The sequence below is a fragment of the Mastigoproctus giganteus genome, chromosome 13, assembly GCF_048544385.1.
Source record: "Mastigoproctus giganteus isolate SK-2022 chromosome 13, ASM4854438v1, whole genome shotgun sequence".
In the NCBI taxonomy this organism is placed as follows: Eukaryota; Metazoa; Arthropoda; class Arachnida; order Uropygi; family Thelyphonidae; genus Mastigoproctus; species Mastigoproctus giganteus.
This window is the reverse complement of record NC_143587.1, coordinates 93,285,063-93,772,649: the sequence shown is the minus strand read 5'-3', so window position 1 is coordinate 93,772,649 and position 487,587 is coordinate 93,285,063. Positions and strand designations below refer to the sequence as shown.

Here is a 487,587-nt window from a genome sequence, read left to right as displayed (position 1 = left end):
GTGGCTGTGGCCGCGCTTCTTAAAGCAAAATCACCCTAAATTTTTTTTTTTTTCCCCGCAGGTGAAATATATTAGAATAAATACATTTATTCTAAGCGTTATCGAAATTCCATCGTTCAGAATGAAGATCCAACCTTTTCTGATAAGCGCAGAAACAGACACTGCCTCACATACGAAACTTTTACTTCGCTACTGACGACAGCTATTGTCCCATTTTGAGTTGGCCTCGTGCGTATTGACGGAATAGAATCCGAACAGGCGCAACGGAAAGGCAATAATAAAAACACTCACACTTAAATCCACTTTATTTGGAAGTAAGCGTGTGTGTGTGTCTGTGGCTCTGAGTGAGTGGTGTGTCACTTACGCAGTCGTTTTAGGAAACGTGGGCTGCTCTCCGCAGTTGAGCAATCGGTGGCTAACTTGTAACCTGTTCTCTGCCGTCCGCGCGAGATGTAGAACACTCCTTTAGGCCCTGGAAATTTCATGGCCATCACGTGGCCACCATTAGAGCCCGCGATCCAAATTAAAATTCAGTAAAGGGTCCGTCCTTGGGGGTAAGGCGGGGGCCAGCCCCACTGAAACTGGTCCCGGCACGCAACGCTTCTCATTAACATGCGGCTTCCCCGTGCACGCAGTCCAACCCATTAAGCGACGATGATTTATCTCGTGAAGTCGGCTAAAAAATAAGCTTACTGCAGAAAAACAGCGGAAGTTGGGTGGACAGAGAGTGAGCCTCCTGAGCTCCGCCACGTGCGACTACCATATTCCCCTGGTGAGGCCAAGCTGTGACATTAGCCACTGTCCTGCAGATGACCAGGTAAGTCGTTCTTAGTTTTTGGTACTACCTTTATGGCGATCGCCTTACTCTGCGAGGCGCGCTTACTGCCGTAACTTACGACGATCGTGCGCTTCAGGTGGCCCAGATGAGAGACTGCTGAACTACGTATTCTCGAGGTAGCGCTACACAAATCTTCCGGATATTGTCACGCATATGCATGCTTGTTATACATAATTTAGCTCACCGAAATATTCTACTATGCAACGTACTAAAACAGCGACGTGTCTTCAAGTATCACAATTGGGCAACACGGTGCGACTGGCTTAGTAATTACCACGTGCTTAAAGGAGACAACATTATATTTTGAATGATACTGCGAAAATAAAGGAGACAACATTACATTTTGAATGATCCTGCGAAAGTTGAATGCTTTCTGGTCACGGTTTTACCTAATTAGTTTTACCTCATTTTACCTAAAAGCACAAAATAATGAAAATTTATGTAACAGATCACTGCTAACAACGATCGAGAGATAGAAGACAATAGAGTTACCAAAAACAGAGCTAATTTGCGGTCGAAATAGTTTTCGAACCGCACCAATAATTCAATGTCATGGCAAAGGTAATTTAAGTAAACGAAAAGTAGAGTTGATCAACAGTAGCAAGCACGGGGTCAGCTGTTTCTAAAGACCAAATCCCTAAATGTTATTCCATATTAGTTCATATTTCATGCTACTTCTGTTTGTTCACAAGTTTTATACATTTTTGATTTTCCGGAAGGAACAGTGGGACAATTCCTTGTTAACTATTGATATTCAAAAAAAAAAAAAAAATAATAATAAATAATAAATAAATAGAAATGTCCGATAGCGAAGCCGAATATGGCCTGAAGAACACGTGAGTGCGGCATAAACTACTTCTGATTTTTTCCCCTTCTTCTTTTTGTATTGGAGTTTGATCCTTGTGTTGATTTCTAAATTAATAATTAATTATAAACGTTCCCTTCATTATAATTCTGCAAATACATAAAAAAAAAGACTTCCGGCCTTGCATTATTGCCTGAGAGCTGTAGAAACCAGTTATTTCGAGCACAATTAATAACTCGATACATCCCTGGTGGCCAAGGTAACTTTGTATTTTCTAAAGGACAGCGTGCAAATTGCTTATAAAAGTACGCAGATGGCCCCTCCTTCTTAGCACTACTACCTTAAGGAATATTAAGCAAGAAAACCAACCACACATCGATCTTAGTAGTCCAGCGGACTACTAAGCGCCGACATTTTTGGAATAAGACCAGAATCGAATGACAGCGACATTTATGTTCGTACAGGACGGAAAATTAATTGGTAATATGTTATGTTATTTACAAGTAAAGGTAGTTTGACTAAGGAACTGTCCAACTTTACACAGTGCAAAAGTAGTCTTATATCTCTGACATATGAAAACAATTCAGAAGTTGAAACTGAAAATGTTGTACACATGGTAATTATACCAATATACTCTCAGTGCTATTTCAAAACCAACCAGTTTTTTTGATTGATAACATGCTACTCCTTGCAGTCACCTGAAATATAGAGAATCTCTTTATATTTGATTAGCCTTGTTTCCACAGAATTAACAGCTTTTAACAGTCTTCTAAGTTACGGGGATTTACTACTTAGCTGGGGTGGTTACGGGTCGTTACAGTAGCTTAACTTAAAAATACGTATGTAACGTGTTTTTGTAGCATTAATTTGTCTCTTACACCTGTTGAACTTCGACCCCATCAAACTAGTATGGTTGGTTGTGTATGGTAGTGGTTGGAGATTTGTTCCTTAATACGTAATAATCAAAATCCGCTGCGGACTCTATTGTACTGCCTTTAAATAAAATTGAAAATTAAAATTGTTTTATGTTTGAAACAGATTATTTTGAGCGTTCAACAACCACACATTTGGTAGTGATTTTTTTCCCTCTTAAAACAATTGCCATTTATTGCTGTGTTCCGAGTAGGTTTGGTAATTTTTTTTAGTTTAAAATAAAATATATGCATTACCTTTACTGAACACTGAAACCAAACACGAATGGAGAAAAAAGAATATTCGTGTTTGTAGTGGGGACTGTAGAAGTAGAGCGACTATCTGCAGAAAAGTTGTTGTCCTAAATGCAAAGCATGCTGTTGGGGTTTTTCCGTAATCTCTCATTACCAAGTTGGACTGGACATGTATGTAGTCTGAGGTTTTCCTTAATTAAAATTTACAAAAACGTGCGTACTAGGTAGGAAAAACTGCATAGATAAAATCTCTGTAAATAAACGTTTCTATCGGAAATCTGGAGTATAACACTAATTATAATTAAAATAACGTAATAATAATTATTATTAATAATTATTGTATATTAATTATTATCTAAGATATAACGCAATAGAATTAATTTAAATAAAATCAAAATATAGGGTACATTAGTATAGTACTCCATTATGTTTTCCAAGTTAATATGATATTTCAATTAAAAAATGATTTTACTTCGGTTTGAAAATAAGTATTTCACAAACCTTTTCTTGAGAAAAAAGAGCTAAAAATAACATTAAGGTTTTAGAGTAACTTTCCTCCTTATACTGGGTACAGTAATTTTTTTTTTTTTTAAATCACTGACATCACATCGTTTTTGAGGAGTCTTGAGCAATTACGTCTCTTCAGCCGTCACCAGAATACTGCTTAGGGGTATCCTATCGCTGAGCTGTTAATGGGAGGTCAAATGGGCACAGCAGGTATGGTGAGTTTGTTTCTTTATGTGACAACAGGAACAATTTGCAAATCTCATTTATTGTGTTGTTCTTTAATAATACAACAGACAGGGATCGGCACATTACCATAGTGACTTAGCCGGGTGAGTCCCTGTTGGGACTCACCCGGCTATTGTGTTATGAAGGACATTGCAAATGACGTGCAAGTGTGATTTGTTGGGCAACTTTGAACTGAGGCCATGGAAATAAATATTCATTCTGCTGATCATCATTCCAGCCAATGGAATGAAAGTATTAGACATTCAACAATTCAAAATACGACGGATTACTGATGAAATTCCATCTACTTTTAGTAACAGCTTCCCAATACACTCAACGTTGCCTTTTACTTCTCTCTCTCTCTCTCTCTCTCTCTCTCTCTCTCTCACACACACACACACACATCATTCAAGTCATTGCAGCCGAAGAAACATTCCAAGTATTTTTTTTTTTTTACAGAAATATAAAGCAGGAAGAGCTGTAATACAATGATTGATTGAGGGTGAGAAGGAAATACTCGTTGAATCTTAAATTTTTATAGTTTGTTATATATGCATGAAGAAAGTTTGTTTCAGAAACTAAAGCATTAGTAAAGAAAGAAGGAAAAGGTGATGAAGGCGAAGCGTTACTAGAGTTTGAGATTCATATTTCTTGATGAAAGTACATACTTTGAAGTGGTTTAGAAGAAAGAGACGGACTTATAGAGGCATTGAAAACTGAATGTCGGTGTGATAGCATATGGAGAGAGAGAGAGAAGTCGAAAAATCACTGATTAACCATGGTAGAGCAGCATTAATTAACAATGTTCAGCATCAGTTTAAAAAGGAAGAACATACATTTCAAGAACAGGTAACATCAGCTTTCAGCTAGCCTCAGTCAATCCAGGAAGATCCGAGGATATCAAAACAACTCTGTTTCAATAATAAACTCAAGCAGATAGACCCTGATAAAAACCAACGACAATTACTGAACAAGGCTGTTATTGGCCTAGATGGCTTCCTCTCTTTTTACTGCTAAAATTTGTAGTCCTTTTATTAGAGAATCCTACTTCGCCACTATTTATTTTCAATCAAATCTCAAACTAAAAATTAACACCTGCAGCCTAGAACCTCTATGTGGAACTAAACTCCCCAGAAAAATGATATGAGACTACGCAAAATACCATTTTTGAAAATACCATTCTAGCCACCACAAAAGTTTCAGCCCGTCTCTATCTGCCTCAAAATCTTTGAAAATACCATTCTAGCCACCACAATGAATCACAGTTTCTCCCAAAGATAAATGCACTTGTGCACTGGAGCGTCCCCCGCCAAAAAAAAGATCAACAATATGAAACCATCATCGTTATAGTTATCCAATTTATGAAAACACAATTCTCAAGTTAGATATTATATTTTTCTACAGAGCATCTGCATATGCTCTCCTTTCTATCCCAGTTGTAATTCGCATCCTGGAACAATATTTCAGCATTACCAGAAAAATCGGGTTTGGACTGATTAATATCGGTTTACAATTGTTGCCAGCTTTAATGTAGGCTGAAAGTGAAGCTGGAGATTTTCTGACTCTCCAGCTTCACTGCAGCCCAAGCCAATTGCAATGTGCTACATTCCTATCTTGTAACAGCTTTTGCAGATTTATTGTGAAATCAAGGTTTTAATAAAGGACGAAATTTTAAGGTGGAATAAAAATAACGATTTCATTCTTAAACGAATAATTTCACTGACACGATCTGAGCAAGCATCAGGTTAAGAATATTTAAAACTATAATCGACTACGACAAAGAGGAAATTAAAATCACGCAGATCATCCCATTTTGCATTCTTCTAATGCTAGACGATACAAGGCTGAAAATGGTTACGAGAGAGAGAGAGAGAGAGGCAGAGGCTCCACTTTTGAGAGGAGACCACCACAAAATTGTGATTTGAGGTGCCTGGAGTACACGGTCAATGTTAGACTACTAATATTGACCATGAGGAGTTTGAAGGTAGATAAATCAACAAGTTGTGTGAGGTCATTAGCAAACTCGAAAGCCTCAGCATCTCCACTAGTAGGTCCGTTTCACCACAAAATTAGAGTCAGCTGAAGTTGTGAACATTAAAATCACCAAGGAAAATTAACTCATTAGGAAATTTAGATTTTAATCTGTAATTACACGTTCTGTCGAAGGTCTCCTTCCAATGAGATGTTTGCCAATTAACAAATAAAGAAATCTGTTTAAAAGAAGACAAATCCAGATCGTCTAAACAATGACAACTTTACGTATGTTTTTTGATGATTGCAATTTTTACAGTCATATAAAGCAGCATAGTAGTTGCACGCTGGTACTCTAATAATAGAGTACCAGTAATAACACTAGTACTATAATTATTACTGAATGCTATGTATTTAAAAATGACTGATAATATTTAAACTGTACTTTACTGTTATTTTCTCATGCTGAAGGCTCTCGTAGTACAAACGACCCTGCAAAAGTTCGTACTCTGTTGACAATATATTGGCGACCATAACAGTACAGAAGATTATTAACCACATCAACACAACGGGAATGAAAATGGCAGTAACTCGAATGGAATCACATACAGTATTTTGGGACGCGGAGATGGGAGAAATCCCAGGTGCCGTCTGACACGAATATACAGTAATTTGGTGATATTTACTGAGAATTATATTTTAATGGAAAGGACTATTTTAACTTCCTTAGTGTGTAGCTCGCCTTCTCATTGCTAACGTTTATTTTCAAGTAACTAAAAACCCCAGACTACCCAACGATTCTCAAAAAGACATAACCGAGAGTTTGTATAACATAAAACAAAAATCAAATAGTATGTATTATAATTAAAGAGATAAATAAACCGAAAATTTCTGATCATGCAACAGATTAAAAGCTATAAGTTATTAGCATACATAAATATACCACTTCCTTTCATTTCGAAAATTTTACAGAGAGAGAGAGAGAGGAGCTAAAGCATTTACTGCGTATGAAAATACGTGATATGAATATTAAAAGCCTACATAGCTGGGTAATTGCTATCTATATTTTGCAACATCCGTCGTCAGAAGTAGTAGTAGTAGTAATACAAGTCAAAAATAAAAGACAGTGAGAGAAAAAGGCACACATAAGAAACAGATCTAAATAAGTGTGGGGGGGGGTATTCATAGTATTAACCTTTTTATCCCTCGCTATCATTGCTCTACCATTACGGAATTTACCTTGTTCACGAAAGAATTCAATTCGGAAAAAACGATTTTAGTAATTCCGAGATTTAATGTGTAGTAGTTTCTATCTTCTACTTCAAACTATGCGATACACGGAAGCCTGTTTCGGGTTGAGAGAGAAAATCGTTTTGCAAAATAAGTGAAAACTAAAACCCAATACAGTACATGTATTGGAAAAAATTTTCCCGTAGGTGGGGAAGTGGGGGGAAATCTTCGAGCCCAAGCTATTCCAATAGGTTTTCACATGTGTGTGTGTGTCTGTGTGTGTCAGAGAGAGAGAGAGAGAGAGAGAGAGAGAGATAGATAGAAATAAGAAAAAAATAATAATACAAGAGCAGCACCGTATTTAGCAGCCACGTGAGCTACAACCACGGACAATACCCTCTTAAAAAAAAAAGATTATAAGCACCTACAGTTTTGAGACAGAGTTTTTCCCTCCATTAATGCACAGAATTAGTTTCAATTTTAAATAATTTAAATGTAACTGGCTCATTTGAAAAAAAAAAAAAAAAAGCGTACTGGGAAAAATTTGCCTTCGTACTGTTCAAATAACATAAACAGAAAAATAGATGAACATAAAAATTTCATTTTCCATTCATGCATATATACAAACATATGCATATCATTTTATACACCGATGAACAGCAATCAATAAAAAATATAATTAATTTAAAGTGAAATTTGAGTTTGTTCGGATGAAATCAAATTTTCAAACCCAAGTTTTCTGTTGAGGGCCACAATGAAATCATTTTCTGGAGGTATATGATTTCTTAATTTTTCTTTTTAATTCCATCATAGCAGAAAATCTTGCCTCACATAAATCGGTTATGCAAATGGAGGAGGCTTGTGGGGGACAAGTTTATCAGTTCATATGCTCCTTTTATCTTCTGCTATGGAAACATCGTCAGGTCCCATGTATTGCATCTTCAGCACACTATTAGTCGAAAAGCTAAAAATCTTGCCCCTTCTGAAATTTTGCTTGCTTAATAGCAGTCTATAATCAGTTTTAAACACTGAAAATTTATTGTAAGTGTAAAGAAATTTTCATTAGTTTCCCTAAATCATAAATCTTATTTGCGTGTTTTAAAAGTACAAAAATAATAAAACACTATAAACATTTTTTTAAAAATCAGTTTTCTCAAAATTTTAGTTTTGTTGGCGTATCCCCAAGGGTACGCGTACCATCGGTTGAAAAATACTGTATCCTCGCGTTTGACCATTTGGCTAGAGATGACAGAGAGAGAGAGAAAGAGAAAGAAATCCCTACTCAACAGTATAGTCGTTTTTGTCACTCACCTTGGAGAGATCTGACGGAGATCGGCGACATTCTTAAATGCTTCTTCAATCCCAGCTGTTGTTACCGATTTCAGGTGGAAGGAGTATGGTTTCCTCACGACTTATCCTTGTTATTCAGCTCATGCAGCATGCATATCGGAACACATACCTGTATGCTCGTGAACACACACACACACTTGTACAGGTATAATACACAACAACAGCATATGGATTATGGTACCGTAGTAACTTACGTGCGCAGTACGGTCGGAGTAGTCGATGAGCAAAAAATTCCCCAAAAGCAAATACCATGTATTTGCTTTTGAGAAATTACAAACGTGTTTAATAAAGTTTTCCAGTCTTTCTATGATCTCCGTATAACTGTAGGTGATATCTTCTATTTAAAAAAAATAAATAATTTCATAAAAATTAAAAGTCCGCAAAATGGAATCTGATGTTAAGAGAGCCCTGAGGTTACAAAGCTATTTAAAGGACTACGGTATTCGGGAGCGTTTCTCTATGTGTACAGTGAACACGTACCAAAAGTACGGGGAGTAGTCCACTTGGTGGCTCATTTTTATCCTTTGCATATGGATTTATCCTCTCCACTTAATCCTGAAGAGGGCCACAGGCTGCAACATATCAGCGAATCCATAACGACGTAGTGCGAAGTAAATAAACAAAAATAAGACAGTCTCAGTACAAGATGATGGGGTGAGAGCTATAAGTTGTCATAAATCCAGGTGGATGTTATATAACAATCGATGGCCGATAAATAACAACCGGACACTCATTTCCTGTTCGTGTGTATGTATGTGTGTGTGAGTGCTGCTGTGGCCGTTAGAGAAAGAGAGGTGGTACAGGTAAACGCTTTCTGTGAGACCAATATTATCTTTGGCTTGATCAGTAAAGAGACTGTTCTGTTTCTACCTACGGTCCCGGAGCAGAACCCCATCAATCACTATGAACTGGCAGTCGCCTGTCGGAACCAAGGACATCCACCTTCCCTGTCCTGCTAGACGTTTCCTTCAATCTTCGTACTGCCACACTCCACCAGAAATGGCCTGCCCCCGTAACTTCCGACACACACTGACACCTTCTCCTCCCTAAATGCACAAGCAGAATCAGTTGGGGGTATCCGCCCGCATACGTGCATGCAGAGAATGAGCGAAAGAGAGAGAGAGAGAGCGGGGTGTGGCTCTGTAATTTTAGAGGAGCCACACCGAAGACGAATGTGTATGTGTTTTATTTGCTTGTGCACTTACCTTCGTTCCGCAATAACACATATCCAACTGTTCAAAGCAGGATGGGGGCCAAGCATGGAAGCGGACCAGTTTCGAACTAATTGTTCGTGTTTCACTGATTTCTCGTTTGTGTGTGTGTGTGCTTTTTCTGAACCTTTTCGTAATAGTAGCATAAATCGGTACATGCCGACATTGTCATTAATGGCACTGACCACATTTGCATTCTTACCACGTACGTCTAATATAACCCGTTTCTTTCGTATGCTACTTGTTCTATGAAGCTGCAAACAAGGGCCTATAAAAGTGGGCTGCTATTCCCCAAATGTAGTTGGTAACACCTGTTCTTATTGGGTGGGGGGTGTGTTCTTTTTATTTTAAGTGCGATTTCACCATTTATTATGTTGCAAATGGCTAACAACAGTTGTATTTAAATTATTATTACTAATATGTAGTAAAAAAGAGACAAAAATGATTATATAATTCTCCCAACTCTCACATCCCTTTGGCAAATAATGGACGCTATTTCTCACGAAGTGCCAAGTTCCAACTACGCGGCGGTATCAATATACGCGGTCCACCGTGAGTGCAATAAGTAGACGTTGTAAATTCCGCTGGTCCTATATGGCCGTTTTGGAGAATTAAAAAAAAAAAAAAAAAAAGTAAACTGCAGCCATTATCAACCCAATGCAGGATGGAAGCCTCTTCAACCATTCGCGTTGAGGGAAATGGACCATTATCTGCCACGCTGGTCCAATGCGGGTTGGCCGATCGACCGAATTTAGCAGTCAGGGGATTGAAACCCGGCCTACTCAAAGAGCGTATGTTACTGCACTCCCGCTCATGACCACTTGGGCACAGTATAAATATTTATTTAATCTCTATTGCCCTGGAGCCCCTATCAATGATAGTGAAATTGAATTTAATGGAAATTGAATTGAACTGAATACTGTGAAAAGTATTACAATTAAGACAAATTAGTGGTCGAGTGGTCATGCGCGAAGATACATACGAGTAAGCACACGTGATCAGTAAATATAAATAAATTTTCTCTTTATACTCCGGAATGACCACAAACGGTCTGAGGAGCTCCCAAAATCAGGCACGAGGGTGCATGAGTACTGTATACGTGCTTTGAGTGACTGCTAAATACGATGCTCTTTCTCGAATTCTCTGTATCTTGTGAACTCCCCTGACCATGTGGTCGTCCGGAGTATAAACAGAAAATTTATTTATTTATTTATTTATTTATTTATCGTATGCAGTATTCACGTGAGCTTGAACCACGGCCACTCAAAGCGCTTGTACTTCTGTATATTCGTGTAGACCACTCTGCTACATCTTTCGTGAAGGTTAATTGATAATGAATGAACGAATTTTCTGTTTATATTTCCGGACGACCACATGGTCGGAGTTGTTTTACACGACAGAGAGAGAGATAACACAAGAAACAGCAGTACATTGAGCAGTTACGCAGGCTTGAACCACAGTCACTCAAAGCACTTATGCAGCCTTGTGCCTGTAATTATGAACAGAATGCAATTATAATTACAGTTAATGTATTATAATATTACGAATTTCTTTATACTAAAAACTGACAACTTTGTCGCGAAATCATTAAATATAGTAATTAAGAGACTGCTCAGATATTGTAAATACCTGATAAGCTACCTATTTTGTGTGTATTCTTTATTATACTCCGGCACGACCGTCAGAGGAGTTTACAATAAACCACGAATACAATCGTTAATCGTATTTAACATTCACGGTCTTGAACCATGATCCACTGAAAGGTCGCCGTAGCCGAGTGGTCGTCGCAAGAGTGCATAAGTACACGCCCTCTGAGTGACCATGGTTCATTCCCGCATGACTGCTAAATATGGTGCCGTTACATGTACACCTAATTCTGTTTTTGCACGAACTTTTTTTACACGAATTTGATTTAACACGAATTCAAATTAAATATTTCAATCTCTTTTTACGCGAGTCATTTTGATTTAACACGATTTCTATGAATTTTTTTTGCCTAAATTCTAAGAATTTTTTTTTTATTTGTGGCATATTAGTATCATTTCTATATTACACGCACCAATAGATTAGTGTGATTATCAGCTATTTATTAGTGTGATAGATTAGCTAGTGTGTGCGTTTTGAAATGCGTGCTTTTGTTTACCAATGTGTACGTCTAGGTATCTATGAATCATCAACATTTTTATTGAATTTGGTGCACATCTACGGTATTCGTGCATTGTATCTTCGAAAGACATTTAGTAGTAAGCTCTATTTCAAAGTGAAAGAATCTTTAGTGAAGTTTGTGCACATATAAATTTATTAATTTTGCCTATAGTCAATAAATTGTAAGTTTACAAATTTTTCATACTTTTTTTATTAACTATAACTGAGATATTTTTCGGTAGCTCTTATATAATGTCGAATAATTCGCCTATTACCAAAATGAAAAGGAAAGCGAGTTCTTTGGAACTTAAAATTCAAATTTTAGATCGTCTTGCAACTGGACAAGGGGCTACGTCTGTAGGAAAGCATTTTGGTGTACATGAAGCTACCGTAAGAACTATTAAGAAAAATGAAGCTGCAATTAGGAAGTCGGTATGTTCTGGAACAAAAGTAAGTGTTAATTCATCATCATATACAAGAGATATTGTCAAGCTAAAAATGGAAAAGGCTCTGGTAATATGGATAGAAGATCAGTCACAAAAAAGAGTACCAGTAGATGGAAATGCCATCAAGCAAACAGCACTAAGAATTTACAGACAGAGTAAAGAAAAGAAGCCAAGCACTTCATCTCAAACAAAAAACAGAAAGTTATACAGAAAGTATGAATTTTTTGCGAGTACAGGTTGGATGATAGGGTTTCTTAAAAGGAATGCTCTTCCTAATATAAAAATTAAAGGTGAAACTGCATCTGCAGATGAACCGGCCACTAAAGTATTCCCGCAGGAACTTGCAAAAATTATTGAAGACGGAGGATACACTCCTGATCAAGTGTGGAATGCAGATGAAACTGGTTTCTTCTGGAAACGAATGCCGAACAGAACGTATGTAGCCAAATCGCAGAAAACTGCTGGTGGTTTTAAGGTAGCTAAGGATCGTGTGACCTTGTTATTTTCCTCCAATGCTTCAGGAGATCGTATGTTGAAACCACTGCTGTTAAATCGAGCCCTAAACCCACGTTCAATGAAAGGTGTAGATATCAATAAACTGCCTGTTCACTGGATGTCAAACAAGAAGGCCTGGGTGACAACTGCTATCTTTACAGAATGGTTCAACAAATGTTTCGCCCCAGAAGTCAGATGTTATATGAATTTGAAAGGTCTCGAATTTAAAGTTCTTCTGATTTCTTGACAATGCACCCGGCCATCCTGTCTTGGAACACCCAAACATACAAATTTTATTTCTGCCACTTAAAACTACATCTTTGATACAACCGCTAGACTAAGGTATAATTGCGACAATTAAAACATACTACGTAAAACGAACATTCCAACACGTTTTGGACAAACTGAATGATGAAACACTAACAGTCATTAATGTGTGGAAGAAATTCTCAATTATGGATTGTATCAATCAAGTTGGATTAGCGTTAACTGAATTAAAACCAGCAACTTTAAATGCGTGTTGGAAAGCGGTTTGGCCACAATGTGTAAAAAGCAAAGATCCCATCATTCCTAATACGACCGAATTTCCCAACATAATTACAATGGCACACAAAATTGGTGGAGAAGGATTCGATGATCTATCGTTTGAAGATATTGATGAATTGTTAACCGACAAAGCCCTAAGCGAAGATGAAATATTAGAGGTTGTCCTTGGGACTCCTTATCCCACAGAACGTAGTGATAATGAAGAAAATGATTCTGTTCTAAATGCAGATTTAATAAAAGAAGGTCTGGAACTGGCCAGAAAATTAGGTAATCATTTTGTCAAACATGACCCTAATGAAGAACGCGCTGGGAAGTTTCAACGTGAACTGAAGTTGTTGACAGCCTCTTACAGAGAATTATATAACGGTCTAACCAAAACACGAACACAACGATTAATAACTGAATTCGTTCGTAAAAACCGGTGAAACATCAGCTACCAGAGGAGACTCGTGCTGATTTTTCTCAAGAGATCACAGATAGAATTTCATAATAGAGGAAGAAGACCATGTCCACAACATTTCTAGTGATATACCAGTCGTACGCAAATGTATGCGCCGTTTATTATCAGAAAGTGAAAATGAATAAAATCTTGTTATATGTAAAACAGATTTTTTTTGTTCATGAAGAATTTTTTTCATTTCATATGCATACAAATTTACTTTAATACATTTTCATTACATATTATTCATGTGTATTTTGTTGAAATAAAATAATAAGCTTAAAACGAATATTTTTATGTGTTTTTTTTAATTATTTTTACTGATTTTTTAGATCCGGAACAAATCGTCTTTCCTTCCATAAATACAATGTCTTTTTTTACACGAATTTTTTTTACACGAATTTTTTAGGAACGTATCTGTCGTGTAAAAACAGAATTAGGTGTATTTCATATTTCATGTATATCCTGCGAACTCCTCTGACTGTGTGGTCGTCCTGGAGTATCAACCGAAAATTTATTTACTATACTCTCGCTCAAGACCACTCGGCTACGACTTTAATGATTATCAAAATGTATTCTGGATTGCGAGTTAGAAATTCCCTTATCAGCTGAAAGATTCGACAAGCAGAATGGTAATACGTCCACCTAAATGAATTCAGCAGCCTGATGAAAATAACTTCTTGATTGGAAAACTCTTGGGGCAAATCACTGAGGAACTGGCCTCGGCAGGGAAAAAAAAAGTGTGAAAAGAGGAGGCAGAGGGTGTCATAAATGGTTATTCCTCAGATTGGGTTGATGTAAGAAGTGGGGTTCCCCAAGGATCAGTATTAGGACCACTGTTGTTTTTGATTTTCATAAATGATATCGATGAAGGGATAGAGAGCGTGATATCTAAATTTGCAGTTGATGTGTTTATGGCTCTGAGAGGTATAAGTAAAATGAATAAGGACGAAATTTTCATGGTTATAAATGATTCTAGAACTAGGAGCCATAAATTCAAGTTACGGGGGAAGATGTTTGGACTGGATTGCAGAAAGTCTTATTTTAGCAGCGAGTTAAAAATTACTGGAATAAGTTACCTACATGGGTGGTAGAGGCTGACAGTTTGGGGAAGTTCAAAGGTCAGCTGTATAATTACCTAAGGGAGGAGGGAAACGCATAGATTGTCTATTTCCTTTTATCTTATTATTTTATTTATTTTTAAAATTTTCTTGTATGATGGGTTCTGGAATGAGGAAGGAGAGATCTAAATAACGTACTTCATCTCCCTAAAGTAAATCAAACATATTTAATGGGTTTCAGGTTTGGAAATCTGGCTGATTACTCAGTTCTAAAGAATATCCTCACTTCGAAGGAACTGGTTGACCAATGTGACGTCTGCAAACCATTAGACGGTTGGTTGGGTTTTATTGGCCCATTAGCAACCAAGGCTATAATGCGCGCCATTAGACAATCAACGCCAATATTGGCTCTTTTCTTCTCAACTAAAATGTTATTTTTAGATGTGAACACGTCCAGAATCTGTTTCAAGACCGAATCTCGGCTCAGCTGTAAAAATAACATTGGTTTTGGCTCCAGAGTCAGTGTTGTCTACCTACACCACAGAATACGAGCTCTCTTGTGTGTGTGTGTGTGTGTGTGTGTGTGTGTGTGTGTGTGTGTGTGTGTGTGTGTGTGTGTGTGTGTGTGTGTGTGTGTGTGTGTGTGTGTGTGAGAGAGAGAGAGAGAGAGAGAGAGAGAGAGAGAGAGAGAGAGAGAGAGAGAGAGGAAACTACGGAAAAATCCATGAACTTTGCATTGAAACTATCGTTTCTGCGCCTGACAAAAGCGAGAGAGAAAGAGCCTTACTGTCATTTCTCTGTGACATTTCGGTGTTAGTTAGGCGGTCATCTTGGGATGCTGTATCTTCTCAGACATACTTCAAACTTTCCTTATGAGATACCTCTCCTATCTTCTGATGTCGTTGCCAAAATTCTGAAATCACCTTCTAAGAACATTTAAGGAACTACCACTTCAGGTAGAGCCTGCCCTGTCATCTGTGCGATGGAGGACAGTCGCACACTGGAGATGCTAACAGACCTAACAGCCATGCATTCAGAGGTACCACTGCAGTTTTAAATAACCGATTCGTTTCGCTTATACTTTTACAGAGAATAAAGTATAATAGCCGTAACTAAATCAGGTGCATTCTTTACAGCTTTGGATTACAAATGGGTAATGCGATTATAGTCCACACTTTTATAGCATGTTTTGTTTGCATATTCCGAAGTTTAAAAAGTAAGCGGGGAAAAAAAATCTGGGCCATATTTTAAGGTGTACAAAAAAATATAATAATAATAATAATAAAGTTAAATGAACGTGTTTGATTCTGAACGGTTACTGAGCGATGGTATTTGAAAAGTAAGAATTCATAATTCATGAATAAATAAATATTTTACTAAATCCGTGTCTGCTTATTCTTATTTTTATTATTTTTCGCCATTCAAAACTCCATGACAGATTTTTAAGAATCCAAAGAGCGTACCTCTGTAACTATTAGAATCGGACACATATTTATATGGCTTCTCGTTCTTATTTTTTACCCAATTATATGTCCTAGAATTTTTAGCTCATGTTTTTCAAACACACTGTATATGTTGAATTACATCAGGAGTCAAATTTCATGCAAAAGTTCACACAATTACCTTAAAACAAGAAAAAGAAAACAGTTGCAATTTAACATTTGTATACCTAATATAGATAAGAAACTTGGGATAAAACACGACATTTAACAATTTAGGTACAAACTTGTGATTAAAAGAATTTAACTAGCTTTACCCAAACTTGCATAAAATGCGCTTTGCACATACGATAGAGAGAACCCACAAAAAGAGAATATATTTAAACGACTCTTTAAAAATTAAAAAATAAAATAAAAATTAAAATTAAAAATAATATTAAAAAAGATTATCAGTGAGTTCATGTTGTATATGGCATTTCAGATAAGAATTTAGATTTTACTGGAAAAGCTGGGCATTACAAAAGCACCTGGTTACAATCTTGTTAGAGAAGTGTTGTGAAATCCAGTGCTTGTTGTTGTTTGTTATTTGTTTTTTAGAAGCATTAGCAACTAAGGCCATATTGCTCCGGGGATATGCGGTGGTCATTCCCTGACCTTTCCGCATTTTCCGTATTTGGTGGTCACGGGTTCGAACCCCGGTCTAATCAAGAAGCGTGTGCTACGTACTACTGCCCCTGTCCACCTGGCTACGGAGGCGCCTCCAGTGTTTGGAAAGAAACATTTTAGATCAAAAGTACTCTGGCAGTAGCACAGTGGTTATGATCGCTGCCTTTTCATGGTGTCGAAAAGAGCTAGATACGGATCCCGTCAAGGTAGAAGGAATATTTATGGACTTTTTTTCAACACCGTGGCCAAGTTAATCGGTCATAAAAGGGTTACACACCTTTTTCTTCCGGAAATTCAGGTTTTTTTCATACGGCAAAACAAAATATACGCAGTTTACAAACACAGTACACTGACACCTTACAGCCTTAGTTGCTTTGGCGTATAACAAAAAAACTATGTCGACATTGCTTTTGTATGAATGATAAAAGTGATGGTAAGAAATTAAATAAATCAGGGCGGGAAGTTCCATGGCGGTCATGCATGCGGACAAATGAGCAAGAAATCATTTCCCTTCGAGACGGCAAAAATAAAATAAAAAATCGCAATCAGCTTCCTTGTTCATCTGTTGCCACTAATCAAACAGAGTGGCTGCTACTAGTCACTGCAAACTTCACCTTTGACATGGACGGCATCACGTGCCTGCCAGAGATGATAAAACTGGTTTCAAGCCTTAATGGACTCTAATCTTTTGCGTTGCGGGATGATTGGCATCTATTGTAAAGCTAATAGGGGACGTATTGATACCGCCTCTCAGTGACACGCTCGCTCTATTACCCACATCACGATATCTGTCTCTGCGCGACACCCTCCAAGCGGGAAACCCAGCTGTCCACCTCGCACGCCCACGCCATTCCGTGCTTTAAAGGCTGTCTTGTTTTCGCTACTTGCCAAGGTGTATGCAGATGTCCTATTCAATTAGAAGGTTATTTTAATTTTTCCATATTTCGGCATAGAATACTAAAGAGGCTTTATAAACTGTTAATAAACGGAAAAAAAAAGAAAAAAATTAGACTCACACTGAACTTTTAAAAAGACTATTCACATGCAGAAATAGAATCATCAAGAACGTCATCATAACTAGTCATTATAATGAATCAATTGCAACTAGAACATTAAGTGGGCACTCCCATCCCCTTAATGACAGGATTCCAGATGTGTTATAATGTTAATGGCAAGAGAACTCCGAATGAAACATTTTCCGAAACGCCACTTAGCCAAGCTTGGCTCATGATTAACGTCATGACAGCGAACCATCTTAAAGAAAGATGAGGAGGTTTTGAGGGTTTAGCTTTTGATATGAACTTTGATGATATTAATTTAGATGGGACTTACTACTACTTTCCCTCTTCCAGATTTAATAAGTCTGAATAAGAATCGATACCATTAGGCACAATTAAATGATCGTTTCATATTCTCTTCCAAGTATATTCAATAAGGGAAACCATTAAGCTTGATATAAATCTGCACAGTTTAGTTTTAATTTTAAAACGGTGTGTGGTTATTAAGTCTTTTTTTTTTTTTTTTTTTTTTTTTGTTCGTAAAAATGAGAACATACATGAAAAGAAAACTAGAGTAATAAAATGCAATACGATTATGATGACATAATGTCAATATAAATTCTATTCGTATACTGCTAGTTAATGAAATGATGAAATTTCTTCTATAGAACGGTACTCATGTTGTTAATTTTCTAACAAAATATACGATGCCGAAGAAAACAAAGAGCGTCTTGGAAGCTTACACGTAGAATAATTAATTAAAGCAAAGATAGTAGCATTCATTTCTTATATCAACGTAAAGGATAAACCTAAGAGTATAAATTTTAAGCTTTTGCGATAATAGAAAAATTAATTAATCACGATAACAGTGATTACGATAATCACGACAATTAATTAATTATATTTTAACTTCCCAGAGTGATACACTCAACATAATTGGTATCTGACTTTCAGATTTACAGCCATGGAAAGTAGTACGGAATTCAAATCAACTCAAATATTCCAGTGAAATTTATAACTTAAATGACAGTTCAAGTTCCCTCTGGTTGTAAGTCGGCATTTTTCTAAAAAATGGGAAATTATTCCCATCACTGCATACTATCTTAAATGGGAAAAAAAAAAAAAAAAAAAAAAAACGCGTGAAAGCTTCTAGCTTATAGCAAGATGAATTTAAATAAATTTTCTGTTTATACTCCGGGACGACCAAACGGTCAGAGGAGTTCACAAGATATACAGAATACAAGAAACAGCACCATATTCAGCAGTCACGGGCTTGAACCCCGGTCACTCAAGGCACGTGTACTTATGCACCCGCACGCCTGACCACTAGGCTACGGTTCGCAAATCATTCCGATATATCTGCACTGGATGAAAGAAGATAATGATCTATGAAAAATAAAAAAATAAAAATAAATAAAAAAGCCAGGGTCTCTCTCTTATACGAAATACTACTCAAATGCTTCTGCCTTGCCATAGTAACATGTGCAATGGTATGGAGTTCAGATACTAGTGTAACAGTGTTTACCTTCTAGAGCAGTTTGATGCCAACCCGCTCTCCCAGATTTCTTCAGTGTTATTTTACACGTATCAAAGTAAGATTTTGTTGTACACATTTTACGATTTCTATGTTTTACTAGAATGACGGATTCGAAAGAACAACGAGTTCCACTGAGTAAAAATGTTAATAATCTACGGTACGTTGTCACAGCAGAAGTCCAAGAAAATGGGACTTTGGGAGCGGGTTGCTCTTTTGTTAAAAACTGAACGAGCAAAATCACCTTCTCTTGCCATCTTCTCCGTGTGACGATTTCCTGCCCAAAAACAACATGCCCTGATCCTCCACACTTCACCTTTTCATCAGAAAAGATATACTTTTCGTTCTAGCGGCAGTGACTATAACCCTCTGTTAACCAAATGATGCAAACCAAGTGGACGAGGTCAGCTGATGCTGATGAACCTAATCTCTGGTTCGCCTCCTGCACTGCCTTGTGAGGGTATGCTGGAACAGATTGGTAGTATTATATTTGCTATAGCTTTTGCATTGGTAGTGGGTTCACATATTCAGTATAAATCGTTTGATGGGCTTACTCTCCTGCAATTCTGTAGGAATCGAGCACATTGACCATTTGTACGTAAAGTGGTGAAGTGAGCGTTTACCTGTGAGCGGAAGAAAACTTGGTTTCTAGGCTTGATTTGCCCAGATTGGTATAGAGAAGGTGTTACACTATAGATGCCAGCACGAGGTCCCGCTAGTAGGATGGTATTGCAAGTCAATAACCTGCCTGAACTGAAGTGCGAGGTGAAAAGAACTATCGTTAATAAAAATCCCCAGATTAACTCACTGGGAGGAAGAAGTATTGACCGAAGCGCTCCTAGTCCTAGCGTACAGGACACAGAAATGTGCAGTGGAATCCATCACAGCAGACGGCTGTGGTAGGTTAATTTTTTATTGCCCTCTCTGAGTTTCCCCCTGAACAGAAGTTAACATAAAAGTTAACGAAAATTCCGTTGTAGAGAATTGCAATTCTTCCTAGAATAGTTTAGTATTCTTGCTCTCTGCTATTAATGGAAACGTCAGGTGCATTATTGTACGAGTTCGTTAGTAATAGCAGGATGATGGCTGTCCCGCGCAGACCCTGTCTAAGAAGCGAATATCCCCAGATGACGGGGCACCAGCTTAGGTGGTGTTGTGGGGAAAGCCCTGAAATCAAATATTTGGTGGGTGGTCTTGGGCAAAAACCGTACAGTTTTTCCCGTTTTCCGGGGATCCCAGTTTTTTCCTGTACCTTAAAAATCAACCTGAATTTTAAGATCGTCCTCGGTAGGGAGCCAAATTTAACTGCTAACCACTTCCCGCAGTTGGAATTGTTGCATAGTAAGAGGCTTCGCGGGCTGGACTGGGAATATAGACTAACGTCTGGGAGCCATATGGACTCCACATGGCAAAGAAGTGACCATATAAAATAAAAATGATTAAATAAATAAATACTCTTCGTTCTCGTCAGCTCTCTCTCTCCCTTATATATAGTTTACATATATGGTTCAGACGTCTACCCGATTCAACGTGAGATCGAAAGGATTATGTAGTTGCATTTTATGAATGCTGCTTTGTACAAATTAATGATAAAGGCTGGCTGTTAAGCACATTAGTAGCCATTTTATGCATATGCCTCCTAATCTAATAAACAATACATTAATAACTAATTTAATAAAATAATATAATATAATATAAATCACTTTATCTTATATGGACATTCCTCCACTACTCGACCGGCGATTTGAGCTGATAAATGTCCAATCAGAATGCATAGAACGTATTTCGCGTATCTCTTATTCTAATATCAGTTTTACTACCTAATAAAATTTGTATGGTATTTAACGGGATTACTTGTCATTTCTGAGAGCTAATTAGTGGCCAAATGGTAATTGTAATACCATTTTAAAAAACAATATATAAAGTAATCTGGGACTGGAGCACAAAAGCCCGACGGGAATACATCAGATATAGATAACTATTATTTTAATGGTCCCGGACGTTACCCAAATGTGTGTGTGGGGGGGGGGGGAACGCCCTGCGGTAGCAATCCCATAAAGAGCTTGCACTGTACCAGTAGAAATATCAGTTGACGTCTGGAAGACAACATCCCAGACTAATATCAGGAATCAGGCGTAAAGGAACAGGAGCAAGGAAAGAAAAACTGGAAGCAGAAAACCAATGTCAGGAACTCTAGGGGCGGAGACACTAGATCAGAAGATATAGTAGAACATTGGCGCCAGGATCAAGAGCAGTAGGCATCGGAGTTTGTAGATTGTATGTGATTATATGTAATGTGTTCGTCCTAAGAATGAGTATTCCGCACTAACGCGCATAACATGGACATGTGTTTTTGTAAAGGGCGGCTCCTAGAACCTGAGTTCATCTCCGCCTCGTATCTCTGTGAAGAACAGTATCACTACAAACAGACCAGATGTGTGTGACGTAGGTTTGTGTGTATTATGTGTGTTCTGTTGTTATGTTCTGGCCTCTTGGCTACCCAGAAACATCAGTCACCTGGACAGATGATTCTGGGTACTCGTCCACACCACGGGAAGGTGGGCCAGTCCCAATGGAGCACGTACTGTCTCGATACGAGACTCGGAACCACCTGATGTTGCCAAAAGGTGGGCCAGATTTCTCTGGGGGCCCACTCCAGAGAGGGAAAAAAATAATAAATATCGTGTGCCGTCGTTTATAAACCGATTCCTCACAGTTCGAATACTGTGATGAGATGGATGAACAGGGTCATGGGCAACCCGTTCGCCATCTCCACGGCTCTATTATATATACGTATCTATCAACCAAACATCACGCAATCATGGCAACTCCTACCTACCGTTACATTCTGTGCCATCCAACCTTTCCCAAACAACGCAGTAACCCCTTTTAATTCAGCGGAAATAAACGCAATTAAATAAATAAACTTTCTGTTTATACTTCGGGAAGACTAGACGGTCAGAGGAATTCACAAGATAGACAGAATACGAAAAACAGCACAGTATTTAGCAGTCAAGAGTTGAACCCCGGTCACTCAAAGCACGTGTACTTATGCATCCTCGTTCCTGACTACTTGGCTACTGCGGCCGTTCTGTCAGTGCATGTAAAACAGAGCGAAGAGCTTATCTAATCTCACAGCTTACTTCAGATGTAGAACTTGAGTATCCAGGAAATTCAATATCTATTCAGCTTTTCCCTACCTCAACTCCTCGGATAAAGCAGACAGAATAAATAAAATAAATAAATTTTCTGTTTATACTCCGGGACGACCAAACGGTCAGAGGAGTTGAAGTATACTATGTTAGCATGTATGTAATATGTAATAAGTGAATCTACAATAACTTTATCAAATCATTAATCAACCTAAAGTTATGAAACATAAAATCAATGTTGAATTGAATCCACACTTTGTATAACATTGTAAACATTGTATATAATTACATCTCTAAAAATAATTCTTACCTTGCCTTTTTTTGTACACGTTTCTAGCAGGTCGGCTGTGTAAAAGGAGTGAAAGCAAATCTTTACTGAAATTAATAGAAATTATTATTATTATTATTTAATCCTTAAGAAGTTGGAAATGTAATAAATTTTGGATAATAATAAATAAAACATTGTATTATTATTACATCAAGGGGAATACCTCAAAATTGGAAATGCCATGGAATTATTGGTAAGAGAATTCTGTTATTGTTTTTGTTTGTTTATAGCTCTGGATACCACCTGGTATATAAGAAAAAGTTTTCAAAGAACAGAATATTCGGGTGGTTTTAAAGTGATTCACGATGCAGTTTAAATACAGCACTGTAACCCGAAGCGTAACTAAAATTGGAGAATCGAGAAAGTTCTGATCTATAGTTAAGCATCCTAGCATGTGGTTCACTCAGGAACCCTCTTTGAGAAGGCCGATTCCTTCCGCGGTCACGTAGCCAATTTTTGGTTGTTTAGTATTTCGCACGTGCTGCATGTCAATGTGAAAACCAACATCGTCGAAGCCCACTAATGTATTAATGATGCAGAGGTCGTCTCGGTCAAGGCCCTGATGTTAAATGAACCACATCTGTTCATTAACACCGTTTGTATCCATTTGACGTGATAAGCAAGTGATAGCAGATCCGATCGCATATTTTCTTAACCATGATTTCTTAAACAGTTCGTGTGTCACTGTGCAATGAACGTTTTTTTAAAGAGAAATTACTCCGTTGCTTGACCGAGGATAAACAGAACAGATGACAGGAGAAACAAAATTAGCATTCTACTATCACACATCAATATTATGTTCAGGAATATTTACCAGCGAAAAATGATAATGTTAGACTTCTTTATATGCTGCAGCAAGCGTACCGAGAGATTACGAAGGATGTCGGATGCCAATAACATATCGTGTGCCGGAACCTGAATGCAAGTTTTCCCACGGGTCGAACTACTAAAAGACAGATCTCATGTCATTAAGTTTGTTGTAGTCGGGTAGCATCCAATCGATAATGAGACACGAGTCACCTATGTGTATTATACTGACGACTCCTACCTGGTCGGGTTAAAACTTCTAAATGTCTTAAATAACCTAAAGGTGTTTATTTAAAGATGTACGCTTCAATGTTGAAGACTGTTGAACCGGTATTTGAATTTTAATACTGCGTATTATGGTTCTCGATGTCTCGTACCTCCTCTAAAGAGGAAGCGAAGGAGATAGAAATATTCCTCAACGAGAGCAACGACAAGATGTTACTCTTTTATGTGCTTCGTATATTTTTGTATACATTTCTATGCACATATCTCTCTCTTCGTCTTTCTGCATGTAAAAATTGAATTCTTACACATTATTTTGCTCGTAAAGCGGAGATCATTGACCGGAATTAAACAAGTCTTACAGATTAAGGCGGGTTGGTGTGAAAATTGCTAGCAGGCTAAAAGATTTAAATTTGTACCACAGTTCACCTTAGGCGTATAGTACAACTGTCAGACTGTGAAACTGTATCCTCGCTGGGGCATAGTGGTTATGATCGCAGTCTTTCCATGCTGTGTAGAAAAGGCTTTGGAACGAATCCCGCTAAGACAAGAATAAATTTTATGGGGATTATTCTCACAGTGACTAAGTTAATCGATCCTGAGGAGTAATATAAGATTTCTCCCTGGAAACCCAGCTTGTTCATCCAGGAAAAAACAGACAAACCACTCAGATAATGAATACAATTTACAGACATTCTAACACCACATAGCCTTGGCCGCTTTTGTGTAAAAACAACTGTAAAGCTGACCTGAGGAGGATCTAAGTAACTGTACCTAACCTTAAAGGCGTTGACAGTCGGGTTTTGTTAGGTTGCATTTAAGACCAAGACATTTGCGGCCAGGTGAGCAATAAGACATTTAGACATGTATAGTATCTTATGTAGAGTGGCTCCCAAACGCTAGTTCAACTCCGCTATAGAACACTGTGATAATACAGAAACTCTGCAGAAAGGCTAGAAATGTATGTAATGTTGTGTGTGTTGTGCATATATTATTATGTTATTTAGTTGTTTCTGGCCACTTTGCTACTAGGAAACAACAAGCACCAGGGAGGTGCATCCTGATACCCATCTACGCCACGTGGAGGCGGACCACAAAACTGAGCGCGAACAGCAGTAAACCTCGAGTGTCACGTACTGAATATCCAAATCATTCAAAAATGAGCAAATAAAATAATAATGTAATAAAATGATAAAAATAAAAGGAATTAAAAATAAAAATAAAAAAATAAAATGAAATTAAGAAAAATAAAATAAAAATAACGAATTGATAGCAAACTACCAAAAATAAAAACTATGTCAAAACTATTTCAATGTCAAAACATTGAAAAATAATAAAATAAAAAAATCCCACACCAGCCAAGGCTGGTGCCAGCAATTAGAAACACAATAGAGGAAAGACTACTAACAGTAAAACGAGGAAGAATAAAAAGTAAAAAAAGTAAAAAAAAGTAAACACTTGATAGATGGACAAAAGGAAAAGACATGAATTAAAAGGGAATAGAGGGAAGAAATAACGATTACACACAGGATAACCTGTGTCAGCAGATGATTACGCCTCAGAATCAGCCTGAAGCCAGTAGGAGATAGAAGACAGGAAAACTGTGATCCTGTAGCATTTGTACAAGTAATTAGGAGCTGTCGAATGTGGTGGTGAAGATGGTGCTTAACCTAAAGACGGTGGTGGTATCACGAAATGGCGACTATGGAAGCGATGGCCTGACTGGAGGTAGATCCTGAATAGGAGTAGTTCCAGGAAAGAGAATCACGACTCGATTCTGAATAATAGAGTACATACAGAGATGCCTCCTGTCCATTCCACTCTATGCATCTGTCATTTAGTTCTCGAAAATTAGCAGTTTTTACAGGCTGGAGTACAAGATCCTATAATGCATCAACAAAATGACTGGAAAATCCTTCGCGACCTCAAAGACACAAACATGCATGAATGGCTCCCGATGTTTTTTTTTTTCTAAAGACCTGCCACAGAATCTGATGAACTGTGAACTCTTATAGTGATATTAACCATTGAAAAAATGAAAAGAGGTTACATGAAAGCATGGCTGTTGATGTTTGGTTTTTTGTTTTCATACTTCTTTTTGATTTGTTTTTATGCCTTTTGTTTCTGTTTTTTATCTGTTGTATTAATTATACTAGCAACCCCTCCATACCTATATGGCTGTCTCTAGGGGCTTAACGAAATAGTTTAATAAAGGTAAGAAAAATAATAATAAAATAGGGCGTGTCTTATGAGAAGGGACCAAGAACAAAGGTATTTCTATTACAGTGAAATAGGAACAGAAATTTAAATACATCTTTTTTACCCTGCAAATATTTACCACCTAATGTCTGTTTTATATTTCGACACTTCAGAATTCTTTGTAAATTATATGTTCTCAAATAATCTATTTGAGAATATGATGCAAACAGGAAACAAAACAGCAACCAAGCTGATTTTGAAAATAAAATATTTTAGCAGTAACCTTTAGTTTACTTTAAGTTATTGCCTCCTTTAAAATATTCTCCTCCTAATTTCATACACACACACGTATGCACGCACACAAATATCCCAACTTTGTTTTTTATAAACAGTGCATATACTCACTTGAACTTGACATGTACAACTTTTTCATATTCCCAAACTGAAAAACCCTTCATATGCACTTCTAATTTCTCATACTCGGAGAATTTTCTGTGAACCAAAAATATTAAGAGCCTCCATAAGAAAAACAATAATTAAAAAAAAAAAAAAAAAAAATTAAGGTATGGAAAGCAGGAACAGTCTGTCCATATAAGCCGACTTGACTTTCACCTAGGGTGGCAAAATACTTCGGCCTACATCCAACTTGGGGTTTGAGGAGGAGGGAAAGGTAGGCCTAGGACTTAAGCCATATTCACCTTAAGTCTTAGTAATTAGTACTTAAGCAAGCCCAGATTACTCCAGACTCCTCAGTAAAGATGATTCGGATATGGACATGAAATTTTGCGGGGGAAAAAAAGTGCAATGAGTGTCAACAACATCATTTTTCTCAACTAAATTGTTGGGATACGGCGAGTTAATTTTTAAATTAAACTTAAACAGACAGATATATTATTGTCCATTTATTTAATTAGCATACGAACTAATATTCATTATACTAAATTACGAAATATTTAATTAGCATACGAACTAATATTCATTATACTAAATTACGAAACATAAATTTTAAATTATTTGCTTTTATTTAAATAATATTACCACGTGCATATTCATCACTACAGAAATAGAATCCATTTTATTATTGTCGATATGACCTCTCGACTATGCCCATCGCTGGCTTGAACCTCACAAAGTCAATCGCAACCGATGGAAACATAGAAAACGAGGATAATGAAGTTAAGGCAAATGGTCAGCTAAGCAAATGGGAAAAAATGCAGATTGGACTTGCTGATTCCTGAAGAAAGCAGTAAAAGAGAACTGAGCGACGTCCTTGGAAAATTATACAGGAGCTCCAGGTGCTCGCGCGCCAACGTAATTTTCAGTGGCTACAGTGTTAGAATGACAACCTGTAGCAGTTCTGTGAAAATAACCCATCTTCCATAATTCTAAAGGATTATACTACATCCCATAGAGCTAGCAGCGTAAAAACCTGGCTTTGAAGAAAATGAACTTGCTTGGGCACCCAGTGTCTACACCAAAATCCGATCAAACACCTCTGGGATGAATTGGAATGCCGGATTAGGGCGCGACCAATACAGCCTTCTATAGTTGAACTGGCGCTGAAAGAGGAATAGACACAAATTTTGCTTGCTACAGAGAACTAATTTCAAATATTCCACGATGGAGAGTTGCTGTCACTGGGATATAAGGTGGATGTATATGCCTTATGCCCCAGTACCAGCATAAGGTGGATATGCGTTTTGGTGTCGTAGTATCTGAATACGACTCGTACAAATTTACTCACAGTGGCGCTTTGTACATGCTATTGTTGAAAGCAATTTAAAGTTAATGGGTGTCTATGCTTAGTATGGTACTTGTTCAATTGGTGTATTGGTATGGTACTTGTTCAATTGGTGTATTGGTATGGTACTTGTTCAATTGGTGTATTGGTATGGTACTTGTTCAATTGGTGTACAGATACGCTACTTGTTCAACTGGGGTATTGGTATGCTACTTGTTCAAACAGATATATTGGTAAGCTACTTGTTCAAATGGTATTGGTACTTGTTCAATTGGTGTACAGCTATGTTATTTGTTCAACTGGTGTATTGGTATGCTACTTGTTCAATTGGTGTACAGCTATGTTATTTGTTCAATTGGTGTATTGGTATGCCACTTGTTCAAACGGATATACAGTATTGGTAAGCTACTTGTTCAAATGGTAATAACATAGGCATAATTGTTAATTTCACAAATGAACAGGTGAATTGTGAATTAATTTTGACTTATGCTCCATATTAACTAGACCTTCTCTCTTTCTCTGTGTTACGTATGGATATTAACTAAAAAATAAAAAATAAACTGAAATAATTGTAATTAGCCTCATTAGCTGGTCATCATCTTATCGTGACATTACAGAAATGTAGTTAGAACGTACTGTTGGGAATGTCTGAAACGGTGTATTCTTCCTCATCACAAGGTAACATAACCACAAACAACGGATTTGAAAAATAAATCCTTCATCTGCACTTTTAAAACATCTTGTCGACGTCTCTCTCTCTCTCTCTCTACTAACTTGAAACTTCTCCTTAGGATATTTTCTAAAATTACTTTACAAAAGCAGATAAATACCAATCGAGAGTTTTCTTTTCACGCTTTAAAGGGAAAGAAAAATATGCTGATTTAAATATTTGCTAATACTCTTTCATAGCGTATGCTTCTTTTGTTAAGCTGGTTCCTTCACAGCACAGAGACCATAGGCGGATTCAGAGGGTTCCTTCATAATTCGCCTATGGTCTCTGGGCCGAAGTATCCCTGTATACTCAGTAATATGTGTTGTGTAGATCATGTGGTTATGTTTGTGTTGTATGACTGGCCTCTTAGCCAGAGGTGTATTGCTCAAAAAAATAGTACCAGAACGCTCGTCGATTAACTACAAATAGTAACTACGCTTTTTTAATTTGCAAAAATAAATAAGTCAAAGATTAGAATATTTGTTCAGTATTTATTTATAACTATTAAATAAAAAAATTTCAAAAGTAAAAAACAAAGACAAAAAAATGTTAAAAATCAGAAAAGAAAAAAACGAAAACAAAAACTCCAAAATAATATAAAAACTACTGTTCAGAAGAATCATAGAAATTCCCATAAAAGTAAAGTAAAGTGCAGCCATTATCAACCCACTGCAGGATGGAAGTCTCCTCAACAATCCATGCTGAGGGAAATGGACCATAATCTGCCACGCTGGTCCAGCGCGGGTTGGCAGATCGACCATATTCAGCAGTCAGGGGCTTGAACCCCGGTCTACTCAAAGAGCGTGTGCTACTGCACTCCCGCTCCTGACCACTCGGCTATTACGTATTATTGTGTGACTACCCTTTTTGTTTGTTGGTCAACAGCAGAACGATGAGACCGCAACCAAGTTTGGACATAAAAATTTGGATTCCATAATTCTAATGGTGGACCGTGTAGTTTACTTAACAACAAACATTTAGAAAAAAGTACCGGAACCTCGTTCCGGCCCGAATACACCACTGCTCTTAGCAACCACCCAACAGTAGTGATCAGGAAATTTGCTAAGTAGTTTCCGTCCCTGCAAAGAAGAGGCGAGACATCTACTGTCTCGCATCTATTCTGGTATTCATATGCCAACGCAGGTAAGGCAGGTAAAAAGGCCAGCACTTGAAAATGTTGAGGACAGGAAGAAGGGGAATATTTACACTGTGAGAGTGGAGAACAAGTGAATATAAGGGGAAAATAAAGTGGAAAGGTTCCCCCCACACAAGAAAACAACTGTGGAATAGCTGAAGTATGAGAGGGAGGGAGGGATAAGATAAGAAAGGGGGAGATGATACAGTTTCGTAATATACCATTATGTTTTTTTTTTTTTAAAGCAGCAGAAAAGTCAGCGTGCCAGTATACAATTACACATGCCGCGAGTTGAAATCCACGTAATACAATGAAATATAGTTTCCGACGCATTGGCCATGGTTAATTTGGCCATGTTGCGTCAGTTTACACGTTATGGTAGTTCCTATAGTCTCTTTTCCTTTTGTTATTTCTATGCAAGGGTACGGCCAAGAGTCGAGTTGCACGTTGAGCTGGCCGAAAAATCCGGAATAACCCAAGGAGAAAATCCTACTTTGTTTGTCTCAAGTTGGCAAATTACAGCTACGATTGAAAAGGCTTGTGAAGAAACCTTCCAGTCTCCGAAAGAAATCAAACTTATATCTCTCCAAAAGAGTGACAAATAGTAAATTAGTATACTGATACGGAGGACATGAAATATTTTTAGTTTCTATTTTGTAAATTCTTCCGAGTCTAAGTCCCAGAGGGGGGGGGGGGGAATTATGATCACATGGAAAAATGTTCAAACGTCGGAACTTTTCCGTGGAGCTTTTTGCCATGAATATGAGAGGCAAGATATTAGCAGGGTGATAAACAAACAAAAAAAAAAATAATAAAATATATATATATATATATATATATATATACACAGAGTTGCGTATTCGGTATAATCGAATTCAAATAGAACCTTAAAAATAGGTTAATATTCTTGTAGGATCTACGCCGAAATTCCTCTCTTCCTATGTGTCAGTCCCCGAGGCAAAATTTATTTTATATTTTCTTCTCTTCTTACTGCACTGCACAATGCATAACAAAACAAAAATACCATGAGACACTCTCTCTCTCTCTCTCTCTCTCACACACACACTTTATAATTCTGTAGTCTACATGCCTGTAGTCTACAAACCCATTGATATCTCGTGGGTGATTATGAATTGAATTATGTATAATTATCCGATTACCAATATTAATTAAATCTTTATGCATTTAGTAGTTGTTATTTAAGATTAGAAAGATTCCATATTCTTCCGGGTTCTTCTAGTGCCTTGTATTGCGTAACAAGCGTAATAATTATCAGCTCAATAATATCCACCTGAAGTGTCGAACTAGAATTCCTTCACAAACACAAGTATTTAAGATTTTTTATGATACCAATACGATAAAATAGCATCTTCTCGCGATTTGGCTTTGTGCCCCGCGTCAGACTCTATCAGCAGCAGTTTAGTGGATTGCCACTACAGAATTACAGCATTTCAAACACCTTTCACAAGCTTTGAAAAGTTACATCTACTGCATTTTCTTGACCTTGTTGAAGCAGTTGAAAGCTGAAACTCAAGAGTTTGGGGAGATAAGAGGGGAAAGAAAGGGGAGATTTAAAAAAAAAACAAAAAAAAAAAAAAAAACTACCTCCTCCGGCATGCTTTCCTTGTTCCGAAGTCCAGATTTGGTAATTTTTAATCTACTTACAAGGCCGCCCATTGCCGTAAACGATATACAAGTCGTGACATTCGCATGACCCTTCTGCAGCTAGGTAGCGATGTAAAGCGTTTATTGGCATTTAGTAGTATACGATTATTGTTATTCGCCTCGTCTGTCCAGCAGCCGTGGACGTCAATATGTGACCTTGGTGTCCCGCAGGAAACTTGTCCTATTGAAAAACAAATTATTTATTCTTCCTATCACCTTGAAACGTGTGTGTGTGTGTGTGTGTGTGTGCGTGCGTGCGCGCGCACGCGTTGTTTGTCCCGATATGTCGGAAGCTGTTTCAAAGGACGGGCGTCGACTATTTAACAGTATTCACACGAATAAGCAGCTTGCAAACTCTCTCTCTCTCTCTCTCTCTCTCGGCCAGTCATTAACCACATGGAACCAACTGAATATTTAATTTATTTTTCCGCTTATTTTCGGCAGAGTAGAAACTTTCAACATTTTGTCATTCTGCAATTTATCATAACCATTTTGGCTGTTTGTAAGCCCTTATCATTAACAGATATTCTGTAATCATTATTTTTTCTTAATTAATACGGCTTAACCATTTTTAACATGTATTACGGGTTATCATTCTATCTACATCTTATTTACGGTGTAAACAATTGTGTAACAAGTGCATGGCAGCATAGTGTTTTTGTCTGGCAGCTCCGGGGGTTTCCCCAACTCCGCGTTGTATTCTTTGTAATTGTGACACAGAACTTTGTGAAGGCCAGAGATTTAGTTCTGGTAACAATGTTAGAATATGTTAAAAACAACTACTGATTATTAAATAATTATCACTTTATTCAAGTTATTAGTATATTTAAAAAATAAGATCGCCAACAAGAGTGATGCCCAAGATGTCTGTGAAGAAATGCACATATTTTATTCGGTCAATGGTATAGTTTATGGTGATGAAAGTCAGAAATGAGATATTGAAGAGAACAAGAATATCATTCAGACTTGGACAACTACGACTGAACAACGATACATAATTTCAAAATTTACGATATACACATACATAAATACCAAACGGTAAGACCAATTAAATACTCGAGTAATTCAATGTATTCGGAGAGGCCTTTGTCCTTCAGTGGACTGAAAATGGCTGATGATGATGATGATGATGATGATGATGATGACGGGTAAACGATAAAAGTAGTTAAATCTGCCACTCCACTGAAGGATACTATGTGAACCCCACCTTTGATTTAAATTTAAACGTGCTTTAAAACACACTGCAACGATGTATTTCGCTGCCCAAGGCATAGCTACCTCGGGCGACAAAATACATCGTGTCGGCTCTATTACGTTATATTCCTGAGCACTCTTAATTTACATCTCATTTAAAATAATTCATCCGTAATCCCTAACTTATTAAAATTTTGTGTTTGTCCTTTTCTTGTTTTCGTTTTTCAACTACTTTGCCTATGGTTTGGATGTTTAATTTTTGCCAAGCGGCAGAAACACAAGTGCCTGGAAGATTACTGTGAATCGAATAAACAGTATTGATATGCAAAGCTGCATTATGAAGAAAAACGGCCAGCAATATTCGTGGCGTCACACCCTCTATAGCCATGAGTGTGTGTATGAAAGAAAAACGAACCATGGAAAAGGCATAGAATAAATAATAGTAAGATAAATAAAATAAAATAAAAAACAGAATAAAACTCCTAGGACAACGTCTGAACATTCAAAATATCCATGTTGTATTGTGCAACAGGCCTCAGCAAGCAGAAATATTTCTGGCATGCTATGTTGAGGAATGGATTTGGCCACTGGGAAACCGGTAAGTTTCCCGTGTCCCCTGCACCCCACTTCCTACTGTGCCACAAGCAGAAAAATCTGTTGAATATATAAGACAAATTTTAAATTTCATATTTTGCCTTATTCTTAAATATATGAAAAAAATGTTTATATTACACTTATTACAGTTGTTCGTTTTGGAGATTTGTGATGCATTGACTGTTTTGATCAAGGTGGCGGTGGTGCATCAGTTCTCCTGATTTATTGTGTATTGTAAAATAAATTTTCTTTTTATACTCCGGGATGGCTATATATGCTCATAGGAGTTCGCAAGGTGCAGAAAATACAAGAACATCGCTGTTCTTGTATACTTAGCAGTCACCACGGTTAACTGGGCTGTGGTGTGTATGCGTTTCGACAGGCCGATTTGTGCGTGCAAAAAAAAACTCGAAACCGCTCTATTACCTTATAAAACATATAGGAATTAAAAAAGAAAGATAGTAGGCATTCAGTCAAACAATTCTTAAAGTCAATTTATAACTCCACTCATAAAATTTCCTAATGCATCCAACATCTACACTGGTGTGCAAATTCTAAGGACCAGTCAGGTTTTCACATGTAGCTTCTCAATGCAGTAGCCTGTATATGGGAAAAGCATACCAAAGGAACCTCGTGAGGTACAGAAATGATGAAGGAAACAACACCGACACCACAACGGAAACAAAACGGTACAGTGGGACTTTATTCAAAAATGGCAACATAGCACTGGATGCTATGATACAGATGCTTCACTGCCAAAGATGGAACAAAGGGAACAGGTGGTCCTCAGTAGGATATATGGCCACCCCTAATGTCGATGCAGGCCTTACACCGCCTGTCCATACTCAAAACAATGTTGTTGATAAGTTCTTGCGGTAACATCGTCCATTCCTCTGTCAGCACCATCTTCAGTTGGTGACCATTTTCTGGTAGGTGTGGACGTGTCGCTAGGCGTCTCCCGAGAGCCTCCCATATGTGTTCGATGGGATTTAGATCGACGGAAACAGGCAGGCCAATCCATACGAACTATGTCCTCACTTTCCAAAAGCATATCAACAGCTGCAGTGCTATGGGGTGAGGCGTTATCATCCATAAATACGAACTCAGGAACAATGGCACCTCGGAACAGACGCACATGGGGAAGGATTACCTCAGTACAGTAGCGTGCACCGGTTACAGTACCGCCTTCCAGTATCTGGAGTTGTGTACGTCCATCCAAGATAACGTCTGCCCAGACGAGAACACCTCGACCGCTATATTCAGTGATGGTTGCGGGGTGATACCGTGTGCCAATCTCTCGCCAGATAAGCTGACGTCCAGAATCGCTGCTGAGACTGAATCTACTCTCATCAGTAAAGAGTACCGTAAGTAAATATTTTGTGGTTGTAACCTTTAGAAATAGTGTTGGTCCTTAAGTTTTGCACACCAGTGTATGAGTCTAGCTCTTCCATTTCATATATTTCAGGTGGTAGATGACTTTCATTAACCGGTGAATTACCACCACTTTGCTTATTGGAGGCTTGAAGTGGTGAAACCCATGTTTAGTCTCTAGAGCAAAGTTTCCGGCATCCCCCTCCCCTCATACTTCTCCTTCAACCCATGCGCAGTACTAAGTACTATAGGTTTTGATACCTTTCGTGTTTGGGGTTTTCATAAAAAAAAATATATATACAGTACTTGATATATGTAACCTAAAAAAATTCTCGTAATGTAATTAATTTGAAAATATTTTTTTTATACTGAAAGTGAATGAAAGAAACAAAGTTTATATAGATTTGGGTTTCTGGAACGCCATATGGTGCTCTGCGGCCAATTTCTTGCATAATTGAAATTGTTCTTTTTATATATATATATATATATTTTTTTTTTTTTTTCAATCTGTTTTGATTTCTTGTAATTCCAATCAATGTAATCAACTCGAATTCGCATAATGTATGTACACCCTTCTAGCTGAACCAGGCTGTTCGGGGGGTGCCTACTGATGTGGAAATAAAATGATGCTAATAATAATACTAATACGAAAACGATTGCTTTAGAGCAGCAATGGAGAACCAACAGCATTACAACTACTTATAAGTCAACAGTTAAAAAAACTCTCCAAAAAATTCAGTAGCAAACGTTTCATTATCCTAAAACATTTATTTATTTTTCATTATGCCAAAACATTTATTTATTTTTCATTATCCCAAAACGTCAAAAAACTAAAATATCTATTACTTTTTGAGGGCTCTTGTTCACTTGGGATCCCACATGTGCTGGGTGACACATGAGGAAGGACGGCCCTAACTTTAGCACCAAGCAGCAAAACGTTTCGTCATCCATTCTCTAGAATATGCAGTATGATAGTATGTATAATATACCACCTTATCAAAAGCATTCGGACAATCCCCTCCCAATGTACTGAATGGTGCGAATAAAATGTAGGAAAAGCAGAAACAGGTTTAAAAGCGCGCAAACAGTGGTAGAAATATCACAGACAAGCAGAAAGAGAGCGACAATTAATTTAAAGGGTTTCAAAGAGGCTAACTGTGGATGGTATATCAGCAATTCGTCAATTTCTGAGACAGCACAAGTTTAACACCTCGAAAAGTAAACTGTAGCCAATGTAGCAAAAAAAAAAAAAAAAGGCGGAAGAATGAGGACAACGTAGGCGTGGTATGCAAAAAAAAAAAAAAAAAAAAGCCTGACAAATCGGAATCGCCATCCCTGAAGAAACTGATGAAAGCAAACCGAGCGAAGTCCAAGGAAAAAGTTATGTTGGAGCCCCAGATGTCTACAGGACTACCCGTAAGTGCATTCACAATCCGAAGGAAACTGCACGACATGGCCCAGCCCAACTACTACTTGTAAGTCCCATGTTAAGGAAAACGAAGTCCAACAACTCTCCTGGCTTGCTCAGAGTCCAGACCTGAATTCGATCGAACATCATCGGGATGAACCGGAACGCCGAAGCAGGGTGCAGCCAACACGCCCCCTCATCTAGAGTTGAACTGACGGCTGCACTGAAGGACACCAACTGAACACAAATTTCAGTATTAGTGCTGCATTCCTTCAACATAATACCGCCGTTTGGCGTGTATGGAATCCAGAAACTTTCACTTCCCTATTACAACAAAAACATCATCATTTTTATCAGTTCCCCACTGGCCACCTTAAACCAAATACATGCAAATAAAAAAATCTTCATTAGTTTCTGTGATTTACTTATCTTATCCGTAGCAGGTTGTTCTATAAACATGGGACTTATGACTTAAATTGAAAATTCTCTGATAGATTTATTTCTTCCGTACATGGCATATGTCAGTGCAACTGTGATCAGATAAACCTTGGCCATCGGAAAAAAAGGGCGTGGCATGACCGCTTTCCAGGTCAAGTATGTTTAAAGGTCGAAAAATATCAGCTGAACTATAGTAAATCGTGAATTGGACAGCAGTTAGGACATGCGTCAGGCTATATGCTGTAACTTGCTTTAAACCAGTTCTTCCCGTAAATATGTGCAACTATTTTAAACCAGTTCTATATCTCCGTGTTTACCGAACTCTAAGAATTACGCATTTCTATACGCAGATTTCATATTCTTAGCCTACTATTCTATCAGTAAAATATTTGAACATATCCAGACTGTATCTATCTCAAACTATAATTTTTAGCATAGGCAAAGCAATTCATACAAATCTAAGTAATTTTTTCTGAAAATTCAGTTCTCCTTTGGCATGACAAGAACAATATCACTTTGCTAGGATAAATGCCAGACTTTGGTAGTCGGGGTATGGCGCTCTTATTCTGGCCAACTCTTATTGCATTGTGCCAGGGGCCCAGACCTTGGGCTCTGGAGCAACTGAGCTTCGGTAAATCCACCCTTGGCTCAGTTTCTCTGTCTTAAGTCAGCGCTCAGTATTCTTTGTTATTACAGTAGGGCCTCGACTTACGATGACATCGACATCCGATATTCTCAGGAACCAACGTACCATTCATACGATCTCTTACCGATGATATTTGCAGGTACAGATGGCTTTCCGATATAACTGGAATGATACATGGGTGGAAATTTTCAGACGCGTGGCGCACGAAACATCACTAGTACGATTGTTCTCAACCAATTTTGTTATTGTTCAACAACGGTATCGTTCAACGTTTGGCGCGCGGAACATCACTCGTGCGATTGTTTCAGATCTATGACGAACTGAAACTTCAAGCTCCATCAACCAGTGGCAGTGCTGTGAGCTTTGAAGACTTAAAAGCCAGCAGAGGCTGGTTCGAACGCTTTAAAAAAAGGGGTGAATATCAAAAATGTTGAAAGGCGTGGGGAAGCATCCAGTGTTGATAATAAAGCACCTGAGACCTTTAAAATTGAATTCCAAGAGTTAGTTGATCAGGAGGGTTATCTTCCCCAGCAGGTTTTTAACATTTACGGAATCGGCCTCTTCTGGAAACGAATGCCTAGGAACACGGACATCACTAAGGATGAGGCTAGTTTACCTGGGCATAAGCCAATGAAAGATAGGCTCATTCTTCTGTTGGGTGCCAATGCCTCTTGAGACTTTAAGCTGAAGCCTTTGCTTGTGTATCACTCTAATACCCCCATAGTATTTAAACAAAAAAAGTCGCTAAATGCATGCTGGGAGTGTTTTGGCGCAGTAACAAGAATGCCCGGGTTACAGGATATGTCTTCAATAAATGGTAGCTTGAAGTTTTCTGTCCTTCAGTGAAGAGTTATTTTGAGAAAAATAAGCTTCCTGTGAAGGCACTGCTCCTGCTGGATAATGCGCCAGGCCATGATCCCAACCTTGTTCAATCTCTTCAGGTACAATCTGACTTTGTTCAAGTCAAATTTTTGCCACCCAACACCACTCCTCACTCCTATTGCAAACTTCAAGAAAATCTATACCACGAAAATGTTCACAAGTTGCTTTGCAGCGGCCTCTGGTGAAAATGCTCTCACCCTCAAAGATTCTTGGAGGTCGAAGTTCAACATGCTGGACTGTATGCAGCTGATTGTAAGTTCTTGGAATGAGGTTTCCGCCAGGTACTTAAATTCAGCTTGGAAAAAGATCTGGCCTTTAATTATTCATAACGTTGACGGATTTAAAGATGATGGTGTTTTGACAAATGATATTGTCACTCTTGGTAATTCAATGCGTTTGGAGGTTGGCGAAGAGGATGTGGCGGACCTTATTTACGCTCATGGGTGTGAGCTAACAACAGAGGAATTACAAGAGTTGGAGAAAATTACAGAGAGTGATACTGGACTTCAGAAAGCTACAAAAAAGTCGTCAAAATCAGTTTAATTTACAATAAATCAGCCACGCAAAAATATGTTTCTTAATGAATTAATAATAAAATCATGGATCACCATTTAGACAGTTTATTTGGCAATAGCAAAACAAGGCTGAAAAGACGCATGACGCTTGATATAGTCCCACCACCACTACGCCACCATTGATTTCATCAGCTCTGCACTTCAAGTCTGTTTTTAAAAAAACTCATTTTTAATGTAAAAATGAAGTATAGCAGCACTAAGTATAGCATGCAAGAAATACCTATTTGATGTGTTGTTGGGGAACGAATTACAGGAAATCAAAGTATTATTGGTTTCAACTTATAATATTTTGAACATACGATGGGGTTTGTGGAACGAATTACCATCGGATGTCGGGGCACCACTGTATTCTCTATTGCGTTTGACATGTTATGAATGTTACAGAGACTTAGTATCACTGTGCTACAGAGGTGAGTGGCAGTTTAAGTGGACAGCGCTGTGGGCGGAAAAAAGTGGTGGATGAACTTAGCCATCGATATCTGTCTCGCATTGTTTCAGTCAACCCGAGAGCGACAGTGGCACAAATCACCGCCGACTAACAATGAGGGAGGTGCCAGAAACGTCTCCATCAAGACGATCATTAGCCGCAATAGGTTATGGAAGCTGCCGACCTACCAGAGTCCCATTGCTAACATCACGACACTACACCTCAACTGGGAGAAAGAACGTTGGAACTGGACTTTGGATGATTGGAGACGTCCTGGTCTCCTGATCCGATGAGTCCCGTTTACAGTTATTTCGAGCGGACGGGTGGGTGCATATCTGGCGGAAACCGCACCCGTCATGTCAACGTGGGACTGTTCAGGCAAGTGAACGGTCGGTAATAGTCTGTGGCATGTTCTACTGGAACACGTTGGGACTTCTTGTACGTCTAGATGAGTCTGTGAACGGTCCATGTTACGCGTCTATCCTTGCAGACCATCTGCTCCCCTCCATGGTCATCGTGCAGCCACAGGACAATGTACTCTTCCAGCAAGACAATCTGTCTCCCCACAGAGATGACAATGTGCCTTCCCATAGGTGACTAGAACATGGTTTGAAGAGCATTCTGCAGATTTTACCACCGTGGAATGGCCTCAAAATTCATCGGACATGAACCCTGTGGAGCATCTTTGGGATGCTGTGGAAAGGTCCGTTCGAGCATTGTATGCTCCACCCAGGAATGTGACAGAATTATGGACAGCGGTGCAGCAAGCGTGGAGGGAAATATCTATGGAACGCTTTCGTGAACTAGTGTACTCAATGCCTCGCCGTGTGACTGCCCTTATCCGGGCGAAAGGTGAGTCTACCCGTTATTAGGTAGGTATCCCATGATTTCTGTCCACTCAGTGACGTTAGTAATGAATTTTAGCAGGTTTTCATGAATTCTAAAATACAGCAGAACAATTAGACAAATGCAAAATTATTGCTGTGGTGTCAAAATGATCTGATTAGAAATTATTGAGCGTCCCTTATTGACAGAATGGAGACGTTGAGGGAAATGGCTAAAATAATAAGAAATTGAATATTTTTAAAGTATTTTTTGGTGTGCTGCTGACGGCAATGGGTATTAAATAATGTGGTTGCTAGGGTGTCCTACCTTTTGATAAAGTTTAGACGAAATATTGCTTTCAGAAATCATGTATGTAGCCAAGGCGACACACTCTTGATGATGTGTGTCAAACCATCTACAAGGAGTCATTCGTCATGGCGATTCTCAAGTTAAAATATTATTCCTGGCTTGCTCAATGTAATTTACATTTCATAATATGAAAAATTAATATAACCACCACCTCTTCCTCACTAAATTTACAGTTCTTAGAAATTTAGCCTTCAAAGAATAATAAAGAATGTTTATATGAGTACCGCATTTACAAAAGCATTTATTCTGAACAGCGGTATTTAAGTAAAAACATTGAACAAGCGGGAATTAGTATCAATATAGCTTTATGATCGTCATAAATTTGTTCAGATACCTAGGTAGTTTATAACTCTCCAATGCCTTTCATTAGTTAATGTCCTGCAACAGATACTAAATACAAGTTTTATTAAACTCGTATTTGTTCATTAATTGATGACTATCGTTAAGCCCCATGACTACTCATTGAATTTACAATCCATCAGCCACGCAAAAATATGTTTCTTAATGAATTAATAATAAAATCATGGATCACCACCAATTAGAGGAATAAATGAAAAATATAAAACTTATATTTTGTAAGGAAATGTCAGTACTATTTTTTATTATTAAAACAGTACTAAACATCAAAGAACTCTGTGAATGTGTAGATCCGAACAGTAAGTAATGCATTCCAATGTAGAATAGAAAAGCAAACTTTTTTAAAGAAGAGAGAGTAGTTACAGAAGCTATCTACTAGGTTTCATCAAAAAGTTCAGACTATTTATTTCAAAATTTAGACTCACTGTACAGTGTAGCAGGTGGATGTAGAGGGTCAAGATGATGAGTAAGAAAGAAATCACCAAATTACTGGGTCGAGCTGTTTCCTGCTCCACCAAATCAGTAATAAGCATCGCGTACGGAAGTTCACACTTATCTTTGGCCTGTGTCACAGTTATAATGGATACGAAACACAACGTGCATGCATCAAGTTTTGTGTAAAGGGTGAAAAAAAAAAGAGCGGAAATCCTTCAGATGTTAAGAACTGCATTTGATGATAAGAACTGGCTTCTTAGAGTGAGGATGTCGTTTATCAGCAAATGAAACATTTCCAAAACGGCGTCATTCTCTGCCTTAGCCATAACTTCGCCCTTTGGACAGGTAGGTCCCATGAAGCTACTTTCGTAATTTTTCATTTTCCTCTTGCGATTTTTTTTTTTTTTTTTTACGTCGGGATTCTAACGTGGGTGCATCACATCGGTGGTTGTAACCATTGCGCTAATCGCGCTCATTATTATTATTATTATTATTATTGCTCTTATATTATTTCTCCCTGAATGGGGTTCCACCTCCTGACGGGTATTGCTACCAAGTACACAGGGTGGTTGTTGTTATGTCTGGTGTTACTAAGACAGGAAATCAAAGAGATGTGCATATGCCACATCTCTTTGATTTCCTGTCTTAGGTTCGTGTACTTCCTGATTTCTCCCCCATGATTATTATTCTGCAGGTTGACAGTGTTGGGTACCGCTATGTCAATCAGATAGATAGTCTTTTCCTCCTTGTCCACAAGGGTTATGTCCGGTCTGTTGTGCGGGATTGTTCTATCCGTTATTATGGCGCGGTCCCAGTACAAGCTAGTACTGCCTGTGGTTCGTACTTGTAGCACGTTACACTTTCTTTGGTCAACTGGTATTTCATCGCTAGCTTCTGATGTATTATTCTTGCTACCTGGTCGTGTCTACGAGTGTACTCAGTCTGTGTGATCACCTTGCCCCGCGGTGATGTGTTGGATCTTTTCTGAAGCCAGGTGACATCGTCGACCTGTATCATCGGACACTCCGGGCTCCTTGGCGATGTATTTTCTATACTTTCTGGTGTTAATTACCTAGTCTTGTATGGCGAGCATGAATCCTTCAGTCTCGGGGAAGAGCGTCCCGCTCGTGAACCATGCATTGGAATCAGTTTTATCTATGTGATCTTGACGGAGATCATTGTAGTGTCTGTCATGGAGTGTCTTCTCTGCCCATCTTTCTAGCTTTGTTTGTACCTCCTGGTTGGGGGGGGGTACTCCTCGCTTAGGTTGAGTGGGTTATACCGCTTGTCTATCTTCCTTATGGCCTGGTGGAGTGCTGCTGTGTGTTTCTGGAAATAATCCTTCAGGTTAACTATCCCTGTCTTCTGTTGCTCAATGAGGTCTATCAGGCCCCTTCTCCCTTCTTCGAGGGCAATTGTCAGTCTCTCCACAGCAGATCTCGGGTGGTGTTGGCGGCTCTTGGCCATCATTGTCCTTGTCTTTCTCATGATATCCTCCAGCTCGATATTAGTCCAATCTATGACCCCGCAGGAGTATGTTAGTACTGGGACTGCATAGATGTTTATGGCTTTAACTGTGTTCCCTCCATTCAGCTTTTCTTTCAGCAGGTTTCTGAGCCTCTGGTAGTATTTTTCGGTCAGGCAGGCCTTAATTTCAGGCCAAGCTGTAACTGCTTGGCCTGCATCATGCCCAAGTATTTGTAGGCCTCTCCCTCTGCCATGGCTTCGATCTCTTTACCAGTCTGCAGCTGGTAGTTTCGCGTGACTAATTTTCCCTGGTGCAATCCGTGGGTCTTGCATTTGTCTAGACCAATTTCCATCCTAATATCATTGCTGAATTCTTCGATGATCTGGAGTAGTTGCTGGAGGTGCTTCTCGGTTCCCGCGTAGAACTTGATGTCATCCATGAACATCAGATGAGTGAGGGTGTACAGGTTCTTCCTTCCTTCTTTGAGGTTATATCCGTACTAGCTACTATTGAGCATGGTGGATAGCTGGTTAAGTGCTAGACAGAACCACAATGGGCTCAGGGCATCTCCCTGAAAGATTCCTCTCCTGATGGGGATTGGCCTGGTTGTGATGTTTTCGACCTTAATGGTGGCACTCCATTTCGCCATCGTTTCTCCGAGGAAGTCTGTCGCTATCGGATTGACTTTGTGGATCTTTGGCGCCTCTATTAGCCAGCTATGAGGCACGGAGTCGAAGGCCTTGCGGTAATCGGTGTAGACTATGTACATGTTAGGGCGCTTCTTGTAGGCTTGCTCCATAACCGCAGCATCTATGGTTAATTGCTCCTTACATCCTTTTCTCAGCCGCTTGCATCCTTTCTGCTGTTCGACCATTATGTTCTGGCTCTCCAAGTGGTCTGATATCTTCCTGGTTATGCAGCTGGTCAGGATCTTCTACATTGTTGGGAGGCAGGTGATTGGCCTATATTTCGCCGGGTTTCTTTTATCTTTTTCTTTAGGCTTCAGATATGTGATTCCTTGAGTGAGAAACTTCGGGATTGTCTCTGGGTGCCTTATCATTCGAGTGAACTGCTCTGACAGGTGCTTGTGTGTGCAAGTGAGTTTCTTGTACCAGTAGTTGTGGACGTTATCTATTCCTGGAATTCGCCAGTTGTGAGAGTTCTTGATCGTCTTTTTTACTTCTTCTTCCCGAATCTCCCACCCTTTCATTTCTTGTACATCCTTGATTTCCTTGCGTTCTAGTTCTATCCAGGGCGCTCCGCTGTTATGTCTTACTTCCCTGCTCCAGAGCTCCCCAGAACTCCTTAATCGTCTTCTTCTCGGGTGGTCCGTTCCCTTCTTTCCCGTCTTCTCCGAGATTCCTGTAGAAGCTTCTTTGGTCCCTCATCGAAGATTCGGTTGTTTATTTTCCTCTGGGAGCTCTCTTTGTATCGGCGTAGTCTCTTGCTGAGTGCAAAGAGGTTCTGCTTCAATGTGTCCAAGTACTCTCCTATTCTTTGATTTTTTTGTCTCATGTTTGCTGTGGACGCTGTCTTTCTCTTGAGGATGCTCTTCACTTTTCCAATTAATTTCTTACTCCTATTGCCCCGTTGGTACAATAGAACAATTAAGAGTCAAGATAGGCTAACTGGGTCAGTTGGCCTATCTTGACTCTTAATTGTTCTATCTTCTGCTGAATTCTTCTTTCCCAAGCTGGTGATTCCTTCTGTTTTCGGTTCTTCTTCTGCTGGTCTCTCGCTTTTCTCCCGTTAATCCTGGTGGCTGCTACCGCAGCACAATACACGGCTGTGTGGATGGCCTCCAGTGTTGCACCATTGCTGTCGAGGTAATGCGGTATTATGTGCCGATTCAGGTGGTCTGTTACTCTCCACAAGGTTCTATTTGACCTCTGTTTGGTATCACGTGAGTCTTTGTGGGGTCCATTCCTTAAAATTCTGTTAGGGCCTTCTTCCACTCGTCCTCTATTCTGGATATCATGACCTCCTCTGTTTCCTCTTAGGCTGCTGTGAGTTGTATTTCATCTTCCTCTTCCTCCTCTGGTTTTGCGGTGGTATGTTCTTCCTCTTCTGTTCCATATTCTTTATCCTTTGTAGTTAATCGCTCACGCCCTGCTTGATTTTTTCCAAGATTACAGGAGCTATCAGGTTCTTTGTAACGATGGTCCTTCTCTGGTCGGCTATTCGCTGTTCGGTGACCTGAATATCCGGGAATCGTTCCAGCCACTTGGTATGTAGTCTTGCCCTGTAAGTTGTCATATCGGTCTCCAGCTTTGTTATTTCGTAGTATGCTTGCATGATGTACGTATTCATTTCGATGCTCCACTTCATGCGTTGGCGTTTTCTTCCATCCTGGGTGGTCACTAACGCAGCTGCGCAGGAAGCACTTCCAGTTGGTGGGGCTGGATGGTCTTGCCCTTCTCTTGTGGTAGCCATACGGGGGATAGCGCCATTCGCTCCACTGTCTTCCTCGGGAGACCGTCTCTGATTTTTCGAACCGACCCCTCTGCCTAAGACCTGACGCGAGTTACTTTACCCTGCGCCACACCCGATGCAGTATGATTAATATTTCTCTGTAACATCATCCATCTATGGAGGGGGATTATTATTATTATTATTATAATAAAGCAAAACCCTTTTCTCCTTTATGGTGTTTTTTTCCCCCAGTGATACGTACTGGTACCAAGCGCATGGGGTGGTTGTATCCCTATTGTATTATTATTGTTATCATCACTGTTAGCCAAGAAAATTTCTTATTCTCTTACAGGTGTACAGGATCGTGGCTTTCCGGAGTTCCATGTAAGTGTTCTCTGGGAGACCTATTGTTTCTGGAATATAATAATAATAATAATAATAATAATAATAATTATTATTATTATTATATTAATTTATTTATTTTGGCCGATGCGAAGGAAGTTCGCTTCTTTGCATCATTCGGCATTATTAATACTAAGTACTAAACACCAAATTCATTTCCAGACAATTTAATACTCTGACTGGAATATCCCCAGGATTAATCTCTGTGGGTTCCTCTTTTTTAACCTGTATAATATTAATGATTCCGCTACTATCCCTCTACCTTCTGGAGTAAAATTATTATTACATGCCAATGACATTCATTAATCATTTCAGTTAAATAACTCAATCTCTGTCTTAGAGAAACCTTTGAGCATACATTTGTATGATTTTTATTAGTCAACACGTTCACACAAACAATTTGAGTACCATCGAGCAAACATGTAATGTTGTCATTATCAGTGGTCCTCGACAAATCTTATTCTATTCAATTATATTATTAAAAGACCTTATGTTAAATAGATTAACTGCTAAAGACCTTGGCACGTATCCGGTAATAGCCTCATTTTACCTCACCTAAATAATATTATTTGATGAAGCGTATCAAAATTAGGGTCCATTACACGATTCGTATTTCATTTAAACAATTCTAAACTACTGCGATTTTGTACACACCTCTAATCATTTCTATTGTCGAATATGTTTCCTAGCATGACACATTCACTCAGTCACACTGAATTGTAAAACATAAAGACTGCAATTAGAATAGCCATTCCTCTGTACCTGTTATCTCTTTCAAACTGTCGGCGTACACGTTTTAAATAAATTCCAGGCTAATCGCTGATCACCTTTATAGGTCACCATATTTGCATATTTCATAGTCACACAGCTGTCTGCAATCAAAAGGTTATCTCGTGGCTTTTGGTAGAACAGTATACAGCGACTATGCCACTTGTAATTTGTACTTTTCCACATTTCTAACGATAATATGTCTTCGAGATTACTGTCGAAAAAAAGAACACTAATCAAATTAAGGAACTGATGGGTTAGAATATCTTGGTGCTCAGGTTGCAGAATCGCACCTTGCGAAGTATAATCCTGATTATTGTATTAATTTGCTGCAGTAGCTTCATGGTATAATTTTTTTTGTTTTTTTACAGAATTGTTTAATTTTATTATTTATTTTTCTGATATCAAATCAGGATTTTCAATCCATAAAATAGGCAAACCCATTAAAAATCGGTTTGCCAGTTTTTCAGATTGAAATATTGACGCGCCCTCATACAGTCACAATTATTTTTAAATTTTGAGCTGTTTATGGATATCATTGTTCTCTGAAACATTTCAAAAGATCATAACATAAGCGTACAGCAACTGTCTATACCTTGTAAATAAACTATTCAACGTGTTAACTATTGAGATAAAAAATTAGAAGAAATTGCACACTAACATGAAAGTGAATTGTAATCGAGAAGCAGGTGGTTCGCTATTTCGTTTTCGAAGTAGATAACAGAATTTTCCGACTAAATGATTCCTTACTATTTATTAATGTTCATGGCTTCGATATATCAGCCTTCCCTGATTTCCCCCCCACCCCACCTCCCTTGTATATGTTGCCTCTCGTAATGGTTCCAGGAAGGTCTTTTAGCTAATTACACAGTCTTCCCATAGCTATTAAGGACTGTGTAGCTTGTACAATTAATCTTTGTTGTGTTCCTGCACTCACGAAAGGATTCGCATGAGCCATAAAAACGCCATCTGGTGTGAGACGATTAAGCCCTATGTAATTATTCACGTTATGCCTCTTAATATCTTAACTGAGGAGCTGTTAATGGCAAGAGAAGCTTGACAAGGCAAAAAGGCAGTACAAGAATAAATTTTAAAATCTGACAAATGCTACTTATCTCTTTTTGAGATCGCGCGCTCTTAAAGTTGCCCATGCACGTTTGTGTTATCAACGAAAGCTAATTGTTCCAACGTATAAAGACATAATGAGAGAAAACAAGGACGCTTCTTTTTCTGTCATCTAAATTATTTATAGCACTTTTCTTTATGGAATTTTCAACTAGAACAGATATCCTCTGCACAATTCATTTTTACATGGTGAGCAGCTTTATCGGATGTGGTTCTTTCTGCTACTAAAAGGGTTGAATAATCCCATGAAGAATTCGTTTGTTGTAAGCACAAGGCCCGCTTTAGGAACTGCTTTGTGACGTTATCTTGATTCTTAACTGATGAAATACGACTCGCTGTGGATAGGCAGGATTATTTCAGAACTGCGTTCTCGACAAATCTTTGACTTAACACTATTACTAATTTATAATTATTTTTATTTTATTTTTGAATCCTGAGTAATTTAACTTCGTTAAACAGCTGTTGTTAAGCGTCACATATGAGATGGGAGCATCACCAAACTCGTTTCAAGATTATATTGAAGTATTTTACATGAAATTTCGAATTCTGAATGACGACATGAAACATCTCAGTTGAAAGCAGATGGTTTCGCACTCATCTTCAAGTGAACCCAAACTAACTAAGAATTATTAATGGAAAAGCGAAGATAGTTCATGAGCAAGTGAGGGAGAAGGAAACAACTTCTAACTTTACAAGCAGAAAAGTTCGCATCATTGAAATCGAAGGTTGAAGCTCACATTACCTTCATGTTTAATAAAGTAAAGTAATACGTAATAAAGCATTGTGTTACAAAACGCTATTTTAAATAACAAAATTTCCGGATTTTTTTTTTTTTTTTTTTTTGCGATTGATATCTTAGGTGCAAGATATCAATCGCAGCATTATCTGAATTAAGGCTCACCGGGTCTGGAACGATGATCATCCAACCACCAGCACCTAACGAAGCGGTTATGCTATTCTACTCTGGTGGCGAGAAACGAGAAGCAGGAGTGGGCTTTATGGTCGATGCTTAGGCCACCAGTAGTGTGATCGCTTTCCAACCAATATCGGACCGCCTGGCAGTCCTTACTGTCAAGGGCACCATCAAGACCCATATTATCTCCGCCTATGCGCCAACTGAGACTAGCCTGGACCCGACCAAGAATGACTTCTACAACCAGCTCCAACATACGCTGGATTCAATTCCGCAGACAGAAGTGATCATCCTCGCAGGGGACTTTAATGCCCATATTGGCGTGGACAGATCTGGTTGGGAAACAACAATGGGCAAGTTTGGCCATGGGAAGATCAATGACAACGGACTACGTTTGTTGTCCTTTGCCGCATCTAACAACCTGATCATTGGAAACAGCCATTTCCAGCACCCTCAAAAACATCAACTTACATGGCGAAATCCATCTGGTAAGGACTCAGCAATCCTGGACTACATTTTGATCAATGCCAGATTTCGCTCATCACTCATGGATGTTCGTGCCATGAGGGGACCTGATTGCGGATCTGATCATTACCTCATCCGGGCTAAGGTGCAGCTCAAATTACGGCATGCAAAAAGATCATCTCGGTCAGCCAAGCTGGACTGGAGGCAGCTAATGAATGCTGCCAACAAACAGGCATATCAGATCGCCCTATCCAACCGCTTCGAGATGCTGGCCGTGCCCGAGGATATAAATGAAGAAGAAAAGCAGATCTCTGATGCCATCCTGGAATGTGCCAAGCCCCTATGTCCACCTGCCCGATGTCGAACGCAACCATGGATATCAGATGAGTGCCTCGACCTCGTGGACAAACGGAAACAGGCAAAGTTGGTCGACTTTGAACGGTACCGGCAGCTAAACCGAGAAGTCCGACAAAGAATGACAGCAGAAAGAGAAGCATACTGGAACCAAGTGGCAGACGATCTTGAAGTGGCGGCATCCAAAAACGAGTACCGCACTCTCTACCGCACCCTCAGATGTCTGAGTGGAAAGACTAAATTGACTAGTGACAACATCAAGAATGCTGATGGGACCTTCGTGCGATCACCATCCGAACGCCTGCAACGGTGGAGTGAATTCTTCAAAGCTCTGTATAATCACGACCCACCTCAGGGACCGCCAGCAACAGCACTCTCGATCGACCCCCCTGAGGTCTCCATGGTTGATGTTGATCCTACAGTAGAAGAAGTGAAAGCAGCCATACAATCCCTGAAGAATGGCAAGGCACCAGGAGTGGACCAAGTCACCACAGAAGCGATCAAAGCCGGGGGAGATGTACTGCTTCGCCGACTACACTCACTCCTCAAAACCATCTGGTGCACTGAACAAATTCCGTTAACATGGAGGAAAGCCATTATCGTACCAATCCACAAGAAAGGTGATAACCGGGACTGCAAGAACTACCGTGGCATCAGCCTCCTTTCCATCATTGGAAAGGTCTTTATGAAGATTATCCAGTCAAGACTGCAAAAACATCGCGAGCAAACCAGTCGAGAAGAACAGGCAGGATTTAGACCCGGGCGAGGATGCTGTGATCAAATCTTTGCCATTCGTCAGCTGATGGAGGAGAGGATCCGGTGTGGACAGCGAACCGTCATTGTTTTCATTGACTTTAAGTCTGCTTTCGACTGTGTCCACCGGCCTGCCTTATGGAAACTACTAGAGGTTGAACATGTACCTCGAAAAGTCATCACACTCCTCCAAACTGCATACAACGGTTTAACCAGCCAGGTGCGCATCCAGAACGATTTATCTGAGGAATTTACCATCCAAACTGGAGTCCGCCAAGGGGATGTAGCCTCCCCGTTGCTTTTCAACATCGTGGTCGACGCCATTATGAGGCAAGCATTCAGAAACAGACAGGGCATACAATATGACAAGGATCACTATGTGACTGACCTGATGTTTGCTGATGATAGTGCTATCCTTGCCGGTAACGACGCTGAAGCCACGGAAATCCTCTACGACATTGCCCGCATTGCCCGGCCATACGGTTTGAAGATCAATGCTGGTAAGACAAAGGCCCTGACAACAGATGGGTCGCAAGCCACCATCTATCTCGAAGGCGTCCAGATCGAGCAAGTGCAGGACTTTAAATACCTTGGGTCGCTGGTCCAGGAGAAGAAAGTTGCATCCACCATGGAAATTCACAGCAGAATTGGACAGGCGGCCACTGCGTTCGCCTCGCTCAAATGGTGTCTGTGGAAGAGGACCAACATTTCCACAAAGACTAAAATCCGACTCTTCCGGACTTTGATCCTGCCCATTCTTCTTTACGGATCGGAAACATGGATTTGTCTCAAGTTAGATTTGAACAAACTTGAGGTATTCCAAATGCGATGCCTGCGGCAGATCTTGGGCATCTCTCTTCGCGACCGCATCACTAATGATACCATCCGCGCCAGATGCCAACAGCAACCAACCATTGCCGACCAAATCCAGAAGCGAAGGCTCAGATGGTTTGGCCACGTATGTAGAATGGGCACGAACAGAATACCATCCACACTCCTTTGGAGACAACGACCCACCCAATGGAGCATCCAACGGACCGCGCCTAGGAAAACGTGGGCCAAGCAAGTGGAAGATGACTTGAAGAGCCGACGTCTCGACCTTAACCAGGCCAGGACTGAAGCCATGGATCGTAAGGTATGGAAGAACATCACAGAGCAAGTCCGAAACCCTGCGGCACCTACAGCAGCATACTGGTTGCGTGGCCAACCGCCTCCCCCAGCTGCCAGCTAAGGACCAAAGAAGAAGAAGAAGAAGAAGCCAGGAAACCTTTCAAGCATCACTCATATATTCCATGTGTTATTTTCACTGTTAAGTTAGTGTTCCTCTATTTCTCCGATGAATTTGCTTTCTTCGACACTGCACAATGAGAGAGATCCACAAACATCTCTTCGGGTTATTTCATTTCTTGAAAGCTGATTCAATCCTTGTCCTTTCCAAAAACTGGACTTCTCATATCTTCTTCCTCTCCCCCATATATTTGGAAGAGAGAGAGAGAGAGAGAGCTGTTTTTTTATATATTCATTTAACGATATCCAGGTATGTGCTAAAAATATTCATTATAATTCCCAGTGTCGCTATTCATTAGATCAATATGAATCGTAGCCCCTGGAGCATGGCTATGGGCCAAAAGTCACTGAAAAGTAGTCCTGTGTGTACCTAGAAGATAGCAATGAATTTTGTACTGCTACAAATGTCATAATTATTAATACAAATGTCTGATCGTGAAGTTCAATGTATAAAGCTCCGTTGCAGATAACTGTGCGGTGATGGGTGAAGCCTGTTAAATATGCGAGTAATAAACGCATGATGCCTCACAGGAGGGTGTCTGAATAACTATAGTTCAAATACGTCACACGCACAAAGTAACAGACTTAGTAAAACCAAATGACTTACTACAACATACCACAGCATTTCTTGCTTATTCATTTCTTACGAAACAGGCACGTCGGTAGTGTATACTGCTCATAAATGAGGGAAACTCAGCGAAATGATCTGTGTCGAGCGGATTTTCCTGTCTTGTATGACAACCAGCTTGGCAACAGGTATGAAACTGAAAATCACCCATCCTTGGCGCTGACGGCAAGTTGTTTTTATGGACCAGTTTGACTACTGACGAGACCCAATGAATTCAATCAATACGAACAAACGAAGTAGTCTATATCAACCCATATAATTCGAGTTAGCTCTGATCCTCAAGTTTTCAAGAAAATTACAAGACGAAGTCAAGATGCTTTCAAGGACACAAATATAATGCTCTTTCTCTGTTGTAGCCTTGAGCTTCGGCCTATCATTCTATGCCACGTGCAAATACAAAGTGTGACGTATTATGCTATTTTAATTTATTTCACTTAATATTCCGGAAGAGCCATGCAGCTAGAGGATTTTACTGCACATCATCAAAACTATTACACATGATGCTCGGTATATAATGCCCTAAATGGTGTCCATCTGTCTATCAATAAATAGATAAAAACCATTAAATGAAACACTAACTAGCATGTATAGCGAGTCTTTTTTTGTTACTTTACACAGAAACTAATATATTGGTTTGTGTGCTAACTCGGTGATAGATGTTAGCTATATGATCATATTTAGGAAAGGAGCATAAATAGCTTGGGAAATACAAAACCAAAAGTGGGATTATAAAAAAAAAAAAGTATATATTTTTTTATAATCCTGAATGTTGGACGATCTTCGGGATATTCAACAACGAACTTCTCACTTCCAATATTGTTAACTTTGATACATGAAAACTCAATAGATTTCATTGCGTTTAATCTTGAAATTCTACCTAATTTCAAGCTGATTTAAGTACTACTATTAAGTACCACAATTAAGTTTTTGTCGACACGAGTAGAATACAGTGTCCCTAAAGATGTTGAAAACTGGCTTAAGGAGTCTTCGAATTAGAATTTTACGTAACGTGCTACATATAATGTTCAACCCCAGGGCAAGTCCGACTCGTTAACCCTATTAAAATTTTCTGAATTTGAGAGTGAAATCGTATCCTCCCATGTAATCTTCCAAATCAACGATTTCTAAAATATCTCTAGCTAGGACTACCCATAAATATGAACAGCTGTGTCTAACAGAATTAAATATAGCAGCGTCTCGATAATCCGCGTTGCGCTTAATAAAATACTCTGAAAAAAGAAAAAAAAAAAAAAAAAAGAAAGGAAGTTATACCTCTGTAATAACTTTATGGATTCACAAAAATATCAAAGTATTAAGGTAGGTTTTTTTTTTGGGGGGGGGGGGAACTATTTAAACCACCAGCGGAAAATTTTTAAAATACTTTTTTTTTTTAATCCGATTAACTTTCTATAAAAATTAAAGTACAGTACAAGTAAAATATGCGTTTTTTTTTTTTCGTTTTTTGGACGGTTTTTTTTTTTTTTTTTTTGCTAATTGCTTAGTTTTATTATAATTTGTTTCATTACTTTTCAAAAGTATTTTTATGACGTTTAAAAACAAAATTAGAAAAATCAGTTAATTTTATAATTCTGTATAATTCGAGTTAGTATTGTACAGTACCGTCTCAGATTATTGAGACGCTACTGTACTTAAAATCACAAATCGAGATAGCAAGTACGGATCCGGAGGAAAGTACATGGATTAGAAACTCCGTTCCCCCTTCTAGGAAATTTCCAAGCGAAAATTTCCTACTGTTCCCATTCTGTGTTGTCTCTAAACAGAACAATTTTCCACTGTTGTTACCTTCCCAAAACATGATGTCAGATCCGTCCTGTCTGAAAGACCATCATCTCCAAAAGCCACAAAAAAAAAAAAAATAAATAAAAAATCGCTAAACACTGAAATCGCTAAAATCGCTAAATACTCGTGTGAAAATATGAACGACCAAAAATATTTTGGTCGTTCATATTTATTTATTTCTGATGTGATATTCCTATATAAATCTGAGTAGTGTGTGTATATTCTTGATGTGTATATGTCTATCCAAAAATTTCATTACTTTACCCCTCCCTCAGAATCTTTTTAAAAAAATTGACATGTAAAATACTTTTACATTTCAATTTTTTTACATTTTGTAGGATGGACAACCTTTATTAATAAAGGTTTTCCATCCTGGTCTATAGAAATTCATGGAACAGAATTTTAATTTCATGCAAAAGAAAGTTTTCACTGCACAAATCACACATTTTTTTTTTTTTTTTAATTTCTTGTTTGTTAGTTGTTGGCGCATTGGCTTCTGTGGCCATAATGCACCTCCCAAAGTTTTTGCATTTTCTACTCTGATCCAATCCCGAGGTGGGATTCCAACCTGAGATCTTTGGGTTGCCAATCACACATTTAATCAAGAACTATTATTATTAAAAATGCAAGTGAAAAATTCATATACAAGTTAGAAACGCATCCCAGTATTCCTTTGTGTTTCTGATGCTATAAAACATGCCAATAATTAATCATTCCTTTTGATAAAATATTAGGAAAACACTAGGACGGCTACTTGAGCTATCCAGAAAAAAAAATAATTAAATAATAATGGATAAAGAATGAGATGAAGCAGTAGGCCTATCTTTAAAAAGATTATCCTGAACCAAAAGAAAATTAAAATTTGTGGACTTTGATGGCATTATCTCTTAGATAGTCTCGTAAAAATGTTTATTGACTAGTCAAGATGTTAACAGTATGCTGTTATGTTCATTAGCTCTACGACCCGATAATAACAGCAGACAAAGTAGGATTAATGCGGAAGTTCGAGCCACACAATTAAGGCACCTTTTAACCGCATTAGGTTTCATAGGTTCGTCTTGTCATTTCCGGTTATTGTTAGGTTCATTAATCAAACTTGAGAGATATCATTACTAGAGCACGTAGACCTTATTATTGGAAAATACCTTGCAACGTCAACTAACATCTGCTACAAGATGCTTTGATATTATATAAAGTGTCCATTACCTGCCATTACACACCTGATAAGTCCTATAATAATTGCTATTAGTGGAAGAAGGCTGATTTTTTTAAAGACAAATTTAGAGGCCAGTTCGCAGTTTACGCTGCTGCCACGTGGATAAGTCCCCTCTTAATTTCAAAAGGACCATAACACGGGCGTGATGGAATCAATAAGTATGGATATTTATGGAATAAATTTATATTATTAATGAATATTACGATTCGGTGATAACAAGTAATGAATAAAATCGGCTGCTTTCTTCAACCAGAGTTCAGGAAGTTTCTTTATTCACACTGGAGAATGTTTTGGACATGGAGTATTTGAAACATTCAATGATCAAATGGAATATTTCAAATAAAACTGTGGTTCCGCTGAGATCGACTGCTATACCTCACCCATCATCTTAATCAACATTATAAAACGTAAATAAAAAGAATGCGTGACAAAAGGAAATTTTACATTCTGATATTCTAGCATCCGTGCAATGACATAATTGCTATACGTCACCCATCATCTTAATCAACATTATAAAACGTAAATAAAAAGAATGCGTGACAAAAGGAAATTTTACATTCTGATATTCTAGCATCCATGCAATGACATAATTGCATAGACAGCAGCGATACAGTAGAGATTCGTGTTTAACAGTCAGAAAAATCCAGTTTTAGCATTGAAAGAGTACCTCCATTACATAAATGTCGTTATCCAGCCATAATAAATAACCAGCACACGATAATTTTAAATTCTTAAATTAAATATAAGCTGAAATGAGCTACCATATCTTATCGGTTCCATTGAGCCCGATGGGTGATTATATTTCACCAGAAAACAGGTAGATTCTATCCGCCAACCAAATGAACAGTAAAGCGTCTACGAATTATTAATCATCCATGAATTCCTTCATTCCACATCTAATAATTATTAATCATTCCGTAGATCCTCATTAAGATCCAAGTAATGTTTTGTAATCTTCAACTGCCAAACTTCCTGTGGATAAAAGTAAACTTGCGGTCAAATTTGGGCACACCTCATGAAAGCTTCAGAGTGTGCTAAAATAAAATAAATTCTGTTTATATAGCTGGGGGTGGCCACATTGGGCCAGAATATTTTTATAAGATAGACAACAGAAGAATTTGTGAAATATCTGTAAATATGTCCTTCAATGTTTCAAGGTCAAACAAAGAAACGTCATATTAGAGATCGGCAACCTACAACACTGGTGTCAAAAAAGCACCACAAACTGATCCTAAATGACACCACGCGACTATTTCATTTCTGATTATCATACCCTCCTAGCGTAAACGCTATACACGGGTTAAAACTGAATAAATAAATAAAAATAAAACTGGAAAAGGCATTTCTAAGAAAGCATTAACAACTGTGTTCTAATTTAAATTCAAACTGACACCTCCAAAATGTATTTCATGAGCAGTGCTTAAAAACCCACACACACACACACACATTTTCGTGCATCCGTTTTTACATGCAAATTAATATAGAATAGTTTATTCACATTCCTGTGATGTCAAAAATTCACCAATGGTAACAGAAACTCCCAACCCAGAGGGAAGTCCCAAGCCCATACATTTCAGAACAAATTGGCACGCATCACCGAATAAAGGTTGCCGCTCTTTGTCATATCAGCGCAAAATGTACAAACTGGGCGGTGTTATACTCAGGGTGGTGGAGAATGAAAGAGACCTGGGGGTAATTGTGCAGTCAGATATGAAGTTTTCTGAGCAATACAGACAGGCTGCCAGAGTAGGTCATGGAGTGTTGTCAAATGATATACAGGAATTTTGCGAGCAGGGATAAGGAGGTGATTATCTCCTTGGCAATGGTCAGGCCACACCTTGAGTACTGCGTACAGGTCTGGAAGTCTCATAGGAAGGATGTAGAGTTGCTAGACGGAGTAGGGAAGGGCAACGAGACTAGTGAGGGGAACAAAAGGGTGATCTTACGAAGAATGGCTTAAGTTCTGCAAATTGCAGCTTCTGGAGACTAGGTATCGGCGAGGCGATCTGATTGAGGTGTATAAGGCCTTGAATGGATGGCCTCAATGCTGATGGGATTCTTCCTCTTGCTCAGATTACAAATCTGAGGGGGCATAGATTCAAACTGAGGAAAGACAGTTGTAGAATAGATGTGCAGAAATTTGCCTTTAGCCAGCGGGTAGTTGATTGCTGGAACAAACTTCCATCTGTTGTTGTGGAAGTTGATAGCTTAAATAAATTCAAGACAGAACTAGACAAACATTTGGAACGAATGGATCAGTGAAATGCTTTCTTTTTTTTTTTTGGCTGATGCTGTATAAGCTTGCTTTCTTGCATCATATGCCTCTACTAATGTTAAAATATCATAGCACCTTACGCACAAATAGCTATTTGTGCGTAAGGTGCTATGATATTTTAACATTAGTATTTTAACATTTTAACATTAGTGTAATTGGAACAGATTACCACACAGATTACAATGTGTGTGCGCATACACACAGTGACGCGTTATCCTATAGGCAAAAATGACATCTGCCTAGGGCAGGGGAGTATTCAGGGGTGGGCAGAAGGAGAATATTCTCCCCTTAACTAAAATTTTGAAATTAAAGAAAAAGAATGCAGGAGGCGTTGTAAAAAAAAAACCCTAAAAAGCCTGGTCGCCATGCCCCCCCCCCTCTCATGATGATACCTGGATACGCCACTGGTCTAGGGTCCCGATTAGAGAAGAGTCCCAAAATCACTGTTTCAAAAACTCGTTGTTGCTGTTTTCTACTAATATTTTTTAAGTGATTCTTATCGGAAACTTAACTTTCTACCTGCCAAGATCAATGAACTTTACTTAAAGCTTAATTTGAAAATGGCTTTACTGATTTTGATGAAATTTTATATTTAGTTCTTCCTTAAATAGTTGAGTTAACTGAAAAAATAAAGACTGCCTTGGAATCGAACTGAAAATGGAATTTGCCTTGGGCCCCATGAAGGTATAATGCGCCACTAATACACACACACACACACACACACACACACAAGACCTGGGTTTACCAGAAAACTTCCTTCCGTCTTGAAGTTCAAATTCTCTCAAGACGGGAGGAAGAGCTTTTCCACACTATGGTTTTCTATGGGTTTTTTCACACTGCACCAATATAGTGAGTCTCCAGAAATAGTTCCAAGGTCCTAAATGGGTCCCAAAGTTGTTGACAGAAAATCAAAAATGCACAAGCATTGCCAAGTCAAGTGAATATTCGCATCGTTTTCAAGCAAATCAAGCAAATTTCCTTGCAAGGTTTGTGGCGATGGATAAGATGTAAGTCTATCACTTTCAACCAGGGACAAAGGACAGTACAAATAGTGGAAACACGGCTCTACTCCATCAGAGAAATGAGTCGTTGTTTTTGTTGTTATTGGGTTTTAAGCGCAACTTAGGCTAATTAGCATAATTAGCAACATTGCGCCGTATATATGTACCTAATGCATGTACATGTACATTGTTGGCCTCGCGTTCATGGTCTTCCCGACCAAGGTCTGTCCTTAATGGATTTAATTTCAAATATCTTTTCCAATTGTAATGCCGAATTCTTTGGTGGTGGTAATGCCTTACTGAATCTTCAATTGAAATCATTCCGGATAACTTTCACGTTTTATCAGCACATGGTATTTCATGAGTTCATATGCTAATTATTATCCTTTCCTCCAGAGTGTAAGACTTACACTTACACTAAGTGATTTGGTGAGCAATCTCTTACACTGTCTTGTAATACCTGGAACAGAATAACAACTGCCGTTAAAAGGTTACATATGTAACGTAATTCACTAGAACACAGCACATATAAATGGAATTTTTCCTAGTGAGTTATTCCACACAACATGCAAATCGGCCCGTGAACAAATATCTATGCAGATAAAATATGTTACTGACACGAGGACAAGCTCAGGTATCGTTAAAATAAAAATAACAACATACCTGGAACAGTCTTGTAATACCTGGAACAGAATAACAACTGCCGTTAAAAGGTTACATATGTAACGTAATTCACTAGAACACAGCACATATAAATGGAATTTTTCCCAGTGAGTTATTCCACACAACATGCAAATCGGCCCGTGAACAAATATCTATGCAGATAAAATATGTTACTGACACGAGGACAAGCTCAGGTATCGTTAAAATAAAAATAACAACATAATGATAATAGCATCTATAAGAGCTAATCATTTTAATTTGGGGAACAGAGTTACTGTTCAGCCATTCAAGTTTTAACGAACTGCCGGTACACAGGAGAATGTATAGCCGAAAAGACACTGTCCTCGCGGATTAGCACAGTGGTTAAGAGTAGAAAATGCATACCCCCCCCCCCACTCCGTGGTTCAGCTAGTCCTCCTCAGGTGAAGGTAGGAAGTTTTTGACGTAACCGAGTGGTCAACTCGGTTTGACCATTCGGTCAGGAGCGAGAAAGTGCAATAGCACGCGCTCTTTGAGTGGACCGAATTCAAGCCCGTGACATACGATTAATGTTAACTGGTGGTCGTGCCGGAGTATAAACAAGAGCATTTTTATTTTTTTTTTTTTTTTAGTGAAACACAAGCTAGAAAGACAATTCTTTCGGCCTTCACTTATCCATCCCTTTCAACTTAAAAAAAAAAAAGAACCACAGATTCTAGCCATTTATCACCACCAAGGCGAAAAACAGTATTCTTCACCTGTAATCAGGACTATATCTATGTCATAGTTTAAAGGATTTATGTCACAGTTTAGACTAAAACTGTGTCATACTTTATTTGATCAGTGTTAAGCTTAGAAATATTAAATATGGTTGATTTTTGGAAGAATGATTATTATAAATACCGTTTGTTTATTTATTTATTGTTAGCAATAATAGCAGATTTACCAGTAAAACTTAGCCTCGATTCAAGAACGTATATTATTTTAAAGACAAGCCTGCACTGTATTTTTATATTACAGAGATAGGCCTGAAGTGTCATATGTCACTGTAGATGTCAGCCTGCGAAACGAAGCTTATTGATTTAAAAGTTAGAAGTTAACTAAAATTTCATAACCTCTCCTTGTGGTGATGCCACATAGGGCCATTAGTTCATTATTATTAACCATGTACAGTACTGACAAATTTTTAGGGTGATTCTGTGACATTTTCTATAAGTCTGGCTGCATTCTCCGACAACAATCTTATAGCATCCAAAAGTGTAAACCAGCATTTCCCAATCGCATAGGATCATAATGTATAGAATGCTTTCGGAGGAGGCTTCCAAGAATGATAAACATTCCTACAAGTAGACAGGATATGATGGAAGGCATCCGGACATTGCTGCCTGTTTGAGAACAGTGCGGAAGAGTGCCAGGAAGCCTCATTACACGAAGCCTCGGTCTTTTTAACCCACACTCATTCGTCTTATTGCGTGACCTCGCTGTGGGGATAGTTAAATGCACGAGATGGCTCTCTGTCAACACTCTTTCCTTTAGCGGGTGCGGTCACAGCAGTCGATCTATCCCAAAGAAAACCATCAGTGGGCGATATTGTGAAGTTTTCGCGCGCATAAAGGTACTGATTTCCTATAATACCGATTTTAAAAAGGAAAACTAGAAATAGTAATCTTTGACTCCCAGAATTTCATCATTTCTGACTCCACACAAATAACTGGTTGATTCGTTTAGTTGTTGACTGAATATAACAAACTTACAAGTTATTTAGAAAGGGAGAGACATACAGATCTCTCTCTCACATATAGAAAATAAAACGTATCATTCTATCAGGGATGTAAAGACTTTTTCATATTTCAGTCATTCCCAAATGAGAGGATTAATAACAAAGAATATGCAAGTTTTGTTCGCGCTGGCTGCATTATAGTAACACCTTGACAGAGTTAAATACTAATAACAGGTTACTTGCCTATCATTATTGCTCTAAGTTCCAGACGTAGAATAATGCAGTTTGATAATTTAGAAGGTGCTGAAACAAGTTGAATGGAAGTGGCATAAATGTTTAAACTTCCTCCAATGTATTTCACTATTACTTAATTACTGCTTTAACACATACTGAATACTGAGAAACAACTGTAAGTTTCCTTTGCTCGAGGAGGTTCGTACACTCATCTCCGAAGCCCATCATACTTTTTCTTTTTTTTTTTTTTTGCTTCCGTATCCTTGAATGCTATCATCCTTCGAGAACCGAAACATTATTCGTTCGGCATGTATCCCTCTTTTCTCCGTTATCATTATTTCTTTACATATTACTCAAGCCACACCCCTGAAGATGTTATCTGGTGTTCTTCTAGTCTCGCGAGTCGAGGCATTATTCAGACAGTGCGTCCCCCAACTTCCCCAATCCCTTCCGTAACCCTTGCTTTTAAATGCTGTGTACAGACCTTGGCGATGCAATCTCCGACGCACTTTACCGTGGTACGGCACATTTAAGAAATGGTGGAGAGAGGTAATGCGAATGAGGTTATCACCACCTAGTCTCAAGCACTCCATAAACAAGGAAGCGATCTGTAAAGCTTGCGAGAGGACAGGGCTGAGTGAAGGATGAAATATTGCCCACGAGATGTGCGCTAATTCCTGACGTCTTGGATATAATAGCAGGGTACACAAGTTGCAAGCAAACAAATGGGGCCTCCCCGCCATCTTTATTGGAGAGGTGTTGCCGGCTGCGAGGCGGGGCTTCGACTGAAAAGCCATGTCGATAAAATAGGCCTGTAGCCACTGATATTGCAAGTGTAACGAACTCGAGGTGGAAATGAAACGTTATCCATTTGTTCTCTACTGGATAATTACTTATTTCTAATTAATGCATTTGCACAATGAATAAGCGCAGAAAAGACTGACAATGAAGATGCGAGAGAGCAGAGTTTCTTCCGCCAACCGTGGACAGCCCACTTCTCTACTTTTTGTTAATCTACTCTTTGTCCGTAAGAAAAATGTGAGATTGTGAACGTCGCCATTACGACACGGATTAATTTTAATTTCATTCTAAATTTTTCCCTCTATTTCTGCTGATGGGCGTAGCGATTAGGGAGGGGCGGAAGCCACTACACGAAGGGTACAAAAATACCTTTCGTCATTTTTACATTTAATATTTTAATTTTAAATCAAAGCTAAATTTACTTCTTAGAAAATGCATTAATTATGAAATTCGCCTTATAAAACTTAAAGTGTATGGGCAGTGAGAGATAATATACGTGGATGTACTAAAACTAAAAATCTAGTGTAGAAAAGAGGATGCGCTGAATTTTTTTTTCGATATGGCAGTCAGCTCAAATGTCCTTTACTACCGTCGATTATAAGCATGAGACACCACTGAGTGACATGACTTTCTCCACTTAAAACTACTTTTTAGCGCATATTCTACTTTTCTTTTGCCTTGTGGGTAGCACAGTTAATAGGATCGCCGTCCTCCCCCACACCGGGTGGAAAAGACCTGAGTTCGAAACCTGTCGATGACGGGAGGAATTTTTATGGTTCTTTTTCACAACGTGGCTGAGTTAGTCGGTCTCAGGCGAGGGCAGCATGGTTTCCCCTCCGGAAACTCGGATTTTTTGTTCAGAAACAGAAAATCGACCTCAGAATACATGCAATTTACAGACAATGTACACGGAGCAATACGGCTTAGTCGCTGATACTCCTAAAACCCTACTACAACTACAATTTTTCTTTTGCTGATAATGCCGACTTGATTTGTCGAAGAGCATCCATTAGCTTTTTGAATTACAATTCTTTAATTCAATGTCTTTTATCTGTCATGATCCATTGTAAGAGGTGCACACTAATTATCAACAGAAAATGATAAGAAGAAAGAGGACAGTTCACTAATTATGAATAATTCAAAGAGGATGGTTTGTTTGTTGACGAGAAATTAGAATGGAACGTTAGTACAATCTCTTGCGCAAAAGAATTCTAAAATTAAATTGAAGTTCTGAAAGATAATGAAGATGAATATTCCTGTCATAGTGAGAGTAAAGACTGGATCGAATAGCATGAGAAAAATCATGTTTCTTATTCTGTCAGATCTGTATATAATTATACAAAAGCAGTCAACAAATAATTTGCCATTCAGTTTCAAACTGTACCTCGAAAATACTGATTCTAAATCTCGAAACTGGCTAACCTTATGTACAACTAAAAGAAAATAATTACTGTTCTACGTGCCGCGCATATGGAGATAATAACAACGAAAATATATTTATAAAATAATCTTCAGATTGAAGATATATTTATCAACACATAGAATGCCATGAAAAATAAATAAATATCACGACAAAAGTGTAAAGAGCCATTTCATGAATTATAAAAATGTTACTTTTCATTTCAAAACAAAATTTCAATTTGTACGGGGAAAAACACTCTTGCTCCGCAAAGTTTTGAAGAGATTAATGTTATCAAATTAACTGGCAAATAAGATTTGAGAACAGATGCCATAGATTCGAAAAAGCTTAATCATGGAATGATTAAGTAATTAAACAACGAACAGGAGAAAGAGAAGGCTACGTTATCAAGAGTGTAATTGCACTAAGGCACCTTTTGACATTCTCTGCAAACCAAAATGTTCTTCTTTATACTCCGGCACAACCACCTGGTCAGCGGAGTTTACAATAAATCAATCAGTACAAATCTTAATCGTATTTAACAGTCACGGGCTTGAATCCCGGTCCATTCAAAGAGCGTGTGCTACTGCACTCGCGTTTCTGACCACTCGGCTACGTCAAGCCTGAATCATCCAAGAAATCTATTTACAAGCAGAAACGTGCAGTGTTTAAGCAGTAGTATTTCCAAAATAGTATTAGTATTAGTATTAGTAACGGCCGCATGGTGCAAGAAAGCCTATGGCTTATGCTGCACCAGCCAAAAAAAAAAAAAAAAAAATCCGAACAAAATGATAAAAACAAAAAAAAAAAAAAAAAATAGATAAATAAAATAAATAACTAATTAATAAATAAAAAAAAATAAAAATAAAATAAAAAGGAAATTAAACCTATCATCCTATGCGCTTCCCTTACCCGAAAGTACTATCCAGATGACCTTTGAATTTCCCCAAACTGTTGGCCTCTACCACCCATGAAGGCAACTTATTCCAGTAATTTATAACTCGCTGGCTAAAATAAAACTTCCTGCAGTCCAATCTAAACATTTCCCCCCGTTACTTGAATTTATGTCCCCTAGTTCTAGCATCATTTATAATCTTGAAAATTTTGTCCTCATTCATTTTACTGATGCCTCTCAGAGTCTTAAACACCTCAATCAAATCTCCTCTAAGGTGTCTAGTTTCCAAACTCTGCAACCCACATATTCGAAGTCTTTCATCATAAGGACGCCCTTTTGCCGATCTCACCAGGCGAGTTACCCTTCTTTGCACCCTTTCAAGAAGCTCGATGTCTTTCTTTAGGTGCGGTCTCCATACTTGAACACAGTATTCCAAGTGTGGTCTAACATAAGCCTTATATAATGGGATTATCACGTCCCTATCTCTACTTGCAAAAGTTCGATAGATCATCGATAGGACACCATGGGCCTTCCTTGCAACCTGTTTACAATGATCAGAGAATTTCATGTCTGACCGTATCTTAACACCCAAGTCTCTTTCCTCCAGTACTGGGTTTAGTTGAACTCCACCAAGTGAATACGTTATTTTGGGATTACTGTTTCCCAGGTGTAATACCTTATACTTTGTTGGATTAAAGCACAGCTGCCATTTTCTGACCATTCCTGAAATCTATCTAGGTCTCTCTGAAGAAGCTCAGCTTGACAGTGATCATTAACTACTCTACCAATTTTAACATCATCTGCAAATTTAGACATCACGCCCTCTATCCGTTCATCAATGTCGTTTATGAAAATTTAAAACAACAGTGGTCCTAATACTGATCCTTGGGGAACCCCACTTCTTACATCAACCCAATCTGAGCAATAGCCATTTATCACAACCCTCTGCCTCCTGCACTGAAGCCATCCTTCTATCCATCTAAGGATTTTCCCAGTGATTCCAACCTGTTCCAGCTTATAAAGCAACCGCTCATGTGGGACTGAGTCAAAAGCTTTGCTGAAATCTAAATAAACAATGTCGAAATTATTCCCTAAATCCAGCTCGTGAGTGACCCTTTCGAAATAGCGAACCAGATTTGTTAAACATGATTTTCCCTTTACAAAACCATGCTGAGTATCCTTGAGAATTTCAATTCGATCCAAATGATCCTGAATTCCACCCTTGATCATTGCCTCCATGATTTTCCCTACTACTGAAGTCAGACTGACAGGTCGATAATTTCCAACTTCACTTTTAGAGCCACTCTTATGTATGGGAGATACATTTGCACTTTTCCAATCCAAGGGAATCTCCCCAGAGTCTAGTGATGCTCGCATAATTAGCCTTAAATGCCTATTTGAGGCTAATTATGCGAGCCTCAAATTAGTCTCAAATTAGCCTATTACTCAAATAGAGTAATACAGTTGTCGGAAATCTAGATGCGTACCAAACTTTATAGCGTATGGAGTATGTTGTGGTTGGCGATCCAAGATATGGAGAATCCGCCACTGTCCAAATACAAATTATTCCTGATGTAAAGTTACAACAAACGATATTGGATGCTCTACTTGTCTCCATTACTCCACCAAAGTTAGTTTTTTACTGTAATGTGTTATGGAAACAGCTCAGGTTTCGAAACCTGAAATTTCGAGCGCCAGAGCATTTTATAAGTGGAGACAATAGATGACAGTGATCTAATCCTGTGACATATCACTTGCATCACATTCCTTGTCTGCACACATCGCTCACATCTTTCAGTGTGCATTACATGAAGAAAGACACCCTTGGTGGGCCACCTGATGAGCGGTGACAGAACGAAACATCTGTTATGTAATGGAAAGAAGGCTATAAGACTTAATGTTCTGTTTAGCAAGCATAAGATAGTGTGTGGTAATTCCGGCAGAGAGTACCTTGTCTGCCTGTTAGGCGTATTTGTGGTGTGTGGCGGATCTGTAGACTCTACCTTCGGTTTCTGGAACTGTTTCATCACTTCTTACAAGTTCAAATATCAAATGCAACTTCCAAGCTTCCAAGTGTCTAAGGTTTACTTAATTTCCTTAAACGCGTATAGTAAAACACTTGGAGGAGGTAACAGGTCCCCTGCTTAGTGAGGAACGAATTCTTAACAGAAAGGAGTGCTGCTAGTGGCGACAGGCTGCTTCCAGAGGCATTAGCTAGGCATTTTCTTTTCCGACACAATCGTCTGGGGCGGCAGGTGTGCCCTCTTGCAGGCTGCAAATGGAGTAACATGCTTCAAGTGGTGTTTGGATGTCCCGCTGCGTCCCCGGTAGGCGGGACGGGGTATAAATCGCCATAAGTATACACTAGCCATTCTCACGACGCTGGAGAGTCCGGATTAATGTCACTTCGATGAAGACGAACGTTGTAACTTACGGCTACTCTCGTCCACCCCCTGGCCAAGGCCCATTAAATCTCTAACCACCGTGACCTTAACGTCGCCACTATGTCTCCAGTGGCAAGGCACGTTCCTTGAAAGTTCCCTTAGCTAAATTGATTTCCTCGCCACTATTTCTGCAGTAATGCTATAGGAGGAGCACAATAAACAGGCGGTCAGGTAACGGGCACAGCTGACTTATGATAGCCAAGCAAAAGGTAACGTGCCTGTTTGTGAGATGATTTCAGGTGTAGACGTGTGTGTGTGTGTGTGTGTGTGTGTGAGAGAGATCGGTTGGTTGGCTGTTGTAGGCTTTCAAGTGCATCGGCGACTTTTTTTTTTTTTTTTTTACTTAGGTCACTTAGGTGACCCAAGTAAAAACTTAGGACGAGAGTAGCACAATGCGACTTAGGTTACATTATGCCTTATATATTATGCCTGTAAACCGCATGCATTCTTTGGGCGATTTTCTGTTTGCTGGAGGAAAAACCGCCGCAAAAAACCATGCCATCATCGCTTGAGACCAACTAACTCAGCGATTGTCAAAATGGGCCCATAAAAATTCTTCACGTCATTGACGGGATTCGAACTTAGATCTTTTCCACTCAGTGTGGGGAGCACGAGGACTGTGTGTGTGTGTGTGTGTGTGTGTGTGTGTGTGTGTGTGTGTGTGTGTGTGTGTGTGAGAGAGAGAGAGAGAGAGAGAGAGAGAGAGAGAGAGAGAGAGAGAGAGAGAGCACGTTCTTCATTATTACTAGTATATGCTCATCACGACAGAAGGGCCAGGATCTAAACTATATATGTACCTCTATATATGTTTTTGCAAAAGTTATTCCGGACTTTCAGCCCGGAATAACTTGCGGGAATAAACCCTCGCCTACCACTGATATCGGCTAAGTACAGCCTCGACTGAAGACTTCTTTAGAAATTCGTCCAGTCGTTAAAGGAAATCGAACCCAGACCTCTCCAAATCAGTGGCAGCCGGTGATGTATCGCCGAATGAGCTACTACGGAGGACTGCAAGTAAGTACGTTTTAAAAATATTTCCTTTTAGAATAAAATCACCCACGCATGTGTATTATATCCGTAAACCGCGTGTGTTTTCTTCGGTCTATCTGTTTTGTATGATGAGAAAACCCAAGGGCTTTTTCATCCTACAAAAACAACCTTCTCTTCCCCCCGAGACTGACCGACTCAGCCATGGTGTGAAAAAGGCTCATAAAATTCCTGGTGCCATTGACGGAATTTGAACCCAGACCTTTTTCACACGGTGCAGGATGAACAGTGATTATAAACACTATGCTACTAGAGCACTCTGTAAGCGGTATAAAAGTAATAATAATAATAGTAGTCATATCAGGTTATCCCAGAGAATAAGTCATCCACTCATGTGTATTATATCCGTTAATTGCGTGCACACTCTCTGGTCAGTTTGCCTGTTTTTCTGGACGAAAAACGAGAGTTTTGGGAGAAATTTTGGTATCCTCACTGCTGAGACCGATTAACCCAGCCATGGAGTGAAAAACGCCCATAAACGTCCCTTGAGTAATTGATGGGATTCGACCCCGAGCCTTTTCCACCCGGTGTTGGGAAGAGTGATTATAGCTATTATGCTACCCATAAAGCCAACAAGTGGTTACAGAAAGGGTTACAGAGAAACCCAGACAAGGGAAACCACAGAACTATTCTTCCAGATCATATTTCTGCATCATGATACTTTGTATGCTGCCCACCAAAGTTTAGGCATGAGCTCTTCGGTTGGACGTACTCTACTTTCTGAGAGCTTGCTACACTACCGAAGTCCTGTAAACATTAACCAAAGGAGCATGTATGTCAGTTTTCAGGAGATGCACGCGAGACGTTCAACAACAGGAACATTCAAGGTAATGACTCCACCGCGAGCGCCTTTATCCCACACTACCCAAACCTATCACAGCAGATTTCTAGGGTCCTGAAATCTCATGGGATAAAGTGCGTACAGCTCCCGGGCAGAAAATTGCTGTCCCTCATCTTTAGAGTGAAAACACCGGTTCCCACCTTACTACAAAGTGGACTAGTCTATCGCATTTTTTGCCGTGACTGCACTGGTTGCTATGTCGGAGAAACTGGCAGAAGGCTCCACAAACGTATCTCAGAACACGAAACAGCCATCCGCTTAGCGGACATAGAACACTCGGCCATTGCTGAGCACTTCTGGTCAACCTGACACGACATTGACCCATGCCGCGATGTCATGGTTGTCGATCGGTCCCGCCATTACTGATGCCGCGTCTGGTTGGAGTCGTTGAACATCACGTGCTCTAATATTTCGGTCAACAGAAGCAGTGGATGTCGTGTCCACCCCATTATTGAGGCAACCCTTCGCATGACTGACAAACGTTGGCAACGTTACGTCGCAACTACAGGCTAAACCTATATCATTAAACCTGTAATTTATTTTATTTTATTTTCCGTTTCGCTCTGTGCTACATAATAGATTATACAGAATGAATGCAGAGCGCACCGGCCTCTACCTATACTTAAGTGGAAGTTACATGTAAAATGAAAACTTCTAAAATAATAGACTTTATTACCTTTTTATTAGAAAAACTTATTTAATTAAACTTGTGTTTTGTGATATAATGAATAAAGCTACTTGTATCAAAATTAAATAATAATAATAATTATGATTATCATATTTGACAATCCAAAGCAGAGTACAAGATATCAACCAGGAAGCCAGATTAATGGCGTATCTACGCATGAAGAAATGTAACAAAAGAAAGCTGAAATTGAGTTTCTTTGATTAATGTCAGCGTTTAGGGCCCTCGTGCGTAGCACAGTTGGTATAATCACTGTACTCCCCACACCGGGTGGAAAATACCCGAGTTCGAGTTTCATCAATGACTTAACGAATTTTTATTGGTCTTTTCACAATGCGGCTGAGTTAGTCGGTCTCAGGAGAGGTAGTATGGTATTTTTTTCTCCCAGAAACTCGGGTTGTTCGTCCAGCAAGCATCAAATTGACCACAGCACACGCAATTTACAGACATATTATATACTGCGCAATATGGCCTAAAGCTGTGCGCCTAAAACCATATAACAACAACGTTTACATAAAACTGTACTTATCCAAGAGTTTCGTGAGTAATGAAGAAATTTCTGTCGTCTATCCAGGCTTGAAGTCAATTCATGTGAATTTCGGAGACCGGCTGGTGGAATTCTAGCACCATAAATATTCTGTTAATAATTTCGCCATAAACTTTACATTAGATGCTGAGGAAAATGAAACGTGCGGGAATGTCTTCTTCAAGAACCGTATCTTAACAGTGAAAAATTGGGAATGTTTTTAGGCCCATTTAAGAAACCAAGATTTTAGAGCAATTATAGTGAGCACGTAGGATTTCAGAAAATATATAAATAAATATTTATATCTTAAAATTATTTAATATAATTCAGGGCTAAAGCCTCAGATGGCGGGAAAATTTACAGACATATTAACTTGATGCAAATGCATCATGTCTATACGCAAAAAATTAACCGAAGTAATTATATGTAAGTTAATTTACTATTACTTCAATATTAGTTATTACATCCGGTTACATTTCGAATAAGTAACGATTTCCTAATAGAGAAGACCACTATTGTTACTTATTCTCAGCGGTACCATCACCCAGACAGCCGTTTCAAGCCTATTTGCCCATTCATCGGTGGTTGGGTAGGTACCCGATGGTATAAACAGCTGACAACCTACCTGTGTAAATAATGGAATAGGCATCTCGTTGAGAAGGTATTCACAATACGAGATGTAATGAAACGATGCCACGATAATAACTTCGGTTAATTCACTGCATATTTACTGCATTTGAACTAACTTATATGTTTTAAAATGTTTTAATATTTTTAACTTTTACTATATCTAATTTCACTAGCTAGAAACTCTTTACTAAACCTTTGCTAACATCTAATATAGGTTTTAAAGGTGAATTTAGATTCTGAAAAAGATTTTAAAAACCATATATTTCTGATACTATATTTTTCCGGACATCAGTATCTACCCAAATATTTTACTTGTCGTTTGTTTACGGAACCAATTTAATTTATTGATTAAAAATTGTTCTATATGCTAAAATTATAATTTCTTTCTATAGCCATGCCACTCTCTGAGTTTATTAAACTGAAGCGTATTTATTAATAATCATACTATCCATCTGGTACCAAATGTCCATTTGGGCGTTACGCTCCCGTTGAGATTTTGTAGTATTTGGTGGCCTTTGTTGTTTACCTCTCGCTCATTCCCATCGTTCCTAACGATGGTTTTCGTCGGTCCCCTTTCCACTGTGCTAGTTGGTTTCAATCTCATTGTTTACGAAATGGGTGCTTTTTGTTAAGTGATTAGTAGTGAATGAAAAAGTAAACTTAAATTGAAGCTTGAACTTAGCTCTAATTTTTAACCATTATATAGCACACAATAGGAACATCAGATCAACACGAATACTAACCATATTACAACTTAACATAAATAAAAAATAAAATAAATTTTCTGTTTATACTCCGGAACGACCACATGGTCAGAGGAGTTCACAAGGTAGAGAGAATACAAGAAACAGCACCGTATTTAGCAGTCACGGATTTGAACCCTGGTTTGCTCCAGTTTATTCAGATTCTAAAGGGGAAATCGTTGTCTCCCTCCCCTGGATCCACTACTGAAAAGAGACCGGTTAAACTTTACTTTAGATGTACCTTTAGAATACCGCTCTTCTGGAAGTTCAGAAGAGCGGTACATAAATCCCATCAGACCTCATGGAATACTGTCAACCAGGAGTTCAGAAAAGTCATAGGAGCTGATATTACTATAAATACGATATAAGAAGATGCATGCCATCAGATTTTAAAGAAAGGCTATAGCGCACACAAACCAAACATCACAGCACGCAATGCACAGCGTCGAGTTCATGGTTGTACACCAAGAAAGTCGACGCTCAGCACTAAGTGCTGTCATTGTAATTGTCACAGGAACCTTAAAAACTATGTTACGAAGTTCAATCACGATACACGATTTTCCGATCTGATGGCCGTGCTTGGGTCTTGCATCTGCCTGGAGAACATAATTTCTTGACCAAAATGCGTGTCATTCAAACTATGAAGTTTGCTGGAATGACTGTTACAGGCCAGAACTAATACACATGGTTTTGGTTTGAGCCATTGATTGTCGTTCTTGGAACAACGACATTCAGATTGAATAACGAGCATTAGCATTCTCGATATTTCGCTTTTCCTACCTGTCGTAGTGATATGCAGAGAACCTAGTTTCTGTTTCAGCATGGCAATGCATCACGTCATACTGCACAACCTGTAGTGACCTGGTTTGAACATAGTGGCATGCAAAAGCTTTACAGCCTATCCAGAGCTCCGATCATAACTCAATTCACCATTACGTTGAAGAAATATTGGACCAAAATAATTTCATATTTTCAAAAATTGGTTCGGAGTCTGCCGACGAGGATACGTGTGTAAGTGAAGCCAAAGGTGGATCAACGTGATATTAAATATTACGTCAATAAGACGTTATTTAAACCATGCAGGTTTCCGGTTACATTTGGAAAGGAACGCACAAGACGTTCTGTTTATGATTTACAGATTCTTTGCTAGTAGGAAAAATAATGTCATTATCCCTCTATACAATATGAAGGGGAGGACCCCCGGTGTCGTCAGACAACTAACACACTTTACATTTTATACAATATAATGGTCAGACCGAATCTGGAATATTATCTGGAGACCACTCCTAAAAAAAGATATAGAACTTCTAGAGGATCTAAAGAACGACCAGATTGGTGAAGAGAGCAAACGATGCATATATGAAGAATGGCTTAGAAGATGTGGAACACAATTTTCTACATCTGATTAGTATCGGTAAGAACACATGATGCAAGGAAGTGGACTTCTCCATCAGCATAAAAAAATAACAATAAATAGATAAAAAAAATTTTAAATAATAATATTAATGATAACAAGGAGATCAAGGACTGCCTGACAAAAAATGCGGACAGAGATTAAGAAGCCTGCTCAGAGCAAAGCTGAACGGATGAAACACATTTAAAGCCATAAACATGTGGGCAGTCCTAGTGCTAACATACTCTTTCAGGGTCATTGATCATTAACTAACATCGACCTGGAGGATATCATGAGAAATACAAGGACAATGATAACCAAGAACCGCCAACACCACCCAAAGTCAGCCGCGAAGAGACTGACAAAAACTCGGAAAGAAGGAGGAAGGGGCCTGATAGACCTCATCAAGCAACAGAAGATGGCGGTAGCTAGCCTGATTACTTCCAGAATAACAAAGCAGCACTCTACCAGGTCATAAGGAAAATACACAAGTAGCATACCCCACTCAAACTAAGCGAGGAGTCCCCTCCCACCCAGACGGCATAAACGAAGTTAGAAAGATGGGCAAAGAAGACACTCCATGGTAGACACTACAATGATCTACATCAAGACCACATTGACAATATGCTTCCAATGCATGGCTCACGAGCGGGGCGGTCGTGAGCCTGGCTACCTGGTCATGTCTACGAGTACACTCGTAGACATGACCAGGTAGCCAGGATAATACACCAAAAGCTAGTGAGGATATACCAGTTGATCAAAGAAAGTGCACCTTATTACAAGTAGGGGTCTCTAGTACGAGCCACAGGCCATATTAGAGACCCCAACCCACAAGTTCGTTATTAGGGCGGTTCCAAGAGGAAAAAATCAAGAAGTACACGGACCTGACCTAAGACAGGAGATCAAAGAGATGTGGCGTATGCAATAAGTTGCGACCACCCCGCTCATCGTGTCAACCACTGGTACGGTGCTAAAGACCGTACATAAGAGCCTAGCAGCAATAGGTCTCCCAGAGAACACATACAAGGAACTCCGGAAAGTCGCAATCTTGAAAACCTGTAGGATAGTCAGAGAGATCTTCGACCAAAGGTAACACCAGACATAACAACTACCCTGTGCAACTGGTAGCAGTACCCCCTCACGGGGTCTAACCTCCATCTGGAAGAAATAATATAGCAACAATAAATAATAAAACAGCGAAAGAATAAAACAAACATAATAATGACTACAAAGCCAACTGGACACTGACACAGTTCCTAGGAGAAACCATGGTGAAATGGAGGACCACCACCAAGGTCGAGACCATCACAACCAGACCGATACCCATCAGAAGAAGAAGCTTCCAGGGAGATGCCGTGAAAACACTATGGTCCTGTCTAGCACTTAACCCACTGTCCACTATGTTCAATAACAGCAAGTAGAGATAGACCCTAAAAGAAGGGAGAAAGAACCTGTATACCCCCCCCCCCCTCTCACCTGATGTACATGGATGACATCAAACTCTATGCCACAATCGAGAATCAACTACAACAGCTGCTCTGGATCATCGAAGAATTCAGCACGACAAGAAGATGCAATTTGACCTAGTCAAATGCAAGACCTATGGACTGCATCAAGAACATCCAGTCAACCAAACTACCAGCTCTAGACAGTGCTATATAGCACATATACTCACATACTCGAAGTCTTTCCTCATATGGAAGCCCTTTTCGTGTTTTACCAAGGCGAGGTGTCTGTCTTTGCACCTTTTCAAGAAGCTCGATATCCTTTTTTTTTTTTTTTATTTTTTTTTTAATTTTTTTACGTGCGGTCTCCATACAGAACAAAGCATTCCAAGTACGGTACTTCAATTGCCCTGACCTAAGACAGGCGATCAAAGAAATGTGGAATATGCAACTTTAAGTAGCGACCAACCCGATCATCGTGTCAACCACCAATATGGTGCCAAAGACCCTACATAACAGCCTAGCAGCAAGATTATGACCTTCCCATCGAGGAAATGTTCGATAAACCATCGATAGGGCACCATGAGGCCTTCTTGCCTTCTATATGCACTGCACAGAGAACTTCATGTCCGCTCGTATTTTAACCTACAAATCCCTTTCTTCATCTACTTCTGTTCTGTTTTCTTTAATTCAACCCAACCAAGTGTAGAAGTTATTTTGTGGTTGAAATTGCTAATTTCCCATTGGTAAGATCTTGCATTTTGCTGCATCAAAAAAATGGATGCCACTTCTTTGAAGCCTATTCTGAAGAAGCACTGCTTGGCGTTGACCATTCACTACTTTCCCAAACTTGACTTCAAGTGCAAAATTGAACATCACACCTATATCTATCCCTTCGTCGGTGTCATTTAAGAATATCAGAAACAAAAGTGTTTCTAATACCGATCTTTGGGGGACTCGACTTCTTATGTTAGTAAAATCTGAAAGAGTAACCATTAATCACAAACCTCTATCTCCTGCCCTGCAGTCATCCTGCGATCCATCTAAAAAAGACACGCACAGTCGCACCAAAAAAAGACATAGTCGCACCTAAAAAAAGACAGAACTTCTGGAGAGGTTTCAGAGAAGACCTGTAATGAATTCAAAGTGATGCACACATGAAGAGCTGCTTAGATGAAGTGGACACTGCAAAACTTGACAATTAAACACCAAATCTCAATATAAAATCTCATTTTTTCATGGTCCTACATTTATCCATCAAATTGTCAGTTCGTGTTTCGTGTTCACCTGAATAATAATGCTCTTTTTAGCGCCCCAAAAAGACGCCTCCGTAGCCAGGTGGGAAGGAGCAGCAGTGCGTAGCACATGCTTCTTGATTAGACCAGGGTTCGAGCCCGTCACCACCAAATACGGAGGATGCAGAAAGGTCAAGGAATGACCACCGCATATCCCGGAGCAATATGGCCTTAGTTGCTAATGCTCCTAAAAATCCAAATAACAAACAACAAACAAACAAACAAACCGCCCTAAAAGCTGAAAATCTGTTGGTTATTGCATCATCAATTGTTGCTTCACTCAAACATACCACTGGTTCGAGTCCACCTATACTTATTATAAAAAGCGTTAGCCGTACCATGACAATGGAATTTTCTGATAAAACTAAATCTTCTTAAATCAGAGCAATGTGCACTTGATTATTCTATTCTGGAGCAGAAATCCTGCCTGACAGGAGTAGCGCCTGTCAAGGTACTAGATATCAATCAACAGTTAACAACACGCCTTGCATTATTATTTATTTATTTTTTTTTTTTTTGTGACAACTTAAAAACTCGATCTCGCAATGTGCGTACCCATGTCCATGTAAGTTTTAAGTCATTAAGATTATGGATCACAATTATACATCAGTATGGCGAGGTTCATAAAAGATGAAATAATTTAATTTTTTGAAAACTTTATTTCCTATTTTCTTTTTGAACTTTTATAGAAGCAAAAATTCAATAACAATTAAAGACTTGATTTTTATAAGTACTTAGAGGCAAATTATTATTCGAACTTTAACATACAAAGATACACAGAATGGACTCAAGTTATCGTGACGCATGAAAGGTTTCGTATCATTTGTTAGTCTGAACTACATGAAGCTAAAGAAATCCTTTAACTTACCTGCCTTCTGTTCAGAAATTTGTATACACTCTCTTAAAATTATCAAATTACTGTTTGGAGAAAGCATGTCATTTAAAAGGGATCAAGACATTATGCCACTTCTACGACATATATCAATTTTATTCTCTTCTTTGATAATTATATGAAATACAAGAGAAAACAAATCAAGAGCATCTCTATCACCACACTTGTTCAGAAACTTAATTAAGGCAATATGAAAGACTGTTTTTGCAAGAGATTATTTTAATCTCTCAAAACCTGTAAACCATCATGACAGATGAAACATTAAAAAATATGTTGTCGTCAAAAACTGTTTAGATTTTCAAAATTTCTGAAAAGAAATCTTTACAGAAGACGAAGTGAAATAATTAGCATTCTATTTTATTCTGTGTTTCAATTTCGCTTCCCAAAGATGATATAATGGTAGATTGAAGAGAACGCATGAGTCAAATAAACAAATTTTATGGACGGCCATATATAGTCAGAGAAGTTTATAAGATAGCAATTACAAGAATGTTAGCGTATTTTGTAATCACAAGAATTAGAACACACAGAACGAGTAATACTGTACTTTCACGCTGAACAATGGTATTTTCTTAACTGGAGAGAAAGAAGAATGAAGTACATTCCCGTTTTCGACAGTACGCATCGACGTAATATGCAAAGGTCAGCAAAACGGTCAGAAAACTGAACTAAACTCCCATAGCAATTAATACGTTTCATTCAGCTGTTGCCATGGTATCTGGATATCACAAAATCATCTCGTCAGATTCGAACTATGGCGCACCAAATACGTTGGACACCTGGTATAATGTCATGTCTATGACACTTTTAGCAAACGACAGAACTGCACAAGTCAACGACCCTTTGCTATGTCCCTCCCTCCTCCCCTTGTGTGTGTGTGTGTGTGTGTGTGTGTGTGTGTGTGTGTGTGTGTGTGTGTGTGTGTGTGTGTGTGTGTGTGTGTGTGTGTGTGTGTGTTTTAAACCTCGACGCCATTCCAGCCTGAAGCTGTTGGATTACCGGTTCTGGAAACTAGGTCTAATTAGTAGATCGATGACCGTTTGATACAGACGTGAATGTTTGTGTGTATGTGTTTGAGGCAAGGACGTTCTACCCACTCTCGTACTACTGACCAACATGAAATGGAAGATGCAAAAGGGGTAAAATTTCGCCTGCCAATTTGACAAATATGGTTTGTTTATTTATCTTGCTGTCCACGTACCCCATAATTTCAGAAATGCTCAAGCGAATCTGCCCTTGTATTTTTATCCTTCCACGGACGCTAACGCAGGTGAATTAAGCACGGAAGAAATTAACTTTGGGAAGGGAGGAGATCATTGAAGAAACAGCAAAGAGGAAACTAGATCATTACTCATGGTAATTCTCCTTGGCAGCTTTAAGGCTTCGCAACTACAAGTTCCCTACGCTCTTTGTATCTATAAATTTGGAATTTAAAGAACATCTTTCAGACCTATGCATTATGTTACTGTTATTATGGTTATTATTATCATCATGTCAACAAGTTCATTCTGGCTTCTCAACCCACACGGTATTAGAATAATACCATGTAGTATTCGTGGTATTAGAATAATACGGATCCAATAAAATAAATTTTCTGTTTATACTCCGGGACGACCAAACGGTCAGAGGAGTTTACAAGATACACAGAATACAAGAAACAGCACCGTATTCAGCGGTCACGGGCTTGAACCCCGGTTACTCAAGGCACGTGTACTTATGCACCCGCGCGCCTGACCACTAGGCTACGGCAACCTTCGTGTGTGAATCACCATAAACAAAGACCGATTACTAATTAAATATTTAATTATTAATTAAATCATTATTAAATATAGTTGCTGATAAGGAAATAGAAATATCACGGATGTTCTTCTCCAGCAAGGAGTGGCCTGGCATCAAAATTTGTGTGTTGAAATACTTCTAAATGGCCTTTACAAGTTGTTCATGCTCGCCCCACCTTCCCAAACACACACACAATTTACAACTGGCCCTATTTGATAAATCTGTTAGTCGCTGCTAAAGCTTGCCCTTCGGGCACAGCATAACTCATAAATCTCCATTGTTGTATTGTAATATGGGTAATCAATCAACCGAAATGAAGTTTTTTATTTATTTATTCCATTTATTCAACCAAACGATTTTTTGACCAGGCAAAGTTGGTAAGGCTTACATTTTATTAAGGATGGTAAAATTCCTTGCAATAAATTAATTAAAAACGTATTTAAAATTTACAAAGTTAATATACTACAACTACTTAAAACACTTTACAAATTCAGTATTTATTTTGTATTTTTAATTAAATATCTCAATATTCCTAAGCCCTCATGTTCTTTAGCACCTTTACTATCACTCGCTTCTTTATCAAATATTCCAGATTTTCATTAAAGTTTTAAATATTCTTTAAATTATCTGTACAATTACGGATGTAATTAGAGATGTTTTAACTCATTCTATCGCTTTTGAATCCGAAACACATTTATATACGTTTTCCTGATTTATTTTCTGTACAATTGTTGAATGGTTATCTAAAATATCTTTGACTGATTAGTTTATGTGTAAAAATACACTGCCTGATCACTTTATTAGGATTATGAGCTCTAATAGCGAGTAGGACAGCCGAGTAGATCAGTCTGCTCGAACACGAAACGAAGTGGAGTCAACGTGTGTATGTGTGTGTGTGTTTCTGGGAGAGAAAAAAACCACGAAAACCTCGCTTAAGATCGACTAATTCCTCCATGTTATAAAAAAAACCCATAAAGGTTCCTCACGTCATTGACGGGATTCGAATTCGGGCCTTTCCTGCATACATCATACACCATGTAACCTCTTCGATTTACATATTTCTGCACAGATTTTTGTATATAGCCCAAACCTCTATTGTCCTAATTAAGTGGTAAGGTAGTGTACGTCGTATATTATCGGAAAGATACAGAAAACCATTAAAATTTACAAGAAAACGAACCCGCCTGAGGTTCAAGTGAAAGAAGGCGCCAAAGAATAGCGCCAACAGTAAACAAAAAAAAATTATCAGCAAGGTATAAAAAAATAGTGTACAGGCAGGATAAATGCCTAAAATTGCGGTGGAATTTTTTTAAAAAAAATAAAGGACCAATTATTGGTAAAAAAAAAGAGAGTAATTCTCGTTTTCATTTCACTCACCATCACATTAATTTGCAAATGATATATGTTCCTTGATCAGCAAGTGCATTACAGAAAAATTGCAAGTTAAAATCTACATGACCGTTTACTGAGCATTCTGATAGTTCCAATACAAGGTATTTTCTATAAACATTTGACCGATAAAGCTAGCCATTATAAATAATATATTCGAATTTTTCTGTTCATTTTTTATTACCAATATTTTAAAAACGATATTTAATTAATATCATTATTTGCGTATTATAATATTCTTTTTTCTCGCTTCTGTAATGGGTTTCATCCAAGGAGCACTCGTCCCTTTTGGCGATGCTGAAAGAAGCGTCCACATACAGAGGCAAGCATGCCGCGTTATGTAACAGCTATCGGGAAGTGAAGTGCCTGCGAGGGCTGTTTACTTTCATGCCTCTTCGAACGCTGACTGATATGGCGTTCTTAATTGTCGCGATTGTCTTATTTTAGAGCTAATAGGTGGATATTTAGCCGGAGACAGCCTGCTGCAGGTAAAGAAATGAGTAGTGACAGCGGCTGTTAACAGGTACTTGAAGACATGGGTAAGACAATCGTGAGACCTAGATAGCTAGGTAAGGGTACACTCCGTGTGGACAAGGGTAGATTGTAGCAAGATAATACTCGCGCGGCGGAACATATAACAAAGTGTCGGTGTTCTGATTTCTGTTGTGGTCTTGAATAGACAATGTTTAAAAAATTCTTTAAGCAGGAAACAGATTCAGAAGGTTAATCTTTTAGCGGTAATCGTAGAAATAGGGTTAGCGCCGTGGAGCACTCCTAGCACACAGAAATCTCTTCTCGGGCAATTACGGCAGCCGATATTAATAAGAGAAAAGCCAATTAATAATAATTGATAAACCAATTAAATAAGAAATCAGATGCTCCTAGTCTTAATTTCCTTCGAACTGGAGAAATAGAGCTATACTAACATCCTCCATATTTAGATGCATGGTTGTAAAAGCTTTTTCCTTTATGGAGACACCTGATTAAGTTTTCTTTATTAATAAAACCTACAATGTTTCATTTTCATATAATCGCTAAAAATGTTCGCATAAATAGTGATATAGTCATGCGGTTACCTAACAAAATGAAAGAAAATTAAGGAAAAATGAAATAAACTGTTTATACGGATCAAGTTACTTCTATGGATAAAGGGATGATTGAGCGGGAGAAGCACTCTCTGTCTTAAAAGACACTGCTCTTCGTAGACTAATGTTACTAGTGGAGTTCCCCACGGTTCAGTACTAGGCCCATTTCTATTTTCTTTATTTATTAATGATATTGACGAAAGCATATCAAGCTGAATGTCTAAATTTGCTGATAATACAAACGGTGGTTAATGACAATACTTTTAGATATGCTACTGCAACAAGATCTAGAAAAATTAGGCAGATGGGCTGAGAAATGGCAATTGAAGTTTAACATTGACAGAGGCAAGGTTCTGCATATGGGTAGCAGTAATCCGACATTAAAGTAACAACTGGGTGATGCTACTCTCACGGTAGTGGAAATGAAAAAGACCTGGGGGTAATTGTGCAATCAGATGTGAAGTTCTCTGAGCAATGCAGAAAGGACAAGTGATGTGTTTTGTCAATGGTACAGTATACGCAGGAATTTTGCTAGCAGGGATAAGGAGGTGGTTATCCCATTGTACAAGGCAATGGTGGGCCACAGCTTAAGTACTGCAAAGGTCTGAAGGTCTAATTTAGGAAGGATGTAGATCTGCTGGCACGGGTGCAGAGAAAGGCAACGAGATTAGAGGCGACTCGGCACCTGCGAGGTGATCTTATTGAAGTGTTTAAAGCTTTGAATGGATTGAGCGAACTCAATACTAATAATAAGTGCAAACGGAGGAAGGATGATTGCAGGACAGACGTGCGGAAGTTTGCCTTCAGCCAGCGGATGGTTGACTGTGGGAACAAACGTCTATCTGTTGTGGAAGTGCATAGTTTGAAGAAATTCAAGGCATAACTAGACAAAAAAAACTACTGCAGGGGACTGACAAATGATATGGGAAGGCTGGATTGTGTTTTTTTTTTTTTTTTCTGCTGGTGATATATAAGCCTGCTTTCTGACATTTCCCACTACTAATAGTAACGCTAAATCACTGGCTAATCGCACGGATAAAATTACTATACAACGAAATTATAAAACCATTACAATACAGCAAAATAAAAGTGATAAATACACACAAAAACAAAACAAAATACTACAATTTCTAAGTCATATGCTTTCTTTAAAGATGGATATATTTATAACAAACATTCTTTATAGAGAGTAAACTGTCTCGTTCTACAGCGACTCTGTCCATTACTGTACTCTATTTCTCAGAATTCACAATCTCTGAAACTGTGACAGTTCATTTCCTTCTAATTGCTTATATGAAATAAATGGACACTTTTACTAATTTAGGGTATTTCAGTTCTCCTTGTATAGTGATGGTCCTTCTACTAAATATTATACCGGAATGGAGTCCACCTGTAACTCCTTACGAGAATGTTTAATATTACTCAGTGTTAATTGATTTTTTTTTTATTTGGCAGAAAAAATGATTAATTTAAAATACCGTAATAGATGTTCTCCTGGGTAGCATACATAACATCGACTACAATAATGCACCTTTTGACCTTCAACTCTATTACAATATTAAAATCTCTTAGTATATTATGCGAAACTATGGTAATACATCAAATAACAAAGGACATGAGGTAATATTTCGTGGATTGCGACTATCCCAATTGCTGTTAAACAATTCACCCCATGCCAAATGAGATAAACTCTTGTGATTAGTACAGAGGCTAAAACCATGGGAGCCGGCAGGATATTTTGCAAGGTGGTGCACGGCCTCCACCATGTGTGATTAAAATTTTTGTTCACCAAATATTTGAATGCATGCAATACTTTACGTTTCATTAAATTAATGAAAACATTAAAAATTGTGTATTATTTCGAAATCCAAAGATGGTACACTTGCACCATGCTGCCGGCGCCCATGGTTACAACCGCTATTCCGTGTGGAAAAGAACCTGAATTTGCAATTTATGCCGAGATAGGTTGAATTTTTATTCGCAATATCTAGAAAAATTAGGCAAGTTAGCCAGTCTTGGGTAAGGGGTTGCATGCCCATCTCTGGATTTACATCCCGAAAAACACTCAAATCAATATCGTCAAACGGACATAGCACCTATTGGCGGGGCAATGAATTTTAGAACTGTCCTTTTTTTGATAACGTGGAACATTTTGTGTGATGGAAGTCGGGCATTCTTTCTGCAGATTTGGATGCAATAACGCCATGTTCGATGGGTATAATAATACCATCCATGATTACTCGGTTAAAACGCGCTTTATGAATGCCAATTTTATGAATTTGCAAAATTACAGATTCACAGTAATAAAGACAGAGTTAATAAAGCTTAAAAGAAATGCTATATAACGTCTCGTCCAATAATTTGTGTGAAACTGCTGTAGCTGCTTTTGACTTTCCTGACAATGAATGTGTTGATCATTGTTAATTATGTTTATCATGTTAATTATTAATCATGATTCATTTTTGTTGGTGCTTGAGTTTCTTTTGCCTTGATCATTTTTACATGCCAAACCATTAGACTTACTTCTCTTATGATCACTGAGAAAAATCTTGTAAGTTTTTTATTTATTTATTTTTTAATATTTATTTCTGGAATAAAAATAATTTCGAATAGCTTTTATATTGTAACATAAACTTGAGAGACCGTAATTGTTTAGTAAAAAAAATCAAAAATAAGTAAGCGAAGGGTATTCTTGATCAGCGTGACTATGAATAAGGTAAATTCATTAAAAACATTTTTGTCAAAACTTATGCGGTCCTCTTGATAATATCTTTACATTTTTGATGAAATTCGAATCCGAATTTTTCCAAAAGGGTAAAAGTAGAAAAATTTACTAAACCACGGGGAGGCCTTGAAACGCGAATCAATATATTTTAAATGATTGTCGATGTTCAAATGATCAGTTCTTCCCTGCTCGTCGCAGCAACCACACGAGTAATCCTAATTTGAACATACTGACTAAAATCTGTATGATTTTCCGTATTTCTGCAAACAACAGCAAAAACAAATCCAGCACTATGGTTAGTCCCGAAGGCAAGATGGTAGAACCTCACCTCAGGGTTCATTGTAGTTTCTCTTTTACTCTAATTGACATTTTCTTTTTTTCCTCCTCCCTTCTAGGTGGATAATTTTTAAACTGATAATGAAATTAACTGAGAGAGAAATAGCAGATGACATAATGATAATGATGAGGTGAGTTAAGCCGATTCTTTCCTACGCGGTCAGCTGGATTAGATATTATTTCAACAATTAGCTAAAAGTATAATACACTTTGACGATAAAAGAACTCAGTGCGGAGAGAGAGAGAGAGAGAGAGAGAGAGAGAGAGAGAGAGAGAGAGAGAGAGAGAGGAGTTACCAGACAATCACCGTTAGGCATTTCATCAATAGTTACCAGCTAAGCCTATGACCACAGCAATTTCCATCTACTGACTACCAGGCCCTTAGCCCTCTTTTTCTTACTCGTCCGTAACTGTCACATTAAAATCGCTTGATTGATTGTGACGCTGTGTGTTTTTTGATCCGCCCCGTAGCTGCCCACGACAAACTTTAGCACAAGCTGACGCTGGGAAATGCCACGCCTCTAAACAGCTGTCAGCAGGATGGTGTGTAAAAATGGCGTTCTAATAGGCGCCCCTCCCACCAACGCGAAGACCAGAGCTAATTAATTCGGGATTCAACCAGTGTCTACAACGTCTACAAAACCAGCACAATGATACGAACCAACAAGGAACACAGGAAACAAAGCCCACTCTGCACCTATGACGGGCTTCATAGCTCTGAGGCACTGACAAACCCACCACAAGCGAAAAATATACCTCGATGAAATGAGATTTATAAGTTCCTTTCGGAAAATTGTCACAATGTGCAACGGACATGTTGCGAAGTACCCCATATACCATCGGGTATTCATTCTGTTATTTGGATATCATATTTTTTTTATATACAGTATATACTGGAAAACCTTTAATTAACAGTGCTTCAATATAGGCTAACTCGTATGCTGCCAGTTTAGCCGTTGGCAAGAGAATATAAGCCAATTCCTGTCAAACACAATAAAATAAATAAAAATAAATTTTTTGTTTAAATTCCGGGACGACTACAGAAGATCAGAGAAGTTCACAAGATAGCGAGAATACAAGAATATTATAGTGCATTTAGTAGTCACGCAGCTTGAACTTGGTCACTCCCGCATGACTACTAAATAGGACATAATCCCGTGAAGAATAGGAATGTTTATGACAGTAGAACGTTTCCCCCCCCGGAAACTAGGGTTTTTAATGAATTATCAAAAGAAAGAGGGGGGGGGGAAAAACTGCAGCACGAGACACACTAAACATATTCCAACCCGAGGTTGGTCCTGTTTAAATTTCTAGCAGTATGTAGAACGTGGTGTTATGTCCATAACACCACGTTCTGATATGTTTTTAGTATTTAACTACCAAATCGACCTTATTTAAATGGAAAACCAATAAATCTTTACAAATATGATGCCCCTAAAGATTTATAAGCACAGTTTCAAACGCCAGGTCATTATTCAATCAGACTAAAATACAAATTACAGAATAGTACAAAGAACAACAGTCCAAAAAGAGAAAAATGGGCCATGCTCAGCATGTTCAAATGGTGGCCTAACCATGTAACTTGTTCATCGAATCGACGCGTCACTCTAACAGCAGACTTATTCGTAAATTTCATATTCCAATACCCGCACCCCAATATTTGTTACAACTCAGGTATTTTTTTTTATATTAATTCCTTGTCTGACCATTCGGTTCTAGCTTCCAATGACAACCCGAAATTTTTAATTAAAATTGCAAATAGTCATATTATAGAAATCTTTGGTCACCCTGTAAAATCATCAGTTAGCACAAGCTGTATATGAAAGTTGTAAAATGTTTTCTCGTTCCTGTGTCCCAACTCTCAGAATACAGTGGATTTTCGCCCTATATCTTTTCGTTCATCATTCCCAAAAATCCTAAAAATCATGTCCACGATTTTCAGGAATAAAAATCAATGGATTTGAAAGATAAATTTTATTCAACTGCGGTTATCTTCCAGATCCACTGAACTTCGAGAATCTCGTGTCAGCAGTCCCAATGGCTGGCAAGTAAAACACACATCTATTCTTGCTATTTTATGAACATTGTTGCGGCCTCTTCTACAACAAAACCAAGGGTATATAGAAGTATACCACGGTTTTGTTGTTCCTTTCGTAGCGTTCTTTTTTAATCTCGGGACTAGTTCTCTAACTTCTTAAATTTCTGTTAAATGACAAGACGCTCATCTTTTCATATGATATCTTTTGTATCCGTTTTAATCAATTTGGGCCTATCTCAGGCCCTCCATTCCGCATCTTCTGTTTTTCTGTGAAAATTTCTGATATCTGTGCTTACATAAATTTCTTTTTTGCAGTTTACATTCCACTTATTTGTATATTAATATAGGGGCTCTTACACTATATCGAATGTTTTCGCCTCTTTGTCGATCATCTTAAAACAAAATACATTCAGTCTGCATTATATACAAATATACTGCTTGGCAAAATTAACAGAAAAAAATGCTTTTCATTAATGTTCTGTTGTGAATGGTGTAGGCGAATGCGAATATTTGATATAATAGACATGCTGGCATGCAAATTCCTAGTATCCATAGAAATCGATCTACCACCTTACAGAGCCGCACATATGCAAATTATTCATGCCTATAAAAACACGGGTTGTAACTACATCACCTTCCCCGTTTTTTGGCTTGCTCAGTGGGATAGTTGGTGCCTCCGTAGCCAGGTGTGAAGGAGCAGCCATGCGTAGCACACGCTTCTTGATTGGACCGGGGTTCGAGCCCGTCACCACCAAATACGGAGGATGCGGAAAGGTCAGGGAATGATCACCGCATATCCCGCAGCAATATGGCCTTAGTTGCTAATGCTCCTAAAATCCAAATAACAAACAACAGTGGGATAGCCAGGATGACAACTCATCGTCGGTTAGATGATTCTTCGAGATGGCGGACCGTTGGGGACGACTTTAAGCCAGTCAGTCACAGGCGGAGGTACACTGGCTTAATGTATCATGCAGTGTTCTCTCTGCACTATGGACGCAGTTTCAGCAGACAGGAACCATTACAGGAAGAGCTGGCCAAGGTCGCCCGAGGGCTACGTTAACCCAGAACAGACTGCTATCCGGCTCTAACAGCAAGACGGAGAATCCTACGATGTCCTGTCATCAACTGTCTCTTGAGATTGCTGTGGCCACAGGAAAAACATTTCTAACCGTACTATGTTAAGAAGGCTCAATTCGAGTGCACTCTACGCAAGGAAGCGAGTGGTTTGTATCCAATTAAACCTAAATCACTGCAGAGCTCGTCGAAACTGATGCCATGAACGTGTGACTTGGAGTCCTGACAAATGGGGTACAGTTCTGTTCTCTGCTGAGTCTCGTTTTAGCCTATAAACAGATTCTACGTGTGGGGGCGGAATAATGATCAACAGCAGCAGCACCCCTCTTCGTGTTTTTTGATAGGGGTGCCATAACTGCGCAGAGGTACCAAGAACAGATCTTGAATCCTATGTGCGACTTTTTAGGGGTACGGTTGGCTAAGATTTTATCTTCATGCACGGCAACGCCACTGCACATAGAGCTCAAATAGTGGAATAATATCTTGAAAATGAAGATATCCAACGATTGCCGAGACCGGCACGATCGCCAGACTTAAATTCAATCAAACATGTGTGGGACGCCCTTGGGCATTGCAGTACATGCCGACAGCCAATTCTTCGGTCACTTGGTGAGCGCTGGTGGAAGAATGGGATTTGTTGCCACAGGATCTTATAGATACCCTTATACTGAGCATGGTTCAACGCTATCAGGTCAGTTTAGCCGTTGGATATCATACGCCGTACTGATGTCATATGACCATATTTTCGAACATCTTGTATCGTCTTCTGTAATGTGACCTTTTTGGTAATTCTTATACAACCCCTATAAATGTCGCTTATACCTGTCCGAAGTTTCTCGCTGTCTATTCATTTCATCACTATTCTATAGTACACCACCATAATAATTTTCTTCCCGCTTCATGGCAAGCTGCTCGAGTTACACCACATATTTTACGTCTTCTGTTAATTTTGTCGAGCAGTTTATTTCTGTAATGATCTGTTGCTGTGGAGAGTAATTATAACCATATTTTTTAAATACAGTGTAAAAGTGTATTTAGAAAATACTACCTTCACAATACTACCTTCAAGGAAGAAACAAAAAAAACATCGCTGCATGTTCATAAATACGTCATATGGCCATCACAAAAACTATTACTTTAATATCAGGTGTTTCCATTATTTTGTTCACCCCCTGTACTCCTCTCATTTATTTTGCTGATTCCCTTCACGGTCTTATATACCTCAACCAGGTACCCTACCCCAACCTAAGCTGTTCAATTTCCAAGCTTTGCAGTTCGCACATTCTTTAAGTCGTTCTTCTTACGAACATTGATATTGACTCACCAGATCTCAATCCAGTTGAGCATCTGTGGACGGAACGATCTCTTCGGAGCAGAAATTCGTAACCATCCAAATTTGTAACAACTGTGAGAAGAAGTTGAATCCACATATACCACAATCGCTGTGACACACTTTCGACACCTTGATGAATCCATTCCACCACGAATTCATGCTGGTCTGAGGGCTAAAAGGACACTTACACGTTATTCGTAGCTGTACCTAATAAAGTGTAAACAGTGTTTAGGGTCAAACGGCACCAGGGGTTTCCCTCATCTCCGCGCAGTTCACATTGTGGGTGTTGTTGTTGTTATTTTTGGCACAAGGACTGCTCAGGCCATATTGCGCCTATAGTGGTGTACCAGTTGACTGTAAATGCAGAGATTTAAAAGTGTATGGGCTCTGTATATGTGTAATCATCTTCCCTATGGACCCCGTATCTCTATCTTTTCCCCCCAGTCTTCAGTCTCCCTCCCCTTCTCTAACTTACAACTAGCGTCCGAATCAACTCCAAATTGCTTGAGCCCTACACCCAAAAACTTAATGACATCAAATCGTCCAACTAGTACTCCCTTTGTTTTGGCTGACCCCTATCTATAGCGGTTTTTTTTTTTTTTTTTTTTAGGTCCTTGCCACTAAAATCTCAGGAAATCAGGTGGCAGGACCTGCCAGAGTAAATAACAATAATAGTGGTGTACCTGGTCTGCCTTTACGGGGCGGAGTAGAGCAACGTTGGGTCCCATTAGGGGCCCAGCGGCTAAATGACCAGATGAACAACGGTACAGGACACTACACAAATACAAAATCCATATACTTTTAAACCTCTGGCATTGACAGTGTTCTGTTTCACACTCACAATGTATAGCACGCGGAGATGGGGGGAACTCCTGGTGCCGTTTGGCACTAAACACACTCTATATGTGTAATGTCATGTACCGTTGTTCTGTACCGAAGATAATGTGCCAACCTTGATTCACCTAATCAGTTTGGCTTTAGGCCTGGACTATCGACTGTGGATGCCATGAGGAACCTTCCGGTTGCTGTTTGCTGTTGAGGAATGTCAGAAAAAAAATACTTACTAGCCATAGCAGTGGACTTTGCAGGGGCGTTCGACTCCCTTTGGTGGCCTCCAATTGTTCTACCGTTGTTCTTCTGGTCCTTTAGCCGCCAGATCCCTGCTGAGGCCCTACGTTGTCCCACTTTCACCACGTGGAGGTAGACCAGGTACCCAGTAGCATATGATTCACTCTGGCAGGTCTTGCCACCTAATTTCCTGAGATTTCAGTGGGTAGGACCTAAAAAAAAAAAAATGTGATCGCGTTGAGGGGAAGCGATAGGAGAAGGTCAAAAAATGGTGGGCGAAATTGATTTTGAATTGTGGAATTTAGATTGTGTGGGGCGTTCACTAGCGTGCAGGTAGAGTGGGGAGGGAGACTGAAGACTGGGGAGGAGATAGATAGAAGTATGGAGCCGATAGGGAAGACAACTCCAGTTTACAGTGGGGCACGCCCATGCCCCACCAGAAGGAAAAGAAGGGGTAGCAAGAAGGGAGGTCTGTTTGATATTTGTGCATGTACCTAATAAAGTGGCCACTCGGTATTAATTCGAATGATTAGTAGTTAGTAGATTTACTTCGAAAAAATCTCGATCTTGGGTTTTTCAGGCTTTAGCGACTTAGGTTATATTGCGTCGTATACAGTATATTGTGTCTGTAAATTGTGGATGTCCTGTTGTCGATTTTCCTGTTTTACTAGAGGAAAATCCGAGTTTCAGGGAGGAAAAAGCCATCTTACTCTCGTCTGAGGCCGACTAATTCAACTATATTATGAAAAAGGCTCATGAAAATTCCTCACGTCATCGATGGGATTCCAATTCAGGTCTTTACCACCGGGTGTGGGCAGGATGCCGATTTTACCAACTGTGCTACCCAGAAGGGCTATGCATAAAGCGTCGCAATATCTTCATCTACACCATGGCTGTCAATCTGGGCTGTAGCAACATGGCTCATAGTGGGCAGATTTCCATGATTTTTTTTTTAAAACGGGCCTTTTAAAAAGATTTGTCAAGTCACCCCAAGTTTAATTAAATTCGAACCAATAGAAATTCGATTTTTTTTTTTTTTTTTTCCACAAAATTTCGAGTTATCGAAGAATGTTACAAATGTTCGGACACTGCTTCACAAGGAAAACCCAGATGGACACCGAGTTTTCGGAATATGCTCCTTTAGTTCTTAAAATATTTTAAAATCAATTCGATATCTGTTACCATTTTCCCACTCCTTCAGAAATGGTCTTGTTTATACTAAGGAACGACCACCAGGTCAGAGGAATTTACAAAAATCATGAATATAGTCCTCACCGGTCTCCGAAGCCCTCATCTCATGATTCAATACATCCTTAAATGCGTTACACCGATTCCGTTGTACGCATCGACTATCTGGTCATCGGCCCCCGAGAACAACATCAAGGCCTTCTTAGGAGTAGAATACTGGCTCCTGAGATGGCTAAACAAGATCGCCGGGAAACCGTTTACCATCTCAAGAGCGGTCTTGTCGGCCAATCTGGACATCACACCCTGGAAGTATATCATCACAACCAGAAACATCTTAACTCTGGCAAAGCTACTAACGGAGAGAACAGATGCGCCGAAAGTGGGAAACGTGATCACTCGCCCTCGGATGACACGACCGAGAATAAACAGAGAAGAACCAAGTCTCAAGTGCCAACTGACTCAATTGGACTCTCTGGGGAGATTTTTCCCAGCAAATACTGTGAATTATTTTAATAATTTAAATATAGATGCAGAGAAACTATGTACAGACAAAATGTATAGGACAGAAATATTTGGTAATGTGTACCGGCAGGTACAAATATAATAAGAAGACTAATTTAATAATTTATATAATAATATTTAGCATTTAACAACCATTCGCAATTAATCCATTAACACATATTCTGTGTTTTGTCATCTCCAAATATTGTAAATAAGTTCATGTAAATATGCTTGTAAATACTGATATAATGTAACCACACCCTCTAGCCACGTGCTGTCCATGGGTGTCTCGTAAGAGAAATAAACAGATAATAATAATAATAATAATAATAATAATAATAATAATAACCGTATTTAGAAATCTCTATTAGATAAACGAACCTTCATTTCAATGCAATATAACACCACCCTTCACTGCCAGTAAAATCTTTTTTACATCGAAAAAAGAAAGATGAAGAAAAAAGAATTGTGGCTATGGGGGCTCACATCGAAATTTCTAGCTCATTCTGGTTTAAATTTATCAATTTGTTGATATAAAATAAAATAGAAATTGGCTTGTAGCCCTAAAGGGCATTGTGTACGGTGTGTGCCTTTTGTATGCAATAAAGAGTTCTTCTTTTTCTTCTAAAGACGTTGGAAGTAAAATAACAATAGGATAATGAAAGCTTTCCAAATGGATGTAATCATTATATGGTGATCATTATATGGTGGCGCAAATCTTCAGCTCTACAATGCTTGAAATTATATTTTTTTCTACACCTCTTATCAGTGATAAACCAACAGGGATCTGCATGCAGGTTTTGGACTATCTGAAGCATGCTGGTGAGAATAAAGAAGTCAACTATGTGGAGCCTATTGCAGTTATTAAGGAAGGGCTCGAGGTTTAATGTGGAATTCTTCTGTGACAAATATCTCTGAAATAAGGACTAAATAATGATATATATCATTATTTAGTCCTTATTCCATAGAAGCTCATTACATATTGTATCAATATGTAATGATGGTAATTAATTAATTAATTACATGGTGGTAATTAATCTTTGATTTTATAATTGTGTAGTTTAAGGTTGCTGTAATGGTGATAGTATGTATGCCGTTTTTGAGCTTATTTTTGTGTTCAAACCAACTGACCATCCAATACTGAGCTGCTAGCCAAGTGTGCATAAGTACACCCGCTTTGAGTGACTGTGGTTCAAACCTGCGTGACTGATAAATACGGTGCTGTTCCTTGTATTCAATCTTGTGAACTCCTCGACCGTGTGGTCGTCTCGTGTATAAACAGAAAATTTATTTATTTATTCGTCTGACTGAATGCTGCGAAACGTTGTTAAGGAAGCTGAAGCCCATATCTTGGATTCATACAGAACTGAGGGATGAATCATCGTATACACATCCATTCAATCTCAATCCTATTGAGAACGTGTGGGATAGGCTGGAGAGAGCTAGTCAGCAACAAAGTCCTCTTCCTTCAACTTGGTCGCAACTACATGGTATTTTTGCTGGCAGAATGGTTACAATTACATCAAAACGCACTACAACGCCTTATCAAATCCATGCTGCGCCGTACACTTGCTGTTATTCGAAAAAAAAAAGCTTCCCGATGTTACTCGAAACAAAAGCTGCCCGATATTACTCGAAACAAAAGCTGCCCGATGTTATTCGAAACAAAAGCTGCCAGATGTTATTCGAAACAAAAGCTGCCAGATGTTATTCGAAACAAAAGCTGCCCGATTCGATACTGAATACAGGTTCGTATTTATTTGGTCAGTGTGTGCATTTAAAACATTCAGCTGTGTGCCTTTCGACTCCAATCTGTTGGGAAGATAATGTACGTACTATCCTAATCCTTTTGATTTCCTCTCTCCTCTCCCTAAGAGAAGGGTTCTCAGCGAACCATTCGTCAAATTATTCATGCACTTTCTTGGAATCATGCGAATTACAGTTGCAGCAGTAAATTTCAAGTGATTGAGCCAAAAAAAAATGGATGCTTCTTTCAATCACTTCGGATTGTAAGTAAGACAAACTGGTTTTTATCTTACTTACAATGTGCGAAACAGTGATATGATAGGGGTGCGGTGGGGGGATGTATAAATGTTCTGAAGGTACAGTCTTCACAAACGCTTCTAGATCACTAAACTTTGTTTCTGGACGAACTTGTATTTATTTACTTTGCTGTTGCATAAGAACTACGAGGTCCTAATACAAGATACACGGGCCAAATAAAATTCATGCTGAAAACAAAATAATAAAATAAAATAAATAAATATAAAAGTTTGTTGTACAAGTTAACGAAAATGTTGGTGATAAAAAGATACAATCAGAACTATTCCCACAAAGCGACAGAGATGGAAATCATTAGCCTCAAAAGCTACGTCACTATCCAAATTTATAAATAATATATAAAAAAATAAAAAAATATTCCTAGGTAAATTCTTCATAAGTTTCTTAATCCAACTATGTATAAACAAAAGCAAACATGGTTAAACAGACTGTGCAGATGCAGTGCGCTGAACTACAGTGAGAAAGGGGCAGTAATTTCTCAGGGATCAAGTGATAAGTAGATTCGCTTATGCTTTAAAAATATCTCCTCGGAAGCAAATTACACTACACAATCCTCAAGAGAGGAGCGGGTGGTTGGGGGTTTGCACTTGTGCCCAGAATTTATGGTTAGGTGCTGTCTAGTTTTAGTTATCTAGCTTACTGTTCAGACGAGAGGCAGATGACAAGTAAATAACAAATATTAATAAGTGACAAATAATTAGTAAGTTACAAATACTGTATTACCAAAAATCCGTTTTTCCGAGTTCAAATTACTTACAATAGCTACTTAAACTTCGGCGATGGATGTGCCTTCTACGAGGAACAAGTGTTTAACATCACATTATTTTATAACAGTTCGGGAATTTGCGAAGATAATAAGTTATTTTGAATTCGCAAAATCAAAACAAATATTCTTCCTCTTTTGAGATATAGCTTTAATTTTAATGAGAGCGTAGTGACATTGTGACAAAAGTCGATGTCGAAATTACTTGTTTTTCTAGTTCTTTGCAGAAGGGTTAAAATATACGCTTTTGTAATCCAGTTTTATAGTTCTTGTTGGAAAGCCAACAACATCCCAATTTGTCTTGTCACATTTACAATTACAGTAATTAGAAGTGGCTGCACTTCCTAGCAAGTCTCTGGAAGTCGTCCAATTCTTCATCTTGTTGACTTTTTTCCTGTATTTTCTAGAGGAAGTAATTAAATGCTTTTTGTGCTGTTTATCTCGTATATCTGTTTATTTTGACACCGTAGAAAACTCTACTCTTAAGGTATAGGTTGTTTTTATGTACCGATTCTTGACACGTTTTAAGCAGGTGTGGTAGTTTCAGTACGCGTATTCATAATTTCGACGTGAATGTAAACTTCGTGAAAGCTTTGTTCACTATTCAACTGCGTAATCATGGATTTTTTTTTTTTTAAATGTATTTTATAGGCTTATTTATCACTTGAGGTCAGTTCTCTACACGTTTGGCTATTCGCAGAGATTTCTTGCCCATTAATACTAATAATAGACCTTCTGTAAACTATATTTTTTTCTGCACAACGTTCCGTGAGCTACAACAATTGTTAATTAATACTGTTGGATTCTCGTGAGTTGAAAGACTTCGTTGCACACGCATTAGGGCTATTTTCTCAATGTGCACACGTAAAGAGAATCATGATGCATTCAGGCGTAATTTATTGTCGAAGCCACCACCAACAACAACAACAAAAAAAAAAAAAAGTACCGTTAACGGAGACGCAGAAATAATTTATTCTTATTTAAAAAAAAAAAAAAAATGTAGTCTTCTGTATAGAATAATAAAATCTACAAATTCAAGAATAGGTAAAATGTATTCACATTATTTTAAAAAAATGATTGTGTGAATAGTTAATTCCGTAGATTTTATTTCTAGGTTAAAAAAAAAAAAAAATACGTGAACAATGAAACTATTTTATCTATTAATTAGAAACAATAAATAATATTTAATAGTAATTTCATTATTACAAGAGTGTAAAAATACGGTAGCCATATCTGAGTGGCCAAACGCAGGGGCATATGCACGTTTGAGCTGATCGAAGCTCAAGTGTTCGTCGTAATTGTTAAATATGGCGATGTTCTTGTATTCTCTCTCTCTCTCTCTCTCTCTCTCTTGTAACTCCTCAGACTTTGTGGTCGTCACGGAGTATAAAGAAAAAATAAATTTTATTTATTAATAATAATATTTTATTAATAACAGTTGCTACCGAGAGGGACATGTCTACACGGGGTTAATTCTGATTGAAGCAAAACCCTAGGTTTTGCTTCTATCAGAATTCACATATTAATAAAATTATCTACCAGAATTACATATTAATAAAAGAATTTAAAAAAATAGACAAAAAAAAGGATGTGAAATCATTCAAAAATGGTCACACATCCTTTAAATTCCTATACTAATGAGACATCGATGACAAAGATATAAACAATGTTTGAAACGTCAGTGTAATGCAAGACCTCATAGAAAAATCATAAAAAAATAATAATTTATATTTTTAAAATTTGAAATATAGAACTCTTTTTCAAAACAATATGAAATTGATTTCTTATTTTCTTTCTTATGCCCAAGAGTTGTTAAAAATTCTAACTGAATTTTCTCTACTCATCAACTGCACTGCCCAACTAAAATAACATGAATCTCATTCAGGTTCTTTTACAGAAATAGGTAATCACGCAAACTGAACCTCGATGAACAGCAAATGTTTTCTAACCAAACAATTGGAAATAACATAGCGCCAATAAGTGCACTATCCAAATCATTAACAACTTTTTTTTTTCTTTTTGTTTTTACGTAACCACGTTCCCTACTTTTTGAAAGGTAGGGAACATGGTTGTCCTCTGTGGAAATAGAAGGCGAGGTCGAAGATTTCGCTAAATACCTATACATATACGAGATTTTACCATCACTTATGCAACAAATAATTCTCGCGAATTATTTCTGCAAGCCTAGGCAAGACACAGACTAAGCAAATGATGTGGATCATGTTTCGACAGAAAACATGTAATGCAGAAACCGCCTTTATCATAGAGGAAGCAGTGCCACTAACAAAAATACAGACTTATTCGCTATGGTTCGATTCTTGGTCTGATCATAATAACTGCAAAAAATCATTCATCTTGCAAATGTGAATGACTCACGTTTTAGAGAACCATAGGAGCAAGAAAGGGCAGGCAAGTATATTCTGCATCTGATTACACTGGTGTTCAAAGAAAGTGCATCAACTAGGAATTTCACATTTCTAACTATTTTTCGCGATGGTACGTTACATTAATGACTAGCATCACAAATAGAAATGTAAACAAAAGATATTTATTTATAGTTAAGGCAAAGTTAAGTAATATTTGACAGGTGCTCTCAAAATACTCCAAAATGAGCATTTGAAACCTTTATACAACAGTTTTGGTAAACACGACAATTATGGCTGAAATGTTATCAGAAGCCCTCGGTTTGCTACAGTTTATCATTTTAAATGGAAAACAAAATGAAAAGTTCACCAGGTGCAAACTAATATTTAGTTGAACCGCCTCTGGACCTGACAGCAACACACCGTCGAGGCATTGACAAGATCAATTTATGAAGATAATCAACTGACAGTTCGTGGTTCCAAACACGAATTGTGGCTTCCTGAAGTTCACGAAGGACCTTTGGTTTCTTTCTGGCAACTGCAGATTCCACACGATGCCAACAGTTCTCTACACGATTTAGGTCCGGCCGGGATGTTTCCTGGCCAGCTAATAGTTGTAATGGACCGTTCTTCCAACCATTTTTTCACCTGTAACAAATGTAAACACATTACTGTCGAACCTCTACAGTTAGTCCCGACGGATTTCCCCTCTTTATTCTCAAAATATGCAGTTTCTATGTGATTGACCTGTTACATCACATCTTCGACCGTATCCTTGAGAAGACTGGTATCACACCGACAATTTGGAATGTCTTCCATGCTTTACCAGTTCCAAAAACTAATAAACCAAAAGATCCTAAAGGCTACAGAGCAATCTCTATTTCCTGTGGACTACTAATAGTGTTTGAAAAAACGATATAGTCCATCTTAGTCGACCACGGCTTCAATGGACGTCCACAGCATCTTCATACTGTTATTGCTAGGAGGTATCCGTAGTGGTCAGGAGCGGGAGTGCAGTAGCACACGCTCTTTGAGTAGACCGGGGTTCAAGCCCCTGACTGCTGAATACGGTCGATCTGCCAACCCGCACTGGACCAGCGTGGCAGATTATGGTCCGTTTCCCTCAGCATGAATTGTTGAGGAGGCTTCCATCCTGCAGTGGGTTGATAATGGCTGCGCTTTACTTTTTTTTTTCTTTTTTTTTTACTACGTTTCCAAATCTATTAATGACCAGCTGGGCAATCCAGAAAGCCCTTAACTATAAGAAACAACTTGATATCTTATTCCTAGACATACAACCAGCTCATACATACATACACACTCAGTACAACAAAGCTAGTTAAAATTTTGAAGCGTTATTTCAGAATCGAAGGTAGCCTTTCTTGCTATTCTCCATCAACTTCTCACCAACAGGCAAATCTTTATTAAATATGACCATAGATTGGAGAGGACCACAACGACCTCTGTTAGCATCCAACAAGGGGAAGTTCTTTCATCATGGTTTTTTGCCGCAGCATTAGAGCCCTTCCTTGCGAAGCACCCAAACTTCATTTCATATGCTGATGATCTTAAGATGCTGGTCACATCCGTTGATCCAGCAAAAGCTGAGGCAGTCGCCTATGAAAATCAGATAGTACTGTTTAAACTCCAGGATTATCTAGGACGTCTGGGACTTAAACTGAATCCTCAGAAAGCAGCTCAGCTGACTTTCACAAAAAGGAGGACTTTATGAAATTATGCTCACGATAAATGGGACCGCCGTTAAAAAGGTTCACTCCCTCAAGAATTTGGGGTTAAAGTGGGATGACGAGCTTACTTTCAAAGACCACCTCAATATGGCCAGGCTAAAAACGCTTGCGGCGTTCTGGGCAATCGGGCAGGAGTTGGTTGGTCTTAGGCCTCGAGAGTTCCTTTTGGAATACGTCTGAAGAAATTTAACGCCCACACCGCTCTACGCTTCGATACTCTGGTCAGGACCCTCCTCTACTCAACTAAAGACATTTCTGGGGGTTGAATATTGGCTCCTGAGATGGCTAAACAGGAGATGGGCTACCCTTTCACCATCTCTAGGAGCGTGCTCTATGCAAACCTTAGCATGAAACCCTGGGAAACCATCGTCGAAGAGAGGAATCTACACACCTTGGCACAACTTTTATGCAGCCAAATGGATTCACCTGACATCTGGGATGTTTCTGCAAATACTCGGACCTCAGAACGAACCCTGTGCAGTTCAACACCTTGTCTATAATCTCTGCAAAGCGTGCAATACCTTAGGTCAGTGTTTCCGGCGAATACGTTCGAAACATATAACACCCTGGGAATTGATGCCTCATCTTTCTATAATACGAAGCACTATAAACAGGACATAGTGAAATATCTCTATAAACACGAACAATAAGCATTATGTGAAAACAATTCTCTGCAAAGGCTGTCCTGGATTCACCGTTGTGTTTTTTATTGTTTGTTATTTATTTATTTTATTTTTTTTATTTATTTATTTGTATTTTGTTGTGTATTTTCAATCTGTTTTGATCTCGTGAAATTCCAATCAACGTAATCAACTGGAATTTGCATAATGTACACCCTTCTAGCCGAATCAGTCTGTTCCAGGGGTGCACACTGATGGGAAAATAAAATAATAATAATATGATGTTTTCAATATTTGAAATCACGTTTCCCCAAGTTATGTCTGGAAACGGATCCAATTTAGCGAAATAAGCTAGTAATATTTATGTTATATGTACTTATCTGCACTAATGATTGAAACGGGCCAAAATATGCATTTGCATATAATCCGATGTCTACTTATTAGTAAATCACACAGGGCTAGAATAACTGTCAGGTCAAAACTCTGTAATGCGTTGACCACTTAGACCACTATAATGGTCAAACCTAGTTAAAATAACATTCAATGTGGCAATTTCGTTTTAATTCTCTAGAGGTATTTCAAACAGTTGCGTCAATTTGTAGAGAATATGAGTTAGTATTATAATTCAATACTGTGGAAATCCAAACTGCTATTTATTTATAATGGGAAATGGCGAAATATCCAATTCTGATCTATGTCCTTTCCAATATTGTAAACATTCGTTTCCAATACCGTATTTAAGTAATATGAAAATGAAACCACGAAACTGCAAATAATGTTATGCTTTAATGCATAACGGTATATTTAGTATAATAGTATACTGTTATACTGTTTCTGTGTACTCTGAATAAAGAGAGGAAGAGAAAAATGTCTATACGTGACGTTAACGTGACAGTAAATTGCACTACGCCACCTTATTCCAATTGCTGCAATGTTGGTGGTGATCTATACATTGCAGGCTTTTTCTAAAATCTAGAGCTGAAACTTTTTAAAGGTTACAAGATATTTTTAGGAAGAAACTCTGATCAAGGTTTTGAGTCGGTAGAACTTGAATTCAGAATCAGAAATACCCCAGTAGCCTACAAAGACTATTCTGTTCATCTTGAGATCCTATATTATGAAACAGGAGAATAAATATAAGAGACGTAAAAGTATATAATTATAGCGCTTATGACACATGCCACGCAATATTTTAATATGGAGCACACGTGTGATATTTGTGTTCGCTATTTGTTTCCTAGCAGGCGAAAAGAAAGCGAACGGATTTCGAGTTTATTAATCTCGAAACACTTTTGCTTGTGATTATGAATTTCTTAAGAACATCATTAAAGGCAATGAAGTCTGGATTATCCGAGTGATTTCCATAACCCAGACTTCACTGCCTTTAATTATGTTCTTAATGCAGACTTCACAAATGTTTCTAATAATCCAAACTTCACAAATAATCCATAAACAAATAATTCCATAATCCAGACTTCACAAATGTTTCTAGTAATCCAAACTTCACAAATAATCCAGAATCCATAAACAAATAATTTCATAATCCAGACTTCACAAATGTTTCTAATAACACATGAGACTGAATTTGAGGATTGCGTTCACAAGTTATTTAACCATGGAACTGTTGACCTGCAACACCAGGGCTGGCTCTGCGGTTGCAAAGAAGAGTCCATAATAACTGTATGAGACTAGGAGTAAAATAAATGAGAGGGGTGGGGTCGACGATTAGTATTCGATTTTTCAGAGAGGCATACAAAAGTGTCTCTGATAATAGGATGTGCGTCCATCTTTTATAACTCAGGCAAACTGAATGCAACACACGTTGGTAGCCTTTCAATGTGTAGCCTTTCATCAATGCCATTGTAAAGACTGCTGTTTTCCTGTGATATAAAAATGGACGCAAGTCTTACAGACATAATTATTATTTAAAGACAGGCTTAGAGCAATTAACAGCTGAAACTCGGAAAATGTTTATAAAAACAAAATGAAAGCAACAGCTTATTTCATATCATTACAAGAACAATACATCGCGTGCAATCGAACCTTAATTAGTTGCCTTGGGCTTAGAAATTAGGTGCTTCGGCTGTATCTTGCCCCAGCTCCGTCATATAACTAACACGCGTAGTCATGTTATATTTGATATTCCAGTCAGTCGCTCCAACGTCTTGTTACAGAATTCCATCAACCGCAACACATGCCAAATCAGTATGTATTAGCCATATGATGCAAGGAAACTTCAGGCATTTACTGAGCCAGCCAAATAAATGAATAAAATAATAATAATAAAATAAAATAACTTTAATTAAACTTAATTAAAAAATAAAATAAAATTCTTTCCTCATATATGTACCCATCCAGCTGATCTTTGAATTTCCACAAGATATCCGCCTCATTCACATGGAGGCAACAGTAGTTCATGACAATGGTATTTCAGATTAAAAAAAAAAAAATATATATATATATATATATATATATAGAAAAAATAAAAATTATACTAAAATTTTCTTGTTTGTGTTGCATTTTGTATATATAATTATTCAAAGAAATTATAGTGAAAAGAAATCTATAGGGGAGTTGAAGATCATTTGTCAGCTGCCTTCTCTCTCTCATTCTGTATACCTTTTATACTGCTGAAAGAAAAGGTTGGCTTTTTTATATTTGGGGTAGAGGCCACTGATCACAAAAAATATTAAGTTATGCATGCAATTATATTATAATTCGTGGTAAAGACTCCTTACGTAAGCAATGTGTTTCTGAGACCAACAGTTTGTTGAGAAGGAGTGGAATTATGATGTGAATGCGCCGCGAAATAGCTAGTGAGTGACCTTGAACCGCCCACTGAAATTCTCTTTACTATAATAGCATGTTGGTCTACTGTTGGCCATACCGACTAATCTAATTCCTCGCTGAAGACTTTCTACCAATTTCCCATAGAAATGGTGGTATTGCACTCCACTCCTCTCGTTCTTTAACGCATTCGTGAGATCCATTTATGAAAAGGGACCGTCTTGGCCTTGCCTGTTCTACATTCCAGTTCATCCCAAAGATGTAAAATTAGGTCAAGGTAAGTACTTACGGTATACTGTCCTAGCCACAATGTTCCGATGTTATTCTTCTCAGATCAGGCGTTCACAATTCTTGCTTTGTAACTGGATGTTGTCTTGTTAGAGGGCGTAAGAGCCGCCTCCATAAAACTGCCACAATGCAGAGCACACAGAATTGTCTAGAACCACAATCTTGGAAGTAGCATTCACAGTTCAAGCAACCGTTAGACCTAGTCGATACCACTAAAAACTCCCTCCCCCCCTCAAACCATAATACCTTCTCATCCCAACAGTTGGGACAACACACTCAGGTATTGCACATTCCCCAGACATCCTCCACAGAGAAACAATTCTGGAAGGGCGTGTAAGTACACTCACGGACCACGAGCAAACGCCTCACTGGGTCCGCCTTTCCCCTCCAGATCTGGGCGCCGCTACACGATGGGTCATCAGACCCATTCTCTTCTCGACTGAAACACTTACAATGAACGTTCGCAGCCCCAAACTCAGATTCTAACTATCGGCCAGTACGTCCGCATTTTACGCCTACCTGGCCGTTTCTTAGATTGTGTCCACTGGACTTTCATTTACTCAGCTCGTTGTTAACTGTCCACTTGAAAATGTATAATTTCTGAGCAGCAACAGCTCACGCAGATAATAATAATAATAAATAAATAAATTTTCTGTTTATACTCCGGGACGACCAAACGGTCAGAGGAGTTCACAAGATAGATAGAATACAAGAAACAGCACCGTATTCAGTAGTCACGGGCTTGAACCCCGGTCACTCAAGGCACGTGTACTTACGCACCCGCGCGCCTGACCACTAGGCTATTTTCGACACGTGACATCCAATTATCATTCTCCTCTGAAACTGGTAGCTCATTCCTTGTCTTCCTCGCGCAGTGTACTTGCGTGAAATTAAACTGGAGCTAACTAACCGCTGATCACTTTTAAGGATAAAAATATTTGCATATTTCATTGAGACACAATTTCCTATCAGAGGAGAGGGGGTGTCCAATGACTTTTGGCAGGAGACAGTGTATATGATTCCTATTCTAACTTGTGCTTTGTTCTCTTCAGCCTATCTGTCCATCGCTATTATCTATTTTTTATATGACACATTTTCTCAGTTCAATTTCTTCTGAAATACAGCAGAACTGTTATTCAGTCATTACATTACCACTCATCAGTATATAGCTATCCATTTGCCTGACTTATGTGAGGTATTTTTTTAGGGATAGTTTTGTGTTTTCTACACTAAAACGCTTCTTCAATGGAAAAATACTCGATAGCTGCACAAAACCCAATTAGAGAAATGTTTCCAGAAGTGGGGCCCACTGGCTTAAGAATCAGACATGCTGATTTGGCTTGCATAATGTCTTTTTAGATTTTTAACAAATATGCGCGAATAAATGAAACTGAAAATCTAGACTCGAAATATGAATATGAATACAAATGATCAGTTTAAGTAATTTCATATCGCTGCTCACAACAGCTGAATATAAAATATGTAACGCAGACAGTCAGTATTCGACGACCTCTGTAATAAAACTTGAGTAGAAAAAAGACAAACAGAATTATAAGTATCCGTACTTAGTTGATTGAGGCTATTTGTAACAAAATGTACTCGCCGGCCAACGATATTCATATTTACGCATTTTTGTTACTTTGTTGCCTGACCCCGTTTGTCTTTTAATGGGTATTTTATTTTATTTATTGTTTTTTCTTGCGCAGTGCACTAAATAAACTTTGGCATTTACAGCAATAGACGACTTCTTTCTATTTAGCCACGTACAAAAGTCGAAGCAATAACAGAGAAGTCCCTGGGGGCACAAAAACCGTCAGGATTAATAAGGCAGAACTCTAATGAACCGTTGTGTTCTTATCCGTCTCTTATTCCCATACCAATGAGACTCTAATTAATTCGTTTCCTTGATACGTGTTTGTACGAAAGGACGTGTATTTTTTTATTTATTTTTTTAAGCTGCACTTGGCAGAAAGTAGGCCAGAGTATGGCCACTGTTGATGTGTGTTGTATACGAATCACAGAGCGTTAATGAGCGGCAGGCAAAATGGAAACCCGAACATAAATACATGTCACCGAAACGGAGCCAGTGACATGTGTGTGTCCACACGGAGAAAAACGTAGAAATACGACTGGAATAATTCTGTACTGCATGACGGCAGGAGGGGTGCTGGGAAAGGGGGAGAAAGTGATTGAGGTGCGACTTGGCGACAGGCACCACAAGCGTACGTGGTTGTCGAGGTTTCTCGTCGGCGTGGTGGGGATAATTTCAATTTTGTGTTTGGTGCGACGCCAAAGGGAATGACGACGAGTAAGAGGAAAAACAGAAAGATGGAGGAAAGATTTTATAGAGAATGATGAGAAGGAATTTTTTTAAAAAAATCTCGCAGTTGGCAATAAATGCGGAACCAAGATGAAGTGTGAAACTAAATAGAGAAAGAGCAAATAAGAGAATAAATGTGAAAATATAAAGGAGATGAAAAGGTGAAGCATGAATGGAATAAAGAAGAGTCGGCCGGGAAATAAAATGGGTGCACATATTCTACTTCTTGCCGAAATAAATAAATTAAATAAAATGAACACTAATAATAAAAAATCTGGCTTATTTCGTTTTAAAGATCTCATCTTTGCATGAAGAGAACAACGGATGAGATTTTTTTGAGGAGGAAAAATGGCGCGAATTTTGGGAAACAGGTGCAGAACTGTTTTGTGCAGCTGCAATTCTTTTTATTTTCTTTTGAGTGAAGATTTTGCTTTCTCCAAGGGAACACGACCAACAAACAGCACATACATGATATCTCAAGAATTTGAAATTTATTCCGCTTACCTCTGATCACTTACACAAGTGACTAACTACATCACAGTGAAACTTCTCAAAAATTTTCTCACCGAGCCAGCAAGGACGGTTCCTCTTCCACTGGGATGTCTCTACTGCAGCAATTTACCTCTAAATTCTTTATAAAGAATCCATACCAATGGATTCTGATTAATTTATTGCTACAAACAGCTTCAAAAACTGAACCAATGAAAACCTAATGGACAAAACTGTTTATTTTTGATGATATATGCATGAACATCTTTTTAAGTATCATACCTGCTGCATGTTGAACACCTTTGAAACAAGACATAGTACCACGAGATAAAATTGTATGATCGTTAACTCGGTCACTAAGAACAGCATAGCTATGCGATACACATCGCATGACAAAAGTATTCTTACTTCCTAATGAAGCCGAGGAATGTTCCATTACCTGTTTGTGCGCTGAATAGTTGAGAGGTTTAAAGAACAATGAAATACCTTGGTAGCTATGTGGGAAACTTCCTCTGCAAGTCCCTTGGGATTAGACAAACGGCGCAATGTAAGAATAACAACTTTGAACCTAAGGCAAAGCTTCCAGCAGTAATTTCCCAATGCAGTTCACTTAATTGCTACATTCATTCACTTATTTTAAACAATATATTTACGACAGTCCTTTCCAGATAAAAATAACCTATACCCATTTATAATATTAGTGTTGCCAATAGAAAATATTTACTTAGTATCAGTATTAGCAAAAACGATGCTAAGAAGCAGAGTTCATTAACAGTCAGTCCTCAGCCTCAGAATTTGTTTTAGACCTCTATATCTGATTGCGCACTATTACGGAACTGTACAAAAATATTTTCTCGGTTTCTTCTTGATTGTTTTACTGATCTAGTATTTTTTGTGAAGCATTTAAAAGTACTTCGTGAATCAGCTCTGTTTTTTTATACTTCTGATCTTTGATCCAAATAACTCCGAATATTGAATACTGCGATATTCAGCGTTATTGTAATCACTACGCAAACCATTCAGTTAATTGTAAAAACTGTGCTTAAAGATCTTCCACTTCTTTGACTTAATTGCAAATCTATCTGTGTTATGGCATACACTGAATTATGACCACCAACCTAATACTTCGTAGGTCCTCCTTTTTCCCTCAGTACAGCAGCTATCCGACGTGGCATTGATTCAACAAGATGTCGGAAGCATTCGAGAGGTATGGCCAACCAAGCTGTGTGTAATGCTGTCAGCAATGCAGGTATGGAGGTGATTGGTGTATCCAGACGCCTGATATGCCTTTCCATAGTGTCCCACAAGTGCTCTATGGGATTGATATCGGTGGAGTTCGGAGGCCAATCGATATGCTGGAAGTGAAAACTGTGTTCCTCAAACCATTCCTGCACAACAAGTGCCCGATGGCTCGGCGCATTGTCATCTTGGAAGACACCATTGCCATTCGGGAAAAAGTGTAACTTAGTGGGGTGTACACAGTCAGCAAGAAGTTGACGATAGCAGAGACCAGTGATACGTTGTTCCACATGCACCAGGGGTCCAAGCTCCTGCCAGTGAAACATGCCTCACACCATACAACCGCCTCCACAGGCCTGCACTTTTGATACCACGCATGATGGATGAAGAGTCTCATGTTGTTGACGCCAAATCCGTACACGACCATCCACGGTGTGGAGTAAATAACGTGACTCATCCGACCAGCATGCCTTCTTCCAGTCTTCTAACGTCCAACTTGCATGCTCTTTGCACCAGGCGAGTTTTTTACGCCGATGAACCTTGGTTAGAGTTGGAGAGGATGCCGTAGGGGTCGTCTGCTGGCATAGCCCATGCGTGCGACGCATGGTCATGCCAGATATTGTTCCGGGTTGGCCCATGTTGTATTGGGTAGTCAACTCTTCAACAGTGCTGCGCCTGTTCGCCTGTACGAATCGTCTGACCGGCGCTCACCTCTAACATCAACCTTTCGCTGACCTTTGCAGTTTTGCCGTAAGGTCGTTGTTTGACCATTTTGTTGACTCCAGTCCTGGTACACTTTTAACTACGGCGGCTCTCGAACACCCCACCAGTTCAGCCGTTTGGGAAATCGGGACACCAGCTCGTCGAGCACCCACAATCTGTCCTTTATCAAAGTCCGATAAATCCTTCATTTTACCCATCACTCTCGGAATTTTACTACCTACTGAACCACTGACACCTTATCTATGTAACGTAGGTCGACTAACTCTGCACTCTTTCGTACCTCACGTGGTCAATGGGTCGCATTCAGTTTTCACAGGGGTAGTCATAATTCAGTGATCACTCAGTGTAGGTTAGCATGGCTCACACTGACATATTAATAATCACATCCTGTTCAATCTTTTTGGATTTCCCATTGTGTATACTATTTATTATTATTTATTTATTTTATTTTTTGGAGGCTGGGATTTTTTTCCACCCCGTGACGGGTACTAGTACCAAGTACATGGGGTGGTTGGTTGGGTCCGGTTATTGTTACTATTATTAGTACTGCTGATCGAGTAACTCTCTGGTGTCCAGGATCGCAGCTTTCTGCAGTTCCATGCAAGTGTTATCTGGGAGGCCTATTGCTGCTAGGGTCTTATGGTGGCTTGGCTCTTTGGCATCACACCGGTGGTTGACATGGTTATTGGGATGGTCATTACTTGTTCCATATGCCATTTATTTGACTTCCTGTCTTATGTCTGTGTAGTTCCTGATTTCCTCATAGGTTTTCTGGAGGTTATTATTATTATTATTATTGCTCTTATATTATTTCTCCCTGATTGGGGGGTTCCATCCCGTGACGGGTATTGCTACCAAGTACACAGGGTGGTTAAGTCTGGTGTTACTGTTGGTCGAGGAACTCTCTGACTATCCTACAGGTGTTCGCTGGGAGACCTAATGCTGCTATTATTATTATTATTATTATTATTATTAATTTCACAAAGAAAGTACCCCAGGACTGCTATGTGCCAGTAGGATGCTATTTACATTCAAGGTACGAGGTAATACGATCAACATGGTTACATACACTGCACTGGGTGGCTCGCGCCAATATTATATAAACAGACTTTACATTAAATATATTTTCACATTACGATACACACATTATATTAAGAATATGTCTAAGCCTATTAATGAATGCGTAACTACATTATTTTTCTTAAAGGAGGAATTTTGAGTTCCTGTTATATTCTAACGTTCACAGTTACATTCTAACGCAGTTCATTTTGGTATGTTGTCTCAGACTATATCTATATGGAGTATGCTCAAGTCTATAAGAATTCTGGAAAATCTCTTTCCGGTATATTGTATCCTCACAGAATTTTTCAGCATTTATCTGCAGGGAGTTGAACATTTTAGTGTATCTGCCGGGAAGAATCTTCGAAGGCCTCCAAGATTGTTAATAATTAATTGTGCAAAGTGGGGGATTTGTCTCAACATTATTAAGTCCGGCAAGGTCCTATAGGCCAAAGAATTTTGCAATAAGTCTCTGGACAAAAAAATTAAATAATAAAAAACAACTGTATTTAGTGGTCACGAACATTCGAAATACGGTCAACTCAAACGCATGGACTACTGCACACCCACATTGACTACTTCGTTACGTCAAGCCATGATTTTCCCATATGCAGAACTATATGTGATCAAAAAGAGGTTCGGTGACTAACATGCTTAGTGTATCTTGAATTATTAGATCCAAACGAGTTGCGAGTTCTCGTAACATGAATGGAAGGGTTGAAACACACTGAATGGAAGGGTTCAATGTGTTTCGTCGCATTTTAAAATGAGTGATTTTACCGAACACCGAATTTGCATCAAATTTTGTTTCAAACTGTGCAACAGAAACCCACAAAATCTTAAAATGAGCTGTAGTGCTCAAAGTTTAAAGATGGCCGCTTGTTCGTCAAAGATTATCCCACTCCCTTAAACATCAAAAACCAATTATTCAGTCACAATAGTGCTCATGATCTGGAATATCGACGTTATATTCGCGAAGCTGCTATTGAAATTGGTATTTTTGTGAGATATTTTTAACACAAGATTTACGAATGCGGCGCATTTCGGGCCAAGTTTGTCCCTAGCTTTCTCACTGATGATTACAGAAAACGATGAGTTCTCGCACGTCAAGATCTTCTGATCAATGTTCTGCTGGTGCTGCTGGCACACACTTTCATCCGCCATAACTTACGACAGATGAAAGTGTATGGCTATGACCCGGAAACAAAGGTCCTTTCAGTTGAAGACCTAATCTCTTTTCCAAGATCCAAAAAGGCAAGAGAATCTTTTAGTTGTTTGCCTTTCTCATAAGAATATGAGTTTCCCTACACTGAAGAATTCATATTAGGGAATTAACCTTTTCTAAGATATTCTAGTTGTGTAGCAAAATATACTTTTTCTAAACACACCAGTCACACGCTCCGGAGTATATAATGGAAGAATTTGCATCAAAGAGACTTTTACCAACACACACACTATGTGTGAATATAAAACAACCAAAGTTAGTACCATATTATGATTTCTTATCACAGCAGACGCTTGATCATTATTAAATTGGGTAGTTTTATATTCTTTCGAGAAAAGCTTCACTTTATGCAAAGAACATGGCTCTTTGATTAGCAGAACAACAACGTTCTTATTCTCCATAACCTTCAATAACTGCAAGGGAACTCTATGTGACCTCTGGTATCATGTACGATTATTTGTAGAAAACCGACTATTTTTCCATCTATTTTTCTCTATTAGTTGTTGTTGTAGTGAGGTTTTTAGGATCATCAGCGACTAAGGCCATATTGCTCCCTGCATACTGTGTGTAAATTGCGTGTATTCTGTGGTCGATTTTCTGTTTGTTGGACGAAAAATCCGAGTTTCCGGGAGAAAAAACATGCTACCCTCGCCTGACTAACTCAGCCACGTTGAAAAAGGGCCCATAAAATTCCTCACATCATCGACGGGAATCGAACTCGGGTCTTTTCCACCCTGTGTAGGGAGGATAGCGATCATAACAACTGTGCTACCCACGAGAGTCCTGCTTTATTAGAATGATAATATTCTTAACAATTTATACATTTTGTTGGATTTCGCTACGTCAATACTTACAGAAATAACCAACTTCTGCACAATGGCCGTGAAATCACTTAAAGGTTTGCCTATGGTTGCTAGCAGCTCCAAACTCAAGATTCTCTGAGGTATGATGGAGGGGATGTAGTAAACAGCAGTCTCGTAGCATATCACCCAATTTCTGTTAGTATTTTCACCTACCGGTTGCTTGAGTTTAGCTTTAGCTTTGAATTCCCATTTCTTCAGCACATTATCAAGGTAGAGAAAATTTAACGATACGCACAAACATTTTTTTCACATACCGTTGGACTATGATTTCTCCACTGAAGCTGTTAGCTCTATCTGTGTGCGCATCGTTCGGAAAATGTCAGAAGCAAATTCTGAGCTGTCACCTCTATAGGCCAAAATATTTACATATTTCGTAGTCACATACAATTTCCTAAAATCAGAGCAATGTCTTAGACTTTTGGCAAGGTAGTGTACTTTAGAACGACAAAAGGTAATAAAGTTAGAAGATTAGACGTGAATTAAATAGAAGAATTAAACTTGCTAACCCCACAGAAGTTTAACAGTCAATCAGAAGCTAGAATATTTCCTGTTTTTTTCAAGTTTTCCCCCTACTTCCCATGACAATGTCGATACAAACGTGAATGTCTAGTTTGACAATATTCCTTGAACGTGTTGTCAGCTCGTACAGCCCTTCTACCTTCCCAGATGTGTACACAATGGTTGATGCAATATACAAACCTATAATTTTCCCCAATAATAGCAGATCACGGGCAGTCCTCACGTAAGTGTCTCATTCTTGATGCGCATGGTGATGAAACACGCGGCAGATGGGTTAGGCGAGAGGGCTAACCACACACATTAGTAGTCTGATCAAGTGCAGTATGCCATTGATTCGCATGTGAATGTATATACGGGTCTGTGGTCGGCAAAGTAATCAGCATACAATAGGATTCTGTTGAAGGTCTAGTAAGCGTTACGATCCACGAGTACTTATTTCAGGGCAGTCAATGTTTACGGATGAAAACACTCCTTCTATCTGGCTAGACAGCACAGCTAGTGCTATGCCACATACGTTTAACTTTGCGCTCATACTGAGAATTACCTGCGGTAATGACTGCTTTTAGTACTACAAGTCTTATAATCTGAGACCTGCCCCCACAGCCGACTGCATTACTCTCTTCTGGCTTAGTTAAAGTCAAGTGTTAGCAATTCGGTTTGTTATTCCATTGTTATCTAGCCGTCTTGACAGATTAACAAAACTAAGCGAGAAACAGGAATTTCCACTTCCTTATGCACAAAATACTACTCGTGATGAACAAGTATTTTCTTTAACAAATAACACTACGGGTTTATTGAAACTCAGTACATTTATTGGTTACATTTTAATTTTATTCGGCTCTCAAATAGAGTTCATCAGAAGGAAATTTCTCCTGGAATCATTGCCAGGTGCTTTCGAGAATATGCCTGTACTGTACTGTATACCTGCCCTAATCAGAGGTGACGGAGGGGATAACTGAAAACTGTACTAGGTTAATAGGTTTCAGCCAGCTGATCAAATCTATAGAATTCAGTAATTTTTTTTTTAAAAAATCAAATGTGGAACATGATAAGCTGGATAATAAATAATGTTCGGATAATAAGCAAATACTAGAGAGAACACGGCAATTTTTATTTCAAATATTTGCAGTAATTTATTGACACCTATTAGAATATATACAGCTGGAGAGCAGCAGATTGACAAACTATCCAGTTTAATAAATTAAGTAAATTTATACTTTATTCTATATCTATGCTGTACTTTAAAATGAAAATAGGAGAGTGGCCGGCCAATAAGCATTTGTTGTTTATATTGTGTAGGCAGAGTTACAAGCGAAAGGGAGATCTATAATTGCTAAATGTGTGTTTGTTTTGTTGTCTGTCAATCTACTGCACATACACAATGTCATCCACTGCAAACACTATCATATCCTCAAGCGCTATACAGAAAAAGATCATAAGCAGTCCTCAGCGTGATTCCTCTCGGCTAGATGATATTTCTCCTCTATTATAAAAATCTGTGAATACCGACTTTTTCCAACGGCGGCAGCAAAATGTTAATGGTCGTGTATCAATGTTGTCCAACCACCATCCAACTTTCAACATCGGTTGGTGGTTAGATACCGCAAGAGTAACTTTACGGTGTGCACAAATGCGACTATCGGAACCTATCAAAATCAGCTGTGGCGGATGTTATGCACAGATGGAGACCACTGGTGATAACTCAACTAAATAGAGATCCGGACAGCCTCACAAAACCATGGAACATATTCGACGATCCGTAAAAAGGATAGTTCGTGCCTCGCGCGCGACTCGTACGCTGACCATCTGTAGGGAATTGGACAACTTGAGTTCAATGGTAGGACAGCTGCTCATAAACCCAATATCACGTTCACCAAAGTTGCGGAGATGGGGGAACCCCTTGGTGCCGTTTGACACTAAAACTCTACACTCACCAATGTCAAACGGAGGGAGATCTGAGACCTGCCCCCACAGCCGACTGCATTACTCTCTTCTGGCTTAGTTAAAGTCAAGTGTTAGCAATTCGGTTTGTTATTCCATTGTTCACAAACTCTGAAACAGTGGCAGAAAGTGCTATGGAATAACAAATGTCGCTATATGTTTCATTCCGATGGATGTGTTTGTTTTGAGTCTGGGGATTGATCAGAGAGCGCTACCTGGCGGGGTGGTGCGTGTGTTGTCTCGACTATAAATTGGTGCAGGTACTCGGTGGTACGCTGTTTCAGCTTCTTTGAATTTTGTGCGTTGATGGCAGTGCCTGAAACTGCGAAGTCCATTAACAGGTTCGACCTTTTGACATTTTAGAGCTACCTATACTGTGGCAGTATAACGGAAACGATTGTTGTGCAGTAATTTGTCAAACACGCTCCATGTCAAACAGCGAGGATCATACAGGACTGGTTTGTGGACAGTGACGTTGAAAAATCAGGCCGACCAGTTCAGAGCCGAACCTCAATCCCACTGAATAACTGTGTGACGAACTGGAGCGCCGGATTAGGCCGCAGCCAAAACGGCCTTCTTCCAAACCGGTTCTGGCAGTTGCACTGCTTGAGGAACGCATGTAGAACGGAGGCAAATTCTGTTCTATATATACAGGAATTTGGTGAAAAGTATGCCCAGGAAGGATGAAGCTGCCATACAAGCCAAAAGGAGAGATTTTCTTTTGAACTATGTAAGGGGATTAAATTCATATCCATAAAAAATGGAACCTCAACAGTAAGTAATTAATTTTCTGTTTATCCACCAGAACAGCTACATAATGTCAGAGGCCTTTACAAACTGGATACTACAAAGTAGTAAAATAATTTGTGGTATCACGAGGATTCGAACACATTGCGTTCATAACTCCGTAATTTCACGCGGCTAACACCTTGCCTTGAACGTAACTGCAAAACACAAACCAAGATAGATTCTTAACTTCTTCGCAAATTTACTTAGAAAGATGGGTCAAGAAAAGGACCAATTCACGGTATCCTCAAGAGACTTAAACCCTTGGACGAATTCGTCAAGGAGAGTTCGATGACTACTAACTACCAGCCTTGATGATTACCAACCTTGTTGTGTTATGGGGTGTAATTCCTAAAGCAATCAGTAAAGCATTAATAGATTTGATCAACAATGACATTTCTAAAGATTTCGACTTCCCGAGGCATGCTTTCCTCTGATAAAAAGGCACACCTCCTGATGGAAGCTACTAAATGCCTGCCATCCAAGAGGAATTTTGTAAACTTTATGAAACTCATTCATTCATTGGCTCTTTAGAATGACAAATTGGGGCATGTTGGGTTATTTCATAAGTTTCCAACATGCCTAATTTGTCGTTTTAAAGAGGCAAATCTCGGGGTCCCCATGGGGCTGAATCTTTGGATGAAGTCTCTTCGTATTATGCAATTCATAAAAAGTCCCAAAATCTATATGAATTCAAGAGTGGAGTAATTGCAGTACTGATCGTAAACTGCATAACGCTATGGGCGATACCACCAACTAACCTGAACTCAAAGTTACCATTAAAATTCTAAAAACCCGATACAACTTTTGGATGCTTTGCTGTAAGAGACACGAGCAAGAAGTGGTGCGTAATAGGCTCTGAAGTGACTCGTGATTCATTCACCAGAATGAATACCATACGGATCTTGCAGTAATACTAACAGTACCTTAAATAACCATCTTTACTGTACACATAAACATATAGAGAAGTACATTGAGTGGACACAAAGCATGGGATACCTACCTAGTAAAGGGTAGGCCCACCTTTCGCCTGCATAAGGGCAGTCTCACGGCGAGGCATTGAGTCCACTAGTTCATGAAAGCGTTCTACAGATATTTCCATCCATACTTGCTGCACCGTTGTCCCTAATTCCGTCCCATTCTTGGATGGAGGATCCAAAGCTCAAATGGACTTTTTGACAGCATCCCAAAGGTGCTCTACAGGGTTCATGTCCGATGAACGGGGAGGCCATTCCATGGTGATAAAATATGCAGAATGCTCTTCGAACCATGTTCTAGTCACCACGGCTCTGTGGGGAGGCACATTGTCCTGCTGGAAGAGCACATTTCCCTGTGGGTGCACGATGACCATGAAGGGATGCAAATGGTCTGCAAGGATGGACGCGTAACTGGACCATTCAAAGATTCGTCTGGACGTGCCAGATATCCCAACATGTGCCAGTTGAACGCGCTCCAGCCCATTACATTCGTGAGGTTTCCACCAGATACGCATCCTCCCAACCGTTCGATATAACTGGAACCGGCACTCATCGGCCCAGGTCCGGTAAACGGGGAGGCCATTCCATGGTGGTAAAATCTGAAGAACACTCTTCGAACCATGTTCAAAGAGCATTCATTCAAGGTCCAATGCAGATGTTCTTTCGCCCAGTTGAAGCGTAGAGTTCTGTGTCGTTGTGTTAGCAATGGGACTATGGTAGGTCGGCGGCTCCCATAACCTACTGTGGCTAATGATCGCCTGATGGTCTTGGTGGATACGTTTCTGGCACATCCCTCGTTCAAGTCGACAGTGATTTGTGCCACTGTCGCTCTCCGGTTGGCTGAAACAATGCGAGACACACGTCCACGGCCACGTTCATCCACCACCTTTCTCCTCCCACAGCGCTGTCCACGATGAGATGTTACTCCGGAAATGGTGTATTCTTAATACACTCTTGATACTGTCGAACGGGAATAGTTCAATTTCTGTACCACATCTGCGATAGAGTGACCCATGCGTCGGGCACCCACTATCATCCTTCTTTCAAAATCGGTTAACTCACGACGTTTATCCATACTGACATTGAATTACCGTCTACATGAATGCAGTGTATCTATATACCTGACTATCCCATGAATTCCGCCCTTTCAGTGTACGTTGCTTAAAAAAAAAAACAAACAAAAAAATAAATAAACGTGTAGATCTTTACATCGATGTATTGTAGGAGCACATTCCGAAATGATTTTGCAGCAACCATCTCTACACTAGTCTCATTTGGTGGACTCTAGAATATGTTCCGCAATTCTAGAATACAATTAACCTTTTATAAATGAAAGAATAGAAAGGTGTGAAAACGGAAAGTTTCGAAATTAAAGATTGTAAGAACTCGAAAAATTATGCAGCACATGTAAGAGAAATGTTGACCCATGGCACAATAGTGAGTATGCTGTTCTTTCCACTACCCTCGATCTAAACTCGTGTAAGGAAACACGACTATCTTAGCTTTAGACATACTGTACTAAGAATATTGATCTCTTCTTCTTCATCTTCCTTGCATAATAAACATCGAATTTTGCCACCATCACCTTTTTAATCATTGATCTTTCTGCCTCTTTCTTCCATTCTCCTGGAAATAAGAACTATGGCTGTTTCTTTTGAATCAATAGGATGATATAATAAGGTAACCATGCAGAGTCGAAGTTTTCTCGAAGAGCTCACGTTCCGATCTCTCAGAACCTACTACCTAAATTTACTCGATTCATACACACATAAATTCACGGCCAAACTCAACACATTGTTTCTATTGTAAACTAAACAAAAGTAATAATCGTTATAGAATTTTAAAAACAACATAACTTGTATCGTGCGGCTATTATATTTTAATCTTTGCTAAGTTGTTAGCTTATTTATTTACTTTTTTTCTGATCAAATAAAATGGTGTGTGAATGAACTGCGAATTCAATAATACCTTACAATACGTAAGGCAACTGAATTAAAACGTGGATGCTCACTCTTATTGAAGATAACAGTCGATCAATGGTCTAATTGATGTAACGTTTCTTCTATATGAACCAAAATGCTGAATTACTGAGGTTTATATCTGGAAGTCCAGTTTCTGGACTTCCAGATATAAACCTGAACACCTAAATAAACTAAATAACCTGGCACCTAAATAAACTAAATAACCTGACACCTAAATAAACTAAATAATCCCTTCATACTACAGGACAGTAACATAGAGTTAAAGGAATATATAAGATATAAACCTTTAGTGGTATCACGTGGATTTCAACATAAACGGTGTGCAACTTTGTACTACTTTTAAGCTGACTCCTCTCATACTACGGTCATGTCAACTTTGTATTTTTCGATTTCCGTTGCTAGAGTTCTTTACTGTACAGATTAGATTATTTCTTTCCTTTCCTTTCCTTTCCTTTCCTTCCTTCCTTCGCGTGTATAATTTTTATGATAACAAACACCATGTGTGGCCAAATGCTTCAAAAACTGTTATATTAGGGCGACCTGAGTAGGCTGTCATCTGCCCATGTGTATTATGTCCATAAATTGCCTGTGTTTTCTGGTCGATTTGCCTGTTTTGCTGTATGAAACACCAGAGTTTCGGTAGGGAAGAGGAGAAATTGCTGTCCATGCCTGAGACGGCCTAACTCAGTCACAGAGTGAAAAAAGCCCAAAAAAGTTTCTCGCATCATTGATGGGAATCGAATCCGGGCCTTTTGTACCCGGTATGGGGAGAACGTCGATTATAACCACTGTGCTACACGCGCAGACAGCTAAATGGTTCAGAAGATGGCCGTTAAATAAGCAATCGAAGTATTCCACCATATCCTACCTAAATACCTATAATTATAAAACGAGTGTTTGTTTCGCTACCCTATATTTGTCTTTCTGTATTTCAGATTTTATCTCACATAATATAAAACTTTGGATAATGACGATTGTAATTATCCTGATATAGTGTACTACGAAAATGCGGTACGAATTGGAATCATTAAACAAATGGAATTAATACAAAAAGATCGTGGGTTTTCAAGAATGACCTAGATGCAGATAGTAAATATCTCAATAAGTAATACTGGATGAATTTGAAAAGGATCTTTGATAGGCACGAGTAAGAGTATGAAAGTATTTCACTTTCAGGGCAAAATTACGTTAATTTAGGAAAATCGCTTAACGCAAGCGATTAACTAAGTGAGTGAATTGAGACCCGAGTTCCTACAAGAAAAATCACTGTATATTCATTCCTTCGGTATAAAAATGCATACCAAAATGTTGGTTTTTTTTTTTTTAATAAGCGAGGAGGGGGAAAGACATCTTACTTTCACATCTAATGATTCAGTTATGAACAGGAAGACCGCCTTGAATCACTCCTGTTGTATATTTCGTGTGTGTGTGTGTGTGTGTGTGTGTGTGTGTGTGTGTGTGTGTGTGTGTGTGTGTGTGTGTGTGTGTGTGTGTGTGTGTGTGTGTGTGTGTGTGTGTGTGTGTGTGTGTGTGTGTCGACTTTCTCTCTTCTTTCCTGAACGTGTGTGTGTTTCCCCTCTTAAAGTTTCTGATGCAGTGAAGCAATTTATAAAGGAGAAGTGTTTAGTAAGCATTTTCAGCCTACACTTTATGAAGTCTTCATCAATAAAATTATCTGCCTCATATAAACAGAAATTCAAAATCGTAAAATGGCACTACGATTCCATGCACGACTTCGGATTTCTGCTATACAAGACAGATAAAGAATTTCATTGATGAAGACTTCGTTAGGAGACTTTGATGAGAGATTGCATACCAGTTTCCTGACAAAAAGCAATCAGAAAATGTTTCATGGATCTTTTACCTGCCTTTCAATTGCTTTTCAAAGGAAATTCATAGCTTTCGAAAGATCAAAACTAGAATATAAGTCGAATTACCTGGATTAGTGCCACGGCAACTCAAGTCACGAAATATCAGGATATTGTTTGTAAATCGCATCTGTCTAAGGCCAGTTTGTTTATTTGTAAAATGAAAGCGCTTGGGATAAGTCAGACCAGCTAACTCATCAAAATGTCTTAGTAAGTCGCTACGGTTATTGCCAGGATTCGAACTCCGAGAGGAATCGAATAGGCAAATTAACACAATTGAGACTCAAGCCAGGATGTGTCCTGCGGTGTGTCATTCACAAAATAATTAATGGCAATTATTTTGTGAAAGGCACTGACCTTTTTATTAATTTCACTTTCGAATAGATGACGTTAGAGCACGACCGATGGCACTCTACTGATACAGATGGATAGGAAGATAAAGACGTCATCATTCAATCAAAGGGTAGAGGAGTTGAATCCAGATCTAGACATAAATATACTATATCGTTATTTCATTATCCTCTCTTCCCTTTTCAAGACTGACGGAAACATTCTGCAGCATTATCCACACAGAATAATATGCATATACGAAACGAGTAAACTGTGATATCTGTTATGAAGGAAAATAGGAAATGTTGAGAAGGAGGAAGGTAATGCGAAGAAAAACTTAAAAACAGCAAAGAAGGAAATGTTAGCGATCGCATTCCTTGATATTTGCCAAACCACAGAAACAAATAGAAGGGGAAGACCCGATAATTCCATTTTCAGCTTTTCTTTCCCTCGGGTTAATAACAGTTGGTGAACAGACGAACTAGCTAAGTCCGTGGGGGGGGGGGACACTGAATCTGAGATCTGCTAGCTACAGCCTCTATTGAAGAGAACTTTTAGAAATTCATTTATTCGTGGACGTGAATCGAGCTATTCCTTTCCAAACGAGTTACGGATAGCGATCGTGCCGACTGCGCTTCCACCGAGAACCACTTCGCTCAGCAGTTAGTAGAAGTATTATTATTAGCGGTGGACGCAATTGGCACGATCACTATCTGCCATTCATTTGGAAAAGATTTTGATAAACAAGGGCCTTGCGGGTAGCAAAGTGTTATAATCACTGTCTATAATCACTTTTTCCCTCTCTCGATGGAAAACGCCTGAGTTCGAATACCATCTATTACTTGAGGAATTTTTATGGACTTTTTTACAAGGTGGTTTCGTTGGTCTCAGGCGAAGGTTGCATGGCTTTCCCTCCCGAAAACTAGGATTTTTCGTCCAGCAAACAGCAAACCGACCGAAGAACGCGCTCAGTTACAGACAATATACTTGCGCCTCATACCCTTAGTTGCTCTGGCGCTTAGCACAAACCTAAGTTTACTCTGAAGCTAATGAAGGACATAGTGGAAGAGAACTGTACCTAACTGTATGTGGTGAATGGGACATTCAGAGAGCAGTCCTAAGGCGATCTCTTCGACAGCTTGGCTGAGATAGGAATTTTATCGGACCTCTGAAAGATACCATTATGAGCTTTAGAATTTATGAGGATGAGGTGGGCCGAGGTGTTCAGAGTCTGATAGTGGGTGGAAATTAGAAAATACAATGCCCCTGCTGGACAGAAGACATTCCAACCGAATTAGGTTAGGATAAATGCTTCACTTGCATGAGTGAAATGGATGATACTTTCAGATGAGTCTAGACAAGTGGTCAGCTTCCGTATGCTCGGGTTCTTGGGTTTCATTTATACTGAGCCTAACAAATACCGAATACGTCGGGAAGAAACACAAGATTGTTTTGTGCAAGAAAATGTAATATTTTGAGTAAAATGAAAAGAATTTTAGTAACCTACATTGGGAAATCGAGTATCTCGTATAATATCTTATTATACGGGTTATCGACTTTGAAAGTGTAAACTCAAGACTATGTAAAAAGAAGTAACTAAAACAAAGCTGAAAAAAAAGAAACCTTGTAACTTCGATTATTTGTGATCAAAACTGTATCTTAACTGTCTCACCTTCGCCAGTCAAAGGAACCCCCACATTAGTCTATAACCCCCAGTCCCAACTGCAACTGTTCTAGCAGCGAGCGAAGTCAGCAGAAATATACGGAAAAAAAGCTTGCTATCCCTGTCCGAGACCAGTAAACTTGGAATTGAAGGATCCCCCCCTGAACGGAGCCCAAGGAGATAACTCGTCACCAGGATACAGGAACATTGGGCGCTTAGCACCCTGGACAGGGCATAGCGGAACAGTTATTGTCCTACAGCTACTCACTGAAACAGGCCGTGCGATAATGCATGCTATGTTTCTTTCGTAAAGTTGAGGCAAAAACAAGACCGCTCGGGCCGGAACGACCGTACTTTTTCCTATGAAAGTTTCGTTAACTCTTTTTCCAGGAGAAAGCATAGCAGGCCGTCAGCCGATCATACTGCACGACTCTATGTTCTGCAACATGAAAGGACTGGAAGAGCTCCAATCGTAGTCTGTGAAAAAAAAAGAGAGAAAAAAAAAAACAACAACTCCGATCAATATTTCTCCTTCCCCAGTAGTTTCTAGCATTTAACAAACGTCTAACAAAAATTCTGGCAAATTTTTGTTAAAGACGATTTTCTCCTCCTGTGGAGCTTCAGCTCAGGCAGGTTACTGGTTCACAATACCCACCTTATCCGGTACGATACCAGTAGAGCCAGCTCCAGAGACCAAGCTTTCTCCCACTCAGATCAACACTTGCCTGGTAGCAGTGCATTCAGTTTAAGAATCTACTACAATTCTCACAGATTTGCAGGAAGGCAAAGTCAGCAAGAGATTTTATGCTGATGGGGGAATCCAGTACCAGTTTCATTTGTCACCAACTCCATCTAATATCCCCTCACAAGGCTGAAGGCGCGCCAGAGATTAAGTTCAGTAACTTTTCCGGCTACCAAACAGATGGCCCACTTGGTTGGTAGTAAAGAAAACCTATTAATCCGTTATGATCGTCATTCAAATGACGGATCATTTGGCTAACAGATATTCATAGTCCCTCTCGCCGATTTTCTGTGATGCCTGTACAGCAACACAGGAAATCTTTAGAATACTAAATTTGCTACTGCTAAACACAGAGTGATGCCACTGAGTGATCGTGGTTAAAGCTAGCGTAACTACTAAATACGGTGCTGTTGCTATATTCTCTCTACCTTGTGAACTCCTCTGAACTTGTGTGGTCGTCTCGGAGCATAAATAGAAAATTTATTTTATTTTTTTTAATGTGACTTAACATAAGGGTTTATTATAATGATAAAGTCTGATGTCATTTTCAACCAAGATAATACATCAAAACGACCTGGTTGTTGAAGAACTGTCCCGTAGGCTGGCTGTGCTGCAGACCAACTGTCCCGTTGACGAATTTCCGTCGACCAAATGTCCGGGAGCACACACAAACACAAACTTCCAATGGAGGCCCATATAACTTGCAAATACTGTATATTCAATGTGCTTATTTATAATTAGAAATAGACGATTATTACATCATAATGCTTCGTAGTTTGTATATTACTCGATTTTGTTCAACTTATGCTTTGATTATATTAGACTTATTCGATTAAGTCTAATACAATCGAAGCATAAGTTGAACACGTTAAAGGTTTAATAAACTGAAAATAACAGTATAATGAAATCATAAAATGATCTAAAATTACTTAGAAGACATTAGGATAACTTATTTTATTTTAAATTCTTGTTTTTGGCGATGAACGCTAATGAGTGTCTGTCTCGTCAGATGTAATTGCCCTTGTGAGTAGCACAGTTGCTAAAATTGCCGTCCCCCCACCACCGGGTGCCAAAGACTTGAGTTCCAATCCCATCAATAACGCGAATTTTATAGGCCTTTTTCACAACGTAGCTGAGTTAGTCGCTCTCAGGCTTGGGTAGCATGGTATTTTCTCCCGGCAACTTGAGCTTTTCGCCCAACAAACAGCAAATCTACCACAGAACACACGCAATTTACAGTCATATTATATGCGGCGCAATATGGCCAAAGTTGCTGATACGCATAAACTCTACAACCAACCGGGTGTAATGATTGATTACATTAATGTACAAAGGTGACCTAATTCGTCAATTTAGGTTGAATTTGGATTCATGCATTCGATGAATCCAAGCTTACTGGAAAAACTGTTCATGTTTAATGTAAATATCGATTTAAAAGAAACAAAGTTAATAAATTATTAATATTTAACTGAAGTTAATAATTTTATTGGATTTAAGACAGTATTATTGAAGACATTAAGTTTGCTGAATATAACTAGTCCTTGAACATCCAAAACAACAAAATTCAGAATAGTTATTAAAAAAAAAAAAAACATATCCTGTGCTACTCCGGAGATAATTTCAAGATTACTACCTCACTCTCTCTCTCTGGTAATAAAAAGATATATCCGTGTTACTGTAGAAAACAGCAAATGAGGTAAGTGGTAGAGACTGTTACCTTCTTTGAGGCGAATGAGAAATAAAAATTAACTTCCTTTCAAAGACTAGAAGAATCAGGGCTCCCCACCATAAGGGATATCTGCAAAACATCCCTTAGGGTGGGGATATTTTGCAAAATATCCCTTAGGATATTTGCGAAACAATAACTAGCTCCAATTTATTAGAATTTCATACCCTGTCTGTTCCCATCCTGGTGATATTAATCATGAACTTTCGGAGTGTTATTGGTTACTAGGAAAAGCATGAATTATTCATTGCAAGGTCAGCATTTGTTGGTAAGTGTACATCAAGAATAGCATTACTATAATTATTGTCATCACCGAGATGTGAATTGCATATATATGGTTCACCCTGAAGCCTACATAATTAATAAAACATTACATAAAGTCATTCTACTATGATGTTGTACTCTCCACCGATACTTTTAATGAGGTAAAACTTTAAATATGTTTAAAATTCTTTTTAATTAATTAAATATGCTATCTTCCTATCAATTTTTAAGTAGGAGGTAATTGGCTAAGCGAAATGCCACCTGAAGCCCTAAACGCTGTTTTTTCTCAGTAACTGCTGCAAGAATTTTTCAGACCTTTCTCTTTTGGCACTGCTAGTTTATCCTTTCCCACAACCGTGAATGGACGGACTTGGTGAAGTTTTAATTTAAGGAATATTTCTTTCTTTTCGAATTTTGAAAATTACAGAACAGTACTATAACAATATGGCTCGATTTTTAACCCCTTTCGATATGCAGTTTAGAATTTTCTTACTGTTATGATTCTGTCAAACAGAATGATACAGCTTTTGGATTATGTATATGGAAACTGAACGCGTAAATCCGGGATTCAATTTTGTGTATACAGTAAATACAAAAGAAGTAATAATCGCTCTGTTTCGGCTTTTAACCCATTTATTTTTGAGTAGTGCTCGCTTTCGACATACTAAAGTACCTGTTTTATTATTTTTTTTTTCATTTGATTCTCATATTTCATGTGGTGTATCATAATCTCTGTGATTTAATTGTTTGCGCTTTAAATATCCTACTAACAGATTGAGGGTAAATGTGCAATGCGATATAAAGTTTTCAGATATACAGGAACTTTGCTAGCATGGATAAGGAGGTGATTATCCCTTTGTATAAGGCAATGGTTAGGCCACAACTTGAGTGCTGCATACAGGTCTGGAGGCTTCATTTTAGATGGATGTATAGCTGCTGGAACGAGTATAGAGAAGGGCAACGAGATTGGTGAGGGAAACAAATGGGTGCTGTTACGAAGAAAGCCTTAAGTTCTGCAAATTGCAGCGTCTGGAGACTAGGCACCTGCAAGGTGATATGATTGAGGTGTATAGGGCTTTGAATGGTTTGAACAAGCTCTTAGGCCTGACGTAGCCCAGTGGTCAGGAGCGAGAGTGCATTACACGCGTTCCTTGAGTGGACGGGGGTTGAAGCCCGTGACTACTAAATACGATAAATATTTGTATTGACGATTTATTGTAAACTCTACTGACTTGGTTGTCGTGCCGGAGTATAAACAGAAAATTTATTTTAACCCCTGGCATGGTGCCGTGAAGGGTATTGTAGGGTCGTGGTACCTGCGTGTACAGGTAAACTTTACAATAAAGATCTCAATGCTGATGGGATTCTTCCTCTTGCTCAGATTACACACTTCAGGGGGGAAGAAATTCAAATAGAGGAAAGCCAGTTGCAGAATGGATGTGTGGAAATTCTCCTTTAGCCAGCAACTGGTTGATTGCTGGAACAAACTTACAACTGTCGTTGTAGAAGTTTATAGCTTAAATAAGCTTGCTTTCTTGCATCATATGCCACTACTAATGCTAATGCTAAAATCGCTTGATACACTCAGAACACTGCCTTAGCAACCGTTTATAACGGTTGTAGTACTTCCATTAATCTCCAGAATAGTAGCAATTCGTCTTAAAGGAATACATTACTATGTAACTCCAGTGTATTAAAACCCATAGCCGTAGCGACGTATAGTGAACCGGTGCAATTCATCCGGACCACCAACCAAAGGATCTCTCCCCGACATTCTTATAAAAAAAAAACCGATAAAATGAACAAGAGAGCCTCCAAATGGAATTTTGCACTGGAGCTTCACAAGTTTGCTGCCCCACTAGACAATCCCCTTTTGCGGTGCTTCTGCGTCAGATGGATCGGTTACAGGTTAATTCACGGAAGCGAGCCATTAAAGCGTAAGGAATCCTCTAGACTAGGCGTCAGGCGCATAGTGTCACCCGTTGAGTGAGCTAACACTAACAGTAAGCATCTAGTGTACATGACAACTTTTAAATAAGCGTTACAGTTCTGGTGTTGATCCATGGTACCGGGTCTCAATGGCTCCTATCCCCCTTCCATTTAACTTCTATATAACAATGATAGAATCCATAAGTGTAAAGTGTGTTCATGTCAAACGGCACCAGGGGTTTCCCCCATCTCCGCGTGGTTTTCTTTGTGGGTGTAACAGATCACTGTTAAGGCCAGAGATTTAAAAGTGTATGGGATTTGGAAGTATTGTGTTGTGTATCGTTGTTCCTCTGGCCATTTAGCCGCTAGACCCCTGTTGGGGCCCAACATTGCCCACACTCAGCCCCGTGGAGGCAGACCAGGTACACCCAGCATAATTATTTACTCTGGCAGGCCCTGCCACCTAATTTCCTGAGATTTCAGTGGTTAGGGCCTAAAAAAAAAAAAAATTAAAAAATAAAATAAAAAATAAAAATAAAAATAAAAAATAAAAAATAAAATAAAAATAAATAAAAAATAAAAATAAATAAAATAATAATAATAAATAAATAAAATAATAATAATAAATAAAATAAAATAAATAAAAAAAATAATAATAACACGATTTTAAGGGGTGGTTCGCTAATGAGGTTAAGTTTCGGAATTGATGCACGATTTGGCTGTTATAATTTGGAAGTTTAAGTTTTTGTCGTGTGGGGCGTACACTGTTATGTATAGAGAGAGAGAGAGAGAGAGAGAGTGGGGGAAAAGACTGAAGACTGGAGGGGAAAGACAGAAGTATGAGGCCAATAGGGTAGTTGACCCCAGATATCAGTGTGGCATGCCCATGCCGCACCAGGAGAAGTAAACGGGAGAGACGGGGGAGGGGACGGTCCCGGCCCCTCCCTCCGCCATGAACGGGGAGTTATCTTTATTGGTAATTTCTTCTGATCGGTTGTAGTCATGCGGTATGTTCATGCTGTAGTCTTGAATGTCTCCTCCTTGGTTAGTTTCAATGGAGTTCTTCTAATCAGATGTTTCCATATTGTTGCGAATAGCGATTTCTGTTCTCCTTCTGTTAAAGGTGTCCTGGGCGTAGCGGCTGAACGCGGTGTACTCGTCTTCCGAATCCAGGAGGTGATGCTCATTGTCTTTTGGTACAAACTTTATACTGGTGATGAGTACTGATCTTTGTTCCTCATAGCATTCACATTTGTGCATGATATGTTGCCACGTCTCCATATTGCCACAGGTGCAAGTTGGGTCCTCGGTCAGTCCGAATGCATTCAGTTTTGCGTTAAAGGGCCCATGGCCCGTCAGGAGGAAGGTGGTGTTCAGTCCTGGGTAGAACCATTTGGGGGCTTTTGGATAGGTCTTGTCTACGTAGGGTATAAATTTCCGTGTGACTTCACCCTTGGTCGTCTCTTGCCATCTCCTCTGCCAAGTTTCTTTCAGGTGTTCCATGATTTTCTGTTTTTCCATTCGGTGGTTGTTTGTAGGGTCCAGTGTAAAAGTGTCAAACGTGGTCGGTGTTCCCTTTACCAAGTAGTACATCAACCCACATCTCGCCACCTCCAGGTCCAGAGGGAGAGTTCCCGCCAGGACCTGCAGCGCACAGGTACTCACCGTGTTACACGCCCTGGTGATGGTGAGGAGTATTTTTCGCTGTATTGTATCGAGGATTCTTTTATTTACTGCAGTTCTTGCTTTGACGTACCATATTGGGGCTCCATAAGTAATTGCTGGGACGAAAATTGCTTTATAGTAGAGGGATAATGTTCTTTTGTTTAGTCCCCAGTCTCTGCGTGTTACTCTGACCACTAGTGCTGCGTATTTTCTCAGCTTCTCCTTCAGATATAAGAGGTGTTGTTTAAAGGACAGGTTGGAATCTAGGATAATGCCTAGGTATTTCATCTGTTTTGCCAGTTTGATTGTGCTTCCCCTTACTTTTATCTGGGGCGGCCGTCTGATGTTGAGTGTTCCTCTCAGTAGAATTGAATTAGTTTTGGTCGGGGAAATCTCCAGTGTATGCAGGTTTTCCCAGTCCTGGAGCACTTGCAGTGCATGGTTTGCACGGGCTTCTAACTGTGATCTAGATCTCGCTGCCACCGTTAGGACGAGATCATCCGCGAAAGCTTGTGCGTTGACATCACCCAAGTCGAGTGCCAGGAATTCATCAAAAACAATGTTCCACAGGAGCGGCCCCAGGACAGATCCCTGCGGGCAGCCCCTGCGGACCGATCTTTTCAGGCTCCGGAACGGTACCATTACCCTGATTTTTCTATCTGAGAGGTAGGATCTAATGCAATTATATAAATTCATGGGGATTTTTGCCTTGCGGAGTCTGCCCAGGACGCTCGGCCACCAGAGGGTGTCGAACGCCCCGGCGAAGTCGACCGCAATTACCAGGAAGTACTTTTCATTACATTGTGCTGCGCTTTCTAGGAGGTTCCGAATTGCTTCAATAGTGGAGAGTCCGGGTTTGAACCCATATTGTCTGGGTGACTCTAGGTTAGCTTCTTTGTAGTTGCTGAGTATTCTTCGATGTAGTATTCTCTCCAGGAGTTTACTTAGTGTTGATAGCAGCGCTATGGGACGGTAAGAGTTTGGTTGTTCAGGTGGTTTAGTTGGGTTTTTCAGGATGAGCTTGAGATGTGCTGTTTTCCAGCTAGTTGGAAAATGGCCCACTCTGAGGCAGCAGTTGAAGCAGGTCGTTGCAGCAGGTGCAGCAGGGGTTCCGGTATGTGCTCCACCGCCCTCTTAACGAGTTCTGGGTCCAAGAGGTCAGGGCCAGGGCATTCCTTGTTGCGCATTTGTGTTGCAGCTTTCTGTAGCTCATCCATGGTAATTGGCGGCTCCATTTGTTGGGTGTTATAGGTCTCGTTTGCCTGTATGATAGCTTGTTGGTCTTCCGTGAGTATATTCGGTGGGTCTTTTATAATGGTGTTCAAAATGTTGGCCACCGAGTCGTCCCATGTTGTGGTGAGGGTGCGTTGCGGCGTTATAGTTGCTGTGGTTATTTCCCCCCTGGGGAGTTTATTTGTTGTGATCTTGTATACCACTCCCCAGGGATTCTCATTACCTTTAGTTGAGACCAGTCGTTCCCAGGAGGACTTTTTACTTTTCTTTATACTCTCGGTATAAATATTTCTCAGTACTGTATATTGGCGGCGCAGGTAAGTGACCTCAGCGGGTGGCCACGACCTCCGTGCTCTCTGATATTCCTTCCTTTTTTGTTGGACTAATCTCCTTTGTCGTTGCAGCTCTGGGGTCCACCAGGGCATGGTCTTGCTCGAAAGCGTTTTTCTTTTTATGGCGACTTCAGCTGCCTTGGTTATAATGTTTGTTATTATTTGTTGCAGTTCGTCTGGGTCCTCTCTTATTTCTTGGCCATCCTGTCTGGTTTGCCCAATTCTATCATGTTGGGCTCTACTAATAAGCTGTTCTCGGTAGAGTTCCCAATTGGCTTTGGAGATTGCAAATCTGTTTAGCATCGTCCTTTCTGTTGCGATTCTTGCTGTGGTTCTCTGTATCCGGTAGGTGATGGTACGGTGATCCGACGTGGTCCAAGCATTTTGCACCGTCCAGTCGGTCACGTGGAAATCGATATTTCTTGTGATTAGGGTGATGTCAATGGTCGCCTCCCAAAGTGTATTACAGAAGGTTAGGAGGCAGTAAGGTTGATTTTTAACCGTCAATATTGAGTTAGCCAGGAACTCTTCCAGTCTTTGGCCGTTTCTGGTGCCTTGCCGGTCCGGCGTGGCGCTGTGCCAGACTGGGGATCGGCAGTTGACGTCGGCACCTATTATGATCCTCTGTCCTGCTAGGGTAGTTTGGACATCCTGGAGATATGTAATGGCGAAGTCAATCTCGACGCCAGGTCTGCAGTAGAGAGAGACTGCATATAGGCAGCCGACAGAGCTGATTATATGTGCACATGCTGCCCATGGCGTGCATAACTGCGGGATCTTGGTTACTGTTATTTCTGGGTTGCGGACTATAATTGCTGCCCACGGTGTATCTTCATCACTCTGTACTATTTTAAGCCTGAGCGGGTATCCCCTAACCTTCTTCATGTGAGTGTAGGGCTCTTGAATAAGGATGAGATCAGCATTGTCTTCTTCTGGTTTTAGCCATACTTGGGCGACCACTGCTTTCCAACGTTGCGCATTTATTTGGTGAATTTTTAGCACTCCATCGTTATATTTTTTACGTTGCACACCCATAATCGGTTCTGAGTTGATATACACTTGAACTTTTGATATGTCGGACATTTTGGATCTCTTATGGAATGCGTATGATCTAGCCTTAGTAGCTTGCAGTTGACGCATACAGGGTCTTTTGCTTTGTTTGGGCAGCTACTGAAGTTGTGCCCCTTTTCGGAGTAGTGGCCGCAGGTTGGTTCCATTTGATTACATGTGTGTGTCGTGTGCCCATATTTGCAGCACCTAAACCACTTTACTATAGCCACGTGTTCTCTGTACCTGTGGCTACTCCACTCTATATAAATTGATCGCTGTTCCCGCAGGACTTGCCAGGCCTCTGGGGCCAGCTCCACTACCCAGTTACAGTTTCCGCTGCTTCTGGCCCTTGTTTTATACTTGGGCATTACCATTAGCTTTTCATCCCTCTCTGGTAGTCCTCTCTGTAGGTTTTTCCTATAGATTTCCCCGGTTAGAGTCTCGGGGGTGATGTCTTGGTCCACGTCAAATATTATGACAGATGGCCCTTTTCTTCTTAGGGTTTCCGCCGTAAGGCCCAAAGTTGGGATCTTTGCATTGGACATGATTATTTCCGCTTCTTCCTTGGTCTCCATTTCTATTACAATCCCTGGGTTTCTTGTTTTCCTTATTGCTTTAATTCGGGTAGCTCCGAGGTCTTTCCGCAGGTTTTCCATTACCACCTTCTTTATTTCTTCGCTTGTATGTTCATCTTGTCCTGTTGACTTTAGGATGACTATGTTGGGTGTTGGTAGAAGTGTTCTTCTCGAGGACACTCTTGCAGGTTTGGCGGCAGGTTCATTTATGTTTGCAGTGGTGGTTTTGCTCCTTAGCGCTTCTGAGTAGGTCGGGGCACGCTGTGGCATTTCTCTTGCCCCGCCTTGCAGGTATGCCTCTAATGTGGCGTTTATTTTTTCGTTCTCTATGTGGGTTTTGTACAGGATAGTCTCCAGTTTTGTCCACAGTGAGACAATGTCTGCTCGAATCGTTGTTTTCACTCGATTGTTCTGCTTTGCAAAAATTTCCTCCAGGGCAGACCTGAGTATGAGAATCTGGTCTGGTACTGGGCCCCCTGGTAAGGTGGGGTCTAGGGTTTTCGTTTCTTCAGTCATCTCAGTCAGTTGGTTTTGTTGTTCCAAATTACGTTTGCTCGGATCAGATTGCGACCTGGTTTCCCGTTCGAATTTCAGGACGCCCGGTTTCTTGTTCCTTTTTTTTGAAAGTGGGGTCCGTTTTTGTTCCTTGGTGTCGTCCCTATTGCCATCAATCAGGATGGGTTCTGGTTCCATAGTAAAGTGTAAAGTGTGTTTAGGGTCAAACGGCACCAGGGGTTTCCCCCATCTCCGCGTAGTTTACATTGTGGTGTGATACAGTTCACTGTAAAGGCCAGTATATAGCTCCATGTTCGAATCCCGCCTCGGGCTTGGATCAAAGTACTGCAAAAACCTTGGGAGGTGCATTATGGCCACAGAAGCCGATGCGCCAACAACTACCAAAAAAAAAAAAAAAACATAGCTCCATGTTACTACATAGATCAAAATAGCTGCACAGACTGGAATAAATCGGACTAGACAATGTCGGAAGTCCGAAGAATCGTGCTTTGGGAGAGCTGCCGAAGTGATCAACAGTTGTACGCCAACTGAGATCATTTTGGACTGTACAATCCTGATTGTACGCCACACCTGCTTAGTTTTAATCAATCATTTCCAGCCAATGTTTTGTACTGGCTGCACACCTCTACTAATGAGCTATTCCTGGTATATTTTTGGCACTACCGTGCATTTCATTTGTTTATAACAGAGCTGAGGTAGCTAAGACCACAAGGAACGAGTAGATTGAAAAAAAAAATTTTTTAAATAATAATAATAAATAAATTTTTTGTTTAATACATCGGGACGACCACACGGTCAGAGGAGTTGGTCTGTAAATTAATTATATGGTCAATTTTTATGTTTTATTGGGTAAAAAAAACAAATCCCTGGGAGAGAGAGAGAGAGAGAAAAAAAGTATAACCCACAAATAATAAAAATTTCTCCAGTTCAAGGGATTTGGTATCACCTTAAAACACGTGTATGAGGTGATACAGCAACAACGATGTGTTTACCATAGCAAAAGACCGCAAGAGATACCTAGTGAAATGTCAGACTGTTCTCTAAAAGTTATCCTGGACACCACTGTTTTCACAGTCTATTGCACCTTCCAGTATAAACAAGTCAGACCGGTACATAAGGAATGCATGCATTCCTTATGTACCGGTTTCACATGCATTCCTTATGAACCGGTACATAAGGAATCCATGTGACCCAAATAAGTCAGCCGTTCTCGCTGGCACAGAGTGGAGCGAACCGATTTCGAGAGGCTGTCGGATGTCACATTGTTACTTGTCGATTCGTGCAAATGCTTATAGCCTACACCAGTCATGCAAATTTTTATGGTTTCCAACCCTATTGTGGACTTCCAATATAAAATATCATTTTGGTTTATTGTTCTCAAAAATAAAATACTGTGATTGGCAAACAAAAAAATAGTTGTAACCTACCTACAAAATTTGGTTTTCCAAGTTTAAAAATACGCAGAGTTAAAAAATAAAATTAAAAATCTATCCGCCTGACTGTCTTTACGCAGTCCGCAGTCGTCGGTATCGAATCGCTTATACTGTCAGCCTCGCGAAATGCTTGGGAAAACAAGGTCTCTTACAGTACATCTCAAATCAATGGGGAGTAAATGTATATCTTTATTACTAACTATACTTTTCGCGTACACCCACGGACCACAGTTTGCGTACCACTGGCCTACACCATCCCAAGTCTACTCGTTGGTGATGTTATCATGAAATGGAAGTGACGGTACCATCACCATCCAGCAATGCACAGGAAGACCATGGAAGCTTTCGAATACCCCGTGATCAGGGGTATTCAAAAGAGCAGTACGACAATCGAGTCAGACATCCCTTCAAAACGTCAACCAAAATTTTAAAGACTTATTTGAGGGCTGGAATCTGTGCAAACACACACTATGTACGGTGCTCTACAGCCTCGGTTTTCAGGAGAGAGCAGCGTCGCATAAGCCAAATATCAAAATCGAAATCAGCGGTCTCACCTTGCATGTCGCAACAACTCCGTAATTCGACAACAGAGTAGTAGAAATGTGTTCTATGGAGTGACGAATCTCGCTACACCCTATTCCGATCAGATGGGTGGGTGCATGTGTGGAGGATGCCTGGAAAGTGCCTTCTGCCAGAGTGCATTGTGCTAACAAAGGTGTTTGGAGGAGGTGGTTTTATGAAGTAGGGTTATTTTGAACGATATGTTGTGCAGGGAAGCATGAATGCCAACATCTTGGCGTTTTGCACAATTCCACTCCTCACGATGTGGCATTTCTCTGATATATATACTCATGTTTGTTTCAACGGGATAGTGTCCCATGCTGTATCGCTAGTGTTGTTCGAGAATGATTCATGGACATGAATGCACAAGGATTGAATGGCCGGCGGCTCAGAGTACCAATTTGAACCTTATGGCTCAAATAAAACTTCGGACCAGATCGATATGTCCGATATTGGTAGTTGAAGTGGTCACTGTTCTGCAGGAGGAATGTATGTCTATACCCGCTGCAGTGGTGGTATTGTTCGTTGGTGGAAAACCCACTCAGGAATGTGGAGTGTGTTATGGCGGCCAAGGCTGACTGAGACGCCATTGAAGTGAGTGGAAATGACGTCACTAGGAAATCGATATGGGCCCTTATAATTTTTTGGAAGGTAGTCTACAAGTGCTCACCGTTTAACATCCGTGGCTATATACACAGCCGCAGACGTCTGACAGTGGGTATAGAGCGCACATTCGATTTCTTATGAGGAGTCGTGTTCCTAATAAATTATCAACTGAATACATATTGCGCGATTTGCTCAGAATTTTACAGAATCCATATCTGCTATTATTATTAAAGTTTCTGCCAGCCTCGCATTGCATCATCACCCTACATACACTCTACAATTTAATTAGGCTTCTATTTTCGCGTATATAAACAAATCCGGTATGTGACACAATAGTGACTTGCATACAAGTATTGCAAGTATTAATTATCTTGCAAATGAGCGAATGAATTTAAATTCCGATCACGTTCTCTTAGTTTCTAACATTTGTTATTACGTCTTCATACAATATGCTGCAGAAATATTCCAATACAACTATGTGTGAAACAAAGGTAGTCATGTATCAGAGACGTGAGAAATGTCGATGTAAAAATTAGGTACAATTGTAGTTCTTAATTGCTTTAGCAAAGTTCAGCAAAACTTCAGCTAAACTCAAGTTTAGCAAACTCTCTCTCTATTCCCATAAGAATACTCCTGATTAGTTGATCTAATTAAGACTTTCAAGTATTAATAGTATTCTACGTTACTTTTGTCGTCCTAATGGAATCGGAAAAAAAAAAATTCTGTTTATACTCCGGGACGACCAAACGGTCAGAGGAGTTCACAAGATAGACAGAACACAAGAAACAGCACCGTATTCAGTAGTCACTTGAACCCCGGTCACTCAAGGATCGTGTACTTATGCACCCCCGCGTCTGACCACTAGGATACAGCGGAATACTTTTCGAAATTTGATAATATGTAATTAAATTAAAACTTACTGACTACATTCTGATCTTTAAAACCTGGTTCATTTTAAAAGTTAACACACGCGGGCAAAGTGGCGGCCCGGTGAAGTTTGTTGAGCGCTCCACTCCAAGTTTCGTCGACTCTCACAGGTTGACAAGGTTAAACCTGAATGCAAGTAGGGAAATGGTTATAATTTAAAGGATATATACATTAATACAAGATTTAAATTAAATTCATAATTTATAACATTTTTGTGCAAGGGGAAAAACATGAAAATATTTTATTAAATATTTTCACGTTTTTATATGCCGCAGCCGAGTGGTCGAACGCGAGGGTAAATTTGAACACGCGTTTGAGTTCACCACGGTTCTAGTTCACTTAATACGGTGATATTCTTGTATTCTTTCTATCGTGAACTACGTCGATCTATGTGGCCGTTCCGGAGTATATACATATATATTATTATTATTATTATTATTATTTTCAATTTATTAACTAAGGCGGTCCCAGCCAACCTATGGCAACCTCGCCGTCATTTACAGATAATTTAGCAATACTCGAATATACTCCCTATCCTGTTTTCCCAATAACAGGGAGGAAAAGACTGCCACGATCAAAACAGATACAAATGAAAAACTGATAATAATCAAATTACACAAAAATAAATATAATTAAATATCAGACACTAGTCCAAACTCCAGTTTCAATCAACTCATCGCAAAGAGCTACATCTGCTCAGAGCCTATCGGCACCAGGAACTCCATGTAGGAAAGCCAGCAGCAAAAGGAGCTGCCGAGAATAGAACTGCCAGCAAAGGAGCTGGAGTTGCAGCGGATATAGCAAAACGCTGGAGCTGCAGTAGATAAGGAAAAACACCATAAGGAGCTGCAGTAGATAAGGAAAAACACCATAAGGAGCTGCAGTAGATAAGGAAAACACCATAAGGAGCTGCAGTAGATAAGGAAAACACCATAAGGAGCTGCGTCTAAAAAACACAAATAGATGCTGTGGAAATTTCTTCCAGTATTAACAGCACCATGACCTGCCAAAGAATGTCCAGAGTAGACAGAAAACATTGATGATATGAAAGTGGAATTTGAAGTGAAAACCCACCCAAATTCAGGAACAGAATACCACATACTTGTCCACTTCCACTAAAATGAATTCATTCTGTTCCGTAGCATAGCAAACAAAAAATTTATTTATTTATTTCTCTCGTTAATGCCAATGGTGTGATCTGTGCACACACTAGTGCAGCCCACGAAATTGGTTTGCGCAGCCAAGGAACACTTTGAGTTAGAACCAATTACTAGAGTAGAATAGGAAAAAATGCAGAGTCGTAACAGTTGTCTTTTCTGACGAATTTCAAAACCATAGTCAGCCTCTTCGGTTAACTGCAAGAATGCTAAAAAGAGAGCCTATACAAAATACAAGGCGTAGTCCGTGCTAACATATCCCACTGAAAGCAACACGATCATCAGATTTTTAATAAATGGTCCACACGATTTATCACTAATTTGCGTAGTTTAATACGAAGCAGGTGAGTTCAAAAAATAAAGAATAATAATAACAAACATGCAACACAACAGCAGTGGTTAATCAGCTTTTGTCTCTTTCCCTCTTAGCAGTGTGATCTGGTTCAAAGCAATAAGCTTAAACGGTGGGTATTTAGCCACCTACATGATCTCATCAGTATTCGACATTGCTATCACAACAAGCACATAACTCCAGATAACAGGCGATTGGCTTGACAACACCAAAGTGCTGTCACGATGGCTGCCTTTCCTTCCTCTCTCTTCCGGGCATTGGCTCTACTTTGAAGTAGATTCACACCCGATTTTTATGTGTCCTGCGTCCGAAATAGCCCAACTGACTAAATAAATAAATATAATTAATTAAACGACTAGTTACCAACGTATAACAGATAGGATGCAGATCTGCTAAAACCAAAAAAGGCTAGTTAAAAAGTTTGAATTAATCACAAAGAAACGTTTTCAATAATTTGGCGAAACTGGAAAATCAGGTAGAAGATTAAAAGTTGAATTCATTTTAGGGAAAGAAAAGTATATCGATGCAATTCTTTTTAAATCGGAAATGCGAGCGATTCAAAACAGCTGAGACTCAGTTGCAGGTTAAAAATTCTACTGAACAAATGTGGCTCAATAACTTTGACCTTTCTGTTGGGAAAATTCATAGTCAGCTGCAATATAAATTCAAAGTGTAATGAATTTCTTAAACGAGTTACCAATTCATAGTGCTCCTTTTAAATGTAAAAAGGAAGTAACTTTTATTAATTAATTAATTTATTTATGACTTTTAATTAATGAACAGTCCTTTTTGAGAAATTTTAAAACTTTGCTAAACTGTTTTTAAACAGTTTATAAACAGTTTTTAGGAAAACTATAAACAGTTTATAAACTGTTTATAAACAGTTTAGGAAAGTTTTAGATGTCACAGCCAGAAGCACGTTCGAATCCGCACGCTGCAACGGAACCTGAACGGCCCATTGTTACTGAGCGTAGTTTTGTGGCAACGAAGTTTATCTAACAATGAAGTTGCATAACCAATGCATGAAGTTTCCAATGCATAACAGCTGTTAAGCTGTTATGCATTGGAAACGGAAACTTCTTACAAAGACGGAGTGAGCAAAGGCAGTCAGGAAATTATCAAAAAGTTGCATAAGTAAAAATTAAAAAAATCAGTCCATAAATATATAATCGTCGCTTTTCTTATTTATTTATTTTTTGAAAATTAACAATAAAACTTGGCCAGCTATGAATGCAGTAGCAATAAAACAGATGAACTTGAACGGACTGAGAGGAAAAAAAAAAAAAAAAAAAAGGAGCAGAAAGCAGATATACCTGGAAGACGCGAATACCGGCGTTGCCAGTCGTCTCCCACAGTACTTGTTCCCATGTTGCAATAATTAGATGGGAGGGGGGGTTCGTTATTGACAGATGCTGTCACACAAAGGGCCAGAGACAAAGTGGGTGCCTGGAGCTAGTGTCAGTAGGGTCCTGCAAATGGGCTGCATCCATGGACGTTAGCACAGGGTCCTCACTTTCAGATTGGTGTGGCCAGAAGCGTCGACTTAGCGGGGCATTCCTGTGTCATCTAGGGGATTTTAACCACTCTCCTCCAGGCAGTCCGTTCGCTGTGACAAAGTGGACGTCGTATTTCGGATGACATTTGTCTCCTTCCCTTCGTTTGTCGGAGCGTCTCCTTGGCGTTCAGTAGAAGTTCGCCATTTTCCTGATGGTCGAACATTTGTCAGAGGTTGGCGACCAGGCGCCAGGACCTGTCACTCCAAGCCGCGGGGCAGGTGCAGGAAGGGCGGGACAGCGGGACGGCCCATAACACTTCGGCTGTTTCGTACACCTAGTGCTAACCACTATTGCCGACGGATGTACGAGCCTCCTAGGTACGAGGTCGTTATTGTTGTGATTGTTGTTTGATGAAGAGGTTCTAGATAGTCAAGATAGCACACTAATCCCCCCCTTCCTCACCCCAAGCACCACCACGAAATTCCCAGCAACTATATAAGTACGGGCTATTTCATAGATAAAGTAGCAACAATAGTTAGATATCAGCGATTATTTCATGGCGAATTGATATATTGAGAAAAAAAAAAAAAAAAAGTAATGGTTTGACTTCCTAGACAATTAATCTCCTCTCTCTCTCTCTCTCTCTCTCTCTCTCTCTCTCTCTCTCTCTCTCTCTCTCTCAGAGAGAGAGAGAGAGAGAGAGAGAGAGAGAGAGAGAGAGAGAGAGAGAGAGAGAGAGAGAGAGAGAGAGAGAGAGAGAGAAGGGGAGATAGATATTTAATCATGGAGAAACAGCTGTAATGAATGAACACCTTTTGCATTAGGGCTACGGTTTATCTTTCTATCAAACAGAAATATTTCTGGTGGATTTTTCTTCCTTTTCCTTTTTAATTACAGTATATCCATACTAAATCAGACATAAATTATTACTAATGTTCCTATTTTAAATATATCCACCCAACCTTTTATGAAAATTTCTTGAACACAACTGCAAATACCAGAAGAAACGTAAGAGAAAAATGAACCAAGCAGCAACTAGGAAACAGAAATAGATATTACTTGTTTTATGTATTCGTTTACTAGTTTATCGCACACATAAGGCTAAGAAAAATTAATCAAATTATTTGGGTCCATTCAATCATGAAAATAAAATATTTTGTTGACTGCACAGTACACGGTTTGTCACCGATAGCTTTCTTGAACTGGTCAGAAGTTGGATATTCAGTTTGGTTTGACTTTCTTTTGTTATTTTGCTTTCTTTTGGTTTGGCGTTAAATTTCCTTGACCGACCGAGGAATTCTTTGCTTAGCAATAAGTTGGTGGGTCTGAACACCAGTTTTTCACTTAAACAGAAAGCTTTTTACGCGCATTTTCAATAAAATACTGAACGAACAAAACGCTAATTATATAAACTTACTAAAACATGCTCCATATGGTAAGTATTCTTTCTCCCCGTTCGTCTCTCGTTTGGTAAGGATCTAGGTTGAAATTGCCTGAACGAAGAAATTAGAATTTCACTCGAAACGATGCAAATAGCTGTAAACTTCCGCTGGAGGAAGTTTATAGCTTTTTGCATGATGGACATCAGCGAAACTTTACAGCATTCCCCATGAGTATTACGATTAAAGATTTACTAGAGACAGACAAGCTCAAATTGACTCTAAACAATCTTATGCAGTATATTAATTAGCGCCGGCAAATTGTTACTCTTAGTTAAGGAGAAAGATGTGCTTTGCTTACATACACATCTTAAAAATTAACAGGATTTTTTATAGATATATCGCACAAGGAGCAAATTAAAAAATAATAATAATAAATAAAATAAATAAATCAATATAATAATAATGATAAATTAAATTCGTAAAAAAAAAAGGGCAAATAACAGAAACCAAAGGCAGAAGTTAATATAGCAGCACCGCGTTCGGGTGTCGGTCACTTAACGATTAATATTCGCTTGGAAGCGCATCAGCTTTTATGTTTTTAATCGTAAAAAAAACCATCATATTATATAAATTAAAAATTAAAAAACGTGCAATACATTTAAGGCATACATTTAAGGTACACATATTGTGAGAAATTTACCATAACATGAGAAATAAGATGTTACACATATGAAAGGAGGAGGGGAGAAAAGAGACAGCAAAACAGGACTGAACGCAAACCTTAAATATTGATAATTTGTAAATTAATTATCATAGACATAATCAGTCCCAAAGGCCACTAAATCTGGATTACTTATTCGTTTCAGATTTACCAGTTTAGCTTTATCACTTGTGATTCGTACAGTACTAGAATAATGAATCGAAAAATGCATGTTAACTACTGTAGTATAAAGCCTTCTATTCAATATCCGTCTTGTTCACTACCCGCTTAACTCAAAGTGCAGATCTAAACAAAATTCATGGTATTGTTTATGACAGCCGCAGGCTTTATAATTTTTTCAGAACGTGACAAATCAATTCGAAAATCTGAATGAAAATTCGACATTAGATGATGACACAAATTGTAATATGCTAATGAAACACCATATATTTTATTTTTCAAAGATTTTTAACGTCTTCCTTGGCTAACTTTGATTAGTAAGGCATACATGCCATTAACATTCGCAGTTTTCATTTGAACTGCTACCATACCCGAGGGTTCAAGTACGAGGTAAGAAGTACATGAGCTTTTAGTGACCGTGGTCCAAGCCCGCGTGACTACTAAATAAAGTAATGCTCTTGTATTTCTCTTTCTTATGAACTCGTATGACATTATGTGGTCGTTCTGCAGTATAACTGGAAATATTTTATTTACATTCTGTTGTGAACCTATGTAAAGAGATTAAATATAATTTTCGCTTATAAAAATACCTGCCTACTTTAAATAACTTGAAATAAATGCTGACAGAAATATCAAATACAATTTTCTTAACATAAGAAAAATTTCCGTGAAAATGACTCCTAGTAAGAAGCAAATAGTAAACATCAAGACAGTTTAAATTCAATAAAGATTTACAATTAAAAAAAAAAAAAATTAATGGAATTTCAAGAATATTTCCAGTTACTTCTTCAGGCGTAATCATAAATGAAAATGTAAAGCCGAACTCGGACAACTCTCGTGAGCTAAGGCACTACTACTACCTCAAAGGTGCATCATAGTCTCCATAGACAGAGGCAAGCGCCGAGTTACTCGTATTATGTGTTCAAATCCGAATGTGGAATATGCAATTTACACGGATTACAATCTCTTAAGCTAGGTGATCATCGTTGATTCATTTACCGTTGACAACTTGATAGAATTTTATCCCAACTGCTATAGTAGCAGCGCTCATCATCTGCAGATGTGTGGACATTGTGGAAAGGAGTTGTTTATGTTTATTAGCTTTCAGTCACTTGTGTTGCTTAAGACGAAGGCGGTAGCGCGTAATATTCTCAGTATTACGCGCTACCGCGTAATACTGAGAATATTATTCTCAGTATTACGCGGATTATTCAGTATTATTCTCAGTATTTCGCGGATCTCAGTATTATTCAGATAGCGCGTAATACCGCTACCGCGTAATACCGCGCTACCGCGTAATACTATTCTCAGTATTGCTAGTATCCCCAGATATTTATCTTTCAGATTACAAGAAAGATTAAAAGAAATTGTATACACTTATAAAAACCTTCACATATTGATAGAAATTAATACTGAATCAGAAATATCAAGCGTGAAAAGAGTTTGTGTTTATATTTGGAAAGAAGGACACTTTCAACATTTATTTCAAGCTCTATTATAATTTATGTTTATAATAATAATTGATGTAAATCTTATTGTGATAACTTATATTTATAATAAATAAAGTACAAATGAAAATATACTATGGGTTGCGTGTCATTTGAATCATCGTGGTACATCTCATATTGCGAATCCCTTCGCAACGAGTTGTTCTTCACAACTCATGTACTTCGAATAAGAAGCACTTCCCCAGAAGAGAAGTCTGGTAGATATTCAGTAAAAGTCTGATAAAAATCTACGTAAATTGCACCGTTTGATTTAGACAGATTAAAAGGATTCGAGACTTTATAATTAGCTTCTTTATAGGTGACTTATAAGACTACAGTACAGACACAGTTATCTGACACTTTTCACAGTATAGCGAAGTTCTGATGTATGTGGCTGGCATATATATGTTTAATACACACTATTGTACCATACGTACACTTATGTATACGTATTTGTCATTGCAGTACACAATTTATTTTTGGATTTGCAGGTATGGTCTCCTTAACCATTCATGAGAAAAGAAAATGTAGTGACAACGATATTATTATTTTATTTATTTTTATTTTTTTTTTTTTTTGATAAGAAACGAAGGTGAATGCTCATGCTCTTGAAATTAAAGTAAATATAATGAGATGTTCAGAAGTGACAATGAAATCGTTTCAGTCTGACAATGAAATCAATATAGGCCGCCGTAGCCTAGTGGTCAGGCGCGCGGGTGCATAAGTACACGTGCCTTGAGTGACCGGGGTTCAAGCCCGTGACTGCTGAATACGGTGCTGTTTCTTGTATTCTGTCTATCTTGTGAACTCCTCTGATCATTTGGTCGTCCCGGAGTATAAACAGAAAAAAAAAAAAAATATATATATAAATATAAAGCATAGACGATCTCCTACAATGGTGGTTATAGTTTTCAAAGGTAATGCTCAATTTTGAGAAAGTTTAAGGCTCAGCTGCTGCACAAGCAAAAACGATTATAACCCGTGATGGAAAAACTCGTAAGGAAATATTTTTGTGTGAAAGGACTGTGGCTTCATAAATATTACCCATAACGGCAGGTGCCAGGGGCTTTACAGCAAATGAATATTAACCTGCGCGTGGAGAAAAGTAAAATGAGGCGCAGTTTACTACACACACACACTGACAGGTTGTGGGGGCAGTCTACGCAGGAGGAATACAAGATGATTATTATATTAAGGGTATTAACAACAAAATTTTTAGCATTATCTACAGATCATAGCACATAAAATCAATTATGTAATCACGAAATTATATACATAGTCATGTTACAGTATAACAGTAATGCAAAGCAAATAATACATATGGGACCAATTAATAAGAATGTTTTACCTCTTTTATACAGAGAGTATTTTTATACTATGCTACACTATACACATTTCATACGCATATATTAAAATTTGGATAAAAGGATCAAACTCAGCATCACATACCTATTAGTCTAGTCATAATCCAGGCCAAAGCATTGCCATTGCGACTTCGTAAAGACCTTAAGAGACAACATGGTCAGAGCTCTAAGTGTGAATTATTAAGTGCTAGCAAAGTTTGGCTACTTTTAAAGTGAGAATAAACTTGCACTATATTAAAGAAGTGAGAAGGTGCTAGTAATGATGGGTCAGCAGTTAGTAAGTTTCTAGCATAATTTACTAAAATCATTACGGAAGCGGAAGGGAATAATTTATCGGAATATACTTTGGCGAATAATTTAGGGAATATACTTTGTACTGAAAAGTATTCAATGTGAAAGAAATGCGGTTATATTTGTAAATAATGCCTTCAAAGACCTATACAGCTAGGTAAGAAAAGCTCACGCCTGACTTCAGAGTGGCTAAGGCCAGATTAACTTTATTATTAGGTGCTAATGTCGCTAGACTTTAAATTGAAACTCATGATAAAATACCATTCTAAAAATCACTCCTCGTTCGTAACCCCCTTCCAGTGATATGAAAATCTAATAGGTTTAAGTTACAAGCATAGTGTTCGTGGTTATTTTTTTCCTAGTTTGGAAAAATATTGCTTAAGGTAAAAAAGATCTTAAATGAATAAGGCATTACTCATTTAAGTCTTCTGCACAATGCTCTAGGCTAGGGCATCCCGTGTTTCTGGACGACATTAATCACAGCGTTAAATTGGACTTTCTTATCCCATACCACTTCAATTCTTCAGTCCAATGGACCAGGGAATAACGGAGAGCCATAACGAAGAGATATAACTTATATACATATATAATTTAAACTTATAATAACGGAGAGATAACGTCTATGTAATTAAACTTATAATAAAGGAGGGCCTTTAAACTTATTATCTTAAGCGGACTTTTGTCCAAGCCATCACAAAAGCAGAGAAGGAAGGAAACACAAATTTCTAGCTTCAAAAAAGTTCGCAGACGAGTAGTCAAGTAAATGTACAACAGATGATAATGTTCTTGTATTTTTATTTTTGTAAAGTGGTCGTGCCTGAGTATAAACATAAAATTTATTTATTACGTTTCATGCAACAACACTGGAGAGACTTGGATGAGACCAAGAAAGAAAACCACAATTGTGTGGCGTCACCAATGCCCTGACTTTGTGCTTAATTCCCAAGACCCCCCCCCCCCCAAAACATATGAAGAAGTGACTACATCACTTCTAATAAGGCCGCCGTAGCCTAGTGGTCAGGCGCGCGGGTGCATAAGTACACGTGCCTTGGGTGACCGGAGTTCAAGCCCGTGACTGCTGAATACGGTGTTTTTCTTGTATTCTGTCTATCTTGTGAACTCCTCTGACCGTTTGGTCGTCCCGGAGTATAAACAGATTATTTATTTATTATCTATGGGTGGAATTGGTAAGGACGTCCACTTGGAAATTAGAGCTCAAGATTCCAGTGAATTGCTGAAATCTCATTCAAAAGAACTCACCAAGACCTTTGTACATCTGGGAGAGAAGAAAGATGCTGATGAAAGATTTCCGAACTGTTCTAAATACTCTTCCTCTCAAAGCGTTAACAACAACAATAAAAAACCTCTGAACGAAGTTTTTAGCATTTAAGGACACAGATGCAAAAATAAAAAAAATAATTAAAAAATATATAAAAATAAAAGATCTGGGCAGCTCTAAATCCTCCTCTTCCCATCAAAAGCCCCACAGACATTATTTCGATGCTGAAAACGTGTGCTCAACTCAATGACTTTATCATAATAATTTTATCTTTATCTTATCCCAATAATTTTAAGCAAACCGAACACATGGAGAGCTAAGACAACATACAGAAAAAAAATGACAGTTTTTGATTTTTATTTGTTCCGCACAAGTATAATACAGTAAAGCAGGGGTGGCCAACGAGTCGATCGCGGAATTAATTTCGGTCGATCACGACGAATTTTAAATATACAGTCATCCCTCGATTTGTGCACCTTGTGCAATGAAATTTTTGCAATAGTAGATCGCGGCATAATTTTGAAGGAAAAAAAGTAGATCGCATCACAAATTAAGTTGGCCACTCCTGCAGTATAAACAGATTATAAACAGATACATAAAACTAATGTACGTATTTACAGTTATTGTCGATAATGAACATAATAACTTAATTTACAGTTATTATTAACAATACACTTAAAAAAACATTAATAATCAGTGTATTACTGTGGTTCAACCCCGTGACTGCTAAATATGGTACTGTTTCTTGTATTCTCTATCTTGTAAACTCCTCTGACCGAGTGGTCGCCCGGAGTATAAACAGAAAATTTATTTATTTATTTATTTCTGAATGTCAATTTTTATTGTATATTACATCAAAGTACTGTAATGCACAGTATAGTACAGTACAAATTATTAATTTACTGTACAGTTCAGGCCTCCGTAGCTGAGTGGTCAGGAGCAGGAGTGCAGTAGCACACGCTCTTTGAGTAGACCGGGGTTCAAGTCCCTCACTGCTGAATACGGTCGATCTGCCAACCCGCACTGGACCAGCGCGGCAGATTATGGTCCATTTTACTCAGCATGAATTGCTGAGGAGGCTTCCATCCTGCAGTGGGTTGATAATGGCTGCAGGTTTTTTTTTTTTTTTTTTTTTTTTTGTATTATAATGGTTCAGTACAGTTATACTATGAAGAATTTGAATTTCTTGTGCGCTGTACTGCACTGATTATTAATGTTTTTTTAAGTGTATTGTTAATAATAACTGTAAATTAAGTTATGTTCATTATCGACAATAACTGTAAATACGTACATTAGTTTATGTATTTAAGATCCTAATGATTTGGATTAACAAATACTATACTGTCTCAAGATATAAAGTATTTAATACAAACGTCTGAGTTATATAAGTGAAAATAACCCATATAATTTTGGCATCCGGACATATCACTCTTGGGCAAAAAAAAATCCGAAGAATGTTATAACATTCTTCCTACGGAAAAGTGGTTTGCTATTCGACGGGTCACCATCCGATGTTTAATGGAGTTAGTTATGCACTGTGTCGGGTAACCGAGGATTGCCTGTATATTTATTTAATTATATAAAATAATTTTATAAAAATAGAATGGATGGATTATTATATTTATAACTGAAAAGTGTAAGTGTGACACTTTGAAATAATCGACAATTAGTTATAATACCTGTTCTATAATATTGAAATTTTTAGCTTAGATTTTTTTTTCTTTTTTTATTTTATTATTATTATTTTTTTATTTACAGGTGGGTGTAGGGGTATGAGTAATTTGAATATTTATGCATATTCCAAATTTAAATATAATGATAAATATACAATATAAAGGCTTTAATTTTTAAAAGAGGAATTCAAATAACACGAAACAACCCACAAGCATTAAAAAAAATTCTGTTCACATTCCGACACGACCATATAGGTCAAGAAGTTTACAACTCGTTATTTTAACAGGAATACTATCATTAATCATATTTAGCAGTTGTGTAGTTTAGAAGTCGAAGTTTACTTATTTATGATGATACCCATAAATAAAGTGAAAAGTTAGCACTTTTCACTTTGATATATATTATCAGAGAGATAATATGTATCAACTAAATAGTCTGAAAATTCTGAAATTTGGTCAAGGAAAATAAGACCACAATAATGAAATAATTTTCTAGTAGTAGAATCTTATATAATGTGTTCCTAATTAATCTGGATGTCTGGATTTTTCAAAGAAGTATTAATTGCTTAAAATTTCATTTAAAATACCCTTAATTTTAAAGTTGTTATTTCTATACTGATAAAACGAAATGAAAATTTCAAGCGAGGTAACATTTCTGCGCGAAGGGCCGTCTCAAAATTAACTATTTAGATTGATAAGAAAGGCAATTCGCATAATGAAATTTCACTACTACTTGAAATTCCAGTCTACAGAACTCAAATTATTTATCAACAGTCCGTAAAATAGAAAGCAACGTAATACCCATTGATGTAGCTAAAAATCGTAAGAAGCTGTTTAAATAATTTCGTTAAGTGCAGAAAAGTTCTGTTAACACAAATAGTCCGCAGAAGAAATAAGACAATTCATAGATTCGCTAGCAACACAAATTTTTATTTTTCAATAAATAAACAATACTAGCATCCAGCGAAACTAAATGTTGGCATAAATAAATTTCCTGTTTATACTCCGAGACGACCACACGGTCAGAGGAGTTCATAAGATACAGAGAGAGAGAGAAAATACAAAAATCTACAGATGGGGGGAAAAAAGCAAAAAAAAAGGAGGGAACTGTTTTTATAGCTGTTCGAAAAAGATGATCGATTAGGCCATCGAGGGCCCGTACATTTTGCATATCGGCAGAGACAGTTAATGACCCAAGTACAAATTAAATAAACCTATAAGCAATAGCTAATATATTAAACTATTATATTAGGGTCACCTAGAAAGTCATTAATTTCAACTACCCTGTGAATTGTGTCTGTAAATTGCGTGTGTTCTCTGGTCGATTTTCCTGTTTTGCTAGAGGAAAAACCTTGCTATCTACGCCTGAGAACGACTAACTAAGCCAAGGAGTGAAAAAAGCCCATAAAGTCATCGACGGGATTAGAACCTGGGCCTTTTCCAGCCGGTGTGGGGAGGACGGTGACGCTACCACTGTGCTACCGCAGAGATTATATGCGATAGATAGCTGGTAAAATCCGTGCAATTTAGTCTCCGGAATCTACGAGATACAAAAATTCTTGTAAACACCTCCGACCTTACGCAGCTGTCCCCGAGTATCAGAAAATTTATTATGAGTATCAGAAAATTTATTAATTTTCTGATACTCTGATTTACTCAGAAAATTTATTAAATAAATTCGTAAAGATTAACATAATCTCTCATTTTACGAACTGTTTGAAGCGATTACACGAATTATTTTACTCTTTTTTTTTTTCCCCCCTCCTCAGTATCCTAATATATATTTTCAAACTAATTTGAAGTATACCCACCACTCTTCTTTGACAATTAATTAGCGGTCAGCCACAATCATGGTGGTAGGCAACAGGACGACGACCACCGTATAGTCTCTCGTGTCAGGTGAGTGTAGTATTTAACCGAATCTTGCACTATACGGTGTTTCCGTTCAGCCCTACCTCCTCCCAAAAAAAATAAATAATAAATAAAATAAATAAATAATAACTTAAAAAAATGGATGCAACTTCACATCCATTAGCAGCACAAATCGCTCGTTACAGTAAGCCATTTGACGTTATAGCGGTAAGTTGCGCTTTTTCTTTCTCGATAAAAAGGAGTAGGCGACCGGTAACTAACTCGTGATTTGCGATGCTCACATATTACGAAAGTCGGATTACTCAGCGATAATTGACCTCAGGAACTTTCAGTCGACCTTACAAATTTACCCTGCAGTCAGTAAACTTTCCTTTCACATATACCAACTGAAAACCCGGGTGACTGTTGGGCAACTATTAAATCTTCAGGAAGAAAAAGAAAGTCATTAAGTAGAGACTAATGAAATAGACGAATGTTAGGCCCAACGATTAATGAAAACACATTATCATCGTGTCTAAGGTGTGTTTGCTTTTTCCTTCACTACCTAAATCACACGCTTTATGAAGTCACTAGTTTTTCATCCCTCGTTATCTCATCATTAGCGGAGTGACAACGAAATTTATAAACAGTTTCCGATCATCCTTCACACGTCAGCCTCTTCCGGTTCTATCTCCTCTTCATCAGCGTACATCACACGGAGTATTTAACGCTTCTCGTCCCCACTTTACTGCCAGCCTGCTCTATAATTACCTGTGCAAAACAAAGAATAAGCGACAACTTGAAAAAAAAAAGAAAATAATAAAAAAAAAAACAGAACCGTGACTAACCTCCGCGTTATCGCTGCGTTCCCCGAGGCCGTCGGTCTGGTGGTAATGAAGCCACGCCTCCTGATGGTGCCACAAGAACGCAGCTAGCGACCCCTATCCTAGACCCGGTGCTGTACTTGGTAACCCGCTGCTGTAGTGCCCAGCCAATTACAGAGGACAACAGGGTTGGATAAGCGACAAGAAACGCTTCGTACGACTCGTGCAGCAGTGCTGTGCGTGGCTGTCTAAAGGGGTGATTGATGGGGCATTTCATACTGGGCCGTAGCTGTCCAATTAGCCACTCTTCCCGCTACCGCTTCTTACCGCCCCGTACTAATGATTGGTCCGAGGTGAGGTGTGCTCCTCCCAGACGTTCTGCGAGGCTGTCAGACACTCTTAGCCGCAGTGAAACGCCGTTGTTGTCCATGAAAAAGAGGATAGTCTTCGACGGTGCGCGAACGTGCCACACAACCTCCCCCCCTGGCTTTGTTTTCGAGAGGTGCTGCTAGTATCGGATAGTCGGGTTCGTCCACTCGAACTAGAACTGGATGCTTGTGGTCAGAAGTTATTATTTCTCGCCATGGGTCGCTCATCATCAATGTGAATGTTCAAAGACTTACACAAAAGGATATCTTCAACGTTCTGTTGTCCTACAGTTACTAGCCGGACAGGTGAAACATCTTGCTGCCGTACGTCCGCCTGCGACCTCCCTGTTGATTTCAGCTGCGAATGGTATAGAAATTACTTTGTTTTGTTAATGTTTATGTGTACTGATTTTGATAGTGTAAAGGTTTTCATTTTGATATTTTCGTTTTATTTTAAAATAATTTATAAAAAAGTGAAAAGTAAATCGGTAACTCAAATTCAATCTTTTTTTTTTTTTTTTTTTAAATGGCAGTTTGAAGAATTGAAAATAAAATATAACAACTATTACAGATTATAATATTGGCAATAATTTATATTACGAAAGCCAAAAATGCAAAATAATATTAAACTTAAGTTCTCATTTAGGGAACAAGGTATAGTTAACTTTTAAAATCGCTGTACTGTAGTTCTGATTTCGGGAATGGCACGTTCCACACGTTACTCTTACTAGAACCGGAATCAAACGCTGCGCTTAATTCACTAAAATTGGCACGATTTCCGATGTACGCTATAACGTATATAATACCGCACTTTAACAAAACTTTAATCTATGGTAAAGATCAGGACAGTAGATTTCGTTTTTCTGCATTACCAGAGTACCAGTGTTTCAAAATTATTAAATTTAAAAATTTCGGAAATGGAAAGAGGAAAACAGCAAACTCCAATAACTAAGTGCATATTTATCAAATTGCAAACAGGCTACCGTATATCTCTGCACTCCAGCATTGCAGAGAAAATCTAACCAACGTTCTTGTTACAATGTACTTAATACGTTGCATTATTTTATTTCTTTTAATTTTTATTCTTTCACTTTACATGCCCTGAACGGCCGTAGTTATCAAGGCAACAGATATGTTATTGGTGTTTACAGTATAACTACTACTAATAATAATAACAAACACAGAGCACAAAACACTAAACAGTAGCATACATATTACATTATGTCAAGATATAGAATAGATCGATTATGATTGTTTATTTTACTTGAATTTTATTCTCAATTTTAAGTGCGTAACTTCACTCCGGTAAAGCAGTATATGCTAGTGGGATAGATAAAAAACCATGAGTTTAGGAGCAACAGAATAAAACCCAGTAGCTACAGGCGCTATCTAAATACAAGTTTCACAAATTGACAAGTGGTGTGCAGATTAAGTGTGTGGGTTAGAAAGTTAACACGTGCTCTTGTGAAATAAACTACATCTAACAGAACGTTCATCTGATCATTCTCTTGTTGTAGGCCTGTGAACCACCTCTACCACGATAACTATAGTATATAAATTCTCTTACTGCTCAGATGAATGGGGATTATGTCTGCAAATTGCGTGTTTACAGACTAGCTTTCACGTTTGCTGTTGAAAACTAGAATAAATCTTGGAAAAGCTTACCTTTCTGCCCGAGACCAGTTAACTCAGTTGCGGGGCAAAGATAGTCACAAGTTCCTTCACAACTGCCATATCTTCGATTCGATCGCAACCTATGACGGAATTCGTAGATAAAAGTAGTTCAATCGCTATTACCGGTAGTTTAAAATTTTTACAAATATTTTCACTTACGCCTTTCGCAGATTTCGAATTTTGCTTAAATATCGCAAAAGGATTGTATTGGTTTGGGGGCATTTTCGGTTAACCTTGAAAGGGTTCAGTAATTATTTGAACGTCGTCCAGCTATTCAATTAGCCGGTGGTTTTTTCTATTCTCTTCCTGGTTTATAATAGATATATATGTTCCCGCCTAAAAGTTTGGAATCACGTTTCATTTTTTTTACTTTTCAAAGCTTTTATTTAAATAGGATCAACTTGAACAAATAATTATGTATGAAAATCAAAAAGCCTAAATAATATTTAAGAAATTTCTAGAAAATTCGAGAATATTCTAGAAAAGAGTAGAAGACTCCTGAATGTAGTAGAACATTGTAGAATATTCCTGAACGGTGTAGATGATTCTAGAGTGTTTTGTAATAATATAAATTGAGTAGTAAGAGCTGTAACTTGTAAAGTCGAATACTTGTCATTCAGAAAGAGTGTGTGGTGTGAGTTTCGTGTTTTCTTGATAAACACGACAAGCAGAGCAGGCGGAACACGCTAAGCCTGGAAAGCAGGGCATAGGGGCGCCAACGTCTGGAGTTGCCGAAATTCAAAATTTTTATTATAATAATATTTTATAAAAGTATCTCAAGGGCGCCAAATACACTCCTGCCTAGGCTCACCAAAACTCCTTGGGTCGCGTGTGATGACAAGGAATAAGGAACTGAAAGTTGAAAAAAGAAGTGCTATCATAACTCTGTATATAGAAAGTTCTTCCATGAGAAGTACTTGCCAAAAAAACTAGGTGTTTCATTTAAAGGAGTACAAACTGCCATTCGACGATTCAAGGAGACTGGCAGTTTAAAAGCGAAATCACGATCAGGACGACCGCGCGAACAACGGAAGCACAAGATAAGACCATAACACTGATTTCTAATCACAATCGAAGGCTTACTGCATCTGAACTCCGAGTTGAGTTTAATGGGAACAAAGAAATTCCTGGGTCTACATTCACTGTAAAACTTCGTCTTAAACAAGCAGGATTAATGGCCATTATTAAAACTGGAATGAAAGAAAGGCTTGGGCTTAAGAGCCATCAACATTGGACAATTGAAGAGTGTAAAAACATATAGTGAACGGAGGAATCCAAATTTGAAAGTTTTGGATCCAAGCGTAGAGTTTATGCGAGACGATCAACTGCAAAAAAAAAATGATGCCACATTGTACAGTGCCCACAGTCAAGCACGGTGGTGGGTTCATCACGATCCAGGGTTGCTTCTGTTTTTCTGAAGTAGATGACATCGTCAGAACTGAAGGAATTTTAAGAAAAGAAGGCTATAAAAACAGGCCTTGAACATAATGCAATATCCTTAGGACTTCGTTATAATATAAAATTTCTTGGAAGAAATGTTATATTGCAACAAGACAATGACCCGTGCTGAGACTTTCTAGCAACTACATACCTGGGGGGGGGGGGGGAGTGATATTGCAACAGCAATCGCCTGAATAAAATCTAATAGAGCTTTTATGGGATCAAGACCACCAAGTTCATGAAGTCTGCTCACCTTCACAAAATTTATGTGAAACCTTGCAGATCGCTTGGAATAATGTTAGTCAAGACACTATTATAAAATTAACCCAGAATTCTACGTCTTGTAAGGCAGTGATAAAATTTCGTGGTGAATATTTTGCAAAAAATTCAGTATAGTTGTTAATATTAATCATTTAAATATTTTTTGCTGTAAATTTTTCAATGCTTAATAAAAAAAATCTTAAAATACTTTGTAGTGTGTTGATTTTTATATTAAACATTACACTGACATAGTTAATTTCAGAAAAATTAATGAAAACTGTTGTCATATGCTGTGATTCCAAAGTTTTAGGCGGGAGTGTATATGGCTGTAAACATGCAATAATATACTCGTTGCATATACGCCTATAACTTATTGGTTTACTTCGGCCACAGTCTTGATTGATACTTTGTTCTTAGTATTCTTGTGAACTATTGTTCGCTATTGCAATTCGATGAGTGAGAGACATGGTTGTGTGAAATTAAAATTTTTATTTTAACGTTACCAGAGCTTGTCGCTCATATCCATATTGTATTTTTGTCTGTAGAAGTGTGTGTTCACAGGCCGATTTGTATGTTGCACGGACTGAAAAACCCAGAATAACTACTCTCACTACCTGAAATTAGTTTACTGGAACCTCAATTGAAAAATATTTTGGAAATTTCTCCAGTCATCGAGGAGAATCGAACACTGACTCTCTTTAATGAGCGGTAGACAGCGACTAAGCTGCCACAGTGGATCACGTCTGTACAACTGTTCGAAACTTTGTAAATAAGAGCAAAATTTTAATTTAAAGAGTGCTCGGATTTGCTATTTTACAGATTTACATTGTTGTTGTGTAATATGCTGATAGAAGAGTATGAGTTTTAAACTGTTTCATCCATTCCCCAGAGGGCACACAATATTACTTCTGATAACACAAAAATGAATACAGAATTTCATCACAACTGGAGAAACTCCTCCAGGAACCGAACCCACACCTCTCCTAAGGAGTGGCATACGACGATGTATAGATGTAAAACTGTAAGCGTTAAAAATAAATAATAAAATGTATACTCCGGGACAGTCGTATAAGATTACAGTATTTAACAGTTACGTTAACTGGAACCACCATCAACTTAAAAAGTGTGCATTACTGAAACCCTGGCATTTTACCGCTCAGCAACGGCGTTTCATAATCGCAGGCTTTTTTCCAACTGCTCTGTACTTCCATAAACAGAATTATATTATACGACATATTGAGATGTAATTTTTTCTATACAGATTTATACCACACATATGTGATGTAAAATCCAAACTCGGTAACTTATTTCAACTGTTCCTCTAAAACAGTGTTTCTCAAAGGGTGTGCCGCGTCACATTAGTGTGCCGCAAAATTTTCCAAGTGTGCCGCGAAATCTTAAAAAAAAAAACTAGCGTCGTTTTTATTTTAACATCATTGTCCGAATATTTTATTTTGGTTGTAAGAATTGTTTGCATAACACAAATATAATATAAGTATAAATAAAAAAATTGTTAATATTATTTTTCGTTCTATTTATTTAATTTAGAAATTTCTTCTTCTACGACTACGTAGGTGTGCCGCCTAATTTTTCTTCTTTGGAAAATGTGCCACGAGAGTAAAAAGATTGAGAAACACTGCTCTAAAAGATACCCCGTTAAGGAGTCATTTAATACTTTTAAAATTGCTTCAATAATTTGCACTGAAATTTAAAAACGTCTTATTTAGAACTATAAGCTTTTAAATTATTAAGCCTAGTAATCTATAAGATGGTAAATTTGGCACTGTTTTTAAAGGGCGTTTAAAACTAGAATATAATTAAGATCCAATAAATTAAGAGTTTCAACTAGACCTCAGGAGAGCTGATATATTAGAGCACTGCACCATTAGAAAATTTAAGGATTCCTCTTAAAGACAGGATAAATAAGTATAAGATCCAGAAATTTAATTTATTCTATTGGTTCATTATGTTGTTTAAGGGTACAAAGGTTGGTCAATAAATAACATACAATGGATTGCATTTTTTTTTTTTTTTAATTTAAATTGAAGTTAACAAGTGTTAGCATATAATAACAATAAACATTAAGAGTTTTTTTTTTTTGTTTTTTTTTTGCCAGAGTCCTTTCAAAAAAAAGAAAAGCGCTGGTAAAATTCTATTTTATGAGTTTGAAACCACCTTGTAACTTAAGAAATAAGTTCTTTATCTGTTTCAAGGACTTTACCGCACAGATTCGACTTTAATCCATCAAACAACAACAACAACAACAAAAGAAAAGAAAATGAAGGGGTAAGGATTGAATGATGTGCGAGAATGGTTTAAAATTCTGTCAATGCGCATTATTAATGGATATAATATTGGCATTCCTGTCTAAGAACATTTAATGAGCTAACGTAAGACTTTTTCGAGTATCCCATTATTGTTAGTTATCTAGCTTTATTAGCTACTCACATTACGGATTCTCTAGAAACTATATAATTTTCATATATGAATACTCCCTCACAAATCTTGCTGAATGTCGTAATACAATGTCGAGAAGCTTTATATATATATATATACACACACACACACACACACACACACTTTCCAGCATCACCGACAAGTATTTCCTGCCTACAGGGCCGTGCGAAAAGGGAACAGAGAGACAAAAAGACCCGGGCCCAGACGGGGATGCTCAAAGTGTTTCTTAAATGGTATAACATAATTATAACAAAAGACAGGGGGGCTACCCAAAACCGACCATGCACCCAGACCTCTGGTTACCATTACTCGGTCTAATCTACCTGAACTTTAGTTTTGTCTCTTCTTATTAATAATATACTTAACACAGAAGTTCTCTGTGTTCAATACCATTCACTGAATATTTCAAAGGTTTCGGTTTATATCACCTTGTACACTTTAAGCTCGTCTCTTGATATTTATTTTATGCTTAATTATCTGCCTGGCCAGTAAGTGTAAATCTCCCAGAATCCTTACAACTGTATACGATTTGACCCAGAATCCTTATAGCTGTATATGATTTGACCTAAAGTGGAATCATGCGCAAGGAACTGTGATTAATCTCAGGGGATTAACAAGTATACTTGTGCATAAGAGCAAGAGATGCGCTAAAAACTACCTATAATAAAAAGTTAAATATCCTATGCACATATGCTCCAACCTTATGCTATTTTAAAGATAGTGATGTAGTCAGGTTAAGCCCACTTCATTTACATAACACAGCCTAATTATTATTCACAGCTATGATTGTGTGTTTTAATATAATGTAGCATGCATTCTACATATTTATCGACAAAGAACATTTATAAAGGTATTTTTATCGATATAAACGTGGACGACTATAATACGTAAGGCGATTTACATGAAACTAGATAATAAAAAGTGAAAAGTTGGAGGAGGGTAGTACTTTCTGTTTTTTAAGATGTTATGATGCAAGTTTAGTAAATCTAAAAAATAACATAAGATCAGGCAAGAACAATACGATTCAGAATATTTCGCATATTAATATGAACACTTTGATAACTTAAACAATCTAAATCCGAAAAATTTAAGAACCAAAGGCAACGAAATTTATATACCTTGATCGTGCTATCAATAGAAACGTGTCATTTATGCACGTTTCCAAGAAAACAAACTATATCCGTTACAAAATGCATCAATCTCATTCTGTGAAGCAAGTCACTACGAGTTGGCTCAATCAAATAAACAACATTGCTCCAAAAGAGAAGTACGCCGTAGCCGAGTGGTCAGGCGAAGGGGTGCATAAGTACAGGTGCTTTGAGTGACCGGGGTTCAAGCCCGTGACGGCTAAATACGGCGCTGTTTCTCATATTTTCAGTACCTGCGAACTCCTCTGACCGTGCAGTCGTCTGGAGTATAAACAGAAACTGTATTTATTCATAATATGTGTGTCCGATTGTGGTCATTCTGATTCTTACTATCACCGCATCGGTGTTCAACTAGCCACCCACTTAAATGGCAATGTGCACAAATCGTGATATAGTCACTTGCCACTTTGTCTCATCCCATTAGACCTCGATGTTATAAAAGTGTGTTCCAGGAAAATACACTAGCAGCAGCCAATGATGTGAAGGTCGAGCTCTATATGTATGCAGAAGACAAGAAATATAGAAATAAATTTAGGAAAACATGTTTCGGGCTGGAAAAGTTGTCGAATGACTTAAAACGCTCCCAGCCTTAATGAACGTTCGAACAAATTAACTGACAGTGAGGCTACTGACAGATAAGGAGGATATACATGTTCAATTTTGTAAATTTGAAAATTCTATTGTTCTGTATTGTACTTATGGTTCTATACCATAAGTACAACAGTGTAAGGGTAAATTTGTAAATTTAAATGATATACACTAATCATTTTATTGTAATTTTACCTTTATTTATTTATTATTATTTACCTTTATCTTTCCTTTTATTGAAATTTTATATTTAAATGAAATTCTATTGTGATAATAGAATGTAAACCATACTAAAAACCTGCTGTTTAGGAGTAAAACCTTTTTTTATGAAAACCCCAAACAAGAAAGGTATCAAAATCTATAGTACTTAGTACCGTGCATGGGTTGAAGGAGAAGTATGGGGGGAGGGGGGGATGCCGAAACTTTGCTCTAGAGACTAAACATGGTTTCACCACTTCAAGCCTCCAATAAGCAAAGTGGTGGTATTTCACCGGTTGATGAAAGTCATCTACCACCTGATGGATTTGTACTGATGCATATTACATGCATAGAAAAGCCAATCTAAATCTTGAAGAGAAAAAACCAGCACAAAATACTGAAAGAAAAGCTGAATGGGAAGCACAGATAAGGTGCTTATCTGTAACACGCACTGCTATTTCGAATAGCAGGTAGCTTAAAGCTGCGGTTCCGACCATTTTAATACGAAGGATCCCTTTATTATCGTCCCCGCCGACCCTTTTTATTATTTTTACCATAGGAACTCTTATATTAGTGGCAAGCAAATGCATACAGCGCCTGCTGTCTGTTATGTCAGCATGTAACAACTCGATTCCCAGTGGATCATTCTTCATGAGACTTTATATATGAATACGTAGAAAGATTTATCCCAAATTTCATTCAAATCCCAAATGAAATTTATCCCAAATTTTATTCAAATCGAACCACTGAAATTCTGCATCTTCCCCACCCCTATAAAATTTTTAGTTATCCCTCTAAACAAATTAAATAACGCTTCGATGTTTCAACAGTACTTAACAAGGAAAACTCGGAACGATACCAAAGAGTTTTAGCTATTCTTTTGACCACTCAGGAAAGTTTTAAGCCTAATTCCGATTCCACAGCCACAAGCCTCCCCTCCTCATAAATCTTTACTGCATTTATAAATGAAAATATGTTTCGGGCATTACTGGAGAAGGAATTTGATCGACACCTAATTTTCAGCCCATGCTTTGTTTTATCCCCTAGGTAAGACATTTGACAGTCGAACCTATAACTATAATGCAATGCATGCATTACCTACTTGTAATTCATAAATGCCAGAGCAATAAGTTCTACTTATATATATATATAAATTATTTGTATATATATATCAGTTAACAACAGAATAAGAGGAATTATCTCTATATTGACTGCAGAACGCTTCGATGCAAACACTCTCCAAAACTCAAATGAATATAATTTATTTGAATTCAATTTTGGAGAGTGTTTGCATCGAAGTGTTCTACAGTCAAGGTAGAGGTAATTCCTCTTATTCCATTATTACCTACTTGCTTACTTCACAGATCATGTTTTTTTTTTTGTTTTTGTTTTTTTATTCCCTCTGCATATTAAGCTATTTTTATTACCAAATAATATTTAATTCGCTTTCCTATTTTCACCATAAAATAAATCAAATAAAGTACAAACTGGAGGAGGGTGAAAGTGAAATGGAATCGCAGATCAGTTTATAAAGAATGTACTGTTTCATGAGCCTTCAATAAATTCATTCGTCAAATTAAAAGAAAATTTATAAAAAAAAGAAAGAAAATTAAAAGAAAAATAAATTAAAAAACCATGCACAGAAATTTGTAAGCCGAATAACAAGTATAGGATAAAAGGGAGTTGACTATATACTAAAATTAGCTCGCAAACTCTCAATGCCACCATTGTTTATCCCTCGAGGTCTGCGGACAACGCATTTGAAACCCAAGGCATCCCTATATTATATATATTTAGTGGTAAAGTAACCATGGAGTATCTCATAGAATAATAACTGTAACCCAATAACTGAATCAGTATATATAATTGATGTCGCTTTAGCATCTAGCAGTCCTGGGATGAGACCAAAGGTCTCAAAGTTCTTGTTTTCTACTTAATTATTTGGAGACCAGAGGTCTCCAAATAATTAAATAGAAAATAAGTTTATTTTCAAAAGCCAATTGTATTCTGTGCTATAAGAAACTATCAGAAATAAGGCATTTCCAATTCTCTCTTTACCTCTAGCTAAGTATAAACCTTTCAGAACATTTACCTACACTACTAATGACTGGCTTTTATCCTGTGGTTAGCATGTACGACCACAAGTATGGATATTGAAGTTCGACTTCAGAAGCTGCCGTGAAAGATACACGGCCCATGCGTACTGTGGTAGTCGAAATCATGGCTGCCTTTAATTAAATTTTTATACAGTCAAAATGAATATGCAAACTCTTTTGGTCTCCGCCGTCTCGAGAATAAAGGGAAATTTATTCCTTAATGGAGAATGAATGAATGCCTTGCTAATGAAAATCATTTGCCTGTATGAAACTTTTTCACACTGTATATTGTGCTAGGCCTAAACAAAATTATTTCTAACATTTTTTTCTTATTGTTGCTAGCCCCAGTGATCAGTGTGAAACACTTGATTACGACAAACCAAATTTTTTTTTAGAAATGACAAATTCTTTGATTACTACTGGCCGTTCAGAAACATATTGTGGTTGGGATGGAATTTAATGCGACAGCATTAAATTTCATCCCGACCACAATATGTTAAGAAATCGGAAAGTACAAATTTTTGTAACAGCTTACGGTGGCTTCAGTTTTGGTTACTAAGTTCGCAGTTCACATAACCAGCTAATTCTTCCTCATTCTCCCTGTATACTCACAGCAACTCTCCTTATATAATTTCTTGATATAGCTACTTTCCATAGGCGATAAAGCACTAAAAGATTTGTATTTCGACAGTGCTGCGGATCTCCCAGTTGCTTAAAGAGAGGCACAGTTTACTGACTAAAAGTAAAGCTAAATTTGAAAAATAACTCATGCACATTGAGCTTTACTCAGTTACATGCTGTGTATTCTTCATGATATGTTAGTCAAATTATGCTTTAAGTTAAAACTGCTTCAATGATACTAACACTAGTCCATTTTTTTCTCTAATGAAGTTGTTACTTTTGAAATGGGGTGGGATGAATGATTTGATCAGAAATATTCCTATATCAATCTGTGGTATGCGAGGTTATAGTAGTAAACGCCTTTGGGGTGACTATGCTTCGATGTGCTGTGATTGCTAAATACGATGATGTTAATATGTGTGAACTCTACTGGCCTTATGTGGGTCTTCCAGGATTATAAACGGAAAAATTACTTATGTTTATGTCTCGTTATAACTGCTTCTCGATGTATAAATGCCACTCTGTTACGGCGACCCAAACTCATCGTACTGAGTAGTCTCGATGCATAACTCTTTCCATTTGTAGATAGACTTTAAGGCAATAAATAAGTAATAAAATTTCTGTTCATAATCTGAGAAGCCAACACAGGGTAAGAAGAAATTTTATAAGATTATTATCGTATTTTGTGGCATCGCGCGGATTCAAATCAACGGCATGAGTAATTCTATACTTGCATGATCCATTTTTATATTTTTTAGATTTCCTGATACTTTAGAATATTGCCGGGTCGTGTAGTTTCTCACTGTGTAATTTTAATGTATGGTGCCAATTCATATTTTTTCCTTCCTGTCCCAATATGTATGCAGTGAAGATTTATTTAAGAATTTTTATGAAGAATGATGAATTATTTATGAATGCTTTTAGCTCTTAACCGTTGCGTTATTAATGTGCTACTGGTAACTACTGCTTTATTAACTTTTAACAATTATATCATTTTGTTTTCTTTACGATATATTTGTTATGTACCTTTATTGTTTCGGTCAAATATATCTGCTATGGCAATTATTTTGCATGAAGCAATGGGACTACGCTTAAGATTCACAATTTAACGGTCAGTGCTTTTGCACCATGTTTTGCTCCTGGTGAACTGTTCAAGTTGATAATTGGCATCGTTTTAATTGTTTAACTTGAATTGAATTGTATCGACCTGAACAGTTCCCTACGAGCAAAACATGGTGCAAAAGCACTGACCGTTCAATAATAATAATAAATCTGCTATGCACATTTCTGGAGAGTCCGCCATAATGGGTTATTGTATGCTATTTAGTATTGCAATAAAGATTTTCTTATACATGAAGAGTTTCGGTAAGGATTCATATTAGTTGAATATAAGTTTATTCAACCTTACAAGAAACCATACGCAAATATAAGACATTTTCCTCGCCTCACAAAAGCCCTTGTCTTGAAGAAGACGTTGGGTCGGTTCCGCAAATTTTAGAGTTTTGATTTTAACCACATATTTATGTCTAACTAGTCCTTCAGCTGTCATTTCATTTTACACTTCCAGTAGCTAAGGGCAGAGCTGCTGGAAGTATGTTTAATATTCATGCGGCATATATAAGCGACGTGATAATGACCTAATGCAACGCATGGTATAATGTGTATTGGGTTCCGTATTTTAAAGAGAAAGTAAAGTTTTATTTTAGAACACAGGTTCCCAAACTTTTATACTTTGCGCCCCCCTAAAATATTTCGTAAATTTCATGCTTCCCCATCCAGAATAAATCCAAATAAACAGATCTGACATAAAATTTAGTTGTAATTATACATATTTTTAAAAATTAATACATACTTCAATGCATTTGAACTAGAATTTGTAATTCCCCCCACTCTTTTCCAAACCAGTCCGAACAAGCGCAGCCGCCAGCATCAATTCACTGTCCAACTCCAAACTCACAGAACCAACTTCTCCTACTACCAATTTATCCCTTCTACTTCTGTTTTCCGAAGCAACCTTCCTTCACTTGTATTTCCCGAAAATTACAATCTACAGAAATTCAAATCTAATGTCAAGTATCTTTTGCCTTCAACCCATGCACGGCACTAAGCCCTATAGATTCTAATAAATTTCGCGTTTGGAGTTGTCTTTAAAAAAAAAAACTTAAATCTCAAAGACTGTAATAAAATGCGCTTCATATCTGGATTAGTGGAATGAAATTTAAATCTATCGGCAAAATCAAAGCATGTTTATACAATTCTATATGAATAATGCATATTTATTCAATTCTGGATGGCTTAGAGAGAAATTATTTTTTTTTTAAAACTTGAATCTTTCTCTCTCCTTATAACGTTTTTTTAAACTTGAATCTTTCTTCCTCCTTATAACGCTTTTAAAAACTTTTTTTTTTTTTTTTTTTTTTGTATTTGGACTGTTTAGATTAGAGGTAAAGGTAGCCCAATGACGCACGTATAGTAGCTGTAAACTGCAGGTGTTCTAAAAGGCAGTTTGTCTGTTCATGGAGTGGAAAGCCATATCCAGAAACACGACACTATGAGTTCTGCTTAAGACCGACTCGATAACAGGAAGAGGAGAAATGGGGGTTGCTAGCGACTTGGTCGGGCTTACGCGTGCCTGTTGTTAAACTACGAACGGTTGGCAAGCCAGTAGTTAAGACGATTAGCTATATTATGATAGTGAATATGCCCAGTTAGAGAGCCTATTGTTAGCCGACTGGCAACGTACCACTGGGATCAGATAAAAAACCCGTCCGAAAAAAAAATTCTTGAAGTCATCAATAGGATTCGACCAGTAGACACCATTCTTACACAATGAAGATGCACACGGTGTGTAGTAAAATACGTATGCACGGCGGTAAAATACGCTTCATAACACCATTTACACAAACAAGACGTTACCGTTGCATTAAAGAAGTGACGTAACTTGGAACGTGGTTTAGTGTATGCACAAAGATTTGTCATCACTCTGCTATTCTAAAGCGACGCTACTTTTAAATCAACTTAATCGAGATATTCAGAGATGCGAAGTTTGTGTGTAGCATCTGTTTAGCGGAGTGCAGAGAGGCTAATCTTAAACTCCAAGGCGATAAATCCATTTCATAGCGAGCGTTCTTAGATAACGAAAGACGCGAATGGTAAAAACGACTAAAAATTTAAATAAATTTCGTGTTTATACACCGTAAGGCCACAGGAGGTCCGAGGAGCTCACCAGATAAAGAAACAAGAATACTACTATTTTTGCTGCATAATGTGAATTCGAACACGCAGCGTGTGTCACTCTTTTCTTCAACTGACCACTCAGCTGAAGTCGTATTCCTACGAAAATTGTGCAGTGATCGGGACTGTAGTGGAATATACCCAGCCCCTCCTGCTCTTTTAGAGAATATAGCCTTAGCGGTGACTTCCCCCGTCCAACCTCAACCCCTTGACTTTGGGCTTTATACTACTGAGGGTCACCCTCAGCTTTGCCTTATAATCTGTTGTTCGCACCTCTCTCTCTCTCTCTCTCTCTCTCTCTGTGCGATCTGAAAAGAGTAACGAAACTTATTAAATTCGTTCTTTTCCATATACTGTACATACAAATATATAAAGATAAAATATGATCTACTGCTTCAGAGTCCAGAGATGTAAAACACGATTCGCATTACGATTCTAAGGCAAAATCTAACGGCATCTTACTATGGTTGATTATATTAGTTTCTTTCTGATTTAGAAAAGATTACCTGAAAATGAAACCTGATAGGACCTTCAAGTAATTCATCCTAACTTGCAAACGATTCAGTTTCAGATAATAATAACCCATTCTTGAAACAACTGTATGCTTCTAAAGAAATTACGCATGAAGCAACAGCCTTGAAAGGCCATTCTAGCAAATGTATAATGGTTAAGGTCTGGATTTTTTTTTAAAATTCCAATCATATTCGTGTCAATGTAGTTCAAGAGATTTTAATGGAAAGAAAGAGCTTGGCTTTTAAAATATATATACACTTTACAAGCTAATCGTGTTTTTAATGTTAGAATACATTAAACCGATAAGTAAAAAACAGTAAGAAACTTAATAATGTAAGGATACATTAAAAATGTGTTTTGAGGCTTTCTATGTTCTCTTGCGTATAACTTGAAAAACTGTAACGTGTATGTGATTAGGTGTTTATACAGGCTCTTTATAAGAAGGATTTGTGAAGGTGCTTTTCCAATTACTTCTTTCTTTGCCATTTATTTGCTAAACACCACACGCCCTGCCAACATGGCGTGAGAGAGAGTCCCGTAGCAGAGTTCAATGTATGTGTGCGAGTGTGAGAGATATTTTGGCTCTTGATACTGTTTCTATAAATTGACTACAGACACCGTCACGTGTAAAGCTCACATGACGAGCACTTGGATGACTGAATAGCATTACTGTTTCTGAGACAAAATTAATTTGCTGAAAATTAAATTTACTACACAGCTTCTTTCAGAATTATTCATTAGTTAATGATGCATAAACACCTTAGAACATAAAACATGTTTTTATGAATCTGAGTTTGAATTCAAGGAAGTTCGAACAAAAATTGATAATCCTCTGTAAATTTTACTTTTTTTGGCCTTTTGTTATATATTTCTGAGCCAAATTTCCTCCTATTTCTTATTATGTCTTAAAATGGCTTATGATAACATGTAGATGAAAGCATATTCTTTGAACTTGGATATCTCTATGTGCCAAGAAATACATGGAGAGTGTAGTTATTGTAGTAGATCTGTCTCTACATCTCGGACTTTACCACGAGTTGCACAGTACTACTCAAAGCAGCAATGAAACGGAAAAAATCGAACTCTATTTGAGGGCATAACGCAGTTAGGATTTTATTTCAAGTGTAAAAGGTCGATGTAATGCTTTAGTGAGAGGAGGTGGGAGGGTTGAATCACTAGAAAAGGTACGTTTACAATGAAACTTCAGTTATAGGGTACTTCCAAAATCTAATTTTTCATTCTCACAGATTTCTTCTCTCCCGTGGTGAAAGGAGAGAAGGAAAAACGAGATGTCAGACACTGCTCTCTTGAGGAGCACACGACTAATACCAACCAGTCGTCGGGGCGATGAGTGTTCGCGACCGTTACACAGTGCAACCGTCTGTGTGTGTACAAACGCCAGCTTTATCAGAGGTTCTCCGCCATGTACGGATTGATAAGGCATGTCACCATTCTTGAAGCCCTTATTCGTAGATGTAATCGCCTTTACGAACTGTGATTAAAAACGCATTAGGATCCCCATTCTCTTCCCCTTTCTCTGTTAACGGTGAGTTCATCTCTCCGATAAAATCAACACCGTAGCTGTCTGTCAGCAGTGTTTCCTTGGTGCTTATTACCATTTAACCATCTGTTATTTTCCCCTGCCAACCTTAAATGTTCGTACCTGTTTACGACCCATTTCGTAGCCATGTGATTTCAACTCTCCTCTTAGAACAATAAACATTCTATTAGCATCCAACAGAAACAATAAGAACGAAAATTATGGGTTATTCGGGGGGGGGGTGTGTTCATAAAATGAAGAGGACAATTATCCATCTCTCTATCATAAATGATTTCTAAAAATGCGATGTAATTAAAGAAATACTATGTGGAAGAAGGGTTTCACCAGGTACCAAGTCAGCGTTGAATGTGGTACTATAAACGTTCAAGCCAGATCTCAAACTGTGACCTGAATAGAGGGCAGAATGGATGCCTACTTTTTTTAGTTAAAATGCACCAATCCTCCTGTTTAAATTGGACCTGAAAAAATAATAAAATAAAATAAATCGTGGAGATAAATCACAGCTTCGTAGCAGTTGTAGATGTTGTTCCCATGAAAGGTTGACCCAAAATACTTAACATAGGCAGTAATGGAAGCTTTTGCCAGTTACAGAAAACTGGATGAGATTATTTACTAGAAATGTGTAATGATCTCCTACTCAAAATATTCGCAAGTTAACAGACAAGTCGAACAGTGACCCCATGTCTAACAATTACATCAACAGAGAACCTAAATAAATACTTCGAAAAATCTTCTTGTTGAGTTCCTTCAAAACAGTTAGCAACTTGGGAACAAGGAAAGTATAAGCAGGTAGACTGGAAAGAAATAGTGGAGTACTGGAAAGAAATAGAGACAAAAATATATCAAGAAGTGAAAAGATTCGCATTCCGTTGATTGGAAACTACTGAAAGATACTGTAGATATGAGTATCTAAGCCAGATAATCAACACAGCATAAGTAGAATTAACTGTTACTTATGTGGATGTGATGCGGTGACAAACTTCTCAAATCTAACCTTTCGGATATAATATTTAATTTATTTATTTCTGTTAACTTTTGTTTTGTATAATGTCATTGGCTAGAGGCCCTAACAGGTAGCACAGTGGTCACGTTGTTGTTGTTTGGTTTTTAGGCGCATTAGCAACTAAGGCCATATTGCTCCAGGGATATGCGGTGGTCATTCCCTGACCTTTCCGCATCCTCCGTGTTTGGTGGTCACGGGCTCGAACCCCGGTCTAATCAAGAAGCGTGTGCTCCTGCCCACCTGGCTACGGAGGCGCCTGCAGTGGTCATAATCACTGTCCTCCCACATCGGGTGAAAAGAGCCTGCGTTCGAACTCCATCAATGACGCGAGGAACTTTTATGGGGTTTTGTCACAGTGTGGCTGATTTAGTTAGTTTCATTCAAAGAGTTGTATTATATTTTTTCTCCTCGGAAACTAGGGTTTTCTTCAGCGAACAGCAAACAAACCGAAGAATACAATCAATTGCCGACACGCTATGTTAACGCCTCATAGCCTTAGTTGCTTTGGGGCTTAACACGCACACATTCCTAACAGTGGTCTGGGGAGGGGGGGGTCAGGAATAACACTCCACATCAAGTGTACCGAAAGACAGTAACTGACAGAATTTTTAATGTGCAGTAAGTGATGATTTTGAGGGTAACTTTTACCATCAAAATACTCGCCGAGTAAACAGTAATATCTTTAAATGTGCATTATTCGATCTTTAAGAATATTGAAGAATGCTATCAACGTGAGACATTATTTTATCTTATTTTTTCATAAGTTGTCAAGCAAAATTCCGGAGACTTTTCCCAAGAAGAGAAGGGTTAATATTACACAGTATATGGCTAGTTTCTGTTTTAAAGCGGTTCCCCTACTAATATTTTTGCACAAGTGAATAACATCGACTACATAAATGTGTGGTAAAGGCCGCACTCGTAACGAAATAGTGTGGTGAGAGTTGAACTTTGAAAACGAAATGTGAATCTAGTTAACTTAATCACCAATTAATGTAAAAAATATTGTGCTGTGATATGCTTTAATGAATCTAAACTAGTGCAAAAATCCCTGCAAGTTAAAGACTCATCGCAGTTTAGTATTGAGCAAAAAAAAAATACAATCAAAACCTTTTTGTTTGAGGTTAAAGTAAAAATAAAACAGTTTTCTGCCTTTATATGACATACGAAGAATGCATTTTCCATGCAAAAAAGTAATAAAAAAGCATGTTTTTCCATATATTATTGATATACATGGTGATTCAAGATATGGCATGACTTCGGGGGCTGATTTCTGAGGTAATTTTCAGTAGAGTAATACGAACATAGCTCCGATTCTGAATAATTACGAAGTTATGTTCGTAGATCCCTATTTAATATTGCGAATCGCGCTCGTAACTCATGCGCCCACGCAACCTTGATCGAACACAGCCTGATGAAATACGTGCAGTATGCAAAGCAGAGTCGTTCCTTGGTGTTCCATTGTTACTTTCAAGATATCTTTTACATGTGCTGAATACGCCGATATGGTGTTATGTTTATGGATTTTGCAATGGAAATGCTGTTACTGCTTTCACTGAATACAAGCTGTTTGTTTGTTTGTTTGTTTTGGTTAGTTGTTGGCGCATCGGCTTCTGTGGCCATAATGCACCTCCCAAGGTTTTTGCAGTACTCTGATCCAAGCCCGAGGCGGGATTCGAACCCGCGACCTTTGGGTTGCCAGGGAGGCCTGAATACAAGCGACGTTATCCGAACCGCTGAGTACCGATTCGACAAGTTATTAGCCGAGCTGTCCAAACATTGCGAGATACAGGCTAACATCCCATATAAACGTGCGGTTCACCAAGATGTGGCTGAACAGCGCAGTCCTCGTACTAGTACACGAAGGGTATCCATGCGTCTCGGTATTTCCTAATCAAAAATATGACGAACACTGCATAAACAATAAATGTATCCATACCACGTGTAGCGTGTTGAACACCTCGAACCTGGAGATCCTGCCCGAAGGCTGGAATTTTGTAATTGGCTCAATGACAATTGTCATTTACACGTTACATTCAGTAATGAAGCTTAATTCACCCGACGATGTGAACATCACATATCGTTCCCATGTTTGGTCGGAGACGAATCCCTGTACCATCATGGAGAGTAATTTTCAACGCTGATTCAGTGTGGTGTGGAATCCTCTGTGATCAGCTGATCAGTCCATTTATTTTTGAGAGTCGTCGTACGAAGTGGTCGGAGACGAATCCCTGTACCATCATGGAGAGTAATTTTCAACACTGATTCAGTGTGGTGTGGAATCCTCTGTGATCAGCTGATCAGTCCATTTATTTTTGAGAGTCGTCGTACTGTGCAGATCTAGCTACAATTTCTGCAAAACGAACTGCCTTAACCATTAGATGTACTTTTGGCTGCACAACGTCATTTGTACTTCCAACACGAAGGCGTTCCTCATCATTACTTACCTCAATTATCGGTTCCCTAGGCGATGGATCGGTCGCAGTGTCCACAAAATTGGCCACCTAGGTCACCGGACTTAAATCCTTCAGATTTTTGCCTGTGGGGGATGGATGAAAAATCTTGTATACCACACAAAGTGCAAACACCGAGATGCATAGCTTAATCGCATACTGAATGCTGCGGCCCGCATAAAAGACAGCCATGGCGAGCTTAAGCGAGCAGCGCGTACGATTTACACAGAATTACCACACACGCATCTGCAAACACAGACCGTAACATTCCTAATTAAAAGAAATAATAATAAAATAAATAAATCAACACTTTATCAGTTATGTTTGTGTCTGTTATTTTTACATAATTACTTTATTTTTTCATAAGATTCAAACAGCGACAGCTCTGTCATCGTTTAGAATCGGACCCATGTTTATTTATTAATTTATTTTTTTAACTCAAAAATTGCCGTAGAATTCAGCTTCTGACGTTTTTCATATATTTGTGAATCACCCTGTATATCGTGCATACAACATTAGGTAGCCAGGAGCTCGAGGACAAAACAGTTTCTGGAGAAGATAAAATCGGGAACTAAATAATCATGTTAGTAATGAAAGGTTTTTTTTATTGGTTTCATACCCCTGTATTGAATTAAGGAGTTGGCACCCTATGGCAATGGTGCCAGAGGCAATACCAAATATTACCTAAATGGCACCACGAGACGATTTATTTAACCATCCCAATCATTTGAGCAAAGTCCTAAGACGCGTCTGTGTTCCAATTTAATTCCGAAGTGAAGTATCCTAATTAAATTTTAACCTCCCCACCCCACACCTTTAGGTGGGATTTTTTATAATGCACGCCGGTTTCTGAAAAATAACAACAGATAATTCCATTCCATTATACATAGACACGAAATTTCAAAAATTTACCATAAGAGACATTAATAAAGAGTTCTTCTTCTTCTAGAATGCAAACCTAACACTTGATTCTTTATACGACAGTGAACCTGGCGCATTACCCCAGAAGGTTGCAAATCCCTGACCTAGACTGTAACGATTTATATATTCAGAATGGAAAGGTGCCAGTTTGAAAGCTATGGAACTGGAACGAAGGGAACTTTTTCTAAGATTTTACATCCAGTAGTGTACTGAGTTAGTTAGTGTCAACTGAAGGTATAAAGTTTACCACCTGGAAACTCTGGTGTTAAAATGCAACAACCTCAATGATGCTGTTCTGGTATAGGAGCAGATGTTCTTGTGTATCTGAAGGAGAGGATATACTTTTTTTCAGCTGCCTGCTGTGGCTTGAATATGTTTGATCAAGTGTTTGTTTAATTCCCAATGATTTTGCCGGATTCAAATTTTGAATACATACTAATTCTCAAAGGCTTAAAAACATTGATTTGTTTGATTAAAAATATCTTCGATACTTTGCGATTTAATAGGTTTAAGGCGGCTTTAATGGTTTAACATGCAGGAATTGCATCATTCGATTTTTTTTTAAGGAGCCATAGATAATCACATCATTATAACACCAAGCTCTTTCAAGATGGTGTAGCCATCGGGATGTCTGAATAATGCTGCACAGAACACAAAGACATAAACAGCTATATTTCATGAAACAAGATGGCAAAACTAGTAATTTGCATCTTAGCGACAAATACATTAGGCACTTTTGTACTATAGAGAGATCCACAAAGATCAGTACGTAGGACATAGTACTAATAACTAAAGCTGCTCTTAAACCTAGAAGACATTCTTAGCACACAAACAATAAATTATTCGATCAAATCGTTATAAATTAACTAAATGTTATTACTAAACCCCCTTGTAAACGACAACTGCCTCCATAAATATTTAACATATTATTAACTTAAGTATTTGCATAAATCTACTTAAGACCTTTGTGTGTTAAATATGAGTTAATTCCAGGTATTATCTCTGACATTCGACTTCGAAATAAAGGGATAACGTTAGGATTAATATCTTGATTTAGTTAAAAATAGCTTGATTTATCGATTTTTTCCAACACTTTTCTAACAATGGATCCCAATTGTTAACAAAGGATTTTCAGCCAATGCAGTTATTGCTTTCTGGCACGAATTCTTTCTCATTCAGTGACCATTGGATCTACAACACGAACAAATTATGCCATTAATTTTTCCATTTTACGTCCCTCTTCTTTCCTATCTACATTATGTAAATGAATTTTCGCTTCCCTTCCATTAAAAGTCATCTCAGAAACAATGCAAACATTGAATTATCTTTACGACATCATAAAATAAAAAAAAAATACAATACTTCTGCAACTTGTCTACACTGTCTAATTTCATTAACATAAAAAGAACTATTTTAGAGTTGAACAGCATTCAATTACAATAAAGAAAGAAGTTACTAGTTTGTTTGTTTTCATGAAGGAAAATTTGGATTGGGTGGTCGTGTTCATCTGGACGACCTGGAAACAGACAAAGGTTCCAGATTTTCTATCCTGGATTTGGAATACCTATTCAAAAGGAAGGTAGTGGTTACCGACCATAACCATCTATCAAAATAGCCTTGTCTTTATAGTTCAAATAGCAAAATTCACCATTTATAAAGTGCCCAGTACTTGAAAGCTAGAATCTCAATATGTGGAGCAACAGTTATTCTACTGGTTTGAATAATTTGGATCTCTGCGCGCGCAACAAAATCGCATTCAATCACCTTTCTGCAATATTTTTAGCTCTTTCACTGGTTTTGGAAATAGTAATATTTCTTTGACATTAAATTCCAATAAAACACCGGCAAAGATTCTTTAAAAGAAATTACCTTAAGTCTAGTAAGTCTGCTGTTATTTATCCAAAGTATAAAGCCCCCCAAAAATTTCATGTAGGGTAATGACGGTTCAACATTCAACTGGTACTCTAAAATTGTAACAGTTCCTGATAATCAGTACTTTCTCATAATGTTATTAACAGTCATACTGATAATTAGTAATCATTACGTTGTCCGAAACTTGCATGCTTTCTAGTGCTAGCAACGATCCAATCGAGGAATTCGTGCAATTTAATGCACACATCGCTTGTTTCACGATTTTGTGTCTGTGAGTCGGAAGGTCAGCATTAGCTATCTGTGGCGGAAAGTCAGTGGCAAGAAGAGCTATTACTCTGGATCATTAAAGGCGGTCATTAAATTTAATTAACGTGCTGTTTGTTCAGAATGTAAGCTGTAAATTTAAAAACATTTAACTCCATGACCGAAAGCATCTTCATAAAGGAAACCACCTACAGGTTTGTATAAAGTACCGACATCCGGTCTTGACTATAAACTTCGACCAAATCACCACACGGATATACGATGTGATCAACGTAGTCACGTTACGGCTTTCCGTTCCGAATTGTTTCAGCTAAAAAATGCAATATATAAGATCTTTCAAAAACATTTCATACATTTTTCGTAGATTATGCGTGTTAGACTCGTATTACAACCTCAAGCCACACATTTGCCATACACTTATGAGTTGCGATGTTGCCAATAAGAAGTCACACAAGAAAAATGTACTTTTATTAGGTAAAAGACTTAAAAGTATGGTTGGAATATGGTGTCACATCGATTACTTTTTTGGTATCATATATAAAGCTGTAAAAAGTGTGTTCCTCCGGTCTTCTCCGACAGGATTTGAATCCAACTCTCACCAAATAAGTGACAAATGGTGAACTCAATATACTGTTCCAAAAGAATTAAAATTATGTAATTATCTAACAGAATTCGAACTGATAATTTAAACAATTGGTTAAGAGTTGATAATAGCAGTATTCATACATCAGAAATGTGCTACTAATAATCTAATTACTAGCTCTCTCTCTGAGATGAATAAGAAACTCAAGGAATTAGGGTGGCGCGTAATTCTCCCACCCTTACCCAAGGTTCAGATGAAGGGTTCAACGCTATTCTGAATGTTTCAAACCAATCTTACTATGAATGCCGCTATGTATTATTTAAATGAAGTACTAAAAATAAGAATAGAAGTAAATTACCTAATTAATGTAATATACCATAATAAATGCACACTGCATCTAACGATATCACTTTAGCTGTGATGTTACAAACTTTTTTCCAAATTTCCTGCCCATTTGTGGAACAAACCACCAAAGCAAATCATCATCATTTATTTATACTAACAGAAAGCTCATTGAGCAGTAAAACGGTTTACCCACTTGAATGGTTGAATGGTTAGATGAAGTAACAGTGGTCGAAAAGAACAATTCTGTAACTGAATTGTTTCAAAATAAAAATGAAATACTTTATAAAAAAGAGAAAATGACATTAACATGTCACAATGTACGAAGGTGATTAAAATATGAATCAGCATTTTTTTTTTTTACAAGAAACAAAGGGATGAAAACAAGCTGAGGTGACACCATTGGGTGTAGATGTAACCACAGTAGCTATAGTGGACACATAAAGACTAGTCTAACGTTTTCTGGGATGCTAAAGGTGCAACTTCATTAATTTTAAATATTCTTTTATAGTGGTTCTAACAAAACTGAAAATTGGTGAAATAATGGATCCTAAAACTGCCTTCTGCCTTTAATTTCTTAAAGATTTACACATTATATCAGACATTTTGTGGTACTCCCTGTACCACTATTCAGTAAACAATTGTAATACTGTCCTTATGATACCAGCCTCACACACCTGATGGTGTCATAAGGACAGCATTACAAGAGTTCGCTGAAGAAGTGGTAAAAGGAGTACCATGAAACATCTGAGAATAATCTGTAATTCTTGCCCCTTGGGACGACTGGAAAATGAGCAAAGAAATAAAATGGATTAAACGAAAAAAACCTAAGCTATAGTTTTCCCATTACGACTGGTATTATATGATGAAAAGGCACTTCTCGATAGCAGAAAATTTTTTGTGCTTTCATAAGAGGAATTTCATTCTTGAAGATCAGTGATAATAGCAATAGACACCCCTAATTTCTGTCCGTGACAGTATGTTATAGTGGGTACGCTATAAATTGTTTGCAAAGGTTTATATCAGATTCCTTTGGAGACTGAAGGAATTCTTAAAGACCTCTTCAATCGGGAATGTATTTAATCGATCTCGGGTGGAGGAAGTAGGGTTTATGGTGCTTTTTTCAGCCCGTGTAGTGTGGAAACTGACCCGTGAACATGTACACACGCCTGTAAGGATAATTCACGAAAAATATCATATGTAATACCATATAACCAAAAGTAGTCAATGCACAGCGACCCCCACATAAAAAAAAAAAAACTATCGTCTGTCGAGAAATGATTTTTCATAGTGGATTACTAGGAAAATTTGTGGTTTATGTTGTAGTCAGTAGTGTAAGAAAGTCAACAGAGGATTGAAACCTTTGTTTAAAGAGAAATTTGGTTTGCCTTTTGCTGAAAAGGATTTTCAAAGAGCCGAACAGCTATAATTACAAAAACATAAGCAAAATTTCTATAACATTTAACTGTTATTATTATTATTACTATTATTATTAGACATATGGTGCAAGGAAGCCTGAGGCTTATGCTGCACCAACCGAAAAAAGAACAGAATTACCCTGGAGAGGGAGAGAGAAAGTAGAAGGGAATCACCAAGAAGGAGAAGAATGATGATATCCAGCTCAGGACCCTGGGTGTGCCAAGCCCATACTCACCAGATGTGAACCCCTGGGGTTATTAATTTACAATCAAAACATCATCCTTTATAGCAGCCGTAACGGAATTATATTTCTAGGTCACTGAAAGAATATGAACTCTTTCTTCATCAATCAATCCAAGAAGAAACGACTGCCATTTCTGCTTCCCCCTCTTACTATCATCACTATTAAAAGTACCCTTGACCGAGGTGTACACAGCTAAGCATAAGCATATTTAAAAACTACAAACAACAATTCTTCAACTCTACCTGCTTTCTAAGTTGTGCTGTACATCGCTGTTTTGCTCCCACAGCATCTTAGTGATCTGCTAGCCAACAGGTTTCCCGACCCATGGCAAAAAAAAAAAAAAAAAAAAAAAAACAACTTTGTTACAGGTTAGGAAACTTTTCTGTCACTCGTTTTTGAAGTGTTGCCTTACCGGGTAGCTTTCTTTGAGTTCCAATAGACGACTATATCTTCTTTTGGAGTTATGACTAGAAAAAAGGAGGGAACTAATTCTGTGGGGGAAAATGAGCTTTAGTATAAGTCTAAATTAGAATGTCCTTTATCTCTCATTGGAGATATAGTGGTTACGATCGCTCCTTCCATGCAGCCTAAACGAGACCAACGTTCGACTCTCATCAAGAGAGGAGGAATATTTATTATTATTTTTTCCCCCTCTCACACCGTGGACGACTTATTCTCGGACGTTTCATAGTTTTCTCACTCTACCCCTGCTGAAAGCTCGAGTTTTTCATCCAGGAAAACTCGCCGCGATACTTAAATTATGACTGATATTAAAGAGTATACGAACAAAAAAAATCTATTTTTAATTTTTCAGGTAACTATAAACAAATAAAATAAGATTAAACATTGAACTACGCTCCTTGAATAATTTTTTTTACTCACACTGTGAACGACTTGCTCTTGGGCGACTGTTGCATCGTTTTCATCACTCTACCTTTCTTTAAGTGCTGTAGCGAGTTTTCACAGGAAAACTTGAAGTATTGTGGCGAGTATACGAACACGAAAAAATTTACTTTTAATTTTTCAGGTAACTATAAACAAATAAAATAAGATTAAACATTGAACTACGCTCCTTGAATAAGGGAGCTTATTCACTTGCAAGAAAGGAATACTGGCTGATCGTTTTGGGGTATTTTTTTTTTTTTTTTACCACACCAGCTACTAATACTTTGGCCATATCTGGACAGTTCAGATGTTATGTTACTTCACGTAGTATTTACTGTGTATTATGTATGTGTATTCATTAGTCGATATGCTTGTTTTTCGGGCTGAAATCCCCAGACTAACTCACGGGGGTTACCTACTCCATACCTAGGACAGACTAATTACAGCACCGATTGAAGAGGTCTTTAAAATTTTTCTCTAGTTTCCTACATGGTATGAACCCACACCTCTTTAAAAGAGTGACAAGTGATGAATCCACCTTACCATTCCTCCTCAACCGGGTTTCCGCTACTTTTCAAGGGGCGCACGAGATTACGAAACACTATTTGAGCTAACAGAAATTGGGAGTGCTGTGAATACAGCTTTTCTAACTCTAAGAGTTTCTCAAGTGACAAGCGTTTGAGAACTACTGCACTACACTGTCAGGATGAAGGCACATTAAAGGGAGCGTAATGACAATGGATAAAGCTACATGGTTAGCGTCAACCTTTGGGAGGAGAGGTAAGATTTGGGGGGGGGTAATCGATTTTAATAAACAGTCTCCGCAAATAGGACCGAACTGGTATTAAGACTTCTCTCTAACATAGGTCTTTTAACTGTAATATGATCTGTGGCTATTTGGTTGCCTTAGCAACCGATGCGCCATATCATACAAGCACTAACAGGAACCCAGCTAATTGGGAGTAATTTTGACAGTTTGAAGTGAAGGCAGTCGGAGTGAAACTGTTGAACCTCGTCTGTTCATAAGCTGCGTTATAATACAAAGTCGACTGATGCATCTCTGATGACACGTATTATACACGTACAAATCAAACTTTTTACATGAATGAAATCTAATATAATTTTGTTTTTCTGTACCTGAAACACTTAAAAAAGTGACAGCAGTGTCAAAGTAGGCGGATATGAGTCAAGAAACGCCAAAACGTGCACAAAAATAAATTAAATGAGTAAATATAAAACTAATAATAGCATTAGTAAAAAAAAAAAAAAAAAAGTGTCAACAGAGTGGAGATTCGAATAATTTACAGCATTTTCAGGCAATAATTCACTTTTTAGTGTTTATTACTCAAGGAGTTTAACCTTTTTTCATTTTGATTTTTTTTTTTTAAATAAACATACTGAACACAAGGAACGCTAATACAATACTGTCTGAAAGTGAACAGTTTACTTGTGCAGTGGTAGTTGTTACACCTAAAAGAAGTTTTTACAGAAAAGACAGACATGCGGGCTGGTTTAGAATTACTAATGTACTGCAAGTACCGAGTATAACTGATTTCATAGGGTACTGTTATGACATTTACTTGTACGCAACCAAACAGTAGCTGCACACGACAAAAAAAAAAAAAAAAAAAAAAAAAGGGCCACGCACCGGAACAACTTAGAACGTTGCTTTTAGGAAGAACTAAGAGATATTCAGGTAAGGGTTGCAATAAATTTTTCAATAGCAGCAGAAGGCAATTATTAAAAATTTTAAATAATATGGATAATACTGAGGAATAAACTATCAAAAATACTGCGTATTAAACAGCCAATATGTTTAACATCTAAAACAAAAAATAAAAATTACAAACAACTTTTATACACACGAGTAGTGAACAAACGATCCGTCTCAACTTAAAACACTGAGAGTAGAATACATAGTTAAGAAGTTATTAAAGTCGCATATTAGGGATAAAGTGTTCCCGGCCATCCCAGGAAAAAGGACATAAAGTAGCTCACAAACCAATTTTACACTAAATCGAAAAGGCAACAAGCTAAAGTGGCATTTCAAAATGAAAGGCAACTGGACTACTCTGATGGAAAGAGTGAAAGGAAAGAGAGTGGGGAAAAATCATATTAGTATTTTTATATAAAAAAAAGATGAAAATCTTTGAACTACAGATGCAACATGGAGTAAAATGTACTGATGATTTATGAAAACAATAGACAATAAGGAACTCGGGGCAGTTCCCCTTTCATTGTATTTATGCAATGAAAGGGGAACTACTGACGACACTAAGTGAATATCTTAAAAAAATAAAGTTAGAGAGAGTGTAATCCGCCTTTAATTTTTTTAAGAATTACAGAGTATTCTCAGACGTTTCGTGGTACTTACTGTACCACTTCTTTAGTGACTGTAAAGACAGCAATACTGGTAAATTATGGTGATTTCTTTTATATACAGTTGTTAATTTGATTACACACCTCTTATTTGTTAATATTTAGCCCTTGTAGAGGCTGAATTAGTCAACATCAACTGTATATAGCTATTATTATAGATAGCTTGTAGTAAAATGTGGTAAAGATTCATTTTAACAGCTTAAATTATTTTTTAAATCAATAATTTAGGTAATAAGACTAAAATTTAATTAGTAAGATTAAAATTTAATGAAAGGTGTTGTGTACAGCAATGTGCCTTCTGTATATAATAAACAGTTCTTCTAAAATTAAACTTAAATAAATAGACAGTCGTGAATACTTACATTTCTGTAATGCCTTATGACGCCATCAGCCTCACCTACCAAGACAGTGGTTTTTTCAGTTAATTATATTTATGTTCTGTACTGTACTTTCAAACTAAGAATTTTTGAAAAAAAAATCTTAGTTCTCAAAATAATAAAAGTAATATACTGAAATAAATAAATACCGTCCTCCAGGTGTTTGTCGTCCTCACGTAGGTACCTATCCAGCTGACCTTTGAATTTTTCCAAGCTGCCAGCCTCAATTACCCATGGAGGGTAGGTAGTTGAGGTTGACAGCTGTGGCCGGATTCTTAGAATCTTAAAACTTACAATGCGGTCTGAACCATTTTCCCCGCAATTTGAATTTATGCCCTCTAGATCAAGTGTAATTCATCAGCGTGAACATTTCGCTTATTCATTTTAGTGTCCCCTCTCAAAGCCGTGTAGAACTCGGTGAGATTCGCTCTAAGGCAATGTTTCCCAACCTTTTTTCAGATAAGGACCACCTTTATATTTGAGGTGGAAACCACGGATCATTTTTATTTTTGGGATAGAGACCACGGACCACAAAAATATTAAACAAAACGTACTATATTAATAACTATTTTTAAATGCAAATATATGTACTCATACCTAACATACGTAACGTTGTTAGAGGCATATCTGTAACTCCCATGATCCTCGTGGTAGCACAATGGATATAATCACCGTCTTGCCACACGGTAAAAAAGGCCTAGGATAGAATTTCATAAATGAAACGAGGAATTTTTATTGGCTTTTCATAACTTTGCTGAGTTGGTTGGTCTCAGGCGACGTTGTATAGTTTTTTTCCGAAAACTAGAGTTCTTCGTCTATAAAACACACACAATTTGCAGACACAATACATTAGCGCCTCATAGCCTTAGTTGCGTTGTGGCTTAATACACACACACACGCGCCGCATCTCTCATCACTGTTAATGGCAGTGTCGCCTCACACAAAAAAAAAAAAAAAAAAAAAAAAAATATACTGTGAAGTTCCGCGGGACACTTTCATAAGTTACGCGGGTCACAAGTGGTCCGCGGATTACAGGTTGAGAAACACTACTCTAAGGTACCTAGTTACCGAACTCTATAGCCCGCATATCCGAAGTCTTTCCTCATATGCCCTTTTGCGATTTCACCAGATGCGCGGCTCGTTTTTGGACCTTTGCAAGAAGCTCGATTTTTTTTTTTTTTTTTTTTAAAGGTGCAATCTCCATTTTTGTACACAGTATTCCAAGAACATCCCGTGAGCATGAACCATAACTTCCACAATTTTCTTATACGTAGGACTGAATCGCAAGGGTATATATTAGTGAATTCGTGAATAGAAAATCCGCTTTGTGAGAAATATTCTATAAATAATATCTGTACATAAATATTGCTGCCTGATTTGCTGTTAAAATAAGGTGCTATCACTTTCATGTGTTCCCTTCTTTATGGTTTCGTGTGTGCTACATTCTAATTTCCCTCTGTCCCCAAGCGCGAGGGGACGAACTGCGTTTCATGGTCCACTCCCTCACAATATGTATTTATTATTGTACACCTCCAGCATATTTCTTGCTGCCAACTGTTTGATTATATATATCCTCCATATCTAAGGCAATTACAAATAGCTTAGACATGGAAGGTATTTCATATATAATACAAACTTTACATTGTATTATACATGAAATATCAGTTTCAGTCCGGTAATAAAACTGATCCTGTCAATATCAGATGAAGAAAGCCCACATTCACTAAACAGCCACAGCTGTTTTTCACAAAAAAGAACAGGTTTAGATAAATTTTCTAGACGAAACAAAAGATGGTCAGGTTGGGATAAAAATTTCCCTTTTCAGGACTTTTATGAAGTGTTTTAATAGGCCGCTATTACAAAAATGTTCTTAGTCTATATTAAAAATTCCCAGCTGGCTGGGGAAAAAAACCATCATTTAATCTTTTTTAGTTGTTGGTTTAGTTTAGCGAAGATTTCAGCTAAAATCCGCTTATGTTTTCAATATGCATGTATGTTGTATAACTGTGTACAGTGTCTGTAAATTGCGTGTGTTCTGAGGTCGATTTTCTGTTTGCTGGACGAGAAACCCGAATTTCCGGGAGAAAAACCATACTACCCTCGCCTGAGACCAACTAACTCAGTCACGTTGTGAAAGAGGCCCATAAAAATTCCTTACGACATCGACTCAAGTCTTTTCCATCCAGTATGGGGATGACAGCGATTCTACCAACTGTGCTACCACCAGTATATGTTTTCAATAAGCTTATGAAAACATGACCGGATTTCTGGCAAAACAAGGAAGGTGCTAAAATTTTATGGGGTAATTTTTAACTGATTAAATGATATGAGATGATCTTAACAGCTAAATATTTTTATAGAGAAAATGAAAGCAACGTTCCATACGAGATTTTTAAAAATAATTCCCAGTAGCCGAGCGGTCTACATAAAAGGTAAAGCAGTACACGCTTTTGAGTTAACTGAGGTTCTAGCCCACGTCAACTCAAACTACTAAATACGGTGCTGTGCTGTTCTTGTGCTCTCTCTTGTAAAGAGCTCTGGCTTTATGTGGCATCTCGGAGTATGAACAGAAAATTTATTCTGCAGTATTTATTTTAAAAACTTTTCTTCTTTATATGAAGTTGAATTTCTATACCAGAAAGCATGTTGTGAACTTTCTCTGCTGAAGTCCTTAAAAGAAACCACAAACTTCCTTATGGCATTACGCAAACAAAGCTCTACTTGATAAAAACACCAGAAATAAACAACTAAATGGTTGGCAGCTGATGCTAAACTCTCGGTAGTTGACAATTTGCCGCTTCACCGAGTCGATTAATGGAGTAAACGTCCATGTCTGATCAACTCCTATAAAACCCTAATAACCAATGATCCATTTAAATGCCGTTTAATTTTTCCCCGTTTCTCTTTCCTTAGATTTCAATTCTGCGTCGACATCACATTTCATATTTCTGGATGAATAACCGTCTACTTTCTACGGACGTCCTTCCTCGCTTTCATTCTTTCTTTCCTTCTACTTCACAAGCGAAAGCCTGCAGGGCAGTGGCCGCTAAATGACATGGGTATATTTGTTCGATAAATTTGTCTCGATACAAAACTTCCCTTTCAAATATCGACAACCTTTCTAGGACACTTAGCAACGGGGTTATCGCGAGATATTTGCAAACATAAAATGTGATCACTGTAAAATAACGCAAGCTTTTCTTCTTTTCTGTCCTCTTACCCGAATTCCTTACCCTATCTTCGCATTTTCCGGGATGTTTTCAAACGAAAATGAACCATCCCATGAACGAATTTACCATTAAATAAAATTTATTTTGGATAAAGGCTAGCTAACATGAAAATGGATCTAAAGACATCAAAGACACATCCAAAGACGATATAAACTTTGTTCCTAATTTTTTCGGTCGTAGCAGCCTGTAAATTAATTGGACCTTGCTACATCAGGACTATTTGAATTTCAGATGAACAATTTCAGGGTTTCCTAATCACAATTGCTAACGACAGTGGAAATTCCAAGTACTTCCTTACTCTACGTCAGATATTACAATTAACGGCATATCTTTAGTGGCATATCCAGTGGATATGCCACTTAATCAGTAAAGTACGAATACATAATCAAAATTCTATTTTAGGAGCATGCAGTTTTATACCATGTTTCCTGACTATAATGGTGGACAGTGTTTGTATCCTAATGCAAACTCGAACCCATATCATGTCCCAACAGCCTTCAAGGGTATCAACAGTGGATACAATCACCGTCCTCCGGGTGGAAAGACCTGGGTTCGAATCCCATCAATGATGCTAGGAAATTTTTATGGTTTTTTTTTTTTTTTTTTCTCCGCAACGTGGCTAAGCTTAGTCCGTCTCAGGAGAGGGTTGCATGTTTTTTTTTTTGACGGAAATTCAGGTTTCAGGTCCAGCAAACAGGCAAGTTGATCAGAGATACACGCAAACACGCAATTTATAGGCATAACATACTGACGCCGCACAGCCTCAGTTGCTTTGGCTCTTAACTCACACACCAGCCATAGCCCAGGAATGCAGGAAAAATGGAAGGATTAAATTAGATGAAAGCTGATAACTCTCTCTCTCTCTCTCTCTCTCTCGGAATAATTTTAGAATAGCTAATTGCCTTAGATCTCTAGTAAATACATGAATATTTCGTGTTTGATGCAGATAAGAAACCGAAATGTAAACTTTGGAAATTCTTTTTAAAACAACTTATAAGTAATATTTCTTGGCCGACATAATCATTAATGGTGAAAGGAAAATTCTGTGCAATAGTTCACTTTATAATGTTTCATAACACGTAACATTATGAGGGATACTTCTGAAGTATCCCTCGATTTTCACGAAGAAAAACACATGAGCAAAAGGAGGTATGAGAATGAAAAATTTGAGAAAACTAAGTTCACTTTAAAGAAAAGAAAAAAACGAACGACTAGATATATGAAGGAAAAGGTATCTTTTCCCATTTACTGTTATTAGAAATACACTTCCTTGTCATTCCTGAGAGTGTGATAATTCAGAGTTAAGAACCTTATATCGTATGTTTCCTCAAATAATTATAATAATGATGGTTTGCCATAACCATAGTCTATTCATTTATATCAGTAATAATAAAGTGAACTGCAGCGTATTCTAATTATTATTTTATATACGGTTATTTATGAAGCCTTTTGTCTACGTAAGCAATATAAAATACAGCATCTATATTAGAAAGATAGTACGTATTCTAAAGATACGTACAACTAACCAATTTTAAATATCAGAAACTGGCCAAGATGAAGAATTTGTGGCCGTTGGTAGATGAGAAACCCAAAATTGGTTTAAAAACCACAAACTTGAATTTTTTAAAAGATAGAAACAATATGGGGCACTGTTACTCTCAACCACTAGAAATAGAGTAAGCAATAGTGGGTTTTGACCGCTAAGTAAACCTAGCAGTCCTAAAGACCGCATGCATGAGAATTCACGCTTCTTGATTAGACCGGGGTTCGAGCCCGTCACCACCAAATACGGAGGATGCGGAAAGGTCAAGGGAATGGCCACCGCATATCCCGGAGCAATATGGCCTTAGTTGCTAATGCTCCTAAAAACCAAATAACAAACAAACAACAACAAGCATGAGAATTCAACTGTTCATTAAGTTTACAGTTTCCATAAACTCACGTAATTTACCTGCAGTTTGGTATATATAAAACGGTCATATAGCACTATTGATGACAATTAGTTCACGCAGGCACGAATTTGAGACTGTTATTGGGCACCATAACAGGTGCACAGAAAATCTATTTTCGGTACAAGGCCTACACATCTCTCTGAAAAACGACCATGTCGTTTTTACCCCTTGTACAAATTTTTCTGAATAAACAAATTGCATATCTGTTTCTTCCAGACGTTTTAAGAAGAAAAAGCTTTTGTAGGTAAAAGAGTGTTTCAAAACAGAAAACCAGTTTGAAGTAACTACAGAAAACTTTCTTCGAAAATACTGAATACCAAAATACCAAAAAGAAAATTGGGGGCAACATAACCTGAGTTTAAGAGTGTCTATGGAATGACACACACGCACATTTCTGAAAATGTAGTTTCCGTATAAATTAGCTTTGTATTAATTTCAGAACAAAACATTCAGTGTTAATTTTTAGAGAAATTAATGATATAATGTATATACAGTATTGGGTTAATGCATTTAACTGCTATTTTGTATCTGGCGCGGGATACTTTAGTAGTCTCCTCTACTAGAGCAGCGTTATTTAATCGAAGTAGTGCAGTACTCGGTATCTTGTTGTGAAGGTAGCCACAATATGAGATAAAATTAAACCATGCCTTTCCACTACGTATGTGGTTAAATTTATGGGTAAACTATGGTATATCTACATCGATATTATATAGTTCTATTTTATTTGTATGTTTGTTCGCCAACTGATAATTTCTACTTTGTCCTTGGAGTGAAAAAAGCTTTGTCTGCATAGACGCTGCAGTTATTTTCTGCATCTAGATATAACTCGAGTGTGACAAACGCGTAAAAGAGAGAGGGGTCACTCCCTCGCCCCTCGTGGAAGTCCTTTGCAACAGGATTAATAGAAATATTAAGTTAGTTCTGTTAATCAGAAGTAACATATAAAGCCAATCAAAATAGTGTGAAAGACGCCAATTCATACAGCACGTGAACGTTTTCAATACGAACAGGTTATCGTGCTAATTGTGGAACAAAAGAAATGTAGAAATCCGTTACAGGTCCTTCAGCAACTTTACCTTGCTAATATAGTAATGCAGTAAAATGAAGAACTTAATGTGTATATATCAGGAAGTAACTGATACGTTCCGACTTGTGTACGGACAAGGCAGTACAAAACATTATGGATGTTGACGATCCTATCGATGCACTGAAAGTGATTATTTTCCCCACCCCTATGTAAACTATCTATGAAATCGGATATGCTGAGAAGGACCTGTAACGGATTTCTACATTTCTTTTGTTCCACAATCAGTTTCTAGATCCTCTTACAAGTAGAATGGCACTGTGTTGTCTATTATCATGCATTATGCAAATGTTATCCACGTTAAAGCACGAGAAAAAGAAAATATCAAGATAAAATATGAGTGTTTATTCAACAGCAAAAATTTCAACACAGTGCTAATCACATACATTATTTCCCAATATAAAAGCGGCAGACTCAAAAAAAAAAAAAAAAAAAGTAAAAATTTGTTCTTTACACTATGTGTTTAAACAAAATCAGTAGGGTGTCAGTATTTCTCCGATGTCGTGGCGTGGACATATTGACACATTAGAAATACTCTCCTAATATAATTTTTTCTTATCCCCCTTTTCCTTGAAACTCTCGATTCTTAAGCCACGCGAATTTCCACGGGTAAATGCGGCAGAAATTAGACTTCAATTCTCAACCAAACATTTCATCCAAATATAATTTATTTACGGTTTACAAAAAAAAAAAAAAATTAATTACACCCTTTGTTCACATTAATATGAACAAAGGGTGTAATTAATGTACATTGTTTCATCAGCTCAATTTTACTGTGAAAATAACTGCTTTTAGTTTAATGTGTTTGAAAAGACACATAGTAGGTGGTAAATGACTTTCATCAACCAGTGAAATACCACCACTTTGCTTATTGGAGGCGTGAAGTGTTGAAACCCACGTTTAGTCTCTAGAGCAAAGTTTCCGGCATCCCCCTCCCCCATACTTCTCCTTCAACCCATGCACGGTACTAAGTACTATAGGTTTTGATACCTTTCGTGTTTGGAGTTTTCATAAAAAAAAAAAAAAAAAAAACTATTTATAAATGTTTTATGCGCGGCAGAATACAGCTGTTGCAAAGATTATTTTGCTGTTAGCATTATAATGTGATACTGCGGCTGCTATGTAATCTTCAGGCAAAGAACTGCTGTATCACTAGTGAGAAGGAATTTCTGTATCACTAGCGAAAAGCTACATAGCCTGGTGTAACTTTTGACAAATACAGAAGTTAGTATTTGCATATCGAAATACACCAGAGGATAGTTGCAGTAATCGAAAAAATAGCATATATATCTCGGAGTCTCGTTACAAGTGCCTAGATCGAATAGAAAGAGGGTTATTCCTCATTTTTCCGACTGTAGACCGTGCAAATGGGCAAGTGAACACACATGTACAGACATAATACACTGAGCAATAAGGTCTAAGATGCTGATGTGCTGTAACGCCAACAACAACGTACGAAGAAGAACCAATGGTAATCCGCAAACGTCCCGGAACGCGAAGTAATGCAGTGCTATTAATTCAACGAAGTTACTGAGAAGTTGAGTTAACAGATTCGGAGGTGGTGATACAAAAGTGTCGTCCACTCTGTTTATGTCCATTAGTGATTGGTCCATTTGGTATCATCCACTTTGCAGACGACAACAAACACTGATGGACATAAATAGGAATTAATAAACTGATATAGAATTATCGGCGGATAAGGCTAGACAGAATGAACTATATTGTTAGTTGGTCTTTATACTGTATATATATATATATATATATATACGGTATATTGGTCATTATACTGTTGAGACAATCTTCAACTACCTGTGATACAGTAAAGCCAGAGATAGGTGGTTATCCTATGTTTATGGACATGAGCAGCAGAAAGGATAGGCATAGCAGGTGGTTCATCGATATACCGAATTTATCCTAATCCAGAATACAAATGTTAAATTTGTTAAATCTTTAAAACATAATAAAAGGTAGGTGATCTCTAAAGTATACAATATTAATGAATGTATATGTTATGCGTTTCCTCTATCTACAAGTCAGTAAGCTATGTGGGGTTATCACCTAATTCAGGGGTAAAATGCGGGCCGCATGCGGCTTTCATTTTGCACACTGAGTAAAATCAAAATCAAATATTTTCTCTCAAACTTTGATATATTTAAGCACAAACAACACAATAAAAGATATCACATCTCAAAGTTTATCCGTCCAAGGGATACACAATGTTTGGCAAAGTCTTCAAGCCCTTCCCCGACCAAGTAAATTGTAATTGCAAGATCAAATCTGACCAGCACTATTGGAGATTCGGATACAAACTGAGAACACGAGAGAGGTTCCCTATCCCACCTCATTTCAATGGCTTTCAGCTAAATATCACAAATAGGTGATCGACTGATTTATTGATTAGACCTAAGGCTATGCGGCGCAGGTGTATAATATCTAAAACTGCGTTTGCAATTCCTCACTGTGAGAGCTGCTATCTCAGTCCCACTTGCAAGTGTAATAAGACCCGCCCGCCAACAAGAACAACAACAACAAAAGTATTTGAAAGGATTTCCTATTGGACCTTTCAAACTGAATGGCGAGTGAAAACTATACTTTTCATATAGAGAGGGAGGTCCTTCAACTCAGACAGGCAACAAAATTAATAGGAGAGAGGGAATATATTTTACATTATTTTCCTTATACTGTAATCAATATGCAATAATAATAAAATATACTTTGTAATTTTATATCAGATAAACGCTGTTAAAAAAAAGCTCGCATCTGGACCCTGCATTCGGTGCGTCCATTGCACTCATTATCCTAATATTCATAAATTAAATTTCAATGTGCTCAGTTAGCCTTACAAAGCACAAAAAAATTCAAGACTCACGGTTCGTAAAATCAAGGTCGAGAGCAATAGGAGCAAGAACAAGAACCTTGTGGTTATGAGTTAATGTTGATTAAACCAAAGAATAATTATGATTATTGTGTGATTTAATCAACATTAAGTGGCAGCCACAAAGTTCTGTTAAAATTAAACATGATAAACTTAGATATGATTTAAAAAGTAGAATATTAAGGACTTAATTGCTACATTATTTTTGTAAATTCCGTTTGCGTACTGTTTTGTCGATGCTTAAAAAACGTTGAGAGCCGATTTATAGCTGAACTTATTCAATTATCCATAAGAACATAAGACACAAAGGACAGTGAAAGTAAACAGAAGATAAAAGAGGTTCCGGTAGAGAGTGTTCCTCTCTGCAAGAGCAATTGTTTTATATAAATCTCTAATAATCAGGCCCCAGACTCGCAATCTTTTCCACTCATAGTGCTCTGGGAATACTTGTGTTTAAGAATTAGATCGGTATAGGCTTAAACCGCTTTGGCGGAGTTTCACTGAATCACTATCTAAAGTTTTAATCATAAAATCAGATATGTCAAGAAACACCTGTGTTTGATAGATTTTTTTCAAATATTTGGTGGAATAGTATCACTAACTGAATCATATTAACTTTGAAAAGAAATATAACTCTATTTTCATGATTTTCATCATAATTATGTGATCATAACTACCCAAAACTGTAGGGAGGCTAGTCCTGCATAATACAGGCATTTAATAAGTATACCCCCCCTCCCCCCATCGCCAGCTAAACATCTGTCAAAACCAGCTCTGATTCAGTTTACAAGCTAATGATAAAGCCGTATCGTATGATAATAAATTCTACTCCTTCATAAAAGCAGCCTTAGAACAAAGAACAGGTCGATGTATACCCCAATTCGTCTCCCTAAAGCATACTAGACATTCTCAATCAGGTTCAAATCAGCAGGTTTCGCTCCCCAAACTTGCGGATTTGAATCTGACAATAATGCTCTTCCGTACGTCTGTCGGAAAAGCAGCGGCCGTAGCCTAGTGGTCAGGTGCGCGGGTGCATAGGTACACGTGCTTTGAGTGACGGCGGTTCAAGCCCGTGACTGCTGACTACGGTGCTGTTTCTTGTATTCTGTGTATCTTGTAAACTCCTCTGACCGTTTGGTCGTCCCGGAGTATAAACAGAAAATTTATTTATTTATTATCCTTCATGAAAGCAAATTCAAATCCTACCGCACCTCTGAAGCCCTCATATAAATCTCATCCCTACATCATGAGCAAGGGATGCCTCCCTCAAAGGTGAGGAGATCGCAATGCCCCTTCACCATTAGGTATTATTATTATTTTATTTATTATTTTTTTTATGCCTGAGTAGGCCTGTTTCGGCCAGGGGTTGCATATCTCTTCCTCCCACCCCCTCCCCAACACACACGGAAACTCGGGTTTTACAACAAAATATTGCAAATGGAATTTACAGACACAAAATACTGACCTTTTATGGCTGCAGTTACCTTGGCCAAAAATGTAAAACAGCCAATCCGTGGATGGTTACCGCTGCCGTCAGGCGAAACACGAGTGTCCGACCGCGTTTGAGTTGATCATGTTGTTCTAGCTCAGGTGACTGCTAAATACTGTGACGTTCTTGTATTCTTTTAATCCTGTGCCACATAGAGTCATTTTTTTTTCTAATACAATAAATAAAAAAAAAAAAAAATGACCTTATGTGGCAGTCCCGGAGTATAAATAGAAAATTTATTTATTATTAAAATTTGCTTTGTCCCTGGACATCTTACAGGAAAAGGTACACACACCTTTTCTATAAACACAATTAAAAAACCGGAATTGGGATCGGTTTGGAAAAGTGTTGACGAATAGGTGTCATTCATATCACATTTTAATGCAATTTAAAGATAGCCCTGTGTTAATTTTCCGATGACTGTGGTTAAAAATAGCAAAATATAATGTTGACGCGGTCTATTTCTGTTTTTAAAATTATGAAGTGTGTCGTTTATCATTAACAGATCTGGCTTCTCGATCTTCATTTTTAATTTAGATAAGGTTATGGATGTAACTGGAAGACAATCAGGATGTGCCTACTGAATCTAACGAACATTTTGTAAGCTTCAATTCCCACAGACCAATATTAGTTCAACAGTGCCATTTTTCAATAATTTATTCGTTCATTTTATATCTAAAAACAGAAACTCAATGCAAGAATTCACACGATATGAAGAAGAAGAAATAAGAAAATAAATATAATAAATAAATAAGTTTCCTTTTATACTCTGAATTTTTTCTTCAAACTCATTGTAATTGCTTAAGACAGCCAATATACTGTACCAGGGTCACGGTTAAAATTATTGTGAAGAGCTGAGCATTTTTGTGGTGACATACGGATTTGAACTCGCAACATGTGTGCCAGTGGTCACTTTTAACATAGGACCGCAGCCAGCCTCAAGTATCAGTCAGTTTACTAAAGAATAACTAGCATATGCAAGCAGAACACATTTTGAATTTTACCACAACTTTCAATAACACTATTTTTTCATGTTATCAGAAATTATGAATAATCCTGCAGAATTTATCTATATATATGCATATATAAACAGCTGTTTTAGGAATTCTTTGTTTCCTCTTTCAGGTAGTTCTTGCAAGTACGTCCTTAATTGCAACTGCGGCAGTCACGATTGCTCCCTGTTCTCTTTAAATCCCTAGTCCTTTAGGACATACATTTTTTTCTTCCTACGCAAGTATATGTGCGGGCAGGGGTCTAGGAGTGGCACGCGACGACTATGGATGTGATGACAGAGCAGGGTCAGTCTGCAGGAGCCCACGCTGCTCCACGCTGGCCCTACGACACTTCCCGAATGGGCTCGAGCTTGGATGGCAGCCTCTTGGCAACTGAAGACATGGACGTATACTTCCATCCCGTCGATGGAAATAGTAACCCCACCGGTTACTACTCGGCGCCAGCCAGGGCTGTACATACATACAGGTCGACTCATGGTAAGTATCTTTTGATTTTCAAGTACCATAAGTGAGGATACCACAATAATAGAAATGATGTTAGTTAGCAACCCTAATCGTCTATTACTAATCCCAGCTTAGGGAGGTTTTGTTTTAATTTTTTTGCTGTTTGCGCGTAACAGCTATAGCAGAGATGGCGTAGTACAATAATATAAAATACACTTGTGGAGTGGAGTGTAGTATAAAATTTTTTCATAAATAAATGGCTTTTTTATAAGGTGCAGTGAGTTAAATCAAAATTAATGTGAGGTTAAATGAAGTAAACTAATAGCACAGAAAAGATAGAAAGAAAGAATATATAAATAAATAAATGATCATACACCAAGGTACATATTATCTTATCTTGATTGACCACATAACTATAAATTATGTTGATATGGTTTATATGGGTGCGCGCGCACACTTAAAATGAAAAAATAAAGGAACCTGTAGTGAAAAAAATATGTATACCATGCGACGCTGTTCTGCGCATACCAGCAGAGTCAAACCGCTAGAATTATATTGAATTATCATGTTTACTTTGTCTAATTTAAATTTTTATCTTGTCTTATATTTTGCGCCTGGTGTTTCTGCACTTTCGTGGGAAGACCGGGCACAAAAATGCGCGGTACACGCGCTTTGAGTGACCGGAGTTCAAGCCCGTTGCTGCTAAATACAGCGCAGTTTCTCGTATTCTCTATATTTTGTGAACTCCCCTGACCGTGTTTTCGTCTCGGAATATAAAAAGAAAATTTATTTATTTATTTATAAAGATGGTGGCACTTTTACTGTGCCACCATCTTTTTTCATTTTTAATTATATATATATATATATACACACACACACACACAAAGGTGTTTCAAAAATGATAGTCAATAATTTAAAGGTGAAAAGTATAAACTAAAATAAGCAAAAAAGTTCCAGTGAATATCGGGCCGCAAATGAACCGTTTTCGAGATAATGCAAATTTTTTGTTAAGATCCACCACTGACTATGGGAGCACTCTGGGAAGGGTTTTGCTCTGACCTTGTATACGCTGGATATTATTATTATTATTATTATTATTATTATTATTATTATTATTATTATTATTATCTGTTTATTTCCATAAAGAAACCACCCCCGGGACGGCAAAGTGCCGGGAGGGTGCTAAGTACATATCAGGGTACGAGATACTACGTGCAGTGGGTTACATATACTGAACAGGTAGTCTCGTCCCGAAATATTATATACACATTTTATGTTTAATATATACAGTATTCACACATTAATGATTCTGTACATACATTACACAAATCATATATTTACAATTCACTAATAATTACATATATAACTTACATATTTACATAACTGTTACAGAAGGTATATTTTACCAGTCAACAGCTCACCAAATTATTATTGTTCTTAAAGCAGAAAGTTTCACTTTTACTCACAATTCTTTGGTACTTTGCAGCCGATTCATAAGTCTGTACGAATTCTGGAAGATCTCTTTCCGGTATGCTGCATCCTCACACAGTTTTTCGGCATCCATGTGTAGTGAGTTAAATACTTTTGCTGTATTTGATGGGAAGAATCTTTGCAGGCTATAAGATTGTTCAGGACTGGACGCAGTGGATTATTTACTTCTCCGCAACGTCTAGCAGTGGCACGCAGTTTGACTAGAATATTATCCAGGACTGGAGCATCTACTCTGCCTGTTAGCATTTGTGCGAGAGTGTGTATGTTCCTGTTAATTGTCCGCTGCATCCAGGGTGCGATGTTAAGGTTTGAGTAGAGAATGCCCTTGCGATAGTAAAAGGGTGGCCAGCAACTCTGTTAAGCCATCGCAAGAACCAGTACTTGATCCCAAGGACGGACTTATAATGTGAATCTGGAACTGAAGACCAGATTTGCGAGGCATACATTGCAATTGGCAGGGCACACATTAAAATGTACTTGGTCGCTAGCTGAGGATCCCTAATTCCTACCAGTTCCTGTCTAGAACCCCATAAAGCAGCGAATATTTTTGCCTTCATGTAGGATACAGTAATTGGCGATGTAAAATTCGCCACACACTGCTATTACTCAGTGCACGCTCTTGTAGAGCAACCCTCTTTGTCGAAATTCCTGGATTTGTTCTATTCCTTCTAACAACCTTTCCTCAACATCAGGTGTTATACTTCTGGGCCTACCTGCTCGTACTCCATGTACTTTAAGACGTTCATGTACCCTGATGAATGTGCGCCTGTTGGGCTGCCTTCGGCAGGGAAATGCTTCTTGGTACAAACGTGCAGCCTCGAGTGCACTGCCGTTGGCTTTACCATACATGAAGTGCACGTCCGCATACTCTTCGTTGCTGTTACCTCTTTCCATGTCGACTATCCTTTGAAAAGTACTAGTATGCCTGCTACGTCTCAGAGCATAGAGAGAGGGGAAAGGGAGAGAATGAGCATAACCTAACTTAAACAAACAAGTCAGTGGTGGATCCCAACTAGAAATGTGCAATACAAAACGATTCACTTAAAGACCCATGTTTACTAGGCTCTTTTTGCATATTGTAGTCTGTACAGTTCACCTTTAAATTATTGACCATCACTTTTGAAACACCCTATATATATATAATTTCTTTTTCCTGCGCCTCATCATTATTCCCATCCCGTCCCCTTTTCCCCGATCAACGACACTTTGGTTTGTGGTACTGATTCTCAAACCTTCCGAGTAGGTAAATTAGGCGTAACGATGCCGTCTCTCATATTTCATGCAAACATGTAAATCATGCTCATCAACTCCGCGGTCGTACGGCGTCTGACTTCACTCCCCCATTGCCCTGAATAACCGGTTTACGACATGTAATGTTAAAGACCAAAATTCAATATACAGACCCCCCACCCCTCTCAAAAAAAAAAACAAAAAAAAACTTTGAAATGTGTCTCTTCTTAAAATTAATAAAAGGGTTAAAGTGATTTAAGCATGAAATGCTTGACAGAACGGGAAGGTAGGCATAATTATTTCGATTCAGTTGATTCTTTCCCCGTTACCCAATCTACATGCGATATGGCCGCATCGAACTAGGATAAACAAATTTAATTTTTTTTTTTTTTTTTTTTAATTATAATTATCCCCAAAACGAAGAGCCCACAGCTGCAATTGCTGGAAAAATCAAAGGAGCAGAATGAATAATGACTATAGGTAAGACAACTAGTGAACAGGCGAGAAGGCGCATTAGTACACGTGCTTTAAGTGACCGGGGTTCAAACCCGTGACTCCTAAATAAGGTGTTTCTTGAATTCTCTCTATCTTGTGAATTCCTCTCAACCCTGTGGTCATCTCTGAGTTGACGAAGAAAATTTATTTTTTTGTTTTACTTATATACATCCATATTTGATGCTGTTGCCATTTAAGTTTATTAAATAGAAAGAAACAAGTCGAGCGTGACCACAATTTTATTGAAGACTGTTTCAAGCAATGCAGCTTGTGATATATTGCATCCAGTAATCTTAGCTAAACTACAATTTGACTCTTTTCAAACTCACCTTGGCTCCCTCCCTAAACACATTTACATTAGAGTTAATCCTTGATATTTGCGGATTTAATATTCGCGGTTTCGATTAACAACGGGTAGTTTCTCTGCAAGCCTATGTAATTTTAAGAATATCTATACATACTTTTCTCTATATAGTAATAAATAAATTATGTTTATACTCCGCGACGACCACACAGTCAGAGGAGTTCACAAGGTACAGAGAATACAAGCAACAGCACCGTATTTGGTAGTCACGGGCATGGCTCAAGGATGTAGATGAGACACTGATCCAACCGATTAGTGTCTCATCTACATTTTGATTACGCTGCTACACATTTTGAGAATGCTCTACCACAGGGTGTGTCCAAACAACGGCCATTCCTTCACATTGTGCGGCCCGCAGCTATGCAGGTAAACTCACTTGTTATGCGTGCTCCAAGTTAAACTATAACGTGTCACAAATTATAATTTTACATTTAATTTTAAAAATATCCGCTTTTGGTAATATTCGATTTTTCTTATGATGTTTTATGTATCCTCGGCAGTATTTAAAAAATATTATTATAACTATATGACAAGAAAGTTATTAGTGTCATGCAATATTTGTTACATTTTCTTATTTAATTATTAAATGTAAAAAAATAATAATAAATAAAATAAATTGCAAATATAAAAGCTGATAACAAACATGAAATTCTATTTAAAAAAAAAAAAAGTGTAATTAGTGGTAGGGAAGTGTTATTGTGGCCCGCCACCGCTACCCGCAGAATTTTACCTGTTTTGGCCCCTAGCCAAAATGGGTTGGACGCCTCTGCTGTTACGAGACAGAATGGATTTCTCCAGGGGAGGCTCGTTGGTAGGCACTGTGGAATTGCAGCACCCCCAGCCTTTTAAATATAAATATACAGTCAACGGAGTAATATGAAATTTTGTGAAGAACAATGCAACGCAATGAATATTTTTATTAACAGGTACCGCAGATAGTATACTCATCCTCTATTTTCAATAATACACGAATAAAAAACAGTTGAAAAATCGTTTCGAACTTTGAAGTTTAACTGTAGGTGGAACTTTGCGCTACACAGCTCGGTCTCAGTGATTGAGTAATGCCTAGTTGGCAGGTTGCCAATATGAATTTTTTAGAGGTGTTAAAACGAGTCAAAGGAACTTCGAAGCGAGCAGTGCCGAATTTTTCATTCAAGTGAACCAAACTTGAATGAAAAAGTTAATCTATTTTAAACAAATAAAAACCGAAGAATGGATTTTATTTGTAAATACAATTTCGAGATTACCCATATTAATGGAAAGTGTCCAGTTAATGTTCTGTAGTATTTTTAACTTGCTTATTATTATTACCATCTATGTCTATATGTCTTGTAACCAAAGCAATTTAATGAAACTTTAAAAAGCGGCACTCCCATACATCAGAGTCACGAGCCGCTACTGGATTTCTTTATATCAGTCAGTGATGGATACACTGCAAAACGTTACACAACAAGGAAATCTGTTCGCATTGTGCAGCTAGTGGTCACTCCTATCATGAATGTCAAGCTAAGGGTGAAAAATCTGTTTGTGTGAATTGCCTTGTTAGAAGTGTTCTTTTCACTCGGTACGAAGTACTTTTACCCTTCTTACATTAGAACTCTGGATTATGCTAAACTGAGAACTAAAACTGGTGCGTTTTACTATTCAATTTTTCTGAAATTCACAGTACGGGTAATTTTGATTTGTGAATTTCCGGTACGAACTAACAAATTAAGTAGACACTTACGTATTCATGGATGAGGAGAATAACTTAGATAGGTGATTTTGTGATATCCTGAACTGTATAGGGTGGTTATGGACTCTATGAGGAAATGATATGAATATTAATGTCCTGTCTGTATACGGATTGAAAGTTAATAGGAATGAAGGAAGTAAAAAAAACAATAATCATACTGTAAATCTGTATCCGCATGATATGGAGTTGCCAAAGGTTGGCTGCGATCACCTAGTACAATAAATAAATAAACACCACTGACTGAAATCTTTAGATGAAATCAAAACTAAACAATAGACTTGAAATGAGTGCTGGAGGAAGTGCTTCCTGATGCGGTGAAATACCTGAAAGGCATCTCATCGGCAGAAGAGCTGTGGAGAACTGTGGGTTTTTCACATGTTGGAAGAGAAGGTCTCGAAAAACTCGGGGAAAGTTAGGTGAAAGCAGCGAGAAAGAAGGGAGAGTGAGGCGAAACAAAAGCCTATCGCTTTAAGGTACTGGTGGAGATATTGGACACGTACCCTAACTAACAAGATGTTTGAAATGTACTCTTCAAATGAACGGTGGAGGCTCTCGCGGTTCTTACAAGGAAATACAGGATCCTTAGGGAGATCTACAAAGTAAGAGGAAGCAAATATCCATAACGAAAATTTTTAAGAACATTGCAACTGCAGAAACTCGTAAGCCGCCTTCTCAGAGAAAGATCTTCAAGAGAAGTCCTATGTCTCTCTTTCTAATCCATCTCCTGTATCATCAACGCCCTCAATCTTTTCAGTATTTTAATTTTCCAGTGAACTAAATATTTGCAGAATAAATAAGAAAGTAAAATTACTTTTTATTTATTCTGCATATAAAACAGAAAATACAAAAATAACAATTCAAATGTAATATTACATATATTACAAATTAATTAAATAAATAAATAAATGTTTCTGCTCCGGGACAGTCACATAGGGTCAGAAGCGTTTACATGGTGAAATGCATTACCGTTTACATGCATTACCGTACTCAGTACAAGATTACCGTATTTGAGTTACTTTATAACTTTTAGCTCAAAATTGTACAAATGTACTTTCCTGTTTGACAACTCGCCTATGGTTCATTGTTCATGAACTTTCGCCTTGATTTCTGTAAAGAAAAATCCATCTACCCCTCTTTTTTCTCCATAATTCTTTGGTCTTAATATTCGCGGCGGTTTCCAGGAACGTACCTTCGGCGAATATCAAGGAATTGTTGCATATATCGCAATATCTGCTGCCCTTGCCTTACGCATTTCAGTCTTGTATTCACCTGCCCTCCGTACAGCCTAGTCGGCACGATGCATCGCCGTCTACCGCTCGTTTGGAGAGTTCTGGGTTCTATTTCTGTCGACGACTAAAGGAAATTCTAACGTCCTCTTCTTTCGAATTGTAAGTTAGCCAATCTCAGACGGAGGGAGTAGAGTTTCCCTTGTGAGTTATTCCAGATTTTTTCAATCCACAAAATATGAAAATTAGTCCACGAACACAAACTTCTACAGATTACACTTACGGTTATGAGCACCCACTTGGGGCCCTTAATATCAAAGTCATCATCATCATCAGTGCTCTGACAAAGGGGAGTCCATCTAGACTTGGCGCATGGCCTTACTTAGTTGCTCATGCACCATAAAAACAAAAATCGCTCACTAACCCAGGCATACAATCAACTACCACTTCTCCCTATCTTCAGCCCTCCTCTTCATCTCCCCATATCCACTATTTACTCTCAATTCATCTATCATGGATTTTTTTCAGTTTCCCCCTGGCTTCTTCCCCTCGACTTTCCACTCCATAATAAATAAACATTTATTTATTTTGAACTGATCCATCAGATACAAAATTTCCTAAAGTTACTGTATTTATAGACGAATTCCATTATGTAACACTTAGTGAAAGCTAATCTTCTTTCCACTTTCTTCTCGTTTAAAAGATTGATAAATTCTTTTAAATTAGTCACTGGAGCCACGAGAAGATGGAACCAGAAACACTGATATTCGTTACAATCTGGATGCAATGATCTGAACTGAAGCACGGGATTGATAAAGGGTTAATTGTTTGTTGATTGCTACCCGTCATCTTATCAGACAAGTTGGAGTTAGCATGATAACAGTAAATAATTATTTAAATTAGTTATATAATACATAATATACAAGACTTAAAGCAGTAACTAAGAATTTAACATCAGGATTATTCACAATATGAAAAGAACCTAGAGAGGAAAGAAAGAAAGAAAAAAAAAAAAAAAAAAAAAAGAACAAGAGCTTACAGGGAGGTCTCAAGCCACGTGCCGGTTATGTGATGAGGAATAAGAGACGAACATTTGAAAGAAAATTAGACGCAGGGGTAGTTATTTGATGAAGTAAAACCTTCGTACTTTAAAGAAGACAAAAAAAAAAAAAAAAAAAAAAAAATTAAAACTTGCATATCGTAGACCTATTCCCCACAGAACATTGTGAATAAGCTAAGAACCGCATAGCTGAAAAATGGAAATAGTAATTAAAAATATATTTCATAGCTCTTCCACGAGTGCGGGGCCAACATAGTTTGCTTCTAATGAATATAGGGAGAGACTGCAGTGTGGTGAAGCCTTCCAGTACCTACCCCCTTTCTCCCCTTGCTGTTTTCTCATCTCCAGACCCGTGCACAAGACTACCCGGTGGTCGCCGATCTACTACCGAGAAATGTTGGGGTCATCAAGGTTAAGTTCTGTAATTAGTTTTCTGACGCTGGCATCAGCAGGAATGAGGGAAGGTAAACGACACGTGGGGAAAACAAGAAGATAAACAAGGACCTTAATCGTTTCACAAGAGACCTCTCTGAATGGGGAGAAGAAAGGGGGTAGAAGCCTGTGAAAGTGACCTTTCTCACTTCTGCGAGACCGGGAAGCGAATTTAACTGCTTCCAAAGATACAAATCGTAGAGGTCGCTGCAACTCAACGTTACTGCTCACGAACTTAAAGAAGCAATCTACGTGGACTCGATCCTAGCACGATATCACTGCAAAGGAAATATTTTACTGTGTACCTTGTAAGTCATTTTCAGGGCGCGCGCACACACACATATAAGACATGAAGAGGAAAAAAAAAAAAAAAAAAAAAAAAGAAAGAAAGAAAAAAAACATTTCTTTAGAGATCTTCTTAATTGGTTTTACATCTAGTAGTTAATTAAAGGATGTGCAGCCACTCACATAAAAACAACCAAAAGAAAGAGAAAAAAAAAAAAAACAGGATCAATAATATGCATATGAATACCATGCCAGCAATGAATGAAATAACTGAAATTACCCTAACAAAGTAAACATATATATATACAGTATAAGTATTTGGAACAGGGTAGAGGGGGGATAAAAATGCATTTGGGGGGAGCAGGATATTATATGCGGTCAAATTTATATTTGAAAAATCAATTACACAACCATTAAAAATACAAGAAGCATTGTATTGCTTAAAGAGTTAAGCAATTTTTAAGCAATACAATATTTTTTTAGAATACAATACACTTTTTTTGGAAGAGTGTTAATGTGCTTTAAAAACTGAAGGTTGTAAGTGGATTATATGGCTCATTGGTATCAGAAACATTAATAAAAAAAAAAAAAAAAAACATAATAATTTGCAATTTATACTCCAGAATGACCAGAGGAGTGATTTGTACAGTTTAAGTTCAATCAAATTAAAACAATGAAAATGAATGGTAGGATCTAATAATATTCTTGTTTATATTCTGGTATGATCACTAGGTCACAGAAGTTTTCAATCTTGATAATGAATGCAATCATTAACCGTATTTAGCAGTCCGGGCTTGAACCACGGTCCACTCAAACGCGTGTGTACATTACTACAGACTCGCGCTGGACAAGTCGGCTACGTCGAACCTAAAAATGTTCTGTTTATACTCCAGCACGACCACTAGGTCAGAGGAATTTACAATTAATCATTTCGACAATGAATAAAAGTATTAAATGTATCTACAGTAACGCGGGCTGAAACCACGATCGACTCAAAACGCGTGTGCTTCCAAACTCTTTCATTTTACCACTCGGCTAAGTCGGCCCGTAAATAGTTCAATTTTGTTTATTCTCAGTGATTATCATCCATATTTTTAATATTTTAGAAGCCGTTACATGTTCACTGCAGATATATTCAGTTTATTTGGCGACTGAACTCAGAAATCATCCAGAAATGAAAATGAGATGAATATCTACAGAAGGCCGCCGTAGCCTAGTGGTCAGGCGCGCGGGTGCATAAGTACACGTGCCTTGAGTGACCGGGGTTTAAGCCCGTGACTGCTGTATACGGTGCTGTTTCTTGTATTCTGTGTATCTTGTAAACTCCTCTGACCGTTTGGCCGTCCCGGAGTATAAACAGAAAATTTATTTATTTTATCTGTGACTTCAAGACAGCAGACACATTGAACCAACTAGACTAAGCAAATAATTCTTTTTAGTTTTGTGTGCTTATAAATCTCACAATGTGATATTGAGAATTAAGAGTTATGAACAAAAACAGTTAAAAGAGATCTCGGTAACTTCTAAATTTTGAACAGTAGCTTACACTAATCTACTGTGTAATGTTGGTTCCAGAGTAATTACTAGCACTGGACACCTTTCAACAGATCTGCTCTTCATTACTTTATTATTATTTTCATTAGTCTTCGGTAAGACAGTGGAGAGTAGAATCCAGTCAGGTACTTAAAGCTTAGATTAAACGAAGCAATGTGAGTCACCAGTCGCTCTTCATTGATGTTTTTAACGTTACATAACAAAATTGTAGGGCAAATACGATCTCAGCAAATAGGAAATGAAGAATACGTTTTCTAAATACAATATTCAAAGTGGATTCGATGCCTTCTCCAGAATCCTATTAGCAACACACCTACTATCATTTATGCAACTGATTAGCAAATGATACACGATTTTTAAGCAAAGGCTTGTGCATCAGTTTTCTTTAATAATGCTGCGCCTTACTTTCAAACTTTCTAGAACTCTCCCTTACGCGCTATCTCTCCTGTTTTAGGTGTATTATCCTAAATTACATCGTTCATTATCTGTGCAGTTATGTCTGTATCTTCAGGTTCCATCTGTAGACGCCATGATTTCAATGCCTTCTTTATTGCATCGTCCCTTTGAAAATATTTACGTTCAATCGCCGCACTAGAGAGACGGACTGATCTAGGGGTCACTACCCGTATAATTAAAGATACGGGAAGAGCAGTGTCACGCCTCACATTGCTGAGAATCTTGTAGCCGTCCCCATCGGGGCAGGGTGACTTGAAAAACAACTATAGTCGCTCATCAAAAGCTTTTCTCTAAATGACTTTCAACATAAATATACACACATATTATAGGGAAAGAGAAGAGAGATCAGTGCAGAGTTACTCTTCACTTATTCTAACTTCTGTATAAAAGCAGAGCTATAGATTTTTTTTTTTTTATTTAATACAATGCTGTGTATATAAGCCTAATGATGTCCAAGAATAAAGTTATTTGACATTTCCAAATGACCAAAAGTTCCGAAGGGGAAGACTAACGAAAAAACTGCAGAAGAGTAATATCCCAAAGATGCAGAAGTCGTCGAGGGGAGGAAGTGGCAGGCAGATCAGCTGCCAAATGCTTGGACATCGTATAGGGAGCCCCAGCGACTGACATAATTTACAGAAAAGATGAGCTGATGAGGAAAGCTAGGCCCGGGGCTCTTTTCCCCGGGCCCGTACTGGTCCTTGACATGCCCACAAAGATGTGATTTTGGGCCATGGAAATATATTTTCAGTTCCAAAAAACCAAGCCAGGAAGCATTAGGCAAAATCAAGACCAAGAATCTTTACACCTAATCACCTGTTGAAGAGTAAAAATAAGAAAAGAAATAACTCCTCCTTTCACACGTTGAAAGTGGCCACCACTACAACACACTCCAAGCATATAATCACTGCAGTCTGTATACTAGTGCAATGCTCCAATAGGGGTGACCGCAGCCGAACGATGAAGTGCAATAAGAATTACGCAAGCCGCGTTATTGAATCAACTTGATACCGCAAAATATGGTAATATTTTTTGTTTATTTTAGGAAAAACGGTTTGCATTCACTTTCCGATATGCGGAAAGTAACCACTGTGCACAATTATCTTGTTTCAATCCAATCCGATGCCAGGAAAAAAAAAAAGCATTATTTTTTCCCATAATGGCACCGATCGTTCATAAGGAGTATTCTCACCAAAAGATATCTCACCATTTACTTCTGAAGAGAGAAAACGTATTTCTCTCTTCAAAAGTTAAATTACTATAGAAAAGAAGTTTTTTTTTTTTCTCCGTTATATTTGAAATAGGGTAAGACCGAAGTAACGTGCTGGAATGGTTGGAGTGCTGGGGTCCCTTCTGGGTTTGTAAGGCGATTTCACTAAGTTCCCCTGCTTTCTCTGCCTCTGGGACAGCAGGCCAGTAGATTAACACTACACGAAAAGAGAACGTTCGTCAGAATCGAGTTGCAGAAGCGCACACAATGTATCCAATCCCTTGGATACATTGTGTGCGCTAAATCCCTTGGTTCGAAGAAACAAAGTCTTCCTTCGACCATTCCCATAAGTTGGGACTGGTCAATTTGTTAAAGCATTAGGTTCTGAGAGCGCCACTTATCAAGATGTCTGCATGCATGGATGTTCGTTCGTTTGTTTATGCTATGTGTGTGACTTGCTGTTTTCAGACAGCGAAAATAAATTTTTGTAGAAGAGAGTACTTTGGCATTGTTCATGGTATTTTATAGTTACCTAAAATCGGTTCCAAACTTCCTGATGGAAAAGTGAAAGGTCGCATATTTATTCGTCCAGAAGTTAAGCAGATGTTAGCTTCACAAGAACTGGAAGGCAAAATATGTAGCAATCATTTCGCCTTGTAGTGAATGGCTTTATTGGTAACACTGAAAGGAAAATTATAACTAGTTAACATGTTGCTACGAAGGATGATCCAAGTTTCATCGCCAGTCACCAAACAGATGAAAATTATCTCGATTAGAAAGAATTAAATTTAAATTGTCTTTTGATGACTCCACCCTCTAATGTTTGTCATGAATGGAAAGGTTCCTAGGAACACAGCTTGCACAAACTTTGTACATTTCTAATACTCATGTATTATTGTTACAATTCTTCCATGAGAAATGTTAAGTACTTTTTCAGATATTTTAATTCTTCTGTTTTCTAAGATTTTTTCTTCAACGATGGCAATTGTTTCAAAATTGACTGCTTCGGATGGCTGACCAGACTTGAATCATCCTCTTTTGAGTTCTGCAGATCATCTTGTAGCAGTAGCATAACCGGGTGATACTTCCCCAACTCTCCACTCATTCTCTTCCGTGGATTTCTTTAGCATTTCTGCCATCCCTGGTCAAAAATATGATTACTGAACGTTGCTCAATTTGCTGGATATTCACTTTTCTTCCAAATACTAACTAAATTTTATAAACTGCATAAGACATATTGACATACATTTTTTTTTTTTTTTTGTTATTTTATAAGATATTAAGCTATCAAAATAATCTATTCTATAATTTATTAATACATTTTATATACCTTGTTCTCAGAACTTTTTGACCACCCTTCGCAGAAAATTAAGTAAAATGGGACGCAAAATATCGATCAAGCTCGATCTACTTGCACTCTCACCTAGATTTTTCCAAATCAAATCGGAACAATGTTAATGAAAAGCGTGGGATAATAAGATTCAGGGTATACAATCAATGGTCCTTGATTTGGAATTATCATAGAAATCACAAAAGACAGAGTTCAAATGTAAAATTTTAAAGCTTTTTTTTTTTTTTTTTTTGATTTTTGCAAAGATTGCAAATTTTGCAATTGCTTTACTTTTAGCAAAGATTAATACTCTATCCTTTATTGGAGTTAAACTATTAATAAATTGGATATAGTATTATTTAATATTTACTCCATATTTTCATTTCTAAGCAAACTATTTATCCTACACAAAAACTAAGTCAGCATACCCAAATTTATAAAGAAACACCAAGTAATGAAGATAAACAGAACCCAATTTGAATATTTGCTGCACTGTGTTACTATAAAAAACATAATACTATACTGTACATTTAATGGAAAACAGAATTTTATGAAATATTTAATTCGATTTATCATCATCATCATCATCAGCCATTTTCAATCCACTGCAGGATGAAGGCCTCTCCAGCAACTTTCCAGTTCTTTCTGTTTTGAGCACTGGCCATCCATTTACTACTCAAAAACTCATGAATTTCATCTATCCATCTCCGCCTTTGTCTTCCAGGTTTTCTTCTAGCTCCTCTTGGGTACCATTCTGTTATTTTCTTAGTCCATCTGTCATCATGTCTTCGAGCTATGTGTCCTGCCCAAGACCATTTTAGTTCTTTAGTTTTGATAAGAATGTCCTTTACTTGAGTTTGCTGCCTAATCCATGTGTTTCTCTTCTTATCTAACAGTCTGATTCCCAATATAATTCGTTCCATTCTTCGCTGTGTAGTTCTTAGCTTCTCTTCCATTCTTTTGGTGAGTGCCCAAGTTTCACTTCCATAAGTCATGGTGGGGAGTATACATTGATTCATTATTTTACGTTTCACACAAACTGGGATATTGCTCTTCAGTATGTGACTATATTTCCTGAATGCTATCCATCCAAAATTTATTCTTCTCTTGACTTCCAGCCATTTATCATTATTCCAGCTAATAACTTGTCCCAGATAAGTATATGACTCCACCTTTTCAATTACTGCTCCTTCAATCATTATTTCCCTTTCCGTGGCATACTTGTTCATCATTACTTTTGTTTTAGCCATATTCATCTTTAGTCCAAAATCCTTACTAACTGTGCATAACTGATTAAGATTTTCCTCTAATTCTTTGGGATCGTGGCTTATGACCACAATGTCATCTGCAAATCGTAAATGGTTTAGGTACTCTCCGTTCACATTGACTCCTTTCTGCGACCAGTCTAATCTTCTGAAAGCTTCCTCAAGGGCAGCAGTAAACAGCTTCGGAGATATTGTGTCTCCTTGTCGAACTCCTTTCTCGATTTTAAATTTGCTACTGTCTTTGTCTAGTCTAATAAAGGATGTAGCACTCTCATATATTTTCTTCAAAATCATAATATATGGAGTATCTATGCCTTGTCTTTCCAGTGCCTGAAACATTGCCTTATGCTGTATAGAGTCAAATGCCTTTTCATAATCCACAAATGCCAGGCATAATGGTGTTTTATATTCATTTGCTTTCTCCATTAGCTGTGATATTACGTGAAGGTGATCCATAGTTGAGAATCCTGTCCTAAAGCCAGCTTGCTCTTTCGGTTGATTCTCATCAAGTATTCTTTCTAATCTGTTAGTAATGACCCTTGTGAACAACTTGTAGATATGGGATAACAAGCTAATTGGTCTATAATTTCCAATTTCTGATTTATCTCCTTTCTTATTCGATTTATTCGATTTATATAAGTCGTAAAAAATATATATACAAATGTGCCATTTTATTATTAATGAGACATTTAAAAATCATGTTAAAATCCTTTTATATCCTCTGTTAGTTTCTTTTAGTCATTTGCATAGATGATAATACAATATGTAAATCCTCCTAGCTCTTAGGGTTCTCGAGGTCAAAGTTCCTTAATAAACTGATTAATAATAGCATTCAAAAGCAGCACTTTATTTATAATAAAGTGCTGCTTATAATAATAAAGTTTATATTATTATTTTAGTTTATATTATCTATATTTTATAGTTTACTACATTTATAGTTTTATACTATATTTTATAGTTTACTATATTTATAGTTTTATACTATATTTTATATTATCTATTTATAATAAAGTGCTAATAAACTGTGATATGTATTAATATTAATACATATTTTTATTTGTCTAGGCATAAAACTTTGTTTAAGACGCATTGTTATGTAATCTTAAGTTTATAACAGTATATAAACCACTGTACTGGAGAGTTGAGTAAATGGTTACGACTTACGAGCAGTTTATTTTTGAAAATTAACAATTAGGTTCGTTATGTTTTCTGAGGTTTTTTGGCATAAGCCGAGACTTGATTTCAATACTACTACAGACTCCAAAAGCTCTTTTAAATAACCTAACTAGGTGTTAATCAAAAATTATAAATAGAAAAAGTATAGTGTAGCTCACATATTCCGAAGACTCTCATCGAAATTAGCATTCGAAATAACAGTGACTGCTCTTACAGCTGAGCTCCTCATTGAACGATATTTCAGGTACCACTGAGAGTCGTAGAGTCGAAGACTTAGGTTTAGTTTAAATTAGAAAATAATAATAATAAATAAATAAAAATTAAGATGTTCCAAACTGAATTCAATTTTGATTTATCTAATATATATTCAGTGATTACTGAATTAAGATCCACTCCATCAGTAATGGACTATGCTGCATAGCTCGCAGTATAAAAAGCCGAACAACTTCGCATGCTAGAAAAGTGGTAATTTGGATCTGTTCACGCAAGTCAAAGTGATAAAGTAGCAGTCATGGGACGTAGTAAAGATATTAAAAGGGCATGATTATGGGAGCTCGTGCATCCAGTGCTTCCATATCGATTGTTGTTAAGGTGTACAAGAATTGTATCGAAAGGGTCAAACCACCTTGCGTAATCCTTTACAGTTCTGCGAAGGGTGCACAGCGCTTTGTACGGGGCTCAAAGGCAAGTCACTGCATGACAGATGGCATCACAATACAAAATGGGGAATGCAAGAATAATATTCAAAATGACTATGCGTCGCACACTCAGAGGTATGAGGTTCCACAGCAGACGACCAAGATACAAGACGACCTCTTCTTACGCCTTATCATCGTCGATGGCGAATGCTGTGGTATAGGTATAGGTATGTTGAGGGTCTGACGGCTCCGGGGATTTCTCCCATCTCCGCGTATGTTCTTTGTATCGAGTGACAGTACCCTGTCTATGCCAGAGGTTTAAAATTAATGTATGGGTCATGTGGTATGTAGTTTGTTGTGCCCATTGTTCATCCGGCCTGTTGGCCGCCGGGCCCCCAGTGGGACCCGGCGTTACCATACCTAGCGACGGGGACGCCGGCCGGGTGTACCAAGAGACTAATTATACTCTGGCAGGTCCTGCCACTTACTTTCCTGGGATTTCGGTGACGAGGACCTAAAATAAAGGTTGGAGTTATCGCTAAGTTGGAGTTATCGGTTTAAGTAAAATTGCATTTAGAAAGCGCTGCGTGGGGTTTTACGCTGAAAGAACTATTTCTAGAGAGCCTAAAAGGTCGGGCAAAATTTGATGTGATTTAAATTTGGACATGTGGGGCAGTCGCTGTACAAGAGAAAGTGTTGGGAGGGGAGGGTGAAGACTGGGGAGATGAAATAGGAAGAAGAGGGGTCGGATAGAGAGGTGACCCCCCATTATCAGTGGGGCATGCCCATGCCCCACCAGAGTGAAAATATAGGGAGGCGAGGAGAGGAGAAGAGCAAATACCCCCTCCCCCTCCCCCTCCCCGGAAAAAAAAAAAAAAAAAAAAAAAAACGCACAAGGGAATGCAGTTTTGGGTCGACAGTAGGCCATTCAAATCATCCTAAAGTCTTGTCTTTCTGTGGTATGGTGAGTTTTTTGCTTGTGTTTTTTTATTTTTTATTTTTTTTATTTTTACCTGTTTGACCTCCTGCATTCTTTCTAGTTGGGTTGCCTTTGGTATATTTCTATCATTGTTTTCCTTCTAGAAAATAGATCCTGGGCATATTGACTGAGTGCCTTGTAGTCCTCTTGAGTGTCTAGCAGTCTGGGTTCTTGGTTGTCTGGGATATATTGGATTGACGTTATTAGCTGTAGTCGCAGGTCGTCATACAAATCGCACTCAAACATTAAGTGTCTCCAGGACTCCGGGTTGCCACAGGGACAGTCCGCGTTATTTATGATACCAAGTTGGTGTAGTTTAGCTTTAAATGGGCCGTGTCCTGTAAGGAGGAAGGTGGTATTTCGACCAGGGTGAAACCACACTGGCGCCTTAGGGTACAGCTTGGTGACAGTGGGGAGGAATCTTCTGGTCACTGCACCTTTTTCTGTGTTGCTCCATCTCCTCTGCCAAATCTGGATGAGGTGGTCGGTGATTCTTCTCTTCTCATAGTTGCGGTCAGTGGTGAGGTCATACATTGTAGCCGATGTGTTTCTGGCAAGATGGTAGAGCAGACCACAGCGGGTAGCTTCGAGATCCAGGGGTAGAACTCCTACCAGGACTTGCTGTGGTGTCAACAGCACGTTGATTGGACACTGGGGGGACTGGAAACGAGTGTGCTGGTCGAATAAGTGGTGCAAAAACCTGGTGCAGCACGCCGATGGACGCCTTCGTATGTGGCGCAAGCAACATAAGTCTATGGACTCATCGTGCATGGTACACACTATTCAGGTAGTTACTTAATATGGGGCATGGTTTTCTGGCAAGAACTAGGTCCTACCTAATTCCTGGTGCGTACAGAACAACGTTTCATTGATGAGGTCTACTCAAAGTATTTTATTATTTTTTTTGGCGGGCTCCAGGGTTTCCCACTGGCAGCTCTTAGGAGACTATGTGCATCCTGTCATGTTGCTTTTTTCCAGAAAAAAACAAAAAAAAAACAGGAACTTCCAAGATAATAACGCGCCGTGTCATCCGACTCGGACTGTGCACGAGTGGTTCGAGGAACACAATGAAGATTATCACTCATCTTCATTGGCCTCCAAATTCGCCTGACCTCAATCCAACTGAACACCAGTAAGATGTTTAGGAGCGGGAAGTGATGCGTATGCACACGCAACTATCCTCTATTCCGAGGATAGTTGCACTGTGGAAACCCTTGCAGGCAGCATGTCTGCAGATTTCTAAGGATGTCTTCAGACATCTAGTGGAGCCAATGCTCAGACGAATAGCGGCTGTTATCGGTGCGAAGTGCCCCAATACGGTATTAGGTAGGTCGTCATAATTCAATGATCACTGAATGTAAGTGCAGAATTTGAATTCAATGGCATTCAAAATGACCAACACTGACTTCCAAGTATTTGTTGAGCCATTCACAGAATGGTTCTTCGAACAGCAACTTGCAATTCAGGAAAAAAACAGTAACACAAATTTATGTAGGGATCCTAATATACTGGACATTCAGTACTTTCCTACCAAACTTCGATCAAACGTTTATTAATAATAATGTTCTTATGAATATAGGACCGGAAACGCCTTCCACCTAAATTAAAGCTTTTTGAAATTTTACCAGTCAAACAGGAAGCACAACAACGTCTTATTTACAGTATTTAATCCATCTGTTGGTTAATTTATTTTTTTAAATAAAACATTCAGAAACTCCAGTTGACATACAAGAAGGGCTGTAGTGGAGGGTATACGCCGTATCCTCTGGATTTTTTAAGGTAAATAGCGTATACGTTCTCGTTTTTGAAAGACTGAAATATGGTGTATATCCTCTGGAATTCAATTAATATGCACAGTATACTCTCTGGTTTTCGTAACTTTCATAGAGTATACCTTCTGCTAATTTTACGACTACAGCACTGCATACAAGTGATCTCCACTGATGGTGCAACTGCTCAGGTACACGCCATACCTCTTCAGCACACGCTGAATAAATACGCTTGTACCTTGCTCATCAAGTAAAAATCCAATGATTTTTACTTTGGGAGAAAGCAGGGAACCCAGTTTGGCCTCTTTGCTCTACGAATAAAAATCTATTGAATGCCTATTTATGGAGGCACGTAATACAATAGCTAACCTACAGCGAATCTACTGATAACCCTTAAAACAAATGATACGTTTCGATAGGCGAAAAAGTGTTCTTGGAGAGCATGTAGTCAGTAGCATATCAGTAGGGAGAGAATAAAACGGTGCCTGCCATAAATTTTGACGATGAACAGCTGCTGGAATGCAGTTAAACTAATGGAGTGATGATATTCTTGAATTTTATGTGTTGGTTTTGTAAATTATTTATCCAGTTCGGCGTGAACCTTCTTTGTCATAAACAACTCAAAGTTCAGCATCACCAGGCTCAAGAGTTGAGTATGTTAGATATGGAATATACCAAATGAAACATTTTCTCAATCCTATTAGCCCTCTGGGAATCATCACCCTCCTGCAGATGTGGAATCACCGAACTCGTTTCTTGAAGCCGTCGACAGATATTGCTAAAAACAGGAGTTGAGAATGCTTCCTGTTGGGAAATCCACGACAACTCCACTCTCTTTCAGCGGCAATTTAAATAAAAAGTCACATTGTTCAGGTAAATGCTTCCATTGTTTATGCTTCCCATTTTCTTTAAAAATGAAAAATATAACAAACTGAACAATCAAAACACATTAATTTCACGCAGTAGCACTACGGGCTATTCTGAAGACACTGGCTGATATGTAACTGGTTCGACTCAGTACGGTAGTTTCGTAGATGCGTTCTGAAATCATCTTGTATATAACCTATACAGGACATATTTTGTAGGATGCTGACTGCTATCTTTTATAGTAAACTTTTGTATCTTTGTTGGTACACCCTACTTGACCCTAAATCTAGTTTCGTATTTTAACTTTATCAACATTCCAATGATCATTGGAACAGATAAAACTGTATATCAGCTGAGCTTTATGTTCGTCGACAGCTAGTATGAACCAACATTGTAAATGATGTTTAAATGTTTCGAGACTAGGTTTTCAACGTTTTGACAATTTGCGGCGAGCACAATGATTACGATCACCGTACTTCCATAGCGTGTGCAAATATAGTGATCGTACCTACTGTACCCTTACACAGTGTAGAAATGGCCTCAGTTCGACTCTCACCTAAACGGAAGGATCGTTTAAGAGTTTTCTTCGCACAGTAAGCTAGTTAAAATGATCTCTGACTACGTCTTTTGTCTCGAAAAATCTGGGTCCCACAAAACAGAAAATCTGCTAATACAAGCAGATTTCCTGTTTTGGAGGCACAATATCATGACATCTCATAGTCTCCGTTTTTACAGCATAATATTTAAAACACCAGTTTTGGCAGTTTAATTGAATAAAAGAATTAGTAAACATACTAACTCTTTTATTTACAATAATGACATAACAGTTAGCGTTTTTAACTGGAAGGCACTATGTCCACAAGAACGTTGGAAAATAGTCAAGGATCAGGCAGTCGCTAGTAACAAGCAGGGACGTATTCATGGGGAAGGGAGGAATATGCCCCCCCAACCATGCGTGTAAGCGTTCCTAGGTCTATCTAAAAAACATTCAAAAACCTGGTCGACATGCAACCCCCCCCCCTTACATTGATACCTGGACAAAGTACTGGTAACAAGAATACAGTACTACATGAACATAACTATTATTCTTTTCATGTGTATTCTTGCTAAGTAAGAAAAGTGACATCCTTTCTTGAAGATAATTTAATAACTCAATTTATAGTTGCACATTCCTCGTTCCTGTATGTCCGACAAAGAGTGAAGATTTAAAGTTATGCATACTCCCTTCAGCATAAGTTTACTCGATATTTAATGCCTCAATTACCTTGATTAGATCAATATACTGATAATTTGTTTCCCAACAGCCGCCCCACTTCCTCCTCCTCAGAGCGAGACTATAAACCATATCTTATTTGGCTTATGCTTAAGTCTGGCTTTGTGTCGACCTACTTCCCAAAAATGAAATTTCCAAATCTATACGCAACGTTCAAGATATGGGCTAACCATTACTTTAAACAATGGAATAATCACCTCCTTTTCTGTACTGGCAATTTTCTGTATGTCATAGACAAAACCACATAAACTGTCCAAACAGACCTTCACAGGTGGAATTGTGAGTGCCATCACCAGTCCTTCCATGACACCGTCTGAAAAGGGCGCCTCGTGGATAGCACAGTTGGTAGGATCGGCGTCCTCCTCTCACCGGGTGGAAAAAGACCTGAATTCTAATACCGTCGATGACGGGATTAATTTTTATGGGTCTTTTTCACAACGTAGATGAGTTAGTCGGTTTCAGGCGAGGGCAGCATGGTTTTTTCTCACGGAAACTCGGGTTTTTCGCCAGAATACAGAAAATCGACCTGAGAAGTCCAATTTATAGACAATATACACGGAGCAACATGGCCTTAGTCGCCGATGCGCTTAAAACGCAACAACAACCGAAAAAGTTCTGAGTTCGAATCTCATCAAGACGGCAAGAATGTAATCGTACGGGCGATGTTTTATACTGTTTAGACTTGATGTGTTTCACCATTTTCATCAATGAAACCATGATGCAGCAGTATATTGTGACATTCTGAACAATTCTGCCTTACCTACAAATTGTGGCCGTTCTTTAGAGAGATCGTGTTAGTATTAGCAAGGTGATAAACCGGTAGCCCTCCGTAGCTGAGTGGTTAAGAGCGGGAGTGCAGCAGCAGCAGCACACGCTCTTTGAGTAGACCGGGGTTCAAGCCCCTGACTGCTGAATGCGGTCGATCTGCCAACCCGCACTGGACCAGCGTGGCAGATTATGGTCCATTTCCCTCAGCATGAATTATTGAGGAGGCTTCCATCCTGCAGGGGGTTGATATTGGCTGCACTTGACTTTGACTCCGTATCACAAAGAGCGGCAGTGCAGCAGTATAATGTGGCGAACCTACTATTACCAGTCAGAATCCATATGAAAACCTTTGCAATATTTGGGAACAACAATTGAGATACGAATAATTCCATCGCAGCCTAAAGGGAAAAATGAAGCAAGATTCCAGCCTTCCCATAACCTCGTAGAAAGAGTCCTCCCCCTAAAGGTTACTCATTAAAGCCATTGGGATCATACTCTATATTAAAAATTTATTTTTCCCAACTAGATATTTTTCATTTTTCCCTAATACATGCTGGAGAGTAATGTATATTGATAATTACTTCTAAGCGTCTTTCATTATCAACTAATACGACTCTGTTGCTGTCTAAAGACGTTATCTAAGGTATGCGACGGTACTACTGACATCTTGCATTCCCCAAACTGACAATAAAAAATAAAATAAATTTTCTGTTTATACTCCGCGACGACCAAACGGTCAGAGGAGTTCACAAAAAATAAACAGAATACAAGAAACAGCACAGTATTTAGCAGTCACGGGCTGAACCGTTCACTCAAGGCACGTGTTATTATGCACCCGCACGCCTGACCATTAGGCTACGGCAAACATCTTTCGTAAATTATTGTTTTTTTTATTGTGGCATCACACAAAACCCACCGGTCAAGACTACTTTCACAGAAGGTTATCTCGTGAAATTTATAGCAATATTATAGAAATTTTTAATTTTTATGAAATAGCAATAAATTTTGAAAGGATTATTTCTGTACAACAGGAAAGTATAATTATGAAAATAATTCAACTTGCCGAAAGGTTATTAATCACAACAACAGCATAAAGCCTTACATTTGTGATTTACAATCACAAATACAAGGTTAAGATTAAATTGCATTTTATGAAGAGTTTGTTGTCTTGCTGTCGTTATTTCTTCACGGTAGAAGTAACAAGTTTAGATTTCCTTTTCTTAACTAAAATTATTCTGGTGGTATACAATAAAGTAAGAGGCTGCCGTAGCCTAGCGGTCAGGCGCGCGGGTGATAAGTTCACGTGCCTTGAGTTACCGGGGTTCAAGCCCGTGACTGCTGAATACGGTGCTGTTTCTTGTAATCTGTCTATTTTGTGAACTCGTTTGGTCGTCCTGGAAAATTTATTTAATATTTCTTAAATATTTTCTGCCCGCAGACCACTCGGCGGACAAAAGACTCCGCTGACCATCTATCACATTCACTTCCAGCCAAAACGAACTGAACCGACTGCATCTCTGCTTATCTCTCGCACTTTACACCAACCCGCGACTAGACTTTCAGAACCGCTGCACTTAAGTGCTGGTTGTCAACCGGAGTTACGCATACCCTCCCCAGGGACTTCAAAAGGTCCTAAGAAGAAAAGAGGGATTACAATATGAATGAAAAAAAAAAAAACTACAAAATTTAAATTATTAACTTTATTGTATGTAATTTTATCTTAGGTAAAATTTAATAAGTGAATTATAGCGGCTTTTGTTATACCCCATATGTTTTTTTTTTTTATTCTTTCATAATTGGTAACATTAAAAATAGAGAAAAATACATAAATGGGTTTTATAAAAAGAGTTTAAAAGTGCATCTAAGAAATCACCATTCAGACACACTCAAAAGTTTCCAAAATAAATAATAAATAAATAAATAAATTTTCTGTTTATACTTCGGGACGACATAATGCAAAAACAGCACATCATCAGATTTCTTGGTCTCACTAAAATAGGGGCAATATCATTCATAAAAACACCGCGGGCAATATGGCGGGAAATATTCATAAACACTGCGATACAAGAATCTCTTCACTGCGACACTTTACTTCAGCCCTACAGTTCACGAGGATCAAGTTCTTATTTATTTATTATTTATTTTTTTTCCCCAATCGTTTCAATCGTACTCATAGAGATCTGGCTATTTATTATAACTCTTATCCATCATTTTCATCTTCCTCAATTTTGACCTTCCCTCTTTAAAACAAAAAATCATCTTTTTTTTTTCCACCTCCCTTTTCATTTTTCGACTTGCACATTTGTTCACTTGGTCATACGCAGGAGTATATAACAAATTCGTCAACCAGTGACTAATTCCACGTCAGTTCAACAGTCATATCCCTTTCTGCAAGGCTGGAGTTAATACGAAGCAGTTGCGACAGGGTCACAAAATCTCGAGGAGCACACCAAAATAGTGTTCAAAAAAATAAATATATTTTTTGGATATTTTTTTTTTTTTTTTTTTTTTTTTTTTGCCTGTTGTTTATGAGTGTGTACCCTGAGAGCTGAAATCAGGCATTGCCTTCATGATATATATAAAGTGAAGGACATGAGATGTACACCAAAGGACGCTAATCGTCAGCTATACTAATTTTGGGTTTCTTCTACTGATATACACCCATGAGCCAAAACATTATGGCCACCTAACTAACAGCACGTTAGGCTGCCTTTCATCTTGATAACAGCTTGCACCAGGCTTGGTATCGATTCTACGAGACCACATAAAGTAGTCTAGACTCTAGGGTATCCTGGACCAGCTGAACAAAAGGACGTCCGGGAGTTCGGCAGCGGAGCGAGGCGCTAGCTTGGACTGGCGAATGCTGCGTTCCACCGTATCCCACAGATGTTCGATGGGATTTATGTCAGGGGTAATTAGCAGTCAGGGGGAGCACACGAAATGCTTGGACATGTTCTGGGAACCATTTCTGCATAATGCAGTCTTTTTGACACGGGGCGTTGTCTTGTTGAAAGAGTCCAGTGCTATCTGGATACATGGTTACCATGAAGGGCAAAACTTGGTCAGAAAAAATGCTGGGGGTAGGATCTGGCGGTGAGGATGTGCCCAATGGGGATGAAGGACCCAAGTGATGTCCACGAAAACATCCGCAAAACCATGACACAACCGCTGCGTCCTGTTTTCGTCCAACTGTGCAGTCTGGTTGCAGCTGTTCACCTGCTCGCCATCGAATATGCACCTATCCATCCCATCAACACGATGGAGCTGGAATCTTGATTCATCAGACCAGGAGACTTTTCCAATCATCCTATGTCCAGGAACTATGATCTTGTGCCCGATGCAAGTGAAGAAGTCGATGACGGTCGGTCAACATAGTGGCATAGTATTTAGGATCAGGCGTCACCAGTGGTTTCTCACATCTGCGCCGTTTATACTCTGTAATGGAATGCAGAACTACTGAAAAGCCAGAAAAAAGTATAATGTCTGGTTTATGTAGTATTGTGTTTTGTTCTGTTGTTGTGTCTCTGGCTGCTTGGCCGCATAGCCCCTAGTGGGACCCTATGTTGCCCGCCACAACCACTGGGAGGTGAGCCAGGCTGCCCATCATACGGTCGGTCAACATGGACACATGAACAGATCGACTACTCCGTAGGCCTATCTGCAAGAGCGTCCGCTGGATGATGTATCTCTGTGCGCCCTGGTTATAGTCTGCCGTTAACTGAGGGATCGTGATCCATGTGTTGTCTCGAACAGCACGTGCCAACCGCCGTTCATCTCCACTGTCAGCCAGTCGTGGTCGCCCCATCCCAGTACGTTGCGTGGCTGTGTGTGTCCCTCTTCGAACCATTCCCGCCACACCTTCAACAGCCGACAATATTTGCGATTGCTGAGATGCTGGTCCCCGCTTTTATAGCGCGGAAAATCATTCCCTGTTCAAACTCCGCCAGGTCCTTCTCTTTCCCCATTGCACGGGCTTCGCACTAATGAATTGACATACACTAACTGTGCAATCACTATATATACTGCGCCTGCCACAGAGGTGCAGATGCAACATTGCTCCTGCATCTTTGTGACAGGGCCAGAAACCTGAGAGAAGAAACCACTCTCTCAGACCTAAAAGGAGCAACAGTAGACGTAAAAACATATCTACATATAGAGTTGAAGGACATCAAATATTGCGACAACCACGGACCAGTCATGAGTCTCTTTCTCTCCCTCCCCATGTTGGGCACCTTTTATATGGTGCGGGTACTTCCCAGTGATGCTGCTAGTCCTTCGGATTAGCATCGCTGGGATCCAACACCCACACCTTTATACATATTAACTGTTTATTCTTTAAATGGTGTAATTTCTTCACTTTGAATATTGCAATTAGTTTAAATTTTGCAACTTATGGTACCCTAGTTATTACAGTTTTGTCGTGTATTATGCGTGTCTGTTCACGGAGAAAAGTGCATGTCGTGCGGTCTGAAAAACCCCGCATAATCTGGAAACGACCGTTCGTTCTGCCCAAGATTAGCTAACAATAACCCAGAATTCCTTCAATCTCTGAGTGAATTCGAACACAGACCTCTCCAAATGAGTAACTAGTGGCAAAACCACCACACTATCAAAAAAGGCCAGAGATATGCTCTCATATTGGCCATCATGCACTGTTTCCTATATGCCAGCTGCTAAAATTCGAATGGAGCATTTAAAAAAGTATTATTTAAATAATAAAAAAGTATTTATTTTCTAGTTAAAAAAGATACTAGTTACTTAAAAGAATCGATCTTACTTTTTTTTTTTTTTTTTTTGGTAGCAGCAACCTAAAAGTCTCCAAAGCCTCTCAAACCAAATCTGTTTCGTTCTCAGATTTTTGGATATCATGTTACCCAACCAGTTTAATTTGTGCATAAGCCTGGCTTAGTGAAACTAATTGTGAAGTGACCAAAAATGGTTTATCTAACTTTTAACTTCTAATGGAATTAACAAGAATGAAACGGAATTCTAGTTATAGAGATCTTTATTGGTATCCAGACACTTAGAGATATTGAGATGGATAAGCAAATTTTATTTATTTTATAAGTAATAAGGGAAAAAATAATATAAGAAAATTAAAAGTGAGTCGCCTGTCCTCTTACGACTGAACTTATGGTTTGAAAAGGTTTCCTGAGAATAATAAGTCGACACCAATCAGAATAAACGTTCTCTATGTCGGAACTGAGGAAAGGTCAGGTCAGAAAGAGCGATGCTGAACGATTTATTTTACACCGACAAAAAGATCAACTTTTCCCGTGTCCAATCGGTCTTTCGTTGCTATATCAACAAACCATCAGTCCTCCGCGTAGCTGACTATATCACCGCGGGGTGTTTGCCTTTCCTGGCTGGATGGCTTTACGGAGTAAACGCTAGGAGTGCCGCTGCTAAAACTACGGCAACCTCGATGTCTTTCGAAGACCGGCGAAGAGCAGTAGGCAGTTAAACGGTAGGCGGGGCACTACGGGGGACAAGCTGCGGCAGGGGGACCGACCCTGTGGCGTTGTTGGATAGGTCTGTGGATAGCAGCTAAAGTCGGAGTTGACTACCTACCGCTGCACGCGACACAGACCTTGTTGAATCCCACGGTCTGCCGACAGTAGGTTGCTGTAGACAAGCAGGGCTGCGGTTCATTAAAAGGATAGTAGTGTGTAGCTTATTTCTGCCCACATAAGGAAATTTCATTTTCAGTGACACACATTCAAAGATATTTTTGTGGGTTTCAGTAAAATACTTTTGCTTCCTTGATGGTCAAAATATAAATAGAATAGTCGACTACAGTTCATATCGTATTGACTGATCCGAAAGATGGATTCTCGGATACAATCGAAAAATAAATGGAGCCATACAAGTAAGGAAACGAGGTTATATGCATGGGTGATTTCTGCTGCTGTAATTAAGAACTATTGATTTCTTTGACCTCCCATAACCTCCCACGATAGTCTAATTATAAGACAGGATACGTTGGTACTTTCGATTCTTTGTAGCACCCCAGAGTAAAACTTATTGTAGTTAACATTTACTGCAAGACTCTGCAGTGGGTAGGGGTGCAAATAAGAACGTTATTTAAGCAGTAGCACACTGTTCGTCATACGACATTTTTAAATGCGAAACTCCTCCAAGCTTGGTTTAGATTTAGTATTGATATTAGTGCTGTTGACGTCGGACGATGACCTACATCCCCATTAAGGGTGTGGAAAACACCAAAAGATAATTAATACGTAATAAAATAAATAAAAAATATAGGTGCGAAAGCTGACGGATAAATCCAGTTGGACTACAAATCGATGTTGTTCTGGAGAGTTCCAGCCCTGTTTTCCAGTTTTCTTCCCGGTATTGAAATAACAACCCTTTCGTTTTCTAATAATAGTGAAATACAATCCCAAAGACACAGTAACTTTTCAAGAAAGGCTTACAAAATTTTAACTACCATCAGTAATTAAATTGAAGCACGTACTTATAGTAAATAAATTACCATTCACTATTTTCTCGTTTCCTCCGAGACAGCCTTAAGGAAAGAGAGGCCATTACAGCGATTGCTATTAATAATGACACACACTTTAGTGGTGTTGTGAAGAATCGTGCACGCGTCGGACAAACTCGCTAGCAATATACAACCTCGCCATAAAGAACGATGTTACTTGATTTATTTTACCCAGACAAACAGATCGCCTATCCCGGTAATTCTTGGGGCCGGCAATTTGGTTACAGGTCTCTGGTCCTCCATACCGTGTGGAAAAAGGCATAAGTTCGAGTTCCATCTAGACGGAAGAAACTTTTATGAGCTCTTTTCACACGGTAGTCGAGTTATTCTCGAGAGATAGTAATTCAAGTTGCCCATTCCGCAAAACAGGCATAATCAATCACAGAATATGGAATATATCCAATACATAATTGGATATGCCTTATTGCAAAAATTTCGAAAAACAAGACCAAACAAAAAGCTATCTCTATGCTGATCTCTCGAATACAGACGTTGCCAATCAGTTTTTACAGAGAGGCAAGTTACACAAAATAATTACTTGTTCAAGAAAAACGAAACGGATTTATAATGCATACCCGGTGCTCAAAATCTAAAGAAGAAACAGAAATCGTGAATATATGTTTAAATACAAATAAAAAGAACCAAATATTCGTTCTTTATGAAACGATGTCGGACCCGCAAACAAAGTCCCTCACAACCCACCGAGTAACCAGACAAAAACAGCCTAGTTTCAAAACTTCTGCGTTTCGCGTTTATCTCTCGCGGCATCAATATGAAAATTTCAGAAAGGCACCGTTCGGATGATTCTGTGAAGAAGAAAAAGTATCAGGAGAATAGAGGCAGGATAAAATCCAGCTGAAGTGGCAAGGTGGCTGAATGTAGGCTGACTGTGAAACCAAAACGTGCACACTGTTTATCGAAAAACTATCCGAGACTGGTCTCATGCCACTTTCAAGCAATTTCTGGAAAAAACAACCAATCCACGGCTTCAGGACACAGCAACTTCATTCAGTTTGCTTGATCTGGAGGAGGGTTTGTATTTATCCTAAGAGGAGGTTTCATGCACACCGATCAGCTGTCTCTGTTCCATTTACCTTATAAGCAAAAGTGCCAAGTTGAATCGATGCTAACAGCATTTCGACTAGACCAAAGACCAATGAGCCATGTTACTCGTCACTGCAGCTGAGATATCGTCTTAAATCGTATTCTTGACGCAGTTTCCTGCACGCGGAACGAAGGAACAAATTCCACGAAGGTTGGAAAAAAAAACGCTGGGAGTAGGATTTTTTTTTTTTTTTTCAATGGAACGGGCTGGAATCACTATCAATGTCTCTACAGATTTCAGTATTCGCGTGAGGGACTACCACGACTCTAAGATATCGCGATAAGAACCTCAATCCTTATGTTCGATCTTTTGCAGTTACATCGTTTCCAACTTGTGGGCCGCGTAATTTATGAAAGTGGTACGCGGAACTAGTCAAGAACACGGAGCTTCTTTAAGTAGATAACAGTCCTATTAATTGTGATGGGAAATAGAAGTATACCTGTAACAACCTGATGTATACTGCATAAGTTAAGTACGACTGCTTAATACTGTATTTAAAAATAGTTAACATATTTTCATATACTGAGTGATCATTGAATTATGACCACCTACCTAATACCGCGTTTGACAACCGTTCGCACAGATAACAGCAGCTATTCGCCTAGGCAATGACTCCACTAGATGTCTGAAGACGTCCGTAGGGATCTGAAGCCATGCTACCTGCAAGGCTTTCCAGTGTTAGAATAGATGAAGGTTACGTCCATATGCCTCACTTCTCATTTCAAAACATCCCATAGGTGTCCAATTAGATTGAGGTCAGGCGAATTTGGAGACTAATCAAGATGGGCAATATCTTCACTGTGTTCGTCGAACCACTTATGAATCGTGCGGGCCCAATGACATCATCATCGTGACAGATCCCGTTTCTGTCCGGGAAGAAATGCAGTATGACAGGGTGCACAGGGTCTCTCCTAAGAGCTGCTGGTGACGCGTTAGTCCACACGCATCAGAGATCCTAGATAGTGGGCACCATGCACGATGGGTCCATGGCCTCTTGTTGCTTGCGCCATACACGAAGCCGTCCGTCGGCGTGCTACACCAGGTATTTGGACTCATCCAACTAGCACACTCGTTTCCGTTCCTCCAATGTTCAACCAACATGTTGTTGACACCACAGCATTCACCGTTGGCGATAATCAGCAATGAGGAGATGGTGTCTCTTGGGTCGTTTACTGTTGAATCCCATATATCTGAGTGTGCGGAGCATCGTCATTTAGGATATTGTTCTTGCATTCCCTATATTATATTACGATGTCAACTGTCACACAGCGACCTGCCGTTGAGCTCGTACAATTCGCTTCACCTTTCGCTCATCACGAACATTCATTTTGCGTAATCCTTTACAGTTCTGTCGGTGGGAGGCGGTTTGGCCCATTCGACACCATTCTTTGTACACCTTAATCACAGTGGCCCTTGAACATTCGACAAAACATGCTTTTTACGATATGGAAGCACCTGACGCACGAGCTCCCATAATTATGCCCTTTTGAAACTCCGTGATATCTTTACTACGTCCCATAACTGCTTCTTTATCACTCTGACTTGCATGGCCAGATGCAAATTACCAGTGCTCTAGCGTACAAAGTTGTTTGGCATTTTAAACTGCGAACTATGCGGCATAGTCCATTACGGATGGGGTGGTTATAATTCAGTGATGTTGAGTATATATAGTTTAATAGTTTTTGTGGTCCGTGGCTTCTACAGGGTGTCCGGAAAGACTTGTTACGCCTATTTAAATATTAATTTTCCCATTTGTGAAGAATTATTCTGGGAGGAGGTTCATAATCAAATCTTTCTCGAATGTTTCGCGCATTGCTTCTATAGACATCCCTAGTCTCATTCTCTTGAACTCAAGTAGCGGCCATCATCCGTTGTTCTAAGGAATAGTAGCCGCTTGTATCACAGATATCTCAATTTAATTAAAATGTTATAAATAAGAAAAACAACATATTAATTAGTAAGTAGTTATGTAGTTAAACTGGGCAGTAGCATTTACACAGGTGTAACAAAACTTTCAGGAGAAAAGCCTGCAAAACTTGCTCTGCAGTTTCTAGCTAGTTCCTCGTTATAAATTGTATTTCGTAGTATAGGATATTTTCTAGAGTATCAAGTCATTTTTAAGTAGTAACTTGTACAAGTAACACTCTGTTATTGAATGAATTTTCTTTATTAGATTTTTGTAAAATTTATCCTTGAATATTTCTTAACTATAGTTAATATAAGAGAATCCGAAAATATCACAGTGCATGATTCGGTCATTGCTCAGACTGGAAATATTTCAGGAGATTTGATTTTATTCCCTTGTGAGTCTAGGACTTATTGCTTGTTTGGACAGTGGTTCACGTACAAAATCAAATGTCCTATATGTATACGAAGATCACTCTTGTAGGTTATCACAGTACAACTGATGAGACATCTGTGTACTAGATGCAGGGAATGTGACGATCTAAAATTAAAACTTAGCGCATTAATAGACGAAATTTGGTCTCTATTCAGACCCCAAATATAAGTGGTCAAGAGCAAATTGTTTTCATTCAACATGAGTTAGTTGTAACAGGGTAAACACTTTTGAGGAAAATAGGGAACATATTTTGTAATAAAGATATCTGCTTAATGCTACATCGATGATGTATAGCTGTCAGTTTCCAATGGGATTTTGGTTATACAAGTGGGTGCTAATGATATTAAGCGCAAACGAACGAGGACCTGTTTAATATACATATAGGTATGTATGTATATCGATTAACTCTAGGCTTGAGGGACTCTGAAAGGCTTTCAGAAGGAGATTTTTATCTATGCTGCCAGCCCTGTGTTGATAGAAGGAATTCATTTTGCAGGAAGGGAATATTTGAACATAGGAAATGCAGGGGTCCTTGCCGATATTATTGAAGGTATTTAAGAATTCAACGAAAGTGCTAGTGTAAGGAAGAGGAGGGGATACAGGCATGCAACTGGTTTTTCCGTTATTTAGTACTAGTTTTCCTTCCAAATCAATATTACCTCCTATAAGAACTTATATATATATATATATATATATAAATCAAAATTAATGCCAGTAGCATGGCAAAAATGTGGAGCGAAAAATAATAAATTAAACATAATAATTAATGAACAGGGAGGGAGAAGAAAAGGTAAGACTAAAAACTGTAGCAGAAAATCTCGAAATAAATTTAGAAAATCCAATTCAAAATAATAAATCGATTTTACAATTTAGCGCCAATTACATAAGAATTTAGCGACACCCGCCTCGTAAGGTGTCAGTTCCGAATTACGTGAAATATCACAAATAGAGACTAAACTAACTAAAATAAAATAAAATAAAACCAAAATAACAAAAAATAGACTGACCATTATGCCTCATATCTACAGAGGACCACAAGGCCAATAATGGTCAGGGAATCGCTGCATTTCAATCGCTAGACAAATCGTCGCAAAGGCGAACCGATCGAAGGACCAGAGGATTTGAATAGTGGTGGTCCTTATGCAGCGAAAAATAAAAATATAGAACAGACAGATTAGCACTCCAGCACATTATTTATTTATATATATAGGCGCGCGGCTGCATAAGTACACGTGCCTTGAGTGACCGGGGTTCAAGCCTGTGACTGCTGAATACGGTGCTGTTTCTTGTATTCTCTCTCTATCTTGTGAACTCCTCTGGCCGTAGAGTATAAACAGAAAATTTATTTTTATACACACGCACACACATAATCTGCTTATAATTAATCCCGGCGAGGTTATCTCTGCCACTTGTTAACGGTCCAGTGGTTTTCAACCTTTTTTTAATAACGGCACCCCTAAGTAATATATTTTATTTTGCGGCAACCCTACTCAATTTTCTGCCTGTTAGATCCGACTCTCTCTCTCTCTCTCTCTCTCTCTCTCTCTATATATATATATATATATATATATATATATCGAATGTTTCAGTGAGATGTGCCCACATTTGTGGGCACATCTCACTGAAACATTCGAGGAATGCACACTTTTTTTTACAGTTTCCCCCGTGTTTTTTCGTTTATAAGAAAAAAGACGGGGGAAATAATACTTCGCCGTCACAATCTGTTAGTTTAGTATTATACCATGCTGATCCCAAAAAACTGAGAGCATTCCCTTGACAGCACCTTTGCCTTTTTAGGGGATGGGGTGATTCTGCCTGCTTCCATTGTTTTGACATTTTTTTAGTTTCGGGATCATAGTGATGGACCCAAGTTTCAATCATTGTCACTAGTCGTGAAAAAACTCCCCTCGCTTTTCCTTGCACACTGACAACATTTCATGTGCACATTGTGTCCTTTCCTTCTTCTGGTAAAGGGTCGGAAGTCTAGGAACCCTTCTAGAAGACACTTTACTCGTATGCCACTGTTGATGGATGATGTTCTCCAGAGACACTACACTAATTTAGAGCTCTGCAGCTCCAAATTAGTGTAGGGTCTCCAATCCAGTTTTGACGCTAATACGGCGATCTTCCGAGATTAATGCCTCGATTTTTGCAATGGTAGCTGTTTATGGAGAAGTCTGCCCATCACTGGACAGTCTTCCATAAACAGCGACCATTTTTTCGTGGATTGTTTTTGCACCAAAAACAATCAAGAAACTGCAAGGGAACTTGCAAAAATTGCAAGTTCCCTGCAGAAAGAGGAACCGAATCGCTGATCTCTAACCACTTTATCCATTGTTACAATTCACTTCATTCCGCGATGAAAAGAAAAAAAAAATTATTGTCACATCCTCTGGATTCATTTATGATTGTCACATCGAATCCAAAATTTCCGTGGTTGCTATAGAGATTTCAAGGTAACAAACAAACAAAAAAATTAAAAATAAATAAATAAAAAAAATAATATTTATATCACAACGACTTCTGGGTGAATACCTATTTTTTAGACCCCCCCTTCGTATGTATCAAGGCAGTGAATGGAAAAAAAAAAAAAAAAAAGACGCAAAGCTTAAACTGTTTATATAGCAATGCTAGAATTGGTGTCAATGGATGTATTTGAGCTGCTGGTTAGGTTTACAGATGTAATGCTGATATAATAGGATTCACTGACACTTGATCTCACCCTGATATAATGGAGTTTCATTCTGAAACATCCAATGTGTATATAGAAAGAACAGGGAGGAACGGAAGGGATTTTATAATGCGTCTGATAAAAAGCTGCCTGAATCAAAACAGCTTCAGGAAAGCATAGAATCTGTATGGTATTAGATATTTAGCATTAAAGGATAGTTGGGAGCAGAGGTATTTTACAGATAGCATGATAGTGATAAGTCTACATATACAACTTGTTTCCTTTGTTTGTTTCTTGTAGGGTTTTAGACACATATGCGACTAAGGCCATACGTCATATACAACTTGACAGGGCAAATAAGTCTGAGTGACTTATCATGGGGGGGGGTTAAACTTACCGCTCACTGACTGGAAATCGTGGATTGGCAACTCGTCCTGTGGGATAAATCTTCAACCATCTTGATGACTGTTACCTGTATCAACAAGTCATGCAGAAGTACAAAGGGCGGGAATATTCCTGATTTGGTCATGACCACAGTAATATCATAGTAATATCATAATATCATAGTAATATCATAATAATATCATAATATCATAGTAATAGTAATATCATACCAGTAATATCATAATACCACAGTAATATCATATATATGATAGCATGGAAACCGTTAGCAGCGAGTGACTATAATGTCAAAAAAAAAAAAAAAAAAAAATTCGGCAGCCAAAGGCAAGAGTTTTAAAAGAGGATTAATGTGGGTAAGAAGGTTCTTGGACTCACTCAACGGGGATGAAATACATAAAACCCACAGTAAAGTTGAACTTTCATAACATAATCATTGAAGCCACTAGTGCATTCATTCCATTAAGGAGGTACCATACAAGAAAGACGTCAAGAATGAAAAGAGATTGATTTAGCGAACTTGATAAAACAAAACAGGCAGAATAGGATAATAACAGGGTGAGCAGCTTAGATTCGTATATATGTTTATGTAATCGTATATATAAGCATTCGTATGTAAATAATCATTATAAGTTGGTTTGTAATAAACGATAAAGCGTTATTAACCAATTGAGCCAACACTGAGGGCAAGGGCTTTTATTTAAATAAATACAAATAGGAAAAGAATAAACTAGATAGGATCGTTGTTCAATGGAAACGTCAGAACCATAAACATAAGCTGGCAAATGTTGCTGGTGAGCTTAACAGATACTTTTTTATCGATGATTACCTTTTAGGAATGAAGGATATTCAAGTAATACACTTGAGTACTGCCCTCGTGGGTAGCACAGTGGTTATAATCACCATTTATTTCCACACACCGTGTAGAAACGGCCTAAGTTCGAAACTCGCGAATGACACAAGAAACTTTTACATCGTGGTCGAGTCATTTGGTCTCGGACGAGAGTAGCAAGGTTTTATCTCCAGGAAACTCGCGTTTTTTCGTCCGGTAAAGCAGGAAAACTGACCAGAGAACATACAAAAATTGCAAGTGGGATGTAGAACTACCGCCCAGGTAACCCATAACTTAATGTTCAATTAAAATTACGAGAACCGTACCTAAAACCTTTCTAGAACATAATAGCCCGGGCAATCAGGCATAATAGCGTATATACATTTTTAAAACTTTTCAACTCATGCTGACATTGACATCGAAAGTTATCTACTATAGGTGCTATAGTTTTTGATATATATATATTATATTTAATTAATTTATTAATACTAAAAAGGTCTTAGGGCTGAAAGCCTCAGACTACGGGAAATTTACTAGTCGAACAAGTTAGTGCAGTTTTCATTTTAGCGCGTAGTAAATCACCGAAGTAGATGAAATGGCACCTTGTTTTTTTAACGTTACATCTCACATTATGAACGCCTTCACAACGAGTTGCCTGTTATTGCACTACCTCGAATAAGCAACGCTTCCCCAGTAGAGAAGACTAATGTTACTTATTCTCGGCGGATACCACCAATCAGACGGCACCCTTTCGAAGCTTGTTGGCTTCTCATCGGTGGGCGGATAGGCACTCCAGTGATACGAGTGGCATAACTTCATAATTGGGTTGTCACTCATTGTATCATTGGGATACCTATCCGCTCACCAATGAGAGGCCAACAAGCTTCGAAACGGTGGTGGTATCCGCCGAGAATAAGTAACATTAGTCTTCTCTACTGGCGAAGTTGCTTATTCGAGATAATGCAATACCAGGGCAACTCGTTGTGAAGGCATTCACAATATGAGATGTAACAAAAACGATGCCATTTCACCTACTTCGATGATTTACTACGAACTAAAATGATACTTTGCACTAAATTGTTCGACTATTTATTAATTTTCTGCTTTCAAATTTAATGCAAAATAAATTATTTCTACTTAATTTAGGTAGCAAATTTCGGTAGCAATTTTGTAATGCAGTTTGATTCCGGATTGTCAGACATCGAGCCCCATATGAGAGACAAGAAGTCAACTGCTTAATAGTTCCAAATTTGATTGGTGATATCATCTAGATTATAGCATCTGCATGAATTACAAGAGGCCACTTTAATGGCTTTATACACATATGGGATTTTATATATCCCTGGGGAATACAATTGTTGATTAATTTTCGTTTTAAAGTGGTCTATAAAACGAAATACGTTAAAGCTGTAGTCTAGATTTCTTTCATAATAATAATGTATATACAAATTTGCCAGATTACATGAAATAGTAGCATGAACTGCTATTTCCTCTGCTTTGTCTCCTCTGGATTACCTCCAATTTAATAAAGTTATTACTAATATATAGTGAAATTAATTTTTTCCTAAACCCTCTGCTACAACCCAGGCCGTTTTGGCAGTAGTTAAGAGTAGTAATTTAGGGCCAATTTTAAATTACTCTCCGATATGCTGGTGAAAAGGTGTTTCAAATCGAATGTGTATACAAATTTTGCCTCAGTTTTTAATCTGTTCTATAATATATTTTATATTTATATTTTGTTCATTTCTTTTGAATATTAATCCATTCAAAGCCCTTGATGAGTGTGGGCCAATGTTCATGTGAATGAATAAATATATCGTATTTTCTTATTTTTAATAATAAAATGTTCATGAGCAAAGCACAGCGTCTAATAAGACCGACAGCAGAACTATGTCAGAGCACGATAGCTGGACTTCATTTTACATCGATTTGGCTCAAACCTTTACGGTTAATTATGAGGTAGTAGTTAGATTCAGGGGTAATACCTAGTATTGGAGAAATGCCAATGTATGTCTGATCCAAAAGCACTCTTACAAAGATGCCTCCCCCAAGAAGTACTCGTACAAAGATGCATCCCCCAAGTACTCGTACAAAGATGTCACTTAGGTTAAACAAACTGGTTAGTTTATATAATTTCAGTGACAGGGAAGATTATGGAATAGATGGGCAAAGGTATTCTGAGACATATAATATCCTAACTGAATCACAACATGGTTTTGTAAAGGGAAAAATCTTGTTTGACCAACCTGATAAATTACACTGATGTGGTTACGCAGGAGTTGGGTGGAAGAAACAATTTTGATATTAATGTACCTGGACTTTAGCGAAGCATTTAACAGTTTTCCCACATGGCAGGTTGCTTACAAGCTAGAGTCCAATAAGATCAGGGCAAGGTACTGTGATGGACTGCAGGATGTCTAAAGGACAAGAGGAAGAGGATTGTTATAGATGGCCGTTCTTCAGAGTAAGCCCGGGTTATAGGATCCCTCAATGTTCGGTGCTAGGGCCAATTCTGTTTCCTTGTATCCCACATTATTCTCTCGTATAAGAGAGAGAATAAAGGGTGCTATGTTGAAATTTGCAATTATAAAAAAGGTAGGGTGATTAACAATGCAAACCAAGCTGAGGTTCTTCAATTGAGGTTTTGTAAATGGTCAGAATAATTGCAGTTAAGTTTTACTGCTTTCAAATATAAAGTTCTACACTTGGGAAATAGTAACCGAGAATAATTTATGAAATAGATGAGGAAGAGCTGAAGGATGTAAATCCGAAAAGAGAACGCTTGATACAATCAGACATGAAAGTTAGCATGTATCGAAAGCGAGCGTCCAGGAAGGCCCATAGTGTATTATCAATGATTTACCACATCTTTGCATCCAGGTAGGAGGTTGTAGTTCCGCTATACAAGTTGAATGATGAGACCGCATTTGGAATATTACGTAAAATTTTGAAGGCCATATTTCGGCAATGACATTGAGCTTGAAATAATTTAAATAACGGGACGAGTCGTCTAGCGAAAGCAGAAAAAGACTGCCCGTATGAAGAGAGATCACTTGAGACTGTATATATCTTAAGTGATCCCTGCCGAATGAAGCTATCACGTATCTCTTAATAGCACCATGTCTCAGTAAGCCCGACTATTTCAGCGTTAGTGAACTTAATCAAAAGCTGAAATTCATTTAATTTGTTTACAATTCTTGGCAATATAAAGTGACAAATATTCTGAATAGACAAATTAAGTTTAGTGCTTTATCGCTTTTCCCAACCCTGACACACCCGTTAAAAACGGTTAAGTGTTAATTAAGTGCTTTTCCATGTGGTCTTAGATTTCCCTTTCAGTGTTTAGAGTAATAATGGCTGCACACAAGCGTCTCTCAGAGAGGGTGCAAATATAATTTTGTCCCATGCCAGTGACCTGAGTCGGTCATGTGGCGACTCCTCTAACGCCCCAAAACAGCAGTTCCCCCGAATCCTTAATGCTTCCTGAATGGCATTAACAAAAACCGTTTCACATCCTCCTTTTAAGTAAATTCCGTTCTAACAACTAATGCCCGCTATGCTGGGAAAAGTTCCCTCATAAGTCTTGCCAAATTCCTCAAGGAGTTAATCCACAAGGCTTTCACCACAAAATCCATAAAGTCACATCTGGACAGAATTGCCAATACAAGAACATGCTGCCCTATCTCCTGGACACTTTTTTTCAATTATGATCTTATATTTCATAACCAGTTCGTCAGTTCATTTAAGCTTTAAATCATTAGTTCACACATGTATTAATACACACCCACTGGAATCATCAGGAGCTGATAAAATGTTACATCCTCAATTTTTGCACCTGGTAGACATACCCTGTTTCTGTGCCATTGGTCTCTCTTACAGGATTTGTTACTGACTTCCTTACAACTGAGTCCCCAAATAAGACTACATCCTGCCGAACCAAAGCATTCTGTACTGACTGATCCATTTCTGGGGGCTGATTCGGGAATGTATTGCCCGACAATAGAATCAGTACTTGAGTCGCTGACAAATCTCCAGATTGACGCTCTCCAAAACTCACTCCTTCAGAGAGTCAATTGCGCCTGACAGTAAGTCAAGTTTTCAGTTTAGTTCGTGGCACTACTGACAACTTTATATTACATATACATGTATTGCCGACTATATATATATATATATATAAACTTTTAATGTGAAATTTTCTGTAACTTTTACGAAGAATCACTTAAAGCCTCATTGGAGCATGGTGTATTGTCTGAATTTGGAAATATATCGACATTTTCCAATTAAGTCCAGCACGAAAATGATAATCTTTCATAAATCTCTAGCCTATTTATTTCTGAAGATGCAAAAACATTATTTACAAAATAAATGAAATCTCGCACTTGTAGTGACTTGAGAAATGCTTCATAAGGTAAGGCTAACAAGGAACAGCAATCCATATATAGCTATCGATAAAGTTCTCCACAAATTTATTTACGAAGTTAAAAACCGATGAAGTAGAATAAAGTTTCAAGGAACTTCTCCTGTCCGTGTTACATCTGATACCATCTTAACTAAATGGATTTTATTTTTGTCTCACAAGTATTTCTTAGTCCAATGGCTGTCTCACAATCACTGTATTTTAGAGAGAAGAGAGACTGGGGGTTCTAGTAAATGATATCCTGTGGTGAGCAAAAACTTTTATCGTTATTTACACTATTGCAATATTAGCTTTAATTCCAAATCCACCTCCTCTTTCTGTTCCCCCACTTTGGATGTATAAAATTTGAAAATGATTCAAAGCGTACTTGGCGTAACAGGAGAGGGAGGGACATAGGTGGCAAAATGCCAGAGAATAAGGGTTTTGCTCCCGGTTTAACATATTCGAGGAGGATGATTTCTATCAATGAAATAAATTTTACGACCCGTTTCTACTTCTAGCTACCGCTACCAGAAAAGCAGTGGTATAGCTGAGAGTACAAGAATATTACTTTGTAGAGTGAAATATAGGAAGATTCGTCAGGTTCGTCACAGTCTGATATTTAGTTTCTCCTATCACTTTTGGATTTGCTCCAAAAACCGGAAGCTCATCAGTGTGAGAATAGCAATTTGTATTACCCATGTCCGACTACACAACTTGATGAATTGTTTTTGACGATGCAGACTTTTTTTTTTAACAGATATAAAAAATTTCTTTATAAACGAGCTTGCTAGATCTAATAAATATTACTATAGCCCTAAATGAATTTTCTCTTCTCATGCAGACGACTACTTTTAAAACAAACCGAACTTCTTTATCCAATTACGCAAAACATAAATTCCTAATGCTCATTTTAAAAAGGTTTTTCAACAATATCGATTAAAGGCTGCTAGAATTTGACTGTAACTATATCTTAAGTATATTGAAAAACTAATACCTCCTGAGACTACTGGTTGAGTAGTAATGAATGATTTTCATTATTACAAATATTATTAGGTTAACCGCACCAGAGCACAACTTATATCCGTTTAAGTGAATCTTATTTATGTATAAGTGTGTATTCACAAGCCGATTTACATGCCATGCGGGCTGAAAAACACGAAATAGTTCATGGGGATACCACACTCCAATAGCCTGAGATCGGTTAACTACAGCCTCGACTGAGGACTCTAGAAAATCAATCATTCACAAAAAATCGAACCCAGACATCTTTAAACGAGTGGCAAATGGCGAAACCACTATACTGTCACAGAGGACTGACTGATTTGTATAGCTAGTCGGGAATGTAAGTTTAATAATTCGGTAGATGACAAATATGTAACAGGTAATATTCGACAGCTTATATGTGACAGTACCAAGCGTGTACGGATAATGCTAACAGATGTGGCGGCTTCAAAACTAACAAAGGAGATCTATATAGATTTAGGTTGTGACTATTGCTAACTATACACTTACCGTTGTATTATTACCCTCCACTGCGAAGTGACATTTCTCGGTGGAGAAGAATAGAATTATAAACAAATTTACTAACGGAAAAGTTCCTTGTAACAAGTAACTTAAAGTGGAATTTCACATCAAGTTAATCAATGTATATTGCGTAGGGGTTTAATAAATTCTCTTATAAATCTTATTTTTTCAAGTTATTTGAATTAATGGTATACAGTTTTATGTTTCGTCACGCAGAATTTTAATAGTTTTTTTTTCCCTTCCAGCTAGGATGCCCAGCAGTCAAGTGTGTCGTCCTCACTTTCCGTCTCCACTTCATCCTTGGATACCTGAACCACCGAAATCTATGGTGCCCCATCCCGCCCATGGTTCCTCATGGTGTTCGGCTTTCTCCGCTAAACCTTCCCATCATCCCAGTTCTCCATTAGGTATGCCTCAACCACCTCCTCCAAGTTCTCTCCCGCCTCACTCTAGTCCTCATCTGTTTAGTTTTCCCCCAACTCCACCAAAAGATGCTACTCCAGACCCTATAGGAAGCACTGATTATAGCTGCAGCTTAAGTACCGCTGCTGACGACAAAGGAAGCTTAATAACGTCCTTAGGGTCAGCTTTGCCCCACTGTGCAGCCTCCAAGGCACGAGATGGGGGAGGAACACATTTCACTTCCGGTTTAGCTTCGGTCCATCATTCAGCTCATGGACTTTCTACATATCCTTCCTACATCCAGCCCCACACTTCCAGTGGCCACCTTTCATCTTCACAGGATCAGCTCTCGGTTTACAGCTATCCCCCGTCCAGCACCCTTAGCACAAAGCCGTCCACAATACAAACCACGTCCAAACCCAAGGTTAAAGGTCGATCCAGTTCAGGTAAGAAGGTTTTCTGAACTTATTATTGCACTTATTCAATAAAATTCTGTGGCAGTAATTAGGATTTTAATCTACATTGATTAGAGTACAGATAAATTAGAACGACATATTTACAAGGTTGTTTCGTTTATAGAGCAGAGAGTTCGATAACCCTTTTACTTGTAAGTGCCATTTTTGTTCATTACAACTATAAAAATTTTCATGAGTGCCACTTGGTCAAGTATATCCGAAATAGAATATATGAAAATTGTAGAAGGTATCATACCACTGGCGTGCCGCAATAAATCTCTCCACGTATCGCCTATTGGCAGTCGAGCTTAAGGTTGCTGATGACTTGTGTAGAATCCCCTTGGTATGTCACAAGTGATAGATATAATTGACAATAATCTAAACTGCATCACTTCACGCAGCGTTAGAAAAATATCCATAACTCACAAAAAATCCATTATTATGATGGTACATAATATAGAATATTGGTTATTTTGGTATATTTATTTTGTCATGTTACGCGACATATTTTGCAAATAAGTGAACGCTCATTTTAGGGTATTAGAAAACCTATTATCAATAACATCCGTATGATTATCTCAACTTATAACCCTTAAGGCCATCTATCTTGGTAGGGTCTGGCACCTATTTCTTACATGAGTTTCACTTGACCACCGTGTGTGTGCCCTTAAGGATAATGCTAATGAACAGTTCAGCGAATGCACTCAATGCTGTCAGAAGACTAAGAAAATAAAGTGCCACAGAGTCTCACTATTTTTTTTATTTACTGTAATTTACAGACACTTTTCATTTGAATCACTCTTATATAAGTAGTATAGTCCTACCTATGTACAAGACGTTTGACAAAAGTTGGAAAATGCCCCTTTTACTTCTTCTGTCCTCAGTTCAGCCAGCATTCTAAAATTCAGTTATGTCCTTTTGTTTTCGGAAAGTGCAATGATGGCGTCCTTCCAAAATAGTTATATCGCTCCTACTTAAATGTGATTGAAAAACAAACATGAAGACAGAAAGTTCTTTCAAGATCATCTCCTTCCTTTCAATCCAAAATTTCTATACAAGGTATGTCAACCATTGAGGGTCTAATCGTAATAGTATGACAGGCATGGGTACTCAAAGATCCAGAATGGTTCCATGTCCACTTGACTACGTCTCTTTTCGTTTTAAAAGTATGATTATTAAGTGCATATTGGAAAATAATTATGTATCGTGCATACTTTTTGGCATACTTATTTTGTCATGTTACGCGACATATTAGCAGATTAGCATAAAGCATAATGATGAACGAATATATTCATCAATAAGATATCCAGACTAGTATAAAAAGTTTTGCCACATTTAGTGAAAGTATTTCTATTTGAAAATAATAAAAGCTAACAACCAGAAATTAAAAAAAAAGAATTGTGCTTTTTCGAAGTACGTAATATATATTAATATAGTTTTTTTTTTTTTTTCTTTTTATTCCTCCTACAATCTTATTAATAGTTTTTCCCATTCCCTTCTCTTTGCTTTTCCTGCAAGAAACAAAAGGAATTCATTTATAATTAATTTTTAATTTTGGTAGTCATGTTATACAGGCCACCAATTCATAATTAATAGGAGACAATATAGTTGGGGAGGGATGTTACGTGGCGTTTTTCCATACAATTATACTTTTAGTAATGACCACTCTTATCACCTTTATATATATATATATATATATATATATATAATTACTATTACAATTATATTACTATAATGTATATAATGAAACGTCACCTTGATGCATAGGAATTTAGTTATTAACTGAATAAACTATCTTAACATTAAAGTAGTATAAGAGTGGTCATTAATAAACGTATAATTCTAATAAGAGATAGCTATTGCGTTACTTCTGCTTTCAGTAGCAGCTGCTGGCGACTTCAACTGTAAATGCCAAAATAAAATAAAAAATTGAACTTTTTTTCTTTTTTTTTGCGTTAAGGCACTCCTTTTCCACAATTTTTAAATTAGATAGACCATAGCCAAATGGTTTAATTTCAATTTACAAAGCACAGTTAGAGAAAGACGTTGCTAATAAGCAAATAACTAAAATTCAAGCATAGTACATGAAGGTATTGCTAATACATCTATGCGCAATGCCTTTCTTTATTTCCTTTTATTGTTAGCAATAATTATTATTTTTAATTTCGTAATAATAAAATATTTTAAAAATTGACTTTATTTAAAGTTATTTGAGAACGAGTATTGGTAAATGTTAGGATTAGTTAGTAGTGTTTTTAAAAAGATCGATATGCAAGACAATACTTTAAATCTTACCCGGAGGCACATCCGGTTAGGTTAATTTGTTTATTTTATTGGCAAACTGAAATTTGCTGTTAACAATATCTAATTTAAAAATTTCGTCCCGGTTCATCACAGAACTAGAAAGGTATGTAGAGTGTTATGATTTCATTTCAGAGAAGGCAAGATGTAAAAAACAATCAAAAAAGTGGTAAATATAGCACAGCTTTCAATGTAAGTTGAAATATTAAAATGGTTTAACAATTAGGAAGAGCAAAGATATTAAAGGGCGTTATAAGTGTCCTCGATGATAACGAAGTTTAATTCCCTAAAACATTTAGCTTAGCAAGGCTCAAACTAGTTGATTCGCGATGGCGAAATTGGCCAAAATTTCAGAAATATAGTACAGTTACCTTGGAAGTGCTAGCCCTATGCGATTACCTTATAGTCAGGGCTGTGCTGACAAATTATTTAACAAGGTGCTCGCTCGAGAAGAATTTCAGAAAACAAATCGTCATATTAGGTTAATATGACAACCCTTTACTCTGTTCAATTTTATGAAACTTTATTTTAACAATGGGCTCGGATAATCCAAAAAAATTTAATAAGGGCCTCATGCGAGCCCCCACCCCCGATTTCCCTCCATACCCATTCATACGCTGCGGTTCACTATACCACATGCATGGATGAACTGAAGAGGCCTATAAAGTTAAAGCGGGGCTCTTTGTGCAGCCAAGAGGCTTCTCCTAATGCAAGAGAAAAAGTTGGTTGGTTGCGTTAGGATTTAATGGCGCATGGACTACGTTGGTCATAATGCGTCAGTTCATATGGTATGTGTTTCAGAGGTGAGCAAGAGAAAAAGATCATCGAATTAATAACATTACCATAAAAGCTTGGTAAGTGTCATGAAGTTATTGGATTAAATGGATAAGTTCCTGGTAGACTCCTAAAGTGGAGTAGAGCTTGCTTCTGAAGACTATAAAAGGATTTCGAACTGCTTTATTAATAAGCGAACATACACTCCAGTATTAACATAAGTCAATGGTGCTGACAACCAAATAGTTTAAACATAAAAAGAGAAGAGGAATACACACCATTGTGCATAATTAGTAGTGATTTTGGATCAACAATTGAGCTTTCTATCAAAAATTTCCTGTCGAGCGAGTCAAACAAGTGTAAATGTTTTCTTGGGTTGGGTTACGTAAAGGTTCTGCAGAAAGATTAGTTCGACATTCCAGGTCAATCCAAATTCTCGATGCCTTCCCTTTGAACCACGTACTCATGAATGTGAATCTGGACGTCATTTTTTGAAGGTTCTCTAAGTAAACAAACAAACAAAAAAAAAAAACTGTATTTTTCGATGGTTTTAGTGGTAGATTAAGTGATAAAACGTGGGCTTAGTCGGAGTCTCCTAACAGAATGAAATCTTTCAGGACATTAGCGTAGGGGAGAGAGAGAGAGAGAGAGAGAGAGAGAGAAACTCGGAGTTTACAGCTAGAAACGGATCCAAGGCCACTGCAGAGTAGCCAAAGGACATCGCTCAGTGCGAACCCATCTATTAATGATAAATCTCTTGGTGCAAAAGTCAAAAGAAAGTAGCAGGTTTTTACTCTAAGTGCGGATTTGAGAATGACGAACAGATTTCTAAGTTTTGAATAATCTTTTATGGAAAATGGCCAGAATTAGAATTCTGACATAAGCTTTGTTATATAAGAACTCCATGCCCAGTTGCCATCTGTGCTCTTCAGATTCTGATAAAAAGTTTCCAAGACATATGTCGTTGTTGTTGTGGACTATTTGGGCTGATGTGTGCAAGAAGTAGAGCGGTCTGTGAAAAAAGAAGTAGTTATAGTGTTTATGTGTTCATAATGGCTTTACAGAAATCTGAAGAAAATTTTAACCAGTTGATGCAGGCTTAAAACAGGGATGGCAAAGCTTTTCCGGCCTGCGTAACAAAATAAGCCGACACAAAAATATAACAATTTTCGTGTGCTAAAAATAATTTGATACAAAATTTAACAATTTTCGCAAGCAACGGAGTGGGGAGGAAATATTCCCTCACAAAAACTTTAGTGATATTAAAAAATGGTAACAATTCTTGAAAGTTTATGATTCACCACTAGAGGTGGCTGGGAGACCATAAACCTCAACAAATTAAAAAAAAAAAAAAAATTTTTTTATATGAAAAATTGCTTTTTTTATGCAATTTTTATATAAAAATTATAATATAAAAAAAAATTCAATTCCACTTATAAATGATTATGAGTGTCCACGTACCACTATACTTTCCTATTCGCGCATCTCGCAGCGTGGTGTGTCACTGGTTTGCCATTCCTCGATTAAAACCACTTGGTACCAAGCGATCTCTTAACAACAAATCCCTTTCGATGCATTGCTTCGATCTAAAAAAATAAACCTATACAGTACATACCATTGTTAAGCAGTGTGGTGATTGTTTAATGAGTGAATATTTAACAATAACAAGTGTTAAGAGAAGGTTTTGCGCAAAGGTCGCGATTCCAGTGACGACCTAACACACAAAGGAGAATCTGCAAATAGGCCCAGAAAAGAAATTCAACGGTGCAAGAACGGTGTCCCGAGTCATGAGCCTGTGATATAATAACTTGTTGTGCTTTGAGCTTATTGGACTTGTATCCAGTGCTGTAGTCGTAAAATTAGCAGAATGTATACTCTGTGAATATATATATATATATATAGTGACTAGCGTGTACTTCTGGATATATATATATATATATATATATATATATATCCAGAAGTACACGCTAGTCACTTAAAAAAATCCAGATGGTATACTGCGTATACCCTCCACTACAGCCCTGGTTGTATCCTTCATTGTATGCTGTATCATTATGTAATACAAAGTAAATGTCAAAGTTTAATTCCTCCAACTTTCGCCGGAGAAATTTAGAATCCTCCCTCCATCGTTTTTATTCCCCTTCCGGGGAGTGTAGATACTTTATTATTTGGACAACCTCATGCGTAGCATCAGACAGTCATCCAGATAAAAAGTGGGGTGAAGTTGCAGAAGCCTTTATTAATATATTTCATTTTCTTGAAACAGTATTTTTTTTTTTTTTTTTTTTTTTTTTAACTCACAAGGTGGAGATTTCGCCCTACATAAAGTATTCTCTTCCTTCCCCCACACGTCGGTGATCCGTTGTTCCTTGTCATTTAAAGTTTCCTCGTTCAAGAGCAGCAATTCGTAACAACGATAATTTGCACAGTATTTTAAATGACTAATTACGTCTAACCTTAAATGAAAACAAGCCATTCAAGTTAAGTCTGTGGTATGTGGTTGTTAACTTATATACTTTAAAACCGTCGCGAGAAGCACGACCCCTTTAGGCCTCTTCCTACACAATCGTTGTCCGTATTGTGTGGAAGAAGCAGAATCGTATCAAGATTTACGGAATTTTCATGGTTCTTTTACTATTTCCCCCCTTCATAATGTGGCCATATTAGTCGCTCTCAGGGCTAGCTACAAGCTTCCTTCCATCCCTGAAACTGGGGTTTTTCAACAGGAAGCAAAACTGTAAGCCCACCATAGAATTATACGATTTGCTGACAACGCACATTTTTTCAGCGCAAAAAAATAAAATAAAATAAAATTCCTACAATAACATCATAACATAAAGAAAATAAAAATGCGGCAACTAAAATTGCACGTAATGATTCAGATATGCGGTTATAAAATGTGAAAATCCTGTCTTCTTTCTCTAAGCACGTCTTGATTTAGAATGAAGTAATTTGTTATTCACAAAGACTGAAGAAAGAATGACAATATTTTTAAACTAATACATGCGATGAGTCAAAATTATGATTAGAATATTAGTCATGATTAGTCAAAATAGAATCCAGTGGAATTTCACGTAGGTCCATTGCTTTTCAGACTCTCGCAGTTAGCACAGTGGTTACGATTAACAGTTCATCAGAACTGTAGAAAACGGCTGGGTTCGAAGAAATCCGTCTTGACGGGAGGAGCTTTATCGGCTTTCTTCACAAAATATCCCAACTAATCGGTCTCAGGGTAGGGTTTCATGGTTTGTTCTTCAGGCAAACCGACAGAAAAAGAAAAGTTATTATAGACACAAAACCACCGGCGCCACACAGCCTCAGTTGATTTGGCGCTTAACATATCCACCATCGCCCAAATAGAATTATCTGCATTGCTTCTAATCCTGTTCCCAGAGAAATCAAAAGCAATAATAAGAGCTTTTAATTTGCCTGACAAAACTGGAGAACTAAATCCTACTTGACGAGTTCTAAGTATACTCGAGCTTTACGTACTTATGTGTCAGTGATAATCCGAGTATTTAGTCGATAGTGGACAACGCTTCTGTCACGGAATTCAAGTGTGATTAAAAAATTCTAATGTGCTGGCGTGAATGTAAATCATAGGGTTGCGCCGACAGCTACCTTTTGTGTTTGTTGACCTTGTCGTTACGTTTGTAGGACACCTGTCGGCCCATTGTCTACGGCTTCCAAATACTAGGCGGTGTCCTAGCATTGGTGCCAATAACTTCTAACACCCTTTTGTTGTCGGGTAGCTATTCTATGTAGAGTCCGCGCTTCCGGTATTACCGCATTACTGTTGGGATTATGGTGATCGCTAGAAACGCGACAAAGGTGACCCATTTTTTTTTTTTTTTTTTAATATAAGTAATATTTTTACAATGTAACAGTAACAAGTATCACGCCGCTTATCTTAAAACTTCCCCATGCTTAAATAAGTAGCATGAAAATAAGCATTAAATGATGCAAAGCAGGCTTATTCGGAAATTAATTCTCATATTGATGTGTTTCCATTTCAAACCAATAATAAAAGATGTTGATTGGATGGAAACACAGTGTTTGTCCTCATCTTGAATCATGTAAAGCAAACCAAATAAAACTTATCCACAGTGGGCAATTGGTTAGCGCAGCTTATAAAGTAGTATTTCTGATAGTGTCGAGGTTGTGAGTTTGAGCTTAACTGGATGAAGGATATTTTTTACGGCCTGACCTAACCGAGTGGTTTTTACGAAAGAGTACAGCAGCACACGCATTTGAGCGGGCCATAGTTCAAGTTTACGTGATTGCTAAATACGGTTAGCGATTGTATTCATTGTCCAAATTAACTGTAAACTCCTCTGAACTAGTGGTCGTGTCGGAGTATAAACACTTTTTTTTTTTTTTTTTTTTTTTCAAATTTGAGATTTAATTGTGTTTTATTAAATGCTTCATCTTCTTGGAAAAAAGTTAAAGGATTATTTTATGGTTATCCCAATGGTACTGGAATCTACAGTTCTGTCAAACCACCAACAGCCGTTGGTGGCTATGTTGTAGCCACATCGTATATATATATTTTTTTCTATATCTGTACTCTATAATAAAGATTATATTTATTTACTACAGTGTGTGAATTGAAGGTTGCTGTAATTAACTGTAAGTGTTAATTTTCGGAAATGCATATGAAGGAAAGTCGTTTCAGAACGGAAGTAAAAGGGATAAATGAGGAGGAGAAATTATTTCGTTGAATTTGCAGTTTAACTGTTAATGAATATTGACTGGCCCATTCCAGTGTTCAGGCTGGTTTTGAAGAAGCAGTTTGATTTACGTATGCCAATTCAGAAGAATAGTGCTCGTGTAAATATCTAAGGAAAAGGTATGCAGCAGACACTGAACGTCTGTGTGGTAAGTAATGGAATCACTTTGTACTGAGGGATCATTAATTATTCCAACTTTCTTTTGTCAAGGTTCCAAAAGTTTTGGGGATACCACCCCTGATATGGGGACAATGTTCCATGGTAATGAAGTTTTGGGATTTTTAGGGTGAGCATCTTCAGAAGTAAAGCGTAAAGCTGAAGTACAATCTAGTTTTATCGATACAGAGAAAGTAATGTTCATGATATGCTTGGGCCAAGAAAAGTTAAAAGTCCAGTTTATCTCCTGTAACGATACGTTACCTTGTCTTTAAATCTGGGTATTGTTGAAGATGAGCAGCTGACTCTTATTTGCGAAAAATAAGACGGGGTTGGGTTTTAGAATGAATAGAAAATAAGATTTCTTCTCCCCACTGAAGGAATTTCCTGAGGATTAGTATGGACAGCTTATTCCAAATTCCAGAAGTTGTGGCTGTTTGTGCAGAGCAGAATTCGTCCAACTGGAAAATGGAATACAGTACCTTGTAATCAGCAAAACCATGGATGGGATTTCCAGTCAGTACAAGAGGGGCTTTAACATACAGCAGAAAAAGATTTGGTAAAAGAACAAACCTTAGAGAACTCCAACGACATTTGTGAGGAAGCCAGAAGACAACCACTGTCACACGCAGTGAGCTGTCAGAAAGGAAACTGGCTACTCAACTGCAAAATTTGGAAGGTAAACTATAAAACAGAGGCTTACTTAGAAGATCTGCACGCCAAAAACGATTGAAAGCCTTACAAATGTAAAGAGCAACTGGATGATTTTCTCCAAAATTTTTCCATAGAATTTGTTCACAAATTCCATGGAAAAGTTTGGATTGGTTGTTGAGTTTTTAGGAGCACAGGCAACTAAGGCCATGTTGCTCCGTGTATATTGTCTATAAATTGAGTGTTTTCTGAGGTTTATTTTCTGTTTGACAGACGAAAATCCCGAGTTCCCGCAGAGAAAAAAACATGCTACGCTCGCATGAGACCGACTAACTCAGTCACGTTGTGAAAACAACTCATAAAAATTTCTCCCGTATCGACGGAAGTTGAAGTCAGGTCTGGAAAAGGTTTGGAGAAACTTTTCCACAAATGAGCAACATAAGCAAAGAATCAATACGCTCTTTCAGTATCAACACGCTCTTATCACGTGATAGCCAACTGACCCTCGCTCCGAATCACGTGATAGCTTGTTGTCGCCTCAAATGTGTCTTTAACTCTGTTGCAGTAATCCTCGAATACGGCTAGGTACTGGGTGATTTGTTCTCAGTTAGCGGTTGTTCTCTATGAGATTTCTACTTTTTGCATAGTATTTGCGGCCTGAAAGATTAATATGCCCCGTAATTGTGTGAATAGTCCGGATGACTTCTGTTACGTATGTGGAGAAGTCACGTTAGCTTCAAAAAGGCGTCCCTTAACTCGAACGATAAAAAAGACCTACTTCTTATACTTTGGGTGTAAAGTAGGCGACCAGGACAAAAACTGGGCTCCACACATATGCTGCACTACCTGTTCTTCAAAACTCAACGCATGGGTGAATCGAAAGGGACGCTTCATACCTTTCGCATTGACCATGATATGGAGAAAGCCAACAAATCACATCACAGACTGTTGCTTCTGTATGGTGCCTCCTATTAAAAAAGGGATGACGGAAAAAAAATGGACAGTGACGTACCCAAATATACCATCTGCAATGCGTTCCGTGCCTCACGGTGAAGTACTACCTATTCCTGAATAACCCGACTGTTTTTCTGTACCGCTGATAAAGAAGTGATCGAGGGCTATAGCAAATAATTCAATTCCCAGTGAATGGATAAAAATTCGTCCACCAGGAGCGTTGATAAACGTGAGAAGCCTCGACAAACCGGTGTCGAGCCTTCTCAAATTTCATCAAAATCGGTACATTATAAATCCGGCAGTTATTATTTATTTATTTCATACATATCTCATAGGCTATCCAGATACCGTATACTGTATATTGTAGCTGAAGCACTAGATATTATGATTGTTGGCGTGAGTGGATGGGAGGAATAAATGGATAATATAGTGGATGCAGATAAATAAAACATTCTTGGTTCGCACATAAAAGTCGTTCCTTTTTTGCTCGTTTTTTTGTTATCAGTTTACTAAATCATGAATTATTACTATTTACTTATTATATTAATCACAGCAGAAATGTTAAATATCGGTTATATTTCGATTGTTATTAAAATCCAGGAAGGAATATGCAAACTGCATTAGGAATATGTTGAAAGTATGCTACGACTGTTTAATTTATTAAATCACAGTGTGAAATACATATTGAATTTCACGCGCTGTTTATTACAAAATATTAAAAACAGTGAATATGACGCTGTGAGGTATGTGCAGTGAAGTGAAAGGAATTACTTTAATATATTATTAGTTAATCAATTAGTAATTAATTGGTAACATGATAATTAGTTATTTACTTTTCATTTCTGAAAAGTAAATAACTAATTTACAAAAACAAAATAATTCAAGCAAATTAGCCAATGTCGCACTGTTTACATTAGGTAACTTTCTTTTTTGAGACAGGCGAATATTATGTGTGTTTTTTTTTTTTTTTTTTTCTAGCTTAATTTTTCGCATGCAAACCGAAAAGATTCACTATCGCTGTGCTTATTAATAAGTCAAACGTTATCTCTACACGAGGCTGTAATAGAACTGGCAGGATGAAACAGAAGTGAAAGCATGGATGGCAGAGGCTGCGGGAATTAGCTTTAGCAAGAGACCAGAAGGCTCGATCACAATTTGAACAAGAAACAAGTTTTCTCCGTAAAGCTAGCCATTTCAAATTCAATTTGGACTTATTAATAACTTATTTAAAACTGTTGCGAGGATATAGTATAGGAAGCAAATGAAGCTACAGATTTAAATGCAACCTAATTGCGATAGGCATTACTGTTATCATAAGTAGCCTTAGTACATATTAAAAAAAAAAACATAATTTAGATAACATATGAGTGTTTAAGGTATACTGAAGTACTGTACAAAGGATGTCATCCCTCCAAGAATAAAAAATAAAAATAAAATAAATAAATTTTCTGTTTATACTCCGGGACGACCACACAGTCAGAGGTGTTCACAAGGGAGAGCGAGTACAAGAAACAGCACCGTATTCAGCAATCACGGGCTTGAACCCGGGTCACTCAAGGCACGTGTACTTATGCACCTGGCGCTTGACCACTCGGTTACGGCGGCCTGCATGATTTCATTGACGGCGAACTGAACCAATATTGGAATCGAAAGATTTAAAACAGAAACGTAACATGAAAAGAAATCACTCGGCAACAGCTCTACTGGACAAGACAACGAAAGACAACAACTCCACTAGATAAGAAATAATTACCATAACGTGGTCTGAGGTACAGGCCTTAGTATGTCTACCAGCTGGACCCGTACAACAAAACATTGAAGCCAGCTGGAGTTCTGAACTTTAAAATTACTGAGAAAAATTACTTCGCTGTTAGAAAAATGAACAGAATGAGGTAAAGAAATTTTGAGCCAAGGGAGATCAAGAATATCCTATTATATATAGATAATTATAATTTTACAGAACCAGGTTTCCTTCACAGAATCATACGGAAGGCTGACGTGGTAGGAGATAATTGAATCAGACACAAAGTTCTTCAAAGCCAGCCGGACAGCAGTCCTGAATTTGCAGAGGTATACACAGTAACCGGCAAGTGAAGTGAATAAGTATTATACAAATATCGTTCATTCTTTTCTCCTCCTTCATTTATCTTTTTTTCATTATTAGTATTCCCGTCAATCCTTATTTTTCCTCTTTGTTCATTTCATTTTTGTGTCTTATGTTTCCTGCTCTGGTCTTGCGGTGTCTATTGATCTCTCTCTCTCTCTCTCTCTCTCTCTCTCTCTCTCTCTCTCTCTCTCTCTCTCTCTCTCTCTCTCACATTCCTGATTTTACCTCTGCTCTTCGTGCTCAAGTGAATGCATGACGTAACCACATAGTATTTCCTACGTATGAACATAATCGGAAGTCCAATTAAGCAGGCAAACACGTGGGTGGTTCCTTTCACCTGGTTCCATAGAAACCGACTGTCTGCTTCAACGGAGTAGCTTCGAAGTTTGTATGTGCGTATATATATATATATATATATATATATATATATATAAATGTAAATATTACTTCCTCGTGCAAGCAAAGCAACACACAAATAAAGATGGCTTGGCTCTCTGTGAACTTGCGTCCTTTTGTCTCTAGAGAAGCGCGTTAACAAAAACTGTAATTAAGTGAGGCCTTCCTCTAACGCGGGGATCATTATGTGGTCAAAAAAGATAACTGCTATTTCATAAAAGAGCGACCTCATGCTTGGCTGTGCATCTATAGTGGCACAGATGAGAGCACGAGTTGCAGCAGTAGGTACAGTTATCGCTTGAAAGATTTCAAACAGATGCGTTTAGAGAGAAGTCCGAGCATTTATCTTCAACGTTGTATACTGCCTGTTTCAGTCTTAAAAACGAGTTTGTTTAAGGGATGAAAACACACGGGCACATTCATTATTGCTTACAGGAAGAGTAACGGTTATGGGCGAATGTAAGAACATTTTTTCTCTTTCTTTGGTCAATACTCGTACTTTGGAGTGGAAAAGCATCATAAAGACGATTCCCTCCCTTCCCTCTTCCTTTGAAATTGGCATGTCAATTCTGTTTCGCCTCAATGAAGATAGTGAATGCAATCCCTTAATATCTTGCAATATATTTAAAAATGCAACAGTCTATGTTAGGAATAGTTCAATATAATGCAGCAGATTTTATAAATTAATACAATTCAGTTGACTCCATGTTTATATGTAAAGGCAACTACTGTATAGGGTGTTACCTTATACAATAGTTGTTATATAGGTAACACTTATATTTAACTGTGGTACTACCCACATAACATTAATGTTATATAGGTAGTACCACAGTTAAATATGGCGCCTCTATCATATCCAACAGTAGAGCTTATTACCACCAAGCCAATTTACGTACACAATATTATACAACTGAACTTAGTCAACACACCCAATCAACTTCCTATCAACCCTAGATTCATTCCGCTATAGCATTAATCAAATTATCCTCTAGTTATAAATTAACCACTTATGAAGCTAGAATAGTTCAAACATAAAACACAGCTTTCAGTCCTTAACGCAAAACTACCTACAACCTTTTCACTAAAATGGAATTTGAACAATATAAAATTTCCAACGCGCATGTCTCAGTGGCGCCACGGGAATTAAAGACTTTTATATTTATAACACTCCTGCTTACTCTTATCACTTAGAACCAACGAAAGATGATACTCGACAGTTCACCATTTGAACTCTTGGTTCCGTTGTATGATTTTAATACCGAGAAAAGCTTTATCACGAACACTAGAGAAAAGTACACTTTCCTCTATGGGATCTCATTTTAATAAGTTCTTATTGCTCGCAATTCAATTTCATTCTAACTAACCAAGCGCAAGCAGAAAGGAGGCAAGTTCCGTTAAATAAGAAGAATAGCCAATTCATCTTGGCAATTCATTTTTGTAAGTTAAGGTTATCCACAAAACAATTGAAAGCACAAAAGCCTTAAATGAGAAAACTCAACTGGACATTATCTTTTCGATATTAAATCTACTTATGATAATGTCTCCGTCCCTACCCATATATATCTCGTACATCTTAAGCGAATACTTCAAAGCATTAAATTTTTGCTAGAGCAGATACAATTAATTATATCTAATAGATCTCACAGTGAAACCACCTATGAAACGAGAGTTGTGCTCCAGAGTGGAGTGATGTCGACCACCTTCTTTGCAGTTCTGCTAAAACTATTCCTCGCAATTCGCAAGGTAGAGATAATACAAGAAACAGCACCGTATTCAACAGTCAGGGGATTAAACCCGGGTCACTCAAGGCACGTGTACTTATAAACCCGCGCACTAACCACTCGGCTACGGCGGCCTATATGTAGAAATATTAATTACAATTCGTATTCCCTCCGTGCAAATACGAGAATTGAAATAATGCCATCTTTGATGTCAATAAAATGAATAAAACAATCAATTTTTTCCCCTTGAATTTTGCCTCTTAGGCGACCGCCACGGTCAGTGCTCGTTAACAGGAGAGACTGCTTCTACAGGGATGGGATACGCTTAAATAGAAAGGGTGCAAGAATATTTGCTGATACTATCGAAGCAGAGTTAGGTGGGTCGGAAAACTGCTAGCTTGGGGGATACACGGACTAACAGATTAACAGTAGCCGCTGGCAGAAGTGAAAGTGATTCTTGCACTGCTTCTATTGAAATGCAATTGAGCAGCAGCCCGGAAAGCAAGGCAATGGGGATTTCCAGGACTGCTGGGAGTCATAGTGGAACAAGTAAATACATGGGCTGTGTTAGGGTAACTAAGAGTAGAAACAGGTGTATGTATACTTGCATGTACACCAATGCTAGGAGTGTAGTTAACAAATTTGATGAGCTTGAAGTGCTGGTCAAGACATCAAGGGAGTGGTAATCGATGGACACTGCTCTTCGTGGACTAATGTTATTAGTGGAAGTCCCCCAGGATTCAGTGTTGGGTCCATTGTTGTTTTCTGTATTTATACATGATATTGATGATGGTATATCAGGCTTAATGTCCAAGTCTGCAGACAATATGAAGGTCGGCAGGATTGTTAATGACAGTACGCTGCTGCAACACGATCTAGAAAAGTTGAGCAGATGGGCTGAGAGGTGGCAAATGAAGTTTAACATTGACAAATGTAAAGTACTGCATATGGGAAGAAGCAGCGACCCCTGAGTAACGTATCAACTGTGTGGTACTACACTGACGGTGATAGAGAGTGAAAAGGACCTGGTGGTAATTGTGCAGGTAGACATGAAGTTTTCTGAGCAGTGCAGACGGTCTACAAGAGTAGCTCATGGTGTCTTGTCAATGATATACAGAAATTTTTCTAGTAGGGATAAGGAGGTGATTATCCCCTTCTATAACACAATGGTCAGGCCACACCTTGAGTACTGTATACAGGTCTGGAGCCCTCATTTTAAAAAGGATGTAGAGCTGTTGGAACGAGTACAGAGAAGGGCAACAAGATTAGTAAATAGAATAAAGGGTTGCTCTTACGAAGAAAGGCTTAAGTTTTGCAATTACAGTGTCTGGAGACTAGGCACCTGCGAGGTTTGAGCATGCTCAATGCTGATGGGATTCTTCCTCTTGCTCAGAATAATCGCCTGAGAGGGCATAAATTCAAATTGAGGAAAGACAGTTGTAGGATAGATGTGCGGAAGTTTGCCTTTAGCTAGCGGGTGGTTGATTGCTGGAACGAACTTTCATCTGTCGTTGTAGAAGTTGATAGCTTAATCAGATTCAAGGCAGAACTAGACAAACATTTGGAGAGAGTGGATAGGTGAAATGAGAAGGGTGTGTGTGTGTTTTTTTTTTTTTGCCTGATGCTATATAAGCTTGCTTTCTTGCATCATCTGCCCTTGCTAATGCTAATGCTAAAAACAGACTACAAGGCTATTACCATATTCTCTGGTATCGAAAAAGAGTTGTAAGTAACTCTATACACTGAACTGACCACGCGACTAAGCATAGAATTAGCATATCTGACAGAGCACTACAACCAAAGCAGTCAATGCTCGAAGGACACTCCAAAACCAACTAACTAACCATCAAAAACTTAAAGATTGCACAAACGACTGATTCAAGCATTTCGAATTTGGATGTTTACCCATGTAGGAGTCTTTTAATATTTATATAAGTGTTAGCGTTAACCACTACTAAGCTCTTTAGATAACTAAGCACAGCTACTTTTATTTATTGGAATAATTCAACTTTACATCTGAGACTGCCAAAAGAAGAAAGAAATTTCCTCTCATTAATAATGTTTGCATCCCGCAACTAACAAAATAGAAATACACGTTAAAATGGGTAATGGTAGCACAATTTTTTAGCATGCCCACTCGTAAAACGAGAAAAAATAATAATAATAAAATATAATTTGAACATTATAATCTGAATTCTACGTGAATATAGTACTTTTTTTAAACATGCATTTTGGGAAAAGACAAGCACGACGGTTTCTAGCAGTGGGAGGGGAGGAGAGGAATGTTGTTTAAAAAAAAAAAAAAAAAAAAGTTAAACTCCGGAATAGATGAATGGATATGAGTAAACAATGTATTAAAAAAAAAATCTTAAATATTCTTACTGATTTACCGCTTGTTTCATACACTTTGCCCTTTGCCACACAATAGATTTGAAGAGAGAGAGAGAGAGAGGAAGCTTTCTCAATAATGATGTATAATTAGGTAAAGATTAATATCCTGCCAGCCATCTTGAACTTCAACTCCAAGCCCAAGGATATCAAGTGCCCCTTCCTAAACCCCACCTTTCAATAATTTTCGTCGAGAGATCCGCCACTGCCGTGTTAGTTTGGCGACGCCATTCCCGCGTTGGAAAATCATGAATGATTAACAGCTTAGGTTTTTTAGACGTCTGTAGACCTACTCATAATTCATGCTGTTACCTCCAGTGTTGGGCAGCCTGATTACATAAAGGCTTCAGTACCGCACATAGGAAGGTCTTCTGATGGGGCTCGTGCGTGAAGTGCTCGAGCGAGACAGGTCCGTGCTATATAAACACAATAATGGCATCAATTAACATGGGTAACGACTGGAATGGATGTGGTTGGGGGTGGTGGGGGGAGAGACGTGCTCATCTCTTCACTTCGCTTCTGATGCAAGGTGGGCTGAGTCTGAACAGGGGCGAGGCTTTACCAATCTTCCCCTGATGGACGATATTAACTTGGAGGGAGGTAGACGAAGAATAAGTGGTGGTTGAGGGGTTAGTTTTTTATTTCTCCTTAAAAAAGCGTCTAATCTTGTTAGGCAGTCCCGGATGCTGTAGTGATGTTCTTCACATGGAACATGGCGTAGACGTGATGTCATTCCGTTCACGTAGTTTTCATGACTGTGTGCAATTTTGTGTGGTTTCGTGACCAATTCAGATGTCTACCCAAAGTAAATAGGTCCTGTACGACAGCGTAACAACTAAATAACCTCCATAAGTCTTCGTGTCAATCTTCAATTGGCATTAAGAACGTATCCGCAGAATGTTCCTCGAGTTTTAAAGCATTTATTTCTTCATGATGTCAGTGGGCGTTGTTTTTTATCAAAGCAAACGTTCCCCATTGCTTATTTCCAATTACTCTTTGTTCTCTAGCTGTTTTTCTCTTAAAATTTTATTATAATGAATCCTTTTACTTATAAGATATTTAAAATATATGCTCCATTATATATTCGAGCCAAAAATTCTAACTTCTGAGATTTGCTGGGAACGCTTTCAGTTGTGATAAGTAGCAACAGTATTAAGTTCTATATATATATTAATTGCTTATAAGATTACGATGCCAATTCTTTTACCGATGCTATTTCAATACTACTGGAAATCACACTAGAACTACTGTTAACCCAACCCTTACATATACAGTACGTGGCCTCCATAGCTGGATGGTGATTATGTCGTGCCCATTATCCTGCTTATTTCAAATGAACTGTGTTTTGATGCTGCTGATGAATATATCGGCATATATTAGTTACAGGCAAAGTGTAGTTTTCTTGATTTTTTTCTCGGTTGTTTCCGGAAATTACGGTATCTCACTATCGGAATACCACAGGTTACTAAATTTTCTAGATGATAAGACGCACGGATGTTTTAAGAAAAATTTTTGAAAAAAAATATTTTATTGCATATATTAGAGACACAAATTCCGACTGCTTACTAAACAAAACAGTGTAGAACGAAGCTTTTATTTGTCGTAGAATGCCAAACTTGTTACTTTGGAGTAACAAGTTTGGCAGTCCCCGTCGTTACCGTCATACTCTTCATTAGATCTCATTTTATGGCCTAAACTTTCCATTTCTTCAAAGAGTAAGATATCTCAGTGCTGTTAAGGGCATTGAAATTTAAATAAATTTTCTGTTTATACTCCGGTACGACCGCACGGTCAGAGGAGTTCACAAGATAGAAAGAATGTAAGGAACAGCATCATATTTAGCAGTCACGGACTTGAACCCCGGTCACTCAAGGCTCGTGTACTTATGTACCCTAGCGCTTGTCCACTCGGCCACGGCAGCCTCAAGCTGATTAGACACACCCAGAAAGACTTACCACGAATTTTTCACTCATTCAAACAGCAGTAAAATTGTTGGCAGCTGCAGTGATCCTATTGGTGTCAGATCGAGATTTGGTGCCTTCATCAACGAGGGCCCATTCCTCACACATGAATGCTTTAACAGTTAATTGTTTGAAAGGAGGACAATACGTGGTTCGTGATTATTAGAAGTTAACTGAATAAAACTTTTTTTTAACCATGTGCGAATTTTCTAGGCACTGTAACTGACTACAGTGGTCAGTTCCATGCCAGTAAATTCAATAAACATCTTAAACCAAATTCGCACGTGGGTATAACAGTGCCCTTTATTTCAATTAACTCTAAACGTTTGTTAATTGTGATGTCTAGCAGCTGCATTGGCTCCAGCCTCCTGGAATTACACCGAACTCTATGTTTAATTCAGCAACCGTCCTTTTCTGCTGCTTCCTTTACGTGATATCTGGACTGGCTACACACTTTTAAAAAAGTTTTTTCTTAAGGGTTTTTTTTTTCTTTTTTTCCAAAAAGCTATCTATATAAATATTCTTGTTTATACTCCGGCATGGCCAGAGGAGTTTACAATAAATCATCATTACAAACGTTAATCGTATTTAGCAGTCACAGGCTTGAACTCCGGTCAACTCAAGAAGCGTGTGCTGCTGTACTTTCGCTCCTGACCATTCGGCTACGTCAGGCCTGATATGTTTTGACCATACTTTCTCTAGCTGTGGGTAGAGATAAAAATATCACTGAGTACCATACCTTCGAACCAGAAGACGCCAAGGAATTATAAGCAATATTCTAGGAAAACAGAGCGTCTTATGGCCCGAAAAATACGGTAATTATAAAACAGATGTAGCAGATATTATGTAACACCTAACTTAGACCTAATCATGCATTATATCTTGCTCCTATACTGACTTGTATTATATATGGACAAAACTTTAATGTAACATGTTGAGCATCATACAATTATTTTAAAATTTACATGTAAACTAATATCCTTTATATGTAGGACTCCATTGCCCAGTTAGTTATTGTTAATTAGGAGCATATACCAATTTTTAAACTGAAATAAATAAACTACTGCTTTTCCCCGACTATGCAGAAAGATCGTGTTCTCAGAACACACGCTCATACTCTAATCTACTTCCAGGAATGCAATTTGCTAGACAATTAAAGGAATATATTCCTCTGATTTCCTCCTTTTAAAATGAAACTAGACAGGCAATAACAGAGAAGTATGGTCTATGTGCCCCCCCACCACGTCTGCTGCAGTTCCGTAAATAGATATCTTCTGAAGGAACCTGGGCAAATGTCCCCCTCACTACACTAGAACGCATAAATACTTATATTAGGGAAAGTATCATTCTCCCCTGGACAATTCATCTGGGATTTTTTTTTTTTAATTCGCCATTTACTGAGAGAACTACACAGGTCACTGATTAGTATATAATATCAAGCAACCGGGGAGGGGGTGAGGGCTAAAGGTGACAAGAGAGACACAAAGATCTGAAGAAGGGAGGGTCACGCTCCAGCACGCGGGGTTGCCGATTAAATTATCTACGCCACCGTGTTTCATGATGCGTGAAGCCATTGTGGCCGAAGGTGAGAAAGAAGGAGATGCGAAGACTTAGGGCTTGGCTGATCGGCTGGGAAAACCGTAAAATTAGGGATAATGCGTACGTGAATAGAATAAACGCAAAGGCGATGCTAAAGTCAGGTTGATACGTCCACATACTACCAATTGGTAATGTGTGGATGTATCAATATAACTTTTAATATTAACAAGTATCAAAAGGAAAAACAGTCGAATCAGAGAGAGAGAGAGGGATAATTAAATAATTAATTGTTTTATTTTAAAAAGAGCAATCGTATATACACAGTCAGCTAAGTTGAATTCCTTAAAGTGTGTTGCATTTACCACGAGAAACGCAATTTCACAACATGCTTAGTGTTTTCCCCGAATTCTATTGAAAATTCTGAGAAAAACTGCACAAAGTCGGCAGACCTTCGATATTTAAGAGATAAACAACAAACTCTGCCAGAGGTATACAACCCGTATTCGGAATTTTAGTTATACAAGGTGTTTAAATTAAATTCGCCAGGGTCTATCTCGCTTACTTTTAGATTCAGTTAATTTGTTGTCTAGACTTATTTATTTATTTTTTAATCGTATTTTTTAACCATATTTGAGCTGAAATTTTTGAATTTAATGTCAAAATTAGACCACGCATTAATCTAAAAATATCGTTGATATATTTCTGAGGAGAACGTAAACCGATTTTATTCGAAAGAAAGAAAGAAAGAAAGAAAGAAAGAAAGAAAGAAAGAAAAAAAAAAGAACGGTTTGATGCTCACTTGTGAGCATCACAACCGTTTTTTCACAACGCGTGTACATCACAAACGGTTGTGATGTACACGCGGTTAGCTGCAGAACTTGGCTATGAGAGGGCAGTTTGCGTTGCGTCTCCTCACACTAAAACTGTTATTTTTTTACCTTCATATAAAATCGGTTTACATTCGTTTCAGAAGTACACTGATGACGATTTTAAACTAAAAGTTGATCAAGACAAAAGTCGGAGACTGAACTAATATTTGAAAAATGATGAAGCGTATCGGCCATTCAGACGGATTTCTTTCTAAGTACTATTGTTGACACTACATATACCGATCCAACGCTCCTGCAACTTCTGAAAACATTTCTAAACCGAGAATGGGAAAAATGCTCGACGTTGCCGAAAAGTCAAGTGCTATAATGCAGTAGCACATGCATTTTTCAGTGCACGGTGGTTAAATCTTGCATGACTACTAAATACGGTTAACGATTATATTCACTATCGAAATGATCGTGTTGGAGTGGAAATCGTGAAATTTAACGATAATACTTATTCCAATTGTAATATCAAATTACAATGGGGGGGGGGGGGAGCAAATAACGAAACCTAAAAATAAAAATAAACGATAAACTCTGGCCTGGCTGGCTTCGAAAGGTAGTCGATGCTTGTTAGTGATAAAATTTATTAAATTTTTTTATTATATTGTTAATGTACAATCATGAACTTCGTAGGGAATCAAGTCTTAAAAACATATATGTAAAGATGAACCGTTGGCGTTCCTATTTATCCCAAATAAAACAGAATGATTCAAAATATAAACTATGGAAATACATAGAATACACGTGGAAATAAGCATACGACAATGTTCCTTCTATGCAAAATATTTCTATTTTTGTAGGAATCGTCACCAAATAGATGATGACCAGTTCGATTTGGTGCTATGTTTGGTGGTATTTTCTGTTACGTGATGGATGAATATTCACAAAAGGTAACTACAAAGTGTGATAAATGCTTCGGAGACTGAACTTAAATATCAGTTCGGTCGCAGAATAAAATATTTGAGAAATTATGAAGCATACCGGCGATTCAGATGGATCTCTTTCTAAACAGTGTTCTTGACAGTTCATATATCGATTCCAGCGCTCCTGCACTTCTCGAAATATTCTTGATAGGCTTCTTTAGGAATTGCTATCAAACAGATCATGACTGATGATCTATTTGGTGGTATTAAGCACGTGATGGAGGAATATCTACCAAACATAACTACAAAGTGTGATCAATATTTCGGAGTCTGAAGTCAAATATTAATTCGGTCGAAGACGGAATTAATATTTGAGAAATGAAAAAGCATACCGGCTATTCCGATGTATCGCTTTCTAAAGCTTTTTTTGGCACTTCATACACCGATTCCAATGCTCCTGAACATTCCTGATAAGCTTCTTTTGGAATTGTTAATAGTTCCTGTGTCGCGTTCGGAATAATTTCCTCAGTAGTTGCAAATATGTGACCTTTCAAGGGAGCAACAAAAATAATTTAAAAAAGTCACATGAAACTAAACCTGATGAGTATAGCGAATGGGGGGACTACAGTGATGGAATGTTTGAAAGAAATTCTTGAATGGAAAGCGCCGTGTATGTAGGGGTATTGCCAATTCCCTGAAGCCCACTTTTCCGGCCGTTTTTTTTTTTTCCGATTACCATTATGCAATCGTCGTAGACCTGTGTTTTTATTATTCCTAGTTCACTATTTGACCACGCAAGGTAAATTTATAATTAGCACTGCCCTCTGAGAAAAAATACGATAAGCATGACCTTAAAATTTCGTCGAGATTATCTTGCCTCTTGGGCCTCAGAGAGGACTGGCCTGTTGTTTCCCAGATCAGAGCCAGATGCCCACGATTTGTCACTAATAATGATGGAAGAGAAAGTGTGGACCAGCTGTACCAGCAGCAGAATGTTGACGAAGATCTCTCCGTTCTTTGTGATCAGTGATGATGATGATGATGATTTGGTTTTTAATGGAGCATTTCTGTGATCAGTAAGGATGCAAGATACAAATTTGGCTGCGCGTTGCGTTCCCAAATCTTGTGTTAAAATTAATTGATATATCAATTGCACTAGTAACTTCACAAATAGGTCAACATTGATCACTTTTAATAAGATTTTTTTCATCAGATTTTCGCAAACAACTAATTACTGGTTTTGGAAGTAGAAGAGTAGCCAGAGCGAGGATCCGCTCCCCTCCGGTAAGGTACATGACGCTATGTTTGGGATAAGATTTGATTGGAAGAAGTACCGTCACCTATTATTATTATTATTATTATTATTATTATTATTATTATTCCTCACCCTAGGATACTAAATAGATTTGGAGATAGGCACACAATGAATGTAATAAACTACTTGTTGGCTAGCATTGATTTCAGGCTCAGGAGAAGTTATCCCATCTCCAAATTAAAATTCCTAATAAGAAAATTCTTGATACTCAATGACACAGTAGATTAGAATTGATATGCAGATAAACTACCTCTGTTTACAGTGTGGAATATACTATGTGTAGTGACTTCATAGTCTTTTCTGTAAGATAACAAATTTGTACAAAACTTGTAAAGGAAGAACTACAACTTGTTGTCAAGAAATTTACTTTTCTTAACAAGTTAATTTATTGTAAACGAATTCTCTTGATAAATAAAATTGTATTGTATTGTATTGTATTATTATTATTATTATTATTATTATTATTATTATTATTATTATTATTATTATTATTATTATCAATTTAACACTGCCCTCTGAGAATGCATATGCTGTTTCTTGCAGAATCTTTGATGGACAAGCGGCCCTCTTTAAACTTTGAGAACCACCAAAAAGTTGTCGAACATTATATAGCATCTTCCCCGAAGGCTGCTTTTAATATTTCGTGGATTTCTGTTGCATTTTACCTAAATTGAAACAAAATTTGATGCAAATTTGCTCTTCAATAAAATCACTGATTTTATAATGCGACGAAACATTAAACACCTATTCAACTTGCGTTAATTCAGATTGACTGCAGATGAACAAGTGATTCATTCATTACTGTGTCCAAATGAGTCTTTGAACATGTAAAAAGTCGCAACCCGCTAAGACGCCGCAATTTCAAAATACAAAGTGAGTCCCCAACCTTCTTGATCACACTCCACAAATCCATCAGATCTAGGATCACAGTGATGGCCGATTTTCTATTACGTCTTTCAGTGTGCTCTATAAATGAGATGACAGAATTGGTGCGTGAAGAAAATACACAACTGTGTATCGTCCTAAACGAGCACACCCTTTAGTGATAATAGTCACAGAAAGTTGGAGTGATGTCACACGCAAAAGCATGATAGATATTCATTACTCTTTCAACTACCACTAGATTCTGCAGAGAAGCAGAGTTGATTGTCTTCACGCTGGGCAGTTGCCAAATGGGGAACCTCCTACAACTGAAATGTAAAACACCGTTGAGACGTACCGCCTCGACATCGTTACCGCTACACGATTCACGTGCACTCATTGGACACTTAGGTCACAGACCATTAAGTCACAGGCGGATCTCCAGCTCAAAATAACGTCATTATCTTATCTGTACCCATGACGGACGCCATTTTAATAAGTGCAGTTAAGCACTGCTTTACTTCTCTTACCCGATAAGGAAGATTCAATGTTTGGGAAAAATTCACAGTATTATGTCTCACTTTTACCCTCAAGCCTCATGTCCCTCTGTAGTTTGTCTAATCCCCCTCTCTCTCTCTCTCTCTCTCTCTCTCTCTCTCACTTTTCCCTTCCCCACCGTCCCCCTCCAGTAAGATACATGACGCTATGTTTGGGATAAGATTTAATTTGATAGAAGTAGCGTCATCCTATCCGAATGCGTATGTTGTTTCTTGCAGTATCTTTATCGGCTGGCGTGTTTATCTGTCACTTTATTTGAATGACAGTGGCAGTATGCATGTGTGCGTGCAGACGTGGAGGATGCAGTACTGACATGGTAACTGGGAGTAAATGGCTTCTGTAACTAATGTCTTAAGATGCATTGTTCAATTCGTGAGTGATATGTGTGAGCTTTTAAATTTTATTACTATTAAGAAAAGTTTCTTGACTTGCTCGCAACGAAATTTAATCTGTTTTTTGAACGGATAAACCTTTGCGCCTTTCCTAACGAGAGAAAAAAAACAAAACAAAAACCGCCCTTGAATTATCTGCGTTACTTAACAAGATCACTATCATTCATACTTTGTCCACAAAATGAAAAATGTGGATAAAGCAAAGCTGGAACAAATACAAAAAACAAACAAAAAAAAATGTATAACTCTGATTTTCCTCTTCGATACTGTTCAATATATCATTCTATCGATAAGATGCCTATCCTTAAGGAATCTCTACTCGTATAATTGCATGAATGCTCCGTACTAAGTATGCATAGCGCAGAGTTATACAAGCCGCGTGTCGGAATCCATGCTATGCAACAAAAGGGCGGCACAATCTTCTAAATTACGTAATCAAGTGGTCAGTGTGCCAGTGTCGCACTCGCGTTTGAGTTTACTGTGGTTCGAGACTGCTAAATATGGTAATGGTTGTATTCTTGTCGAAAATGAAATAGCTGTAACTTATGACTTATTAAGAATGGTGCCGGAATGTAAACAGAGCTAGTTGTAAACTCCTTTGAACCTATGTGGCCCCTGCCGTGCATAAACAGATAATTACAATTATTATAATTATTATAATAATTGTAATTATCTTTTTGTAATTAGTTGTGTCTCGTGTGTGTGTGCGCGCTATCGAAAACTGTGATTGGGGTGTTTTATGTTAGCGTAAGAGCAAACGAGAAAATTATTTTAGTTGGTGTACTGGGTTTATAATATCAATAAAGACAATTGACTAATTTTAGTCAGATTTTTTTTTTTTTTTTTTCTTATGGCACGCAAATCTGAAGTGGTTCGCTATCGCTGATAAATTGTGTCAGTCTATTTTTTACGGGAGGGGGAAACCGAATTTCACAAGAATAAATCATGTGCATTATGACCACTTTGTGGTCATAATGCACATGATTCGTTTTACTAAAAATAGCATCGATCCACAGTAGCATGCAACTCAAATACTTATTGGAATATGGAAAATAGTCGTGCCATTTTTTATCCTGTTGGTGACAATTGGCCAAAGAACGGATTAGCATTGTACACTATCATTTCTGGAACATCTAAAGTTTCTTTGAAGTACATTTATTTGGTAGTAAGTTATCAAATAAAATGGTACATGTAAACTTGACAAAGCGCGCACCCACGCCCACAATCTGAGCAGGCGGTGTGTGTGTGTGTGTGTGCGTGCGCGCGCGCGCGGAATGGCTATGTTGCCGCCATGTCAAATACCTTCTTTGCATAGGTCCTAGTCACCGAAATCCCAGGAAAGTAAGTGGCAGGACCTGCCAGAGTATAATTAGTCTCTTGGTACATCCGGCCGGCGTCCCCGTCGCTAGGTATGGTAACGCCGGGTCCCACTGGGGGCCCGACGGCCAACAGGCCGGATGAACAATGGGCACAACAAACTACATACCACATGACCCATACATTATTTTTAAACCTCTGGCATAGACAGGGTACTGTCACTCGATACATAGAACATACGCGGAGATGGGAGAAATCCCCGGAGCCGTCAGACCCTCAACATACCTATACCTTCTTTGGAGGTATACAATACTGTCTTCCTGAAAGAGGAGACCAGTTCGATTTCATCATTCACAAAAAGGAACATCACATTTGACCTGAGAATAAATTAACAATTTAGTTTGCAGTGGAAGGTAGTAGTTTCGTTTTCACCAAAGCAACTAAGTTACGAGGCGTCAGTGTATTATGCCTGTAAACTGCGGATACTGTTCTATAGTCGGTTTGTTTGCTTTGCCTAGTGAAAAACCAAACTTTCCTGGGGAAGTGGAACCGCGCAACCCTTGCTTGAGATCCACTAATTCGGCCACGTTGTGGGTTAAAAAAAAAAAAAAAAAAACTGTAAAAATTCCACCCGTCTTGAAAAGAAGAAAAAAAAAAAAAAAAAAAAAATTCTGTTTATACTCCGGGACGACCAAACAGTCAGAGGAGTTCACAAGATAGACAGAATACAAGAAACAGCACCGTATTTAGCAGTTACGGGCTTGAACGCCGGTAACTCAAGGCACGTGTACTTACGCCCCCGCGTGTATGACCACTCGGCTATGGCGGCTTCTGCTTAATGTTGCTCCAAAATCATTTTGGAGCAACATTAATATTGGCTGGTTCTGGTCATTAACCATTCCCCCAATTTTCAAACTTCTGTATTCCCTCGTCAATGTCATTAACGAAGAACAAGCAGGGCCTCCATCACCGATTCTGAGGGATCCCACTTGCTAGTCTAGTTCACTCTGAAAAAGGTTCATTTATGACTTCCTTCCGTCTCCTCTTTTTCAGCCAGCCCCTGATCCAAATAAGAATCTTCGCTGCAATTCCAGTTCGTTCCAGTTTCTATTATTAACCTCTTGTGTTGGAGAGGGAACGTATTAAAAACTTTAATGAGCTCTAGATATTTAACATCAGAGTAGTTTCTTGAATCCAACTGTTTTATGGCCTCGTCCTACTAATTAATCAGATTGGTCAGAAAAGACTTCTGTTTCAAGAAGAAAAGTCTTTCAAGTATACTGTAATCTCTTTAGGATTATATTCTCATCGAAGTGGTACTGAATTGTATCCTAACCATAGTGTCTGTGATCTTACTGACCACGTAAGTCACAATTCTTCGCTCTACAGTTTTTCATCACCATTTTAGGACCACCTTTAATGATTATGGAGGAACGTTAGCGCTTCTCCAGTCTAAGGGGATCATCCCAGAATCTAGTGATGATCTCATTCTAACGGTGTCAATGATGCTCTCATTCTAATGGTTTGATACGCTCACATGCATGCCGCATTTTAACATATAATTGGATGCATATCATACACCAGTGGACGTTAATCTCCTTTAGCCTACTCAGATTTTCAGATAGACATTTCTCAGAGATCATTACACTGTATATCCCTTATTTTACAGCACCCTGAGCACAGCAAGCTTACTCCGCTTCAATGTTTTTTCCTAGTTAAAACGCTCTTTCACTCGTCAAGATTGTTGCAAAATGCCTATTCAAGTCATCGGCCACTTCACTTGTGATGTCTATAAATCTAACTCATCTTGTACGGGTGCCATCTAATTTGCTCTCTTCTTTCCTGTATACGAGTAAAGCTTCTTCCCGTCGTTCATTTTTCGCCTGTCAGTGGTTTCTAGGCGGGTTCGTATATTTATATGCATAAGTGCCTAATGTCAGCACTATATCCATCCGTCTATCAATCTGTCTGGCCGTCCGCATGTAACAACTCGACTTGCAGTGGACAAATTTTCATAAACTTTTATATTTAGTTCTTTTAGAAAGATTTGTCGATCCATCCTAAATCGAATTAAAATCGGACAAATAACAATCCGTAAATTATTATTTCTTTTTTCCATACAAGCTGTATGAAAAAAAAAAAAAACTCAGCGAATAAACACAGTTTTAATGCAGTATTGTTAGTTATGGACAGTCCATGCACGCTTTGCGTGTACTGTTATGTTGTGGAGAGAGAGAGAGAGAGACTTAAAAAAGTATATAAAGTATAAGTAATAAATATTATGCAGTTGTAATTGAACTGCACGGATAAGTTTACAGAAATTAAAACTATACTGTTTTATTAAGTGTTCTATGAAGTTATAATTTAAGTTATACTTAAATAAGAAGAGAATTATATTTACTAATCACTTCTATTAATCACAAAAAAAGAAAAAAAAATTCAATTAATTTAAGAAAAAGTCGAACCAGTCTGAAAACTCACTGTATACCAACTTCCCCACACCCCAGATAGAAATATAATTGTTATAAGAGTCTTTACGTGCAAAGGCCAATCAATACATGAAAATATTTACTATATACCACATACAGAGGCGGTTACAGGATTTTCCAAGGGGCTAATCGGCGTTCCACGGAATCATTAAGCTTCAATCATCAAGTGGCAGTAAAAAAAAAAAAAAAAAAAAAAAACACATTATTTTGATCTTAAGTGGGGGAGAGGGGGATTATAACCTCTACTTAGGATCGCCCCTGTCCATATGTTTTTTAGTAATGCTACACTAGCACATATTGTCTCCCCACTAGTACAGGCTGGGAGCTGCCGATGGCCGGTGGAGCGTTTCGCAAAGCACTTCTGAGTTTGAAACTCCTGCCTGTACAGCAATATTCGCACCAGCTTGTTTAATGGGAGAATAATCAAATAATTCATTCTAGGTTTTCTAATTAACTGAAATTTCTGTAACGAATCCTAAAATATCCGCTCATTTAGAACTTCTTTTTAGTTTGAACGATTTAATGTTAGGATTTATTCTTCTGTTCCAATCAGCTTCATGGTAAAATGGGTCTTTGGTAATAAGGCAGTTCCATTATATCCCCTCTAGACAAATTACTCGTACTTGCAACTAGGAAAAATATGAAAAAGTATCGATAATAGAGCACAGCGAGAAATAAAAATAGTATCCGAGCTCGAAGTTTTTCCTTGATGCGATGTCATTCCATTGATATTTTGCTTGCGCGACAAATAGATTTACCGTTGATAGATTTTTGCAATAATCAAACACTGTCCCCTTTGTCTCTTTACAAAAAAACCAAAGGTAAATTAAGCAATAATTTATTCTCATGGTTAGATGAGTAACTGATGCAACATGTTCTCGGTGTGCAAGTCATGAAGTTGTATCAATCATGTCCAATGAACAAGTTGCTAACTACACAGAAAGGGCAACAGCTGCAGGTGAAACAAACCCACATTTTCTCATCACTACGCATAGCTGTTTGCATGTTCAATAGAGACTGTTAGGCCTCCCAGAGGAAACTGCCTTCCGACCTCGAGGGAATAATTTTCCAAGAGGAAAGTAGTTATTATGTCCAATTATAATTAACTTGTTTGTATCACCTATCTGCTTCGCGGAAAGCGGTGAGACGAGGTGTGAAAGGTGAGGTGTCGTATATCTTCTCGCCACTTATGAGGGCATCTACGAAATGCATCCTCTTTTTCATTTTTTTATCCTTGATTTCTTTTTTTTTTTTTTTTTTAGTTGGACGTTAGAGACATTCAAAATGTCTCAATATTAATTTCATGACTACCTACCTACTCTGTATACAACGCCATTATGAACGTTTTGTCATATGATATTTTAATTAAAAACTCTCTTCTAGCATTAATTCACTAACAGTAATATCACATAAAGGAATAACCTTATAGACAATATATAAACTACGATACATTTACAACCCCGAATGCACACACGTTCCTTTCAAATACAGTAAAAAGCACAGTATATGGAGGGCAAATGTATTGAACACTGCATAAACTGCCAATCTATGCAGTAACAACTGGTAAAAACATAACGCATGCTGTTATGCTGATAGACCTTCTGTCCTTTTATGCAGTTCCAAAACAGCAGAGACTACAATCAAGATCATTCTGCATCGTTTGCTCTAATTTCTTGAATGATGCGTTTTCGGCAGATGGAATGAGACAGGTTGATCCACTTTATGCTCATCGCGCTCCCCCGCTGTAACGTCACCCATGGACTCCTTTTGAGAGGAGGCGTAAAAGACAAGAGTATATACTTCAATAGTTTAGCCCCTGAATGAACAGCCAAAAAACCCGCGTACGTGTGCTGTGGTGACAAAAACCCACAAATGGTGCCAACTCCTACCAAGAATCAATCGGAGCTGTAGTTAGTCGAAGTAAAGCAATTAGATTAGGGGTTTTCTCATAAGTTATTCAAGGTTTTTCGGTATGCAAAGCATGAATTACCCTAAACACATATTTCTACAGATAATACAAAAAAAAAGCTCCATATAAATAAATAAATAAATTTTCTGTTTATACTCCAGGTCGACACGGTCAGAGGAGTTAACAAAATCGAGAAAATACAAGAAACAGCACCGTATTTAGCAGTCACGGGTTTGAACCCCGGTCACTCAAAGCACGTGTACGTATGTACGAACTTAGGCAACATTGATGCACTCAAAGCCTTCAATGAATTCGTTTATCACCTCGATATCCTGAAACTAACAAGGGATGCTCAAGTAGAAATATATCAAGGTTGGGGGAAACCCTACGAGACGTTCTTTCGCTTTGAAGACAATTGCGAGGCTGATGAGGCAAAGTTTTAATGTTGTTTTTCTTGTAATGCCTCTATTTTCGGAGGTTGGCTATCAAGGTTAGGTTTTTAGGAGCATCGGTGACTAAGGCCATGTTGCTTCATGCATATTGTCTGTAAATTGCGTGTGTTCTGTGGTCGATTTTCTGTTTTGCTGGACGAAAAACTACGCTACCCTCGCCTGAGACCGACTAACTCAACCACGTTGTGAAAAAGACCCATAAAAATTCCTCCCGTCATCGACGGGATTCGAACTCAGATCTTTTCCACCCGGTGTGGATAGTCCAGCGATCCTATCAACTGTGCTACTCACGAGGGCTTGGCTGTCATCTTCGCTATTTTAATTTTTAAGGCCGCTGCTCTGAATAGTTCTCCAGTGCTACCTCCAAACGATTTTCGCAGATTTTCTAACCAGGGCACACTGGGTAGCCACTTTATTAGGTACACCTACCCTTTTCATGGAATGGAACGCTCCTCCAATAACCGCATCACGTGCTCGTACCATGTGATATAAAGCAGGTGGGCAGATGCATAGGATATTGTATATATGCAATTCAGTGCAAGAATGGAAAAGATGAAAAATTTGAGTCACTCTGAAAGTGGCATGGTAGTCGGCGTAGTCCTAATACACCCGAGACACGGCCATATGTGGTAAGTTAGTTCAATAGGACCAATCGCGACATAGCAACCCCATCAGAGTTGTAGCCTACATGCAGTCAATGGCGACCATGTGGTCAGAAACAACAGCTCGTTGATGCGAGAGACGAGCTGAAAAGACTTGTGCTAGATAACAGAAAGACTACAGTTAGTCAGATAACAACCCAGTATAACATTGTCAGCCAAAGATACATTTTAGAACGCACACTCGTCATACCTTGTCAACCGACGGAGTTTCGAAGCCGACGGTTGGACTGGGTTCCACTCCTGTCAGAAAAAAAAAAAAAAAAACAAGAAGGTACGGTTAGGAGTGGCTCAAGAACACCGATACTGTTCAGTGGAGGATAGGAAAAAACTTTGCTTAGTTTGATGAATCCCAGTTCCTGTTGTTTCAGACCGACGAAAAACAGCATGAATCCATGCAACCATTCTGCAAAGTGTCAGCAGTTCAAGTTGGTGGTGCGGGTAATGGTATGGAAAGTGTTTTCGCTCTGCATATTGGGTCTCTTAATACAAATGGAACAACATTTCAATGTCAGAGGTTATCTGTAAACTATTCCCGATTAGGCGCATCCCCTCATGGCTACAGTGTATTCATCTGTGAATGGGTTCTTCCAACAGGATAATGCCCCCCATGTTACGAAACTCGAATTTTCAAACCGACTAAATTCATCCTAGTAGTGGCCTCCCTTCTCCATCCACCAGATCGAAGTCCATTTGGGCTCCTTTTGGTTGACGTGGAACGAGCTCTTCGGCGTAGACATCTGCAACCATCTAATAAACATTCAATAACTGTAGGAATAAACTAATTCAGCATCCCTGCAGCATGATTTCAAGTGATGAGTCCGTGCTACGAGGAATACAGGCTATTCTGAGGGATGGGGGGAAGACCTACTGGCTATTAGGTAGGTGTATAGAATAAAGTGGCCACTCAGTGAATCCTAGGTCTGCCTACACTGCGCTTTACACTGACCCCTTATGTGACCAAAATTATTTCAATTTCTAATTCTTGATAGCAAATAGTATTTCCATACTTTTGTTCATTCTTCGCAATATTTCAATATTTGTAACTCTTTCTACACAAGTAATTTTGGGTACCGCCTATACACACCTATATCTCGAATGCTTTTGGATTCTTTGTGTTTTTCAGTCAGCGTACAGGCTTCTGTTACATATAATAGCATCAAGAATATATACAAAAAAGTATAACTGCATAATTCTCATTTTAGATTTAGTGTGAATTCACGGCGGCTGCTGAGTAGGCATTTCATCTTAATTATTTTGATGATTAAAGCTTACTGATTCCCCGGAAGACTGCTTTGGTCCCCCCCACTAGAAAATCCTAGGACCGCTTCTAGTCATGTATGACTTTATCAAAAGCTTTATCTTAATCTATAAATAAGCATAAACGCCCTCATTAATACATCTTTCTATCATTACTCAGAATACCGAAAAGTGCTTCCCTTGTACAACAGCCACTTCTGAAACCAAATTGTTTGTTACTGATATGGTTACATTTATTATATATTCTTATGCATATGAGGCCTAACGTAGCCGAGTGTTCATGTTTATGACTGCAGTAGAACACGCTCTGAGTGGACTGGGGTTCAAGCCCGTGACTGATAAATACGATTAACATTTGTATTGATCGATTGATATATTGTAAACTCCACTGTCCTGGTGGTCATTCCGGAGTATAAACAAGAACAGTTTTAGTACATGGTTCATAAGACTTATAATACATTCGTTCATTACATTTTTTTGGCATTTTCTTTCTTTGGTATTGTCACAAACTTTGATTTTAACCAATCATTAGGTATTTTAAAACTCCTGTAAGAGTGTTGAACAGGTCAACTAGTATATCCATTTGTTGTTTCTTCTTCTGCATTCACTTCGTCTGGGCCTGCCTCTTCTTCGCTAATTTTATAACTTTTATTACTTCATCCTTTCACATATCAGGCCACTCGCTTCCTCTATATTGTTACGGGTTTCAACCCAGGTGTTATATTGATCTGCTATCTTGTTATCAAATAACTCCAAAATATACTCTTTCTGTCAGTTCAATTTTTATTGTATGTTCACAATGACCAGTCCATCTTTGTTCTTTAAAATAGATAGTTGTCTTCTTCCTTAAGCTTACTACTTCTTCTATTTATTCATTATATTAAATCATCATGTCACTCCTGGAACCTTTCTATCTCTGCAATTTTCTGCTACCCATATTTCTTTTGCTGTTCAAATTTTCTTCTTATTATGTTGTTTCTCGATATTTCTGTTTATTTTATGATTTCCATTCCTTCTTGCTTTTTTATTTTATTTTATTTTATTTCATTATCTGTACAGTCATCCATGTTGAATCCCTTTCCGATTTTCCGGCTCAGAGTTTATTTTTACCTGCTTTCACCAAAACGTCTTTCACACTTTCCCAGGCTGTATTTATATCGTAATCCGTAATTCCGTAATCATGCTTTCAGTATCTTATTAGATGCTATTGTATTTTAACTTATGCACATCTATTGTTCTCTCTCCTATTATTTCCTTCAGTTCTACTTTCATAACTGCTATTACTGGATTGTAACCTGAAGCATCATCTGCACACGGCTATGTGTTACCAATTCATTGCTTTTTCTGTATCATTATCGAATTAAGAAATAATAAATCCGATTTCTTACAATATTTTTCTCAATATTCTGGGGTGATTTCTAAGGGTATAAAGAGTATACGTAGAGAGGTGATTTACAAGGGTACAGTCCATGAGAGGGTAGCTTAAGTGAGCGTTAGTGATCATCGCTAAGTGTTCTTCCTTGGCAGAGCTGAACTAATCTTTCGGCACGTTCATTATGAGTCCCCAACACATATTTTCCAATCAATTTACTACTACTACTTTCTTTACCAATTTTGGCACTGAAGTCTCCAAATACGACAGTTACATCTCTTTTTTCGTTTGTTTAAGACTAACTGTAATTAATTAATTAAGACTGTAATTAACCTTTGATAGAATCCTTCTATAACTTCCTCATATTTATCTGCTATTGGTGCTGAGACTTGAACCTACAACGAGTATATAATGTTAAGTCTTCCTATAAGGGTTTTCATTTCTACCAACAATACTCGATCTGAATATGAAATAAATGGTTTTATTTACTTCTTCACTAGCTGTTGTTGTTTTGGTTTTTAGGAGCATTAGCAACTAAGGCCATATTGCTCCGGGATATGCGGTTGTCATTCCCTGACCTTTCCGCATCCTCCGTATTTGGTGGTGACGAGCTCGAACCCCGGTCTAATCAAAAAGCATGTGATACGCACTACTGCTCCTTCCCACCTGGCTACGGAGGCGCCTCTTCACTAGCAGAGACAGCTATGTCATTCCAGCGATTTCTATCATTGTTTCCTGAGTAATTCATTTTTCCGTTACTAGTTGAACACATTCCCGAACCCGACAACATTACTTCACTTACTCCATATTAACACTTTTAACCATTGCATTTCTTTTACGACACTGTGTACTTTACCCCCTTCAACCATGCTTCTCACTTTCCACATTGCAATTCTCATAGCTGAAACCGAGATTCTTCCCACCTTCTGATCATCTGACGTAGACCAGTGGTCAGGGCGAGAGTGCATAGCACGCGTTCCTTGAGTGGGCCGGGGTTCAAGCCCGTGACTACTAAGTACGATAAATATTTGTATTGACGATTTATTGTAAACTCTACTGACTTTGGTTGTCGTGCCGGAGTATAAACAGAAAATTTATTTATTTTATTTATCTAAGATCCGAAAATCTATTGTTAAACAGTGCCGAAACCCATCTTCCCTACTTTAATATGTGGCCGAGTGGTCATCCTCAAGGATACAAAAGCGCACGCGCTTTGAGTAACCGTGGTTCAACCACGAATGACTACTAAATACCTTGTATTTTCTCTATCTTTTGAATTCATCTGACCTTATGTAGTCGTTCCGAAGTATAAGCAAAAAATTTATTATTTTTAATTTTTTTATTCACTTTTTTATTATTTATTTATTTATTATTATTATTATTATTATTTTTTTTTTTTTTTACTAGTGGTTGCTGCTACCCTCTACTACGGATTTTTATCGACTTCCCAGACCCACCGTGTTCTGCCGACAGCAGAGTCACCTCTAGCAGTGATTCTGCATCATGCTAGATGCAGAATCACTGCTCACAGTCAGTCTTGGAAAATGTTTACTCGGATTGAAAAATCGTCTGCCCTCTGATATTTCCCCTTAATGAGGACCCAGTTTTGGATATTCCATAAAAAAGGTGCTACCTCTATCCTGATTCTTGATCCCTCCTAATTTTTAAGTAATGATGGCGCATTATAGCCTTAGTTTCTAATGCGCCAATAAAATCCAAACCAAACCAAGTAAAGATAATTATTTCGGAATATCTGACAGGCGAGAAAAATACAAACGTTTCTAGCTAGTGGTTAACTCTGATAATTAAATTTTAGAAGACTATATTTCTAGGCAGTTACGCGATGTTATTGTCACGTGAATTTCGCCTTCTGCACTAACCAAACTATGTTCTTTTATTAGTTATGTTACTTCCGAATTGGGAGGAGGTCTGTAATTGCACAACTATAAATATTGGCTCATCAGTGCTTGTACAATCGAATGAACACTGCCCCAAAACCGCAGTGTTAACATAGTACCTTGGTGAAATTTTCATGGCTTACAGAAAAGTCCAACATATCAGTATCATCTTCGGAAAGAATTTAAAATTTAAAAATTATTACGGACACCAATGGTGTGTTTACACACCATTGGTCTCCAGAAAGCATCAAATAACTGGATGTTCATATGCACAATGCTAAGTAATTAAATGGCATTTATACCTTCTTGCAGTTCGAGAAGGGTTTGGTGAGAGGCGAAGCTGTAATTTTGTTGCAGAGAGAGAGAGAGAGAGAGAGAGAGAGAGAGAGAAAGAGAGAGAGCGAGCGAGAGAGAGAGAGAGAGAGATAGCGTAATAAAGCGATATTTACCTCAGATTCTGAAGGTCGAGAATTGTAAAGGTTTCTACAATGGTTTTCGAAAGTGCAATGAATGCAATGTCCCACCTACCCTGTTTCCTTCATCACTAGGTTACTGTGGCATATTAGAGTTGGAATGTTCAAAGGACGTTTCATATAACAATCATAGCATCGTGTTTGTGAAAACAGTATTTGTTAATAGCAATCCATAAATCTCTCTCATTAATATTATAATTCTGTGTATATTTTTCTTTTGTTGTATAACTTTAAAATAACAGCGAAGTAGCAGCAGTGAAAGTATTTGATCCGAGCTAAAAACTTTGAATATTCAAATTCCTTCAGTAGGGCAGATTTCTACGAGGGGAATGCATGTATATATTGTTTTGTTGTTTTTATTCGAACCTGCACAAAGCTAGTTAGGACAGTTTGGCTTTCACATATTCCTTGCAACAAAATCAGAGCACAGTGAATATATATTCTATCAAAAGATAATGTAAAAAAATGCGATTTCTACGAGTGCAAATAGCTAAGTAAGTGATTCGGCGATGCATCACGCCTCTATGTTTTTCGTCAGAAAAAAGCATGGTGATGATATCGTGCCAGAAACCATTAAATAAATAAATAAATCTTTATTTTTCCTACCAAATTTAAAATATAGGTGTACATTGGTAAGTGACAAATTCCCTTCACGGCAGAAAATGCCAGGGGATTACCATACAATGTGAATAAAAGAATGTCTAAAATATACACGAAAAGATGAAATACAAACTGCATTACTCATTACTACATTTCTGTCTAGAGTCCTGGCAATTGTAATACAAAAGTTCATTTTAACATCACATCCACTGAATCTTGTGCGAGATATACATTATTCAATTGCGTACACATAGTTCTTGACAGAAATTCACACAACTACTAGGCAACAGTAGCCTCAACGAACCACACTGCGGTTTGTTTCCTATATTTCGAATCTTCTATGAACCTTAATAGGTGAGTTCCGATATGTGTTAGGCACTGAATTGATTCTAACGCACTGGCGGGTATAAACCTGTCGGCCATCTTCAGCCTGTTGGTCTGCATTCTCAAGGATTTTGTGCCTCTTAATGTAGATGGCGGGATGTGCCACTCACAAAGCTGCCAGAAGCATGGTGATGATATCGTGCCAGTCATCATTTTGATTGTGGTTATTAATCGTTTCCACGCAATGATGTCTAGTAAACGCGGCAGTTTAAGCTGGTCAGAGAGCTGCGTGGCTCTTAACTGTTGAGGGAGATGGTGCTTATGGTTTTCCCACTTCAGCAGCCAGAATTCACTCGCATATATTCTCCTAATGTGGGTAGGGGTGGCTGACGCCCGCAATTCGGCGCCATACAAAATGGCTGAATACACTGTGGTTCTTAAATATCGTGCGGCTGTTGTAGTCTGTTTCACGTGCAAGAGGTGCTGTTTTGTTGCCCAACGTAAGTAGTTCATTTTCTTTACGATCAGGTCAATATGAGACTTGAATGTAAGTTTAGTATCAAATGTTACTCCCAGATCTCTATGCGTCTTAACAACTGGGATAGGTTTGCCATTAAGTTTCGGGTATACGAGCGTAGACGATATTTTGAGCGAGTACACTATGATTACAGTCTTCTGCGGATTTAGGGCCAAGCCAAATAAGTGCATACATCATCCCTACCCTTGCAGAACGGAATCATCATGGCGGTAAAGAGGAGTCCAGATAAGGCTCCACCCTGTGAAACTCCTGCATGGAGTTGCCGTTGGAGGATCTGACTATCTGTGCGGTAATAAATGGACCGACAAGTAGGGCCTGTAGGAACTTCAGCAAATTTCCTTTTATTTGGAAGGCGTGTTGGAGCAGATGCAGTAATGTACATCCAGACTATCGAAGGCTGCTTTTATATCGGCATAAATTATTGCAATTTCCTTTCTGGCTTGGAAGCATTTAGTATCGCGGCTTGAACTGTGAGGAGGTTAGTAATTGTTGATCTTGCAGTTATTGAATAATGAATTTGTTGAGGCTCCCCAGCCAGTATCTGAATCGACAACTTTGTCAATACAGCTTTCTCCAGTACTTTTAACAGGGTAGATGCAGTAGATATTGGCCTATAGTGCTCCACAAGGTTAGGCTTTGTAATTTTCGACATTGGAATTACAGCGTACTTATTCCAGTTCTCAGGGAAAACTAGGCAAACAAGGATAGAGAGATAAATTGCTTGGAGTGTTTCAATTAGGTAAGGGCTGAGACACTTTACCATGAAGTGGGGGACCCCATCAACTCCAGCTGTTTTAGTTGACCTGAGGGAGTTAATACTCTGTAGTAGTGCTTCTTTAGTGATAAGAACAGACTCCATCTCATTGTCAACTAATTGATCCCACTCAAACTCCCTGACTTGAGACTCGTGATATATGCTGGAGAATCTGCTGATGTGGTCCATCCACGCTTCTTTGTCAAGCCCCTGATTTGTGTCACTTTTATGTGTGCAACGAGGTACCTTTCCCCTGTCAAGGGTGTCTTTCATGTAGCGGTTGATTGCTCTAGATTTTTCTCTATTAAATATTGCTCTGGCCCTCGAGTAGTTAATTCTATTTTGTGTGTCATTAGACAGTTTCTATTTTTTGTGCAGAGTTTGCTTTAGTTTAAACAATGCAGTTAGGCTAGAGTTCCACCAGGTTTTCGATTTTGATGATATCCTTGCTACTTTGGAAGCCGCAAATTCTGTAATAGAGTTGATCCAACTGGTTAAGAGAGTTGTTGCAAATAAGGCATCACATTTGAGTAGACGGGATATAGCTGGCAGCAAATAAGCATTTATTTGGGTCCAGAAAGGCTGGCGAAGTGACAAGCTGGCTCTTAATTTTTTCCTTGGCATTGAAGTCCACATATGGTAACATTATGAGCATTGCAATTAGATGTACCATCCGAACTTTTCGGGGGGGTACATCAATTATATATTTACCAGAAGACAGAATTAGGTCAAGTCTATTTTCACCTCTTGTAGGTTAGTCATTGATAAGAGAGATGGAGCATGGCTGTAATTTATTTAACATGGTGTCCAGCAAGTTATTGAGCTGTGGTGGAAGGTTGAAATCTCCACATACTATATGGGTGGCTGACACATGTAATTTGTTGAGAAGCCAGTCTACTATATTATTTATCATTTCTAGACTAGGGATAGGTGGAATGTAAATGACTGCTATATCTAAGAGTGCTGTGTGGACTTTTACAGTGACAAGTAATGCCTCATAAAGCTCTGAATCCGAGTAGGCGACCGAGATTATTTGAAGTGCAATGTCACGTACAAACAGGGCTACTCCTCCACCCCTCGCTACAGATCTGGATTTGAAGTAGGCTTTGTATCCAGCAGCGTCAGCAGCGACTAGAGACTCTTGATGTGGCTGGAGCCAGGTCTCGGTGAGCCAGATAACATCAGCACATTAAGTTTTGATACGAAGTGTTATCGACCTAATAGAATCTCTATAGCTGTTTTAGTCTGTACACCAGAGTTAATTCGGATCGCGTATTGCATCCATCTTTCTCTTAGCTCTTTTTACAGTCTGAATCCGACTAGGCGACCAAGATTATTTTAAGTGCTATATCACGTACAAGCAGGGCTACTCCTCCACCCCTCTTTTTAAAGTCTGAAACTTTTTTCTGAGGGCTGAAATTTATCCAGCCTATTCCAAAAAAAAAGGAAAAACAAATTCCCTCGAAAATTTTCACGGCCTACTAATTAATTTGCCTAACGCAGTTTCCACTTCATTGAATATTTCAAGGCGTCTCATAAATCAAATAAAAAACTCAAGAATAAAATTGATAAACTGCTTATCACAATCGATGACAATTTATTTTGATCGAATAGAAGATTTCTCTATTTTGCTTTTTGTAAGCATGGTCAGTTCCAGTTTGTACTGGAACTGACCATTAAGATACCATATATTGGTATATTTATGGTCAGGGAGCTGTGTAATATTCTGCAATGTATAAATATAAATTATTACTGAAATGACATTTTTAAAATCTTTCTGTAATTTCTGATCAAACGACTAGGGTGCAATCAAATTTCAAAAATTATGAAAATAATTTTAAAACTACTCTCAAAATATAAAATTCTAGAAGAGGGGGGAAAAAAGGCATTTGCCGAAATATCAAGAATTCAAAAATTTAAGCAGTATGTTCAACCTGTGTAAATTATTAGCATTGAATAACAATATGATTACTAAAAAGTCGAATAAAAACAAAGTTTTGCTTGCATTCTTTTTATTTGCAAAATTTCTAAAAATTTTATATTGCCAATTTTTATTAATAAGTATGTATTAATCTTAATTAATAAGTAACAAGATAAAGTAAAGTTTGAATTATTTTTCGCCGTAATTACCAGATACAATGTATTTCATGCTGCTGACAATTACATACATTATCAACCCGACTCGCATATTTTATTTATTTATTTATTTTTATAATGCACGTTTTGCCTATACTAAGCATGTATTGCGGATATAACACAACGAGGTCTACTCAAAAAACAATCATCCCTAAGGCAAAATAAGATACAGGAGATAACAGATGTAATTACTGAGGCCTCCGTAGCCGAGTGGTCAAGTGCGAGGGCACAAAAGTGCACAGGCTTTGAGTGACTGTGGCTCAATCCCACGTGACTACTAAAAACGGAATAATTTTATATTTTCCTCTTGTAAATTCCTCTGACCTTATGAGGTCGCCTGGAGTATAAACAGAATATTTTTTCACTATCAGCCTAGGAATTCCAGAAGGATTTGAAAACCGAAAACATGTAGTTAATTCGTACGATCCACAGAATCAGTTTAAAGTTCCATGTGCATTTTCACTTAATCTTCCGCGACACGGGGCATCGATTCTTCTGAAATTGAAATGGAATATCGCATGAAACTGTGTGATATCCTTAAAGAAGCATATAAAAGGAATGGTCCTATGAGGAGAAGAAGATTAGAAAGAACACTGGCATACAAAAGTGTATTCACAGAAACCTAAGGTAGACTATTTTTGGCGCATATCAAACATGTAAGATAAAGTTGTCTTTCAGTGTATCCCAATCATAAATTTCGCAGATTTCTATTCTTTAAGGGTGTAAGATAAAATAAACGTGAAGTGGGGAAGGACAACATGATGCATGACTTAATTAAATTTTTATTTATGGTATAAACATAGCAAGAGTATAATGTCCCCTGCATACAATCACTCGAACTCTCCCTAGTCACTAGCTGGCAGTGTAGAGACAGGGAGTGTTTATTATTATAATATTATTTCTCCCTGATTGGGGATTCCACCTCGTGACGGGTATTGCTACCAAGTACACAGGGTGGTTGTTGTTGTTATGTCTGGTGTTACTGTTGGTCGAGGTACCCAACTAGTAAGGCAGAGCTGGCAGAGTAGAGACAGGGAGTGTTTATTATTATTATATTATTTCTCCCTGATTGGAGATTCAACCCCGTGACGACTATTGCTACAAAGTACACAGGTGGTTGTTGTTATGTCTGGTGTTACTGTTGGTCGAGGAACTCTGACTAACGTAAAAGTGTTCAGAATTGCGACTTTCTGGAGTTACTTATAGGTGTTCGCTGGGAGACCTATTGCTGCTAGGCTGTTATGTAGGGTCTTTAGCACCATACCTGTGATTAACACGATGATCGGGATGGTCGTACTTGCTGAATATGCCACATCTCTTTGATCTCCTGTCTAGGTTCGTGTACTTCCTGATTTTCCCCCCATAGGTTTTCTGAATGTTGCCAGTGTTGGGTACCGCTATGTCAATCAGATAGGTAGCCTTTTCCTTCTTCTCCACAAGAGTTCAGTCTGTTGTGAGGAATTGTCTTATCCCTTATTATGACGCGGTACCAGTACAGCTTGTGGGTTGGGGTCTCTAGTACTGCCTGGGGTTCGTACTTATAATACGGTATACTTCCTTCGATCAACTGGTATTTCCTTGCTAGCTTCTGATGTATTATACTGGCTACCTGGTCGTGTCTATGAGTGCACTCAGTCTGGGTGATCGATCACCTTGCATCCCGCGATGATGTGTTGGATAGTTATGAGGCCAGGTGGCATCGCCGACATGTGTCATCGGACACTCCGGGCTCCTTGGCGATGTATTTTCTATAGTTTCTGGTGTTGATTACCTGGTCTTGGACAGCGACCATGAATCTTTCAGTTTCGGGGAAGAGCGTCTCGCTGTTGAGCCATGCATTGGAAGCAAATTTATCTATGTGATCTTGATGGAGATCACTGTAGTGTCTGCCATGAAGTGTCTTCTCTGCCCATCTTTCTAGCTTCGTTTGTGCCTCCTGGTTGGGAGGGGATTCATCGCTTAGGTTGAGTGGGGTATACCGCTTGTCTATCTTCCTTAAGGCCTGGAGTGCTGTGTGTTTCTGGAAGTAATCCTTCAGGTTAGCAATCGCTGTTTTCTGTTGCTCGATGAGGTATATCAGGCCCCTTCCTCCTTCTTTTCGAGCAATTGTCAGTCTCTCCACAGCTGACTTCGGGTGGTGTTGACGGCTCTTGTTCATCATTGTCCTTGTCTTTCTCATGATATCCTCCAGCTCGGTGTTAGTCTAATCTTTGACCCCGAAGGATTATGTTAGCACTGGGATTGCATAGGTGTTTATGGCTGTAACTGTGTTCCCTCCGTTCAGCTTTGCTTTCAGCATGCTTCTGAGTCTCTGATAGTATTTTTCGGTCAGGCAAGCCTTAATTTTCTTGTGCTGTAACTGCTGAGCCTGCATCATCCCCAAGTATTTGTAGGCCTCTCCTTCTGGTACGGCTTCGATCTCTTTACCGGTCTGCAGCTGGTAGCTTCGGCTGACTAATTTTCCCTGGTGCAATCTGTGGGTCTTGCATTTGTCTAGACCAAATTCCATCCTAATATCATTGCTGAATTCTTCGGTGATCCGGAGCAGTTGCTTCTTGGTTCCTGCGCAGGGCTTGATGTCATCCATGTACATCAGGTGGGTGAGGGTGTACAGGTTCTTCCTTCCTTCCTTCTTTGAAGTTATATCCGTACTTGCTGCTGTTGAGCATGGTGGATAGCGGGTTATTATTATTATTATTATTATAACAGTTGCTGATGCGAATCCTAGAGAATTACCAATAGGTTTGGTCTGGTGGACTTTCCTGCGGCCGGCCTGCGAATACAGTTTTAGAGGTGCACCCTCGATATGTCAGGAATATTAGATCTCGCCGTATGATGTTATGTCCATCATAACATCAGACGACATCACTATACTGCATAATGAAAAAGATGGGGAGTTGCAGGAGTTTTGCTCTGGAGACTAAACATGGGTTTCACTACTTCAAGCGTTCAATAACAAAGTGGTTATGCTGCACCAGACGATGAGAGACATTTAGCCAATATTGCCTGGTGACAGAGAGGAGCGAAATTCCACTGTGTGATGTGGAAAACATATCTTGATTCCTCCTTACGTTGGTTCACACCCGGGAATGGTCATACCCAGGGTTACTAATAGTCAAACCAACGCAAAAGGTGCAAACAGAGGGTTTGGTTGTGGCCGAACGACCAAATTCACCGGAATTCGATCCGTTTGACTCATACATCGCACCTAAACGAGTGCATCAGTGTTTTATACTCACAAACAGCATGTTATAGCCCTGGAAGAACGTTGTAACAAGCCAGAATGACTGTTTTATGGCAATTGTAACAGAATGACTATTTTTAAGATATCTCTACTCCGAGAGAGTTTAATTTGTTCACTCCTTTTGTAGCTCACATGTGTTGATTATACTAGCATAGAAATTACTCTCAAATGTTCTTCCGTGTTAGAAAAGGGCATGCTAGGTAAAAAAAAAAAAAAAAAAAAAAAAAAAAAAGAAAGAAATGTGAAGAATACTGGATATTATGTTTCTGAAAAATACAAACTTAGACTACAGAAATTTGCTTTTTTAAAATCTGGGCAAAAAACAAGACAGCTAGTTTGTAAGAAGAATGAGTCACATATTACTTGGCCTCTTAAGAAAAAAATGTTAAATTATAGAGAAATATTCTTACCACGACAATTACCAATCGTGGTGACTTTAGGAATATAAAGTTTAAGACCATATGACGGAAAATTGGCAAAAGGCAATTCATTCACTAATAACTGCTTAAAATAAGAGCTTACCTTACTCGTATGCTATCGCCTTTCCACACTGGTCACTCAACTTGCAAATACAAGGTGGTTATAATTAAAATGTTTCACTTTGGCCGCCTGTAGGTGGTAAACCATAAATCGCCCAGAGAAGAAAATTGGAAGTGTCTAGAACTTGGAAAACAAAAGGCAAATAAAAATTAGTTTCAAAAGTTGCCACTACGTGCAATCAGTATGAACAGTATATCTCATGACTATTTTTATTACTAATGACGTACACATGTTAGATAAAATAAAAACAAAAGCGACTACAGTAGCAAGAAAAAGTCAAAATGGTAATATAAGTGAAAATTATTGCTTTGTTTGTGAAACTCTTTAACTCACACTACAGTCACGATTTGGATGCACTACGGAAGTATCGCGTTAAAAAAACAGGAACGAAAAAACACTAAAAAGTAAACACCTTTACCAAGATGGATCGTCCAAAATTATGAGAAAATTCAAAGAGACAGGTGCTGTGAATGACTCCCTGCAGAGGACGCGGTCCAATTGCGACTGCTGTTGATGAAATCGTGGTTGTATAATGCATACTAGAAAGCTGTGGCAACAACTAGATAAACAGCAGACAACAGTTTGTAAAGTGCTTCGATCCCTCTAGCAATGGTTTCCTCGATACCCATATGCTGCACCAGTTAAACCAATAACACCATCTGATCCCCAACAACGCACTGAATTTTCCACAATTTGAGACACAATATGGACATGTAGACATGGACATGTGTATATGTAAGGGCGGCACCTAGAACGTTTGTTCAACTCCGCCTCGTATCACTGTGAAGAACAGTATCACTACAAATGGGCCAGAGACGCAATATACTGATATCTCGCAGCCTTCACAGATTTAGCGCTTAAAGCACATCTAACATCACGGTTTATTTGCACGTTTGGCTGAAAAAAACCGCCATAAATAAGGAGGGGAAAATTAATTTACTCAGCCAGTCGTCCGTTCAGCTTATTTGCCTCTCGTTTGTACAGCTCATTTATTTTTTCGATTCTCGTCGACACCTGGAAGAATTTCTAAAATCCTTTCCAATCGAGGTTGTAGTTAGCCGATCTCAGGCGAAGGCTGTATGATTCTCCTGTGAGTTATCCTGAGTTTTCCAGACCACACAACATTAAATCGGGAATGAGAACAAACCCACCACCCTTCTACAGACATAATAATACACATATGATTAAGAGCGTACGTGGCAGTTAATGCCAATATATATCAACTGAATGAATAACAATAATAATATACACATATATAGAAACCATTATACTATCACGTATCCTCCGTGACAGTATAATGGTTTCGAGAAAACTGAACTGTCCACTATACTGTCACGGAGGACACCTATGATTTAGATATCGCGTCTCATGTCTATTCCAGAAAACTGCATACATATTACAGATGTATTTACATGCACTTTTAATATGTATGGGTAACTGACGTTGGCTCTTCGTAGAAGACCCAATGTCAGTTACAGCGCCTTTTGGAAACTCATCGGTGGGAGACCAGGCACCCCACAGTACAATATCAGACAACTCAGTTGTGTGTCAGGTACTACACTGAATGGGGCCTGGCCTCCCTCCGAGGAGCATTTTACGTGTAAAAGCGTGTCTAGTTTCCACGTTTGCAGAATGAGGACTCTGAATAATTTATTGTGACCATGGCATAGAACCTTTTATTAAATTCCTCCAATTTAGTTACAACACTAAAATAGATCGCAAAATAAAATATTTATTTTTCTAAAAGTAAATAAGGGGTAAATAATTTTATATATAATAGCCGCAAATAAACGCAGATTTTGAGAGGCAATCAAGTAACTTGATAGCAATCGTCAAAACAAACTAAAAGACCTCTTTTACAGCATTCAAAACGTATACTATGCTATATTAGAGCTATGCTACTATGATGTGTGTATTTAACAAAACTCTCACATCGAATCTCAAAAATATTGAAATATTTCGCATTTAAAGTTCATCTAACGAAGAAGGAATTTATGTTACGCACTAAATTTGAGCTAAAAGACGTAAATAATAAATTATTATTAATAAACCATACTGTATTAGAGTTTTTTAAATGTAATTTAACGTAAGTTTTAAAGGGAATTTTATACTCGTTAATACTTTGCAATAAACTGCCTCCCATAATAGGAACAGAGATTCCTTATCCCAAGCTATCCTCGCTTAATGGAGGATAGCTTTGGGTAAGGAATGAGCAATTTGATTCATATTTTAAATTTTGATGCTTATGACGATTAAAATTTTAAATCCCATCCCGCCTAATTAACAGCAGTATCCGGAAGTCATATTTAATGCGATACATTGAATATGCACTTTAATCTAAGTGTAAATTTGACTTTCAATAAGAAGCGAGTTGTATCGATCTGAATATCATCTAGGGGTTGGACGTAGCGAATAAAAAGGAGAAAGCACTCTCAACTATGTGTAGGATGTTTATTGTGCCAGTGAGAGATTGATGATGATACAGCAAATCCTATATCTATATGCAAGTGCCTATGCTGACAAATGAACAAAGGGTTCCGAAACTGAAAGGAGTAAATTATTCCTTTCAGTTTCTCAGTTGGCATCTGCATGTGATATAGGATTCGTTGTATCAATATCGAACTCCCACTGCTACAATAAACATTCCACACGTACTTGAGAGTGCCTCCTTTATTCGCAAAGAAATTATACTTTTCTATTACTTTTGCACTTCCTGAAGCTTCATTATTTCAAAATTACATAACTAGGCAAGAGTTTCTCTATCCTCCTACTATCTTCCAGTAAGTGAGAACATCTGTTCCTATGGGAGGGAAATTTTCTGCCAAGTGTTAACAAATATAAAATTCCCTTTGACCCTTTTACAATAATTCAAAATAAGCATAGCGAACTATTCTTGTTCACCTCGATGACCTTCAATTACACCTTGTCACGAATCACGATGGCGTAATGCATAAACTGCATCTAATCAACTCAAGATATTTCTCAGTCAACCTTCATGAATATTACTAACTAGAATGAAATATTTAATTACAAAAATCAAGTTACGAGTACACAGTACATAGACCGCTGATGGAAAAGTTTCTTCCGAGGGTCATGGCTATATCTTATCTTCTTTATCTTCGCCTTCTTCCCACGTTTATATGGGGTCGGCATTTCCGTCCTTAATTCTTTTCCTCCATTCCTCCCTATCCTGGGCTTCCTCTCTCCTCCATCCTCTCTCTTTTAAATCCCTCCTACCTTGTCCTTCCATCTCAGCTTAGGTCTCCCCCCTCTTCCTCTTCCCTATCAGCTCCAACTTTTCACACCTCTTCCCCACATACTCCTCACTTCTTCGTTCCACATGTCCAAGCCACCTCAACCTAGATTCCTGCATTTTTTAACTCAGAGGCCCACCTTAACCGTACCTCTGATGTAGTCATTTCTTATCCTGTCCTTCCTCGTCACACCACACATCCATCTTAGCATCCTCATCTCCGCCACTTCCATCTTCTTCTCCTGGGCCCTTGTAATCGCCGATGTCTCAGCACCGTACATCAATGCGGGTCTAGCCACAGTTTTATACACTCTTCCATTCATTCTACAATTTACTTTCTTATCACACAGCACCTCACTCATCTTTCTCCAGTTCAACTATCCACATTGCACTCTATGCTGTATTTCTGCACTCAATCCTCCATCCCTCTGAAGGTTCGATCCCAGATACTTAAATTTCGAAACTGATGGTAGCTTTTCCCTCCTGCAGTTTGCAATGATATATCTTATATATCATTGCAAATACCAATATACTGAATAGAGAGAGCTGAAATGCATAAGCTTTTTGTGGGACAGTAAGTCACACAATACGAAATTGAAAATTTTGCGTGGTGTAGTCCCGATTTCTACCCACAAGGATATGCGATAATTAACGGACTACAATCACTGAACGATACTTATATTAGCAGAATGTATCATAGTCAATTAATAAAACATTATCACATATACAGTTACAAAGGTAAACGTAGCACCATTACGTTGGGGACAATTAGATAAAGAAATCGAAAACAACTGATGCATCTGTGACAAATCACGTGCAGGTAGGACAAGGCTGCAGAGATCTACCGCACAACATATGGCCAAATATGCAATTCATCATCCACAATGGCAGCAGCAGCAGCTCACAGGCCAGCTGCTGAGATGCATATATACGGTGGATATAAGGATCTCACCAGCTGAATATTCATATATACGGTATGAAAGGCCCTTTGTACCAAAAGACGGAAATAATGAACTAGTACAGTATTATAAACTATATTGTATAACATTTAACAATGTAATTTATCACTAGTTTAATGGAAAACAGTGAGTGGCTCGATTCATATTTAAGATTAGGACGCGATGGCACTAAAAATCGCGCTGCATAAAATTAATAAGAAGTGGTCGGATGAAAAGCACTTTATTCTATCCATAAGTGTATAAACAACAGAAATGGTGTCATCTGAGCGGAGTTAAACCCATGCTGTGACTCAAAACACTCCTTCATAATAATGTGATACTTGGACCCCACTTTTTTTCAACAAAATAAAAAAAAATCTATCATGCGAACTCCTCTGACCGTTTGGTCGTCCCGGAGTATAAACAGAAAATTTATTTATTTAATGCAGTAACGTGTAACAGTAGCAATATATTTCGTTCTGTTGCTATACGGTACTCGAATAAGTTTTGTCTGAGCGGCAAAGAATTTTAATTTTTAATTAGCTAAGAAGTGGAATATTATAATAACAATTAATTTTATAATTAACTTATAATTCTAATTAAGTAATTAATTTTAATTATATTTTATTGTTTTATAATTATTAATTAAGGTGGCATGATGCTCTTCCACATCATGTGACCTGCGTTTGAATCCCGTCTAGACAGGAGGAACTTATTTTAATTAATTAATTTATTTATTTATTTTTTTACAAAGTAGACAAGTTAATCAGTCTCGGTCGAGGGTTGCATGGTTTCATCTCCTGAAAATGAGTTTTTTTGTCCAGCAAACATTCAAATTGACCGAAGAATACATGCAGTTACAAAAAGAATACACTGACGCCTCGTAGCCCCAGTTGCTTTGCTCCTTAGCACACAAGGCATGAAGAAGTCAAATACAAAAGATTGCGATTTTACCTGTATTGTGTGAATAGTACAAAAATGAGTAAAATAAATGCGGCACCAAATCGAATAAGCGAGTGCTGATCCGTAAGGGAGGGATGTAAATGTCAGGCTACATACTATTCACATTTGTGTTTTCGGATGTTTTATTTTCCTATACTGTTATCCTCCCCTCAAAAGAAAAAAAAAAAAACAAACAAAAATTCATGAAGGTCGGATTCTCCCAATAAGCCAAGAGCACAAAAAAGTAGTACGTTCGCTTCGAGCGCAAGGCTCCAAAACCAAGAAAAGTTCGTACTGAGGAAAGCATACAGAAATTTGCTAACAATTGTTAACCCAAACAATTACTCTCGTAATTGTTTCAGTTAACAATTGTTTGAGATAACAAACTAATCGTTTAGGTAACAACAGAATTATCACTCTGTTGTTATCCTAAACAATTGAACGATTACTCGGAAGTTTTCAATCGGCTTCTAGTATGCAGAACGAATTTAATCTACTAAGAAATGCAGCTTTAATCACCGATTAATTCAACTGTTTCAGAAATTACCAAACAGTTCGTTAATTTTATGTTGTGACTCACTCACTCTGCTGGCAATTACTAGGTGAGCAGAGTGCGTCAACAGTATACATATTATTTAACCGATACCTATGTGGACAACATACACCACGAACTTTTTCCCAATACAGTAATTTCATTTGCATTAGTTTATCCCCCGTGATAGTATAGTGGTTTCCTTGCTTGTTATTCGTTTGGAGAGATCTGAGTTCAAGTCCCGTCGATGACTTGAGGAATTTGTAAAGTTCTTTTCAATCGAGGCTGTAGGTAGCTGACCTAAGGTGGAGGGAGTAGGGATTCTCCCCTTGGGTTATTATTTCATGTATATCAGCCCGCACCACAGGCCCGTCTGTTGTATAAATAAATAAAAAAAATCTCTATACGATCACGCTGCGTAACCAAATCCACAAGGGTAATATTTCTAAAACATATATTGTAAAGTCCTCTGACATACATATATGACTATCAAGGTGTAAATAAGAAATTAAATTAATTTATTGATAAACACTGATTACATTTGGGAAATATTAGCCAATACATGATATAACTTACACATCTGTAATTGCAACTGCAAAAGTGTTTTAATAAATTCATGCTATTTTAGAATTTCAAGGAGAGAAGAAAGCCAGAACGCAAAACTAATTTTAAACTTCCACGCACAAAGAATAAGAATTTATAAAAAAAAAGGACAGGCGGCTTTGTGGTGAATACACACACAAAAAAAAAAAAAAAAAAAAAAACAGCCAGGAAGAAATAGTAATATTCATTATAATCCATGGCGAATCCATATCCATGAATTTTCTTTCAGCAGGAAGTTAGCCATTATAAAAATATTCAATAACTCCATCTCCCTTTCTTCTCTGCACTTCTTGTTTTACTTTACTGTATTACTTTCGTGCGTTTGGCTTCCCGCGTATTTTTCATACAGCTAGTTTACTTTTGGATTTTTTTGATATTTCACTTGACTTACTCGATCTTATACGTCTCCAAATACCATGTTATTTCATTTTGATTTTTAGATTTTAGCCACTTTGGGCTTCAATATTTCATAAAATTTATGTAAATTATTTTTCATATGGTTAATATGCTGTTCTATTCTCATTCACCCTAATTTTACTAGGTAATACTGTACTAGCTTTCACCATTTTTATTTCTGATGCAAATGACTGCAAACAGTTGTAACTTGATAACGGACGGCGTAAACAAACACTCTCCGAGGTCCAGAGAGACCAGGCTCCACAAAAATGTGAGACATAATTTAAAACTTTTTCTAGGGTTTTTTTTTTTTTTTTTTTTTATACACATACACAAATCATTAAGGAAAAATCGATGTGAGGCCTCTTTTGAGCTTGTTGACTACATGCCCCCCCCCCCCACAAACACACCTACATAAATATTTCTATAAAGCCACAATTTGGCAAATCAAGGCCTAATGTATATTTCTTTATAATACGGGACGATCACCTGGTCGGATAAGTATACAATAAATCATGAATCGCATTTAGCAGCCTCGGTCTTAACGCATTTTTCAGTTCTTTGTAAATCCGCCTTTCTGCCCTTGTATTGGAATGTATCTGATCTGTATTTTTATTTAAAAGAAAATACAAATCAGAAGCAAAGATAAAAAATCAGAAACTGAGCAAGTCCAGTCTCATAACAGAGACAAGGTATCACATAAGAGAAGCACATATCAGAGCAGAATAATGAATTACAAACACAGAGAAATCAGTATTTACCAAGAAGGGTACACAATGTGGTAAATAGAATATTTTGTTCAAACGTATTATGCTCATGTTCGCCGCTCTTATAATATCATTGATATAGCTATGATTATAATCATAGTTGTACCAGCGATAATTATTCGCTGCCAAAGAAAAATTAATTTAAATAGAAGTAGGAGGACAATTACTGAACTCAATGCTACAATGTTAATGAATATTATACTATTATTGGTACCTTGGAAAGATAACAATAAAATAGCGATGCTTACGTTTCCTCTTTCTTTTCACCGTTCTTCAAGGTTATTTTTACTCTCGCTCTAATTAATCTCCAAATCATGCAAGAGCCTCCACCCCACCTTAGCTTTTGTAGCTCTTAAGGATGTTTCTCGAGAGCTCGTTGAATTACTGCCGGAAATAAGTTCTGCCTCCCCCCCCCCCTCCGTAGTTCGGATTCTCATCCGTATGCAGAATCGGGACTGCCGATTTACAGGTGAGTTCGATTTCTTTTGGTTATAGGATCCATGTCAATAAATCAATAAGCACACAAGAACAACCTAAAGCGAACAACCAGGGCTGGTGAGGGCCTCTTCTACCATTCATCGTGTACTAATTGCATCAGATAGCAGCAGAGGGATGTTTGTTACCATAACCTCGACCTCCAACCAGTGTCTTTTTTTTTTTTTTGCGCGCATTTTCCTCTACCTATGCATCAACCTTCTACATCGTACTTTGTCTCTAAGATAGTGGGTAATTTCCTGAGTGGAACCCACTACAAGGATTCTGACAATTCCATACAGTGTGCAAATACGATCTTTGCCATTTAATGTGTATAAATTATTAGGCTGCAGACGCTGATAATTGGCCATTGACATAAATTACCGTGTGCATTTCTCACGACAACCTTAATCATAGCCTGTCACTGTTGGTTTCGTGATTCGCAACAAAACGTAATTAGGTGTGTATAACTCGCGTACTGCTGGCATAGCTGTGCACCAGCACGACTTGTTCCTATCGATAAGCACATCGTAGACCATACTTTAAACTCAGAACGCTTCTCTATACATACAAGAAGAAGAGAAAAAAAAAAAAAATTTTGCATTTTTGACTACCTGCCCGTTCGCCAAACTTTTATAGAATATTTGTACTGTTGTTCATCAAAATTATCTGGAGCGCGACTACCAATCCTTATTCCCAACACAGTTATTCTTGTTAAGTAACGTGACATACAATATTACAGTAGAAAAGAATAGATTTGACACGTAAGGAAAGACAGCTATTTTACTTTTACTAAAAGTGAGATAATGAGAATTTAATAGTTAACCGCTCTACCAAAGTGGACTGCGGAAAAAAATATTTTAAAAAAATACTGTAGCTATGTACGTAATTGTGTTACAAAATTCCTTCCATGAGTTCTGATAACTATTCAAGCTAAATAGCATTACTGATAGCACAACCAAACACGTGTGATTAAATTAAATAAAAATAAATTGTCAGCGCTACATATATATAAGTGTGATTTCCCAGTCAGATGGGAAGTTTATTTGCCCATCTGTCTATCTAACTGCAGTTAACTGAATGATTAACGTAACAAATGATCAGATGATTAACGATGATTAATGTGGGTTGCTCAGCCTGTTCTCGCAAGTGAATCAGTGATCCACACCAGTACTTGTTAGTTCCCGAGGAAACAGATGAGCACAGATAAATCGCGATTGGAATGAAGTCTTCCGTTCTATTAATTATCAGAACTAATAAAATAAAGCAAACATTAGAGGAATCATCTTGATTCGATAATTAATATATTTGTTAAGAAGTAAATGTTTTCAAAATTAAATTCAACCCATGTTTCATGCGTTCCAAACATTATACGATACATAAATAAAAACTTAATATCCCTTGTTGTATCCAACGTTTGTAAATGATGAAATTTCTTCAGACAGCTGGAGGACAAATTCCACTTCCTTGACGACGATTGACCCATTTTCATGATCCACTAGCGAAAAACTCTGAAATTCTCTCCGAACCTCTCATTACGGGATAAGACCTTATTCCAAATATGTGAAACAGCGAGAGGCTTTCTTTGAATTTCTCCACTTTGATTACTTTCCAGAACAAGTGACCTATCATCATTATAAAAAATAGAGCAGAGCTGCACGCATGCACAAGACCATACACCACACTTAATGCATGAAATACTCAACCTACTATTTTCTGTTCTTAGTGGTTAGGAAATTACTTCACTACGGTGGTTTAATTAGCCGATAAAAGCCAAAAGAAAGTGAAAAGTATCTTCTTTGGTGGAGTGGGAAGAACCTCAATAAATAGGATTACACGTATTGTAAACAGCTTTCAAGTAATGCACATTCGATGGAGAACGAAGTAATGGGGGGGGGGGGGTTTGTAAAGGAAACCAGCAAACATGAAAATTCCTGTCAGCCTTAATCTGTCCGGAGAACCGAAATGTTTAAAAATTCAGTAATCATACAAATAATAAATAAATAACATCGTTGAGTGATTATAATACAAACCGAAACGGTTAACAAGGCCATTAAAGATACAATTAATCTTTCCACATTTTGTCTTCATTTGAAATTGGCATCTGCCAGAGTTCCGAAAACAAGACATAACGATGGTGAAAAATAACTACCATTCTTTTCTTGAAACAACAACGTAAACAACTTTTTTTTTCTCACAGTTACACGCTATTAGGTCTATATTAACAATAGTTTCAGTCCCTCCTTTTCATTAAAAGTCTGACAATTTAATTGCACAGGATCTATGCTGATTACATCTCAATCCACTGGCGCCATATGTTGCTGCCAGTGTGCTTGTCACCAAAAACTTTTGTTGGGGTTTCACTTGTCGCCTATATCACTCGAGTGACAATACATTAATGGATAAAGACCCGCATTTCATTAGACTTATTAGCAGCTAATTTGTATGCTATTCAGGTTATCCGTCAATTAAATATGAATATATGCTAATGAAACTTATTTATCTTTGCATAAATATATAATTAAGCCTGTTTCGATTGTATTTTTTATGACAATTATTTAAGTGATGATATTATATTCTCTGCAGGCCGACGTTGAACTTTCTTTAAAAAAAATACCTTAAGGGGAAGGTTTAATTGCGCCATCAGTATTGCTATCTGGTTATAGAACGGTAGTTATTATTCGTGGGAGTCCCCCCCTGTAGAAGGTGATTAAGAAATTCGATTAACCTTGGTTTGCGTTAGTATTTATTTAATTTGAAATTGCATACCTATAACATCATTTTAAAAAGATTTACCTGATATTTACAAAGACCAGAATTATCATAAAGAACTATACGATATTCAGGAAAACTTAGTGAAACCTTTAAAATTCGATTGACAACTGGTTCAATAAAAATTCTCTCATCCTGTCCAGTTTTACAAGTGAATTTATAAATAATATCAGAATTACATCCTATTATATAAATTAGAAACCGTTTTAATGATATTAAATCCAACTTGCAGAACAGCTTTCCTTCAACAGTTCTTTCTGTCTTCAAAGGAGAGAGAATATTATTATTTCCAGTGTAAAGTGCATGTAGTTAAACTGTATTTCCTTTTGTTATGTGTATAAATTAGTGTGTGTGTCAATCAGCAGTATTTGGGATGAGGTTTCCTACAACAATTTTAAGTTTTTGAGATCGTTGACGCAAGAAAGATCATACGGTTCATCTATTCACAAACATCTTCAACATGTCTTACGTATATCTGTATTACAAAAGGCTATAGAATGTCGACATGCAGTTAACGATCTCCACGGAAAAATAAGCCTGATATTGAGAATGCATATAAAACAGCTAAAATAATATGAACGGAGCATTTCCACTACTAAAGTGTATCAAGTCGTAACAAACATCTGATGTACACTTTTAAATTAAAACTAACAAACTCGAGCAATCTAACTGCGCTATAAAAAAAAATTTCAATACTATAAGGCTTGGTAAGATCGAATATTACTGCAGTGACATTTTTAACAATACGTTGTTGAATAAGTATTAAATATATAATGAATATAAAATCAATAAAAATATCATCAATACATTTCTCGATAACGATTGTGCATGGAGTAGTAGACATTGGGTATAATTCTCATGTGTGTTGTGAGAAGCCAGCATTCTTTCTTTGCTGAATGTAAAAGTTTTTTATCACATTTTATTTTACTTCTATTTCTGTTCAGTCATATTCGTTTTTAAAGCTTTTATTCTAACATTTTTTACATTAAATTAAATTATCCTTTTATTAAATTAAATTACCCTTTTGTTGTAATTTATTTTATATTTTATTCATTTGTAATATCTTTTGGCATGCTGCCTTCTTTTTTTTTTTTTTTTCTTTTTCTTTTTTTATCATTCACTTGTATAAAATGGCAGATTCATTACAATGTTACGGCAGTCGACGATACCTCAACGTAGATACCTAACGTGAAAGCATATACCTGACCCAAGCAAAATTTGTATTCCAAAAGAGATTTATTATATATTATCACATCATAAGAACACCACAGCAAATTAATTTTAAAAAGTTAGGTACACAGTGCGTTACATTTTAGACGCGTTTAATTTTGATTTCTCAAATTAATTGCATTTTTTCTTCTTTTCTATGATTAAAAGAAGTAAAAAGTAAATAACTAATTGTTTACAACTATTATTATTATTATTATTATTATTATTATTATTATTATTATTATTATTATTAATTGGTAACAAGAGTTCAAAACAACCGATTAATTACTAATTAACTAATATATATATCATAAACAGTAGAACGCGGATAAGAAATTCCCGCATAAGAAGTTTTCCCCTATACTAGGCTTAAGTCCCAATTTCACCTCTGTAATGTATTATTTTCCCGCTTAAGAAGTTTCCCGGATAAAAAGTTTTCCCGCATAAAAAGTTCGTGATAAAGAATACACAGTGTATTATTATAATGACGTTTTCCCACTTAATACGTATTTTAAATAAATAAATTATTTATTTTTATTATTAAAAATATTAAACAATATAAACATTTGGTAATCAAACAAGTTAGTGCCAAATATCATTTTAGTTCGTAGTAACCCACTGAAGCAGGTGAAATGGCATCGTTTTTGATAAACATGTATCTCATATTGTGAATGCCTTCACAGCGAGTTGCCCTGATATTGCACACATCGGACACATCGCACTACCACCACCCAGGGGTTGTGGGGTGATGGTATTCGCCGAAAATCCACTGTCGAAGCGTTGCTTATTCGAGGTAATTCAATATCAGGGCAACTCGTTGTGAAGGCGCTCACAATATGACAACAACACACACACACACACACTACGCAAACATAACACTACACTCATTTCTGGCCATTGTACAGAGTCTTGTTCATCGCAGAGAACCACGGCGGAGATTAACGTTTAGGGACCGCCTTGCGTAAGACACAACACATGTCCACACATGTCACAATATGAGATATAACAAAAACGATGCCATTTCACCTACTTCGGTGGTTTACTGCAAACTAAACTGATGCTTGGCACTAACTTGTTCGATTAGTGAATTTTCCATAGTCTGAGGCGTTCAACGCTGATATTTTTAGTAGAAACATTTTGCAGTGACATATTGCAGTTGTTTTCATTGATATCCATAATTGGATACGTAGACAGTGTTAAGTTCTGATAGTTGTGAACAGTTCTGAATTACTTAGTAGATTAGTGCTCTGTCTTACTGTAATTGTGACCTTTTAAGGTACGTTGAAACTCCAAAGGAGCTCATTCTTCCAACTTAGTAATGAGTTTAATGAACAGAATGTTAAGCAATTAAAATTCCCTTGTTTAAAAATGTTTCCCATAGGCAGAGTAACATATTTATAAATTCTGAAATAGTACTTAAAAATCATCTTTAACTTATGTGTATCTTTTCATTTTTATTTGTGTAGTTAATATTTCATACCCTTAGGTCATTTTCCCCTTTTTAGAAGTTTTCCGGCGTAAGAAGTCTAAACCTCCAGTCCCTTGAGAAACTTCTTATCCGGGTTCTATTGTACTTATATTTCAGCAAACTTCTGATACTGTTCCATATGAAAGACTGCTATACAAACTGGAGCAGTGTAGCAGTAGAGGAAAGTTACTGCTATGGATAAAGGGATCATTGAGTGGTAGAAGGCAGAGAGTGGTTAATAGTGGGTGCTGCTATTTTTAGAATAAAGTGGAGTCCCTCAGGATTCCGTGATGGGCCTTTCATTATTTTAAATATTTATTACCGATACTATTAATTTTAATGTCAAAGTTTGCAGATGATATGAAAGTTGCTAGGATGGTTAATGACAGAAAGTAGGGTATGGTTCTGAAATAGGACCTAGACAAATTAGTCAGTGGGCTGAGAAATGGCAAATCAGGATTAACATTGAAATATGCAAGGTACTGTGCATGGGAAGCAGAATAACATACCAACTGGCTGGTACCGCTCAAGGAAGTGGAGAAATTAAGATACCTGGGATAATTTTAAATCTAATATAGAGTTTTCTGAGCAGTATACACAGGCTGCTAGGACAGCACTGGGATCCTGTCAATCACCTCCTTCTCCCATTTGTATATGTCACTGGTTAGGTCGCATCTTGATTACTGCATATAAGTCTCGAAGCCTCATTTTAGGAAGGATGTGGATATGTTGAAGCAGAGAAGAGCAACAACATTAGTCGAAGACATAAGATGTTACTCTTGGCATAAAAGACTTCAGTTCTGCAAATTGAAGCGTCGAGCTAGATACGTGCGAGAAGACCTGACTGAAGTGTTTAAGGCCTTAAATGAATATATTAAGTGCAATAGCACCATTAATATATACATAGCCTAAACTTGCTCGCAGCTTGAGGCTTTAGCCCTAATCGCATATTGGCCTTAAACGAATTAAATTAAATGCAGATGGCATCCTAACACTTGCTCGGAAGACAAACATAAGGGAACATAAATTTGCTTTCAACCAGAGAATGATTAATTTTTGGAACAAGGTTTCACCTGCGGTTGTGGAGGTGGGTAGTTTGAATAAATTCAGAATTAGACAAATTATTAGAGATGGACAGATGAGGTGGGTAGCAATTTATTTATTTATTATTATTATTTTTTTTTTGTTAATGTTATATAAGCTTGCTTCCTTGTTTTAGTTGCCACTACTTCTACTAATAATGTATAAGGATAATTCTTCTCAATTCATTGCACATACCTCGCAACGTAATATTCACTAAGCGATTTGTAATAGTTTGCATATTCCTCCTGGATTTTGATTTTAAAAAATTTAAATGCCACACATACTTCAGATTACAATATGTAGTCAACATTTTACATAAAGTACTTTATTTATTTTCTCACGGATTTTAATAAAAATTAAAATACGTATTTCACTTTTCTGCTGTGATTAATGTAATAAACAAATTGTAATAATTCATTATTTAAATATTATTAAATGAATAACAAATAATACAAGCTCTTCATAAAGATGATTTTCATATGTGCATTGCCTAAACTTCAACTTTTCTTTTCTGCTCATTCGCCATGTTGCCCATTTATTCCTTCAATCATCGCATGGCACAAACATAAACACTAGTACAACGTGTACGGATTAAAAACTTAGTATATGGACTTAATTTCGTGATAATCCAGCCAGTGGGAGCCAAGCTGTTACATTCGGGAGGACGGACATGGTGAAGAAAATAGGCGCTTTATGCATATGCGAACGTGCCTAATAAAAGACATTTATTTACCCATGGGTTATTTTAGTATTTAAGAGAAAACTGAATCATCCATAATACGAATTTAAAAACGTGACCTTGTAATATGCAAGTTCCAACTAAACTATCAAATCGATGCGTAATTACTGTAATATCTATGCAATAATATAGGTAAGATGAAAGAGAATTTTATGAGACACTGAACTATGTCCTATAAAAACATCTCTGATAAAAAAAAAAAAAAAAAAAAAAATTGGGCTATATGACCGCTCTAGAGTAAAAATATATTTAGAAGTGTTTCTAAAAAAAAAACTAAAAATTCTCTGTTAAAAACGGAACATCAGATAAAAATTGGGAATATATTTAGCCTTGGCACATCGCTGCCCATGCCATTCCCAGGATAACCACTGCAAAAGATTATTTTAGTTTTTTTGGATAATGAAAAAAAGTCTGTCTTTTTAAAATAAAATATAAAAAAAAAAAAAAACATTAACACTGGGAATGAAAGAAGGTGATTCAGTATTCCAGTATAGTTAATTAATTATTAAAGCTAAACTCGGACTAAACAGTAATACAATTGATATGTAATAATATGTTCTCCATTCTAAAACAATCCCTATTTTTTTCTTATAAACATTAGACTCCCCTCCAGCAATTCGGGCAGGCTCTTCCAACGAAGCGATTAGTCTAACTTCGGTGGAAGAGAGGTATCAGTCTATGTTAGGTAGGTGTCTTTACTTCTTTTTTTTTTTATCGGTTTTTCGAATTTTTAATTAGTCACAGTTCCTTCTGCGAAATAATTAGCTTAAATGTCGATTTATACAACACAGCATTCAGATTATACAATGTCGATTTTTACAACATTCAGATGTTTACTAATTCGATAAAATTTCACAAAAGTCCAAACAGAGAGTGAGGGAGGGAAAAAAAGAAGAAGTTATTTTCTATATTCCGTACAGTACAGTATACGGTGTTTAACTAACCTTAACTAAAATATCCTCTATAATTTCATACATCTCTCCATTTTCATCACTAAAATATGACTCATCACACCTTCTTGTGATTTGTCAGCCTCGCATGAATTTAGGTTTACGTAACGTACAAAAGTTCTAGTACAGTATAAAAGTTCTAGTAACCATACGTATCTATATGTATATTCACATGCTACATCAACCTATATACACAGCACATTAAAATTTAATGGGAAAAATAGTCTTAAAAAAAATTCGCATAAACTGCAGGCAAAGGATCACCCAATATCTAAATAAGATGCTTACTTTGACAGATATACTTAAAATATATTGAATGCAACTTTATTTATCAAAATGAAAATATATAGCATACAAATATATTTGTGCAAGAAGCATTTCATTCATCTTGTATAAAGGGATTACATTCTTGCCAGCCTAAAATTTTCAGCCTAAAATTCTTGCCAGCCTAAAATTTTTAGATGGTTCTAATATTATAGCAAAAGTCACCGAGCTAAATGAAAAAAAAATGTCCTCGACATTGTTTTCATTTAGCTCGGTGACTGTTGCTATAGTATTAGAACCATCTGAATTCAAGCTCATTTTGTCATTTTTGGGCTTTTTGGCTTCAGAACAGGACATGGTAACACTCGCGAATTTTCTTCCAAGAATTCGGTTTTATAGATTCATAACAATTCATAACATAATTTCTAAGCACTGCCAAACCAGTATCAAGCATTGATAGATCGATATATAATATAGATAAACAACATTTTGAACGATATAATAAGTAACGCAAGGTATGTGTGGGCAGGGGATGTAAAGTATCGATTTAGGTTATTGAATATGGAACTAAAGGAATTCATACCGATATTTTGCTTTCAGATTCGCTGAATTCTAATGTTATTTTGGATGAGTGTACATTTGGGAAAGAACTACTATTTCATATATTTACAATTCAAAAAACAATAGACAAATAGTCGTTGGTATTCGGAGATTATACAGGCACTTGGTTGAAACAACTATACAAAATCACATTAACTTTTCTAAATGATATTCCTTGTTTTTGATATTTCTCTTGATTCCTTTCTGAATATTCCTTGTATTGTATTTCCTTGCAAAAGAAATCCTGTGACCTAAATATAGTCACCTATGTACATTTGCCTATGAAACTAAATGTTGCGGAAATTTTGCTACTCAAAGCCCAACCTTAGTACTATATATCGAGCTAAGCGATTCTGGATGCTTAATTTACACTATTATTACAAATTACCTTTTGTAATAATATTATTACAAATTACCTTTTGTAATAATAATGAGAAGAATGAAGTTCACTTTAACAGCGGATTTCCAGTAGATCTCGGTGACAGTTCGTTTTAACCGTGAGTCAGCTGGGAATGGTTTGTAAGATTTATAAACGTACAAATTATTTTTATATAGTACTGAACAATCGAAATTGTATATAGGAAGGCTTACATTTAAGTACATATATATATATATATATATATATATATATATATATATATATAAAGGACAAGCAAAGAACGGAAGCGACGAGTTTAAAAGTTGGAATAGGAATATATAGTTAAATAGAGGGGGGGGGGAGAATTCACTACAACCACTTCAGAAGGCTATTAGGACAACCATATACATCATTTAGTGAGCAGGTATAAGCAGTGCAGTAGTCGTAAAATTATCAGAAGATATACTCTATGAATGTTACGAAAAGCGGAGAATATACTGTGCATATCAGACTTATTAATCGAATTCGCTTCGGTCGCAAAGAATAGAAAACCAGAGGGTATACGCTATTCACCTAAAAGCATTCAGAGGGAATACGGCATATACCCTCCACTACAGCCCTAGATAGCCGACAAGAGAAAAATCTAGAATTACAGATACAGCAGTGGCGGTGCACATGAAACCAGAGCACATTAAGGAAGCGGCTTCAAAAGAACGGTCAGCTGGGGAAGGTACTGGCAGCCAAAACAAAGCAAACATGAGACAAACTTTCGGTTTGAAAAGGCACTAAAAGCTAAAAGATCTGAATAACTAATACTGAATGTAGACGAATAAGAAAGGGACCCTCAAAAGCAATAATTCTAATTGTAAAATTTATAATGGGAGTTTTGACAATCGGAACAAAAATATATACAAATTTTCAGCGGAAATGAAGTGTGGAACCCAATTAGAGTATGAAATAGAGTTGTCTGTTTGATTTTAAGGAATAAAGAAGTAGTTTTAAAGTGTGCATATCGCGCATAGGATAGGCCCTTATGTAAAGAAGAGAAAAGTGGAAGATAGTGTTAGTAGTGAAATGTAGGTTTTAATAACTAATAGCAAATGGGAAAATTGCTGTGATGTAGTAAGAAAGACGGAAAAATCAGCTGAGAGAAAAAAATCGCGTGTGTACCCTGTACGCACGAAAGATGTTTCATGTGTAAATATCTTTGACGACACCTACTAAGTTTCGAACAGCTAGAATCGAAACATGAACGATGTAATTTATGCTCACGCCCGCTACTTACTCTACCGAATCAAAGTTTGGAAGAGTTAGGCCAATAGCCTAATCACCCATTTGATTGAGCCATTTGTTGAATAGTATGATTGTAACAATACAAGTACTGTATTTGTATTGTTACAATCATACTATCATGTTGGATCGTGTTACTCTGTCATGCTTTGTCGCAAATTACACATCCAGCGCTACGAGATCTGCAAGAAACGACAGTATTCACCCATAATACGCTATAGAAACTATGACTTGGCTCAAGATCTCAACGAATACAAGCGTGAGATGGTAACGCTGCACGTTCCATTTTGCAATGAGGAAAGAGGGGGATACTGTCAGAGATGAAATATGTCAAGATCGACTATGACAATGAAGAGCTCATACTAGATCTTAAATTGTATAAATCGGACTTGGACATTCGTAAAACGACTGAAATATGTAAGAAGATGTGTCAAGACAACGACACTGACGAAGCATACCGTAATGACCTGCATAGCCTTGTAACGCGACTGCGAGAAGAAGACCCCTTTCGAAACTTTTACAATCATCCAAACAGTGAGATGAATGAGGATCTAAATTTCGCCACGCTCAACCAAGTCAGCGCAATTGCAAAGAAACGCGAAAACTTGATGACCAACGAGGACTTCTGCAACTTAATGAGAATGGCCAATGACAAGCAAAACATTCTACTCTTACATGTAATTTATAGTCTGTTATCTCCCAATCGCGAACCGATTCAAATATATGCTATTTTTCTGCAACCGGCCCGGCTGGTTGCAGAAAAACGTTTGTGATTTGCCTCTTGATGGAAATATACAACCGCTTCAGTAATACAGACGGGTACTTAAACGCCTACATTACATGCACTTCAAGTGTTAAGGCTGAAGGGCATGTAATGTAATGATCTTGGATGTGATCAGAGCTGGTTTATGCCAGCTCTGAGCATATCCAAGATCACCTCCCATGATCCTTTAAGCGATCTCCTCTCCCTACTCCGTTTTTCTTTATGAAACGGAAATTACGTCAAATGACGTAATTTCCGCGTCGCAAAATCGTGACAATTTAATTTTACTACCGTTCGAAATTTAGTAGGTGTCACCAAAGATGCTTACATATCAACAAATGGCAAGAGAAAAATTGCCGTGGGAATCGAGATGTAACATTTAATTGGCAGACTGACTTACTTATTATGGACAAACGCATGTGCATTGAAATCGCTTGGTTGAGCTCAGATGCCCAATTCTATTAGCCAGAACTGGAGACACGAAAAATGCAACGGTCTGCAGAGAGAATGAAGTAGCCTTATTCAGGGAGGATGGTAAGGACAATGCAGATAGAAACGCCGTGGGAAAAAATGTAAGTCAGTAGAAATGTCACGAAAGTGATATATAGAAGATATAAGAGATTGGTTGAACACGTTTAGGAGTTATAGGTAATGTGAATTTAAGGTTTATGAACAATAGGTACAAAAGAAGCTCCCTTATCTGACTGGAAATTTAAACTGGAGAGAGTGGTTGCTTATCAGTAATTATTTTACCCTTTATGTGTATATATAAGTAAATGTGTTAATGTTTTGCATAATGTATAATATTTTGTTATTCTATTTTGTGTATCAGTCTCGATTGCTTATGAGATATATATATAATTCTGCGGGATATACATACATTTATTTGTACAAAAAATAACCTTCATCTCTTGGATCTTCTAATCATATTGAGAATTAATAGTATTAAGTGTAGTAGTACTACACTTAGGGTGGTAGAAAATGAAAAACACCTGGGAGCAATTGTGCAGTCAGATGTGAAATTTTCTGAGCAATGCAGACAGGCTGTCAGAGCAGGTCATGGGGTATTGTCAATGATATACAGGAATTTTGCTAGTAGGGAAAAGGAGGTGTTATCCCTTTGTATAAGGCAATGGCCAGGCCACACCTTGAGTACTGTGTATAGGTCTGGAGGTCTCATTTTAGGAAGGATGTAGAGTTGCTTGAGCGTGTACAGAGAAGGACAACAAGATTGGTGAGAGGAACGAAGGGGTTCTCTTACCAAGAAAGGCTTAAGTTCTGAAAACTGTAGCGGCTGGGGCCTAGGTATCTGCGAGGTGACCTGACTGAGTTGTATAAGGCCTTGAATGGGTTGAGCACACTGAATTCTGGTGGGATTCTTCTGCTTGCTCAGATTACGAACCTAAGGGGGCATAAATTCAAATTGAGGAAAGACAGTTGTAGAATAGATGCGCAGAAAGTTGCCTGTAGCCAGCGGGTGGTAAATTTCTGGGACAAACTTCCATCTGTTGTTGTGGAAGTTGGTAGCTTAAATAAATTCAAGGAGGAACTGAACAAACTTTTAGAGGAAATGGATGTGTGAAATTGGTTTTTTTTTTTTTTTTTTGGCTGATGCTACATAAGCTCATACGCTTGCTTTCTTGCATCACATACCTCTACTAATACTACTAATACAGCAGTCAGGTTGCATTATGAGATTTAGTCCTTTAAGGGGAGCTGTTGTTGTCACCAAAGTTGGCAATAATTATTGAAATAACAATACTAAGAAAAGGGGTTTGTAGACGAAATATATAATGATATATTAAAAAATAATATATAAAGAAGTATCTTATTGATTTATATTTCCATAGGATGCAAGCAACTACGAAAAAAAATGCATAGCCAGTTAACCAGTTAACATTTTTGTCAGTTAATAACTGAGCACTGAATTCAGCAACTGTAACAATGAATTGTTAACACACCTCTCGGCGCACGGCTGTTCGGAATATAAATAGACACCTGCTTTTCTTTTCTTTCCTTTTTTTTCTTTTCAGTAGTTCTTATTACTCTTGATATTTTTTATGAATAGCTTCAATAAATGTTATATATAGCTCTGTTCATTTTATCAGACAACTTTAAAATTTTATAACGCCGCCAGTGAAAAAACACTGATAGAAATAGGCTTGCTGTTCTTAGTACATAACCAGAAAGATATAGATGATACTAATGCCAGGCGCTATCGTGTCATATAATATCATTAATCTGCAAGAGATGACAACCATCAACAAAACATATACTGCATCCTTATTATGACTTAAATCAAGTAAGTATTTTAAAGTGTGCTCATTTTTGAGATACATTTTAATTTTGTTATATAGGACATCCTATATATATTACAGCATATGGCCAGGATAGAGTATGTCAGTATTTTAAAAGGTTTGAAATCTATCTATTTTTTTGATTTAATATACTTGTTTTTATATTAGAGTTTTTAGGAGCATCAGCGACTAAGGCCATATTCCTCTGTGCATACTGTGTGTGTTCAGTTGTCAATTTTCTATTTGCTGGACGAAAAACCCGAGTTCCCGGGAGAAAAAAAAAACTATGCTACCCTCGCTGAGACCGACAAACTCAGCCACGTTGTGAAAAAGGCCCATAAAAATTACTCATCTCATCGACGGGACTCGAACTCAGGTCTTTTCCACCCGGCGGGCGACCCACGAGGGCAATATACTTGTATGTATGTATGTATTTGTTTATTTAAATACTTCACACCCACAGGGCGCTCAAAACTCGGGTGAGAAAACTAAGAATTGCGAGTATAATAAATTATTCATGCAAAATTAGGTTTAATGAAACAGGATTAAAAGTAATTTCTTATAGTGTAACAGATGGATTAAACAGATAGAAATTAAAACTGAAGTAAACAAAACAGAGGCGTAACAAGTAAATGCTGAATACGTGGGACACAAGTGAAAAATAAATTTTATGGTATGAGAGAAAAAATACCTTGAAGGAAATTTCGCGTTAGCCAAGACAACACGTATTAAATTCCAGCAGACCTACTGTTAATATTAACACCAGACCTGCTGGCATTTAATACGTAATACATTTCTGCATTAAATTCTTCACAGACTACTTTTTTATAATGTTGTTTTTGCTATTGTTGCATTTCGCTTCGTTGGTGTTCTGTTAAGTTTACGAGAATGTACCATTTAGTACGAATGATTGTGTAATATAGCATTTGCTAATGGATTTAGTGACTCGGGAAAAATTGTAATTACTGCCAGATGCTTGAATAATGGTACAGTTTAAATAAAATAAATGCTATGTAGTGTAAATGATACTAAATAAAATTACGAATTTTTCCAAGACTTTATGCACTGGATGATGTTCTACAAAAATGTTTGCATATTTCAAATATGCAGTATTAACAAATACGTTTAAATATCTGGACTAATAAATATGACTAACTAATAAAATTTTCTTTTATATTAGGGTTATCCGCATTACACTAGTTCTCTGGTCGGTTTGCCTGTTTTACTGGAGAGAAATCAAGCTTCCTGGATAAAAAATCTTGCTGTCCTCGCCCGAGACCGGCTAACTCAGCCACATAGTTTTATGGGCTTTTTCACGGAGTGAATAAAGCCATAAAAGTTCCTGGCGCATTAACCGGGTTCGAACATATGTGAGATTAAATTACAATTTAGATTTCCTCACTGGGAGGGGGGGGGGGGGAGAGTGAATGTGCATTAAGCGCCACAGAAACTACGGCTATGAGATATTTTGACACAATATATCAATATATTGTGTCCGGAAATTGCGCGTATTCTATGGAAGGGCGATTTTTCTTGTTTTGCTGGACGGAAAACCATGCAACCCTCGTCTGAGACTAACTCAGCCAGCCAACCACATTATGAAAAAAGTTCATAAAAATTCCTTGAGTCATTGTTTGGATTCGAACCCGGAAATTTTCCACCCGAAGAGAGGAGGATGGTAATTACATCCACTGTGCTGAGAGAGAGAGAGAGAGAGAGAGAGAGAGAGAGAGAGCATTAAAGCATGATATATCTGAATTACAATTTGCTGAAGATAACGACTAAAATTTCATTAAACCGCCCAATAACCTATGAAGGAATGAGGATTTCACCAAAATGTTACAGAGGAAATATCTCTCCCGTCATTTTAGTATTCATATATATGTTTCTGTACAAGAAATCATCGTAAGGACTGTGCACATTTTAAATATTTATAGTACATTTATGTAAGCACATGATGAAATCTACTATAAACAAATACGTATACAGTACTATATAAGTGAATACTGTATATGTATGCATTAGGGCAATGTTTGTAGAAATTAGCTTATACCACTTCATTATTATTAATCTGTTGTACACATCATTAAAAATATTTCTAATGAACTTGTTATTTTTCAGAGGGTCGAGAGTGCGTCAATTGCGGCGCCACATCTACGCCATTATGGCGGAGAGACGGGACGGGCCATTATCTGTGCAATGCCTGTGGACTGTACCACAAGATGAATGGGCAGAATAGGCCGCTCATCAAACCTAAGAGACGACTGGTAAGCAAATTTTGGACATTCTTGCTACCTCACCTTACAGTCACGTGATGTTTATTTTTAACATGAAACACCATCTTCTCCCGTTCGTGTTGATACCCCGAAGCTAGAATGAGAAAAGCTCTCTCTCTCTCTCTCTCTCTCTCTCTCTCTCTCTCTCTCTCTCTCGTGTTTGGAATAAGAAGCATCCATCATTTGCATAGCAAATAATGGATGCTTCTTATTCCAAATTCAGAAAGATTTCGAAATTGAGTTTTGAGCTTCCGAAGCATTTTGCTTCTTCACGCAAAGGAAAGATGAACTTGGATGTATCACATTCATAGCAGTAAACTACTACATCTCCTATTCTTCGAAGATGCATTTAGCTATTATTCTTTCTTTCCTTTTTTATTGACGATATTGTTCATTTTGCAAGCACTATGTTTATTTCTGTGAGGTGCTACAAAAAAATAAATAAATAAAATAAAAGTAACGAAACATACTTGCATAACCAAACGCAACTAACCTGGGCCACAACGAGAATACAGTAGAATGGAAAGTGGTAACCTTCTTTACCCATACAAAAATAACAATACATGTCTCTTACGCAGGGAAGTGCTTTTTATTTGTAGTGTTAAATTGAAGGTAATTAGTGGTGATTTTCTTCACAACGTGATATGTTTGATGCTTTGAGAGTCAAATTTAGTGTGGTTTTTGTAACTATAAACAGAAATGTTGCTTTTAGCTTTTGTCTGTGTGAGTGAGATCTCCTTGTTGACGTAGAGCAGTGTGTGCCATTTGTCGATCTTCCTTATGACTTGGTAGATTGGCGCAATATTTTCCTGGAAGTAATCTCTCAAGTTCTTAATCGCCTTCTTCTGTTGTTCAGTGAAATGCAGTATATCAAACTTCTCGCTCCTTCTTTCCCGACTGTGATCAGTCTCTTGATTTCGGGTGGTGTTGGTGGCTCTTGGTCATCATTATTCTAGTCAATCGCATAATCTCTTCCAGCTCGGTGTTGGTCCAATCCATGATCCCGAAGGAGTGTGTTAGTACTGGGACTGCTTAGGTATTTATGGCTCTGACCATGTTCCCGGAAGAATAGAAACTTTGTTTTTAGCGCCTCAGTCTCCGAAAGTATTTTTCAATAAGGCGAGCCTTGAACTCCTTGTGTTCTAACTATTGAGCCTGGCATCATCCCCAGATATTTTTAAAGTTCTCCCTCTGTCACGGCTTCAATCTCTTCGCCAGTCTTCAGCTGGTAGTTTCGGCCGACTGGATTTCCCTGATGCACTCCATGGATCTTGCGTTTGTCTAGGCCAAATTGCATCCTGATGTCAATGCTAAACTTTTTTGGCTGACCTGAAATAGCTGTTGGAGTTGTTTCCCAGTTGGCGCAGAGAGTTTGACGTCATCTATGCACATCAGGTGAGAGTGGGATTACAGGTTCTTACTCCCTTCTTTTAGGATATATCCGTACTTGCTTCAATTGTACATGATGGCCACAACCACAGAAGCTCAGGGCATCTCCCTGGAAGATTTCTCTTTTGATGGCGATCGGCTTAGTCGTGAGGTTCTCGACCTTAATAGTAGTTCACCATTTCGCCATGGTTGCTTCTAGGAATTGGGTCAATGTCGGGTTGACTTTGTAGAACTTCAGTGTCTCTATTAGTCAACTATCAGGTACGGAGTCGAAGGCCCTGCATTAGTCGATGTAGACTATGTATATGTTGCAGTGCTTCTTGTACGCTTACTCCATAACTGCAGCGATAATGTTCAACTGCAACTTGCATTCTTTGCTCATCTACTTACGTCCCTTCTGCTGCTCGGCCGTGAAGTTCTGGCTCTCCAAGCGGCTGGTCGGGATCTTTTAAATCACTGGGAGATAGAAGATCGGTCTGTACTTCGCCAGGTTTCTGGTGTCTTTGTCCTTGGCCTTCAAATAAGTGATTCCTTGAGTCAGAAACTCTGAGTTTGTGTCAGAGTGGCTTACCATCTAAAAAAAACTATTATATTAGGGTCAGAGAGTCACTTCAAATACTCACGTGTATTACGCCTGTAAATTGATTGTGTTCTCTGGTCGATTTGCTTGCTTTGCTGGACAAAAAAAAAAAATCCCCGTTTTTCCAGGGAAAAAAAAAAAAAAACCTTGCTATCTACGTCTGAGACCGACTAACTCAGCCACGGAGTGATAAAAGCCCATAAAAGATCCTAGTGTCATCGACGAGATTTGAACCCGGGCTTTTCCCATTCGGTGTGGGGAAAGACGGTGACGATACCACTGTGCTACACGCGCAGACATGCCTTCTAGGTGAACTGCTCCGCTACATTTCTATGTGTGCAGCTAAACTTCTATCAGTAGTTCTGGATGCTTGATGTTTGATGCTTTATCCGTTCCCTGGAGTTCGCCAGTTTTGGAACCTTCTGATCGACAGTTCTACTTCTTTCTCCTGAATCTCCCATTCTGCCATCTCTTGTATGTCCTTTGTTTCTTTCCGTTCTAGGTCTATTCAGAGGACACGGCAGTTATGGCTAACTTCTCTGCTCCACACAGATTGTCCTAGAACTCCTCGAGTGTCTACTGGTTGGGGGGGATGCTTTCCTTCTCCTCTTCTTCGATTTTCCTGCTCTCTCTAGTTTTCATCAAATGTCCGACAAAGTCACTCGCTGAGTGTCAGGAAGTTCAGTTGAGGGTGTGAAGGTATAATTCGATCCTCCGATTATAGGTCTCGTGTTTTCTGTGGATGTTGTCTTTCTTGAGGATGGTCTTCACTTTCCTGATCAACTTCTTACTTCTGTTACCTTGTTGGCACCAGGTTAGTTGGCCTATCTTCACTCTTAGTTCTGCTATCTTTTGCTGTACCCTTCTTTCCTAGGCTGGAGGTTCCTTATCTTTGCGTGTTGTTTTCTATTGGTCTCTGGTTTTTTTTCCTAGCATCCTGGTGGCTGCTACGATGGCACAGTAAATGGGTGGGCGGATGGTATCTACTGTTACTTCGTTATTGTTGTTGAAGTAATCCGCTATTATTCGCCGATTGTTCTGTGACTTTCCATAGGATTCTGTTTGGCTCTCTGCTCCGGTATGGCGTGGATCTTTCTGGAGTCCATTCCCTCGAATTCTGCTAGGACCTTCTTCCACTCTTCTATTCTGAATATCGCGATCTCGTCTCTTTCCACTTCGGTTGCGCTGGGCTGTACTTCTTGTATTTGCTGTTCTTCCCGTAGTTCTCGTTCGGTAATGTCAGTATTTCTTGTTCTATGTAGTTAGTTTCCCACATAGTGCTTCAATTATTCCAAGAGCTATTGCAGGAGCTACAAAGTCCTTCATGATGATAATCGATCCGTCTCTGGTCTGCTATTCGCTCTTCGAAGACCTGAACACTCAGGTTCAGTTATTTATTTTTTTTTTTTTGGTTTTTTTTTTGCTGATGCTGTACGAGCTTGCTTTCCTGCATCATTTGCCACTATTAATACTAACACTAATTTTCAGTTGTTTCCAAAGATTGTGTTAAGGTTGGAATAAATAATAGCCATCTTAGATGGCAATTTTCCATCCCTATGAGAGAAGATGATGTTTTTGACTAGCAGAAGACCAAACAGTAGGTACATACATGGGTATAATACGCAGGCATTTTAGAATATAGTTCTTAACCAGCACCTAATTTCGTATATCAGTTAACTCGTGTCAAAACCCATAAGCCTGAGATGGTCTTGGATTCTACTAGCGCAAAGTGTGACGTGAAGTTAACATGAGACCTAAATCTAGGGGAGTTGTAACCTTCTTCCCCTGTGTTCATCCAGATAAACTGGAATGTCTATGCGTTACGGTAAATTGGGCGGATTTAGTTGGATTCAAGGATAAACTGAAAGATCTCAGATAAGATTAGAATTGATAAATGGAAATATCTGCGCAGATAAAAATCTCTGGTATTTGGATCTTTTGATGTAGTTACGAAATATACGTCATCTGTGTAGGTAAGGTAGTAGAATTTTTGTTCAGATATGGTTCAAGAGTTGGTGAAAATAACAAAGTGGATAAGACTCCCCATTGAGGTATATCTGAGGTGAAAGTAACTCAGCGTTTTCATTACATTGCATTTTAGTGCAAAGCACCCTTAAGGCTTTATAGGAAGGCTGATATTGAGATGGCATTGTACGCCGATTTGTTGTCCAAAAATAGTGCATCTACTTTTTCACTAAGTGTTTCCTTAATATGGAGGAGAGTCTACAATGAAGGGGCTGCTGGTTTGTAGAATGAGTACGGGAAATCCATCTGGTCCCACTGTGGCTCTATTTGGCAGTGGTCTTTATTAATTAAAGATTATTTGGCAGATCGAGTTCTGCAAGATCATTGTACGTTTTCGGAGAACAAGATTCGGGTTACCATTTAACACATTGAGGTATTCGTTCGCAACAATCTTGTACCGGTTCTTTTCTTCTAAGGAGTTATTTGATTGACAGGGGGTACAACTGAAAGTTATGTGTGCCCAATCATGAGCACACGTGACTTTCCAAGATGTCCGTTCTTTGACTCGTGACTGCGTCCTTTCTTTAATGTCCGTCCTTTAGTTTGTGACTTCGTCTTTTCTTTGATGTCCACACTCTGGTTCGTAATTCTTCTAGATTTCACTAGGTTTTTTTTTTTTTTTTTATATACGCGTTGACAGCGGGCATCCCTTTTGCATCTGAGGAAGTTGGCTCTTGCTTGTTTATAAATGAGGAGGTAGAGCGGATTTTTGATCTCTACCATGTTCTGTATGCTTTTTGTTTCTTCAAGAACGCTTGCCTAGTCTGGGGGTTGAACCATTATTATTATTATCATCAATTTATTACCCCAGGAAACTGTGAGCCATCCCGGGACGGCAATGTGCCAGGAGGATGTGAAATGTACATACTAAGGTGCGAGGAACCACACGTACAATGTACAAGAGTACGAGCGTGCTCGACCTGTCATATTTACAGAGATGAACTTACAAGAGCTAGAAATAAAAACAAAGTTTGTAATAAACAGCAAGATAAATGAAGAAGGCAAAAAAGTCCAGGTGTAGGTGAACGTCATAGATTCAATAGCTGGTAACAATTCTTGAGTATTTCCTTTCTGTAGAGCTGGTCCTCACAGAACTTATCAGGGTGGATGCCTAATTTATTGTAGATCTGAAGGCAATTGGCTGGGAACGTGTCCTTAAGGGAATCAATGTTTGTAAGGTTAAGCCGCAGAGGGAGGTAGGAATCGGGGTGTTCTCCACTTGTCTTCATTGGCCCAGAGATTAATGGAGATATAGACGCGAGCATCAATTCGACCTGTGATAAGCCGACCAAGCATGAGTGTATTTTTTTTCGTGATGAGAAGTCTCCAGGGAATGGTGCCTAGATTAGCTTGGTGGATGGATCTGGAGTTAGTAAAAGGATGACCCACCACCTTGTTCATCCATCTGAGCAACCAATATTCCAGATTGAGGTACTTTTTTAGGTGGGAGGCAGGAGCAGATGACCAAATGGATGTGCCGAACAAGCAGCGCTGACTAATACACACCAATGAGCTCCTGAAGCACTGCCCAAAGTGCTGCATACGTCTTCTGTCTCATCCTGGCAAAGTGAGGCTGGAAAGTGAGTCCAACATCCCAGGTGAGGCCTAGGTCTGAATTGGAAGTTACTCTCTGCACCCTTTCACCGCTAACGAAGATTTGAACATCATTTTTGACTTTTTTTAGTTATCGGTAGTTGAGCAGATTTGGAAGGGTTCAGCTGCAGTCCAATTGTGGCTAGATAGTTTTCCAGTTTCGTTATCTGTGTAGATGCCTATTGGTTAATATCAAAAATCTGATGAGGATGATTTGAACTCACGTAGAACTTCAGATCGTCAGCATAAGAAACAAAGTTAGAGTTATATGCTAGGAAAGGTTCCAAAACAGCTGCGAAGAGGATAGTTGAAAGCAGACTCCCCTGCAGGATGCCTCTTGTGACGTAGAAAGTTACCTCGATGTCGTTGACGGTAACAGATGTCTGGGAAGTAGAATTGACTTCAAGATTTGTAGCAAAAAGGTATCTGCCAGACCGAAGTAGTGCTTAAGTATGGTAAACAGAGCTGGAAGGTATATTCTGTCATATACCGATTTAATGTCCAGGAAGATGAACCATGTTTTAGTGTGCTTTATTATTCTCAATTGTTTCGATGCTCCTTCATTTGCTATACGCCTCAGCTGTTGTGTTAAGAAGGCGGTTGCTTCTTCTATACCCATATTTAAGATTCTCTTACAGTTGTACGTTGTCAGGAGAATCACAATGACTTGAGCGTTGATGAAATTTATGGAGCAGATACTCACCGTTTTGTTATAGTCATCGACTCTCCTATATACATAACAATCCCACTAATGCTGAGAATTCAGTGGGATTGTATAGGAGAATGATCTGATCGAAACTTGTTAATACGATCAGTGATTTTGTAACATCTACATTATTTTATCTATATTGTACTATGAAATACTACATCCAGTTGATTTTTGTGTTATCATCAATGTTTGATTGTACATGTAATGAAAACATGTAATTATCTTATAATTATAGTACTTTATAGTCATTCAATGCATAATGTAATAGAAAACACGAATAACTTCTTTCTGTATGTTATTCTGTTTTCCATTTAATATTTAAGAAATTTTCGTTTATTGTAGTATATGAAAGAGTTTTTTAAAGGAAGAAAGCAAATAAAATGCACAGAAAAAATATATTTTCTAAAGATTTAGGTTATATGTATATACAATTTAAAGCACATGATAGTGCTACAGGACACTTCAATTTTCCTTAAAATAAGTAAGTTAAGTTATTTAAAAAAGCTTAGAATAGAGGATGCCTTCAGAAGCCATCTTTCTAAACGTGCCAAAAGATTCTGCCAACAGCGAAGAGTTCATTCAGTTTTGTACCTGTCTTGGGACTCGCCAGCTTTCATGACATTAATGGGTATTTATTTCCTAGCTTATACAGTATTAATGTGTCATACACAGAAATGTGATAGCGAATCGTTCCTCGCTTAACTTGTCATATGCTTGTACATCCTACTCCCGTCCGATCACAATGAAAAATGTATATCTGCGCCAAGAAGCGCCAACTAAAACTGTACCCAAAAACATTCAGTTTGCGTTCGAGTCACAATTTTAAGCGCATACAACGGTGGCACTGAAACTCCGAAGTTTTAACAACTTCGGAGTTTCAGTGCCTTCTCTGAACGTGGTATGATGTTTTCCCAGGTAGTGATTGTGAAGTTCTTCGTTGTATACGTACTTATACTGAAAGGCGGTTATTTCATTTTCGTTAACATTGTCTCCTTTAAAGAGGCAATCTAAAGCAGACAATGTTAACGGTAACATTGTCTCCTTAATGTTAATCTAACGGAGACAATGTTAACGGTACAAAGCCGTAGAATATCCACGTCTACAAGGCGCGAATATGCTTTGGTTGTGATTTAACAACCTAATTTAATTTGTCCGACAGAAAAAAAAAAAAAAAAAAAATGCAAGTATTTAAGTCCTACCATTCTTGACTCCACACAATAAGACAAAAGACTAACTATAAGCTGTAGCAGCTAACAACAACATACAATTTTCCAGCCCATATAAGCCTCTCTTCATCTCTGACTAACCGTTGAGACTAGAATGAAAAAAAAAAAAAAAAAAAAAAGTCAAGATTCTCCCCGTAGCAGGAAATAAAGCATCATAAAAAGTTAAAATAAATAAACAAGTATCCACCGTAATTAAGAACTCCATGCTTGTTAAGCCAACTGTGATTGTGCGGTATGTCAGTCATACTGATAAAAATAAGTCTCGTGCTCCACACAGTATTTCCATGTGCAGCAGGAGTTAAGAGCCTGGAGTATGTCAGCTGACAGTATCACTTAATCTTGTTTTGCTCTTTCCACTGCTTGATTAGAAGAAAGGCTGATTGCACCAGCTCAAGACGAAGACATGGAGAAATAAGGACAGTCAAGTTGAGGGCTAGCTGGAAATTCAAAGGCATATTTATTATTCATATAGGTACACGATTCTCCAAACACTAGTATAAGAACAGAATTTAAGGAAAATAAATAAAAAGAATTACTTATTTTCGCTGCCTATTAATCGGACTTCCATCAAAGTAACTGAGTTAGCTAGTCCCAGTCGGAACCAGTAGGGTTAATCGTCAAGAAACGCCGGTTTATAACATAGCAAAATAAATCACCTGCCCGTTAAGAACATATTTATTTTAGATACAAAAGTACATAAAACATCATAACCTTACTTGCTCTTTGCGATTTATTTTACAATACATAATTTCCTAATGCCTTCCTACAACGTCATGCAGTGAACAACACACCCTCAGAGTTGAAATTTATCTCACAAACCTCACTATGAAAAAGCTGCAAAACTTTCAGATCCCGAGATTTCTAAAAGCTTGTCACACGACATTTCTCGGCAATTAGCGGTAGACTAAGTTCCTAACAGGTTGTAAGTAGTATACATTCAGTTGTTCTTGTTTGTGCAAAGCACCTAAAGCTATGAGGAGTAAGCTTATTCTGTCCGCAAACTGTATATTTGATAGTCAGTTTTCTTGTTCTACTGGATGAAAAGGCAGGGTTCAAGGATGGGGAAAACCGTGTAATCCACTGTTACCAGTTGGAAATTCTAAGATTCCCTAATCTTTCACAATTGACATACTGGCCTATCTATCTGTCCACTTCAGAAACAGTAGAACAATGGGGGAAGGGATGCAAAAAGGAGTAATATTTCCAAAGAGAAAAAGGGTCACCACACTGGACGCATAGTAATGTTAAAATAAAACGAAAGTATTTGAAGGAAAATTATTCACATAGCAATACATTAAAAAAGTAGATAACTAAGATTACACTACATTTCATATTTGGGACATTTATAAATGATAAATCATTGTTTTTAAGAATATGCCACGAAAATAACCAGGAGTGCAAGGAATGATTTATTCAAGAATGATTGAATGTTTTATTCAAGAATTATTAAATGATTTTTTAAAGTTATGGGAGAGGAGCCTTATTAAATTGCCTTGATACAGGGGCGATCCTAGATAAGGGCTATAGCCCCCTCCACGACCAAAATAATGCGGATATGTTTTGTGTTGTTATATTACGATTATAGCTTAATGATTCCCGAGAACACTGCTTTAGCCACCCCACCTCCTGTAGAAAATCCTGGGACTGCCCTGCCTTGATATACTTTGTAGATAGATAACTTATTAAAATCGATATATTGCTTATATTTTAAAGGAATGACAATGTGTCATGCAGTAAATAAAGTAATCATTAATGGGTGCAGTTCATATTGATGTCTATTATATTGGATCTCATAGAGCTCTCGTGTGTGTGTGTGTGTGTGTGTGTGTGTGTGTGTGTGTGTGTGTGTGTGTGTGTGTGTGTGTGTGTGTGTGTGTGTAATATGAGAAAAAATTATCACAACCTAACGACATCTCCATGCATCTCATGCTGACGTCCTTTTTATGTTCCAGTCTGCTACCCGCCGTGCCGGGACTAGTTGTGCCAATTGCAAGACAACAACGACGACCTTGTGGCGGCGGAACCAGAATGGTGAGCCCGTCTGCAACGCCTGTGGACTGTATTTCAAACTCCATAACGTAAGTAATTGCGCTGACTTATTCAGTAGTTGATGTACATTCTGTTAAAGAAGCAAAGTCCTATTTTTATTTAGCTGGTTAACTTGATAAACACAGACATTCAAAAATTTGGGCATTATCGCCAATGAGAGAATTCTTAATTCTCTGGTTCTCAGAGGTTTGGGCACCTGCAGATTTTTCCGCTTAGTCATAATAATAATGAAAAAAAAAAAAAAAAAAAAAAAAAAGAAGATACACAAAAAACAATGAGACACCATTTTAATGTATTTTTTTATTTATTTAACAAATGCTTTTACAGCCTTTTTTCAGTCCATATGCAATAATTATTGGCTATTTGAAAAACTATTTGAAGTCTGTTTTGAACTTGAGATTAAAACCAAATGGCCCTCTGTCCCCACCACCCGTTCATAAGTTCATCATGTTTATTAAACATCAGGGCTGTTTAACTTCCGGCCTATCAAGGTAGTTAGTGTGACCTAGGAAGGTTTCAACATTCATTTTATTTATTGCATATATGAACTTAAAATACTGTTGCCCATGGGTAAGTGCCTAAAGTACATCTTAGCTCCCTTGTGAGCAGAAGTTGGCCGGCCCTGATATACTTCACTGAATAAAGGGACGCATTTTCTGGCAAAGACATGTTGGGCCCAGCCTCACTGACAAGCAGAGACCATTTCTTGCGAATCTGTTAAAAGTAACTCATGGGCTAATAAACGTGTCAAAAAGTAGTATGTAGTGTATTATACAAATAGTATAGTAATACAGGAATACCTCGCATAGCGCAGTTTAGAAAGCGCGGGTTTCGCTATAGTGCGGTTTACAAATTGAAAAAAAAATTTAAAAAAAAAAAAAAGTAACTGCGTTACGCACCAATACATTTGATATGTATTGTATTATAATGCCAGTACGTAGGCCAATGCGTAATGTCGAAACTCCCATTATATACGGACTCTGCTAGCATTCCTACATTAGTAAACACTCTCGATTCCGAGAGGTGAGGTCGTTGATTGTGCGTAAGCTGTACAAATATTTTTCGCTGTGTATTTTTATTAAAGATTATTTTTTTAAAAACGTTACACCTTTATACGCAAATATGAGTGAAAAGAAGAAATGTAATGGCGCCGAGTGTTCTTCCAGATCCAAACATCGAACGAGTTATGAAAGTAAGGCAGGCGTTGCAAAATGACATTCGATGTTATAAAGATGTATGCAGATAAAAAGAAGAAAAAATCTGTGCAAACTAAGCTGATCAGTTATTTTTCAAAATAAAAATACAATACATACTTCACTTATATTCTTTTGGTATGTACATACTGCAATAAAAATCATTTCTACTGTACTTACTGTTATTTTTCATTTTTATCATTTTAGTTGATTTTTTTGCAAGAACTTCGTGTGCATCAATTTATAGTAAACAAACACCTATATATTTTTGCAACCTGACCCATATAATCAAATTGTCGGAACGCATTACATTAAAATACATACTAATTATACCTCGATCAGCACAGTTTCGCATAGCGCGGTATTTTTTGGCACGAATTAATCGCGCTATGCGAGGTATTCCTGTATATTACTGTGTATATTAAAACATCTAAATACTTTACAGTATTCAGATGCTTTAATAGAGTATTCAGATGTTTTAGAGTTAAAGTATGCCAAACTATAAATTAATTATGCCAAATTAATTAAAAATAATTGCGCCATTTCATTTGTGTGCGCGCGCGCACTTGAAATGGCGCGATTATTTTTGATTTTGGAGTGTGTGTGTGTGTGTGTGTGTGTGTGTGTGTGTGTGTGTGTGTGTGTGTGTGTGTGTCACTTTTCCGTTATGTGTGCCGTTTTATTAAATACCAGGGGAATGGAGAGAAAGAAGTAATCTATTATATATTATAAAAACCGTTCTTGAATAAATATTTCTTCATGATATCGACTTCGATTTTTGCATCTAAAGATAAATCATGCATCATTCGAACAGTCTCAACCAGGAATCGAGTTTATGATGACGTTATCCAGAATTTAATGAGTTTGCGTTTACGCAAATGACTAACTAATACTGTATATAAGCATATTATGAGAACAACGATAAGAGTCGAACCAGCAGTGTAATGGACACAAGAAGAACTTCATCTGTGTCACTTTATTACTTTGTATATATGAGACGAAATCCAGATGTAGGCGTTTTAAACTAGAACCTTATTTTTAACCCTTTTCTCCGATTCATTTCGATCACAAATATCATAGAATCCGAAATACCTTTGGATTCTATGTATATAATCATACTACCAACTCTTAACATTTATAACACGCATTTTCAAATATTTTGAATAGAGTAAACTTTTGAAAAACATTTATTACCCAATATTCAAACTGACTATTCCATACCTCTGGAATAGTAATTTTTGCCAAATTGTAGATATTATTGATCAATTAAGGAATGTGAACATTTAATTTAGAAATAAAAATATTGTCTATCAAGAGGTTTCATAACGTAATGCATTATAGTGAAAGTTGTTGCTAATAACAAAACTAAACTAAAATTCATTGGTATTGCCAATTCCTATTTTTAAACATTAGTTAATGTATGCAGCGTACACATTTCAAATGCATTAGCAAACAGTAATAATTTATGATTTATAAAAAAAAATAATAATAAATTAATAAAACGAGCAAAAAACAACGACTTTTATGCGCAAACCGAAAACAGTTCTTTGCCCATTCATTGTACAGTCAGCGCATGTCAACATAATATCCAGTGTTTCAGCTACAAGTTACGGTATATCGATGGCCTATATCATATGTGCGTAAAAAAGAAATTATAATTTTAATATTTACATTGGTCCAATTTAAATGAATTTGTAAAGGATCGACAAATCGTCTAAGAGAGCCAAATATCAAATTTCATGAAAATCCATCCAAGCGGACTGACTGACGGATGGAAGGACATAGTGAAGGCAATAGACGATTTATGTATAAATGCTAAGCGTCAAATAACTGTTGTCTTTCTTTTATTGATTATCAATAATTATTCATATCTTTAATTTGGTAATAAAATATATTTTTTTAAATTTCACTTTATTGAAAGATATTTGAAAATGTATGGTGATAAATGTTAGAATTATTACTCTAGTTATAAGTTTAGTTTTTTTTTTTTTTTTTTTAATATCCGTATCTCTGGCCGTATTTTAAATATTGCCTAGAAATATTCCCGATTAGGTCAACTTATAAATAAATTTTCTATTTGTATCCGCCGACGGCCACATAGGGCCAAAGAAGTTCACAAGATCTCTAGAGAGAAAACATGAAAATCATCATATTTAGTAGTCACGGGATTGAATCACGGGCCTGTTGGAACTCAAACGCATGTACTACTGTACCCTCAGCTCGTGTTGACGGCTCAGCTACGAAGGCGAAGGCTTTATAACAAAACTGTCATGGAAAAAATTCTAAAATCAATTATGCCATTTTTTCAATATACGTTTGAAAAATATTTTATTAATTACTAATTAAATTAGTCGACTACCCATATATAATTTCTCCTTGTGTATATTCTGAGAGAACTTAAACCAGAAGATATACTAAATCGAAGAGGTTGCAGCACTTGAATTCGATCAAGTGGTATGGGAAATTCTCTTCCCGCACGATGACCACTGAACTATTATAACAACTTTTCCTCCTTTACCGAATTTTTTCCTTCCCCGTGAAGGATACTGGTACCAAGTGAATGGGTATGGTTGGGTTTTTTTTTTTTTTTTTTTGTTGGGGCATAGGCTTCTGTATCCATAATGCACCTCCCAAGGTTTTTGCAGTACTTTGATCCAAGCCCGAGGCGGGAATCGAACCCGCGACCTTTGGGTTGCCAGGCAGGCACTTTACCCACTCGGCTAGCCCGGTCGGCATGGTTGGCATGGTTGGTTGGTTGTGTCCAGTTACTATTATTACTGTTGGTTGAGGAACTCGCTTACTATCACACATGTGTTCAGAATCGGCTTTCTGGAGTTCCATATACGTGTTCTTTGGAAGGCCTATTGCTGCTAGGTTCCTATGGAGGCTCTTTGGTCCCATGCTGGTGGTCGACAAGGCGATCGGGATGGTCATTATTTGTTCCATATGCCACATTTCTTCGACTTCCTGTTTAAGTCTGCGTATTTCCTGATCTCCTCGTAGGTTTTCTGGAAGTTGCTAGTGTTGGATACCGTTATGTCAACCAGGTAGGTAGCCATTTCCTTCTTGTCAATTGAGGGTTATGTCTTGTCTGTTGTGTGGGATCGTCTCGTTCGTTATTATGGCGCAGTCCCAGTATACTTTGTGAGTATGGGTCTATAGTATGGCCTGAGGGTTGTGCTTATAATACGGTACACTTTCTTTGATCAAGTGGTATTTTTGCGGTAGCTTGTCCTGACAACCTGGTCCTGTCTGTGAGTGTAATCCGTCTGCGTGATCACCCTGCATCCCGCGGTGATGTGCGGGATTGTTTCTGAGGCCATGTGGCATCGTCGACATGTGCCATCTGACAGTCCGGGTTACAGATAACACATGTCGTCTAATATAATAATTATTATTATCTGTTTACTTATCCACGAAACGCAGACTATCCCAGGACGGTTATGCATCAGGGGCATGTGTTATTTACAATCGGAGATGCAAGGACATGTACAATGGGTTACAAGTAGAGTACAAGCGGGCTCGACCCGAGAAATTTACAAATATTACACTTACATACAAAAGGTCGAAATTATATACATACTCTGAAGTTATACAAAATTATTTGTAGAAAGTCATTCAATGATCAGGTGAAAGTGTCCTTCAGAGATTCATCAGCTGATAACAATATTCTAGCATTTTTCCCCCCTTAAAGTTTATCTTCGCACAATTTATTCAGGGGCGCCTCCGTAGCCAGGTGGGAAGGAGCAGTAGTGAGTATCACATGCTTCTTGATTAGACCGGGGTTCGAGCCCGTCACCACCAAATACGGAAGATGCGGAAAGGTCAGGGAATGCCCACCGCATATACCGGAGCAATATGGCCTTAGTTGCTAATGCTCCTAAAAACCAACAACAACAACAACAATTTATTCGGATGAATGCTTCATTTGTTAAAGATTTCGTGGGATGCTTTCTTTACATAGAATCTAAATAAACCTTTGAAAGTACAAGGTGTACAACGTAATCGCTTTGGATATGTGATGAAGCATGCGATTCTTGGGGAATATTCATACCGTTGATTTGTTGATTAGAAGGGAAATTGTGCAAATTTTATGACCAGTAGCGTATCATCTTATGCTACAGGTGATGAAACTGTACCAGTACCCTAAAATGGTTTCAAAATAAAAAAAGTGACTTTTAAGGTCAACAAAGAATTTCAACACGGCCCAAGCCACTGATGACATCCCATTGTATGTGATCATACTACCAAACAAAACTTCTCAGCCATCAGGAATAAATATATGTAAATATCTATGGAATAAGTATATGGAAGTAACTATATTTATTTCCATAAAATTTATTTATTATTATTAAAAAAAAAGGATTTAATGGCAAGGTGTCAATTTTCAAGATTGTTCAAACAAATATCGAGATACTGTCTTCAACAGCAGAGTGAGTAAGCGCCGAAAAACCAGGAACTTAACAACAATAATTAACGGACTGAAACTAAACATCGGCAATAAAAGCACACACTGGTTCACTTCTTTTGCATTTTATTTACGTTACTATTTATGAACATAATGTCTTCTTCCACTCATAGTTAAGTGGTCGTGGTTTGATGTATTTCGGGGTCGGGTTGGGGGGCCCCTTAGCTTTCAATTCCGGATGCGTCGAATCATTGATATTACTGTGAGTGTGAGAATTCATTTGATGTCATTTTAAATTTGTAATTCGTTTAAATTCTGGAGCGTTGTACTGAAGTGTTTTGAGGATCATATTGAGGAAAACTTCTCTTATTCTTCTATATACTGTATATAATAAATTTATTTAATTTAAATTGTTAATTGATACCATTATTTTAATTTAAATAATAAGTAAAAAAAATAGCTTTATCATGCGGACCTGCCTGTCTAGTGTTTGATAGAAGAGACTCTTAACTGATTTTTTTAGTCATTTCAATATAATACAATTTAATTTAATTATACTGCAATGGTTGATCGATTATTCAAATAAAATATAATTAATTAAGCAAATTTTTGAGTTCCCATATTATGACTGCAAATACAAGAATTTAGCACTTACTGATTACTTTTTAAAAAATTAGGTCAATTCTGCGTGCTTCTTTCCGGTCTTTAAATTTCTGACCCTTTCCAAAGATCTCATTATAACCACTATGATTAATATCCTGTATTATGCACATTTCAAAGAGCAAGCCAGTGAAACAACAAAAACCTGAGGAAGCCAACACGCATAAAAAAAAATAATAATTATTATTTTTTTTACGGGTTCGGGGCAACAAAATATGATACAAACAGGCAGTTCGCACTTTCAGGTTCACCTGACCAATGCTTTACAAGGGCAATCAGTTAATTCAGGCAAGCAACGGCAATGTTCGACGGGCGGCGAGTATCACTGACAGCCTCCTCCCATCCATTTCTTCTTTTTTTTTTCTTTCCCTCTCCCTCTGGTGAGCAACGTGAGACTGAAGCTTCTGGATCTATGGCCTGGCCTAAAATTTAGACATTTCAGAAGTGCCGTTTTCGGTTATGTATCTCGTAAACGGCAAAAGCCAACAATTGTAAACCCAACAATATTTTCGAAATGTATACAAAATAAATTCTATTTTTAATTCGTAACACAGGTTAGTCTTTTGTTGCCTATAATGACCCACAAATTAGCGCAAGAGTTGTATTTCATTAGTTTAATTAACCTATTTTCATAAATTGGGAGATGTCAAAATGAAAAGACAAATTCATTATCCCGAAAACACTTTCTCCTACCTAACGTTATTAACCTGCTTTCCGATTTTATTTATCGGAAGTCTACTCATTCCTGTTTTACCAGAATTACGGTATGACTCCCTGATAACGAAGTAGAGGGTTCTCCAAAATTAAAATAAAACATAAGTGCTGGGAGCATTTCTAAGGAAATCACTGATGATAGCGAAACTAGCTGGAATTTCCCGAGGATAGTTAAGGTGAAATAAGTGACACGACGTGTACAGAAGTCACTATGCCACCTGCACATCTTAACGGGGATTTGAATTCCTACATAATTTGGTTATGGTCATAAATCAGAGTAGTTAATGATGTCACAAAAATCTACAATTCAAGCAGGATAGAGTTAGACTCTTTCCGTGCAATAAATGTTTATAAACACACACACACAGACCAGTCTGCAGCGGGTGCCCAAGGGCATCAAATACAACCACAAGTCCCGTATGTATGCGCATATATTAACATATCGTGTGTGATATGTGACCCAAAATGACATGAAATTTCCAATGTTAGCGACTTGCGTAATAACAAGGTTGCCTGTTGGATTTGTGTGTGGGGAGGGGGACGAAAGGGAAGATTATTCTTGGAGTCATTATGTCTTTCTCCCGTCACAACATTCACGAACCACCCTCGCATTAGGGCTGTACGGCTTTAGCATACTATTACATGCCGTTCTATCGGAAGATGATTACGAAATAACCATCCCGAGGGTTTTGTTCATCGAGCAATTTGGATTGTTTAGATGCTAATAGCCACGGAGTATGGACCAATGCTAATAACTTTTCAAGGTTCCTCTTTCGCTTGAGGGGATCAACTAGGGGTTAATTTTCTAACGTACGTTGACGATCCGTAGCTGTAATTAAGGACTAATTGATATGCTGCTCAGGTCTGGGTTTCCCTCTGTCCTTGTTCGTAGCCTCAAGGGAAGTTACGATGAAGCGGTTTATTTTGCTTTTTATTTTTTATTTAATGCCATTTTTTACTAGCTCACTGGAAAGGAACTCGGCGTTAGAATTCGAAGGGTGTACCTTCTCGTGGATCACTTTCGAATTACTACAGTTACATTCGTAAATCACTTCTTATTTATTTCCCTTAACACATGGCTTCTTATTATTTTTATTAAAAATATAGTGACACGTTGAGGATGGGAAAAAGATTTTGAGATATAATTTTAAAAGAAGAGAGTTTATTTATAATTCAGATCAGTATCACATCAGTATCCCTCGAGATGTGTATGTACCACCGTTAATTCTGATAAGGAAAAAATATTAAATTATAAGAACAAAAAAAAAAAAAAAAAAGAGGCATATATCTGAATGCGACGTTTGTTCTAAATTTATTTTTCTCTTGATAAGTATATTAGAGTTATAAATATTGCATAGCGTTAATTTGCAACATGAGATTTTTCGATTCTTTTAGCAAACTTTGCTATGTATACAAATTATGCATTTGCATTGCATATATACGGGGGACATAAATATTATATAGCTCCGGTATCCTGAAACTCATTCACTCTCAGTTTATTACTCCCATATACTGAAACTTGTTTAGCTTTTCAGAGTTTAAAAGAATTTTGTAAGTTCAATGAATCCTTAATTGCTGTTTGAAATAAATAAAACAATGTAAATCACAAGCAGAATGGAAATTTAGTGAGATGTTTCCTATCTCTCCAAAATATGTCACTGAACCAGACATTACATGTTCACAAAATGCCCAGACGACAAAATGTTCGTATACGGAACATATCTAAGTATTTCTAGATTGATCATTAATTTATAAAGGAGCCAAATAAAGTAAAATATCAACTAAATGCATTAAAATTTATAAATATGCTTAGAAATATGTTAAAAATTAATTGTTATTATTAATATGTTGAAATTTATTTGTTAAAATACATTCAGTATGACGTAAAATGAGTTAGGTAATGAGGCTGATGATGACGCGGAGCGTTACATTTCAGGTTACCTTCTTATCTATTAATTACTAAAATTATAAATTTATAGAACATTTAATAAAACGCTATAGTTTTACGTTCTCTACACTTTATCCATTCAGTTCAAAACTGTATATTTATTACTCTTCTCTCGTTGGCTTTTTAAAGTTTCTTTTTTTTCTTTGTATTAAATATTTATCTCTTCACAAGAGTTACCACGCACGTTCAGTGGCCTTACATAACAACACACGAAGCATGCAAGGGCTACTTTTTTCTTCCCCCCGTAACAATTTGTATGGGAAAAAAAGGGGATAATAATTGTTGGATTTCTGTTTTACCGATTTTAATAAAGTTTGAGATGGATGGACAAATCTTTCTAAATGAACTAAATATAAAATTTCATTACAATTCGTACCCCGGCAGTCGTGCTGTTGCATATGGGGAAGGAAGGACAAAGTGAATACAATAGGCGTTTATGTATATATATAGAGGTTTGAAAATAAACGGAAGTGGTGTGTTGTAGTTCAAACTTCCACCAACAGAACAGATAATGATACAAAGAAACTGATAGCTTGCAAGTAACAGTCAGTTCCGTCCAGTAGCGTATCCAGGTATCATTGTAAGGGGGGAATGGCGACCAGGTCCAAGTACCATGGTAAGGGGGGGGGGGGGCATGGCGACCAGGATTTTTGAGTTTTTTTTTTTAGAACGCCTCCTGCCTTATTTTTCTTTAATTTCAAATTTTTGGTTAAGGGGGCATATGCCCCTTCTGCCCACCCCTGAATACGCCCCTGGTTTCGTTAGCAGCGTTAATATTCCGTGTCACGGTTTTGCAGTGGAGCAACGAAGGAACATCAAATTTTGATTAAACCTGAGAAAATCTGCAACAGAAAAGTATGAAATGCTAAAAGCTATTTATGGTGACGAAATGTTAAGTCGCACAATTTGTGCAGCACCTCACGGATGAGTGTAATTCAACGGTATAAGCGGTTCAATGACGCACATGAGGATGTTCACGATACCAAGAAGTAGGCACCCGCCAACCTCTCGAAATGAGGAGAGTTGCAAAAGTTCGTATCCATTAGCCGTACCATAGCAGTTCGTTGGAATAACTACACATTTCCACGGAGTGTACGAATTGGGCACCCACCGGGAAGTTAATTATTTAGAAGAGTCCCCACCCCCGAAAAGAGAAGTACGAATTGAGTACCGACCACGCAATAATTGTGCATGTGAAGAGGAAAGTCACGGAGGATATTACAGAAAGGCCTTCCAAACTGATTTGTTCTGCCTTGACACAACATACAAAAACAAATGGAATCGTTTCCAGTACAGGTTGAAGGCCTCCTCCACAAATTTCCAGCAACTGCAGCCTTGTGCTGTTTGTTACCAACGTATACTAGCAAATTTCACAATTTCATTGATTCACCTTATCTTTTGGTCTTTTTTTTGGACGTTTAGAATCAACTGGTATCCATTCCAGAATTCGTTTATTCCATCTATCGTCAGTTCTTCTTGATATGTGATATATGCCATTTACATTTTAAGCGTTGTTCTTTCAATGATGTCACAGACCTTGGTTTGTTGGCGAATCAATGCACATATTTTTCGGTCTCTTTGGGTTATATTCATAATTCGGCGCTTCTCTGTGTGACCCTCATCAGTCTTTGAATTCAATGTCCATGTATCAAAACCATATGATAGGGCAAAGAGGATACTTTGATCAAAAACTTTTCGTTTGAGACAGTGGTAAGTTTGTCTTGAAGGCTATATTAAGCTTTCCAAATGCTTGCCATCCCAATTTTATGCGCCGTTCAATTTCCGCCATGACGTTTCAATCTGTTGAAATTTCTTGCTCAAGGTAAACATACCGTTCCACTTCTAATTCTTGTCCATCAGCCATGATTTTCTTTGATCCGGTAAATTTGTCGAACATAACCCGTGTTTTCTTGATATTCATCTTGAAACCGAACTTCTTACTTTGATGCTACAGTTCTTCAATGTTCAGCTTGAGTCCTTTATCCAAATTTAGCTCTGCAAAAAATTTCTTCTAAACAGGCAGAAAATAGTTTTGGGGAGATTGTGTCTCCTTGTCGGACGCCTTTTTCGTAGTATACAAGTATATATTTCTTAATGCAAAAAACAATGCTGTACTTTGTAAGCCGAAGTGACTTTCCAAATAAATTAACAGTTACAACTAAAATAAACATTTTTCCTTTCAATAAAACATCTAACACTTACTTTAGCCGGTTAGCTTTTTTTTTATTATAATTATCTAAGCTAAATTTTAATTTCATATTCGCGATCATGTGTTTAGAACAGAGCCTAAAACAACGACTCTCACCCGACAATAGGCCAACAACTAAATCAGTGACGAAAATTATCCCCCAGGCGTGAGTCTGCTCATCGTGGATTCAACTGTGACATATTTCCCAAGTTCCTCACACGTACGGCTGGCGATATAACGACCAGCCTAAATTGTTGATATAATTTATGGGAAAAATCCCTTCAACAACAGGACATTCTATTGCCAGAAGGCAGAGGTTTACATGGGGAGGAATCGATAGAAGAAATACGGGGGTCGTGGTTTGCCTATAGAAGCAGTGGGTGACTTTGGCACCTGCGGCTGCCGTTCCGGTAATTATATACCTGGCGTAGTTGCAGCACCGAGATAAAAGTCAGCCAGCGATTAACTTTTGTTGTTGTAGCATCCATTATGGTCAACAAGAAACCTATATTTTTGGATGTGTTTGCTTTTTCTCTCCCGCACGCGTAATTTTCCTCCCTATCTATAGAAAGCAGATGAACACATTTATAGATTTTTAAAGGAACAGTTTTTTTCTTTTTTTTTTTTTTTCTTTTTTACTTGGTTGTTAATAAGTATCAGGTGGGCTGACATATCTGTGTCTACTACTGCTGAGGGCTAACATCCTGCACTATAATTTCAAATAATTTCCAGTAATTGTAAGTACAATGACTACACACACGCACCCTACCGGACAGGAAGTAGAAACGAAAGGAATATAATCACCATTCTTCAGTTTGCTGCTGGTCACAATCCATGGGAAAGACTTTTTGTTGATGTTCTTCTTGTTGTTGTTTCATTGTTTCAGAAACGTAAAACTAAATAAAATTACTCAATATCTAAAACAGCATATTCTATTCTAAAAATAGGTCCCTGCACTTCAGAATTATTTTATTTATTCATTTAACTCAGTTATTTAGTTACACAACACCCCTGTGCGGCCATAATGGCTAAGAGCGTGAAGATTGTATCTGATTCACAATTTAGTTACTAAGAGCAACTTACAGAAAGTTACTAAGATTAGCACACAATTTGAAATAGGCACCGATTTCCTAAACTGTTACTAAAAATACATCATATAACAACTTATGAGCCTCTTATATTGAAGAACAGTTTTATAAACTTTACGAATAGATTTTCATAAACTTTACAAAGATGTGGGCACATAAACAGTTCCATAAACTTTACAAAGAAGTGGGCACCCGCCAGCCTCTCGAAATGAGGAGAGTTGCAAAAGTTCGTATCCATTTTTTTAAAAAAATAATCTATTTGTAATAGATTAATTTTTATATTATTGTTTTGTTTATATAATGCTGTTATTTTAATACAGTTTTAACTACTAGTTAAGTTCTATTTTCAACCCTGTGCAGTTCTGAACAGTTCACCGTCTTATACAGTTATGGCGATTCCTTCAACAATAAAATCAGTAGGATAAGAACTGGTGGAGGCCTAAAATTCTGTTTTTTTTATGGTTTCTGTCATCACCATATTTCTATTCTTCTTATCACTACAGTACACGGTTTTTCATTATTGAGGTTAAGTGTATTCCACAGATATAAAGTATTTGTGGAAAATATACCTTGTAGGGAACTCAGCTGGGTATGTTTACGCCGGAGAAGCGGTGTTGTCCGGCCTTGACAGCTCTCCTGTCCTGCGCTTGACCTACAAGCTGGTATACATCTCGCGCATCCATTTTATGGAAAAGAGGTTGAGCAAGGATAGAAATTTCCTTTCTGTCGATATGTTATTGCATTATATGAGATAGATGAATTTTAATTATTTAAAATTCAATTATTTCATACGTGCATTTATTTAAAGTTCGGTAATAGTTTCATTCTCAAGATGAAGATCTAAACGCAATGAAAGTAGTGTCTGGCAAGTTCCAGGTACAAATTTTTAAAACTGTTAAAACTGAATGACTAATTATTTGATTTTGTTTAAAGCAGTTACCTGAGCAGCTCCACATTAATTTAATCTCTACAATTATAAACCACTTATCGTATCCCTTTAAAATAATTAATACCAAATTTCAATTTATTGAATATGACGCAGAACATACATAAATATTTTGTGAAAATTAAAAGTATGGTTTAAAAAGTCACATTACCTCTTGAAAATGCCGAATGGTTTAATTGAAACTGAAAGTGTTGATTAAACTATTGGAAGAAACGAAATCGCTTACAATTATTTGGTCCTTTCGACAAATATTGATGCAGTTGTTGTAAAATTTGTGTGCTGCTCATTTGCAACAGCTTAACTTGCGGAATCAAGACATTTGGCCTTCGGCTAAGAGGTTCAGCACAGACACTTCCTGTTTCAAAAAATCATTTTTACTTTCCATATGGCAAGACTCGTGAATAGATCTCTTGTGTTGAATTATTTTCCATGACTGACGCTCTTATTTTTGAATAAGATATTTTCGAAAAGTAACTTTCAACGAAAAAAAAAAAAAAAAAGCTATGCCATCTTAAATTACTGTTTGTTTTTGAAATTTATGCAGATAATTATTGCATCACCTGTTATGTGAGTTTTTAAACTGTATTTCTACATCTTACTTGTCATAAGCAATAAATAAAAAAGGTAGTTTCCTAGATTCTGGATCATCTATATAATAAAGCAATCCCTGTTTATATTTATTAGTTTCATTAACAATCGTACTTCTGAATACTCACAACGCTGCCTCGTTTTGTTTTTTTATTCAAGTCTCTAAAACGAAGACAACCAGACGTAGAATACTGTCTTCATTGTATTTTGTGGCATTCCACATTTAGATTTTAAACAAAAGTTAATTATTCATTAAAAGAAACCGGTGCTCAGCAGCATAGACATCACGTCATTTAAAAACTCCATAGTTTATTTACAATGAATCAGTTAAGTTGTGCAGCAAAAGCAGAGAAGCTAAATTGATTCGGTGATTAATAGGTGCGACCCTACTGTATCACCTATCCAAATTAAAATAATGAAAAAACATGGTGGCTTCGGACGTGAAAGCACTAGAAAATCGGGGGTGATTCCAACAGTGACACGAAACAAATTAGACTTCGGCCACGCCTGTCTTTCTGGCGTGATAATTGAAAACAGTTTCATCGCGGCGGCGGTGGCTCTCTCTCTCTCTCTCCACAACTTTTTAATTATAAAGCGTGAGACACGCACTTATCTCATGGTGGAAATGTAACGCAACCAATATCTGTGTCATCCTAAAGGAAATACCGACTGCCGGCAAGACCTTAGTTTCCTATCCCCGTCCATCTAATTGTGCTGTATGCTCGACAAAGCAGTCGACTGATGTCGTCTGTGATCTATCATTGTGGATAAATTAAATCACCGTAGAAATTGTTTAAATGACGCGCTAGGATTATGACTGATCTGCAGTGTAGCATTAATTTTAAGACAAATGGACTGTTTGGGTTGGGCTTTTTAGATGCGTCAATGCAAAAAAAAAAAAAAAAAAAAAAAAAAATCAAATGAAGAGTAAGTACTTTTGTGGCAATAAACTGCGCGTATTCTAACAGCCGGTTGTCACGAGGAATCAACTATCTCTCTGACAATATAGTGGGTTGGTAACGTGTCGCTCATATGGAAAGGGCCGACCGGGCTAGCCAGGTGGGTAAAAGTGCCTGCCTGGCAACCCAAAGGTCGCGGGTTCGAATCCCGCCTCGGGCTTGGATCAAAGTACTGTAAAAACCTTGGGAGGTGCATTATGGCCACAGAAGCCGATGCGCCAACAACTACCAGAAAAAAAAAAAAAAAATATGGAAAGGTTTTGGTTTAAATCCGATATTCAAACCTTTTACAAGAACTCCTGCAATTCACTGGAAATTTCAGGAATTCTTTAAAAAAAAAAAAAAAAAAAAACCAGCCTAAATTCGGAATTTAGGCCTGACGAGTGGTCAGGAGCGAGAGTGCAGCAGCAAAAGCTCTTTGAGTAGTGGGTTGGCCACTTTTCCACTAGACTGTGGTTCAAGCCTATGACTGCTAAATATGATTAACGATTGTATTCATGATTTATTGTAAAGTCCTCTAACCTGATGGTCGTGCCATCGCCAAGTTGGAGACTGCTGGTCTAATATTATTTAAACAGACTCAGTTATCCACAGCGAATGTCTTCGCTAATATAACGGACACTTTAAATAAATCCAGAACTGACCGTAATCAATCGTGTTTGGACAATCCTAGAGAACGGATATTCTACAGAAGGTAGACCATGAGAGGTTTTAGGTCCAATTCCACAACACCCAGTTCCCTTCCCCTATAGAAACATCTATAAATTTGAAACAAATTCCTATCTTTTTTAAAAATTCAGAACTTGTTTAGAATGTTCCTAAGATGTGTTAACCACCTAGAATGTCTCAAACTGCTGTTCTGGATAAAAGTGTACGGATTGTTTATATTATGTAGAAATAGGACGTTCATGATTGGTTTTTAATCAAATGAACAAGTAGAATGTGTTATTAACATGTAGGCAGCAAGCCTCAAGAACAACATAATTTACTCAGTAACGTTGCGAATTTCTATCATATTTTTATATAGAATAAAATACTCATCCTATTTATATGAGGAAAACATCCATTCTATTTACATGGGAAAACATATAAATAGAATGGATAATGACAGACAAAAATAACAAAGAATTGGAGACCCACAGGCAAACGAAGTAGAGGAAGGCGAAGAAGGAGTTGGAAGTGTGGTCTGGCCTAACTCAACAAGCAGAATAATTAATAGAAAAAGTAAGTTGCGGGACACAAAATTTGATTTCCCACGGAGGGCGAAAACAAAAGTGTGTTGTCCATGGATTTTGACAGGACGGGATAATCCCCTGTCGACGGGATTATCCAATTGATTTATCCATTGTCAGACGCTGTGTTAATATAAATTATCATGAACTGTTTAAGCAGAACGCCAGTTAAACCTATTTATTAAATTTGTGCTTACTATAATTTAAAATAGAAATCCACAAAAAATCTTTAGCAGATTTTTATCGAAAGTACATTAATAATGAAATCATAATAAATTATGTTATTTAGTGAAACATCTAATCAGTTTGGTAAAATTACAAATTAACTCACTAATTCTAAAGTTGCCAACATCAATTCCAAAATGTACATGGATTATTTTAATTTTTCAGTTTAGACTGCAAGGGAAAAGAAAAAACATATTTGCAACTAAAATGTTTCGATGAATAAAAAGTCACCCTATAATGTGAATGAACTTCTGACAAAATGTCAGTTATATTTGAGAAAGAAAACCAAGACAGTCCAAAACTGAAATATTTAATATAATTATGCAATGAAAATTTAAAATGTTTAAAAGTTTAAAATTTAAACAGTTCATGATAATTTATATTAACCGATAAACCCATAAGAGGAAATATCAATGAAATCTCTCATCAATTTATCAAACCCAGAGAGGAAGACAATTACAGTCGTCATTTTTTTTAGCGTAATAAATTATGTTAATTAGTGAAACATCTAATCAGTTTGTAATTGGTAAAAAAAAAAAAAAAAAGTAAAGTGGGTACTGTCGATGTCAGTTGAATAGTAGAAGTGTTTAACTTGTAATTAAGTACATTAATATTAAGTATATTCTCTTGCGGAAAAGTTTTGAAAATATTCTCAAAAGTCGTTTAAACATTGTAGTGAGTTTTATGTTTCAGCCTCTTGATTATCACGATGTTGAATTACAAAATCGAATCCAAGCCTAATTACAACTGGTGCTAGTGGTTTTATGCGCCAAAAAATATGCTTGATCAGCGAATCTTAAATCCATGTGTATATCGCATTATTTTCTTATTACTGTTAAAATAGCGTGTGCTATTTGACCAGACATTCAGGACACCACTCCTTGTGGGGAAATTAGGTGGCAGAATCTGGCAGAGTAAAATGCATACTCCTGGGTACCTGGTCTGACTCCAAGGGGCGAAGTGCGGGCAACGTGGGGCCTCAGCAGAGGTCTAGCAGCTAAATGGCCAGAAGAATAACGGTACACGACACCACAGACTCCAAGATCCATACACTTTTAAATCTCTTCCGAAGATTTAAAAGTGTATGGATCTTGGACAATGTAAACTACGCGGAGATGTAAACGACAATGTAAACTACGCGGAGATGGGGGAAACCCCTGGTGCCGTTTGATCCTAAATACACTTTGCTCCTTGTGTGCGCCCACCGGTATTGCACTATATCCAGTGGGTGCGGGATATTGTGCGTTTCAGCACTACAGGTGATAGTGGACCCAGACCAGCACATTAGGCTGACACGCGAGCGCCAACCCTTTTTCCGGGCCTGCTCTGCACCACCACCACCACCACAGATGAACAAGGTAGAGATGGGCAAATGCCCAGGAGCTACTAGCGATACCCCCCCCCCACACACTTTGTGTGAAATTGTCATCGACAGTGGATCAGCGTTAAATACTTTTACGTGACCATATTTTAGTGATGCAACATCACATTAGTTGCCGTATCGCATACCGGACAAAAAAAAAAAAAAAAAAAAATCAAACACATTACGCCTCAACACCGGATATTATGGACCGCACAAATTTTAATGATAGAATTGATCACCTGTGGAATTTTGATCTAGGAAATATGAAACAAATGAATAACAGTTTCTGTCGGAGAAATGCTGTTATTTCTTGTATATCCATAATCTTATCAATAATGGCTGCAGTTTACTTTTTTTTTTTTTTTTTTATCTTCTAAATATCACAATGTATCATTATTTTCAAAAATTTAATCCTATTAGCCAATGAAAAGTGACAACACTTTGGGGACCGCTAGGTTTAAATGCCTGGTCTAAATAAAATATAGCAAATAACTGTGTGTTTATATTCCGGGATGTTTATATAGGATTAAAGGCGTTTAGAACAATTTTGTCGTATTTAGAGACTACATGGACCGCTCCGTAAAGCAGACATCGATAGCAATGTAGATACCGGAATTTAGAAATTTCGATATTTATCTAGAGAGGGTTGTGGCACTTGCAATTACAACATTGCAAGTGCCACATTTTCTAACGCTGAATTCATTTTATAATTCAGATAGGAAACGCATGCAGTCCTATCGACCAAAATATTGAGGCTCTTTTATATATGGTCATAGAATGAATTATATAGTTGAAGCATACAAATCAAATCGGCCCGATTGTATATTTCAGTTAGTTTATATCGGATCAAACTCATAATGGCTAATGGACCTCACCAGCACTTTTTTGGGCGATTGCTGGCTGCACTTATGTACATATCACTGTATGAAAGACGTGTACCAAGAAAAAGTTATCATTGTCATCCTCCGATTAAAATAATGGAAAGAACTGTCGAAATAAAGTGCTACATCCAGTTAAAACCTTAAAAAATCAATAACAAAATTAATATAAGAAATAGATCTTAGAAGGAGAGTCAGGAGAATTGCACATCAGCACTGAAAGTTTTTTTTCCACGTAAACTTCGTCTTCAGACTTGATATTTATAGATTTGGGGACGGATTTCGCTTTTGTCAAATCATACTAAACATTTCATTGACAATTAAAATGTATAAGTACTCATGTCCGATGAACGATGAAACACATTTCGATTTGAATGGCCAAGTCAACAAATACATTTCTTTGTATGGACTTAAAATTTTAGAATAACTGTTCGCATCTTAACAAAACGGAGAATCCCATGTCGCCTGCCAAAGTGGATCACATTTCATAATAAAGATAAACTCTAAGGGGCCATAGACAATGACCTGGCGGCCACATGTTTGCAGTCTCTGGTCTGTATGAAGCATTAAAATTTCTTAACGTGTCTACAGTAGTTCTAAGCTTTCCTTTAAAATGTTTGCATAATATTACTACCTGATTCCTTCCCTTCCGTAAGTATTTGTAATCTTTGATATAAAAAAAGAAAAATATATACTGTATACCAAAAATGCTGTGCAGTAAAAGAATAAGTAAAGTTTAAGTGAAAAAAGCTCTTCGGAATGCCATCTGATCAGCATAAAATGTTTAATTTGTGCAAGTTTCTAAAAACATATTACTATTTAATGAAAGATATTTCAAACTCAAATATATAGACAAAACTGGAATGCGAGGCAACGACTTAAAATTCATGGCTGCATTTTTGTTATCATTGTTTCTCATTTCGTCCTGATCATCCTTTCACCACGCACTGCGAAAATGGGTCTATAATAAGGGTTAGCAGCACCTTAAGGCACCCATACCATACGGTGGCACCTTCATTCAATGAAAATTACAAAATATACGTTTTAAAAATAGCTTAAAAGTAATTTACTTTCCTTTTAACGTCGCTTTTACTTTGATTTTAACTACCCACAATAAAACAACATTTAATCTGACAGACAGGCGTAACTACAGCAAAAAGAGCTCCCTTAATATTTTATTTATTTAATGGATCATTATGATATAGACCCTTAGCTACTTAAATAATTTAAACAATATATATATTCAGCTTTTATATAGTAGTCTCATCATTTTTCCATCTCATTTATGAAAAATAAACTGTATAGGATATTAATAATTAGACTGTGTCCATTTTAAATAATTTTATTGAATTCTCCAATGATATATTTTATACAACTGTCTTCCAATATGTATACCTTCTATGGTAATACTATGCCTTTAATTATGTATTGCAAACACCCAGCACTGAGTGCGTAGTTTTTTTTTACTGAGGAGCAGTGCCGAGTGTGAAGAGTACTACGCATTCAAACGCTTATACTACTCTACCTTTAATTGACCACTCGGCTACGCAAGAACTTCTAAGCAGTTACATAAAATTATATTTGTATACAAGTATAATATACAGAGAGTTTTACGTCATACAAGTTATATAATATACAACTTGTGTATAATAATATCCTTATATAACTCAATCGACCCATGTTCCAATATTTTCACAATAGATTTACAAGCAGACTGAAAGAACCAATGTTTTTACGCATAAGTTATTCGTATATTACCCTTAACAAGAAGTATTTGCTATTCAAGAGTTTACTATTAAAATCTTTTCATATGCTACCGCATAACGAATTTAATTAAAAACAAATTTCTTAATTCATGATTTTGAAATGACCGCATATAAAAGTATCTTTTACTGCATACGTAAATTTTATTGAACAGATATATAGTATAAGTATATAAATGAGACTCGTGAGTCTTTCAAAGTTATCTTGTGCAGTTTTTAAGTTTATAAACTTGACTACCTCTGACAACTAACTGTGCCAAAAAAATTCAATGAAACAGCCATTTCCTATTTAAGTTCAACGTAAACCCTGTTTCCAAACGTCCCTGAAATTTTGTAAATATATCAAAAATAAATTTCTGGAAATATCTAATTTGTTATATTTCCAGAAATAACCGTAGTTTAAGGAAAAACACTAATTTGTTTACCAAAGAGATTAGTTTAATAATATTCATATCAATTAACTAAATTGTTTACTAATGCGCGGTGATTAAACAGCGAGGTCTCCGAATGTAAGGTAGCTTTTCTTGGATGTGTTTTTCATCTGACAGCGCACTTATAGCTTACACCTAAGACAGAGTAGCCTGAACTTTCATTAAAAGCAAGGAGGTGGAATGACCTAGAAGTGCACAGATCTTCCTGCTAATTCAAATGGTGTTCGGTACTTTTGAGTTGTGGCTGGAAGGTATGCAGTTAGTAACCTTCGAAATGTACGTGTTTGTTCGAGAAACAGAACGCGAACGCTGGGTGGGGGGATGGCTTTGGGACAACAAACAGTCCAGTGTGAATTTCTGCACTCTTCCATACGGAACTATCAGATTATAATGGTGTCTCCACACGCGTCTGGACAACCTGTTTCGTTTGCGTAAGCTCTAACGGAACAGGGCGTGCTCGAGCTGCCACTCACTGTCTAGTGTATGGCATTGTCTGCAGTCCTCAGCCTCCATTATTACCGATTTACAATATGATTAGGTACTGCTATCGTGCACGTATCATTATGTGTGCTTTGTACCACTATCAGTACGAAAACGAATGCCTAATCCTGCTTGCCGACATCTCCAGAGGTCACTCGAGTTATTCTCAGTTCTGGTAGGATCAAAGACCTTTGCCGGGCAATCCCTAAAAATTGAGGCAAAGAATAGCATTAAACAGCTGACGTAAGATTGAATAGCAATATTGCTAAGGAATAATAACTATACTTTAAGCAGAATACGCGCAAATAGGGAGCACTTATAACAGATAATGAAATATTTCATTTTACGTTCATTGCACTGGTTTTCTATTTTAAGTGGCGCACTTCCAGACAAGCTTTTTTGTTCTTCATTTACAAAACTAATTCGAATTTCTTACCAATACAGTTATTTAAAAAAAAAAACCCTATCAATCTTTGTTGAACATAACCTTTCGTTAGGTAACATAAGGCGTTTTTACTTTATCACCTTGATAATGTCATTATTGTTAATGCAATTATTAGTTAATTTCATGAACTCAATCTTTTACATTTAGAAAATGCAACGGTTCGAAAAATACATTTTTTTTTTTTTTTTTTTTTTTTCAAATAACCAATTCTGTCCTTTTATTATTAGGTATGGTCAGATTTGGTAACGGTTACTTGATGCTCAGAAAATATAATACAGTGATTTGCAACCAAAAATTCTGTCCTTTTATTATTAGGTATGGTCAGATTTGGTAACGGTTACTTGATGCTCAGAAAATATAATACAGTGATTTGCAACCAAAAATGCTGCCAGCGAAATCACAGTAGTTGCGGAGGAACGACTGCTCCTTTTCAACCATACTAATTGTGAGCAAAAAGGCTACTAAATTTGAAATGGAGGAAACCACATTCAGACACTGGGCTAAGGAGTGCTCCGAAAGGCTGCTAGTTGAAAGTAAAGCTAGAAATGTACAAGAGTATCAGCTGGAGGATATGGAGCAATATATTTTTGAGAGAAGCGGCGCTAGTGGGAAAGCATTATCGAACGTCGCTATTTCTAGAGATCTCATCAATGCTATTAATTCCTGGCCTAACAAATCTACCATCGGTCCTGACGGGTTCCCAGGGCTGTGGTGGAGAGTATACGCCAAATATCCTCTGGATTTTTTAGGTGAATAGCGTATACCTTCTGGAGAAAATATATATATATTATTCATATATTCCAAAACATCCTGAAAGATGGGGTTCTCCCCCGGAGATGAAATGACTACTTTGTGACTACCTGTGCCAAAAAAGAAGAACCCTAATGACTCTTCTGACTTTCGACACATATCGATCAGTTGTTCGCTTTTAAAACTCTTTGAAAAAGCCATTCTTCCTTCTTGAACCCAACAGTGTTTTTCGCGCAGGCCACCCCACCTCCACACAGTAGTACCGAGACTATCCACTACTACTAATTTGTTGGAGAACTTCTTCAGAGTACAACACGCTTTAAATGAAAAGGCCCAAATCTACATCATATTCCTTGACATAAAGGCAGCTTTCGATAATGTATCGTTACCTGCACTCGAAATTGTATTGAAAGTTTATTTCTGCATTGAAGGCAAGCTATTACAGATTATTAAGACCATTTTGAAGCCAGGGCACCTAATTGAATAACATCAAGAATTCCTTGCGAAATACACCCTCACTTGGGGAATCCATCAGGGAGGTGTCTTATCAGCTTTGCTGTTTGCTGCCGCCCTGGAATCCTTTCTAGCGCAGAATTGTAATGTTATTTCTTATGCTGATGATATAAAGTATTTTGTTGTCTCTAACGAAAGAGCTCTTGTGTCTGACGTCAATATCCACGCCAACGCTAAGCTTCACGAACTGTATTTATACTTAGGTAAAATAGGTTTATGGCTAAACTCTGACAAGTCAGCACAACTGACAATAACTATCAAGAAGATAAAAAATCAAATCGAATTATCTTTTAATGGAGCACAGGTGAAAAAAGTCAGCTCATACACCGAGCTAGGAGTGACGTGGAACGAAAGTCTCGTGTTCTGAAAGTGGCCTTACCTTCCAAAGCCACTTTCAGAACACGAGATCAAAAATTCTTGCTGCCATATGGGCTGTAGGACAGGAGATAACTGGGATTCGAAACCAGCAACTAGTAACCCAAAATATCCAAAGATGTATCATTCCTGTATCCCTATATGCTTCAACAATTTGGTCCTCTGCTCTAAATACTTATATTAGGAAATTTCTCAGCCTGGAATACTGGGTTTTCCGGTGGCTGAATATAGGATTGCCGGGAAGCCCTTTATAATTTTAAAACCCATACTGTACACAAACTTAAACGTAGCTCCGTGGATTCAGATGGTCACCCTACTTAACATCTGCACTCTGGCACAACTTCTGACTGGGAGTTTAGATGCCACTGAAATTGAAAATCTTGTGGTCAGGCCCCGCCCGGGAGCCTGGCTCCATTACCCTCATAGTCTCCGTAGCGCTTTCCATCACACGGAGGGATTAAGGCGGCTGTTTACTGACACTCTGGAGCTCTTTAGAGACTTCAAAATCGACCCGAACAGGTACTTGTATGACAGAACCAACAGGAAGTTCATTGCAGCGGATCTGTACACTAAACTACATATATAATGAAGAATGCATTTCAAGAAAGAAGAGTTTTCATAGTAAAAGACTTCAAGCATCCAAGAACTCATAAAAACCTGTAATGAACGCTTTATAGTGTCTTCAAAAGACTCTTATAGGAACTGAGGATATTCCGTTCAGTAGAATGACTATAACATTTCAATTAATGTGAACAATAACCGTAGTTATTCCTCTTTATTTTTTATTAATTTATTTATGTATTTTCTGATATTTTATTCTATGTAACTATATATGTTACTATCTAATAAGTTATGTTCGATGTATGTACGAGCCACTCTCCTAGATAACTACTGTACAGGAGTGTTTGTTTAATAAACTGATAATAGTAATACTGTACTAATGACGTGTGGTGGCACAACGAAAGGTACTTATTACCACAGAGCAAAATCTTACAAGTATGCCAGTTTCCAACCTTCTGTCAAGCAAAGTCGAGGAGGTGTTGCTGAACCTGAACTACTTGCGAATCAATACTGAAATGACACTGGCAGCTATCCTCTCGAAAACAAAATCCATCTCTACTAACTAAAGAAACTTCATTGCACCAAGAAAGTTCTGGACGACTACGATGTGGCTGTTGCTACCAACACCAAAAATTTCAAGTTGGCAACTCACACAATCTTCATATACTATATCGCCACATGTACGATAAGCAGAGAATAGGCCTATAGGTGAAATAGCCGAAACAGGATATTTCGTAATTTTTTTTTTTTTACTTTTTATTTGGTAGTCATCATCCCCACGTTAGACAGCTATGAAATTAGCCTCAAAGGCCTTACTCATTCATTGCAGCTGAAACCCACTGTCCAAATATTTTTCCAGAAATGATGTTCACTTTTGAATATTACGTGGATCAAAGCAGATCTATCAATATCTCACAATACAGAGGATTCCTTCTCTTTGCACCAGTGGCTTTGCCTCCTCCCACTTTGGAAGGCTGTTGTTGTCGCTGTATGATGCAATGGCAAGTACACGAATTGCTCAGTTGTTTTGAAAGTAACATTCTGTTTCTGTACAATAGGAGGATTAGAAAAAGCTCGTCGCCATCAATACATTATGCATGGGTATCACCAGGAAGCTGTCGTATCTTACGCCAATTTCTTTGGTATTTTATGATAATATAATGTAATGAAATAAAATATAATATAATGTTATGAAAATGTAATCCCTCCAATAATATAACGTAATGTACCTCTTACTTTGGGTAACCAAAGTTTTTTCTCTTTTTAATATAAAATTTTAGGTATAATTATACCAAATTAATTATAGGTATAATTAATTAGTACATTAATAGGTACAATTAATTAGGTTTAATTCTACGTATAATTAAATTAAACGTAAATTATTTTTTATTGTAGTATAATAAATATTTTACCGAAAGATCAGGATCTTTCTCCATTATTTGGAAACTGCTTTACTCAAGTTAATACAAGCCCTCGCTAGACTCCAATACTACCTCCCAACAGCAGCAGCATTACTTACGAATTTATGGAAGCTTGCTAATTTGCTAATAGAATATCTTATTAAGTTAATCAAAAAACCTCTCCTCCCCAAAACAATTTATGTTCCGTCCTGACGGCTTCTGCGAAGATGCTCTCTTCGATTTAACATATACATTGATTTCTCCAAATCCAAATACGAGCTCGTCATTTTTATTGACTTCGAGTACTTCGAAGTCAATAGAGTTTGATACTCTCTAACGGAGAACGTTTTCGAGCGTTTCAAAAACACTAAATACACTCTTCAGTTATCTTTCAATTCATAATCACTTTGAGGGTAGATCTATCTTGGTTGTATCCAATCCAAACACCAACTAGTCAGTGGCGGATTTCCGCACAGGCGCACGAGGCGCGCGCCTGGGGCCTCTTAAATCGAGGGAACCTCAAATTTCAGCTCTCAAAAAAAATTGTTTCATTTAAAATTTTTACACTCATCTTTATTACCTTTACTGAATAAAACTATAATTTAAGATGAGAAGATATTTTGAGAGGGGGCCTCAAAATTGAATTGCGCCTGGGGCCTCTCAAGTGCTAAATCTGCCACTGCAACTAGTTAGCAGGGCTATTACAAAAGTGTCCCCAAGGATCAATTTTGGAGCTCCTCGTATTCTTGCATATTCTTCTTCATGGCGATGATCTAACGATTATCATCTTTAGTAGATCAGGTACCGCAAATGAAAGACAAGCTGAAACAGCTCTTCCTGACTTTTTAAACTGGACTATCATAAACACGCTTCAGATTTCTCCAACATAAACAAAAATGCGTATTTTTAAAGTAAAACCGAATTATAACAGATCGTGCAGAGTTCTTATCATGACAAATTACTTCAGTTAACGAAACGAAATATTTAGGTATAACAGCTGATGATCGGTTAAACTTCACCTCTCATTTAAATAATTTGACTGCTTCTTTAAAAAAAAAATTACAGGAATTTTAATTACAATCTCCTGTAATGAGCGGAGACTCAATAGAAAACTCTTCCAGCCTATTACAAAGCTGCCTTTGTCCACATACAGTGTTGTGGGTGGCTCTATAGGGCAAATACGGTTGAATTCCAAACGAACCTTCATACCCTCCACAGATTTATGCCTTTAATTATTTTGCGGGCCTCTAGAATACTGTTTACTTCTGCTATCCAGGACTTGGCTGGTGCTGTAACACTAGGTCAGTGATTCTCAACATGTTTTTTTTTTTTTTTTTTTTTTTTTTGTGTGTTATCTTATCCTGGATAGAGAGCAGACGCTTTCTTTCTTTGCATACGTTTGTCAGACATGAAAAAGCGTATTTACAGAGGTAAGAAGTTGAAAACTGGAGAGAGATGCTTATTACTTTTGTTGACGCCACAGGGTACTTTTTTTATTGATATCCGAAAACAGGCGAAACGTCATTGAATTTTATCATGCGAAGCTTCATTGAATTTTCTCTTAAGTTCGAAGTTTATCTTAAGTTCAATCGTTCTATAGTTCAGTCAGTTCTTCTTGGAGATTGAGTAAATTTTGGAATTTATTCGCAAAATTCACAAAATTTTATAATAAATTTACATGAATCTGATGTTAGTTTCACAGATCTCATACAAATCCTTAAAATATTAAGTTGCAGTTCAGAATCTGGCGCACATCCTTAAGATATTGAAAGGAAGTGCATCAGATTCTGAACTGGAACCTCGAAGTATTATCGTACTATATTCCCGTATTGGACACTTTCCAGGACTTCCAACGTCTGAAACTTTATTTGGCAATACTTTGTTTCGAGGCTTATAACAGATTAATCTCTATTTTTTCTTGATTTTACCCTCAACATCTGGTCCACCTCACTGGAGATTCAAAGAAAAACACTTGTACTGCACTTATAACTTGACCTATGACGTTGGAAGTTCTTGCTGTTTGGAGCTTATGATGTCATGAAATACTCTCAGCTTTTGAGTTTTAATCAGCTGCTTATTTTGACTACCTGACTTCTTATACTGACCAAAATTTTACTGCACTTGCTCATCTGGAACACCTATGTGTTATTCTTGATTAGTGACAATCTACTGTATTGATCAGTATAGTAAAAATATGCTTTCTGTGTGTGACCTGGGCCTCTTCTGGGCTACTGGAACTGACCACTTGTATACTGTGTCACGTATGTATCTGGAATACTCTACTCAGTCTACTGTATCCTTTTATTATGTGCTCCCGGCGGAGCACATAATAAAAGGATACAATATAGTCCTGTACGTTATGTGTACGGAAGTGCCGGTATCCACAGGTTTTAGTTTTTGCCCTCTAGTAGATGCGGGATCTTTCTCTGTCTTATCCAGTCAGTACAGATACAGTACTTTCTTTAACGGAGTAAAGACACCGACAACCATATAAACTGTACGAAGCAATAGCAGTAGCTAGGCAAGCAACCTGTTAGTTGTTGCAGTAGGGGTTTTAGGAGCATCAGAAACTAAGGCCATATTGCTCCGTATATATTGTCTAAAAATTGCCTGTGTTCTGTTTCCTGCACGAAAAATCAGAGTTTCCGGGAGAAAAACCTTGCAACCTTTGCCTTGAACCGACTAAACGAGCCACGTTGTGAAAAAGGCCCATAAAACCTCCTCACGTCATCAACGGGACTCGAACTCAAGTCTTTTTCACCCGGTGTGTGGGATGACGGTGATTCTACCAACTGTGCTACCCACGAGGACAACACAACGTGTTGGCGTTAAAGAACAAATCGGGATGTTACATAACTGCGATAAGGCAAAAAAGCACAAACATAAACCCAAGCGCCGATTACAATAAATAGCTTATTCAATGTATTAGTATATGTCTGATCGGGACTTCATAAAAGTGATAACATTACACGAATGATGATAATAATAAACGTGATCACAGTAAGCGATGCGTACTGTATCGTACATATTATTCCTAATATTTGGATTGGATTGTACTCTTCAAAAATATGGTGGTATCTGAAATCTATCATTTAACCGTTCTGAAATCGTGATTCATTAAAGATATCTCCAGCTGTGTACGCAACTATTTTCTTTTTAAAGTGAAACGCTTTAAAAGTTTTCTCCATATTTTACACGCTAAAGAGGGTGTCACAATTTAAGGATTTCAATTTGTAGCCAATGGACCAGTGTTAATATTTCTGCAACTTTTCAATAACTGCAGCCAATGGACAGTGTTAATATTTCTGCAACTTTTCAATAACTGCATTAACAACTATTTTAAAGGCGCAACGTTTTCATTCCCTGTAGAGACACATTACACTCATACGAAAGGTAAGTGTCTCAGAAATTGTCCTCTTAATTTTTTATTATTTTTTTGCATTCTGATCACGAGCTTCTAAGACAGAGCACCGGAAGGGAAGGGTGGGAAAGGTGGCTGTTCACCTGGGAACATCCCCGACAGCCGTGAGACAAGCTGACTGCTGCACGACTTAGAGAGTCTGTACGACCGCCCGGGCCACCTGCCGCTTTGGCCGTCGCCATAGGCGACACCTGCCGTGACCGCTGTAACAGTTGGCAGTTTATTACAATAAATATGCTGTAGGCTCTAAGGTGGACGGTCCTTTGGCACCAAACGAGACAGAGCAGTTAACCATACAACCCTTGGGCGGTGTCGTCAACTACAGAAATGCACATACATGGAAATCTTTGCGTCCCTCTCAATTGACCTGTCAGTATTTTTGTTTCTTTCTTTCACTTTTAAACAAGTGATATTTAAACTACACTTAAATCACCAAGTTTTCAAATTAACTACAACTAGTTTCGGAAAATCTTCAGCAAAACTTTAGTTCCGAAACCTTTTCGTCAGTTTTTGGAACTAGCGCATATGCTATTTGGCGATAAACACATTCAACTGTTTTCTATCTGCGATAGGGAAATTATTTATTGATTTTTATTTATTTAATTCATTGTTTTTGATGTTTGTTTCTGACATTAAAAAATAAAAAACTCTAAATAGAGTTCTTTACACAGATGCCTGTTATCTCTCCTCCAAAAGCGGTCTTTATATCTGATCATTAACCAAAAACTCACATCCGCCACATGAATTTCATAAAAGAAATGTTATCATATGTGTTTATTAATTAGTATAAGTAAGGCCAAATAATGCAAAGAACTGGACCTTTTCTGCATCAGCCAAAACTAAAAATTAATGAATAATAATGAAATACAACAGAATATTCATACTAATCCCATTCCCATAGGATAACCATTCAATTCCGCCTTTAACTTAGCTAGACTATTGCCGCGTTGGGAGGAAACGCATCTTCCACTGTCCGACAATCTGCTCTCCTTAGCTGAACTTCAAGAGATCCAATCTTCTGTTGTTCCTTGATAATTTTTATTTGTGCCCTCTAGCTCCTGTCTCAGACGTGGAAGAACAGACTTTTCTCATTCATTTTATTCACTTTTCAGCGCCTTATATTCGTACACTTCAATCAGATCTCACCTTAGATGTCTAGTTGTCAAACTCTACAGCCTTTCTAAGTCGTTCTTCATCGATTTTCACTCATCACTAATCGGGTCCTACTCTGAACCCTCTTCAGAAATTCTACGTCTTTTTCAGGTGCAGTCTCCAATGGTTACAATACTCCAAATGCAGTCTAATCATCGCTTTGTAAAGAGGGATACTGATGTCCTTCTCCCTACTAGGAAAGGTCCCATAAACCAATGACAGGACACTGTGTGCCTTCTAAGCCGCCTGTTTACATTGCATGGAAAATTTCATGTCAAATTCGTCTTGCTTGAACTATTTTTTAGCTTCTCTCGCTCAAGATTACACATGACTGCAGGTTTTTTTTTTTTTTTTTTTGAGAAAAAGTAGCTGAGCAATTCTACTATTCATGTTCAATTAGATCTTAAACTCATGATTAACACCTTCCACAGGGAACAACTATATTGTTTAGACCCATCCACGAAGAGCTCAAAGGTAACCCAAGTGCTTCAGGTTGTGTCCTAGAACCTTTGAAAAAAACGTTCTGGTCATCATAATATCAGGCCCTTCTCACAGTCCGATGCACCTGCACATTGATCCTCAAAATGTCACCTACCAAACTTCTGGATGCCCTATGTAAGGTCCAAAAATCTCTCAACAGTATGACTCAGTTACAGATAATATGCGCATAAGGCGCATTATAGCCTTAGATGCTAATGCGCCATAAAACAAACAAATAGATAATATTTTTCTATATAACATCGCATTCTAATTCGCATCCTGGAACACACTGTAGCATCACGGCGATCCGTTTCATATATTAGATGGAATCTTAAGACCCCACGCTTCTGCTAATTGATTACAAGACCATTCAGGCAACTGAAGGCATAAAAGGAATACTACAAGGAGACATGCTTGTCTGTGGCAGCTCTTGATCAATTTCTCGCCATATGCAGGAGTTAATAGTCCATGCCATTCAGTCACCTTACGAAAATCTTAAGCCTAAATTAATCCATTAAGTCCAAATGATAATGAACTGTACTGAGTCATACTTTCATCAGACAACCTTCAGCTGAAGCCACAATAACACGGCCCAGATTTCATTCACCAAAAATATCACAAAATTCAGCAAAGTGAGGTGTGTCCAAAACGACATCGGGCTGTGTTTTATCTTAGTAAAAATTTAATTCTGGCGATAATATTTACAGTACTCTGTCTTTTACTTTTTAGTAAACGCGTGATCTTTCTCGACAAGCTTTCCAAATATGTTTTCCTAATTTCACTTTTTATTATAGACTAAATTGACGTTAACACTGTAAATGTTGTTTAAGTATTTATATTTTAATTTTAAAATATTTCTGAAGTTCTGAAAGACACAAATAAATTAGTATAAAAACTAAACCATAAAAACTGATGTAAAAGCAAAAGCACAATACTGTATACTATTGCTCGAAACACCAAAATACTTAGAGCCGCTATTGAGGGCACTTCAATGGCGAATGTTTGTTTCCTGATTACTGGCGAAGAGATCACGACGGAGCCTGACTGTGTCATTAGTTGTCATCTTACAGTATTCTAGAAACGCCATCATTCCAGACTTGAGTTATCGATATTGAAGGGCGATTTTGTTGGGAACCCCTGGCACCACCTAGACAAGTAAAACTATGTCCCTGTCGATATTGGCGGAGGATTGTTCGTGGTGCTTGAAATGATATTGTGCCCGAAGGGACCCTGTATCCTAGACAGATAACGTGTATCCTATGGGGGCTAAGTTGCTGCCAAAAATCAGGAACAGCTAATAATGGAAATAATCACATTTTAATGTATGACGATACCAGATAGAGCGGACAAAATGAAACTTAGAAGCAGGTAAAACTGATTATGAAATTCATCATTATCACGTAATCTACCTCCAACAGAGCATCCAGAAAGAGTAGTTATTAAGCAGTGATTTATGTGTGCCATGACTGGCAGCAACCAGCAAAAAAAGTTTTCTTCACTCGATTAGTTTCATGTTAAAATATTTCTAATGTGCAATAAGGAATGCAAACAACTACACGTGCCAATAAGTGTTGACATCTATTTTAGTTGGTCAAATAAACACTGTAAATGATTGATGTATGCTTTATATACGGTGTCGTACACAAAATGCAAGGATGAAAATTAAGCTGAAAAGGAAGACGGAGTGATATTTACTTCAGGGTCAATTAACTTTGTCCTCAGCGCGTGTCTACATTAATGCAGTGCAGATTAATGATAACACTTGCTGACTGCTGATAAGGCATTCATAAAACTATTGTTATTGACGTTCTATTGTACTGACAGTTTGTTTTTGATAAATAACAAGAAGGAAGAGAAGCGCCTTAGGAAAAAATATTTAAAAAAAAAACCTTGCCACGTTCTATTTAAGTTTTTAGATACAAAGTTACTGGCCATGATGATATGCATATGCCCGGGGCATGTAATTAAAAACTAACTATTGCCTTTACATCAGTTTTCTATTTTCCTGAGTTAGCGATGGTGAAATAGTACAACTACCTGTACAGTCTCCTAGTTTCTGCCTTGGGGTATCACCAAACTGTCACGTGCGCCGGTGTTTCCTGTCTCTGAAGGACACAACCCACCCTAGCACGCACGGTGACAAAGACTATGTATTGAGAAAATCATTACGATCCCTGGCTGCCGGCAACCAGCATCCACTAGATCCATTAAAGCTGACATTTCCGCTACACTAATAGAGCCTTCCGCTAGAGACATTCAGTGTTGGGATGGGGGGGACACCCATTCTCATTAGGTCCCTATTGTTTTGTCTATAGCCATCGTTTCTCATCACTACCCTTAGCCAGCAGGCTTTTTATCCGTGCCACTCTTACTCAGTAATCTTTCTGAATCTCTAACGTTCAACTTTAAGTGACCCGCATAGGCTGCTACGTTAAAGGTTAAGCTACCGGGGTCACGAAGGGCCATCATAATAGATAAAATAATTAAATGGTTGAAAGGTATCTGCAGTATTTTGATATGTTAGTCGGTTGTTATAGTTCAGTGTTATCAAAAAATATATGCATACAGTGCAGGAATGATCATCGTAATACAGCAGAGTCTATTTATAACATTAGCACCTCTGTTTGCCGCCGCCTTTAATTCAGAGATCTATATAATTGCAATGTTTTGCAATCATTATTATATTACTAAGTTCATAATTGAAACATCAGTTTAGAATGTTTCTTTTACCTAATTAAGAAAGGGGTCTAGTCAAATTACAAATACAACACCACAGAAAAGAACTGTGGTATTTTAAAATTTAATAGCTCACGAAAGAGAATAAGTTCTGATATTTGCTGTAAAATGAAAAATATGCTAATTATTATGCATTGAACAAATACATTTAATGGGCAAATCATAGCCCAGCAAACATGCAATATTGCGTAGAATATAGTAATGTTCTTGCCGTATTCTAAGCAATCTTGCCGTTTGTTTGTTATTTGATTTTTAGGAGCATTAGCAACTAAGGCCATATTGCTCCGGGATATGTGATGGTCATTCCCTGACCTTACCGCATCCTCCGTATTTGGTGGTGATGGGCTCGAACCCCGGTCTAATCAAGAAGCGTGTGCTAAGCACTGCTGCTCCTTCTCACCTGGCTACGGGGGCGCCTGTAATCTTGCCGTATTCTACGTAAATAAATTTTCTGTTATAGAACACAGAAAATTTATATACTGTATTTATTTACATCAAAATACGGTTATGAAGGTTCAGAGTCATGGTCATAACAGCTAAGGTCATTCTCCATTAGATGACCTAAACAAAAATTATTATATATATATATATATATATATATATATATATATATTTTGTTTTTGGTTGTTGTTTTTTACATATATCCATTTGAAAATGTTCAAACGTTGAATTAAGATTTCTAGGAAGCCCGATTACTGGATTAGCTTTTCTAATCCACTGAGCTGCAAAATGAGCATTTTAAAGCATTACGAACTTGCCACTGAAATGAAAGAAATTAGAAATTAAAATTTCACAGAGGACTGCTTTTCAACGCAGTACTTTCTTTCCAAAGTACTGTATATCAAATTCATCCTGTATATCTACAGTATAAGCACCACGTGTTATTGATTACATGCACATAACATTTACTGAAAGGTAACAAAAACATGACCAGACATGTGAAACGAGTGATTTTTATGGAGGCCGTACAACTGACGTAATGTCATTCAAAATTGGCTAGCTATCGCTTATCATGTTACAACCAACCTTTTTTTATCTAAACTATCCTACATTTTATAGAAAATAATAAATATATAAATTTTCTCCATATATCCGGGACGACCACATAAAATCAAAGAAATTCACAATTCAAAACATCGTCGTATTTAACAGTTACACGAACTTGAACCTCTCAACTCAAACGCTCGTAAAAATATGTTAAATTTCAGGCTGTGTTAGAAATTCAAATAACGCTCGCGGGGATTAAAACTTATACTGAACTGTACTCAAGAAGTGTTTGCCAAAACCTCACGATGTGATGCGGAGCAATATGGCCTGAGCAGCCCTTGCGCCAAAAATAACAATAACAACAACAACAATGATGTGATGAGTAGTTGTGAGATCGTATAGCAGTTTTATTTTTTTGTGTGGGTGGCTGACAGGAGCTTTGAGTTAACCTATTCCAGCGGTTCACGATTGGGTATTAAATCCGAAAACACAACACAGATTGGGCCCTAAATGGTAGACGATTGGACACCACAGACAAATCAGAGTCATGATACGATTAGGTACTAATTTCTTTTTCTTTCTTTCTTTTTTTTTTTTTTTAATGAACCACAATAAACAGCTGAACAACAAGAGCAATGCATATACCGTCGTACCTGCATGAAGTTATATATTGTACTACAAATTGAGTAAAAGAAAAATATGCAATTAGGTGTACACTCATTATTTTGTTAAACGTCACACATAAAAAGGTTCAGTATATAGAAGTTCATATGACCCACTGAGTTCTTAATGTTCAAGCACACCTATAGAGGTCTATTTTCATTGAATTATTTAGTGTGTTTTCTATAAAAGTTCCTCTAATGGTAACGAGGTTTGCAGGGATGAGAACGAGTGGAAAATGACAGTTAATGGAGTTTATTTGCTAAATTACAAAAATTATTCAAAATATATTACACGAAAATATTTAAAATATTAAAAATGCAGCTATTTATGCACAGTATATAATTTAAAACATACTTAAAACACTATGACAAATTAAAATATTATATAAAAGAATATATTAAAGAATAAATTTATATATTATATAAAAGATCTTGCAGCAGTTGATTACACATCTGCTAAACTGATGAAAGACAATATAAAATTTCGAGTCATCACCTTAGGCGGTAAAAGTTGTCGTGATTAGCAAAGGAGAGCTCTAAACGAAATAAGTTATTAATCTTGTTACGGAATAGCAATAGTCAATACCATGACCCTCTAACAAATCCTCTTATGCTATAAAATAATTATTACGGTTTAAAATATTTGGAGCGGCGCAGTAAGACCATTTATGGCTCTGAGACGAAATCTATGCTCGCGCAACACAAAGAACTGACAACGCGCATATTTCTTTTTCATTTTGATGGCTCTTTGATTTGTTAACTGTAACAGTATATTGATTTCTAATGTTTTGTTAATCGTAATAGTAAGTTTTTATATATTTTTTTGAACTGTAATAGTAAATAGTATTGACTTCTGCTATTTTTCATTGCAAAAATATAATGATTTGCCGGGGTTCATATAAGGGAGGGTTTGGGACTGCAGCCTCAGCTGTGATGGGGGGGGTGGTCCCAAATTTACTTATACTGTATATTCGAACAATCTAGGTCAGGGGTGGCGAACCCATGGTACGCGTGCCCAAAGTGGCATGTGTACAATTTTTTTGGGCACGAAATTCAGAGCGTCCAAATAAAATTTCAAACTTCGAAACAGCATCACTCCAGGAATCCACCTTGAGTCGTGACCTGCGCACGCCCATTCTCTCTGTTAGGCATGCAGTAACGTCCCACCATATTAGTAAATAGCTGTATTCATGCAATGACTTGTTTGAAGTCGGGGTGATGAGACGTACTGACGAAATTGTGCGATTAAATGTCTTGAATATCGCCTTCCGAGGGGCACGCGAGGGTAGTTTTTTTTAAAAGATTTAGCCAACTTTGGCAAGCACGCTTAAAAAGGTTCACCACCCCTGATCTAGGTGAAAATTGTGCTTGGCCCCGGTTCCTTAAGTGCTTAAATGGGTCCTGACTTTAGTTACATTGTGCGAATTACAAAGGATTTGATGGTTGCTCTGATGAACAACCACTATTTATAACACTGTTTCTATGGTAAAAATGCGTTCAGAACAATCGACTTAACGAACTTTTAAGACAGAATCCAACTCGTAATTGTATAAAGCAAAAAAAAAAATAAATAAATAAAAAAATAATAATAAAATGTGATATCAAGCGCTCGATTAAAATTTAAAAAAAAAAATACTGTACTTGAATTTTTGAGAAATTCAGGATTAAAAAGTATTTTCTTCGTAACTTTATGGCGCATTATCGGGTATGCTAATAGTTCAAGAAATTTCATAGAAAGCTTGGTGTAAATTTCTTTGAAGAGAAGAGGAAACCCGGGGTGAGCACAGCAACAATAGTAAGTAACAAGTTGATTGCAGAATGTGAGACTACGGCCTCCGTAGCCAAGTGGTCATGAGCGGGAGTGCAGTAGCACACGCTCTTTGAGTAGACCGGGGTTCAAGCCCCTGACTGCTGAATACGGTCGATCTGCCAACCAGCACTGGACCAGCGTGGCAGATTACGGTCCATTTCCCTCAGCATGAATTGTTGAGGAGGCTTCCATCCTGCAGTGGGTTGATAATGGCTGCACTTTACTTTTTACTTCAGAATTGTGATTACAAATATGCGATTACGATTATTATAACCGTTAACTTCACTGTATTAATAATAATAATAATTATAAAGGGACGCGATGGCCTGATGGTTACAACACTGGACTACCAGACTGATGGACCGGGGTTCGAGTCCCGCTTTAACGGAAGCGAAAGAGTGTCCGTCACGCTCCAACCCCGGCATCATAATAATAGTAAGAAATAATGATAATATAAAAAAGAAAAAATCATGAAAGTCGCTTCAGCGGAACTACCTCGCCAAGGTCGAAGTGATGGCTGAGGCAGACAAAACTAACACCCCCATTGGACGCAAACCGAAGCTAAACAGGTCCACCCACCTCCATAGATGGTTGATGATGTCGAAGAGAAGTAACGAACATACTGCATTGAGTGCAGTGCAGCGCAGCGCAGGATCAAGTCACTTGTTATGTGTTAATGCGCGCATATTACCTTTTGAAACCCCTACTATCGTATGGCCATTTAAGGAACTGACACAATAAACAGATTTTAATAACAATAAATCACTTCTACTCTGCATACATTATTAAGTGACAGTTCTCGATTTCTTTTGCCAAATCTCTCTCTAATTATTTCAAAATCTTCTTAGAATAAATATTTAAAAACTACTTAAAAGTTCTCTGCACGGTTTATGCAGTGGAAACAATAATATTAACACAAACCTGAAATATATTAAAATAACAACCACTAATCACACAGTGCATTTACCTTTCCAAGTGTAAAATTTAGCAAACAAAATTGGCGTTTATTATGAAATGGCTGTGTCTACTTCATTTTGCAAAGAAATGAAGCCCTGTAAAAGATAGAGCACCTAGGGAAATTGCGTTATGTATTTTGTGAGTTCACTATGGGGGGAGACTTATTAGGAAGGGGAGGGGAGGTGTCTCACGCAATATGTAGACAGGAAGCGAGTGGCGCGTGACTACTTCTATTCTTCTTTAATGTAGTGTTTCTAACCTGGTCTCTCTCTCTATCTCCCTGCAGTAGAGGAACAATGACACAATATTATATTAATTGTTTCGGTAATTAGCCCCAAGGTCTAACCACGCAAAGAAATGCACATTCTCACATGCATTTGCTTTTTTTCTTTCTTGTCTTTCTTTCTTTCTCTTCTTTTATGGACCTTGAATCGTTTACGAAAACTTTAGCGTGAGAACTTTGGGGGGAGTGGGGGTTGCTTACAGGAGAGAACTGGGTGTGTTCATTAATAAATGTCACATCGGTCGCATACAGCTTGGGATTAACTGTTGGCATGTGGAAACGGACAGGATGTGACGTCATGTGTTTCTGGAGCCGGTCTTGGCCATCTCTCGTAATTCGTAGCTACTGACTTAAGTATATGTATTGACTGTCGCAAATGCACGCACAGAATTTGACACGCCACACAGGTTTACCATGGAAATTACTATTAAAATAAAAAAGCGGGTCTATTTAAAGTATGTATTTTGTAAGAAGACTGATTTTCATGTGCTTCAGAGGATGAGAAAGCTTATTTTGTGACACTTTACTTTAGCATAACTTCTGCCAACTGTCATTAATTATATATCCGCATACTATTTTTTTTTTTTTTAATGGAAAGCAACAAAGCAAAAGAAGACCAGTAACAGTACAATATATAGCCGTATCATATAACAGTGGACGTTTCTTTTTAATCACTTCAGGACAAAGCTTAATTGATAACAATAACAGAAGAAACAAGAATGCAGATGTTCAATATCGTTTATTGATGAAGAAAGAAAATGTGAAGATAAAATGTGGAAATGGATTGCAAGAAAACATGAAAATCAAGCAATATAAAAATACTTCAATTTGACTGCTCATTATTTCTTCGAGAAAGTCACCAATAACAATGAGACTGTCAATGTTTCTGAAAATCATTAAAACAAATAAAGAAAATATTAAAATCAAGACTAAGATAAGAGTTAATGTTTTACTGTAAAACACTCAAACTGGTAGGAGTACAGATACAGTACTTTCAAGGAGTAACGACACTGACAGCCATACGAAATGTACGAAACGATGCCATTTCACCTACTTCGGTGGTTTACTGCGAACTAAAATGATGGCAGACACTAACTTGTTCGATTAGCGAATTTTCCATAGTCTTGAGGCTTTCGGCGCTAAAACATTTTCAGTATAAACATTTTGATATAATGGAAGTGACATATTGCAATTGTTTTCATCGAAATCCATAATTGGATACGTAGACCACCTTAAACGTTAAGTTCTGATGGTTGTGAACAGTTCTGAATTACTTAATGGATTTTTCTCTGTCACTGTAATTGTGACCTTTTAAGGTATGTTGAAACTCCAAAGCTGATTCTTCCAACTTGGTAATGAGTTTAATGACCAGAGTGTTAAGCAATTAGAAAGCCTCAGTTTAAAAAATGTTTCCCGTAGGCTGAGTAAAATATTTATAAATTCTGAAATAGTACTTAAAAATGATTTTTAACTTATGTATGTGTATCTTTTCATTTTCATTTGTGTAGTTAATATTTCATACCCTTAGGTCATTTTCCCTTCTAAGAAGTTTTCCCGCGTAAGAAGTTCTAAATCTCCAGTCCCTTGGAAAACTTCTTATCCGGGTTCTACTGTATATTATATGCGGTGCATTGGTCTAAGTTGCTGATGAGCTTAAAACCTTACAGCAGTGGTTTGGTGAACATCAAACGGGACGGCTTGAGTACAGAGTGAGAGTAAGCAAAAATAAAGAAAAAAATACTCATAAAATGGGAGGTTTAGACGAATAGGAAAGGGCAATCACTGTGTAGTGACAATTCTCACTGGAAAATTTGTAAACGATAAGGAGTTTGACAACCCCTTATAATTTATAACCTTCATAAAGTGTGGAATAGAGTTGGCAGTTTGATTTTACAAACTGCCAACTCTATCCTGAATCAGGATAACTAGTTATCCTGATTCAGCCGCGCTTAAAATAAACTTAGTAGTAAAACTAATGGCTAATATTGAGTTATTGTTGAATGGTGAATCGTCAAACTTGATTTGATGCAATGAGACAGATTGGAAAAACATTCAGATGAGGAGAGAGAGAAAAAAAAAAAAAAAAAGACAGGAGGCAGTCTACAGTCGGAACTGAGTTATTATTATGATGGGTAAATGATGCAAGGCAGCGGGCTTTTTCTGCATCTGCCAAAAAAAAAAAAAAAAAAAAAACTTGACCGCTGTGGCAGACAATTCATTCCAGTGATCTACAGCACATTACCAGAGAGAGAGAGAGAGAGAGAGATTCAGCCTTCTGTTACTACACCAAAGTTTTGAAGTTGCAATTCTTCTTTCCTCTGCCATGGTAAAATATACTTCCCTTGCTCATTTACTGATTTGCCTTCAGGGCCCTTTACACCTCAATCAAATCCTTCCCGCTAGTTGCCAAGCTTTGCAATCCGCACTTTTTACGTCGATCTTCATATGAACATCGATTAGCATGCCTTACTAATCTGATTGTCCTTCTCTGAACCCTTCTAAAAATTCTGTCTTTCTTCAAGTTTAACATCTAGACCCGAACACAAATTCTAAATGCATTCTCGTCATTGTGTTATACGAAGGATAATGGCATCCTTTTATTTATTTATTTTTATTTTCTCTACTTGTGAAGGTCCTAAATATCATGGAGAGATACTGTCCCTTCCAAGACGCCTGTTTACACTGCGTGAAAAATTTCATGCGACTGAATTGTAATCCCCCCAGTCTTTTTCCTTCTGGACCACTTTTGACTCCACTCGCCCTAGCTTGTGACTCCTGGATTTCTGTTGCCTACGAAAAAGACATTCTATTCGTTAGAGAGTATGATTAGAAAGCATTTGATATTGGCAAGAATTTGTGTTATAGGCATTGATGATTGCAATTATAGGCACTGAATTTTAAGTTGGAGAAATACTGTTTGTAATGATAATTGTGTTCGTCAAGAGTTATAAGTATTTTGAATGACATATTTCAGTGTTATAGGTTAGATTGTGGTGATCAACATTCCATATAGGTTTGATAGTAGTGATTATGATGAAAAAAAATTACCATATTAGCGGTTTGGTTGAGTTCAGGAACATTAAGAGGCAGATTTATATATTCAGTGGTAATATTATTTTTAACTATATTAACTATAATTATAGTTAAAATAGGCAACCACATAATTAACTAATTATATATAGGCAGCCATGTAATTAACTAATCATTTATTAGTAATGGTTGCCTCTTATGTGTGTATGTATATATATGTATATGTATTTAATAAATGTCAGAGCAACAAGGCTCAATACGTTATGCGTTATATATCAATTAACAAATGAATGAGAGGAAAAACCTCAATAATGACTTGAAGAACGTTTTTATGCTAGCACTCTTCGTTATTCAAATAAATGTAAAAACTAACGTATATGAATTATCCACACCCAAAGAAAAATCGATGATCTAACGCACTCGGAATAAAAGGTCTAAGAGCTTCAAACTCGATCCCAAAATTCGGGATCAAGACCCATGTCGAAAAGGTTTGTGTGCTTCAGTAAAGTAAAAAACTTTTTATATCGTTTTCGCATTCGTTTTTATTAATGGACCCAATGTCTTCTTTCGCTCGTGGATATTTGTTGGTGGTTTGATGTATTTTGGGGTCGGATTTGGACCTCTTAGACCTTTGATTCCGAGTGCGTTAGATCATCGATTTTTCTTCGGGTGTGGATAATTCATATAAGTTAGTTTTTACATTTATTTGAATAACGGAGAGTGCTGGCATCAAAGCGTGTATATATATATATATTGCAAACTCCTCTGACTTGTGTCAGAACATACACAAGAACAATTATTTTGCCTTCAACATAACATTAACTTCAAACGTTATACTACAAAAAAAAAAAAAAAATCAATCGAGAATAACATCATAACTGATTAATTATATTAATATTAGTTAATTCTAATTAACTGTATATGTAATAGTACTAATACTAATACATAGTACTAGTATGTTAATAAATTTTGTAGCAAGTAGGGCACACTACTTTGAGAAAGAAAAGCACCTTGAAATTTTTAAATATTGACAGAAATTACTATTTTGTTATTCGACATTATTTTTATTTTACTTTTTTTTTATTTTTTATTTCTGTAGGTAAACCGTCCCTTAACTATGAAAAAGGAGGGAATCCAAACACGTAACAGGAAACTATCCGCGAAAAGCAAAAAGAAGAAAATTGCAATGTCCCTTCCAGACTGTCTCAAACCTATGGATAAATCTTATTCAAGTTTCACTCCTCCTGGACAGTTCTCTATGAACCACTATATGCACCAAGGTAACATGGCAATGTCCGGCTCCTTTGTGACTACGTCCACAATGCACGGTGCTCCAGGACTATCGACCTTATCCTTACCTTCTGGAACGCCCCTGTCCCTGGGTCATGGAAGCTTGGGATTAGGTCCATCAAGCATGGTCGGAGCCATGGCCTGATTTCATCTTACAAATAGTGCCGAGTGACTTATCTCAACACCTCGATAAAACGTATGGCAGAGACAGTGGGAGGTAACCTTTGACAACAGATGGCTACTGCTTACCGCTCATTGCCAAGAGCTGTTCGCGTCCCAAAGAATGATGAACATTTGACTGCGTTCCATCTGAGTGAGAGAAAATGACCGCAGTCGTGATTCATAAACTCTGCCTTTAGATATAAGGGACACTTAGTGGCCGTTTGTTAAACTACTTTTTTCAAGAGCAATAATGACAGAACTCTGGCAGAGTTACCCGGTTAACTGTCCAGTGCCAAACCCCTCCCTCTTAATCCCACACACTGGAAATTGAAGCTACATTGTCCACATTTTATTTACTGTTTAGGAGTGGGAGAAAAATTCAGTCCTTACGGTGTATATGGCTTGTGCTGCTTGAATATATAGGTTCCAGTACTTAAAGCTTTCTTAGTTTCAGCTGGCATTAAAACTCCACTGGCAGTCTCTGAGAATGAATTGTAAGTTAATTAGGAGTTAATACACAATCCTGTCACATTTTCAAATACCTCGATAAGTTAATTAGGAAAGTGTTTCTACATTATGTTGCATTATATTTTTAATGATTTATAGTTTTTTCCAGAAGTATTTACATAACTAATTAATAGGTTCATAAATACTACAGAATCACGTATCAATATTGTGCACATGCACGAAGCAAGTCTGATTCACAAATCAAAACACATACGAATAAAGGACATCTTTTAGAAGGCTAATTTGAACTGTAAGTGTAAAATGCAATAACAAACTAATGGAGAGAAAACTGAAAAAATACAGAGTTATTCCTTAACTTTATTACCGCTTTAGCAAAATACTAAAGGCACACTCATTTTCATTAAAAAATACAGAAATTTTCTCAAGCGTCCTGAATCGGGTATTGTCTTGCCCAACTCGGATCAGGATATAGAAATAAATAAAGGCAACTACTCAAACGGCTATTTGTTTCTGGTATGGAAATCACGGTCAGCAGTCAAATTATTCGCTTATTATACCCAAACTGATTTTCGCAAACAACTGCGTTACACAACACTATCATAGATTAACATTGTTTCCATTTTATGGAAACAATGTTTCTCTGCAATTCAAAAATCATTCCAAATTATCCTCCCTTTTTATTAGAGGAAGAAAAGAGGTACATGTCCTACTGATAATAAATAATTTTACTTTCCAAACTTAAATAACGAATTTCGGTCCATTTCGCTTATGTTATGACAATGCAACTTACACTGAGTTGGCTTTGCAGTAACAACCCCTAACTAATACCCCCCACGAGGTATTAGACCATAATATAGCCCATACATGTTTTGGCATGGACTCCACAAGCTGCTGCAGGGTGTCCTGTGGCAGTGCTACCCATGCGTTCAATGTGTCCAGTAATGCCCGCACGTTATCAAGTCGTAGCATCGAATGTACTTTTCCAGTAAGTCCCAAACGTGCTTAATTTGGTTGAGATCGAGTAAGTTTAGCGGCTACAGCATTAATATTATATGAATATTAATCCTGTGGAATTATATGAATATTATATTCATCGTTATGCTCCTGAAACCAATTAACAACCTGCCTAGACTTGTCCATGGCACGTTGTTTTGTTAATAGACGACGGAGTTATCTGGACACACTTTCATCACGAAGAGATACACTTGGTCGGCGACGACAGAAAGGTAGGCGTTCTCCTCGAGCTATTGATGAACGGTGATCAGAAGAACCAGGGCATGTCATGAAAACAGCCCCAAAACCAGCCTGCCTAACATCAGTAGTACATCCGTGTACCACGACCTCACTTTGCTCTGGCAAAATGTTGATACGCCCATCAACATGATACAGTTAAAAACGGGATTCATCGGTGGTCCAGTGTTGGTACTGACATGCCCATGCAAGGCGTAATTTCTTGTGTCTCGCATCCATAGTTTATACGAACTAATGTCGGGCGCATAGTCCATGCGCGAAGTTGGGGGAACCCCCTTGTGCGGCTTCACAGAATACACAAAAGACAGAAGTCCATGCGGATATTGGTCTTCCTGTTCCTACGTTATATTAGGTGGTTAGCTGGGTAACTGTGCTGCGTCTCTGCTGTTCTATGTTTCGAGACGGGAGACAACGATCACCAAGGACGTCACCACAAGTGGTTATTCCACGTTTGAACTTTGGCTGGTTGTTCGACCACTGTTGAGCCAATCACGGTAGACTCCTTACACCAAAGAACGAAGGACTTAAAACCATGTAGAGATTCTGACAACATGTGTTGCCCCCAACAATCATTTCACGTTCGAAATATGAAAAAATCTTGAAGCCGACCATTCTTACTCGCCGACACTCAAAAACTGATTGCCAAATGTGTGCGAAGTACATGCTTATATTAGCAGTTCCCGACTCTGAGCCTTCACCAGCTCCACAGACCAATCCAATCCATTTCTGCAGAAGGGCTGCTAATGGAAAGCCAACTCAGTGTGTTTTCCTTTACATTTAAGAAAAATATAACTGATTCTCAGCATACCGACTACTTAAAGTCCATCGAAAAATTTGCTTTAAGATGCAATATTTATCGTAATTGTGAAAACAGAATAGTTCAATACTGCTGTCATGAGGTGTGTGTGTGTGTGTGTGTGTGTGTGTGTGTGTGTGTGTGTGTGTGTGTGTGTGTGTGTGTGTGTGTGTGTGTGTGACGTGAGACACAGGCTAGCCTGTATAAGAGGTTCGAAAAATACCGTTTTCTCGAGCGTCCCGGTGTAGCTATGTCAGACCCTGAAGTTATTCTTGAGTAACTGAATATTATAACTAGCTGTAAGAGGCACAAGAATTTATGAATAAGTTTTAACGGTATTTATTCATAGTAGTCTCGTAGAAAAAATTAGGTCTATTTGCTTTTCCGATAAGAAGTGAATATTGTAGTGAAACAACCATTGATAAAATTTTAAAAAAATTTATGGTTTGAATCGCTAAAATATTCGAGAACACCGATTGTACGGACAAAACAGACAACGCTTTAACAGTGACACGTCAGGGCTCTTAAAATTAAAATCTCTAATCAATCCATCAAATTAAGCCTACATACAGTATGTTTCTGGTAATAAATGAGTTGGTCATATGATTTTTATAATCATTTCTCATATGCATATACAAACTAAATTAAAAGTGATAAATATGGATACAGCTAAGGAAAGACGTGATTGTTTAACATTATATATACGTCTTGAGTCATTTAAACCAGAATACCGACTTTCAGTAACTTCTATTTCACAGCTACAGCTGATGTACACTTTATATTTTTCTTTCTATATAAATCAAGGATTGCATTTTTTTTTTTTTTTTCAATATTATTAATTAGTACTGAAATGAAAAAAAAATAATGCAAAAAATAATTCAAAATAATGCATAACGCAAAAAAGAGAACTTATTCTGCACGAGAGAGAGAGAGAGAGAGAGAGAGAGAGAGAGAGAGAGAGAATGATGTCCCCCATAAGTCCCAGCCTGAGTTTTTCCAAAAAATATAACAATAATATATGTATTTAATTATTTATTTAATCTTAGAATAACTTATTTTAAATGGAATCGGTCTGATTTAACTTTTCATTTGATATATAAATCAAACAGTTCAATGTCAGTTTATATAACACAATAAGCCATAGCATCCATTCACCTCCTCGAATTGTTTGTCTGTTTATTTATTTTAATATTTGAACCAAGGCAACTAAGGCAAGGTATCAGTTAAATTAGATGTGCGTAAAGTAACTGAGGCTATGAAGCGTCAGTATACTGTGTTTGTATAAGTGTGTATTCTTCGGTTTTCTGCGTGCTGGATGAAAAAACCGAATTTTCCGAAGGAAAAACCTATGCATCCCTCGCCTTAGACAGACTAACTCAGTCATATTGTCAGACAGGATGCGAATACAGGCCTTTTTCACCCGGTATATGAGGACGGTGATTATAACCAGTGTGCTACACGCGAGGGCGAAGTATCAGCATATTGTACGTAAATTGTCTTTCTACTATGGGCGGCTTCCCCTATTTTGTGGAGTGAAAAATCCGAGCATAAAAAATCCGGGCATAAAATAAAAATAAAAACAAAATGTAATCATGCAACTTTTGTGTGTGGCATAGCTCAGAGACTTACTAAGATGTAACAAAAAAAATATTGTCTTATCAAAAATACAACAGCAAAAAAGACCCTTCAATGCCATTTCCCCTTCACCCTGATGTAACAAACCCATTTGTAAAAGTGCAGCCTGCAATTACGCCCATCTTCATTCAGTAAGAAAAAAAAATGAGCTTTTTTAGGAGTGATATACTGCTCTTGGAAAAACACAATGTGCAGTTGATCTGGTATCCCAGTTTGTCGTACTGACCTTTTCTGAACTTTTCTGTATGGTTTCTGAATAGCCCATGATACCGAACATCATGTATGGCTCAGTAGCGTTCTCTTAGGCTTCTTCTTATCCCTTAAGTTTTCTATTTGCACAGTTTTAAAAACGCTACAATTTGCCCCTGATATCGTGAAGGACGGCCAAGTTCACAGGAAAATCTTCTGGCACGTTCCTATCACTGACCAATGTAATGGGCCCAGCCTCAACCGCTGCTGTTGACTTTTCTTCCAGACCGAACTCCATCGTTCACAATCAAAATTTGTTATCAATCTGAAAGAACAGAGACGTGTAAGCTTTAAAAGTGTGGTTAGGATTTAGAATTTTGGTTCGTAATTTATAAAGATATAAGCATAAGAAGGTCCCAAACTTGAGGCGGGACGGGACTTTTCGAAAACTGCACACATTTTTATTTAATATCTATAATAAATGACAAGCGAAATTTGTGTAATTTATGGATAACTCTGGAGTTGGAAATTCTGAGTCAAGCAAGTAAAGCCTTTGTATTTGTTGTATACTACACAAAGTTACATGATGCGTTTTACAAGACAAGAACTTAATTAGAAATGAACGAACACCGTATACTTATATTCCATTTCTTCTATCAAATTATTAGTATCTCATGTTAATGTGTAAATGAGATATAATATTTAAAAAAAAAATCATTTTTACATGCCATAATTTGAATTCAAATACGAAAAGATAAAATCACTTGTGTGTGTGTGTGTGGACGCAATGGTTAATCAGAGACTTCGTGTAGCAGTTTTAGTGCCATCTATGCTGGCCGCAATAAAGTGCGTCTTTTTTAATATTAAACAGGCATATTCCATACTAATGTGAGTAATATATAAGTCTTCTTTTTTTTTTTCTTCTTGTCATTGTTGTGAAGTGTACAGAGTTTGGAGTTTCTTAAAATAAAATGTCAACAGCATCAAATTGTCTACTGTTTTCATTTCAATCTCTTAAAAAGTTAAATTATTATTATTATTCGTAGTAGTAAAAGTATTTTTTAAAACAAAAAAAAATTCCATTTAAGTTTAAAAATATGGATCAACTGTATCACTGAGTATAAAAATTACTAAACATCATAAATCATTTACTTTTATATATATACATATATATATATATACAAAAGAACAGACCAGAAATTTATTTTTTTAATTTAAATTACATAGGCTTGGCCCAATTACAATATGTAAAGTCATATTTCATAAATAAAATAATACGGTTCAATTAAAATTCTGTCAAAACAAAAATAACTAAGACCATGTAACATTTTTCCGATATGCTTTTCAAATAATTTTATTAAGCAGATACAATAACTTTTCAAGGTTATATTATGTAAATTCTTATAATACAATAATAAAATCTAATGAAAAGAAGAAATAAGAATTACTTAGTTGTCATAATTAAGCATTTATTATGCATTTACATAAAAAAGTGTAGATACATAATAAAGCGAATAGTGCACATGATTCAGCGTTGTTTAACGAAATATCACATGGCACCTAATATCCTGTAATATTTCGTTAAATAACAGTGAATAAAGCAAACAGAGGGCATCACGAACCGAAAAGGCAAATGGTACTGTAATGCCGCCCACACGACAGCATTCATTGTACATTTTACGTTCTTCTTATCCCTTAAAATCTCAGGTGTGACCACGGCTTAGGGGTATGCATCTCTGGGTGTTATCTCTTTAAATGCATAATTAATGAGTTATTAAAATTTCTAATTTATAATTAGTATCTTCCTTATGGACAGTGCTTTTTTTCTGGCCATAAAAATGATAGACATTTAGATTTTTTTCATGGCCATCGGTTGAAATTTAGCTAGCACAGTGTTACCCGAGTGCTGTGTCTGATTTTACTGTTGCCGGCAGAGTTTATGCGTACGTTCACTGTACCGATACCACATTGTCGATGACATAAATGAAAGAAACCCCCACAGTTTTCACGACAGAAGGAAATATTACAAAGGTAATTGAAAGAAATATTAGTCAGAGAAGTTGTACTAGATTGTTCCATTCAAACATTTCAGGATATCATGGCTTTATTACCGCAATCCCTTCAAATTTATTTAATTTAGCAGATTTAACTCTCGTAAGGAGTTCTCTCCTTTGTATTATAATGTTTTCTTTGTAAAATTACCTTTTTGTAAATAATTGTTCAATTTTCGCAAGTTTGGGAAACTGTAAGCCCCTGGCTTTATGGCCGTGAAGGGTAATAAAAGATTATCTCTCTCTCTCTCTCTCTCTCTCTATTTAATTTATTACATACTAGCCTTAGCTAGTATGTAATAAATTACACAGTGATCGTAAAAGAATACCTTAATTAGTACAGAAAGAGGTGTGATCAAAAGGTTCGGTGATTGAATAAATATTTGGGAAATGACAGAGTTTACAGACTATTCGTTAAGCTTTTTCATTTGAAATTGTATGCGTCGATTCCAATGCTTCTACAATTCTCGGATTCATTCGTGATAGCGTGATAGGCTTCTTTTGTGGGCGCCTCCGTAGCCAAGTGGGAAGGAGCAGCAGTGCGTAGCACACGCTTCTTGATTAGACCGGGGTTCGAGCCCGTCAACACCAAATACGGAGGATGCGGAAAGCTCAGGGAATGACCACCGCATATTCCCGGAGCAATATGGCCTTAGTTGCTAATGCTCCTAAAAACCAAATAACAAATAACAAGCTTCTTTCGAATTGCTAATAGTAACCGTGTTACGTTCTGAGTAATTTCCTCTGTCGTTGAAAATTTAACCTTTCAAGCTTTAAATTTTCAATACGGTGATCAGTGCGGATGGAGAATCACAATGATGGAGTGCTTTGCAAGAAATTCTTAAACGAAAAGAAGCACCAAGTGTGCAGGAGCGGTCATGATGTAAATGCCAGTTCCTTGAAGCCTGCTTTTCGGACGTTTTCTCAGAACAGCTTCGCGCAATCACTGTAGAACTGTTTTGTTGTATTACTGGTTGTCTTTGACCAAGAAAAATAAATTTATAATGAACAATGCCCTTTGAGTCAAAAATATAAGATAGTCAGAAAAATATGACTATATTATGTTTCTGAATTTCAAAAATATTCTGACTTATATTATACTTAAAAAATATAATACAAGTCAGATTTTAAATATTATATTTAAAAAATATAATATAACTCAGAAATATAATATGATAGTCATACTTGATCAAGATTGCTTTGTTTTTTTGGGTCTTGAAGACAGTCTTCCATTGAGAGGACTACGCCTTCCGGGTCATAGCCATACATTGACGATTCATCACCAGTGATGCCGACTAAAAAAAAAAAAAAAAAAAAAAAAAAAAAAAGCGGGTCAGAAGCATGTTAACGAAGATCTTGACGAGAGAATAATGCATTTCCAAATCTTGATTTAAATTTATTGATCGTTCCATAAGAAATACAAATTACACTAACTACGCGGATTGGGTCGATCATCTTTCATCAGATCACGAGCAATTGAATCATTGTGCTTTGAAGTTGAAGGGCACAACCAACCCGAGCATAGTCTTTCAATGACAATCGGTCCTCTTCAAACTTTGTGAACCACTTAAAAGTCTTCGAACGACTCATAGCATCGTCTCCAAAAACTACTTTTCGTGGGTTTCAGTTGCACTTTCCCTAATTTCAAAGAAAATTTTATGCAAATTTCCTGCTCAGTAATATCACTCATCAATGCGAGGAAAATCATAAAACACCTTCTATTCAAGAATGCATGAATTAGCCGAATACCGGCTAATTCATAAATAAATTCAAGAATGAATAAACTGATGATTCATGCATTACTAGTCAACAATCATGTGACTAGTCCAATTCGCTTCGACGCCGTGATTTCCAAATAAAATCAATCTCCGAAACCTTTTTTTTTTTTTTTTTTTTTAATGTAAACCCCAAACACGAGAGGTATTAGAACCTATAGTACTTAGTACCGTGCTTGGGTTGGAGGTTGAGAAGACGAGAGAAGATATTTGTTGACATTAGACTTGAATTTCTGTAGACTGTAATTTTCAGGAAAGACATAAGAAGGAAGATTGTTCCAGAAACCAGCATTTCAATGAACAAACGAGGATGATGAAAAGTTGGTACTGTGAGTTTTAAGTTGGACAGTAAATGGATGTTGGCTTGTGGCGGCACGAGTTCGGACTGTTTTTTATTGATTTAAGAGGCATGCAGCAGAAAGAGTACGTCTATGAGACAGCAAGTGCAGAGACTCTGTTAGAGATGAATAATTAATTAACGGAATCAAGAAGCCTGGGGGAGGTTTTGGGAGCACCACCCCAGATGTGGAAACAATATTTCATGGTAGGGCGGATTTGCGATTTCTACAGAGTGAACAGCTGTTTGGAAGAAAAGTAACGCCGAGAGCGAAAGAGAAAACGAAGTTTTTTAGATGCAGAGAAAGCAATATTTGTAATGTGCTTGTTCCAAGAGATATTAGAAGTCAGGGTAATTCCCAAAAGAGATATATTATTTTGCCTAGAAATCAGTGTCACCAAAGATGAGCACAGGAGCAGAAGAATCCTTTTTGCGAGATAAAAGACAAAACTGAGTTTTAGAGGGATTGAAATCAACTAAGTTGTCTTTGCCCCACTGGAAAATTACCTGGAGATCCGGATTTAAGGAATTGGTAGCAGATTTTCGAGAAGATGAAGCAGATTGAGCAGGACAAGTTTTCTCAAAATGGAAAGTGGAATGAAATGTGCTGTCATCTGCAAAACTATGGATAGGATTTCCAGTCAATGAAAGAAGGTCATTAATATACAAGAAGAAAAGAACTGAACCTTGGGGGACACCAGCATTAGTGGAGCAGTTAGAAGACAGAGAGCCATATACCATCACCCTCAGTGAGCGATCAGAGAGAAAACTGGATAACCAATTACAAAAAACAGTTGGCAAACCATAAGATGGAAGCTGGTTTAGAAGACCTTTAAGCCAAACATGATCAAAAGCCTTTGAGATGTCAAGAGCAACTGCTTGTGTTTCACACTACTTTTCCATTGAATTAGTCCATAAATGGGTAACATAAGCCAGAATATCACTAGTGGATCGACACTGACGGAATCCATACTGGCGATCGTTGATTACACATAAGGTTTCTAGGTAGTTTAAGAGTTGGCAGTTAATTGATTTCTCCATTACTTTAGAAAGAGTAGAAGTAACTGCAATGGGACGATAATTGGATGGGAGGGATTTGTCACCCTTTTTAGGAACTGGCTGGATATGAGCAAATTTCCAAGCAGAAGGAAAAACACCTTTGGAATAAGAAAGTGAAAAAAGGCAGCAAATAACAGGAATAAGTTCAGGAGCACAGGATTTGAGAACAAGTGGAGAAATACCATCGGGACCTGGAGCTTTTTTTTTAGCATCAAGATTCGTCAAAATCCTTCTGACATCCTTTTGACGGAAGACCACAGGAGGCATTGAATGGAGCGTGTTGGGAATGTTGGGAGGTGTTTTACCAAGATCATTAATACATGAGTTGGAATAAAAATGGGATACTAGCAGGTCAGCTTTATCCTTGGCTGAAGTGACAACAGAACCATCAGGTTTGGACAGAGGTGGGAGCAGAGATGGGCAAAAGTTGCGGCCAACAGCTTTCCAAGAGACCAGAATGGTCGGCTACCATTAGGGCAAGAAGCAAGTTTTATACTCTTAGCATGTTCAAACTCTAGTTTCGACTGATTGATAACTGCTTTACAATTGTTGTCAGCTTTGATGTAGGCAGAAAATGAAACTGAAGAATTAGAAACAAGCCAATTACGATATGCAATGTTCTTCTCTTTAAGAGCCTTAGCACATTTATTGGAAAACCAAGGTTTAGATAAAGGACTATATTTTAAAGTGGAGTGTGGGATAAAGGATTCCATTCCTGCAAGAATAATTTCACTGACAAGATCTGAGCAAACGTTGACATCAGAAGTTTTGAAACAGTAATCCGACCAAGGAAAAGAAGAAAAGAAATCTTGCAGGTCATCCCATTTTGCATTCTTGTAATACCACACAATATGAGGTTGGGAATAACCATGAGATAAAGGCTCCACAGGAGATTCTGTCAGAAGAGATAATCACCAAGTTTTGATCTGAGGTGCCTAAAGGACCTCTCACTTCGACCGTGTACTTAGAAGGGTTGTTTGTGAGAAAAAGATCAAGCGTGTTGGCTGTATGGTTAGGATAGTCCGGTATTCTTGTAGGTAAATGAACAATCTGTGCAAGGTCATTAGTAATTGCAAAAGCCTCAGCATCTCGACCAGCTGGGTCGGTGTGACTAGAAACCGTAAGGCAGCTGGAGTTGTGAACATTAAAATCACAAAGGAAAATTACCTCACTGTTAGGAAAGTTGGACTGGAGAAAGTCAAGTTGCAAAGAGAGGAAGTCAAAGAGCTCCAAGTGATTAGTGGAGTTGGGAGAGCAGTAAAGACAACAGATGAATTTGACACAATGAGGTAGAGAGATTTTAAGCCAGAGAAGATCGAAAAGAGGAGATTCCAAATTAACAAGTCTCTGACAGGGAATATCGGAAAGGACATATGCACAGTACCACCTTTGAGGCGAAAGGAATCATAGGGCGAATAATTTGGGCAACTGAGATGAGCAGTAGTTGAATCAACCGATAACTGAGATTCTGTCAGAAAACGTTCATGGGGTTTGGCAGACTGCACTTGTGGCCCACCCCGGCAGGGGGGGAGGAGACGGTCATACTGTTTCCTCCCCTCCACGCCACCCCCATTCTTCCTTCTGGCAGGGCATGGGCATGCCCTGCTGACACCAAATTGAGGCCTCCTACTCTATTGGCCTTATCCTTCCGCCTTTAACCCCCCAGTCTTCATTCCCCCCCTCTCTATCTTTACACAAGCGAATTCCCCCACACACATAAATTCAATGAATCCAAATTAACTTATGCCCATATTTCGGTCTATCCTTATTCAAGCGGCATCACCCTACGCAATCGAGAGATATCACACATATATCTATACATATATGTGTAAAATATATATATATATATTTATATTTTTTTTTAAGGTCCTAGCCACTGAAATCTCAGGAAATTTGATGGCAGGACCTTCCAGAGGGAACTAAAGACTATCGGGTACCTGGTCTGCCTCCACGGGGCGTAAGTGGGGCAACGTTGGGCCTCAGAAGAGGTCCAGCGGCTAAATGGCCAGAGGAACAACGCTACAAAACACCACACTTCCATAATCCATATACTTTTAAATCTCTGGCCTTCCCAGTGAACTGGTACACCCACAATAAAAGCAACGCGGAGATGGGGGAAACCCCTGGTGCCGTTAGACACTGAAAACACTTACACTTACTGCACTTGTGGCCAGAATCACAAGACGAGATTGGGGGCTCAACAAACGCACCCTGTCACTGTATTATAAGACAATCTTCCTACCAGCAATAACCTACGCCTCTACAGCCTGGTTTCAAAAAGCCGTAACCGCCGTAAATCGACGGACACTGGACGCCACTCAACGGACAGTACTGCTAACAATCACCCGTGCCTGCTGTACCACCAGCACTCCTGCCCTACAGGTATTAACGGGGCCCGTCCTCTGGACTTAGAGGCTATTCGCTGCGGAATCACTCACAGCATTGCAAAAGGACAACCCTGCACCTTCCTTGGTTTTACAGTAAACACAGCTGCGAATCAGAAAGAAGAAAAAATCAGACTACAAAGGCACTTACAGCAGGTATGGCAGGATCGATGGACTGCCACAACCAAAGGCGAAATTACAAAGAAATTTCTGCCCACCATAGGACAGGGTGTACCCCAAGCCCCCAACCATGGTTTCAACCCGGTCTCTTCACAACCTATTTGCTGACAGGCCACGGAGCGTTCAACGCGAAATTAGCATCCTTCAGAATCCTAGAAGACCCACGTTGCTCCTGTGGGGAGCCAGAAACCTGGACACACATGATGTATGAATGTACCAACTATGAAGACCTACGCTGCAGACTTATGACAGCAACCACATACTTCCCAAGACACATCGAGTCGTACCTACTATATTCATGCGAAGAGTACAAGGCACTAGCCAAATTCGCGCAGGAGTTGTTCACCCGGCGCAAAACACGAATTGCTGTTCACAGGGAACCACAATAATAAGGAGAAACTCGTGCAAGAGCTGCTTACCCCTCCAGCGCAAAACACAACTGCTGAATATAAGAAACTTCAATAAGGAGGGACCTCGCGGACTCTTAGCACAATGACCTATCTGATAGAGACGCGGAAATATGAATGACGAGTGTGAGGATACCCGCTCATGCATCGCCTGCACAAAAATGGATATACTAACTGCTAGACAGGTCGGGACTGTCCCAGGAATGACGAAGTTTCACGGCTTGGACACTTCAACTACTGGGACTACACGCAGCTTTGCTGCCGACGCCACAAGGCGATCCTATACCTGTGCTCACTTGCACAGGGCTTTTACTCCAATTCCTGGGCGGGGGAGAGAGGGGACGGCTCTGCTGTTTTTCTCTCCCCGTCGCCCACCCCTCTTTTCCTCCTGGTGGGGCATGGGCATGCCCCACTGACCTTCTCTGGGGCCGTCCTCCCTATTGACCCCATATTTCTGACTTTTCCCCCCAGCCTTCAGTCTCCTCCCCACTCTGACTAAATATCATAAGCGTATGCCCCACACTACCAAAATTTTAATTGTTCAAATCAAGTCACGCATGCCCTTTTGGCCTCTACTAATCTCTTAGCATCTTACCCTGAAAATCGCCGCGTGTTGCATTACAATTTTTTTTTTTTTTTTTTACATAGGCCCTACCACTGAAATCTCAGGAAACTAGATGGCAGGGCCTGCCAGAGTAAAGCTCCATACTGTGTACCTGGTCTGCCTCCAAGGGCCAAGTGTGGGCAACGTTGGGCCTCAGTAGGAGTCCAGCGGCTAAATGGCCAGATGAACAACGATACATAACATTACACTTATACAAAATCCATACACTTTTAAATCTCTGGCCTTCCCAGTGAACTGGTACACCTACAATGAAAGCAACGCGGAGATGGGGGAAACCCCTGGTGCCGTTAGACATCAATACACTATACACTTTACACTGCAAGTGGAGAAAAACTACTTCAATTCTACTCAGAGGAACCCTTCAAATAAGCACGCCGCCGCAGATTAAAATTGCTGGTAGAACTATCAAACTGACAACTGAGACGAAGTACCTTGGGGTAATTCTCAACCACAAGCTCACGTTTTACCCGCATATAGACTACCTTCATCGCAAAGTCAGGAATACACGGCAATGGTAGTGAGGATCAGCAGATCTGACTTGGGCCTAAATCGCCGCTCACTGCATATGCTATACAAAGCTGTATTTATTCCCACTATAACCTACTGTGTAGGTGTCTGGTATCATCGTGCACTCACTGTTCGTAACCAAAGGGAGCTCACCTCCATCCAGCGTAATATCCTTCTCACTATCACCCGTGCCTGCTGCACAGAAAGCAACCCAGCGCTCCAAGTCTTGGCAGGAGTTCTCCCTCTGGACCTGCAGATAATTCGGAAAGGTGTGCACTATCGGCTCGCAAAGGGACTCCCTACCACCATCCTGGATTTTACTACAAACCCAGCAAACACCATCAAAGAAGAAAAAAAGCGCCTTGCAGTCTACCTTCTTAACGCCTGGAAAAACAGATGGAATACCACCCTCAAAGGTTTCATCACTAAAAAATTCTTACCTGAAATAGCCCAGACCTACCCTAAAGCTCCAGCATGGTACAGCCCAGGGTTATATACCACTTTCCTGATTACAGGCATTGGATCCATAAATCACAAACTTGCCTCTATGAACATCGTGGATGACCTCGCTGTCTTTGTGGTGAAAACGAAGACTGGGATAACCTATTCTATGTTTTCCCGCTATGCGAGGACCTGCGAACGTTGCTCATATCAAAAATACATGCCTTGCCTCGAGGAAATGAACATTTTCTGATCAATGAGGAAGACCAGTACCACGCTTTCTCTGCCTTCGCCCATGATCTCTTCACAAGAAGATCACTGGTACAACGTCCTGGAACTGATGCACATTGTTCAACACCTTTTTCTCATATACTGAACAGCTTCACTTGGATTGTGACCACTTCTAGCTACTGGACTTGACACTCAGGTCGCTTGAATTGTTTCATCCATGTCTCTCTTGACACGTGATTGTCTTCCCACCCTCTCGAGGAGCCTCTTCTTCCACTTCCTTCCCTTACATCCTCCGTCGCTCTGTCTATACCTCCTTTCCTTTACCCTCTCCAGTACATCCTGTACTCCCTGTACCCTATTATTTTATTTTATTATTTTATTTTATTTTTTTACTTGGACTCTTTCCAGGAAGCTCAGGTGATCTGGAGGAGACTAGCCAGAAAATTATTGGCAGCCTGGCTACCTCCTAGTGGTGTGTGCGGGCAACGTGGGGTCCCATCAGGGGCCCTGCGGCCAAAAGCCAGGACACCCAACAGAACTCAGCATAATACTTTATTTACAACAAAAAAAAAATTTCTGGCTTTCACAGTGATACTGTTTGTCTCCACAGAGTATATATGGCGCAGATGTGGGAAACCACCGGAGGCGCCTTTCCCCCAACACTATGCACACTATGTACACTGCAAGTGGAAATGGACATCATTGAGATTAGAATTGTGACCATGTATATTTGTGAAATGAATTAGGAAGTGCTTGGGAGGTTTAGATCTTTTCGCAGATAAACTTACTCTATTAGTTTGACATTTCATGGTGTATTCAATAGTAAGAAAAAGTAGGTGTGACATGCTGTATGAATTAATGAAATTTTTGGATATGACGTACACATGGTAAAAATAAACCCAGATCCTTGACATAACGTGCATACACACTACTCGGACTTCCTCCATTCACTATCTGGCAGAGTAGAGATAGCAAGATGATACACTAGCTCATCCAGAAGCCTCCTAGAGTACCAATAGGTTCGGTCAAGTGTACTAACTAGCGGCCGACCTGCGAACACCGTTTTAGAGTTGTACCCTCGAAATGTAAGGAAGATTGGATCTCGCCACGATGTTCATCATAACCTCAAAAGTCATCAATCGTACTGCATGATGGAAGAGATGGGGAAGGGTTGACCGGAACTTAGCTCTGGAGACTAAACATGGGTTCCACCACTTCCAGCCTCCAATAAGCAAAGTGGTGGTATTGCACCGGTTGATGAGAGTCATCTACCACCTATTACTGCCTGGTAACACAGAGGGACGGCATTCTTCCATGTGGTGTGGGCGCCACACCTCGACACCTGCTTACGTTGGTTCACACCTGGGTGGTCACCCACCGTGTGCATCGAGGTTATACCCAGGATTACTAACAGTCCCACCATCGTGAAGGCGGAAGCAGAGGATTTGGCTGTCACAGACCGTTTGGAGCTCGCCGAAATTGAGTCCACCTTGACTTTAGTGTCACCTGAATATCAGTTCCATCAGCGTTTCAGACTCCCAGGTAGCAATTACCGCTTGCTGGCATATCTGAGAGAATGTCTGTGACAACCTCAAGGACCAATTCTTTGTAAAAAGTATGATTACAAAATTGTAATCATACCTGGTATATAGGGTGTCTCAAAAATGCACCGCATAACTTCAGGAATGAGTTCCTCATATGTAGACAATAAAAATATTTTATATCAACATAGTTCCGGAAATGCTTGGTTCCCAAGTTATTAACCGGAATATCTTATCTCCCGCAGGTGATTTCATTCATCACAAGGAACTGACAGAATCTGGTGGTTTTCCATTCCGACCATGTACTCAAATCAGGAGCAAGCGGATATGCACTTTATGTTCGGTTTGGCGGACGGCAATGCTCTGGAGGCTCGTCGTTTGTACCACGAAGGTTCCCAGAACGAAGATGTCCAAACAGGAAAACGTTTGAAGGTATCCATCCCTGCCTTTGTGAACATGAGACCTTTACACCTCGTGCTGCCGACAGAGGACGACCAAGATCTACGACTCCTGAAGTAGAGAAGATTTTGGATGTTGTGCATGCCACTCCTGGAATCAGCACATGCAGAATAGCAATGCAACTGGCTGTTCAACATTCGACTATTTGGAGAGTATTGTGAGAACACCAACTGTACAAGCCTTGTCACCGGCAGATTACCCTGCGCGAGTAATGTTCTGCCAGTGGTTCTTGCAGCAGTGTGGTACAACTCCTCACTTTCCTGCCTTAGTGATATTCACAGATGAAGCACAGTTCACACGAGACAGAATCCAAAACTTTCACTCTTCGTTTCACCAAAACTAATACTCTTCGTTTCCTTGTACACCATGGGTTTTTCAGTTCTTCTCTGTTCAAGTTAAAAAATGGCTTCTGTAATCCAAGGCTTCTTGATCTTTGACCTTTCTCTAATGTGTCTATTTGCTGAATCCTTAATAATGCTTTTTGTACCTTCCCACATTTCCTTAGGCAGCATATCGTCATTTAGTTCTAATAGAGCTTGAAAACGATTGCCTGTTTCAAGCCTATAATCGTTTGGAATATTTTCTACATCCAATCGTTTAGGGAAAACCTTATTCATGATATTTTTCAGCTTCAGCTTGAAAACGATGTGGAGTAGCTGATGATCACTGCCACAATCTGCTCCAGGAAGTGTTTTTGCTGTGATTACACTGGAACGCCACCTTTGCTGCATAAGGATATAATCAATATGATTTCTTGTTTTATTATCAGGAGATTTCCATGTATAGAGCCTTCTCGGGTGCTGCTCAAAGCAGGTGTTACATATGACAAAACTGTTCAGATGAAAAAATTCAATTAAACTTTCACCCCGCTCATTTCTAGTGCCAAGACCAAACCTACCACATTTCGGACTAGAAGAAACTGCCTTGTCCACTTTTACATTAAAATCATCCATGAGCATCAAAACATCCTTTTTTGGGATCAGATCAAGAGCTGACTGGAGATTTTCATAATAAACATCCATATATTCGTCTGTAGATGTTGATGTCGGTGCATATACAAACTGAAACTGTGAGATTTACTGGCTGGCTCTGAAGTCTAACCGTCATCATTCTACTATTAATAGAATTGTATCCAAGAAGAGACCTTGAACATTCCTTATTCAAAATGACCACGAGACACTTTCAGAAAAAAAAAAACAAACCAAAAACCCATTTCCAGTTTTAAAATAACCTTGTCCTGTCCACATGACTTCGGTTGCTCCTAAAATGTCAATTTTATACCTATCCATTTCATTGATGACCATATCCATCTTGCGTTCTTTTAAACTTTTTACATTCCATGTGGCCACGTTTACCCTCTTCTTTCTTAAATTTAATTTTGCAGGGCACGCAGTGGCATCCGGAATCTGGTTAACAGCAGTTTTTGGAGTTGTTTTCGTTGTGGTCTCTGTGGCATCAGAAAATGTGGTGGTATACCACTGCCTATCACATGGCCTCATAATAGGGAGATATTCAATTCAGTATTTTTCTAAATGATGCCGACGTTATGCATAAGCCATGGGAATCATGCATAATGTATGCAATATCATCATAGTCAAAATTAGAAGCTGTCTGATGTGTCGCTTCCCAAAAATGTGCGTCTGTCAAAACTCTTTACGATCAGCTGTTCGTATGAAACGACGTTTACCGAACTTTTTTTAAACATATTTCACTATAGGTGGAGAGAAATTCAGCAGGCGGTTGAAGGTCATTCGTTAAATGCCTTCTGCTCTCTCATCCGTATACCTTTCACCAAATAATTCGACTTCGTACGTAAGCAGTGTGTTTCTTAAAACAACAGTTTGTTGATGAGAAGGGTTGATATTATAGTGCGAATGCACCGCGGAAGCCTAGTGAATGACCTTTACCCGTCTATGGAAATTTTCTCTACTATAGCAGGTGCTATTATCTTTATATTGTATGTTATATCCACCGTCCATTCTTATATGAACTTATAATTGGTAATAATATTTTTGGAATACCCATATCTTAAAAGATCGGAGCTGACTATACTAAGCTCATTCTCCCTATCTTTGAAGTATTTTACAATGGAAGCATGCATTGATTGGCACGTTCCAAATACCATTGGATGAACTCAGATTCTTGCGAAGTACAGAATCTACAGCCCTTCAAAATCTAAAATTAACTCCGTACAGTCGTATTTTAAAGATTTCTTATTTGCATTTTAAATTGCCTTATAATATTTATTATACTTAAGTATTCCAAATACTTTTACTTTTCGTGCTAATTCCTCTAACATATAGCCCTTCTGGAGTATAAATATCAAATTCACTTACAATGAACAAATTATTAGCAACCCGCCTGTTACAAACTTTATTTTTTTCCATTTTTTGCATTTTTGCTTCAAAAATACCAGTTAAAAATTTTTTATAAACAAAAAGCTCCAGACAATACGGAAGACAGATTCTTAGGTTGATAGCGATTGAATAAAATATCGATATTAAAAAAAAAAGGCATATATTAGTAATTGACAAAATAATAACAACTAATGACACTTTTTTAATTTAGTTTAAATACAGGTTAGGTAATACATGCGTTGCATTACATTTCAATCAATCTCACCACGTGATATTCACATGAGATGAGTAAAGTAAAATTTCTGGGAAATTTTCAGTGGGAAGTAGGCATATTGAGGAGATGAGTTAACCGTTAACCTACTGACATTTTATTTTGTACATCAAAAATAATATTCCAAATGAGTGCTAAAAATCTGAAAAGGATCAAAACAGCTGTTCCAAATTTATCGCAATGTTTCCGTACGGGGAAGTGGTGGGTCTATGAAATCGGAATTGGTGCTAAAGCCTCCACAGAGACCAAGAAAACACGTGATGAAAATTTAATGTCTATCAAACATTTCCTTCTCGAGTAATGCGTGAAACTGAATTAATATAAATCTCTATTGGGAAGATGGGGAGCCGTCGTATCCAACTGACTTTAAAACCTTCCCGTGGACTAACAGAACGTACTCTGAAAATTCTGAGTCAATCTGGCATTTCCTTTTCGGGTAACGATCAAAAATCCGAACACCTATTTTCATATACGTATTAGCATTAGCATTAGTAGAGGCATATGATGCAAAAAAGCAAGCTTATGCAGCATCAGCCAAAAAAAAAAAAAACCTTCCATTTCACCCCTCCGTTCGTTCGAAATACCTGTCCAGCTGCGCCTTAAATTTATTTAGGCTATCAACTTCCACAACAAAGGATGGAAGTCTGTTCCACCGACCAACCACCCGCTGGCTAAAGGCAAATTTCCGTACATCTATCCTACATCTGTCTTTCCTCAATTTGAATTTATGCCCTCTCAAATGATTATTCTGAGCAAGAGGAAGAATCCCATCAGCATTGAGCATGCTCAAACCATTCAAGGCTTTATACACCTCTATCAGATCACCTCGCCGGTGCCTAGTCTCCATACACTGTAATTTGCAAAACTTAAGCCTTTCTTCGTAAGAGCAACCCTTGTTCCATTCACTAATCTTGTTGCCCTTCTCTGTACTTGTTCCAGCTGCTCTACATCCTTCTTGAAATGAGGCCTCCAGACCTGTATACAGTACTCAAGGTGTGGCCTGACTATAGGCAATAATCACCTCCTTATATAAGGCAATAATCACCTCCTTATATAAGGCAATAATCACCTCCTTATATAAGGCAATAATCACCTCCTTATCACTGCTAGAAAAATTCCTGTATATCATTGACAAGAGCCATGAGCTACTCTTGCAGCCGTCTGCACTGCTCAGAGAACTTCATATCTGCCTGCACAATTACCCCCAGGTCCTTTTCATTCTCTACCACTGTCAGTGTAGTACCACAGAATTGATACGTTGCTCTGGGGGTTGCTGTTTCCCATATGTAGTACTTTACATTTGTCAATGTTAAACTTCATTTGCCACCTCTCAGCCCATCTGCTCAACCTTTCCAGATCCTGTTGCAGCAGCATAGCGTCAACAGTGTCCTTAACAACCCTGCCAACCTTTGCATCGTCTGCAAACTTGGACATTAAGCTTGATATACCATCATCAATATTATTTATAAATACAGAAAACAATAATGGACCGAACAGTGAATCCTGAGGGATTCCACTAATAATATTAGTCCACGATGACAGTGTCCATTGATTACCATTCTCTGTCTTCTCCCCCTCAACCACCCCTTTATCCATAGCAGCAATTTGCCTCTAATGCCACACTGCTCCAATTTGTGCACCAGTCTTCTATGTGCAACAGTATCAAAGGCCTTTCTAAGATCCAAGTACAGTATATAATATCAAAGTTATTCCCTGCATCCAGCTCTTTTGTGACTGCATCATAGTATCCAATAAAATTGTTAAGGCAAGACTTTCCCTTAAAAAAACCATGCTGTGTGCGAGCTATAACTGAAGTCTTGTCTAGATGATCCTGCAGTGCTTCTTTAAAAAGTGCCTCCATTAATTTTTCTGGAACAGAAGTTAAACTCACAGGTCTATAATTACTTGTGTCAGCCTTTGATCCTCCTTTGTGAATTGGGGTCACATTTGCACATCTCCAGTCTATGGGTATGAGAGAGTCCAAGGAAGCTCTCATAATTATGGCTAAGAGTTTGCTTACTTCCTTTGCTGCCTCCTATAATATAACAGGACAGATCCCATCCACCCCAGGTGCCTTTCTTGTGTTTATCTTCAACAATTTCTCCTACACTTTACTCTCAGTTATTACAAGATTATCTAGCTTACTGCCAGTTAAATACACCTCTGGCATTCCCCTCGCTGAATTATTCCTCATGTGTGAATGTCGATGCAAAATATTCATTTAGTTTGTTAGCAACCTGAGCAAGATCGTCAACAGTTGAACCATTGATATCAAGTGGACCAATCTGATTCATCCCCTTCCTTCTAGAGTTTACATAAGTAAAGAACTCTTTGCTGTTTTTCTTTGCATCCTTTGCCAAAGATTTCTCATAATCTGCCTTTGCCTGCCTAACCTTCTTTGTGACTTGGTTACAGACCAGCTTATATCTATCATAGGCTTCTGTGTCACGTGTTAATTTATATGTATCCCATGCATTTTTCTTCTCTGCCATGTGTCTCATTAGTTCATCTGACATCCATTTAGGCCTAAACCTTGAACAATATTTCTTAGTTGGTATGTAAAGCCTAGTAGCTTCCAAGATAAGTGCTTTGAATGCTTCCCATTTTGAATTTGCTGTTGGTAACATCATCAGTTGGTCCCACTGTATAGAATTTAAATACTGTCTCAGTCCATCGTAGTCGCCTTTACGAAAGCAATAACCCTTCCCTTTACCCCTGATGGTAGTTACCTCTTTGAGTAAATCCCACTTCAGCACACTGTGATCACTGCCACCTAGTGGTTCCTTTATCTGCAGATTCTTAATGCATGAAGAATCGCTACTGATAATCAGATCAAGTATATTACTCCCTCTAGTTGCCTCCCGAACATGCTGATGTAGAAAACAATATTCCAATAAATCCACAAAAGCCTTGCTAGTGTGTGAGTGACCAACCCACAAATTCCAGTCAGTATCTGGGAAATTAAAATCCCCCATTATAAGACTCTCTAATTTACTGGCCCACTCTATTTCCCTGTACATTTTCTTATTATACTCATCAGAGTAATTAGGCCTATAGCACACTCCTACTCTCAATTTTGATCTCCCAATGCTTATGTCACACCAAACTGACTCGATACTGCATTGTCCAGCGATGTCGACTGGCTTCACTTCCTTGGATTTTATGTGTTTCTTAACTAATAGCATAACCCCTCCTCCCTTCCTATAATTGCTGTAGACGTTGTACTCCCCAAATTCCAGTTCTGCATTCCTTATATTCGTGTGACACCACGTCTCTGATATCCCAACAATATCCGTCTTTGATGCTTTGAGAAATACCTCAAATTCATCAAATTTATTTACCAAACTCCTAGCATTGGTGTACACGCAAGTATACATGCACCTCTTCCTATTCTTAGCTACCCTAACACAACCCATGTGTTTACTTGTACCGCAATGCCTCCCAGCAGTCTCTGAAACATCCTGCATCTTGTTTTTCAGGCTTCTGCTCATTCCAATAGAAGCAGTGCAAGAATCACTTTCACCTCTGCCAGTGGCTACTGTTAATCTATTAGTCCTTGTATCCCCCAAGCTAGCAGTTTTCCGATCCACCTAACACTGCCTCGATAGCATCAGCAAATATTCTTGCACCCTTTCTATTTAAGTGTATCCCATCCCTGTAGAAGCAGTCTCTCCTGTTAACAAGTACCGACCAGGCAGAAAAAAATTCTACCCCTTGAGCCTTGCACAATCTTTCCAGGGCCGAATTGATCGACAAGGTTCTCATCATATCCTCCCTCCTATCGTGTCTGGGCAGAATTGCAAACACTTTCAAATTCAACCCAAATTCACGGCTTTTTTTCAATAGTGACCTGTACTTGTTAAGTAGTTCTGCCGGTCTCCTATTCTTAATATCATTTGTACCAACGTGTACAACTATATCACCTTTTTTGCCCTTAAAAGATGATATCCGCTCTACAACATCATCAACCTTTGCCCCTGGCAGACATATCCTGGTCCTGTTCCACCTATCCTTTTTACAAAGCATGTTCCCCGTTTCCCTGACAATAGAGTTACCAACAACTACTAGTTCGAGTTGTTTCTTTACAACTATGTATAGAGACAACTCGAAATTTTAAGGAAAACAAAATAAAGTTCTATTGGTTCATTTTAATGAAACTCAGATGTCTAGACACACAGACCCAATTAGTGCTGCCAGCGTCAATCGTATAAGGTCGGCACAGAAGGTACAAAGTTTCTGCATACGAATAACTAACTTATTTTGAGCCAGCAGAGCAGGCATATTTTTTGGGAAGGAAAATATCACGCTTCCGACATTAATAAATAAATTTTCTGTTTATACTCCGGGACGACCAAACAGTCAGAGGAGTTTACAAGATACACAGAATACAAGAAACAGCACTGTATTCAGCAGTCACGGGCTTGAACCCCGGTCACGCAAGGCACGTGTACTTATGCACCCGCGCGCCTGACCACTAGGCTACGGCGGCCTTTTTGATATCTACATTATGGGGATGTATCCCACAGGTAGGAGAAAAAGCACCGGATTGAAGCATTTCGGATTAGGCGGGATCACATTGCAAGAGTATAAGGCGAAATGCTGATAGCGCAAAGTCTGGCCACGTCGCTCGATCGATCGAGCCCAGTTGATACCTTTTATCACAGGTATCAACTGGGCCTGGTTGAACTCCAGTCCTGGACCATTCTGAACAAGCTCAAAATAAATCCAAATATAAGGAAGATGATGCTTTTCAAAAACAATTGGACCTCAGGACCTCTGCAAGTTAACATCTCTGGCTTCCGAATTCCCATTGTAACACAGGCCAATGTCCTCGTTGTGTCATTGACCATAAACTCAGTCTCTTTCCTCACCTACTGAATCTTAGTATCAAGATGAAAAGATTTTCTGCAACCATCTTAAGGGTCTCCAGGAACGATTGGAGGCTGTCTAAGCAAACGCTCTCGCTTTATTACGAGGTGGTCTTTCTTCCTATCGTCTCCTATGCGGCGGGGGTCCGGTTCCATCGTGTTATATCGGTAAAAATGAGGGATAAGCTCTATTCTATACAGCGGACCATGCTTTTCCAACCCACAGAATCTGCCGTACTGTCTCTAGCAGCTATTCAAGTGATTGCTGGTACCCTCCCTCTGGATCTGTACATTGTCTTCAACCTAGAACAAAACCTAAACATAGACCCAAAAAAGGAGAAGGCCCGCTGTTACAATGAGCTGACAAATATCTTGCAAACTCGATGGGACCCCTCCCCCAAAGGAGCCGTTACAAAATACTTCCTTCCAGATGTAACCTTTCGAGCGTTTAAGTCAGTCAAATCATGGCTCTCACCAAGTCTAGAAACCTTTCCTAGTCACAGGAGCCAGGTCTCTGAACGAGAAGCTATACCTGTTTGGTCTCCACTCAATCGAGCTGTGCTCCTGTGGAGCAAATGAGAATTGGGAACACGAATATCTGGTAGCCTCGATGGGACTATTCTTTGATTGCATCCTGTATGACGATTTTCGGCAGACACTTAGGAACACCATCCCCATAATTGCAGAGAATTATGTGGACCACCTCCTCCATCACCTGGTAACCTTAGCGCACTGAAGAACTTTGTGGCCAGTCTTTGAGCGAAGGAGAAACAACAAGAGATGGGAATGTTGAGAATCGTGGCACTAGAGAAACTTAAACATTTATTGTTTTTTTTTGTTTTGTCTGTTTTTCCCCCTTTTTTTTTACCAGCACTACTACTTTTTTTTTCTTTTTTTTTGTCTTCTTTTATATTATTATTATTTTTTTCCATAAACTGCACCATGGGTCTATCTTTTATTTATTTATTGGGTCTATCTTTTATTTATTTATTTTTCTCTGAAATGGGCCCCCAGAGGATCCTGGCCCCTTCTGGCAACACCAGGTGGGCCAGTCCTCTGTCTTTAGACGGTAAGTGGCTTAGTGGGACTGTCCTGCCTTCCCGTGGTGTCGACGAGTACCCAAAATCATGTTCCCAGGTGATTGCTTCTAGGTAGCCAAGTGACCAGTACATAGTACATACACAACAACAGAATAATACACAATACCCACACAAACATACATTACAGTACTCACATATCTGGCCCTTTTACAGTGGTACTGTTCTTTAGAGCGATACGAGGCGGAGTTTAACTTACGTTCTAGGAGCCGCCCCTTACAAAAACAGATGTCCACGTTCACGTGTCGTCACAGAAGTGAGTTTATAAAGCAAACCGCTCGACATTACTAGTCTTTCAAATTGCTTTGCTTATGATCGCGCGAACAATGAAAAGAAAACTGAGTGGCCATCAAGGACATTCACTAGTTGAGGCTTACTGAGTATCACTGAGCGGCCAGTAACAGCTAACGATCGCTTACAGTGTTACTTCTTCAAGTTCAAGCGATGTCGCCAGACTTCGTGCTTTTAACATTCCGATGAAATCACGTGCAGCGTGACGGCAGTCTTAGTAGAATCGATAATATGCATAACATTAATAAAAAGGCCACTTCTTTGTCTCAAATGAACTGATTTATTTAAAAAAAAAAAAAGTTTAACTAAATTAATATTTAAGGTAAATCACACGTCTTTAGAATAACTATGCATACAAAAATTAGTTGGTACAAAGCTAAAGTCATACCTTTCCTGGAATCATGGACCTACAAAACAAACGAACCATATATGTAAATAAGAAAGTTCTTACATGCATCTTAATGGCCAGAAACGAACCATATATGTAAATTAGAAAGTTCTTACATGCATCTTAATGGCCAGAAATCTTTAAAATAGGTTTTAAGAACGAACGCACAAAGATTTTCTTATTTATTTTTTCTTTGTTTTGTACGTCTGTGATTTCAGCAAGAGTCACACTCTAGCCACAATCTAGAAATCTTCAACTTTTAAAGAATCTGTTTTGTTAATCATTAATGAAGGTAAGCAGAATCGTACTGAAAACTGTCTTAAAAATATCTCTGTCTAATTCTATAAAATTCATCTGTTACCGCCATCGTTCGCCCAATTCCATGAATCGCTTGAAATGCTTTGACTTCGTTTATCTGCTTGTTTGTTCATCTAAGTGAATATCAGATAACCCTAACCACACATTCAGCACTTGATATTTTCCTCACTAACAACCCTTCGATGTACACGGTCAATGTTATTGGTTCTCTAAGCGCCTCGGATCACAACCTGGTGATGGTCTCTTCTCCAATAGAGCTTCTCTCTTTCATAGCCATTTTCGACATTGTGTCATTTGTCATAACAAGGGTGCGAATTTGGATGATCAGCTTGATTTTTATTCCTCTTTATCTTCGTCGATTACCGTTTTAAATCTTCGGTTCTAATCTCATGTGTCAGTGAAATATTTTTTTTAGAACGAAATCTTTTATCCATTTTTTAACCCTAAAATGGTGTCCTTTATCTAAGCCTTGGCTTTCCAATACACATACTAAGACTGTTCAAAATAAGAACGTAGCATATAGCAAATGACTTGAATCCAAATAATCAACTTCATCTTCTTCCTACATTAAAGAGCGCAACAACTGTAAAAGAGTTATTAATTAATACAAACTCGATTCTGAAGGGGATAAGATAGAAAACTCTTTTCTTCTTATTATTATTATTATTAATATCAATTTATTTCCGAAGAAATGTCCTTTTACAGCTATGCAGCTAGAGGACATGAGTTATATACAGAGAAAAAAACATAAAATACAGACATATGCATTGCATACAGAGCCAGATACAATATACGGCCTTAAACAGCCACTGGTGAAGATACAAAAACATAAAGTTATAACAAATACAAAAACATAAAGTAACAACAAGTACAAAAACATAAAGTTACAACAAGTACAAAAACATAAAGTTACAACAAATAAAAGTGCATCCGGATACATCGAAGCGTGGATATTGCGGTATCACAGAGAGTCCACCTAGAGCATGACTAAGGCATACATGTCTGCAAGAATGGAAGATCTGTAGGTTCTGTCCTTGCAAAGTTTCTCAGCGTTTATCGCTAATCTGTTAAATATTTGGAAGGAGTTGTGTGGAAACATGTTGTCCAAGGAGGACATGCTACGCAGCTTCGATCTGTATGGGGAGGTGTTGGACTGGCATCTTCTCCTGTCGTACGGTCTGGCGATGATATCCCAAATATCGGATGACCTCAGTTTTCCGGATAGAAGCTGAGAGAGGGTAAGAAGGTTCCTAGAGATGATGTGATACCTCCAAGGAAGCGTATTAAGATTGGTGACCAGAACAGATTTTGAGATTGTAGGTGTTAGCCCAGCAACCCTATTTAGCCATTTCAAGATCCAGAATTCCAGGGAGAGGAACCTGGCTTGGTATGATGAGGGTGCTGTGGACCATATAGTCGAGGCATATAATGGAATTGGGAAAATACAACGAAGAATGTATTTGATGATAAGGTCCGGGTTATGGAAGTTGGAGATCTCTTGTTTTACTGCCCATAAAGCCGAATATGTTTTCGTTCGAGTGGCATTAAAGTGAGGCAAGAAGGTGAGGTCTTTGTCCCAGATGATACCCAAATCTTTATGTTGGGTGACTTTTTTAACTGGAGAATTCGCAATAATGATGTCCACATCGTTGGTATTTTTCTTCTTGGTGATAGAGAGTTGTGCAGTTTTCTCTTTATTAATGGAAAGCCCAATCGCATGAAGGTAGTTTTCCAGTTCATGTAGCTGTCGGTTGGAGCTCACAGTAATAGACTGGAGAGACTGGGGGCATTTTGTGATGACGAAGAACTTAATATCATCTGCGTAGGTGGTAAAATTGTACGGTTTGATAGGAAGGGTTCTAAAGATGCGGCGAAGAGGGCGGCAGAGAGAACGCCCCCTTGGGGGAGCCCTCTGGAGCAGAGAATGTGGTGATTATGGTTTTGATTTCTGATCCATAGGATCCTGGACTGAAGGAGTTTCCTAAGGAGAACTAAGATGTTGCCAGAGATTTTGAAATAGTTGCACAGTATGGTACATAATGCATGGGTGGACAGATTGTCAAAGGCCGCCTTAATGTCGAGAAACACAATATCCAGTTGCTCTTTGTTGCTTAAGGTACTTTCAATTCTGAACAGTGTGTCCAAGAGGTTGGTGATCGTGGAACGTCCAGGTAGTACACTATGGAGGTATGGAGGTTTGTGGCCGAACATGTGATGGATGAGAGCAGGAAGTATGGCTTTTTCCAAGATTTTGAGAAAAGTGCATCCTACAGAAATTGGTCTGTAGTCATTAGGCAATTTTGGGTTAGACTTTTTTGGAATTGGAGAAACATAATATGTGTTCCAGATAGCAGGGTAAACTCCTGTTACGAAGACGGAATTGAATGCATCAAGCAAGAGATCAATGATATATACACTGCACAGTTTAACCATGAAAATAGGGAATCCATCCGGGCCAGTGGTAGACTTGTTGGAAAGACTGTTGATGACCTCAGTAAGGCGTTCTTTTGTGATGGCTATTTTATCCAGTGATGTCTGGTTAGCTGGTGGATTAACCCGAATAAAGGGGTTTGGGGCAGATAGGGGCTTAGTTGCGAGCGAGTTAGCCCATGCAAGGAAGGTGTCAGTGGACATGGGGGACTGTTGATTCTTGTTGGTGAAGATTCTTTTCCCAAGTTTCATTCTGTGTGCAATCCAGTCATTCTGCGCCTTCCTCCGAATGCGTAGGAAGCGTGCCCGATGTTTTTTATAGAGTTGGTAGTCGGCTAGATCCCGTGTTTTTTGCCATTTCCTGTATAGTTTCTGTTTCATGATGAAGGCGAGTTTTGCGTCGCTGGTAAACCAGTTCTTGGTCCTTGGAGACAGGCGTACAGATTTGGAGGCTCCTTCACAGGCGATGTCTTTTAACAAGTTTGCTAAATTGGTAAGCGTTTGATCAGGATGGCTAGCAGCAATTTTTTTCCAGTCTGTAGCTTTTAGTCTTTGTAGGATGATTTGAGGTTGCATATATTTTAATGAGAAGATCTTGAGTTGGGATACTTTATGGTCATGTTGTTCAAGTTGTCGGGGAGAACATAGACATTCACTATCAAAGGAAATTGGGAGGTGATCTGATGCAAACTTAAAAATCGGCGTTGTGAGAGTAAGATGGTCAAGGTTATGAAATAAGAGGTCTAGGTTTTGATGTCGTCTTGTAGGTTGCGTATGGGTTAGTCTAAGGCCTAGAGATGAGAAGGAGCGTACGACGTCCTTCAAAGCAGCTTCGTGTCTTGGGGAGGGCATGTTGAAATCTCCTAAAACAAAGGTGAGCATGTGAGGCTTGAGGTGGGTTATAATCCAGGTAGTTAGCTCATCCCTTGTGTCGAGATTATGGTCAGGAGGTAAATATACCGCTACAACTTGAGTTCTCACTTCTTTAACTGTAAAAATTGCAGAAATGGCTTCAAATGCAGGGGAGTCGCTGAGTTGTGCACACACAAGGTGATGGATGTCTTTGTAAATGATGGAGACGCCACCTCCACGTTTGAGGTCCCTGCCGTTGCAAACATTTTTGTAATGGTGAGGAGTGGCCAAGTGGGTCAGTTGTCTTCCATGGTTAAGCCAAGTTTCCTGGATACAGATGAAATCATATTCGTCGAGCAGGAGGAGAGATTGCAGAGGGGCCAATTTGTTAACAATGCTGCGCACATTTTGCGAGAAGACCCTGATTGTGTGGCATGGATGGAGGTTTTTTGGAATAGATGATTGCTATTGTAGAGGACGAGTAAGCAGGGATTGCTGAGGGGATGGCCTTTTTTCGTCAGAGAAAGGTCTGATAAGTATGCCTGGAGGCCAGAAGTCGGGATCCAGAACTTTTTCGTAGGCAGAGGGTGAACATCTTACTAGAAATGAGGCGTAGCCAGTTTGCCTAGTTTTAAGCTGTTTTACTTCGATGCGGACATTGTGTTCCACAAGAAACATTCTCTTTATGGAATCGGGGCTTGTTGAGGGTCCAAACCGGGAGACAAATATCTTGGTTCTGGGCAAAGCGACAGAGATGTCATATTTCTCTGCGAGCGTCTGTTTACTAGGGTGAGTCTTTGATAATCGCTTGTTGACTAATGTTGTTGGAATTCTTTGGTTGCCTTCTAGTGGGGGAGAAAATGGGGCGGGGCTCTTGCTTCTCGAAACACATCTCTGGTCAGCGATTCTCGGTTCAGTAGCTTGGTCATGTCTGTCGTGTGGTACAATATGATCATTTCTTTCGTGAAACAGAGTCAACTTATTAGTGTGGTTCACTACACGGGTGGCTTTGTTTACTTCCTGTGGACGTTTGTCGCTTTTCTTCTTCTGATCCCGATTCTCAAGTGATTTAAGGAACTTGCAGTAATCTGATTTGATTAGAAGAGTTTCAAGGGCGCTTTCATTTTCTTTAGCCACCCTAAAGGGATTCTTATTGTGCATCTTTTCTTTTTGTGTAAGCAGTTCGGCAGACTCAAGGGGTGTTGTTTGCATGGCTGCATCCCGTTTTGTGACTTGTTCAAACGGTAGTCGATATTCTAGCTAAATCTTGCCAAAGCTACTGACCGCAACTTCTGTCACTCTTCATTCCCACCTCTGTTACAGTCTGACAGTTTTATTACTATTATAGCCCACTTACTAGCATCCTACTTTCTTTCTAACGCTTGTATCGACGACCTTGGTAAACCACTTCATACCATACGCATCACGCAATGCTTCCCATGGTCATCTGAGAGAAACATATCAAGAATTGTGAACAATCCTGATGCCAAGAAAGCACTAAGTCCTGGTACCACTTCTCCACTTGTTCTCGAAACCTGTGCTCCTGAGCTTGCTGTTTGTCGCTTTCGAAAAACTTTCTTATTTTAGCTTTTCTTTTAGTTTTTATTTTAGCTTAGAATTTTTGATGATATCAAATCCTCCCTTCCCCCGTCCATTGTTAGTGTTGTAGGATTTAAGCGCATCAGCGACTTCTCCCGTCCATCAAGCGCCCCATTGTTCTTACTTATACTCTTTCAAAGTAATGAAGAAATCTACGAACCACCAACTCTTAAACTATTTGGGAACCGTCCATCTCATCAATAATCGCCAATATGGAGTTCGTCAGTGCCGAGACCGTGATGACATATTGGCTTATGTCACTCATCTCTGTATAAATTCTACGGAAACGGTACGTGAAACTCAAGCAGTTGCTCTTGACATATTTGAAGCTTTTTATCGTGTTGGCCTTAAAGATCTTCTAAAGGCCTTAAACCCAAGCAATTTTAAATAAATTCCCATATTATGGATTGGCGACTGTTTTTTGCAATTGGGCATCTGGTTTTCTCTGTGATGGATTACTGTGGATGATTGTTGATGGCACTCCTAACTTCACCTTCTTTCACTGACTGGAAATCCTATCCATAGCTTTGTTGATGACAGTACACTACACTGCAACTTCAAATCTGAAAAAACTTCCGTGCACAATTAGCTTCACCCTCTCGAATATCCACCACCAATTCCTCAAATGGTGAACTCCAGATAATTTTGCAATGGGGTGAAGAAAACTTATTAAATTCAATCCTTTTAAACTCACTTCTGTCTTATTTCCCGAAAAAAAAAAAAGGAATATACTGCTCATACATTTTGTTTGTTGTTGTATTAGGGTTTTAGGAGCATCAGCGACCAAGGCCATATTGCTCCGTGTATATTGTCTGTAAATTGCTTGTGTTCTGAGGTAGATTTTCTGTTAGTTGGATGAAAATTCCCGAAGAAACCATGTAACCCTCGCCTGGGACCGACTAACTCAGCCACTTTGTGAAAAAGGCCCATACAAATTCCTCCTGTCATTGACGGAACTAGAACTGAGATCTTTTTCAACCGGTGTGGGGAGGACGGCGATCCTAGCAACTGTTCCACCCACAGGGGGCACTGCTCACATGCTCATCGTCGATAACACTCAGACGTCTGGATGCGTTCAAATTTCTATTGGAGATTATCCTGACTTCTAATCTCTCTCTTGACATTCACAAACATGGCTGATTTTTCATAAAAAAATTCAGTTTTCTTTTTCGCTCTCAACGATACTTTTATTCTAACCAAATATTCCCTTCTATACAAATCCAAAATCAGCCCTGCCGTTGAATATTGTTCCCTGAATCTGGAGTATCGCCCACAAACCCTCTCTCAAGCTTCTGGACGCCACTGAAGAGAGGGCAGTCGGATTAATTAATCATCCATGTCTTACAAAACGTATCTCCACTCTCCGTCTCATAATTCAGTTTCCGCTGCATACTTTTTCTTTAAATTTTTCTAGGGGGAACTGTTCTTTGAAACGGCATCTGTAATTCCCTTTTTCTTCCAAACCAGTCCGAAAGCATGCCGTAACTAGTCGACACCCATTCACTCTCCAACAAACTCACAGAACCAACTTTTTCTCTTCCTTATTTAGCCCGTCTATTCTTTCGAATAACCTTCTTTCACATGTTTCCCGAAAATTAGTCAGTCGCACTGGACCAGCGTGGCAGATTATGGTCCATTTCCCTCAGCATGAATTGTTGAGGAGGCTTCCATCCTGCAGTGGGTTGATAATGGCTGCACTTTTATCTGTCCTTTCAGCCTTCAACCTATGCACTTGACATTCACAAACAAACATTAATTACTACAGGTTCTAATACCTTCCGTGTTTGATGTTCTCATTAAAAAAAAAAAAAAGGGAAAAAAAATGCAAGACGAAACCGCAGGTTGCGGGTGGTAATGTTTATCTTATGCACAGATGCTCTCCCATAAAAACTGTGACTGTGGGGCTCCGTATACTGTGTGTTCATAGACCTCAACCCAGAGGCCTTATACACTCCTGCTTGATGTTTTGTAGGGATTTCTCTCTAGATTATCGTACTACCCTTTTATGTGGTAAACATATCGTACTACCTTGATCATGTGGTAAACATATCGTACTACCCTGATCATGTGGTAAACTTCTGCAGTCTTCCTGTGCGTTGCTTAACAATGGTGGTACAGACAATCTTCCATTTTATAATATCACCCTTGTCGACTTTGGAAACAAGCTGTCGGAAATTGCACGAATCGATAAACCATAAAGTTGAAATCCAACAACAGCAGCTTTGCCGAAATCATTCAGCTCGGCTCTGCGTCATGACGGGAACAAATAACTTGTTTCTTCAACTTCTGAAACTTCTAATCTGAAAAAACTTCCGTGCACAATTAACGTGTGTCTTTTTTATACATCAGTCCGAGTCACTTGTTAATCCAGAATTCTCAATGAATCAAGAAAACAGGGCTGTCTGGATACTTTTTTTGAAAAGGTAGTGTATTAATATATTTTGAATGATAATTACATGTGTCATGGAATCCATACTGGAGGGGCATAAAGTTGAATGGGCAATACGCACTTTTTTAATGTACTGGGAAATTAATTTGGGAGTTTTTATGCCGTTAAACTCCTGCGCTGTTACATATGTTTTTGTTCGGGAGTTTGTAAGGTGGTCTTGAAAACACGTTGTCATCCCACATTAACCCCATGTCGAGATGGGAGCTCACCGTTTTTACTGGCTTCCTATCCAATACAATATCAAAATCATTTTCCTTTTTGTCTTTCGCGGCCATTTCAGCAGATTTTTCTATAATTATTTTCAAGCTTAACCATGAAGGTAAGACTGGAGGGCATTTTTGATTGGCATCTCTGCTAATTTAGCAGGCTGTCGAAGGAAATATACCAAGGTATAATTGGTATATATTTTCCGAATATACATTGTGATTGTACGCCGTTGTGATCTAGTTAGGAAAGAGCCACACGCATAGCAGAATTTGTTGGGGTGATTTTTACACTTTCGAGCATCATGATGAATGTTTTTAAGTAATTCACTGAATCTTATCTGAAACAATTTATAATCAAATAATAAATTATGAAATAACAAGGTTATAGATATACGAACAGTTACATAAATGCAAATGCAAAAATATAATAATAAATAAATAATAATTATATTAATGTAGGTTGGATGAATAGGTAGGTAATGTATAACCAGTCTCAACATGTTCATTTAATCGTTCTCATCGCAAAAACTAGATGTGCTAGAGGAAAACCAAAATTTTGGAATCAGCGTCCAAATATCTATCAAGAGCCTGCGTAGCACTCTTGGTAGGATCGCTCCCTTTCCTACGCCGGGCGGAAAAGACCTGAGTTCGGGTCCCGTCAACGACGTGAGGAATTTTTATGGGCCTTTTTCACAACGTGGCTGAGTTTTTTTTTTTTTTTTTTTTTTTTATGAAAACCCCAAACACGAAAGGTATCAAAACCTATAGTATAGTTCTATAGTAACCTCCCATAGTTCTCCTTCAACCCTGCATGGGTTGAAGGAGAACTATGGGAGGAGGGGGATGCCGGAAACTTTGCTCTAGAGACTAAACATGGGTTTCGCCACTTCAAGCCTCCAATAAGCAAAGTGGTGGTATTTCACCGGCTGATGAAAGTCATCTACCACCTATAGTTAGCCAGTCTCAGGCAAGGGTAGCATGGTTTTTTCTCCCGGATCTCAGAACACACGAGCATATACAAGGAGCAATATAGCCTTAGTCACTAATGCTACTATAACAATCTATCTAGTCTACCTATTTTTTTAATGATAAAAAATACTTGACCTGTGCAATCCGTAGCATGATTCCTTCATTCCTGAAGAGAGTACTGAAAATTTTATAACAATGAACAAAGTTAACTCACTGAAGATACATATCAACCAAAGCCATTCATAAGAAATTGCATAACATTAACAAGTAGAATGCACCTTTCCAGTGTAAACTAGTATAGAAATAAGGAAGCTTTTTAATGAAACTGTAATATAGAAAGATATCGTGACAGTGTCCATTAAAAAAGCCGCCTATCTCTTCTTTAATTTGTCAACTTCAGAAATGAGTGAAAGAAAAGTGAACGGCCGAAGAGAGATTTTTCTTCCCGACAATGTACGGATGACGAACATTAATCTTACTGGCATTTCTGTGAGCAGGTTCGGAAAAAGATTTACGATGAAATTCAAGGACAGCGGCGGGTGATGAAAGGAGAATTAAGTCCTGCAAAGGTAAACACGAGTAACCAGAAGCATGACGCTATAAACGAGTTTTTATAACCTCGTTAACAGGGTGACATTGAAAAATTGAACTTTTAAAAAATAGTCGACTAACCTTTGTCTATGACTCTTCAAGATCTTAGAAAGAAAAGCAAAATGATATTTTAATCAACACATACATCTAAAAAAATTCATAAAGTATCTACCCTGAATTAATTAATAGAGTAAGTTGAAACAACCTGTAACACGAAAGGAAACAAGATGAGTACGAACACAGACTCCACACAACTCTGAATCCCGATAGATTTCTAGATAAGTTTTGTATCTGATTTCATTTCTAGATTAATTATGTATCTGACACTAAGACAGGCAACAGAGACGACCAAAATGTTTCTTTTAGGTCGTCTCTGTGAAAAAGTGAAAGACAGATTCTATGAGGGGACCTCATAGAATCTGTCTTTCAAAGAGCTGCAGGATTAAAGGCTTTGAAAATTATCTCAATGTATCAGAACTAAAAAAAAAACCAAACTATTATATTCACGCCACCCGAATAATTAAATTCATCTGCCGTGCTGTGTCTTATGTCTGGTAATTGCGTTTGTTCTATGGTCGATTTGTCTGTTTATTGGACGAAAAACCCCAGTTTCTAGGGAGAAAAACTTTGCTATCTACGCCTGAGACCGACTAACTCAGCCACGGAGTGAAAAAAGCCCATTAAAGTTCGTCGCGTCATCGATAGGATTCGAACCCGGGCCTTTTCCACCCGGTGTGGGGAGGACGGTGACGATACCACTGCTACAGGCGCAGACTATCAGAACTTTAAAAAAAAAAAAAAAAAAAAAAAAAATTATTATATTAGGGTTACACGTAAATGATTACATTACCCCGTATTCGTGTCTGTAAATTGCATGTGTTCTCTGGACGATTTGCCTGTTTTGCTGGACGAAAAAAACCCAGTTTCTGGGGGGGGAAACCTTGCTATCTACGCCTGAGACGGACTAACTCAGCCACGGAGTGAAAAAATATCAGAACTAAAAGCATGTCAGGTTTTCAAGTGGTTTTTTCGAAACTCTGATTAACCACAGGTTTCCTGAGTACAAAGATTGATTTCAGAAACAGCTCGCTGCATATAAACCTTTAAAAAAGTCATCAAAGTATATAGCTGTTGATGCTGCTGCATGTTTAGTGATTTTTGTCAGCTATTTAATTCACTGTTTTCAATAATTTTTCATAAGATTTAAGATTGTTTTTCCGCTGCGATTTCTATGATGTTACTGTACGCGTTATAAAGTTGTGTCATAAAGTTTAATGCACACGATAGTACACTGAAAGGACAAAATTCATGGGATACCTGGTTCCTGGGTAACGCGACGCTGTCACCCCTCTCGCTAGTGGATGAAACCATATCTTGGCAGGTATATAGTTACACTGCATCCATGTAGACGGTAATTCGAAGTCAATATAGATAAACGTCGTGAGTTAAAGGACTTTGAAAGAGGGATGATAGCGGGTCCCCGACGCATGGGTCACTCTATCGCAGAGCTGGCACAGAAATTGCACTGTCCCCGTTCGACAGTATCAAGAGTGTATCGGTAATACGCCATTTCCGGAATAATATCACATCGTGGAGAGAGCGCTGTGGTCGAAGAAAGGTAGTGGATGAACGTGGCCTTCGACGTCTGTCTCGCATTGTTTCAGCCAACCGGATAGCGACAGTGGCACAAATCGCCGCCGACTAACAACGAGGGAAATTCAGAAAAGTCTCCACCAAGACCATCAGGCGATCATTAGTCGCAATAGGTTATGGAAGCCGCCGTCCCAACAGAGTTCCATTGCTAACACAACGACATAGGACTCTACGCCTCAACTGGGCGAAAGAACATCGGCACTGGACCTTGGATGATTGGAGACTGGTCTCCTGGTCCGATGAGTTCCGTTTCCAGTTATTTCGAGAGGACGGGAAGGTGCGTATCTGGCGAATAGCGCACGAAGCTATGTACCCGTCATGTCAACAAGGCACTGTTCAGGCAGATGGACGGTCGGTTATGGTCTGGGCCGTGTTCAACTGGCACATATTGGGACTCTGGTACGTCTAGATGCATCTCTGAACGGTACAGGTTGTGTCCATCCTTGCAGACCATCTGCATCCCTTCATGGTCATCGTGCACCCACAGGACAATGGTCTCTTCCGGCAGGACATTGCGCCTCCCCACAGAGCCGTGGTGACTATAACATGGTTCGAAGAGCATTCCGCAGATTTCACCACCATGGAATGGCCTCGCCGTTCACCGGACATGAACCCTCGAGCATCTTTGGGATGCTGTGGAAAGGCCCGTACGAGCTTTGGATCCTCCACCCAGGAATGCGACGGAATTATGGACTTCGAAAAGACTTCGAATATGTGGGTTGCAGAGGTTGGAAACCTGTTGCAGACCTTAGAGGAGATTAGATTGAGGTGTTTAAGGCTCTGAGAGGCATCAGTAAAATGAATGAGGACGAAATTTTCAAGAATATAAATGATGCTAGAACTAGGGGACATAAATTCAAGTTACGGGGGGAGATGTTTAGATTGGACTGCAGGAAGTTTTATTTTAGCCAGCGAGTTATAAATTACTGGAATAAGTTGCCTACATGGGTGGTAGAGGCTGACAGTTTAGGGAAATTCAAAGGACATCTGGATAGTACCTTCGGGTGAGGAAAACGCATAGGATGATAGGTTTAATTTCCTTTTCTTTTATTAATTATTAGTTTGTTTGTTTTTTATCATTGTTTTATTCGTTTTTTTTTTTTTTGGCTGGTGCAGCATAAGCCATAGGCTTTCTTGCACCATGCGGCCATTACTAATACTAATATCACAAGGATCTAGGAATTACGTGGGACAACAAGTTATCCTTCGGGGAGCATTTCACTACCACAAAGAAGAAGACCCTAACCGCCATCTGGCGCTCAAGACAGGAATTAAGTGGGGTACGTAATGCTAAACTGGTGAAAGAATACATTGTTAGGTACGTTGCTCCGGTTGCCTTATATGCTTCGGTCATTTGGTCATCAGCTCAAGAAACGTATGTTAAAACCTTCCTAAGCATTGAATATTGCTTAGGAAGATTCTTAGGTGGTTAAACCGGATCTTCCAATTTCCCCTCACTGTGTCAAGAGGCATTCTGTATACAAATATGGAGTGGAGACCTTGGATGTTTATTGTTATCAGCACAAATATACATATCCTGGCCAAGTTTTTGACAGGTAGATATGACACAAAGTCCTATCCGGCATCTTCTCGCACCCACGAAATCTGAGGCAACCATGCAGTCTCCAAATCAAGCCACTTCGCTCCAACTTAATCTCCTTGAAAAGTGTTAACAGAATTTTCCAGCTTAATACAATAGAAATCCTGAACCATTTTCAAGTTAACTGTGAGAAATTATGACCCAGTAAGACCTAGAGAACGACTATCTTTCAAAAAAACAACTGAGTCACATCAGTACTAACTGGAACATGATGTGGATACTCCTCTTCGGAGACACCCAGCACGATGGACGTTTTTTACTAAACTATTCAATATTTATATAAATTTATTCTGTGTGTTGTAAATTTTTTATCCCCTCTAACTAGCATAATGTACAAGGAGCGATTATCACTAGCAATCAATTGAAAAAGTAATTTTCAGCTGCTTATGATCGGCAGAACCTTGTTCACCACAGATTTTCAGATATTTTATACCATGACGCTTATTAAAATTCTGTAGTCAACTTAAATATTCACAATCACCTTACCTTCAATGTTCAGTTCTTCATGGTATATTCTAGCTTGTTTCAAGACCAATAAACTAGTTAGTGGCATAAGTTCACTTCGTTATCGAACCCACTCTTTTCAGCACACGGTTAAAATCAGTTTTTGTCGTATGTAATTTTCCTAATTTTGTATTAGTTTATAAATTTTTAAATTAATTTTTTTTTCTGTTTATACTCCAGCACGACAACCAAGTCAGTAGAGTTTACAATAAATCGTCAATACAAATATTTATCGTATTTAGTAGTCACGGGCTTGAACCCCGGTCCACTCAAGGATATGGTTATCACTTTCAATGTAAACTTCAACAACTTGTCTTTCTGTTTCTTTATGTCATATACGGTAGTAGTTCCCACACCATATTCTTCAGTAACATGACGATCAAGATTCTGCAATAATTTCACTTTCTGCGCTATCGATAATGAGAAATGTTTCTTCTTCTCACTGTTACCCATAGGGATATCTGCAGCCGTTTTTGACATTTTCGCAATGGGATTAAACTCAAAATCACAACACTTAAAAATAAATAAATAAATAAATAAAATAAAAATAAATAAATAAATATATCAGCAGACGCACGTGCGATTGGTTGCAGCGCTTAGACAAATGACCATGCTATACTCACATCAACCTGTCTAATATATTAAGCATGCTACAGTGTGACAGCATAAGCACATACTGTTAACATGTATGTTTCTTATTCAAGTTATTCAAGGATTTAAAAATTCCTGTTTTTTTATATTAAAAATAATGGTTATTATTTATTATTGTCTAACGTTAAAGACACTTAATTTCAAATTAACAACAATATTTTTAACAGCGAAATTATTAAATTTTAGAAGAGTCAAAGATGTAAAATTCTCTAAAATCGGTATTTAATAAAAATTTGAAAATTTCACCAATCAATCGTCATTTAATGTCACGACATAGACAATGCAAAATACAACTACACTGCTCAACGAAGTTAACAGTCACGTAGAAAAGGTGGTGTAACTCGTGCAGCACGCGATGAAGCGGCACAAAATTTGGCCGCAGCAACATCAAGAGAAACTTTGGACAGGTATAAGGGACATTTATAGGGGTTGTATTAACAATTACCAAAAAAATCACATTTCAGAATTCAATACAAGATGCTCGAAAATATGGTCACATCACAGAAGTCAATACAAGATGCTCGAAAATATGGTAGCATTACAGACGTCAATACGAGGTGCTTGAAAATATGGTCACATAATATCAGTACGGTGTATGATCTAACGGATAAACAGGCCTGACAGTGGTGAATCATGCTAGATACAAGGGTGTCTATAAGATTCTGTACATCCGATCGAACAAGTGTGCAATGCCACGCCCAACGGCGTCCCACACATGTTCGATCGGATTAAGTGTGTTGATCGTGCTGGCCACGGCAGTCGTTGAATATCTTCAGTTTCGAGATATTCCTCCTCCACCTGAGCTCTGTATGTAGAGGCGTTGTCGTGCATGAAAAGAAAATCTGGGCCAACCGCAGCCCTAAAAAGCCGCACACAGGGTTCGAGGATCTGTTCTCATTACCTCTGCACAGTTACGGCACCCTTATCAAAAACATAAAGAGGAGCTGCGGCTATTGATCATTATTCCGCCCCACACGAGAACACCGCCTCCAAAGTAAGTGTCCCTCTCCCTGACGTTGGAGGGTTGGTACCGCATTCCTCGTTGTCTCCAGATGAAATAACCGGTAGAATCTGATTGTAGGCTAAAACGGGACTCATCACAGAACAGAACTGTATCCCATTAGACACAGCTCCAAGTCAATGGCACCAGTTTTGACGAGCTCTGCGGTGGTTTACGGTCAATGGGATAGAAACCAATGGCTACCTTGCATAGAGTCCACTTGAACTGAGCCTTCTTAACACAGTCCGGTTGGAAATGTTATCATCTGTGGCTGCAGAAACCTCAAGAGACAGTTGATGATAGAACAGAACACTGTAGGGTTCTGTCTTGCTGTTAGAGCCAGACAGCGGTCTGTTCTGGTTGATACAGCCCTCTTACCAAGGTGACTAAGGTCTATTACCAAGGTGACCCATTTGATATAGTAATTTTTTTTGGAACTGGACAGGTGATCCACATAAAAGTTGGTCGACAAGAGAATTGGTCAACACGATAATTGGTCGACACCAATTGATGTATTACAGACATCAAAAACAGTGATTAACAGCCTTAATAAATTAATTTTATTTATTTTATTAATGCCAGTATAGTATAACATTACAGGCTACTGTAGCTATGTACCCGCGGCAAAACGCGAGTGTACAAATGTGCAGGCGTTTTGAGTGACCGTGGTTCAAGTCTGCATGACTACTAAATAAGGTGTAATTCTTGTATTCTCTCTATCTTATGAACTCCTCTCACGTTATGTGGTCGTCATGGAGTACAAACTGAAAATTTATTTATGTGGTGCTATTAGTAACAATCACAATTATAGTCATGGACAAGTTGAAATTGCCAAAATATACAAACTCAAAGGTAATTTTAAATACATATAATAAATAAATAAATAAATGTAATTTTAAATACATAGAATAAATAAAAAAATAAATGAGCGGACTGTGGCTAATTATTATGAGAATATAATTTCGCTCGTTATTCTCAAAAAATAAATTATTATTATGCCTTGAGCATTTAAATTTTAATTAAAAAATAAATACATAAACGTAATAATAATTGAAGCAGGCCTCCAGTTCCCAGCACGCCAAACTCAATAACTATGTATGGATTGTATTTTATTTCTTTGTTTATAAAAGTTTACTCATTTATTCAAAATTCATTTACTCATCATTCACGCGTAATATATTCATTACCTACGGTGGAGTTCTGCTTTGGATATACGCTATCGTCAACGAAAGTGTATATCCAAAATGAGTGGTGACAAGACACTCTAGGACAGCCCAATGTCCTGGGGTGTCTCCCAACTACTCACTTAGCATTAGCAATAGCGTCAGTAGAGGCATATGATGCAAGAAAACAAGCTTATACAGCATTGGTTAAAAAAAAAAAAAAATCCCATTTCACACATCCATTCGCTATAAACGTTTGTACAGTTCTTCCTTGAATTTATTTAAGCTATCAACTTCCACAACGACAGCAATTAATTACCCGCTGGCTAAAGGCAAATTTCCGCCCATCTATTCTACAACTCTCCTCAATTTGAATTTATGCCTCCTCAGGTCTGGATGGAATTTGGTCTAGACAAATGCAAGACCCACGAATTGCACCAGGGAAAACTGCCAGCTGCAAACTGCTAAAAAGATCTAAGCCATGACAGAGGGAGAGGCCTACAAATACTTGGGGATGATGTAGGCTCAGCAGTTACAGCACAAGGAAATTAAGGCCTGCCCGACCGAAAAATACCAACAGAGGCTCGGAAGCCTACTGAAAGCAAAGCTGAACGGAGAGAACACAGTTAAAGCCATAAACACCTATGCAGTCCCAGTGCTAACATATTCCTTCTTAGGCGTCATAGATTTGACTAACACGGAGCTGGAGGATAACATGAAAAAGACCAGGACAATGATGACCAAGAGCAGCCAACACCACCCGAAGTCAGCCATGAAGAGACTGACAATTACGAAAAAGGAGGAAGAGACCTGATAGACCTCTTCGAGCAACAGAAAATAGCGATTGCTAACCTGAAAGATTAGTTCCAGAAACACACAGCAGCACTCCACCAGACCATAAGGAAGACAGACTAACGGTATACACACTCAACCTAAGCGAGGAGTCCCCTCCCATTCAGAAGGCACAAACGAAGCTGGAAAGATGGGCAAAGAAGACACTCCATGGCAGACACTATAATGATCTCCATCTAGATCACATAGAAAAATTTGCTTCGAATGCATGGCTCACGAGCGGGACGCTCTTTCCCGAGACTGAAGGATTCATGCTAGCCATCCAAGACCAGGTAATCAACACCAGAGAAAGAAACTACAGGAAATACATCGTCAAGGAGCCCGGAGTGTCCAATGACACATGGCGACGATGCTACCTGGCCTCAGAAACGATCCAACACATCACCACGGGATTCAAGGTGATCACCCAGACTAAACACACACTCGTAGACACGACCAGGTAGCCAGGATAATACATCAGAAGCTAGCAAAGAAGTACTAGTTGATCAAAGAAAGTGTACCATAATACAAGTAATTGTAATTTTTGCTTTTTGTACACCCTTCATATTGTATATAATTGCAATTCTTGCATTTTGTACACCCTTCTAGCCGGTCGGCTGTGTGTATAAGGGGTAAAAGCAAACACTTGCTATTTTTAATAAACGAATTTAATAATAATAATAATAACAAGTACGAACCCCAGGCAGCACTAGAGACCCCAACCCACAAGCTGTACTGGAACCGCGCAATAATACGGGTAAGACAATCCCGCACAGCAGACCAGACGTAACCTTTGTGGACAAGAAGGAAAAGGCTACCTATCTGATTGAGATAGCGATACCCAACACTAGCAACCTGCAAAAAACCCATGGGGAAAAAATCAGGAAGTACACTGACCTAAGACAAGAGATCAAAGAGATATGGCATATGCAACCATCCGATCATCATGTCAGCCACCGGTATAGTGCCAAAGACCCTCCATAACAGCCTAGCAGAAATAGGTCTCCCAGCGAACACCTGCAAGGAACTCCAGAAATTCGCAATCCTGAATGCCTGTAGCATAGTCAGAGAGTTCCTCGACCAACAATAACACCAGACATAACAACAACAACCACCCTGTGTACATGGTAGCAATACCCGTCACGAGGTGAAACCCCCAATCAGGGAGAAATAATAATAATTCCTCATGTGTGAATGTAGATGCAATATACTCGTTCAGTTTGACAGCTATCTGAGCAAGATCATCGACTGTCAAACCGTCGATATCAAGCGGACTAACCTGATTCATCCCCTTTCTTCTAGAGCAGGGGTGGGCAACGTTTTTCGTCAGCGGGCCGAATGAAATTTCCGTATCATGATGCGGGCCGAATAAAATTTTCGCATCATGATGCGGGCCGGAATAGATTGAACGATTTAATAAAAAAAATCAGAACCTAAAAAATGTTATATTACTTGAATTACCAAATTATTAATGTATTTTTTAAAAAAAAGTAAATACAATATTTAAATCTGTCAGAGCTCTATCTGTTTTGACAAAATTTTCAAAGTATTTTGTTGCTTACGCAAACCACATTTTAAATTTTCTGCTTCAATTTTCATTTGTTCCGGTAAAAATAGCTTATATTTTACGAAATGTTTTTTTTTTTGAAAACTGCCTTTTTAGATTATTTTCTTTAAAAACGGAAATAGTTTCGTTACAAACCAAACAAACAGCTTTATCGTCTATATTTGCAATTAAATATCTGAATGTCCAATTATCATTGAAAATGCGGCATTCGGCATCAATTTTTCTTTTTTTTTAATTGGCTCATTTTATGGGCTATAAATTATATTAAATTAAAAATTGTAATAATTAGAAAAGGCATAAAACATAAAATATCTCGCACCAATATTATTTTTTTCAATAAGAAGTCAAACCCAAAGGAACTTTGTTCGATCGATGCTACAATAATAATTAGGAAATAACTCTTTGACGCTGCGTAGAATCACTTGGTTACTGTTGTACTGGCCGCGATTCCCGATTTAACCGAATTAAGCCGAACGTTTACGGCGAGTGTAGTCAGGTATGGATTTTCTATATTTATGCATTTACCGAGGGGGCCGGATTCAACATCGTCGCGAGCCGGCTGTTGCCCACCCCTGTTCTAGAGTTTATATAAGGAAAGAAGTCTTTGCTGGTTTTTTTTCTTTTTTTTTCTTTCTTTTTTGCATCCTTTGCCAAAGATTTCTCGTAATCTGCCTTCGCTTGCCTAACCTCCTTTGTGACTTGGTTACAGACTAGGTTATATCTGCCATAGGCTTCTGTATCGCCTAATAATTCATATGCATCCCATGCATTTTTCTTTGCTGACACAAGTCTCATTAGTTTACCTGACATCCATTTAGGCCTAAACCTTGAACAGTATTTCACTTGTATGCATATATTGAATAAGTTTTTACGTATCTCGCAACGTTGCATTTATATATCTTGTATCATATTAACCAATCAGGTGATAGCGTCCTCTTTATTCTCTGAAAAGTGCGAAGAAAACACATTTGATTTATTATCCGGTAAAATACCAACTATGTGTCGACCAACTGAGGTCGACACATAGTTGGTCCTACACAGAGAAATATGGTTGTTGGTCCAACGTTTCTATTAGTCTTGTATTGTGTCTACTAACCTTCCTGTCGACCAACTGGCACAGCATTTTTTTTTTTTTTTTTTATGATCCTTGGTCCTACATTTATATCAATTCTGTGAACTCTCTCGAATGCTCTGGAAGCTAATTAACTGTGCTTTACCTGACAGGATGAGTGATCGCGTTACCATCTGTCTTCCATTTTCGTACGATGTTTTTCAATAGTTGAGTTTCGAAATCTCACTCTTTTTACTATCTGGCGAATGAAGATATCTATCTGATATGTGACAACCTATTACCACACTTGTTTTGTCTTACGAGGAAGCTTAGTCAGACAACACATCTCAATCGTTTAGAGAGGTGTGGGTTCGATTCCCGTCGAAGACTGGCTGAATTTCTAAAGTCCTCTTTAATTGAGGCTATAGTTAGCCGATCTCGGGCAGAAGAAGTAGGGTTCCCACAGTGAATTATGAGTTTTTCAGCACCACAATATGTAAAGCGGCCATGAGCACACACATACTCCTACAGTGAAATACACACTACACTGATATGAGTGACAAGCTCAGGTGCCGTAAAAATAATAATTTGAATTTGAATTTATCACACCTCTTGTGAAAGAAACTGGGGCCTTTTCCATCTATCTGTCATTGGATGCGCATCCATACGATATCCAACTTTTAACTGGTATTGTCACGTACTTATCACGTGATCTCTAGAATCAACCATTACTTCCAGGAGCGAGATGTACCAATACACAAAGGAGAACTGCCCGGCAACCCAAAGGTCGCGGGTTTGATTCCCGCCTCGGGCTTGGATCAAAGTACTGCAAAACCTTGGGAGGTGCAATATGGCCACAGAAGCCGATGCGCCAACAACTACCAAAATCAAAAAAAAAAAAAAAAAAAAAAAAAGGAGAACAGTGGAGATCCTGTGTCTCTTCGTATCTATACAATTCATTTTCTGTATCACTAACTTTTGAAAACAAAATACGAAAGATCATACTTTCCAATTTGCCTTCGTATTTTTTGAAATTCCTGGAAGGGCCAACCGCTCTCCTCTGCCCTTCTCTATGGATACTTATGCTTTATACTATTGTCAACCTTAACAATAGTCAAAATAAAGTAAAAGACCAAGTAGAACCCATCTGTTTTAAAAATGCCGTTTGAATAAAAGTTTATGAAAAAAAAAAACTGGCAAATTTTCTGGTTTACAGTTTTAAAGCAGGAAGTTCAGATGCAAAGATAAAATAACGGAACTCACACCGGATGCTTTTCGACAAAAAAAAAGCGCGCAATGACCTGAGGAAATATGGACATCCGTACGGAAGCTAAAAGTCATAAGTGAGTTGAAATATGCTTAACAGAAATATTTATACACAGATCTGCGGAAAAATGAATTTGTAAAACCAAGCGGCAATTCTAAAAAAGGAGGGGAGATTACAAGGCATTATACTAACCGATTAGGAAGTGGTGGATTTAGTTGGGTGGTTATGGGACGTTTCCGTTCAACTATTGCTGGGATTAATGAGGTCACTGTTGCTGGAATCAGAAGACCACTGAAGTGGTGCAGCTTTTCTGGGACCCATAGTTGCATTCATCCATAAATATAAAACCATAAAATTTACTTCCAAACATCCTCCAGAGTTAATTTTAGTAACAAATACATGTAACCTCCTTGAATGTCCTTTAGTGATGTACCAAACTAGGATAATTCGTTCCCGTCAAAATTAAGTTAACAAACTTCAATCGCCGAAAATATTTAAAAGTGAAGAACTATGAGTTAAAATTAGAAAATAAGAAAATAATAAAACGTTTAACTAACAGATATTTTAGATCTGGAAGATAAAAACTTACACTTAACCATTTTTCGAAGAATAAAATGGGCCTGTCAACTCACAGTACTATACAGCAGTGGTTCTCAACGGGGGCCATGCCATATTTCTGAGGGGCCACAGGTAAAAGTCGTAAAATTGGGGGCCATGTAAACTGTTAAGTGGGTCACGAAAAGTTCACTTCTAAGATAAAATTATTACTAATATAAAAAAAAAAAAATAGTGAGATCCTTTCGGAACTCACTAAACTAAAGGACAATAATATTATTGTAATACTTTTTGTTAGGAGCATAATTGCATATTGTGAATAAATAATATATAAGTACAAATTCTATTATAAATAAAGATTATAGTTAATAAACCCCTTTTTATTATTAATATTCTTTATATTATAATAACAAAGAATAGATGTTATAAATAAAAAGTGCAGTTGATAAAGTATATATTTATTATAAATATTAAATTTATTATATTTAAATAATATGAGGGTGGGGCCACAGAGGTAAATGAAACTCAGAAGTGGGCCACGAGCACAAAAAGGTTGAGAACCACTGCTATAAAGTACTTGTCTTAAGCTGAGTGTTATTATTACTACTGTATATATATGCTTGTTATTTGATACTTATTAGCTGTTGCTTTTTTTTAGTTTTGAGCCAAAGCAATTAAAACTGTGAGCCTTCAGTGTCTTTACATTGCGCTTATACTATGGTCAGTTTGTTTGTTTTTATGGATGAAATCCTTCAAATTTTTCTGGGGAGAAAGTCTTGAAACACTTCCCGAGACCGACTAACTATGCCCAGATGCGAAAAAATGCTCATAAAAATTTCTCCCGTCATGACGGTATTCGAACTAAGGCCTTTTCCCACAATAAGTGGAAAGACAGCAATCATAAGTAGCGAAAACCATGTTTGGTCTCTACACATACTGCATTACCAAAGTTCTTTGTAGAACTTTGGTAATGCAGTATGTGTCATGTCTTTTAATGGTTTCATGGAGAGGTTCAGTTCTTTACAACTGAGGGTACTCCTATAAAACAGTTTTTATAGGCCTACCGCAATTCACTGGAGCGAACCTAATGCTAACTCTTGTCCTCGCGGTAGTACAGTAGTTTATAATTATTGTCTTCCACACACAATAGGCGGAAGAGGATCGGGTTCGAATCCCGTCAATGACCCGTGGAACTTCTATGGGTTTTTTTTACTCTGTGGCTGAGTTAGTTGGTCTCAGGCGAGGACAGCAAGGTTTTCATTTTTGTCCGGGAAGCTCTGATTTTTCGTCCAGCAAAACAGGCAAAGCGACCAGAGAACATACCCAACTGACGAACATAATACACATGAATGAATGAGGTTGTTCTTGGATACCCTATAAAATAAACAGATTTTTAATGGTTGTTGTTCATTTATTTTGCGCCAAGGCAACTAAGCTGTGAGGCATAAATTCATTGTACCTGTAAATTGCATATATTCTATATCATTAGTTTAAAATATTTTTGCTGGAATGCAAATCCCAAGTTTCCTGAGTCGGGGGGGGGGGGAGACGATAAACGTTTTTTCCACTTAACGAGACTCGAACTCAGGTCTTTCTACCCGGTTTGGAAGGACAGCAATGCAGCCGTAGTTAGATGTGATAAAATTGTGTTCACAGAAAGGCAACGCGCTAAGAAGTAACCGATCAGTAAAACTCGGAAAAAAGCAAACTTGAGCTCGGAGAGTCTACGGCAAGGCATATCTTCGCAAACGATACGGTTCCAATGTAGCCTAGCTTCACGTTGATTTCAAATATACTTTTCACTAATAATTTTTAACCAACAGTAACTGATATACTGTAAACATTGCAGGTAACAGCTCATTTATTTATATATCATTAGAGATTTTTTCCGAAGAATATCCGCTCCGCCGATTATCCAATTATATGGCGGCTCTCTTGTTTGTAATAGCATTGCTTCTGCTCATCACTACACAGGTTGTATCTGGCAAGATTTACGATAATTTACAATAATAAATGAATTTTCTGTACTACGGAGGGGCTGAGTTTGCAGCTACAGCCATTTACACACAGTTTGCCGTACTTTGGAGCACCACATAGACATGAACAGGCAGCTTCTACTTGAATTTCACAATTTGGTTACGGCTAAGGTCACTTAAGAATTTCTGCCAAGATTATCCTTCTGGAATGTGTTCTTTAAATTAAAGGAATATAATCCGGTTAAATTGCGTAATGAAATCAATGCCTCCCTTTGCAGATTTCAACATGAGCAAAGGCTTCCATTATTAAAAGAATGAATGGCGAAATAAAACAAAATTATCGTTTTCATTTGGGAGAAACTACCATCAGCATAATCAATCGTAACAGCCGCTTCTTCACAGACGTCCATTACAATACGAATTTATTCATTCGCCGTTGAGAAAAAATAGTCACACAATCAGTGTATCAAAAATCTTTCACATTTTTATCATAGCCAAGTTATGTTAATGAGAGTTGGATATATCTTGCCCATACCTAACAATTTCATAAAAATGTGTTTTTATTTTTTAACGTAACTCCCACTGAGCTTCAATACACTTGTTCCATTTTGTTGGCAATGAGGAAACACCAGACAAATAAAATTCTTTATCCTGTCCATCAAAGAACGCAGAAACAGCAGACTTCAGTTCATTATCATCAGGAAAGCGATGTCCACGTACTTTTTTATTGAGGTGTTTAAACAGGAAATTGTCATTGGGGCCAGATGCAAACTGTAAGGAGGATGAGTAAGTTCTGTAAAAATCGCAGTCTCTCAAAGCAGCAACAGCATGTGACCTGTGCACTGGTGTGTTGTGAGGAAACAGAACACTTCCGGAAAGTTTTCCACGGCGTTTTTCCTTTATGACATCATTATGGCTGTACAGTAGGGATGCATATGACTGTCCTCAGTGACTGTCTGCTTGTGCTCCAGGTAATGAGTGTACAAAATTTCCTCAGCATCCCAAGAAATGGTGGCCATAATCTTGCCAGTTGAAGGTTGTGTCCGAAATTTTATGTACAGGGGGAAAACCCTTGTGCTTCCATTGTATTGATTTTTGCTTGGTCTCAGGATTCCAGTAATGAACCCATGTTTCATCGCTTGTAACAATTCCGGCTATAAAATTTCAGGATCCCTTTCATAAAGTTCTAAATTCTCTTCACAACACCGTATTCTAAATTGCTTCCGCACAGTGGTCAGAAATCTGGGGACTCACCTTGCACTGACCTTAGTCATCCCCAAATGTTCATGGAGGACAGTTATAACTGTATCCACAGATATATCAAATTCCCTAGAGATTTCGGACACCTTTAAACGAGCCATTCAGCACAAGGGTTTCCACAGCTTGGCACATTTCTGGAGTGGTCGCTGTCACAGGCCTTCCTGGACGTGAATCATCTTCGATGGACTCTACCCCACTTGAACTGTTTTGACTAGAATTTCACCTGATACTCTGAAGGTGCACTGGTGCCATACACAGCCACAATCCTTTCATGAATGGCCTTTGGCCAATTTCCTTCTTTGGTGAGAACCTTGATAACTGAACGATTGCCCAATTTCAGCAAATCCATAATTTGATACACGTACCCTCGTTCTTTCTGCTGCAGCAGCACAACCTAAAAACACAGTGGGATCAAAATTATTATGATTCAAGTTGATATACGTAGGAATATGATAAATCATGAATCATTTAAATATAAATTATGGGAAGTGCCTTAGGTAGATAATTTATTGAACGCCCCTCTCATGTGAACACTAAAACGAAGGGTACGAATCACATTGTTCCACTAGATATCAATAGTTTAACTGTTGATAACCTTGTCAGGTTTTTGACACGCGGAATGGGTATTTTTCAACTACATTCACAGATGAGGAATTTTTTTCAGGACGGGGATGGCAGAATTGTATCTAATTCTAACAGGGTGCTAAATTATTTTGTGATAACTGAGAGGAAAGTGTAAGTGTAGGAGAAATTGTTGAAGCTAAATGTAAAAAAAAGAGGCACCTGTGGTGAATGGGATTTATCATGAATTACAGTAAGAGAGGCAAGAAAAGGTAAAGGTAAGCAAACCTTTAGCCATAATTATGAAAAAATTCTTGGATTCAGAGGAGATCACTATGGACTGGAAAAGTGCGAATGTATCTTCAATTCACAAAAGGAGATCAAAGGGTGATGTGTAATCGAAGACCTGTTATCTTAACTTCTGTTCCAGGGATAATTGAGTTGCCAATTAAAGAAGTAATGAAACACAATATAGATCAAAGCATGGATCTGTTAGAGGGACGATCTTCTCTGATCAATCTTATTGGATACTGTGACGCAGTAACAAAGAAACTGGATGCAAAAAAAATTTTTAAGGCATATACTTTTATTTCGGAAAAGCTTTTGCTACCGTTGAACGTAAAAGACTGCTGTAAAAATTGGAGCAGTGTGGCATTTAGGGCAAATACTACTACTATGGATAAAGAGATGGTTGAGTGGGAGAAGACAGAGTGGTTATCAAAGGGCACTACTTTTCTCGGACTAATGTAATTAGTGGAGTCCAGTCCCAGGGTTCGGTGCTGAACCCATTGTTGTTTTCTGTATTTATTAATGATATTAGTGATTAATGATATTCTAAGAGTATAGTTAATAAATTTGATGAGGTTGAAGTGCTAGTCAAGGCATCAAAGGCCCGATATTGTTGGGATATCAGAGAAGTGGTGTCACACAGATATAAGCAGTGCAGAATTTGAATTAAGGGAGTACAATGTGTATGGGAAGGATAGACAGGACAGGAAGGGAGGAGGGAATATTATGTTAGTTAAGAAACACATAAAATCTAAGGAAGTGCATCCAATTAATGTTGGTGGACAATGCAAGGTTGAGTCTGTTTGGTGTGACGTAAGCACTGGGAAAGTAAAAATGAGAGTAACTGTGTGTTATAGGCCTAATGAATCTGACGAGTATAATGAGAAATTGTGCAGCGAAATAGAGTGGGCCAGTAAATCAGTATGTCTTATAATGAGGGATTTTAGCTTTCCAGATATTGAATGGAACTTGTGGTTTGGTCACTCCCACACTAGCAAGACTTTTGTGGATTTATTGGATGATTTGTTTTCTACAGAATCATGTTCGGGAGGCAATCAGAGGGATTAATACTCTTGATCTGATTATCAGCAGTGATTATTCATGCATTAAGAATTTGCAGATAAAGGAACCACTGGGTGACAATGATCACAATGTACTGATGTTCGAATTACTTAAAGATGTAACTACCACCATCAAGGCTAAAGGGAAGGGCTTTTGCTTTCGTAAAGGCGACTACAAGGATCTCAGACAGTTTTTAAATTCTGTATAGTGGGATCAACTCATGATGCTACCAACGTTGAATTCTAAATGGGAAGCCTTCAGAGACTTAATCTGGGCGACTATTAGGCTTTTCATTCCAACTAAGAAATACTGTTCAAGGTTTAGGCCTAAATGGATGTCAGATGAATGAATGAGGCTCGTGGCAGAGAAGAAAAATGTATGGGATGCATATAAATTATAAGGTGACACAGAACCCCATGGCAGATATAAACTAGACTGTAATCAAGTCACAAAGGAATTTAGGCAGGCGAAGGCACATTACGAGAAATCTTTGGCAAAGGATGCAAAGAAAAACAGCAGAGTTCTTTACTTATGTAAACTCTAGAAGGAAAGGGTTGAATCAGATTCGACCACTTAACATAGATGGATTGACTATTGATGATCATGCTCAGGTAGCTGATAAACTGAATGAGTATTTTGCATCTACATTCACACATGAGGAGTTATTCAATGAGGGGAGTGCCAGACGCTTATCAAACTCTAACAGGGAGCTAAGTGATTCTGTAATAACTGACAGCAAATTCGAGGAGAAATTGTTGAAGTTAAACATAAAAAAGGCACCTGGGGTGGACGGGATCTATCAGTTATATTAAAGGAGGCAGCAAAGGAAGTAATCAAACCCTTAGCCATAATTATGAGAGCTTCCTTGGACTCAGGGGAGGTTCCCATGGACTGGAGGTGTTAAAATGTATCACAAATTCACAAAGGGGATTCAAATGGTGACACAAGTAACTATAGACCTGTTAGTTTAACTTGCGTTCCGGGGAAAATAATGGAATCACTGGTAAAAGAAGCATTGCAGGATCATCTAGACAAGACTGCAGTAATACACTGATATGCAAAACTTAAGGACCAGTCAGGTTTGCACCTGCAGTTTCTCATAGGAGTGGCCTGGATATGAGAAAAGCATACCAAAGGAACCTCGTGAGGTAAGAAACGATGAAGGAAACAACACTGACACAACAACGGAAACGAAACGTTACAGAGGGATTTTATTCAAAACTGGCAGCATAGCAATGGCTGCCATGATACAGATGCATCACTGCCAAAGATGAAACAAAGGGAAGAGGTGGTCCTCAGAAGGAGATATGGCCATCCCAAATGTCGGTGCAGGCTTTGCACCGCCTGTCCATACTTAGAACAATGTTGTCGATAAGTTCCTGCGGTAACATCGTCCATTCCTCTGTCAGCGCCATCTACAGCTGGTGAACATTTTCTGGTGGGTGTGGAGGGTGCCGCTAGGCGTCTCCCCAGAGCGTCCATTATGCATTCGATGGATTTCGATCAGCGGAAACGGGTAGGCCAATCCACATGAACAATATCCTCACTTTCCAAAAGCATATCAACAGCTGCAGTGCGATGGGGTATGGCGTTATCATCCATAAACATGAACTCGAGGCCAATGGCTCCTCGGAACAGACGCACATGGGGAAGGATTACCTCTGTACAGTAGCATGCACCGGTTACAGTACCGCCTTCCAGTATCTGGAGTTGTGTATGTCCTTCCAAGATAACGCCTCTCCAGACGAGACACCTCGACAGCCATACCGATCCCTTTCAGTAATGTTTGCGGGGAAATACCGTGTGCCAAGGTCTCGCCAGATCAGCTGACGTCCAGAATCGATGCTGAAACTGAATCTACTCCTATCAGTAAAGAGTACCTTACCCCATCGCGCTGCTGTCCAGTCCTTGTGTTCGATGCACCACTGTAAACGGTGTCTCCGATGGGCAGGTGTTAAAGGGACACAGCGTACTGGCCGTCGGGAAAACAGTTCACCTTTGTGGAGTCGCCTGGCCACAGTAAACCGCGATAACCTGCGTCCTGTACAGCTGGTTTGTAACGGATCCTGCTCTCTAGTGTCGGTCCCTCTTGGCCTGTAGGAGTATATAGCGGTCATCATTGGGCGTTGTTTTTCGTGGACGACCACCATTGGTCTTTCGAACAGCTGTACCTGTCGTCGACCACGCACGTGAGACGATGCTATGAGACGAACTCTGCAGCCACACTCCTCGCACTTCGACCTTCCTCGAGCTTCCCAGTTATTCGACCCCGGGTAAAGTCATCCACATGTTGTCTACTTGCCATTTCGTTGTCTGTAGCACTGTATGAAACCAATCGAACTTCTGTAACAATTGTGCTCACCATTCGGTAATTTTCACATAACTACCGAACTGTTTTTTTTTATCTGTTTATGTGAGCCCTCTCATCACGATTCAAATTTTTGCATATGCACCAGCTTTCTACTGAACGGCCACAATTATGCAAATTTCCACAGGCTGTTTTGTGTGATTTTGTGGTTGTAACTTTTAGATATAGTGTTGGTATTTAGCTTTTGCACACCAGCGTAGTTAAGACACAGCATGGGTTTGTTAAAGGGAGGGTTGTCTGACCAATTTGATTGGATACTATGACGTGGTCACAAAGGAACTGAACGCCAAAAATAATTTTGATTTCATATACTTGGATTTCATGAAAGCTTTTGATACTACTGCACATGGAAGACTGCTGAACGAATTGGAGAGGTATGACATTAACGATAAGTTTCTACAATGGATATAGGGATGGTTGAGTGGGAGAAGGCAGAGAGTGGTAATCAATGGACACTGCTTTTCGTGGATAAATGTTATTAGTGGAGTTCCCCAGGATTCGGTGTTGGGCCCATTGTTGTTTTGTATACAGGGTGATTCACTACCAGTGCGACAAACTTGCAGGAGGTGTAGGGGGCACAAAGACGAATCGGAATCACATAGCATTGCAGGGTCCGAAATGCCTTCGTCATGCAGTAGAGGACGTTGAACGGCAGGTCGCGTGAACAGCGATCCCGCTGGAAGTCAGCATTTGCGAACCGGTTCCCGAGGCAGTAGGATGGACGAGTACTCAAACGTTGAACTGGCCGACATGCACTTCGCGTATGGAGCTGCGGACTGTAACGGGCGCGCCGCTCTGCGCTTGTACCAGGAACGTTTCCCGCACAGGCGTGCTCCTCATCATGCGATTTTCGCACGTGTGCACAGAAGGTTACGTGAGACTGGTTGTTTCACGAAAGGTACCATGAATCGAGAGCAAACGACGAGGACGCCAGACAATGAGGAGAATGTCCTACGTCTTGCAGAAGGCAATCAGAGTACGAGTACTCGAGCGATAGGCCAATGATTGGGTATTTCCCAATCCACTGTATGGAGGATACTGTCAACGAACCAAATGAGTTCATATCATCTGCAACGCGTCCAATCATTGGAGCCTGCGGATTATCCACTCTGGAGGACTTTTGCTACTTGGTTTCTTCAACAGAAACGGTTCGCAAATGCTGACTTCCAGAGGGATCGCTGTTCACGCGACCTCCCGTTCAAAGTCCTCTACCGCATGACAAAGGCATTTCGGACCCTGCAATGCTATGTGATTCCGATTCGTCTTTGTGTCCCCTACACCTCCTGCAAGTTTGTTGCACTGGTGGTGAATCACCCTGTAATTATCAATGATATTGATGAAGGTATATCAGGTTTAATGTCCAAGTTTACAGATGATATAAAGATTGGCAGGGTTGTTAACGACAGTAAAGACAGTATACAACTCCAATTGGATCTAGACAAGTTGGGCAAATTGGCTGAGAAGTAGCTACTGAAGTTTAACATTGACAAATGCAAAGTACTGCATATGGATAGCAATAATCGAAGAGAAACGTACCAACTGTGTGGTACTACAATCAGGGAAGAAGAAAGTGAAAAAGACCTGGGGGGGACGGACTTGTGCACTCAAATATGGAGTTTGCTGAGCAGTGCAGACGGGTGCCAGGGCAGGTCATGAGAGTCTTGTCAATGATGTATAGGAATTTTGCTAGCAGGAACAGGGAGGTGATTATCCCGTTATACAAGGCGATGATCAGGCCGTACCTAGAGTACTGTGTACAGGTCTGAAGGCCTCATTTTTGGAAGGATGTAGAGTTGCTATAACGAGTACAAAGAAGGACAACGAGATTGGTGAGGGGAACAACGGGTTGCTCTTACCAAGAAAGGCTGAAGTTCTGCAAATTGCAGCGCCTGGAGAGTAGTCAACTGCAAGGTGATCTGATTGAGGTGTATAAGGCCTTGAATGGATTGAGCAAGCTGAATGCTTATGGGATTCTTCCTCTTGCTCAGATTAAGAACCTGAGGGGGCACAGTTTCAAATTGAGGAAAGTCAGTTGTAGAATAGATGTGCGGAAATTTTCCTTTAGCCAGCGGGTGGTTGATTGATGGAACAGACTTTCATCTTTTCTTATGGAAGTTGATAGCCTAAATAAATTTAAGGCTGAGCTGGATAGGCATGTGGAACGAATGGAGGGGTGAAATGGTTTTTTTTTTTTTTTAGCTGATTCCACATAAGTATTAGTATTAGTATTAGTATTAGTATTAGTAACGGCCGTATGGTGCAAGAAAGCTTATGGCTTATGCTGCACCAGCCAAAAAAAAAAAAAAAAAAAAAAAAATTCCGAACAAAACAATGATAAAAACAAAAATTAAATAAATAAATAAATAATAATAATTAATAAATAAATAAAAATAATAAAATGAAATAAAAAATAAATAAAAAGGAAATTAATCCTATCATCCTATGCGCTTCCCTTACCCGAAAGTACTATCCAGATGACCTTTGAATTTCCCCAAACTGTCGGCCTCTACCACCCATGAAGGCAACTTATTCCAGTAATTTATAACTCGCTGGCTAAAATAAAACTTCCTGCAGTCCAATCTAAACATTTCCCCCCGGTAACTTGAATTTATGTCCCCTAGTTCTAGCATCATTTGTAATCTTGAAAATTTTGTCCTCATTCATTTTACTGATGCCTCTCAGCGCCTTAAACACCTCAATCAAATCTCCTCTAAGGTGTCTAGTTTCCAAACTCTGCAACCCACATATTCGAAGTCTTTCATCATAAGGAGGCCCTTTTGCCGATCTCACCAGGCGAGTTACCCTTCTTTGCACCCTTTCAAGAAGCTCGATGTCTTTCTTTAGGTGCCGTCTCCATACTTGAACACAGTTTGCTTTCTTGCATCGTATGCCTCTACTAATGCTAATTAATGAAGGCATATCTGGCCTAATGTCTAAGTTTCCAGGTGATATTATTATTATTATTATTATTATTATCTGTTTATTTCTCTTTCGAGACACCCATAGACAGCACGTGGCTAGAGGGTGTGGTTACATTATAGTATTTACAAGCATGTTTACATGAACTTATTTACAAAATTGAGATGCAAAAACACAGAATATGTGGTCAATGAATTAATTGTTAAGTTGATTTAATTAATTGCAAATGGTTGTTAAATGCTAAATATTATTATATAAATTATTAAATTAGTCTTCTTATTACATTTATACTTGCCGATACACATTACCAAAGATTTCTGTCCTATACATTTTGTCTGTACATAGTTTCTCTGGATCTATATTTAAATTATTAAAATAATTCACAGTATTTGCTGGGAAAAATCTCCCCAGAGAGTCCAATTGAGTCAGTTGGCACTTGAGACTTGGTTCTTCCCTCTTTATTCTCGGTCGTATCATCCGGGGGCGAGTGATCACGTTTCCCACTTTCGGCGAATCTATTCTCTCCGTTAGTAGCTTTGCCAGAGTTAAGATGTTTCTGGTTGTGATGATATACTTCCAGGGTGTGATGTCCAGATTGGCAGACAAGACCGCTCTTGAGATGGTAAACGGTTTCCCGGCAATCTTGTTTAGCCATCTCAGGAGCCAGTATTCTACTCCTAAGAAGGCCTTGATGTTGCTCTCAGGGGCTGATGACCAGATAGTCGATGCGTACAACGGAATCGGTGTAACGCATTTAAGGATGTATTGAATTATAAGATGAAGGCTTCGGAGACCGGTGAGTTCTTGTCTAGTGCTCCACAGTGCTGCGTATGTCTTTTTCCTAATGTGTTCGAAGTGAGGTATGAAGTTTAGTCCTTCATCCCACTTAAGGCCAAGGTCAACATGTGCGGGGGAATTTTGGATTCTGGTATTGTTCACAAAAATCGTAATTTCATTTTTCTTCTTTTTGTTGGTGAAGGTCATTTGGGCAGTTTTCTTTTCATTAAGTTTCAGGCCAATGTAGTGCAGATATTCTTCTAGCTTCTTGATTGCCTTGTTTGCTTCCTCTGATAGATGGGGTGCAGTTTCTTGTTCTTTAGATGTTACAAAAAATTTCAAATCGTCAGCATATGTAATAAATTGTTCACAGTTTTGAGCTAAAAATGGGGCTAGTGCTATTGCGAAGAAGGTGGCGGACAATACGCCCCCTTGAGGTACTCCCCTGGAGATACAGTAAGATGCTGTTTGTTTCCCGTTTATTGCGATAATTTGTCTTTCTTGAAGGGTGTTAGTGAGAATGCTTAAAGTGCTTCCTGAAATGAGGAAATACTCCTTGAGGATTACTGTTATAGCTGGGATTGAGACGTTGTCGAAGGCTGCTGCAACATCCAGAAAAACGATGTCCAACTGTTGTTTATTGTTTAAAGCTAGCTGTATTCGGATATAAAGATTGGCCGAATGGTTAATGACAGTAATCAGGGTATGCTATTGCAACAAGACCTAGAAAAATAGAACAAATTTGCAGAAAACTTAGGTTGATGAACTGAGAAGTAGCAATTGAAGTTTAACATTGAATAATGCATAGTGTTTCATATGGGGAGCAATAATCTTAGATTAACATAACTGTGTGTTACAATACTCAGTGTAGTGGAGAATGAAAATGACCTGGGAGTAAATGGGAGTCAAATATGAATTCATCCAGAAGCCTAATATTAGGAAGGATGTGGAACTGTCGAAAGGGTACAGAGAAAAGCAACCAGATTAGTGAAGGAAACAAAAGGGTAGGCTTACCAGGAAAGACTTCAGTTATGCAAATTGCAGCGTGTGGCCAAGCGTCTGGAGACTAGGCACATGGGCGGAAATCTGACTGATTAAGCTCAGTGCTGATGGAATCCTTCTTCTTGCTTAGACTGTACACATTACACATGAGGGAACATAAATTCAAATTACGGAAGGATAGATGTGTGGAAATTCACCTTCAGCCAGAGGGATCGTTGATTTTTATAACAAATTTCCAATTGGTGTGTAGATGTGGTAGTTTGAATGAATTCAAGGGAGAAATAGACAAACTATTATAGGGGATGGATAGATAATATGGGAAGTGTGGTTTTTTTTTTTGGGGGGGGGGGCTGATGCTGCATAAGATTGTTTTCTTGCATCGTTTGCTACTACTAATACTAACACTTTTTTCTCGTGACCCGCCTGGGTAACAAAGTGGTCACGAATCTAGTCCTTCCACAAATTGTAGAAAAGGGCTGTGTTAGAATGCAGTCAAAATAAGAGGAATTTTTATGCTCTAGTTTATTCGATCTTGCACGAGAGTTGTACGGTTTTTCCCCAGGAAACTCGGATTTTTTTTTCATTCAGAAAAACAGGCAAGCTGACCACAGAATACCCAAACACAGAAAACTGCCACTAGACAGCTTTATTCAAAATCCGACGAAAAAATAAAACTTTTTTTTTTTCCCTTAGCAGAATTCTAATTATCGGGTTCAATGACCACCATTCATCTCTACTGTCATAATTAGGCTACTCAATGATTCCGACAGCGTTAGCGGTGATCAATTCTGTTCAATTATGCATATTTTCCCACAGATATTTATTGTCAAAGGCTGTCTCTGACAATAAATATCAAAGCGAAGATATGGACTATCCTCTTTTTGATCTCCTTGAGCTCAAAACAGCACTTTATTCTATTCATTCATGTATTTGTTGGCTCCATCGCTCTCTCACTCAACACACTCGGAATTGGTTTGCTTTCTTTATATGAAACGCCGTTCTTGAATTTAACTCGCCTAACAACAAACTAACTTCAATCTGACTTCAATTTTCTAGTTGTACAGACCGAGCTGGTACAGACGCTGGGGCTTTTTTGCTTTTTGACCTTACTTACTATAGTACCAAACAATCCTAAACAAAGACCTAGCAATCTTCATCTTTTCTTCCCCAATTACTTTTCAAAATCCACAGTTAACCTTAGAGTTGTCTCCTGCGTACTTCTGATCAGAAGTTGATGAGAGTCTCCTTTCCAATAGAAGCTCTGTTCGATAGCCATTGTTATCCTCGTTTCTTTGGGCGCTACATGTTTGAAAAATGGGATAAAGTGTATGATGTTTGGTTGAAGAACTGTTTTAAATTAGATCTCTGTATCCTAAAATTTGCTCAACCCGAGAAGCTAAAATTCTTATACTGACGTAATCTTTTCCCCTCATTCCGCAACTTAACTCTCATCTTTTAAGTAACATATGGTTTTCCAAGAATGTGCTAAGAGAGTTATGGCTAATAATTTGCATTTCTCAACTGCCTTGTATTCAAATTTCCATCTTCATTTTCTGCGCGTACAAAAGCTTGCTACTGTTGTAAAAAAAAGTAATTAATAAACCCAAACTCAATTTCATAAAGTCTAAGAAAAGAGAACATGCCTCGCCTCTTGTCCAAATAATAATCGAGTCTTCCGACCTCTTGTCAAAGCTATTGTCCAACCATATGTCCAACTTTAATACTTCATGGTGGGCAAACCCATAGAAAACACATAATTTACAGACACAATGTCCTAAAGCCTCATATACTAAGTTGCGCAATTGTAAACAAACATATACTGCACCTTAATGGTTCTATTGCGTCTTCATCTAAAAAATAAAGATGACTAATTAGCCCTTACTTTTTTCTCTAACTCTTGCAATAATGGTCTTGACAAATCTTCGCTTACCATACCGACGACTACATCCCATTGTGGGGGCTCGAACTGTGGCGGCTTGTGGCCAGGTTGTAGATTTACATAATCACCATATTTTAATCAAATGAAGTTGATATGTAATTTTAAATTATCTTAATTACTTGTACTCGTAATCAACTGTAAAACAATATTATTTATTCCTACATTACAAGTACAATACACCAATATGGCGTATGCAAAAATATAACGTTGCCAACTCCAGCTGTTTGGTGTAACTGAGCGTGGAAACCTACGATCAATGGCATTTTCATGTGTGTCTTCATACATATAAAGACATCAGCCAATAGAGTTTGGCTGGGATGCAAAGAAGCAGCATAGTATTCAGTAGTCAAATTAAAAGAATCGTGTGTCTTTGCCGAAAGGTCTCCAGGTGACGATTCTACTTCTCCCTAAAACCTGGAGTTTCCCTTTAACCCTTGAAATTTGCTTATGTTCAACCAATTCGTAAAAAGGGAGAGAAACACCCCTTTTTAATTATTGTACTTTTGCTCTTTTCAAAAATTATTTTATCATCCTGTTCCATAACTGTTTCAAGGAAATAGCGATATCGCTCAAGTGCCAACCGTTACACTACCTAAAATCTTTAGTTAATTATCATAAAAAGGAGGAATAAGTAAAAAAGAATTTTTTTTTTTTTTTTTTTTTTATACTCCGGGACAGCCACACGGTCAGAGGAGTTCAGAAGACAGAGAGACCACAAGAAGCAGCACCGTATTCAGTAGTCACGGGCTAGAACCCCGATCACTCAAAGCGCGTACTTACGCACTCTCGCGCATGACATTCTGGCTTATATCAAAAGTATTACTTTTGTGGAGAGAATTCACAAAATAGTTTGAATTCAGGTGCCTCAGTCTCAGAAAACTTACAGATTTTTTTTTTATTTTTATTTTAATAACTGAGAATTTCACAGCGAGAAAAGAATTAGGAAACACGATTTCATAAAAGAATGCAGGGATTTTTATCCGAATTTTTGCTTTCTGTGTAATGTACTGCACTTCAAAGTTATGATATGCCGTAAGATATACACGTGCCAGACTTTGAACATGACCAATGTAAATCATGAGAACATAATGTGTGAAACAATTTTGTAAGATGATTCTATTGATCGTAAAAAAATGTTGGATGATACGTTTAGAGAGCAATAGCTGGCCGTCATGACCAGTTGAAAACCAGTCACGACTAGCATCTTGCCGAACTCCACGAAAGCTAGGAAGGATTACAACAGCTCAAGGGACACATGATTAATATCCAATCCTATCATGACCCTAAGAAGGTCAAACTAAATAAGAAAATGTTTAATCTAACTCAAGAATTTAAGAAGAGCCATGAAACTTCATTCTTCACTCCTTTTATTTGAAAGTGTCAACTTTGAAATGTGCGAGATAAGTGATGTGCCAAGAGCATATTAATTGATTCAAGTAATCCTGGTTAACCTGTTATATCATATCGCCACCTGACTTTAGTTTTCTAAATGGTTTCTTCTAGCTTATGGTAGCAATTCAGTGTACATTTGAAGTTCTTAACCGTTTTATTTTTTTTATTCTATACTTTTTATTTTATTTTATTATATCCCTTTCATTTTATTTTGTTATATCATATATTTAGGCCTGACGTAGCCGTGTGGTCAAAGCGCGAGTGCAATAACACATGCTCTTTGAGTGGACCGGGGTTAAAGCCCGTGACTGCTAAATACAATTAACATTCGTATTGATTGATTTGTTGTGAATTCCACTGGCTCGGTGGTTGTGCCGGAGTATAAACAAGTACATTCGTTATGGGGCGTTCCCCATTTACAATAAAAAGAAAACAATAAATAATTAATTATAATACATAATACATACATTTTAAACCTTTATAATATCCTAGGTTAACAATAAAGACAAATTCAAAAACTCTAGAACACTAATTTCTCAACACGTTTCTACACACAAAAAACATAATAAAACAAATACAGCAGTATAAAACAGTACGCTGAGTTGGCTTTGAGTTAGCAGCACCCCCTTGTGTAGGAATGTACTGGTCTACGAGACAGTGAAGACTCAAAGTCGAGAACGGCTGATATGAGATCGTAGTTCACTCACGGGCGATCAGTTTTTGAGCGTCTGCGAGGAAGACTGGGTCGGCATCGAGATCTTTCCGACTCCGAACGTGGAATGATTGTGGGAGAAGACGTGCAGGTGCCAGTATCTCGACTTCAGCCAACATGATTAAGTGTTTCCGTTCTGTGGTGTCACGAGTCTACCGTGACCGGCCCAACAGCGGTCGAACAACCAGCCGAAGGTCAACCACATGTGGTACAACCACGTGTGATAAGCATCGTGAATCTCGTCTCGTAACACAGCACAGGAGCGACGCAGCACGGCGGCCCAGCTAACCATCCAGTACAACGTGGGAACAGAAAGACATGTAGAGTAAGAATGCACGGGAAACCCCTGGTGCCGCTTGACCCTAAACACACTTTACACTTTACCGCTGTTGTACACACACCAACTTTGCTCAGTGCCTCTTTGCAAGACGCCAGACTCTTCCTTTGCCGGCAAACCTAGAACAACTAGGATAAATACAACAACAATTACAACAAATGACGAACCAAAATAAAACTGGACTGCGTTCCAGCTGTGACTGAACTCCACTCTCCCAAAATACTGACCCATGGATGGGACATCGATTCCATTTGAGAACTGTTAATCAATCGCATCGCACAACCTACATTGACTACAATCGGACCTTCGGGAGTCCACCCTGACTGTGACTGAACCCTATCCTACTGAGCATTGACCACTGGACGGACCTGGATCCCACGAGTAACTACTTAATAAAAGACCAAGCAGGACTGCACAAATGTCAGACAGACCTGAACTGAAAACCTGGACAGAGATACCGTCACTCCACTCCTGGGAATACCGAATGGGGCAGCCCTGTCGCCCAGACTGAAGCCACCCCACATCTATGCCCTGTTGGCGATCAGGCCGGCTCCCTTGCCTGGCCTACTTTTTACCCTTCCCTGGCGGGGGGGAGACGGTCCTACTGTCCCCTCCGCTTATTTTCCTTCTGGTGGGTCATGGGCATGCCCCACTGTAAACTGGAGTTGTCTTCCCTATCGGCTCCATACTTCTATCTATCTCCCTCCCCACTCTACCTGCACGCTAGTGAACGTCCCACACAATCTAAATTCCACAATTCAAAATCAATTTCGCCCACCATTCTTTTGACCTTCTCCTAGAGCTTCCCCCCACCGCGATCACATTTTTTTTTTTTTTTTTTTAAGGTCCTAGTCACTGAAATCTCAGGAAATTAGATGGCAGGACCTGCCATAGTGAATTATATACTAGTGGGTACCTGGTCTGACTCCACGGGGCGAAAGTGGGGCAACATCGTGCCCCAGTACAGGTCTGGCGGCTAAACGACCAGAAGAACAACGGTACACGACAATACACATGTACAATATCCATACACTTTTAAATCTCTGACCTTTCCAGTCAACTGGTTCACCCACAATGTAAACTACGCGGAGGTGGAGGAAATCCCTGGTGCCGTTTGACCCTAAACACACTTTACACTTTACCGCTGTTGTACACAAACCTCGTTCTGACCACTAGTGCAGAACGGATCTGGCTCCGGCCCCATCTCATGGAGCTTAGCCCTGAGCAAACCATGACCCGTTAGTAAATATGCTGTAGTCATAGATGGTATGAACGATGAACAGACTTTTCCGGAATCTGTTCATGGTTCACATCATCTATGACTACAGCATATGCCGCCGTAGCCTAGTGGTCAAGCGCGCGGGTACATAAGTACACGTGCCTTGAGTGACCGGGGTTCAAGCCCGTGACTGCTGAATACGATACTGTTTCTTGTATTCTGTGTATCTTGTAAACTCCTCTGACCGTTTGGTCGTCCCGGAGTATAAACAGAAAATTTATTTATTTACTAACGGGTCATGGGTCTAAGAGCTAAGCTCCATGAGATGGGGCTGGAGCCAGATCCGTTCTGCACTTGTGGTCAGAAAGAGGATTGGGAACATGTCCCCTGTACTCGGAACAGAGACGTCTTGTGAATTGGCTCCCTAACCTATCGGTAGATAATGTTCATATCCTTCTAAAAAATGAACAAAATTTTACTGCCCTCCAGATCTTCTCAGTGTCCGTTTTTCAGAAGAGAACTGAACTTAGGAATCACCTTGATTAATTAATTTGAAATCAAATTGGTGTGCAAGTTGATTGAGCTGCATTTTAATGAACAAAATAGCCTACTGTGATTTATTGGAATACCCGGTTACACTTGTTGTAAATACAGATATCAAGTAAACAATGTAAATAATAAAAATATCAATACTAGGAGGTATTGATATTTATATTGAAATACAAAAATATCAATACCTTCTTGGGATACTTCGGGGAAAAAAATCTAAGTTCATTATTTGACCTTGTAACCTCTCGCTTGTTGGACTCTGGAAATAGATACCATACTGATCCGACACCTAGCCCAATATAAAAGTCAAACTACAAGATCAACAACTTCACTTTTGGATTAGATAATATAAATCATGCCGTGACAATTAAATTAAATTTAATTTAATTTTCTGTTTATACTCCGGGACGAACACACGGTCAGGGGAGTTTAATGTCATTGCGACTGTTAACATCAACTTTCATCACTCTTAATTTTCTGATCAAATGATTTCCTAGACTTAACTCCGTGGGAAATGATGAATTGTTAATTATAGTGGCTGTTGACCTCCGTCCTGACGCTAGAGGTTTTTGTCATCTGAAACCAGTACATTTGTTCTGTGAAAGATTTAAAAGCAAGATTTCAAATTATTGAATACCTCTGACTGGAAAGATGACAAGGATCATAATGTTCTTCCGTGGTAGTGGTCTCTTGTAAGGTTGATATTTCAAGTTGAGTAACGTCGTTTTGGACCAGCTAATGTTAATGGGCTGTGATAGTCTCATTGAGGCTATTCATAGCAATCATCATCACCATTAAATTTTTGATAAAATTTTCCTGAATTTGACTGCGTGACAATCAATGATTTATAAAGAAACAGTCTCATTGCGGCTGTTGTTTCCCTGTTGACTCTACTGGCTTTATCATCTGCTTCCAATACGCCTCTTCTCGTGGAAGACTGTAAAGATGTATTTCATTGCTGTGTATCTTGGAGCGGAAGTGACGAATATCAACGTGCTTCCTGTGGCAGTAGTCTCATCGTGACAACTTGCCACCGACTATCCTTTCTAAATGCTTTTGTATATATATTAAAGATTTAACTTTCAAATTTTCTTGCGTTGTAATATCAAAAAGTTAAATTTAAGTAAGGAAAAATATCAAAATTTCTGAGTAAAATAATTACTAGGTTAATTTACACAGGTTAATTTACACAGTTTTTTTTTTTTTTTTTGTGGCTCCTGTTTGGGCAACCTGGGAGAGGGATTGCTGGCGCCCACCGGTATTGCACTATCTCGGGTGAGTGCGGGATTTTGTGCGTTTCAGCACTACAGGTGATAGTTGACCCAGATCAGCACATTAGGCTGACACACGAGCGCTAAAACGTTTTCGGGCCTGCTCTGCAGAGGTTCTGCACCACCACAGATGAACAAGGTGGAGGAGATGGGCAAATGCCTAGGAGCCACCAGCGATACCACACACACACACACACACACACACACACACACACACACACACACACACACACACACACACACACACACACCTGTTGTACACTGTGATGACACAGAAACGGCCAGAAACGTGTGTAATGTCATGTTTGTGCTGTGTGTGTGTATGTTGTTGTTGTTTTGTTGTTTCTGACCACTTGGCAACCAGAAGGGTGATCATCTGGAAAGACTGCCCAGTGCCCGTCTAGATCACAAGGAGGTGGGCATTGCTAGGTTTGTACCGTGGCAGACTCTGACTGTCCCAACTCAAAGCCTAAAGGGAGTTTGAGATCAGCCTTTAATAATAATAATTAGAGGGCTCCACCTCTGCTTGCTTTGCTCGCCAATCCCCGCCGAGGCTTTTCTCCGTAAAATGTAGAGGTAAAAGGTAAAGTGCAGCCATTATCAACCCACTGCAGGATGGAAGCCTCCTCAACAATTCATGCTGAGGGAAAATGGACCATAATCTGCCACGCTGGTCCAGTGCGGGTTGGCAGATCGACCGTATTCAGCAGTCAGGGGCTTGAACCCCGGTCTACACAAAGAGCGTGTGCTAGTGCACTCCCGCACATGACCACTCGGCTACGGAGCCAAATGTAGAGGTACAACGGGGTAAGTCAAAGCTTTTCTACTTAAAAGACACACCTGTCGTGTATCTTTTAAGTAGAAAAGTGTCAATTATTTATCGTGTTTTCCCCGCCCACTTGTACCACGTGACCCACTAAATCTGCTCCTATTGGCTAGCCCACCTACCCCACCACGCTGCATTCTTAGGGTCGAATAAATATCACTATGTAATTATTTACCTGCGTTTACATAGGTCACTTAGGAAAAGATCTTTTGCTTCGGTTTCCATAATGCATGAGGAATATTGTTGTATCCGAAAGTGCAAGACTAAAATATTTAACTAAAATATTTACAAACTATACAAATATTTAAAATATTTACAAAATACTAAACTATTTGCAAATATACAAACTATATCGGGTACATTCATCAGCTGATATTACAATGGAACATCAAATGAATACCAGGCGTGGTAATGTATTAGACAGTGAAGCACGTGCACGAGGTTGGTGAATGTTATGAAGGCAATTGTCTTTCAATGCCACGAACGTTGGCGTACCTCCCACATACGCGCTCTATATTGTCAACAGCAAGTGTCTGATTCTACACCGTAACCCATTTGTGTTCCTTCTATTTAATGTTCACCAACTTCGTGCACATGCTTCACTGTCTAATACATGACCACGCCCGGCATCATTTGATGTACAGTGTAACATTTTTTGTATATTAATGTCAGCTGATGAAGGGGCTCATTGTCCTGATATAGAAGAATTATGATTGTAAATAGTTTAGTTTCTTGTAAATATTTGTATAGTTTTGTATTGTATAATGTTATTAGTTGTATAATAACATTATAACGCACTGATTGGAATCTAATCAGGAAATGACCTATATAATTATTTACTTGTGCATTTGTAGTAACGTGATTGCCCCGCCCTCTTCTCCCATTATCTCAAATAAATATCACCAGGAGGAAAACTTTTTTAATCTATAGAGAGATTATAAAAATCCCTCATCCAATGGAGTGCAAGAACAGCCGATGTCAGCAATCCCCTATTCAGGGAGCCCAAACCCCAGCACCACCAAGATCCCACCTCTAGCACCAGGCCAGAGAAAAATAAAATCTATATATAAAATAACATTTTGCATTTTCATGAGCACACATTTTGCTTTCTGCAAGGCAGGGCTAATTGCTATTGCGTCATACCAACAAAGCGATTGACAGGTCTGTCTCAAAGACGCTTTTACGAACTCTTAATTTTTTCCAGCCTTTAAATTTTTCTATATATAAAAGAATATTTTCAGTTTAGTGCTTTTAATTTTTAGAATTCTACATGTCTCATGGAAACAATTCCATTTTTTCAAAAGTTTCCAACGGGCCACGCGGCGGTGGCCGGTTGGCTTAATTTGTCACGCAGTATCGTTTCGGTACTATGGAAGAAGGTTCAGGAGATAGGAACCATTACAAGAAGAGCTGGCCAAGGTCGCCCAAGGGGCTACATCAACCAGAACAGACTGCTCTCTGGCTCTAACAGCAAGACGGAACCCTACGATGTCCTGTCATCAGTTCTCACTTGAGGTTGCTGCGGCCATAAGTGCGACCACTGGCAGCATGCCGTGTTGGGTGTATTGTATGGCATCTTTACATAATTTAGATTAATAAAGATTGATTAAAACATTTCCAACCGTTAAGAAGGCTCAATTCAAGTGGACTCTACGCAAGAAAGCCAGTGGTTTGTATCCCATTTACCTCGTCTGCGCGGGTAACACAGTCCTCCCCATACAGGGTGGAAAAGGCCCGGGTTCCAATCCCGTCGATGACGCGAGGAACTCTAATGGGCTTTATTCATTCCATAGCTAAGTTAGTCGCCCTCAGGCGTATATAGCAAGGTTTTTTTACCTCCAAAAACTGGGTTTTTTTCTTTCGTCCAGCAAAACAGGCAAATCGACCACAGAAAACACACAATTTACAGACATATTACATAAACGGGTATATGTAAGAAATTACGGATGGCATTGAAAGGAGCAGCAAAAGAAATCAAAATATCTGAGAGAACAAAAGAATGGTTTAACCCACAACTGAAAGCAAGTTTCCTCAGGAAGCAGAAACTGTATAGAAAATGGCAAAGAACGGGTCATCCTGCCGATCACATTCGTTATAAGAAAGAAAGAGCACATTTCATCAAAGCAAAAAGACAGGCACACTGCAGTGTTGTTCATAATAAACTAAAAAGAGCAAAAAGAATTACTAGCAATAGAAATAGCACAGAGAATATGACCGAATGCATTTTCAAGGAATGGGCTAATAACACTTTTAGTAACCTGCATGGACTGAATCAAATTGAGAACACTGATAATGGTAACAAAATTTTTGAATTCCTGAAAGATTTAAACAAGCGAAACCATTCGGCAATAGAGGAACCAACAAGACCTCCTTTGAGTGAAATACAAATCACCAAAGAGAGCGTAATGAAAGCAATCAACGATCTGCCCAATAAGGCCACTGTTGGACCAGACAAATTTCCAATGTTCATCCTTAAGATAAGTAGCCCATTTATAATAGATCTATTACTGCACATCTATCAGGAAATCATTAGGTCAGGAGCTTTCCCGCAAGCCTGGAAAAATTACATTGTAACCCCAATACCAAAGATTAAACACCCAAAATTGGCTAAGGATTACAGACCAATTTCTGTCAGCTGCACCCTACAGAAGGTATTCGAAAAAGCACTGCTTCCCACCATCAATCAACACTGCTTCAGCCATAGACCACCACATTTGCACTCAGTTATTTCCGGTAGATCAACAATAACAAACTTACTGGAAACCCTTTTTCGCGTGCAGAAAGCACTAAATGAGAAAAAGCAAATCGATATTATTTTTTTGGATATCTCCGCAGCCTACGACAACGTCTCAATTCCAGTGCTCATTGTGATTTTAAAGAATTATTTTAATGTAAGAGGAAATTTGTTAACTATAATAACCAGCCTGCTAGAACATAGAAAACTTATTGTTAAGCACCAAAAGCTACAATCTTGCTTTACCATCTCGCGAGGAGTGCCACAAGGGGGAGTTCTTTCGGCTACTCTCTTCGCGGCCGCCCTGGAGCCGTTTCTTGCACGGTACTACAATTTTATAACATATGCTGACGATGTAAAATTCTTCATCACTTCCAAAGACCATGAATCAGCAGAAGGTATTTGTCAGATGGCAAATAGCACAATCAGAGAATTTGAGAGCTACCTGGATTGCATCGGGCTCCGTATTAATGCGCAGAAGTCTGCCCAAATGACCATAACTTGCAAGCAGAATAAAAATGACATCTCGATCTCTGTGAACGGGTCTAATGTGGTAAAAGTGCACTCTCACCTGGACCTGGGTCTTAAGTGGGATGACAGACTCACCTTTGCTCAACACTTCGCCCATATGAAGACAAAAATATTCGCCGCTTTATGGGCTACCAGACAGGAACTGGTAGGAATTAGGGATCCTCAGCTAGCGACCAAGTACATTTTAATGTGTGTCCTGCCAATTGCAATGTATGCCTCGCAAATCTGGTCTTCAGCTCCAGATTCACATTATAAGTCCGTCCTTGGGATCGAGTACTGGTTCTTGCGATGGCTTAACAGAATTGCTGGCCACCCTTTTACTATCTCAAGGGCCACTCTCTACTCAAACCTTAACATCACACCCTGGATGCAGCGGACAATTAACAGGAACATACACACTCTCGCACAAATGCTCACAGGCAGAGTGGATGCTCCAGTCCTGGATAATATTCTAGTCAAACCGCGTGCCACTGCTAGACGTTGCGGAGAAGTAAATAATCCACTGCGTTCAGTCCTGAACAATCTTAGTAGCCTGCAAAGATTCTTCCCATCAAATGCAGCGAAAATATTTAACTCACTACACATAGATGCCGAAAAACTGTGTGAGGATGCAACATACCGGAAAGAGATCTTCCAGGATTCGTATAGACTTACCAAAATATGAATCGGCTGCAAAGTACCAAAGAATTTAGAGTAAAAGAGAAACTTTCTGCTTTCAGAACAATAATAATTTGTTGACTGTAAAAATATACCTTCTGTAACAGTTATGTAAATATGTAATTTATAGATGGAATTATTAGTGAATTGTAAATATATCAGTTGTATAATGTATGTACAGAATCATCAATGTGTAAATACTATATATATTAAACATAAAATTTGTATATAATATTTCGGGACGAGACTACGTGTTCAGTATATGTAACCCACTGCACGTAGTATCTCGTACCCTGATATGTACTTAGCACCCTCCTGGCACTTTGCCGTCCCGGGGTGGTTTCCTTATGGAAATAAACGGATAATAATAATAATAATAATAATAATAATAATAATAATAATAATAATATAATAATTTGAATTTTTTTGAATTCCATTCGAAATGTGCCATGAACATGTGACTTGGAGCCCTGACAAATGGGACTCATCAGAGAACAGAACTGTACCCCATTTGTTTTAGCCTACAAACAGATTCTATACATTATTCATCTGGAAACAACGAGGAATGTAGTGCCATCCCTCCAACATCAGAGAAAAGGACAGTTACTGTGGAGGCGGTATTCTCGTGTCAGGTAGACGGCCGCACCCCTCTTCATATTTTTGATACGGGTATCGTAACTGCGCAGCAGAGAACAGATCCTCGAACCCTATGCGCGACTTTTTAGGGGTTCTATTAGCCCAGATTTTCTTTTTATGCACAGCAGCGCCACTGCACATAGAGCGTAAGTGGTAGAGGAACATCTTCAAACTGCAGATATCCAACGACTGCCGTGGTCAGCACGATCCCCACACTTAAATTCAATCGAACGTGTGTGGAACGCCCTTGGGCGTAACACTGCACGACGACAGCCAACTCCTCGGTTACTTGGTGAGCTAAAGTCTGCCTGGTGGAAGAATCGAATTTAGTGCCACAGCTTAGAGATGCCCTTATATCGAGCATGGTTCATAGCTGTCATTTTTGTTTAGCCGTTGGAGGGGATCATACGCCATACTACTCTCATGTGAACATATTTTCGAGCATACTGTACTGGCTTCTGTAATTCGACATTTTTTGGTAATTCTTATACAACCGCTGTAATTCGACCTTTTTTGGTAATTCTTATACAACCGCTATAAATATCCCTTATACATCTCCGAAATTTCTCGCTGTCTCCTCATTTCATCGTTATTCTATGGTACACCACCATACCAAATTTTGTCTGGCTTCATCGCAAGCTGCACGAGTTACAACACCACGTTTCCCACGTGGTCTGTTCATTTTGTCGAGCAGTTTATTTCCCAAGTACAATTTGTTTCTGCTTTCTGGGGGAAACACCTTGCCACCTACGCCTGAGACCAACTAATTCAGCCACAGAGCGGAAAAAAAAATCCATTAAAGTTCCTCGCGTCATCGACCGGATTCAAACCCGGGCCTTTTCCACACAGTGTGGGGAAGGACAGCGATGATACCACTGTGCTACAGGCGTAGACATAACGGCATGCACACAACGACCTTTTCAGTAAAATATATCAAACCAAACATCATCCTCAAAGGACTTCGAGAATACAAATGGTAAGAATTAAACACGGAAGCCGGCAGAAGAAGCTCGCCAGCTACTGGCCCTAAAGCTCACAAAAATTGCCCATGAAGGAGCATCGAGGGTCATAAGGATAACTGGGAAATCCAAAAACTTTTTTAATCCACGGATAAAATATGCCTTTCGTAAAAAGCAAAGACTTTACAGGAAGTGGCTGAAGACAAGCCATTCTAATGACTACATTCAGTACAAAAAAGAGAGTGCTCATTTCATAAAGCTGAAACGACAAGCACATTAAAAAAAAGTAAAATAAAGTGCAGCCATTATCAACCCACTGCAGGATGGAAGCCTCCTCAACAATTCATGCTGAGGGAAATGGACCATAATCTGCCACGCTGGTCCAGTGCGGGTTGGCAAATCGACCGTGTTCAGCAGTCAGGGGCTTGAACCCCGGTCTACTCAAAGAGCGTGTGCTACTGCTCTCCCGCTCCTGCCCACTCGGCTACGAAGCACATTAAGCAGCTGTATTTTCAAGGCTCAAACAGGGAAAAAGGATCGTTGGTGATAAGAGAAAAAAAAGTCATGACTGCCGAGATCTTTAGTGAATGGTCCAAGGAGACATTTGGACAACCTCCCGCGCACAATTAATTGGCAACTGAAGAAAACAGGAAGAGAATAGCTGACCTCATTCACCGAATCGCAGAAAAAGAAGAACCCATCTCAAGCTCACTAAGAAAGACACCACTAACAATAATCACAATTACCGAAGAAAACCTCATGAAAGTCATAAATGAACTTTCTAATAAAGCAACTGTTAGTCCTGAGAACTTCCCTCTTTTCATGGCAAAAATCAGTAGCCCTTACATTATTGAGATGTTGCATCACACCTTCAATGAAATCATTCAAAAAGGTAATCTCCCCTATATATGAAACAGCTACATAGTCAGGCCCATTCCCAAAATAAAGAAACCAAAAAACGCTAAAGACTATAGACCCACAGCCATAAGTTGCACCCTCTTAGCATTAGCATTAGCATATGATGCAAGAAAGCAAGCTTATATAGCATCAGCAATAAAAAAAAAAAAAAAAAAAGCCTTCCAATTTCACCTATCCATTCACTCCAAATGTTTGTCTAGTTCTGCCTTGAACTTAAGTTGCTGACCTTCACTACAACAGATGTAAGAGTTTTCCAACTATCAACCACCCGCTGGCTAAAGGAAGATTTTTGAGAAGACCCTTCTCTCAGCCATCACCCAACACTGCTTGGGCATCGTCCTCTGTACCTGCACTCCGTTTTATTTGGAATATCAACTGTCACAATCTCCTTGAGACCCTTTCCCGGATGCAGAAAGCTCTCAACAATAAGGAACAGCTCGATATTATCTTCCTTGATATATCCGCAGCTTTTGACAATATCGACCCTGGAACATTTTCTGTGTTACTACTTTAAAATACAAGGCAATGCCCTGAAGATTTTATATAACATTCTGAAGAAAAGACGCCTCATAATCTCTCATGATGATTTTATTGCCTATTACTCCATTTCACAGAGAGTGCTACAGGGAGGAGTTCTCTCATCACTTTTATTTGCACCAGCTCTGGAACCATTTTTTTTGCATCCCATAAAGACAACTTTATTACATATGCTGATGAACTAAAATTCTTCGTGAAATCTAAAGATCAACAAAAAGTTAAGCAAACAAATCAACAAGCCAATAACACAATAAATGAACTGGAATATTACCTCGGCTGTATTGGACTACATTTTAACCCAAGGAAATTTTCTCGGATGACAATTACAAAGAAAAATAGCAAGAGCAATATTTCTATGCTGGTAAGCGGATGCGAAATTCGAAAGGTTAAATCGTACGTAGATCTTGGCTTAAAATAATGGGATGAGGGACTAACATTCTCCGAACACTTTGAATACACCAAAGCAAAACCATATGTAGGTTTTGCTTTGATGTATTCAAAGTCTAATAGTCTAATGCCGATTAACGCCAAACGGGCGTTAATCGGCATTAGACACCCAGATATTGTTAAAAAGTGTACCTTGAAATGTATACTTCTCATCCCACTGTATGCTTCACAGATTTGGTCCTCTGCCCCACCGAGCAACCTGAAAGCTTTTCTCAGTATTGAATATTGGCTCTTGAGATGACTGAACAGGATCTTGACTCACCCATTTCTTATCTCTAGAGCCACCTACTTTCCAATCTTAGTAGTCCCCTCTGAAAGAAAAAAAAAAAAAAAAAAAAAAAAAAGGTAAAGTGCAGCCATTATCAACCCACTGCAGGATGGAAGCCTCCTCAACAATTCATGCTGAGAGAAATGGACCATAATCGGCCACGCTGGTCCATTGCGAGTTGGCTGATCGACCGTATTCAGCAGTCAGGGGCTTGAACCCAGGTCTACTCAAAGAGCGTGTGTTATTGCAGTCCCGCCCCTGACCACTCGGCTACGGAGGCATGCTCTCTCTGGAAACAGACAGTTAACACAAGAAACATTTTCATATTAGCCCAACTGCTAACAGGAAGATTAGACGCTCCCAGCATTGATGGTTTATTTCACTCTCATCGAGAAGCCACCAGGATTGCTGAAACAAGACATCCACTTCAAAGCAACTTAAAAAACCTGGACAGCCTAAGTCGCTTTCTTCCAGCAAACACGATAGAACTCCTCAATCAACTAAGAATTGAACCGGAAAAACGCTGTAACGACAACGCCTACAGGTTGAAGGTCTTTGCCAACTCCTATCGTCTCGTGCAAGTTTAGTGCACAGCCACTCGGCTCAAAACTGCATTTAATTTTGATCCCTTTTAACTATATCTTCTCATTATTCTAAATGGCAACCTATTATGTCTCAGTCTAGAAGAGACTGAAAACGGAATGAAGACACAAGAGAGAAAATGGAAGTGAAAAAGAATATTATTGACACTATCAAAGACAAGCGTTTAACATGGTATGGACATGTAAAACGGATGCAAGAAACCAGATATCCAAAGGTTATCCTGGAATGGATACCTCCTGGAAGAAGGAGAAGATGAAGACCTAGGAGGACATGGGTGGATGGAATACGGGAGTGCATGACAGCCCGAGGTTTAACCGACCAAGACACCATGAATCGCACTTTATGGCGGGAAAAAATTCCTACCAAAAAATAACTTGTAGGCTGAGGAAACCCATTATAAATAGAAATACTCCTCTTGAAGAAGAAGAAGAAGAAGAAGAAGAAGATGTTAAAATTTTTAATTACATATGTATATCAAAATTTTGCATTTAACCTTTCAGGGTGAACGTCCCATGGATTTTGTAACCTTTTGCTTTTGGGGTCCACTTCACACCTTACAATGTAACCCACACCCTTCTGGCTGTCCTAGGAGTGTCTCCTCAACAGAGAAATAAATTGATAATAATAATAACAATTCGATACCTGTACTAACCTTAGTAACTACTGATTCTGATAACCAGAGGGCGCAGTAGTAAAATAACTTCAAGTAATGTTTGCCTTGTTGCGTCGAAGGAAAGACGGGGGAAGCAATAATGAGGGGAAGGAATCGTAAGAGGGAGGAGGAGAGGAAGAAATGTAATCGGCGTGGCTAGATCTAGATCTGGAGCATGCTGAAAACTGCCCGTTTCTCCAACGCTACGGAACTGCGCGCCCTGATCAGCGGGAGATAATAATGATAATTACAGATGAACAGCTGACAACAGCGTTACAGACACCACTTCCGCTGGAACGACTGCGGCGTTCGAAGTGAGCCAAAAGCCAGCGTCAGCTGAAGCCGAAAGAAGAGCGAGCAAGCAGCGGGGCTAGGAATTCCGTGATGATCGGTCGGCAGGTAGCGTCCACACAACGAGGCTATTAGGAAAAGAAGGAATTTCATAAAAAATGCAGTTCTTTGAAAAAAATATTATATATATGCAACTGTAATATGATGCCTAAACTTAATCAACTCTACTTTCCGGGTCAGCAGACCGACAGTCTACAAACGGAGGTCAAGACACCGAGACGGCGTCCTGCGGGGCGCCGCACTGGTCAAAAGAAGTCTAAAGATTCAACCTCCTCTACCGGGAAGTCCACCAGTTCAGCAGGATCAGGTATCGTCTTCGCACACACACACACAACGGGACTGTTTTCTGAATGCCTGCCGCCAAGGAGTCTCGACCTACGAACGCAGTCGCCGTTAACACATCGGCAGGGCAGCAGGCGAGCCAGCGTAAGTTTTACACTTCAATTTTATTCGTGTCATTACCCATGCAAATACGGTTTCTTGTTTGTTTCCCTTGTTTCGGCTTCACGTGGTAGCCTGCAACTGAATGCCGTGCACGTGCTGGATGCCTCAAGTTTCATTGCGCGAGTTGGCAACGGCACCTTTTATCCGCGTAGCGATCTTCAGCAGACTACCATCTGCAACTACTCACTACCATTTTGCCCAAACCTAAAAGAAACCTCCCATGAACTCCCATCGTGTGTTTAATTTAATTTCAACCACGATTGTTCGCTACAATTTATAGTATATTTAGTTTCGGGACGATTATAAAACGCAGAAAAGCAAACACTTCTGCATCGGCAAAAAAATACAACCATTCATACTTTTCCCAATACCAAAACGTGATTATCTAATTCCGTGAATATCTAATTAAACTTAACTAAACTCTCCCCTCGACTATACCTCGGTAAGTAATTTATTCCAACGATCAAAACATTATTTTAAAAATTTTGGCTGTATATATATATATATATATATATATATATATATGTTTACCTTTTACTTTTGCAGACATGCTGAATAAGTCACAAACATTCACAATTGTGTGATCCATCAATTAGAAACCGCTTCGCAATTAAATCCTTTTATTCACGAAGCGCGGCACTTTTTCAATTTTAAATGTTCCCGCTTAAAAAAAAAAAAAAAACTGTTTACTGGCCTAATTCTGGGGTTTCAACACCGTTTCAGTTCTACAGCCAATGGACGAGGTTGCTTCAAACAGTAAGATCATTCACAATCTGTCCTAAGTTCACAAGTCATATCAGGAACCGAGGTTCGTGTTGTCAGACTCTTCCGAAATCCACATGTTCAGTAAGGTTTCGGTTGAGAGGTTGTTGGATATTAATCAGATCGGTTTTTGTTTTTTTTTTTTCTTCTTTCTTTCTTTCTTTCTTTCTTTCTTCTCTGACGAAAATCCTAGAATACAGAGATAACTTGTCAATTCTGTGCCTTGTACGAACATCAAATATTTCTTCCCCTCATCTTGGCTGACAGGGACTAATAAGTGTGCAGCATGAGAAACTTCTTGCCAAAAAACCGTATGGCTAAGTACCAGTCGCACTCCCTTGATACAATTATGCAACACTGATATGTTTAAATTTATTTATTTATTTTCATACGAATCTCACACTCACAAGGTACGCAGATACTAATACTGAGATGCAGAAGCATGTTGATAACAACTAAGTAATAATAATAATAATAATAATAATAACACAATACAATTTATTCATCAAAAAATTTGTTTACAATAAATACACTTGTTAAGAAAATTAAATTTCTTGAAAACAAGTTGTAAATCATCGCATACAACAGTTTTCCAAACAAATTTATTATTTAACAGAAAAGATAAAAAAAATTACAACACATAATACATTCCACACTGCAAACAGAGATTGTAAATCGTGTCCCTTTCTCAACTGACAGTTGAGAAAGGGACACGAGTTCCGAAAGCTTCTGGAAATATTTTATTTTATTTTATTTTACTGGGTATACTTTAAATAAATATCTGTTAGAGATTGTAATTTTTATGTATAACAACTCTAACCTACTGAATCATTAAGCATGAAATATTTTCTTATTAAAATTTTTAATTTGAAAATAGGATAACTTCTCCTAAGTCTAAAATCAACACCAACCAACAAATTGTTTATTATATATCATTGTATGCCTTTCTCCAAATCTATTTAGAGAAAAGAATACATAAAATAATACTGTAATAATAAAGCACAGCGATTTCTGAATTTCTGAGACAAAAAGATGTTAAGAATGAAGTAAATATAATGATATTTATTACCTGTATAAAGGAAAACGAGGGACTAGCTGCTAAATAATATGTGCGAAGAACAGCAAGAGAAAAATAAGAATGATGTTTTGATATTAGCACGCTGTGTTATGAAGAGATCTTCGCAAGCAATATTGGGAAATTACATTGAATTGATAATATTATAAACAAAAAGGTACCTTTCTGCAATCTTCTGGAAAGCAAAAGAGAAAGTTAAAGAATGAGAAGAGTCAGAAGAGAAGAGTTAGTATTAGCATTAGCAAAGGCACGTGATGCAAGAAAGCAAGCTTTATATAGCATCAGCCAAAAAAAAAAAAAAAACACCCTTATTTCATCCATCCACTCGCTCCAAATGTTTGTCAAGTTCTGCCTTAAATCTATTTAAGCTATCAACTACAACGACAGATGGAAGTTTGTTACAGCAATCAACCACCCGCTGGCTAAAGACAAGAAGTAGTAGATGAATGATAGAGGAAATAAAATAAATAAATAAATAATGATTTGAAATTGTGATCTGCATGCATGTTTTTGTTTGATGGTTATGTATTGTTCATCAAATGATACTGTTTTATAGACGCGCAGTTAGTTAATTATTGGGTTTCATAAAGAAGTGGGTTCCTTTCTATTAAAGGCTTATTGTCTTTATTTACCTCCATTTGTCTTAATGATTTAATGTGTCTGTGAAAAAATGTCAATCATTAGTCCTTCATAAAATGATTACTTGTATATACAGGTATAGGGCAAATGAGAATCGATTTGCATCTTCGTACTGACATCGTTACTAAACACAATGCATAAAAAGGAATAATTAAATATATTGTCATTATTAATTATACTTATTTATACAAATAGTAAATAACTCTGCACAGTGTCGGATTCAGGGTAGGGACACCGGGGCACGTCCCCCCTGTCTTATTTCGAAAAATATACACCAATCGTTTAAATTCCCTTTAGCTACAAAAAAAATTTTTTTTTCATTGTTAACATAGGATTTTATCTATTTTTGCACAGTAGCTCAGCTATTTTCAACTGACTACAGTTGACAACACTGATGCTAATGTGATCGCTATTCTAGTGCACAAAATGGTACCCCCTTCCTGTCACAAATGGTGCTCCTCCTGTCATTTTTTTTCTGGATCCGCCACCGACTCTGCATGATAAAGCTCTGTACTTCTTTGCACTTTATGCGGAAAAATTGTTAAATTTCATTCATATATAGGATGTGAAAAACGATAGAGAGCTATCGATATCACTAGAGTGTTGTTATTTCGTTTATACAATATATCTCAGGTATATCTGAGATTAAAACTTTTAAAAGCACATCGAAAAACATTCGAATGTCGCAGTGCCTGAAACAGAATACTGTAATTATATTAATTTTAAGTGCGGTTCGCATGAGTTTCATTTCCTTCACAATTATTCGGATGAATTTTTGAAGTATGGAAAGAGTAATTTTGTCCATTTCGTTAAACAAAGAATTGCAACAGTGACAGGAAAACGTTGAAGTAATATTTTTCCCTACTACAATGATAATAATAGATGAGCAAACAGCGCCATCTACTAGAATAAATCGAAAATTCTTACCATTTAAACACTCATGAAATTATCTCAAATTGTTGTGTAATAATTGAATACGGAAAATCATTTGTTTTTACTTTTTTTATTTTTTAGGAGACAAAACAGATTTGTGAGCTAAATATTTAAAAAAAAATACCAGTTCGATACTAACACAGTACGGCTTCCTTCGCTTGTGTCAGAAAAGTAAAACTGAACGCGGTTATCAATTATCAGTTCCACATACAGTACTTGTCAAGTCATTGTAACAGGAGAAAATTCAGAACTATGGTTCAGTGTTACAAAATATTTGTCAAATTGCAATTCACTGTAATCTCTGTTATATTAAAAGTTTGGAACGTTGTTGAAGAACTGAAAGTTTTAATTCTGTCAGTGAAAATTAATGAGAAAATTTTAGTACAACTTTTTGAATGTTTGTTTCCCTTACAATCCACATACCAATATATATTGAGGATTAACCCATTTAAAATGTAATGTACAAGAAGTAAAATGCTCATGTAGATATATAACCAAAGGTTATTTAAATTTTCCGTTGGGAGTCGAATCCAAAACGTTTTGTGAAGAAATAGAATTTTAGATTAATGCAAAAAATCTCGCAAAACTGAAGCATATAGAAGGCTTTTATGCCAAACCAAAAAAAAAAAACACACACACATTTAAAATGCGCAAATTGAATTTCTCCTTCTTTTTTTTTTTTTTTTTTTTTTAATGATTGGCATAAGTCCGGACATCCCATGTGGCTCGACGCTGACTAAATTTATGTCGACGATTGTTGGTTACTGAAGTGTTCGATCATGAAAATAAGACTGCTTTAATGTTTTCTCAGGATTTTTTAATAAATATGGCCAGTAAATAATTTTGGCACTGATTCCATATTAGACTGATATCTTTGAGGAATGCAAAAATCTCCGAAAATTCTACAGGGTTATTAATACGCCAAAACAGATGCTTTACTCGTTCACTAAGATGGATATGACAATTGGCCGATTATTGTCCTGATGTAACAAACACTGATGGTGGCCTGCAAATTGAGAAATCCAGTTCAGTATTCCACCAGCAATAATCATAGCAATAGTAAAACAAAAACAGTGCATGGTCCACTATTAACTGTTGTATATTAGAAGCATAAAACAGTTACAATGCAGGGCTCAGAATCGGACCGGAGTGCATAGAAACGCCATTGCTGTTCGGCACGCGTATCAGTAAAATCTCAGATATATTTGATTATTTAAAACAAGTTAATGTACTCAGTAAGTTCAATTTCATGTGCGTTAGCAAATAGGAATAATACCATTAATAATAAAATTGTAAAACAGCAAATAGAGAAAAAGAGTTGGTTGGTTTTAGTCAGATTTTAGGTGCATCAGCAACTTAGGCCATATTGCACCAAATATAATAGATCTGTAATTTGCTGTTTTCTGAACGTAATACCCGAGTTTCTGGAAGAAAACCCATGCTGCTCTCAACTGAGGCTGACTAACTCAGCCAGTTTGTGAAAAAGGACCATAAAAATCCCTATTGTCATTGACATGATTCGAACTCGTGTCTCTTCCAGCCGGTATGGGAAGGACAGTGACTATAATAACTGTGCTACCCTCGAGGAGGAGTATAATATTATTAACATTGTGGAGATATCGGAGACATGGTGGCTCTCAGATACGGGGAATGCATAATTTCAATACGGGGTGCGCAATGTGTACACACAGGAGGTGGAGAGGTTATGTTCATAGTTCATTAGTACATTAAATCTAAGGCAGTGCACCCAGTTTACATGGGTGTGTCAGCGCAATATTGAATAAGTTTGGAGTGAAGTAAGCTCTTTTAAAACAAAAATGAGTTAGTTAATGTATAGTGCGTTACCAACAGTAAAAACTTCATGAGTTGTAAAAAAAAAGGGAGCAAAAATCAATGACTCGCATTAGCATTAGTATAGGCATGCGATGCAAGAAAGCAAGCTTATGCAGCATCAGCCCCCCCCCCCCAAAACCCCTCTCATTTCACCCCTCCATTCATTCCAAATAAATGCCTGTCCAGTTCAGCCTTAAATGTATTTAGGCTATCAACTTCCACAACAAAAGTTGAAAGTCTGTTCCACCAATCAACCACCCGCTGGCTACATGCAAATTTCTGCATATCTATTCTACAACTGTCTTTCCTCAATTTGAATCTATGCTCCTTTAAGTTCTTAATCTGAGCAAGAGGAAGAATCCCATAAGCATTCAACTTGCTCAGCCCATTCAAGGCCTTATACACCTCAATCAGATCACTTCGTAGGTGCCTACTCTCCAAGCGCTGCAATTTGCAGAATTTAAACCTTTCTTGATAAGAGCACACCTTTGTTCCCCTCACCAATCTTGTTGCCCTTCTTTGTACTCGTTCTAGCAGCTCTACATCCTTCCTAAAATGAGGCCTCCAGACCTGAACACAGTACTCTAGATGTGGCCTGACATTCCTTTCCACCTTGTACATCGGGATAATCACCATCCTGTCCCTGCTCTAGCAAAATTCCTATATATCATTGACAAGACTCCATGACCTGCCCTGACAGCCCGTCTGCACTGCTCAGCAAACTTCGTATTTGACCGCACAATTACCCCGTCTTTTTCACTTTCCACTTCTCTGAGTATAGTACCACACAGTTGGTACGTTTATCTTCGGTTATTGCTACCCATATGCAGTACTTTGCACTTGTCAATGTTAAACTTTAGTTGCCACTTCTCAGCCCATTTGCCCAACTTGTATAGATCCAGTTGGAGTAGCATACTGTCGTTAACAACTCTGCCAATCTTTCTATCATCTGCAAACTTGGACATTAATCCTGATATACCTTCATCAATATCATTGATGAATACACAAAACAGCAATGGGTCCAGCACCGAACCCAGGGGAACTCCACTAATAACATTTGTCCACGAAGAGCAGTGTCCATTGATTACCACTCTCTGTCGTCTCCCACTCAACCATCCCTTTATCCATTGTAGAAGTTTATCTTTAATGCCATACCTCTCCAATTTGTAGAGCAATCTTCCATGCGCAACAGTATCAAAAGTTTTCCTGAAATCCAAGTGTATGATATCAAAATTATTTTTGACATTCAGTTGCTTTGTGACCACATCATAGCATCCAATAAAATTGGTCAGACAAGACCTCCCTTTAACAAACCCATGCCGTGTCTTAACTATTACTGCAGCCTTGTCTAGATGATCCCGCAATGCTTCTTTAACCAGTGACTCCATTATTTTCTCCGGAACAGTTACTTGTGTCACTTTTTGAACCCCCCCCCCCCTTTGTGAATAGGTGATACATTTGCAGAGCTCCAGTACAATGGGGACCTCCCCTGAGTCTAAGGAAACACTCATAATTATGGCTAAGGGTTTTCTTACTTCATTGCTGCCTCCTTTAATATAACTGAATAAATCCCGCCCACCCCCAGGTGCCTTCCTTATGTTTAACTTCAACAATTTCTCCTCCACTTTGCTCTCAGTTATTACAAAATCACTTAGCTCCCTGTTAGAGTTTGATAAGCGTCTGGCATTCCCCTCATTGAAAAACTCCTCATGTGTGAATGTAGATGCAAAATACTCATTCAGTTTATCAGCTACCTGAGCATGATCATCAATAGTCAACCCATCTCTGTTAAGTGGTCCAATCTAATTCATCCCTTTCCTTCTAGAGTTTACATAAGAAAAGAACTCTGCTGTTTTTCTTTGCATCCTTTGTCAAAGATTTCTAGTAATCTGCCTTCGCCTGCCTGCCTAACCTCCTTTGTGACTTGATTACAGACTAGTTTATATCTGCCATACGGTTCTGTGTCACCTGATAATTTATATTTGTACATCCCATACATTTTTCTTCCCTGCCACGAGCCTCATTCATTCATCTAACATCCATTTAGGCCTAAACCTTGAACAGTCTTTCTTAGTTGGAATGAAAAGCCTAATGGTCGCCAAAATTAAGTCCCTGAAGGCTTCCCATTTAGAATTCAACGTTGGTAACGTCACGAGTTGATCTCACTATACAGAATTTAAAAACTGTCTGAGATTCTTGTAGTCGCCTTTACGAAAGCAAAAGCCCTTCCCTTTTCAATATGTAAGAGGGGAAAGTTCAGAACTATGGTTCAGTGTTGCAAAATATTTGCCAAATTGCAATTCACTGTATTATCTGTTATATTAAAAGTTTGGAACGTTGTTGAAGAACTAAATGTTTTAGTTCTGTCAGTGAAAATGAATGAGAAATTTTTAGTACAACCTTTTGAATGTTTGTTTCCCTTACAATCCACATACCAATATATATTGAGGATTAACCCATTGAAAACGTAATGTAAAAAAAGTAAAATGCTCATGTAGATATATAACCAAGGTTATTTAAATTTTCCGTCGGGAGTCGAATCCAAAACCTTTTGTGAAGAAACAGAATTTTAAATTAATGCAAAGAATCTCGCAAAACTGAAGCATAATAGGAGGCTTTTATGCCAAACCAAAATAACACATTTAAAATGCGCAGATTGAATTTCTCCTTTTTTTTTTTTTTTTTAAGGAAGGACAGTGACTATAACAACTGTGCTACACTCGAGGACGAGTTGAGTATTATTAACACTGTGGGGATATCGGAGACATGGTGTCTCTCAGATATGGAGGACGCATAATTTCAATATGGGGTGCACAATGTGTACAGACAGGAAGTGGGGGGTATGTTCTTAGTTCATAAGTACATTAATCTAAGGTAGTGCACCCAGTTGACATGAGTGTTAAGAGCAATATTGAATCAGTTTAGAATGACGTAAGCTCTTTAAAAACAAAAATGAGTTAGTTGATGTAAATAGTGCGTTACCAAACAGTCAAAACTTGATGATTTGTAACAAAAAAAGAGCAAAAATCAATGACTCTTATGCGCGAACCAAGAAAATTGCGTTTTTTTTTTTTACATCCGCCACATTTTCCATTCATTATTTCAACCAGGGCATTGCAACAAACACACACACACACACACACACACTGGCAAAAAAAAAAAAAAAAAAACCGAACCTTTATTCAGTATTGAATCGAGCCGCCTTTGTTTCTAATTGAAGTAAGTGGGTGGCGCTGCATGGATTCTATAAGATGTCTTAGTGTGTTTTGGTCTAATTCTAATCATTCTTCCAGAAAAATATTGCATAGATGCGACAAAGTTGAAGGCAGAGAACTATGTTCCGAATATGGAGCTCTCTCCAGCGTATCCCATACATTCTCAATAGTATTGAGGTCAAAATGAATGTGGGGACCACGGAAGATGGTGGAAATCCGTGTCATGCTCTCCGAACCATTCTTGCATGATTCTGGCACGATGCATTGTTGCATGGTCATCTATAAATTGGCCATCGCCCTTAGGATAAACGTGTAACATTGCAGGGTGCAGTAGATCTGATACAAAATGCAGGTACTCTCTGTATAGCATTTGACTTTCCACCGGTATCAGAGAACCCAATCTGTACTAACAAAACATTCACTATACTATGATATCACCTCCAGATGCTTTGGTTGTCTTAATAAGGCATGCAGAATCCATCGCCTCGTAAGGTTCTCGCCAGACTTTCTGCCAAACAAAGTTATCGTGATTCGTCTGACTACATGACTTTCTTCCATTGTTCCACTGTCCAATCCCTTAATGCGGCTCCGGGGGTTAACCCCCGAATTAAGTGATTAACCCCCGGAGCCGCATTACAATTAACACTGTCCAATCATATCGTTCTAGGCACCACTGCAAGCTGGTGTGTGTGTGTATTCTATGAAACAAGTGGCCTTCGAATAGGGCTTGGTTGATTATTTGCTGCACAGTGGATGTTCTATTTTTCCACTCTAAGGAAATATAGAACATCCACTGTGTTCGTACTCTAAGGAGTTATAATCTCTTTAGAATACGACGCTTCCCTCTTGAAGTATTGTTTTTCTATCACATTTACGCATTTGAGAGGTGGAAGAACCGTTGATTTCTAGTCATTAAAAACTTTTGAGATGGATGCCTTTAAGAAACCAATTATGCATTTCGTTTCTTAATCGTAGCTCCTGCTAAACGTGCACTCACGATGAGACCTTTTTCAAAGTCTAAATAGCTCAAGCGTTTTCAACATTCTGGCGTCAGATTAGTACAGTCGAACAACTTGTCCGACTGTAGCCAGAATTCTTTCTACTCAACGAGGCAACTTGTCATCATTCCTATTTCTTCTGTCTGTGACTGTGTTAATGCAAATCTTCGTATTTTTTTGCCACTGTGCGTAATATCCAATGCTTCGGCTACCATATGCCGTATTGTGACATGTATGAAATTATGGCACTTGTATGAAAATACGGTTTATGTGACATATAAAATCCTAGTATAATTCGGAATGACTTGAAACCAATCAAACCTTTGCAAGACAAAGATTTGACTTGACAGATCTTTTTAAAAAGCTCAAATATAAAATGTCACGAAAATCCATTCAACAGGAATCGAGTTGTTACATGTGGAAATAAATAAAATAATAATAATAATTGCCGAATTTCTATTAGTCCAGTTTTAATAAAATTTGGAATGACCACACAAATCTTTTTGAAAGACAGAAATATGAAATTCCATGAAAATCCGTCCATTAGGAGTTGAGTTGTTACATGCAGACGGACACACATGGCGAAGACAATAGGCGCATAATACATACATTCCAATGCACTTATTAAGAATAGGAGTATATCTAAAGCTAAATGGCTGTGACGAGTAAAGCGAATAACTATGCAGACAAAGCCAGACTAGTAAATCAGAATGTCTTATAATGGGGAAATTTAACTTTCCAGATCCTCACTGGACCTTGCGGATTGGCCACTCAGACTTTTAAGGACTTATTGGATGAATTCTTTTTACACCATCATGCCTTGTGAGAGAGAGAGAGAGAGAGAGAGAGAGAGAGAGAGAGAGAGAGAGAGAGACCCTTAATCCGATTATCAGCAGCAAATCTTCATGCATTAACAATCTTCAGATAAAAGACCCAGTAGGTGGCAGTGATCACAGCGTAGTTATGTGAGATTTACTTAAAGATATAAATAAACTATTGTCAAGGAAGAACCAAGGGCCTTTGCTTACCTAAACGTAACTACAGTGGCCTTAGAGAATTTTTAAATTCTACCCAGAGGGACTAACTGAGGATGTTACCAACAGCGAATTCTAAATAGGAAGCATTCAGGAAAATAATACTAGAGCTACTAGGCTTTTTATACCAACTAAGATATAGTATTCAAGGCTTACACCTAAACAGATGTCAGATGAACTGATGAGGCCCCCAGCCAGGTGGGAAGGACCAACAGTGCGTAGCACACGCTTCTTGATTAGACCGGAGTTCGAGCCCGTCACCACCCAATACGGAGGATGCGGAAAGGTCAGGGAATGACCACCGCATATTCCCGGAGCAATATGGCCTTAGTTGCTAATGCTTCTAAAAACCAAACAACAAACAAACATGAACTGATGACTCGTGGCAGAGAAGAAAATGCATAGAAGAAAATAACAAAAGAGGTTAGGCAAGCAAAAGTAGATTACGAGAAGTTTCTGGCAAAAAATGCAAAGATAAGCAGCAAAGACCTCTGGACTTATCTAAACATTAGATGGAAAGGGACGAATAACACTGGGCCACTAGATATGAATAGGTTAACTGCTAATGATCCTGCTCAGATTGCTGATAACCTGAATAGGTATTTTGCATAAACATTCACACATGAAAAGAATTTTAGGGATAGGGATGCTAGAAATTTATCAAATTCTAACAGGGAACTAAATTATTTTGTGATAAATGAGAGAAAGTAAAGGTGAAATTGTTGAAGCTAAACATAAAAAATGCACTTGGAGTAGATGGGATCTAACCAGTTATAATCCCCTTGGATTCGCGCCCATATGAGGAAAGAATTCGAATATGCGGGGTACAGAGCTTGGCAACTAGGCACCTTAGAAGGTACCTGATTGAGATCTATAAGGCTCTGAGAGGAGATAAAATGAATGAAGGCGAAATTTTCACTGTTTTAGACGTTTAGATTTAGATTAAACTTTTTGTCTTGCCGCATAAGGCTATTACGCGGAAGACAAAGTTATAGAGTCAAACTAAGTACTGGTAACTTTTAAAATAGGCTACCTCGTCAAAATCTTTTCTTCTACTTCTCAGGATTTATTCCGTTATTACAACGGTTCTTCTCAACCGAACATCGAAAAGCCTTTATTCTTTTTTCTTCTATCTTTACCATACCTTTATTCTTTTTTTCCATTTTCTTCTATCTTCCCAATCTCCGTCCACCAGTCCTCTTCTATTCATGGCTGCTCTAGCACCTCCTATCCACGTCCTTCTTGGTCTTCCTCTCTTTTTCCTTCTCCATGGCTCCTCTGGACAATCTGTCGTCTCCTATTCTCTTCATATGGCCAAACCACTCCAATCTTTTCTCCTCTATTTTAAAAATGATGATTTTTGGACATTCATTGTATTCCTTATAACATAATTTCTAACTTTTTCAGTCCGACTTTCTTGCCGATCTTCGTCAAAAATTCATCTCAACGGCCAGTAGTTTATTTTTTTGTCTTTCAGTTAAGGTCCAAGTCTCACATAAATATAATAAAACACTTTGTAATATTGCATTATATATTTGATGTTTAGTTTTGTTAATAATATTTTTATTCCATAACACAGAATTGAGCATTCTTATGACCTTTCTACCTTCACCCAGTCTACTCTCAATTTCCTGCGCAGGTGATCCGTCAGCCTGAATAATTGCACCCAGGTATTTAAATTGCTGTACAGTTTCACCTGTATTCCATCTAAATCCAGAACATCCTCTCTTCGATTCATGTACTCTGTCTTATTAAAATTAACTAAGTCCTCATGTTTTATATTTTTCTAATAACTTTCTGTCCATGTTATTTACATCATCATCATCATCGTCTTGTGCTACAACAACATGGTCGTCTGCAAACCTTGTGAAGGTAGTTATTTCGACCAAGGGGAACACCCATTGAACTGCACTTCTGTGACCATGGTCTTAAAACAACTTCCAGGTAGAGCTTAAACAAAGTGGGTGATAAACAGTATCCTTGAAGTAGTCCTTTGGAAGTCTTAAATTTTCTTGATATTTTTGAACTAATTTTTATATAGCACATATTGTTCTTGTAGATTCTTCAAATTGTTTCAATAAATGGCTGGCTTATTGACATTTTTACATAGCCGTCCAGAGAAGATTTCTTGACACATTATCATATGCTTTCTATGTCTATGAACAACATACTTAAATCTTGGTTTGCAGCCTGACATTTTTCTATAATTTGGTTAACAGTGAATAAATGGTCTATACATGAGCGTCCAGTCGAAAGGCCACACTGTTCCTCAGAAATAACAATTTCTTGTTCCAGTTTTGATATTATCACTTTTCCAAATAGTTTAGCAATAGAGCTCATAACACAAATTCCTCTATAGTTGGAGCTGCTTCTTCCTAAAGATATTTTTCATGTATAAAAAAAAAAAAAAATGGTCAAACTGTTTTAGACCCTTGACTGTACGAAGTTTACTTTGAGCTTGCAAGTAATCGTTCTTGTTGTTGGGTTTTAGGAGCATAGGCGACTAAGGCCATATTGCTTCGTGTATATTGTCTATAAATTGCTTGTATTCTGAGAAGGTCGATTTTCTGTTTGCTGGACGAAAATCCGAGTTTTCGGGAGAAAAAAAAAAACATGCTACCCTCGCCTGAGACCGATTAATTCAGCCACGTTGTGAAAAAGACCCATAAAAATTCCTCTCTCATCGACGGAATTCGTACTCAAGTCTTTTCCACGCGGCGTAAAGAGGACGGCGCTCCTACCAACTGCGCTACCACGAGAGCTGAGAGTTATTTACTGGAATAAGTTCCCTAAATACAGCATACATACATGTAATTGTAGTCTGCACGGTAGCACAGTGGTATCGTCACCATCCTCCCCACACCGAGTGGAAAAGGCCTGGATTCGAAACCCGCCGATGACGCGATGAACTTTAGTGGGCTTTTTTCACTCCGTGGCTGAGTTAGTGGGTCTCAGGCATAGATAGCAAGGTCCCCCCCCCGGCAACTCGGGTTTTTCGTCCAGAAAAACAGGCAAATCGACCATAGAACACACGCAATTTACAGACACAATGCACGGTAGATGAATTAAATTATTCGGGTGGCCTAAAAATAATAGGTTTTTTTTTTTTTTTTTTTACATGTAGTTGTGGCTGTGATCTTGAGGAAATTCAAAGGTCAGGTGGAAAAGTTATCTACGTAAGAAGACAAACACATTGGTAGTTTATTTTCTTTATTTCTTATTTATTTTATTTATGATTATTATTTTATTGTTTTATTTATTTATTTATTTATTGGTCGTCCAAGCAAACATACATACCGACTGAAGAACCACGCGATTACAAAATATACTGATGCCTCATAACCTTAGTTGCTTTGTCGCTTAACACATACATGACGTAACATTATAAGTGGGTGACTGTTGTGATGTTTTTTTTTTTTTTTTTGTTTGTGTTTTTTTCTTGAATAAAATAAAATATTCCATTGAATGCTAACTTTTCTGCAACAAAAAATACCTCTATAGAATAAGTTATTCAGATCCCAGACTTGCAAATTTTTTAAACTACCCAACGAGAAGGAAAGAGGAAATGAAAGCACTAATTGCAGCCTTGGATACAACAGCGAGCAGGCAACGCATACTAATGAAATAATGTCATAGCTATCCCGATGCTCTCCGATTTAGAAAAATAAACCATATCTATGTGTCAGGAATAAGTATAAAAGCAACTGCGCTTACCCTAGGACTAAGAAGATACGAAATACGAGAAAGTACTGATAAATTCTCTCCCCAACTTACTTCCAATTTTTTATTGTATATCTTTTTGGAAATGGGTGTCCAGTTATGAAAGAGCATATCTTTTTATGTTAAATAGCTATTTAACCCAACCCCCCATAATATCCATTTTTATGTTTTACAGTTTGAAGAAAGGATATCAGCCCAAAACATCACCTTCAACAAAACTGAAGGGAAAGCAGTTATGAAATACAATACTTGTTTCTAGAGATAAAACTCCAAAGGGAATTCGTGCTGATATATTAGCGATGTTAGGTTTGTTTGTTTGTTATTTGGTTTTTAGGAGCATTAGCAACTAAGGTCATATTGCTCCGGGGATATGCGGTGGTCATTCCCTGACCTTTCCGCATCCACCGTATGTGGTGGTCACGTGCTCGAACCCCGGTCTAATCAAGGAGCATGTGCCATGCACTGCTGCTCCTGCCCACCTGGCTACAGAGGCGCCGCGATGTTAGGAGACTAATATCTATGCTATTAGTCTCCTAACATCGCGGTTGTAAAACTTAAAATAGGTTTTGTTGACACTCGGGATTTTTTTTTTTTTTTTTTTTTGATTTGGTAGTTGTTGGCGCATCGGCTTCTGTGGCCATATTGCACCTCCCAAGGTTTTTGCAGTACTTTGATCCAAGCCCGAGGCGGGAATCGAACCCGCGAGACACTCGGGATGCATAGAGGACAGGAAGACCAGTTTCTGCGACAGTGCTTGAAAATCTTGATGATATTTACACCATGATACTGTCTGATAGACAATTTCCTTTTTTTTTATCATTTCCTTTTTTTTAATTTTTTTTTTTATTTTATTATTATTATTATTTGTTATCTTAGTTAATCATTTTTATTCATTTCTTTCTCTTCCTTTCGGGTTTTTTTTTTTTTTTTTTTTTCTTTTTTAATTTTATTTTATTTTTTCCCTCTGGAGTGGGCCCCAGAGGAAAAAAAAAAAAAAAAAAAATTACTTTTTATTTTATTTATTTATTTATTTTTATTATTATTTTTTTTTATTCTATTATTTTATTTATTTTATTTTTTTTTGTCTCATACTCTGAGACCATAGGTGTCCCATCTACTGGAACTGGCCCACCTTCCCGTGGTGTGGACGAGTACCCAGAATCATCTGTCCAGGTGACTGATGCTTCTGGGTAGCCAAGCGGTCAGAACATAACAACAGAACACACACATAATACACACAAACCGACGTCACACACATCTGGCCCATTTGTAGTGATACTGTTCTTCACAGAGATACGAGGCGGAGTTGAACTGACGTTCTAGGAGCCGCCCCTTACATAAACACATGTCCACATGTCCATGTCTGATAGACAAATTTCTCCTAAACAAATAGCTGAGACTTCAGGCATGTTCAGGGAACGTGTTGGATATGTTACTCATGGCATTTTGGACATAGGGAAGCTTTTTATTAAATAGGTTCCCAAATGTCATTCTTGACCATTTTGAGCAAGGTACCAATGATTTGTCGCGCGAAATATGACCAGCGATGAAACATGCTTGCTTCATTATGATCCAGACACCAAAAAACAGTCAAAGGATTGGAAGCACAGTAGCTCCTCCTCCCTCCAAAGAAATTCTGCACACAGAAGTCTTCTGGGAAGATCATGGTTTCTATCTTTTGGGACAAGATAGACCTGAGTTAAAATCACGTCCATGATGCGAGGAATTTTTATGGACTTTTTTATTTTTTTCATTATTCGGTCACAATAATACCAATACTAAGAGTAACTCAGAATTTATGGAAAAAAGCAAACCTATTTTTCCTTATATCCTAGCTTATCCACGAGGGCTTTATAGTAAAGAGAAAAACAATATGCTGTTAAAAGTTACTCAACAGATTTCTCTCCTCATTCTCTCTACTGTGAATATGGGGTGAGCAGCGACTACTCATGATTAACCTTCGGACGCCCATTATTTCTCTCCTTACCATTGTTTAAGTATATAACATTGTATTTCTTATGAAAATCTGTGTTTATGGTGTGGAACGATTTATGTTTTCGTATTCACGATATTCAGATATCTGAAAATAAGGAAAGCACTGAGTTGAAAATTTATTAGGCACACCTACCCTTTTCATGAAATGGTGCGCTCCTTCGGTAACAGCATCATGTGTTCGTACCAGGCGATATAAATCAGGTGGGAAGATATGTAGGAACGCTAAACGAATGATGATGATAATAATAATAATAATAATAATTCCAAAGCATGGCTGACGAGCTTTTACCCGAGACCAAAGGATTCATGCTCGTCATCCAAGACCAGGTAATCAACAACTGGAACTACAAAAAAAAAAAAAAAAAAAAAAAACTGTTACATTAGAGTCACCCAGAAAGTTATTTAAACTACCTATGTGTATTGTGTCTGTAAATTTCGTGTGTTCTCTGGTCGAGTTTCCTGTTTTTCTGGACGAAAAAACCGAGTTGGGGGGAGAACCTTGATGTCTATGCCCGAGACCGACTAACTGAAAAAAAAAAAAAAAAAAAGCTCTTCGCGTTATTGAACACAAAGTTTTTCACAAAGTAGCTGAGTTAGTCAGTCTCAGGCGAGGACAGATTTTTTTTTTTTTTTTTTTTTTTTTTTTTGACTGCTTGGAAAACGGTACAATGATAACTGGTGAGCATTATTCATCACTTTTTGACAAACTAAAAGAAGAAATGAATGCCAAACACAGAGGAAAAGCTCACCCGAAGAGCGCTATTTTGCAGGACAATGCTCCAGCACGCACATCAAAGGATGTGCTGTGCTGACCAGATTGGCTGACCTAGGCTTCCGGCTTCTTAACCTTCTCCCCTCCCCCCATATTCATATCTTGCACCCTCAGAAACTACTACTCCCCCAAATCTTAAAAAAAACAAAAACAAAACACTTAAAAGGTATCAAATTATAATATGCCGTACGAACAACAGAAGCCTGCTTTGGGGAGCAGTCTTTCGATTTCTGTTAGAGAGGCTCTCTCTCTCTCTCTCTCTCTCTCTCTGTGCCACCCTTGTAGGCAACTTATTCCATTGTTCCACAATATGCTGCCCAAGGATATTTCACAAGATCTGATTGTTTACTTCTTCTCTATTTATAATGGCATATTTTGGCTCTTGCTTCATACACCTAGTTCTCATTTCCAAATATGCCCACAATGGCTCAATGACATTTAAGTCTGGTGAATATGCAGGCCATGGGAGATGCTTAGCCCACAGTTTCATGCTCCTCAGACCAAGACCGAACACATTTGGCTGTGTGTGTATTAGACTATTTCATCTCGAAATATGGCATCTTTTGTAGGAAACAATGTTTGCGCCATGAATGAACCCGGTCGCTCAGAATATCAAGGTAATCAGCGGCAGTAAATCGCCTTTTCAGAGTGATGATAGGATCTAAAGAAGCCAAGATATTGCTTTCCAAGCAACACTGATCGTCCTCAATGTTTGATGTAATGGTTGGCACAAGACAATCAGTATGATGGGCTTCCTTGGCATTCTCCAAACGTAAACTCTCCTTGATGTTGGAAATAGTGTGAATGATTATTCTTCTGAAAATATTAGTTGCCCATCATCAAGTGTCCAGTTTTTGTGCTCCTTACACCACTGCATCCTCGTTCTAGCATTACCATCAGTAGCCAGTGGCTTGGCAATAGCGGCTCTGCCATAAATCTCAGCTTTATAAAGTTCTCGCCGAACTGTTCTGATAGAAATTGGATGTCTGAGGCTCACATTAAGATTTTTCATTGATTTTTTAGGCAGTAGCTTTGTTTTGGGGCTACAATCCTTTTCAGTCAGCTTCGATTTTCTACCACAATTCATGCATTCAGATTTTTTTTCCTATGCTTGGTGAATGCACACATCACTTTCGATACAGTTGCTCTGGATATATTAAACAAATCAGCAGTTTTAGTCATCGACATCCCTGCTAAACGTGCACCAACAATTTGACCTCTTTTGAATTCAAAAATATCGGTCATTTTCTTCATGTATCTTTTTATATCACCTCTAAATAAACGTCAGCTTTTTTATCTTTCCTTCACAATACTGCAAGAAACAAAAAAAAATAAAAATAAAAAACTACCACTGCATGTTCATAAAAACGTCACATTACAAAAACTACTACTTTCTTATCAGTTGTTTCCATTATTTTGTCGACCCCTATATATCAAAATAAAACTTTAACCTACCAGTACCACAGTAACTTTTTCAAGAATTTTACCATTTTCTCTTCTTATTTACATACGAAAATAAGGACATAACTTGTTTAATAATATAACGAACTCACATTTCATAGTTTAAATCACCTCCAACAGAAAATTTATCAACAGTCTTCAAAGCTTAACTAGCTAATTCATCTTTAAAAATCTTCCAGAGGAAAACACTTTTTGTCTACCGTCCATCTTAGTAATTATCAGGCAACGACCGCTTTAATATGAAATTAGGAACGACAGCAGGGAAACTTGTTTGCAGATTTGCTACATTAGTACAGAAGATTTATTTATTATACAGCTTGTTTACTACACAAATCCACATATTGGAGACCTTTCAATTACAATCTGCTTTCAAGCATTAGTATTTTACAGCTTGCTTCAACAGTTACGTTCAAAGGGCATATTCAAACTGCTGTTCAAAAGCTTCGTGAGGATATATAATTTGAAGGGAAAAAAAAAAAAAAACTTAGCCGTCATAAAACCGGCAAAACAATGGAATCAAATTAAGATTGATTCAGTGCTTGGGACGTAAACCCATGAACGGCTTTCTCAAACAGAATTCTCTTACATCATATGAAAGAAACATGCTGTGGTACAAGGGCAAGTGTACTATAATCACTGGGGCCATGCGTTACTGTGGAAACTAGCCAGCATAATGATGAACTTGATTGGAAAAACAATAGACTGTAATCTTTCATTGTCTGATTATTGTTTTTACTGAATCGTAAATCACATTAGCAATGGCCAACAAAGCGGTAAACTGTGGTTACCTGGTTAGTGACTGCCTTCTCTCCCCCCCCCCCGACCCCAATAAGTTTAAATTGGTCATGAACAATTGTAATTAAAAATTCTTCTCGCAGGCTATTAAACTTATTAAGCAGATACAGGATCATTATTTCGGTGCAATCATACGACTTTTGTTTTACCCTTCCACATCCTGCTACTGCTATACGTGTATAAGACATACTGAGTCACCTAGTTTCCCCCTCAACCGGAAATATAACTGCCACCTTTTAGCAACTAATAGCCACGATGAACGTAATTAATCTTTGAAATGAACTAGTTTGAAGAGTAATATAATATCTTTCCTCCCTCTCCATTCTTCCCTAGTTATTCTCTTAAATTATAGCATAAAAGGGTGAACAGAGAAAAAAATTAATCGTTGTTGTCAAATAATAAGTATGGCCGTTTATGGTCTTTCGTGGCATATATTGCTCAAATTAACTTCTATTTAGTAATGTATGTCATGAATGGATGATTTTAGAATAAGCAAGGTACAATAACATTTTGAACTTTTTTAAAAATATGTTTCGGTCGTTTAGGCTCCATCAAAGTTCAAAATGAACGTTGAACTGGAATATTGAGTATGTTATTTCTCGTCTATTCCATTGTTTGTTGGCTTCACTCAACCTTTATAAAAAAAATCTTTATCCACGCAATGGTTCCTGGAGCTTGAGGAATAGATTGTAATCGCAAGGATTCGTATCAGAACTATAAAAGGAGGGGTAACGTAGTGCTTCCCACTTGTAATCTGTGAAAACAAGCTGTACAGACTCTGTGATATGAGGCCTTGCGTTTCCATGGAGTACGAGCACCCCCTTCCAATATTTGGAGCCCCATCAGACGCATTTTCGGGCATAATTTCTGACGAAGAATTTTGCACAGTAGTCTCTAGTTAGTGATCTTCCAAGTAACATATGATCAGAGGAATAATGGCCTCATAATCATAAACCATGATGATCATCTCTTTTACCTTTGATTGTTGTCAGTGGCATTTAGAGGAGCGTGGTGAAGACGGATGCGTCCACTGAGCTGATTGTGACCAGTTAAGGTTCAAAGTCGCGTGTCTATGTTTCAGCAATGGCAGAAATGCGTTTTAAAAATTCACCTTAATGTCGGTAATGTGCCAGTAACTGCGTTGTAATTTCTTTAAGCTTTGCTCGTTCTTTATCTGATAGCAAATGTGGGACTCACCGGGCGGCGACATACGTACTGTTTTTGTAACGCCTCAGTTAAAATTCGGCGAATAGATGATTTCGGTATTCAGATTTGTTGGCTATTTCTTCACAGGTCACATATCTGTATTCCTCCAAAATAGTGGCAATAATGACTATCAATGTGTTGTCTGTAGATGTTCACGGTCTGTCTGGACGTTGCTTGTCTTCAACACTGGTCTGACCTTGACAAAATCATTGAGACCAACGTGAAATCAATCTACTGCTAGCTTAAGCACACACTTCTTGCAACAAATCATAATTTTCTATCGGCGTTCGTCGAAAAATACTTGGTCATTTGATCAAATATTGCCTGCACTAAAATTCTGCGATAAAGACATCAGAAACAAAATGCCAGAGCAGAATTTTAGCTCTGGCCACAGTTTCCGAAAAATCAGCCTCTGTGTCCTGAAAACGCCAAAAAAATTTTAAAAAATATGTCGTTTCTTGAGGTCCGAGAACTCCGTTCGGTTTAAATCAATACCAAATATTATAAAACTGTTAAATTTATTAGCCGTACTTCCTGTGACAACCTGCTCTGCTGAACAGAATTTTTCTACCCTTCCAAGAGTCAAGCTATATAACATTCGCCATATAGCTTGAAAGCCACAGGCTTTTGCTGAACTGGCAAAAAAACAAGTACATGTAGATAAGTTTTAAGGTATACGATGAGATTTAAGGTGAACAATGAGACAAGACAGGCTGGTGAGATTGGTCATACTCTACATCCACAAAAATATCTCAATTGACCCGCAAGAAGCGTTGGACTTTGCAAAGAAACATTCTGGAAGATGGAATTATTGTAAATACATTTCATCACGCAGGAAATGTTGGAGGCAAAAGACAGGTATGTGGTTTATTTATTTTACTTTATTGTTTATTATTAATAATTTGGTTGCTGCCATCCAAGAACTAAAGTGTGTACTTTTCCCCCAAATCTATTTTTTAAAGAACTATATCAGTGTGGTCATGTCTCCCAACAATAATTAATTTTATGAACCATGCTATTTACTGTGCGTTTATCTTCACACCCATCAGCTAACCTCTATATATGAAAAGTATATGTTGTATAATATGTACATTCCAATGCACCAAAGACTGTGTGTGTAGGTGAAACAATAAATTAAATCATTTTTATTCATTTAATTTTAATTTTTAACCTAATAATTGAACCTGAAACACTGAAGGGAAAAAATATTAGGTTTGTAGGAAATATCAGTATTTGTCATTTTGCACATTAGTGACTTCGTCATGCTGCATGACATCGCCGATTTATATGTGCCCCCTTCAGAAATCCTGGACTGATATACACTATATTGTCAAAAGTAACAGGATATCTGTATGATTCAAAGAACCTTTTACTGATACATAAAAACGCAGTATCAACCCACCTTTGGCCTAAAACGACATGCTGTATCCTCGTTCGTACACTCCGAACAAATTTTTGATCATATGAGATTGATTATTATAGGAAGGCGGTATTTTGGCCCATTCCTCTCCTTCAAAGCGGCGGGCAATTCAGCTACTCAGCCCGCTCAATACACAACCACGTGTGCCATCTGTCAACTAAATAAGGAAGCTGATTTAACTTATTGTCGATGCAACCAAAATCTGTAGCTCCTGTCAGAAGACGAAAATCGGAGGCATACCATCCTGATTGCACAACACCGACTGTAAAGTTCCCCGCCGGCCATATGGTTTGGAGATGCATAACAAGCAAAGGGTTGGGGTGAATTAAGTTTATTAAAACGGAACGGTGAATAAAGAAACCTACACTGCTATCTTGGAGGAGTGCCTGAAAACCGTTATTAGGGATCACCACACAGACGTCCAAAACTGCATTTTTCAACAGGACTCAGCACCTTGCCACACAGAAAAATTGGTAAAAGTTTTATGCTATTTAGATTTAATGATTAGTTTGTCTTCTTATCTCACAAGGCTCGAAACATACTTACACCAATGTTTTCCCTCGTTTTTCTCCCTTAAGGTGCAGTCATATCTCAAAAATGCTGGCATTACAGTGCTGAACTGGCCCGGCAACAGTGCAGATTTGAACACTATTGAAAATTGCTGGTACATAATGTCGTCTAAAATTGCTCAGAAGAAACCAACCAGCAAGATTCAGCTGCAGGAGAGCATTGTAAGTGTGTGGTACCACGAAATTGGGGAACCGTATATCCAGAAGTTGAGTAACTCTATGCCAGATCGTTATAAGGCTGTAATTATAGCTCGAGGAGAAACAACAAAATATTGAGGACTTATTTTTCTGATTTACAGTACATAATACTATTATTAACTTGTCATTTCAGTTTGTACATGTAAATGCAATAAAATGTATGTTTGGTTGTCATGATTGCCATTTGTATGATTTCGCCATATCAGGTTGGAGTTCTGGGCAGGACAAAGAAGCTTCTGCGCGTCATACCACCAAAACAAATCATTACAGACTTCGCAAATTGGACAGTCTGTTTGTAAACTGGGCAGATATTTGTGCACCTCCAATCTGCTGAGACTTCACTCGAGTCCAGAGACGCATGCATTACAATACACAAGGGGTCTGGCAATCATCCTGCTACTTTCCTTCAATATCGCGGGATAAATCCCACAAATTTCTCGTACCATTTGCACATTCAAGCATGATAGCAATCCACTTCCAGTGAGCACAGTATATATGTTACAGTATAGTATTATCAAGCCTAAAAGAATGCTCACATGTAATTCGTGATGTAAAAATTTTAGTTCATCAGCTATTCACGTTACAACCGTCAATGACGCTGCTACGGCTATTCTACGGTGGACTTTTAAAGAGATTCCTTTCTCTTTAGAAAATTACCCTTTACAACAGTTATCTCTTTAGAAATATCCCACATTAATACATTATGATCACTACCTACTAATTGTCCCATAATGTGAAAGTTTTCAGTAATCAGTTTTCTGAAAATTTTGTATGGGCGGGTGCGCAGGGAGACTGGGTTATCTAGGCTTAAACACAGATGCAGGTTTATTCGAAATGTTCTCTGACTTTATTATACTTGCAGCAGTGAAATCACACGTAAAACAATTAAGTTACAGACAGGATACATCCCATCCCTAATTGCCTCGAAGCTAATTCAAACACAAGTAATCAATGAACCTTTGTTTCCCAGCCTTCTAAGCCTTTTTGATTTGCCTGTTCCTGAATCTGCATTTAAATTAACAATGCAAAAAAAGAATGAAGCCAAAAGTGCTATCTATAAGAAATGTTTCAAAAAATGGGAATGAAATCGGAATTCGAAAATGGTATCCGAGAACTTCGATAACCATAATAGAGGTGAAAAGTTTCTAAACTCTAAATTATCACTGGATCTTGACAATCTAACATAGCCTCTAATTTTGCAAGATAAAATGGAAAATAACACGTGCAGAAGAGAAAATAGCCTGTCTTAAATGTCCAGAATTATAACTACTCCCTGCTGGCTCACTTTTACATTTACACTATGTACGTCCAGGTGCAAACCCTGTAATGGAGTCCTGTCAGCCTGTATACACAGTGTCATTACGGATGACCGATCACCGTCGGAGTATTCTAGTTTAGAAACTAAGCCTCTCCATCGAGAATATCAGCGGCTGTACCCTAACTGTAACCTTTCCCATAAGGCAAACTCCTGTGGGAATTTGGATGTCAAAGGCAGTGGACGACAGTTTAGTTTTTGTTCATGTTATAATAAGAAGATAGAAAGACAGATTACGGGTAATTTGTAGCGGTTCGTTATCAGAGGGCACCAATTATAGTGACACTGTTGGAGGACTGTTAAAACTGCAAGAAAAAAAGGAAAAGCCCGATGACAGGAAGGAAAAAATAAATGAAGCATCACCCCACTCACTATCTTCTCGATGCTCAGTAGTCGGTGTTCTGCAAATCGTTCAAGGCAATATTGATTATACTTGATCGCTTTTCTTTTCTTAAGCGTAATTAAGACTACATCCGGATGTTTAAGTATATTTTGATGTGTTATATTTAGTAGTATCATTACACATTTCACTCATTCCACAAAAAAATATTGGAACTATATAAACATACTGTTCATAGAGGGAAAAACAGCTAAATGGCATGGAAGAGATGCAAGCGAAAATATATAGTTCTGGAAATTCGCCTATTAATCATGTTTTGTAGAACTGAACCAGAATGATGTTTCACCGTATAACCTTATTACAGTATTGCCAAATTTTAATTACATGTTTGCATGTCTATCTCAGTTTTCTCACATAAGTATCCGATTTCAAACATACCGATTTCAGACGAATTAACTGCACAATGCAACAAAAACTATGGAATGAAATTTCCCATCACAAGATAGAATATTTTTTTCCAAGTAAAAACTGGAAAAAAGTTTTGTCACTTTTATCATGAAAGTACTAAAATTGGAACTGAATTTCATGTTGCTAACTGTTGTAGTCAAAACAATTCAAAGATGTTACTTCCACTTATGATATAATTGGAGATTCGTGAATTCCTACAATGAGGAAACTAAAAAAAAAAAAAAATCAAATTTTGGTTTTAACAAAAATGACACCCATTATGCATAATTATACTGGACGAACACAGTATAATTATGCATACAACTGGACCTTGATACCTAAGAGCTATTAAATGATAATAACCCGCAAGCCTAATGAACTGATATCGATATAATTACAGTATATACGTGCATAGATTTTCTTTAGTTATACAACCTTTAACCACCCGAACCCTGATCATCAATAATCAATAGCATATTGATTATTATGGGATAGGAACTGCGAAAAACTCTGGGCGGATATTTGAAGTATTTGCAGTTCAATATTAAGATAATAATTGAACTGTATTTACAGTGCAATTACTATCTTAATATTGAACTGTAATTGAACTGTATTTACAGTTCAATTACTACCTTATTATAACAGAATATCAACTATACGTAAAATACATGGAATATATAATAAACAATTAAAAATAAAATATTCATAAACCATAGCACATGCTCTCATTTTAAGAAGCCACACTATGGTCATGGTTTACGTAAGCAAAGTATTTCGACTCCCAGACAATACAGGGAATTCTTACCGAACGATAATTTAGTGCATGTTAATTAAATAAAACTATATCTTATTTCTATTTTAATTTTTGTATTAACTCGACTCTCAGAGAATGCATTTTCATGAAATTCTATATTTAGCTCTTTTATAACAATATATCGAGTCTTTCCCAATTTCATTAAAATCGAGCCAATAGCAATCTGGTAGTTATTAACTATTATTATTAACTTTTTCTCCTTAATGGGATTTTTTTCGCCTCGTGACAGATACTTATACTAAGGGCAGGGGACGGTTCGTTGTGTCCGATTACTATTATTATTATTATTATTATTGTTGTTGCTCTTATATTATTTCTCCCTGATTGAGGGGTTCCACTGCGTAACGGGTACTGCTACCAAATACACAGGTTGGTTGTAATATCTGGTGTTACTGTCGGTCGAGGAAATCTCTGACTATCCTACAGGTGTTCAGGATTGCGACTTTCTGGAGTTCCTTGTAGGTGTTCTCTGGGAGACCTATAGCTGCTAGGCTGCTACGTAGAGTCTTTGGTACCATACCGGTGGTTGACACGATGATTGGGATGGTTGATACTTCTTGCATATGCCACATCTCCTTGATCTCATGTCTCAGGTTCGTGTACTTCCTAATTTTTTCCTCATGGGTTTTCTGGACATTGCTAGTGTTAGGCACCGCTATGTCAATCAGGCAGGTACCCTTTTCCATCTTGTCCACAAGGGTTATGTCCGGTCTGTTGTGCGGGATGGTCTTATCCGTTATTATGGAGCGATCCCAGTACAGCTTGTGGGTTCGGGTCTCTAGTACTGCCTGGGGTTCGTACTTGTAGTATGGTACACTTTCTTTGGTCAACTGGTATTTCCTCGCTAGTTTCTGATGTATTCTCCTGGCTACCTGGCTACCTCCGTGTCTATGAGTGTAATCAGTCTGGGTGATTACCTTGCACCCCAGTACCCCGATCCCAGTACAGCTTGTGGGTTCGGGTCTCTAGTACTGCCTGGGGTTCGTACTTGTAGTATGGTACACTTTCTTTGGTCAACTGGTATTTCCTCGCTAGTTTCTGATGTATTCTCCTGGCTACCTGGCTACCTCCGTGTCTATGAGTGTAATCAGTCTGGGTGATTACCTTGCACCCCAGTACCCCGATCCCAGTACAGCTTGTGGGTTCGGGTCTCTAGTACTGCCTGGGGTTCGTACTTGTAGTATGGTACACTTTTTTGGTCAACTGGTATTTCCTCGCTAGTTTCTGATGTATTCTCCTGGCTACCTCCGTGTCTATGAGTGTAATCAGTCTGGGTGATTACCTTGCACCCCGCGGTGATGTGTTGGATCGTTGTTTGTTGTTTATTTGGTTTTTAGGAGCATTAGCAACTAAGGCCATATTGCTCCGGGATATGCGGTAGTCATACCCTGACCTTTCCGCATCCTTCGTATTTGGTGGTGATGGGCTCGAACCCCGGTCTAATCACGAAGCGTGTGCTACGCACTGCTGCTCCTTCCCACCTGGCTACGGAGGCGCCGAGGCATCGTTGACATGTGTCATCTGACATTCCGGGCTCCTTTGCGATGTATTTTCTATAGTTTCTGGTGTTGATTACCTGGTCTTAGATGGCCAGCATGAATCCTTCAGTTTCGGGGAAGAGCGTCCCGCTTGTGAGCCATGCGATGGTGTCGATGTGATCTTGATTGAGGTCATTGAGGTCCATTGAGGTCATGGAGTGTCTTCCTTGCCCATCTTTCTAACTTCGTTTCTTGTACTGTCTGGGCGGGAGGGGTTTCCTCGCTTAGGTTGAGTGGGGTATACCACTTATCTATCTTCCTTATGGCCTGGTGGAGTGGTGCTGTGTTGTTCTCGAAGTAATCTTTCAGGTTAACTATCGCTATTTTCTGTTGCTCTGTCAGGTCTATCAGGCCCCTTCCACCCACTTTCCGAGGTATTGTTATTCTCTCCACTGCTGACTTCGGGTGGTGTTGGCGACTCTTGGTCATCATTGTCCTTGTCTTTCGCATGATATCTTCTAGCTCGGTGTTAGTCCAATCTATGACCCCGAATGTGTATGTTATTACTGGAGCTGCATAGGTGTTTATGGCTTTAACTGTCTTCCCTCCGTTCAATTTTGCTTTCAGTCTCTGATGATATTTTTCGGTCAGGCACTTCTTGATTTCCTTGCGCTCTAACTGCTCAGCCTGCATCATCGCTAGGTATTTTTGTAGATCTCTCCTTCTGTCATAGCTTCAATCTCTTTACCAGTCAGCAGCTGGTAGTTTCGGCCAACTAATTTTCCCTTGTGCAGGGTGTGGGTCTTGCATTTTTCTAGACCAAATTCCATCCTGATGTCCTTGCTAAATTCTTCGGTGATCCGGGGTAGTTGCTGGAGATGCTTCTCGGTTGCCGCGTAGAGCTTGATGTCATCCATGTACATCAGGTGGGTGAGGGTGTACAGGTTCTTTCTTCCTTCTTTGAGGTTATATATCCATACTTGCTGCCGTTGAGCATGGTGGATAGCGGGTTCAGTGCTAGACAGAACCATAGTGGGCTCAGAGCATCTCCATGAAAGATTCCTCTAATTGGCCTGGTTGTCAATCCGAAGTTTGTCACTATCGGATTGACCTTGTAGATCTTCAGAGTCTATATTAGCCAGCTATGAGGTACGGAGTCGAAGGCCTTGCAGTAATCGATGTAGGCCGTGTATAGGTTGCGGTGCTTCTTGAAGGCTTGCTCCATAACTGCGGCATCTATGGTTAATTGCTACTTGCATCCTTTGCTCCTCTGCTTGCATCCTTTCTGCTGTTCGGCCATTAGGTTCTGACTCTCTAAGTGGTCTGATATCTTCTTAGTTATGCAGCTGGTCAGGATCTTGTACATCGTTGGGAGGCATGTGATTGGCCTGTATTTCGCCGGATTTCTTGTGTCTTCATCTTTAAGGTTCATATATGTGACCCCTTCAGTGAGAAACTTCGGGATTGTCTCCGGGTGCCTTATCATTCGAGTGAACAGCTCTGCTAGGTGCTTGTGTGTGTGTGTGTGTGTGTGTGTGTGTGTGTGTGTGTGTGTGTGTGTGTGTGTGTGTGTGTGTGTGTGTGTGTGTGTGTGTGTGTGTGTGTGTGTGTGTGTGTGTGTGTGTGTGTGTGTGTGCAGGTGAGCTTCTTGTACCAGTAGTTGTGGATGTTATCAATTCCCGGGGTTCGCCAGTTGTGGGTGTTTCTGATCGACTGTTTTACTTCTTATTCTCGAATCTCTCACTCTCTCATCTCTTGTATGTCCTTCGTTTTCTTCCGTTCTACTTCTATCCAGGGTGCTCTGCTGTTACAGAAATTTAATTATCTCGGCAGATTTTAACGCAAAGTCGTTTTAATGGCACAGTGGATATACGGATTCTAGAGGTTCTCTACTTGAATATTCAATCCTTTCATATAATCTAAATGTACAGAATCTACCTAATAAGGCATTCACTTTCTCCACCGTGAATGGCGAATAAAATATAGATGTAATAGTAACAACAAGCAAAATGGATGAATATATCTCTGATTGGTATGTGGCTCCTAACCTTGTAAACAGCGATCATAGAGCCATAGTTTTTGGAATTAGATCTAAAAGTCAACAAACTGATTTCCAAATTAATGATCTCAGACGGTTTCTACAAATGGAATTAACTGGAAGAAATTTAAAGTATATCTGGACACAGTTATCACTCAAGACACTGCCACTCAAATTAATTCCTTTACGGCACTAGAATATGTAAACTTTGTTCAAAATTGCCTGTTTCAGGCGATGGAATATTCTTCAAAAAGGAAGCAGATCAAAAGAACAGCAGTTCCCTGGTGGAACGCGAGACTTTCTAATCTTATATCTCATGTCCAACAGGCTAGAAAACAGTTTCAGCGGCACAGACACTTATCTGAGGCTTATGTCATTATCTACAAAAATGCATACCGGGATTTGCGTAAACGATTCCACAAAGAAATTGCGAAAGAGAAGAATTGGCGAAGTTTTGTTCGTGATACTGGTAATTCTGATCCCTGGGGTCTTCTTTACAGGATATCTAGAAATAAAATGTTATGCGGAGATATAAAACAATACCATGATGGTTGGTGAACAAGAAACGCAGGATTGGACGTCGACGGTTGAGACCATTGTTTCTAAACTAGGGACTCTCCTGAAAGTGACTCCTTTGAACAAGAACAAATCCGCCATGATAATGCCTTATATGTTGGGTGGTCGGATATAGTGCCTTTCACACTTGTTAATCTAGGATTGCCCATTGCGAAATTAAACGCTAAAAAATGCCCCGGCTTGGACTTGTTAGAAAATATAGTCCTGGTCAAGTTTTTCGAACTTTTTCCTCACATTTTATTGAATATTATGAACAAGTGTTTACTAGAAGAGTTTTTCCCCAGACAATGGAAGGTGGCTTTATTAAAAATCCTTCATAAACCAGGTAAATCTCAATCTGATTCACAAACATACCAGCCAATATCTTTGTTAGTAAATTGTTCGAGAGGCTTCTCGCAGCGGGAATTCAGGATCTTCTAGAGGAAAAACAGCTCACATCTGTCAATTTGGCTTCAAAAAAGGATGTTCAACCGAAGATGTCATTATATCCCTAACAGACTACATCCAAAATTCAATTCAAAATACGTAATAGCTGTGTTCATTGATTTCGAGGGCGCTTTCGGCTCACTGCGGTGGGAAAGCGTCCTCAGGTCGTGGCGTGATGCCAACTGTGATAACTACATTTATCGAGTGATCAGATCTTACTTCAGTGATAGATTAATTAAGGTCTGTGTAGGGTACTTAAACTATTCCTCAATTGTTTCCAGAGGATGGCCCCAGGGGTCGGCCTTGGGGCCTCTCCTTTGGAAAGCAGTGCTGGACCAGTGGTTGGTTAAAGATCACGAGCACACTCTCAAAATAGCTTATGCCGAAGATCTAGTTATTGGAGTGCAAGGACGGTCAAGGAGGGTAACTGAAGAGCGAATCCAACCCATACTGGACGATCTATTGGCTTGGGCACAAGTTAATAAACTAAAAATCTCTACCAGCAAGACAAATTTATGATTTTCCGAACTCATTTGGCATACAATAAATCCTCCAAAAGTTCTAATAAACAACTCTCAAATTTCCTGTCTCAAGAAACAAATATTTAGGAGTAACACTGGATGACAGATTATCATTCTTGCCGCATACATCAAAACTGTTAGGAAACATCACGAACTTCATTTACACCGTGGTTAGAATCTCTGAAAAAAAAGAATGGGGATTGACGAAGAAAACCCTTTCAGTATACTATAAGACAATATTCTTACCGATAGTGTCTTATGCCACCAGTGTATGGTTTAGAAATGTCATCAAAGTGAAAATAGGTACCAAACTGATATCCTTACAACGCTCTGTTCTTTTGGCTATCAATTGTGCTCCTAGAATAGTATCTAATAATGCTTTACCGGTGTTGGGTGGTATGATGCCCCTTACCTGTTTATTACGTAAAGAGCAATAACTCATCGTTTGAGGAAGGGCCTTGCCACGGAAATATTGGGGATTGCCTCAAATCAAGCAAACAACTTAAAGATAGAAAAGACCAGAATTTGAGAGGAATTTGTAAAGGTGTGGCAAATCCGTTGGGATGAAAATGAGCACGGATTGGTTACTAGGAAATTTGAAAATTTACTAGAAAGGTTACTAGAAAAAAGCTGACTTTATATCAAAGACTCAAGTTTTCCCGTGGTTTACACCCTCTATGACCACATCTTATTTACTTACTCACAGGTCATGGATCCCTCCGTTCTATAAAGATCAGGTTCCGGTCCTCTTTCAAAGAGGACCGGAACCTGATCTTTATTGCATCTGCGAAGGCTTGGAGACGTGGGACCATGTACTTTTCCGTTGCCTATTATACTCATAGGCCAGATTGGACCTACAAACTGCAGTTACAGATCTCACGGAGGATAACGTAAGCATACTTGTGGAAAATAAAATTAATTTCAAGACATTATATATTTTCTCCACCTTGGCTTTCAAGAAGAGAATTGAGCTGAGAGCTCAAACTGCTAGGCAATTTACTTAATAGATCTTGAAAATTTAAAGTAATAGATGGAAATCGGCTTTGGGACATAGTTGCCATACTGTGACACATCACTTAACCTAGAACCACAGCATAAAACAACGGGTGTGATTTCTAGATCTGGTGTGACTAGGACTCTATTCACAGTGACTTCTTGGACGCGGACTTCAAGCGAAAGGCGTTCGACGACTGTATATTATCAACATTGCTGTTTCGGACAAAACTGGAGACAAACGAAATTTCTGCTCTTTCTGTCTTGGATTTTATCTATTGCACATATCTGATCCGCTTTGGAAACTGAAGCAAGTATGTATGTACTAATTACAATTAAACTACAGCTATGATTTTGTGTAAGTACATGGCTCTGAGGTGAGGACTTGTAAAGAATCCATCAGGAGTAGACATAAAACGTAAGATGCTATGATGGTTGCCGTTGTGATTGCCGTTGTGATTGGGCCTTGGCAACAACTAAATGGTTATATTGTAAATAGTGTAGATAATGTGATGTAATGTTAATAGCTTTACTCGTTTTGATGCTATTCTTGGCCTTGTTTGGACTCGACACTATTATGAGTAAACTTACTTCAGAATTAATTAAGAAGTGATAAATGTTAAATTGGTATAATTTAAGCATCGAGTGCCATGTTTACCTAAAAATAGGTAGTGGTACTACTATGGGAAACTATGCCACTTTATTTTATTTTATTTATTTATTTATTTATTATTATTTTATTTATTTATTTATTTATTATTATTTTATTTATTTATTTATTTATTTATTATTATTTTATTTATTTATTTATTTATTATTATTTTATTTATTTATTTATTATTATTTTATTTATTATTATTTTATTTATTTATTTATTATTATTTTATTTATTATTATTTTATTTATTTATTTATTATTATTTTATTTATTTATTTATTATTATATTTTTTTTTTGCGGGCACCGACCGGTATTGCACTACCTCTGGTGGGTGCGGGATTTTGTGCACATAAGCACATATAGGATAGTATCCAGGCCGTTTTCATCGTGCCAGTGGACGGGCACTAGGCGACAGTTGCCCAGGTGTTGGCTGCTCCCACATGTTTTCCTCCCTGGTGGCGAAGTGGCCTAGAGTTTCTACGCCATCACAGAGAACAAAGGTGGAGATGGGCTATTGCCTTGGAGCCACCATGATACACGCACACACACACACACAAACAAGCACATATGCTTTGGATGATGTGAATGGAAGGAAATGTATATATAATTGTACTTAATAGATTTGATAATAGAGATAATTAAGTGTTCGATAATTCCTATATTCTATTATATTATGAAACAACAGGGATTACCTTTATTGAGGAATGTAGAGAATAATTCCCCCCCCCCCACCATATACATTAAACTTTTTTTAGACCCCTAAATTTAACTCTAATATCAAGCTACTGGACCGAAGAAAATAATCCGCCCATATTTATTAAGCATTTTAGACCTTCAAAATTTAATTTTGTGTCAATCCACGTAATGGTTTCCTTGCTGCCAGAGGAAGGAAGACAGAAGTCTTGAGCGCTCAAGGTTAAGAACGAGGGGTCTGAACACAACGGTTCTGACAGTGAGGAAGATGTCCCACATGTTTTGTAAAATTGATATCGCCTTCCCAAAGAATTATTAGCGCTTCGGACCAGGAGAGTTGGTTGGAAAAGAAGCTTCCTATATCTAAAATAAAGGATATCCCTGTTGTTTCATAATATAATTGTACATAAATTAATGTAAGTTTTGTATATATATATATGAATGTGGTTTTTTTTTTTTTTTTTTTTTTGTAGTTGTTGGCGCATCGGCTTCTGTGGCCATAATGCACCTCCCAGGGTTTTTGCAGTACTTTGATCCAAGCCCGAGGCGGGATTCCAACCCGTGACCTTTCGGTTGCGAAGCAGGCACTTTACCCACCCGGCTAGCCCGGTCGGCTATGAATGTATGTAAATTGTGTGTATTAATAAATGAAAAAAAAAAATAAATAAATGAAAATGCGCGTATAATACAGTGGTATCATCACTGTCCTCCTCACACCGAATGGAAAAAGCCGGGTTCGAATCCCGTTGATGACGCGAGGAACTTTTATACGCTTTTTTGACTCCGTGGCTGAGTTAGTGGGTCTCAGGCGTAAATAGCAAGGTGCCCCCCCCCACAGAAACTGGGTTTTTTCGTCCAGCAAATCGAGCAGAGAACACACGCAATTTACAGACAAATACACATGGGTATATGAATTAACTTTCCGGGTGACTCTAATGTAATAGTTTTGATTATATCAAATTTGTCACTAAGCTTTAATGTTCTTTTTTTCTTCTATATATGAGGTTTAGTAACTTTAGGAGCCATAGTGAGGGGTTTTTAATTTAAAATAAATGTAAAACGGCTGTATAAACCGTGATATCAGTACAGAATTCATTTTGAAAATGGCGAAGGTAAACATATTACAGTAATCACATGACGTGCCGTTTTCTTTTTTTTTTTCGGCATTGCAAGATATCTGCACTGTATGTATACATCCCAATATGCCGTTATTTCGAATGTGCTTATTTGGGGTGCCGTTATTCCGACAATTTACTGTATAACAAAAATCCATTATTTTAATCACGAGTTTTAGTATTCGTATCAGTTGTAGCAAATGATGCAAGAAAGCAAGCTTATGCAACCCCCCCCCCCAAGTACGCCTTCCACATCACCTGTCTGTCACCCCCAATAGTTTGTCTAGTTCTTCCTTAAATTTATTCAAACTACCAGCAACCACAACACCAAATGGAAGTGTGTTGTTCCAACAAACACCTACTCAAAGCTGAAGGCAAATTTTGACACATCTACCCTTCAATCATCCTTCCTCGATTTTCATTTATGCCCCTCATGTGTGCAGTCTAAGCAAGAGAAAAGATACCATCGGCATTGAGCTTACTCAATCCATTCAAAGCCTTAATAAACTAATTCTCATCGATTGTGCTTAGCCCCAGGCGCTGAAATTTGCAGAACTGTAGCCTTTCCTAGAAAGAGCTACCCGTTTATCCCATCACTAATCATCTTGCTGTTCTCTGCATCTTTCCACAAATGAAGCTTCCAGACCTGTATTTAGTATCCAAGTATTGCTTTACCGTTGCCTTATAACGAGATAATTCCCTCCTTATTCTTGCTAGCAAAATTCCTTTATACCATTGACAAATACCCAAGAATTGTCCTGCTGCCTGTCTGCACTGCTCAGAGAATTTCATATCTGACTGCATAATTATCTCCAGATCTTTTTTATTCTCCACTACCCTTAGTGTAATACCACAGATGATATATTAAACTAAGATTACTGCTACCCATATAGAGTACCTTGATTGTGTCAATATTATTCTTCTATTGCAACTTCTCAATCCATCTTACTAATTTCTAGATCTTGTGGTAGCAGACGCTGATTAACTCTTATTAACCACTCTGCCGACCTTTGTACGTATTATCGACAAACTTAGGCATTGTCTGATATGCCTTCTTCAATATCATTAATAAATAATGAAAACAACAACGGGCTCAGCATTGAACACTGAGGAACTCCAATAATAACATTAGTCAAAGAAGAGCAGTGTCTATTGATAAACACTCTTTTCTCTTCTACTCATTCATCCTTTTATCCATTGCAGTAACTTGCCATTGACTGTCACACTGCTCCAAACTTGCACAGTAGTCTTTTATGTGAAACAGTATCTAAAAAGTTTCTGAAATCTAAGTATATGATGTCAAAAATTATTCTTTGCAACCAGTTCTTTTGTTACTTCATCGTTGAGGCAAGACTGCGCCTTAATGAATCCAAGCTGTAACAGCAGTATAACTGCATTCCTGTCTAGATGATCCTGCATTATTTCATTATCTAGTGGCTTCATTATTTTCCCCCAGAACAGATGTCAAGCTAACAGGTCTATAATTACTCATACAACACTTTGATCCGCCTTTGTGAATTGGGGATACATTCACACATCTCTAATGAATGTACCTCCCATGACTACAATTATGCTCTCATAATCACGGCTAACACCTACTATCTCAAAATCTGTTCTGGTCACCAATCTTAATACGCTTCCTTGGAGGTATCACATCATCTCTAGGAATCTTCTTACCCTCTCTCAACTTCTATCCGGAAAACTGAGCTCACCTGATATCATCGCCAGACCGTCCGACAGGAGTGGATGCCAGTCCAACAGCTCCCCATACAGATCGAAGCTGCGTGGCATGTCCTCCCTGGACAACATGTTTCCACATAGCTCCTTCCAAATTTTTAATAGATTAGCCACAGACGCTGAGAAACTTTGCAAGGACATAACCTACAAATCTTCCATTCTGGTAGACATGTATGCCTTAGTCATGCTCTAGGTGGACTCTCTGTGATGCCGCACTATCCACGCTCCGATGTATCCGTATGCACTTTTATTTGTTGTAACTTTATGTTTTTGTATTTGTTGTAACTTTATGTTTTTGTATTTGTTGTAACTTTATGTTTTTGTATTTGTTGTAACTTTATGTTTTGTATCTTCACCAGTGGCTGTTTAAGGCCATATTATATTTGGCTCTGTATACAATGCATTTGTCTGTATTTTATGTTTTATCTCTGTATGTAACTCATGTCCTCTAGCTGCATAGCTGTAAAGGGACATTTCTTCGGAAATAAATTGATATTAATAATAATAATGTGTGCTTACCATTCTACTGCCTCCCTTAATATAACTGGATAGATCTCATCCACTCCAGGTACTTTTTTTAAGGTCTCGTGAGTAGCACAGTTGGTATATTCACCGTTCTCCGAGCACCAGGTGGAAAAGACCTGAGTTCGAATCCCGTAAATGACGTGATGAATTTTTATGGGTCTTTTTCACAACGTGGCTGGTTTAGTCTCAGGCGAGGGTCGCATGGTGTTTTCTGCCTAAAACTCCGGTCTTTCGTCCCATATGAAAATCGACCGCAAAGTGACTACAGAAGACACGGAATTTACAGACATTATATACGGCACAATATGCCCTAAGTTGCTGATGCGCCTGAAATCCTACAACAACCAGACTTCTTTTTTTTACGTTTAGAGTCAACTAATTCTCTTTCATTTCCTTCTCAGTTATCTCAAAATCATGCAGCTTCCTCTTAGAATTTGATACACTTTTACCTTCCGTATCCCTAAAAAATTCTCTTGTGTGAATGCAGATGCAAAATACTTATTCAGTTTGTAAGCAACCTTTGCAGGTTCACCAACAGTTAAACTATTCATATCTAGTGGACTAATGATTCATCCCCTACCTTATAGTGTTTACTTAAGTAAAGAAGTAGTTAAATCTAATCTTTGCATTTTTTAATTCTCGTAATCTCCACTGTGAATTGATTCAAACTAGTTAATATCTACTGTAGGCTTCTTTATCACTTGATAATTTATATTCATCCCACGCAATCTGTTTCTCTGCAACGAGTCTCTTCAGTACACCTGATATCCATTTAGGCTTAAACTCCCTTCGTTGGTACAAAAAGCCTAGTAGCTTCTACGATTATGTCCCTCAATGCTTCCCATTTAGAATTTGTTGTTGGTAACTTCATTAGTTGGTCCCACTGCATAGAATTTAAAAACTGAGAACACAGGGGGTTACATCTTTTTAGTAAATCCCACGCCAATAGTATGATCACTGTCACCTAGTGCGTTTTTTATCTGTGAATTCTTAATGCATGAGGGGTCTCTGCTAACAATCAGAACAAGATTATTGCTTTCTCCCATTGACTCTCTAACATGCTGGTGTAGAAAACATTCATCCAATAAATACCACAAAAGTCTTGCTACTGTGTAAGTGACCAATTCACACGGTCCAGTCAAGATCTGGAAAGCTAAAGACTCCATTATAATGCATTCTGCTTTATTTTCCTACTCTATTTGTTAATGTACAGTTATACGTTATACTCATCACAGTCATTAGGCCTATAATATACTCCTGCTCTCATTGTTTCCCCAGTGCATATCAATTGGATGCGCTGCCTTATATTTTAGGTACTTATTAAGGCCACCGTAGCCTAGTGGTCAGGCGCGCGGGTGCATAAGTACACGTGCCTTGAGTGACCGGGGTTCAAGCCCGTGACTACCGATTACGGTGCTGTTTCTTGTATTCTATCTACCTTGTGAACTCCTCTGACCGTTTGGTTTTCCCGGAGTATAAACAGAAAATTTATTTATTTATTATAATCCCTCTCCCCATCCTATCGCTCCTTTCTGTATACATTGTATTTCTCATATTTACATTCTGCGTCCCTTACATTTGTGTGACACCATGTCTCCGATATCCCCACGATGCCTGCATTTGATGATGACTTGAGCAGTACTGCTGCTAGAATCAGTGTACATGCACGTATACATTCCCTTGTTTTTACTCTTATTCCGTAACGCATCCCATGTACAGTATTTGATTATTCCCCTAAGGATCCCAAGGAGCCTTGAAACCCTCGACACCTAGTTTTCCAGGCTATTCTATGTTCCAATAGAGGCAGTGCAAGAATCACTTACCTCTGCCTGTGGTTAATCTATTAGTCTGTATACCGCTCACCAGCTGGCAGTTTCCGAAGTCTAACACGTAGTCAATAGCATAGCACCACCAAATAATCTTATATTCCTTCTATTTACGTGTATCCTATCCCTGTAAAAATAGTATCTCCTGTTAACACGCACAGACAACGCCATGAAAAATTCTACCCATGACTCTTGCAGTCACTCCAGGGTCGAACTGATTGACAAGGCTCTCAACATCTACTTCCTCCTATAGTGTTTGGGCAGAAGTGCAGACACTTTCAATTTCAATCCAAACTTTCGACTTTTTCTCAACATCGCTCTATACTTGTTAATTAAATCCTCAGATTCCCTACTCTTAATATCATTAATATCAACGGTTACAACAATATCACCTTTTGTGCCCTTAAAAGATGAGAACTGCACAATAACGTCATCAACTTTAGTCATAGGCAGAGGAATCCTGTTTCTAGTCCACGCTTTTTTAAAACTACCCCAGTTTCCTTATAATCCAGTCACCAACTGTAGTTACTTCCGATGGGACCAAGGATCTCTGCTGGGGAGGATGTCATTGTGTTATCTGATTTTATAAATATATCTTTATTGCAGGCAGTGATTGGTTAAAAGCATGAAATTAAATTAAGCTCAAAGTTTAACTCCGATGATTTAAAAAAAATAAAACTAGATATTAAAAGTCTGATGGGATGGAGGTTGTTGTTCTTCTTGGGTTTCAGGAGCATCAGCGATTAAGACCATATTGCTCCGTGTATATTGTCTGTAAATTGCGTGTGTTCTGAGGTCGATTTTCTGTTTTCTGGACGAAAACCCGAGTTTCTGGGAGAAAAAAACATGCTACCCTCGTCTGAGACCGAATAACTTAGCCACGTTGTGAAAAATGCCTATAAAAATTCCTCCCGTCATCGATGGGATTCGAACTCCGATCTTTTCCACCCAGTGTGGGGAGGACAGCGATCCTACCAACTGTGCTACTCACGAGGGCATGGGATGGAGGAGGGGGGGGAGGAACAGGTGGTGTTGAGATTAATTCTAAACTGGTTATTGAAACCGATTCGTGTATGCATTAATAGGCTGTTTTAATTAAAAGCTAAAGACTTTTCATTCATATGATGCATTTCAATTATGTCACTTGTTTTCGTAATCTAATGTAAATTTAAATTGTAATATTTTTTGTTTTGTTTTTTTTTACATTCATCGTTTATATTTCAGCAGCATGCTACATAATATGTGTTGCATACATCGACATGTACCATGAGTTCTAAAATATGGGCATGCAATAAATTTAATAAATGCTTCTGCAGCCCGTCATGAGTTTTGAATTACATCTGGCTGCATCACGGTTTCATGAGAGTATATATTGGTGGCTACCAGTGTGTGCAGGGCAATTATCTCTCTGAGGAAGAAGAAGAACGCGGATGGTGGGAAACGGGGGAGAGTAAGTCTTGGAACTCCAGTTAATGTTGCTTGCGTTTTTTTCTTTTTCCCTTCTTACGTAAACCCTTTTCCCCATACCAGTTGAGGTTAGTGCGTGAGGATGAATGTCGAAGGCTACGGGAGAAAATGAGAAAGAGAGGGGCGGTCTGGGGCAAACGGACAGCCCCGAAACCACAAACAAATCACCGACAACCGACTCCAAGTGGCATATCACCACCCCATCCGTTAGTAGACGTCTAGAGATGATCCCTCCCTAACGATGCGAAATTACAGCTTCCCTAATGGCGCCTGTTTTAATGCTCGCGCTTTGACAAATTAGCCCTACGTTGTGAGCACGCAGAACAAAATGACAACACCCCTGCAAATAAAACTGCGTGCCCGCCTTGGTCGTGAGAGAAATATTGTAGGTCTCCCCGTTTAACCCTAGCCTAGTCGGAATTAGCCCCCACATTGCGATTTGCAAAGGGTGCTTGGCCGGCTGGTTGCGTATCTCACTGCTGTAGCTAGAGGGAGGAATGTTTCTGTGTATGTGCGTAGTTGGTACCTGTGGCCATAGACTCGATAATGGACCACTTACTAGATATCATTCGGCCATCAGCACGCCTAAGTATAATTATCCAAGCTTTCTAGTGCCTTGGTTGTAGAAGAACAGTGACAATCCACGCGACATCAGCACCACCCACAGTGTTCTATGAACAGAGAAAGAAATTCAATATAAACTACCTGTATGGATGTCTAATTAATCTACTAAGAACAAATTACATTACAATAATTACATTTCGAAAAAAATATTCCTTTTCTATCAATGAAATTCGAATTGAATTACTTCTAATTCTATTTTGTAGTATATGAAATTTTTTTATATTCAATTTCATAATTTTAAAACACAGCTTTGAGCAACAGCATGAAATCATGAAAATATTAATAAAAAAAAAAAAAAAAAGTGTGTACCGAGCACGCATAACAGAAGTTAAGTGAAACTTCTTGAGAATCTTTTGAAACGTTTAATATTTCAATGTTACAGTGGTTTAATATTTTACAATTGTTTTACATGTTTATTACAAAGTTTTTACAGATCTCTCCTTTGTACCCAATGGAGGTGGTTTCGGTGGTCACATTGCACGTATACCTGCTCCATACGCCTTACAATGTTCACTATTAGTCTTCGTCACATTGAATTCTAAATTTTTTTCCGTCGAAATTTTTTATGAAATACGATAGAGAATGACGAAAGAAATATTTTGGTTTTAATTTTTTAAAATTTAAAACAATTGTTTTTAAAATTTAAAACCAAAAATATACCTGCTAGAAGCTGAGATATAGCGATTTAAAACATAAACGCGACACGCGTGCGAGTTACACCGTGGCCGCGCTGTAGGTGTACTGATTGTGCCATGAGTCGCTGCTACATACGGCGCCGCCTCGCTCGTGACTGGTAAGGAGTGGTACAATGGTGGGGGTAATGAATCATTTCGTGTCGCATTTTCGTGGCGATTTTTGTCAATTCACGGACGCAAGTTACTCAGATGACCTTCACTCCCATGTGAAAACAGCCTGGGGCGCACCTAAAGAAGTCTCACTTCAAAAATCACTCTGTCGCCTGGTGAGGCATGCGCCTGCCTCACTGACAATCTGGGAACGCTATCTCTATCGTCCCCATACTTCTGCCTTTCACTCCCCAGCATTCTCCCCACCCTATCTATACGCCAGCGCACGTCCCACACTATAAAATTCTAACAATGTCTAAATTAAACTACGTACGCAAACTTTTAGGCCTTACAAAATCTAGTGTCAACCCCTACGATGCTTTTTTTTTTTAAGACTCTAGCCACTGAAATCTCAGGAAACTATGTGGCAGGGCCTGCCAGAGTAAAATATAGAGCTACTGGGCACCTGGTCTGCCTCCACGGGACGTCTCCGTAGCCAGGTGGGAAGAAGCAGCAGTGCGTAGCACACGCTTCTTGATTAGACCGGTGTTCGAGCCCGTCACCACCAAATACGGAGGATGCGGAAAGGTCAGGGAATGACCACCGCATATTACCGGAGCAATATGGCCTTAGTTGCTAATGCTCCTAAAAACCAAATAACAACAACATGCCTCCACGGGCCAAGTGTGGGCAACGCTGTGCCCTAGCAGGGGCCCAGCGGCTAAACGGCCAGAAGAACAACGATACATAACACTACACTTACAAAATCTACACTTTTAAATCTCTGGCCTTTGCAGTGAACTGTTACACCCACAATGAAAGCAACGGGGAAATAGCGGAAACACCTGGTGCCGTCAGACACGAATACACTTTGCCAAATGATAGCTGTTGGTATCGCCAATAAAAACTGAATTTTTTATTATTTTTTATTTTATTTTTATGTGAATAACACAAAAGCATGTTCGGTGAATAGGCACATAACGTTTTTGAGCAGTTTAGCTTAATTACATCATTATTATTTTATTTTTTAGCTTTTTTGACATTACAAAATTTATATGTAATGAAACATATAATTTAATTATTTCATAAAAGATTTTTTTGGTTAGAAAGATTAAAAAGGCCTAAATGCTAAGAAACAACTCGAAATCGTATTCCTGGACATACAAGCAGCTTTTGACACACTTTGCACAACAGAGCTGGTGAAAAATTTGAAACATTACTTCAGAATCGAAGGAAACCTACTTGTTATTCTAAATCAACTTCTTAACAACAGGAAAATTCTTATCAAATACAGTATAACCATAGATTGGAGAGCACCACCACGACCTCTGTCGGCATCCCACAAGGGGGAGTTCTTTCCTCGTGGTTCTTTGCCACGGCTTTAGAGCCCTTCCTTGCGAAGCATCCAAACTTCCTCTCATATGCTGATGATCTCAAGATGCTCGTCACATCAGATGATCCAGCAAAAGTAGATGCAGTCGCCTTTGAAACACAGAACGTCCTGATTGAACTCCAAGATTATCTACGGTGTCTCAGGCTAAAGTTGAATCCTCAGAAAGCAGCTCAGATGACCTTCACAAAAAGGAAAACAAATAATGAAATAACACTCAAAATTGACGGGTCCGTCATTGAAAAAGGTCACTCTCACACCGATTTGGGGTTGAAGTGAGATGACAGACTGACCTTCAAAGACCACCTCAATGTGGCCAGGCAGAAAACGCTCGCGGCCCTCTGGGCGATCCGACAGGAGCTGGTCGGTCTTAGGCCTCAAGGGTTTTTCTTGAATTGCGTCCAAAGAAATTTGATCCCCGTACCGTTGTATGCATCTGTGCTTTGGTCAGGGACCTCCTCTGCTCAACTCAAGAGATTTCTTGGAACAGAGTATTGGCTCCTGAGATGATTAAACAGGGCGATGGGCCACCCTTTTACCATCTCTCGGACCTCGTACTCAAACCTTGGCATGAAACCATGGGAAACCATCATCAAGGAGAGGAATTTGCACACTTTGGCACAACTGCTTTGTAGCCAAATGGATTTACCCGACATTTGGGAAGTGACGACAAACCCTCGGACTCCCGAACGAACCCGGTGCAGTGCAACGCCTTGTCTTAGATCTTCACTACAAAACCTGCAACACCTAGAATCAGTGTTTCCGACGAATACGTTCGGACCATATAACTCCCTGGGAATTGATGCCTCAGCCTTCTGCAGCTCGAAGCGCTACAGACAGAACATCCTGAAAGACGTGTATAAAGTAGAACTATTGATAGTACCACTTTCGTAGTTTTGAAATTTCAGTATGTTTTATATTACAATATGTTTTCCTTTCTTTTAATTCAATCTATGTAATCGCCTTGAATATTTATAATGTACACCCATCTAGCCAAACCTGGCTATTCCGGGGGTGCCCACTGATGTGGAAATAAAAAGATGTTAATAATAATAATAATTTACTTCGTCAATGATTCGCAACTAAACAGTGAAACTTTCCTTGGCTAAGGAGAGTAAATAATGCATTTTTTTTTTTTTTTTTTGGCTTAACGTTAGACGAAAAAGTAAAATTTAATATATATATCGAATATGTGCATAACAACTCCTTAATTTAGCCCAAAGGTTCTAAACTTTTATACCTTGTGCTCCCTTAAAATTCATTAATTTCACACTCCCTTTATAGAGGGAGTGCAAATAAGCAAATAGGACATAAAACTTAGATATGAATATACATATTTTTATAAATTAATATACACTCAATAGATATAACTAAATTACATCAGCCAAGCAAAGGATTAAAAAAAGGTTTCTCCATATTTCATTAAAAAAGTGCTTCATACAAACAAAATGCGCCCCACCAAAAGAAACTAAGTACCCTCCCAGATGGGTTGCCCCACATTTTGAGAACCTCTGGTTTAGACGGTGGAAAAACAACTACAGGAGGACCAAATTTGTAGTTTCGTCTCTGCATTTAGATAAGTTAAAATGATTAATTACAGATTATAATAAAACTTATACACATTAATCCAAAAATTATGTTTCAATCTAGTCTTGCTGTTACTCATCCAGCCTCCCTCCATCTTCCAAATCATAGTTTTAGAATATTTTGAATACTGATTGTTCGCGCTAACCCACCCAGAAATCTCGTCAAGTACAATACTGCACTTTCGATAAACAAGCTTTGCCATAAAATATTCGAAAATAATACAAATTTCTTCTTTATAAATCAAATAAATACGTTGGACAAAGCCTGAAACTACGAAGGTTATATAACATTATAGTTATAAAACATTATAGTTATAAAAACAATAATAATATTATTATTATTAATAATTACGAGAGGGTTGCGCTCGCTTGTTTTGATAAAATAAAATAAAATACTTACAGAAGCTTTCGACTCTGTGTCTCTTCCTCCGCTATGAATACATAAATATGTTACTATATCTATATAATATCGGTGTAGATACACCACAGACAACTCTTAAAGAAAAACAACGATCGTAGTGTGAAATGCATCATTTCATCTGTATATGATATTGTACTCATCCTTCACAACGAGTTACCATGTATTGCACTACTTCGAATAAGTAACGCTTCACTAATAGAGAAGACTACTGTCACTTATTCTCGGTTCGCACTACCACCCAGACGGCACCGTTTCAAAGCTAGTTGGCTTTTCATCGGTGGGTGCCTTTCACACTACGTTCGTAGTTTTTCTTTAAGAGTTGTTTATGGTGTATCTACACCGATATTATATAGAATCTTAAACTCTTAAAATATTATGCCTTGTTGCATTTAGTTTATTTAAATAAATACGTTACATATGGAAATTAAGAATGGTACCGCGTGGTCTGTTAGATAAACATAGCGAGTAACCACGCTTAAACAGAAGCTTGTTTTACCACAGCAAAACAAGCTTCTGTTACGTATTTTAGTATTTGTTACGTATTACCACGTAACCCCCATCTTTCTTCTCTCATTGGCTGAATAAATATTAGGAAGAAAGATAATACTAGCAGGACCCATCGCGAAAATTTTGCAATTGGTGGCAGAGTTTTCTGTAGCTGTCCTAAAGAAATGTAGTCCGTGTTTTGTCGTGAGCAGGTATTCAAAATGTGCACGCTGCGTAACAATTTCACACGTACAAAATGTAGTACAGTCTCTATAATACTTCTTTGAAAACGACATTTTTGAAGTGAAACTTCTTTAGCCGCGCCCAGGCAGTTTTCAGATGGGAGTAACTTGCGTTCGTGAATTGACAAAAAAAAAAAAAAAAAAAAAAGCAACGAAAATGCGACCGTTGCCATAAGTAAACGCATTACAGGCACTCTGAACAGCCAACTATTGTAATAGGCTAAATCCCCAGTTCTCATGCGATCACCGAAGTTAAGCAGCGGTAGATCCCGTTAGTAATTATGAGGATGACAACTTGATAATACCCGATGTAATTTACTTCCTTTTTTTTTTCTTTTGTTAACCTGTGGAAAATATTCTCAGATTTTTATGTATCATTTAATTTTGCTCATTGGCAAGGTAATAAAGTGTAAATCTGTGCTTTATATATTTACTTTTATCTATAGGAGGAATTCACAGGTAAAGTCTGTGGATAATATTCCTCCTATTTTCGCTTATTAGAATCGCGGTTAATAGAATTAAAATTCAATTCGTAAACGTGATCATAATGACCGGCGCTTACTACATATCGTATAGTGAACGGTATTTTGTTATGGAGTGTTCATCGTAAAGTGATTTGAGCGTACAGTGAACCAATCGAAAGCGGGAATCCATATACAATATGGACAATATACAATATGGTCCATATACAATATGGACAATATACAATATGGACAATACAATAGATGCCATTAAACTTCTAGCATTGACAGTGTTCTGTTTCACAACCACAATGTACACTACGCGGAGAGGAGGAAACCCGTGGTGCCGTTTGACACTAAATACACTCTTAAAAAAAAAAAAAAAAAAGCGAAGGTCTACTGAAGTGACGGTTGTAAGGCGTATAGAGCACGTGCACATGCAATGCGTCCGTCGATTGACAAAAATCGCCAAGAAAATGCCACACGAAATGATTCATCCTCCTCTCCCACCACCGCTCGTGCCTAGTACCACTCCGTACTAGGCACGAGCGACGCATTACCCAATCAGTACCCTTACTGATTGCGTCATGCCATTTCTTTCGTCATTCTCCACAGTATTTAATAAAAAAATTTCGACGGGAAAAAAAATGTATAATTCAACACGTCGAAGACTAATAGTGAGGGTTGTAAGGCGTATAGAGCACGTATACGTGCAATGTGACCACCGAAACCACCTCCATTTAGTACAAAGGAGAGAGAGAGAGAGAGAGAGAGAGAGAGAGAGAGAGAGAGAGAGAGAGAGAGAGAGAGATCTAAGCTATTTCGACAGCGGAAGAAATTACAACGTGCGATAGAGTTGAACAAAGAAGCCGGAGAAGGTCCATGCACATTTTCAGAGCCTTACATCTCCCCAGAAATGAATTTGGACGGAGTCGTGGAAGTTGATACTGCAAATGAAAGCGATGAAGAGACCTCGAAGCCCAGTCATAAATGAAAACCGACTGCCAGAAGTACTTCATCAAATCAATCAACGCATAGCGGGCGTAATACCAGCAGGAGCAGCAACAGGATTTTAAGAAACACCGAAGCATCCACGAACAGTTCAAACGTACATTCCTGTATAACGATTTCGTTCAGTCTGTTCCATGTGTGATCGGCTTTGGTTCAAGAACGATGTGAAGATTATAGCAGCTCGAGATCACACTCTTCTTCAAACAGTATTTCCGAATGAGGATGTAAACCAAATGTCGGCCTATAACAGCTGTCGTGGCTCTCTCAAGAACAAAGTGATTCTGGCTCTATCGAAGTCAAATGGTTTTAAATATCATCTGATGCCACAGCACTTGGCAAAACTAGATTTGGTAACGGAACGTCTCATATCTCCGAGGCTCCCATTCATGCAGATTCGTCGACTGCGGCATTCATATGGTCAATACGGGATCCTTGGTCAAGTGATAAATGTTCGCCTAAAGAAGAGTCACTTAACTTCCGCTATGCGTGTTCGTAACACACACACACACACACATTTTTTTTTTTTTTTTTTTGTGCCCTTCTGGTACCCTTATCTTAACATGCTGGAATGATCTGACCTGAGACATTGCTACTTACAATTGGTCGTGACTAAATACAGGGTTAGTAAATGAAATTCCGACTCTATCAAACGTTTGCCCTTGACTTTTATTTATTGTTGTTGCTGTTGTTGTTATGGGAGTTTAATGGCGCATAAGCTACTATTGGCTATAATGCGCCCTTTTATTTATAGCCAGCCGAATAGAAAACTGCCGTCTCTTAAATGAGAATGGCAAAGTTGAATCAGAGGGAGTCAAATCTAGCGCATTGGTAAAATTTTGCAATTGGTAGCACAGTTTGTATTGCCTGATATTTTCCCGAAAACTTTTGGACAGTTCATTGTGATCTCTATAAAATACTACTGAAAAAGGCAGAATGTTAAAAACTACACAAAAACCTAATTCTCTATGCAAATAGCTATATTCTACCTGTACCCGTTGTGAAAATTTCGCAATTGGTGGCACAGTTTTTATTGTCTATATTTTCCCAAGCTGTACCCGTTGCGAAAATTTCGCAATTAAGCCTCTCACCCCAGTTCTTCACTTACACTTCCAAATGTGGAAAACTAATGCATACCTATTTCTCTTTTAAATTTCGTTCCCTCATTAGTATGCGAATTTAAAGTTTTCTCTAGCTTTCTAAAGAAATGTAGTGTGTTTTGTCGTAAGCAGGTAAGACTTTCACGTGAAATCAAAGAATCTGAATACATTTGCAGAAGCGCGAAAAGGCGCGTATCTTCTTCGCCGCAAAGTATGTTCAACACAACCAATCATAGTAGCATGGCGGCGGACAGGTCTTCCTGACTGTGACATAATTCTGAATCCTTAAATTATTACTCACCTTAAAAAACAAAAAACAAATAAACTCGAAGTTGATAACGATAAAATGATGACTTATGTCTTTTAAATGTAACGAATGTCAATGAGTGTATGAGCTCGTGTGCGCAACGTGGGGGCATATAGTCAGTGCAATGGAATCAGAACGATTAGTTATTTCTTTTAAGGTAGGCAATTTTGAAATTGGTAGCAGTTTTTTTTTATTATTATTATTTTTCGGAACAAAGGACAGGATTGTGCGAACGTGCATATTGTTAATCATTTAAATCGTTAAAATGCCAATTGTTAATCAGAAAAAAATGCCTTATCAACTTAGACAACTGTTTGTTTAACAGTTAACATCTTCCTGCGGCTCCATCTATGAAGTGAATATTGAATTATTCTCGTTTGTACTATAAACCTGGCTCATTCCGTAAAATAAAACTATTCGGAATTTTTAAATTTTAGCAACTTTGTGCACACCTAGTTTGAACTCGTGTGCGCAACGTGGGGGCATATAGGAAAAAATAGCTTCAATTTGAGACCACTTCCGGCCAGATCGGTTAAGCCTATCGTTCACACTGACTGTCGAAAGAAAACGGCTCCCATATTTATAGCAAGGTATATAATGATATATAATACTAGTAGCTTGAGGCTTTGCCCCAAATATTTATTTGGTGTTGAATATTATACGCCATCTAGCATCTCACATGTTGTGGATATTTCACATCACTGGGTCGTCAGATCTTCACTACACGGTGCCTGATTACCCACCGACAAGATCCCCAGCAAGATGGAAACCACGGTCTAGGTAATAATGGTATGCATTTGAAATAAACAGTAATATACTTCTCCACCTGAACAGTGCTTTTTATTTAAAGTGCGTAATGCAACACCAGAGAAACTCGGAGCGAAGGTTCCTTCACAATAAGAGACTGATACATTCGTTGCAAACCTAGTTTGCTTATAACTACCTACAAACCTGAGGATTTTTTCCTAACCTGTATTACAGTATTATATAACAGTAGCTTGAGGCCTTTTGTCCTCAACATTTATTTGATTTTGACAAGTATATACACCAAATCGTGAATATTTCTCATCACAAGTTTGTCAAATCTTCACGACACTGTGCCTACTTACCCACTGATAAAATGCAAACCACAATCGAAATCGCGGGCATGCATTTAATGATACGCATTTTAAATAAATAGCAATATACTTAAAGTCCTAACTGTTATTCGCCCCACATAAACTGTCATGCGCATGCTACTGACCGTGGTGTGCAAGTGAACTGGTCAATATTGCTTCAGCTTCGTGTATTTATTGAATTTCTCAAAATTTCTTATAAATTTCATTGCAACCTTCGTTATTACTTCCAATTACAGTATTTAAATAGTTTCAAGAATAATTTAAAAATGCTAAAACATCTTTAGATGTTTTTAATACACTTCTTACTATTATTAATGAAATTAATACAAAATTTCTGATGAGGTGAATGTAAATGCGAAAACGATACCCTGTTTAAATATCATAGTTAAACGAATTGGAATAAAAGTTAAATATTATTCGTAGGTTCAAAGTCAGTGAACGTGTGGCGGACATTTCCCGAGATATATCCGTGCCCAACTACAGTGGAATCTGCATGCTAAAAGGAAAGAAAAAAAACATGATTCAGAAGTGGTGCACAACATGTCCCTTTCATGAGTGCAAGGAAAGTAACAAAAAAAAAAAAAAAAAAAAGAAGCAATTTATAAAAAAAAAAAAAAAGAAGCAATTTATAAAAAAAAAAGAAGCAATTTATAAAAAAAAAAAATTTTAAAAGCTTTTAGCCATTCAGATTGAGATCAGCAACATATGCCTATTTCAAAATTTATTATAAATTTCATTGCAACCTTCGTTATTACTTCCAATTACAGTATTTCAATAGTTTCAAGAATAATTTCAAAATGCTAAAATTATCTTTAGATGTTTTTAATACACTTCTTACTATTATTAATGAAATTAATACAAATTTTCTGATGAGGTAAATGTGAAAACGATACCCGATGATCCTGGCGAGCATTCCGCTTCATAAAGATAATTAAAGACAAGACAGTGAGTTATATATGCGTGTACAGTACTGCATGAATTTGGCGAAAGTGCGAATGATAAAGCTTTAAATGCAAGAGCTGGTTGCTTTAAATACACTTTTCTGTTACAAAGAACTTAATAAAGAAAAAGAAAAATTAAACCACCGAAAATCAGTTCTCTCTTTCTTTTAGAAAAATAAGACTGCAGTATCTGAGGCCATAAACCGTGGACTTTTTGCTTACATTACATGAAGTATATACTAAAGAGAACATTCTGTTTATACCCCGGGACGACCAAACGGTCACAGGAGTTTACAAGATACACAGAATACAAGAAACAGCACCGTATTCAGCAGTCACGGGCTTGAACCCCGGTCACTCAAGGTACGTGTACTCATGCACCCGCGCGCCTGACACTAGGCTACGGCGGCCTCACTAAGGAGAATATGAGTTGGAAAATTAAGATCACAAATTGTGGGAAAGTGGACGAAGCGCACACAGGTTCGCCAAATGTTTTTCTCCTTAGTAATATTTTTATAATTTATTAAAATGATAAATGTGATCTTAAAGAATATATATATATTTTTTTTATGTAAACTCCAAACACGAGAGGTATTAGAACCTATAGTACTTAGTACCGTGCTTGGGTTGGAGGTTGAGAAGACGAAAGAAGATATTTGTTGACATTGGTCTTGAACTTCTGTAGACTGTAATTTTCAGGAAATACGTATGAAAGAAGGTTGTTCGAGAAAACTGCAGTTGATTGAATAAATGAGGAAGATGAAAAGTTGGTCCTGTGAGTTTGAAGTTGGACAGTAAATGGATGTTGGCTGGTGGCAGCACGTGTTCGGACTGTTTTGGAAGAGGGAGCGGGAATTATCGAAGCCAATTCAGAAGAACAGTGCCCATGAAAATATCTGTAGAAGAGGCATGCAGCAGAAACAAAACTTCTATGAGACACTGAGTGGAGAGACTCTGTTAGAGATGAATCATTAATTAACCTAACTGCCCTCTGAACGGATTCAAGAAGCCTGAGAGAGGTTTTGGGGACACCACTCCAGATGTCGAAACAGTATTCTATGGTAGGGCGGATTTACAATTTGTACAGAGTAACAGCTGTTTGGAAGAAAAGTAACGCCGTGAGCGAAAGTGAAAACCAAGTTTTTAGATGCAGAGGAAGCAATATTTGTAATGTTGCTTGTGCCATGGGAGATTAGAAGTCAGGGTAATCGCCAAAAGAGAGATATATCGTTTTGCCTAGAAATTGGAGTGTCACCAAAGATAAGCATAGGAGCAGAAGAATCCTTTTTGCGAGATATAAGACAAGACTGAGTTTCAGAAGGATTGAAATCAACTAAGTTGTCTTTGCCCCACTGGAGAATTACCTGGAGATCGGCATTTAAGGAATTGGTAGCAGATATTCGAGAAGTTGAAGGTGATTGAACAGGGCAAGGTTTTTCAAATTGGAAAGTAGAATGCAATATGCTATCATCGGCAAAACCATGGATAGGATTTCCAGTCAATGGAAGAAAGTCATTAATATACAAGAGGAAAAGAGTAGGGGAAAGAACTGAACCTTGGGGGACACGGCATTAGTGGAGAAGTTAGAAAACAGAGAGAGCTATCTACCATCACCTTCAGTGAGCGATCAGAGAGAAAACTGGATAACCAATTACAAAAAACAGTTGGCAAACCATAAGATGGAAGCTTGTTTAGAAGACCTTTATGCCAAACACGATCGAAAGCCTTTGAGATGTCAAGAGCAACTACTTGTGTTTCACCGAACCTTTCCATTGAATTAGTCCATAAATGGGTAACATAAGCAAGAATATCACCAGTGGATCGACACTGACGGAATCCATACTGGCGACCACTGATCAGACGGAAAGTTTCTAGGTAGTTTAAGAGTTGGCGGTTAATTGATTTATCCATTACTTTAGAAAGAGTAGAAGTAATTGCAATGGGACGATAATTGGATGGGAGAGATTTGTCACCCTTTTTAGTAACTGGCTGGATATGAGCAAATTTCCAAGCAGAAGGAAAAACACCTTTGGAATAAGAAAGTGAAAAAAGGCGGCAAAGAACAGGAATAAGTTCAGGAGCACAGGTTTTGAGAACAAGTGGAGAAATACCATCGGGACCTGGAGCTTTTTAGCATCAAGATTCGTCAAAATCCTTCTGACATCCTTTTGAGGGAAGACCACAGGAGGTATTGAATGGAGTGTGCTGGCAATTGTGGGAGATGTTTTACCAAGATCATTAATACATGAGTTGGAATAAAAATGGGATACTAGCAGGTCAGCTTTATCCTTGGCTAAAGTGACAACAGAACCATCAGGTTTGGACAGAGGTGGGAGCAGAGAAGCAAAAGTTGCGGCCAATAGCTTTGCAAGAGACCAGAATGGTCGGCTGCCATTAGGGCAAGAAGCAAGTTTTCTACTCTTAGCATGTTCAAACTCTAGTTTCGACTGATTGATAACTGCTTTACAATTGTTGCGAGCTTTGTTGTAGGCAGAAAATGAAACTGAAGAATTAGAAACAAGCCAATTACGATATGCAACGTTCTTCTCTTGAACAGCCGTAGCACATTTATTGCAAAACCAAGGTTTAGATAAAAGACGAGATTTTAAAGCGGAGTGTGGGATAAAGGATTCCATTCCTGTAAGAGTAATTTCACTGAAACGATCTGAGCAAACGCTGACATCAGAAGTTTTGAAACAGTAACCCGACCAAAGAAATCTCGCAGGTCATCTTGCATTCTTGTAATGCCAAACAATACGAGGTTGGGAATAGCCATGAGATAAAGGCTCCATAGGAGAAGAGATAATCACCAAGTTGTGATCTTAGGTGCCTAAAGGACCTCTGATCTTAGGTGCCTAAAGGACCTCTCACTTCGACCGTGTACTTAGAAGGGTTGTTTGTGAGAAAAAGATCAAGCGTGTTGGCTGTATGGTTAGGATTGCCCCGTATTCTTCTAGGTAAATGAACAATCTGCGCAAGGTCATTAGTAATTGCAAAAGCCTCAGCATCTCGACCAGCTGGGTCGGTGTGACTAGAAAACGGAAGCCAGCTGGAGTTGTGAACATTAATATCACCAAGGAAAATTACCTCATCGTTAGGAAAGTTGGACTGGAGAAAGTCAAGTTGCGAAGAGAGGAAGTCGAAGAGCTCCAAGTGATTAGTGGAGTTGGGAGAGCGGTAAATACAACAGATGAATTTTACACAATGAGGTAGAGAGATTTTAAGCCACAGAAGATCGAAAAGAGGAGATTCCAAATTACCAAGTCTCTGACAGGGAATATCGGAACGGACATATGCACAAGTACCACCTTTGAGGCGAAAGGAATCATACAGCGAATAAGTTGGACAACTAAGATGAGCAATAGTTGAATCAACCGATAACTGAGATTCCGTCAGAAAAGGTACATGGGGTTTGGCAGACTGCAAGTGGATACGGACATCGTTGAGATTAGAATTGAGGCCACGTATATTTGTGAAATGAATAAGGAAGTGCTTGGGAGGTTTAGATCTTTTCGCAGATAAGCTTATTCTATTAGTTTGACAATTCATGGTGTATTCAATAGTAAGAAAAAATGGGTGGACATGCTGTATGAAGTAATGAAATTTTTGGATATGGCGTACACATTGTAAGAATATACCCAGATCCTTGACATAACGTGGCCTCGGCAATGCTCCCCGCATACACACTACTCGAATTCCCTCCACTCACTATCTGGTTTGATTCAGCCAACCTAATCCTTGACAGGTTGTTTCCTCCAGACGATGTTGCTGAGGATTTCCCAGAGCATACAGCAATTAGAAGAGCAAATCGAAACTACGCCACAGAAAGCACAACGGATCCTTTCACCCTGGAAGAGCTGAATGCAGTATTACAGAAAATAAACCCAAACAAATGCCCTGGCCTAGACCAGATAGAGTATACCTTCATCTTTCGTCTGTTTAAACTAAGGCCGCTATACCTCCTCCTGTTGTACAATAAATGCCTCCAGGGAGGTATCTTTCCCAAGGACTGGAAAACTGCTCTTCTGCGCCTGATAAAGAAACCACACAAGCCACCTTCAGATCCTCGCTCCTTCCGTCCCATTGCACTCTTGGCAAATCTCCTGAAAATTCTCGAGCGTCTTATGGCCCTAAGAGTTCGGCACTTTTCCAGGCGAAAAATCTAATCTCTCCACATCAATATGGCTTCACACCAGGACGCTTCTCTGAAGAGGCCCTTTTTTGACCTGGTATTACATATCGAAAACTCCGAAGCTAAGTTTGAATTGGCAATCTTTGTCGATTTTGAGGGAGCGTTCGACACTGTCTGGTGGGACAGCGCTTTAGAGCGCCTCCGGTCTGCCTCCTGTTCCCATCAATTATATAAACTTTTCCTTAGCTACTTCTCCGAAAGAATTGTTATTCTAAAATCAGTATCAACATGTCCTCAGGCCTGTCTCTCGGGGATACCCCCAGGGGTCGGTTTTGGGGCCTGTGGTGTGGAATATGGTTTTACAGAATTGGCTCTCCCGTTCTTTTGAGAACACCAAAGTTGTTGCCTTTGCCGATGACCTTACCATCATTGTGTCTCGAAAATCTAGGAGTGCCATTGAACATAATGCCAATCTGGTCCTGTCTGATCTCTCCTCCTGGGCAGCATTGGACAAACTCCGCATTAACCCAAGTAAAACCAAAATGATGCTCTTTAAGCACAAGCTAGATCTCAGGCGTCCACCACAGGTTAAAATCTCTGGAATCCGGCTACCCATAGTTACTGAAGCTACCATTCTTGGAGTGGTAATTGATCACAAACTGAGCTTCCTGCCACACCTCACCCATCTCAGATCAAAAGTCAAGAAGCTCTCTGGCTCCATTATTCGTATCTCCAGGAATGACTGGGGCCTTTCCAAGAGGACACTTCGTCTGTACTATAAAGCAATCGTCCTTCCAATTGTCACATATGCAGCCGGTGCCTGGTTTCACCGAGTTGGCTTGGTCATGATGAGAAACAGATTGAGTTCCATCCAACGTACAATGCTACTGGCTACCCTGAGAGTTTGCCGAACAGTTTCTACAGCAGCCATCCAAGTCATAGCTGGAACTCTTCCTCTGGATTTGTATGCTGCTTACAGAGGACTAGTATTTAGAATCAAAAACAGCATCCCCACTAAGTTCCTTGACATTGAGCTTGATCTTGATACTGACCCAAAAGCTGAGAAAGCCAGATGCTATAACGAGTTAGTGAACATCTGGCAGACCCGATGGGATACATCCCAGGTTGGAGTGGTTACTAGAAGATTCCTTCCTGATATAACCTTTACATCCTCTAATTTGGTCCAATCCTGGCTTTCCGTCACCATGGAGACTTCCTTCCTAGTTACTGGACATGGCTCTCTTAATGAAAAACTGCACCAACTAGGCCTCTGCACGACTGACCTGTGCTACTGTGGAGCCAAGGAAAACTGGAGGCACCTCCTTTTTGACTGTATTCTGTACGAAGACTTGAGACAAGATTTAGTGACCACCATCCCAATATCAGAAAACCAATTAGACCAGTTACTCCAAACCCCTGAACGTTTATTTGCTCTTCACAACTTTGTTATGGAAGTCTTTTCTCGTAGGAGGAGATCATATAGAGTGGTCAACACCCCTGGTATTGGGCCTGAAGTGGATTAGACAATGATGTTTTTTTTTTTTTTCCTCTCCTGCTCCTCCTTGCATTCTGTTTGGAGTCAGCCACTCCACACTTACTTTTATTATATATATATATATATATATATATATATATATATATATTTTTATTTATTTATTTATCTATTATTATTATTTTTTATATATATTTTTTCTTTTCTTTTCTTTTTTTTATTTTGTTTTATTTATTTATTTATTTTTTTTTTCCCATTACCAACACCACGGGTGGTTTTTTTTTTTCTTTTTCTTTTTCTTTCTTTTTGTCTGCCCCTCTGGAATGGGCCCCCAGAGCATCCTGACCTACCTGCTGGCAACATCATGTGGGTCAGAGTCTCTTTTGAGACAGTACGTGCATTACTGGGACTGGCCCACCTTCCCGTGGTGTGGACGAGTACCCAGAATCATCTGTCCAGGTGATTGATGCTTCTGGGTAGCCAAGTGGCCAGACACAACAACAGAACACACACATAATACACACAAACCTACGTCACACACATCGGGCCCAATTGTAGTGATACTGTTCTTCACAGAGATACGAGGTGGAGTTGAACAGATGTTCTAGGTGCCGCCCTTTACAAAAACACATGTCCACACATATGTCCACTCACTATCTGGCAGAGTAGAGGTAACAAGATTATACACTAGCTGATCCGAAAACCTCCTAGAGAGTTACCGATAGGTTCGGTCCGGTGTAATAACTAGCGGCCGGCCTGCGAACACCGTTTTAGAGCTGTATCCTCGATATGTATGGAAGATTGGATCTCGCCACGATGTTCATCATAACCTCAAAAGTCATCAATCATACTGCATGATGGAAGAGATGGGGAACGGTTGACCAGAACTTAGCTTTGGAGACTAAACATGGGTTCCACCACTTCAAGCCTCCAATAAGCAAAATGGTGGTAGTGCAACGGTTGATGAGAGTCATCTACCACCTAGTACTGCCTGGTAACACAGAGGGGCGGCATTCCTCCATGTGGTGTGAGGGGGCCACACCTCGACCCCTGCTTACGTTGGTTCACACCTGGGTGGTCACCCACCGTGTGCTTGTGCATGGAGGTTATACCCACGATTACTAACAGTCCCAACATCGTGAAGGTGCAAGCAGAGGATTTGGCTGTCACAGACCGTCCGGACTTCGCCGAAATTCGGTCCACTTGACTTGAGTGTCACCCGAATATCAGTTCCATCAGCGTTTTAGACTCCCAGGTAGCAAGTACAGCTTCTCTGCCATATCTGAGAGAATGTCTGTGACAACCTCAAGGACTTCTGCTTTTTACTCACATAAACACAAATAAAATATTTTTTCCTGGGAACATAGTTTTCGTGCAATATATTCATATGTATGGCAGTTACATAGTGAGGTTGATCAGGCCCGTTGTTCGTCGCGGTTCTTTGAAAGTATCCAAAACGAACAACGAGAACTTATTGTACTGCTCTACTGTAGCACTGCTATTTATTTAAACTAAGTAGTGCCACACCCGGGAAACCTTTGGTGAATTTGCTCACACAATATGAGATTGATGCATTCGTAGCAAACCTAGTTTGCTCACAGCTATCTGTGAACTTGAAGTTCTCGTCCCAACCTGTTCTATAACTTATTTTATTATTAACAAGACTACAAATCATAAGAGAAATTAAAGAAACTTGTTATACTTAAAATATAAAGGCCTATAACTTAACGCTATATCTAAATCAGATATTAAATGAATCAGCTAATCCAGCCTTGGAATGGACAGGAATACATCGGCGATGCCACGCATACATGTTAACTACCTTCCGTTCTGATGATCCTGGAGAGCATTCCACTTTATAAAATTTTCCAATTGGAGTCTTGACTAAATCGGATGTTAATGAATCAACTAATAATAGAGAAATCAGAGAAATTATATAGCACAGAAGGATGCAAGATCTTTACTAAATGCAGAATTTAGAAATAAACGTCTGACAGAGTCAAATTTAAGGTTCTGTAGTAAAGTTTAGTAGTGAATGAAGGAAGCTAATCACAGTAGTGAGATACCAATAAAATTAAAAGGCAGTGTATAGAACAAAGTTAAAAGCATGAGAAAAAAACATATGCAAAGAATAGTAGCAAAGGCTTCTTTACTTAGATATCACTATAAGGGAAGGGATAATTCACATTGTTCCCCTAGATGAACGGTATAACTGCTGATGATCCTATTCAGGTCGCTAACGAACTGAATTGATGTTCTGCATCTACATTCACACGCGAATTTTTTAGGGATAGGGATGCTAGAAATATATCGAATTCTAATAGGGAGCTAAATGATTTTGTCATGACTGAGAAGAAGGTGAACGAGAAATTGTTGAAGCTAAAATTAATATGCACTTTAGGCGGATGGGATCTTCCAATTATGTATTAAGAGAGGCAGCAAAACAGGTAAACAAACCTTTAGCCTAATTATGAAAGCATCCTTGAATTCAGAGGTCTACATAGATTGGAGATGTGCAAATGACTCTCCAGTTCACAAAGGGGTATCAAACATCGAAGTGAGTAATTACAAACCTGTAAGTTTGATTTCTGTTCCAGAGAAGAAAATGATGTCAGTGGTTAAAGAAGTAATGCAAGACCATCTAGTCAGGAATGCAGTTATAAGGCAATAACAGCAGAAAGCAGTTATAAAGCAATAACAGCAGAAAGCAATTATAAGGCAATAGCAGCAGAATGCAGTTATAAGGCAATAACAGCAAGAATGATCTTATCTGATCACTCTGATTCCATACCATGACGCAATAACAAAGGAGCTGGATGCAAAAAATAATTTTGAAATCATATACTTAGATTTCAGAAAAGCTTTTTATATTCCACTTGACAGACGCTTGTACAAATTGGAGCAATGTGGCACTAGGTGTCAATTACGGCTATAGATAAAAGAATGTGTGAGTTAGAGAAAACAAAGAGTGGTTATCAATGTGGTCCTCTTCTTGGACGAATCTCATTAGTGGAGTACACAGGGTTCATTGCTGGGTCCATCGCTGTTTTCAATTTATTAGTGATATTGATGAAGGCATATCAAGCTTGAGGTCTAAGTCTGTAGATGATACAAAGGCTGGCAAGATGATTAATGACAGTAATTAAAGAATGCTTCTGCAAAAAAAGACCTAGAAAAGCTAAGCAGATGGGCTGAAAATATGGCAGTTAAAGTAATATTGACAAATGAAAAGTACTGCATATGGGTAGCAGTAATCCCAGAGTAACATACTAACTGTATGGTACTACACTCTGGGTAGTGGAAAATGAAAAATACCTGCGGGTAATTGTGCAGTCTGATATGAAGTTCTCTGAGCGGGGCACACAGGCTGCCAGGGAAGCTCGTCGGATTTTGTCAATCATATACAGGAATTTTGCGAGAAAGAATAAGGAGGTAATTATCTCGTTATAAGGCAACGGTAAAGCCATATCTTGGGTACTAAATACAAGTCTTGATGCTTCATTTGTGGAAATATATGATCTGCTGGAACCGTTGCAGAGAAGAGTAACAATATTAGTGAGGGAAAGAAAAAGGCACTCTTATCAGGCTAGGCTCAGTTCTGCAAAGTGCAGTGTCTGGAGACTAAGCACGTGCAGGAGACTGGATTGAGTAAGTTCTGTGCTGATGGAATCCCTCCCCCACTCTGTTCAGTCTACACACATGCGAGGGTATGAATTGAAATTGCGGAAGATGGCGGAAGGATCAATGTGCGGAATTTTTTTGCCCTCAACCAGCGGCTAGTTGATCTGGAACAAACTTCCATCTGGTATTGTAGAAGTGGATAGTTTGAATAAATTCAAAGAAGAATTAGACAAACTATAATAAGAGATAGACAGGTGAAATGGGAGGTGTGTATGTGTGGGTGTTTTTTTTTTTTTTTTTTTCTTTTTGCGCTGATAGTGTATAAGCTTGCTTTCTTGCATCGTTTGCCACTATTTGCTTTTTCCTTGTGACCCTTCCGGAAAATACAGTGATCGGTTAAGAATTGGACAAATTATCATAGGGGATGCTCAGGTTATAGTGGCGCGCGCGCGCGCGCGTGTGTGTGTGTGTGTGTGTCACTACTAACAGTAGTACTGATATCAGTTTCAGAAAGAGGTAAGCATGGGCAGGTAATTACCATATGTGTTAAATATATTCAAAATTAGAAAAGGCTAAAAGAAGGGAGAGGACACTAGTAATAAGCAAGGAAATGAGGAAACCGCTTCAACCATAACAATGTATCTATACCAGTCTAGATACACTGTTCTAGTATACATCGGTCTAGATAAACTGACTGGTCTAATTACAGAGGAGTCCAAAAACTTGATAAAGGTTTGGATTCGTTCAGATGCATTCGCATACCCAGAAGGCAAGGGCAGGTAATTACCATGTGTGTTAAATATATTCAAAATTAGAAAAGGCTAAAAGAATGGAGAGGACACTAGTAATAAGCAAGGAAATGAGGAAAGCATGGGCAGGTTTACATATTTTGAATTTAATAATAACACTAATAATAATATAATATGTATTGTTCTTGCAGTTTTTTCACGATATGTATTGATCTTACAGTTTGTTTGTTTTTTTACAATATGTATTGATTTTACAGTTTGTACAGCGAAACTTGTTAAGGAGACTTTTCACCTTATCAACAAATTAGTAATATTGAAAATCAAACATTACTACCATTGCATGATCTTATTAAATCACTAATTTCTAACTACCCCTTCTTAAAAAAATGAAAAAAGAAAAAGAGAGATAAGGAATGAAAGATTTATAGAACAGGATTTCATAAATAAAAAAAGTGGTTAAGGTTGCACATTTGCAGGATCCCTATGAGCAATAAGAGTAAAGTATCTTCTTTAAAAAATTAGTATTAGACTGAAAAAAAATTGTTTGTTCTTATTCTAAAATCAACTGCATGCAAAATTGCTTTCATAATAAAATAAGAGCGCCTTGTTGAGCTCTAGTATGACAAGGAACTGGGAGTTTTAATATTCTTAAATATAGGAAGTGTTATGATCAAATATAGGTGTAAGGTTATTTATATCAATATTATTTAAGAACTAAATTGCATTTCAGTGTTTCTACAGTGCACATAAATTTTTTTAGCTGAAATGAGTTTTCTTTCTTTCCCTTTGGTCATCCCAAATTTTATCTCTGAAAACTAATTTCAACATCGCTTTTAATAAATTATTTAAAGGTTTAAGCTTTCATCCAAATTTTAAGACATAATTTAATACGGAACTTATAAACGCAAAACAGTTTGCCAATTTAGTAGGTAAATTAAGTTTTCCTCCAATGTGGTAGAAAAATTACAAATAGAATCTCAATTTATTAATTAAATAATTGATGCGCCTAGGCCAGGGGCCGGTAATGTTTTCCACCATAGCACTTCTCTAAAATAAACAAAGTCTCGAGATTGATCTTTCACAAGTGTTCTACAAGCGTATCTCTATTCTATATGAAATACGCGGATTGTAGAATTATTATAATTTTTCATTATAAAAAACGTTAGGTAGATACATACAAATTGAAATAAATAAGTTAGGGAAATAATTAATAAGATTTTTGGCATTAGTGCTCTTCAAAAAATTATACCATATTTTTATTTCTATGTACCGATACAAATTATCAAAAGACAATACAAATTATTAAATTATCAAAAGCCACCTATTACATGTTCATGTTCCA

At 38.2% G+C, this 487,587-nt stretch overlaps 1 protein-coding gene across 3 annotated transcripts; it reads left to right on the top strand.

Annotated features, from left to right (window-relative positions):
• The first annotated feature begins 562 nt into the window (after positions 1-562).
• On the top strand, positions 563-352,451 carry LOC150076261 (transcription factor GATA-3-like). 3 transcript variants are annotated; one of them, XM_090387746.1, is made up of 7 exons: positions 563-817; positions 186,435-186,799; positions 228,388-228,990; positions 289,284-289,367; positions 297,326-297,471; positions 306,955-307,080; positions 348,777-352,451. In XM_090387746.1, the coding sequence occupies exons 2-7, from the start codon at positions 186,586-186,588 to the stop codon at positions 349,110-349,112; spliced, it is 1,509 nt and encodes a 502-aa protein (XP_090243872.1). In that variant the 5' UTR covers positions 563-817; positions 186,435-186,585; the 3' UTR covers positions 349,113-352,451. The 3 variants fall into 3 exon arrangements, with proteins under 3 accessions (XP_090243872.1, XP_090243874.1, XP_090243873.1); XM_090387747.1 differs by lacking the exon at positions 563-817 and adding an exon at positions 145,914-146,516; XM_090387748.1 differs by lacking the exon at positions 289,284-289,367 and having other exon boundaries at positions 567-817.
• The last annotated feature ends 135,136 nt before the right edge of the window (positions 352,452-487,587 follow it).

What these genes read in the sequence shown, in the direction of transcription:
- LOC150076261 (XM_090387746.1), top strand. Translation starts at nt 186,586, where the DNA reads ATGGATGTGATGACAGAGCAGGGTCAGTCTGCAGGAGCCCACGCTGCT. An exon ending in TACATACAGGTCGACTCATG is followed by an intron (nt 186,800 to 228,387) that starts GTAAGTATCTTT and finishes TTTCCCTTCCAG; the next exon opens with CTAGGATGCCCAGCAGTCAA. An exon ending in TCAAACCTAAGAGACGACTG is followed by an intron (nt 297,472 to 306,954) that starts GTAAGCAAATTT and finishes TTTATGTTCCAG; the next exon opens with TCTGCTACCCGCCGTGCCGG.